Here is a 490,670-nt window from a genome sequence, read left to right on the forward strand (position 1 = left end):
TCTGGAACAGCAGTGAGTCTCCAGTTATCAGTGCACACCCCTCACAAATATCAGCCATATTTTAGCTGGCTGCAGTGGGAACAGACTGCCTGGGAGCTGGACTCTGCTTGCTCTACTGTCCCTTTCTACCAATGTGAATCTGCAGCAGCTATGTCCAGCTTTTTTTCTGCCTGAGAGCTTACAGACTTAAGGAGACTTCCTGGTTTGGCTCTCTTCCAGACCTTGAAATTTTCTGTGCATATCCCAACCCTTCCGGGACAATTTAGGGCTCTGGTTGTCTATGAGTGACACAGAGAGGAATCTGCAAGGTAACATTCAGGGTAGAGGATTAAACATCATTACATACTTGGTTTTCAGGGATGAAAGAGCAGGGAATGACTTGAAAAACAGACAGATACATCTGTATTAGGTGATCCCTCAGGTAGAGGCAGGACATGTAGAGCTTCTGTCTGATCATGTCAGCTCCCCTTCATCTGTAGGAGAGCAGGTGACAAGAGTTGCAGTTCCTTTCTCTTGCAGGGTGGCAAACCCAATGCGTGAAGCTGCAGAAGTGACAACAACTGTGACTTGACCAGCACTGAATGAAGGTGGAGGAGCCCCTGCTCCTTTCAGGGATATAGGCATATGCTAAATATCATCTATGCATTAGACTCATAGGATTTGGGTGACTCCAAATGCAGTTCATAAATCCTCTCCTTTTGATGGCAGAGGGATGCAGTTGCTGTGCTGCATACACAGCACAACAGATAGAGAGGTGTCCTTTCTGTTTTGCTTTTTATTTTTTTAATTTTATTTTTAAAAGGAACCTCAGTGCTGTCTCCAGTGACTGCCACTATAGACTTTCAGTGAGTTTGCTTTTGTTCACTGTAGCCAGGGGAACAGTGAGGTGAGAGCTGCCCTCCTGTGCTCTTCTTGGACTGAAATAAGGTTTCCAGCTCTATTAGCTCAAATTGGAAGGAGGGAAGGAGGTTTTGGTGCTGAAATGGGGAAAACAGTAGCAAGGATAAGTGAAGAAGTTGGGGATAAAAGATAAACAGCTTGATTGTCTTCAGCTGCACATGCTTTGGTTTGCATACAGCTCCCTGGTTTTGCTCAAAAATCCCCTATCTTCTTGGTGGTGACTGCAGCTGTGCCCCAGACTTTGGAGCTGTGATGTGGTAAGAGGAATTTGTCTGCTTTCACATCTGCCAGGTACATCATAAAGTAGAATTGTGGGATGTGGGTAAAACTGTAATAAGGCAGGAAAGGAAGAGCAAATTATATGTGTGTCATGCAGATTTTCTTTCAGCACTGTTGGACTGAAGCAGCCCTGGGATCTGTCTTTCCAAGCTAATTTTTAATTCTGCATCCCCTCCATGTTATAGCCAGATGTCCTCTATGGGAGGGATTTATCTGAGCATTTGACTTTGCAGAATCCTAATACCATGGCTGTGAACTGGATATTTCTTGCTTGTGGTGTGGAGAGATGGTTATATGTGAATTACTGAAAGTAGCTCATAAGTAGCCTTTCAGTCCCTCTCCCATTTGAAGCTGAGATATTTCATTACTCTGGCCTGACCCATCACCTAAAGCCAAGTGCTGGTGGGGCTCTGGGAGAGGTGAGCTGGGAAAAGGAGAGCTGAGCCATACTGTAAATGCATTCTGTTCAGGCCCCTTCTGCACTCCTTAAGGGACGGAAACTGAAGATGCAGCTGTGGTTTCAGGAATTCCTGTCTCACTGCTGCTGGATTAGTGAGGGATTCTCAGTAACCAACAATCACTGCAAGACTCTCACCCTAACGAGGAAAAAAGGAGCAGCACTAAGATGGCTTTACTGTTGGATGCAGGTAAACAATTGGATGCAGTCATGTCTTTTAAGCCTCTTACAGGCCAACAGCAATGCACCTGCTTAGCCCACCAAAGTGTGTATTCCACATAGGTTGGATTCATCTAGTTGCTTTCAGCCTCGTACATTTCAATGTACGCAGTCCCTGTATCTGTCTTTTGTGCTGGTGAGCATGTGGTGTGTGTTAATTCCACCCAGGATGAGAAATGTACTGAAACTGAAGATCAGAAGAAACCAGAGAAGAAACAGAGTGCATGCAGATTGCTGGTTACTTAAGAATATGCTTGGGAGGGAAAGTGGAAAGGGAAATATGAAGTGTTTCTGATGCATATTAGAGAGATTAAAAAACTGCTTGTAAAAACTTGAGTGGCCTGGCCAATTGTAGGGGCATCAACCAATCCACCAAAGTCAGGTGCCAGCTGGCAGGCCTGGGGACAGTGTTTGTTCTTTGTACAGCATGCCTTGCAAACCCTGCTGCAGCAGATGGCTCTGGTTGGCCCTGGTGCTGACTGAGAGACTTAAGTACTGAATAAACTGAAGATGCTGAAGCCTCCTTTCTCTGTCTCCCAAGGGTAAGCTACTCTATTTTGGACTGAGATGCAATGACTAGAAAGAAACATATGGTGTTATCAAAACTGTCTAGGTTTTCTTTTTTTTTTAGTCTCTATGTGTGTGTGTAATACAAGCATGGCTTTTGCATGGGTTTTGGCAAGTGTCTCTATAGGGACCTCGCTTCTACTGAAACGGTGCATGCACTATCTCCTGCATCTCTGAAAAAAGTTAAATACACCTTTGAAATATGTGCAAGGAAGGTAGACTGAATGTGAAACCACAAGAGGAAAAGCTTTTAGCACAGGTATGATGGTAACAGGGAAATCTGCTTTCTGCATCATTTTTACAAAGCATGGATGACACATAACAGCACAGAGTTCCTGCCTTCTGCTCATATCATTTATTGTCTGTCTGCTTATTTGTTGGCTCTCTTTATTTGAGAAGATGGCATAGCCCCCGCCCCCTTTTTTTTGAGAGAATATATAGAATAACTTTTGAAATTTTTTACTATAATTAATTTTAAAGTTGTCTGATGAATCAGCGTTCAATGACATGAGCTTTTTGGATTGAGGGCTTGGTTTGGTTTGGTTTTTCTTACTGTAGACTTGTAATTTGAGGTAGGTTTGTGGGTTTCATCTTGCACTGACAGAAACCTTACCCTGAACAAGTCCAGGTGTGGCTGTGCTGCCTCAGCGCCTGCCCTGGCTCTGGGGCTGTTTAAGGAAAGACCGGACATGGTCAAGTAGATACGGTGATGTTCAGGCCGAGGTTGGACTCGACGCCCTCGGAGGTCTTTTCCAAGCTCATCAGTGAAATACACAGGCCCATTCTCTACAGCCCTCGCACAAGCAGCACACGGAGCCGCAGGGCAGCCCTTCCAATATCTGCTCAGCCATTCCGTGCAGAAATTGCGCCTAATGTCCAAGCTCGGGCCCCTTTCCACTTGTCCTGTCACTGGCTCCCCGGGAGAAGAGACGGACACTGCCTCGCTGGAGCCTCCTTTTAGGGAGTTGCAGAGAGTGATAAGGGTCTCCCCTAAGCCTCCTCCTCTCCAGGCTCAAAAACCGCAGCTCCCTCAGCTGCTGCTCCCAACACATGTGCCTCCAGAGGGTTCTTGTACACTGCCCTGCGTCCCGCCCTTCCCAAAGACCTTTTCATTACTTTATCGATCAAAACGAAATATCAATTACAATTCCATCCCGTAAGAACGGCGCTCCCGCTTGCCGCACTCGGTCCCAGGCTCGCGGGGCGAGGCCGCCCTGTGCCCGCCCTCGGTACCTGCCGGGCTCCGCCCGCCCCGCGGGGCTCCCGTAGCGCCCCCGCGGTTCCGGCAGGCGGGCGGGTGACGTGGCGGGCGGGGCGGAAGTGGCGTCGGCGGCGGGCGCGGGCCGGTGCCGCGGCGGGGCCTGCTGGGGACGCCGAGGGCCCGAGATGGCGGCGCCCGGGCTGCTCCTGCTGCTCCTGCCGCTCCTGCCGCTGCGCGCCCGCGCCGACGAGCACGAGCACACGGTGAGGCGGCCCCGGCTTCCCGGGAGCGGCGCTTGGGCCGGGCCTCCGTGGCGCTCCGCGGGGAGCGCGGCTCGGTGGGCGGGAGGGACGGGGAGCCACGGGCCGCGGCCTCGGGGGGAGCGGGCGGCCGCCGCCCCGCGGGGCTCCCGCCGCGCCCGCTGCGCTGCTCGGGCCGTTCCGGCCGCGCCGGGCGGAGTCGGGCCCCGCGATCCGGTTCGGCGCTCGGGGAACACCGGGGCGCTCGGGGCAGGGCCGGCGGGTTCTCTGATCCGGTTTGCACATCCTTGTGCGGCCGGGCGGGGTGTCCCACCTTTTCCTGGAGCAGATAAACGGCCCGGCAGGTACCGTGCTTTGTTTGGAGAGCGCTGTTTGCCCTCTTCTTGGGTGGATGTTTGCTCTGGCTTCAGAGCTTAGTCCGAACCGGAGTGGTTCTGACAGCTCCCCTCGGGAAGAGGCACGGATGGCGTGGGAATGGGCTGGGGAGTGAGAGCAGGACGGGGACACTGCCACGGACCCGCAAGGAAAATGGGTGCAGAAAATACTACTGATCTAAGAGCTCGCCCATTGGCATGAGGATAGTTTTTCTTAAGTGCTCGCAATATTATCCAAAAAGAATCTCTAGGAAAAATATACTACTGCTTCGTCAGTTTCTGATTTTACATCCGAGTGTTGTTTCCCGTGGCTTTCAGTGTGAGAAAGTGGAAGTTTGTGTGATAAGCTAAGATATGATTTTGGAACAAGACTTTCCTAGAAATCATCTCTTCTGCAAGTGGAGTGTATTAGAACGTGGCTGTGATTAAACACTGGCTCTCTCAGACTGTCAGGACTTTTTTTACTCTTGAGCAGCCTGGCTGGTAAACGCTTGCTGAGTTTCTTAACATAGTTTTCTCAAGGTGAGGTTGGTAAAGCTTACCAAGTGTTCTTAATGAAACAGATAAATGTATTGATAGCTTTTGTATAAGGGGTGGTTAATTAGTTGCCTCACTCCGTTTATTTTTGAGGACTTTAAAACTGATTAGGATTGTGTTTGTTTTTTGAAAGGGAAAGGACTTTATTAGTTCTTCAGATAATGACAGAAAAGTGAATCTAATATTCAGTACTTTCAAGAAACAGATATTCTTTGAACTAGTTTAGGTGCCAGTTTTCTTGCTGAACATATGCTTTACAGTGAGGCTTCTGCTGAGGTGAGATGGTTTTCAGCATTGCACTGTGTTTATTTTAAGGGCTGGTTGACTTGAGGGATTATTCATTATTAAATTAATATTGGTAGTCTTCTAGGGAAAAAAAAATAAAGCTGCCACTGAATTTATTTGGGTTTGAGCTCTCCCTTCAAAAGTGACTGTTTAAGATCTTCTGTGATGGTTTTAGATCTTCTGAATGATTACCTAAACAATTACCCATGGAGATCACAAATTCCTTTTGAAGGCTTGTCATTTTTTTCATCTAAACTACTCAACTCTGAGGGATTGTAAGTCTATTTTGGTTTACTATTCTTGTTCACATAGCGTCCAGTTTATTAACTGGATAGGTTATGCGATAGGTTAGGAATAGTTGGTGTAGAAAGACAGTTTCCTTTTTTTGGAAGGCTATCTCCTTGTTTGGGTATTTTGATATTTTAATCTTGTGTGGGAGATTGGAGTGGAAGCATTAATAGCATGAATGAAGCATGTCCAGGGTTTTGTAGTAGTGTACTGATGTTAAGATAAAGAACCTGAAGGAAATATTCCTTAAATACTTCATTTTAATGAATTTCACTTTTAAATATGATTGCAGCTGGGAGATTAATTTTCTTATAATCAAAGTACTTTACTACATTTTGAAGGCTCTGCTCATTTTTGGAGAAGTGGAAGGGAAATTTAGGATTTGATAATCCCAAACTAAATTTTCACTGCCTTTAAGACTTGAGACCTGTTGGTAGGAGTGCACATCCTTGTCCTTCCATTTCCTCGGTGTGCAGCTCCCTGGGGGAAGGTGTGCTGGTGCACCTGACACAGCTGAGCAGGGTGTTGTCAGTGCTCAGCATGTTGGACATACAGAAGTGCTGTCTTAAGCTTTTAATGCTGCTGTAACATGGAATTGTATGCAGTGTGTGCTGTAATATGTATTACATGTGTCCTTTAAGGTTGTGGACTTCTAAGCAAATACTATAAAAGGTAATTGTGAGATGACTCTGCATGAAGCTCTAGGTCTGTGCTAGTGTTTCTGGAGATGTTAGGTATGGATAGTGTCATTGAATCAACAGCTTATATCCTTTATCTTAAATTTCAGTTAGTCTTTAGAAATCACATCTGCCTTTCTTTGGAGGAAGAATAGTTTAAATACAATTATAAGATAAAGACATGGTTATTTAAAATGAATAGTAAGTGAAGAGAAATTTTTGCCACAGTATTTAAAATCTCCATTGTCTAACGACAGTACAGCAGCATAACTTCAGACCATGACAGAACAGTTAGTTTATTGGGAACTAACTGAAAACTTGTCTGGTGATTCTTTAACTCATTTTCATGCTTCAGAGCATGTAATGTACTTGCTCATTGCCTGTATTATAACAATTGCAACATTTCTTGACAATTGTCCTTTTATTTGTGGAAGCGATAGTATCAATGGGCTGCTGGTGGCCTTATCACAATGTATACTGATCCTGCAGAAACAGGGCTGGGGGCTTCTGCCTGGCCTTTGCTTTCACATCTTCTGTTGCTAGACTTGTTGAAATTGATGATGTAATAGACAAACCATAAAACATTCTGAAATATCCTGTGGTTTTTGTTGCAGGAGAATGGTCTAGAGAGTAGGTAGCATTTTAATTTTAATGTTGCTTCAGTTTAATTATCGGTGCTCTGTAAGAATGGAAGGAAATACATGAAAAACATTGAAAATAAACAAAACCCAACCTATATTGCATAGCAAAATTCCTAATTTAATATGGTTGAGAAAAGCATTTTTGCTTGATTTATACCCTGATCAAGTACGTTAAAACCCTGAGAATGTAAGGCTTACTTAAAATTAGTATGTAAAATTAGGAACTTTGTATAGTATCTGAAAATTGTCAGTTAGAGAAGTACTGTGGAAAACATTTCCGTTCATGTAAAATACTTATTTGCACGTGAAGTTGAGCGCAGATGAGTGGCCTGATTCCTCTTTGAAGTTGTGTTTCCATTTTGAAGAGGTGAAATAAATGTCATGGAAGCAGGACGTGGTGTGCCTGAGCAATCTTGTGCATCTAGGAAGTGTAACAGTAAAAGTACTGCATGTACACAAGTTCAGCCTGTGCCACTGGTACACTTCTAGACACATCTTGATGAGGCCTAAAATTCAGAGAGAAATAAAGAAGTGTTACTGGAAATAGCCTGCTTTGTCCAAAGGTGAGCATGAGGCTGAAACCCACAGTTTAATAGGGTGTGGATGTGAGCTGAAACATTGAGTATTATCACAGTGCTCAGTAGATGGGATATCTCTAAGATACTGGGGACTGCAAGCCTGGGATATTACTTGCCAGCTGAGTCTTGCTTGCTGCCTCCTGTATTTCTTGTCTTGCTTCTACATCTTTGCTTTGCCAGTAACAAATAACGTTGGTTCTTTTTTTCCCCCTGCAAGATGTGCATTGTAGAGCACATCATTCCAGACATCTATTCAAGGAAAGGAGTAAAATCACATGTTTTCTGAAAGAAACTGTCTTGATTTGAATTTATTTTGCTGAATCATCACATGAGGTTTGGCAGATGTAATCCTCATTTTGTCTCCCATCACTTTTTTGCAAAATGTTTTCCTGGTGTAAAGAAGAATATCAGCAACAGTCTCATATCTATTTCTGCAACCTTTTGTAACTGACTTCATCTAGCCTTAATTGTTTTGTAGAATAAATAGTCTATTTTTAGGGTTAGCATGCTAATTTCTACAGTTGAGCAAAGAGAACATAAAGTTGCTTTCCACACCGTGAGTGCCCTGTTGGGTAACAGGAAAGAAAAGATGCATGTGCTGTACTGAAGGCAATATTGCTATACTTGAATAGTTTCTAAATTGTATAGACGTATGGAAATTGTCTTTATATTAAGCCTCAAAGTAGTGCACACCCCCAGTTTTTCACTAGCTGTATTACACAGAAGAGATGCACTCCTGGCCATGTCAGGCTACACAGGGTTCCTGCCACTTCAGTGCCACTCTGCAGGGAGTAGAGTGGACCCATCAATACCAGCAGCCAGGACGAACTATGGGTGGGTTGGATGTGATTTTAGCTTGCACGGGCACATCCCTGCAGCCCAGTGCTCTGAACAGGCAGTGTGACTATATTGTGCTGCTTTGCAACAGATGTCCTCAGCTGTGGTGAGAGTTGTAGTTGATATGTAGTTGCATTTGAAGTGCAGGTTGGTTCTCCACCACCTGGTTGGCCATTACAGAAAGAAGTTTCTGAAGCTTTGTCTCCCTTAGCTTAAGAGCTTTATGGTAGGTAGCTTGTGTCTATGCTGAGACTTTTCAGGCTGCATCTATAAATATATCATGATATATATTCCATATAGCTACAGAAATTACTGAGCTGATATTAAGCATAGTGCAGAAAAATATATGAAGCTTACAGACATTTTTTCATAAATTACAGTAAGTGAAACATAAATAAAATGGTGTTCTGTAGCCTTCTCTCACATGTGAAAGTACTGAACTGTGGGAGTTGTGGCACTGTGACCAAGTTGTTAAATGCTTGTATCTGTGAATATAATTGGGATCTCTGAGCTATGTGCAGTATATTATCCCTTCATATGAACCAAAACCAGAAGAGATTGCTGAGATATACCAGAGTACAGATTGCATCTTATTTGTTGATCTTCTTTGCCTTGTCATTTACTATGTTCATCTTGGCTTACTTTATGTTCTCTCTTTCTCTCTCATAGTGTGACCTTTTTGCTGAAAGGTGTGTTACATGTAAGGCTTCTCAAAACTTAGCAGCCCTCATAAAGAGGTGACAGGACAGTATCCTACAAAATACTCTAGTGCTTTGTCTTGCCTAAATAAGTTTTCCTTTGTGTTGGCACTGTTATTTATTGTGGACTTTTTGATATTATGAAGACCCTAATGAAACAGAACAGAAAAGAAACCAGACAGAAAGCCCACCATCAAACTGCCACCCTTGAACTCTTTAATAGCACTGTGTTCTTGCCAACATCTTACCCTAGCACTAGGCTAAGAATGCAAGGATAAGATATGTCATGTCGGAGAAATGTATTTAAATGTGAAAGCTCGTCCTTATAAGTGACAATGAGCAAAACCCAACAAATGGAGAGAGAAGAAAATGTCCTTCCGTTTCTGCTAGGCACCACCCCCAAATCTAAGCTGAAGGTGCTTGTTTTACTTGCTACAATGCCCTTCATTTGAGGAAGTCACTGGGAGCACCTGATGGGTGGCAGATGGCTGTGCCTAAGGACTGTGTGAGTGAGGTGCACCCTGGGCTGGCTGAGGTGTTGTGTTTCTTTATGTAGCAATCCTGAAAAGATTTATCTAGTGCTGTTCTGGGGTGGTTGTGAGAAAGGAGGAAGTAATAAATGCAGACTGAGTTCTTTGCATCTGTTTGATGTGGCCCCTTTTCTCTCTCGAGTAGGTTGATGGCATCTTGGAGTCATTGTAGGAAAAACATGTAGGCCCTGAAGAGGGTCTAAAGCAACATGCAGATAAGAGACAAGCAAAAAACAGATTGGTTATTGCACATGTTGTAGTTACTTAGTTACATTGGTAGATCAGAAAACAAAGCAAGATTTTGCATGTTATGTTCTAAATCTGTTGGTTTCTGCCTCATCTTTCACGAGTTCCAAAAATGTGGAGGTCCCAGCTCAGTATGAAGCATGTCAGAAAGGAACAGCTGAGGAAAGCAGTGGTCAGTGCTTTCTTGATTCAGGCTGTCAATGATGAACTGACAGACCCAAGGATGTTGTCATATTCTGTTACTGAAGGTTAAGTAGAGACATAGGTCAGCTCACATGTAAGCTGTTTGGTATAAGTAGTGCTAAAGTGGGCTCTTGACAAGTAAAGACCATTTTGAGAAAGGGCTGGAAATATGTTCTGCAGCTGTTAGAGGAAGAAATAGAAGACATGATAGAAATAACAGGCTAGGAAGAGAGATGGACCAGCTTGTCCCGTGCTCTCTTGGCAGGAGCTAGAGGCGGATTCCAAGTGCAGACTCCACTGTCTGTTTCTGCAGCTGAGGGGATTGGAACTGGGATTTTCCTTTCTTTCTCTTATCTTTCCCAACTTTGGACAACTGTGCTGCACTGGTATAACCTTTCTGATTGCTGACAGAGAGGAGGAATGTCTACTTTCTCATGCTTTCTCTTGTTTTTATTTGATGTTTCTCTGACATTCTTTAGCTGTCAGAACTGCTCTGAAGTGTGTGCTCTGCGAAGGGGCAAGTTTGTGAAACCAGTAAGTGTTTGGTCTCTGCTGCAGCTCACAATGAAATTAGTAAGATATTTTAAGTTTCTTGTTGGAAATCACTCACACAGGAGGCTGGAATGACCTTTGTACATCTTTGTAAACAAAAAACGATGAGCCTTTAATTGAGATGGTGTGTTAGTTTAAAGGGATGAAATTATTTTCCGAAGCATGTTTATTTAAATCCTTGAGTTTAACTTTTAAACACTTCATCTGGATTTTTTTTTTAATTTCTGCATTGACCTCTTGGAATGACTGTGGTTGTTCAGAATAAATGGAGTTGAACAACCTTTGTTCATTTGTTAAAAAGGGAGATACAAAACTGTGTTCAGTATTTCAGCTGTGCACTATATAATAGTTACGTCTAATTAACATTTTGCTTTCTTTTCTTCTCCAAGGTGTTCTGTGTCTGTGTTATGGTCTTATAACAATACTTTATATATCTGTACCTAAAAAAATTCAAGACCTGTATAGTGACTTGCTTTTATGTGTATATAATATTAAATAGAGTTTTTTCCTGCCTTAGAAGTTACATTGTTGTCCCTGTCCCTCTTATTCTGTTGAAATTGTAGGTGAAGTAGTGTTGTGTGAGAGACTTCGTGTAGTAATCAGCAAATCTGATACCTCATCCAGATGCATACAGATATAATGCAAATTACTATTTCAGATAATTTAATTTTCCTGAATTTGTCCAGTATTTGAATACTGATAGATTAATGACCTATAAGTACCTTTTTTTGTTGTTCAGAAGTAATAAGGGCTTGGGAAAAAATATTGGCTCCTAGACAAGGAATATGTTTTCCTGGCTAACAGTAGCTGTGGAAAGTGAAGAGTAAATGTTCCCAGAGAGAATTTTATGGCAGCCACCAGACTTCTTGCTGTTCTGTTTTTTCACTGTGGGAATGCTGGAAATGCATCAAAATACAGTTCTTCTGTCTGACTTTGGCTCTTGGCTACTATAGGTACGCAACAGTTTAATTTTAGTGCTTCCTGTGAGGCATTGTGCTCTTCTGGGAATTTTGAATGCAGTTTATACCCTTTCTAAAAAGAAAGGGAGCTGCATTTTAGGAAAATACAAAATACCTGGCAGCGTGGGTAGATTGCCTGACTACTTTGCTAAGATCTTGTTTAACAAAACATTAATTTGGTGTTTCCTTTATTTCAGTTGAGATAAGCAGAGTTTTGCTTTTAACTGATCTGTGTTTTTACAAAATTAGTCAAAGCTTATTTATTTTCAAGACTTCTGCTCGCTGCATCTTCTACATCTTTCTTAAATCCCCCTTGTCTGATACTTCACTGATAGGCTGTAAGAAACTGTATGATCAACTTGGCTTTTTTTTCCCCTATGAAAGCAGGCTGATATTTTATCCTGGAGTCCCTGTCATGTGAAAGACAAAAATGTTCAGCTGTCTTTAAATGTGGCTGTTGCCTGTGATTGAGCAATCCTGCCCTGCTAGTTAATATGAATAAGAGCTTCTTGAACATTTTTATTCTGCTGAGCTTCTCATCTAACTCAATAACTTTGTTTTTCAGTACCAAGATAAAGAGGAAGTTGTTCTATGGATGAATACTGTAGGACCCTACCACAATCGCCAAGAAACGTACAAATACTTCTCTCTCCCTTTCTGTGTGGGATCAAAAAAAAGCATTGGCCATTACCATGAAACCCTAGGGGAAGCACTTCAAGGAGTTGAGTTGGAATTTAGTGGGCTTGACATCAAATTTAAAGGTAAGTAATTCAAAGTGCATTTAGTCACTTAAAAAAATGCACAAACTCTTCAAACTTGATCTTTTAATGAGAAGAACTGAGATTTTCTTGCTGCTAGCAGCTGAGTATATTTTGTATGGTTGATTGGTACTACCACTGGCTTTTGAGTTTACACTTCCATCTACGTGCCCTTGAAGGAAAATGCTTGCAGCAGATATTGCTTCTGAAGTAACTGATATCATTTTACAAAGTAAAACTAAGTTTTCTGCGTATGAATGTTTGGTAATTTACTGGTATTAATATCCTGGAATTACCGGTTCTGAAGATGTAATTTTTTCCTGTGATGATGAATACTTGTAGACTTACTGCAATTGCAAAGGAGTAGCAAGGGCTCAGTATCTCAGAGCTCCATCTCAACACAAAGTTGATGATTGTATCCTTCTGATTACTGTCTAGTTTAGAATAACTTTGACAAATACCTTTGTAGTGCTGTCTCTAACTCATGCCGGTCAGGCTGGAGCAGGATGAAGCTAGTTGTTGTTTTTTTTTCCTGTTGTTCCCTGTCTTCACCATCTTTCCATACTGTTCCAAAGAAGACATTTAACTTCTTTAGCAAATACATTTCTTGGTATTAAGGCCTGAGTCTTCTATTGCATAATTTCCCTCTGTGTGTCCTTTCAGATATCTGTAGCTAGTAGTTGCAGAACTTCAAATAGTAAGAGATTCTTTTTGCCTCTTGAATTTTAACATTTATTAATTTAATTCAATTTATCTTTCTGTGTATCTTTTTTTCCAGAACACTGCATTTCATCACTAGGGCTTAACTGGATGGAGAACTTAAGCATAATATCTCTGTCTGAGCATTTACAGTCAGATGGGATTTAGTTTCTGTAAGCTGTAAATTTTTATCCAAAACTGGACATCTGTAAAATAAAAGAGCTAATGATGTTTTTGCTAGCAGTAGGATAAGTTGAATAAAAGATTTTTACAAACTTTGTTAATATCTTAAATTCTTCATAATTTTTAAACTTGCATAGATTTTGGAGTTGAATCTTTTCTTTTAAGAAAGAAAGAGTACCTGTACAAACACTGGGAAACAGTCCTACTACTGGTTTGTTACACTTGTAGCATGCTGAAAATTTTACTCAATGTGGGAGAAATAATTTTCTTGTCAAACCTCATAGAATGTCCTCAGAAACACAAAATGGAAAGGACAGTGAAGGCAACTGGCAGCAATTCAACAATTGGTGAAGATTCATAAAGTTTATTCATTTTTTAGAGGCTTAAAAGTTGTCATAAACCCAGTACAATTTGTATCTAATTTATGTATTGTAAAATTTGGATTTCATAGACCAGTCTCTAACATTTAGCATTTGTATAATGAATTTCTTTCCAGTTAGATTGTTAAATTGTGATGGTAGCTCAGTTTTTTGGTGACATTTTAGTGGTAGACCTTGTTCTATGCAGAAAGGATGTTCACTTTTATTTTTTCCCCTTGTAACTTGATTGTATCAGTGAAATTGAAAAAAAATTTTTCTAATGGATGAATTTTATTTCAGTGTGATTGATATCGGCTTCAGCTCTGCATCAGTGTTCCAGAAGTTGCTGTAATTAAATTGAAACAGGGCTGTTAGTGTTTTTGTGGTGATTTGGTTTTTTGGTTGGTTTTTGTTTTCCTTTTTCTTTCTTTTTGTTAACAGATAGAGGCTTGGTTGGTACCAATAGATTCATGTGTTCTTAATTAAAGATGCAGCTTGAAGGAGTGTTGAGTATCTAAAATCTGCAGCTGAAATAATTAAGATAATAAGTAATCAACTTGCACAGATTTTCTTCATGAATATGTGAATGATATCTAAGTTCTGAGTTTACAGGCATCTGTGCTTTTCTTTATGTGCCTTTGGCATTATGGCAAGATTAACAGTTGCAGGCATTTCTTTCTCTTTAAAGTATTGTATGAGTTTACAAAATTAGATTTGAACTTCATACTCTTAGGTTTTTATTCTCTAAAGTTAGTAAAAGGGAAATAGAATTGTTCTAATAAATTAGCTTCTGCAATAAAAAATAATTCCCTTCTCAACATTGTTTGACTGGACAGCAGTAGCAGGTAAGCGTGAAGCTGCACGTTGTTCATCATATTCAAAGAATTGTTTAGGCTACAGCTGTTATTAGCTGAAGTACTAAACTGTGTAAGTAAAACTGGCACTTGAATCAGTAGGCATTGCCTGTATTTTTTTAACTAGAATAAAAATATGATTTTGCAGAAATGTGCCCTTCTGAGAGTGAAGGTTTCCACTTCCACTCCCATGGTGGTGATGGTGGAGCAAATCTACAGTGTATTCAAGTCTCCATGAAGTAGTGTTTATTGTATTAAGTGTGGCATATGAAAGGATACATGCAGTCAGACAAGACAGTTGGATTTTCCTTTTGTTACAATATGAAAAATGTTCTTACATCACAGGTCTCAAATCTGTATAAATACCTGTGTGAAGAAAGAAATTAATTAATAACAGACACTCATATTGTAATATAACTTCTGTGTTTTCGATTGGCTTAATTATCTTGTCAAGCTAAATCTAGGATAATAATGCTTTTTAATTAATATGTCAAGTTCTTTACTCAAGTGTTTGAGTGACATCCTCTGTTACACCTGAGACCTAATAAATTATTAAATGGATTGAATATTGGTATCATGGTAACTTAAATTTGAAAATTTATTTTTGATATTACCATACTGTGCTGTTAGAGAAGATGAATGTAAAGAGGAAAAGGATGATTTAACAAAATTGCATTTTGTACTTCTTCCGAAATGTAAAAGAATGGCTGCTAACAGTGTGACTTAGGAATTGTAGATAGGGAAGAATAACTTTCTGGGTGAAAGAGGTGGGTTTATTTTATTTCCAAACGCAGCTTCTTGTGCATCCTTTGCATTATTCCTATTTTTGTCTTCTCTCCTTTTTTTCTCTGTCTTTACTCTGATTGCTTTCTTTCTTCCTTAGGGTAGTTACTTCAAAACTGCTGAGAACTTTAAAAAGTTTTAGGTTTTTTTACAAACATTATTCCTAGTCAGTGAAGCCGATTATACTAAAACAAGGATAATGTTGTAAACAGTTTTAGGTATTTCTTAATAATTTCATACCTCTTGTTAAAGTTAGAGAGATCTCATTATCTGTTCAGGTGAATCTGTCATCAGCTTTTTTACCTTAATCTAGTGTGGGTGAAGCAGCAAAAAGATACTGTGGAACCTTTCCCTGTCCAGTATGTGGGAAGCCTCTGCATGCAGAAGTGTAGATTTCTGAGCACAAGAAATGTGCTCAGAAATCTACATGCATCTACACTTTCATGCATTTGCTTTAATGGTTCTTTTTAAAATGTCCTTTATTGTTCTCTACTTGAGGATACCCAAGAGGGCTTGGAGACTTCAGCTCTGTCCATTCCTCCATTTGATTTGCCTTCACTTTGAGCCAGCTCATTAATAAATCTTCAACTGTGCTTTAATTTTTTGCAGATGATGTGATGCAGACCACTTACTGTGAAGTTGACTTGGACAAGGGAAGAAGAGATGCATTTGTGTATGCTATCAAAAATCACTATTGGTACCAGATGTATATTGATGACTTGCCAATATGGGGTGAGTGATATTGTGCATTAATGATTGGATTACACCTACTCAAATCCTGTACTAGTGGGTTTCATGGAGTCATTTAATGACTAAGCTTTGTTACAAGAATTTCACAAGAAATTTACATGCAAGTCAAATTCACAAGAATATGAAGTAAAGTAGTAGAGGACATAATCTTAACCTGCACCATGGGAGAGTTAGGTTGAACATTAGGAAGCATTTCTTCACAGAAGGAGTGATTAGACTTTGGAATGGGCTGCCCAGGGAGATGTTGGAGTCACCATCCCTGGAGGTGTCTAAGGAAAGACTGGATGTGGCACTCAGTGCCATGGAGTAGTTGACAAGGTGATGTTGGGTCATAGGTTGGACTCAATGATCTCAGTGGTCTTTTCCAACCTAATCAGTTCTGTGTGAAATAAGTTGAAGGCTTATTGCGTTGAAAGAACAGTAGGATGGCTGTACTAGTGAAATACAAAAACAGTGAAAAGCTGTTTTGTTTCTAAAGCCCCAATTTAATAACAATAAGTTCTTAGGTTTAAATTTGTTCAGATGTTCAAGTAGGTGGTAATTAGGTAGGTTACATGTTATTGTGATCATGAATAACAAGCTTATTTGAGAGTTGCTTATTTTGCTACTTTTCTTTATTACTCATGCAAAAACTGTTTGGTTTAATTTTATGGTAATTTAGTGGCTGTTAACAGTGTTGCTTTGTTGTCTGTGTTTATATGGAGTTTTATTTTACTTACTCTTTTACAGTTCTCAGAATTTCTCTTGCTGAGTATTATTTACCTGGGTTTAGAAGTGCTTGTGTCTTGAATAATAAAAATGTGGGTATCTTTATTGCCATTGTCTCCTAAGGTCTCTGTGTTTTGTTGCTCCCTCGTAACCTGTGATCACTTACCTAGTAAGGGGTGCTCTGCAGATTGCACTTTGCACTGATAGCAATCAACCAAACTCTCCAAGGCCTAATCTCCCTGTTGCAGATATTTAAACTGAAAGGAAATGAAAAACAGCCATAAGCTCTTTGTTGCCTGTGTTCTGTGAAAGAGGTAAACTGCCCAAACTAAAACAAGTCCCACAGCACCTACAGAAACACAGTTCAAGTCATCCAAGAAAAGTTCTTTGATACCTGGTATGAGTAATGCTATCCATCATTAATTCATTTTGACAAAGGCTGCTTTTTTTTAGCTCTTTCTTATTTTAATTTGTTTTAGAAAATATCTGTTAGATGAACATGGCAGAAATATTAACACTTCATTTATGTATTATTTATCTGGTTGTCAGGAAGGTCTGGGTTTGTTTTAATGTGTCTGTTTTTAAGAGATACCATTATAATGCCTGAAGAGAAGTACTTAAGTATTGATTTGGTTCTTTTCAGCTGATTTGTTTATTGTGTGTAATGGCTCTGTAGCCAGGCTTGGAGAAGACCCGAATTACTCTGTGTGACCTTTACTGTACTGCTTGTGCAATTGCTGGTAGGCTTTTTAAAAGCATGCATGAGTGACAGTTGTTGCTACAATATTTTTTATGGCTTTGGCCTTTCAACAAAAGCCCAGTGAATTATTTTTCTAGACTAGTGGCAGGTATGTAGGGTTTGAATTGCCCAGGGATAATGGATGCTAAGCTGACTTCTTTGGAATCCTGGGCTAACAAGTCTTGGAGGCTTTCTTTTTTGGAATTTTTTTTTTCTGGTTGTGTTTCATCATCCAGAATGCCAAAAAACAAACATACCTACTAAATCTTCTACACATGACAAATGTTATGCTCTCAGCTAAAAGATTGGTTTCCTGTGATTGAGTATTTTTAATGTTTCCCAGTAGTATGCTTTTTATGCACAAGAAGTCAACTAGAAAACATGTAGAATATAGGTATCATCTTTCTAAGATATAAAGAAGCTGTTTTTGATAGTTTGGAACCAGGATCTCAAGCTGTGCTACATAATGGGGACTCCAGGATCCTAAGTGCAGGTAATATTATGTAAGGATATAATCTGACATCAGGTGTGAAGGCAAGTGGTGCTGACAGTTTCGGTCTGTGTCTGCTGCAGGTTAGGTGAAAGTAGCAGGACTGCAGGTTGGTCAATATTAGCCTGACTTTTATTCAAAAAATTAAAATGAGTTCTTGGTGGGGGGCTGAGAAAGGAGTGGATGCACCTGAACTAATTAGAAGAGTTTATCTGCAAGTCTGAATTAGTATTTTGGACCTTCGTTTTCCCAGTACAGTGGAGAAAACTGGGAATATAGCTTATCTGCAATAATTTTGGTTTTCCTGGGTCTCTGTTCAGCAACAGAAATGTTTTGGGCTCTGAGTGCTGCTTAAAACTTAAAGCACTGAGACTTGCTGGTAACTGAACAGTTTTTATTTTAAGTACTTCTGTTGTGAATATGGCATGAATGATGCTGTACAAACTGCAGAGGCTGTACACATGCCTCTGCCAGCTTGCTGGTGCCTTTGAGTGTGTTGTGTAGACTTGTCTAGTACCATGTAATGTGGTGGCAGGTAGAGACACTGAAGAAAGCAAATATCTTTTGCTTGATTGTTGTTTCAAAGCTGTAACTGTTTCTAAATAGTTACTAAATTTCAGTAATTATAATGAAGGAAACTGTTAGGACTGTTTAAGATACATGGATATGGGCGTATGATCAGAAGTAGTTATGATGGCATCTCTGAAATACTCTGAATACTGAAAAGGGTTTTTTTGGTTTCATGAGGATAGTGTCCAGAACTGGTTACCCTCAGCTTGCATTAAAAATAGCTTGTGCTGAATGACTTTTTTGTTACTGTGTGAAGGCTCTCATCTTGATCCCCTTTATTTGGATTACCTATCTTGAGAACCTCACTGCCCAGCATGTATTGAATGTACTGTATGACCCAATATCCTGGTTTTTTTCATTGTTGCTTTGCATCTTGTAGCTGGATTAAACCAAAATTTTGTTCCCTAAATGTAGATGGCTGGAATCCATTTTTAGTGCTACCAAAATAAAGTTCTCTGTGAAGAGTGTAAAAGAAAAGGATTCAGATGGTGCTAGTGTTTGCTGAGAATTCTAGGCAACTTCTCTTTAATTCTATTCTTAAAGCAGACCATTCACTTCCCTGGGCTCCACCAGATGCATTCCTGGCACTCCTCCTGTCTCCTGGCAAACTTTAGTTAAGTTCATCCTTTATGTTCTTTATGATTTTCCACCTTGCTAAGGCTTACTGCTACCAGACATATGCACAAACACTAATTCTCAAAATTCACCCTGAAAGTCCTCAAGCCCTGTAAGGACTACTCTATTTTCAGTAGAGACTAGGCATAAATTAACCTTTCTTAACTGCTGATAACTGAAGTTAATGACATCAAACTGCTGTTTGAAGGCTCTGTAAGGTTTACACTATTTTCTAATCTGAAAAAGGCAACAAGATCTTTCTAAGTGCATTCAGAAAAAATTATTCCATTTTATATTTTTTCCTGAATTGCTGTCCCACAGTGGAGAGAGAGACTAGGCTTAATTGTTTCAGGACATTCCCTAGCTATGTGAAGCACTGTGTTAGTTCATTCCTTCAGTGAGTGATTAATCAGAATGTTCTTTAAGTAGTTTAGAGGTCTATATTGTCTGGATACTGCCATGGGAACAGATGGCATGGCAGGTGCCAGGCTATATGGTGGAGGCACAAACTGGCACATGTTTTGTGTAGATGGCATATACAAGGCAATCCTGACAGATGAGCATGAGTGAAAAGCTTGACAGAAATACTACCTTGAAAATTAAAAAACACAGGTGATGCACAAAGGCTCTTCCTTCATATACCTGGTGCTTTGAGGTAGTCTGTTCCATATCCTTCACCCACTTGTTCTCCCATTCCCCTCAGCCTTGTGTATCTTGAGTGCTGCTTTTTGTGTGACTTTCCATTTTGTACATCTTGCATTTGATCTTTGATCTTGACATCAAAGGTGACACAGCCTGGGAACTTGTTGACTGTTAAACTTTTTATTTTCACTCGGCATAGCACAGTCTCTGGAATTCTTCTGTGGTAGATGAGACATTTTGCACTAACTTACTGAAAATTAAGAACCTAATCATAGAATGGTTTGGATGGTTTGAATTGGAAGAGAACATAAAGCTCATCATGGTACAGCCACAGCTTCTCTTGGGCAACCTGCAACCTGTACCATTCTCACAGTAAAAAATTTCTTCCTAATATAAAACCACGTTTTTGGCAAGCATTGGAAACCTGTGTGCAAACAAGAGCAAAAACCATTTGTTGGGAAGTAAACTAATGAGGATTACAGAGAAAAAGTAAAATTCTTAAGAGGAAGAAAAACGAGCAAATAGATAGTTGGAAGATGGGAAATTGTAGAGGTCTTGGCTAAGTTCTGCTAGGAAAAATGAATCTCTATTTAGCTAGTTATTTATTTGGTAACAATTGCAAATAAAAGTAGAGACACTGTTGTTGGGTCTTCTGCAGTGTTTGTAGCTGCAAGCTTTTTCTTTTAATGTCATTACAAAATGTTTCTTTCAGTGACCCATGGATTGAAAGTGGAGTCCAGATATTTTGAGTTGAGAAGAAAAGTGGTCTTCTGTGTCCTCTTTGTTTATGTTGCTTTTTTAGCTGGCAAAACTTTGTAATGCATGTTTTTAAAAAGTAAATGCAAAATATCTGAAAAGCATACCTGTAATACATGCTTGCACTTGTTTTCTATGCAGGGATTGTTGGAGAAGCAGATGAAAATGGAGAAGATTATTACCTTTGGACTTACAAAAAACTTGAAATTGGTTTCAATGGAAATAGAATTGTAGATGTCAATCTGACCAGTGAAGGAAAGGTGAAATTGGTACCAAACACAAAAATCCAGATGTCATATTCAGTAAGTAATTTGGTGATGCACGTGTAATAAGAAATTCTACATGGTGAAATAACTCAAAAATAGGTACTTGTATACTATAATATGTACCGATATGTTGGGCTGTGTTAGAGGAAGATGCATCTTCACTCCTTCAATTATTCTGTTTTGTTGCTGAAAAACCTTGATAGATTTATTAATAATGAATGTAAAATTATGATTTTTGAAGTACTCCAAACAACCTGGAGCTTCTGTAATGTGCAGAAAAGTGTTTTAGTGGGAAAGGAAGATACCCTGAAAGGATGGAGACTAGAAGTATAGAGGACCCATGAGTAGGTACACATTGTCTTCATGTTTGGACTTCTGACCATTGTAGAATCCAGTTCAAACCCATGATACCATTGTATCATGGGTTTGAACTGGATTCTCAGCTAGTATAAGAACACACTGTAAGCCTTTATACTTTGCACGCAGTTAATGTCAAAATTTACTTTGTTTTGCAATTCCAGTAGAAATTTCTTATTTATATAACATGATTTATAAGGTTTTAAATTTCTTTTTCTGAAGCTCTCTGATATGATATTGAGTTGCTATGATAAAAGGTAATGAATAAACAATGCTTGCTGGTTGAGACAGATGAATTTTTTCAGTTTTCCTCTTTATTTAGTTGATATTACTTAAATCAAGTGATGGTTCACTTGTCATGTTCAACACATTTGTATAGTGAAACCATTTTTTAATGCACTGCTTTGCTTCCATGCGTAGATGTGAGCATAGGATTTTATTTCAGAAAATATTCTTGCCACAGTTACATTTGTTTTGTGATGAATAAGTTGTATAGTTTAAAGTGCAGATAACTGGATTTTGTATGTTCATTTTAGAATTACATTTATACTAATTTCCCTATTTTTGCTGCAAAATTGATAGTAGAAATTTCAGAATTTGCTATTTCAAATTCTACCATCATTGTGAAGTCCATTTGCTCTAAATTTTAAGTTGGACAGCAACTTAAGAGCTGAGTAGCAGCCAGTAATAAAAATAACATAAGATAGTCCCTTAAAAGACTTTTTAGCATGCAAAGCTCAGGACTTCTCTATCAAATTCTGTTGGCATTACTGGGCAATTGCTGGGCTGGCCTGTGTGTGGTTTAATTCACAGATTGTCACTGGTGGATTTGTTCTAAACTGTGCTTCATTGTGGCAGATGCTCAAATGAGAAATGTATCTGCTTGAAACAATTTTGAAAGCTACTAATCTTGAACAAAGTTGTAATTTGAACTGAGGAACATTAATATCAAACCTCAAAGTGAGTAAGTGCTGACATCTTGGGGTTTTTAACATGTCTCAGGACTGTGGTGAGTGATTGGGGTGTTCAATCTACATTTATATGCTTCCTTCTATACTCAGTAAAGAGAACAGCTGGTGTTCATTCTATGCCTGACCTGTAGATGCCAGTCTTTAAGAACATCATTCCATTATTTTTTGCCAAACCCCATTCATATTGAAGAAGACACCTAAAGTGGATGATTTTTAATATGTGTTCTGAGTTTCTGCATGTGAGTATAGCTAAAAATACTGAAAGGACCTTTTCAAATATAAACATTTCTCTCTTCAGGTGAAATGGAAGAAGTCAGATGTGAAGTTTGAAGACCGATTTGACAAGTATCTTGACCCATCTTTCTTTCAGCACAGAGTATGTATTGTTCCATGACAGCCTTACAATACATCCCTTTACAATGGTTGCATTAGTTTAGATGTCATGCAATTTTTGGATTACATCCTTGAATTTTCATATTTTCCAGGTGCTCTGGGACAATAAAGCAGGGAGGTCCGGCTATTGTTTAAGTGGCAATGTTGCTGCTAAAATAGGATGGCTCCATTCTTTTGGAGCGCTTCAATAAATGTGCAGACAAGCCTCAAGCTTGCAGAAAATACAGTGTAGTTCAAAAAAATACATTCAGGTGACCAGAAGCAATGAAACTTCAGGGACAGGACTGTGCAACTGTGTAAACTGAATAAGTGCAGTTGGCCATTGGTACACTTCTTTCTGAATTAAATGCAGAGCAATAAGCATTAACTAAGCCAGTTATCAGTTGTGGCGCTGTCAGTTGTGTTTAAATCTGTGGTTGTAATCTCCTTAGGGGTAGTGTACTGAGCTGTGCTGCTTTCTGAATGGAGGGACTTTGCATTCTGTTTGGAGCTCAGTGAAAACCAGAAGTATATGCTTTTGAGGGCAAAAATAATGCTGCTGCACGTTTTCATCCTGTGCAGAGCAGTAATTCCTTTGGCTTCTCTACTTGAACCTCTTCTCTAGGAAGGCAGCAGTACATCATGTTGCCTTTTGCTTACCAAGGGAGCATGCACAGCCAATTGTTCAAACTTTGCTGCTGCTTAACTAAGTTGTGATAGCTTGCTCCTGAGCAAGGCTGGCTGATAAAAAGGTTTATGAGTGGTGTTTCACAGGCTAGTTTTAGTGTCACTCTCTGAAAATGTAGTGTTACTTAGCTGGTGCTGACAAGTGGTCCTTATAGGCAGCAATTTATCATTATTGGAACAATTTGAAACACATTTACAGCTCTGAATTTTATGTGTGTGTTTTCTTTTTGTAGATTCACTGGTTTTCAATTTTCAATTCTTTTATGATGGTGATCTTTCTGGTTGGCCTGGTGTCTATGATATTAATGAGAACTCTGCGAAAAGATTATGCAAGATACAGCAAGGAGGAAGAAATGGATGATATGGTAAGACCTGCATCCATGCTTTAAAAACTCCTTTTTTAAGGCTTATTGTTTTCCTGTTGTACATTCATTGTGTTAGCAGCTCTGAATGGCTTTCTTCAACTGGACAGAAATTGCCTTTTGTGTGTCTTGGAAGTGTTACTGGTTTTCTTTATAACATGCTTCTAGGTTGCGACCCAAAAATCTCTCTCTAGTCACTGTGTTAATGTTCATATCCAACCTTAGGATTAACTAGGTCCATTCTGACTTTGTAGTAGAAGCCTGATGTACTCCTAAGCACCTCAGAGGCTTTAGGGACAGGGAGGGATTCTGATAGATTTTATTGTGTCATACATTCAGGTAGTAATTTGTTGTCTTCATAAGCATCTGAAAAGTAAACTTTTCGATTTGATGCATTTAGAAGACAAGACACACTTCACTTGAAGTTGCTTTATTAAATCAGACCTTTTGTTTTTATGTAGCTTGTGTGTTTGTCTTTAATTGTCATGACTAGACTTAAAATTTGTTGTTGTTGTTGTTCCCAGGACAGAGATCTAGGTGATGAGTATGGGTGGAAGCAGGTCCATGGAGATGTGTTTAGACCATCCAGTCATCCTCTAATATTTTCATCGCTTATTGGGTCTGGCTGTCAAATTTTTGCTGTGTCTCTTATAGTTATTATTGTTGCAATGATAGAAGATTTATACACAGAGTAAGTATAATTGTGCCATGTCTTCCATATATAAATGTTTAAGTGAACAAAATAATTACAAAAATTATTGTTCTAACTGGCCTGAAAAAAAGTGTTTGAGAGTCTCTAGTAGTAATCTGTAGATCAGATGTAGTATTAAGAAGTGCTCTTTTAATTTGTAATGAAACTTTATCCTACTGTTATCACGTTAGTCAATTTCCTTTGATTTTCCCTTTTAGTGCTTGCTTTTTGAATGATTTATTTTGAAACTAGTTTGTTATTCTGCAGAATCACTAGTAGATAATATGGGAATTATATGGATTCAAAGGTACATATTTCACTCCTGGTTTCACCCAGAGTGACAAGATGTTAGTATATTTCTGGCCCCACCATGTCCTGTGAAGACTGAAATAAGAGTGTGCTCTGTTGTGAATAGTCCTGTTTTCTGCTGACAAGTCAGTATTAAGTCAGTCTTATCACAAGTCTGCTTGGGAATGAAAATGTAATCCTTTAAGTTCTTTTGAACACATTGTGCTCAGCTGGTGTTGATGTAAAATCCCCAGAAATATGTCCTGACCGGAAAGAATCAATCAAAAAAAAAGAAATAATACTCAAGTTTAAATTTAACACACCACTTGTAGTTCACCTGTTTTCTTCCTTTACCTCTTAATTTGATTGAGATTTTTGGGTTACTGGGTGGACTTCATCTGCTTCTGTAGTGATTGTGTTTTGGGTATTGGAGGGAATTATTGGCTTGTGTTTGGGTTTTTTGGGTTTTTTTACAAGTGATTTGTTTTAAGCACTGACTAAACTTTGATCTGCATCACTTGTAACTTGATTTTAGCAAGTTGTAATACTTCTGATGTGCCGCTAGAGGGAACTCTTGCTTTTCAATTTAGTGGCCTTTTACCGGTGTGTTTAAAAAGCCACTCTGTAGTACCAGAATCTTGGCATATTTTCATTTTCCATAGGGTGTTATTGCCCTCCTTGTGTCTCATGGTTATATTTCTGGACAAGCATACACACACGCTTTTAGTTGTGCAGCATATCAGCTCTACAGAGGACAAAATGAAACCATTTCAGAATGTATGTGCCCTGTAGGGAGGCTGTAGGTTAGTCATGTCACGTGTAAAATGTATCAGATTAGTATTTTTTGAAAAGATGTGTGCACTTAGTCTTTTATTGCAATAGGCCTTTCTGTCACTTTCAAAGTGAATTTAATTCTGGGTGTGTAGTGGAACAATTGACCAAATGTGGTGCAGACAATTGTTATGTTTAGGAAAATAGCACCAAGTCTGGTGTTTTTACTTGTAGTCTGGATTTACACAGTGGCAGTGCCATTTCAGACTGTGCCTGCTCTTGGGGGTTTTGCATGTGTCTCTAAATTGTCTTAAGTTACTAGAAGCTTTTAAAACACAAATACTGGTTAAACAGTCCTTCAGTGTGTGTGACCAGCAGGTATATTTGCTTTGGTCATGCTGTCATGGAAGCTTAAGTGCTAAAGATTGCTTCTTTGAGTGCAGCAGGCATCCAGGAATGGTTCCTCAAAAACCAAAATGGCAGTAACTAGAATCTCTCAGAGCACCTAATTTGAAGAAAGAACAGTAAGTCAGCTGAAAACCTACTGCTATTTGCTGTCGAAGAATAGCAGAGGGATGTGGGGAAACAATTTTATTAATGAATAACATTTATATCTTCCTATTCTTAGATATGATCTTTTAAAATGTATTTGGAAATGGCTTCTTTGATTTAAAATTATTAGCTTTGCTTGTAAGATTTCAGAAAAATTATGCCAAAATTAGTAGTCCAACATTTAATGGGGTGACATTTAAAAATTACTAAGCTCTTCTGATTGCACTACTTAATGCTGATTTGTGACTTCATTATAGTATTTATAGTTTCTAAATCTAATTTTCTGCCAGATGAGCACTTTCCATCTTAAAAGTTAATTTCTGGGGGATGGCAGAAACATTATTCACAATCTTAGTATATTTTTGTTAATACTGGCCTTTTGACATTTTATCTGCAGTTGAATCTTACACTTAATGGATGTCATGTAAATAATTATTTATGCCCAAAGTAGACACATCCAAATGTCAGGGTATATTTATCAGAGGTGAGAGTCTGTACTCCAGTTAAAATAAATGCATGTTAGGAAAGACTGTAGTATGTCCAAACTCTCTTTCCCACATTGAATTAGACTTGGCCAAAGCCTTATGTACAAACAGTTCTCATTCTTACACAGATTTTACAGTTCAAGCACTTCTAAATATTTGTATTACATAAAAATATTAAATAACTGCTTCTGCTAAAAATACAGGGTTTTTTTGCTTTAATCATGTTCGGTTTTGTATGTCATTATGTCATTTACCAAAAACATCCTTTCTTGTAGGAGAGGATCAATGCTTAGTACAGCTATATTTGTTTATGCTGCAACATCACCAGTGAATGGATATTTTGGAGGAAGCCTTTATGCTAGACAAGGAGGTAAATTGTTTTAATGTTTCAGCATTTTCATTGCATTGTTAAATGGAGAAGTTATTATTTTATGATTTGTACCAATGTAGAAGAGTCCTCATGGAGTTAGATGGAATCCATTAGATTCCTAATAAACACGAAATATTTTGGGTGTATTTAACTTTCATATTATCTACTCAGTCAGTACTGGTTATGCTTTCTGAAAGGCTAACTGAAGTCTTAGGTTAATTTAAAAGAGCTAAAGAGCTGTTAATAGTTGTGACTTCCAAATTGCTTGTTATACTCTTGTATATAATTTTTGGCTCATGACATCCACAGAGTATAATAGCCTTTCTCCTTTGTGTAACATGTTGTTAAACAGCTCATGTCATCTTCTCCAGATGACTCCTACGTGGTCCTCTTCTTTATGCACTGGAGGGGTTGTGTTTGGCTAACACAAAAAGGACAAGTATAGATTATTTACTAGACCATTAATTGCAGATGGGGAGAACTGTTTATATCATCTTTTAAAGAGAGCTGTTCTACTTTCCAGTATTGCTCTGCTTTATACTTAGCAAATCAAAATGAGCATCAGTAGAGAGCAGAAGCCAAGTAAAATTGACAGAAGATTTGAACAGGCTGTCTTCAAATGCTCTCCACTATGCCTCTGAGTTATGACCAGTTAGATTCTTGCAGTGCACTAGCTTCATCCATTCCCTATGCTGCAATAAAAGAATAATCAATATCTATTATCTTCTAGAGTGCTTAAAAAAAAATTCTGGTAAGTTCATTAAAGAAAATTTGTATCTTTTTAGCATGATATACCTGTTAATGTTCAATCTCAAGTCTACTTTGAGTTTGGAAGTTAGAAGTTTATTTTCATGTGGCTTGTTTATAAAGCTAGCAATTTGTACAAAACCAGATCTAGTTAGGAAAGGGGTGCTGTGCTGTAATGTATTGTGATCTGTAGTTGAGCCAGATAAGCTTTTTTTTTTTACAGGTAAACATGTAGCAAACCATGAAATGCTGATTATGTGGGCACATGGTGAAAATACTAATGGTTGTCTTGGAAAAATATGCTTTTAAAAATATTTTTTACTTACTGCATATTAATATCACGGTGTATAAATGTAGACAGTTTTTAAGAGCATAGAAAGTACAGGGAATACAGATAGGGGAAATTTTTAAGGAGTTGCCCAAAAGGATTTCTTTGATCTCCTCAGGGAGCTCTAAACTTAGTTATAACTGCTAACAGATGTTCTGTTCCCTTGATGCTTGGACTTTAGAAATCACTTTCTTTCTACCTTTTCTGTATATATATAAAATATCAAGAGTCCAGTTTTCCTGTATGTTAAATGCTGTGTCATTTTGCTTTTTAGCAGGGATAGCCCTTTCCTTAATGCATCCTGAAGGTGTGTCTGGGTTGGCTGGGTCCAGCTTGGACCAGGGCAACCCCGAGCAGGAGCTGCCTGGAAGCAGCTGCAGTGCTGAGCTCTCCTGGGAGCAGTGCTGAGCTCTCCTGTGCTCTCCAAGCATTGTCTAATGCTCTGCTATCTCTGTCTTCTCATCTGCACCTACGTGCACCCTCAGCTTTCACACCCCAGGTTCTTTGGCCAGCTTAGTCAGCATATGCTGTTCTTCAGCTGAAATGTTCTCATGCTGTATCCCTTTTCTTCTTTTCACCTGGCCCACTAAATTGATTAATGTGCTGCATCTTGTGAGTGACCAGAGTTAGCTGAACCTTAGTTTGCTCTTAGTTCTTGTATTGATGTAGTATGTTGTTACTTACTTCTTTCACCTTTTCTTGGGAGAAGTAGTCAAACATGTAAATTCTGGAGTGCTTGCTAATTTTTTTTTTTTTTTAATGTGCTGTATTTTACCAGTCCCATTGAAATGTCCCTTCTTACAGGAAGGCGATGGATAAAGCAGATGTTCATTGGAGCCTTCCTTATTCCAGCAATGGTGTGTGGAACCGCCTTCTTCATCAACTTCATTGCCATCTATTACCATGCTTCAAGAGCTATACCCTTTGCAACCATGGTGAGTTGTTTCAATGGCAAATTTAAATTCCACTGTACACACAGAAAAATGTTATTTTTTTAATAGAAATATATTTGTGAGTCATAGTTTAGAGCTAGCTAATTAGAAGTTTATCATGGAATGGGGCTTAAGGTGCTTCAAATAGAATTAATTTTAATCACAATAGCAACAGCTGCTGGATGCCAAAAACAGTCTTATCTCTGCTTAAAGTGACACTTAAAGTGACGTTGCTGATTCTAGTCACCTCCTCATTAACAGTACTTTCAAAGCATGCCTAAATACCAGCTTTTTACCAGTTGAATTCATTTCTGTAAAACCACTAAATGTAATATAAAGCTAAACATGATTATAAATTCTTCACTTATTTTTTCTCATTTTCTTCTTCAAGAAAATAGATTAAAATTCTATCTTTGAGTATGTTTGTGTTAGTTGGTCAATGTGTCCCAAAGCAATATTGTGTTATTTTCTCTTTCCTATGCTAGCAACTATATACAGTACTGTCATAAAAGTTTACAGCATTGATCTTTGACTGTTTTACTGCTAAGCAAGCAGTTATGGTATCCCATCTCTCACTTGTATTCTCATTTGAAGGCCAGGAATGCTGAGGGAAGGCAATTCCACGTGTACTGAAGTTTGTCCTGTGAATCTGTTCAACTGATTTGTATTTTAAGACTGTAGGCATGTGCATGGAAAAGCAAAATGATATATAAATCTTCAGGGTTCAATTCACCAGGATGTTAGGACTCTCTATACACAGTGATTTTAATGTTTGCAAGGTTTTATGAAAGCGTTTGAATCATTGTGACTGTGGCAGTAAAACTTGAGTGGAGTTAGCAGGCACGCAGGTTATGAATCGGAAACTTCATCAGCATGAGCAACGCTCTAATGGCTTCAAATCAACAAGCTGGTTTGTAGAAGGAAATGGAAATTGTTTGCAATTACCATGTTATGCTTCAGGTTGAAGTCCCCAGGAAGCCCTCTGGCTTTATGGATGAGATCCCTTTGTGTCTTTCCACCTCTGTTTTCAATGTTATGAGGCTTCCAGAATTGTCTAATGTAAATTTGCTGCTTTCTTGGGGAAATAAAACCTCTGCCACCTAAATGTATTAGAACACAGAAATAACTTCCTTTACCCTGACATGTCTTGAAACCATCCTCCTTGGCTTAAATTGCTGGCCAGTATTGCCCCTTCATCTTGACTGCCATAAATCTGGAAAAAGCAGAAACTGAGTTACTGAAAAAAATTCCATAGCAAAAAGTTTGCTAAGAGACTATTCTTAAATATGTCATTCTGTACTTAACCAGTTTTGCATTGCCACTTCCCAGTGAAGTATCTAAGTAGTCTCTGTGACTTAATTCTTCCCTCCAGAGGGATTTTCCTATGGAATTTAGGCAAGGGCAGCTAATAGAATCAAATCCAGGACATCCAAACTGACACTCAGTTCTGTATCTGTCACCTACCTGGTATCTGTTTTTCTACACTTTGTCTTGAAGTCCTCAAATTGATTGGGCTCTTCAGGACCTTCATGCATTGTTGTAGTCTGTTTTGAACTTCAAAACTTCATTCACCTTGTATAAGTCATTCCTGGTGTCTGGGATCTCCTTGAAGATGTGGTAGGGTCTGGGAAAATGGAAAGCTTGTTTCTGAAATCAGTCTTCACTCTTGGGACTCTCCCTTTAGCCCTTTTAGATATACTTGCAAGCTGTCTTACTTATGGAATGCCTAACCTTCTGCAGGGAAATAAGCCATGAGCATAAACAAAGGCTTAATCTCTTCCTTGGGGTAGCTTTCAGCTGTCCTTCCCTTCAGAATGATATCAAGAATGTGACAGGTTTTATTCAAATATGAGACCTTTTTAAAACTTAATGCATTGAAGCTTTCCGGAGCATATGAAGGAGATACAAAATCTGCTTTTTTCACTCATCCCTTCACCTTTATAGGAATGCAATGGATACTGTTCAGTTATTCATGCCTTTGGAGTCCAAATTTGATTTGTTGGTGTATTTTGTTTATTATGTCCTCTTACTAGTGAACATTGAGTTCTGAAGTTGTTATACATCTTGACTTACTGTCTGTTGATGTTTATCAGTCTTTCTGGTATATTTAACAATCATCTTTGTATTTGTGTGTGTGTGTGAATGATATGTAAAAAGTGGAGCTTGGGAGATTTAAGAAGACTTTAAAAATAATGGTATGTGAAGTGATTTCTCCATAATAAGTTTGAGGAGTATGTTACTAGTTCTGTGCAGAAATACTGACTAATGCAGAATTTCTACAGAGTACAGCATGATTGAATTTGAAGGGACCATTTTAATTCTGGCATTTCATAAGTTGTGACTGCTTACCTTGTTCTGTGAGTGATGCATAATTTAAAGATTTCCATTAAGGCTACTATGACTAATGTAATATTCTGACTGCAAAATCTATGCAGCTTCTATTAACTGTTTTAAGATTTATTATTTTTGTTTTGTTTGAACAGTAGGTTCCTTTGTGGCTAAGGTTTCCAGTGTGCATTTTTAATGATTTAATTAAATACGGTTAAGGACACTGTATTTCTCTTGGGATGGAGACCCTATTGTTTGCATCTTTTGTACCTTGTTTTGAAAAGAAAAAAGTGTTTCCTCCAACAGATAGCTTAATCCAAGCTGTAGGTTTCCCTGACAGCTTTGAGTTGATATGAGTATTGACTGCCACTAAAAAAAAGAGGACCTGGTAGTGCCAACCATTTTCACGCCTTAAGCCAGATAAAGAAATACACCTCACTAAAAAAAGGGAGAAGATCCTGTTACATGCATTCAGCAGAAAGTGACTGTGCAACCATTGGTCAAACTCCTTCATTTTGCTAAAAGTAGATGCTCCTTAATTCTTCTGCCTACATTTTCAACAGTTCAATTTATTACCCAAAGCTACAGTCTAGATTAACAATTTAGTTGTAATAAAGCTTGTAACACTTTATGTTGAAGCCTTCTGTTCTATTCTTTTTCTTGTAATGTTTGGACAATGTGCAGAAAACTGTTGTGTTACAGAAATTTAGTAACCTCTATATGGGAGGGAGTCTTATGACTGAGAGTGCATTTTGGTAGCTGACAGGGAAGATCAAGCTGCTGCTTTGACAGTTAATTTTTATTGCTTTTCTTCACTGTGCCTTAAGCAGACGTGGCACCATAGCCTGCCAGTAGCTGTTTAATATTAGATATGCTCATAAAAATTTTAATTATCACCCTTGAAAGAAGTTTAATCTACAGTTGTCAGGAAATATGAAACATGTGGCACTAGGAAATAAATTATATCCCTCTTCACAATGTTTCCTTTCAAATATGGAAAACTGAATTCTGCACATTCAGTTAAGGGGAGTAGAATATTCTTTCCCCATCAAAACAAAACAAAAAAGGAGTTAGAAGGAATGCAGGCTTGGTGAGGTTGACAGTCTCTTCTACAGCAACTAAAACCTGCAAACTAAATTGGCTGCTAGTGTGTAAGATATTTTGTACAACAAAATTGCAACAGTCAAAATTAAAGAAGTATTTTTTAATGTACTGGCTTGGTACAAAAACTCACATAATTTGTTTTGGGTAATATAGATTATAAAGAACCTCTTCTTGTTTGCTTGATGAAAAACCAGGTTTGAAGATCCGATGTATTTGCCTCTTTGCATAATTTGTGTTTTATGAAGTAGTCGTTAAAATGGTTCTCTGAATTTCTCATGGCTGATGTTACAGTAATAACTCTTAAAACACTCAGAAAGATATAACTTTCTTATCTCTGCCTGTCACACAACTACTGTTACTGGGATTGGATTTTTTAGTATGTTGTCAGTGACTTTGGCAGGAGGGTAGAACAGGTTTGTGTGTTGGTCTTGTCTTCATTTCTCCTTTCCATTTGTGATGGTGGAGGCCATTAAGTGCCTGAGCTGCTTTTCCCATTGTATTCTTACTCTTGGAAACCTTTTAGGCAGAAGTCTTGTAACTTCACCTTTAAGATGCTTGTTACCCCAATATCCTGTGTTTGCTTCAGTTAGGATTTAGACTCTGTAGGTTTGGATATTGCCCAGCCTGCAAACATTGTCCTTGCCATCTGTGGCTACGGGCACTACCTGTTTAGTTTGAGAGGAGGGGCACTGGTTTTACCTCAGCCCTGTAATGAAGAGGAACATGCCTGAAAACCACCAGGTATCTCCAGTCATCTCTCGCACCTAGGGAAGGCTTATTATTGCCAAGAGTGAAGAAAGTTGTTTTAACAGTCATCAGTCTGAGCAGGTAGACTACCTGTGAGTCAATGAGTGAAAAGCAAGAAAAAAGATGCTGCTGAGTTCAACATGATGTGTACAACCAGTACTGGTTTTGTTGGTCATCTTACTAAGACCAGTAGGTTGCTGTCTCTAGAATGGTCTTATCTCAGTAAAAAGAACATGCACAACTTCTTCATTCTGGACAGCTTATCAGAGCCAGGTGGGAGTAGGAGGCATTCCTGAGCCTCTGCTATCACTCATTTTTGTTTGCTCAGTTGTGTCTCCTTTGCGCTCCAGACTTAGCTCACATAATTTTTAGACCCCTGAAGTGGCTTCAGGATAAAAAGGAAAAAATGTACTTCACTTTCACATGTCCTCAGAACACAGGATAGCATTAAGACAGGTGGCATTTCACTGTTTAACAAAATGTTGACTTTATCTAGTGCTGCTGCTAGGTATCACTGAAGATGCTGGCTGTTCTGTTTGAAATCAGTTAATTTTTCAGCCAAATGGATAACAGAATGTAAGGCGTTACACCATTATCAGTAATACTTTGGCTAATCTGATAATGAAACCACAGATTTTTCTGAGAGATGCCAATTATAGGTGTACTAGGGATAGCTTGACTGTACGTATTGAAGACATTATTCAAGGGACCTTGATCTGTTTCAGCTTGTTTTATGCAGATGAACATTTTAGATTTCAAAGCTACTGCTGAGTCAGTTTCCTGGACACAACAGCCAAGCCCTGCTGGATCAGGTTGAGCCCTTTCCTTTCCCACCTGGTTTGAAGCCATTCAGCTGTGCTGAGGGTATCGCTACAGTGAAATGCTACTGACAGCCTTGTTTCATCCAGGAGTTTGCCAGCTAATCAGTAATTAGGCCTGGATGTTCCTTGCTTGGTTCCTTGTCCAAGGTTATAATCTTTCTGTGTGGATTCTGTTAAATAGACACATTTTGCAAGATGGACAAAAACAAGATGCTAAGTGTTGTTCCAGGTGAGCTTAGAGCCCAAGGCAGTTCCTGGGCAGTTTCTTTGTACAGTAAAGCAGTGGATTCTCTTTCTACCATTGTCCCTAGTCAGGTGAAATTTTTAAGATCAAGAAATTAAACTACAGTCATCTTAAAACCTGCACTATAAAAGACAGTTGTGGCTGCATGAGCAGTACAGATGCCCTTTCACACTGCCTGGATCTGAGCTTTCTGCCTCAGGCAGGTGTGAAAGCTACCTGCTAGAACAACACCAAAGAGCAGGAGGGACCACCTGACACATCCAGAGGGCCTTGCAGGAAGCAGAGCACACTCTCCTTGAAAATGGAAGTGGTTTCAATTTGTTCAGCTCAGAAATTTTTTGGATACTATCCAAACCTTAATTCTTGAAAATCTCTTCTACCCACTGCACCTCAAACAAGCTGGGACATTTTGGTGAGGATTTTAATAAATGTAGCACTCAAGATGATGTTCTTTGATGTTTCTGATACTTTTTGATATTTTTCTCTGAAAATTCTCATCTGCTCCTTCATTTAGACTGGGCAGTTTTCAAGGGCAGAACCTGTATCCATTGAGTGAGTTGTATGCTTCTCCTGAAATTTATTCTTAGGCAACCTCAGTATCCTACTTAAAACATTATGCTTGCTTACCTGTGTTTTTTGAGTAATGGAAGAAGACAAATGAGAGATACTAAATTGATTGTGTAAAAACTGCTTTATTGTTATTATATTATTTATACTTCAAGTATAAGTACAGCTTTGCGTCTTCTTATTTACCAGTGGCGCTTCGTATTTTAATGGCTTATGAAGTAATTCTGTAATAACCTCTTCTCAAAGATATACAGAGCAGTCTGGAAAGTGCTTCTGCTTGTTGAGCCACCAGTTTGGTGTACCCCTCCTGTGAAGCATGAAGGCTTGCTCCATCCAACCCCAGGCAATGTTTTCCCTTCACATCTGTCCTAAGCTAGCCAGTAATAGAAGAATAACCCACTGACTTTAGTCAAATGCTGCCTTAAATTTGTGTTTCACCTATTGCTGAGTTTGTGTTGAACTAATGTCATTCTTTCTTTTCAGCTGCTTGCTGTAGATTTCTTAGATACAACATACATGAGCAGCTTTTATTTATCCTCAGAGTAACTGCTTCTAAAGCAAGTCAATGTGTGCTCTTAGATCTGTTCTGCTCTCTGTTGTTTTGCGTTAATCTGGACTTTACATTCTGCTGGAGTGAAGGCAAATGTAGCTCCTTTGCTCAGGAGGCACCAGGGTGTACACAGAGCCTCAGGCAACAAGGCCATTAAAAGGCAATATTTTCATATGTTTGCATAGAAAAGGTCACAGGGTCAGTATTCAGTACTGTGGTGATTGCATTATGGGCAACTGTTCTGTCTTTAATTATCAATATCAAAAAGTTACCAAACTGTCTAATGCTATTTCTTTCTGTGCTACAGAGTTATGAAGACAGAATGTCTTGTTTCACACTTGAAATTTTCCTATTTTGGGAGATAAATTATATTGCCTTTAAGGAATAGAAAAAATGGAGCTAGATAAGTATAGTGGCATAAAAAGATTCATGGTAGATTTTTAGAGAGGCTGTTCCACTGGAAAGAGCTGGAGCATTGGTTTGACCTTTCCTGTATTGTACATAAACTTGATTTCTATATGTAAGTAGGTTTGTTACGTTTCTAAATTATGTATCTTTGTGTACCAGTGGCCACTGGTTTCTTTGTCAGTCAATGTTCTTAATTGCCTGGTTGGTGCATAGTGGAAAACATTGAACCCAAAATTGAATCAAAATTGGTAGCATTCTTACATGGTTTTGTGATTGTTATTGGGTTGGTTGGTTGGCTTGGTTTTGGTTTTTTTTGTATTGGATTAAAAGTTTTGCACCCAACACTTGTAATTTTGTGTGCAACTACCTAACTGCTAGATGTTAATTCCCAGAGAAATTCCCACTTGCACTCTCTGCAAAACTGTAAAAAACGCTAACAACACTTTCTGTTATGAAGTACCATGAAGATTTCTTTTTATTTCTTGTGCAATGTATTGAGTATAATAATTAGGTGGAAACAGTAAAGCAGTCTGTAATGGTTCTGTTTTCTCAACTGATGGATGAAAATAGGCTTGATAATGTTTATTAGAAAGTTTCTCAGGGAAAAAATGCTTCTATTTGGTAAAATATATGGTGACTAATGCTTCATAAGTAGGAGTATGATTCTACAGCAATAACTACTAAGGACTAATACTGGTTGATTATCTTCTAATGTTGTCTTAGACTAGTTTTTTTAATTGCAACTGCAAATTTTTGCTTGCAGGTGGCAGTGTGCTGTATTTGTTTCTTTGTCATCCTTCCACTGAACCTCGTTGGGACTATTCTTGGCCGAAATCTGTCAGGACAGCCTAATTTCCCGTGTCGTGTCAATGCAGTGCCTCGTCCTATACCAGAGAAGAAATGGTAAAGACGAGCATAATGTTAGCTGGAAATATTCACTTCAATACATTTAAAATGGCTTTTCTGGTCTTCAGCTTTAATGGAATAATTCCTTTTAATTTAAATTGAGTTATGCCTAGAAGAACCACTCAACTGACATTTTCCTAATATGATTTTTCTTTTGAATTAAAACACCGTGGTTAATAGTTGTAGCAGATTTTACACTCCTGGATCACTGATTCACATTTTTCCTGAAATGCTCTTTAGTCCCTCTGTAAAGGGGGTGGTGCCAACTCAGTTCTTGTATAGATATATTGACACTAAAACCTCTCCACTTCAGTTAATGCCTCTTACAGGTTTAGGATTGAGTGTGCCTTGGAGGCAGAACTGTTCTGATTAATGGTCTCCTAACACAAGCTGAGACATATTTGCAGGGTTATGGTGGGGAGAAGCTTGCAATGCTATTCCCAATTCTGTACTTTTGTTGATGGCACAGAGCCTAAAATATTACAGGTATATGGTTTGAACTGTGAAGAAGGCTTTATAATTTTTGACGTGAATGCAAAGTGGTGCCTAGTCTCAAAAATTATACTTAGGTTTTTGGAAAATTATGAATGCAATCACTTTTTCCTATTAATTTAATTCTGAGGTGAAAGCAGCAAGCTACGGAAATTAAAATATCCTCAGAGGATTTTTAATAGACTTTTCTTGCTTTCCCTGTTCAGAGGAATGGAACAGATGAAGTGAAAGGGGCACTGAAACATGTAAGCCTGTAATGTCCAAGAAGTGCAGCACACTGAGTCTCTTGTTAGTGGTTGGTTGTGCAGCTCAGATGTTAGAATTTAAGTTATATTGTGACCAGTATCTTGGAAATCTGATGGATTTTTCTGGATCAGCATGACAGTTAAAAATACTTCTCTTGATGATGATGAAGTAACATACCATCAGCTTAGACAAGTCTCCCTATAAATAATAAAAGAAGCAGCAAATGAAATCACCGGTTACTACCTGGATTCAGCATCATTGCAAGTGCTACAGAGAGGTCACCTTTTAGTGACAGGGTCTTTTACAGGTAGCTGGGTATTCATGTTTAACTATATGTTCATGACTCAGTATAGCATTAAAAATGAACACTGGTTCTTATCTATATAACTATTATCCTGTGAAATTTTGCCTGTGCTTTTTGCTGTATCTGTAGCCATCAACAGCACTGTGTTTTCACTGCTTTCCTGCAGGGCTAGTGGATGTCATGGAACTTTTTGTCCAGAAAGATTCTTTCTGTGGCCTTAAGGCTGGTTAGAGGGCTAATCTTATGCCTGTAGGTGATAGGCATGAGCTTCATGTTTTGTTTCACCTTTCCCCAAGAGTAACTTCTTGTTTTATCCATACATGTGACATTTTTGAGGGAATCTTTCAAATCTGCTGGTATGAGACAGAAGTGTTCTTGTTAGCATGCCTTTTAAACAATCTTCTGTGCTATATTAATAATCTGGTCTTAATAAATGATGAATTTCAGTTGTCCCTAAACTAATCCTAATATCTTTCAGGTTCATGGAACCAGCTGTTATTGTTTGCCTAGGTGGAATCCTCCCTTTTGGATCAATTTTTATTGAAATGTGAGTACCTCAGCTGTTTCCCAGTTTGGTTAAAAATTACAATTTAAGTTGAATTACAATATCATCTGCATATTTTGTTTACTCTCTTCAGGTATTTCATTTTTACTTCATTCTGGGCTTACAAGATCTACTATGTTTATGGCTTTATGATGCTGGTTCTGGTTATCCTGTGCATTGTGACAGTTTGTGTGACCATCGTTTGTACGTATTTCCTGCTAAACGCAGAGGATTACAGGTGGTAAGTGTTGCACTGTTTTCATAGTTAACCAGATTGGGAGACTTTTGTGGAAAAGCAGTGTTTCTTCAGTCTAGATGGGTCTTTTCCAAGTGCATTGTGCTTCTTGGGAAGCCTTTTGGCTGTTTGTATGATGGACATGTGTGTTTACTTTTAGGCAATGGACAAGCTTTCTTTCTGCGGCATCAACTGCGATTTATGTTTACATGTACTCCTTTTACTACTACTTTTTCAAGACAAAGTAAGTGATACTCTTCTTGCTTGAGTATCAGATTTCTGTACTGCCAAATCAGTTTTATTTATAAAAAACGGGGGAAACGGCTAGCATAACTTTCTATCTTTCTTTTTCAGGATGTATGGCTTGTTTCAAACATCATTTTACTTTGGTTATATGGCGGTATTTAGCACAGCTCTGGGAATAATGTGTGGTAAGTTCCAGATATTTTGAAGGTTTTCTAACAATTTTTTTCAGACCCATATTTCTGACCTTAGTTTGTGGTTTTGGTGGTAGAGTGTGTATGTCTGCAAGATCTGCTCAAAAAGTCTTTAAGAAGAATCTGAAGAGTTTTCTGCTTATACTTGGTTCCTGCTTTATATAGGAGATTCCTATGGATTGTCTCTTCTGATAGGAAGATAATTTATATACTGTGCAGGGAATTTCACCCTCTGTGCAAGCTTGAAAGACTCAGTATTTGGCAAGAAATCATGCAAAATAAATTCCAAATGAAGTTGAGACCATGCTAGCATTTTGCTTTGGATTTTTTACTGTCACCCAAGACAAGGAGCTAGGTGCACCCTTTGAGGCATCAATGATAGCACCATAGTGATGACAGGACCATGTGTGTCTTGTGGCATGTATATATGAGAGTGAGCAGAACAGAGGACTGAGAGCTTGAGGATAACATTTGAGAAATAAGTATTGCAATATTCACAGGTGAGGAGAGTGCAAGGTGCTCCTGTGTGCAGCTGGATTTCATTGCTTTTTAAGATACTATTTTGACAGATGCTTATGGCAGTGAGGTCATCTGTTAAAGCCAAAAACTTACTCACATGTTAACTTTATTTTTATCATTTCCTTTATGACCTCCAGCAAGTGCTTCTTGATTCTTTTGCACTTTTCTATAATGTTGGTTTTTTGGTAAGTGATCTTAATTAAATACTTCTTAGCAGTGAATGAATAGTCCTATAGCTGCTGGGGAGATTTCTTAGAGTTATATTTGAGACACTAGATGTCTTACAGGAACTTACTTCTGTAAAGTATATATTTCTTGATACCTGAAAAGGGTGATTAATATTACAATGCTTTATAAAAAGGGAAGGGAATTCATCATTTAACAGCTGAGTACCTGTTCCCCTTTTCTCTCATACAATGTAATTTTGCTTCATCAGGTTCTTGGCACATTACAAGACTTCCCTGCTGTTTTGGTAGTCTTGCAGCCATTTTTTTTCTTTAATAGGCTTATACTTTTCAGCTCTAATGTTTTCTTTCAAAAGTGCTCAGGCTACTATTGATTAAAATGTCTGTGATGCAGAAGCCAAGCTTGTCCACCAGTTTCTGTAATTAAAATGTGTTTTAAAATACAAAAACGGAAGATTGTCAAATGATTTCTTCTCATGGTAGGACACTTATTTGATGGAATATTAGCGTAAAATCCAAATTTTTCAAAACCAGAAAATACTTCAGCACACTAAACTTTATTTCCACAGCTCTATTGAAATTTCTTTTTGTCTTTTTAAATGTGTTGGAAGAGAAGCCGTGAGATTCCTTTTTACTGAGAAGTGCCATTTTCAGTATGTGGAGTGGAGAAAAAAAATCCCCTGTCAAAAAGCATTTGTGTAGGGAACTTGCAGCCATTGAGGTCTAACAAAAACATTTGTGTTAAAGAACTGTGCAGTGTGTGTGCTACTGCCTGTAGGTCTGTGAAAAGGGCGTGGAGCTGTTCTCTGGAGGCTCACATGGGTGGGCGTGTTGGGTATCACAGTTGGATGTGAGATGAACTAGTTAGGGCCCAAAGCAGCCACAGGGAAACTCTCTGTAGGAATGGATCATCCAGCTCTGGGTTTAATGCCCTTGACAATGCCTAGTGAACTCAATCCCACATGTAGTGGGATGCTTTGATCCACAAAGTTTGCTGCTCTCTGCAGAGCATCTGAGTTCTGGGACCGGACAGTGGGGAGCCTGTGAGAATTTCCAAACCTTTTGAGCTCCTCATGTTTCCCTCTTAGTGGCAGAAAAGGTTAAGACTCATTTCCCAACTTAGTTGGAAGGCTTAGGGGCTACATAACATAGAAAGAACCCTTGCAATACCACACTTCAGCATTTAAGTGTGCTTAAAGAGCTTTAAAAAAAATTTGGTGCTTAAAAAGTCACAACTGTAGTAATTGGTTTGAAGTAATAGATGGGAGTTAATCTCTTTTTGCTTTGTGGTTGTTCTTCCTCAGTATTTGGATTTTTCTCTTTATTTAAAAGCTTATTGTTCTGCTGAAATATGCTTGCAGTCTATTTCTGCTGAACCTCAATAGGCCATAACCAGGTTATAAATATCATCTGCTAAGGTGTTTAATAAACAAATAAAATATTTCCCTTTACTATGTATTTTTTTATTCAGATGAGCCAGCTGCCTTGCATTTGAATCAGGAGGATGTTCTTTAGTCCTCATTGCCCAGGGTTTCTGCCTCCCTGCCCCATGTTTTATTCAATGCTGTGAAGTAGCCCTGAGGCTTAACCCCTGCCTTGGGTATTGGCCATTAGTGGCCTTCCTGGCTAAGGCACCTCTCTGATTCAGAATAGGTTATGATTTGTTTATGGGGATGAGAGCTTGTGGTCTCATGTGACTGCTACTCTCTACTCCTCCCCCTCCCTTCCACCTCATGCATTCTCTAGATCCCAAGTGAAGCACAGTTAATGCTTTGTTCTCTCAAATCTCTGTGATACCTGGCATCACATCACTAGAGGAACTCTTAAAGAACAAGTTCTGGAGTGTATCAGTTTAGCACTGGAAATGGGCATTGGATCTGTTGGCTGTGTTTGCTTTTAACAGGAAAAGCCTGGTGAGTCTTAAAGCAGAAGTCCAGTGCCATTATTTTGTTAATTTACTTCATAAGACAGAAGATTAATTTCTTGACAAGCAGCAGAAAAATCTGCACATGCTTCTGTATGACTCCAAGCTCTCATCATCTCTTCACAGCCTGCACTTGGGTCTGTCCAAGTGCTGCACTGGTCTCTCCTTGAACAGTCATGCCTTCCTTCTGCTGCATCCCCAGCTTGCTTGCAGGCAGCAACCTGATCTTGTGTGTGCTGTGCTTGCTTTAATGGAACTCTGCTTTGCCCAAGTTAGTAATGCAAATCTCTTGTTGCTGGCCAGTGGAATGGTTGCCATGATATTTATACAACTTGGAATGCTGTCCTTTACAGAAGCTGAATCCACAAGCTCCTTACTGCTCCAAAAACGCTGGAATGATTTATTATTATTTATTTAGTTTTGCCTTGTGCAGATTTCTTGATTGGGTATAAATATTGGACTTTTGAGGGTCTAAAAATGAAAACTTTGTGACAGCTTAATGGCTGACTTCATAAATTATCCCATCAGTCTCCAGGATTTAAAGAACTCTTCAGAATCTGAATAATTCCATAGTCAGCAATGCCAGCTGCAGGTCTGTACAGATTTAATATGTAAAGGCAAAACAACCACTTTATATCTTTATATTTTTACTGGAAAGTTTGGCTTAAAAATTTTAGCATGGGTTAGACTTCTATATTTAACATGTCTTCTCCAGTTCTGATGCATCCTAATTCAGTGCAATGCTTTGTTCTGGGCTTTTCTTCATTTCTTCAAGGAAGGAAAAATATCTTCTCTCTTAAGAGTGTTCTTTACCAAGCATCCAAGCATTTAATGTTAGGAGTTCTCTGTAGTGATTTACAGACCCTGACTTCTCTATCCATTCTGTAAAATACAACTGTGTTGGCAGTCAGACAGCAGTTGTCTCTAATTCTTGCCTGATTTTCAGCTTCACTTCAAACATGACGATCAGCCAAATTGACTTACTCTCATTTTGCTTGGAAGAGATGAAGACATTCCCTGCTGATGTTGTAAGCCCACAGTATTTACTGAGCCTGGCAAACCTGAGCTTCTGGGTTTGACCAGGAGAGCTGATGAATCTCTTTCTGAGAAGAGGCCTTAGTCCAGTGCATTTCTTTAATTTTTCTGAATGTCCTTAATACTGCAGTATTTTGGGTTTAGCATAAACTGTTGCCCCTATCAAAAACTCAGTGACCTGTTCTTTTATTACTGCTGTGACAATGCATACTTTGTTCATGACTCTTACTAATTTGAAAACCACAGGTTGCAATTTCTTGAACTACTAACTGCTACTTGTTAATGTCTTTGTACAGACCTCCTTGGAGTGTAAGACTCCTGGGACGGGGATCTATTATTATTTGTGCTTTGTGGGAGGGGAGAAGCCATCTGCCAATAAAACACTCATCCAGAAGGCATGTAACTTATAATAAAAACCTGCCCTCCCATCCACCTTCCCTGCAGAGTGGGTGATTGTATGTTTTTTACCCTCTGCTCAGAAAAAATGGACTTGATTATTGGCAGCAGTAGGGGGGCTGCTATATTTATCAAGGCCAAGTGAGCTTGGCCTCTTGGTAAGATGGCTTAATGGATTTGGATTGCTAGACAGGGGAAGTTCCTTTCAGGGGGAACATGGATAATTAGAGTTTGAGAACAAGTATTACAGGTAAGAAGTTTCTGTGTGCAGAGTAAATGCTTTGTGTGACTTTCTCTGTTGAAGTGTGCGTGGTTTATGCTGCTGGCTGGTTCTGATGATCAGCTCTCTAACATATGGAATGTTTTTGATTTCTTTTGCAGGAGCTATTGGTTACATGGGAACAAGTGCCTTTGTTCGTAAAATCTACACTAATGTGAAAATTGACTAAGGAAATAAGAAAATTGAACTATGGATCAGCTCCTGTTTTCCTGGGGATGAATTTGCACAGCAAAAAGCGCGAGAAGAGATTTGGGTTTTAACACTGGGCACTATATGGGTCTCCATTTCATGGATGGCTTAAAGTAACATCTATTTCATTGATCCTAGGTTCTTACTGACTGCTTTCTCCAACTGTTCACAGCAAATGCTTGGATTATATGCAGTAGGCATTACTACAGTATGTGGCTAATCTTTCCCCCCCAAAAAACCAACATCAAAAAACAAAAAACCTAGCTCATTAAAGATGAATAGACTAGCTCTCTTCAGTGAAGAGGACAAACAGTTTGTTTAAAGCATTTGTTCCATTCAATATAAAGAGGGAAACTTGGCTGCTAAAACTACTTGATTAGTAGTCTTCCTGGTACTCAACATTTCTAAATTATGTAAAAATGCTGTTCCAGAAAGATTACTCTTCTGATTTTTACTGCCATTGCCAGGATAGGAGGTATGTTTTGTATTTTCAACTCCAGGTGCTTTTTGGTTTATTTGCAATATCAACTACCCTACACTCATTTGTTAAAAAATAATTTAAACATATATAAAACTCCCATATGCATGTAATATATCAGCTATTGCCTAGTTGGACCAACTTCCCTTTATTTATCTTTAAAGTAATATCCAGCTACATCTTAAATCCATCCAAAGAAAATACAGTCTGAAGACGGGATGTGTTCTCTGCAATGCAATTTACTGTACAGTTAGAAAGCAAAATGTTAAATGAAGAGGATTGTTTGTTTTTTAATAAACACTCTGAGGTCTAGATTAAAACAAAACCAACGTTTTAACTGAATGTCTAAAGTGATTCTCCTTTTTTCCAAGTTAGTCTTGCATATTTTTTTTTGGGTTTGGGTTGAATGAAGATTTTCCTTTAGACATCATACAAGGGGTAATAAGTGTATATAACATTAAATAATGTAACTTAGGTGTAGATCCCAAATGTATTTGGATGTACAGATTTACTACAGAGTACTTTTTCTGATGATTCGGTGTAAAAATGTGTGAATTCGGGTGGCTTTTTACATCTTGCCTGCCATTGCATGAAAAGTTGGGGTTTCTTCACAATGTGTGTATGTCATGCTTTTCTGTTCTATTTCTCAAGCTCTTACAGGAATTAAATTTGTAATTTAGAACATTTTAATTTTTGTTAATCCTATCTGAACACTTTTGTAACATCAAAAGCACAGTTGCTTTAGAGTGTTCAGAAAACTAAAATAAACTTTTCAGACAAAATGTTTTGATTGTGAAAATAGATGAGTTTGCAATTGAGAATGTTTGAAAAGGCAATACTGCTGAGCACCAGTTTCTGTATACAATATTAGCGTGGTTTTCATCTATCAATCCCCCTTCTTTGAATTCAGAATTTGCTTACAACTGTATTGTACAATACAACTCCAAAGTGAGTGACCAACCCAAAAAAGATTCTTCTTGGCTGTGGCAAAGTGTTTTGTGATCCAGCCAGTGTACTGGGAAAAGTGGGGGTAAGTGTGGACTGAAATAAATGGGCAAATAAAGGTTAAGTCTTTCTAAGATGACTGTTAATTATGCACTGTATTTAGTTAGAAATATCCTGAATGAGTTTGTGACAGATTTGAGAGCCACTGGGCTTGATTTTTTCATGGGGTTTTTTTCAGACATCTGCCATGTAGGAATGTTTTCATCAGTGTGGCTATCTGAAATAGAGCACCTGCCATGTAAAAGGAAACTTCTGAATTTAAAAAATGAGCCAAATATTTGTATTGATTAGCACTGTACTGTTTCTGTATAAAAAGTACAGATAATGCAGTAGCCACAATGAGAAACATCCGTATTTAGCTTGGTGAACTGTACAGGTAGGTAATAGAGGGAAGCAGTGCATCCTTGCTGCATATGGCTTCTGAAAAGTATTTTAGCTTTTAGCTCTGATTTCCCTGGCCAATTTTAACTAATCTGTCAGAAAATAATTAAGTTTTGCTTCAAATGAATCATTGCTGTCTGTAGGTGAACACTCTGCTGCACAACAGAATAATTTTTGTCTGTTTTGTTTTGAAGTACAGGCCAATTTTAAGATGAGCTTATAAACTGGGTCAACAGTTAGTTTATCATTGTTCCAAAACATGGAGACTTAAAGCAAAGAATGGATTTTGTACTAGTACTTGCTGTGGGAAGCCCTCTTTTCCTTCTAAATCTGAAGTGAGAAGCCATTTTCTCCATATAATAAATACATTAAGTAATCTGCCAAGATAAAAGTTTTTTTAAAGGGAATGTTATGATAATGGGTCTGGTTCTCTGTTTAGAGCCCTGCTATGTGATTAGTCTATCAGAAACTTCACCAAACCATTTGTGAATTTCATTTAATCGCTTTTTAATGCCACAGGATGGTGGGTTGCCTACTTGCTTTTTCTATCCTCTGGTATTTCTGGCTTTTGCATATCCAGACAGGATTGTATATCTTCTAAAGTGACATTGGAAAGATACTTACTGCACAGGCATTGCTTTTGTTTCTGCAAGCAGGTTCCTCTGGAGAAGTACTGTGTTTAAATAATTGACATTTTTATACAGCCACCCTAGCACGTAAATTGGGAGTTTGCTTTGTTTTCTCCCTTTTGGTTTCTGAAGGAGTGCAAAATGTGACCAGTTTTCAACAGCTTGTCTTTATGGTTGCTGTTTGGGGCAAGGCTGTTTGCTCCCCTTCCCCCTCCTTGCCCTCCTCCCCAAAAATGTGGGTATAGCTTGAACCATCTTGCTTAATAGAAATTGGAAGCTCTCTGCTTAGATTATGTAGTCCTTCCTCTTTTATGGAAGAAATAAAGATCTTACAGACAATACTCCTCTTACCATGGTTGTTTCTTAAGAGTTTCTGGTCCTTGAATTCAGGCTTTTTGATAACTCTTGAGTTGGCTGCTCAGCGCTTTTCTTCCCATTTCTTGGTACAGAGGCCAGGGATTTGGGTAAATAGTTGCATAAGCAATAGCCAGTCCTGACCAAATGTTTTAGGTAAATATAATTGTAAATATTTTCAGGTGAGGCAGAGTGCAACATAGAAAGTGCCTCTTGTAATTCATATATGAAAATATATGAGTGCTGGATTGGAGGGAATGGACACTGTAAATAATCATTACATTATGCTCTTTTTGATGTCTGAATGTTTTGAAGTCACAGTGTCTATTAATTCCCCTCCAAAATTACATTCCAAAGTGTATAAAGGGCACAAAAATTGTTTTTTGTAGGATAGTCCTAGGTGTATTTCTTTAACAAGTTTCAGTTTAAAAAACAAACCCAAAACACTAAAACAGTAGAAGCGATAGCACATTCTTATCACTATCATTACTGCAGAGCTAACACAAATGAGAAAGTTAAGTTTTGCTCTAACTTCAACATCACCAGTATCCAGCCAAATTTGCCCAAGGGAGTGTATATATACATGGTTTCACTGAAGACAGCAAAATTCTGTAACTGAGTGCTTCAGGAATTTCTCCACTGCAATGTGTCCGGAAGGCATCAGCTCAGGAAAAGACAAGTCTCCTCTCTAGTCTGTGGACAAGTAAACTGAAGAGTTGGAGCTGGAGTTTAGGGCTCCTGTTTTCTTGAATAAATTCTTGACTCTGCAGCTTATGGTTCATTTCAAGTCTGTTGGAACTGTAAATTGACGAAGAATTCCAGTTTTGGATCCCTTGGATCTTTTCCTGGTTAATGCACTATGGCAGAGCAGCCCTGCAATGGCTGTTAGCACTGCTGCCATCTACAGTCAGTGTCTCATACCAGGGGTAGCCCTGAAGTCACAAAAGCCCCTGCTGTTGGACTGTTGGAATAAAGCCACACTTGAAAGTGTTGGAGCAGTGTGTTTATGGCTTGAATTCTTCAGGAGCATCATAGCTCATTTAAAAAACAAAGTTTTGGTGCCATTTGTTTTCCAAAGCCTTTCAAGGGAACATTTTCATTCTGCTAAATGGCATCAGTGAGAAAATTCTCAAAACTTGCAGAGGAGACATCTGCATGTGCATTCTGCAAGTAGTGTGCTTTTATCCAGGAGTGCGTTTTCAGTTCAGGAAAGGGGTTCTTTCTTACTTTCAGTACTTTCATTCAGTGGTTCTGAAATTTTTCTTCCAATTTTGGGAGTTTGGGTTGTGGGGGGAAACTGTAAAGATAATGGGAGGACCCATGAATCTGGAAGGCTTTGTGTAGTTCTTGGAGAGAATCACTTTAAGGGGCAGGAATTAATTTAGGAAAAGGATAAGAAAATGGCTTTTTTATCTGGTGGACTAACCTATTTTAAAAGCAGACCTTGAAACAGATATGCTGTTAACAATGTCATTGCCCCGCAGCCCTGTACCAGTTACAGTGTTCTTATTTTCATCAGTGTATTTGCCGACAGTGCAATGCTTTTGCAAAAAAACAAGGACTCATTTGCTGTGAACAAGGGGGTGATGTTGCCTGGTTCCAGCATTTTTGCCTTATTGATGTATTGATTTTCTCACCAGCTCTTAATAATACAATACAGAACAACTTGTCAAATTTCTCTGGAGGTCCTACCATGCTGAGGCTTGTTTGGTTGTGAAAACCAAACCCATTTGAGCTTTCTTTACATTCTACACAGATCTCCTTCAGGACCATGGGCTTGGAGAATTCCAAAGCATTCCTTCACAAGCTTGTGCTTATCCTTCAGCTGGCATTGCATGACTACAGCATTCCAGAAAATACATGTATTTGTAGATTGGGAGTTTATGTATAATTAACAAAATACCTAATTTTACCGAACTGTTATTTTAGGATTCTCCTAATACTGTGAGGTGTGCTTACCCATATGATGCAATGGTTACCTAGATAGATTCCAGTTCACCAAAGCTTAGACCTAAGTCCTATAAACTGGAAATGCTGGATCTGGATGAGAAAGGCCAGTCTCCAGCAGTTCTGTGTAGCAAGCTGCCCAACCTAGAAAAATGTGCTACAGTTAGACACCACACAGTGATTTTTTTTTTCCTGAACCCTGTGTGTCACAAGCTTTTATTTGGTTTCTGAAATGTTTTGAGAGCTGTAGTAACTTTTTCTGAGCAGCTTCGAAACAGAGCTGAGAACATCATATGAGGCTGAACTCAAGGAAGCTTTTGTGGCTGCTTGTTCTCATTTTTGAAAGGTTTGTATCAGGAAGTTCAGATTTAGAGCACTAAGCAAGGTACAGTGGTTTTCTGTGCTGCTAGATATGTAATTCTTTAGATTTCGATTTATGCTGTTTTTTCATTCTGAATAATTTGTCTTATCAGTTTATTGGGCTGAGAAAAGTGGGTTATGTAATTAACTTAGTGTGAGGCTTCTCTTGCTCTCCTACACAGGAGTAACTACAAGACTGGGATGGAAATATTCACCTTATTTTGTTAATGCCTGACCAGACATTAGCAGGTGAATAGTGAACATTACCTACTGTTTGCTTTAAAAAGATGTGACAGTTTTAGAGTCAGGCACCCATTTACCTGCAAGAATTGGGGACCTGTATAATAAAATGTTGAAGAAATACTGTTAGGTTAAGTTCTGCATTTGGATTCTGCAGAATCATTTTGAGTAATTTTAATTGGCAAGCTAAAAGGTGATTTTTGTTAAGAATTTTTTTTCTGTTCATCTCACTACCAGAAAGTGATTAAACACCCATCTTTGTCTGAAGCTGAAATTACCATAATTTTTAATTATGTGTATAGCAAAATAAATTATAAAAAAGGAAATTACTGTTCCTGGTTTTAGTGATCCAAAGAGTGACTTGTAAGATGAACCTATTTTAAGGTGTTGCTTACCTAAGAAGATGAATACCTGCATGTTCTCTGTCTGTGGTTTGGATGAAGATGTTACTATAGTTATTCTCTGTACAGAAATCCTGTGCAGAAGCTGTAACTGGGAAAATTCTCTAAGGCAATTTTTGATAGAGCAACATCTTTTCTGAGAGATTCATTAAATTCTACCCACTTGTCAAACAGCCTTAACTCAGGTAGCATATGGACCAGCCTCTGTAAAGGATGCCTGCCTGTGAGCAGGGAAATGCAACTATCCCATCTTCATCTTGTAACAGAGGATTGGAGATATGTTTATACTTTCCCAGATTTATTCATCTGCATAAAGAGGAGGGGAAAAAAAAAAAAAAAGAACTTTTCCTATGGCAAAAAGTACTTTGGAAAAACCAATGGATTCAGCTCTTCAAATTTTTAACAGCAGATGCTTTTCCAAAGATGTTCCCATGCCCTTCTTCTTAACCTTGCAGCAGAGATCATCAAAACCACCAGCTTTGCTCAATGCTTCCCAAGCTTAACTGACTCCTGTGTGAACCCTGAAAATGGATTTTAAGTGAAGTAATGAAACATCAGTTTGACATGCCTCAGTTTGGGAGACAGTGGCCAAGCCAAAATTCATGCTTCCAGATAAGACAGATTTCTTTCCCTGCCTCCCACGGCTTGTCCCTATACAATTCAAAATTACCCCATAAGTATCTTGGTTTTTCTCACATAGTTCAAGGATTGCAGTAATGATGGGAAAAATGTTTGGTGCTTTTTTATGTGGGGTGACTTCAAATCCTTCCTGCTGCTACTTTGGTGAACAAAAAGGAATTTTCCAACCATGGCTCACTTCTAGTTTCTCTAAGTGTCACTGCCTGTTATGACAAGGCTGTTGTTAATTATACATTGAGTTGTTAATGCACAGGTGAATGTGCCTGTGACTACAGTGATCTCTCTACAGTGGATTTCAGAACCCCTGGGACATTTAAGCATGTATGTGTCAGCATCTTGAAAGATTCCTTTTAGGCAGCAAATAATTTAACCTTATGCAGGTATTTCCTGGGTGGTAATGCAATAAACTTGATAAAAAATTTACCCACCCCCAATCTACTGCACAAGAAACTAAAATGGGTGATGGAAGGAAGAGAGAGCAGGAGTTGACCCTTACTTAATCACCTGGATTTGTCTGTGACTGCTCAGGGAAGAAGGGACATCCCAAGAGTGGTCAACTCTAGGAGTGATAAGGAGTGTGAGAGCAATAGACTGCTAGATATAAACAGTCAGAGGAAAAGGGAGATGGAGAAGTGAGGTTTTGTCAGAGTAGGAAGCCTGCAATGGTTCTAGGAGTCAATGAGCTTCTGCTAGAAGGGGTGAAGCAAAGAGAGGGTGATGGTTCTGCAGAGGGCCCCATGGTGCAGCTCACTGGGCTACACCTGCAGCAGGAGTTCTTTCCTACCATGAAAAGAAGCAATGAAAGAATTTAAAGGAGAAGTGAGGGGCACTAGAAATGCAGAGGGAAGAAGAAAAGAGCTCTGGGTTCAGAGTCCTGCTCCATCTCTCCAGGACTCTATCTACCCTTGTAGTGGTGATGCAAACACCTTGGTGTGTTTGGTTTTTTGTAGACTTGGCAGCAGCTGTGGAATCAGCAGTGGGACAGGCTCCAAGGGAGTGGTGCCTCAGACACTTTGTTAGAAGAATTGGTGGACCCCATGTGCTGGCAAGAGGGAAGAAGCAGGTCTTGTGGAAGACCTAGCAAACTTTGTGTGTGTTTTGGCCTCAGGACATATTGTGTGCAGGGATATTCCATTAGCACTAAGTAGCTCACACATAGCTTTGCTCATGGGTGCTATTCAGAAAGAGCTGTGTGCATTCTTGCTCAGCGAAGCTTGAAAGGACAGTGGATTTTGTCTGTGTGTGTTGGGCAGGAGAGGGTTCTGCAAAGGAAAATACTGCCTTTGACAGCAATGGATATGGATTGTTTTCTTTCCAGATAATTAACTATTGGTGTCACAAGTTGCTCTGCTGTTGTGAGACTTCACTGACTTTTTAACAGCTCAGGTGAGAAAGATCCTTTCAGAGGGCCGTGTTCCTTAGTTGCACTGATGTGGCCCTGCCAATGAAGATGACATAAGCTGATCTCCTAAACACCTGGTAGCAGTCATTGCTCTGGGTACACTGCCTTGGCTGCCAGTTGCAAAGTGCCAGGATTGTTACTGAGAATTATTTCTGGAAGGTTTGTGCAGTTCTCATGTTAGAGACTTCCAGAGTTCCCTGTAGTAGGGCAACATTACTTTTTGTGTGTGGATAATAGTGATAGACTCCTCTGAACTCCCTCACAGACTCACTCTAATTGCACAATTAAGGATCCATATTTTAATTTGCTCTCTTCCTCCTTCAAAGCTATAGGATGTCCTCTTCTCCATCCATCCACATCTATAATGGAGGTCCTGTGTGCAGAAGGGGTCAGGCTCCCCATTGTAAACTGTCATGCTGGAAGAGCTTAACAAGCAGTTTCCATGTGGTCAAATGACTGTTCTTAGTGGGTGACAGCCCAGCTTTCCACAGGGATGACAAGGATCCATGATCCTGATAAGTGAAGCTGTTGACCACCCTTACAAGGTTCAAGCTTTTGTTTTCTGGCTTCCCATACCCTCAGAAAGTTATATTGCCAGGCTTTGTGCAGAAAGAAAAGAGCAGCTAGTGCTCATCCCACTGGGGGTTCTGAAACACTGAGAGGTGAACAGCTTTTCTTTTAAAGATGAGCTTTTCTTTAAAGATTTTCTCTTAAAAATAACCTTTAGACTGCTCTTCCACCTGACAAAATCAGAGAAAATAGCAACCTAATACAGAAAAAGTAAAAGTAGATAGTGTGTAAATGGGCAGTATAAAACTCAGGAAATTGATAAAGTTACTTTACTAAGTTTAGTCTTGATGGCTGTTTGTCTACACTCTTCAAAAACCTACAGTGATGGAAACTCCCTGGTTCTTTGTGGAGGGCTAGAGTGTAAGGAAATAGTGCAGAAGGTAGTCTCACACCTGAGGAGTTGCAGCTGTTCTAATCACCAAAGGTTAGGAACAGGCCTGCCCTTAGTAGGCCACAGCTGTGTCCAATAAGAAGACGAATGCTACAAAAGAGTGGGGTAGCTGGGTGAGGAGAGAGCTGGAGTTTGTTGGCTGTGCTGTGAGGAAGAAGGAGTTGGTGCTATGAGGAGCTACCCATGAGAAATCACCGAGAAGGTATGGGAGCTTTGCAATATGATGACAACAGTTCTTCATGGCAATCTGCTCTAGAACTTCCCTGTTTCACTGCTAGAAAGCTTGCCTGAAACCTAGATCATCCTTGGTTCACTGAACACCAACTGTAAGAAACTGCAGTATGTTTGAGTAGCAGAGCTGTTCACCACTCATGTCAGAGTTTGATGCAGCTTTTTTGGCTTCTGTGAAGGTTTGAAGACAATTTTAAATATTAAATGAGTGGCAGGGACAAGAGTCAGGAACAGTTTGCAGTAGACTGCATTGCTGCTGAGGAGGTGCCAAAATAATGTTGTGCCCTTTTGTGCTGAGTTATCATTCATTGCTGTCGGCTGCAAGAGAGAAGGGACAAATTTATGGATGGCAAATGATTATCTGTCTGAGTGAAGGGAGGGCTTGGAGCCCGTGCTGTATTGTGAAATGCTGCTTGACAATCTTGCTGTGGGAGCTGGGAAGTACACAGCTGAAGGAGCAGTTTTGGCACCAGCAGACTGTGTATACACATTCACCCCACTGAGCTTGTACCTTGTCAGCTGTCCCCTGCTCACTGGGATGCTAGCTGAGCCCTCTCTGCGAAATGCTGTGTTTGCTGAGCAGCATGAGCACAGGTGGCCACCTGGAAATATTGCTCCAGCCTCAACCTAGCATCTTGCAAGACCAGAGGCTGTGCTAGGCAGTGTTGAATTCACGTGGAACCATCTGGCTGGCCTTTGTGAGATTATCTGTAAGATGATTCAGCACCCAGTGAGATGGCTGAGCTTTGGGTCTCTCCCCTTTCCCTGTCACTATACAAACAGCAGAGTCACCATGCCTGTGTGATCTACCTCCATCACAAGGCAGCAGCCCTAAAAGTATGATGCTTTCCAGTGTGTTACCCCATGCCCTGCTGTTAGAGCTGTCCAAGATATTGTACAGGCTCACACAGCCACCAGATCAGATACTAAGGTGTAGATTTTGAAGCAATTGAACATCTTGCATGTGATCCATCTTCCTGATTTCCCAGGCTTTGTTGTATATGGATCATGCCAAAGCCCAAATTAACAGTGTAACAGCCTAATTGCCTCTGAAAACAGCTGTGAAAAGCAGGTGAGAGGGATAAATGCACATCTTGATGTTTAGTCCCATCTTTCTTAATTTCTCCCATTCTTTAGTTTGGAGTGATTTTTTTTTTTTTTTTCCCCCACCGTTCTCCATCCACGGTGTAACAACTCCACTTACACGGGGGTTTTAAGGCTGCCATGTGAAACGTTGATTCTCCCGGCGGCGGACGAGCTAATTCTCTTTGGCTGCCCCTGAAGTACCGACTGAGGGAAAGTAATACTAGATAACGCTAGTAGTATCTAAGGGCACTATTAGTAATTTCCAGTGTTTGAAGCGCGTTATCGCCGCCGTCGGGCTCCGGCTCCCGAGCGCGGCGGGAGGCAGCGGCTGCCGGGCGGGGCGGGGCCGAGGCGCGGGCGCAGCGCTGATTGGCTGGCGGCGCCGTGAGTGGCAGCGGCGGCGCCCCCCGCGGCCGCGGGCCCGCTGTGGCCGCGCAGTGCCCGCACCCCGGGCAGCCGCGCCGCCCGCTCCGCCCGGCCGCCGCCATGGGCCGCGGGGCCGCCCCGCTCCGCCGCCTGCTGCTCTCCCTCCTGCTGCTGCCTGCCGCGGGCACGGGCGCACCCGGAGCCTCCTTAACGCTGGGGGAACCGGAGACGGCGGAGGAGCTGATGGAGTACCGCGACCCTTGCAAAGCCGGTAGGGAAGCGGGCTGGCTGCAACTCTGGGAGAAGTTTGGAAGCGCGGCGGCGGCGGACAGGTGTCCCTGCGAGGCGCTCCGCGGTACCCCGGCTCCGCCCGGCCGATCCGTGCCCGGGCTCACGCGGCGGCGGCGGCGGGAGCCCCCCGGGCCGGCCGGGAGCGTCTCCGGCACCCCGCCGCCTTCCCGGACCCCGCGGGCTGCCCCGCTGTCCGGGGGCTGTAGTCCCGGTGGGAGGCTATGCCGGGCTCTTTTTTGTAAATCGCCTCACAGTCCCGCACCGCTGCCCCACCTGTGCCGCTCCCTCCCGCGCGAGATTCCCTCTGCAAAGCCGGGGAAACCCGGCCGTGCTTCGCATTTTGGGGTTGGGGTTCTCCCCCCGCGCCCTCAACCCTTTTGGCTTTTTCTGTGCATTTCCATTGCCTTTTGGCAGCTGTTGGAATTTGCCCCGAGCTCTGTCCGGCCCGAAGTTGCGGTGCGAGCCCCGGAGCGGCGGCGCTTGGCGGGGCTCCCCGGGGCGGTGCGGAGCCGGCGCGCCCCGCCTCGCACCCAGCCGGGCACCCAGGTACTCCGCAGCTGCCTGGGTGCCGCTCTGCACATCCTCTCCAGGCAGCCTCCAGCTGCTCCCTCCGTCCCCTTCTTGGAGTTGTTCGTTCCCTTGACAGACTGCACTCTGCTGGTTCTGAGCTCGTTGCTTTTTATGAGTTCCAAAAGAGCTGCTGTCGTCCCTAATGTTGCATTGCCTTAATTTAAAGAGAATATGGACTTAGATTTTCTCTTTGGAAAACTAGGAGGTATTCTTGATGCGAGTGTAATTCGTTTTGGTTCTAGCTATTAGAGAATGTTGTAGTCTTGTGAATTGCTTCTTTGCTGAGAAATTGACAACTGTTACCTTGTTAGTTGTGTTACATTTACAGATCATTTTGTGTGAAGTCCTGTTTTCTTAATACTGTAGGAGTTGAAAAAGAAAGGTGGTTCTTCGTGGGTGGTGTTCTTGCTCTCTTGAGTCGGGGCTTTGCCCCTGAATGTGCTCCTGGCTGTTACTCAGTGTCCCTCGGTGATAGCTTCTCCTGTTATCAGCTCTCTCCTGCCTGCTGTTGCACTACTTGCAGCCGTATCTGCTCACATAGACGAACTCTGTCAATGTAATGTCTTTCAGAGCTTCTCTGCCTGGTACAGCAAGTTTAACTGGCTTTGTACGTAGGCTGAGTGTGGTGGGTTTCCTTCCAAAATTCAGCTCAGTCCTCTTCAGAGAGTATTTTTTGCACAAAACATTCCCTTGATCAGCAAGTCATCTGTCATTTGATATATAGTTTGGTGTGTGTGTGTGGAGGTTAATTCTTTGTAATGAATATGGGATCCAGCCCAAATATGCTTTACTGTATTTGTGTCTGCTTCTGAATGGTAATGAATTGATCTCTCTTGCTAGTGAAACTAGTTGTTAGTGACACAGCTATGGTTTAGACTTGGAGAGCTACAGGTACAGTGCTTCAGCCTTCCCATCTGAAAATGTATTATCCTTGCTTTCTCCTCAAAATTATACCATCATCTCTGCTGCCTCACCTGCCCTTGTGACTGCTGGGTGCTGATGTCAGATCAGGTACATGGAGGATGAGGAATGCTCCTTTAAGGACCACATAGAGAACATTTACTTTGACTTCTCTGCATCTAACAGGGAACCTGTGGCAGAAAAGGGAGAAAAAAATATTTCCGCAGCCTTCCCTTTGCCTGCCTTCACTGCAGGACCTTTTAGTTGTTCCTCCTGCAGTCCCCTGATTTTCCAAGTTCTCCCCCTCTCACTTCTGCATGCACACAGAAAAAACCCTGGATTGCCAAGGACAGCCTCCCTTCGTTTACATCAGCACCTCTTCTTGTGGTGGTCAGAAAAACTTTGTGTGTGTTATTCCTGTTAATTCAATTCAGGCAGGATCAATCACAGAAATTATCTTTATTTTCTGACTTCTCAGTGTTTGCCTTTTATGCTTTTCCAATGTCTTCTTTGCAGTAGCAAGGGAGGAGTGAACGAGGCCTGTGGCGGTCACACAGGTGATTGCTTTTCCTCCCAGGAGCGGGCTGGTGGTGCTGGCTGTGCTGGCACACAGCTGCCTGTGCTGGGGGCTGCCAGGCCCAGCACTGCCCTGGCTTCCTGACCTGAGGCTGCAGCTTGAGTTTGCCTTCCTCAGCAGTGTGTGCGTGTGTGGAGGGCAGTACAGTGCCTTCTGCTGTGCTGCAGCCTCCTGCTCTGGTGAGCACCATTTCTGGCTTTCTCAAGTTTCACTCTTGTGTTCTGTAGAAGAAAGAGACTCTGGTTCTTTCAGTGTGTCCTGGCTGGCTGTATTTCCAGGCTCTCTGATCCAGTTTCTCTTCATGTTGCTGTGTCCACCTAAAGTGCAGAGCACTTAGAGAACAGGACACTCCTTACATGCTGTGTACCTCTCTGTGTGCTGGATAGTTCCAGTTTTTAAAGTTAGCCCCAAGACAAACCAAACAAGGTTTGTACCACAAGGGTCTGTGTTAAACCCTGCCTTGCATTCACAGCCTTCTTCCTATTCTGTCCTAGACCATCAGCACCTGGTGGAGCTGGGCAGGTGCTCTCTGCTGCAGACACCCTCTCAAAGGGTTAGCTGAGATTGGTAAGTGTTCTATTTCTATTAATGAAACAGGGTGAAGGCACCATTAGTAGGGTTTTCTGTCTAACAGGGCCTGTCTGGGCTAATGCCTGTATGGGAAGTGTATCCCACTCTGTTCCTGATGAACTACAGCAGTGACAAATCTCCTGAACTTCCTCAGGCCTGAGCTCCTCCACTGGTGGGACAGTGTTGGGATCTGTCAAGAAGCATGACTGGAGAGGGCAATGCTGTAGACCTGCTGTGAAATGCTCAGGTGTCTGGTATGTTTTGCAAGGGGAAACAGAGACTATGAGCACTCTGAGACTTGTGGTGATGCTTCCATCACTGCTGCAGGCACAGGCTCCTGTGCACGCTCCTGTGGCTGCAGATTGTGCAGGCTCTTAGCCTGTGGTCAAGACAAGCTGTTGCTCCTCTTGCATGATTTACAAAGCTGCTAGAACTACAGTGCTTTACTTATTTCTTTTTATTTATCTTCTTTTTTTTTTCTAATTTCCTGTGGGCTAATGGCTGTGGCCCAGAAGCTGTTATGGATTTAAATCTGGCAGGTTACAATGTAAAGCTTGGCAGCTCCTCACCCCTGCAGCTCATGCCTTGAGATTGAGTGCAGGCTGTCGATGGTTGTTCTGCTGGACTGGGAGTGGAAACATGCTCCTGGCACACGCTCCTCTCTGTTGCATTAGTGGAGGATGTAATAATCTCCTGCAGCAAGGCAGGAGGGACAGCACAGGGCAGTAACCTCCTAGAGCACTGCAACCACTGAGCTACTGGTGCCACACATGGGCTCAGATGGTGTGTTATAACTCCACTGCTGCTCTTAACTCCACCCATCCAGGATTTTCTTTTCCCAATGGGGCTGCTTTCCTGCCTTTTTGTAAGGCAGAAGGAACCAAGGAGCTGCCTGAGTGGCTGATCCAGGGGCAGCTGAGGCAGCACTGCACTGTCAGGTTGAGCTGCCAGGGAAGGTGGCAGTGTTGGCTCTGTGGGGTGGATTTTGCTGAGTGTTGTAGCAGCTCACTGGAGCCTTTCAAAGGGAATAGTACAAAGGTTCCTGCCCAGAACTGCTCTGTAATAGATGGGACAGTGTCATAAGCCTCACATGTGCTTTAGATGGATCTGCTGCTCAGAGGATGCAGTTAAGGACCCCAGGCCAGTGTGCAGGTGTGAGTGAGGCTGCATGACAGGCAGGCAGCAGGAGGAACTGTGGATGCCTTCTAAACAAAACAAGGATGTCCTTCTGAGACTCCTCAGACAAACTGGAACCAAAGGAATTAAATAGCCTGTAATTTGTTCTGGTGGTTATTTGGGTGCAAGCTTGTACAAACTTTAATTTGAGGTCAAGAGCAGAATCTCTGAGGTTCAAAGTGACCTCTGGGGATAATCCAACTTAAGTCAACAAGGGGAGGTGGGTGTAAATAGGAGGGAGAGCTGGGCACTGAATAATTTGCCCTCTGGATGTTTATAGGCTTGATGATCCCTTTCTTCCAGCTCAAACCTCCTGTGAGGCTCTTTTCCACTTGCCAGGTGGGGAGAAAAAGCTGCAGTTTGGTCTCACCATCTTGGTTCCTGGGTACTTCAGCTCTTAACATGGCACTTCCTGCCTTTGGTGAGCTGGAGGTGCAATAGTTCATCTTCCAGGGCCAGTGTTGGAGTCCTGTTTCTCTGTGCCCTGGGCAGTTCATCCTGGTGTGAGATGTCCTGACTCCAGGCTGGCCAAGCCAGGGCTCCCAGGCCAAAGGCAGTGTTCCTCTGTGCAGGTGTCTGCATTAGGGATTGGCAGAGCTGCCTGCCCAGCCATGTGCTCCTGAGCTCCTGCTGCCTCCTGTGTCTCAGGAGTCCTTCAGGAGAGTTTGTGTGGCTGAGGAGAGCTGGACCAAAGAGCAGCTGCCTTATAGGTACAGATGAGCCTTGCATCCAAGCTCAGCTTCTTTCCATGAGGCTTTGATCTCTCCATGGCTTTTGCTCTGGGCCGTTGCTTGCAGTGCTCTGAGCAGAGCCTGGCCTGGAGAGGCTGCAAAACAGAGCAGGGCTCTGGCAGGGACATAGCACCTAGAAAGTGAATTAGTTCCCATGGATTTTGTGGAGTTCTCATGATATGAGCTCAAAATGGGAAGACCTGGGGCAAGAGGTGTGAAGTGGCATCAACTGAGCAGCAATTCCTTCTTTATCACTAGAAAAGTTATTAGAGAAGCAGTTTGGCAATGATAGATCATTTTTCCTGCATGCCAAGGCTCCTTCAAGTGTGGATGCTGCTTGTCCATCATGGGATACTGCTATGCATTTTTGTTCCTGCTCCGCTTGCTGATTTGATCCACTAACTTCTAAATGCCCCATGTATTTAGAGTTCTCACACCTAGTGCTGTCCTGAGAGCTGTAAATTGTGCTTCATTGTTGTTCTGTTCCTCACAGCTCTTCCTCTGTAAAGGCACAGTGCCTTTTGTTCTGGAGACTGCACATTTCATTCAGGCTGTGGTGCAAACATCTGAAGTCAGGTGCAGACATTTCTGTGGGCAGCTGAGGAATTTGCTCTTAGGAACTGAAAGCCTCGAGGGGGTAATCAAATGAGAAAGGGGAGACAGCATCTGTAAAGCCTGGGTCATTAGAATGTTGCTTGTGTTTTGAGTGGGATGCAGATGCTGTTTTCCTGGTTGGAAGTGTGGACCCACCGTGTTAGCAGGGCAACCAGAAAGCTCTTTGCAGGCTGTGCTAGGGATCCAGCCCACTCCTTGACAAGAGTTTTCCTGCAATCTTGCAAGTGGTCCTGTTTAGTTTGGCAATGGTGGGAGTACTGGCAGAGTGTGTGCCAACCTGCCCTTTGCTTGGGAATCACAGAATCCTGTGAAGAAATCGCATTTCCATCTTACAGATTTTCTGTACAGCTTTGAAGCCTCTGGGCTTGCATGGAAAGTGGCAGTGCAGCTGTGGTGAAGGTACCAGAGCTCTGGAGTGGGGTCTGAGTTGTAGAAGACAGTGGGAGCCATGTCCTTCCCAGGGGCAGTCACTGGGGTGGTGGCAGTGCTGGGGGCTGAGTCCTGCTCTCCTGACTTTAGAAGGTATATAGCCTTTCAGAAAAGGGAAATTTCTTTTTTTGCTACCAGTGCTTATAGGAGAGCTTTGAGAGAAGGGTCTGGGACATGACCCCATCTGTGGAATCGTCAGTGCTGAGCTGATGGAAACTTTTATAGAGGAAGGAGAGAGCTCTCACTGGCAATCATTCCCTTTGCATTTTTTCCCTGGTACATTGCAGGAAGGGTTAAATACTCAAGGAGGAAATTGACTCTTTTTGGGTGGTCTGGGAAAGAATGAGACCAGACTGTTCAGTCTTTAATTTACCTGCTTTGGGGAGATGACAGCACTTACAGAACGGAAAACAGGTGGGTGAAAACTACTGGGGTCACTCCTCAGTGATGCAGCTGTTTGCCATTGGGGAGGTGCTTTGCAGCAAGGTAGAGCTGCAGCAGAAGTTTCCTCCTCAAAGGGAAGGTTTAAGGTGACTTTGATTATAATCCTAGCTGAGCACAAGCTAATGGCTCTGGCTTAAAGAAATAATAACCAGCAACCCTTTTATTGCACCTGAGATTCCTCAGTGGAGAAGTCAGTGGCCTGGGGAACTGGAGAGCAAAACCTTGTGATCACTGCAACTTGAGATCTGGGTCTGAAGTCCTTCCTGTGTTTACCTGTCTTCTTGGGATCTGACTAAATCATGCCTGATCTTTGGCACTTCTTGGGGTGTGTTGGATCTGCTTGGCCTGTAAGAGATGTAATCCTCTGTTCTACACCTACACCTTGGGATTTAGCAATGGGCAGGACAAAAATGGGCATATTTAGGATGGAGGACTTTTTTTCCCCCTTAAAAAAGTCTCGTAGGGTGGGGAAGAGGTGCTTGCAGTTGTCATGGATACTTCTCCAGAGCTTTTATTGAGCTTCCAAGTTTGGGTGTAGTTCACAGGTGTCTGCCCTAAACCATAGCCTGCACAGGTGGGATCACAGAATGCTGCTTGTTCTTCAGCTGTTCTGTAGCATAAGATTAGTAAAGTCACAGAGTCCCAGAAAAAGCCATTTAGAAACTGTGCTTTAAGTCTTCCAGGATTTAAAAGTGCACGAAGCTGAGGATTTTGGTTGGATGCACTTTGCATTTGTGTAATTACATTATACCTTTGCAGTTGTGCTTGGAGATTTTATTCTCCTCCTGCTCTAACCTGTGTAGTGTGCCTTGCCATTGGTTAACACAAGAAGTTGCTGCATTTATTGGTAACCCACCTCGTTCTTGTTGCTAACACTGTGCCTGTGGGTGTCTCCCAGGTGAGTGGCCTCTGGCCCAGCCTGGGGAAGAGCTGTGAGGCTGTGGGTACCCACTGCAGCCTGCTTAGGCTCACACCTTAGTCCTTGGGAAACTGGCAGTGCTGTGTCTGATACATTCCAACCTGCTTCCCCTGACACTTTCATTTCCTTCTTTTCTCCCCGGCCTTCGCTGCAGAGACCTTTGTGCTCTCTGCCTGCTTCCCTCTGTGTTTTCTACAGATTCATTTCAGATGTTCCTCTGTCTCCCTCTTGCTGAAGCCTTCTCCAAACCCTGCCTGGAGAATTGCTCAGATCCTTCTCTGCTTCCTGCCCCAGGTGTTCTGCAATGCCCTCTCCCCCAGGCTTCTCCCAGGGGTCAGCAGGTTCCTCTGTGCTTGCTGTGCCAGAGCAGCCCTGCTGTGAGTGCTGCTGCTGTGCCCTGCCCAGCCAGCTCTGTGCAGCAGCCTGTGGGCTGTAAGAACTGGGCTGCTCTGCCCAGCTCCTCTTCCCTTGAGGAGCAGGAGGGGAATGCAGGGCTGCCTTCTGTGACTCAGAGTGCAGAGCTGTCTGTGCTGGGAGGGTGATGATGGCACTGGGGGGACACTGACCTGCCAGGGCAGTCTGTGGGCTGACTTGGAGATGGGCAGGCTTGGCAGAGAGGAGGCACCTCTGACACTGAATGACTCTGTTGTCTTGGATCACAAGTATTGCAGGTATTAAGCTGTAACAAAACCACTTTCAACTAGTGCTGAAATGTGATTTCAGTACTCAGAAGAGATAGATGACAAAGCAGAAACTGGCTGTTGTTTTGATTCAGCTACTAGGACTTCTGGGTTTGTTTGGTTTTGTTTTTTTTTTTTTTTTTTTTTCTCCTTTGTTGCAGCTGAGCTTCCAGAAGTGCTGATCTCCAGTCATTCTTTGATGTTCCCATTCTAGCACTTCTGAACGGGAAGGTTCCCTGTCAATAGAAACTGCTAAAATGTGCAAGGAAGCCCTTTATTAAAGAACTCTCAGTGACTGATTGCCCCTTCTTGGCCAGTTTGGGTCAGCCTAGCTTGCAATGGAGAGAAATCTCTAATTGCATGTTGAGAAGGAAGCCCCCAGGAAATCTCAGCAACTGGTAAATCCTGGTTTCTCAAGCCTCTGGTTTGAGTGGTACAAATAGAGACCCACAGCTGCTGCTGGTCCATGAATCAGCCCAACTTTAGACCTGAGTGGAAATTCATGTCCTCTCGAGTCATTTTGTGTTCATGTAAATGTCAGCACTCAAGTAAAAAGCATCTGTTTAATTTTTCCATCCACAAACCTCAATGCTATTGACAGAGCAAATCATACCACAATATTACAAGATGGAGATTTAAGCCTGCTAAGTGCTTTATCTTATCTTCCTGAGAGTTGCTGTTGGGAGTACAGTAGGGTCCCTCTGCCTCCTTATTAGGAGAGATGATTGATACAGTACTGGGTGCTGAGAATTGCCTTTCTCCCCTTTTCGTGTCACTGTGGGTGTTGCCGGTCTCACACTCCTCCATCAGTGTGACTGAACTCAGCATTGCTGCAAACAGCAGTGCCTAATCAGCAGCACTTCCATTTGCTCAGAACTTTGGCAAAATTGGCTGGTTTGTTTGGCATTTTACATGCTGAGTTTAGATGGGATCTGCTGGAGGCTGTTAATTTCAAAGAGCAGACTTTGAAAGAGACAGCTGTAATTACAAACTGTGTCCTTCTCCCACTAACAGTGGCTGTAGCTGACAGAAGGGCTTGTCCCGGCTCCAGGGACAGACATCTGCTGTGAGGGATTGTCCACACTGCTGTGTGTTGGCAGCATGGGTGTGATGAAGGTATTGGTTCAGTAAGGCATTGGTTTTGCTTTGAAATTCCACAGATATAAAAATCCTTAAACTCATCAGACTTGCAGAGTCAAAACTCACAGAAATGCCAGTGTTAGGTCTGCTTTAGAGCTTGTGGTGTGGCTCCTTGGGCATGAAGGCAGATGATGTGACATGGAACTCTGACTTGAACAGGCATCCTGTGCAACAAATCTAACCTGAGACTGCATTAATATAAATAATAAAGGGGGTTTCTGGCTGCATTATCCATGTCTCTCTTGCAGAAATTGGGTAGTGTGTAGTAAACAAGGAGCAGATTATACAGCTGCCTGGCAGAGGTGTTTGAGCTGTACCAGAGTCAAGATGGCCAAACTGAGAAACTTCCATTGGAAAGTAATTCTTGCAGGCAGTGGGGGAACCCAACATAGTAACCTACAAGTTCAGTGGCATTGAAAAAAGATGGAACTCTGCACCTGCGTTTTCCTCACTGAGTACCTTGGACCTAAGTAGATCCATTCCTTGGGTCACTTGTTGCCAGTAGCTCAGACTAGATGTGGGCAGGGGAGTGATAAAGCAGCAAGGCTCTGTGCTTTATTTGTGGGGCTGCCAGTAGGGCTTCAGATGTGTTTGATATTCCAGAAGTCTAATTCAGCCTTCTGTTATCACCAGATCTTGTACTCTGCCATTGCCCAGATTCTTCTTTGTTTTTTGGGTTTTTTTTTCCCCCTGTGCATTTCCAGCAAAGGTAAGGAACAGAACTTTATATAAAGTGACTTTTGAGAAGTTTTGGCCACAGGACCAAGAGCTGTCTATGTGATTTGCACAGTGTGATTTCTGGAGTCTGCTTTTCATGGTTCTATTGCAGTTACTCGCATCAGAGACCCATAGACCATTTTGTTTTGACTGTGCTGCTACTGCTGACCCAAGCAGGCAGAAATGCTCTGGCTCTTGGGGCTGACCCCTTGGGGGGCAGGGATGGCCTGTCAGGCTGGTTTTGCCCTGGAAGAGGAGTCTGGTTTTTGCTGTGCTGTTGATGGTGGAAGGGTGACACTCTGAGCTGCAGCTGGTGCCTGTGCCAAGCTGCTGATGTGCTGTGCAGTGGACTGCTGTCTGGATTTAATCTCTAACCTTTGATTGTTCTTGAAAGCATGTTCTAGGGGTTTCATTCCCACCCACACTGCTCCTGTGACCCCTTCCATTTCCTGGGTGTCTAAGTACAGAACAGAAAAGATTCATTAACCTGGTGAGTAACCTCTTTTTATGAGGGAAGTGATTTTCTGTCACGCTCTGTTAGATCCCATTGATTTCTGCTTTTCCCCTCGTTGGCCTCTTTTGCCATATATTCTCCTTTTTTTCATGCTTCAGTAGGAAGGTGATACGTGATATGCTGGTTTGGGTTGTTTTTTTTCTGTTTCCTGGGCAAAGAGCTGGGATCTCCTGAGGCCACTGCTCAAGTGCCCACATCTCTGCCTTTTCTTGGAAAGCTTTGTTGTCAAGGCAAGCTTCTGGTTGGTAATAGGATGTTGACATGAGGAGTAAAACTTCCTGGCTGCCCTCTTTTGTTTTGATGTTGAAAGGAGCATCTTTTTCTCTCTTTGCCCATCGTACAATCCCTCATCTCTTGGCAGAGGTGTAACTCATGTGCCATGGGGTTTGCAAGCGTGCATGAAATGGAGACCTCAAACTATCACGTGTGCCTGCTCTTTGTGTCCTCCTGGGCAGTGGCAGTGCCTGGGTCCTGGTGCTTTGTGGTGAAATGGAAGGAGCTGCCAGGTTTGGGCCTGTCCCAGAGGTTTGTTGTTACAGAGTTTGGTAGTGGGAATTGTGCAGGGAAGAGGTTTCTCCTTGGATCTGACTGGGAGAGCTTGAGGGTGTCCCCTGTTTCAGAAGGGTGTCATTCAGTGCAAAATTCCACACAGGGCATGGGCAAAGTGTTTGCTTCCCAGCCAGTTCCCCTCCTCCTGTGCACATTTGTGTATTTCTCCCTCTGAGCAGCCATCTCTGTGCTATTGCAGGTAAAGATAAAATATTCCAAGTATTACAATGCTAAATACATGCAGTCTCAGCAAGAAACTTTGGTTGTGAGAAGGCTGTTGTTGTTGTTTTCTGATGTACTTGATTTTTAGACAGAGCCTTTCTGTGATTCAAGGCAGATATTTCAGTAGTTGGAGAAATAGTTTTCTTTCCAAAAGTATACTTTCATCTTTTGTGTTAATTTCTCAACTTCCATGCTTCTTGCTAAATTCCTCTTCCTTATGTATAAATGTTCTGTGCTGGTCCTTTGTTTAACTATTGCAATTGAAACATCAAAGGCTTAAAATGGAAGGGAGTTTGCACTATTACAGGACAGGTCACTCTGAAGCCATGGCTGGTCCTAGGGCTGCTCACGTTCAGCTGATCTCAGTGATCAGCTTTGCCCAAATAGAGAACAGAGCTCTGGGTGGCAAGGATTGTCATCTAGATTGTCCTAAGGAAAGGTGCACGAAGAAAAGGTCCTATTTATTTATGTGTCTTAGGCTGTGCTCTCCCTGAAAGAGGCAATTAAGCCCGAGGGGTCAGTAAGGGGTGAGTTCTGTTTGCAGACTGATCCAGGGTGGTGCAGAGTGGAGAGCTGTGCTCTCAGCAGAACAGGGCCTGACTCTGGTGCCAGGCTGTTGGAAGCCTTGCTTTCATGGTTCACTACATTATGTGTGGGGAAAGAAGAAAAAGGTAACTGCAAGTTTTTACTGGGAAAGGGGGTGAATGCTTCAGTTGAATACACTAGAAATCTGCTGAAGACCTTACTGGATCATAGTCTTTGCTGTTAGTTGTAAGCAGCTGAGAGGGAAAAAAACAACAACAAAATAAAATGTCTTAAAATGCCTTTGATCAAACATTTAAAGTTCTTTTCCTCTTATTGCTTTCAAGGCTTTGAACTTTGAGTCTGTGATGGTTGGTTTTTTGTTGGTTTTATTTAAGTTTCTACATGTCCTTCACTAACCCCAAAGGGGCTCTGTAGTCTGTCCACATCAATGCAGGCTGGAGTAGAGAGGTTGGAGGTCTCATAGCACAACAGGGAAGGTTAGTAATGCTGCAGAGGGTGGCACCATCAGAGGAACAACTGGATGTGGGCCTGGCTAGGGAGGCTTGGGACTCTTTAAAAAACACACTTTGGAATGGTGTGTTCTGTCTGGTGAATGCAGGACTGGGGCTTGGTGTCCTCTTCCTTCAGGACTGTTCTCAGAAAGCAGAAGTGTCCTTTCAGTTGAAGGCTCAAAGGGTTGTGTTCAGGGGTGTGCAGATTTTCCTTCCTCTGTGTGAGGAGTGGGCCTTGCTCTGCTCTGGCTGCTGCTGTGTGATGCCAGCACCTTCTGCCTCTTCAAGGGCTGGTCTGAGGATGGCATTGTCTTCCTAGCAGGGAGACTCTGGAATGAGCCATGGACTGGAAGTGAGGGACAGGCTTGTGCCTCTTCTCTCCTGCTTTTGCTGGCGTGGAGGCAGGGAGGGTGACAGATCCACAGGAAGTTCTGTGCATCCTGGGGCTCTCGTTACTCATTGTCAAAAACTGCAGCAAACTCTGTTACATTGTCACAAGCCAAGGTCCTGGCCTTGTCTCCATCACCCTGCCTTGCCCTGAATTTTGCTAACATGCATGAATACAGAGTCCTGAAATTCAGGTTCATGGTTTCAAAGTTCATGGTCTTGAGAATAAACAAAAAACTATTGTGGTGGCTGAGAGCTGCATACCCCATTAACCCAGAATCATGAATATTTATCGTGATGGATTACAAAAGAACATAGAGACTATATTGTATTTCCTATAACTTTATTTCCATGGCATCTTTTATTGGTGGGTCACTTTAATGTAAGCTTTGCTTATTTAGTTGCACACTTTAAGCCGATTAACTTTTTACTAATAAAATGTGTGTTGCCTCCCTTTGTCCCAGCTACCGTTTGTTTGTACCTACACTCCTGTGACAAAGAGTCCCAGAGAAATGCTTTAAGCCCTGAATAAATCCCACTGCTGGAGGCTTGGGCCCAGCTGAATGTGTCTGAGCTGATTTCAGCCTTGCATTTTCCCTTTCTCTCTCTTGCTGCCTGAAAGTTGGACCCTCAAAGCAAGGTCTTTGCCTCAAACACCTTTCCAGTTGTGAAACCATTTGTGTTGCTCTGGGGCCAGCAGAAATTATTCAGCCTGTTAGTGCTCTCTGAGGTGGGCTAGAATAAAATTGTAAGTGGTGGGAACTGGGGCTTTCCAACCATGAAGAGTGGTCTGTGGCTCTGCATCTTCAGTAGCTTCCCACCTGGTGACCATGGTATTCTTTCCTGCTTACAAAATTTGCCCTGTCATTCAGTGTCCAACATACTGCATGTTTTACTGTGACTTCTCTCTAAGAGAAGTGTCATCCCAGAGAGTTGATTACACCCTGCCATTTTGTTAAAGATGCTCTATGAAAATTGTCCTTTTTCACCAAGACCATTCAGACCAGAATTTTAAAGTTAGTTGGGAGCCAAAAGGCATGGAAAGGCACTTGGAAAATACTTTCTCAAGGCCTTTATTAATAGTTCTTTTATATTTGGAGCTTTGCTAAAGCTAAAATGATCCCTTAGAAATGTACTGCTAATACTTCAGAATGACTGATCTGCCTCAAAACAAACTCTGTAACCTGTTTCAGTGGGGCAGCAGTAAATGCCAAAGGAGATGGAGAAAAGCAGGGTAAGACAGAGTGGCACATCCAGAAGTCTCCCTGGCTGCTGCAGACTCCACAATCCCCTGTCCAGGGATGGCTCATTGCCTTTAATGTCATTGGGTAGCTTTGTCTTCCACCTGCTTTCTTTGTAAGCTTTTAGCATCCATAGCCTGCTGGAATAAGAAGTGCCAGAGCTTAACTGCAGCATCCCTGTGCTCTTTTCTTCCTCACCTGTGAAGGAATCAGAGCATCTGGTGTCTCAGAGGTGTAGTTAGTGTTGCCTACCTGTTTCCATTCTTTTTTCCTTTTACACCAAGGCTTCCCACGTTGGCTCTTGTCTTGGGGAGATTCAGAGGAACTCAGCTGGTTTTAATAGCAGAAAATGCTCACCCTTTGCTGTTGAAGGAAAATTCTTTTCTTTAAGAAGTCTAAGATCGCACTGGCTGTGGAGAAGGAGGGAGAGCATTGAAGGCAGTGGCAGGCAGCTGTGCTCCACACCTTGTGGGAACTGCTTACTGCCTCTCTGCAGTGCCCTGCAGCAGATCATACAAACTTATAACTGGCTTTCAGCTGCTTTGGGATTCTACTTAGGAACCAGGGGTGACCCAGGAAGAGCAGTTTTAAAGAGCAGTGGATAGGGACACTTCATAGCTTGTGGAAGTCCACAGCCTGTCCTCATTCTGTTGGCACCTGGAGAGCATGAAGTGGCAGTGCCAGTCCTTTGGGCAGTTCATGCTCAGTACTCCCTGCTGATGGCAGAAGCAAGTGCATTTAGTGTAGTGCGTTGGTTTCCCTCTTCAGGGGAATATTTTGGGGTTTATTTATTGCTTAAGATCTGTGAAGTTCCTTGGGTTTTCTGCCCCAAACTTGGCTGGTTGTCCTCTGTGTAGGACTGATGGAGCAGATGAGGTTTCACATGAGTCATGACAGATTTTCATCATCAGGTGTGTGGGGGTAACAGGGTGTATTAGCAACAAGCTCAAAGAAATACACTGATGTGTTCCCCCTTTCCCTTGCCCTCCCTCCCATTGTAGCACACTTGTAATCTTTTCTGTGCAGTCAGACCTGGCAGGGAAACAAAGCCAGGCATGTGAAGCCATCACCAGCCATGGAAATAATGGTTCCCCATCCAATGACCCCCAGTTCCTGTGTGACAGTTATGCCATGTCCTGCAGCAGGGACACTTTTGGGATTAAAGAACACTGTGAGCTTCTCCTGCCTAACCAGCACGTTAGTTGCTTTGTTTGAGGAATATGCTACGTTGGAAACTGAACTATGTTTTCTGAGCTCCCTCGAATATTACTTTTCTCAACATTCTCAGAATGTTGGACTCTGGTAATACCCTTTCTTACCAGTGGATTTGCCTGCTTTCAGCTCTTCGGTGTCTGATGGTGAGGGAGCTCTGTCCTCTCTTGCACCTAGATATGTGAAGGTTTGCTCCCCACAGTACTGCAGGTCTGTGCAAAATCTGGAGGGGAATAAGAAAAGCACAGCTTGAAAACCTCCATGTTGGGCCATGCTGCTTTATGGTGGTTTTTGATCTTGTGCAAGGTGTGTGCCATGCAGGGAGCACTGGCATTTGACGGGTGTTGGTGTGGCTGCAGAGGGATGATTGACAGGAGGGGGAGCAGATCTGCTGCTGCTAGGTTGCTAGAATAGCTGAATAGATGGAAATGTTTTTTGATGGGGGCAGCCCTTCTGGAAAGTGCCTGCATTTTGCTTTCCACTAATCCAGAGCTGGCTCTGAGAGGGTGAACCAGAGGCAAATCTCTGTTCTTGTCCTTTGTGCTTATGGTGGCAGAGAAAGGAGTTTGCTGCTGCTTCCTCAGGCTCTCCTGCTGAGCTAATCCTCTGTCCTTGGTATCTTCTGGAGGATCAGGAGGGATTGAAAACCAGCAGCCACTGAAGCAAACACCTGAGCACCACCTCTTCTTTCTAACCCAGGACAAGTGTCCTGCAGTAAATGAGCCACTTTCTATTTTGGTGCCTTCCTTTTTTTTCCAGCAGGGCTGATGACCCTGCCTGCTGCTGATGCTCAGGGTTAAAGCTGTGGGACAGGAATTAGATTCTCCTTTGCTGGTTTTGGGGTTGGAATTTTCCCTGACTAGTCTGCCTGTGGCTGGGAAGTGTTTTTAGAGCCTGAGCCAAAAAGGGCTTAGTTGTCTCAAAGCAAGGCTAGCACAGAGGCTGTACTGGCACTGCTAAATTCTGGCAACTGCCTCACAGCAGCTCTGGTCCCTCTCGCCTTTGCTCCCTGCTTTTGTCAAACTGCAGCCTCCCACTTCAAAGACAGGCACACTCCTGACACAAGACTTTGCTATCCAGAGGGCACAGACAGCTTGTCAGGGGAATAACTTGTCTGTGTAATGATATTTTATTAAAATTGAGAAAGGTCAAAATTGAAGTTTGCTTTTACACCTCCAGCCCCACCCTGCTTATGTGTTTGATAGTTGCTAATCTTGTGATTGCATGGCACTGCTTCAGGAATAGATCCAGTGGTGGGGCAGAGGGCACTGGTTTGGACAGACATCCTTTCTCTTCTCTTGCAGTCATGGCAGTACACACAGAGCAAGGATGAAAAAAAGATCCTTGCTAGCCTTGTGCTTTACTGGGTGTTTGGCACAGGAGCAGATGGATCACTTGCAAAAGTGCCAAGTACTTGCTGTCACAAAGTGGGGAGCAGAGCTTTGGCAAAGACTGGGCTAATGCACAGGGTGCAGCTGAGGTGTTCCAGAGGGGGATGGCCAGCAGAAATACTTATGATTTAAATGTTTACATAGTTGAATATTTACAATGTAAGCTTATGAATGTTTGTGAAGGCCTGGGATGAGTATCTCTGGCTGATGCTTTGTATTCAGGACAAAACTGGAAAGAGAGGGCTGGGCACTGCCTGAGGGTCCAACAAGTGTTCTCTGGTCCAGCCATGCTCACTGATGCTGCAGTCATGGCCACTCTTTATTCCAATTTAAAGCTGGGCTGCTGTTGATGAAGATGGTCTTCCCTCTCATCCTCCTTCTCCCAGTATCAGTGAGCTGTAGGAGCTGAGTACCAAGAGGGACTGATCGGGTTTTTACTCAGAACCAAAAGGTTTTTTACTTTCCAGTCCTCTGAATGCTCGTGGTAGCACAGGCAAGTCCATAGGAACCAGTGATTGGAAATGAAGATGGGATGTAAAGAGACAAACCCAGCTGCCTCTGGGAGAGTAAATGAACAATTCTGCAAGCTGCATACCATCTACAGTTGTTGGTATTTCTGTTGTGCCTGTCTCATCCTGCTTGCTTGTCTGGAGAGTCATGGCTGTAGTTAACCTTCCCTGAGAGACCCTACAGTTTCCATGAGGTTGCAGGAAATTTCATGTATTGACAATCACATATGACTGGAAAGCACTGAGGATGAGTTAACAGTTAATGACAGTGTAAAAGGTAGAGGATATTTGCATATGCATGAAGTATAAGCCTTGTTGAATATCATCTTCTGCTGGATGCCTCAGGGATCAGAGCTCAGCTCTGGCCTTCTCTGGGAGGTGAAGGATTAATGATGCCTCCTTCAAATTGCTGAACATTATATTTCTATGCTGGCTCTTCACATCTGCTGTGGTGTGATACAGTGATGCCATGAAAGGCCTTTAAATGGCAAACAGGTTCCACCTGAGATCCTCCTGATTCCAGAGCCTTTGATTCTGGTCTGGACCTGCAATCTACAAGCAATTATATTTTGTGTGAGTTCCACCATCTTGCCTTTGGAGATGATGGTGTGTTGATTTTAATTCTATTCCCAATCTCCAGTGTACTGATTTCTGTTCATGAGAAGCCCTGTATTTTTTGCAGTGATATCCCCAAAAGTGAAGAGGACTCCGATGAGGAGTTTGGATGTGTTCTGAGCACTTTCTGACACCAGCCTTCCATTCTTGTAGGCTCACGTGTGCTCCAGGCTTCCTGCAAAGTTTAGGGCATGAAATAACTCCTGTAATTTGGACCCATGGGAAGAGGCTGAACTGGAGAGGACCCTGCACTAATGGTGGAGGAAGCAGGGGTGGCTGCTGTTAGTATACTGAATTGCACAGCATTTTCATTCATTCCAGCTGTTTAATGGGATTACATGAGGAGTGGCTTCTGCCTGCAGACATTTAGTGCCTATGGAAATCTGCAGCTGTCTGAGTCGGTTATGTGCAAATCCCACACCTCCCCTGGATAGGCAGGAATTTCTGAGTGACGGAAACCATGTGAATCAATTGCATCAGTAATTTTTCATGTGCTTCACCCAATATCAGATTTGAGGGATATTTTCTGTTAACTGTGTCTGTGGTCCCCAACAACTTCCCCAAAGAGGGAGGAGATGCTGCAAGGTGGCCACTAGATGTAGGAGTAGGATAGCTTTGGTGAGTGTGGATCCCCTTCCCTTGAGCACTGTGAGACAGCCCCCAGTGCAAGGCAGTGTGGAGCTGGATCATCTCGTATTCCACTTGGTCTGACTGCCCTTTTTGCCGGTGAAGTGCCAAGGAGTGGACGCCCTCCACCCTCAAGAAAGGGAGGGGAGCTCCAGCACATTGGTGCTGGTCTGCAGTGGATGGTCTGTCTAATAGTGGAGCACTGAGGTGGAGATCTGGGACATCTCTATCCTGGATTCTGTAACCATAAAATAATTGCTTCTTCAGGACAGGCTGAGAAGTGTGTCTTTGGATGGCTCTTTGAGGCCTGCTCCAGGCCTGCTCCAGCAGCTCTGTCTGAAGAGACAATGTGGGTTTTACTGTGCAAGGCTACTTCCAGCAGGCACAGGCTCTGCACTGCACTTCCCTGGGTGCAAGTACAACGTGCCATTGTTGACAAAGAAAATAGTGGCATCCATTTACTTTCCCTTTCTGAGTGGATCTACCTCTTGGAGAGCAGTAACCCTGGGTGAAGGCCTTACTGACAGTCCTCCCATCTACACATCTGCAAACCATTAGTTTGATGTGGTCTAGCTGTAACATGGCAATTGACCTCTTGGCAGGCAGCAATAGAGAGGAAAGCCACTGTGTGTACTTTAGAAGTGAAGTGCTAGCTTCTGGTGTCACAGCAACATGTAGAAACATGAAATTATAGCTTACATGCAGCCACAGAGCTTCATTTATGCTTTGAACAGTTCCAACAGTTATAGCCTGGTGCACAATGGAAATGTCTGGATAAGGACTGAGCAAAAATCATGGCTGTTCAATGGGTAAGTAACTTTTTCTGGAAGAAGGAGCAGGATACCCTGATAGAGGTTATTGTAACACTGGAACAGATTGCCCAGAGAGGTGGCAGCTGCCCCATCCATGAAGAGCACTCAAGGTCAGGTGGGATGGGGCTCTGAGCAACCAGATCTAGTTCAGAGTGTCCCTGTGCATTGCAGGTAGTTAGAACTGGGTTCTTTCCAACCCAAACCCTTCTATGATTGTGATTTCCACATGTTGAGGTGTTCATCACAGGTCTTTTCCAAAGCCTATCCACCCTGATCTGTGAAGTGTGTTGCTGCAGTGGCATGATCCCAGGAGGAGGCAGTGTTTGGACTGGTCAGCAACATCTGACTGTGCAAGAGGCTGGGGATGCCCAGGCAGACCTGGGAACAAAGGAGCTGTTGCTCCAAGATGAAACTTTTCTCTGTGGATGCCAGACAATCTTCTCATTTATTTGCAAGTGGCATTTGGTCACAGCTCTTTGGCAACATATGGAAAGTGTTTAAATTAGCCATATGAGCCATGCGTGAAACAGATGCATGTTCTTGAGCGGGCTTTCATCGCTGATGTCTGAGCGAGTGAAGGGTGCAGCTGGCTTGCTTGGGAAGTGAGAACATGTCCTCACCCAGATGTACTTAAGTGCTTGAATTAAAACAGAACTAGCATGTTAAAGAATGTATCAATAAAGACCAACTTCCTATGGGTATCTACTGGATAAATAATGTGAATGGAGGTAACCACACTTAACCTTTCACTGCTTTTGTGGCTGCTCATAGCTGGAGCAGGATCAGATGTGTCAGAAGACAAGGTGCATGACTTCCTTGCTAGCATCTTTAACTTGTATCCTGGTCTTTTAAAACTCCAAAGTGTGATCAGAGCACAGCTCTACACCTTTCTGAGCAATCTTGTAAATAGAGTGTAATGTGGTCTCGCTGAAGAAAACAGAAAACTGGCTGCTGTGACTCTTGGGTGTGAATCTTGAGAGCAATTTTGTATGGTGAGAAGTGGCACCCAAAGCTGATGCTTCTGTAAGGGGAGCTCCAGCAGCCTCTGAAGCTGTGTGGAGCTCTGTACAGAGGGAGGGCTGTGTTGCTGCAGTCCTAGATGCTCACTGCAGCATGCATGGCTGTGACCGTAAAAATGCCCTTGCATATTGAGAACTTTGACTTCATGCATGCCAGCTGTGATGGGATAGACCAAGGTGGGAGTCACTGAGAAATCAGTGATTGCTGCTGTAGATGCTTGGGTGACTGAGTTTAGCTGATGTGGAACAGTGACACTGAAATACAAGAACAGAGCATTTATGGCAGGGATGCTCAGAACAGGGGGAGGGGGCAGTGAACATTCTGGGACATCAGAACCATCTGAAGGAAAGCCATGGCAGGATGCAGACCTCTCCTGTGAGGGCTGTGTGCTGCACAGGCGTGTCTGCACAGTGCAGTATTTATAGAGGGGTGTGCTGCTGCCAGATTTGTCGTGCTTGCCATGCAAAGCAGACTGGAAGAGTGCCTGCCAGAGCAGGCTGGCTCCATCCTCTGCTCTGTGTCCACAGGTGCAATTCCAGAGAGGCATTTGAGCAGGCTGGTGAGCCTTATTAGACACAGAAGGGGATGCAGGAGATCCTGTTTACTCTGTATAAATGATGAGGCAATCACCTTTTTTTTAGGCTTCTGGTAGGGGTTTAAAACGGGCAGGGAATGACCAGAGGGCATGGGACGCTTTAGGGGTTCTAGAACCAAGTGTCTCTCTGAACCAAGAGTAGTTTGAGCAGCCCATGCTGTGGGCTGTGTTACACTGAGCTTACAGCACAGTACCCATCTGGGGTACCACTGTCTCCTGCAGGATTGTCCCATCCTGGGGGAGCCATGTCTTTAATCTATGGCAATAGAGGCAGGTTTCAGTGACCAAGGTGGGTTACTTGGTAAATGTCTGTTTCTGGGCAAGTGGGTGGTACAGGGAGTTTGCTGAGGTGCACAGTGTGATGTGAGTGCCCCTTCTCAGACACTGGAGGGCTGAGCCCTTTCCTGGGCTTGTGGACACCAGCAGCCACCTGATGAGCAGGAGCAGCCCTTGTGTGGAGGGGATTCCCATGTCTGTAGCACCAAAAGTTTCAAATGTAAAACCAATGCATCTTCAAAATGAGCAGGTGAACCAAGCAGCTGTTTGTGAGGACAAACAGTGATACTTTGACTGATGGATGAACCTGGGTGGAGCACCTGTGATGTCTTTTGACCTCTCATTTGTTTTTATTTATGTGGTTCTTTGTTTTTGCCAGGGGTGGGACTCTCTGGGAAGCATCCTTGTCCCAGGTGTTACTCTAGAAATGTTTTGTGTATTACAGGGGGTGCAACGCTTCATTTTGCAAGGTTATTTCTATCCTCTAAATATTTGTGGTGAGGCTAGTCCAGGATGGTGACAGCAAGGAAGAGCTGTGTTCCCTGCCAGGGTGAGTGATTTCCACTCCTGTTGAGAGTGCCACTGTAATTTTTTCACATGGAGTGTCTCCTTCCAGGGAGTATTTGCAAAGTTTGATTTTTATAGAGAAGAGTGAAGAAAGGGTCTTTGCTTGTTTGTTTAGGGTTTTTTTTTTGTCTTTTTTATTGGAGGGGAAATACATTTTTTTCCCCCTAATTAACACAACATAAAAGCAATGTTTAAGATTTCATCATAGCTCAGCATGTGCCTGGGACAGTGCTGATGCTTACTTGGGACAGTTCTCTCTAAAACTGGAATTGCCTAGTGCTTTGCTGGGCTGTGCTCACCCCTTTCCTCTGGTATCACCTCTTGCTTTTTGCTAGTGCTGTGACTTTGCAGCTTGTGAGGGCCCCAGTCCTGTGGTTTCTGAGACCTTTGTTCCCTGGAGTGAGCTGTGGTCCTTTCTGGTTTGCAGAGTAGAAATGTGGCATTTGCCTGGTTTCTGAGATCTCATGCCAGGATGACTTTTTCTTGTCTTTTTTGCTGGGGCACCTGTGCCTGGCTTAAGGCACGAACTCCTCTGTAATGTGGGCTGCCTTTGATTACTTCCCATGCCCCCACCGTGCTGTCAGTGCTGCAGCCACTCTGGCTTCTAATCTCATTCTGATCTCTTCATTGTGGTGTTTTTGGCAACCCAAATTCCCCACCCAGGCCTGAGAATTTAACATCAGCACATTTGCATGACTGATCGGATTTGTCTCGCTTCTGTGACGACATTGTTTCTATGGAAAATTAATGGATTCTCACGTTGTATTTTTAATGGCTGAAACCACCTCCCTGCCCACCCTCCCATCTCTGAGCTTTCAGAAGGAAAGTCTGTAAACAGCTCAAATTAGCTATCCTCCATAAATAGCTCCCATTTCTTTCCTGCCTGCTGTCCGTTTCTTTTTTCTCTTCCAACGGTGCTGCAGCACTCCTCTCCTGGTGTTGGTGGAAAAAGAACAATGAGTAAAATGTGCCTATGTTTGCTTTCCTTGTCTGGCCCTTGAATAGATGTGATCTATCATGAACTGCCTCCTTTCATCCAGGACCATGTGGTTTTAAACTGTCAGCCTGCCTTAAAGTTTGCTCCAATCAGGCCTGCTTTGCCACCTTCCTTTTTTGGGGATGCAGCTCAGTTCATGGCTCCTCTTCTGTTCATTTTTGCCATGAGCCAATTTCTTCCATGGCTGGACAGACAACAGGGAATTTTCTGCCTGTTTGGGGTCACCTATTCCCCTGTTGCAGTGCTTGGGGTGAGAACAGTGAGGTTTTGACACCTGTGTGTGTCTGGCCACCTGAAGGAAAAACATCCCTCCCCAAATGATGCAATTTGAAATGAAATGTGCTTGGGGTGGGGGTGAGGGGGACAGTGCTTAACCACTGAACCATTCTAAATGAAATTAGAAGAGTTTTAGTCTCAAATTTTTATTCTGTCATCTCTAAAGTTATGTTTCTTGTCTGAATTTTGAAGAATAAATCCAGGGCAAGTCCCATGATATGGAATTATCTGAGGAAAAGGTCTGACCTGGATGTCTCCTCCCAGCAGACTGGAACTGGTGGCCATAAGGCTCAGAAAATCTTGTGGGACAGCTGCTAAGGGACATGGAATATTTTAGGTCAAGATCTCCAAGGTCATGGTACCAAAACCAGTAGTGATGGAAAAGAGCCTGAATTCCTGAGACAGAAACTGCTGGCAGCCACTCTCCATGCCTGTCCTTGAGGTGTGCTGGGGTAAGAAGGTGATCCCTAACTGCTCTCATCCTTAAGTGGTTGACTGGTGACAGCCAGGGCCTGGGTCCCTACAAGGCAAAGGAGAAGTCCCATAGAAGGGTTTGTTCCATTGCTGCACAGCTGGGCTGCACGTGGTTTGCCTTGCACCGGGGTGTGCTTGCTGCTACAGATCCTGATTGCAGCCCCACGAGCCCGAGGTGGGATTATTAGGGACCAAGTCAAGTTACTGGGGACCTCAGCTGAGCTTTTTTCCTCCCTTCTGGTTTTAGGTCCAGGTACCTGCAGTACCAAAGCAGCCTGGTAGCTCAGCTAGGAGGTTGTGTTTGCCAGCAGAACAGGCTTTCCATTAGTGCTGGGGTAATTGAGATGCACAGCTACAAATGGCAGGCAGGAAACCACAGGGACCTGATGTGTTAGTTACTTAGGACAAAAGCATTGTCAGATTTTTAGGCAAAAATGATGAAGATAATGAAATTAGGTGGTTGCTTTGAATTTTTGTGGCGTGGGGGAAAAGGGAGCAAGAGAGAATCTTCTCTGTGCTGGCAGAGGCTGTGCTGAAGTAATGGGCTGTGCCGAGTGTTACTTTTCTGGATGCTATTGTTGCTTGGGGCTTTGGATTATATTAGCATGGAAAAAAATGCCTCCAAGGGAAGGGGCACAAATCACAGCTTGGCCAATAGGGAGGGAAAGAGGACTATAAAACAGAAAATCAATTTAATACTCAGTGGGTGTTTGCAGCGTGCTCACCCTTCCTTCAAATTGCCAAAGGAAAGATTAATTAAAGTTATATTGAGCAGCAAAAATGATGAAGGGGGTGAGATGGGGCTTGTGTCGTTCAACTTTCTCCATAATTAATTGACAAAAGCATTCTTGGATTTCATTACCCAGAACCTTGCCATTTCCTGCTCTTAAAGGGCAGCTGAAGCATTGCTGGATTTCCAAGGCAGCATTGCTGCCTTGCAGGTTGAGCTAAGAAGGGTCACTCCATAGGCACCTGCAGAAAGGGCTTCTTCTGTCAAGTAGTGCCCCTGTGTTATTTATGGGTCTTATCATTTAGGATCAGACCACAAAATCCTTTAATCTGGTTTTGGTTTTGTTTCCTGGTTCCCCTTTCTGTATGCCCTGTGGGGTGCAGGCCTTGGCAGGGGTGGAGACAGCTGGTTCTTGGGTCTCTTGTCTCTGTCTGCTGCCTTCATTTAACCAACATAACTTTGAGCAGGGTGTGACAAAAGCTGTTGGAGAATCATGGCTGTGGTGGAATGGACAGAATCCAGGAAGGATACCTGTGTCCATCAGGGAGCAGGAGGGGGCCAGACTTGCCTGGTCATTAAAACCAAGTGAGTTGCTGAGCTTGGTTTCACTTGAAAGGGAGTGAGGTCTCCAAGTGAATTTACCTGATTAGGGGTGGCTTTGAGGCTGTTTGTCTGTCTGTGTTGGGGCAGAGCTCAAACTGCATGTGTTCATGAGTCCATGACAGCTTCTCCCTAAAGGCTGTTTCCTGCCTACACAAAAAATGTGGCCAAGAGGCACTCTGCAGAGTGTGTACAGCTCTCAGGGAGAAAAATTCAGAGATGCACAGCCAGATCCCTATCTCATGTCAGCATTGCCATGGAACTTGCACCATCACCTGGAGCAGAAAACAGTGTTATGAAACTCCCACAGCTTAATTCACTTCCTATGGAAGCATGAGGGGCTAAGCCAGGTGCCTGGGTTTGCCCCCCCATTAGAGGGGAGCAGATCCTAAAGCTGTGAGGTGCTCTGAGTGCTGGCACAGCCGCCCATCCTGGGCAGGCTCTCTTCTGAAGATGCAGGTGTTTAACCATTTCAGGGCCCATAGAGGGAGCTGCTTTGCTGCTTGTGGCATGGATTTCCAGCTGCTTGTGGCATGGATTTCCAGCTGCCTGGCATGGCTTTCCAGCTCTGTGTGCTCACACATGCCCTCCTGCACTGCTCATTTTACAGGGAATGGGTTCTTAGATTACTGGATTGGTGTGACAAGATCATGCTGAAGTGGAAAAGATGAAGACCTTGAGTGAGGAAGTCACCAGCAGCAGGAGAGATGTGAATTTTAAAATGAAAACGCCTTTCTCCTAACCTGATTCTGGCAAGCTCTATTCCTTGGTTCTTGGTTAAAATAACATGGTATTCAGTCCAGGAACAGCAAAGCTGGGCATTGTGTAGGCTCACATGTATGTTTGCAGTTTTGAACAAACTCAAGCCCAAAGTATTTTATTATTCCTGCACTGTCACCCTCCAGGAAAGGAAATCCATTGAATATGAATCAAGATTTCTGGCAGATCACTTCCCAAGAGAGGGTGCTTTGGGAGCACTACACATGATAATTTAGCAGTTTAGGTTTCTGCAGAAATGTGAATAGGGGTTTGGACTCTGATTCCCAGGAAATTTTGATGTTTTTGAAATACTTGTTGCCATTTAGAAGCAGACCAGGTTCATAGGCATTCCTACACAAACTGAGAGCAATTTCTGAAACAAAATGTGCTCCCTGGACAGGGGAACTTCCCAGTGAAGACAGAATCGCCCAGTCCCTATTGCCAGGAAGCCCCACTGATGCCAGACACCAGCTCTGACTCCAGACAGCCTTGCTGAGAGGAGCTGTTACCACCAGAGCCTCCATGGCAGCTCATCCCCAAAGCTGGCCAGTGGGAGACTTCTGCTCCTTCTTACTGGGGAGAAACAAATTGATCTGGATGAAAACACAATGGCTGAATGTGGCAGTATCAATGCTCTTTGCTAACTAGCTGCTTGTTTCCCGTCTTCCTTTGTTTTGAGTGTTTGATGCTCGTGATCTGGCTCTATTTCCAGATTGCTGGTCTGGGATTTTTTCTCTCTCCTCTTTCACTGGTTTCTGCCTTTGAGGCTTTGCTTTTCCCTCTGACCCAGCTGTTACTTTACCCTGAGGAATGCATTGAGTTTTTTCTCTAAGGTATAAATCTTAGCATAGTTCAGAATATTGTTCTGCTGGTTCCTGTGCCAGCAGGAGGTTCAGCAACAGACCTGTCTGCCTGTGAGAAAAGAAATATGGAGGTGCTGGGAACCTGCTTTGATCTGTTGATTTATTTTCTTATTGTTAGACTGCACAGTGTAAGCCTAAACAAGAGCCTGGCCAGCCCTGAAAATGAAATCTCCCACCACCCAACCTGTTAGGTTGGGAAGCATTCTGCCAATACTCAAAAACAACTTGGCATAGTTTTGCCAGTGCCTGAGGAGCTCCTGTTTGCCAGGAGGTGGGATGTGTTACCATGCCCACATATGGCCAGCACCCCTTGCCAGATGCTCCTGTGGCTCAGGTGGGAGGGACATTGGTTTTCTCTTCTATTTGGATGTGGTATGGTTAGCTCTAGAGCAGAAGGGGCTAATTGGTGCCCCAGGACCTTCCCATAAGGTGCATGATGGACAGCAGAGATGTGGGTGGGGACAGAGATGGTGCCGTAGAAATGCAGGTGTGACTGATCTCCTGGTGGGTTCAGAGCACATCCTGGCTTTGCACTGAGGCCCAAACAGAGGGTGTGGCTGGCTCATCACTGGGGTGGCACAGCTGGGTCTGTGCCAGGCAGGCTCTGTCAGCTGCCTGCCTGTGATGCTCACAGAATTGGAGATGTCAAGGTTAATTGTGCAGGCACTTCTTCCTTGTATATTTTGTACTGGCACAAGTCATGAGGTACCTGTGCTTGGGAACCCAGCTATTATCTACACACAGGGGCTGGGAATGCTCATGAAAACTGAGTTTGAGTTGTGAGTATTGATGAAACAAATCTGAGGCACCTACTTGGTGCTCTTTGTTTAACCTGCCCATTCCTGCATTACCCTGTGGGACACCTGCTCAAAAAGAGCAGCAAAACTGTGTTAGAACTGTGCTAGAAGGACTGAAAGGAAATCTGTCAGTGTGAGCTGTGCCAGTTAGCTGCAAATGCAGAGAAGATCCTTGAGCTGGTGACACAGCTTGGTGTGACCCCACAGCAAGAGGGCCCCTTTGACTAAGACATGGTCTTCAATCAAAGTTCAGATCCCGTTCAGCACTTAAAACCTGGCATTTTTTAATAAAAGCTTCAGATGGTGAGTCTGTATTTGAGGTGGAGGGGGATGGAGGGTGATTTCCTGGCAGGCAGGATATCCATGTTTCCAAAGTCTCTCTTTCTGTCACTCTGTCACAGCTGGTTCTGGCCAGTGCTAGAGGGAAGATTGCAGTGCTCTGCTGATCCCTGTCACCAGGATAAACCTGTACTGGTGCTGGAATGGGGGCTTCCTGGCAAGAGTTTGTGACAGGCAAATGGATGAAAGGTCTGCTCCAACTTGGTGGCTGAAGATCAGTTCAAACACAGACACTGGGTAATGTTTTTCAAGTATGGAGTCATATTTTTCTTCTGGCAGCTCAAGTGGCTTGTGTTCTTGTAGAAGCTTGTAGCTAACTGTGGTGAGGGTGAAGGATACCCATCCCCAGGAATTTGTCTTGAAGTGTTATAGATAAGCCTGGTTTTATCAAATTGCAACAGTACATTTTGGGTTGAGATGTATTTTTAGGAACAATATTATTTTGGTTTCTGTCTGAATACCATAAGCTTCTTTTGGTGATTTATTCTTTTCCTTATGTGTCTTTGAAGGAGAGAAAAAAACATAGAAAATACGAGGTTATTATTAAAAAACCTGGATGAAACACATGGTTCATGGAAAATGAAAGTTTTAAACTGTTGTGAACATTTGTGAATTGAGTTCTCATGAGAGACAGCAAAATTATTTTTCTCCCCTGAAATAAGATTGTGCTACTCAGAACCAGGGAAAGGAGAAAATGCAAGTGGGAATAGGAGAAGGGTGGTGTTAAGGGGGGAAATGCAAGTTGGAGGTGAGTCACAGGGGAGAGTGGTGAACTTTTTAGAAAGAAGACACCTTGTGCTGTCACATTGCTGGGGACTCCCCAAAATGTTACTGTGGAAAATGAGGACTGTGAAGACATTGATGGTTTCAGGCTCTGGCTGTGGGGGAGGCAGCTGGAAAAACTGTTGAGCCTGTCCTCTGCCAGGGGAAGTGTTCTCCTTCCCAGTGCCACCTGCCGTGCCTCCCTGGTGCCATGGCACCCTGTGCTCAGCATGCATTCAGATGTCAGCATGTGGACTGTTTTCCTGTGGGAGAAATGTGCTGAGAATGCAGACAGCTTGCCAGGCTGCTTTTGTCATTTTGGTGCTGAATTTGTTTGTTTAGTACAGTCATCCTTCCCTTTTGCCCAGGAAAGAACAGCTCTCTGGTTGCACGTGCTGGGGGTGGTGAGGTTCAGCATTCAGGTGGTTGGTGCAGGTTCCCAGTCCAGTAGAGGAGCAAAGTCTCTCCTGTTGGCTCCATCAAGCTCAATAAGAGCTGCTCGGTTCTTACTGTCCAGAGGGATTTGTGCATTTTCTCAAAGAAAAGCTGGCATGCTCTTGCACTGTGTGTTAAGAGTTTGCACCTGGGTGTACACTGCAGAGCTCTGCCAAGAGAAACTCTGCTTTCCAAGCTTGTTAGCCTGTTGTTTGGAGATTTATATTTTTTGCTTGTTTCTTTCTTTTTTTTTTTTTTAATTGGAAATCCTCCCACATTAAATTAAAATGGAGAACTCAGTAAAAGAATCCAGAAGGGATGGTTTCAGATGCTTCATTTGCCAGCATTCTCTGAACTTGTGACCCTTTAAAATAAAGTGCTTGGGCTTTCCTGTGGGACAGCTCCCTCTGGGTGCAGGCAGGCTTTCAGGCTTGCAGCCTTTGGGAAGGGGCCTTTAATGGCACAGGACAAGTTGCAGTGTAGTGTTCTCAGCTGGGACTTCCAGCAAGGAAAATTGTTCAGCTGGTTGGGGACTGGGATAAATCATGGCTCCCCTGGAGCACACTGGGACTGCAGAGAGCTGGAAATAAATGCTGGGGGAATTCTGCTTTTGTAGTGGGCTATCTTTCAGGATGATCTATTACTATGTAAGAGAAAGAGATCCCTTTGCTAGAACTGGGAGTAAACTGCTGCCTTCCATTGGGAAGGAAAACATAACAATTCTGTAGGTGTAAATCCATGCTGCAGGCTTGCCCTGAGAGCTGTGTTCTGGCATGGGCTGCCTTAGCCTGAGAAACAGACTGTGTGGTACTAGGGAAAGAGCCACTGAGAGCCCAGGGTGGTGGCCATGAGTTGGGACAGTGGGTGTGACAAGAGGGTGGGGAATGCTGGTGGCAGATGGCCAGTACAGCAGTGACTTCCCAAATGTGGCTGGGGAGGTGATGGGATCCCATTTGCATCTCTGCATCTTCACTGCCACATTGTTCTGGGCAAGTAATTTCTGTGGATGGATAAAATGTCTTCTCTTCAAATTGCAGTTACAGGAACCTATGTCACTGCTTTCTTCCACTTTCATCCCAGTCAGCTTGGGATGTTTGGCTCTACTGGTAGACTTGTTACCTGGGGGGGATCTGCCAGTGTTTTGTGTTCTCTGTTCTGAGTCATGGTTTGGATTGCCCAGAAGTTGGGGAGAGCCTGAGTTCTGTGTTTGAAGCAAATGAAGGGGTCTACCCTAGTTATTGATGATGTTAGTCTATTCTATATTTGTCTGCATTAACTATGTTCTCTTCTGGACCTGGGTTTTGGTAGCAATTTTAAGGAGACCCATTCAAAAAGCTGGAACCAGCCTCTCTTGAGGCTGCCACAGCCAGGTAGACAGGGGAGACAGCTTTGTCCCAGGGAAAGGGAGAAGCAGTGGAGTCCCCCTCTGCTCATGCTAGGGCTCTGCTGCTTGTAGCAGGCAGCAGCAAGCAAAGATTTCTTTCCATGCCCACATCCCAGACCAGTGACATTGGCAAACACTATTGTACTGACTGAGGTGCAGAATAGAGGAATGAGGTCCTGCATCAGAACCAGTACCATGTTGTGTCAGAGAAAACTCTGAGTTAACCCTTCTTAATTCAATTGCCATTTCTGATATTCAGGCAAAGGTCCATGTTCCATTTGGTCTTGGCAGTAAAAGTCAGATGATTGGTAAAGCACATTAGTTTTTCAGGTCTAACATGCTTTGATCAGTTATGTTCCTAGTGTAGCAACGGGATGGTTTTTCCCCTCAAGTAATGTAAATGTTGACTTAACAAGAGAAGTAAAAAGAAATTTCATCAAATCTGGCCATTGTTGCAGACAGTGCCTTGGTATTGTTCCTCGTCTGTCTGAGTTCTCTTCAACTGTATCATTGATTAATTTGCTCTGTTTTTTTCTAAGTTTTCATCAGCCTGTACAGGCTTCTTGTATGAGTTTTAAGAGCTCTGTTTGTAATGTTTATATCTGAAAGATCTGCTAGGCTTGGTCAACAGCCTCATTGTCTGTGTTTATTTTGTTCAAATTCTCAAAATGGTACCTATTGGTACTGTGCAGCATCAACTCAGCCAGGATACTCCAGGGATATAATTTTTTCTACTCAAATGATTTCTAGTCTGTTTCTCTGAGCTGTGAATGTCAAGTGATCCGTTTGTTTACCTTATTTTCCTGCCTTCTGACTGAAATGCAAAGACTTTTACAAAACTGAAAACTCTGCAAACTTAAATCTAGGGAACTTATCCACAAGGGGACAAATAACTGGTGTTTCTCTAGCTAAGTGGAAATGGTAGGCTGGCTCTCAGGTTGGACTGGGACCAGTGCAGTGTGTCTGGCTGTGTGAGATCCTGAATCCTGTAGCCTTTAGATATCCACTGCTAAGCTTGAGTGCTTCACTGCTGTTCTCCAGTCTTACACACATTGTTCACCTGGGGATGGTGCAGTGTCTCAGTGAGGATCTGAGCTGTGACTTGCCTGGCTCCTTCACAGAAAATAGGACAATGCTGGTGGTTGCCTCCTGCAGGCTTTAATGAGGAGTGAACACCACCTCGTTGAGAGTCACACCTGTGTGAGTGAGTGGCACAAGGGATCCCAGGTAATAATCTCATTTTGGTGGATCTGTGCTGGGACTTAATGTAAGTGCTGTCACTTGGCCTCCACTGATGTCCATCCACTGTTGGTACTTCTAGAACTGCAGCAACCTTTGACCTTTTTCTGGTCCATGAAGTCATTGCCTTTTATGTGTGGTACAAGCCAGCTGGGAACTGTACCTTCCTTCCAAAATAAAAACTGAACTAATTGCACTTTGTTTCTCTCCAGCTGCCTTTTGGGGAGATATCGCTTTAGATGAAGATGATCTGAAGTTGTTTCAAATAGACAGAACTGCTGACTTAACAAAGCACTCAGATGGCAACGCAAGACACACTTCAGGTAAGGGCAGCCCTGGGGTGGGGATGCCTTCTTTCACCTGCTTTTGTCCTTAGGGAAAGGAGCACTTCCATTTCCCTCCTGCTGCTGTTCCCACAGCCAGGGTGGTGTGTGCAGAGCTCAGCTGTGACACTGAGGGTGGGATCCAGCTCTGAACTTTGTTAAATAAAAATCAAGTCACAGTTTGATGTAGCCAAATCCTATCTTGTCTGAGGGATATTTTCAGATTTATAGCACTGGTCTCTTTCTATGAAGAAATACCTTTTTGCTAATTTGGAAGGAGATGTATTTGAAGTTGGGCCACTCAGTTTGTCAGGAGTTCTGACTCTTACTGTGCTCCTTTTTCTTTTGCTGTATGATCTTAATGGAATAACTCATTTTTTCAGCTGTCTGCCTAGTAAAACTCATTGCAGTTGTGCATCCAGACTGCCCTAGAAGTGATATTCTAATCAAAATACGTTAGCAATGGTGTTGATTTTATGTAAAGTGTGTGCTCAGTTTGTCCCCCTGTGCAACTCTAATGTGTGCTCGGTCTTATGCCAGACCAAAGGTGTTTCTTGACTCAGGACTCTGACTGGACTCCAGCTCTAACAGTCTCTGAAACACTGCATCTGACTCAGAGGGCTCCCCCACAGAGTTTTTCTCTCTAGTTCACTTTATGCTGCAAGAGAGAAGTTGCTGGAAGTCTGAGCTCTGAGAGGTACCAGAGGGACTGGACACAAAGAAGGTCAGAACAAATTTCCTCTTTTCTTTGCTGTTCTGCCTCTAGGTTAGCAAGTAGAGTGAGAGGCTGAATAGAGGTGAAAATCACTGAAACTGTATGTTCACCTGATCGCTGTGCAATTCAGCTCATCCATCATTTGAAAGCACTGGTAGCTGGTTCTCTTTCCTTGTAACTGCCTAGCTGTGGCTTCAGAGCATCTAAGTACCATGTAGGTGTGGTTCTGGGGATGAGTGGTCCACCTTCCTATTGGGATGAGTGTGAAAGATGGCACATCCAACACAGGCATATTTATTTGTCAATGTAACTGAAATTTTGGGTAGAGAAGGGCTGTCCAGTTCTTCAGATTATGGGTAGCTCCCTGGAAATGCCATTGTCCTGCATTGCTGTGTCACTTAGCCCATCATGTTTTTGGCTGTCACACATTCTTAGGTGGTAGGTTATTAGGAGCAGAAGATATATCAGAAAATGAGGACTAGGTGGGACAGGCAGCATTAATCTCTTTCACATCTTTGTTGATTCCTGAAGTTAGATGAGGACGTTACTGGAAAAGCAAAGTCAGATGTGTTTGAATGTATCCGTTTTCTCTGGTAACTTTTTTTAGTTGTCATGTCTAGCACATTTCTTTCACTTGGCACTGGTGCCAGACCTGTGCCATCTGGAAAATGAACTGGGTTTTATAACTTGCATCTGTATCATTTAATGCTGGCACAGGTCTCTTACAGCCATGGCTTGTGTGGCGTGTTTGGACCAGTCTCTGCACTTTTTACTGATGCATCACACAATGCTTTGCCTTGAGTGAACAGAGATGTCATCTCACTCACTTTCCCTTGTCCTCATCTCTAGCAGGTTTCATTTGTACCCCTGGGAGTGCAGCTGACAAATGGGCGGCCCCTGGCACTGTGATGCTTTCTGCAGAGCACACACAGAGGGATCTCTGTGGTCACCTGCCCTGTGAGGGGCTCTTGGTGTGGGCAGGAAGGGTTGATTTTTCTCTTGTGAGGCTTGTTTGACACTCTTGTGAATTGTGAGAGGGTGGCCTACTTCAGCATGGTGGGGGATTGGGCTCCATTCTTCCCTGGGAGAAAATCCTACTCCCTGCTTTATTTCCAGTGGAAGAATGCAACCTCTGTACAGAAACAGCCTAAGACCCTTTATGAATGGAAGCCCTTGAATGATAACATTTCAGAGTTGCCTAAAGCTGTTAATCGGATTAGTGGTATAGTGGAGGAAGTCCTTGGTACCTATATACAGACACCCAGGCTCTTCCTGCAGGGAGCTGCCCTTCTGACCATGCTGTTAGTCATCCAGGCATTCTTCTGGCCCAGTGTTGTTCCCTTGTTCCCAGAAAATGCTATTCAGCTGGAAGGAGAATGGAAAATTGTGCAGTTCGTCACTGCTGGGCTGTTTGTAGGTGTGCATCCTGATAGCTGGTGTGGAGCATCTGCAGTTGTCAGGCTCTGCAGGAGGATTGAGGTTCCCATGTATTTAGGAGTGATTGGGACATGAGGTCCTCTGGATCCAGCATTGCACTGTTTGAGGGAAAGCTTTGCCTTGGCTGGTAAAGACAGAGACTGTCAGATGTTTCAAGTTTTCCCCTTCTTCACCCTCTCCCAGTCATTGTCTAGAAAATAGCTAGGTACTTCTCTGGGTCCTTGAGAGAGAGGGGCAGGGAATCAGAGAACTCTTTGGATTTTGCCATGAATCTCTGTCCTGAGCTTAATTTCACAGTGTGAGTGTGCTTCAGGCGTGTTTTCTCCAATTATTTCCTGCTTGCAGAAATGCCATGGTAATTTTTCAGAAACGAAATATTTGTGATCCTGCTTGAGAGGGGAATGCTGTGAAGTTCAGTGTTTCCAAGCATTTTCTCAGTAAATATTGGAGTTAGTGTTTTATTCCTAGTATCTGAAAGCAATGGACCAATTAGCATTGTCTCCTTGGTAAAGTCACAGAGCAGGACCGTGGTTCCTTCCATCTGAGGAATGCTGATTCAGAGCTCTCTGGTAATCCCCTCAAAAACTGCTCATGTGGATTTTAGAGGTGGCTGTCTCCTTGGTGCCTTACTTCAGTGCTCCAGCAGTGATGTTCATCTTTGGCTTTGTCTGGATTTCTCTGTGCAGTGTACCCAGATTCTTTTGTGTGAGTGGTCACATTGGGAATTGACGTTACACAGAGAATTGCATCATTTGTGTTATGTACTTAAAGTCTTCTGGAGTGCAGTGTATGACCTGATAGTCCTTATTCATGTGAGCAGTCTCATTTGCTCCAAAGGAGCTTCCTTCCTAAAAATTTATCAGGAAGAGTACAGCTCAAGCACCTGAAAACTGCAGTAGGTTTTCAATAGCATCTTGTGTGCAAACATCTGAATTTGATTACATTGTACAAATGGAGTTTCCTTCAGGTCCTGTTGAGGGAAAAGCAGGCATGCTGGTGGTCTGTGGCTGAGTGGAACCCATTTAATCCAAGCAGTTGTTAAAGTCTGCATGTTGATTTGCAGTGACTTGGGTACAGCTCTGAGCTGTGTGAGGCTATTTGCATGCAGTGCAGATTAACTGTGAGTGGATGCCAGGAGATGTGCTCTACCAGGAGCTACCAACTAGTCCATTTCTTTCTAGACCCTTCCATGACATCCCTGAAGGTTTTTCCCAAAGTGCTGTCCTCCAACCCATTTTTAATTGTGATCATTACATGACTTCTGGGCTCATTTCCACAGGTCTCTCACCTCAGCTCTGTTTCACCTGAAACCTAGTTTTATTCTAATCAGTCACCTGGCAAAAGAGCTGTTTAAAGTTGAACATTTGACCTTTCTTTGAGTTAAGATTTTTCTAATTTTCCAGATTTTTTTCCCCTCATTGGCTGTTTTCCTTTGAACCTAAGTCATAAACTGAGACTTGCTTGTGATTTTTTTGTTTGTTGCTTTATATTATAAGAAATTTTGCAGACCAAACTATGTTGTCCACATCACCTGCTCATCCTGCTATCACCATGTGTAATACCATATAAAATCTGCCTAACAAGGAATTTCTCCTCTTCCTTAAAAATGTTTTGCTGCTAGAAGGCGACACAAACAATGAGGCATATTGTTAAAATGCAGATCTTACTGCCTCCCTATCTCTGTTTCTGTGGGATCAAGTTTAGGTGTTATGTTTACTATGAAAATCAGGTGTTCTCATGCAGTGGTGTTGAAATGGATGCCCTTAGGATTTGGACCTGTAGAGAGACAGTAATGGTTCAGAACATAATGAAATTAATCTGTTACCTGGAGATCTGCCAGTGAGTGCTATCTCAGCAAGCCCATGCATCACCGACTCCTAATCACTTTGATGAAAGATTTTTCAAAAAGTCTGCAGTTCTGAAAAGTTTCTCTTTTTTTTTTTTAACTCTAGTGAAAATACTTGCTTTTACAATATAATTTAGTTTAGAAGAAATTTGACTGAAAGCTTTGAGGATTCATCTGCTGCAGTGGGAAAAAAAGAGAATCCAGAGGCAGGCTGGGAAATGGCACAGTGTCACCTCTCTTTTGGGCCCAAATGAGTCCAGTGGTGCAAGGTGATTACCTGCTGAAGCATTAGGCACAGAGGAAGGAGACCTTATTTTTTGCCATGCCTCTTAGGGGTATGTGCCTGTTTAATACTAGCTGGCTTGATTTAAGTTTTTATGGGCATTTTGGGGATTATGAGGACTTTTCTGATACATTTTCCTTTTACCTATTTTTTTTTTTTCATAGAGACAGTTTCTAGTCCTGAAAGGCACCCCTGTGAGTAAGAAGGGCAAGTTTGTCTCTTCAGGGTTTGGCAGCAGCAGATCAGAGGCTGAGGGTATCTGGCTGCCCTCACTGATGCCACGCTGTGCTGGGCTTGATGCTAAGAAGCTGACTCCACATCCCACTGTGGCCAAGAATGCTTTTCAAGAACAGTCCAAGCAAATTTTCTTTACCTCTCATCATGAGGTTTTGAGGCTCATGGCTTGAAGGGCCTGATGAGCCTTTCACACTGCCACAAATGACTGGCAGAAGAAATTCAAAGAGCATCTTTTCTAGCTAGAGTAATGCTTCAGATAACAGTGCAACTGGAAGAGGGATATATTTGAGCCCAGGCTCTCTGCTGAAATTAGGAGAGACAGAGGCTGCTGTCAGTGACTGGAGGCTCTGACAGCAAATTCATGCCAGTAATTCTCTGACAAATGAGGCAGACAGGAGTTCTGCATTAGACCTTGTCTTAAGAGCAGGGACCTGGTTCCCTGGCAGCAGCTCTGAGTTCTTGAGTGTGCTGTGAAAATACACTCAGCTGCTCTGCTGCCTCACCACATCTGCACATGGGCCCATCTGCAACAGGATGCTTTGCTTGTTCTTGTTTTAAGATGCTCATCTTTCTCTGGTTGCATTCTTGAGGAAAGGCAATCCCGTGTAAGCTGGATTTACTTGCTGGACAGGTTGCTGGGGTGCAGCTCTGCTGCTGAGAGTTGTGCTGCTCCAGGGTGGAGAGCAGGACTTCTCCAGTGGAATGCTTAAGGTACTGGTGGCAGCACCAGCAGGGTTCTGCTGTTTCACTTTGTGAAAGCTTCCTCAGTGGAGGGGCTGTGGCCAGTAGTAGTGCTACACATTACACCAGAGTCCTCTTGCATGCTACTCATGTGTTTCTAGTGAAATTTAACTTAGTGCAAAATATACTTCTAGAAGACTGCAAAATCCAGGGATTTAGACCGTGACTAACTGAGATTCCAGGGACGATCTGATGAATGGATCTGAAAGCAAGACTGTTAAATTCAGCTGATTTGACAGATGCTTGCCACCTCAGCTGGTTTTCCCATTGTAACTCATATTTGGTCCTCTACTGTAATGTCACTCAGTTCAGGGTAGAAGGAGTGGACTTCAGCATTGCTAGATTTCACAGAACCACAGAATCATAGCATTTAGGACTTCTTGGAGCCCAACTTTTAATTCATTTAGGCTTGGAGCAAGTCTCTGGGTTGTGCTAACTTAACCTGAGCTGTATTGGTCATAAGTGGCCAGGAGCAATGCAAGTAACTGTGTACATGCTGTAACATAACCCACATCTGTGAACTCTCTGCAGGGGTCTGCTCTTTCCCTGGGAAATCTTTAGTGAAGGTTGCTTCCTCCTGTGTGAGTAGAGGAGCATCTTTGTTCCAGCAGACCTGTCTGAGGGCTCTGTCCAGCTGTCTGCATGCCTCCTTTCAGTTTTCCACAACACGTGACATGCACTCTGGGGATGTCTCTTTGCAGTCCAGGCACATTTTTAACAGGAAGAGGAGCCTCAGGAGTGGAAAGGTAGGTGCCTAGAGCTGGCCTGATGCTGAGGTTTGGTTAGCTGTGCCAGATTATTTTCCTATGACTAGTCCAAATGTTTACCTCTGTGAGTCGATTCACTCAGGGGTTTTACCAGAGCAGACAACCATGAAATGCATTTCCCACAGTTCTGTGGTTTGCTAAGGCAAAGCAGGAGCTCCCCTTTGGAGGAGCTGAGTAAGTTCTCTAGGGCTGAGAGTGTTCTTGTTCCCTCTGCTTTTCAGAGTTATTCCCTGTCCCAAACCTGCCCTTCCATGCAATAAGCCAGTGATCTTCTCTTTGAAGAAAAGCAGATACTGTGCTTTTTTTTCTCCCAGCCTAGAGTCTTACATTCCTATTGCAACCTTCTCAGACTTGCCTGATTTTCTCTAGCATAGAGATAACTAAGCATAAATCCCATACCCTTAGCTGGTGGACCTTCTAATTCCCTCTGTAGTTAAGACTCTTCTGCTAGAAAATGCCTTTCTTGGGTTTGATATTTTCACACCAAGTGCTTTTCTTTGTGGGTTTCTGAGTGCCAGCTTGAAGTCTTTTCTGGAAATTATTGAGAGGGATTTTTCTCATCTTAGGGATGCACTTTTTCTAGTCACAGGACTAGAATCTGCCAGTCTGGTGCTTGATGGTAGGAGAGGAGGGAAGATCATCAAGTCAAGATGCCAAAGCATGGAGTGTGTATATGTGCAAAGGGGACAGATCTCCATTGTAAGGCTGGAGAAGAAGCCCTGCATCAGGACAGCATGGCTGTCAGGAGTGGGGATGTCAGGATGTTGGCCACATCTGCCTGTTCTCAGGGGCTGTCCAGTGCCTTCCTGTGCAGTGGGTGCTGCTTGAGATCTGCCTGAGTAGCAAGCAACAAGAGGTGCTAGGGTCTTTACTCCACCTGTCCCACCAACAGGCTCTGATTTTCTTTCAGCTAGGGTCTTTCCAGTATGGCACGTTGTTTGAAACCAGGTAGGACTAATGGGCATGTAGTATTCCTTTACACACTTGGCTGTGGTGTTCCAGACTTGTGACAGAGAAATGAAATCTATCTATTTTTTCCCCTTTGCTTGTGATAAAGGTTCTGCAGGGCAGGGTAAAGACAGTCCCAAGCAATAGGTGCTGAGTACACCTGAATGGGCAGAGCAGAACCTGAAAACACAAACCCTGTTACTTGCTCCACATTTCCTGTGCACTAAGATGATCTTATTCCTCCTATCTAAGTTCCCAGTGGCAGCTGGTCACATGCTCCACAGAGTTTGTTTTGTAAATGTACTGTTCCCTGAAATCAGGTTTTCTGGATGGTGGCCTTCCACCTGTCAAAATAAGTGGTTTGATTTCTGCTGTTCAGTCAATGTTCAGCCTTACACAGTTTTATTTTAGTGGTTTTATGAGTGCTGCAATATTGCACAAATGAATCCATCCAAGCAATAAAGCTTTCTCCATTGTAACAAAAATCCCCAGCTATTTCAAACACTGCCACTTACTCATTCTTAGCGGAAACTTCAGTTGTGCTTATCTTGTGAGTCACAATTCATATGCTTCTTTCAGAAATCATCCAGGAAGGCGAGTAACTCAGTATCACTCTTGTCAAATGCTTCGCTTCAGAAATTAAATAGCATGGATTTTGTTAATGAGCAATTAATGTTATTTAAGCACCCAAAAATATCTGCAGAAGCTATCCATTGATGCCATGGCTGAAGCTGCTTCCAAACAGTGTTTCTGTAGTTTCTTCCTGTTCAGTGTGGTGCCACCATCAGCTCTGGGCATGGCTGCTGCCGTGCTCCTGCACAGATGATGCCAAATCCCTGCTGCTCCATGCTTAACTATGCCAGGTTTTGGCTCCCAGCCCCACTACTTTCCTCATCTCAAAGGTCTCTTGGGCACATCTAAAGCACCTGGAAGTTGGTACTGGTTGGCACAATTAACCCTTTCAGGAGCTGGGATAATCACAGTGTAGGAACATTTATAACATCTGATTTCTGTTTGCAACTGTCGTGCTCATGATCGCTCTTAATTAAATTTTCATTTGCTCTCGTCTACAGCTGGTGTATCACATTTGGAGGCTGTTGCTTTTACTGATGCCAGAAGAGTCTGAATGGTCTTTTGTATTTAAGTGGATGTTATTAAATAGTTTTATATTAATTAACTGTGATGAAGGGAGCACATGGGCAAATGTACTTGAGGAGATCAGTTTATCCATATGGAAATTACATTGAAAGTTAAATCCATTACCCTAATTGTAAAATTCAACAGTGCTTAGCCAATAACTGTGGCATTGACTAAATCATGCATTTGTGCTTCAGAGCTGGGCAAATGCCTAATTTCCTTGAATATTTGCTCAAATGAAAAATTGTATTTGCCTCAATTGCATAAGCTGCCTCATCGTTTCTGAGAGTGTTTTAGGCAAATGAGTTTGGAGGCAGAAACAGTCTCTGAAAGAGTAGGGTCTAATAAGCTCTGAGAGCAGTCATTGCAGGATGGCCACTCTGAAAGACTGGCTGGGCTGTCTTGACCCTCAGGCTCTCTACTTTCAAGCAGGAATCTGTGTCCACAAAATAAAAGTTGCTCACACTGGTCAGAAAAATGTCTGGAAGGTCCAGGGAACAATCAATTGCCAAAATGGCTTGTTGGACAATAGCAAGCAACAAATAAATTAGAAGTTGTAAACTGCTTGTGGTTGATTCTGAGCAGAAAGGGGTTACATTTGTGGAATAAATGTGTTCACTTTGAGCCACTTGTTCAGGCTTAATTTGGAGACAAGGCTGATGCTTGTAGCTGCAGTGGACAAAACCCCTTTGCTGCAGCTCCCCTTTTCAAATGGTGAGGACAAAGTATTTATTCAGCTGTCAAGTGGGGAAAGAAAGCAAATTAGTTTTAGGCTGGAACACTGGACTGTGTTTGCTGTTGTATTTCTGAGGCCAGATGGTGACTTGGACAGCCCCAGGGAATGGGTAACAAGTTTCTTCAGGGCAAAGATCAGAAGCAAAAGGAAATATTCAGATTATGTTGCAGTTCCACTTCCTAGAGAGGAAAAGAGAGTGTGAGATGCATCAGGCTGTGTTAGGGAGGGGATTAGCCACTCCTTTTCTTCAGTTGTTGCTGAATCCTGGAGTCAGTTTGTGGTGGGGGGGGTTTGAGACCTCACTCCCCCTGCAAAGCACAACTGTCCCTGGCAGGGACAGGGCAGCTCCCCCAGCACCCATGGGGCAGGGAGGAAAGGGCCTCTGCCCTCAGCTCCCCCACAGCTCTTCCAATGGCAGCAAGGGATTTGGGCACCTCTTCCACCGGGGAGGCAGGGAACACCTTGTGGAAGGAGATAGTCTGAGGTTACCTAACAGTGGCTACATTTGGCTTGTGCTCCCAAAGTGTTTTAAGTCCCACTTGTCTGGCTGCACTGCTGGCTCCTGCCTCAGTTTCCCTGGCTTGGCAGTTGGTTTCAGGTGCTCTTTAAATGGGCTGTGGTGGAGCTGGTAGGTAACCAAGCAGATGAAGTGTCTCAGCTATATCTGCTTAGGCTGCTCAGCTGCCTGTTAAACATGGTTCAGGCTCCCAGGGCATAAGAAGGTACCAAAACTCTCCAAGAAGCTCCAGGACTGTGAGTGTCTGAATGTCTAGGCAGGAAGAAAGGTCTCTCTAGTGGCACAAAACATTCTTCATGGAAAGAGTTTTAATTCCATTCAAACATAATTTAGCTTCCCATGTAAGTGTTTTCTTTTTGAGTTAATTTTTATCCAGCATAAACAAAGGTGGGGGGACAACAAGAGAATTAGGGAGCTGAAGGGGAGGAGTGGCCTGGCTGGGTTTCTGAGAGCAGCAGGCTCTCCCTGGAGCCCCAGCTGGAGCAGAGCAGGGAGCTGCTGCAGGGCAGCACAGGGAATTCTGCATGGCCTTGTCCAGAGTGGCCTGGGCTGCACTGAGGCTGGACAGCAATGGGTGAACCCAAGCCAGCTCTTACAGTTTCCTTATTGCCTGCAAGTTCACTTTCCTTCTTCCTTTTCCTTTCTGTTTCCTTCCAAAAGAGAGACAGGGAGGGAAGGTGGGTTTTGTGAATTGAGAGAAATGTAATAGTGAAGCAGACACCTGTTAGGAGTAGATCTTGATCCGTCAGATTGACAAGAAATCAAGTGCAAGGGGATGGGGACAGTTGGTACTATGCATTACTCAGTTATATGCTGGGAGGGGAGAAGTCTTACCCCATGTGTGAGGACCTGGCTAAATAACAGAGACACTCACATGGCCAGGATACTCATGTGCCCACTTTAGTATTTCATTTTTACTTGCCTCAGTAAAAGGGCTCTTTGTCACTGGAAGAAACCAGTGAAATGACACAGGTTGTAGGTAACTTCTTTCTTTCTTTTATCTCTCATTCATCTGTCTTTTTACCCTTGGGAACAGAAGTGATTGTTACAGCCCATTAGAAAACACCTCTTTCAGTCTTCAGTCCTTCCTTTTATGCAGAGAATGTTGGTCCTCTTAAGCATTAACTCTCAGTGGAGAGGTTGGGTCAGATTGTCCCCTTTCTTGCAATGCCTTCTTTAAAAACCAGATGCATCACAGTATAAAAGCAATGTTGCCACTTCCAGAAGAGCAGGCAGTATCCAGGGAAAATACAGAATGTTTGGGAATGGTGCTGCCTGCACTTCTGCTCTGCCTGCCATCCCACTCCAAATACAACTGGCCAGCAGAAGATTTTGGTCCATGAAGTGCTTTGCAGCTGATGTCTGTGGCAGCCCTGGGTTTGCTTAGCTGCACTCACCTTCCTCCTCTCATGAACTTCCCTGTGAGGCCACTGTCCTCCTTCCCTGCACCAGCATTCACAGCTGATGTGGAGATGACACATCTGCCTGTCAAGCCTCTGGACCTTGGGACTTTCCTGAGTTATTGCAGCTAGTCAGCTTACTCTGAATAGGAAAAACAGATTCCTGCAGGGAATTTGGGGCTCAGAATTCTTCCTTTCTTTAATTTATTTTTCTTTAAGTAAATTGAGGGAGCTTCAGCTATTCCACTGACAGGAAATGCTGAAGGATATATCTCAAATCGTTTGCTCAGATCTCCAGGGTATGGGGATTTATGAAAGGTTTTTGCTATAGACTCTCCACCAGCTCTGGGAAACATCTGTTCTGCATTCTGAATGCATTTTCCCAGCAGAAATTGTTTTAATAAAATCATCACTTTTTCTGTGCTTAGAAAACCCAGTGAAATAAAGTTTCTTCCTATGCTAAACAGTTCTTGACCACTGGTTAATGAAGTTAAAAATTGCATGTTTGCATTGTTTGATTTATCCCGTTTTTCCAGGAGCTTCTCTGATGGTCATAATATGACAGAACTGACCAGAACTAAAGCTCTAAAGAGTGACTAGTGTTTCATGTTGGTTTTGTTGGTGCTTCATTGCAGTCTCTGTTTGAAATCCAGTCTCTAAGCCATGCCATATGAATAGCCTGTATATTGAGTGAGACTATGAAAGCAGGGTGTTCTAATGCATAAGGTAGGGGAGGTGAAGTTGTTAATAATTTTTCAAAAATATTTTTTTAATCACTGTGTTGTGTCCCAGCTCTGAAATGGCCTTTTCTCCACAGTAATATATATTAGAAAAAGTCTTGCTGTGATTTGATTCACCTGAGAGCAAATAATTATGTGCACAGCCAAGTTACTCTGTGCTAAATCAGAAAAATTGGAAAATCTGTTAAAGTCCTCAGTGCTCACTGTGGACTCCTTTGTCCTCAGCAGAGGTGATGAGCATATGGGTGGTAGCTATCTTCAAAGTTCAGCTGTGGAACCCTTTCCCTGTGTGGACAGCAACCAGGAAAGGGAAAGGAAAACTCTGTGAACATGAAAAGATTCTTCATTGGTCTGGAGAGGAAAAAGTATCCTGGCTTGGGCCTGTTCTGAAACAGGTTTTGATTTTAATGGGAACTTTTACAATTTGGAAAAAAGGGTGGTGTTGCAAGCTTCATCCCATCCAATTTCCTGTGTAAGAATATTCTGTGTTCTCACACTGCAATTTTTGTTTTAGATAAACATTATAGATAGGCATCATTTGAAAATGAAGTTGGACTCAGGATAGACGGATGTTTCTCCTTTGCTTTCAGTTGGGTAACTCATCTTGCCTCAGAGTAGCATTTTCCAATGCAAGCTGAAAGACAGATGGTGCTAAAATGTTTTGGAAGTCAGCGGCCCCTCAAGCAGCTTTGAGATCTTAAATGGACCCAATAGGAGGGTGGTAGGTATTTCTGGGCCAATTACATGCATTCTGATTCACCAGCAGGCTTCTTCACTGCTTTGCCTGGCTTTCCTCTTCCTTTTTCAGACAAGAACCCCTTCATGGTCCATAAACAGGTGGAAGAAGCACAGAAGCTTTAGTTGGCCAGAGATCTGATTGTCCCCTCTTTGGTGATTCAGACTACCTGGGCTTAAGCAAAAAAGCCAAACCAGAACATGCACAGCAATAAATACCTTCAATCCTAAATTGCATCTTGTAGAAGGCACATTTTCAGGTCTGATGTATTGCTACTTCTCCAAGTCCCACCCTCTCTTACTGGAAGTGAGGGTTCTGAATGGAGTCTGCTTCCTGCTCCTCCTTCAGCCTACACATCTCTTGCCTGTGCTAGTGGTGCAAGGGAACTACAAACAGTATAGCTTTGGTGGCCTGCTTTGTGCACTCTCTCTCAATATCTCGTCCTTTATTTTGGTTTCAGCTGAACAACTTGGACTTCATTTAACAAAATTGGATTTTCATTTTCCTCTCCTGGGAGAGTGAGAGAAACTGCTTTCTTCACAGCAGTGCCCCAGCCTGCTCCTTTCTGCTTCGCTGGACCCTTACTTACCACCTTAGGCTGCTTCCAGCTCCTGAAAACAATTTATACACCTGTTCTTCAGCCATGCTTGCAGACATGGTGGATTTATCTCAGATGTGTGGTTCTTTCGAGCTACTGGACATTTCCTTCAGTTAGCCAAGGTCCCTTGGAAGTGCTGGCCTGTGAGAAACAGAAAAACAAATTGTTGTACAAATGCACTGTAGGTAGAAAGTGAAATGTTCCCCAGCCTGGGTAGAGAATCTCTTCTGTGTGTCTGCCAGGTCATGCACAGAAGCTAAGTTACCTGGTCAGGGACTCCAGAAGTGTTCTGCTGGGGTTGCAGCTGTTAAGTGGGACAAATTATTAGGAAGAATTGAATTACAAAAATGTGGAGGTTAAGAGGGTTTAGGAGATCTAGTACAGCTCTGTGCATGGAGACATGACCCAACAAATTCTGTGTTTTCAACTGACTGTGGGAGAAGCATACAAAACTCATGCTGAAGAAGGATGGGTGCTGGTCTAGCACAGCAGTGGGTGGAAAGTAGTGAGGATGAAAGTGATCTTGGGGGGCTTGTAACTGCTGGAAATCCATTAAAGTCAATGTCATGTCTTTGTGGGATACCAATCCTGCTTTTATTGGCTTTCCACAGAGCACCATGTCAAACAGGAAATCTCCCTTCTTCTCCTCAGTGCTTCCAATGATAATAGGCTTCAGTACATACCCTGGGCATTTCATGCTCTGGAGCAGTAACACTGCAATATGTTCTGCTTCTGGATGTGACAGACTAGTCTGACAGAGAGGTACCACTTCAGGAATGTGTTGAGGGGACAGCAGAACCTACACATTATCTGCTATGTGCAGCTGCTTCCAGATACAAGGTGCATTTCTTGGCTTCCTTATTTATTGTTAATGGCCAATCTCTTCTTCTGGGATCCCTCTCTTGGAAAGAATCAGAAAAGGACTAAATGTCTGTCCGGTGACTTTAATTTTTGGGATATCTTTAGGCATCATGATGATAAGAAATGTCTAAAAACTCAAGTGAATCAGAAAAGGGTTCTAAAATGTTCACGTTTGTTTCCAAACACCCTTGTGTTTGGAGGCAGCACCACAAGGCTGTGGGTGCTCCCTGTCTGTATGAGTGAGATTAGAGTTTGAAAATATCTGGTATATGTGCACCCCCATATCTGGCCTTTGTGTAGTGCTCTCCCTTTTCATGGGCTACCATAAGACAAAATATGCAAAGATGTTGTAGATTTCATTAGTCACACTAGTTTATTCAAAGCCCCTTTTTGCATAAGAAACCAAGGCCTGTGCTGATCTCTGGGAAAGAATGTGCTCAGCGCTCGGAAAAGCCGTGTGCTCCAACGGCACCGGCGTGGCAGAGGTCAGCGGCTCGGGCAGAGCAGAGGGGCCGGCTCCAGGGGTTGGTGCCATCATTTGCAATTCAATCCCATGCAGCTCCCTCTTAGGAGAACAATTCACTAAATACAGAGTTGTTCTTTTTCCCTAATTCACCATATAATTCACCTCCTAAGTTCAATTAAGAAGCAATCTGTTTGTGACTGGAAGCAAGCTGCATTTATTTAGAAATACAAAATTATCCTTTGCCTCAGCAAAGACTGCATGCCTTAATAATTCTGGTGATGAATGGCTAGTTGGGGTTTCCTTTAAATGGAATGAGATATTGTGTGAAGAATAGCATACTTTGCAGGGGTGGGGGTGGGAGAAGTCCTGGGGATGTAAAACTGAGGAGAGGAACTTTTGTTGAGCTTGAGCTTAAGGAAGTGAGGAGGACTGGGCATGAAAGAAAACAAAGGGAAATCTTGGGATGGGACATTGAAGCTGGAAAAGAGTGATAGAGTTCAGAGCAATCCATCTTGTTGAATCAGGCTTGTTCCTGTTCACACATCTAATGGCTTTTGTCCAGCCAAGCTCTGTTAAACTATGGCACTTCCTTTGGGAGACAAACCCCTGATTTACTGTGTCTCTTGGACCAGGAAGCTCTAACCTATAGCCAGCTGGAAGTCTGGGTATTTTATTTTCTTCTGAATTGTTTTGTAACTATCTTTCATCATAATCTTCCTGATACTCATACTTCCTGATAATCTTCCTACTCAGTTACAGTAGTGTAATGTTGGAGATTTGTTACCATCCTCTCAGTCCTTCTCCAAGTTGCCAAAGATGTCCTTGCCCTGTTGGACAGGCTGGAGAAGGATTTGCTAGAAGCCAGCTCCAGAGCAAAGGAGAGTTTTCCAGCTGGCAAAGCAAGACTGCTTCAGTGACTGGAAGGTGTCCAGCTGTCCTGGAAGTGAGACATCCCTCTTGGAAGTGTGGACACTGCATCCAGCAGTGCTGTATGATGAGCAGTGTATTCTTTTCTGCGTGTGGTGGTTCACCATGCTTTTCATGCTTTATCTTGCCACCAAGACTACAGAAACTTGCTCTTGCAATACCTCTGCAGAGATCAGCTCATTCAGCTCCTGCTCTCATTAAATCTCCATGAAATAAGCCTTCCCTAGAAGAGACTTTCTGCTTATTCAGCATGTGGAGAAACTTAGGCATGGTATGGTAATGAGTTTCAAAGTGTCACTGTAGGCTAGGAACAGATCTAGGAAAAGTGTCTAACTTTATCAAGGGTTTAGTCCCTTCTCCCTGAACAGGGAAAGCAGACAGTTCTGTGGCCAGCAGACCCCCAGCTGGCATTACTGATAGCTGCTGTCCTTTCCACATCAGAGCTCTGCCAGCCAGCTCACCAGAGATGAGTCTCTGCTCTTTTTTCCTTTGCAGGAGGCCTGGGAGAAGAGGTGTCAAGTGAAAATGCCACTTCAACCGATCACAGTGACAAAGCAGTTAAAAAGGGTAATGTGGTACCCCACCCCGACCTTTGGGTATCTTTTATTTACTTTTTTTACCCTCTGTAAAAACATATTTTGTACTGATTTGTACATGCGTGTGCCTCCATGCCTGGGAGATCATCCCTGCCCAGGCATTCTTTGCTGTTGGTGAACTCTCTGAAGGGGTGGGTTTGCCTTGTGTAATGTGGTGGGTTGACCCCAGAAGCCAAGCACCCAGTCACTATTCCCCTCCTCCAGCAGGAGAGGTGAGAAAGCAGGAAAATCAAGAGTGAGAAAACCCATTGGTTGAGATAAAGACAGTTTAATAAGTGAATGAAAGGGAAAAAAATAACCAAAGCGATACAGAGGCAACAGCTCACCCTTACCCACAAGCAGCCCCTGCTAGAAGAATGTGTCAGGCCACTCCAGGGAGGAGAATTTAACAAATTTCAGTTGTGAAAGGCAGAAAAGTACCTACTAAGGAGCAGTCAAGAGCTGTTGTGGACTGGTGAGGAGAACTTGCCCAAGCGTGTGTGCTGCTGGCAAGGAATGGAAGTGTTGTGGCACAGAAGTGTGGACCCAGAGTCCCCTGTGTGCAGCTGCTGCTGCAGCAGGCACAGGAGAGCCCAGGGCAGACACCTCCTCACTTGGGTTTGCTATCAGGAGCTGACCATGTGCAAATCCACCGAGATTTTGGGCAGGCACAGGAGCAGTTTGTGAATAGAAGACAAGACTACTTCTATCCTGAGAGCCTCTCACTTCTTCTAGCTGTGGCCCTTTTAATGCCAATGTTTGTGCTGGTGCCTGGTACCAGCAGTACCAGGTGTAGGCAGGAGGGTGGTTCTTCCTTTTTTGGGAGAACCCCTAACCTCAGAGCATCTGCCTTCCAGGATCCAGCAGCTGGCTTGGAGATGGGCAGCTTCTGAAATGGCAGGAAGGTGCTTAGGAGTAAGAGGAACAAAAGGCAAATTCCAGTTTTTGTCCTGCAGCTCAGAGCAAGGTCTTCAGCAGGAAGGGCTTGACCTGGTGAAGCAGGAGGGAGGGTTTAAAGTTCATTCTTTTCATTCCCTTATACTGCCTGGATTTCCTTCCCATTGTATTGATCCCCTCAGCCTTGACAGTAGTGGTTTGCTTACTGGTGCTTCAGCTGGAGGGATGAATAGGGGAAGAGGCTCTCAGCAGCCCCCCTGGTCACTAGAGGAAGGTCTTAGCAGGACCTGTGCTTTTTAATAACCCAGCAGCCCATGTCTCTGACTTGGAAAGCAAAGCTGTAGCCAGTCTTGCTGATTTACATACAAATTGCCATCCCCTTGGGCTTCACAGCAGTCTGCTGTGAGCCACTGTCGGTGGTGCTGCTCCTCAGAGTGACAAAGATGTTCACCTTGGAGTGACCCTTGAGGCCAGCACTTGCTGAGGGCATAGCAACCCCTGTACTCTGTTATTCCTTTGCCCTAGTCCAGCTGATGAGTTGGCTGAGCAGCACAGGGAGCTTTTCTAAGCAGTGGTGTCTGCACAGAGAGGTTTGTAAAGCTCAGCTGGACTGTGGCTGCTTTGAGGGTTTGAGTTGCCCATGGCACCTCAGTTAGGGGGTGAACAACCAGGAAGCTTGGAGTGAAGGTGCCAGCACATTAAAAGTGCAACTCGTGTAGGCATAAACCAGTACCTGAGCAGATACTGAGCAGCAGCACAAATGCAGGGCAAGTGACAGGGTCTGCCTAGAAGCCAGTATGAATCCTCTTGCAGGTTTCAAAGCTGGTGCTGAACACAACACAGACAGGGCTCCTGTACCCTTTGTAACAAGAAATGTGTTCTGCTTTCCTTTTTGTATTTTTGCTCCTTTTCATTAAAATGAAGAGATTCAGCATGGATGGAGATCTTCACTTCTGTTTTTCCCATCCTGCGCATCCTCCTCCAACAGAGACTGTCCCATCTTTATAGATTTCCAAACCACCCAAGACCTCGTATGTGAAACCAAACTAATACTTTTCAGTACAGATTTCAGAGTTAGGAGTCTGTCACCTTCTTCCAAGGCCAACTCAAACGAGTAGTTGTTGCTGTGAAGCTGTTCATAATAGAATAAACCATTCTCTGCAGATGAGTGGATAGATAGGGCAGATTGAGAATGTACAGTGACATCTAAGCTTGATTTCCACCTTCTGTTCCCCTTGAGTACTGTGTCCCCATCTGTGATGTTGCTGTTGCAGAGAAGGAGTGGCTAGAGACAGGGAAGGATGTACTTTGACATCCTAATGGGAGAGCAGCTTTGGCATGGTGCATATGGAGGCTCCAAAACAAGAAGGGACAGTTTTCTATAGATTAGAAGTCTCAAAGTCCCAAAAAAATCACTGGATCACTGGCAAATCAGGTTATGACTTCTGGTTTGGTTTAACACCTTGCTTTTTCTTTTTATCTTTTTCTGAAGCTCCAGGGTATTGCCTGGGGGCTGCAGGTGGAACTAAAGAGGATTTAAACAGTGTTGCCACTCTGTCTTGCAGACGGCAGGCAGAACACAACGCTTGCAGGGAGCCCGAGGAGGAAGGAGCACACAGATGAGCCTGGGATGGATGCACACCCCTCTGCCAGAGTGCGCAGGGCAACCACGGCCAGGGCCGAGAGGATCTGGCCAGGGGGAGTCATCCCCTACGTGATCGGAGGAAATTTCACTGGTCAGTGGTGAAAACACTGCTTTCTCTTTGCCATGGGGTTTGTGTCTCAAACTGTGCAGGAAATCTCTGGAGTAGAGTTATCCCAGAGACTCAGGTGTCCTTGGGAATCTGTCTGCTGAGGTAGGGAGGGAATGATTGCACGAGGAGTTGTGCACTGTGGAAGCCTGAAGCTGATGTGTGCACTGAGATGGTTCTTCTCTTGGAGTCCAAGAAATACTTGAGTGACTGAGTCACTTTTCTTTAGAGGCCAGCACCTGTGAGCTATGCTTGCCCCCTGTTTTTCCAGAAGAGAATTCTCTCTGCTGTTGGAAGAGCAGGAGCAGAAGTACTCTGGGGTCCTCACAATAACTTTGCCTTAGTTTTGAGGAGCATCTGTAGCACTCATGAGATTCCTGGGTCTTGAAAGATGGGCATGATCATTAATTCATGTCGTGAGAGCAAATTTGGCACATCACTTAGTAGCTGGTGTTCAGATCAGACTAGCTGGCAGCTCTGCCAGAATGGCCTGTACCTAGAAAGGTGACATGTTTTATATTCGCAAATATTGATGTACTTAATCTGTAAAGTTTTCTACCTATTTAATTAGAGCAGTAAATTCATCAGATACAAGGAGAGAAAAGATGATACAGAAAGGTAATGATATAGCTGGAAGTGGACCCTAGAGTCCAAGAGGTGTCTACAGTATAAGGTTGGCTGTTTGAAAGGTTGACTGTTCCCATATCCAGATGAAATCTGATGAAATCCATTAGAGATTTTCCTGAAAGCCAGGCCTTCACTGTTTGCTACTCTTGGTTTCCTTTCCAGGAACCCAAAGAGCTATCTTTAAGCAAGCAATGAGGCACTGGGAGAAGCACACTTGTGTGACCTTTGTGGAGAGAACTGATGAAGAGAGCTTCATTGTGTTCACATACAGAACATGTGGGTAAGTGATGCACGCATTCCCTGCAGCGCTCTATTGCACACAGCGCTTTCAGTCACACCTGGCTTTGTAAGTCTAGCCCAGAACACGCCAATGGCTAGCTTGGAGAATCTGTCACAGAGATGCAGCTGGTCACTTTCAGTGAGGATTGCTAGGATAGTTTAGTATTTGCTCAGAAGGTGCTAATCCTTTCTGGATTCTTTTTTCCTGAGATAACACTTAAGTGTACATGTGCTTGTTTATAGATACACACTTTTTTCTTTATGTTTTCTTTGTACTTACATATAAGTACATATAGTGTATGCAACTGCTGGCCTGTCCTGAACCCTGCCAGATGCCATGCTCTCTTCCTGTGTTTTAGAGTTCCTCAAGTCACTGATGTGCTGCATTTTGTGGGTTTTCTTTTCCAGGTGTTGTTCCTACGTGGGTCGCCGAGGGGGGGGCCCTCAGGCAATCTCCATTGGAAAGAACTGTGACAAGTTTGGTATTGTGGCTCATGAGCTGGGTCATGTGGTGGGTTTCTGGCACGAGCACACACGGCCTGACAGGGACCAGCATGTCACTATCATCAGAGAGAACATACAGCAAGGTAAAATCATGCTTCACGTTATTCACCTCACTTTTGGCTGGGTAGAAATCTTTCTTGCTACACTTGTGGAAAATGCTGGTGGTCTGAGGGTTGGGATAGAGAACAAGAAATATTGCTGTAGGGTAAGGGTCAAAACAGCTATATGAATAGAAATTTTGGATGTCCAGCTGGAATTGTTGAAACAGAAGAGCATATCCATTTCATTCTAGGCTTCCCCAGGTAAAAGTCTTTTTTTTAATTCTCTAAGAGTGGTTTGTTTCTTTTCCTTTTTGTTTGTCATCACAGGTCAGGAGTACAACTTTTTAAAGATGGAAGCTGGGGAAGTGAACTCACTTGGAGAGACTTATGACTTTGACAGCATCATGCACTATGCTAGGAACACGTTCTCCAGGTGATAATTCAAGGTTACGTGTCCTTAGGACCATTTTTGGTAGTTGTGGTTGACTCTGTGGGATATATAGAGCCTAGAAGGAGACCTCTGATCTATTGCTGCATTGCAAGGCTCAAAAAATATTTGAAGAAGGAAGCTTGGTGTAGTATGGTGGACTCCTGTTTTCCCCTTTCCACTGTATTTACTCAGTAATAATCCTGGTAATCTCAGAGTTTCCAAAGCCTTGCTGACACTCTTTGCAGCCTTCCCAGGCAGCACATGTGTATCTGTGTGCATATCTGCCCATGTGCACGTTGGGTAATACTAGAACAAGCTTTGAATCTTTGGAGTCACAATACAGCCATCAGAGTCTCTAGTGGTTGTGCTGAGGGAAAGTTGAACTCTAGATCATGATCTTTAATTGCTTGGGTGGCTTTTTTACCCATTTATGCATGAGCTTTCACTCATGGCCTCTGCAGCTGTGTGATTCTGTGTGGCTGGGTTTTTTCATGGAGGAGTTATCAGTCCTTTCCCAACTAATGCCAGTTTCTGCACAGGCTGTTTGTCCTTGACTCCCATCTCATGCCTCCAGATGGAGCCCATTTTCTGATCAGACTGCTCCACTGCATAGAGAGGTGATATAAACACAGTTATGTCCTGTGTTTGGAATGAGAGTTACTGGATGACCAGATTCATTTTGCTGCGTTGTTAGAAGTTTTCTTCCATAAATTCTACTATTGCTCCTTCCCAAGAGCTTTCTGTCACTACATACTGCAAGTTAAGGGGTTGGAAGGTACAGTGGAAGTATTCACACTCTTGGAAAATTTTTGTTGCAAAAATTAAAGATGTCTTTGTGAGTTTTACATTTTCTTACTCCCTTGTTGTAGTGAAGGGCCAAGTCTGTTGTTTTGTGCTTTTCTTTTGACAACTTCACACCAACCAGTGGAAAATTGCTGAAATGCTGCTTGTTGTGGCAGGAGGAGATTGTGCCTGGGCAGGGATGTTTTGCAGACTTTGCTGATTTCTTTGCATTAGACATCCAAAGTAAACAATTTTTCTTCCCTTGAAGCATCTGCTGGACCCTCCCAGCATTTGCTAAACTCTTAATGGTTTGAATTGTCTTGCACAAAAGCAGGATTAAGTTATTACTGCCATTTATATTGTGGATGCCTTTGAGTCTGTGTCTCTTGAAAACTGGGGTCCTTCAGAGCACTGCTGGCCCAAAATGGGTAAAAATGGCAAGAGTCCTGCTAGATTTAAATTGGTGCTTGATAGGACTTTTAAGCCTGTTTTCTTTAAGCTCTTTGTCTCTGTGACCCACCCTTACCCCAGTTGCAGTCTTTGTGCAGTAATTGAACTGAGCACTAAGTGCCCTGGTAGGCTGATTGTGCTCTCAGCACAAATAAGCAGGGCTGGAATTGGCTTTTACTTTGCCAAGACCTGTCTTGACATCTGCTCCCCTAAGGGAGCAATGCATTGACCAGCCAGAGAGAGACTGGTGGGTGTATGCCTCTGACCTTCCCACCTCACTGAGGTTTGCTGGCCAATTGCAACCCAAACTGACACAAGCACAGAGTCCATGAAGATTTTAAGTTCCAGGAGGTTTCATTAAGATCAGTGGCTAGGAAAGGGAGAGAGTTCCTGCTTGGGCCTGCAAGGAAAGAGCTGCATTGAGTGTGTTAATGCAGTAGCAGACACAAAAAGTCGACGTAAGAATGTGTGAGCACCTGACCGTGGAGATGGGATGTGTGAATGAGCAGGGGAAGGACACAGTCATGTCTGTGACTTACTCTCTTATAGCAATTCTTACTTGGCACTTAGTATAACCTTGTTTTTAGCTTTTAACAGTCAATATTGATGATAGTAAATCATATGGTGCTTGCCATGGTCAAATGCTGCTATAAATCCTGGGCCCTTTTTATTCTAAACTTTTTACCTGGGACAGAAAGGTATAGCCTTTCTGAGATTTGATGAGTCCTAGCAGTTTCCAGTGATACTTTTGAGGATTGGTGTAGAGTCATTTGCATTTCATAGAAAAATATGCCTCTCATTTTTGTCTGTGGCTAGTAGAAATAGGAGTATGGTACAAGAGGCTGTAATGACATCAGGAACAAGTTTTTACCATTGGAACTTCTGTTCTCATCTAGGTCAGAAATTTGCCTGTAGTGCAGAGTGTGGCTGCAGGCTTTTATTTCCTGGTGCATTCCTTACAACATGGCAGCAATCTAAACTGAATGTTGCTGTATCATGAAACAATTTGTTTTATAGCTGTCAAGACCTATAAATGACAACTTAGCAAGAAGAAAGTTTAAATCTTTACAAAGCCCTAAGCAGGTAGCTGGTTACCTTCATTCAGTAAGTGGCTTGCTAGTAGACATGACGGCAGAGTCTGGAGTTACAAAACATGACCTCTGCAAAGCTCATGTTCAAATGAGGGTGTAAGTAGCCCTGCCTCCATGCCCAGGAGGCACATCATGTGTTTGCAATGCACTGTCCTAATCCTGCACAAGACATACATGGATCCTCCACAGGTTTTACTGCATGAAGAGTCATGCTGTCTCTCTTCTGCACATGGAGATATAAGGTGGCTGCCTGCAGCTGCGTCCTTAACCTGCCTTGAATATCTGCTTCCTTGAGTGTTGCTCAGGCACCTGTATTTGTTACCCTATCTCCTGGGACATGAATGTTTAGCATCTGTTGAGATCAGTTGATAATTTCATAGCATTGGCCTGGGACTTTGCATGTTCAGGGTGCTGTGCAGATGCTACTGACTTGTGTGAGTCTCTTGTCAGACTCTGTTGTTCTTAGCTGGTAGGAATGGTGGGGTGTTTGCTTGGCTTACACTGCGCTGGGCAGCTAATGCATGTTCTGCCTGTTCCTGGACAGCAAGAGAATGGGGCATCCAGGATTCATGGGTTCTTCTCCTACCTCTGGGAGGGGAGTTCAGATATTTTACTCAAGCATGGTTCTGGTGTTAGACTTCCTGAGCTGCTCTGTTTAATGATGTCTGTTTGTTGTTTATTAACTTTTGAGTTAAAGTATTTGCACTTTTAGAGGCACTCACCAAATGTGTAACTTTACATTCCAAATGTTTCTAAGCAGATGAGGTTTGGGTGGACAGCATGAGACTTCTGGGACTTGTGTAGCTTGGGCCAGACAGATTCTCCTGTTCTTGGTTCCTTTGATGGCAAATTGAGAGAAACTGTACTTACTGCTCTGTAGTTGAGAGTCATGTTCAGCAATTCACATGAAAGGAGAAAAAATTCAATTGGAAGAAGAAGCAAAACCAAAAATCTTACTGCCTCAGCATAGAGTACAGCCTTCTAGAAGAAAATGTGTTTGGCAGGTAGCAAGGGTAATTTGAAGTTGTGTGGGTTGTTTGTTTTGTGTGAGTAGTGTCTGAGGTATATACTATGTGCAGAAAGCTGAGGGCGGTGAGTGCACAGTTGTGAGGGCTGGAATGGGAAAAAGAATCAAAACTTTGCATGTGCAAGTAGTGGTTTTTCTATTAAACTCTGTCATTCTTCCCTGGTTGAGCTTGGAGTTCTGCAGAAAGCATTTCAGAGGCCGCAGAACTATGTCCCTGCCAAATGCTGAGTTCTTCTGTGAACTCCTGAGGAGGCTTGAAAATTTACTGTGAGCAAACTGACCTGTTTCTATGCTTGTGGTGTTTCTGGAATTGGAGGATTTATTTTCAATACATAAACTTAAATAAATTCAGCCCAAGGCATGCAGTTGGCATTTAGCATAACAAACTGAATTTATAAATTGAAATTTGAGGGACTCACCTCAGATCTTCTAAGTATTGGTTTTGGTGCTGATCAGGAATTTTTCTACTGCTGAAAAAATGCCAATATCTCCCATGCAACAGTTGATTCCAGTTTTCAAAACAGATTAAATTCCTTTCCCTCTATTTCTTTCTTCAGTTTGAATATTTACAAAACAATTTCCCGCTTCCCTCCCCACCTCTGGACTAGGCAGCACTAAAATTATTGCTTCTGCCCTGATTTCCCATTGGGCTCTCTGGACAGTTGTATCCTGTCCTTCAGAAAGAGCAGTCTGCCTCACTGAGCTGATGCTGAAGGTAAAGCTCAATGTTAGCCTTGGCATCCCCAAGCCTGTTTGGTATTCAGGGGTGCAGCGAAAGGTTCCTGTGGACTGGACAGCCTGGCTGCAAGAGCTTGGATTTTGCCAACCTGGAGCTGAGGTTTCTGATTCCCTCCCTCCTTCCCTACAGTCCTAATGCTCCCTTGGGGTCTCTTTCTGTGTGCAAGCTCTTGCTTGGCTACATGGACTGCATTTTGATAGAAGTGGGGCCTGAGCTTAAATCCTTCACTGGACTGAGATCAGAAGTGCAGTAAAGAGCTCCTGAGTGTGAAGCACATGGAAGAAATAGTAGCAAGTGAAAAGAGGTAGAGACAAGTGGAGTTACTAGCTTGGAAACTCATACAAAACAAAGGTAGAGCACATGATCTTTTCCACTTGTCTGTGGTAGCCACAGACACTGCCAGCCCAATCCCATCTACTACTGGGAAAACTCCCCTTCCTCTGCTTTGGCTTAAACGCCAGATCTGTGCTCCAGCTGAGCCAGATGTGCCATGAACTGTCTGCAGGAATATTTCATTGCTTTTTCTGATTTATGGCAAGGAATGTGCTACCTCAAACAGAGGCAGCAGCAATTTTGAGATATCCAAGAGGAATTTGGCTTGGCAGACTTGCTTGTACATTTGGAAGCTGTCTGCTATAGTGAGAAGGCTGTCTTGAGATAGTTAGCAGTTATTAGAAGCTGAACCACTACTGCTTGTTAGCATGGGATATATGGTCAGGGGGATGGGTGTGGGAGGCCTGCCAGCTCTACTTTCTGTTCATTGTGTCACTTCCCTACTTGACTGCTCTGTGTGTCTCTGCTCTTCCCTTCAGAGGAGTTTTCCTCGACACCATCCTTCCCCGTCGAGATGACAACGGGGTGCGGCCGACCATTGGTCAGCGTGTGCGCCTGAGCCAGGGGGACATCGCCCAGGCAAGGAAGCTGTACAAGTGCCCAGGTAAATGTGGCCTGGGGAGGTGGAGCCAGCTCACCATAAACACATGGCTTATGTGGAGAGCATTGGAGCTCAAGAGCAGCACCCTTTGAGGAAAGAGACTCACAAACACAGACTATCAAATGCTTTAGGCTGGAGCTGTGGGGGAGAAGTGAACATGCCTAAGATGTGTCTCCTGTTAGTACTTTTCCAGGATTCTTGTTGGGTTTAGCGCTTCAGATTGCTCCAGTGTAGGCTCTATTTGTAGAAAATTGAACTGATGCACAAGGCTATGGACAGAGTGGGGACTAGGAGTTAGCAAAATGGTGGAAAAATGTCTGGTAGACTGAGGCCCTGTAAAGTGGTGGATCGTTGGTGTGCAAATCCACTGTTTTTCTGTATCCAACTACAGGTCAGAAAGTATGAGTCCATAAGGGTCTAGAATGAATTCTGAGGGCTTTAGGGTCTATATGTTTGAAGATTACTGCTTTTATCTTATAATGGGTGGTGTAACTTGTAGGTCTGTTAGTTCTAATTAATTTTTTTTTCTTTTTACCTCATAATTACATTTTTCTTTTTACACTCATCATTATCTCTAAATTGATTTTGGTTGAATAAAATGTTGTTCTTGCAGAATTATCTCATGGATTAGTTTAGGGGTTCATTTTTTTTGCACTATGTTTTTTGCTGGAGTCAGACTTAATCCAGCCAGGCTTTTCATTCCCATAGCTGGAAGAATCAATTACAGATTTAGATTTCTCAAGGCAAGCTGAAAAGCCACTTTGGCCTGAGGTAATAACTAAAAGCTACAAACTCTTCTGTGAGTCTCAAGTTTTCCATTTGTGAAGTAGAACTTTTCCTACTTTTTTTTTTTTTCACAAAGCTTTACCAGAGGTTATTGCAGTTCAGAACATATTAGGCAGGAAAATAATTAGAGATTTAAGCCTACTAAACTTGTTTTTTTCAAGTACCTGTTGTTCTGCTTTTTTTCTTTCCTTAAGATTTATACACAAGTTGCATCTTAGGAGAAGAGGTGCAATATATTTAATGACAGTGACATCTTCTTCTGCTATTTGAATCTGTAGCTTGGAAAGTTTTCTTCTTCTGCAAAATACAAAGCAAAGGGGTTCAAAACCAAAGGACTTCATCTGTGTGGTCAAGCAGGGTCTGAATGAGACTTTAGGATGAAGACACTTTGTTCGGCAGGCAAGCTGAGGATTTTAGGGTAAAATGCTGCAACATAATTCAGAAGTTGAGTGGCAGATGGCTTCCCTTTTACAAAGAGAGTCTCCATCTGAGAATACCTAATAATATCTCCCAAAAAAAGTGCTAGTATGGTGGAGGATGAGTTACAGGCATGCACTGGAATCAGCCAGAACAACTGCTGTGTCTCTTGTGAGAAACAGGGCTCTCCAGCTCATTAGACTGGACCTCATGTGCTTGCTACAGTTAGGGCTTGCTTAGCTTGTCCATTCTAAAACCCTGCTGGTCTAAATTGCTCTTAATTCCTCAAAGCTTATACCTGCTGAGTTAAAGTTAGTGCCAAGCCAGGTGAAATGAAATGAAATTCGCTGAAGGAATTTCTGGAAGGCAAGTTGCAGTCTGCTATAGAGTAGTTAATGCTAGATTTGCTATGGCTGCACAGTTGAGGATTTGATGACTACAGTGACTATAAAAGCTTTAAAACAGCTCATCCTTCTGTCTTATGCTGTGCTAAAGGAAAAAGGCTTGTGTAGCTGTGCTAATTGTGCAGGAATGGTTAAACAGTAAATTGAGAATGGTCCTGCATTATATAATTTTCTCCAGTTCTCTGGGCATTTTCAAAAGGATACAGTGTACCAATAACCAGCTGATGAGCTGTAAGTGCCTGTCACCCAACTGCTTCATTTACAAATGAGTTCTGAAGCATTCACCTTACTTCTTTGCTTTTCACCTCTGTTCCTTTCTACCTGCTCAGTTTCTCGGATCCCAGAAGTACCGAAAAGTTGCTTTCTTGGACTTCTTGTCTTCTTTGCTACTAAGTGGAGAACAGTCATATTGCTTTTTAGGGTGCTCTGCAAGAGATTGTGCTCTCCCCACAAAGATGCATTGCTCACTGCTGTGCTTCCCCTGCTCTGCACTGCTCTGCACTTTGCTCCATGCTGCAAGGCCAGCCTGGCACAGGGTCTGGGGAGTCAGAGAGTTAGATAGGTCTGCTTTCATATTTCAGCAAAGTAGTCTTTGCAAGTAGACACAATAGTACCTGTTCATAATTACAGGGTCTTGCCAGTCATTGTGTAATTGCATTCTGGGAGAATTAAGTCTGGCCTGTTGGAAACCTTCACTATTTCTCATCTGAGGGTAATAATCTCCTATCAGCATGCTCATGTTGTGCATGTTTCCTCTGATTTTGAGCTGCCTTTATAATTTCATGTTTGTTTAAATAGATTTTTGAGCAGAAAAAAAGAACATTTATTTATCCTGGTGAGTTGTGGATTGGAATCCCATATTTATTAAAAAAAAAATTAAAAAGCTCCTTTCTGTGTCCCCACATTTCTTCATCTAGTCTGATCTGCCATGCTGTGGATCAAACTTCCTTAGGGAAATTAGGAAATTGCAGATTAGGTGACTCCTTCTCCCCTGCTTGAACATATTACACTTTTTTCAGTGGAACCTGTCTCTTTTCACCTCCAACTGCACACCTGCCCATCTAAATGTAATCATGGCTGCAAAATTACCCTGTGATAGCATCAAGCAGAGGACCAACCCCTGGCATTTCTATGAGAAAGGGAAGGCCTTGTGGCTCTTTCAAAGCACTGCTGCTCAGTCAAGGATTTTTGGGGGCTGCCTTGCCATCTCTGAGGAAACAGAGTTCCAGGTCCAGTGGAGCTTTATAATATGGGTTGGTTGTGAAACAGGAAAAACAACTGGGAAGCAGGCAAGCCAAGGTCCCTGCTCCTTGCAATTGGCATTTGGATGTGTCTGGTGGGCACTGTCAAGGGAATGGGAGCCTTGATATTTGTGGTCCTCCCACCCAGCCAGTCAGGTGCTCTGCAGGTGTGGATGGTCCTTGTTCCAGCTCAGCCATCCTGTCTCAGAGAGCAGAACTACAGTAGTCACAGCTTTTCCAGATGTTGGAAGCTGCAGTTCCCTAAAGGATCATATGCATGTGCATATTCTTTGCTTCCCAAAAGTCACTCTGGGATCTACATTTCATCAACTGCAGCAGGCCACAAAACAGGAAGTTGAAGAGCAATGGACTGCTGTGCTCATATTTTGTCCTGTGCAGTGTGGTGATCAGGAAGGTGCTGGGCAGCTGAAACATGAGGGTGATGGGACTTGCCCTGCTTTTGTGTAGGATGTTTTAAGCCCAAAAAAGAAAATTTACAATGGTAACTAAGGAGAACTTCATTGAGCAGCTTGTAATGAAGTGAAAACAGATTTGCTGGCAGCAGTACGGGGTTGTGAAGTGGGATGGGGTTAATACTTTGCATTTGATTAGTGAATGAGATATTCCTCAACTGAAACCTGAAAGTGCTGGCATGTGGAAGGATGATGAAGGAAGAAGGGTTCTGCTTTAGTAGCTGTTTCATATGTCCTGGCAGTGATCATCTTCTATCCCAGAAATTCTGACAAGTTTCACATCAGCCCTTTGGCAAGGCTTCAGGTGGTCAGTGACCTCTGGCCAGTACCATGAATAAGCCCTGTTGGAGTGCCAGCCACCAGCCTGCACACAGCAGCCATGAGCAGTCAGTTTGGTAGACCACGATGTCTTTCAGAGTCACTCCTTTTTGATAGGTTTTTTTTCCCCTCTCCTGCAGCTTGTGGAGAGACCTTGCAAGATTCAACAGGTAATTTCTCAGCCCCTGGCTTTCCAAATGGCTACCCCTCCTATTCCCACTGTGTCTGGAGGATCTCGGTGACCCCAGGGGAGAAGGTAGGTGCCACAGCCGCACAAGGTATACTCTGCACTTCCCTCTTGTGAGGTTTTGCCTGTGATGACAGTGTTAGAACCTGCCAGAAGATCTCTGCATGCCTGGCGTGCAGGAATGGAGCCTAGAAAGGCTCCTGAGCACCACTCAGGAGAGAGCTGAAGTCAGGAATATGTGATTTTGAGGAGAGAAGTGGTGATGCTGGAGCAGAGCCCCTCACATATCTGGGCTGTGTGTTGATCTCTGATCCTCCCTCTCAGTTTGAGACTAAACCCTGCATGGACATTTCCTGCCACCTGTTAGATTTGGCAAGCACACATTCCAAAGCCAGTCAGATGAGTTAGATAAAATGTGCTGCAATCTGGGGTCCTGAAGGGAGCTGAGGAGCTGTGAGTGACATCCGTGGCCTGCCCCTGTCATGCAGGCATAATGTCCCTGTCAGGGCACTCCCACTTCCCGCCTGGAAATGCCAAGCCCCGCTGCACATCAATCACCCACCCTGCCCACCTTCCTCCCAGCTCCTTTTGTTTTATTGATCTTCCTGTAGAAATGAAATCTTTCCTTAATCCAGCAACACCAGCCCTTCAGGCCTGTCACGCCATGCCAGGCTGCAGGAATGAGCAGCCCCCTCCTTGGCAGAGTGACTTTGCTGAGGATGACCCTCCAGACACGCTTAAGGCTCACGCTCGGACCGAGAAGCGCAGAGCTCGTTTGTTTTGCAGCAGCTGCCGGGCTCCGGGACCTGTTTCTGTCACCTGCAAGCCCAGTCCCATGCCATGCTGAGCTCCTGCCACCAGCTGCATGGAGAGCATCGCTGGGGCAGGAGGGCCAAGAGCTGTCCAGGTTTGACAACCATAGCACTGAGAGTTTCCTGGTGTCAATCTACTATAAACTCTCCTTTTGCTTCTCAGCCTCTTCAGAGCTGTGTCAGGAAGGACCCAGCATCTAATTAATGCTGAACCACTAGTGTTGAAAAAGGAAATAAAGAATTGATTTCAGATTAAATGCTTCAATTTACCTGTTTAATTCAATGCAGTGGTTGGTGCAAATTGTTGCACTGAGGTGTTAGCTCAGAACAGATACTGGGTTTATAGCATTCATCTGCATAGAAACAGATTAATCTCCTTTTGCTGTCTAAAGGCAGAATAATGCAAAACTGTGGAAAAAAAGTGAGTGACATCATTACGACTGCACTCTGCACACCCAACCAGTACTTTGGGGGAGAAATCCATTTTAACATAAAGACATTTCTGTGACTATGTTCAGATTCTGGATGTAAATTAATTACATGGGTCAAATCTTGCCAGAAAAAAAAATACAAGTACATGCCAATGGTGACCTCCCAGACCTAGACCAGTGATCCATCTTAGAGAGGAAGGAAATGAAAATAACATTTTAATGCCAAGTTCTGTTTGTTAAAGCCACTGAATGCAATTGCATTACAGTGATGATGTGAGTTTGATGGTCAGAATGTGGAACCTAATTAGCAAAATTCAACATTTCTTACTCATATCATTTATATTCAGGTATAGACCCTAAATACGTGTGGTTTGTGACAACATCTTTCTCTATGATTTTCACCTTACTCAAAACCAAAGTGTTTAATTTTAAAAATCTGAACTGGGCCTTTTTTAAAGTAACATTTTAGTAACTGAGAAGTATTGAATTTGAATTGCAGAATTGATAGTAAAGGGCTCTCTGCTGTCATATACTATCATGATTTCATTAAAACACCTTGAGAAGCCTTTCATTTTTGAGAAAAGGTGGTGTACAAATCCTGCAAACGGCCCAGCTGTCTTTGCCTTGCATACTCACTTAGGCAGCGCTGTAGTGAAAATAAAACATAAAACAATCTGTAGAGTCTTCTCTTTAAAGGAACTCCCTCCCCAAAGAGAAATGTGCACTCTCTCATTTCAGATTATGTTAAATTTCACATCAATGGACTTATTTAAAAGTCGCCTTTGCTGGTATGATTATGTGGAGGTGCGTGATGGCTACTGGAGGAAGGCTCCATTACTGGGTGAGTAGCTATCTCATTTTAATTGCATTTTGTGTATTCTACTTGATGCTTTGGAGAGTAGATGGGGAAAACTAACAGAAACAAACTTTCCTTTACTTGGAAGGATCCTAGGTCCTGCTTGTGCACTGGCCATCCCTTAGTGTCTCCATCCAGAGATGTCGGTGTGCTTTATTCACTCCCAGTGATCCATGCTTCAAGCCCTGTGGTCACAAAGGCTTTATTCCTTCCTTTTCCAGCTTGAGAAATGAGGCAGGGAGGGAAGTGAGCCAGGGCCCTGGCTGAGACTAAAAATGTAGTCTCTGGAGTTTTGTGATTGCTCTTTCCTAAGTCCAGGGAAGAACTGTCAGGAAGTGAGAATGAAGCAGCTGCACAGTTCCTGACCTGAGCTCCTGCCATTATTTCTCATGAATCTGTGTTTACAAATACACAGTATTTCTACTTTGAGCCTCTGTAGTCCTAGCAGGGAACTTGCTAGACTGTGCCATGTCAAATTGTGCAAGGACTCTGCTCTCCTTCTGCTCCTGGAGATCTCTATGAAGTGCAGCTGCTGTGTCCTCCCTGTTTCTCTGCCTCCTGCTATCATAACTGCAAGTCTTCTGTCACCTTGAATGGTTCAAGAGTCCCACCTGCTTTGCCTCTGCCTCTGATCCTGACCTCATCCCCTAAGCTTGGTGTCCCAAACATGTAAAATGTGACACTGCAACAGCCTCTTCTGCCTGAAAGGAAAGAAGCAATCGGGTTGGGCATCATCCCCAGCTCTGTTAGAGGTGCTGCACCCCATGCTGCAGCAGAGGACTTGGGCTAGTGAGCATCGGGTCAGAGGGTTTAGGGAGTTTTGGGTGCTCTCCTTGGCCCCACTGGACATCCTAGTCCTAGTACCAGGTGAGGTGCTGAGGCTGAAGCCATGCTGCTTTCCAGGTTTCAGTGGGCCTCCCTTTCAGGGCAGTTGGCAGCTGGTTTTACTCTTTACTGCCTATTTTGGGGTTGGCAGCATATACTGCTGTTCTCTGCTGCATGTGTGTCAGGTAACATTGCTCCAGCAGCTGCAATTTAGCTCCTTGTTATTTTTTTTTCCTGCTGAGTTATTTAAAGGTACTTCAGAAGCCAAGCACCTCCCCGTCCCCTAGTGCAGGTGGACTTGGGAGTGTTTCCATCTGGAAGGAGATGCTGCATGAGTGGCCGTGGTTCCTGCATGGGGCTGAGCCCATGAAATTAGGTCAGAGAGGCAGACAGACGGCAATTCAGCAGGGGGTGAGGAGGGGGATTACTGTGAATTGTGAAAGCATGGGCTTCTTGTGGAGAGAAAAAATACATGTGTGCTGCATATTTTCCCAGGGAAGTGTGTGAAAACCCGGCCTTTAAGTGGTGTATAACTTTTTATGAATGGGCCCTTTATCACACTCTTAGGAACTTGCTCATTCTCGTTCCTCATCTGTGTTTCCTCTTCTTGACGCCCTTGTTAAACTCCAAGCCTAAAGCCAGGAGGAAGTTGCTCAGTGACCCTAGAGGAAGAAGCTTTGCAGTGCTGATGCTGTTTTTAGCGTCCCCTTTGGGAGTGGAGATGGGGGATGCTGTTGATATGCTGCAGGGCTGTCACACTGCTCCAACAGCACTGGGCAGGTTAGGGGCACAATAGTAGCTGAGTGAAGCTGGGTCCAAGATAATATTTGGATGGGTGACTCTGCAAGAAAAAAAAGCTGGTTGTGAAACTGCCATTCCCAGACAGTTAATGGGAAATACGATGTTGTCTTGAAGGTAAGGCATTAACCAGGTTTATACCCACAGGAAGTTGTTCAAAGATGCCTTTGCCTGGTGTTGGAAGGCCGGGATCCCTATCACTGCTGTCCTGACTGAATTCAACCTCAAGAAGTGCTCTTTGCCTCTGTCAGATTCCAACTGGCATTCAGCTGGACAGGGTGCCAAGACCATGTTGAATTCAGTGTATAGCCCTGCTGGTGTGAGCTGAAGTGAAAAACCATGTTTGCTCTGTGCAAGCTCCTGACCCAAGTGCACGTCCCTGCCTATCAGTGCATACTTGGTGCTTGCTCTGTTTCTGTCAGGAGCTTCTGGCTTCAAAATAGGAGCACCAAATTGGGGTTATTGAGGTTGTCCAAGCTGCAGATGCCATCTGCAGCTGTTCTGTTTCAGGATTCATTCCTACTGGCAAAATTTGGGAATTTACCAGTGCTGGTACATGCCAGAGAGCTCAAAGCTAGTGCAGTCATGGAGCAAAATGGCTCCTGGTCTCTTTCTCTTGAAAGAAATTAAACGACTGCTGAAGCTTAACTGGGATTTGTTGAACAGAGAATGAGGGAAGTGATTTTTTTCTCATTAGCATGGCCATGTCCTGCCCTTGGTTTGACTTGGAGTACTTGCTCCTGGGTGCAAAGTGCTGAAAGAGTTTTCAAGACACTTAGCAGGTGGAAAGGACATTCCCTAATGCCACATCTCTAGAAGGACAGGGGGATACTTCCCCACCATGGTAGTGCATTTGCTGAATTACGTGATTAAGACAAGAGCCCTTTTGAATTTACCAGGGCAATAGAGGCTTCATCTGTAACTGGATTCTACTCCCAGCTGAAGAGAACTTTACTTCACTTAATAATGAAAAAGAATATGAATTAATGAAGGGGGCGACACAGAAACTTTTTCAAAAGCGCAACTGATGGGAGTGAAAGGTGTTTACACAAGCACACTCCTTTATCAAAGACTCTTTGCTTTCCAGAGTCACAGGTGCCCGTTATGCTGTGCTGTCCCTCAGGAGATTGTAGAGATCTTTATTGTTGCTTTCTTGCCTTCTAGGTAGATTTTGTGGTGACAAGATTCCTGAACCAGTGATCTCCACGGACAGCAGGCTGTGGATCGAGTTCCGGAGCAGCAGTAACATCCTGGGCAAAGGCTTCTTTGCGCTCTATGAAGGTACAACCCTTAGCCAGAAGTCTGCATCACAGGGAGCAGATGGAACAGGATGGAGGGCTTTATGGGATCAGCAGAAGTTCTGCTGCACTGTGTGGTTAGATACAGCTATGCCTTTGTTTTTATGGGAATTGCCAGATTTTGTGGCTTGTTTCAGTAGACAAGGCATGAATTTTCCAACTATATTATCACATTTTGAGGTGCACAACAAGATGGGAACACAGAGCAATAGCTTCCATACTTAGGCTAGGTTCTGTTTGATCTAACCAGCCCCTGCAAGCAGCAGTGTATGGAGCAAGAGTTTATTTCAGTATTTGAACAGGCAAAGTTCTGTTTGGGATCATACATTTTATATCACTTAATATAGATTGTCTTGGGGTGGTTTTATTTGTTTGGTTGTGTTTTTGTTTTTTTCTCAAATTCAAAGGTTAGTCTTTTGTTTCTCCTTTGTATGTTTTACTTCCAGAAAATTGGAAATTAGAATGTCAGATCTTCTACAGGTCAGGTATTTTAGAAACTTGCATAGCACTGAGATGATGAAACCACTTCAGTGGAGGAACAATACTACCACAGTCATTAAAAACCAGTAACTTCCCTTTTCCATATATGCTTGGGTTTTTTTGCAGTAAAGATTGTAAAATGTATTAAAAGCCCTCATTGTTTTCTGGGCAGCAGGCATTTTTTTTAGAAATACCAGTGTTGTCAACAGTGTTGAGGTTGACTGTATTGATACCGACATTGCATCATCTTCTTTCTTCAGCCACAGGAGCAAGCATAATGCTGGAAGCCCAGTGCCCAAGTGTCCCATAAACTCATGAATAATGATGCTAACAGAGGGAAGTGAAGCAAACATGGGACTGTTGGGGAAGTGCAAATAAAGCATATGAGGATTTCACAGCAGTTTGGGGCTAACAAATCTGTTTCACAGGAGAAATATCTGGTTTCTGCAGGAATTGTTGCCCCAGAGACAGAACTAGCTTGCCTGATGTTGGGTTTTTTTAAACATCTCTCCTGAAAAGCAGCTGTTGCCTGGAGCATGTGGTTTGTAACACCCCTTTTATGGTAGTTTGTTGGAATTGGAAGTGATCAAATTAATGTGTATGGCATCATCCTTCATATTGCTAAATGGTATTGGAAGAAAAAAAAAATTACATTGGCTGCATTCCAAAGTCACTTTGCAAAGTGACTTTGTTTTCCCTTGACAATTTCCTGTATTTCCTGTTGATTAATAAGTGATCCCTGAAGATTCAGTAAATATGAGCTTGCATCTCTTGATTTTTGAATAGAGCAACTGAAGGTAGAATGTGCAGCTAGTGGTCAAACTAACTCCAAGTTCATATTTTCCTGCCTCTTCAGGAGTGGCTTTTTATATAACCCTTTCCTGCAGGAAATTTCCCATTGTAAGGCTGCCAAATGCATGGCTTTGCCTGAGAGTAAGCACAGAGTATGACTGGTGTAAACCAGCTTGTACTACAGACACAGTGATGGCTCATTGCACAGTTTCATTCTTACCTCTGGATGATGAAGGGAATGCTTAAGCACTGGATATCTCAGCCTCCTCTTGTCAGAACAGCAGGTAGAGAGATTGTCTACATGTCTTTCCATAATTTATTTGCTGAAATAGGAGATTTTCCGAAAGTCTTCTTTAATCCCTATTTCCCTCTTAGGCAAGTTCTGATAATATCTGGTTTCTTTTGCCCTTTGGAAAGTGGCTTGCCTCAGGTGTTTTGTGACTTCTGTGCTTAGGCAATAAAGGTAGCTTTTATTTCCAGGAGGGATTGCATATAATTGTTTAATTTTCTATCAATTTTTGTCCAAAACCTTTCTCTGATGCCGTAAGTTCCTCTTTTTCTTTTGACCTCCTTCCTCAAATTTAGCACTGCTTCTCTGTCTTCTGCTTTAGTGACAGTGTATATGAATGCTCATGCAAACTTTTCTGGAAACTGTGGGTGAGGACTGATTTTTGGGCTTGGATTCCTTCAAGTCTTGGCCCTAAAGTTTTCAGAGGATGGGAGGAAAGATGCAGAAGCATGCAGCCACATGACAGTAGAATTACTTGATCCTAAATGGCAGTTTATGTAGTGAAAGTGTCCAATTAGTTCAGTCATTCTGTTCCCTTTCTTTCATGAGATTTAAGATGGGAAAATGCTGGTGGTTTTGTCCTACAGCACTGCTGACAGCCCTGAATGTGCCATCCTTACCATCTTCTCGGGCTCTATCCGTGGATGTTCTTTCCATTTTGTAGTAAGGTTCTTCCAAGTATAGTTGACACTCAGCTGTATGTCAGTGTGAACTTCTGCAGTGGATAGAGAAAATATTATTTGTTGGCTGTCAGTTTCATGGCTCTTAGAAAAAAAAGTCCTCTGCTCTTGAAGGCCTCTTTTTGATGGGTGGGGGAGAGTTTTTTAAAGGGTCCCTCAGAGATTCTCATGCACCACTGGTAGCACTGAATATATGAACTCAAATTGCACTCTAAATTGTGCTCTGAAGCTGGATTTTTGGGTGCAAGTTTTTGGTGGTGCTTTAGCACTGATTCTGTAAAACAGAGGTTAGCTGCACTAATGAAACAGTGCTTTTAACTCTGTTACATTAGCAGCTTACAATGCAAGACCAAGACAGTGTTACCCTGTACTGGAAGCAATCTGCAGGACACTTCATGGAGACCCCTATCTGAATTGCAAAGCAGTGCCTTGTGGGGAGAAGCCAAGGGGGAGGATGGTTGATATCTGGCAGGTGTCATTGCAGAAGCATCTCTCTTGTACTTTCTGCTGGTGCTTTTTGTTTCCTTGACTTTAGGCACAGCCAAAACATTAATGTGTTTTGTAGATGTGTGTCGTGCATCGTGGGTAACGCAAGTTTTAGCCTGTGATCTTACTTTCATTTCTTATATAGTCTTGCAGACAATTTTGCTGAGCTGCTGTTGTCTTCAAGATATTCACTAGTTTTGTATTAAACTAGATTTCTATTAAATTTTCTATTTTGGTATTTAAACTTACTCTTATATTTGGCAGCAAAACTTAATTTTTCATGCACAGCAGTCAGCCTGATGGTCTGGTGGTGAACAGCTCAAGTTGTGCTTGTTAATATTGCCATCGTGTGGCTGGATTAGATTTGCAACTTCTCCCCTCTCCCACACCTTCAACCCCAACTTTTCTTGGTTCTTAGTGCTGGTAGCAGGTTTCAAGGAAATATGAAGGTGAGCAGGAGTATGAATAACAGAAATGTATAAAAAATCTCTGCCCCAGTGAACTCATCTTCTGAGGACACTAGGACAGCAAGATAGGAGACACTGCTATAAAACAAAATGTTAAAAACGTCCATGACTTGTGTGTTGCCTTTGTATAGCAAGCAATACTGAAACAGATTTGATGAGAAAGGTGTGTATGGAGTGGGCTTTACCTGGAGACAAACTTGCAATCTCATGGGTTTGCTGTTTCTTTTTTATGAAGCTATTTGTGGTGGAGAAATACACAAAGATGCTGGCCAGATCCAATCTCCCAATTACCCAGATGACTACAGACCTTCCAAAGAGTGTATCTGGAAGATCACAGTTTCTGAGGGTTTTCACATAGGAATCACATTCCAAGCCTTTGAGGTGAGAAATATCATTGCATATTATATTGCAGATATTATTTTGCCTCTACAAACCCTTTAAAATGAAGAAGAAAGTAATAATAACAATAATAATAGTAATAATTAAAAAATTGTTTGACTACTTCAGAGGACCATTTACCTTACCAGACATTTTCTCAGAGATTTTGATTTTTGAAGTTTAAAATATGCTGAGTTTTCAAAAACTGTTACTCTAGACAGAAGGAATTAGAAGGAACTCAAAAGTGTTGATGATGTTAGATAGGGACTCATGAGTCCTTAAATTTTCACTCTGGTCAAATGGAAGTAAATGGTCACAATCAAAAAAAACTCTTATTGGTGTCACTGGGAATTGTCAGATTGCAGGATGTGACTCCCCAAAAGAACATCGTGTTCCCAGATGGCAGACAGACTTTGAAGAGATCACAAAAAGTTTTCTTCTGCTGGTTATAGGATGTCTTACACTCTTATCTACATGTCAGTGATCAGTCTCTGATTGCTGATGTTAAGTCACACACAGGAGTGGGCAGGACCTTGGTTGGTGCATAAATCTCGTCCATCCCACAGCCTCCTGTGGCTTGTGTATGCTCACCATGCGTGTCCTGTAAAGGGCTGACACTACTGCCTCACCGTGGCTGCTCCTTGAGCCTTTTTGTTTGCAGTTGTTCTGCTCTGTTTCTTACAGCTTCTCTTGCAGAAGCAGTTTGTAGATGGTCAGGGGCTGGGTTTCACTGCAGGGTAGCCACGAAGCAGTGGCAGAACTGAGATGTGCCTAGGCTCGAATGCAATTTGAGCTGCAGAAGAGCTCAGTGGCAGCCACAGCAAGCACTTAGCTGTAGCCAGTTGTTTGGGGAGCTGGTCTGTGGCCAAAGTCAAACTGTGTCACTAGCCTGGCTGAAGAACTCTCACTGTGAGGTACAGACAGACACTTTTCCCACTGCAGATTGAGTGGCATGATGCCTGCTCCTACGACTACCTGGAGATCCGAGACGGCCTCACTGAGCAGAGCCCCCTCCTCGGCCACTTCTGTGGCTACGAGAAGCCAGAAGACATCAAATCCAGCTCAAACAAAGTATGGATGAAGTTTGCATCTGATGCAACCATCAATAAAGCAGGCTTTGCAGCAAATTTCTTTAAAGGTATGTGATCTAATACATCTCACAGTCAAAGCTGGGGACAATTCATCCCTTAAGCTACTGCCATCCACAAATCAATTCTATCTATCAATTCACACTTTATCATTCCATCCACTTGTACTTAGAATTTTTTTGAACAATTTGTTTGCAAATATCGAATTTATGTACAAATTGCTTTGAGACTGTAGAGGGGGTTGATGCCTCTACTGGCAGAAACACCTCCTCCCTGATTAGGACAGAAATAAACTCTGCTGGGCTGGTGTCAGCATAAATGTTGCACAGCTGGATGGAATGAAACCTCTATTTAGCCATAGCAGAGGACACTTACATTTTCAAAGTACTAATACTGCACAAGGAGTGTTAAAAACAGCTCTCTGCTTAAGTTCCATTCCAAAAGAAACCTCTGGAGAGAGGATAAATCTAAATGCAAGTAGAGTCCTAGTAAAAGAATACTGAGACCTTTAGGAGATTAGGAGACGAATGTATTCCTAAACTAAGATTCTCTTCAGGAAGATGTAGAACTAAGATTTTAGGTTTTTTTTTTAAGAGCTAGACCCTAGAAATGGTCCTTTACCAGCATCCTGGTGACTTGATAGAGGCAAGAGCAAATATCTAACTGCTTGGGAAAATACCTGTGGAGCTGCTGGGGGTCAGTCATTCATGTTTATCTTAGGTTCAGCGGCACTTGTACAGAAATAATAGTTGCAATGCCAATATTTGGATTGCATAAGTCCTTTATTTATTCCTACCTTAACTTTTGTCTTGTATGAAGAGTATCATGGTCCATTTAGGTTTCTCAAATTTTCAGGAGAATATATTCTGTGAATTAAACTTTATTTCATGAACTTCAGACTTAAAACAAACAAACATGTCAGGGCTCAATCCCCTTGGCTCAGACTAGTCTAACCTATGAATTCACTTATTCACCATTCAAGGCATAAAATGTCATCATTTATAACCCATAATTCTTAAACCATGCACTTAAGTGAAAAAAAAAAAGTAAATAAAGTTTAATTCACAGATTATATTCACCTGTAAATTTGAGAGGTCTTAATGGACTGTGACAAAGGGTGATTGCAAGATCACTGGCAAATACTGTCACATTTGATCTCAGTTCCTGGACAGGTCTCACAGTACCTAAATTTCCTTGTTTAAGTTTCTCAGGTTCCATAAAGGCTCAGAGAATACTTCTTCCTAAAGATATTTTGGCCCTTTCAGGAGTGAACAGTGCAGGCTGAGTGTGGCAGAGATGTCTTTCAAGATTAGCACTACATGGAGACACAGCAAGTCATTCTCTAAAATCTGAGTTTCACCTACAAGTTTGTAGGAGAAGAAAGTTATACACCTGAACCTGAAGTGCTTTCTCTGTGATGCAGATAGGCAAAAATGAATTTGTTTCTTTTTTTTTTTTAATGTAAAAATGTGTGAACTTGTATACTAGTGCAATTGGAGACACAGGTATTTTCTGTGGAGTTTTTGCTGTCAGACTAGATCTTTCAGTGTCTGCTTGAATTTCTCATATTTGAATCAGAAACCATGTAGCTTGTGGTTACAGCATTTTTGGTTAGAGCATTTTTAAGTCCATGTCAGTAAATTCAGCTGAGGAGCAAAGTGGTTTTGCCTGAACCAAGCCTCACAGTAGTCACAGCTGCACAATTTCTAGCCAGCTTGCATGGTGGGTAGAGCTGATGTCTGTGTGCAAAAGCTGTGTAGACACATGTGCAGGCTACATGTGGAGTTTCAAGCTGGAATCTGAAGTCTGCAGTCTCTACCTCTATATCCAGGGGGATTGTGAGACAGACACTCCATGAGCAAAAGGAGTGAATCAGATGGCTCTGCAGGCACTCTTCAGACTGCTTCTCATAGCTGATTGGTAAGCTTTGCCTTAATGAATAAGGAAAGGAATAGAGTTTCAATTAAATGTCTTACAACACTGAAAGAAAATAACTTAGCCTAAAAGATCAGAGTTAAGGATGGAATTGAATGCTATGCTTTGTGAGACCATGCAATGGTAACGTTCAAGTTTTCAGAGAAAATAAATCTGCAATCAGCTTAAAGGGTAAGCCATTGGTCACACCCAAGATGCATTGCCAGGAAGATATGGAGAGCAATTACCTCATGCCCCCACCCAGTCAGGTAATCCTGGATACCTCCAGGGTTATTCTTGTTAGTTGTCTTCATTTTGGCAACAAATTGTTTGTATCATTGAAGCCTATTTTTATATGGTTGAAGTGTTAGTTCATCTACCTGGAGCAGGGGAGAAGAATGAGAAGAAGCAGCAGGGTCATGTACTGCCTGTGGCTTCCCATCCCCTCCTGCCTTTGCACACCCGTGGCTTTGCTGAAGGGGCTGAGTGTAACTTGTAGGGGGGTACAAGGCAGGAGGAGAGGGGCTTGGAGTGAAGTTGAGCCAAGAAAGGGAAGCAGAAAGATGTTTTCTCTAAATAATTTGTTTGCTCAAACCAGAACTTGCTCTTATTCTTCCTGTTTTCTTCCTCATTCCATGGGAGTGGCAGGCCAGGGAATGAACCAACAGCAAGGTGGGAGTTCAGCTGCTAGCTGAGGCTAACCCACCACAGCCACGTTAATAAAACCACCTGTTAAGGGATGCATGTGGAATCAGGGGTCAGGGTGAGAAGCCAGGGCTTTGTATTAAAATGTCTGTTCAGGTTGTTGAGATGTGATTGAAGAACCTGACTTCAGACTCTAGGACAGCTCACGTGCCTGTGAAAGGGCAAATCCTGGCATGTCCTGCCATCTCCTTTGCAACACCCTGTTCCATGGGGTATCACCTCCCTCAGCTCAATTACTGTGTGTGCCATAGTGGGTTGGTTCCTGGTAGCTCAAGTTACTCAAGAGGGTGAGGAATTTAAAACAAACAACACAAAGCCAAAAATGGCATATGAGAACAAAAGGCAATGAAGTCTTTACAGGATACAATGTTTTCCTGCTTGTGTCTAGAAAAAGCACTGTTGGCAAGTGGCAGTCATGGCAATCCTTTATGGTTCTGCGTTAGGAGTATTTCAGCCCTTGTGAGCTTTGCTGCAGTGCCTGCTTCACAGCCTTGGCTCAGCAGTCTGGGCTCTGTTCCTTCTGTCCAGAAGGGTTGCATGAGGAATATCAGGGTGTTTGGGTGGTCAGGAAAGTGCTACTTGCTCTGGTTTTCTCCTGACAGAGATGGATGAATGTTCCCTGCCGGACAATGGTGGGTGTGAGCAGCACTGTGAGAACACACTGGGCAGTTACAAATGCACCTGTGAGCCTGGCTATGAGTTGACAGCTGATAAAAAGAGCTGTGAAGGTAAGTAACCCACAGACTGAGCCATCTGACTCTAGGAGAGGTACTACAGCTATAAATGGAATTGAGCAGTCTTGGTGTGATTTTCCTTACCCCTCCATCCTCTTTATTTCACTTTATTTTCCCCCAACAGATATTTTTGTTTTTGTTAACATCTTCCATTGAAAAACAAGTTTTGGTTCAAAAATCCCTGAAAATGCTCTGGTTTATACTGCTAGTCATCCCTAAAGCCAGTTGTCCTTCATGGCCAGAGATTGCTGTTCAGACCAGATCTCCCACAGTGCAACATAAAGGAAGCAGGCATTACAACCTAACCATTGAGTGGCCCAAAAGTATTTAAATCTAACACTGAATTTATTTGTTTTTCGTAAAGGAATTTACTTCATATAATAAAATATCAGTGGTTTGTCTGCATGCAAAACAGGCTTTTCCACACTGAAGAGAATTTTCCTCCTTTCCTCTTCTATGAAGAAAAAACCCCCATGTCTATAATAGAAGGTGTTTGTGTCAGCTTTCTAGAGAGTTAATCTCATGCAGCAAGTGTTGCTTCTACCAACAATACAGCTGCTGGTGTGCTGAGAATCCATCCATTGTTCTTGTCTCAAAACTCTGTCTGTAGGGACATTTGGGGAGCTCCACATGCTATCAGTGGTGCTCTCAACATCACCTGGTTTGCCCTGACTTCTGCTTTTGTCAAACTCTTTGGGTAAGCGTGCTATTGACTTAGTGAGGGCACTCAGGTGTGCAAAAGGCTTCTGAAAGCTTTTTTTTTTCTCCATAATCCCTCGCAATTTTAGCAAGCCGGTTGCTAAGTTGCTAGAACTTGGCAGGATTTTTTTCTGAACTTCACTCTTAACCTCCTATTTTAAACTTCATTTGTGGGCAAAACAGAAAGGATAGTCTTTGAAATTGTAGCAATATACATCAGAGTAAATTGCTTTTTTTTCTCCAAAACCACTTTCTTGTTATTCTATTTATGTTGAAGCTGCTCCCTTGGGTTAGGGTTAGTCCTCTTAATGCAAAATGATGCTGGGAACAAGACACAGAAAGCTTTTATCCCTGTGGGTTTTGAAGATGTGGCTATATCTCATTATTCTCAAGAAACAGCAAGAAAAAAAATGCTTTGTTGCAAATACAATTTTACAGCAAATTGAGGTTTACTCCTTTGAGGTAATAGCCCTCTCCTCCCACAAGAGAATGAAGCTGAGATGTCTTAAGTTTTTAAGGATATGGGAGAATACAGTTAAGTCTTGACTTTGCCTTCAACTTTCCCTAGAGAAGATGCAGTCCAAATATAATAAACCACTGAAGAGTTGACAGGAATGTCTTCCCTATGATTCCATTATCTTGTAATTATCCCATTACTGATAAACTTAAAATAGTACGGTTTGTAGCACTGAGTGTAGGTGAATTTACCAAGCTGGGTTTTACAACTGTGTTGTGCATGTCAAGTCAACTGATTCACAGTAAACCCAAGGAGAGAGATTAAAAAGGAAATTAAGTCTTACATGGTGGCTCTCAGGGCCATAGCCTCACTGGGAGGTGATTTACTGCAGGTGAAGTTTCTGTCTTCTTCACACTTCCCAGCATTTTAAGCCTGTTCTGGAGGCTGGGATTTGAAATGTGCCACCCACCAGGATCTGGTTCATTTGCTAGTTAACTGTGGCCCAATCTGTGTGTCTGAACACAACCAAGTAAAACTTGTGTTCATTTATTGCCTCTCCAGCTGCCTGTGGGGGCTTCATCACCAAGCTCAATGGGACCATTACTAGCCCTGGATGGCCCAAGGAATATCCTACTAACAAAAACTGCGTCTGGCAGGTGGTAGCTCCAGCCCAGTACCGGATCTCTCTGCAGTTCGAAGTGTTTGAGCTGGAAGGCAATGATGTACGTAACCAGTCCCTGCATCTCAGAGGTGGGACTACTGGCTGAATCAGAACTGGATAAATCCTTGGAGTACAAGGGAGGAGGAGGAGGCTCTGTCTTACTGGTGGAGCTCCTGCTTGTTTTCCCACCCTCAATGTAATTACACCAATGACAGTGATTGTTTTCCTTGAAGTCTGGATTTACTTTCTCTATGGAGTGGAAGAATTAAAGCTGTTCTTTTATAAGTGGGTGCAGTGGTTTAACCCAATCTGGCAACTAAGCACCACACAACTGCTCACTCACTTCCCCCCAGTGGAATGGAGGAGGGAATCAGAAAGGTAAAAGTGAGAGAAACTCATGAGTTGATTTTAATAGATAAAGCAAAAGCCACTCATGCAAGCAAAGAAAACTGAGGAATTAGTTCACTACTTCCCATGGGCAGGCAGGTGTTCAGCCATCTCCAGGAGAGCTGGTCTCCATCACGCATAGTAGTTACTTGGGAAGACAGACAATGTCACTCCAAATGTCTCCCCTTCCTGCTTCTTCCCTCTACTCACCCCCACTTTATATACCGGGTATGATGTCCTGTGGTATGGAATATCCATTTGTTCAGTGAGGATTAGCTGTCCTGGCCATGTCCCCTCCCAGCTCCCTGAGCAGCCCCAACCTCCTCACTGGTGGAGCAGTACAAGAAGCAAAAAAAGGTCTTGGCTCCGTGCAACTCCTGCTCAGCAGTAACAAAATGTCTTGATATTATCAAACCTTTTCTCAGCACAAATCCAAAACACAGCCCAGTGCCAGTCACCGTGAAGAAAATTTAATCTAGCCCAGCCAAAACGAGCACAATGGGCTTCTTTTCTCTACTAGTTTTGCATAATTGTAGGTATTTTTCATCCCTAATAGGTGTCCTGCCTCCCACCTCCCCAGTGCTGCTTTTGCAGGAAAATAGTTGGAAATGAACAATGAAGTAGAGTTCTTCAATGCTAAAGGAAGTAACAGTAAAAGAGTCTGTTCTCTGCCATGCATGGTAAAGTTTGAGCAAAGCATTCAGGTCTGAATTTCCCTACTGTAAATGGGAGCAGTGGCACTTCCATAATTCAAGAGGCTGCTGAAATTCATTCAACACTGTCAGGTTCTTGGGTAAGGTGGAAGTAATTACTTTTGCTAAATTCAATGAACCTTTCCTCTTTTGAAAAGACACCCATCATTTAAGATCAGGGCAGCAAGCAAAGTGGTGAGAAAACTGACAGAGGAGATTTTGGGCAAGTTAGGAGTGTACTTGAGTACGAGGCTGTTTCTGTTCCTTCTCTGTCCCCTTCCTCTGAAATGTTCTATTCCAAGGCCACAGCGGTGAGAAATCTCTTCCTCTCTTGGCAGGTCTGTAAATATGACTATGTTGAGGTTCGTAGTGAGCTGGCTTCTGATTCCAAGCTACATGGCAAATTCTGTGGTTCAGAGAAGCCTGAAGTAATCACATCATATGGCAACAACATGAGACTGGAATTCAAATCTGACAACACGGTCTCCAAGAAAGGCTTTAAAGTTCACTACTTCTCTGGTATGTGACTGTATTCTTTCATTTGCTTACCTGTCTCCTCTGACTGAACCTCATGGTTTTGGTGAGCTTTCTTCAACATCCTGTCAGAGCCTGACCTGGTTCATTAAATCTAAAAGTGTGATTGCTCTGTTATGTGTTACCTTCATCTTGGGTTCTCAGTGCAGTGCATGGTCCAGTTCCATAGTGTGGTGTCAGCAAGATGCATGAGTTCCATCAATGCCTCCAGTCCTTCTACAGTAGGAAGCAATGTGGAACCTAACCCTGGAAGTTATTTCTGTCCCTAGAAGATTAGAGGAAAGCTTTTTCCTCTGAAACTAGAAGATGTTGAAAATTTCCAGTAGTGTTCTATATAGTAGTTGTTCCCATCAGAGCAGCGTTTACCTAGTGGAAGCTTTTCATCCTATTCTCAGTCCTTTGTCAGTGATTTACCTTGTTGGCAGGCAGTTCTGGAGGTTATCTGTATGTCATTTGGAAGCAGAAATTGAATTTAGTTGTCTCTTCAGCAGAGGCCTAGGAGTATTAATGCTTTTGAGGAGAATGATCAGAAAAAACAGCCTTGAATTAGGACAGGTGCAGAGTAAAATCAGGACTAAGGGTTTGACTTAATAAATTGTACAGGAGGAAGGATGAAGTGGGTATGATTCATCTAGAGATACATTTGGGAGTGAGGAGACAGATTAATTTAATGAGATCTAGGGAGGGCATTATCCCAAGAAAAAGTAGAGATAAACTTCTCATACATTAAAGTGGACTGGAAACCATGAGCAGATTCTATGCTCAGAAAGTGAGACTGAGGAAAGCATAGTCCTGAACACACAGGAGTCAAGATCCACTGGGGCATATTTCAGCTTCAGGGAGCAGCTCATACCTTAGATCTTCTTCATCAGCTGGGTGTTTGTGCTCAGACAGAGCTATTTAGAAATGGAGGCTCACTAGAGCACATAAGAACTTGAAAATAGGAAGTTGATTTTTACCTCAGCTAGTGAATTTGTGTGATTATTTTCCTGGGCTCTATTATTAAAGAATGAGATGCTGCTCTAGGTTTCTTTTAGACGAGAGTCTTTAACCAATAACTTACATTATAAACTAGAACACATTTGTGATACATCTTATGGAATGTGAGGCATTTGAAGAGAATAGGAGAATAGGATCTGGACTGAAAAGCTGACTGGACTAATCCAGCAGTAGAGTTGGAGGTTTGCATTGCTATCTGCAAGCCTGGGTATGGGGCTCTCAGCTGGTGACTGTGGTAGCGTGTGTCACTGTTAACTCAGTATTTGTTGGTTTGATCCTGCCCAGACAAGGATGAATGCTCCAAAGACAATGGTGGTTGCCAGCATGAATGTATCAACACCTTTGGGAGCTATATGTGCCAGTGCAGAAATGGCTTTGTGCTGCATGAAAACGGCCATGACTGTAAAGAAGGTAAAGTCCCCACTCCTGCCCTCAGGAATGCCAAGGTACTCCAAACACTGTTTGGTTTGCCTATGCTGAAAGGAAGTTTGTACAGCTTACCAGGCAAGGGCAGTGAAAAAGCCCCAGCTAGCTGCAAAACCGGCTAGAAATAGGACCATTCCCATTCCCCAGTCTTGCTCTCTGTATGCCCATAGGGGGTGGACAGGGTGGGGATGAGAAATTTGACTTGCAAAAGGAGCAGTTGTGGGACATCATCTTTAGACTGGTCACAGCTGCTTCATTTAATTATTGTGTTTGAGTCAGAAGAGAAAGGATGGGCTGATCTAACACTTGCTGGTGCCAAAACTACCTTTCTTCCTGCACCCCTATTCCTGCTGTGTGCTCCCATGGCTTTCCTGTATATGGTTTCTGGTCCTTGTCTGACCTCTCCATGAGCTGATAAAGCTCTCCAAACTGGCAAAACAATGCAAGGCTGAGATAGCACCAGAGTCAACACGGTGGAGGGGTTGACATCATGGCCCTAGGAACAGGGCAGATGAGGTGAAGGAGCAGGAAAATAGATTAGGGTGTGAAGACATAGGTCAGGTTAATGAGGCCCAGGAGAGTGAGATGGTCCCTTTCACCATCGCCAGGTTAGCTCAAAATAAGTACAGGGCAACCCCATCAGAACTATGGAGTAACACTAAAAGGTCTTGTTTGGTGCCTGAAGCCTTCCATATCTCTGCCCTGCTGAGGGTCTCAGTGGGCAGACAGGACCAAGTGGGACACTGTAGGGTTGCCATGTGAGACTTGCCCCAATGCGATTTCTCTCTCCCAAGCTGGTTGTGAGCACAAGCTGAGTGGTGCAGAGGGAATGATGAGCAGTCCCAACTGGCCTGACAAGTATCCCAGCCGGAAAGAGTGCACCTGGGACATCTCTGCAACACCTGGCCACCGAGTGAAAGTAGTGAGTAGCCAGAGAGCGGGCGTGTGAGGCAAGAAGCAGGCTGGGTTGTGAGCAGCTGAAGTGACTTCCCACCACCACCGTGTGAGTGGGAGGCTGATGCCCTCAGTTTTGGGGCTCTTGGAGGAGAGTGTTCTGGGAGGCTGCCCTGGCTTGCAAAAGGGTAGATCTCAGAGGGACGCAAGGCAGAGGAGAGGCGGCTCGGAGGAGACTCCAGCAGATGACAGCTGTAGAGTATTTCCCTCTGTGAACAGATGGTGTAAATGCCCTCCCTCCCCTACCCCTCCTTGTGAGCCACTCTCTTGGGGCCATTTCTACATAAGGTGGTGGCTGAGCCAGCCCCCAGCCCCTCTGAGGGAGAGGTGTCAGGCCTATTTTACAACATGGCCCGATGCAAATGGCAGGACATGTCCAAAGCTGTGCAGATGCAAATAATCCCTGTGCTGAGTGGAAGTGATATTACAGAACTGCCCTTCTGGTGTGCTGGGCAGAATTTCAGAAAAATAAGTGTTATAAGGTTTAGAGTTGATAACTGTTGTCATGCACCCATGTGAGGCAGCAAGGCTGAGGCAACACAGCACACTGATATGGAGTTCTGATCTTTGCCACCTTGAGATCGCTCTTCTCTCAAAGCAAATTATTCTGTTTTAGTGTGTGGGGAGAGTGGGACAGATGTATCATTTGATCTGTTTCTCACTTGCCATTTCACTGTATGCTAAATAGTCAAATTTAGAACTGTCTTAATTCTCCATATTCTTGCTCTAGACCTTCAATGAGTTCGAGATTGAGCAGCACCAAGAATGTGCCTATGACCACTTAGAAATGTACGATGGGCCCAACAGCAAGTCACCTATCCTCGGCCGCTTCTGTGGCAGCAAGAAACCAGACCCTGTAGTGGCTTCTACCAACAAGATGTTCCTCAGGTTTTACTCTGATGCTTCTGTGCAAAGGAGAGGTTTCCAGGCAAAGCACAGCACAGGTAAGCTGGTTACCTGCCAATATCCCAGGGCCAAAAGATGTCGTAAAGTCTCACTACATTTTTTACTAGGTAAAAACAGACACACCTTGCTCCTAAATAAGCTTAGCCTAAGTTTTAAGTGGTGTACATTCAGTTCCCAGACCACTGCCAGTGTCATACCATAAATACCAGCGCCCATAACAGCTCCAAATTCTCTTGGTATTGGACATTCCTGTTCAGGCTCTTTTGTTAAATTTGAGGTATTTGGTTGAGTAATAATCCCTTTTGTTCCATATCAACCATTGGACAAGGAGGTGATGCAATTTAGCCCATGTATTGGCCCACCCTCAGAACAGGCCCACATTAGATTGACTGTAGTAGTAGCAGAGCTGTGCTGTGGACAGACACAGCTTGATCCTCCTATCTGTGCAGGCCAGAGGTGGGTGTGTTGTGCCAACATTAATTTCTTTGAAATCCCTGCCACTGTAAATAGATGAAACATGCTCGAAGTGGCTGTGCACGTGACACTGGTGAAGTGTCTTCCTCATTGGCTGCAGGAAAGCTCTGCTGAAGCACACACATTCTACACAAACACAGGGCTACTTTAGTGCATTGTGTGGACAGAAAAGGATTGTTTTGGTCACCAGTTTTATGATGTGCTTCCGCTTCCTGCTGACAAAATACTTGGGGTCAGAATTTCATCTATAGGACAAATGCAAAGAGCAAAGTGATTTTTTTCTAATACAATAAAATTTCCCAGAGTATGTGTCAAGAGCCCTATCCTACAGTTTAAACTGATCACCTCTTTCCATGTGTGTTCTGTACCAAAAAAACCAAGTTCCTCTAAGCTCTGTGGGTCTTTGGATTCATGGGTGACTGTAGAATTCACTGCTTTATTGTCGTTTGTTGCAGTGTTTAATTACCTTTCCTATTGCACTTCAAGCTGGAGGTCTTCTCTGCTCATGACTGACCCAAAAGTGGGATGAGTCTTTGTTGTGACTAAGAACTTTGAGAGACTGTTTTGTGTCCTTTTCTCCCTTCAGAGTGTGGTGGGCTCTTAAAGGCTGAAGTACAAGCTAAGGATCTGTATTCCCATGCTCAGTATGGGGACAACAACTACCCAGGTCAAGCCAACTGTGAATGGGTGATTGTAGCTGAAGATGGTTATGGGGTGGAGCTAATATTCCAGATATTCGAGATAGAGGAGGAGGCTGACTGTGGGTACGACTACATGGAGATTTACGATGGTTACGACAGCACTGCACCCCGCCTGGGACGCTTCTGTGGCTCGGGGGTAAGCCATGAGAGCAGGGATTTCAGAGGGGGCACCAAGGGGGCCAAGGAAGTACCCTCATACTGTTTTTGGAGAGGGGCAGCTGTCACAAACTGGTACTGAGAATGCTTTGTGGCTGGGTTTTGCTTCTTTCCCTTCCTCAGGAGATCACAGCACTTTCTGTTGCACAGTGTTGGCTGGAAAATTCTTCCTGACTGTTCTTTGTGGGCCAGGGCCACGTACAGCAGCATGAGACTGCCATGCTGCTGTGACCCAGCCCTGCCATCAGTCTTGTGTAAATATGGGAAATGGCTTCCAAAGGCCAGTTTCATCCTGTGTTGTTTTCTGGCTCAAGCCAAGTTGTGTTGTGGCCATGCTATGGCAAGGGTGGAGGGACTTAGAGCTGTGTGATGCTTGCTGCCTTTAGGGTGGCATGCTGTCTCCTAAACTGTCACCTGCATCCCCATTACCAGGAGTGATTCTAACATGAGTAATGGTGTATGGTTTTTGAAATCAAAGGGTCTGTGTTTGATTTCTCTAGGCCTTCAGCAATGAAATGGACATGTCTCTTATTGATTTTAAAGAGAGACAATCAGGGACCCAGGTGTGTGGAAGAAGTTCTCACAAACTGGGGAAATGGTCTGGAAACCAAGGCAAACAAAGGCAGAGCAGCTTGGTGTGAAGAAGCTCAGGGCAGCTGGGTAGTAATCTACCTACCTGCATACTGATGAATGGAAAATGGCTGAGAAAAGGAAGCACAAGGAGATTGCAGCAGGTCACAATAGTGTGGGACATAACCAGAATTGTCATGTAAGATAAGTACCTGAGTTATTCGAACCCCAGGAGAGCCTCAGCTGCAAAACAGGTTCCAGTTTTCTCCTGAAAAGACAATGACAAATTAGAGTAAACCTGAACACTGGAATGAGAATATTCAGGGAGGTCTGTGAAAAAAGCAGCTGGAAGGACTGGAGTTGTAGAGTGGACTGACATCAGTCTTCAAACATAAAGAGCAAAGGAATGTGCTTAGGGAGGCAGATCAGGGCAGGAGGTACTGAGCATTCAAGTCTTCATGTTTACTGGCCAGTCTGTCTTCACTGTGGGCTTAAACTCTAGTATCATAATGCAGACAGTTATTTAGTCTCCATATTTGACCACTGTGTACTGTCTTCTTTCCTTTTCTGCAGCCTCTGGAAGAAATCTACTCTGCAGGGGATTCCATTATGATTCGATTCCATACAGATGACACCATCAACAAGAAAGGATTTCATGCCCAATACATAAGTACCAAATTTCAGGATGCATTGCACATGAAAAAATAGTTTGACTGCTCCTCACAGATATTCCCCATCTGAAGATTGAGACATTTAACTGTGATCTTTGTCTTTTTTTTTAAAGCTTCTGTACACTTGGCCAAAAGCAGTGTACATTATTTTCTGTAACTAAAACTAAATCCAGTCTCAAAGGTTTGCCTCTGCAATTATTAGCATGACCCTTTCTTGTTAACCTACCCAGGACCAAAAAATTGTCTTTTAATCATATCTGCCAGGGCATAAACATTGTATTTTGCACAACTTGCCATGGGGCTGAATGAAGACTGAACTTGAATTGAGAATAGCCTTTGTCTCTTGCATATCTTGTTTCTAGGTGACATTTCCCAAGCATCCACATGAGCTGTCTGAATGTATTTTCTGGAGCAAGTGTTTTGGACAGACATCCAGTAGGATTTTTTCAAAGGACTTTGTGAGCCACCCCTACCTGCCCCAACTACTCTGTGCAAAAGAGACCAACCAGATGGCTGTGCCTGCATCACTCTTTCTGTCCTCTCTATTATTGTCTTGCTTATTGTTGAGTGGAGAGCAAGGGGACAGGGGGAGTCTCTTCTAGCTACTTGGATTCCAGGGAATGAGGAGGACCCAGTATTTGTAGTAATTGTCATGGTATATGTTGAATGGAAATACTTCAATGCAGTGCCCAAGGCAGGGGTGGTGGCTGACAGGGAAATGTTGTGGTGAGATGCAAGGCAAAGCCGTGTGATGGTGGCAAAGCTTAGTGTTGACAGCCTGCCCCAGTTACATCACCATGCATGGCAGCTCAGAGGGCTGTGGCAGCAGTCCAGGCCCTGTCTTAAATAAGGAATCTCTCCTTCTCACTCCACCCATGCCTGCTTTCTCAGCCTTCTTTACACTGCTTCCTTTCCATACTACCACTTCCCTGTGAGCCCTTCCTTTTCACAGTGGAGCTGCTCTCCCCAGGGCTCCCTACCACAACCTAGGAGTGCTCTGCAACTTCAGCTGGCCAGAACATCTTGCTGAAGAAAACACTGGGGCAGGGGAAGTCAGGGTGTCCCTGAGGCAGAGGGACACAGACCATGGTACAGGTCAGCTTTGGTGATCTCTGGGAACCTGTCAAACTTGCAAGCTGAAGGCATGGGGCTAGAAAGGGAAGAGTTCTTCTGGTTTCTGCTTCCTCCCCATTTGTCACTGGTGCACGGCCCAGTCTCTTAACTTCACGGCAAGGGTGCAAGTGAGATAGTGACTTTGACTAAGAGCACTTAGAGCTATAAGGTTCAGACATGTTCTTGTTTGCCTGTGAGAGCTTCCCAGCCACAGGTTTGAAGAATTAACAGGTAGCTTGGTGCTTCTTTCAGGAAAAAAAAAAGAAAAAAAAAGTATGTTTTGGGGGAACCACTGTAACTGAGCAGTTGACATGGGAGGAAAAAAAAATACTTCATTCTGAATGTTTCATTAAGACAGTCATGGGCAATTATGAGCTAAAAGCTGAGGTATGTTAGCTTTAATAAAGTATTTATAATCCAAGGATTGCTATGTTTACATAACCATTGTGCTGTCAGGCTTTGGAGTGGCACCCCCTCTCTTGTGTATGACTGTGGAGAAGTGTGGGGCCAGTGCCACTGTCTGGCACAAACAACATTCCTGGAGATAAGGGCATTTTCAGATGGATAATAAATAGACCCAGCCCTCTCCAGAAATCCTTGAATAGAATATGGGCCAAGTATTGTGAATACTAGGAGAAGCAAATGCATGAAAATATTTTCTTGCTTAGATCAAGAAGAGTAAAGTAATTTATGCCTACACACAGAGGATTATTTGTATATAAAATGTGCATGTAGAAGACCAGTAGTCAAAGCCTTAATAAGTGTAATGTGAACAATACTGTACCATTGACTATAGCTTTATTGCAGGCTGTATAAAATCATGTTATCTCTGTTTTGGTTTTGGGTTTTTTGTTTGCTTTATTTTAGCTCTGCTTTGTTTATTTTTTCAAATTTTGTGGCCTTTTTACAGGCAAGACCTCAAGCTGGTTGACCATGCAGGTCTGGAGAAGTAAGCTCTGCTAGATGGGGTGTGCGTTTGTCCTTCTCTTCTTTGCTTCAGTTCAAACAAAATTATAGTAACTCAGGTCTGGAAATAAAAGTGTGACATCAATCCCTGTGAAACAGAAGCAAAGTTTCAGGTGACAAGCAGCAGTTCAAGTTTCCTGACCTTTTAGTGGCAGCAATGATTCTAGAGGAAAGTGACTGTAGCAGGTTCCCATGTACTTTAACATCTTTCTTTCCATGTTCTGGTAATTTCTCATACAACCCAGACTGGTTTGATGCAGATGCTTGCAATGTGGTTTGACAGATCTATGACACTTGTTAGTGTTCATCCAGGTGTCTTTTGTGACAGTGTGTTCACAAATATTGTACTGTGCATTCCAACCAACGATCTATGTAGAATATTTCTGCTGTACTGACTGGACTTTACAGTCAATAATTCTAAATGGGTGAAATTTTCTTAAGAAAAACAATGTGAAACCCTCTGATGTGTGAATATGTATTCTGGTCTTTGTGTGGTTTTACATTTCACTAACTAAAATAATTTTTAGAGGGGAAAAGAAGAGGGTGTGGGGACAATCACAAATGTACCTGTGTCCAGAACAAATCTCTGCATTCATTAAAGACTGTGGATTCAGTTGTACATTGTGCTGTATGCATGCATTTTCCACTTCCTCAAGGTGAGGAACTCTCTTACTGCATTCCTTGTCCTGCCAGCTGCTGTTTGGGTCTGCAGGTAATACCAGCAAGGAACTTTGCTGTGGTCCTTTAGGTTTGTATTGGCTATTGCAATCAAGGGAGAATTTAGAAAGTGGGGCAGAGAAACAAGTTGGCCAGCCAAAGGGCTACATTGTCCCATGTGTTGCTCACACTTTAGGGGGCCAAGATGCAGGTCTGCAGTGTTAAATATCAGGGATTGGGAAATTCATCTGAAAGCATTTTTTTAAAAGGATCAGCTCGTTTGCTACACTACAACCCATGGCTTTCAGCAGCAGGTGCCAAAGACCCAGAGACTTGAAATTCCTGTGTGAAGGACAAGAGGATGAGGCAGATGTTCCTTACTGCAAAGTTTTAGTCCACAATCCGTGGCAGCAAAATGCTGCTAAGGCAGCACCTAAAATGCTTTTCTTCCTCTTCCTGTATAGTGCTTGATGTCTACCCTGCTTGCTAAGGACCATGTCTGAGTTCTTTCCCCAACACACGCCTAATCAGTTAATGTTCCACTACCCAGAACAGTGCTGTGGTGTGTCACAGCTACCCAAACCTTCATGGTATCTGAATTTCCTCTCAGCTGTTCCCAAAGGCAAAGCAGGAGATGAAGTAAGGAATAAGGATCCCCATGTAGCCTCCTGCAGCTGAGTACCATGGCACAGTATGACCCAGTGTCACAACTTACTTCAGACAAATAGATGCCTCAGACCAGACAGGCTCATTGGTCCCAGTATCAAGCCAAGAGAAATCTTCCACTTTGTCCAGGCATTTCCAGCAAATGCTCTGGCAGAGGAGGTAGTAGCCTTAGAAAGCAAAAGCAGGATTCCCCTCTGTACCTTGTAAGTGCAGTCTTAGAGCCAGAAGCTGCCTTATTTGCCATGCTGCTGGTAGAGAAGATAGGGAGGCTCCAGTGCCCTGAAGCCCAGCTTCCCAGGTGTGTGCCAGAGCCTGGATGTTCTGGGACCCAGCCAGTTTGTCTGAGTCAGCCCAAGAGAAATGCCATAATCTTTTCCACTTTGCAGGTCCTGCATGTGTTAGCAGGAAAAGAAGCTTATCCTAAAAGGAGCACTAACCCGGACATTGGGCAGTCTGCTGTTACTGCACACAGGGATTTTCCATGGAGAAGCATGAAATGGTGAGTGGGAGTTGGGTATTTGGGTGGGAGTAGCAGGGGGAGGTCAGAAAGCAGGAGAGGTGAGGCAGTGGACCACCTTTCTATTGGTTGGAAAGCTCCATGGGGGTGTTTAACCCTCCCGTTCTCTGCCCCAACCAGAGCAATCAAATTCACTCCTTCATTAGCTCTGCCTTTCCTTACCATGAAAGAGATGGTTTCAAATACCTGCTTGGATTTTAGCATTTGCCCTCAGCCTTTCTGTCCTGGAGGTATTGTTGGCTCTTGGGTCTTGCAGTTGGAGCAAAGAGGAGGTTGGTGCCCTAGATTATGAAGCAGACCTCTGCAAGGTCATTCTTGTGGGCAGGTGTCAAGAGGATGCTGTCATTGTTCCAAATGACACAGCATTATTGCATCCAGCTTAGGATATGTTGAATATTATCCCAAATATTATCCTCTGTGTGGTTGATTATCCCCTGAGCATGTTCTGTGTTCTGGAGCTCTTTAGGAAGAGAGCATTTTCTCACTGCCCTGTGCTTCTCATGCAGTTAGTTGTTGGTGAATTGTTGAAAGATGATGTTTGTCATGGTTTTGTTCATTGCCTCAGATGAATCAGCATGCCAGTGGGCAGGAAGGACATGAATATGAATCATCCCCTCCAAGACCTCCAGATGTAAACCGTTTTTAACTTGTTCTGACCAAAGCACACATGCTGCTGGGTTGCAGGACTGACTCTAAGGGCAGCCTTAGAGTAATGGAAACCTCAAGGTAATCTCCTCTCCGTTGTGCCTGGGTCTCATACCTGACTGCTGTTTGTGCTTGCACACCTGTCCATTAGATGAAATCCCAGATGAGCAGTCAGCAATGGTTTGCCATTGTTTTAGAGTACACAAGCAATAGAGCTGCAGTCCTCATGGGAAAAAATTGAGGGACAAGGAGGGATGGACCTGAGCTGTGGGCAAATGTGATATCTCTATCCAAGTAATTCTAAACATTTCCAAAAGGAGGTGGGAATGTGGCCAGAGAGCTTCTGCCACAGTGGGAATTCTTGCACACTGTTTTCTTTGCAGTACTCACATGGTCTCGAGTGCCTTGTGAGAACCAATCACAGAAATTATATTTTGCCACTATGACTTTTTTATGACCATGATGTAGGGGACAAGAAGTATCTATGTACATGAAGATCAAGACAAACACAACAAACTGAACATCCAGACACAACTAAAGGCCAAAGGAACAAGAAGCCCAGGAGAAAGTAATCTGTGGTGGAATATTTTTATGAAAACCATCTGGCCTCTTACTGAAAGAATGGCACCAAATTGTAGCTGGAGGCAGAAATAAGAGACACTACCCTTTTCCTAAATGAATTCATTTTAATAAAGAGCATCTAAATCCCTGCAGTGATACTGATGGTAGAAAAGAGGTGCCAGAGAGTTGGTTGCAGTCTCCAATGCTCAGGTAAGTGATCTCCTTGCAACAGGCTGCAAAAAGCATGAATACATTTTTTTCATTAGGCAGACAGGCTGCAGGACACCCTTCCCCTCCAGCACCATGAGCCTTCCCGCCTGGTGGTGTGCTGTGACTGCTCTGGAGCTCCTTGCAGGCGGCAGCATTGAGCACAGTGGGTGACAAAGGCAGGATCCTTGCCCAGGAGGGACAGCCCTTCCCACAGGCTGCTGGCCACAGGCTCTGCAGACCTACTCTGCAGTGCAGCAGCTGATGTGGGCACTGCCCCAACCCAAATTAAATAACAGTTCAAATTGTCATAAACAGATTTTTGTTTATTGGATCATTAATGTACACACATGCAGCACTATCCATGTGCAAAGCCAGGTCTTGGAGGGACACGTGCTGTGGGAGCAGCCAGGGGAGCTGTGCTGGTGAGAAAACCAACTATGGCTGTTTGATGCAGCCACTGCACTCAATGATCCTGTGACAGAGCATCCATGCAAGAGGCTGCAATGTCACCCAGGGCCTCCTGCAGTGTGGTGGAGTTCTGGGAGGCTTCAGAGGTCTCTGCTTTGTGCCTTGTGTTTGGACTGCCTTTCTGAAGGCCTGGGAAAGATGGGCCAGTGCTCCTGCTGTTGATTTTAGTAAAGAACATGTAAAGGAACAGCCAGTTTCAGGACACTGAAGAGTGGTTCAGTGCTTTTCAGCGGGGGACAGCACAGAGCTGGTAGGCAGGAGGTACATTGCCTGTCCCACTCAGAGTCGGGGTTATGTTGAGCTCCTGGGGGTTGACAACAGACTTCAAAGTAAAGTTCTGCAAGATGGTGGCTATGAGTAAGAATATCTCCATTCGTGCCAGGCCCTCTCCTGGGCATATTCGTTTTCCTGAAAGTGAAAGCAGCAAATAGAACTCAAATGGGAGTTTCTGAGTAGACCAGAGTTTGTGCTAAGCAGCTGCGTTGCACAGCTTTGTTTACTATGCACAGCCATAGCAGTGAGACAACTGTCAAAGTTACCAAGGACGTTTTCAAGAGAAGAATTTGTTTACAAACGACCCCTGACAGTTTGGATGGATGTGTGAAGGAAGAACAGCAGGGAAAGGCAGGGTGATCACCAGAGGAGGAGGCTGACAGAGAGAGGAAAAGAGCAACCCTGTGCCTTACCTGCTGAGAAGGGCATGAAGAATTCGCTCTTTTTAAAGCTACCATTCTTATTCAAGAAATGTTCAGGATTAAACTCATGAGGGTTTGGAAACTCTTTACTGTCATGGAGGACAGAAGTGAGGACGGGGAAAATTGTGGTGCCCTGGAGTAACAGAAGAAGAGCAGAACATGAAAGGTTGGCAAATGAGGTCACTCAATCTGCCTGCCAAGTTGAGACTGTGCTTCCCTGTATAACCCTAATGTGCCTTTGATTTCCCTTTTGGACCCTTGTTTAGAGGAGGCAGATTTAGGGAGACCCTACTGAATGTTATAGCAGTTGTTGGCTGCTCTTCCTGAATTCTCCCTGTCATCTCCAGAACATTCATTCTGACCTTGCTCTGGTCATCAGGGGACACCCCACCTAATTCTTCACTTTCTTGGTGTTTCACAATAACGACTTTGTGGATGCACCATGTCCCTTCTTTTCTGCAAGTCCAAAATATCAAAAGCACACAAGGTTGTGGAAAAGAAGTTCCTGTAGAATTCCCCTGTCCTCACAAATTTCTCCTGCCACAATCCTCTACTTTCCCACTTCCTGGCCAGCCATTGACAGGGGCTGGAGTATTCAGCAGCGATGACACAAGAGTTCTCTGCTGGTGGCTGAGCAGTTCTCTGGGTCCTGCCTGATGATTTTACACAGAGAGCTGGAAATCACTCCACCAGCAGCCCATGTACTGCTGTTTCCCAGCTGCCCACATTCACCCAGAAGAACAACAAGCACTGCTGCAGTGGGTCAGGCCAAGCCATGGGCTGCTCTTGCCCACCAGCCTGCCTCTGGCAGTGCCCAGCAGAGACTGCCTCAGGAAGTGTGCTAGAGCAGAGGCAACAGGTTTGGCTTGTTCCATTCAATGCAAACAACACCTACAGCATTTTGTGGCTCAGAGTCTTTCTGTGCTCAATAACCAGCAACTGACTTTGCTCCCAAGCATGCGCACAGGCTATCCTGGATGGTGGTGAGCTGCTTCTCAACTTTGCTGTCTTTTGTGTGCAGAATCACTGCTCTAGTTTGTGAACCTACTGTGCTTCTGCAAATATGTAACGTTGCAGAGCAAGGGAACAAAAGTGTTGGTCAGAGCTACTGTTTTAGTGTTGGCCCATGAGCATCAAGAAGAGAGTGCAAGTCAGCTCCAGCTGCCTGAGGATAAAACCTTCAGAAAGGACTGGGTGAAAACAAAATCATGCCACAACATTAACTTGTGGCTTGTAACTGACAGCCTAAGAACTGCTGAACTGGAGGGAGCTCACCTTAGGAATGACATAGTCTCTGAAGCTGGTGTCTTTGGTCACAGTGTGAGGGAGAGCCAGGGGGATAAGAGAGATGAAGCGCTGGATTTCATGGACCACAGCATCTGTGTAGGGCATCTGGGTCCGGTCAGCCACACAGGGTTTTCTTGATCGTCCTACTACCTGGTCAATCTCTTCTTGAATTTTCTCTGTCATGAGAGGCACAAATCATCAAATGGGTAAATAAAATGAAACCCATCCAAATAGGTTGCTGTAGACTATCAACAAATCTCAGATGGCAGGAGCATTAAGTTGATTTTGATGTTGACTGGAACACAGCTAACACTGCTGCCCATGCAAAGAAACTTCTATTGATTTGGCTAAATAAAGATGTGGACACAGTCAGATCCCAGAGAGAGAAAGAGAGAGAGAGAGATAAAGGGAAAATCTGGGAGGAGGACGTGGTGTTAGTCATGTGCCCAGCCCAGAGGAACAGCTAGAGAGGAAGAGGTCACAAACTGGTACCTTGTATCTTTGGATATTTGAGAAGAAGCAGAAGCCCATATCGTACAGTGGTGCTTGTTGTCTCAGTTCCAGCAATGAACAAGTCGAAAGCACTTGTTATCAGGTTCTTCATGTGGAAACTGGAATTGGGACGACCTTTCTCCTAAGGAAAAGGCTTTGTTTTTTTCCTCTGGCTGAGCTGAGAGAAGTGGCCCTTTCTCATGTCTTCCCAGACCTTCCTTTTCTTCTAGAGCTGTGGCCTTTCTCTGCTAAGGGGCCGCAGCCATCTGGGGTGTTGCAATGCAGCCTTGAGCAGTAAACTCAATACCAACCTCCTTTTAAGCTGTGCACTGAATGGCATTCTACTGCTTGTTTGCTGTGTCTAATGCTCTCCAGTGAAAGAACTGCAAGACCAGACTGAAAAGTCCTTGTGTTTTGGTGAAAGCAGAGGAAGCTCTCCCTCTCCAAACAATAGTGGTGGCTGGTGAGCACACAGACCCAGAGCTGTAAGCTCTAACACAGGCAGTATCTGGGGTATTGTTGCTGTTTTCCCATTGCACAGCTGACTGGGAAGGGGTCATCCCCATGTCTGTGTTACTTATGAGAGGGAAGGACTCAGCATAGGTGTGTTTGGGGACAAGCTGGGGCCTTCTGTCTCCTTACCTCCTGCATTTTGCTGAGGAAACAGTCGATGAAATCCTGAGGGGAATTGGGATCTAGGGAGGCTTGGTGCAACTTCACCTCCTCTGCTACAAAGGCTTTTAGAGCATCAAATTCTCCGAATATATTGTTGTGTGGGCCAGGCAGGTAGTCCATGATATTTGAGAACATCTGGTAGAGCTGGAAGGAAAGAAACAGGAAAGTCCCTAGTATGACATTTGCCCCATCCTTTAATATTAACCAAATGCCCAGAAAAGCCCCAACCCTGAGCCAAGGGTTGTGTAACTGAGCCTTGGCAGAAGGACTATGAGGCTGAGCAGTCTGGCAGGACTTGCTTAGAAGTAGTAGTAGTAGTAAGCTTAAGTGGAGAAGAAAGTTGTCCAGGGCTATTGGGAACTATTGCACTTAGCTGGCAAAGCCAGTTCCAGCTTTGGTGAGGGAGTTTCTTACTCTTGAATGAAATGCCTTCAGTGCATCAGAGCATTGATGGGGTCCTACTTAGAAGACTGAAATGGAACTTCATTGGGAAAGAGGCCTCCTGCTCCTCTGGGAGAATGTTGCCACTGTGAAATGCCTACTGAACGTACCTGTCCCCAGCGGGAGTTCATCATCTCAAAGATATTGTTCATGTTGTCCATCAGAGCCAGGAACTTCTTGTCTTTATAATCATATCGTTTCCCAAAGACAATGGAGCATATGACATTGGAGACAGCACAGCTCAGCATGAAGGTTGGGTCAAAAGCTGTTCCTGTGATTTCAGAAACGTTACAGACTATTAAAAAAACCCCATGAAATTGTTGTTTTTCTACTTATGGCTACTATGGGTAATCTGAACTCTGGTTGTTAGTGGAAATATCAGATCAGTCTCTGAGTGACACAGAAGCATCCTCCAAACAGAACAGGACATGATCACAAAATTATTATGCCTTTGTAATGAAAGGTAGCTGGTGCATGGACCAAATCCTTAGGAACTTCATTCCATGCTAAAGAAGTGAGCTCCATTAATACAGCCTATTTTTTTCAAACATAAAATATATTAAAAATGGATTGTACCCTTTGTTTTGTTGATCTCTTCCAGCAAGTAGTCAGATTCCTCCTGTATCCTCTCTTCAATGCTCCTCTTCCCCATTCCAAAGTTTCGCAGAGTGGTGAGAGAAAACCGCCGGACTTGTAACCATAGCTCATTGTTGCTAAAAACAATCCCTACAGAGGAAGAAGGAAGAGGAAAGACCTGTCTTGGGCATGCTGGCTGTGAGATGAACAGTAGCTCATGGTGACAATGAATCCTGTCCCTGGAGAGAACTGACATGGCAGCGTCACAGCATACTGTGGTTTGGAGGTTCTGTAGTCCAACTGTCTGCTTTTGGCCTTCTCCACTACATGCCAAACATCCTTGTGAATAATTCATCACTCATCCATACACAATTTCCCTTGCTGCAGCAGCTGCTGGCTGCCCCTTGTCATTTTCCTGCCCATCTTTGAGAGCAATCTGGCTCCCCTTCTCTGCCACCTCCCACCCTTTGAGTGGCAGTAGCCTTCTCTGGCTTCCCCTCTCCAGGTGGGTTGCACCCAGCCCTTGCAGTTTTCCCTCCTGCAAGGTACACTCCAGCTCTAATCTGCTGATCACATCCTCAACCCTTCTCTTCTCTTTCAGAAGGAGCTCAGTCAGCAAACATACCTAATCCATTGTTAGCCCTGTCTCCAATTGGCATGTGTCCCCTGGCAGCAAACTCGTCTGCGCGATCGACCAAGGCTTCTTTCACCACATCATATCCGTGCAGCACCACCACTGGGTCAGAGCCCAGGTGCACTGTGAACACGGGTCCATACTCTTCACTGAGCTGTAAAAGTGCAAGAGAGAACATGGCCATAGAGCAAATAGTGAGGAAGAGTGGGAAAGTCTCCTTGCTGCTGCCTCCCACAGCAGGCAGTTAGCCTCACACATTGGTAACATCAAGATTTGGGTCTCTCATGATAAATGTGGCTGTGCAGATGGATCCCACTTATCAGGCACTAAACAACATGGCAACAGCAATGAGGGGAGCAGCTGCAATCCCCATGACTTTTCTGCTCCTCTGGAATTGCAAGTCATTGAGCCATAGCCACAGGCTGACCCTACACACAGGTCCTACAGATTTCTCACCCAAAGCAGAAAGACAGAAGAAGTGGCCTTACCTTCTGGAGGGTTTTGGCCAAGTTACTTGGTTTCACCTGCAGCAGGTTGCCTAGAATGGGAAGGGGAGCTGGTCCCGGAGGCATCTTCCCCTTCCCAGACCTTCCTTTCCATGCTGCAAAGGAGAGCAGGCAAGCAATGCAAACCAGGAGGACAACAGTGGCTCCTCCCAGGAGCTCCATTTTCGTCTGTGGCTCAGGAGGGAGTGACTCTGGCTGTCAGAATCTGAGTTTATATCCCAAAGGTCTGTGTTAGTTCAAGAGCAGGTTTTGGGTCACATGGCTGAGTCAGTCAATGTTTACTAGTCAATCATTTGTTAGATTGCCCTGTGTTATGAAACTAAGATTTTATTGGTATTAATTATTCATTGAAGTCACACCTTATCTCAAACAACTGCAGAAGCCAACAGAGATTGGGAAATCTGTAATGTGCTCACAAAACTTGTTTTCTTTTATCTATACTTAATTGTTAAAGAAATCATGGTCGGGACACATTGTCATTCTGAGGCACTCACAGACATTCACTGTCACAAGAGCATCTTCCAAGTATTTCAGTGACATTTGGGTTTTCTGTTCTTCCGTATTGATTGTGCAAGCCCTCAGTGGTGTGAGCCATCCTTCATTGTTCCTGAAATCTTCCTGATGTCATTAGTAAACTTAATACTGCATGTTATTTGCTAAAGGACAAGCCACTGTGTTTTCCTCAGCAATTGCACAGCAGTGGCCCAGTCTCTCTCCCTAGGGGTGTCTGGCCTCACAAGAGAGGAGAGTATAAAATATCTATCCAGCAAAGCTAGAAAGGTCTCCAGACATGACAACAGACAAGAAAGGACTTGCTGGGTGAGACAAAATGAAGATGTAAGAAAAGGGTACGAGACCTTGAGACTCTGGCCTCTTCAAGGGCTCCTAGAGGAGAAAAAAAGAAAAGCACAGAGAAGAGAGAAACCCAGAACTTGAGAGAGTCTCTGGGAAATGGCTTCCCAAGCTGGGACAGAGGTGCATTTGTCCAAGGCTGGGTATAGGCCATTGCAACCTGTCAACTTGTCCTTGCACTTACCAAAGCAGCTCACCCAACCTACAGCTGGAAGCTGGCATGCACAGGTTCTTGTTTTCTTGATGTCTGACTCCACTATGAGGAACTAGTGCCCTGGAAGTTCCCTAGGTGGGAGACAGCAGAGCATGTTGGCTGTGTTGCAAGGGCATAAAAAAGAGCTGGAGGCTTCCTGCCCAAGATTGCCCAGGGCCTGCGTACCAGTGGGGTCCCAAGAGCAGTGGCAAGGGCTGGTAGAAAACCCTCAGGGCTGTGCTCATCTTGTTCAGTCTGACCTTCACCCTCTGTCTCTCCTGAACTGTGACACATTTGCAGGCAAAACTGATCAGAAGGTGTTGCAAGGATAGGGGATGTGGGACTTGGGGGGAATTAGCAAGAGGCCTGGCTGAATTGAGTGCTTTGTTGGGGCATGCTGTGTTTGCTGCACAGCAGTGTGTTAAGGTGAGTTTCCCTTCCACTTAGAGGAGCTAGTGAAGATCTCCATCCCTTGCAAAAGTTTTTGTACCTTCCCTACAGAAGGGAGTTCTAAGTCATCCTTGTTCTCTTGAATGGGTGCAATAATTTTCTAGTTGTTAATTTTAAATCATATTTTACTTCTTCGAGAGCCATACTCAATGCTTTGGTGGAAAAACCAAATTGCCAACAACTTTTGGCTAGTTGCTGGTCTGCTGGGCAGAATTCCTGCATCAGCTCAGATGCTGCCAAGGTAGCTGATGGAAGTTCATATAGGTTCATGGACTTTCATCTAATGAATGTAAAGTTCATGAGAGTTTGCATTTTGACATGAGGTAGCTGCCAGCTAGCAGTGTTCATGACCTTACCACCTTGTCTACAAAGTTCCCTTTTGCCCATGGCACTCATTGATCAGACTAATGGTCCACAGAGAGGTTTTCTTCACCTACTTTCATCCTCTGCATGTCCTTCCTGTCTGTAGTGGTCTTGGCTGCTGTCTAAACTGGTGCTTACAACTGGGTCACTGGAATGAATGAGAATGATCAAATGGGTGAGGAGAAGATTTCTGAGGAAGAGAGACCTGCTTGTTTCATTTCAGCTAGGCTGCTTTCCACTTTCCATTTTCCATAACAACTTCTTTCAAACAAAGCATTTAATTTCCCTGAATTTCAGGCTTATCTGAAGAGCCTCCCATCCCTACAGGATCAAACACAGCTATTTGGTGTCTGTGTAGGAACTAGGAAAGGACAGTTACCAGAAACTGTTCTCAGCACAGGTACTCCTTGGCAAATCTACAGCACTTCTGGGGTTCTTTCATGTAGAATTATTCTTCAAGTCCATGTAAACATTTTTTTTTTATTATCAGAAGTATTGATGGGTTAAAGTATAATAAAAGTACTTCCTTATAGCTCCAAAGTACTTTACTGATTTTTACCCAGTTATCAGCCGGTAATGCAGCCAAAAGAAGCATTTGGCTGTCATTCAGTGATGATGTGATTGGGGCATACACAGTGCTCAGCTTCTAAAGAGATGAAGCCTCCCTCCCTGCCAAAGTCCAAATGCTTTCCCTGGTGTCTCTCCTCTGTTGCTGCCTGGTGCCCTGGCAGGCACTGTGGGGAGCACACTTGGTTCATGAGGGCTGCTCAAGCCTCAGCTACACAGGCAGTCTGCCAAGATCCATTGGCTCTCTCTCCTGTTGTGCACAGCTGCTGACAAGGTCTTACATTTTGTGGAGCAGCCATCCTGGTTGGTGCAAGAAATTAGCAGAGGTAGGCACAGTGACCCTCTTGACCAGCTGGGATCATGGCATCTTGCACAGCTGTGCAGCAAAGATGGGCTGTGGGCTGAGGTGGAAGGGCAAAAGAAATGCCTCCCTCAGACTCAGCTGCTGCCCACCCACCATGCCTGTGATGAGGGCTGGCTGGGGCCAGGGTACTGATGCTGTACAGTGCTGTGCAGACATCCAGGAGCTGGAGGATCTGCTAAATGGCAGAAGTGTAAAGACATTCACAGTTCCATGGCATGAATGCAGAAACATGCATGGAAAGATGGACTATGAGGCATTTGCTGCCTGATGTGTGGCTGGGGAGGACACCCTCCAAGACACCTTGCACTTACAGGCAGGCAATGGTTGCTGGCAAGCAGAGTTTTCTCTGGGATCACAGAAGCTCCCCTTGCCTGTGTTTCAAGCCCAGCGCAGGGGCCCACCTGCCACTTTTTAGGGGTAGGGATCCCAGAGAGCATCCTGCCACTTAGCAGCCAGGTCTGAACCAGTCCTGCAACTATCCCCACACAAACACACTGCAAACAGGGCTGTAAGTCCACAGCCAAGAGTGTTTATGGGGAATCACCACTGTTTAGGTGTGCAAGGCCTTCTGAGCTAGATGATTTCTCACAGATTTTATGTGGAGGGCTCTTTCTGTGCTTTTGTGTCAGCACCCTGTGTCTGGCATTTGAACCCATATAATCTTTAAAAGAATAATAGAGCATTGTCATTGTTTCTTGCACTCACGCCATGTATTGAGCAATTAGAGCAGCAATAGGGCGCATGGGGAGAAGCAACCAGATTTCCTACGTGTCCCAGCTGTGGGAAGAACTCAGGGTAGGAAAGAAGTTTTGAAGACACTCCTGGGGCTCTACAGTATGAATACAGACCCGTCTCTTAACATTAGTTCAACTCTTGCCCTTTGATTTTCTTCAAAGAGCGCCAGCAGACTCCGCTGAGTTCAGGTGAGGGCAATGGAAGGTGTTAAACTGCTGGGCTGGGTCCACCTGGGCACTTCAGGGATTTCTGGTCCCAGCTGGCTTCACAATTTAAAAGGACTAGGCTAAGAGCCTAGCAAGAGAGCAGGATGGGTGTTGTAGGGTGGTCTTGGGCTGCATCAGGAGCTATGCTCTTCTGGGTGTTTCTTGGCCCCCTGGTTTTGGTTCTGGGGGCTCCTATCAGTGTTTTTTCTGATCCTACCCTGCTGACTTGTGGCCAGAAATGCTTACACCTCACCTTACCACCAGGCTGGGAAGGGAATGTTTCATTTGTGCTGACTACATGGGGTGAGGCAATATCAAGAGGCATTTTTAGCCATATCTTTGCTGTGCAGAAATGTCCACGAAAAAAGGTTTGGACATAGGGGCCACCAAATTGCTAAGGACTTGTGCCTTTCTGCAGGGTCAGCAGGTGAATATGTACATGGTGTCTCCCAGCCATATTCTGGCTACATGAGTTCAGCAAGTTCAGTGAATTAACTGGAGACTACGTACAATGATTTCCTTAATTACCATGAGTCCATCTAGAAAGCTTTATCTTGACAGATCCAATGTAGGTCCAGTTTCCTATACATGGCCTCAGGGGGAGTCTCTGCTCCATGGAAATGCGGGTCCCTCCTGAGCAGGCTTCCATGCCAGATCCAGGCCATGTGTCTGACCCTCACCTAACTCTCACTTCCCTTGATTTGTATGCAGAATCACCAGTACTCCTTCAACCAGTGTCCTTCATGTCTTTATCCCCCTGCTCTTGTGCTTTATCTGCAAAGACTTGCTGTTTTTTCCAGCCCTGGATGCTCCAAGCAGCAGTGTCTGTCTGGCCGTTCCCAGCCAGGCTGGCTGCCGTGTGCCCTGCCCATCAGCCAGGGACACTGTGAAGCACGAGGCTGCTGCTATGACCCCAGAGACAGGGTGAAACCTTGCTACTTTGGTAACACAGGTAAGCCTGAGCACCTGTTCTCCCTCCCTCCTGAGCCGCTTCAAAACAGGATTTCTCATTTTACTGGCAGGGCAAGCCAGCACTTGATGTGTACCACTCCTGCAGGTGGCTCAGGGCTATGTTTTTGGCTGCCAAGAATATCACGTCCCAGTCAAGTGTCCAGCATTTTCCACTCTATTGCAACACACCTGGTTTTATGCCCAGCATCGGTGTTGTTGTTGGAACTGGCTGCACTTGTCTTGCCATACTTAGCACTTGTTTTGTGGGTTAAAGGCAGGACATCTTGCAGGACTTGCTGGTCTTGTCTTGGTTGTGATGTTAGAGCATCCTTCCCATCTCTCTTATCTCCAAGCTCAAGACTGATTCTTTTTCTCCAGTGACAGCTCATTGCACACCAGATGGCCAGTTTTCCATTGCTGTTTCTCGAGCTGTCACCCTGCCACCTGTTGCCCTGGACTCAGTGCAACTGGCCAGTGGACACAGTACTGGCTGTGTCCCTGTCCTAACAAACAAGGCCAGTTTCCACTCTCTGCCTGTGGCACTACTTTTCAGGTAAGAGCTGCAGCTGTTGCTAGGCTGGAAGAGCTGGAACAGCCTGCCATGGCTTTGGCTGCTCAATGGACATCCTACAGACTTCCACAGGCCAAATGCTGTTCTCCAGCCTCATACTGATCCAGCCTGACTTTACCACAGTGATGGTGCCTATCTGTCATTCCAGATGAATGCAGACCAGGCCATATATGAGAATGAGTTGGTGGCAAGCAGGGATGTGAACACTGGGAGCCTTGGCTCTGCCACTAGGGATAGCATTTTCAGGTATTACCCTGGGGCTGATATTGCTGGGTGTCCCTGTGTTCAATGTCACTAGAGAAATTCCTGCTCGTCACAACCTCTGATTTCACACGAGGGCCCTGGAGTAGGTTAAAGACCAGTGTATCTCTAATTAGTAGGAATGAAGCTGGAATTGATCAGTGACAATCTGCAGATTCTCAAATCTAAACACTAAAGAGAATTTCAAGTATTTGTTAAAAGGAAGTGACAGAAGGGGATATAAGTAATTAAAGCAGATGATAGGTTGCTATATTGGAGAAAGGGGATAGCAGAGTGGCTTTTCTTATTTGCCTGATTTGGAGCTTTCCTTTCCCACCAGGTTACATGTCTGATGTACTTATTCCATCAGTGGGAGCTCCATTCCCTTGAGTGTTCAGGTCTTCACATTGCCACCACTCCCTGCTGTGTCCCAGCCAGGTCCTCTGTCTTTGGAGCTGCATGTTGCCTCAGGTAGGAGAGGTTTGCAGGACCTGCTCAAGGCTCTCAGAGCAGGGCTCTGGTCTCTGATGTGTAACAGTGGAGTATTGATGGGTTAACCCAGCATTGCTTCCCTGCCATGGTGGGAACTTACTGATATGGCTCTAAAGGATGCCTATTCCTGCTTCTTGCTGCTCTTAAATGGCTCTTGGGTTTCTTCTGTCTCAGATGGAAGCTATACTTCCTACTATATTGACAGTGACTATCCTGTTGTGAAGACTCTGAGAGATCCTGTTTATGCAGAGGTCAAGATCCTTCAGAGGACAGACCCAGACCTGATTTTAGTTCTGCACCACTGCTGGGCCACACCAAGCACCAACCCCCAGCAACAGCAGCAGTGGCTAATTTTGGTGGATGGGTAAGTGACTTGTAAAAACTTTGGGTCGATGGAATAACTTGCTCTTTTTCACTGCTTACCTTTCCTCCTCAGGTGCCCCTAATGCAGGCGACAACTATCAGACACAGCTGATGCCTCCAAGTTTCACCTCAGGACTACTATTGCCCTCTCATTACCAGCGTTTCACTGTCTACACATTCACCTTTGTGGACTCCACTTCCCATGAGAAACTGGGCTGGTAAGATCCTGTCCTGCCTGCCTAGTTTCTTACTGAAGTAAAATGTGTGAACAATAAGAACCACTTCATGACTATGAGTCTCTTGGCCTCCGTGGGGGAATAGGGCAAAGACTAGGAAGATCCCCTGCTGAAATAGAAGGGGAGAAGTTAATGCCAAAAACCTCATTCCCTGAAGTGAATGTGATAGAGTTAAGAGACATCACTTTTGGAGTGTGACAGAAAATGTGACTACTAGAAGGATAGTAGTGTACCTAAGCAAGTGCTAGTTTGTCTGGTGAATTAGCTTAGGGTGTGTGCTCTAGCTACACTAATCAATATTCTCTAAACTGCATTTCTTGCTCAAAATGACTTGGAAATAAACTTTGAGTACATTTTGAAGCATCTGGGCTCTGAATCTCATTGAGCCCCTCCAGTTAAGTCACATGAAATTCACCCTGCCATGTACTGTTTGCTCAGCTCTCCTGGGATCGACTAATACCCAAAATTGGTCTCAGCTGTACTTAACAAGGTTCCCAGTGAAGTGGTGCCCGGGCAGCAGTATTGCAGGTGTCAGGGAGAAGTGCTGTAATGCCGGATTGGCCCGAGCTTGAAAGTGTATGGTGTAAAGGTTTCAAAGCTGCCTTGGAGCGGACAGCAGAGGGCTCCAAGGCTACAGGCCGGGTGTTAAACAAGCCGAACAGACCTTTCTGCTTTCCCCCTTAAGGACCCGGCCCATGGTATGGAGCTACCTCTCCTCTTAGCAGCCCATATGGTGCTGTGGCTTTGAATTTGTCCCTAAAACAGTGTTGAAAGCAGATGTTCTTGCTGACTGCTGAATGGCACTTGCAGAACACCAAGACCTTCTCTTCATTCTGCTGTCTCTCAACCCCAAGTGAGTAGGCATGGGACAGGCTAGAACCTGGGAGGCAGCAGAGCTGACTCAAAGTGGCCAAAGGACTATTCCATGCTGCATGATTTTATGCTCAGCAGTGTAAACTTTGGGGGATTTCATCTTCCAGTATAGCTGATGCCCCAACTGCCTGGGCACTGACCTGCCTGTAGGAGCAGGGTAGGTGACTTGCTTTTACATCACTTGTGCTTTAGGTCTTTTCTTCCCTCTACTCCTCTCCTTCACTTCTTTAACTGTCTTTTCTCTCCAGCTACAGGTTTTCTTGCTTTTGCTCTTCCTATTCTTTTTCTGCCCTGCTGGGGCAGAGTAGGGGGAGTAAGCAGCTGTGTGGGCGCTTAGCTGCTGGCTGGGGTCAGTGCAGCACACTAGGATATCACCAGGCCCCAGACAGTGCCTGAGGGATTTCAGGCTGTGTTCCATTTCTCTCTAGGTGTACCTGCACTGCAGTGCTTCCATGTGCCACCAGTCTGTAAAGGAGTCCCGCATCCCCTCTTGTCCTTCCAGAGTCAGTAAGTGTCCTGGCCTTCTGCTCCCTAGCCAAGGGGCAGCAAGGGCCTAGTCTCCCAGCTGGGGAGGAGGAGTCATGTAGCCCATGGAGTAATTCCCTTAAGGCATGGACAGCTTGAGAAAAGCATTTCCTGCTCCTTTCCACTGACTAAGGGCTCTTCTTATGCCAAAAAGACAGAGGTCTTCATGGGCTCTTAGCTCTATGTGGGCTCACATGGAAACTGTGCCTTCAGCACTTTCCGTGTGTTGGGAAGCTGACTTGAACAAAATTTGCTGACCTTCAGGTCTCTACCTCTTCTTACCTACAACCTTCATGTTGCTCTGTAGGGGGTAAAAGGAGTGCTGAGCCTCCTTTTCAGGAAGGTCCTTCCCATGTCTCCAGCAAAGGCCCTGTGATTTTCCTCCAGCATGAGCTAAGACAGGACGCAGCCAAGGATGGCCTTGGTAAGTGTGGCAGCAGAGCAGGAGAAGGGGCCTGGTCTAAGGCTTTTCTGCAGAAAGGCTGAGCCCCTCAGGCATCCCTGTGCCTCCCTGGGAGCATTCATTGGGGTGTCTCTCCCCACAGGAGCGGCTGTGCATGCTGCTCTGGGATTTGCTGCTGTGGCAACTGGGACATCTCTGTGTGTGGTGCTTGTGGTTTCTGTGCTGTGGCAAAGGAAGGTGTCAGCCATGCATGAAATCAATGGATTACAATAAAGTGACTGTCAAACCAGTTTGGTGGGACCTCTTCCCCTGGAGACCCTAGCTGTAAGAATTTATTTGCAAGGCAAAAACTACTCCAGTGGCTGTGCAAGCTTTCCAAATGCTCTGAATTCATCTCACTCTGGAATTCTTCTGCGTTTGCTGTTACTTGTCTGCCATAGACAAACTGGAGACCTTGTCAAGGCCTGGGCTGCAGACTGAGGCAGGATTGCTGCTGGGTGATGTTGGCATTTCTGTTAATGAATATAGTGGCTTTTAAAAGTAGTGACCTAGGCTCCATTCCAACACTGAGCAGAAGTACACCAAAGCTCACCCAATGCAGATCCTGCAGCTGCTTCTCTGGAGATGCAGAACAGTTATTTTGACTCTGCTGAGGAGCTGGGACTTGCCAACTTGTCCCTAAGTCACTAGGTAAGGTAGGGCTGTGCTCATGTGGCAGGACTGGAAAGCAAGAATGCCAAAGCACTACACAAATGGGTCTTGCTAATGATGCTGTGCATGAATTTGCCTTTCTTGCCCTAGAAACAGAAAAGGGTAGGTGGCATTTTTCTGGTGAATGAGAACATGGAAACTTCATATCAACTGGAAAAAAAATAAAAGGGCCTAGGTGGTCTGAAATTCAGGGAGAAAAAAAATCTACTTAGAGCTATTCTTAAGCTTTGATGTGACAACAGGCAGTTAGGAGTCTTCAATGGTCTTGGATCAAGGCTAATTTGACATCGCTGTTAGCATACTAGTGCTTTTCTTAATTTTTAACTTGATTCTTTTAGATGAGAAAAAAACCTTGCCTTTTTGAGCATCAGGGGTGGTTCAGTGTGGTGTTGTCAGTCTCAGCAGCTGGGCAGCATCCCTCTTGGCTTTCTGAAGTCCTGGCTGAAAACAGTACAGCAGAGCTCTCCAGGCAGTAGAGGGGAAACGGGGCTCCACCTCCTCCTTCCTGCCCAGCCTGGGGCAGCTCTGGTGCTTGCACTTACACTGATATCTGCTTATAGCTGATGGGGTAGTCCTTGAGGGGAAGGAAAAATACTTTTCCCTTTTTTCCTCTAAGGCTTAATTAGAAATTCTTCCTGTTAAAGGCAGGAGAGAAGCCTTAATTGTATTGCTTTGGGGCCTTTAAAAGGGAGGATTAGCACTTATACGTGGAAGAAAAGAACTGATCAGTAACTTGCTTGAGGCAGTAGATGTTGTTCTTTTTAATTAGGTTCTGTTGATCGTGTGTGATTGGAGCGTGTTAATGAGTGGTGGGATTCCTTTCCTATTCCAAGAAACTTCAGGAGTAATTTTATGTTTTTATTTTTCTAGTAGGAATGCTTTTCCCTGCTACTGTCAGGATAACCAGTGATCTTTGTCTTGTGTGCTTTCAAAATCTAACCAGATGAAAAGACTGTTCCGAGTTGTACGGTGGGAAGGAGAAGGAGATCGCCGCAGGAAAAAACCGTCATCTGAAGACAGGTCAAACAGCCTCTTACTTTGGAGCAGGCTTCTGGCAACTAAATGACCTCGGTACAGGTGGAGCTCTGTCTGGAAAAGCTGAGTGTCAGCTCATAATGTGCCTCATGACAAGTCTTTAGTAGCAGTCTGTAATGTTATTTAACTGGGCAGTTAGAGGAGTAATATAAACCACACCTTCTCAGTGCACCAGGCAGGGTGCTCTGGCACTGGTCTTAACTGTGTGCGTGTAAGCCAAGACCTAAACACCTCCTGTTTGCTACTGGAACTTTCCTTTGCCCCAGTAAGGGAAACAGAAATAATTGCTAAGAGAGCTCAGATGACTGTGGGGATGCTGAAGGGGCTGTGAGAGTCAAACCTCTGCTGCTGTCTGTTGGGTTACTGAACCATCCCAAAGTGGCAGGGAGCTCTGGGTGTGTGTCCTGTGGGAATTGCAGAGAGTCCCCTGCAGGCACTGTGCCTTTTGGTGCAGAGCTGTGTGTAGGAGGCTGGTATGATTCTTAGTGTAGGGTATGTGCAGTGCTAAGTGGAGGTGGGTGAGCAAAGGAATAAACTTAATTTCCTTATCCACTCTGGGGAGTCTTCTGTGTTTAAGGCTTGCTACTTGGTCCTCAGCTGGCAAGAAGGCTCTGAGCAGCAGTGAGATGGGAGTTGCTCTTCTGAAGCACTGGTATAGGGTGAAAGACAACCCAGAGATTTCCTCCTCTGTTGCACTGGCCCTGTGTTCACTGCCTGTTCTCCAATGCCACTGGGGTGTTAGTGGCTCTCATGGCTGCTGTTATTTACTTCTGCAAAAGTGTATTATTTCCCTTCTACCTCCACAGATGCACTTCTGTCTAACTTGTTTTCTAGGCCTCTTTTTAGTTGAGTTTCACTGACTTTTCACCATTACTTTCTTTTGAATATCTGTGTGTAAATTCTCGTGCCACACCTTCTTTAGCTTCACTATGTATCACCTGGTTATATAGTTCAGTTAAAGCTGTTGGGGTGTGCTGTACACAGTGCCTTAGACACCTGCCAGGGGAAAGGAAGCTGCTCTGTCCAGGAGGCTGCTGCTGGCTGGGAATCAAGGCTGAGGAAAAGCAGCCAGGAGGCCAGCTAGGATCTGTCATTTGAGGCTGTTGTGCAGTGCTGCTACCAAATCCAGATTTTCAGTGCTGAGCAGCAGCACACTTTGTCCCAGTGCCTTCACTGATTCTTCTTGGAAGTGCTGTGTGTGCTGCCTGTGCTGCCTGTCTGTGGAAGCAAAGTCCAGCAACATCACCTAATACAAGGCTGCTCAAAATTAACGTATGTGTTTTGTGATACCTGAACTTTCAAAAGCCTCTCCTCACCCTCTAGATCTTTGAGAACAGCACCTGCTTCCAAAGAGCAAACTTGCTTCTTTGCCAAAGCTAAAGACAGCCTTTAAAAGCTTGGAGGTAACAATTCCTTTCTTGACTAGCTATGCTCACCTGATACCCTAAAGGTGTGGCAGTTGCTATACTACAAGCCAGGTGTTCATTAATAAAATATCTGAAAACAATTACCATAATAGTGATACTTTTATTAAACTTCTTATGCTTGGATTACAATGGATCCTGGGGTGGAGAGCTATACAGTATGTTACACATTATAAATACATTTATTTCTGAAAAATACAAGAACATATTTAACATAATGCTATAATAAAGAAGAGTGCTAGTTTATCTTAGTTAAAAAAAAAACACCCAACAAACTTATACCATGAATAGAGAGGGTTGTAGAAAATACCAGCTCACGATGCTATGTCTTAAAAGACTTTAAATTCAGTTTGCACTGATTCACATTCTGTACAGTCACTGTAAAAAAGCTGGAGAGCTAATGGAGGTTGTAAGTTAATGAAGGATTTTTGTCCCCTGTATTTATGGAGATATATACAGAATATTCACAGAATAATCAAGTCATAAATCCTTCTAGCTTTGGATGAAGCTAGCAAGATATACAGTGAATAACCAAGTCCTGCAGCAGCAGCTACAGCTGAAACATTAAACACAGCACCTACTTTAGGGTGCCAACCTTGAGTCAGCACAGCCTTTTTTTTCTTTTTAATGGGTATTTGGGTTTGGGCTGTGGGGTTTGGTCATTGTGTTTGTGGGGTTTTATTGAGATGCTAAGTAACAACAGTGGCAATCCTTCTGGCTACTTGAACCCTGCCCTCACTCATCCCTGCAAACTATACTGGCCCTGGAATGGCATGGCTGAGATGCTCTGAATCCCAGAAAAGATCCTGTTCTGGTTTGGAGGACTTCAATGGTTCCAGCTGATGTGGATGAGCAAGGGAGAAGCATCTGTTATGGAAAGACTAAGCCTGCTGAAGCTGATCATTCCTGCCAACTTGTCAAATCTTGGTTCTCAGGCAAGTTTGGGTTGGGGAGGGATTTTTAATCAGCAATTGCTTGTTTTGTAATTATATTATAATTTATGGGGTAGAACAATCCTTTATCAAGAGGCAATGTTAGTTTACTTAAATCTTTACCCCATGTGTATTAATTACTTTGCTAGTACTAATAAGAGCTAAGTGTGCAGAGACCTCTGCAACCATGGGACATTCAGAAGCGTGCACTGCCTGTTCCTTGAGTCAGGAAGCAGTGGACATGTAGGCAGCCACCACACACAGTCATGGTGTTTCAGTTGTTAGTGTATCCCAAAAGAGCACCAGTTTATAAAGGATGTATTTGAATTTCTTTCCCTTGTAGCCTTGCTCTCCTCAACTTTTGCCAGTAGAGAGAGAGAGAGAGCAGGCAGAGCCAGCTGACTGACTCCACCTACAGCCTCAGGCCCCCACCTGCACAAACAGAGCACTTCAATGGGACTTAAACGTAGGAATTCAAGCCTGGTGTCCTGTCCCCAATCAAAAAAAGAGAAAGAGATTGATTACACAATGGCTGGGGCAGAGGCTGCCCTGGATGCTCATCCAGTCTCTTGAAAGGCTAATTCCTGCAGTGCTGCTTACTCTGGTCTTTACAATGAGTGTGTACTATGCCAGCTTCTGTGCCAGGCAGCACCAGAGTCCAGGGACCCCTGCAGAAGGAGCAGGCCCACAGGACAGGAAGCTAGTAGTGGATTCAGGAATGACCTCAGCTTTACATTCATTGTTTTCCTGTTGGATTCCAGTGAAATGGCACAGCTGGCTATAGGCTGCTCTGAAGGGAGGAACTGTGCTGGGGACAGAGACTGCAACTCAAGTTCCCAGAGGGAGGAGGCTGTCCTTTCAACAGCCACTTCTGCTCTGGGCAATGAGTCTCTGGCACTCCTCCAGATGATGGTATGTCCCATAAAGCTAATGTTTATTTCAGCTGGAGAAGTCCCAGAAAGTAATGATAGTTTTAAAGCTTTGGTGTTTCAGGTAATTCTGTTCCCAACCCAGAGAAGAGGAAGAATTTCCAAATCTTAAAAGTCCCTGTTGCTTGTGTTGCCAAGATGCTAACAGCAATTTTCATCTGTGGCTTGACTTTTTAAAGTACACTTCAGATTTAGGAGCGAAGCCATATGTAGTTGAGCATGTATCTGCCCACAGACCCTTCTCAACATCCCCCTTCCCTCTTTCCCTTCCAACACTCAATTCAGAGTTGCTCTGTTGACAATTGTAGGATGTAGATTGCACAGAGTAACCCCGGGATTCTTGATTTTGTGTCCTTTGGTGTTCTCGCCTTGACTTTCTGAAACAGAAACGTGCAGTGAATGTCAGATTAGAGAGAGTTTCTCTGTATTTAGCCTGTGGGCTGAGTTGGTAAGGTAGAAGATGAAGCTGAGGCTGGTTTTCTTTTAGTCTTTATTAGGGACAGATCGTCTCTTTCCCAAGACATCTTGTTGGCTTATTATTTGGAAGTCATTTGACTGACTGCAGATAAATGAATATAGTGCCTTTTATGTTTTGTAAAAAGGCTGTGTGATGTAGCCTGTATGACTATAGTTGCCTTTAAATTGTGGGTTAAAAAATATACAAACCAAAAGCTGGGGGACTATTAAAATGAAGATATATGAACTAGTTCTCAGTAGACATCAATCTGCATCATTTGAACTTCAAAAATTGGACCTATGTCTGTCCTTGCAAGCTGGAGTGTGTCTGGATGAAGGGACAGGACTGCCTCCTTTTTGTGCCGAGAAGAGGGGAAAAGCCCCAACCCACAAAGAAACACATGCTGCTTTACTTACTTCACCTTGCTCCATTTGACTCAGGTCATCAGAAAGGCCATAAGTTTTCATTCTTTGTATTTTGTCCCAGAAGAATCATGGAGTTCCTCTCAGTTTTCCTCCGGTCTGAAGATATAATATCTGGCCTTAACAAATGGAAAAATACAAGTCAAGTTGACAGTGGCCAGAATGCATGGCTGTGTTCTTAACATTAATATGCTGTGCATATGTATCTAAGCTGTACCCAATGCAGCTTCCCCCTCTCCAGTGTGAAATTCCATAACAGATGCTGTCTAAATATTTGTGGCAGCATCCAAAAAAAGAGCCACAAGATGCAGCACTTGGCAAGGAGCCACATTGTAATGGATGGACACAAACATTATTTTGTTCAGAGCAACCAGTATTTTCTGCCTAGCTGGAAGACAGGGGATAGACTTGTGGCTGAACATCATACAGAAGTTAAAATTTCTGGCCTAAAATAGTAAGGAAATGAAGTGTTTTGAAGAGCAATACTAAGCTAGCTACTGTGGACTGTCTCCAGCTTAATTTTTTGTATGTTATTTATTACATATGATTGAAATGAGTAGAATACATCCTGTTTGGTTGAAATGACTTAGTTAGCTCAGGCCTCCAGGACTTATGACAGACAAACCTTTTGAAACACTTTCTAGACACATCTTTAAAATAGGTTCTGTTTAAGAAAAAAAAAACAAAACTGTCATTTGTTTTTTGGGTTTTTTAAAGCAATATTTGAAAGTTATTTACAGAAAATAAATAGCTAATAGATATTTACTTCAAATCTTCAATTTGAAAAATTTTCAACTCAAAGTCCTGACTAACGTGGTACAGACTCATTATTTTGTGAACTACTGTATTGGGGTTTTTCCTAAATGCTGTAAATGTTTATGTTTTGTTCTGCTCCTAGCTCTTTTACAATAGACCAGTCAATCTTCTGCTTTGATGTTCTTTAATTCTTTGGTATACCTTAGTAATAATCTTCCATGTGAAGAGCGTCATTCAGATCTGAGTCTGAGGTTCTTGTGCCCTTTTCAACCTTTACCACACAATATTGAAGATGGGGTTTTGTAATGTTAGAACTGCACTGTCCTTGCTAGCTTACTTCACACTAACCACAAAGTAGGCATCATACAGCAGTAAGCTTTTGGTGGCTTCAAACTGAAACTATCATCTTTACCATGAAAAATACTGTATTTGAGGTTAGCTCATGCCCATGCATCTGCATTAAAGCTCCCATAGATACCCAGGTGGGTATATCTGCACTGGAATGTCAGGAGCGGATTGCCTACATTAGATCCTGCCCTGGAAAGTGGAGGACCATGTGCTGCTTAAGTTCACAACACCATAATGAAGTCAGTCATCAGTCTGTTCTGGTCCTTTGAACAGAATATATCTTGCTTTGCAGGAGCAAATGTATTAGCAAGAAAAAGAAAATGAAATGAAAACCTGAGCCTGTTTAAAACAATGTATGGCAAACCACTGAGTCTTGTGCCAGTATGTTTACCTTGGCAGGCCTCCCCCTCTCTCCCATTTAAAGAACCAAGTTCTCTCTGCTATGAGAATTATTTTGTGGATGTTAAAAAAAAGAAAAAAAGAGAGACAGAAAAGAAAAACAAAACAACCACCCTGCAGCAGATCATTCATCATACACAGAGTAGGAGCATGAAAGGGGATTTGTTTTGACCTAGTTACAACAACAAAAACAAAGAGACTTTCTCTAATTGCCCAAATGACTCAAGTGGGACTGGGTGTCAAAAGCAACAAATCTCTGGCTCCTTCAGAGCTGTATGTTAATACAGGGCACCAGGCTCCAGCCTGTTCCAGTGCAAGACCTGGAGCCCAAAAAAGCCCAGGTAAGCAAAAGCCAGCCAACTCCTTATGTCTGCATGTACAAACAGGACCAGGAGCCAGGACAAATCTGTTTCATAATTTGTAACCGTGGCTTTAAATGCTGAGAGTATCAGGGCTTCAAGGTTTGCTTTGTCAAGATTTGCAGATGAGTGAGACTTTATTGCTTTACCATTCTGGTACTGCTGCAGGAAGGGTCCCTCTTACTGTTCAGCAGCATTTGCTGGTCTGTCATTGATCCACTAAGCCTAACTTTTTACTTCATAGGAGCCTGAGGGCAACTGCATATCCAAACTGCCACATGAACAAGGTGCCCAGCTTTTCCACACACCAGTGAAAAGGACAGGGTTTGTACACTGCTATTGCTAGGTTTGGGGTAAAAAGAGCAAGACCAAATACAGATGGGGTGGGGAATAAGAGCTAGAATGAAGGAGAAAAGGGAATGGAGGGAGATAAGGGGCACGAGTAGAGGCAAGGGTTTTATGTAGATATACGGGAGGAGAACATAGAAGAAAAGGCCATTCATCAGCTACTGAAAACAACCTGCAAAAAGCAGTGTATAAGAGCTCTGAAAATGCCTGGATACAGCCAGGCAAAAAACCTGTTCATTTGGCATCTCATTGTACAGCATTTCCATGATAGCAGTAGTTGTCCATTCTAGGAGACTAATTTCTAGGGAGCTAGAATTTCTGTCAGGAGCTGTTGGGCTGACCCTTCATTGGAAATACATTAATTTAGGCAGCTGAGGACCTAGCCTTCAATTCTTATGCAGGGACTGCTGGCGCTGTCCTCTGTGCTGTGGAGATGGGGCAAGCAGAAAGTTACAGAGACAGAACTTTTCTGAAACTGAAATGAAAGTGCTGGTTCTATTCAGGCTTAGCAGGAAGGTTCACAGGAGTTGGTATTTTTTCCCCAGCTGGTTCACCATCTATTTTAGATGGAACTGTTTGATCTCTCTCTGCTTTGTGTTTCTTTCAGTTTCCCAAACAATAGGAGGAAGCTCTCCTGTTACATGTGCTTGGGCCCCAACCAACCTTTTCCCAGCTGGAAAAATCACTCCATGTATTACAGAGGATTTTTTTCCAGCTGTAATTATAAGATTCCCAGTTCCCTTATGCATTTTGTAAGGTTTGTACAGGCTGTCTTGAGGGGAACAATAGGACATTCCTGAGTGCTTAAACAACTGCTGTTTCCCCACCATCACCCCCTCTAAATCTGGAGTAGGACTTAAGCACATTTGAGCTGTTCCGCTGGAGGTTACTGAGACCTCAGCTGAAAAAACATACAGGGAGGTGCACAGCTCCATGTAATGCTCCTGCTTTGGTGACTAAGATACCCAGGCTCTTCCTGTTACCTGATTACATGCACAAACACTCCAAATTCACCAGACTAGCTGGGAGGACTTGGCAAGTGCACAGGGAATATCTGTGCAAGCAGAACTGTCAGATGGATGTGCACAACACAGTATAGTTCAGAGGCCAGGCTACAACCAACCTGCTAGACAAAGTTGCCCAAGGGAGGAGCATGGATCCCTTAATCGAAATAAGACCTCATACTTGACCCAAATATTCATCTGCAGCAACAAACGGTCCCACCCATAAGCACACACTCAGCAAACTTCATCTCTTCTTCCTCTGACAAAACCATCCAGCTGATCCTGACTGTCCCATCCCAACACACATCAGGTACAATATGGTCTGTCCCACTGGAGGAAAGGTGGGAAAGTGGACAAAAGAGAACATTAGTGCTGACTGCAATGCTTAGGAGGGAGAAGAAAGACAAATAACTAGGCTATAGACAGCTCTGGCTAATTGTCATCATCCCCTTGCCCTGCTGGGGAGAAGCGCCTTATTTTAGTGACCCTAATGTTTCCATGATTTTTACATGGATAACATCCAGTTGGGATCCTGGAGCATCTGGGCACTAAGGAAGCAAACACTACTGCTAGCCAGGACCAGCATATGCAATGGAAATAAGGTAAGGAGTGGTCTTCTCCAGACAGCAACAACCAGAGCTAAAGCTTCTACCACCTCCTCCCAACACTAAGTGAAAATCTCCCACAGCATCCTCTCACCTATACAACTGTGGGCAGGATCTCTTCAGAGCAGCAGAAGACAGCCCCAGCTTGTTCTGGTTTGTCAACCTTGTCTTCCTCATAAGATCTCTCATTCTCCTCCAAGCATGGCTCTCACCCTGGGAGCAAAAAGAAACCACAACTTAAAAGACCAGAGGCAAGTTGCTGGCAGACTTCAAACACATGATTCACTGGGGTATTCTAGGGTGGTGGGAAAAAGGAAATTTCTTTATTTCAGACAGATAGGGGTCAGGGCCCACAAAAGAATTTTTAACACTGCAATGATGCCCAGTGGCCAGCCTGTATCTGTATACGACAAGGAGACAGGATTGATGAACTCTGAGTAATACCATCTTTTTCATATTTTGCTTGGTAACATTTCTCTGCCTAGGACTCTGCCGTTCTTTCTGATTTAGGATTTCAGAGAGTGAGGTGCCCTCACTGATGAATGCTGAGTAGCTGCTTAAGAGCACGTTTTACCCTATTGTTATGCTATGCTAAAGGAGAAGATTGGTTTGGTTTCCTACCTACTCGCATGCAGGGGGCCTTTACAACAAAACCCAAAAAAGCAGTTTGACTCTCTTATCCTTTCTATTAGGCCAGGTGCATTGGTATCAGCCTTTTTTAAGGTGGTAGCTTTTGTGGAACAAGAATTAGGAGATCAAGCCTTTGTTTCCCTGTCACTCAGCAAGCCACAGCTATTGGCCTTACATTTGAAATGCTAATAGAGATTATCAGGAGGTCAGGGAGTCTCAGGTGGCCATCTCTAATGTTTGGTCTCTCCAGCCTGGGCTTATCTGGACCCGTGAACTAAATGGAGCTCTGAATCCAAAAATTTAATTTCTTTTTTCCAATATTGTTTTAAATTTCCTAAAGTGATGACTGGAAAACCTGGGGAACAGAACAAAAATTAGCATGTCTCAGAACTAGCATAACGGAGAGAAATTATTCCCATTTCAGTGAATTTCCCAAATCACTGTCATGCTCCTGACATTGTTTTGCCCTGTCCCGAGGTTCCTCCTTACTGTGTACTGGTGCTGCTGCGCCACCAGCAGAGCCATCACTACAGGAGTTGTGGCCACCTTGAGAGCACAACCTGGCAGCTGCCCAGCCACACTTACCAGCCCCAGCAATGCCTATTGCAATAGTTCTTCTTGGGAATCTGCAAAGTTTTCAGTTCAAAACTTCAGATGAGGCCATGGCTCAGCTGAGAAATGCAACACCTGATTCAGTGCTATTGAGTTAATTGCCTGTAAGCAAGACTGTTTACTCAAGGAAATAGCAAACCTCTGTGTTTACTGCTAGGATTAATGTGTGCTGTGGAAGGGTTTTGAGGCCTCAGCAGTTAGTCCCTCGTTGTGCTGGTGATGTCTTGGACAAGCAAGCACTGCTGATACTGCAGAAAGCCTGAGCAGCTGATGTTCCTGTCATCCATGAGAGTAAACTTTGGGGGTGAGTAAACCTCTTTTGTTCATACAATGGTGTGCACTACACGGGCATACTCACTGATAATGTAGACACAAGTTAAATATATTCTGCAAAGGCAGTACATACCGAGATGTTCTTGCTGACGTCCAGAGCCTAAAAACAAAAGGGAAATACGCTGATAAATAACAGGACAGCAAGACCAACTCACAGCATTTGCAACAGACTGTTCTCAGCTCTGCAATGGAATGTACTCATAGCCTTGGTCGAGTCCTTCATTCCTTTTTAGACTCAGTCCCCCATGTGTGATAATCCCTTCTTTCTCCTTCCACCTCTCGCCTCTCTTTTGTATTTAAACTGCCAGTTTATGTGTACAGTACCTAGTAGCCTGGGCATGAGTGTAACAGACAGAATTCCCATACAGTACAGAATTCCCCGTACAGAATTCCTACAATACCTGCACTGTAGGAATAAACGGGGCCTTTCATGTTCAGGGTACAAAATCCAATACTAAGTGACAATACTAAGTGTGATGTAACAAGAGAGGATGAGGATTCAGGTTAAAGAGCATGGATCTCGATTCTATGGTCCTGTGAAGTCATCAGAAGTTCCCACATGCTTAAAATACTCCGAAAGCTGGCTGGACACAAGGCAGAGCATGGAGCACCTTTCAGGCCTCAGCCTTAATTTGGGTTCTGAAGTTCACTGAAGTGTTTGTGACCCATTTGCAACTTAAGGGTGGAAATTTCATGAGGTCTTTCCCGTGAGAGACCTAGTCCTTCTTCTTCCTGTTTGCAGGGCTGGGAATACTCTGATTAGAGTCTCTGCTCTGGCATTTCAGCACTTCTGAACCCCACCGGAACATGAAAGTGCTGAGGGAGGCACAAACAATGGGAAAGAAAGGGAGAGGAAAGCATTCATCCTCACTCCCTTGGACTTCAGTGACACAGATTTGCTGAAACACATTCCCTGGAACATGCTTTGAGGACTGGAGCTAATTACATTGATATGCTGCCAGTCTGGTAATAAGTGTGACCAGCTAAGGATTGATCCACTAAAATTTTTATAAATGTTAATGAAAACTTGGTTTAATCTCACTAGCATCAGTAGTGGAGATACCTATGACTGAGTCCACACAGTAAGTTATTTGGAGTTGGTGAGGTTGCATGAGCACCCCATGCTGCTGTCTGCAGTGCTCCTTTCCCCTGCACCAGTGATCCATTTGTGCCTTTCTTGGCATATAGACATAGTCCTTCTTCATTTAAGGTTGGGAGTAGAGAGACACAGATCCCCCTAACCCTCGCTGGCCCAGTTCCACTCGGTAGCAGACACGGTTGGCTTGCTGTCCTGGCACCTCACTGTGATCTGCCTTCTCTCTGCTTCTCCCACAGGTCCCACTCAGAGTTAGGTTCCAAGCTTATCACTCACCTTTCTTACTGCAGGGTCCTTTGACAGAAAAGCCTGTCCCTCTGCCGTACTCCCAACTTCTCTGAACTCATTCTCCTTGTTGTTCTTATTGTTTGCTGACTTCCTGAGCCCCATCATCGGCTGGCTCTTTCCTGATTCCAGATATCTCTCACTTCCTGCAATGAAATGCAAAGACTTATTTCTTAGCAGTGTCCTGCTAGGATGGCCTCTGGGCAGTGCTGGCAGCGAGTTATGACTTCAGATGGGATGAGAACCCTAAGGACTTAAAGATGGGATAAGACCCCGTGTGATCCCAAAGGCTCTGACTCAATCCTGCAATGAAGTTGTTCTATGTTTCACCAGGTATTAGAAAAAAGCTGAAATCCAAGGTTTGAAATAAACTGATCAAGCTCATTTAGTGACAGACTAACAGACTTTTCATCTGGCTTTATAATCAGTAGGCTGAGCCCAGTGTTTCTCAGCCATCTGGAAAAGCTGGTCTCTGGATCCAAGCTTTGCAGCTGGGGCTTATTTCCACTTGGTCTATAGCATAAGTCACCCTCCAGGAATGTATTCCATGCCTACTTGAGAGAGTAGAAGACTAACAACAGGCATAAGGTTTTCCATCTTAGATCAAATCCTACCTTGCCTGGGTGGAGGGGGGCTCCACTAATGGTCCCATTCAGGCATGCTAATTTTCCAAAAGATCTATTTTATAATTCACTTGTCCTAATCTTTACAGCCAGAGCTGCAAAGCAAAAACCCCAAATTCACACACATGAAGCAGCCAGTGTTAAAATCCTAGGTACAGAGAGAGCATTTTAAATTGCTTCTCTTGGATTTCAGCTAGGATTTAGTTCTACTAAAACCTTGCTCGGTTCCCAACTGTCTTTCCTTGGAAAAGAAAGCAGCTGATCAGCTTGTTTGACCAAGTGGTGGCAAACGGGAGGGCATGTTAGAGGTATTTGAACTCACCATTGCAGCTGCTCAGCTTCTCGGTGTTCGCTCCTATTTCTGGGATGATGGAAAGATCAGAAGGGTTTCCAGTCTGAACCAAAAGGCTGTGAGGTCTGCTCCTCCCAGCAAAATTTGTTTTCATGTCTTGATATGACTTAAGGAAGATACTGGCAGCTCCACAGGAGCAATGCTGCAGAATGTATTCCTGTACCAGACAAAAAGAATGTATGCAGGCTCTCAGACTGCAACAACCCAAGGTAAATGGGTGGTGTGACACTACAGAGGAATTGTAAACATTCCAGCCCAGGGATGTCCATCCTTGTCCTAGGACCCACCAGAACCCAGACAAATTATTTCATTCTCTAAAATGCTGAACAGCCTGTAGTTAGTAATACAGAGCTTTCATGGCTTCATTAGCATTTAACTTAAATTGCCTGATGCTCAGCATCTTTTCAGTTTGTTTCCCAGAAGGAATTGAATATGAGTTTCTAAACAGAGAGCTGCTCAGCTGAGGCATGAGTGTAAATAAACAGATCAGTTATAACAATGACTCATATTTTAAGATGTTATTTGTTTTGGAGCATGCACAGACAACAATATCTTGTATTTTTATTGATGGGATGCCACAGTTTTCTTGTGTGTTATCAGCCAAATGGACTGTATGTGGTATTTCAGTCAGTGTACTTCTGCTGTTGCTGGTGGGGTGAGGAAGGGGAGATTTTCTACCTTGCACAACCCTGTTGCAGAAGAGTTTAGTAGGGTAGGAAGGAAGGAGAACTTTATCGAGCTGAAGCAGAAAGGGAACCAAACTATTTACTGGTGTTGGAACCAGGACAGGCCAACACCAGTTTAGCACCTCTAGAGACCCCCAAGAAACTGACAGTTTCAATGTCACTTCTCATCTGCATATGTTGTTACAGCAGTGTGGTACTTTGCATTATCAATACCTTTGGGAGATGCTTAGCAAATCTGATGAAAGATGCTGGTTTTGGCCCATGGTATTATAGATTTCCCTGTAAAGAAAGGATGTGAAGCAGCAGTGTTCCCTTTGTGTCCCAGGGTCAAAGCCATCATTTCCATGGTGATGTCTGTGCACCTCTCAAGAACAGCATTGCGAGCATTGGTTATCTACAATCCTCGTGACCAGCTCTTAATACCATGCTAACCCCATGTTTGGGGGTTATGCCTTCCCTAGCCATGTCTGGGACATGGAAACCTTTCCATGCTCATAGTCTACATGGAGAGTGAACGTGGTTTGTAAAGGAGTCTTTGGACCCCTCCAAATTATGGAAGGCAATCTTCATGTTTCATGGCTAGCATTCCTCTTCAGTTCAGAGGGGCTATGACTGAAGAACAAAATGATGGAGAGCTGCTCAAATATAGGAGATCCAGGCACCACAGGATACCTGAGAGTGTCCAGTTTTTTAAACCATGCTGCAAGCACTGAATGTTACATCTGAGAATCCAATTTCCCACTGAACAGTATGAGACAAATGCATTTAAGAAGACACTGCTGGGAGACCTTCAGAAGTACCAAAAAGATCAAAGTTTCAAATATTTAAATGAAAGCACAGTGCCTTTCATTTCAGTGGGAGCTGGGGAGGGGGCATGTGCACCAGATGATTTTGCAGCTTGGAAGAGTTACTTTGAGCAATGACTCACAGTTGTAAAGCTTCAGGAAATGTGTTAACAATTCCCAGGCTCTATGTAGGAGGCTGCATTCCTCTGAGTGTGAGAGATGGGTACATGGAAATGACAAGCTACTCTGCTCTGCAACCTGACTCAGAACTTGGCTTTGGCTCTGAGGAGGAGTCAGTCACCTACTGCAGATCCAGTCCCAGCAGGTGGGAGAGCAGCACCAGGGAAACAATGACACTATCAGGAAAATAAAAGACTCACCACAGCACAGCTGGGAAGAAATAGCTGAGTGTGATAAACCCTTTCTGTTCCTTTGGCGAGTGTTAAAAAAAAAAAAAAAAGCAGGGGACAAAAAAAGATGGAAATCTGATATGATGACTGAAGAAGAGGTGGGGTAGAGCTTAATAAAATATGCAGGGACTAAAAAATGCTGATGGAAATGTTGGAAGACCCTGAAATTATTTGCAAATTTCAGTCAGATTTTGCAGCTAGCTCTGGCTGATAAAAATGACAAATGGGAACACTGAAATGGTTTCATGTCAGAGATTTTTCATCTGGCAGCTCAGGAGCACAGGAAGTGAGAAAAAGCATGGAGCTGGGTCATTGTGTTGCTGCTTCTCTTTCCCCTTGTGTCTGTTTTGTGAAAAATTCTGGGATTTTGACAGTTTGAAAACAGAAGGAAATGTAAGATCTTATAAATCAAAACACAATTGCTAAGGAGCTCTGTGTATTTAATTTTGATAGCATTGAGGAAAGGAGATGTGTTCTTGGAAAGTTTACAGCTTAGAGAAGAAAAAGTTACTGGCTTAGAACAGGCCATTGTATGAGGTGAGAAGTGTGCTTTTTAACTCAAAAGAGGCAAGCACATTTGGGAAACAAAATTGAATAAGACCAGAAGCCCAGCCTCAGGAAAGTAAACCCACTGTGGTGTGTGAGGCCTCCCTAAAGACCAGAGTACCCAGTCCAGGTGGGTGCTGGATGTGGTAAATTGGCATCTTCCCACACACAGAACTTTCTGTTTGGGCCTTGAGTTTATTATTTAAGATGTATTACTGAATGGAAGATACTATGGTATCTGCTTTGGATACTATACTATGTGCTTACCTCTTTTATCTGACTCATCTTCTGCTCTTTCTGCAAGCTGCACACTTGTTTTTGGAGACGCAGGTTGTGCTCCTGAAGCTGCCCAATCTTCTCAATCAGTTGGCAGATGTGTTCTAGGTATCCCAGACCAGATCCCAGGGCTTTGCTGTTACTTTGGTTCACCTGCAATGACAATAGATCTTGGACCATGGAGTAACAAGAGAGCAATTCTTACTAGGAGCTGAGAGGCATGCACACTCCTTACAGTCATGTCCTGTGATAAAGTCAGGCTTCCTCTTGCAAGGCGCTTTGGTCTTACCACAGATTTGAGCTACAGCATTACTTGCTGAAGCTCTTTTCTGGATTACTCAGCAATTTCCACTGTCAGAGGGACTCTTCTGACTGATCACAGGCTGATGCAGAGGAAAACCTTATGACAGCCTGTTTCTAGTTCCACCTCCCAGGCTAATTTTTGGGTTTTACTGGCATCAGAAGCCTTACAAACAAATATGGTTCAACTGTATGTAATGGATGGCTGGGGCTAGTGTGGCTCATTAGTCCACAATCCTCAGTGCAAGTCACACTTTTGTGTACTGAAGCTGGGCTTAGCTCCTACCCAAAGGCATGTATCTGCAGGTTGCATTGATTTGCTGAGTTGTGACCAACTTGGGGGTACACTTTGTCTGCTGTACTCTGGCCCTCATCACTGGTGTGTCTGTGAGAGAAACGTACTTGAATCAAGCTGCCAAAGTGAAAGAACATCTTTCCACTAGTCTTTAGTGGATCCCAGCTTACATCCCTGCTGCTACTCTCAGTCTTGAAGAGATGCCTGAAGAAAGTTTGCAGGAGCAACTTTACTGTCTGGCTGTGGAAGGATAATCTCTACCGCCGATTTCTCTTCAACCAGGACCTGACAGAGTCTCACTGCTGCTCAGCCAAGGGCAGTGCTGGAGACAGAGAGTAATCCTATGGCAGAAGAAAAGCTATGATGCTTCCCAGCCTCCTGCTCTGCACCTCACCATTTCTGGTGCCAAGACCTCCCCAAGCACAGTGAGTGTCCTCCCCTGTGCCGGGCTCAGGCTGTGTCGAACGTGCTGCTAACAGACACACACAGGGACTCACTTCCACCTTGGCGCTGCCTGCTGATGTGCATGTGATATCAGTGAGTAAAATAAGCCTTGATCTTTACAAAAGCAGTGCTCTAAGTTTATCTTACTTCAAAAAATAAGTTCCCTCTACAAAAGCAGGAAGCTTACTCTGTCTCCTTTCCCACAACAATCTACATTTTTGGGGAAATGCCAGCCCTGGGACTCTTCCTGTCTTTTCATTATGTCAGAAAGCTCATGGTGTGTTCAAAAATAATCAACATTAGGATTTACTTCTTTTTAAACAAATGATGATACAACGTTATTTATAAACAGGTATTATTAAATCCAGATGCTTTTGTGTCTGAAGTTGGGACAGAGGTTGTTGACTCCAAGTCAAGCAGTCATTAAATGCTCTCAAGCAGAGCCTGCAAGAAATGGTGGCAAGACAAAAGTTACTCAGCTGTAAAACTGAGTATTTACTGTGGCTGTGCAATGGGAAGGGGCACAGCCCCAGGACCCAAAGGGAGAACAAAGCCTGTGTGGCATCTGGTGGGAAAAGCTTGAATCAAAAGCACTATAACCAACATATCTAAAAGCAGCTAGGGATTTGGGGGTGCCCAGCTTTAGAAGAATAGTTTTCAGAAAGTACATGGGTATCAACTTCTGAAAATTTAATTTTGAGCTGTCTCAAAATGAACAGTCATTTTTATATACTGTTCCAATAGACAGTCAGTAGTTCCTTATTATCCCAAAATATAGGCTTTCTGCTACACTGTACCCTCCTTTTGCACATCTAGCAACTCCTCTTCCTTCCAGTATGCTAATGCATGACTGCTGGCATGTCTGTACTGCCCTAAGGAGACACTGAGACAAATCCAACCCATTATAGCTGTGGAAACACAAGGGGAGGCTTCAAGGGACACACAAGGTCTTGGATGGAGTAAAACACTTGGCTCTAACTTAGCTTGGAAAAAAAGAATGAAGCATTCAATGAAAGATGGTGACCTCTTTCACTTAGAGACCCTCTTTTTGCTCTGTATTTGTCCTGTGCTTAATGTTGTACAGTCCTGCTTCATGTCTGTGGCTGCTGGGTTTGTAGGCCAAAATGGGCAGGGGGAGAAGAGGGTCCTGCTTTTCCATGCTCTGTGTTTAGAGCTGAAGGCTCTGGAAAGCAAAGGTGTGTTTGAGACAAGCATGGAAAAAACGTGGCTTTTAGCAAAAGTTAGAGAAAATTTCTAACTCCTGAAAGTAAATACAGGTGCCCAGAAAATGAGAGGGAAAAGGTATAGAGTGGGTGCTCCAGGTCTTGGGGCAAAGTGGATCTACCCCTGTAGAGGACCTAAATCAAACTGAAGGTTGGACTCAATATGCTGAAGATCCCTGTTTCACAGCCAGACTTCAGAGGCTGCTTAAGGCACTTTGGGCTACTTAATGACAAATTAATCTGCATTTTATTGAAGTGATCTCAGAAAGCACAAATCAGGCAGAGCCTCCAGTGCTTGCATATTTCTGCAGGGCCAGCCTCCTCTGTGATCAGAATGCAATGGTGAAAACTTTTAGGGGTGTGCTTCACCCTGCCACAGGGCTGGTTAGCATTAGGACTGCTCAGATATGGCAAGTGTTCCATACAGAATATTTGTGTAATTTAGCTGGTTGCCCCCAAAACAATTGCACAGAGAGAGTCTCTCTAGGAACCCTTCAAAGACTTTGTTTTTTCATAGACTGGAAATACCTAAAGACCCCTAGCTATCTTTTGGTGATGCCAAGTGCACACAGACTCTGGTCTGTCATATTCTGGTCTAAATATTTTCTTCTCAGCATCTGAGACAGTTTTATGCAAGTAGTGAAGAGTCAGCAACCACAAGAAAACTGCAAACATTTTCCAGGATGTCTCTTTCATTCTCTGTCCACCCAGCTGAAGCTTCATGACTGAAATTTGTCCTACTTTCCACATGGTAATTGTCAAATAGTGCTGGAACAAAAGCTGTGTGCCCATTTTTGAGATGATGAAGCCTATGAAGAAGGAAAAATATCTTGCCTACTTTTCTGTAAGATGAAGATCATAAAGACAATTTATGAATCCCATGGTTAAAGCTTCCCTAGGAAAGTAAGAATGTAATGTACAAATACATGCCAGATTTTGCTTTTAGGCATGAGACTGAGCCACACCCTCATCTGGAAGAAAGAGAGTTAAAGGCTCCCAGTTATGCTATGCTGAGTTACTCATATTATGGTTTTTTTACCCTGAGGAGTTAAGATGTACTACATTGACTGCACACCTGTGTAACCAAAGAAGGATCTCTGCCCTTGTCAGTGCTCACTTGACTAAGTTTTGGGCACAGGTTTTCATTATGTGTGTCCCTGGCAATAAATCATGACAGTTGTGCAGACCCACAGATTTCTTAGGAAGCTTAAAAATACAGGATCAGCATCTGCTCTGGGAACTTTGGCTTATCTAGAGCCCTCTAGTCAATATTTTGACTGGCATAAATCACATCTTTTCCTCTGTGGTTGCACAGCTCACAGAGGTGAGAGCCTGTCCTCTTGTCTCTGGGGAATATTGTGCTCACTGCAGCATCTGATCACTACAAAGAGTTGAAGTTCAGTGGGAACTGCAAGAGTAAGAGTTGCTTTCAAGTACTGATGTATAATCAAAATCTGCATGTCTGATCATCTGGTCAGCACTTTGTCCAGCCTCATTTCAGCCACTATCTGTTACTTGGATGCATGTGATGTGCTTTTCTACAATTGAGCTCAATGGAGAACTGTCCTGGGCTGGACCTGGCAGCAGGAGCTGAAGATGACAGGCAGTTTGCAGGGGAAGCTTTTCTTTGTTCAGAGAAATGCTCACTGATGTATCTTGCATTGCCTTAGGTTTCTGTGCTTCACACAATGCTCTTCACTTTTCTTGTGCATGGTTTTGGGTTATACTAGGCTGCATCCTGCCATGCAACCCTCACGGTGCACTCTGGCCATGTGAGCCTGGCTGGTACAGGCAGCACGGTGGTCACTGCACCACCCGACAGGGAACAACAGAATTTCAACCCTCCCATCCTGGGCCCAGAGCAACCAATTACTGACACAGCCACAGGCCGAGCTGAGTGGGAAGCATTTGTCACTGGCAGCTGACAGCACCGAAAGGCTTGTGAATAACAGGAAAGAGAGGGATCGTGTTGTGTATTTCTGATGTCTCCACCCTGCTGTCCAGGAGGGGCTGTGCTTGCTGATAGCTTCTGGTTTCCTCTGAGCAGCATGCACAGGCTAGGGGGCTGACCATCACAGGTAGCCCAGTCCTTCCCCTGAACTGTACCACTCTGTAGAGAAACATTTTGACTGCTTTGGCCCAGGATAAATAGCACTGCATGAATAATGATTTTTTTTCACTTAATGCTGATGGTGCTCCCATCCTTTTTCTTCTAGGAGGCTGGGTTGGGCTGGGCTGACTTTAAATGTAAACTTTATGGAGCGTGAGGAAGTGTTTGTAAAGGAAAAGCATCAAAAGCTATGTATCTTCAAGCTTAAAAGGAAATGCTTTTATTTAGGCTTCAAAGTTCTTTCTCTTGTTGTTTGACATCTTCCATTTTCTTTCATCTTTCAAAATGTAGGCAAATTTCAAAATAATGACAGTTCAAAACAAAAGATCAGAAAGCTTTGTCTAAAAATGCTGCGCTGAAATGATTTGATGTATATTTTCAGCCAAAGCGATTCACCAACTGAATCCAAGTGGTCAAAACATTTGGTCATTTCCAGTCTCTCTTTTTCAGCATTTTCCTTCCTGTTCTCTTGGAAGTGGCCTCAGCAGTGAGGGATGGTCAGGAGGACATCAAGGGACAACTTCATCCAGAGACCGAATCCTTGTTTGGCTGTGGTGAGCCAGTGAGCACAGTTGGCACTGCCACAGCCATCTGAGCTGGGGAAACTCAACTGCTCTTCTGTTAATTGAAAGTTCCCAAAACCATCAATAGAACTGAGGAAGATGGTGTCACCTGTAACTAAATAATGCTCTCACTGAGCATTAATTATAAGCCAGTGTAAGCACTTTTGCCTTTCTATCAACATTAATTTAATGCAGGAATTGATTTGATGGTTTGCCATGTTCTTGCCAAGCAAGGTGGGAATACACTGTGCTGGCCTGCTTTCTTTCAGCAAACAGTGATTCATTTCCAGGGATATCTTAGTCCCTCAGAAGACAACAGACCATAGCAGAGATTGGTTTCTAAGTACCATTTTGTGTCTTGGACAGACAAATATGAAAACCACAGAGAAAGCCTGGAGCAGATCCTCAGATGGGATGAACTGAGATGCATCTGTCAGCTGTATGGTCAGATGACCATCTGGATCTCACTCCTGAACAGGTCTCTGTTGTATGACAGTGAGGACAGGTCAGCCTGGTGTAAGCTTAGTGAGGGCAGAAGACTCTGCATCTGCCAGAGGCTGTCCTTTGCTCTGAGGCACACAGTGCAGCAGCTGCTGCAGGGCTGTGCAGCAGTCCATGGGCATTTCTTGTCCCGGTCAACTTCGGTGCTACCTGGCATCCCAGCATTTTGAGGAGTGCAGCTCTTGAGATACGTCAGCCTGGGGGTGTGCTGTAAAGAGGGGCAAACTTCCCCAGCATCTAGGTCACAGCTGTATTTACACAGCTCAAAAAAACAAAGAAAAGTGCTCTAGGGCACAGGGCTTTAGCACTCAGCCAGTGAGGATATTAAAAAGGAGCGGAGATAAGCCACCAAGAGCTTAATTTCCTCTTCAGCTTCTTTCTAATTTATTCTCTTGTTTATTTAAATGCTTTGCTTTGGTAAACTGAGGCTCCATTTCACTAAGGGTTTAAAGGAATTTCACAGGCATACAGAGCTGTCGACAAGACCAAATCTGGGTGCAAACTCTCCAGAGTGCAACATAGAATTTAGGTAACTTTTTATGAAGTCTCCTTATGGTCAGATTCTGCTGTTCTCATCTTTTCTTGAACTCTCTGCCAAATGGCCAGATCTGTTTGGGAGCTGTGTAAAATAGACATCTGTCTTCTGCCATGTTTGAGATAGCTCTGGGGAGGAAAACACTGCTCAGATGGGTTGTGTGTTGCTTGTACTTCTTTGATAAGCAATGTTAACAGAGATGAGACATCTCTGACCTTCCTCACTGCTCAAGAGGTTTTAGCATGCTGGAAAGGAAGTCCAGTGCCCGATTGTTCAGGGCAGCGAGGTCACGGTTAAATTATTTGCACAGCACACATCACTTGTTACTTGGCTTACTCTCACCCATCTCCAATTCCAATTCATCACTACTACCACAATGAACACCCCCCCAAAAAAATCCCTGCTAGGCACCATTTGATGCTTTTGTGTTTGTGACCCTCTTCACCCAGTCTGTCTTTCTCCCTTTTCCTTCCCTTTGCTCATGGGGCTCTTTGGTCTTTCTCTCTGTCAAGAATCAGCTCCCCACTGAGATCTTTGCTTTCCTGGTTCCTGGAACCCACTGCAGTGATCTGTCCTCACTTCAGCAGCATGAGGCTTCAGGCAAAGAGCTGGGGGGAGCACTTACCAGCACCTGCAATGGGAGAAGGTGCACAGAAGGGCTTTTTATTCTCTTGTCAGTGGCACAAGGTACCAGCAAGGGGAAAGAGAGGGAATAAGGAGTGAGACAACCTGCTGAAATTTGGTCTTTGCAGTTTGGTCCATCACAGCTATGCTGGCAAGTTAAAATGGCATCTCCAACTCCAGCCCGACAAAAATCTGATTTTGTGAATTAACTCCCTGCTCGTGCATTATTTGAGACAGTTGACTCAACAGGGCACAACAGGCCTGGGCAGAAATTAATTAACTCTTGGACAAGTTCTTTACAAATTTCAGTGCCCCAAAAGCAAGCCAGCTATTCCCAGAGACAAGAATAACCTGGTCTTGAAAATAAACCTATGTTCTGACCCCCCACTCCATTATCAGAGGATGATGACTTAACTTCATAATCTTCATTTTGAGACCAGAATCAAGTCCATCCTCTTATCTAGAGCTTTTATAAACACCAGATTTCAATGAGTCATTTTTCATCCTTACCCAGACCTGATATTCACAAATTAATTCAGAATTTTACTGGTAAGAAAAGAAACCTTTAAAATCAAATACCATTTTTTACTGCTTACAAGTTTCAGGGGACATATTTTAAACTCACTCAGATGTGTCTAATTTGTGACAAACAGGACTTGAACACTGACTGGGGTGTTTGGACAGGCCTAGATTTAAAATTAAGTTCACATGTTTCTCACCTCACTCAGTCTACAGCATTCATCCATGTATTCATCCAGGCTGTCACTTGTGGGGTACTTCTTCAGCTGATGTTCATGGATCTGAAGGTCTTGCATGCTGCCAAAATTCTCTGGAAAATTGTCAGCAATTGTCTCAATTGTCTTTGGCTCTTCTATGGGACCTGGGGTGGAAAGAGTGCTTTCCCTGGAAAGGTCCATCTCTGCAGTCGGTTCCTTTTCTGGAGACTGCTTGTCATCCTGGTGAAAATGATCATCAGGACTTTCTTCCTGAGGGTCATTGAAGTCTTCAAGGGAAGCTGTAGAATCCTGCACAGCATCTGCCTCCTGACTATAGTAATCATCTTGCTTTTTGCTCTCTGGATCTTGTAGGCTAACTTTTCTGGCATGTTCTTTACATGTTCTCATTAACTGATGGTCAATTTCTGGAGAAGAAGAGGTGCTAAGCACACCCGAGTCACAAAATGAGTCTCTGCTGTGAAGCACAAAGCTCTTCTCTGAGCCCGTGGGCGTTGATGGAGAATTAGCACCACTTGGCAACTCAACCCCCGAGTCCTCAGATTCAAATTTGGAAAATCTGTGGAGCCTGCACTTGGACTCGAAGGCGCTGAGGTCAGGCAGGGTGGCTACATAGTCAGTGCTTGCTGGGCCATCTGCACAGTCTGCATCTGCTGGCGTGGCTGCTGCATCTGGACTTTCCAAGCAGTCTGGTGGGACACTGGCACCGGGAAGATGGGACTCCTCTGTGCAGGCTGTGTCAGCTGGAGCCTCTGGGATTAACCCTGGGTTTTGAATTCCTTCATTGCTCAGTATCTTCATGTGTGTTAACACGACTTTGTCCTCTGCAGGTGGGCTCTTCTTACCTGCTGAAAACAAGTAGAAGGTCACAGGAGGCTACAAAACTCAAGTGTCTAATGCATCCCCTGAGGGATGTGGAATGTAAAACTGCCTATACCAAGGTGGTAGAGGGGGACAGCCCTAATTTGTTTTTCTTGAGCTATATGATGCTTTCTTGTAGGCTTTACTGCAACAAAAGGCTTGTGTTTCATAGCCTCAGAGTCCTCCAGGGGGGCTCATAAAAGCACAATTCTGATTTGATAGGTAAAAAACAACATATGTAGGCAGGTAACATTTTAGTAATTATCTGCATATAGATGGAGAGATGTACATGTTCTTTCAGCCTGATAGACATTAATTTAAAGCTCAAATATTTTTTCCAATTAATTGTATTCTGAACCAGCAGAAAAAAAAGAGCAAAATGAAATCACTCTTCCCAGAGGCTTAAGTGAATTTTAGGTTGCAACAAGCGATTTGAAAACTCTTTAGTATTCTCTGCAGTATTCTCTGCTCACATACACGTGACAAAAATCAAGTTCTGATAAAAAAAGCAAGTGTAAAAAGCACTATAGATCTTTTTCACTTCCTATATGATTTTAGCTATGAAGTAATGTCTTTAAAGTGAGCTCCTACCTTATTTGTAAAGACAAAAGAGATGGGGGCAGCCTTGCTCAAGAGCTTTTGCACACGAACAAAGAAGACTTGTTTTCAAGTCACAATTATTTTACACAGTAATGTGATAGAACAGTCTCTGGACGAAAGGCTGATCTTCAAGGGTCAGAGATCTGCTCCCAGGTTTTTCTTACTGTTTTTCTGAATATAATATTTCATAGTGTAAACATTTGGGTCACGATGGCATGAGAGCCAGTGTGAAAGTTCTGCATCTACCTTTTAGCAAACTGCAAATCTCAGCTCCAAGTACGTATGTTTGTGAATTTGGAACCAAGAATTGATGCAGAACAAAACTTCAGTTTCCCTGGTATCTTTTCCCTTAGTGCCCAACCCTGAGTGCCTCAGAGGGCTACAATGCATACACTTTTCTGGATGTCTTACTTTCTACTTCATTCCCCTCTCCTCTTTCTTTTTGCCTGAATCAGACCAGCATCAGCTTCACAAACTCACTGCCAATAATGTAAATGTCCCTAGGTGGGCAGGAAAGCCCAGGATCCACCCCACCAGGAGTGGATCAGGGAGAGCTGTGCTGTGCAGTTCTCCTTTGTGGTAACCCAGAAGCTCCCTGTTTCAGAAATAACCCATCTTTACCTCCTCCAGCTTGCTTTCTGCAAAGTACTTAGATAAGGGAGACTTGTACTCATGAAGGCCAAGCTAACTCTTACATGGATCATTTTCTACTTTATTTGAATTCCCTTCATTTGATCTTGAGAATTTCCTGGCATACCACTGAAACATACCCTTTGCTGTTCATAGACACCCACTGATTTAATATTTTACACTGGATTTTTATGAAGGGCAGTCAGTGATAAATAATCTGATGGGCTTCTTGTGGTACGTAGTGCTAATCCCCCTTATATAAGATTTGTTTATCATATAGAGAATTGCACTGCCTCCCTTAGCAGGATTCACAAGCATCTTCCTAGTGCCAAGAGCCATGTTTGGGACAGTCAGTGCTAGACCTCAACAATACAACACCAGGATGTTGCTGTGATGAGAGACAAGAAAAAGACATTACCCAGGAAAGCTCATCAGGAGCTGCCTGTGCTGGGCTCTGTTGTTATTCTTCCACTTTTGGGATATGTATGAAGGACCCTGACCTGAGGACAAGGACTAGGGTGACTGGTTTGCAGCTTCACATATAGCAAAACATCAGCTCTAAGAGGGAGCTGGGTGCCAGGGCTTGGAAGGAGGAGTGGAACTGAGTCACTTTGATTTGGAGTCAAGAGGATCTACCTGCTCAGCTGCAAACACCTCTTGGCAGCCAGACACAAAATGTTGTATCTGCATGAAAAATACAAGGCTTACAGGCTCTTCTGATGGCATCACTACCCAGCTGGCCAACAAAACCACTGAGAGTCAGGAGGAGAGCAGTTGCATTCCTGCAATTACTTTTAGGAACAAACCATACAGCTTTCACTCTTACCAGGAATTACTATATGCAATGGTAGTTCTCTCCCACAGACTGATTGTTCTCACTTATTAATCATGCCATGCTTTCCTTTGACTGGAGATTCTCTCACTTTCAATCTGCCCCTGTTTTTTCTTGCTTAACTGGTTTCACCCTGGCCTACACAAATATTGCTTTGTCTAAAATCAGGAAGCAGCATATTAAAATGAGGTCTTGCTACTTACAGAAGGAGATGTCAGATGCTTTACTGCATATCTTTTAGGACTACAAAAGCTGCAATGTGAAGGTTTGGCTGGAGTAGAAAGAATAGAAAATAAGATGAAATCTTTGACCCTCTGTGGGATGGCCGCCTTGATGCCAACAACAGTTCTTTGCTCTCCCCTTACTGTGGTCACTAGCAACATGTTTTACAAAAATTGTTTATCTGTTCTAGGCTGCAAACCATTGCTCTCAGCACTGTCAGGTCCTGTGAACCATAGAGCATTTCTGATTTATTCTTCCAACGCCCTATGATGAGGCAAAATGTTATCATCCCCCTACCACAAGACCAGAATACTGGCAAAGGACAACAGGATTTTGCAACACACTTTGGCACCTCATCCTCATTCATTCAATAGTATTTTTCCTTGGTCAGTGAGGTCATCTGTGCTACAGCAGAAAGATCTCCAGTGATTAAGGCAGTGACCTGAAACTCAAGTTATTCTTGCTGCACCTCACTGACAGAAGAGTATCTCTTCTTCCTCTCTATTAACTGGATTATAGAATCTAAACCATGGGGCTTCCAAGAAGCAGATTGTTCCTGCTACAGATCTCAAAAGAGGCATACAAAAACACTTAGCTCTTTCAAGCATATTGCTAACAAACACCAGAATGGTGCAATTAAAGTTCATCTGCTTAATTGAGGGGAGAAAAAAAAAAAAAAAAAAAAAGCGACCCAGACCCTCAGCTGCTATAAATTAACTCATTTTCAGGGCCCTTAACAGAACTGTGTCAGCTAATTTTGGCTGAAGGCTTGGTCTGTAAGTGCTTTGTTCAACAGTTCCAGGGGCCCTGAGTAAAGCAAGGAAGGGAGACAACTCCTGCCTGGCACTGGAGGGAGTGTGCTGCAGGGGTACGGCTGCGAACAACCCTGCACAGGGGCTTCTGAAAGGAGGTGTGAAGAGCTCCAGAGAGCTGAGCGGTGGCATTAACAATGGTAAGATGTATTTACTGGTGCTGGAGGCCAGCCAGGTTTAACGCTGCTGTTCCTGGGAATTCAGCCAAGATTTTTGTTGTTGTTGTTTGTTTCTTGTCCCCTGGACCGGTTTTCCATACCCCTCTGGTGTGGGGGTAAGATAGCAAATGCTGTAGTTTTTAGGAAGCTGGCTGCTACGCTGGTGTGGCAGCCAGGGAAGGAGTGGAGTTTTGTGTGCATGCTTCAGAATCAGTACAGGTTCCTGAAGCATATTCAACATGTATGCCCAGGCCAAACATTGTCTCAGGGTAGCTTGTGCTACTTGCCTAGTAGCCCTTTCAAAGAGTTATATGGCTCTGTACTCACCCTAGAGGTATACAGGATTCCCTGCGTTGAAATATATATCTGTAACTGGTGGTAAGTGATCATGTGTAGCCTTGGAAAGCTGAGTTTCCTGTGCCTGTAAAGCTGGAGAATCAGACTGCTTCCCAAGTCACAAGGAGGTGGTGACAGTGAACTAGCTAATATCTGAGAGTAATTGATAGGGAGTGAAAGGAGCAGATATGTCCCAGCTAAGTCTCTAGAACTTTGCTCTGCATCATGTTTAAATTGCTTTCTAGGATATTTCTATATTGCAGTTAGCATAGCCTAACAGAGAAACTTAAATCTCTCAAAGGTAAATACCCTCCCAGTCATCTCCTGTCCCAGGGTTTCACTTTCTTGGGGCTTTTAAGTCCAAGTTATCTTTCTTGTTGCACAATAACTAGCAGCTGCCAGGACTCAGCCTGGTGTATTAGTACAGAGATCACTGACCAGGAGAGGGAGGGCAGATACCTAGATATAAAATTGCTTGAAAGTAATTTTTTTATCCCAAGATGCACAAGATGAACTCAAACAACTGCCCAGAAAAAACTCCTTCACATTTCCAACCCTGCTCAAGCCCAATTCTTGCAAAAGCTTCCACCTTTCTAGTAAACCAAGCCAAAGTCTGTATCCTAATCCCTGTACTCCAAAGTACTGATGCCCATGTCTGGTTTTTTCTTTTTTGTATCTATGCCTGTGACTCAAAGTCGTGTTTCACTGGCAATTCCTTCAGTGCAAGACCTGTTAAGCTCTGCTATGTCCCTGAGAGAGTCCATGGTCTCTGATACACTGACTTAAGTATCATAGTGTGTGGTTTTCTGATGTATGCAACTAATGGAAGCACTACTGGACAGGAAGAGGCCAGGCTGGCAGTGGAATGAGTGCTGCTACTGGCAGTAGAGAGCCATACCATACCAGCACTGCCCTTTGCTGCTCTCTTCCTTTCCAGTCTCTGCCCACCTGTTGTCTCAAAATGTTCATCCTGATTTTTAGGCTACTTGGCATGGGGAGAATCTCTGTTGAACACAGCACAACTGGAGCCAAAGCTCTGCTTGTCTCCATCCACCACTGTCTAATAAAGGATAGCAGAGCCATGGCAGCCTTCTGCTTGTCTCTAGAACTGCTGCAAGGTCTATGTGCACAGCAAACCCATCTGCAGGCTTGTACAGGATGACCAGCCCAGAGATACTCAGAGAATCTCTTCCACTTCCTGCTACTGTGTGCCACACATGCCACAAGACATGCAACATCCTACACACTGCAGTTTACAAGGCCAGCACTTTCCAACTTTACTGTGCCACCAAAAATAGAGGGTATCACCAATGACTTAGGTTGTTGGCGTAGCTGGGACTTTGCACAGCTGCCCTGCAAAGGAAGACCAAAGTCAAACCACAGCACTCCTACTATTCTGCTTGGCCCTGAGTACAGGAGTAAGGTGCACATGCAAAGAGCCAGAAAAGGTTTTTCAGCATCCTTTGGAGGATACAGCCTGCTTAGTAACTCCTCTCTGGCTCCAGCTGCACCAAGGATGAAACCCTGCCATGCAGGACTGGTTCTGTGATGGGGCTGTGGCTTCCAAGTAACAGACTAAGAGATGATTTTTGCCTTTTGAAGAATTATTAGATAGCAGTGACTAGTGCACTGGAGTCAGACTCATGACCTAGAAATGAAAGGCTGCCTGTCCTATTCAGTCCTTACATTCCTTCATTTTCCTTCCTTCCCGTAAAAAAGACTCCCTTAGTTTTGTCACTGTGCCACATTCTCTAGCACTGCTGGCAGGACGGCTCAGGTGGTATTTCCCTTTCATTTCGAAGAGGTGGCTTTTTTTCTCACCAGTGATGAGGTCTCAATTTCCCAGCATTTAAGAGAGAAGGGGTCACTTCCTTTCTGAAACAATAGGCATTTTTTGCTGATGACTTTTCCCCCACGTGTGCTGAAGGGTGGAGCCGGGTGCTGGGGCCGTGCTGGCCCCTCCAGAGCAGCCCCCACGCAGGGCCAGCGGGAGCCGTGTCACCCCCCCGGCTGGGGAAGAGCTTCCCTAGCACAGCCCTGTGAGCTCAGGCAGGCGGTACACGGACAGGACCTCGGTGCTCACTAGAACTGAATTACTCTTGCACTTCCAAAAACCCCAAACCCAACAAAGTCCCCACGCCAAAAAATCAGTAACCACTACCAACTGACCCTCTGTGAGCAGTCCATCTCCACACAGCTTTGCCAGGGATTTCCACGGGGTGGGGATCACTCGACTATCTGGTGCTTTACCGGACTGTTGATCCCAGTCCTGCCAATGGCAGAGGTGCTACTTGTCACCAAAGTCTGCAAACTATCTGCCTTCCCCAATGCTCTTCAGGCAGCGTGCTAAGTCTGCTGCCGAATCTTGGGCTGCTCAAGCTGAGCAAGGCTTCTCCTAAATAATCAGGATAATCACAAGCTGAAAAATTCATACAGAAAGCTTATCACAGGGTCTGTCGTCTTCAGTGCACCAGTTACAACTTCTACCTACAACAACAGAAACTTGTGAAGGCATGAAAAGCACTGTCAGAGGAAAGGTCGGGGTTTTTGTTGTTTTATTTTGTTTGGTTTGCTTGTTGTTTTGTTTTTTCTTTACTGGAGTTGTGACTGAAAAATTCACATTTGCAAGGAACATGCTGCCATGTCGTAACAATATTTGCACAATAGATCTGATTCTCTAAACTTCAATTTATCCAGCTGGAGAAGTGAATTGCACTTGATTTCATGAATATACATATACATTTTGTTTTGCTCAAAATGTTGCATGCAAAGGAATAGTTATGATAAAGCTGGATTTCAGATAGTCCTTGAACAAAAAGCACAAAGTACTTAGATCCCTTGGTTCCAAGGTGGTCTCTAGTCTCAATGCTAGTTAAGCATGTGAAGTTCCTTAGGATCGTAGTTTGGTTAATATAACGTGACCAGAAACGTTATAGGTCCCCACAGGTGCAGCTGGTAATGATAAATCCATATAAAGTAGATGCCGAGAGAAAGATAACAGGGTTCAAGGACTCTGACTGAGACTCTCTGAGGAGACATTCATTGCTTTGGTATCTATGTTTTAGAAAACAGGAGCTAATTATAGCTCTTTTCAAGCATTTGAGGAGGAATGAGAGGGAGATTGATTGATTGTTTACTGATTGATATAGTTGGGTGAACTAAAGAGGAAATGGATTTCCAAGTAGAGAGGCCACTTGACACTTTTACAGCTTGCTCCTATTCATTCCAAGTGACCTGTGAAGTTTTTGAAACCTAGCGACAGGTCTGATAGATTAGTGACCTCTGGCAGAAAGTCCCGGGGCACAGCAGGCCCCCTCAGACCACCTGGTTTATCGGTTACTTGTGTAGGCTGGCACTCACCAGTTTTTAGACCAACACCTGACCCTGTGCACTGCACCGGCTAAAGCGCTGCTCCCACTCGTTTCTGCATTCACGCTGCAACTTATTTCTTTGTATCTAGGATCCGGAGGGAAAACCTGGCCGGGGGTAATTTTGGTGCACAAGGATTAGTGCCTAAATCCTCCCTGCTTTGCAATGTAACCAGTCCTGAGGGCTGGGGGAGGGAAGAGGTTCAGCCCCTACAATCACCTATGGGTCTTATTTGAGAGATTTTTGTCAGGGAGATGACAGCTGCCACTAAAGACCTGCAAATCCTTCTCCTTGGAAATTCCCATGTGTTCCTCCAAGAGAAGGGTTCAAAACCTTAAATAAAGGAAATAGTGCTTTGATGAGCAGCCCTGTATAACAGAAAAGGATTATTTAGCACACAACTCAGAGATATGTCTGAGCAGAAAATTAAAACAATAGAAACAAATATATCACACATTGGCAAAAAATGTCTAATTTAGATCATTTCCTTGTACATCTGATCTGCAGGCTGCCTCATATCACAGAGGATTATTCAGCCAGAAATTAACTAGGAGCCAGGAGGCCCTTTGCAAGGATGGAACGTGCCCCCTAGGGATGACAGGTATGTAGTAATTCAGGTTTTATTGCCTATAATAGGCTTGGATAAACAACTGTTCAATAGCCCCAAAGACCAAGGCCATTTAGACATCAGTGCTTCAACTGAAGCCAAAGGAACTCGGGAATGGTATTAGAAAGGTCGCTGTTAAGCCATTCTTCATGACAGTCATTGCTGTCCCTTGGTAAAACCCTGGAGAGCTGCTTCTGCTCAAACAAGGTAGCACTGGACAGGCATAACCATGCTCTGGCATGTCTGAAATCTTTTATAGTTGCAGTGAGAGACGAGCCAAGAATGCTATTTCTGAATAGAGATAGTGTCTAAATCAGGACATGCATAATATTTGGTCTCTTTTTCCTAGCTGAAGTGATTAGAGAGTGATGTTGCTGTATCTTATTTGGATAAATTCTAGCAGAACCTCTTTTTGATCCCTCAGTGCTCTGTAGTATAACTCTCTTCTCCCACCAAAGCTTTCACCTACCCTCTTAACAATACTGCTGGGTCTGGGTGGTGAGGGACACTTCCATGTGGAAGAGCAAGCTTCCTTTCACCTCCTAACCCTGCCATCAGGTTTGCATTATATATCTTGGAGGAAACAAGTTCATGGTCATATTACATCCAGGGCAAAAAGGAGCAGTTCCCACCATACTGTAAAACACTCCTCAAACACCCTCCACATCTTAGGGGGATGCTGGCATGTTCTCACAGCAGCTTTGCTCTAGAGCCCTTTGTGTCCTTGGGTAGCAGTTTCCAGACTGAACCCAGGCAGAGCAAGGTGCTTCAGCAGCCTTGCTGGCAGCAGCACTGAACAGTTACCTGCTGGGGCACCTCACAGAGGCTCCAGCTCACACGGAGCTCTAAGTAGCTGCCCCAGACCAGGACAGCTGAGTACAGAGAGTACCCGAGTGTCTCCAAGAATGTGTCATTTCTGATGACTCCATGGGAACAATTGCTGCAGCACCCCAAAAGAAGCAGGAGTTTGGCATGAGGATGGAAGGTCGGGACCCCAGGAGGTATCACCGCCCCAAACACATGCGTTTGCAACATTTTTACCATCCTGCTGTTGCACTGCACACTACACTTACGCTCTCACAAACTCTGTCTGTGGCCACCTCTATGCCAAGCAATCCAGCCCAGTGCAGCCATGCCAATGAGATAGAACCTGCCGATCTCGTTTACAGCTGCCACAAGCCAAGCTGAGGGATAAACAGGGATCCTAAGAGAATTGTGCTACATGGGGCTTGTCATCTCAACGCCTGCAGCTCTGGCTAAGGTATAAAATATAGTGGCCCCATTACGCCTGGAAAAGGCATACTGAGACCTAATAATTTGTTGGCACAACAGGCTTAAAAAGTTATAGGTGATAAGCTGCAGGACTATAGCTGCCTTTCTTGCCAGAGTCTCCTCATCTGTACAGGCGGGAGCAAGTAAAACACTTGGAGCCCTCGGCAATCCCTGTGGGGTGGGGATACACTGCCTGGGAAGGAGCCGATGTCCGCGGCCCGCGCCGTGACGGGCGGAGGGCAGCCCCGAGCCGCCTCACGGGGCGCCGGAGCCGCGCGGAGCCGGGAGCAGCCGCTCCGCCGGGTGCCGGTCCCTGGGCAGCACGGACCGCTCGGAGCCACAGTGCTCCCGCCTGCCCTCCTCTCTCCCAGGCTTTGCCACGCTTAGCAAAGCGAAATAAGCCCGTTTTAAGAGGAAACGAAACCGGTTCCTTAGGGGCGATCTTTGTCCCCAGCAGGAGCTGGCGTGCCGGAGGCTGGAGCGGGGGGGGACGCGCCTGGGGCAGCCTTACCTGCGAGGGGACAGAGGCAGCCGGAGAGCAGCGAGCGCAACATGGGGGGGCCGGCAGCGGCGCGGGGCCCGGGAGCAGGGCGGGCCGGGATGGGCTCGTCCTAAGTATCGTCCGCGCGGCCGCTGAGGGGAAGGAAGGGGGTGGCGGGGTGCGGGTTTGGGGAGGTGTTGGCAGCCGCTGGCTGACCGGGGGGGCGGCCGACTCACCTCTCCTCCAGGGCGCTCCCAGGGTGAAGCTCCGATGCCAGCTGAACATCCCGGCGGCAGCAGCCGCCCTCAGCGGCGGGCGGGGCACGGGGGCGGGGGTGCCATCGCTGCCGACCCTGCCCGAGTGGGTGAGCGGGCCCGGGCTAGGGCATGGCGGGGCAGCGCGGAGCGGGCAGCGCGGCCGGCGCGGAGGCTGCGGAGCGGCGGGCGGGCGCCCGGCCAGCAGTGACTTATAAAGGGAGCAGCCCAGAGGAATGTATCTCCTGTGGCTGATAAGCCGAGATGACTGGAGGGGTTTGAACTACCTTTGCAACCCCCGGAGAAGAGAGGGAGAGAGAGAGGGAAAAAAAGGATAGCAGAGAAGAAATAGAAAAATATTTCAGTACTTGCATAATATCAATAAACAACTCCCCTCTCTAGTGGCAGGGAAGGCTGGAATGTTTAGAGTGGGGAGGAGAGAGAGTAAAAGAGTAGAGTGGGTTTGTTGGGTTTTTTTTTTTCCTCTCTTTTCAGGTTTTTTCTTGTTCTCTATTTAAATTGCGTGTTATGTGTTCATCATGGAAAATTGCCTTGGTTATCACTGGTGCTGCAGGCTATGGGTAAGAGGGGTGAGAAGGAAGTGTCAGGACTCTGCTGGGTGCAAGCTCCCATGGGCAGATTTGCACTGTCACCATACTGGAGTGAACTCCAAACATGCATGCCAGGCATGAAGTGTTCTGGGATGCCCTGGGCATGGTTGAGCCCACTGGAGTGTTGTCTTGGGAAACGTGTGGGAAATTACTCCTAGGCTACGTTTAAGGAGTAAAAGTTCCCTACAACAAGCAGCCCCCAAACCTATATAGGGTCTCTGCTTGCTAAGACAGCACCAGTCCCTGTATTGCTCCCCCTCCCAGATTTCTGCTGACATGAGCACTCTCAGGATTGAAAATGTGCTGCTCCACCGGTTAAACCGGCCTAATTGCATGGACTTCAGCTGTCCATAGGATCAGTGGCCCCAAGGATATCACAGATTGGTGCTACAAATGCCATGAGAAAGTGAGTGAGAGGGGAGCTGTCAGGGGAGCTCAGTCCAGTTGCCCCATTGCTTTGCAGGTACCAGCCTGCAGTCCTGTGCCTCTGCAGCACACACTTCAGGTCAAGTATCAACTAAAGTGAATTCACTTTTTGCTGTAGCAGTCACTGGAGTTTGCTGACTGAAGCCAGCCACAATTCAAAGGCAGAGTGTCTAATTTGCCCTTTTCCCACCACATTGCTCTTGTATTTAATTATTAATTGCTCCCAAATTTGTGTCATCAACCAAAAGGCATCTTTTCTCCTCAGGCTGGGAGGATTTTACTGCTCTCCCCTTGCTTCCCACTGCAGTGAGATAGAGTTTTTGGGGGCTGCATCTGATTCTCTTCAAACACTCCAGGCACCCATGGTGCACCCAGCACCTATTCCTCCTTTTCTGGGAAACCAAAGAATGTGGTTTGTTGTGTGGACAGAGCCAAGTTTTCCATGCTCTTTGGGCTGGTGAGAAGGAAAGCTGTAGGTTCCCTTGGGAGAGGAGGTCCCTGTTTCCAGCACAGTGCTGTGGTTAGTGCTGTGTGCTTGCTGTCTGACATGCTGCCATGCTCGGCCCATGCAACCAGCTCTGGCTCCCCTCTCAGCTCCAGCTGCAGAGAGCAGATTTAAATTATTAGAGCAGCAGAAAGCAGATACAGATGCCTTAGCATGAATGCAATAGCACAGCCAAAGGAATTCTGGGGACAAAGAATTAGCCTCTCACCTTCAGCTCTGCTGCCCATACACCATTGCACTCTCCTTTCTTTCTGCCATTGAGCTCCATTGTTTTGTACACTGCTGAGCACACTCCTATATTACCTGGAGACTTTTTTTTTTTAATAACTAGTTTGGAGAAGGAAAAAAGCTACAATGCTGATGTTTATAAATAGCTTCAGCCCTAAGTGTTCTGAAAAGTATCTCATTTGTAGTAAGCAAAGTGTATGATGCAGTCAGAAATTGAAGTTCCTAAGGCATCTCAAGCTGGCTCTTTCTAAGCTTGGTTTACCCCCTTGTGTTCAACGAATGCTTGAGGCCAACAGAAATGACTGTGTTACCAAATATAATAAATAAAACAACCCTGTGACAGTAAGCTTTTGAACAAGAATAAAATATCTCCTGGAATATGTACAAGACAAGTACTCTAGCTGTGGGCTAGGGCAAACATGGAATGAAAATGACTGGCAATGAGCACAGGACTTCAATGCTCTAGGTACTCTCACAAGAGGGTGTGTTTGTGTGGATGAAACTGAAAATTAAATTGGAAATGCCCTGTGTTGACACAATATATGACAATGTTCAGAGTCTAGAGGGTTCCACAAAGCTGTTGTTAGTTGTTGCATGTGATTATTTTTGTCTACACTTTGAAAGTTTTAGTAGCATAATTGTGTTTTATGTTTTTTTCAACTCAGGTTTATTTGCTATATTAGCATCAAGATGTTTTACTTGAATAGCTTAGCACTGAATCAGAAAAAAGCATTACCATGCCTAGGACTTTTATGCCAGTGTAAATGCATGTACCCAAAGGGAGGATTCTACCATTTTGTGCTTGTATTATGAACAGCAGTGAAGCCTTCCGAAGGGTGGACACCACCAATTCCAGCCCTCATCAAAAACAGCCCACAGGCAAGAAACAAAACTGATGCTTGGTTTTGGTGTCCAAGCTTGAGAAAAGTGCAGAAAAGGGAAACTGATTATTAATGTGCTTTTGTCTAAACCTTGTGAACACCCTTGACATGGGAAAGATCATGTTCCCTGTGTGTATTGAACCAGTTGCTGCTGCAGTACAATAAGAAAGGAAAGATGCCTCTATCTTGCAGCTTCGTCTCATCTGGCAGTGAAAGTATTGTCAAATCTCACCATTTAATTGGGAGTCTTGAGAAAGATCGACTCCTTTTCCTTAAAGTCCAGTTTGTTAGTGAGGGGAGCATGGGGTGCTGGGGCTGAGCTGTAGATTGCTGTCCTGGAACAGAGCTCAAGGATGGGAAGGAACCAGCCAGGAAAGGAAATAGACTTGGGACAGCCTGGCCTGGGGACTGGGGCCACTGTGGCTTTTGGCACACACTACATCTGCCCTTTCCCTGCAGCTGCCATTCCTTGCGCTGGATCCCCTTCCCATTTAACCATGTGCTGAGAGCATGGCATGTGTTCTCCAAATATTAACTGGGCAGGAAATTCCCTCTTGAGCTGCAGAGGATGTAACAGGAAGAGGAAAAACCTCTTAGTCAGCATCAGCTTAGATTTTGATGGATGCATCAATTTCCTCAGTCATGAGAAAACTCTCCACCCAAAGAAGTCCACAAGTGTGGAAAGGTGTTGTGTCTCTGGATCCCCTTGGTGTACAGATGCATCCTGTGTTTCTTGTCATTTCTGTAAACTCAGAGCTTGTGGAAAGCATCTTCAGAGCAGAGGGTCCTTCTCTACTGTTGAGAAGTCAGGCACAAGCTCACAGGGAGCTGCTTGCCCTAAGAAGGGTGGGTGAGGGGTTTGGGCAAGGTCTGTTTGTACTACAATTCCTGAGTTAGGTACCTGGAAAGCAAGAGAGATATATTTAGTGGTGACTCCTAAAACTATTGTGCTGTTTGGACCATTGTGTTGTTGCCTCATGTCCCAATTACTACTGTGCAATCCCAGATCTTTCATAAAAATGTCTGCTACGGTGTCCACTGAGATGCTCTGCAGTTGCAAAGGAGGATGCCTGTCAAATGTGAGCCTTATTTCAAAACTTCTCCCCAGAAGACAAAATCTGTCCTGCAGTAGCAGGACAGATCCCTGAGCAGGTGCAGCCCTGCACAGGTGAGCTGTCCTGGCTGGGAGAGGTGTTCCTCTGCTGTTTGGCGTTAGGCATGTCCCACATGCAAATAATTTCATCTCCTTCTGCCACAGCTTGTCTGGGAGAACAGGATTTTTGTAAGTAGTTTCAGAGCCCATCTTGTTTAAGTTGTGCATCCCCCAAAGCACAGGATCTCTCATGCATGTTAAAGGTCTCTCCACCTGGTGTGAAGTATTCATGGTGTCAAAAACCACATTCCAGTATCATTGTCACTGTGGTTTTCACACTGAAGCACACAATGAAATAACTGTCAACCTTTCATCATACATACATATTAGACCTTGTTTTCCATCCCATTCCCTGATTCCTTAGTTAAAGGCTGGATCTGGACAGATTGCTTGATTACCTCCTGATTTGTTTTGTACACATGCAGCATGGCACAAAAGGACTCTGCAATGCAATCACCTTCTTGACTTAAATATGTTTTCTTTCACTCTGGTACAAGCAAGGTTTTGGGAGGTAGCATGCAGAGAGACATTGGATATCTGTGTGACAGTGTGGGAAAAGGGGTGGATTTAATGACGTATTATGGGGGTACTCCCCAGCAGCTGAGAAAGCACAGGGAGGATATGTTCTGTGCAGCATCCATCAGGGTTGGCTTGGACCTGTGCCCGATAGCTGACTGTACGGGGTTTTTTTCTCTTTTAGGTTTTAGCTACCTTTGCCCAATCTGCCATGCCAGCAGTGCAGTATTAATGTCATTTAAGTGAGGCAGCACCTTCTGCATGAGGGTCTCAGTGCCAGCCAGGGGTGTTGTGGGGCTGTTGCCCTGCTGAGCCCCGTGCCAGGCAGGGTGTGGGCAGGCATGGCTCGGGGAAGCCCGTGCTGCCTCAGCCAGCAGTCTCTCACAGGAGGGACAGGTCAAGGGGGAAAAAAAGAGGTGTGGGTTCAAAGAGCAATTGCATGATAATTGCATTCCTGTAAACGGAAGTTTCCAAAAGACTCCAGCTTCCTGTGAAATGGTTCTCTTGCTAACTTGGCAGTGGTCTGCATGTGTACAGCTTGTCCAGGTGAACATTTGGGGTCACATAAGAGGAAGCTGTTTCACTGCAATGCACTTATGGCGCAAAAAATAGCTTCTTGGGGTAGTGAGCAGCTCTTGACTCTGTTAGAGGTAATGTGTTAACTCTTGCAAATCGTGTCTTGCTCCAGACATTTGGCCTAGTCTAAATATATTTCAGTTTTTGCTCTTTCTTCACTTAATTAACATTTATTAACACTTAATACTCAAAATGTGCAAACCCTGCCTATACAAGAAAAAACCCTCTGCATCTTCTCTGCCTTTCTTAAGGATGCTGCTGCCCCAGGCAATTCCCCAAACACATGAGCAGGAGAAAAATTGCCACCTAGCTCAGCACCAGTTCTGCTTGTTGGTGTGACCAGCAGAGAAAGCCTTTAAGAGCAGAGAAAGTTCAAATGCCTGGTGTGTTTGGATCCTGGAGTAGGTATGTGGTCCCCACTCCACCCTGCTGTAAAAGGATCCTGGTGAGCCACATGGGAAGCAGCTGCTCTGAACTCTGCCCTGGGAAGTCAGGGTCAGTGGCTTGCCAGGCACATTACTTCCTCTGGTGCACAGTGGAAGCACCTTTGTGCTCACTGAGTTGGGCTGAAGGGCTGACTTAAAGGATGTTAAAACAAGTGCTTAAACTCAATCACTGCTTTCTAGGCCTCCTGAGCCAGGACAGTTCCCCTCACTTTCCTGTCACTACCTGCCCTCATGGTCCACACTTTTCTCAGCCAAGGGACAAGCTGGCATACCTCATCAACACCTCCTGAAGGTAGGCTGAGCTGGCATTGTACTGGGCTGTGCTGGCTGCTTTCTGGGTTATGGCACAACCCAAACCCTCTGTTTTCCTTCTGTGATGCTTCAGGCTGGATGGTGGCAATGCAGGCACAGAGGGGGTCTCTCCACCCGTGGTTTTAGGTCAGGTGTCTAAGACTGTATGCACCAGGTCTCAGCCAAGAGAGGACAGTGCCTGGTTTGGGATGGGATGGGCAGCAGAGCCGTGGTGAGCTCTTGGGGCCATGCACTGGTGAGGCAGTCAAGTGTGAGTGGAGAAAGACAGAGGAGTGATGCTGGAGAGCTGGTAAGTAGCACGAAAAGTAGTAGAGGTGCTTGAGGACTGGTGGCAACAAGGAAGGAAGGAACAAAGCAAGCAAGCTGAGCTGGGTATGAGGCAGAGGTGCCTTACTCTTCTGCTGGGACCTTGGTGTCCTGGGGGTGCCAAGGGGTTGCTTCTGTGGTCCTGACAAAGGATAAGTCATGATCAGGGTCACTCTGGAAGGGCAGGATACTTTCATGTTCTGCTTTGTCATGAGGAGACTTGTAAAAGTAGATGGTAATCCAAGGAACCATGACAAAAAAGATAGAAGATATGAGGGAGGGATTGAGGAGATTTCCATAATTAAATTTTGTGAAAAGGTGATGAGGAGGAACTCAAAAGAGTGCTGCTGTTGACCTGGGCCTCCCTTTTCACTCTCTGAGGTGTTAGCAGGCCTGCAAAGCACCAGCCAGGCCTGGCTTGACCTGCTTTTCTATCCCCATTATGAATCTGCCCAATGCAGAAAAATGGGTACCCTCCACCCTCGCTTGATCTGTTGCTGGGAAGAAGCCAGGCTGGGCAGGGTCTGCCAGGCATGTGCCAACACTGCATCCTGAACCAGAGATGGGGTGTGAGAGTATCCAGAGAATCCCTCAGCCTCTTTGCTTCTTTGCTTTTAATGCCTGGAGAATCCCAGTGGCTGTGAAAGTGCTGCTTAAACCTTCCAATTAACAGGGCTGAGGGTTTGGCAATTGCTGCTTCATTTACCTTGTTGCAAACGCTGCATCCCTGTAAATGTTGCAGTTGCTTTAGTTTGGAAATGCTCACTCTCATTTTAGGACAATCTGTTTGAGTGGAGTAGAACAGAAGAGTTAGATGTGACTTGCTAACACATCACCAGAGTTTAAGAAGTACAAATAGCCCTTAATGAGATCCTGGACAATTTGCATTGCTTTTCTCCTGAATATATGGGCACTCACCAGTAGAACTAAATATTTTTCCTGTATAACAATTTAATTATAACTGATTAAAGTAAACATGTCCTGAATGCTTGAATATGATAGTAATACTGCATTATAAATGTAATTTTGATTAAATAATGACTTCTTTGCTTGAACAGGATAACTATCCACCTGACACACAGGGGGGAAACTTTAGTTAATAATAAAACCCCCACAAATTTCAATAGAGCTATATTTCACCTTAATTGCAACCATAATTGCACGTTCACAGTTTGATTACAAAGTTTACTGTTTCTTGCTTGGAGGGGGTATACATTGTTGTACACCTTCAAAAAGAAATGGGAACAGAGGATTGTTGACATGCAGTATGTGAGCCTGGATTTCCCCCATTCAGTGAAATGATGGAGTTCACATGTTCCAGGATTCAACAGAAGCACTAAGAGTTGCCACATGGGATAATACTGAAAAAAGGATAACTGTAAGCTTGGCCTTGAGCAGGGGTTGTCAGTTCCTGTGGATCTGGCTGTTCCAGTACTGGGGAGGAGTAACTGAGAAAAGCAGGCTGATGTTAGCAAATTTTAATACACTAGGAGACCTGACCTCCACTGGTAAGATATACAGGGGCCTCCCAGGCTGAAAAATGTTGAAAACAACTGTCCTTGATGAGCAGATAGGTTCAGTAGTCAAGGACCTGTCTGGATGACCTCAGGACATACTTTACAAATAGCATGTGTTTCTGAAAACCTGTTATTTAAAAAATCTCTTGCTGAAGCCAAATCAATGCTCTTTCATTTGTGTACAACTCTGATATCCAGTTCTGGGGTGTGTATTTCCTGTGGACATCCCAGAGGATATCTGTGTCTCTGCTGTTTGTGAACTGAGGTTGCTAATGTGACTGTGGATCTTACATCACAGTCTGTGTACGACTGTGTGCAGCACCAGGTGACTGCTGCTGTATCCCCCCACATTTGGCACCTCTTCATGTGACAGGATGGGCACAGGAGCTCAGATATGGCACCAGCACTGAGGTGTTCTCCCTCCTCAGCACATTGATTCAGTTGTCTTTGCTTTTCATCTCCCTAGCTGAGAAAAGGGGAAAAAAAACCCTTTTTCCCTTTTGCAAAGCTGCCTGAACAGTAAAGATGCGAGTCTGTATTAAACTGTTCTTATGAGCAGTAAGTGACCATGGCTTCCCAGCAAGTTTGGCATGAAGAGCTCTTTCTTCCCTTCCAAACCAACCCCACAGCAGGGCTGTTCTATGTCTAGATGGGAAATGCCACTGATATATTCATATTCCCTCTGTGCAGATCTCATCTAAGGCCACTGTAAAAAATTAAATACTACCAAGAACTTTCAGGGGTTGGAACCTTTGTGATTTTTATCTTAGCAGTGCTATTTGTGCTCTTATCTATAAAATTCTACTTCTGTTTGTATGCTTGTTTAGTGTGGGATGACTGGAGACAGTCTGCTGTTTTACTGCAGACTTCCCTGCACTTACTAATTTAGGACTGCTGCTCAGACTGAAATTTCCAGGTTGGCTCATGATGAATCCACAGTCTATATACAGCACTTGGGAGATATTTCCGTATCCTGAAATAACAGGAGGTTTGTGACAGATCTTTTCATGACTTTGCGGTGTTCCACGACTCGGGGGATGGAGGACAGATGTCACCAAACTGTTGTACAGCAGAACAGCCACTGCACAACTAATCTTTTTGAAAGTCAATACAATTGAACTGACACGCAAGTTTCCATGCCAAGTAAAAATAATGGACATATGTATTTTTTGTGGTTTTGTATAAAGAGAGCTTTTCTGGTACCTTCCCCAGAGTTCTTGGTAGTGCTCTTAAAAAAAAAAACAAAAATAAACAAAACCAAACAAAACACAACCCCACCAAAAAGCCACCAAAAAGCCCTGACCTCCAGATGACCCAAGTTTGATACTTGGGGAATTAAAGTCTGGTAGCACAATTTGCTTGCTCCCAAGATAATTTCAATGTAAAGCAACAGGCAAAGACACAACAAAGTATTGTCCCAAGTTTGCAAACTGAATCAGTCAAGTTACAGTCGATCAAAATCAGCAGGGACCAGCTTTACCCTTGCTCTGATAACCTGCATTGTGCAGGCTGAGGGGGCATCAGGAAACCAGGGAAGGGTTCCTAAGAGCTGCAAAAGGCTGCAGAGCAGATTTCAGGTAAGCTTGGCTGCCAGGGAGACACCAAGCTAGAGTCTGACTTTTCAGCAAAGGCTCCACATCTAACTGTTTCAGGGATATTTAAAGTAATATTTTCAAAGCACACCATGACAAAGAGCCCTCGTGGAAGAGCTGGCTTCTCATTTTACTGCCCAAAAATGCAGGCTAAGCTATTCTGAAGACCTAGTTCTGTTTGTTGCTGCTGAACTGTTTTAAAAGCCAAACCCTTTTTTCATATAAACACCAAACTGCCTGAAGTCCAGTCAGGTTTGCAAGATAAGATAAGAGTGCTCAGTGAGGGAAAAATGGAGGAGATTTTATGGAAACTGAATTATTGTAAATAGATAGCATCAAGAAGAAAGGGGGTATGTGTGGTGCTGTCGAGAGCAGAGGTGGATAGGGAGTGAATACATATTTTTTAGAGCTGTGGCAGAAGACAATGAGTGGGAGGTGAGGGTTCCCCCACCCCTCTCACCGCAGTGGCCAGGAACCCCATGGCACAGGTCTGAGCAAGGGGATCTGGAAGCCAGTGGATGGCAGCAGCACAGGCTCAGCGTTTCACAGGCAAGCTCAGAGGGCGGTGAGAGGAATGGAGGGAATGTGATAAGGCTGGGGGAGGATTCAGTAAGGGAATGAGCAGGGAAAAGGAGGGGGTGTGGGAAGCCAGGAGTGCCCCTTTCCAGTGTCTTGCTGTTTCCCCATGCTGAAGGCAGGTTTGAGATCTTCAGCTGACACAACAGGGAGCTGCTGTACTGAGGGATGTCCCTGTTACTCTTATGGATGAAGCAGATACCCTGACTAGTGTCCTTTCACCCATCCCAGATGGCAGGAATGGGGGACAGTGTGCTGCCAGCAGTCACTCATCCTGGCCACCAGGAACCTCAGAAATAGCAAGACTTTGTTGTCATTATCCTTGTATTTGTAGGTGACTTGTCCCAAGCAAAGAGAAAAGACAGTGGAAATCCCTAAGCTGCTGTGGATATTCCTGTGAAGACAGAACAGATCTGCAGGATCATACTGCAGAGGGTTTTTTTAATGGAGACTTCTTGGTTTTTGAAAAGATGGAACAGTGTAATTCCACAGCACAGAAAGAAGCTCAGAGGATCACAAGTGGTTATGCTGGGAAGCTGCTGAGCTGTGCTGGGTGGCCAGGGTGTTCCTGAGTGCTGAGGGCAGAGCAGCCACAGCAGTGCACCCTCACTCCACATCAGATTTGGTGTAACGTTCCTGGCTCCAGCACTAACCCAAGTGTCTGCACATTCTTATCAACAAGACTTGCAGGTAGCATTACATGTTTTTCCACTTGGAACAGAAATATTCCTTAACTCTGAACATCCCTGGCCTTTCTCTTCCTATACTAGTCTCAGTGAGTGGACAATAGATTGATATATTTATATTTAACCTTTCTGGCTATATAAATTCCTGCCTGCAATGACTCACAACCATCAGAATTCAGAAAAAGGCAGTTAGAGAAAATCCATCATGGCACATATGCACATGAGTTTGTAACTCACTTGCTATCCTAACACATGAGAGCTAATGACCTGGAAATTTTGATATATGAACTTAACCCAAGCCCTATACCTGAACAACTGAACATTTTCAGAGATTTAATACATATTTGGATTGTGTAGCTCATTAATAGTTGAGAAAGCTCTAGGAGAAAGAGAGGTAATCTTTAAAGCCATGGGTGGAGAAAGAGACAGACAAAATCAGACAAGGTAGACAGTTCTAGTTAGTAGCTGACTGTGTTTTTTTAGGATATTCTTTCTCAGAGATATAAACTTTTATGGTTAATTGATCAGTGTTAACTGCTGATTTGTTGCAAGCCATTATATTTGTAGCTGAAAACTCTAGAAGGATGGTGCTGACCTCCCTAGAGTAGATCAGACTTCTCTGCTGGCACAGAAAATATTGTGTGGAAAGAATTGTGGTTAGCAAAAGATTTGGCAATGTCAGTAGTACCCAGAGGGAGGAGGAGGTGGAGCTCTCCATGAGTAATATGAGGTTTGGTACCAGCAGGTTTAAGTATCTCTGATAAAATTTGTGATTTCATCCTGGTATTTTGGTGAAGACCTGGGCACTCTGCTTTTTTCTCACGAAAAGAAAAGAATACTCTTCCTTCCTCTGTACCAAGATGCTGGCCTCCTGCAAGGGAGAGCTTTACCTCCCTGTTCTCTGTGCATCCCACAAGCCAGCCAGCAGACCAGCCTCCTGATTCTTGCAGTGGTGCTTCCCAGACATCTCTTCCTGTGTTGAGTAGGCACATTTTGGGCAACATCTACCTTTTCAAAACTACCCTTTTCCTCAGAACAGATGCTGATTCCCACCACTTACAAACTAGCCACAAAACCACACTAACAGGGGTTTAAGTCAATGTCAGGTGGGTCCTGAAATGTCTCACCTGTCTGAGAAGCAGGCAGCTGAATTCTGTTTGTGCTGCAGCAAAGGGCCACAGAGATGGATCTCAGTGACACATTTTGATTCAGTCAGACAATGTGCTGCTGAAAAATATATGTGATTGGTGTGCTGTCAGTTTTGAGGTGGAGGAGAAAATGGCAAGGAGCCTGAATAAATTAGTATTATACCACACTTGGCAGACACTAACTCCTCCACAAAGTATCTGTTGCTAGAGGATATGAAAATATACCTGTTGATTTGGATGGGTAAGGTGCAGAGATAGTGCCAAGAGGCAGGAGCTACGCCAAGACAGTGCAGAAACCAGCATCATCAGTTCTTGGGTGAAAAATCATTTAAAAGCAAGTAGTAATGTCCATGACTTACAGGGCCCTTTTCACCTGGGCACTGAAGTCAGCTGGTATTGAAGAGAAAATGATTGGCCTGTTCTAGGCAGGAAAATGCAACTGTGATGCTCAGTGTCTGAGAGCTCTGGGGAAAAAATATCCCAGCATATGGAAGTGACAATATTTTTCTACTGCTGTTTCATCAGTAGATCTCAATGTGTTTTGAAGCAATTTTGAAGAAGTCTCCAAGGTTATTTCCACTTTTCTGTGGGGAATACAAAGTTCAAGTACTTGGGGCAAAGGGAAGGGAGGGTAGTCAGGCATTGTAGTAAACCTGCATAAACTGTTGCCTTCTTTAGGAACAGGATAATTAAAGCAAACATAGAGAGAGCCTATGCCTGGCATGAGATCTCAATAAACTACAACCAAAGTACCTGCAATTTATTGCCTTGATTATGAGACACTCCTTTGAGTGTAAGAGTGAGTCTTGTACAAGAATGGGTATTTTTTTTTCCTGTTTACCTCTTTCTACCATGTGAAAACTGGGGTTTCCAATTAAAAAAAAAAAAAACCCAAACAAAAAAAAAAAAAAAAAAAACCAAACAAAAAAACCCCCACAAATACAAAAAACCAAAAACAACCCAAGGTACCAGTATAGCTGGCAATGGCAATAATTCCCTGGGCTCTCAGGTTAGTCTTCATCTTTTTGGAACCTTTACCCCAGTCAATCATATGGGTGTCATCAGTGTTCATATTCACATTCTCATGAGTTTCAGGGGAATTGAGTGTCACTTCAGCTTTTTTCCCCACAAATCTTTGGTTTTCTCACCACTACCCTAACAAACACTGAAATTAGATCATTAAACCTAAATTGATGTGTTCAATATTACTGCAATACAAGTAAAGACAATTTCAACACAGCATTAAAAATGTCACCTTCACTGCAGCATTGTACAGGATCTTGACATGACTTCTTATTTTGTTTGCTCATGGAAGGGAACTGTCCTTTTCTTTTTTAAAGTATTTTTTCATTGGATGGAAATAATTACAAGTGGAACAAAACAAAATGTTTTGATTAAATACAGGGCTGGTCTTGTTTTTTCCAGTAAATGTTTCATGCTTTCAATTCTTTTTCCCCTCTCCCAGGGATAATATAATGGATAGTTAGAGATCACCTTCCATCTCAGAGATCCTAGATTCCACAGGGATCCCTTCCTTTGCCACTGGAATTTTGGTACCCATGAAGCAAACCACCAGTAAGTAATTTATTCCCATGGGGTACAGTGAAGGTGAGTTATCTGCTGCAGAGCAGGGGAGTTTTCAGGAGACAAGACTCCAGTTCATCATTTGTGCCAAAACCAAGGGTTAACACTGAAATGTCAGATCTGGCTAGCCCATGGCAGAGGAATGAAAACCAGCAGCTGTCTGAATTCCAGGGATGGTGCTGGGAATAGCTGCGATGAAACAAAGTTCCACCAACTTTGATCTTGGATCTCCTGCACAGGATTAAAGGAATAACTGAGTTTGGGCCTGAGGCACAGACATTTGGAGAAGCAGCAGGGGGAATTCGCTAAGTTTTCATGGGAGTTTACTAAGCATATGAGGGTAAAGCAAAGATAATTCTCTTTTATCATTGTGATCCATTTCTTTAAACTGTGAGTGCGCTTCGAAGCCCCAGTGAGATCACAGGAAGGACATCAGCAGACTTGCAGTGCTCTCTGCATGGTGCTGTGTTGTTTGGTTTAAAGAGGTGATGTTTTGTCCTGGATCAACCTTGTAAATAAGAGTGGAGCAAGGCAAGATTTGTTAGAGCAAATCCAAGTATTTTCCTCATTTGTCACTTTTCCTGAAGTTTGATGAGATCGTTTCATATACCTGCCATTTCCCTGGGATATGAGCAGCTGCCAGAAACCCCTCTGGCTGCTGCCAGTCTGGCTTAGGACATCTTTGCAGGAGTGGCTCCAAGATAAGAGAGTGCAGTCCATCCACATACAGCATTCGATCTCTACTATTGTCAGAGCAGGGAATCATATTTCCCTCACCCCTGCCCGCTGGGTAAAAAAGGCAAATGTTTCATGAAGGTACCACAATAAGTCTGCTAGAGTTGTCTTCACAGCCTCTTTCTCCTCCCCATACTGGAATGTGCCTAAGCTCCTTCTGGTCTGTTTATTCCTTTTTTCTAGCAGCCCTTGGGGAAGGTACCTAATACCTTTTCATAAACATTATTTATGGACTCAGAATGCCAGAAACATGTCTCTACAAATAGTCTGCACAACATGTCCTGAACCCTCCTACTGGCACCTACTTATGTCAGTCCCCAATGCTGATATTTCTTTGTCTTTTTGCTGTAAGCCAGATTTACTGATGTGGGGTTGTTTCCACATGAGCACTACTATAGTGATGATAAGCTGCACTCATACAACTTGCCCAGCAGTGTCCCAGTTATTCAAGGTTATTCCTGCTTAGGTCCTAGGGTGAATGTTTAGTGTTTCTGGAAGAAATAGAGGTCAGGTGCTAGCTCTGCATGCCTGTGTTACATTGCACAGCACCCTAGGATGCACCACAGAGGGTGAGCTCCCTTGATCTACAGTGCACTCCTCTTACCCAGCACCAGTGATGTCTGTATTATTTAGATGTATGTGGGTGTTCTCCCCATGTACCCAGCATTAAGGTTAAAGAACAGGTCTGACCCAGAGAACCAGCTGTATGTACACTTTTCATCAAAACCACTTAAAACCTTTCCTTTGGAGGAAAATCACTGGCTTTGTTAGTATTTCTGCCCATTCAGGGTCAAAACTACAGCATAAAATCTTCTGAAAGAAGCTTAATGGGTTTTGCCTCTTCTCTTACCTAAAAGAAAGAGGAAAAGGCTGCTCTTTCACACTTTAATAGTGTTTCCCATTCCCTGTGAATCTGGAATTCTTTATAAATGACGTAGATCTTGGTCTCAATATAACAGTATTAAAGGAAATACCTCACTTCCAGTCAAGAGTTTAAGTTTAAAATGGAAAACAGTGTGTTTAACTGAGACCATAGGGCAGGAACTGATCTGAGCAAGAATTTTGTCTGGGTACAAACATTAACGACTCTATTATTCAGTGAATACTACGTGACTCTTAATGACTGTAGTTGCATAAAAACTTCAGTTTTACATTTAAATCCAAGTGCAGTATCCCACCAGCATAGGTCTTGTAGTTTATCCTGTGTTGTTTCCATATCTGGTTTGTACTGTAATAATTTCTGTGACTTGGGGGTTAAAAAAGCACAGCATCACTAGGTCACCACTTTCAAAGGTTTGTCTTCTGCTCATCCCTTATGTTGAGTCATTCATTCTTGGACTGTACATCCTGAGTGGATCACAGCAGAAGCTCTCATCAACAGCAGACTCTAGAGGTGCAAAAAATTTCTGGTGAAATCCTGAAAATTTGACAGAAATTTGGCGAGGAAAGAATATACTCTGATGGGGCAAAATCAGCAGCGGGTTCACTGAGGCTGGGATTCCATTCACTTACCCTTAACAGGCTATCTCAGTCCCTCTCCAAGGCTTCACCTACAGCTACTCCTGAAACACTGAATTTCTTGGTTTTCCTTTAAGGTAGGTTCTGTTTTCTAGACCAGTGTTTTCTGAATGCTGGCAGAAAGGATGTGACTTGCTGACTTCAGACAAGATGCCAAAGCATGCAGAGGAGACTCCACTGTAAGCAATCTCTTAGAATTCATTTTAAAAGGAAAAAGGGATATGAGGAGGAAAAACAAAATACTTAAAGATGCTGACTTGCTATCTACAGTATCCTCCCTTGCTGGTGATTAATCATCTCCTCCTTTGAGCCCAATGGACCAGATACACACATTCCTCATTTGCTCTGTTGATGGAAAAATTTGATTTTTGGCATGCCTTTTGTAGGATCCAAAATACCTTTGTGCTGTGGTGAGTGTGAGGGAAGGGAGTTTCACTTCTCAGCAGATATGCTAAAAGCATGTATTAAGGGCAGGGCTCTCCACCCCACCAAGGTCGCAGGGAGCCATTTGTGGCTGCCTGATCCCACATCTCTGACACATGCTAGACTTACCAGGCTGGAGACTCTGTGTTTGTGTATGCTGTTGCCTGTTGCTGAAGATCAACATACTCTTGCATAGTGGAAGTTGCTTATGAGTCAACAAAAACTAAGCATGGAGGAATCAGAAGGTATTTTAAGTGAGATAGTTACTTTACTGTCTGTGTGCTGTGAACTAAGTGAATTTTAGGTCCTATATTTCAAAACACAAATAAATCACATTAGTTAGTACAATTGCAGGCTAAATTGAATTCAACCTAGTTGTACTAACTAAATCACATTTGTTAGTACAGTTGCAGCCAACCTTGTACCAAGTAGACTCCCCTGGAGACAGTCCTTGGGAAAGAAAAATTCTTAATGGCACTGACAGACCCTTCACCACCATGGCTGTGGTTCTAGAAAGCTTTGAGAAGGTAATGTGAATGTGAATCTGGACCTCCTGTTTGCTAGGGTTAAACCATGGGTTTGCTAATTGTGCAGCATTTGCTGATATTTGTTACTATGATGAAAATTAAAAAACATTAGCTGGTGATAAATACTGTAGCTAGCCCAGTTCTGAAGGAGTTACCAAAGGCAAGACTGATTGTCTCATGCAAACCAGCTGTCATCGGATCCAGCTGTATCCCTGCCATCAAAACCCACAAAAGGAGCTGATTTATTATCCACGGACAGTTTTGTGAACATTGTGGTGCTCTGATCGCTCTCATGTCATCAGCACTGTGTTTGCCTGTGCATATATTATATCTCCCCACTCTGTGCTCTCAACCTGTACTAAGATTTCAACATGCATGTTTGGTATACATTGAGCTCACAGATGTTTGTGCTCTTCCTTTGCCTGCCAGCAAAAATTTCGCAAGAGGTAGTTTTTTTTTTTTAGTGTGACTTAGAGGTCCTTGTCTCATGTGACACTCAAAAATGTAATCATTCCTGGTTAGAGCTGACTCTGTGGGGAGAAGCAGGGAGTTGGCATGTTCAAACCGAGGTGAGGACTCCCTGAGCTCACACCTCTGTGGGTTACTGTGCAGCACATGCAAGGCTGCATCCTGTGAGCAGCTTTTCCAGATCCCTCAATTGGTGAATTCCCAACATCCAGTGGGGATCCTAACATCCCACCAACTGCAACACGCTGCAGTTGGTGGGATGTTAGGATCTCCAGGCTTCACTGGCAAATTGGCAACAGTGATGGGCAAGTAGCAAACTAAAGCACAGAAGAATTTCTGGCCTCTTCCTCTCTGCCTGAGCTGTAACATTTTAATTTCTTGCAGCCACAAGCAAAGAGGTGGTTTATGTACCAGGCAGAAGCTTTGTGCAACATAGTTAGGGCTTGGTTCTACCTTACCTTCCTGGAATGCCTTTAAATGAAGTTGTAAGCTCTGATTCTAGTATTCAAGGGAGAGGAGAATGAAATTTTGAAGCAGAAGGTATTAGGGCTCATTGTGCATGAGTTTGGTACCTGCGTGGATGCACAGCCACAAACCATTGCAAAGAGTCAAACAATTATGGGAAGAGACGCTAGAAGGGGATTTTGTTACCCAAATGTAAGCCAGGGAACACATTGCTGACAGAAATTATGCTTGAAAGATTTGGACTAGGTGATGAGCTGGATAAAACTGTCATTTCTCAGCAATGTTGTATTGTCAGTTACAAGCAGAAATGCTGAAACATGCAGACCTGGTCATGGTGAGAAAACACAAGCAATCTTTCACGTAATATATGAATAAAAGTTGTGATTTCAAACACCAGTTTAAGAGCTCGCTGAAACTGTTAGACTTATATGGTAATAATTTTGTCACTTTTGGAGGATCTTTTAAGGAAGGATCCTGCCCCTAAAGAGAACTGATCACCTGCTGAAGCGTAACATCCCACTATCAATCCTTTTCCCTGACAACCCTAATCCTGCTCCTCTGGTCTGGGCTGCATGCTGCAGCAGGAGCTAGAAACCTGAGAGCTGTATCCTGGAAATCTTTGGGATGTTGATGAACTGAACAGTGGGTGGTATTATTTAGATGTCCTTGTAAACAAACAAATATGGCTGATCAAAGCTGGACGGCCGCAGAGGTTTCTGCCTCCCTCTGCAGACTCCACCCTTTGCCTGGCAGTTGTGGGGATATCAGGTTTCTCAAAAGGCCAGGTTGGAAATGAGTGTCTCAGGAGTTGCTTCACATGTGATTCAGCTCCTGCTGACAGGGACATAGCAAATCTGGAGGAAGGCTGCCCCACCATGGTGTGATATTCATGTCATTTGGTGGGATGCTTAAGTCCAGCTGTCAGCAAATGCCCATCCTGCAGCTCTGCCTGCCAGCTCAGAGAACTGGATTGCCTACTAACACACAGGTGCTGGCACACAAACACACTCCACTGATCAGCACATCTCACCGTGAGTATTTCAGGTGCACAAGCTGCAAAATCAAACTTGCAGACAGCATCAGTTTCTTGGAGACTGTGCAGCCATCTAGTGTTATTGCATATACAGCAGGCTGGTTACCTGCCGATACCCCAGACACTTCCCTACTTTTTTCCTACACATCTCCCAGCTTGAGGCATAACTTTTAGTTACAGGAGTTTTAGTTAAACTTGCCAATCCACTGGACTTGATCCCTGAAATTTCTGACCACCTGAAGATTGTGCTTGTGGATGGAGAATGGAATCCTGCTATAGTATTTCTTTTACTCATAATAACGTTTGTTACTATGAAGAAGAGTAATCAGTCTCCTTGGCTTCTACTACTGTGTTTTAGCAATCTTTAATTCTTAAGGAAACAAAAAATAACAATGGAAAAAAGAAAAAAAAATTAAAATTGAACATCAGTGAGCAAATGCCAGGGATCTACTGCTATCTGCTGGAGTGTTTTTGAGACTTTCTCATTTTATCTGGAGTAGGAAAGCTTTGTACATGTATCGTGAGGGAATAAGACAAAGACAAAATAGCCTGAATTTGTATGTCTCACTTTTCTCATCTAAAGAAAACCATCTTGTTTCAAAGTCCCAGCTTCCTCTTTGGGCATCCAGCAGACAAGGCAATTAGTACAAGGAACTACTTTTATAGTTTGTAGTAAATTAATTAGGTAATCTGTGCAGGCAAGGAGCATGATGAAATGACACACATTCTTGTACTGCATACCAGAGTGACAAGTAAAATTCAAAGGTGACAACCCAGGGTTACTGTGACTTAGCAGCAGCCACTCGGCCAACCTGAGAACAGAAACGTCTTTGTTTACAATCTGCATTTTTCTAACTCTTATCTGCTCTCTCACATTGTAATTTTCCCCCAGCTCCCTCTGTGCCGCTAGGTTCATCTTTTTCTGCACCTTGCATTAGACTATAGAAGTGTCCAGGTGTGTTTATGAGGGACTTCCATTTTCTGAAAGAAAAGCTGATGGACCAGTGACTTTCTGCACTGCAATAATAGGCACTGATTAATGAGGTAAATAAATGGCTTCTAGATAGAAGCTACATGTTGCAACTTCTTTGCTTGGGCAAAGCAGTGAATGAAGATATTATGCCATAGACACATATAAATTTTTGGATCCTGCTACACTTGTGGAAGGTGCTCTCAGCTCTGCCTATTTAATATATTTTGCTGGAGAAATACCCCTATTCCAAATTCCTAACAATCTACCCCATGAACAATTTACTTAAGGACTGCCTTATTCCTCTTGTTATCTCAGGCTTTTAATATCAAATACTAATATTTCAGTCTTGAGAGCAGCTCGAGCAGAGCAGTGACAAGCAGCACATACTCATTCCACAGTAGTGGAATCTGGTGGATCTGGAGGAGGATGTTTGTTGACATCACCTCACTCACGTGTGCTAAGCCAGGCTAATTGCCCTTGTCTGCAAGACTGGACAAGAATCTCTTGCACACTCCCCTTCTACGTGTCTGTCTATCTGTGGGATGTAAAAAAAAGACAATGGTATGTGTCCAACAGGTTTCAACCACAACTGATTGATGTGGTAGCATTTATCTGAAGGGTTTTTTTAAAAGGCATGTTTTACAAAGCTTTCACTCCATCATATTTTGTGGGTGTTGGATATAAGAATGTCACCAGAGAGCTGGTTATTTATCTTTCAATCAATTTTTTCCTGATGACTTTTAAGAATAGACAGGGAAAATCATATTCTAGAGCCAAATTACAATTAGTTGAACACGGAAACACACTGCACACAGAGGCAAATAAGAGCTCACAGAGCCTCTCTCCTGCTGCAGGGCATAGTGGGGGGTCCATGGGACATGGATGTGGATGCATCCACGGAAGCTGTGATGGGAGGGGGGATGAGAGTCCCTGCACAGCAGCACAGCCTCCCCCTGAAAAACTGAATGGCAATCATGCTGAGCCACCCACAGGGAGCCACAATACCACTAGCCACAGGCAAATCCCTTCCCATCGCAAATTGCTTGCAGACAAGGTGTTGGGCAGAGCAGGAAATGGCTGAAACAAAGCTATCTCCTTTAAGTGATAATCTGAGGTAAGGTGCAGTACGTGTGTCTCACAATTCTAAAAATGGTTTGAATGATGTTACAAAATAACGTGTTACTCCATAACACAGGAGTGAGTTGGAACATTTGTATTCTATTAAGTATTTTACTGAGAGGTTTATTCTCTTTGGATAAGAACAATTTCTGGGAAGGAAAGATTTAATGGTGGGTTTTTTTGTTTAAGTAGTAAAGGTGTTGTCATTCATTTCTCAGATAAAATCTTTGCAATTTTCCAAAGTGCTCCTTAAGTTCTAGTGGCATCTTCATCCCTGCTTCCTGCCTGCAACAGAAGTGTTGAGAACCACGGCATCCACCATCATATTCCAGCTTGGATGCCTTTCAGTGGTCATTTAGTTGATTTTTCTACTTTAATGTTATAGTTTTGAAAGCACTTTAGGTTTTACAGAATGACAGGTGCCATGACAATAAGGGTTTTTTTTGTTTATTCACTATAGAATATTTGCAAGTGAAACAGAGGCTTGAAAAAGGTGCATTTGATTGCCACCATGCCTATAAAATAACTTTATTTGGGATTAATAACATTACTCCCTGCTAACATTCCCTAAAATGGATGCAGAACCATCTCCAGTTAACCTCTGAACTATGGCTTGGAGAACAGAATCACTTTTCCATAAACCACATTATCCAGAATCAGCCTGTCAGGCTTTGGGAATGAGAAGAATGTCATCCACCTCAGTTATTCCTGGACTTGTTTGCCTTTCTTTGCTTCTTTTTTCCTCCCCCTTTCCAGGTCTCCCGGCGCAGGTCGCCGTGTGCGCGCAGCAAGTTTAAAATAGCGATTAGTTTGACAAATAGGCGTAGACAATTACCAGCACAGCATCTGAAGCGATAAGCCCTGTTATTTTGACAGCTTGTGTGTTATTTACGTGGAGCGAAAACGTCTGTGCTCCGAACACTGGAAATATTTATTGTAACACAGAGTCTGGCTTGGGTTTCCCGCCGGCTGGGGTACGTGCGCTCCCGCCCGGGATCCCGGCGCTCCGCCGCCCTCTCGTGGCACAGCCAGCAGCGTCCAGGGGAGCCCGCGGGCCGGGCCGGGCCGGGCAGCCCGCGCCATGTCCCGCTGTCCAGCTGCCGCTGCAGCCACGGGCACCGGCGGAGGGGAGCGGGACAGAACCACAGAATCCCTCCGGCTGGGGAAGTACCCTGGGATCATCGGGTCCGCCCCGGCAGCTAGACCACGGCACCAAGTGCCACATCCAGTCTTCCCACAAACACCTGCAGGCAGGGTTACTCCCCCGGCTCCCTTGGCAGCCCACTCCAAGGGGAACGGCCCGCCCGGGCATCTCCATGCCCGCCCCCGGAGCCTGCCAAGGGTCGAGACGGCCTCACGCGGCCCTTGCGGGCGGAGCGGGCGGCCTCGCGAGAACGGCGCCGCCTCTCGCGCGGTTCGGGCAGCGCGCGGTTTTTGTTCTCGCGAGGCGGGCGGTGAGGCGGCGCGCGCGGGAGCGGGGCCGCGGCGGGGCAATGCCCGCCCGCAACTCGGGCAGCGGCAGCGGTGAGGGGCGGCCGGGGGCACGGCCGGGGGTGACCGTGAGTGACCGTGCGCTCGTTGCAGAACCGCTGGGAGCCGAGATGGGGGAGCAGGCAGAGGCGGTGGTGATCACGCCGGCCATGCTGAAGGAAGAGGAGCAGCTGGAGGCGGCGGGGCTGGAGCAGGAGCGGCAGATGCTGGAGAAGGTGAGGGGCGTCAGGGGTCCCCACGGGCTGCGGGGTTTGCCGGGAGGCCGGGGCCGTGCAGCTCCTTCGGTTTCAAAACAAACAAACGTGAGGGGCTAATAAAGGCCCTGCTGTGGTGTAAAGCGCCTTTTGATCATCCACCGGGGACCTTTATTTTTCTTTTTGTTTTTAAAGGCTAGTGGGAAACTCTTGCTCTTAGGGAGAACCCTTCTGCATTTCATATGCATTGAAATTTGAGGTGGGAAGATTACGTCTTTGCTTCTGTCGTTCTGAGTCTAAAAGTGTGAGGTATAATGCCTATAAAGTGAGCTGATTTTTAAAACAGGATAGTAAGTTCGCATTCTTTTGAATTTCTGTCTGGAACATTAAAGACAAAACTTTTCTGGTTTTGTTTCTCAAAGTGTACATAACACTTCTTTCCCTCTTTGGTTAATACAAGCTCGCCAGCCAAACGGCTTGAGTTCCAGAATAAGCCTGGTTATGTGTTTCTTTCAGTAGCAGGTATAGTTTATGCAGAACTGATGAAGTAGTCTGGCTAAGAAAGCCCAGCTAACAAGGACCAGGTTTATGCCAGTCCCTGGCTTGGTCCGCGCTCCTGCTCTTCCCTGCAGACAGCTGGGCGGGAGCTGCCTGTGACCTGGCATCGCTGCCAGCAGAACCGTACGCCTGAGCAAACCGGGAGGCCATGCTTGGTTTGTGTACCTTGGTTTGCCTGTGTGACAGGAAATAAAGACTGCTTCGGGGAAATGGTGCCTCCCACCGCAAGTTATGTCATCATTACTATGCTTCATTTCCCTCTTGCTGAGAATGTTTTCAAGAGTTGATGTTAAGCACTAGCTGAAACTAACCAGTCTGTTTTGGAGTGAGAACATGAGAGCATGGTGCTTCTACACCTGTGCTGATCCCTTATGTGCTATTCTGATGATAATTTGTTTTGTGTTTCAGACGTAAGGAGATAGAAGCTTGAAGGAACTGTTTTCTTGAATGCTTTTTGGGGAATTGTATTCTAAGGAATCACAGAATGGTTTGGGTTGTAAGGAACCTTAGAGATTTTGAGATTTTCAAGAAACTATATAATAGAGAAATTAGGTGATGGGGTTTTTTCCCTATCTTACATTGACACATTATTCTAAGGGCCTGAAAATGCCAGTCTTTAAGGCCTAGAACTAATTTCGATTACTCTTTTTTCCTTACTCTAAGATAGGTTAAGTTTTATAAAGGTATGTTTTGATGATGCATTATTTTGTGATACTGTTGTTAGAAAAGAGTATCGATTCTCCCAGAAGTCTCATAATATTCTTTGTTGCAAAGTGTAAGTGATGATGTAGCATGTTGGAACTTCAGGTATTCCTTGCTTAGACTAGAAACTAAAAATTTGAAGGTAATACTTCTTGAAGGTAAAGAGGAAACCCTTGTAGAGCAGATTTTCTCATTGCACAGGAACTATTGAGAAATGACTTAAAATTTTAATTTCTTTCACAAGGACCACTTCTGTAACGATGCTGTAATGTGGGTTTTTGTATTCTCCATTTCTTGAGAATGCACAGGACTTAGCTCTAGCAAGAATATGCCTCCATTGTCCTGTATGCTTTATCACGTTTTCCCTGTGCAGTCAGAAGACAATCAGACCAAGGGATTTACTCCTGCAGTTACCACAGGCTTACTGGGGGCAGCTTCTGTGTTTCCTATGCTTGTTACTTCGGCAAACCCCCTGGCAGGTGATCTGTAAGGCAGTTCAACAAAGGAGTTGTCAGTTCTTTTTGAGGGATAATGGTGAAATACCACTGTGCAAATATGTGTGAATGTAGCGTGGTGCCAAGAGTGGCAAGGTTTTAACCTTTTCAGTCAGAAAGGGGAAGAAAACCCACTGTCATAAGGCTTCAGGGTTTGAGTCAAAAGGCACAGTGAGATGTCATTAAAGTGCTGTTCATCTTTGAGTTTTCTTTTTTCTGCTTGAAATTTTTGAAGTTGGTCGAGGAAGCACTCCTTCAGTTTGACCAAATAAGAATGCTTTGTTCACTCCAATAAAAAGTGAGCAATAGCAGTTTGCTGAAAAAGTAGGTTAGTTTAAATTATATTCTCTCTTGGCATTGCCATTAAGAGTTGATCTTTCTGAGCTCAGATACCTGTCATCTGAAGGTAAAAACCTGGGCTGGGAGAGCAGAAGCAAGGAAAATCATGAGAATGCAATCTCCTCCCCTAGAGAAATTGTGGGAATAGATCTTCCTCTCTTAAAAGAACATTGTGATTGCTACCTGGTTGGAATTACTTGGAGAAAATCAAGTTTTGATTTCTGGGGGGACAGACATTCTCCACCTTTTCAGTGTCTCCCAGTTTGTCCCATGGTTCAGGAAATATCCCATTTCCTTGCCTATTAGTGTATTTCGATTCAGAAGAATCCCTTGTTTTTCTGTGTCTTAGCGTGCCCTTCCCCCTGTGTTTCTTTTGAAGGCAGTGACATAGATAAGCATCTTGTAAAGCCCTGCATCTTGTGCTCTGAATTTCTCTTGGAGATGCTAATTTAAAACTTTTCACTCTATAACTACTGTAACAGTTGGGGGGGATCTGTCTCTTCTTCCAGGTAACAAGCAATACACAAGAGGAAGCATCCTCAAGTTGAGCCAAGGGGATTTTAGATGGAACATTCGTGCAAAATTTTCTTCACTGAAGGGGTGATGAAGCACAGAGACACTGCCTGGGGGAGCGGTGGAAGCAGCACTCAAAAAGTGCAGAGATGTCACACTTCCAAGGCATCCTTAGTGTAGTGGTTTAGTGGTAACTTGGCAGTGCTGGTTAATGCTTGGACTCCATGATCTTGGGTCTTTTCCAAACTAAATGACTCAATGACTTGTTTGGTATCTCGGTTTTGCAAGCAATGTTAGATGAATGCAGAAGGGTGAATGTTTTTTACTTTTTGGGGGTGTCTTGATGCGAGTTTTAAAGAGTAATTTGCAAACTTCTAAATGCACAGCCCTGACTAATTCAGCAGCAGTTACTTTGCAAAGCAGGTGTGGATTTTGTAAGTGAGTAGAAGTTACTGTTTTCATATTGGCAATTGACTCGAGCCCTGTAAAAGCATGTGATAGTTTTGTAGCTGTCTATATCTTGTTCTTAATGAGAAACTAACTTGGTGTAAATGTACATGAAGGGATATAATAATACTAGGGAAGCTGTGCTGAAATTTGCCAGGTAGGGTTTATTTCCTCAAAAATTTTGCAGACTACAAATAAACTGGATTTAATTTTTGTGTTGGAGTTGAGGCATCTCTGAGTCTTTGAATGCCATGTGCTGCTATACCAGGGGTATGCATGGTGCATGTGCAAGTGAATGCAACCCTGAGTTACTTCGACCTTACAGCGCTTCACAGCTATGTGAGAGTCCATACAGTCACAAATCATGGAGTATGATGGCTGAAATGGGTCTGTGTGTGAGACACTTCAGAGTTAATGCTTTTAACACAAGCAATGGTTCTTCAGTATAATCACCAGTGTATCTGCAAATGGTTGACATGTCTTTTTGTTGGCCAGGCTCGCACTTCTTGGGACAGGGAATCAAGTGAAATGCGCTATAAGAGGCTTCAACATTTGCTTGAAAAAAGCAACATCTATTCCAAATTCTTGCTAACCAAAATGGAACAACAGCAGCTAGAGGTAGGTGTGTTCTTGTTTGCAGTGGGGATTCTTAAGGTGCTGTCTCTTTGGGGGTTTTTTCCATCCAACTGTTTGAAGTAAAAATGTTTTTAAGCTTGCATTAGTAACATTAAAATCTACTGGAACGTAGTGCATAGGAATGACATTATGCTTTTTATCTAGTGTTCAGAATTTGTTCTCTAAATTAAAAGATGAATCAGAATGGAAGAACATGAATTTAAAGTCACAGTGTAAAGGTGGTACTGATGCCTTTACAGTTCTTTTGGCCTGAGTGCAAAGAAAGCAGAGTAAGTATTTCAAATAAAAACTGAAGTTTAAGGGAGCTAGAAAACATGGAGGGAGAATAGAAGGTGCAAAGAACTGACAAGCAGGAAGGTGAGTAGCCTGTTTGTGTTATTAACTGAAAGCTGAGGATGAGATGTACCTTCAAGATGCTAACTTAGGCCTCCCTCAAACAAATTGGTGAATTACAGTGACCTGAGGCCATGCTGTTCCCAAAACAAGAGTTTCCATAAAACAGTGTTGTCTCCTTTTTTTTTTTTAATCCATGGGCTGCTGAATTCATACCTAGCTTGTTCTTGACTTTTTTAACTGTAGGTTTATGGACAAGCTTGCAAGATTTTATGTTTGAGAGAGAGGGAAAAGCAGGAAAAGATTAAGAACAACATTTTCTGTGAAGGGACACTGATAGACTGTAGGAACCTCCTCTTCAAAATACTTCTCTAGTTGAACTGTCAGCTCAAATTCATGGTTATTTTATTGCTAGAATGTGTATTTCAGTACTAAATCTTGCTCCATCTGATAAATACCAAAGTCTTCTACTCTTTCTTCAGGATCCTTTTGCTTTTACTTCAGCAAGCAAAAATAGTAGATGGAACGAAAATCTTAAGTTCTTCAAGACATGAAAGCACTTTGTTAAAGGCATTCTAGGCTATTTACATTGCTGTCCGTTTTGCAGTGATTATGTAGTATGTGTAAGTTGGATAAATGGAAAACTTACTGCAGTAGATTTAATCTTCAGGAGTTTGCAATTAGTTATATTTTTGTTAAAATCTTTCTAAATTGCTGTATTTAAGTGTTTAAAGTATTTACTGACAAGCAGTTTAGAGCAGTGGCACTTTCTTGTCCAAATTTTGCTTTATTGTTTTAAGTTACACCAGAACAAACTTAGTGGGGATGCAAAAACAAAATCTACAGTGTACATGGAACTCGGAATTAGCAATGCAATCTATTGCTTCTGTGGATAGTACTCTTGTGGGTGTTATGGAAGGGTAAGAATTGCATGTGTGATTTTTATTTTGTTTAGGAACAGAGGAGGAAAGAGAAGTTGGAAAAAAAGAGAGAGATGATGTTAAAATCTGCCAAGGTAAGATTAAGTAGCTTTATGCAACTTTATAAATAAAAGTCTGAGAAATTACAATGCTTGTTTTGACCAAGGTAAGTAAAATAAGTTTGATTGTCCAGTATTTGACTCGCAGGATCTATCTAATATACCATATTTATTTTAACTGTAGTAAGACTGTTTGAAAGTGCTTAAAAGTTGACATGTAATTTTTAGGGAATGTTTTTGACTAGTTATTATTAGAGAAAATGGTTTCATTTTGTCTTTAAGGAGTTTTTTGTTTTAGCAATGATTGCTTTGTTCAGCCAAAATAGTGAATAACTAGCAAGAAAAAATAAGCAGAAATTTTTTTCTTTTGCTGTGTTTTTGAAAATGTTTAGTTGTAGAAATGTTTCAAGAAGCTTTCAGAGGTAATTACACCTGATTACACCTTTTTCTCTGTGTCATGATAGTTAGAAATGCATAAGATGATGAACTTCTTTCTATGGTTATTTTCTAGGGTCAAAACCCAGTTGATGGCAAAGAGGAGAAATCAGGTAATGTATTAGGCTCTGCCTTTTTTCAGTGCTGGTGGGTTTGATTTCTTTAATGTTTGATGCATTGTATAAATTCAATTATTATCTTACAGGTGCAAAAAAGAAGAGAGGAAGAGAAGATGGGACATACAACATATCAGAAATTATGTCCAAAGAGGTATGCCCTAACTATAAATAGGTTGTCTGGATTTTTGTAGCACTTTTAATGGGTGAGTCAATTTCTGTGACATCTGTATTTTAGAGCACTCCATTCTCGCACATTGCTACCAGATATTATCAGCCATCAGTAGTCTGTCTGTGTGCAAAGATGTACGTTACAAGCAGTGATGTCACAGCTGTAGAGGTTGGATACTCTTGTTTTTTCAAGTCTTTAGGAAGGCAAGCTGTGAAGAGTCTACGTTTCCAATTGAATTTTCAGCTACCCTTTGTAATTGAAATGTGTTACCTGGTGTGTGGTCTTGTTTTAGAGTCACTTGTATGATTAATGATTTTGTATGTAAAATCATTAATCATAAGCTTTTAAAAGTATATCCAGATTGAAAGATGAATGAAGAGATTGCATGAAATACAAATTACCGTAGCCTTTAAGGTTGAAAAGCATATAAGCATGTGTTTTTTTCCCCGTTTGTTTTCAGGAAATATTATCAGTGGCAAAAAAAAGTAAAGTGGAAAATCAGGTATGTTGACACATATTATTGAAGTTTAAGAGTGCTAAGCCCAAAGGGAGGGAGGGCTTTTTATATTTTGTAGTGTATCCCTAAACTTTACTTGTAAATAAATATCTTTGATAGTTATTGAAGTCCTGAATTAAAGTTTAGAAAGGTGGTATAAATGAATGCACTTAAATACTTATTTCAGAAATCCAAGGTGAAAACTTTTAATTTGTTTTTTAAAAGACTGAGTTTGAAGGTATTTATACTTCATAGATTGCTAGTAGCTTCAGAAATAAAGGAAATAGGAATTTATTAGAAAATATTTGTGTGTTGGTGTTTAAGACTTTAAACCAGTAATTTTTAAGCAGTCAAGTGTGGAGATAACAGGGGAGGTCTCTTTTGCTTCTGTAGTTCCAGAGCTGCATGCACAGTGTGAATTGCTTCCTAACATTAGAACAGCTTACAGAAAGGAAGGCCCTTCTGCTTACAGAAGGGAAATTGCTGCATTGAATGCCAGCCTCTGTGAGGAAGGTTTTAAGTCTGTTTACTGTTATGGGTAGAAAATTATAAGCCAAATAGCTTCAGTAGCTGTCACTGCTCTTAAATTCTAAAGAAGAAAAAAGTCTACTCTTGAGTTGACAGTTGACTCAAAAGAAGTCTTTCTGTCAGAGACTGAGTTACTTCACTGCATGTAAAGGCTGGTGTTAACTGGGAAGAAGTATGTCTTAGCAGGCTTTGATGTGCATTGCACTTGCCCCATGTTCCTTGACCTTCCTTCTACAGGATGAAAGCTCTGCTGACAACCTGCATCCAGAAGACCTGCAGAAAAATGGAGACTCAAACAGTGTCATTAAGGACAGGTTGTGTCAAGCTGTACGACACAGTGCCAAGCAATTTCTTGATCCAGTGCGAAAATTTAATGGACAACCAGTGCCTTTTCAGCAGCCAAAGATTTTTACTGGTGGTGTAATGAGGTGGTACCAAGTGGAAGGCATGGAGTGGCTAAGGGTATGGATGCAATTGAATTTGATCAGAATTGCTGCTGATTAAAAACTGGTGTGGAGGGGAAGACATATTAGAAGTCTATGGTCATAGTTGGTACAGGGAAGGTGAAGAGGAGAGAGTTATGGTCTTTCATGGTACAAGAATCTGGTGTTATGAAAAAGTTGTCAACCAGCAAATAAAATGTTTCAGTGTGGGAAGGACATTGGTTTTTCTAAGCCTTTCTTTATAGATTTTCTGGCTGGTGTTCCCCATCATCCCTTTTTCCATCTCTTTTCTTGTTCAACTCAACCTCTCCTTTAAAAGATTTTGTGAAAGCGGGACAATACATCCTACTGAGGAACAGCCTAATTTGTTTCTCTCAAGGGCTTCAATACCTAGCCCAAAGGTATTCAAAGACCTGATACCTTTGCAGGTTTGACACAGATGAATTTTCATTCTCTGTATCCTGGAGTCTTAACTGTTACTGGTAAGTGCCTAGTGAAGACAGGCCTCTTCTGAAGGGAAAACCAGTTTCCTTAGTTGGGCTCTCAGTTATAATAACCTTTTTATGTATCTTTATTGAATAGTAGAGAATGGCCAAAGAGCAATTCTGTGTCTTTCTGTTTTTTTGTGAGAGGTTGCTCTGCTCTTTGTCAGAGTAGGCAGTGTCTGCACAAAGAACTTTGGCTGGAGCAGGTGGCTGTGTTGGCCAGGAAGTGCACCTTTTTCTTGTGGTGAGGTAGCTACAGGAGCTCCATGCCTACAGAAGCTGCTTGAATAGATATCATTGAAATCTCAGCACAGTCATTTGGTCTTTTGGAAAGCAGAGCTAAGTGAAGTTTCGAAGCTGGGATGAGTAGAGGCTTGGTTAATGCAAGCTGTACTTGCAGTAAAAGTGCCTTCTGGTGCAACACTAAATTATGTACTTTCCTTCAATACTGTTCTGGTTTTTGTGCCCTAGTCAGGCACTTAGCTGGCTAGACGTGCATACAACTACATGAGAATATCCAGCATTTACAAGATGCTGGTATTTATTTTTACTATAGAATCATCTTCATCTGTAATATAAAATGGGCCTAGTGTAGAGCGTTTTCACATTCCTAAAGATCTTTGTTTTTCCAAATGTGTGTTGATTATTTTGCATTTACTTTTTTTTTTTTTCATATGCAGATGCTTTGGGAAAATGGTATTAATGGCATTTTAGCTGATGAAATGGGGCTGGGGAAGACAATCCAGTGTATTGCAACAATAGCACTGATGGTGGAGCGAGGGGTCCCTGGTCCATTCTTAGTATGTGGTCCTTTGTCTACTCTTCCAAATTGGATGTCTGAATTCAAGAGATTTACTCCAGAGGTAAAAGAAATTAAGACTTTTCTTCTTCTTCCTTATTGTTTAATTTCTATTCTAATTCTTTGCCTTGAAGCTTTCTGTATATAGAACGTCATTTTAATTGTAGTTGTTTATGTGGTTACTACAAACTGTGCTGTGACCCGTTATGTATTTACAGCCATCTTATAAGAGATCTCACTATTTCTACTGTCCTCCCATGGGCATCATAGTCCTGACTTGTAAATTCTTTTTTTACAGATTCCACTGATGCTCTATCATGGAGCTCAGCAGGAGCGTCGCAAACTGGTTCGTAAAATCCGCAGCAGACAAGGATCACTGCAAATCTACCCTGTGGTCATTACTTCCTTTGAAATAGCAATGCGAGACAGAAGCGCCCTGCAGGTACCCAAGTTCTCTTAGCCCCAGGACTGTGTGTGCCTCAGTACTGATAGCAGTGCTTTTGAACACAGAGAAAACCCCATATGCTGCCTGTACAATAAGTTTCATACTGTAGCATGTATATTGGCATTCACTTCTATTTCCTTGGTAGTAGTAGCTCTGCAATTTAATGCTTAAGTTCTTCAAACAGAACATTATTCTAAAAGCAGATAGTTACAGAATACCTGCTCCTTTTGTTACCTTCCTTTAGGTGATGATTAAGGATGTTTAGAGCAAGAACTATACTTAGTGTATAAATATTGTGGTTAACATCACAGTGGTTGTTTCAGCAAGATGAGTTTCTTGTAGAAGTTTTGTTTTAACCACCTAAGCTTTCTAAAAGGCAGTCACATGAAGCAGATGTGTGGCATTATCTGTTTGGCTTCAGCTCTATTAGTCTGGCAACGTGAAAAACAGTAAATAGAACCTTTGTAACAGGCAGTATCAAACAGTCTTATTAGTGCTTCTTAATTAATCTTACACCTGTTTTGATGGAATAGACCTAAAATTTACTGAAATACTTTTTATTTTCATAGAACTGCTACTGGAAGTATCTCATAGTAGATGAAGGTCACAGGATTAAAAATATGAACTGCCGCCTTATCAGAGAATTGAAACGATTTAATGCAGACAATAAACTCCTGTTGACTGGCACTCCCCTGCAAAACAACTTGGCAGAGCTTTGGTCATTGCTTAACTTCCTGTTGCCAGATGTGTTTGATGATTTGAAAAGGTAAGTTGCAGTCTGATGGTGGAAACTATTTCTGTTTGTTCTGTTTGAGTGTTATTATGACTCTTTAATTATTAAACTTATCAGCATGTGAAGAGTTGCTTTATGGTATAGTTGTATTCCAGTATGATTATTTGGTGGCAAAGGCTTTGAAATGTGTGTTGCCTCACACTTAGTTGTTTCAGAAAGGAAGGAATTAATTGTTGTCTCCCTAGATAGTGGAAGCTCAGCTGTGAGCTAAGACATAAACATTTGCGGTGAGAGATGTTTGTTTTATCACAAATGCCTGGTGCTGCTTTTTGGAGATTCTCAAAGGTGTTTGGATGAAGCTGTCTGAGGCTGGCAGACAGGACCCACAGATCCTTCTCTGCAGCAGTAGGGGGTCAGGTGGAAGAGCACTGCCAAAAGAGTGTTTTGACTAATTTTTGGAACAAGCTATAACCTAGATGGAATATAACAGGTGATAATGAATATTCCAACTAGTACAAGTATTTTTACACATCACATAAAACCTCAGGCTTCTGAATTGACAGGTATATTTCAGAAATTCCTCCGATACACCTTCTATTCATGATGGATGTGAGTGCTTTATTTTTTTTTTTATCACAGGATACTTCGTAGCTGTTATTCTTCATTATTTTAGTAAGGTATTTTTTCCCTTGCTTTGTTTTTATAGCTTTGAATCCTGGTTTGATATTACCAGCATTACAGAAACTGCTGAAGATATTATTGCTAAAGAAAGGGAGCAAAACATCTTGCATATGCTGCATCAGGTTTTCATTTATCCTTCATTTTGTATTTTTTATTATATAGTTGTAACATTATCCATTCATGTCCTGAAGTGCGTCAGAATCTTGTTTGTGATGCTGAATTTTGGTCTGAGATTTTTATTGTGGCACTTCTGGACTTCCTGAGACTTGTAGGGTTCTTTTCAATCTTTGCAGTACTTACAAATGCTAAAAGAACAATGTATCTCTTTCATAGCCACTCATTTTTGTTCTTGGAACTGTATTGAGTTTAGTCAAACTTAATTGCAGTTACAGACTTCAATTCACCAAGAGACTTAATCAGTGTATTTATTTTGTTGAAAGATAACTTTGAGGAAACTGAATGTAGCTTTTAGGTGTTGAGCAGAATACCTTTTGACAAACTAGTTATGTAATATGGCTGTCTTCAAATTTACACTTAAAGCTCTTCTTTAAGAGAGTGTATGGAAGTAAATGCTTACAAACCTATCATTTTTCCATTATAAGCTGTTGGTGAGGGATCTAACCTGAATCTTCTATGTATAATTGTTGATGACAATTTATTTAATTTGGTTAAAGGTTTTGGGCATTTTCAGAAAAACTTGATTTAAGAAATATAACAAACAAAATGAGCAGTTTTGTATTAAGATTACTTTCAGTTACTGGAATTTGTAAGAAAGGTCTGTAAGGTAGTTACTACTGCAACCCTGCTAAGCACTTCAGAAGTTTTTACATGTTAAAGGGTGTGTTTCAACACGTGTTAGTACCAGCATGTGCATGAAAATGTTGAGTAGGCATACATATTAAAAACCTCAATATATGTGCAAATTAAATCTCTTGCTTTAAATTGACAAAGTAGTGTTACATCAGTAGGCCTGCTTCTGTGTGGTTGTCTTGTTTTCTTTGTTTTAAACTAGCTGTGTTGACAGCTTTGAGTAATTGTAGCATCTGCTCACTATTTCAGATTCTGACACCATTCTTACTGAGGAGGCTGAAATCGGATGTTGCTCTTGAGGTCCCTCCTAAACGAGAAGTTGTGGTGTATGCACCGCTGGCAAAGAAGCAGGAAACTTTCTATACTGCCATTGTCAATCGCACCATTAGGAAACTGTTTGGAAATAATCAGGTAGCTGCTGATAAGGATGTTAGCAATGTGCTTGTTTGTAATAGTTCATATGCAAAACCATATTGCTACTGCTTCATACCGTTGTAACTAAACCTGCTTTTATTCTTAAAGTTTTGGTCTGATCTATTTGTTATCCATTTCAATAGTGGCAGTTACTGTGATAGGCCTGTGGCACAGAACTAAAACAATAGAAGTGTAAATATAGTCTTGATTACCTGTAGCTTGGGAGGGAAAGAGCACTGTTTTCATAGAGTTGACAGTTTCAGCTTTGAATCGGTAAGGTATGAATGTAGCTTTCTAAAATCAAACAGAAACTTTCAAAAGCTACAGTTGTAGACCTTTACAATTTGGCTGCATATTCTACATAGCCAAGATTTAAGCTGCTGAGTCTAAATAAGTGTTGCATGGTGCACATCACTGAGGCCTCTTTTCAGTTTTGAGAATTGGATCAGCACAGGCTGATTCTGAAGCTGGCTGCTGTTGATGCAATGTTCTCATTTCCCACAGGAAGAAGTAGTTGAGTTGAGCTCTACAGGCCGACCAAAACGCCGTAGTCGGAAAGTGGTTGATTATTGTGAAGAACATAATGGTTCACCTGATGACTTGGAAAAATTAATCAGCAAAATGCAAGAGGAAGTAGAAAAAGAGAGGTGCCTGTCTTGAATGATTTTTTTTTCTTGTTGTTTATCTCCCTCTTTGTTTGTTTCCAGTGTTTTGCTTACTGAAATTGATCAGGAAGAATGGCATTTAGTGATTCACAATCCTTGTAGCTTTATTGTTCGTTTCTTTGATTTTACCTGGTATTCACTGAGCATGATAGCAGTGATTATTGTACCATCACTCACTGGCTCATTAGAGTTACAGTTAACTTCAGGACAATATTGTGGTTTAACCTGAGGCAGCAGCCAAGCACCACACAGCTGCTCACTCACAACTCTATCAGTGGGGTTGGGGAAAGAATCAGAAGGGTAAAAGCTGGAAAACGAGTGATTTGAGATAGAGATAGTTTAGTAGGGAAGGCAAAAGCTGCACATGCAAGCAAAACAAGGAATTAATTCACTGTTTCCTATGGCCAGGCAGGTGTTCAGCCATCCACAGGAGAACAGGGCCCCATCATGCATAGCAGTTGCTTGGAACAGTGTCACTCCAGATGTCTTCGCCTTTTCCTTCTGTTGGTGGCTCTAAATTGGTTGAAAGTCCCTTGGGCATAAGGAGGATCTTCAGGCTGAAAAGTGTTTATTTTGCTAGATTTTTATTCTAGTCTAGTTCTAGTCTAGTAGCCTCTTGAGAACAGACAATTAAATCTATGTTTGTCTTAGATTTGTGGTATGCACGGATCCCTTATATTGGAGACAGTACTTAGATGTAGAAGAGCTAAATAGCTGTATTCATTGTGATTTCTGCAATGAGGCCAAAATGGGATAGGCAGACAGCTGATTCTGGAACGTCTTGGGTATTGCTCCCCAGGGAATCTGACCCTGTGGTCTGGTGAGGACTTTGTTCTGTTCCTTTTTCTGCTGGGTGACTTGGACAAGTCAAATTCTGCTTCTAATTACTACTGACTGCTCTTTTATATTTTAAATCAATAATAGCAAACAGTTATGCCTTTGTTGCCAAGTGTGGTGCTCTAAAAAGTTTTGTCTGGTAATAGCTTTACAGACTAGAAGGGATTTTGAGCATGTCACAGCATGTGACTCCATTGCTTGATTTTGTTGTAGGGTTTTTTTTTCTCTCAAATATTTGTAGCATAATAAGGGGACACTTTCAGTACTAATAAGATGTTGTGTCTTTTCAAGGCCAGTGGTAGAAGTGAGCATTCCCATGGATTCTGAGGTGAACCTTAAACTGCAAAATATTATGATGTTACTGAGGAAGTGTTGTAATCACCCTTATCTTATTGAGTATCCTTTGGATCCTGCGACACAGCAATTCAAGGTACACATTTTAAAAGCATTGGAGAAAATTCGTTCCAGGTATTAAAAAGCAATAGACTGGGAGGTGATGGCAGTAAAGAATGACCTTTTCAATGTATTTGGCATATGCCTGCTATTGAATTCCAGCAGTATGCTGAATCAGTATTTGAAACTTCCTGTAGCAGCAGTAGCAGGGACCTGTTCAGCTGCTGTGCCCATTCAACCTTTGCACAGTGCTGCCATGGTGTTCTTCATTGTGACAGTGCTCTTCTGCTGGTGGAGAGTTATTCAAAGAGTTGCTGGCTTCCATTTACTCCAGGTGCTTTAGGGGCTGCCTCAAGGTCTCCTCACCAGGGTTATTTTTCAAAACAAATGCTAACCTTGGTGAGCTGTTCATGAAGTAAATTGTACACGCTGCAGGAGGTGCAGTGATAGCATTTAAGTGTGAGTTGTTGAAGGACTGTACCAAATATAACAGTCATCTGCTCAGAGAATACAGCATCCTTCCTCAAAAGGGAAAAATCCAAGTTATATCAAAAAGACCAGGTGGTAGTTTAATCTACACAAATCAGATGGAAATACAGTAAAGTATGAAATAATTTGAATTGAAAGAATTTTAAAGAACTGGAAGTTGCTTGTACATTCTTAATGTTGATGTAGGTATGTGTGTAGTCATGTTTCCTATTTGGTGAGTCATAACAGAGTATGCTGTACTCCAGAGTATGCTGTTGAAGTGTATTAATGTAAAGTCAGTGCATAAAAAGCAGATTCCCCAGTCAGGGAGGTGAGGGAAAATTAGTGTGTTGAGAATGGCGACTGACAGCTGACACTATCCACAGGAGTTAGTACTTGCTCAGGAGGATATATTCCTAATTGCCACAGTGGCTGATGTATGTTTCAGACCTTAGAAGTTTCTATTTCCCTGCCCTTAGCCCATGGCAAGAGTTAGATCTAGCAAGCTTTCTTGAAGAGGGGTTTAAGGCAGCAGTGTGAATGAAAACTTGCAGTGAACTTTTCGCCGCTTGGCTGGTGTGTAGTAACTTGTTCAGCAGTGCCTCTCTGTGTCCAGCAGGGGGAAGCCTTGTGTCTTAATTACAAGCTGGGAAAGAAACAGCAGCATTATTCCATGAGGGAAAATTAACAACATGAGGGTTTCTTCTTCCAGAAATGGGGTGAAAACTAATTAGTTTTAAAAAATAATTATTTGGGCATATGAAATGGTGGAGTTCAATTTAGTTTCATTATGATGTAAGTGATTCAATGTTGTTTGCTTAAATTAACATTATTTCCAGTAGTGTAGCTTTTAGTTAAGAAAATGGTGCACACTTGTTTCAGTGAGATTTCAGAGAGCTTTTGTTGATGCTTCTGAGTTGGGGAAGCCATTGGTCTCCTTTCCTCCTAATATATGATCCTTTCTTCCCTATTCTAAGGTTGATGAAGATCTAGTAAAGAATTCAGGCAAGTTTCTACTCTTGGATCGAATGCTCCCAGAACTTAAAAAGAGAGGACATAAGGTAAAGCTGAAGATTATTGGAGGGATGAGATACAGTCATCTTCTTAGGAACAAAAAATGTTATTAAGGAATCTTTCTGGTTTTGTAGGTCTTGTTGTTCTCACAAATGACTATGATGCTTGACATTTTGATGGATTACTGTTACCTGAGAAACTTCAAATTCAGTCGATTGGATGGCTCTATGTCCTACTCAGAGAGAGAAGAAAATGTAAGTACATGGGCATGCCCTGTGAGCACATTAGCAAATTGTGCTTTTGCTGTGACACTGGAATATGATTTTGCACAGCACTTCGCCTTCAATAGGCAAAACACCTCCATGCTGAAAACTGTATTCTGCCTTAGTATCTGTGCCTCAGAAATACTGAAGCAGTAAAGTGTGCTGCTAAGCATTACCTTAAGGTATGCCTAAAATGCAATGCTTCTTAAAACCTCTGACAGCTTGTGTTGTATTTTCTGTGATCATCTTTTTAAACAGGTCTCATTAACCATTAGCTATGTTATATTTGGTCCATCTACTTTTTTTAATATATGAAATCTCTTCCAGATGCATCAATTTAATACTGACCCTGAAGTCTTCCTGTTCTTAGTGAGCACAAGAGCTGGAGGCCTGGGCATTAACTTAACTGCAGCAGACACAGTTATCATATATGACAGTGACTGGGTATGTTGACAGATTGTTAACCTAGTGATAGGTGTCAAAAATGCTTTCTTTTGCTGCTTTTGATAATCATTTACTAACCCATTATGGTATAAACCATTTCTATAACTTTAATGAGATGTTATGTGAATGCAATAGTAGCATGTTAGCACATGCACACGTTTTGTTTGTGAAATAATACAGCCTCATTTGAAAAGTCTTGGGTTACTGAATACAACATTAGAGCTGGTTTCTGAGTTTGCCCCTGAGTTACCAAAAGCAGGAGGTTTTTTTGTGTTGTCAATACATTTCCTTCTTTTTATTACTTAAATTTGAGTGTAGGTGGACCTTTTATGGGTTCCCTGTTCACAACAGCTGCCATGTTAGTACCAGCTCCATGAATTTCCTCTGTGATTTGCCACATGTGTTTTAGCTAGCTAGGATTCTGCTGCTCCTGTAAATCTGGAGGCTGGGAAGAAGAGAGATTGGGAAGGAAATGACTGAGGACCTCTGCATCTTCACTTTATTTTAGTAGACAGTGCTGCTATTTTCAGCTTCAGATATAGCTGAAAACTTTAAAAATACCTTTGCTTATCCTCTAACAAAGAAACCCAACACAAATCTCAACTAAAATTATCATCTACGTCTGTCACATTAACCATTTCCATCTGTAGAAACCTGCAGCACATAGTGCAGAAGTTGTAGGTTACAGTAGAGCAGTCCAAGCTGGTTGGGTTTCTCTGCCCGTGCAGCTATAGCAGCAGAGCTTGTCATGGATAAGCTTAAGAGTCAAGAGTGGTAGAGTTGTATGATACTGTGTCTCTTGTGCTTCTGCACTGACTCTAAGCTCCCCATCAAAAATGCTGCATGTGCTATATGTCTTTCAAAAAAAGGATAATAGTATAACTAAATTGTTACTGATTTATTTCTTTTATCTGCTCAGAACCCCCAGTCAGACTTGCAGGCCCAAGACAGGTGTCACAGAATTGGCCAGACAAAGCCAGTAGTTGTTTATCGTCTTGTGACAGCAAATACTATTGACCAGAAGATTGTGGAGAGAGCTGCTGCCAAGAGGAAGCTGGAGAAGCTGATTATCCATAAAAGTTAGTATCTTTCTCTTAGGACTTCATGTCAATGTGTTCCTTCTTTAAATCTCAATCTGTAACAAATTTCAGTGTCCTGTTTGCCTCTGTCCAGTATGTATAACCACTGAAGTCCAGTCCTGTTTGAACAACTGGCCAGTGCTAAATAGAACAATAGTCCTTGGGTTTATGTACAGAGCAATGGTGATTCTTGTGGTGTTCCTGATTATATGGATTGTCATACTCAAAAAGTCTTCAGAATGTGATTGCTTTGAAGTGTCCTTTTTGGGGATGAGTTTTTCTTGTACAGATCATATAGGAATCCTGCCTTGCTTGTGTAGCTTATTCTATTTGTGACATTTGGACTGTAGCTCCTTTCATATAGCGATTTCCAAACATTAAGCTCACTTGAAGAATTGCAATTCTTATTACTTGGCTGCTGAACAATAACTAATTTCATATCAAACTTCAGAGGAGGCTAAAAACTTCTCATCATTCTTGTATTATCATATTGAGGGGGAACAAAGCCTTTTCATGAGAACATAAAGGGACAAAAAGGCCACACCTCTTTCTACTGCACAGTCCAGCCTAAGCTGTGGTTTGCCTCTGGTTCTGGATGATGTTATGTTTAATAATTACTTTATCCTAGCATTAGCCTTTTTCTCTGTAATCTTTTTGCACTGCAGTCTTGGTGTGACTGCCAGGGCTGCCTCTTCATAGGCATGTTGTTGATCAGTATACTTGCTTGGTTTGGTTTTTTTAATGATTTGATAATGGTCCAAACTGAAGTTAAAACCCAAGCAGCAAAATGAGCACAGAATGGGCTCTAATAGATGACTGCTGTGTAGTAAAGCAGCACTGGAGACTGGGACTACTTGTACTGGAAGGAAGATAAGTGTCAATGCCTTCAGTTTTGCAATCAGTTCAATATTTATCTTGGCATCTATTGGTGTATCACATGTACATCTTGCAGGTAGGGGTGTCACTTCAGGAACCTTTGGATTCATTGTGTAAATGTAAAGCAGATGTTATGGATCCTGTTATTGTGAATATTTTAACAGTGTTGGAACTTAGGAGAAGCAGATGAAGAAGGAAAATCACAAAACTAACTATGTAGGGTATATACAGTACAAATACTGGAGCTTAAGAACTGGATTTTGTTACAAAACATCAATTTTTTTTTTTTTTTTTAAATTTTTTTTTTTTTTGCTTTCCATCTTGTGCTTCTGTTGCATTGAAGAAAGTTGCTTGGGAAACTGTTCTTTTCTTGCTATCATGGCAACATGAGACCTGCATGGCACTGATTTAATACCATGTGGTTTGTGAAACTCTGAAAGCTAAAAGGGAGAGACAGCATCACTCATAATGCATGAAAGGACCTGGACCCTGTCTGTCAGTGCTGTGGATGTTAATGGGGGAGAGAATCCTATAGCTCAGACTGCTCTGGAACTTGAATCTGATTTGCACTTCACAGATAAACTCAGAGTTCTTGAAGGGAGATGGGAAAAGACGTAGGGAGGATTTCTGAAGCCAAGATACAGAAAGGAACATCAGTGTGATGAAAGGAATCAGTGAAGACACATTAATAAAATGGATACAGATGCTGATAAAAACTGAGGAAACTTGGCACAGAACAGCAAGTCTTGCCAGTCTCCTTGAAATGTGTAAGACTGAGCTTGATGTCATGCTCAGCTTTGGTTAGGTAATAATCTTGTAAAGTTTTTTACAGTTGGACTGACATCCAGATTTGCTGTAAATAGGTGCTAGCATAGTCTCAAGCAAGCAGCCTGTGTCAAGGGTATTATTTTGTCTGTTTCATTAAACTGAGGCTGTTCTCTCTGCAAACCACATCTTTCACATATTTCCCATCTTGTGGTTAATACAACTTACTTTGTTTTAACCAGCTTACAATACAAGGGGAACAAACTTCAGCATCCACCATATAAGTTTATTTAGTCTTTTTACTGTAAGTAGAACTAATGGCTTTTTTGCTCTTTGTGTTCATGTGGGCATGTTGAATTGGTGTTTCAGTCACTCCTTCTGCATACTACATATATGTCTACATTCATACACATTATAAAAGGTGAAAGGCTGCATGCAAACCTTCATGTACTTCTGAGTCTGTTACTGTAAGGTGTGTTTACATGAGGACTAAAACAATGAAACCTAGCATTAGTTTTGATATTCAACAGTAATTTGTTCTAATCTCTGTGTGCTTTCTTAAAATTTATTCTTTCTACAGATCAGTTTAAAGGTGGCAAATCTGGTCTCGCACAGTCAAAAAGCTGCCTAGACCCTCAGGAATTGTTAGAATTACTGAAATCCAGAGACTATGAGAGGTATGCAGATTTCATATTTTCTTGGCCCATGAGTTTGTAACTTCCAAGCAGCTGTCAAGAGCTCTCTTGTCTTATGAAGTGGTATGTGGATATTCATAGAGGAAAGAATGTCCTAGGGATTCTGCTATGCGACAACACTGAGAGATTATTTTTTCTTTAACAGGGAGGTTAAAGGATCTAAAGAAAAAGTAATCAGTGATAAAGATCTAGAGTTACTTTTGGATAGAAGTGATCTTATTGGTAAGTCTGACTTTTCATGTTTTCTTTATTCTGTTCAGCAGTAAATTCATATTTTGTAAGAGTTCTTTGTATGTAGAAAGCTGCCATAGCTTCTTTTCCAGCTGTGTTGTCCCTTTGTTGACATTTTCAATATGGTTTGCTGGAGAAGAAATAACAGAACTTAGGAAAAAGTATTCCAGAAAGCCACATTCAGGCATGCTGTGCCCTGAGCATACTGTGAATGACAAGCATAGATTGGGAGGTGTTCTGCAAAGCAGCTTTCAAGGAGAGCTGTAATTGATCAAAATAGAAATTATTCTCAGAGAAGATTTATTCCAGCTAGCTTAAAAAATGTACTTTGATGCTGTTATAATTCAAAATACATTTATCTAACATTGTCTAACATTTTTTGGGGAAAGAAGTCAAGTCTAACATTTGGAAGAAAGAAATCCAGCTTTTGAGAGCTCCCATGAATTATCAGTGGATCGGCTGTTTAGCAAAACACCCCAAACCAAACCACAACTCTTTTTTGAGGTTGTCTGCAAATCCTAGTGCTTGATCAGGCCAAGATATCATTGAAAAAAAACTCTTAACTTTCCTGAGTGGAAAAATTGTTGTCCAGTCATAGATCTGGAATGCTTTAGTATGATTAGTAGATTTAGTATGCCTTGTTTCCCTCAACATCTTTAGCAGAACAAGAACTCCAAGCATAGATACAGGAAAAAAACCCCAGTTATTACAGAATTTAGAACTAAAAATTTTAGCCTTAAATAAGTATATGCTGTGTGTAGTTTGTGTAAAATTAATTTAGGAACTTAGGAAACTTTTGCTATATTTTAGATAATGTAGGAAAAAAATAAGACACTGTTCTGTAAAACAGCTTATTTCAGTTAACTGGCTGAAAATATAGAAAATTATTCTTGATGAACGGGTAATAAGATCTATATCTTTACAAGTTCAGATTGTGAAACAATCTGATTTCTCTTTCCAAGTTGAAGAAGGTGCTGTTTATCTTGGTTTTTTTTAGCGTGCAACTTACTTATCATTGTTGCTTTTTTTTCTTCTTTGTTATGCAAATCAAAGTTAATATAATAAAGTTGCCAAAAAAATTAATACAAAGATATTAGTCTGGCATCATATATTGAATTTTTTCTATAGCTAACTGCAGTTTGTGCTTTAGAAAGCAAAATTCCAGCTCCCACCCTGATAAGCCATAATTATTAAATTTATATAAACATAATACTTTCTCATTAGCTTACTATTCACTGGAAGGACAACAAAGTGATGGCAATTTCCAGGAAGACAAGTTTGCAGGTCCTTGGAGTTTTGCAAAGAATATTACTTATCAGAGCTGTAATTTCATGTTTCTCCTGGTAATTTGACTAAATAGTTTTTCTGGGTATTTTTTCCAGGAAAATGAAACTAGTTCAGGCAGCTTTTAGAACTGCTTTTCTCCATTCACATTTAGCCAGAGATGTTGGATTTTTTTCCTAGAAGCATACAGCTGAAAAATTATTTTTGAATACAAACTCCTAGTAGCCAACTGTTGATGAAAAGGAGCAAAATGGTGTTATCAGCTTGTTCTCCAATTCTGCAAAATGTTTTTTTCAACTTGTTTTCCAAATCTGTTTTCTACTACACCTTTTATTGTTGACCTTTGATTTGTTTTAATCTTAGATCAAATGAAGGCCTCTGAAAAAATGAAAAAGGAAAAAATGGGTGTCTTCAAAGTCCTAGAAGAGTCATCAGAGTCCAATGCAGAATGTGTCTTTTAATATGCAAATGTGGCCTCTAAGTTTTCAGATCTTCCAGAGATGTCACTTATGCTTGCTGGTCCTTGATGCTGACCTTCCTTAAGGCCTTGTTCAAATCCCTTGTGTTCTTCCAGTGAATTTTAACATGTTCTAGACTATAATGCAGGTGTTAGTGGTAGCTTTAGTAGGCTTTCATAAAGAAAATGAGCATGTTTCACATTTGCAGCTAGTTCTTGTACTCAGTGGTATAAACTGGCAAATTTGTTAAAAAAATCTTCCTGTGGAAGTCCTAAACCCCTGTTTTTTGGTTGTTTTTTTAAAATATGGTGTCAATTATAGTTTTATTTGGAAGGGAGAGAACATGTACCTTTGTTAAAGCCATTTGTGTAGCTTCTGTTTTTAACTTCTGAGAATTATTTTGATTAAATAAATATCTCTTTTGTTCTAAAAGTCCGTGGAACTTGACTTCTTAAACAAGCAAAGCTGATCTAATAATTAACACTTTCCTACTTATTTAGCACATTAGCCAATGTCATACATTTAAAGAAAATCAAACTAACCCCACAAAACAGCAGAAAAACACCCACACACAAAACAAAAACCAAAAAGCAACGAGCCTAAAAATCTTTCTGGTGCAGACATTACTTCTGTATTGACTGCTGGTCAGCCTGTGCAGCTGAGTTGCCCTTTTGAAGCAGGTGTAGGGAGCTGCAAAGCTGCTGAAGAGTCTGGAGCAGAAGTTTTGGAGTGACTGAGGGGGCTGAGTGTGTTTAGCCTGGAGAAGGGGGAACTTACCATTCTACAGCTACCTGAAAGGAGGCTGTAACGACGTGTTGGTCCCTTTTCCCAAGTAACAAGCAATAGGACAAGAGGAAATAGCCTCAGGTTGCACTAGGAAAGGTTGAAATTGTATATTAGGAAGTTTGTTCACCAGAAAAGTCAAGCACTGGAACAGGCTGCCCAGGAAAGTGATGGAGTTGCCATCCCTGGAAATATTTAAGATGTGGATGTGTCACTTAGGGACATGATTTAGGTGGATCTGCAGTGCCATGCTAAGGGTTGGACTCAGTCTCAAAAGTCCCAATGCAATGATGACAGCTAACTCCCTTAGGTTAAATGCACAAGTAATCTCCTTCACCTCTTGACTGCCCTTCTCTTCCCAGAAAGTACTCCTTGCTTTCACACACCCACAGGGACATTCTGCACTTTACCCTGCCAGAACACTTGGTTACCTTCGTTACCTTTCTCAACACTCTCTAGCACATCAGTGTCCTTCTTGTAGCAAGGGGCCCAGAACTGGCCACAGCACTGGATGAATCAGGCAGCTTTTAAACTTTCATCTCTGGTTTGTGAAAATGTCTGTTAGGTGCCATTTAAAAGCTGCAGTCGTGGAATTGCAGCTGGAGCTGTCACAGTTGCAGTTGTGCTCATTAACATAGCACAGGTAACACAGAAAAAAAAACCCTCTACCAACTCAGACTTCAAAAACCAGTTTTCATTCACTTCATGATCAGAATTACTCTATTGGCCTGATAGAGAAGGGAATCTTATAGTAACAAGAGATATTTATACTTACCTCTAAAGGAAGAAATAAACCTGTTAATGAGTAAGCTGACTTTGATCTTTGCCTGGTGAAAGCCCTGTTTTGTTGGTAATTGCTAAAGACAAAAGTTTCTAATTTTTCTGTTCAGTTACTAATTACCTTGAGTATTACAAAGTCCAGCATGTGCCTCTCCTGGGGATGGCTGAACACCTGCCTGCCCATGGGAAGGAGTGAATTCACTCCTTGTTTTGCTTAGCTTGTGTGTGTGTGGCTTTTGTTTTCCCTATTCAACTATCTGTATCTCAACCTAATTTTGTTAAAGACAACAATAATTGACAGCTGCTCCTGCACAGCCTACTTAACTTTTGAAGACTGATCTACCCTCCTTAACCTGCAATACAGTGCAAAATTAAAGTAATCAGTGTTAAAAATAATTGACTGTGCTGTGCGCTGTGCTGCCCACCTTTGTGAGACACCCTCTGGCAGGATGCTCACCCACTCAAACTACCCATGCTTCACGTAGGAACCTTTTACATGATAACTTCTAAAGCAGGCAGCTCAGTGTGGTTGTAAGGCTATTTAACCTATTTTGTTATTGTTGACAGACTGAAGATGCCAACTGTTTAACTCCTGAGAAATCTGGAAAGTCAGACTACAGCGAACACTGCAGTTGTCAAATATTTTGCCCTACATCATAAAAGATAAATACACTCCTTTTCTCAGCCAGCCACAGCAGAGCATGATCAAAGACCTCAAGTACCAAATGTGAACTTCCTCACCTAACCCATTCCCACATAATAAATTGGATCAACCCTGGTGTCCACATTAGAAACCTGTTGCCATTATAGTGCAAGAGCTCTTTTATCATTATATTGCAAGGGTTTCATATTGCTAGATTTTCATACCTCCTTAATGTTTCTTTTAGGCAGCTCCTCTAGGCACTAACTCTTCCTTGTCCTCACAGTAGCCAACTGACTCCAGAGCCCACCAATCCACTCTTTTATAACACTCTTCTTATTGGCTACAGGTGTGGCCTGTTAACATCAGGCCTGCTCCTAATCTTTAGTAATTGGTTCAGCTGCAACTCTTTAGGGGATAAGATTACATTCTATACCACCTTCATTTACCCATACTGTATTCCCTTACAGAAACCTACACTTCCAGATTACTCCACAAATTTTTGGTAGTCCCCGAGTCCTGTGCCAGCCCCTGCAGTCAGTGTTGCCAGTTGTGCTGCCAGCCTGGCTGCAGGAGCTCGGCTGGTGACAGAGCCCATGGCCCTGCACAAAGCAGGGCTTGTCACCCGTTTGCAGGGTGGCAGTGGGTGGGAGGGCAGGGAAATGCCAGGCAGGGCCAGGCTCTGATGCCCTTGCCCCCAAAATCATGAGGTTTTCTGGAATGGGCGCCGTTTTACTGACAGACATTTATGTACAAAATAATGTAGTGACTTTGTAGGCACCGGAGGGCTCAGCCCAGGCTCTGGGGCTGGACACAGGGCTGCAGATGGCCTCAGCAGCCAGCATTTCCCTGGGGAGCCCTGAGCCCCCAGCCTGCTGAGAAAGCAGGTGGTGTGGAGCAGCCACAGTCCCACTGCTGGGCAGGAGACTTGGTCTACAATACAGCCAGAGCAGTTTGTGCCTGCAGGGTCACTCCTTCACCCCTGCAGGTCTGTGCTTCCCACCACTGCACCGCCTTATTGTGCAGTCCCACCTGCCAACACTGCAGCACACAGAGCCTTTCCCTATGGAAGTGTCCTGTGGAGAGGTGAGAATTAACACCCCTAAGCAGTAGTGAGGGGAGACATCATCCCAGCAGGAAAAAAATCCCTCCACTCTCACCTTGAAAAAGAGCTGCTTGTGTTACTCTCTGGAGTTTGTGCAGGTGTGTGCTGATGTGTGCCAGCGGCCCAAAGCCAGGCTTTTTCCCAGGGATGATCTAAACAAAGTTTGCTGCTTGAGCTACAGCAGCCTCGCTTGCCTCTGCCCATAGATGGAGCCTGAGAGGATGAACTAAATTTAGCTGGGTTGGTCAATTAGTCCCCTGCCCAACCTGCCCAAAAGCTGCCCTGTTTATCTGAACAGCAGGAGGCTTATAGGCTTGGAGTCAGGTCAGCTTTACCTCAGATGAGGATTGGGTTTGGGGTTGTGGTTTGACCTTGGCTGCTTTGGTTTATTAGCTTTTTGTTGTTTGGATTTTTGGTTGTTTTTTTTTTTTTTTTACAACACAGCTGTGCTGTGGTGTGATTCATTGTGAAGGAGAGGAAGCACAGGGTGCAGCAGTACAGCATTGCTGAACACAGACAGGACTTTACAGGGCAAGGGCATGACCCTGTCTGTAGCTGTTGCAGATGCACCCACTAATTCCAGGGACCTGTGCTGGCCACAAAAGGTCTGTGTGCAGCCATAAACCCACCCTGCTGATTTCAACCACTGGCAATCCATTTTAAAGGAAACATGACACATCTTAGAAACCATTTATTTTTACATGATTAAGAGTAGCCATCATCTCACTTAGAAGTGTGAGAGAAATAACCACTGCAGGCCTCCTCTGTGCTCTACATGGGTTCTGCTCCTCAGGCACCATCAGCCCTTTGTCCAGGGCACGAGGGGCACGTGCCCCCCTCCCCACATCAGCCCCCAAAGGCACCTCCAGGAGCTGTGCACAGCAGCCGCACGAGGAGCAGGGTGATGCCTTGGGCAGCCATTTGTGGTTCCCCCCAGGGGGAGCCAGAACAGGGACTGTGGCCACTCAAACCTTCCCCTCTTCACTCTCAGGTTCCCTGGTTTCCAGCAAGCATCATGGGATCATTTTTCTCCTAGAGCTCAGTTTGTGACTGTGGGGAACAAAGGGCCATCTGTGGTGACGCAGTAGCAGGAAACACTGCTGTGCTCAGTCCCATCATCATGAAGCAGTGCTGGACACAGAGGAAGCAGCTCTCGGCTGCCTTGCACTGGGCACAGGCACCAGGCTGCTCTGCAGCTTGGCTGTGCCCTCCTGCCCCTTGCTGGGTGCCAGCAGGCAGCTGCTCACAGCTCAGCTGGCAGCAAGACCAGCCTGACTCGACTTTGTAAATCCCTCCCACTATTCTCCAGGAGAAACACAGCAATGCACTGGGCACCTCTTCTGCTGCACTGCATTCTGGGAGCCACAATCCAGTGCACAAGGAAAACAGCAGAAAGCAGACACTTCTACCTTGTGGATTCACCCCATTTATTGCAGGCAAACAGATGGCAAATAACTAGAACACAGAAAAGTTGTAATCTGACTTTGGCCTCTGATTTTCCTGTGTGATTGGCAGCACAATGAAGGAAAAAAAAATTGTTTATTAAAAAAAAAGTGAAAGAGAGGATGAAAAGAATGTTGAACAATTAGTGACATCTCATGTGAACAGATGGAGGATTAATAATGACAAGGAAATTCAAAGCCATGCCTAACATTCCTTATTGCAAACAAGATTCTGCAGGGGGTAGGGATAATGCTCTTCAAGGAAAATCAGCAGAGGATAAATCATCCCCACTGGCTTTGTGAGCAGCACGTTTACTTTGGGAAGACGGTGACCACCTCGTAGCCCTCCGGGGGAATCACCCGTTCCCGCGCGTGCTTCTCGCAGTAGATCTGCTCTCCCACAAAGAAGTGTCCTTTCTGCTTGAGGTTGGTGCCGCAGTCGCTGCACACGTAGCACTCGGGGTGACGCTGCTTGTCCCGGATCTTCACAAACATCCCTCTGGGGAGGAACCAGCACCGCTCAGTGCCCACTGTCTCCCTCCTCCCCAGCCACCTCCCACCCAGCCCAGATTTCTTCTGCTCCTGACAAGTCAAAGTATAGGCCCTACCTCTGGTCAGGCAAATGTTAACAGCACTTTTAGAAGCCCAACATGTGCTGGCATGGAAACTCTCCTCTAGGAAGTGTTTCCCAGCACTGACCTGTGTAAGTTACACGGGGACAGTCCTATAACCTGTGGTGGGAAGAATTACTGTGATGGCATTAGCTGGTGGCTGCATTCAGCACAACAGCATTCAAATGCCCAGGATCAAATGGCAGGCAGTAACTTGACAATCTAGGGAAGCAAAATCCAGGTACAAGCCAACTGGATGGCAGAACAAATGCAGAAATGCAGGGATGAATACTGCACAGCCAGCACTGCCCTTTTGCTAGTGCCTGATGTGTGGGAGAAGCACAGACACTAGATCCTTGTTTTAATCTCAGACATGGCTGCTTGGGAGCTGCAGTGAACAGATCCAGTCAAATGTGGGCCAGCTCTTACTGAAGACTTCACAGCTCAGCCCAACAGATGACTAGGAAAACTACAAAAACTACACAGCAGTTTGTTAACTACCATCAGCCCCAACACAACAATTTTCCAGTATTATTTTGTTCCAGCAGCCATCTCTATTTTCTGTAATTCATTAGTTTTGAGTGCTATTCAAGGCCTTGTGCTTTCTCTCCAGACCTACCCAGCTGGTTGAATAATTACAGGGTTTGTCTCTGATTCATATTTTACAGGCAATGCATTTCCTCTCTAATGAATCTACTGGTCCAGATGCTTCAGGCATGCCAGGACCATGCAGTCACAGTGTAGCGGGTCTCAGCAACAATCTGATAGCCTGTGGCAGGCAGAATCTGAAAAATCAGAATTCTTCCATGACAATGCAGGTTTGGCTACCAGTACTTGACTGCTGTGTAGTCAGCTGTTAAGTTAAGGGTGTTGCAGAGGAAGAATTTGAAGAATTTGAGGTCGAAAAACAGAGCAACTCTAAGACATAGTTTTTCAATGCCGGGTCCCCCATGTGGTTGCACTTATGATACAGCAGCTCTGTATCAAACCCAAACTCCAGGTCTGCTGGAGATGGATTTTACCCACATAAAGACAAAAAACAATATGCCTGCATAGACACAGTGGAGGTGTGAGGTCCTACAGGAGAGTAGGGAGCAGAATGCAGCTCTGCAGTCCCCACTGCCTCTGACCACCAAGGCAAGTCTCCATGCCACGCCTGGGAGCACTGAGACAGGAAATTCATTAAATACACAGGCCCTGAATGAAAAGGTCATTTTGTTTCTAAATGCTGTAAACAGATTTCAGGTCAGCCAAACACTGCAGAAACAACTGCCTCAAGGTTTGAGTCACAGGGACTTGCTCTGGTTTCCACTGATACGGATCTGTAGCTGGAAACCCAACTCCTGCCTCACTGCAGGGACCTGCGAAGTTAGTGTTATAAAAGCTGGTGAGAATAAACGTGCCTTGAGTCTCCTGGATGCACTGATGTGGGTAAGTGAGGGTGCACTACCTCAGCCCCTGGCACAGGCATGGGCTGCTCACCTCAACCCCAGGGACAGGCTTACTTACACAATGCCAGATCCACATTTGTCGCACATGGGCAGCTTCTGGGCATTCCCAATCGATGAGGCCACCTTTGTGGTAGGGGCTTTGACGCTCCTAAATCCAGATGGTTTGGTAGGGTCTCCTGGGGGTGGAAGGAGAGTGCTTCAGAGCATGTGACATGCGTGGCTTGAGGCTGTTCCTCTCAAGCAGGTGATCTGCTGGGGGCATGACATTCTTTAACCCCAGCTCTGAGGCAGGGATTCATGCATGGAAAGTGGGCAGGGATTTAGGGATGTGTGGGGAGGAAGAAGAGGAGGGACACAGCTGAACCTCACCCTGGAAATGTGAGGGCTTGAGATGGTGGGCAGTCAGAAGAGATTATCTTCTCATCTTGAAAGCCCATCAGACTTCAGCTGATGTGTCTCACATGCACACATGTGCAAAGCAAAGCCTTGGCAGCACTGGAATCTGCCTGATGTGTCCTGATCACACAAAGTCAAGCTAATTCCCAGATTTGAGCTCAGTGGGTGTTCTGTTGGAAGGACTGTCAAAGCCCTTTTCCAGTCTGCTGTCTGTTTTACAGTGGAGTTGGTTCCCCCAAGACTCCTGGAAGATTTGATTAACGAACTCCTTATTGCAGAGCCCTGGGACACTGGGGATAACCTTGCACTCCCCTGCTGTTGCATAGCATGCTCCAGGTATCTCCCTCTTGCAACTTCTCTGGAGCACAGAGGCCCTTCTCTCCTGCTGGGCCTTTGCAGGAGACATTGTGCTGACCTGGATGCCTAAATAAGCAGTGGATCCTAGATGTGGGATACGAGGCAAGCCTTTAAATATTGCAGGGAAAAAGGAGCCTTTTATAAAGTGACACCAATGATGGGACTAATCTCATCTACATGACTTTTCTAAGGGGTTTGACACCAGTTAACAAGGGAAGGAGGCTGCTGAGACTCCCATGGTATTTCACCAGAAACACCTTGGACTGTGAGGGACACTGATGAAACCCTTCAGACCAGTGTCAGACCAAGAGCACACTTCCAATGGGCATTCCCAGTGCAATGGGCGGAAAAACCCTCCAAAGACAGAGCCTGGTGACCAGTCATGTCAGGGACTCACCACAGCCCAGGGCAGCACCGCTGACAGAAGAGGAAAATGGGGGGAACTGCCTGCCTCAGCTGTGGGGCAGGTGATGCTGGGCTAGTTTGCCTTTAGGGCAGCCTTCAGCTCAGAGGTTTGCACCCAGCTCTGTGCAGATGCTGGTCCAGAGGTACAAGTTCCTTAACCCTCCAAACATGGCAAGAGCCACCTGCCCTCCAAGAGCTGCTGCAAGTGAATGTCACTGGGAAGCAAGCAGCAGCATTTTCAGACTCTTCCATATCACTTCTGTTCACTCCCTTTGCCTCAACGAGTACTTTGCTCTTATCAGCAACATCGACAACACGTTTTTAAATCTCTCCTAATCAAACACCCACAGGAACCGTGCCATGTTCCACCCTGGAATACTCTCCATTTTTGAGCACAGGGTCAGGCCTTAAAAGACCACCCATGGTGCTTTTAAACAGCCACATTTGACCGCTGTGCCCGGCCCAGGCTCTCAGCTGGTGTAAGTCAGTGCAGCCCACACAGTCAGTGATGCCCCAGGGCCTTGTCCCAGCCGGGCATGGCTCACAGCTGTCATTCACAGGCCACTGCCTGGAGCCCCACTGGGAGAAGGTGCCACCCAATGTGCCATTTATCACAGGGAATGCCATCCAGTATGCCATTTATCACAGGGAATGCCATCCAGTATGCCATTTATCACACCAAGGATCTGACTTGCAGCAGGGTGTGCTTGTTTGCTGCTGGCCGAGCAGCACAGGCAGGCTGGGCCATGGAGCATTGTCAGCTCACTGTGGAATAATGCCAGAGCCTATCCCGGCCCCCTGATCGGGCAGGCAAACCTTGTGCCAGAGAATCCCAACAATGCTGCAAATCTTCAAAGAAAGATAAAACAGAGAGGCTTTTGCTTCTTATCTTCTTCAGCACTGCTAAGCACAGGGGAGGACCTTGGCTTCGGGAGAAGTCCGGGCTACTCCTTCCGTGCAGGAGCTGAACCCTGAGGGCAAGCTGCAAACACTCAATATTTAAAAGATTCTTTCAGGTAGGTATTTTAAAAGCATATTAGAGTCTCCATGATCCTAGTTTCTTTCTTCCTATTATTTCTTTATTTCCTTCATGTTGCTGTTTCCCTACAGATCCCTCAGACCTACCAGCACTTGGCTGATCTGTTTCTCTTTGTGGTGAATATCTCAGCACCAGGCTTTTTTTGGATTAAACTGAACATACCACTGCCAAGCTAATAACACAAAAGACTGGCCTAAGGACAAAAAAAAGGTCATTCTTGAAATTCTTTTCCCATTCATTCATTTTATTCTATGTTTTTTAAGGGGAGAAGAGAGCATGATTTAGCCCCCAAATAAATTAATTGGTTTTTTTTATCTTAAACTCTATAGCTCTGAATTGTACAAGTCCAGACCTAAGATCAAGAATGCCAAGAAGAGTGAATTTTCAGAGGTTAAAAGCAATTAACTGCTCATTGTAACCCAGCTTCTATATTTTTATATTCAGCTGCAGAAGGGGATACTTTTTCTTGTGTAGGGGGATGGAGTTCAGAAGCAATAGGACTCACTGAAGAGCACTATCGTGTGATACCATCCAAAGTCTTGGCTCTAAGATGGTCTTTAATCAGTGAATACTATCTTAAAGGGGGCAAAACTTTAGAAACTATAGGAGATTTTGTAACTTTAAAAATTCCTTCTTGATAACTAAATGTTGCAAGGCTTTATTTCTGCAGCGCTCACTCAATGATTAAGCAATGATCTGGGCCCACAAACACTGAAGCTAATAAATGAGAGAATATGAAGTGATCAAATTAGTGACTAGGTCTGTAGGTTTCTGTAGAAGCCACCTACATGTGCTACCTTAAACAATCAACAGCTAAATGGAAAATAAAGTTTTAAATGCTACTCAACCCAAAGAACAGCAGAGGGGAAGAGCTCAGATCAGGTACTCACCTTTCTCCTCTGACTCCAAGATCTCTTGCAACACAAGAAACGAAGCAGACTGTCTGGGTGGCTCATTTGACTCTTGATTCTCCTGCAGCATCTTGTAAACCTCAGATTGTTTGTCTATGGCAATGCTGCCTGGGGTCTGGTTATGCTGATCTAAACTGAGGAAGGAACACAGAATCCTCTTGTTAAATGGATGAAAACTAAAGGCAATCCCTCTAGCAGAACTTTCAGGATGCATCACATGACTGAGGAATGAACGTGCAAAGCACACGCATGACGGGAGGCCACAAACACAGAGGTGCTGGATGTGCTCCAGGCGGGACCCGCACGCTGGGCTGGGCTGTGCCCACACTGCTGTCAGCAGCTGCTCACTGACTGCCCCCAGCCAGGGCTCTCCCTGCTTCACAGTTACCACACGGTCCAGCAGCTAAAACCTGCCCAGGAAATCACAGCTCTGTTAACAGGAAAGTAAAGAATTCATGTGCTGGGATGGGAATCCCACCGAGTAGCTGTGCATCCATGCATGTTCCCTGCATGCATAAACCACCTTACACTGCTACCTTACACCACTGTGAATCTCAAACTAAGAAAATTTATTCCATTAAAAAGAATTCTTTGCAAGTACCCTATGAATTGCTTGTAAATGTCACCTTCACCAAGTAACAGCTGTAGGGTCTAACTAGAAGATTCTCTGATTGGAAGTAATTTAGTCTGGTTTTCAAGTGAGTGTTACTATTTCCATTTTCTAGGTGGAGCCCATTTACAGTATTTTACTAAGGTTATAATGAGCAGGTCGAGGGCAGAGATTTCTCTCAGCTAAGGCTAAGCCCTCAGTGCAGCTGCCCTGAGGTGCTGCTGCCAACCCTCATGTCATGAGGGACTTACATCCTCTACTTAGAGCCCAAGGTGCTTCAGGAGCAGCTTTTCACAGCACAGAGTCATGGTGGTCATTGTGCCACTCGACGGGTCTTTGGGGAATAAAAAGGAGTCTGGAGGCAGTACCTCAGATATACTCCACGTGCTGTGGGTAGAGGATAGGTTAAACTGCAGGAGGTTATTTAGAATATCCCTTGGGAAAAGCTTTCCAATATGTCTATTAACACTGAAATACCAGAGGAGATTGTTGTGGATAGGCAAGGAACCTCCAAACTAAAGGATTTGAAAATAGTCTGGACAAATATACAGTGGGAATTATTTAAATCAGTGGTTTAAATTGCCAAGTGCTGGACTAAGGGACGGACTAAAGGACACAGGAAGGTCCTGCCTGCCTTGTGTTCTGTAGCTGCAGTAAAACATACACAATAAAATGAAATAGCTGACAAATCTCCTCTGATACCTCAATTCTGTAATGTAGTCTTATAAATATAAATGGTCTACTCGGTTTCACCATTCTTGCACTCTGTGATTGCATGAAAAGTACATAAACATCCTGAAGTTCAGACTAAATTGCAGAGGGAAATCTTTTTCTCAAGGAGGCAACCGCATACTTTCAATGCCAATGACCGATTGAGTCATCTGGGAGTTACTCTACATAATAAACTCTCCAAGAATCAGAAGTAAAATCATCACATGAGTTATAAAATGCTATTTCCATAAAAAGGATTTCATAAAATGTTTCCATCTTTAGCAATTTTCACTGAAGTAGGAAGCACATTAGACATGCAAACAGCTGAACCTTTGAAACCTGAATCTCAGTTACTGAAGCTTCTTACCCAAATAAAAGAATTATGTGCCTTCTATTAGACAGAAGATGTCCCATGCTCCATATTACATTCATCTCATGTAAACTCATATATTCCCATTGCTCTATCCACCCATAAAAACATTATGCAAGAAGCCTTTCATTGCAGCTTGCATACTAAGAATGTTTCAATACCATGCATCCAAAAAGCAGAGGCTAAATAATCTTAGAAAGCATTAGAGTCAAACAAAGCCATCATATTTCAACCATGCATTGTGGCAGTGCACAACATACATATCAGCTCTCCCAGGTATGCACCCTATACATCCACTTGCACATACAAGATGTCCAAAAGGATATAAAAATCATCAAACCCAGATTTGTACCAGCAGAGTAAAATACCTCAAACTGTCAGGGCAGGAGGCTATGCTGCTTAAATTAAACAACATCTCCGAAAAGCATGTGTATCTTTTGAAAGGGCAAGGCCACAGGCACAGAAATTGTACCTGCAAGATATTGGGTCTCTGTATTACAGCTGATTTTTGGCACCTTCTGTTACACAGGTACTTTATCTGCAGCAATCACCAGCAAATGGTGTCCTTTTCTGTGTACACAAGTTCCCTCATGCAGAAACTTTGTAGGGAACAACCCCAGCCACATTTATTGGGTCTTAGACTTACACAACCATTACTGGATCTCATTGCTGTTACCATGGGAAACTTGCAACACTGACTAATACTTGATCACTGAGCCTTAAATATTGGCAAGAAGATAGTAATAAAAACCATAAAGACACAGCCTTGCACAGAATCTTCAAAAAGCACAGTTTATTTTTTGCTAAGGGTATTTTACTATTTTATGCCAGCCTATTTTGCAACGCTTACAAGAGTCTCAAGGCTACATGAAGGCTCAGTGCTTGGAGCAGTCCCTTTTGCCATTAAACAGTTGCTGATGACTGGGGCTCCTTTGTGACCACTATCAGCTCTCCAGGCCAGCACAGAGAGCTGGCAGTGGGACCACTCCTGGTGTGCACAGTACTGACTACAAGCCAGAGCACTGACCTACAGCAAGTAACTGCACTGAGTAACAAGGCAGGAGTAAATCCTCAGCCTCCCACAATCTCTTGGCTCCTGGCACATGGCAAAGCTTGGCTGTGTGTGTCCAGGGGTGAGGACATCAGCTTTTCTGCTTTGAAGTACACAGTTCCCAGAAGGGAATCGTGAGCAGTCCAGGAGCCATGAGATCTGGCTGTGTCCTTTTCTGCCCCATGGAAGCCCTGGGACTGACCACTGTCCTGGGCCACATGTCACACAGCTGCAAGCTGCTTGGTCAATAGCAGAAGGTTCACAATTCATCCTTGACTGGACTCCTGCAAGACAGATAAAAGTGCTTTCTGATTCACCTGTCCTGACACTAAAGTCCTTGCTGTAAAACCCAGAGGCTGTCACTTAGAGGCACTGGCCACAGGGTTCCCAAGTACCACAAGGATGACAGCAAACAGCACCCAGGCCCTGTGATGCTGAGGCTCACCACAGGTCCTACAGACCTCAGAGCATGCTGAGCATCCTCCACTCCTTTGGGCAGAGGTAGCCTGTGCTGCAGCAACCTCTGCAGACAAACTGGCAGGGGTGGAAACACAGACTGTCCCTCCATGTGCCTGGTGCCTGCCAGGCTGCTCCAAACTCTGACTTGTCAGCCAAAGATGGAGAGCATGAGTACCTGCTCCAGCCTGAAATGAAACATGCTCAGCACACATCCATGGCCAATGAAAGAAAAGAACAAAGACCAGCAGCATCTGTCAGTCACAAACAACAAAAGTTATTTCAAGTGCAGGAAAAATACCAGCTTTCAGGATAAAGCACTCTCCTACCCTCAGCAAACCCATCTGCTGCAGGTGGCTCCTCCAGAAAAGCCAGCAGGTGCTGTCAAGTCCCGCTGTGTGGGTGTGCAGGGGGCAGTGGACATACTGACAAGCTAAAAACATGTTTTGGTGTTTCCCATGGTGTTGGGCACAGACACAAGGCAGAGAAAGCTCCTGTGAAGAGTCATGCACTGACATTGGAATGGTGAAATGCAAATGCTGTTTTCTTGTGACCGGACAATGCCATGAGCCACAGACGGGGACGAGGGACTCGTGGACACTGAAATGCAGATGAGCAGGTGTGCTGAGCTGGCTGCAGAGGCCAGGGCAGGTTACCTGGGGAAATCAGGGCTAACAGAAGAGATCTGCCCCTGCAGAGTGTCCATGATGTTGCTCTGTGAATAGAGCTGCAGGGGAGAATTGAACTGCACGTGCAGCACTTTGAGTCCCGGCACCTCCACTTCCACAGGGCTGTTGGGGCAGACCTGGGCCGCGTGCTTCAGCTGCTCAGGCCCCACTCGGACCTGGCTGGGGCTGGAGGAGGAGCTGTGCCTGCGCCGCAGCTCGGAGCTCTGCAGAGGGTCGTACACGGAGGCCACGGGAGCCTGCATCGCACCCACCGGCGATGGGCGGCTGCCAGCCCACGCGTCCACACGGGCAGGGGGAGGTGGGCTGTTCAAGATTTGGTTGGGGTTTACATTGCCAAATTGAGGGCAAAATGCAGAGGAGGAAGAAAGGAAACAAGAAAGAAATTAATGAAGGGCAAAGCAAAATACTTCAAGCCATCAAGCAGCCGCAGAATATTGTCTTAAGGACACACCACTGAACACACAACTTTACAGGCTTCTGGCTAATGCTGTGCCTCTGGTCTCATACTCCAGATGTGTCCACACGAAAACTAAAAAGTAAGCCCTCCATGGATAAGCAAATGCATGGGTTGTAAAAGCAATGAAGAACTGGCAGCAGGGGTTTCATTTTACAGTAACTCCCTGCACACACTCTTGTGGTCCCACTGTCCAGACAAGGAATGCCACCTTCACTGCTGCTCTCCTCAAAGCTAGCCTTGGCATCCTACTGAGGAGTAATCTCACCTCCTATCCCAAACCAGATATGCTTAGCAGTAGGGCTTCTCCATCCCCACCTGCTTTGTGACATCAAATCCAATGGACATATTTGCTTTTATTTCTCTATGTACTACAACCCTGCATTTATACCACACACCCTCTAAGGATGAAGCATGGACTAGGTCTCCAGTCACATCACCATGTGCAGTAGCAGGATCAAGTGCTGGGTTCAGATAGCCTGTGTATCTGCAGGATGCAGGGTGGAGATGCAGATAAATGTCAGGTAAACCCAGAGCAAGGTCAGGTATATACCAAATAACTCAGTGAAACAGATGGGCAGGAATTTAAAGGCAGCTGGAAGACTGTGTGTGAAGGGAGAACCTAGACATCCTGTGCTTGTGCACTGGGGAGACTATTCTGGGTTTTTAACATCAGGCTGAGGTCCCTGGCTCTCATTGAAAACCAGCAGTAATTCATTTGCTTTTGATGACTCTGTAAACAAAAGCATGTTAGCATCAAAGCCTCATCCACAGTTTTCCCAGCATTCCTTTGCAACTTGCTGTGTTTCAGCAAGGACAGGATGAAAGAGATGCCCTGTATCCAAGATGGAGCAGGGCTGGCAATGGATGCTCCTGCTAGGAGGAGCAGAATGAGCCACAGCTCTAGAAGGAACCCACCTCTTTGCTGACCCCTGCAAGAGAAAGGGATCAGCTACAATGCTCCAGCCAAATCTACCTGGCTTCCAGGGAGCGCTCGCACATGGAGGGGACACTAGAGCAGACTAGGGATTGTATTTCACTGCCAGATGGTCCCATCAGGTTAAAGCAATGTCAGATTTCCCTTGTCCTTGCTCTGCTTTTGCCCAGCCCCTGAATGAGGCTGCTGAGTCTACCAGAAGCAAATGAACAATCTGTCAGCTCGTCTGCCAGCTGCAGCACTGTAACTGCCTGGAAGGGACCATGCTGCAGACTGGGCTGCCAATGCAAGGAGCTGGTTTCACTCGCAGGAAAGTTGTCAGGCTTGTGTTTAAACACAATCAGGACTTTGTACCCTGCAACAGCAGAGGCTGAAGTTACTTTTGCCTCCCCAATCTCAAGTCAGAAATTTAATCATGTATTACCAAAACCACTGTTCTTCCAGCTTTTATTATAAAAATAGCCAAAGCCTTCTAGGCAGTTTGATATTGCTATGCAGAGGCTTAGGGCAGTTAAGCAACCTGACCGCCACAGCCAGAAAACTTTCAGGTAGCTTCTGGTTTATTACCTCCAATGAAAAAAGGGGAACTTTGAAAATCTAGGATAAAATAATGTCCTTGGTGAGGCTCAGTTGCAAACACAAAAATGAACAGGCCCTTTTAAGGTTGGGACCCTTTTCAATCTCATACATAAAATCCCTCACACTGAATGAATGCTTCAGCTACTCTTTAAAACTCCTGTGAAAAGCAAAGTTTGATAATAAACCACAGAAATATCCAGACCAAGGCAGAGTCTGGCTATGAATCCCAGGCCAGCTGGGAACAGGGAGGGGTGTGCTTCCTGCACTAGCTGATGCCATTCCTGCCCAGCATGGCAGTGAAGCAGGCACAAAACACTAACTTTAGGAAGTGCTTGTAACAAGCTATCAGGCACCTGTTCAGACCAGCGGGCTGGTATGTCATGCTGAACGCACGTGGAAACTGCGACGGTCTCTGCTGGACAAAGAAACACAACAGCATTAATTTCATGTCTGCACCCATGAAACATTCCCCACTCCTCTGAGCCCTGTCCCTGGAACAACATCCAGACTTGTGCCTCTTGTACTCCCGTTGTCCTGAAAGAGAGCTTGCCTTGGTTTAACAGACTGGTACCTTTGCAGTGAACTTGTGTCTCCTGAAGCCTTTCCCTGGAGGCCCAGGGAGGGAGGGGGATGAGGGAGGTACTTACGGCTTGGTAGGCTCCAGGGCCCCAGGTGATGTTTTTGTCTCCACTGCACTGTTGAAGGTCTGGATGTTCTCTGAGGAGTAGAGGCCTGCTGGGCTGTTGTACTGAGCAGTGATCACCCTGGGGGCAGAAGCTGTGGCAGCAGTGAAGGGCACTGCACTCCGATTGTGTGCACTTCCTATGTGCTTTATTTCCTGCATGCAAAGGAGCAGAGGCAACAGTCAGAGGTGCTCAGGCATGCAGGTGGATGTGACAGGGCAGCCCCACAGCACTGCAGTGGTGGCCTCCATGTGTGGTCTCAGCTGAGGAGCAGGTGACCACAACCACCAAAGCAAGTGAGCATCCTCCAGATGGCACGAGGGCCCATCCTGGTCGGCTTCAGGATGACCTTCAGGACATTTCAGCATTGACATACTGGCAACAAAAGAGCTCAGAAACACTGCCAGAGCTATTAGCTCAAGGTGCCACACACCTGGGAGCTCCTGCAAGCCTACAGTAAGCTACAGGACTAACTTCCTCATGCAAGACTACAGATTTTAAGCATTCCTTGCAATTCCTAAGAGCAGGTTTGATTTCTATGGAAAAGAGAAGATGAGGGACAGAAAGAAGAGAACTTCTCAATGACATCTGAAAATTCAGCTTCCTTTAGATAAGGCAACCCAAAAAAGAAGGGATTTGTCATTACTACAAGTGCTCTGGAGCATCTCTGCTCCTTCAGCTAAGACCAGGGTACACAGCTGTCACTGATGAACAACTTTGGAATTTCTGGACAAGAAAATCCACAACAAAGGTGTGAAGTGCCATTGTCAATACAAAAGATTGCCCACAGGCAGTGACAGCTAACTTTCAGCAACTTCTTCAGTGTCAGAGTGTCAGAAGTACAAAATATCACCCAGATGTTCTGTGTTTGCTGCAAACTGGAGGCTTCCAGCAGTGGTAGTGTATACTTAGAAACATAGGCTACAATCTAATAAGAAAAAGGGCAAATTCAAGTTAAATAAGACTTGAGCTAGGACTCTTCTTAATCACAGGCAGTGCTAACAAAAATGAGGACATTTCTAAGCCCTATCACCAGTTCAGCAGGCTGGGAATTAGCAGCCTTCTGGCAGAGATAACAACATCCAGGGCTTTTTTCTCCCCAGAGAAGATGCTTGACAAAAACAAGAAGAAAGTATAATTTGGCCTCACTAGAGCAGGCATAAGAAAGGGCAAAGAGCCACAGAGGTGGCTGAGGTATTGAAGGCTAAGAGAAGGCACCAAAACACAATTTTTGAAATGTTTCAGGCAGCCATAGAGATTGGGCATGGCTTCAATACATGGCTAACAGCCAATGGCACAGGATGAAAGGGGGCACTTCTCAGCCTGCTGGGTCCCAGCTCTAACCCAACTAGTTCCCACTCCCACTCCAAACAGGCCCTGACTTCTACAGCAATGACGTGAGCTTTGACTGCGCTGTGAACATCTCACAGCGCCTGTTTGATAGAGATACAGTTACAAGATAAACACTCATTAGACAAAAAGCATGACTTAAATCCCCTTACAGATTTTTCTTTAAATCACTTTTTTGTCTCCAGACTTCCTTAGGCAGCTGGCTAGTCTTCCCAGACTGACAGATGGGAGTCATCCCACTTCATGGCATTTGAATGCTATTTATGGCATCAAGCAGAGCACAGAATCCCTCAGAGAAGAGCGGCTTGGATCCAAAAGCCCTCATGAGTTACAAGCCATTTGAAATCAGCAGGGTAGCTCAAGATGTTCAGGTGTGGAGTGACAAGGGCTGCTCTCCCACAGCTTTCTGGCCAATACGTATGGATGTTAGCCATTAAACTTTCCCACACACCAAAGGGAAAATGACCCTGGAGTAATTAGCTAATCTCCCTTTGTTGTAATCTCAATCAAACCACATAACAGGACTTGTGAAAATAGTCCTTCCCATGGCAAAAATGTGGATTTGAGCAAAAAAAAAAATTACTTTAACCCGTATATCAAACCATGGGGAACAGTTATATCAGCACTAAATACACATGGTAGCCCACCATTCAGAGGCCATGAGTGGGAGAGGGTTACAGATGTGCACATAAATACTTGGTTTCATGGAAGACTGAGGCAGAAGATTTAGGCTAAGGGGGGTTATATTCTTAGGTCAAATAGACTCCACATTGAAATCATGTCACAAGATGTGTGGAGGAAACATTTAAGCATTAATCAAGAATTAAGGAAAGTAATTTACAGTTTGGTTGGGTTTTTTTTTAAACTCTGGTTTCCTAAGAAAGTAAAGTGTCTCAATTACATACCCAACATGCACATGGGCACATTGAATCTTTGAATGTGTCAGCCAAGGCAAATTGAGTTTGACAGTGATGGAGGCCTCAAGGATCCTTATCCTCCTGCAAGTGTTGAGACAGAAAGAACAGAGCAGCTACATGGAGAAGAGAGAGTGACATCACATTAGTGCCTTGACTCCAAGAACTGCAACACACACTGGCACAGAATCCACATCGGAGCTTTTGTCCTGCTTTTGGACACCAGGTAGGTTTTCTGCTGTGTAGTAACACCAAGACCATAAGTTAAACTTTCAAAAGTGTTGGGGCATCTCCAGGAGCTCTCAGATGTATAGAGGTCACTGACTATAAGAGAGTTTAACAGTTAAACAGAGAAATTGGTGCAGAACCTGGTGTCTGAAGATTGGAAAAATCCCATGTGGAGAACATCACAGAAAGTGAATAACTCAAGAGTATACAAACAAGTATTACAAGAGCAGTAGCATTATAAAGTGCACTTGGATAATCCAAATTCTCCAGCAGTTCCTGTTACACCATGCTGTTCTTTTTGCTCAAGCTGTGGAAGGAATTTGCAAAGAACAAGTGCCTTCATGATCCCAAGATCAAAAGATAATGTGTTCTCACTGTCAAATGTATTTATCTAGGGATTTTCCAGAACTGCCAACCTAGGGCCTGTGCTGTGCAGCAGTTTTGTTAAAGCCCCAGCTCCTGGAATCATATTTATGTGACAGTCTCTCACTAACTACTGGAAAAAAGTCAGATAAGTGACACTCCCAAAAACCCGTCACCAGCAGGCAAGTGGAAAACATTAGAGCAAAAACCCAGCTACTCTGTGCATATGTGTGGGGACAGCACCCAGTTTGTGCATTTGAGATGCCTAGGGTTTGCAGCATCTCTAAGGCTGTGGCAATCCCAGGACCAACACAAGGAAAAGGGGGCAAGTAGCATTAAACAGCATTCCTGGCTGGAGCACAGACTGCAAGAGCAATAAGCAATGGTCTGTTGCAGAGGAAGAACTGGCAGTCACCTAAAAGGACATGATCTTATCCAGTCAGGACATGACCTGCTCTTTCTTTGAAAGTAGTACAGAGGAGTGTGATTAATGTTAGATCCCTTCAGAGACATCTTCTGTTGGCACCTGCAGGCAGAACTGGAAGCACTTGCCTCACTCCCGGCCAGCTGTGGCACTACCTCAGTGCCCTTACACCACCCTGTCAGCAGCAAGCAGGGATACCAGCAGTGGTCATTTTGGTCTGAAGCTGGGGTATGGAAGCTCCCAAGCTACCAGGTAGGATATTCAAGAGCATTATTTTACCACTATAAACTGATACCATGGTAGTGAAATTGCTTTGTCTGCACAGACATCAGCCTTGCTCCTCTCCTTCCTTTGCAGGGGTTATGTTTCCAGAGGGCCCAGCAGAGTGACTAGACCAAGTTAAGCTAGATTAGCAACTGCATAGACTTCTCTACCAGCTGCTTCTGAACTCTCACTTCACTTTGAAATTGAAGCAATTCCTTCAACAGCCTCCTCCCTATCTAAAGCTAGCCCCCATAAGAACAAGCTCAAAATGGCTTTGGAGCACAACCCCATGTGCTCCTGCTGCAAATGTCCCCATCTCACAGAAAAAAAACTATTTTTTAATCCCAAGGACAAACAACATTTGTAGCTTCAGGTCAGACATGCACATGTTCTGCCAGATGAGTTTTCTGGGTGCTGGCTGTTAGTGGCAGCAGCCCTCTCTGGGGCAGATGGGACACAGCTGTGCACTGCAGGCACTGCAACACAGCCATTCCAGCTGGGTCCTAAGGGGGTCCCACTGCCACCACCACAGCCCGCAGGCAGGGAGCTGCCAGCAAAGGTGCCAGGCTGTGAGGATGGGGAAAACATCCCTGTGCCAGGGCAGGAAGCAGATCAGCATTTCCTACTGCACCAGCTGCAGGCTGCGTCATGGGGAATTATCAGGGAAAACAATGGCCCCTTCCTCCCTCTCATATGAGGCCATCCTCAGTGACACTGACGTGCAGGCTGTAAAATCCCCACAGCTACATCAGCTGTCACTGCTGTGCCTGCAGCCAGCCAGCAGCTTGCAGCATGAGAGTCTGCTTCCTCCTCACCAACACTTCCACCACTGGACCCGTGTACACCATTGGGAATGGGGGCAGGCAGCCTCAGGGAAATTCCCAGCTGTCAGTGAAGCAGACAGACAGCCAGCCCAGGATGAGCCACCTCTATCAGCTGAGCTGGGACCCATCCAGTGGCACAAAGCCACCTGGACACCTTCATGGCCTCGTGCCCTCGAGCAGGTCGGGAGCAGACTGGGCTGAGGGTGGGCTCTTGGGTCCCTTCCACCCTGCAGTGACGTGGCCAAGGCCATCCTGTGCAGGGCCTGTATGGACGTCACCACCAGAAACAGGAAAAATCTGCAGGCTTTTTGTACTCACTGAATAAACTAAACCAAGATGAGCGGGGTCAAGCAGCCTCTCCCCGTTAAGTGGGGTTTTCCTCTCCCCACAGCATGGTTGAAGGCATTCAGCTGGGCTAGACCCTCACAGGTGCTGGGCTGGGCCCTCACAGGTGCTGGGCTGGGCCCTCACAGGTGCTGGGCTAGGCCCTCACAGGTGCTGGGCTAGGCCCTCACAGGTGCTGGGCTGGGCCCTCACAGGTGCTGGGCTAGGCCCTCACAGGTGCTGGGCTAGGCCCTCATAGGTGCTGGGCTAGGCCCTCACAGGTGCTGGGCTAGGCCCTCACAGGTGCTGGGCTGGGCCCTCACAGGTGCTGGGCTGGGCCCTCACAGGTGCTGGCTAATGCCTGCTGCCACCCACCTACAGCACCCTGCCTCCCCTGCCTGCCCTCTCCCCTTCCCAGGCCACCTCTCTGTAGTCTGGAGGAAAGAGAGGTCAAACATGGAGCAAAGGCCTGCTTGAAGCCAAAAACTACTTTCAGGTGTGCAGTAGTAATTTGAAGACTGGCCAGCTCCTGGAGTCAGGGGATTCCCTCTCACCTCACGTCACAAACTAAAGAAAAAAATTAAAAACAAAAATAAAAATCAGCACCCAGACACTGCAGTTGCAGGGAAAAGCAAAAGCCTTCACAGGCACCTGGAGCAGCCAAGTGAACCAGCAAAACTTGCTGCCTCACAGGGCCTCAGAAACGTGGGGTGTTTTTGCATCCCAAGTCAGAGCCCAGAAGCTCAGGGCAGGCAATGCTGGATTGCACACCTCGAGAGCCACGCCAAAAGGAAACAAGATGAAACATTTCTCAGCACAAATGTTTACTCAGCTCTAAGAAAACGGGCCCCTGACCAAACCTCAGAGTGTGAGAGCACTCTGGCCCCGTGGGCAGCGAAGGAGAGCAGAGACCAGCAGGCAAAACCCCAGCTTCATCCTCACCCTTGCAAAGCCACCCAGGGAGCAAAGGCCATGGTTGTGACCAGCGGGCGTGTCTGGGGGCAGGCTGCTTGTGCCAAACACACAGCAACAGCTCAGGAGAGGACATCTTCATGGCAAACTCTACCCCATGCTGTGTTTCATCAGCTGTGATCACAAGTATTAAGAAGTGCCTTTACTTTCACCTCTCCCTCTATTATTGTTTGGGGTTTTTCAGCTATGGAAGGATTTTTTGCAATGCTTTGAAATCTGATTAAAAATTAGGAAGGGTTTGGGGTTTTGTTATTGTAGGGGGGTAAAACAATAAGACTAGCTTCCCACATCCTCTCCCTCCACGTCCCTGACACATTCCACACCCATGCAGTAATGCCTTTTAACCAAAACCAGCAGGTCGCAATATGCCAGCACAGTTCCCAGTCCCAGTATTGTTACTTTATATACCTCTTGCCTCATGCATTGCCCACACATGCACAGCCTTATCAAAGGCCAGGCCAGCCACACACCCAGTTTCTATAGCCCCCGCCTGCTTCGTATCCAAGGAAATAAAATACACAAGATGGAAACAATGACATCACTCTGTAAGAATAAGGATGAACACAGGACAGACACTTTTAAGAAGCTTTGGGAAGACAGAAGTGGCTGTCTATTTCCATCATCCTAAAAATACCCTGATTCACCCTCAGAACTCCTCCAGCTGCTAGGTTATTTCTGAAGGTTATTTCTATTAAATAAAAGTCCTTATGTTTGAAAACCCTTACTTTTTGTGATTAAGAAGAACTGAACTATCCATCTCAAACCAAGAGTTTTTACTGGCATTCTCAAGGTCTGATGTTAATACTTGTGCCTTATTGCAAAGGGGATATATAGTCTGCAGGGAGCGGGACAAGTTTTTGAAGGCAGTCTGGATATTGACTGTCCTTAAAGCTGGACTCTCTCAGATCTTTCTCCATATTAGCTCACTCAGCAAAAACAGAGACCTGGACCCCACTGGCATCTGTGTCTTACAAAAAACCCAAAACAAAATAAAAATACCCAAACAAACAAAAAACCAAAACAGACCCCAGGTCTGACAAGACTTAGCACAGTTAGAGGATATAGAATTTTATTGTTTATTTTACCAAGAGGCAATTCAGCCCCTTGGGTACAGCTGGGCCCCATGGGCCCTGTGTGGCCCACGATCACCAGAGGGCATTGGCTGACTTGAAGTTCTGCTGGTCTCTGGTCAGTATCATAAGCATTAAAATTACCTTAGCCATCATGTAACTTGTTCTCTCTTGCTGTGACCACTTTTCTCAAGAGACATTAAGCAGAAGGGAGAGACAGACATGTTATTTTAGTCTTTCCCACTGTTGTGAGGAAAAGACCTTGATGGGAAAATGCCACTGAGCTATCAGCCTAAGGATCTGGGTTAGAAGTGCAAGTGAACTAACTGAGTAAATATGCTAAGAAGACTGTCATTTCCTTCCTCCAGTGTTGCCATGGGCACCAAAACAAAGCTAGGTCAGCTGCTGAGCCATCAACACCGACAAGCTGCTGCCCCTTTTGATGAAATGCAATTTTGTCATCACTCTTGCCTCCGTTTAAATTAATTTGGAGGGATAAGGATAATGGCAATGAAATAATAATAAGACTGTAGCTCTTTCATGGGCAAAGATCAGCTTAGACAATGAAGTCAGTCTTTGGACTCAGGACTTCAGGGAATGCATGGGAAGTTGCAGAATGGCTTTTTATTTTCCAAAGGCAAATAAAAGTATCTTGAATGTACATTCCAAGTAAGGGAAAACATTTCCACAGGCATGATGCAGCATGTCACCAAATATTAGCCTCCAAAAGGATTACAGCAGTAAACAAATAGTCCATTTCAAATGGGGTAAAAAATGTGTAAGCAGGGATCTTAAAACACACAGCTAGTCATAGACAAGCTCTTAAGCACTGGATCCTGAGACAAACTGAAAATTAGGTTATTTTGCAAGATTTTTTGCAAAATTTAGCAGCTACATCAGTAAAATATGAAGACAAAAAGAAGGTGGACAAGCATGAAAAATTTTAAGATACCAAAGGTAGGAGAGACAATATCTAACAAACTAATTCTAAGACAGATGGTAATATATCTGAATAAATCAATCTCTACAGCAAGGGTTTTAAAGGCTTTTTTTTTTTTTGAGCCTGAAGTAAGGCTACTCACAGGTATGATTTTTTGTCTGTGTTCAAAGGGCTATGTGCAAAGCCAATGAGAACCATTGTCAGAGGACCCTGGACCAGGATTTAAACAAACCACTCAGCACTCAGCACATCCTATTTTCTTTGGTAAGTGAATTAATAAGTGCTCTGCACTAGACTGTTGCCAAGAAAAGCAAAGATACTGTTTTCACTGGCCAGCAAGTTAAAAAAAACCTGAACAGCTCAGTTTTGCCTTCGAAGATTCAGCTCTACTCACAGCTTCAACCAGTTGTGCTGGAAAAATGAAATCAGCATCTTTGTGGTAAAATTCATAGCAGTGTGCCATGTTGGCATACATACACATAGCATTTTCTGCACTCTGCTACTGCTGATTTGCAGCAGGCCTGGCGAAAACCTCTGATGATGCTGCAAAGACACAGCCCCAGAGCGACTTGGCCAACACTTGCCACATGCTCTGGCAGGAATCAGCATGCTCTTCTGAATTCATGCTCCAAGCAGAAACACCTCACTACAAAACTTACTTGCTGTAGTCAGCTACTGAAAAAGCAAATGGGAAAAAACTCCCAAACAATCCACCAAACAACAAACCCCACAACCTTACAACTTGATGATATTCCTGACACTTTGGCATAGCAGATTAGGTTGTTCAGGCACTGTTATGCCTTAAGAGCAAACAGGAGCTTGTGGTTTGGAGACATGATGCATCTCCCCTCACACTGCTGAGTTCCTGTCAGTATGCAGCAAGTGAAGCCCCATAAAGTTAAGCCCAGTGCTCTGAACAGCAGCAAACCCCACTCACATACACAACTGCAAATTATTTAATCTGCTTTAATTTAAAGGAAGGGAATAAGAAAATACAAGACTTCTGTGAGTTTAAATGTTCCTTTCACACCAGGAAATAACTCTTCTAGCATCAGCCATCAAAGGGGTCAAGGCTAATTTTCAAGCAACCATTGATTCTTAGTACAAGATTAAGACAATTGTTACTGCTCAGAGATAAGCTCTGTAACACGAATTTCTCCACTCAGCTGTGCATCAAATTCTCCTGCTCAAGTCAGTTACAGGTTATTACCAATAAATTCAGTTGTACTATATTTATAAACTAGCAGTATCAGGATATCTATCCAGTGGCCAGTGCCAGAACCAGATCAAAGACTTAGGAGGGAATGTCTTCCACCACCAGCATTACTGCTAAATCCTGACCATCTATCCAGATTGGACTGTGGTGGAGCAGTGAGTCACAGGGGAGTTCAGCAGCAGGTTTCTTGCTGCAGTTAACTAAAATTAGTGAGCTACTTTAAAATCCCACCTAGGGCATGTGTTGTGCTGTACGTTGTGCATTTAGCTGAATTCTTGCTAATGGCTGCATTGGGAAATTGGTCTCTAGGATTGAGTCTCCTGCTGAATTAAATGTCAGCTCTCTGCATCACTGTAGCAAAGCCTCAGTGCAGACTCTGCCCCACTCCTTTGGCAAGAGATAGCCTCCAAGTCCCAAGGTTGAAGCAGAGCCTTTCCAAAACCTGGGCAGCAGAAGGCACAGACCAGACCTCAGCTCAACAGCGTCACAGACAGGTGTCACTACATGGCTCCAGCTCAAACTAAGTCAAAATGGCTCAGTTTCACACTGTGCCTTGGCAGAGTTATGAAATACCTGGAGAATGCCGCACCAATTTCTTGGGCCAAGCAACACAGAGAAGCCTGATGTGAAAGAGAACATGGACAGATCCCAGGCCAAGGTCTGGGCAGGGTGTTGCTGCACATGTGCTGCTTTAGTCTCAGGTCCTTTCCAACCAAAACAGCCATGTTAGTGCTTAATTAATTGCAGAGTCAAACTAGTTTTATAATCTACTTATTTTGCTAGAAAGACTCACATGGGATGTGTGCTCGGGCCAGAATCCACTGGGGCCATGTCACTGCCCCAGTGAAAATCCAGAGGAATGCCACTGACTTTAGTGTAGTTATTTTGGATTTTTTGCAGTGCAGTCCTCTAAATCTAGCCCAGGCAGTGCCCTTGCACAGGTTGCTGTTATTACTACATTTACTTGACAGAGGCAGCAGGCCAATGAAGCAAAGCTGTCAACAGGTTACAAAACAAACTTCCTAAACAGAGGCTGCATGATCTGCCACACAGATAAAAATGTAAGATGCTGGTGTATTTCTCTTCCACCTTCTCCACAGCTAGAATGCTAAGAGCTTACTGAGTAAGAGAAAAAAATCCAAACCAAACCAAGAGAAAACACTGAGTCAATAATATTCCTCACCTCTCAAGTCTTTTCTATCTATGACAACCAACTGGCTTAGTACAGTAGCAATGATTTACTGAGCCACACCTCTACAGTGCCTTCTGTGCCTTGTGGTAGGTGGGAGCACGCAGATGGCAGGAGACACCTCTGACCCAAGCAGGTTACCTCAGGCATGGCACCCAATTAGCTCTCCACAGCAACTGGCTTCTCACCATGAGGGAGGGAGTCCAACTCTCAAGGGCCACACGATCTCTGATAGTATGGGGCATGATGCTACCCCCAACATGATTTACAGAGGGACATATGCTCAGCTCCTAGGAGGATCAGGCCCAGAACTTCTCTTGCAGGAGTGAGAGGGAACAAGAGCAGTTATTCCAGGACTTACCTGTGGCTCAGAGGCCAGATTCATCTTATAAGGATGTGTCTTTCCCTCCTCGCTTACAAGTGGTGACCAGACTTTTGCCTCCGTTCTGCAACACACAAATTTTGAATCATTAATCTGTTTTCATCAGTGAAAACCGTAATAGTTATTAAAAGACTCAAAGTTCATCAATTTCTCAAACATTTCCACAGTCTCATATATAGCACAACCCACATCAGGAGGAATCCAGACAGCCTCATTTAAGTAGACAATGTAGGTGGCTTAGATAAGTGAGGTCCTTGGAGCAAGACAAGATCTCAGTAGTGACTGTCCTGGCTTACTCTCTGTGACTCCACAGGCAACACATCAGGCATGGGCTTCCACCCAGGCTGTCAAGCTCGGGGCTACCCAAAAGCAGAAGCTGGAGATATCCCACAGATGCCTTAATTAAGTGGGACAAATCAGATTGCTATGTGCTTCAGCTTTTATGGGTAGCCAGGAAGAGGAATGATTCTTGTCTGTATTTACTATATAAAGAACATTTTGTTCTTGAGGTTGGACTGCCTTGGAGATAAGCTAGAAATATTTTCTCATTTGGGTCTCCCGAATTTTCTTCTTATTTATAGTGTTATCCATGTTGAACAAACAGAAGCCTTGTGGAATGATGGAAAAAAAAATAAAACTCCTCGCCTGCAATGGGACTAAGAACTGAGAGGACCTCATGTGACAGAGAAAGTCTACATAACCTTTACTGGTCTGTGGTTTGACCCAATTACTCACAGTAGTCTGAAACACAAGTCAAGATCTACAACTAAAACCAACTGCTTTTACCATCATCATTGTGGAATTCTGCTATGTCCCAAAGAACGACAAACAAGTGGTGAGGAAGAAGTAGAGTGCTTGGATTTGCTCGAAATATGTTGTGGGAAGCATTTCTCAGAAGTAAAGACAGTAGTTACCATCTCAGATAGAATAAACAGTGCCACTTTTCCCAAACATTGGAATAGTAGGGAATGAGTGACTGCAGTATGGTTGAATGAAAACTGCTGTTCAATGCTAAACATTGCATCATGCAGCAACCAGATGACTGATAAACTCTCAGGATGAGGTCTGAAAACCATGCTCTGTCCTGTTGACAGGAGCCCTTTCTGGAATCTGGAACTGGAAGTAGATGTACTTCCTAGGTATTTGTGGGTCAAGGACGAGCTATAATTTAAGTACTTAGTTAGCAAAACAGGAATGCTTCCATTGCAAATTAACTGGATAAATGTAAAGAGATTTTTCAGTTAAAGAAGGGAGGAAGAGACTAGAAAAAGAAAAGGCTGACAAGGATGGAGAAACACAGTGTAGAGCTACCCACAATATATTCAGTCTGGTGTGCACCATTCCTCTAAAATCCCTCCAAAGTTGCAACATTTTTTAAACAGCCCAAACTTAGCTGAGATGCACATATACATCCCAGACATTTGCTGCATAAATAGCATTTCAATATTTGCACCTAGAGGGCAGCTCAGTGGGAGGAGATGTGAGGCAGCATTCTCAGCCAGGAAAGAAGAATAGTTTTATGGATCTGCTATTCCCTTTATTGCACAGTGGACTTTACACAGAAGAAACCTGAATGAAGGCTGCTGTGCTGTACCTCCTTTCACAGGAAAAGTACAAACACACAGGTCACACCTGATATCCTTTATAGGTATTCAGGAACAGCAAACCTTTGACTCTTGGTTATTGCATCCTGCAAGCCCAGCTGATACCTGACAACCCAAGCCACTCAAATGCTGCTGTCTGGCAAGCTGGGGCACACACAGACAAGTATGACTAACAGCTGCATGGTATCAGATCCACACCAATCTGATCATCATCTTGTCACAACAGCTGCTGTTACTGGATGTCCAACATGTCTCAGGTGAATACAAAACAACAATTCTCTCCTTGCTTCTGGACACCTGTGCTTTAAGGTGCCTGAGGAACCAGCAATTTCACCCAGATTATGGCTATCAAGCCTCACAAAGTCCCACCCATTTCCAGGATGGCTGTATTTTCCACACCTGATGACTGTTTGCATATAGGGAAGCAGCCTGATGACCAATACAAAGCCTTATTCCTTGGAAGTGTTTAGAGATCATGTGTGACCAAGTTTCATCTCCTCTGGAAAAACAGGGGACACAGCAAAATGTATGGAAATGAGACACCCAGCCAGCCAGACTATAAGCAAAAGGACATTGGCTGGAGATGAAGGAGCAGCTCAGAGAGCCTTAAACACTTCTGCTGATTTCTAGCATGAGGCATCCCTGTGCCAGTTCTCGCAGCAGTGATCCAAGAACTTTTGAGGTAGCATTTTCTTTCATAGCAGTTTATTATAAGCTTTCAGAAGTATGAGAAGGCTTTATTCACACTGAAAAATTTAAGCCTGGAGCAGGCCAGTGTATGAATATGGAACAGAAACTTCCCCCCAGGCACTTGTTTTCATCCCGCTGGCCCTCAATGCATTTTGAGGTGCTGATGACACAGCACACTGGTCTCCAGAAGAGAGGAGGCAATTATGGCCAACTACTGCAGCCCATGGGCAGTTTGACCAAATTTTTCTTCTTTATTTATAAGCAAGGCAAATAGCTCAAGTTTGTTCCCCAGACTGCTGCCATACTGCTCTGTCACTGGATGTAAATGGAAGCAGCAAGGTCAGTCCAAGCTTTACTTTCAATCCGGTCTAGAAGTTATCCAAACAGAAATGTTAAATAGGCTATGCATCTATCCCCCTGAGGCAGGGAAGATAAAGCTGCCCTTTATATTCACAACAGCTGCAGAAGAGCCCCATAGCCACTCTCAGCAGCCCATTTATGGCCCCAGTGAAGCAGAAAAAGGACACAGCTTTGCTCTTCCTGGCTTTACCCAGCAGATCTTTCAAGGCACGTGCCCCATCCCACCTGTGGAGCCCACAGTCTGTGGTAGAACCACACTGGGTCTTAGGTAGAACCACACTGGTCCCAGCTCTTGGGAAGGGTTTCCTGGCTCTGCTTCTTCTGTCAATGCCTGTAATTCCACTGAAGCGTAGCAGGAGGAAGAAAAACACCACCTAAAAGTTCACCTTATGTCCCACTACTGGCCCAGGGTTTACTTTCTGCAGTGTTGGGAAGTGTGGGCACCAGGCAGACAGCAGGGCAGATTAGACTCACTGTGTTTGTATCTTATCCATATGGTTCCATATCTTAGCTGTATGAAGGAGGTGTCAGAGTAGACAGCTAAACCCAGCCTTGGTAACAGTACCTTCAGTTCACACCAGGCTGCTGCTGGTAGTGGCTTTCTGGAGATCTTTCTGTCCAACAGCCTGCTGGGGAATCCCACCCTGTCTGGTGAAAGCCAGGGGCTTTGGCATCCTTATCAGATCTCAGAAACTCCTGATAAACTGATGAATATTTATTTTATGATATGGTTTCTAATGCATATTCTTTCAAATGAGACTCCATCAGAGAGCAACACTCAAAACAATGAAGGAAACAAAAACATGACACAAACAAGCCTGAGAATGTGGGTCAGGAAAACTAACTGCAGGCACATCTATATACAAACTCTGTAATTTTTGCAGTTCACATTTCCCTGTTGCTTCCTTACTACAGGAGAGAGAGTAACTTAGACAGGGCCAGGGAATGAGCCATGTATCTTCTGTTTCATCCAGGCAGAAACCAAAACCCAAGATTAGAAAGAAATTTCTCTGATGCTACTTTGGGTGCATAGGTACTGGTAGGAAAAAGAAGGAAGGAAACCACATGCAAGTCAAGGCAGGAAAATGGAGAGGTATTTATGAAACAACAATTTTCAAGCAGCTTGTCTTGAACATGATGTAATATAAACATTACAAGAGCCTGGGTTTTGCTATCAGTGCTTTGCATGCAAAGTTGGGCCATAGCTTCAAGTCAGAGCTGGAAAATGAGGGTCTAATTCTTTGTGCCAGGAACTGTGTAATTTCCATAAAGAAGAAGGGCACATCTACATTCATTCACATCTCATTTCAAACACTGGGATGGACACAACTAAGATACCAAGTAGCAAATAAACTCCAAAAGACTGAAAAGTTTCTTGTGCAGCACAAAGTTCTTTGGCTGAAAAATGAGGAAAGACCTAAAAAATTTATCTTTCACAATCCTCTCACCAGAGTTTTCGACAGGCATTTTAATAAAGTTTAGAAACTAACTACAAGAGCTGTCAGGCTACCAGGAAGGTACCTTTTAATCAGCCTTTTAGCTGCAACAGCTGTCAAATACAGGCCCTTGGCTTTAAACATAAGTAGTCACATATAACAAACATCCATTAATGGACATATTCAGTTTGGCAAGCAAAACTGTACTCAAGCTGCATACAGCCTCCTGCCAATTCAAACAGCAATGACAGTCACAACTTCCTGGAGACAGGAGGCCCCAAATGCATGTCTCCATGCCCTCTTGCATTTCAGGAGTCTCTTTATACAACTACTAAAACCAAAAAGGCAACTCCAGTTAAACTTCCGTGGCTTCTTCTGTGTATCTGGAGCAGGTTCATGACAGCTACAAAGGCTAAGACACTGACTGCTCAGACTTACACTCTTCTAACTAGCTAGCTGCAGAGTTAACTCTTACTGCCTCACTAGAGAGGCTGTAAAATCACAACAAATACCAATCTTGATATGCCAAAATTACTTTGAACGTATCTGTTGTTGGTAAAAGCTGCTGGCATGCACCCACAAGGGCTGGAAGCACCACACTGGCCATGGAGAGGTTGGGAGTGGCCACAGAGGGCCAGGCAACCTGCATGGCCTTATATAGCTGCACACTGAGCAGCTGGCTTTTCCCAGGGCCAAAGGAATTATTAGTAAGATGACAGAACTGGAAAACTCTTCTTGGCAGGGAAGCAGAAAAGCAAACCTAAATGAGTCAACAAATTCCACCAACTTCCTAGAACAGAAATCCAAGCCTATTGTGGCTTTGTGCAACTATTCCCCACAGCTCAAACCTGGGAACACATGCAGCGAGCAAGAGTGCAAGCATACCTACCCCACAAAATGAAAGGACACGACACACGCGCTCTCTTCTTCTTCATGAACATCTACTCATGATCCTTTCTGACAATCCATTTAACAGCTCCTGGGAGCAGACCTGACTTCCCTGATCTTAGCACTTTTCAAAGAACAAATACATAGCTTCACTCCTTGGCAGCACTTCCAACAAATTAAAAGACTATTTTGCAAACAAAAAAGGTGCATTGATGTATTATAAGCTGGCAGCAGAGTAGCAGAAAAGCAGCTTGAAATTTGAGGAAAATGACAGTAGGAGCAGAACAGGATACTACATATTTGCAACCTTTTTTAAAAATATTCTCCTCTACCACTCTCAAACTGCCTCCAGACATAAAGGGAAGGACAGACTCACTACAGGAACACCTTTTTTGTTGAAAAACCCCCTTATATAAATAAACACTTTACCTCTGAGTTCCTCAGAGCTGCACAGTTCCACCACCCATCTGGTGACTATAGCCAGAGGCAAAGAGCCATTTGTTATAGAAATAATTTTCACCTGTGCTGCAATGAACATTTGTCTGCTTTTGTACATCTGCAGCCACAACAGAGCTGTGTGTCAAATTCATTATGAGCACTTCCACTGACATGGGTGATGCCTGGATCATTTGACTATCCTGTGAATTTTGTGGTAGGAGTATCTGTTTCTCCTGCATCTTCTTTGCTTTGAATGCTCTTTTTCAGGGAAAGCATCTTACTCAAAATACACTAAATTTCCAAAGTTGATAGCTGTCTCCAATTTGTTGGACACATCTTGCTGCTTACCCCCATTAATGGAGAGCAATGTCGGGAGAGGCTTAGCTCAACCTTAACACATCAGTGCATTGGTGTTCACACCCTAATTTGAAAAAATGAAATCACCAGGGAAAAGAAGCATAGCTCTTCTAAAATATTCAAACTTCATGTTTCCTATGGAGAGGCTCAAAAATCTCCCTGTGAATTCCTCAGTTCAGCAACCAGGTAGGCTTGAGTTGACTGAAGCACTCTCTTGAGCTTGATTTTACACTGCTGAAGACAATAATGGAACCTTTACTTTGGTTTCTTGGTAATTACATTTCTTTTCAAACAAAAAGCAAAATGAATGAACAAACAGGTTCAAAAAAGAGCAGGAGCTGCTAGACACAGTGAGTTCAGTAGGAATTTGTTATATTTGGCAACACTGCCTAATATCCACTTTTGAGGCAGAAGACAGACCTTTCCAGAAGACAACTCTGTTCCTAAGTTGAACAGCAAAGCACCAGGCAGTGCCACTTAGGAAAGAGTACTCAAAGAAAGCAATTTGTGGCTGGGTTTTAAATCCTAGGAAATTATGAGATTTGCCCCTTTGGGTGAAAAAGCAGACCAGGTATGTTTTCTTCAGCTAGCTAGAAAGTTGATACATTTTTAATGGTGACTTGTGTTAGACAAGATTTCCTGCCCACAATCTGATCTGAAATATTTTTGGACTGTTACCATTGCTAAGAAAAATAGCGAAACAGGAAACATTGGAATGCTGTTGATATACACAATCAAGCATACAGTGCAAACAGCATTTCCTTTACCAGAAGCATTTAAGTCCTTTCAATTCTCTATATTTACACTTCTCTTAAATAATCATTAGTAAGCCAAACACGAAGACATCTTAACTGCTTGGCTATCGTTAAAAGAGAAGAGAGTTGCCTATTTGAAGAACACACATGTATAAAGATTGTTTTGGTTCACAGAAGAGCAGATGAAAAAGACAAGCATGAAACACTCTCCTAGCTTCCAGCTACTTGAAGCTTAAAGGCTTTCTGCAGCAGAGATACCTCCATTGTATATATCATCCTTTAAAGATTTGGCTTGCACTAATTCACCCACTATGGTCTTCAAACCACATACACTCATCGCATGTACAGCACAGTCACAAATGAAGTCTCCACTGTCACAACAGTGCTGATCCTTTGGTGAAACTGAAACACCTGCTGTGAGCTCAGACCCGTGTCTGAAACCCACCTGGCACAACCTTGTTGCCACACTGAATGCAGGTCAGAGAATATTTAGCATGGGTAATCATTTAGATAAGTAATCATTCAAAATTCATTAGCTAGTAATTTAAAAATCACTAAGGTCTTACGCTTTCACAAGACATCTCTCCAATGGTGAGTAGAAAAGGAGGACAGGGAAGACTTCTCACTCCAGAAAACCTAGCACAGCTGGGCCCATCCTCACACCAGCTGGGTATTGCTCCAACCCACAGAGGTGCTGCTCTGTCAGAGCAAGGATCTGTGCCAGCACAGCTCCTTGGTACAACTGATTCAGCTAATGAGCTAAAACTGCACAGAGTGGAGACCAGACCCAAGGGTTGCTGGTGTTGCAGTGCAAATTATATACATTCCTTTTCATACTCAGCCAACTATTTACAGAGCTACTTTGACAGAGAAAAAACTTTCTGCTCTGACCTGACTGTATTGTGAGCCTTCCTCACCAACTGTATGGTCAAGCCTTTGTGACAGAGCCGTGCCCACCAAAGCTCAGGAAGCCCAAGCCACAGCACTTGGCCAGGTGGCACTCATTTTCCCCAAGAGCCTTCCAACCTCTCCATCCCCATGGCAATGCCCTTCCCTTCTTTACAGAGGAGGGATCACCACCACACCACAGTCTGCTTTCCTCACCCACTTCCCCTACCTTAAGCTGAGCAGGAAGATGAAGTATGGCTCCAGGTCTATGATTTCTCTGTCACCTCTCTAGGCATCCTCTAAAGGCCTTTCATTTTAAGGCCTTAGATTGTAAAGTAAAGTGCTCCTGCCTCAAAAATAAAGACTACATAGCACTTCTGACCACTGAGTGCAGCTGCATTTAGACCAACACAATTATGGGGGCCTAGAAGGAGACACTGGACATCAGGGATAAAATATTCTCAACAGAGTACAACCAGGAAAGACAACACGATGTACACAGATTTTCCATAGAGCAATGGGTAGTAATATCAAACTCTGAAGTGTAAGAAGTCAGATCACTGCTTTCACATTCTTGCAGTTTTGACACTCTTCCTGGCCTTCTGTCAGCAGAATTCAGTAATCAGTACAGCAGCAGAAGCATCCAACACACACTCATGCTACCTCATTGAAAGAGGGTCTTGAAACAGTCGAGTTGTGTAAACTGAAAGCCCCTGTGCAATTTTACACAGCTGCAGATCCAGCTAGAAATCTCTCCCATGGCAGCTTCCAAGCCCAAGGCCAATGAAATGTGCATAGGGTAGCTATAAACTTAACGACTTTGTAATTAACATTAGCAAACACATTTTACAGACTCAATGATCTGTAAGAGTGAACTTGCCTGCAGGCTGAAAGAGCCCTTGCCTCCCTTCCTCTTTCCCAGCCAGAACCACATGGCACTGGTTTGCCAAGTCAAGCAGCTGGATTTTGGAGAGGAAAAGGAACACTCATTTGCAGGAAGATTACACGCTGCTAAGTTCAAGGCCAGTATAAAAACACTGGGGTTAACAGGCTGCTGCAGTGTTCACTACCCATTCACACTGCCTGCACTGTGCTCTATTCTTCCCTCTGTGAATTCCCTTAATCAACCATCAGGCATTTTTTTTGGTCAAGACCCATCGCATCCTCCTGAACTGGGAAATGCCTGCTGAACTCCTGGCATTGTCCAAGCCACGGTAAAGATTTGTGTTTATCACAGAAAAGCCCTGAACAACTGGACCACTGTGTCATTGAAGGCATGCTTTTGCACTCCTTTTGAAAGCACTTCCCCTGCATCTGCCCTGAAACTGATGGATGATCCCTCTTAGGGAAGGCAGGCACAGGAAAGACTTGCTCCAGAGCAAGTAGAAATGCCATACTGCATCTACCACCTGGCTTTGAAAAGCTCCAGTACCTGCAGCTGCAATTCACACAAAAAGGAAGGAAAAATCCCTAGCACCCTCAAAAAAAGCAGGCTCCAGTTCTTTTAAGTAGCAGCAGTTCAATGCAAAGCAGAGCCTTGCCTTCCCACTCCATCTCCACTCCGTACAAAGATGGCCTAAGAACAAAGCCTGGCTGGGGAAGGGAATGAAGCTGTCCATTGCTCTGCAGTCCAAGATGGTGGGAAGGCTGAAGGCAGCCTGTGCTCTACACTAGTGGCAGAACTTGTGGCTCAGCTGTCACCTGCCTTTAGTTTTTCAGGACTTGGAGAGTTTGATTCCTAAGAGGAACTTTGTTGCACCCTGGGTCATCACTGTTTAAGGCTGACAGTGCTGTTTGATCAAGAGGCTTCAAAATGTACAACATTTCTGAGTCTGTACTTGGCAGAAACCAGGCAATTAATTGCCTGGAACAACATATAAGCATATATTTTAACTGCTAAAGGAGTGCAATAGGAGGGAAGGCCATCTCTGGTTGCACCTCCTCTGCTATGAGTGAAGTTTTCATGAGACTATCTTTGGTTTCTTGCTGCCAGGAGCCACAGAGTAAGTTGACAGACCCTGCCATAAATTATCAGCCAATTCCTCACTTGGAAAGTTGTTTTCATAAGGTCAAAGTGCAACAAATGCAAACAGCATTAGGATTAAAGGATGAAATGCAGTTCCCTTTTGCTAGCCAGCACCTGCCAGACAAAGCAGTAAGAGGTCAAGTTAAACCAGTGGGAGGCCTACTGCCACACCAAAACACAGCTACTGCCCACCCTGCAATCCTCCCTCTCTCCAGCCCCAGCCTGCCCAGCCACGTACCTGCTGACTGTCAGGGTCAGTTCATCTGTGCAGCCCTTGATTTTGTTTTGTGCCTCAAGGTGTGTCATGTTATCTGTGTTCACTCCATCAATGGCTATGATCTGGTCTCCTATACACAAGTTGGCTATTGCAGCTTTGCTGCCTGGAGTCACCTAAGAGAAAGCAAAAAGAGTGAATGGACTTTCCAGGGAGGAGATTTCCATAGCAACATTTGAAAAGGAGTTGGAGAGGTTGTGGTTTTTCTCACTGGTACCTGGAAGCAAAGAAGGTAGAATTAATGAAAGTAAATTCTAAGAAGAAATTTATCTAGATCTTTTAGATAAAGGATTTTGTTTCGGCACCCACAGATAGAAATCTGGAGAGAGAACAACAGGTAAATAACAGAAATCATATTTTCACTCAAGACAATTCTCATGCTAGAGAGCAAGATCATAAAGAAAGCAATGATGCTCTTTCCTGGACAGAGAAGTGCTCTCTGAAACAGAAGGTTGAGGACAGACAGAAGTCCAAGTCTCTAAGACCAGAGGCGACAGGAAAGAGTATCAGAGTCATTGCAATACCAATGCCAATCATAAACACCTTTGCCTGCATTACAATTTCATTTGTTTTCTTCATTGAAGGAAAGGTTTGGCCTCAAGATTTTGGATTGCTTCTTTAGTTGTAATAATATGTTTTTTCCCAGAAACAGGTGCAACACACATTTACTGACTTCAGCAAGATCAATCCCAAAGCAGTGTGTGATCTATGCAGATTGGAAGGGGGAAAGGCATCAGAAACTTCATCCTTATTATGGGGATACGATCCCAATATTACCGGGTGGAACATGCCTGGGCTCATCAGGCCCTTGCTGCTCGACCAGAGGCGGCAACTGAGGTGCCTTTCACCTCAGAGACACCCCTGGCTGGCTGGATGCTGCAGCTGGCACTTGGAACAAGTCCAGGCAAGCAGGAACTCAGTTTTAGCTTGGTGGAAAGGCTTTAGGCGACGGTGAAGAGGAAAAGGAGACGGATTCTGCCGGAGGGTTTAATCCAGAGCTTTATTCCAGGGTCACGGATCTCTGAATCTTGTAACAGCTCCAACAGAATCCCGACCGCACGGTCCCAGGGTCCTGTTAAGCCCCGGGGACGGGGAGGGAAGGGGCAGGTGTGCCACCAACCAGGTAGGAGGGGGGAAGGCTCAGGAGAGAAGTGGCACCTGGGTAGCCCAATGAGCCCAGGGCTGAGAAGCACCTTTTGAACTGTTGTCAATCAGACGACGCCCTTGCTGGATTGCCAAGAGTGATGGACAGCTCTCAGCAGGAGGAAAGGGGAGGGGAAGGGAGAAGGTATTGGCACACCTGGGAAAGGACTGGGATAGCTAAAACAGGATATTGCATCACGCTGCAACACTTAAATCACAAGCTGACAACAGTGTCTGAAGAAGTAGAAGCACCAACCCCCCTGCCTGACCACAGCTCACCTTGATACCTGTTGCCATATTGATCTCCCCTTCCTCTCCATGTGGTCCCATACAGAAGGCACTATGCAGCAATGCCATCAGTATGATACTCCTCATGAAAAAGGTCCCAGCTAAAACCTGGCATTTTCAAACAAATCAACTAAATGGCTTCTTCATTTTACCCTACTTCTTTTAAAGAGGTGTCCTCTTAACAACTGAAACCTCTTTGGGCCAAAATTATTGCTTGAGCAGAAGGTGAATAACATCATGTTTGTGGCTTTGCAAACACTACCTAAGATTTTGTGCAGTTTTAATGAGTTTGTGAAAGGTGTGTAATGATTTCTATGGGCTTTCATCCATTATTTAACAGGAAGAGGAAATGAGAAGGGTGGACTGCTCCCAGACATGAGTACAGATTAAAACATGCCTTGCAGCTGAGACATACCTCATTTGTGAGTCCATTACAACTGGTATTCATTCTATACATTCATGCTAGGTTTCAGCATGCTGGAAAGCAGCTGAGCAAACCCAGCAGAGCTTTCAGACATAAATACCATTCACAAGATTTAGAAATCTCTCCTAACTAGGGTTTGGTTGGCAAATCATTGCCCTCAGGGAAGCATTCCCCTTCTAGAGGTGTCACACATTAGCAGCAATCACTGTTTTCCCTGGGTCAAATCTGAAGCTGTTCAGCATATCTCCTCACAACTGTAGTGGGCTGTTTTCCCCAACCAGAAGAAAAATCACAAGCTGTTTTTCTTTTTTCACCTCTCTACTAGGAAAGTGTTTAATGGAAAAAGAAAGGACATAAAAGTGGCTCACAGATGTCCAAGCTGACCAAGGTGCTCAACATTAATCTAAAGAGCTTCAGATGGGTCAACCAATAGTGAATGACTACCTGCACACCACTTTGAATGCTGCAAGCAGTCTCTGAACTGACAGAGGAAGTGCTGATGAACATACCAGACAAAGTACCAAATGGATACAGAAAATCTGATTTACTTGTGAAGATCACCACCTGCCAAGCTGCAGCCCTCAGCTGACCGGTGACCTTTAGAGGCCATTGAGTGCAATCTGCAGCCACTCCACTGGATTCACCGCCTTGAGAGTGCCTCCTGTAAACCTCGTGACAGGGTGCTGTGGTTCAACCCCAGCCGGCAGCCAAGCCCCACTCAGCTGCTCACTCACTCCCCCACCTGCAGGACTAGGGAGAGAACTGGGAGAGTAGAAGTGAAAACTTCTAGGCTAAGATAAAAACAATTTAATAGGGAAAGCAAAAGCCACACACACGCGCGAAGCAAAGCAAGGAATGAATTCACTCCTTCCCACGGGCAGGCAGGTGTTCAGCCATCCCCAGGAGAACAGGGCTCCATCATGCATAATGGTTACTTGGGAAGACAAACAACATCACTCCAAACATCTCCTGCTCTTTATATCCTGGTCATGATGTCATGTGGTCTGGAATATCCCTTTGGGCAGTTGGAGTCAGTGGTCCTGGCTGCGTCTCCTCTCAGCCTTCCCTGCATCCCCGGACTCCTCACTGCTGCATGGCAGTGCAAAAAGCAGAAAAGGCTTTGGCTCTGTGAGAGCCCTGCTCAGCAATAACAAAAACATCTCTGTATTATCAACCCTGGGCTCAGCACAAAACCAAACCACAGCCCCTTACCAGCCACTGTGAACAATTCTACCCCAGCCAAAACCTGCACACAGGGACAGTATGAAGCTCTGAAGAAATCGTGAGCACTGACAGCTGCCTACAGTCCCACCAGATCTGGGAGCTGTCATTATAAAATCCATAAGACATGTCCCTAAGGATATCATTGAAGAAAAAGGAGCCTGCAGGAAACACAGTGTGGGTCCTCTCCTGATCTCTGGACCTTAACTGAGTGACTTGGTTTCTTGGGGCCTTTATTTCCTCTGCTACCAAAGGAGGGAGAGAGGCACATTACTCACCCCTGTAAGGAACACCAAGCTCAGTACACTGCTACCATGATTCACTGTCAATCAGATAAGCTGCCAAAGGGTCAAGAACAACAGTGGATTAATGCCAGCACTGGAACACTGCTGGAGACTGAGCCATACAGCTTGCTGTATTTCAAGACTGATAGTTATACAATATGTGATAGGCTGGTAGAAGCAGTCATGTATCACCAGGAACAGCTGCCAGGGACACTGAAATACTGAAGCCTCCTGAGGAACCCCCAAGAGCCATCAGGAAGAGCAGTTGGCATTCACAGTGACATCTCAGTGCATTGCCAGTGCTTGTGGTGTCAGGTCCCTGCTGTGTCCACTTCAGAGGAATTGGAAATGCAAGTGCTCTTCTCCATCAGGTAAGTGCCACTGGTAGCACAGGGGCTATTCCATGCACTCAGGTACTCACATAATCCTCTCCCCTAAGGACAAGCTACAAGGCTGCACAAAAATATAAAAGAGATGTATATCTGCCAAAAGTAAACATGTTTTAAAATCCAGCTTCTTCAGGTCTGGAAATAACTTACCCTGAAATGCAACCTTCCACAAACTACTGCCTGCAACATCCAGCTCATACTGTCTGCCAGGACTGTTCACAGCAAACATGTCTGCACAAGGGCAGGGTATGGAGGGAATCCATCCCCCATCCTTTTAGGATGATTTATAGCTACTAATAACGTTCCCTTCCCCCCTCACAGTAAGGTCTGGGCTTATCTCAGTGCTGCCAAGCAAAAGGCGTTTCTGTTATTAAGAGAGGAGCACAGAGCTGCTACTGTGATGTTTTCCTGCTTTTATTTTTGTCACATCCCTGCCCGGTCCATGGGAAGCAGCAGGGGCAGGCATGTGGCTGGGGGGAAAGCAGGCAGAGGTGCTCAGAGCACTGGCAGCTATCAGCCAGCTTACACAAAAGGACTCCAAAAATGAACAAAAGCTTCAGGCAAGCAGGGATCCAGTAAATTTTGTATCTGAAACTGCTCTGCTCCTGCTCTCAGATGATCTAAAGCTTTGTCCTAGCCTCTCTTACCCTTCCCTCTTGAATGAGCATGGAGCAGAGACCAGCAGGAGCCAAGGGACCAGCAGGCAGTGCTGTACAAGTGCACATCTTGTACAGGTGGGTGAGGCAGGTTTGAGCAGATAGAGCTGCACTTCTGCATGGGTAGGCAAGAAGGGCTGAAAGATACTGCAAGGAACAAACCTTGTACAAGTCACAGCTTGTGCAAAGCCACAGTTTCTTGTGTCCTTCAAAAGAGCTCCCTGACTTGGTCTGGGCTTCCTCCACTGGGCTTGAGCAGATGGAACATGGGCAGACTCACCAGGCCCCGGGAACCTCCCAGTTCCAGAGACACCATGGTTGGGTGAATAAAGCTCTGCACACCTTATAACATCATGCCCAAAGGCTTCCTCTGGAAAGGAGCCATGCCCTGCCTTGAGGTGACTGTTGCCAAGCAACTGGGTAACACTGCCATTAGGTCATTTTGCTATTGAACAGACAATGCTGAGACAGGCAGAGCAGCACTGACTCACACCGTGTCCAAAACAGGTCCCAGAGTGATGCTCTGTTTGGGTGGTGTTCTGTGTAAGAAATCTGGGCTACTATAGAAATATTCTAGCTACTTACAACCAGACACATCAAACCATGTCCTTGATACCAGCTCAGACACATGTGCCAGCATATGGAAGAAACAAATAATCCCCATAATCTACAGGTTTGATTGTGTACTCTTTATTCATGCAAAACTCAATGTAGTAGATAACAGTTTAGACCAGTTATAGGCTTGGACCCCTTTTTTTTAAAACAGGTCCCACAGATTCAGGATTGGTTAGGATAGAAGAAAAAACTACACTACCTTCTTATCCTACAAAGTGAAGCTTTGTGCACATGTAGCCCCTTGCACACACACTTAGGGCTCCATCTTGCCAGCACCACCAGGACTTGGCACAGCTCAGATGACCATCTCCCAGGCAGCTTGCTTGCTACTACCTGCTTGCACTGGTGGCCAAGCAGCAAAGAAAGTGCTATGAAATATCAACTCTTCAGAAAGTCTTTGGGCAAGTACATTTACAATAGAAAACACTTTGATTTAGCAGCAGGAGAAACATCTGGCTGCTTATTCAGCTCCCAGGACCTCGTTATAAAACTTCTGTCTGTCCCAGAGCTTGACAAACACCACAACATTTTATATTTGATGTAATTCCCTCCACACATGCTATCTAACAAGCTTTAGAGCCCCTGGACAGGGGTATATGATGCCTTTTTTCCTCCTGCAGGCAAGGATCCAAGAGGCAGCAAGTGGGTATGCTGAGGGAAGCTGCTGCCCACAGCATATGAGAGGGAGGAAGGGTGGGAAGCATTTTTATGAAAAGCAGCATAACTCAGCTCCCTGTGAGTCAAGATAGATGGGTGGGTCTAAATTCATTCACTTTATTCTGGCCTTCTCCCCTCATCCATTCTGGCACCTACATGCTCACTCTGTCAGCTCTTCACAGTTTCTCACAGACCCTGCAGCCTCGGGCATCACTCCTCACTCCACACCTAAACACATTGCAAAAAGTGATGAAGAGATAAGAAATGAGAAAATTAACATCAGCCAAGAAAAAAGATCTGGAGAAATTGCACCTCTGTGTGTTTGAGAGGAAAACCCAGCTGGGTCGTTGCTGCAAAGGACAGACATGAAGCAACATACTTCCAAGGCCACCAGTGACAGCCAGACATCTCTGACATTCACTTTAATCCTCCCCACCCACACACACTGCTCTTTTACCATGAGTAATGTCCTCAGCACTGGAGTATTATGCTAAGCAGTCAAAGTTTCTCCCAGCAAAAGCATGCAGCTGGGTCAGCAGAGATCAGAGGCTATGAGAAAACTCAGACAAGCACATTCCCCACCCCTTCTCTTTAGGGGAGCAGGAGTGAGATGCCTTACAACTGGCTCCAGGAGAGCTCCCTTCAATGCTGCTCCTGTTCTCTGCACCATCTCAGTCTGGCCAGGCTGCAGCCCAAGCCTCACTGGTTGCTCTGTGCTGGCCCAGACCACATCATCACCAGGAGACAAGAAGGAGAAGGGGATGATACATCTGGCTGGTGAAACCTCTGAGCACCAGCCCACCCCAGCAGGGTCTGGGCTTCCAGCACAAGCTCCTCTGGCAGCCCAGCCCTCACCCTCCTGCCTGCCTTCATGCCCTACCCTGACAGCCAGAGGAGCTTTGTCAACACAGAAAGGGGAAGGCATCAGGTACTGCACAGAGAGGGCTGACCTTGGTATAAAAAGACAAGGGTGAGAGGATTTGCTTAGACAGATGCTCAAATGGTGGTCAAGGAGTTACTCAGCCTCCACAGCTTCTTTTGCAACATGTCCCACATTAAGACAAATAAACAAGAGATTTTTTACAAGGCCTCAAAAGCAGCTGAGTCTTTCCTGATGGTTTATTTCATCCTCTAAATAAATCAACACATCCAGTAATCAGCAACCATCTGAGATACTGTAGTCCAGAACAACATCAATTATTTATGCACTTTAGGGCTCCTACAATTTCCCTGTTTATACTGAAAAAAAAATCTCCTGTTATTTTCATGCTGTACCCTTCAAATCCAATTCATTTTACATAACATATACATTTCTTGATGGACAAAGTGATTTTTAAGGGTGAAAGGTACCAAGAAGCCTGCAGGCATATGAAACTTGACATCTGGGAACAAAAAGAGCTTTCTTCCTCCCAAGAAGTCCAGCATTTACTTTTGTCACCTATAGCTCTAGGGCTTAAAGCTCTCACATAATGTTGAGGCTGGTACATTCACTCCAAATGTAGAGTTCTCTCTTTAGGTCCTTTGGGAAACTTGCCCAGAACAAGGTGGGTCAGACATCATCAGAAAAGATTATACTGGTTGCACAGAAGAGGTACAGAGAAAAGGGAACTCCAAAGTTTGGGTGACATCAAGCTGCTGCATAACCAATGACAAATTGATCTGAATGTGTGAACTGAGGAAAAGAGAACCCTGGCTCCTAGCAAAGACAAGAGCAGTGCTCCTGCATGTAGCTCTGGTAGAAGGCATTTGATTAGGATCCCAAAAATTGTAAAAGTTTTTTCAAGGTAAAAGTGCTCCCCTAGATCAGGAAACCAGACTGAAAAAGATCAAACCTGTCCTTGCCCCAAAGCACTTCGTATTCACCCCAAGAAAATTTGCTGCTTTGCCCTTACTACAATTAAGGAGGATCTCTTTTCATCCAAACCCTGGTAGTCAGGGAAATCAGAAAAGTCTTTTTGTCTTCTCAGCAGCCATTTGTACCTTTAAGCAAAGGATTTTTCCAGGAAACTGCCAGGATTGGTGTTGATTTCAAAGCCTGTAGGGGCACAACCTCTGCCCTTCACAGCCGGTGCGCTCTGACAGAGCAGACAGGACTCCCACCAAGCAATGCACAGGGATCCTGCTGTCCTCAGAACACCAGCCCAGCCACTTCTGCAGGGCCAGGAGCTCTTGGCAGGTGACACCAATGACCAGTGTTCCACAGGCCCTTATCAGCTGTTCTGGAGCAGCCCTGCCTGGTGTGGCACAGCAGGGCTGGTGCTGCCTCAGCCCCTGCCCCACCCGCAGCCAGGTAAACATCTGAGCAGGAAACATAAAGCCACCTTCATCTTCCTATAAAGCCCAGCAGCTTTCCCCAGCTGCCTCCCTCTGCCCAGACAGCCCCAGAACAAATCCCCAGCACAGTGCTGAGATTTGCAGTCACGGGCACAAGAGCTGGACCCCGTGGCAGAGGAACTGCAGGCATAGGTGTGCACAGTGGGGACCAGCCAAGGCTTTCCGGGTGAGGAGGAAAGCCAGCCCAACCCTAAATCCTATCACATCCACCACACCCCATGTTTCCTTTGGCAGAGGAAAGGCCAAAAGGTTCCACTCTGGGAGCAGAGGGCTGCCCAGAAAGCCCCAGCTCTCCTCATGTCTCAGAAAAATAACCTGCAGCCAGAGTCTCTTTCCACCTGGGGAAGAGGCTGGAGCCCAGCCCCCAGGGCACTCACTGTGCCACTCAGCCAAGCCCTGGCATGCATCAGGGCGAGGACAGTCTCCATCCATCCCATCAAGGGATGCCCATTAGCAGGGTGTACCCTACCAGCAGGGCTCTCCCTCACCACTGGCTCTGGGATGCCTTTGCTCAGCTGCTTCCTACAAGGGTTACTGGCTGACAGGGTAAGGGTGTCAGCTGGTACCAAAGCTAAACCTGGTACCTTTTCACACCACAGGATTCAGTCCCATGATTTCAGATGGAAAATGAATTGATTGATTGATTGATTTCAGACCATCAAGTCCAGTTTTACCACTAAATCAAGCTTTAAGTTTATAAAGCTGGTTCAGAGGGCCATGCTTGAAAAGAAAACTAACACACTCAAATACCCAATTATGATCCAATTCTGTATTTTATATAAATTCTGAGTTTTTAAAATATCACAAATAGATAAAATATTAGACTAAGCAGGGATGAATTCATTTTACAATGGTCAAAATCAGCAACAAGCATCATGTTGGGATTTCATCTTTTTAATGTATTTACATAACTGGGCTGTCTTGAAACCAATTTTTCATTGGAAAACTGGTTTTATAACAAAATGTCCAGTCTTACAGACTCCAAGAGGCACCCACACTTAATGGAGCTTGGAGATTTTTGACATGACAAAATGGCAAACATCTGCTTTGCCCATATTTTGGGTCAGATGCTCAAGATCGCTACCACAAACCAAAAAAATCATCTCAATAACCAAGTTTATCAGACAGCTCCATGTATTCAGCTGGAAACAAAAACCTCAATGTTTATCAAAATCAAATGCAACCAAACAAGCAACAGCTCATGTTACCTGGGGAATGGAGGGGGATGGGGTCTGTCAACTGCACTGCTTCTCAGACCGCTCTATTTCATCAGCGGCTGCTTATACAATGTGTTGCTTCCTCCCTCCATCAGCTCCTAGCCTCAATGGGATTTAACTGAGAACTACCCTGTGCACAGGTCAGCTCTACAGAAACTATTATCCTGTATGTATTGTCCATTCCTGTCTCAGAAAGAACTTTTCTCAAATTCTACCCCACTAACTCACTGCAGAGCATCACGCAAACAGCAGTAAAGACAAGGGCCTTTCCTACTCCTCTAAGGCAATCCAGCAGGCTTTGGCCCAGAGTTCATTACACTGATCAACACAAGTTTGGGGTTTTTTCTGAACAAAGACTGCAATAAACTGTCCACCAGAACCCTATAGTTTTAAAAAGAAATGCAAGCCAGAAACATCTGTGAAGCGTCCGTCCTAAAGAGACAGGAAACTCCACAAGAAAGTCTCATGAGCAGCACTTGTGAAATCTACATACTGAGTTCTCTCCAGGAAGACCAGTCCAATACAACCAAGAAACCAGAAGTGTTCTCACAAACAGATGCTTGTGATGTGTTTGAGCCTGAAGCAGTTTTGAACACATATTTCAAGTGGGAAGTGAGGTAGGGCAGTGACAAAAGACAAGGTAAGAGCAGTTGTGGAAATGCCACAATCTTTCATCTGCTGCTCCTCTAAGGCACAACAAGACATTGGTACCATGCAGCCACTGTCAGCCAGAAGCCCTTGGCCAGGCTGCTCGGTGGCTCCCATGCTCATGGCACCAGTGGTCCTCATCCTTCTTGGACCCAGGACTGCAACACCAAGTTTCAATGACTTCCCCCAGCGAGCAACCCAAACAGTGCTGCCTCCCACCAACACAACTACATTCCAGTGCAGCTGCTCCCCAGCTGACTGGGAGCTTGAGAAGCCAAAAGCCACCAGGAAGAAGCTGAGGCACAATGGTGATGAGGGCCATAAATACCAAGATAAACTCTAAAGCTTAACAGCACAAGCATGATGGTGCCAGAAGCCAAACATGAGCTCTTGGCAGGCAATGCAGGCTGAATTTAGGCACCTGATTCAAAGAGAGCTGCAAGACACTCAGCTGAGGTCTATGGCTGGATGGACATCTCTCCTGGCATCCCACCATGCCAGCACATGGAACAGCATGGTGATCCCATCAGTGCATCACTGGGACAGGCTCCACTGGCTACATGGGGCAGCACTGACCCCATAGACAGCACACACAAACAGCAGCACTCTCAGTGTCAGGATGCTGCTGCTCCCCATGCCCAGGGCAGCAGCCCAGCCCTGTGCACCCCTGCTAACAGCGCTGCTCACGAGCACATCTGTGCACACACCCACTTGCAGCACAAAGCAAATGTAAGTGCTGAGGAGGGAGAGCTGCAACCTCCCAGCCTCCCAGGGTAATGCTCTTATCACAGGTCACAGCCTCCTCACCCTCTCAGGTAGCCTCTCTATCTCATAACACAATAGGACCAAGGCCCTCACAACCCCTGGTAGATGTCTGTCCTACGGCCACAGCTCACCCCATCCTGTGAGGGAAGAAGGGCTCTGTGCCAGAAACGTCCCTGGTGAAAACACAGGTACCAAATAAAATAAGCAAGAATATGTAAAGTCAACACACACGGAGGAACAGACTTTTTAAAACAGGTCAAAACTGGATCAGATATTTTTTTACATGGTAAGGGGAAGACTTGCCAAGAATTTCACTCCTGAGCCCAGGAGAGAAATCCAGGAGCCTTACAAGCAAACCACAGGAAAGATTAATGACTTGAAGTCTGGGAGGGGAAATTAAAAGTGTCAGAGGGGTCACAAGAGAAAGCCCTGATAAGAGCTACTAATTGTCAGCATTTACGTCACCACGATCAGAGAGGCTATTTTATTACATTTTAGTCTCTAGGGTCAGAATTTCTCATGAGGTGGTTGTTTTTGCTGCTTTGCTGATCTATGTCCCTTGATAGGTGCCTATAAGCATTGATAAAAGCGACCAAGAAGAGCTAAGAGCAGGTAGGGCTTTAGACACCCTTCTGCCTGAGATTCTTGCTGAAAGGAAATGGCAATAATTACCATAACAATGAAGTAAATATCACTTCCCTTACAGTAAAGGTGCTTTCACGTCCCAAAAATGCTTTAGAAAAATGAAGCATTATTACTGTAATTGAAAGAGATTACATAGAAAACTAGTAACTCACCCCCCACCCCCCGTGGGCTTAAGAGCACTTGTGAGCCCTGCCTTTCCCGCAGCTGGCAGCTTCCCCGAGGCACCTGGGCTCCTTCAGGCAGTGGGACCCCATGGCAGGAGGCATTTATAAAAATTCACAAGTCTGACCATCCTGGTCTTCTTTAAGGGCAGTAAATTCACGTAAATTCAAGTTCTGGCACGTTCCACTTCCCGCAGCCTTTCCTCACCTGGGGCATGCGGGCACTCCAGAATTGTGCAATGGTGGCAGATGCCAGAGCCCCAGGCTAAGAGCAGCTCGCTGGATGCCTCTGCTTTGCCGAGGGATTGCTGGAACGAGGAGCAATCCCTTCGTTCCTATTCCCATCGGGAAGACCTGCAGCCAGCCCCACAAGAGTCTCTGTGCAGTGCTCCCCGCGCAAAGCCGAGCAGAGTTTGGGGTTCGGGGCCGCACACGCGAGCCCGCGGCTCTGGGAGCCTGCAGGGGACGGGGGGCAGAGCCCAGCTCCCGGCCGGGCCGGGCGCCTGTGGGGACAGGTGGGGACAGGACAGAGAGGCAGCGAGCACAGCCAAACGCTGGGCAGAGGAGGGAAAAGCCATGTACAACCCTAAAATTGTTCCGCTGCAAAATTTTTGCCATTTCCTAACTAATTTCTCTTCAAGGGGGGAGCAAGAAGGACTTCGAACAGAGACGGGCAGAGGCACTAAATACACCTTAACATGGCTACTGTAAACAAAGGCTCTTAACTATACATGGCAAGCAAAGCCTGCGAGCACTCAGCCCAGCTCGGTGAGACGGGCTCCCACAGGCTGGGCTGCCAAACCCGAACCGGGGGCTCAGGGGATTCCTACTGCCTGCAGGGTCCCTATGGACAGGCTGAGCAGGGAGGTTCGGTGGGAAGCAAAGATGCCGGTCTGCTACAGGTGAAGGGACTGAGCGTGCCACCATCGATTTCTCCGTAAACAAAAAAAAACCCAAACAAACTAAAAAACAGTGGGGAGAAAAAGACAAGCCCACCTCCCGCCCCGGCTTTGCCGCTGTGCCACCTGCCAGCCCGAGCCGACCCCGGCCGCCCCCAGCACCGCCCGCCGCAGCCCACCCTACCCGGGAGATGGCGAGGGGCTGCTCGAAGTCGCGGCCGCCCACCAGGCGGAAGCCCCAGGGCCCGGGGCCCGAGAGCACGATGCGGTGCGTCCCCATGTGCGCGCTGCACCTCGCGGCTGGCTCCGACAGCCCCGCCGCCCGCACCGGCCCGGCCCGGCCCGGCCCGGCCCGCCTCCGGCCCGCCCCCGGCCCGCCCCGGGGCAGCAGCGCCCGCTCCCCGCCGCTTCCCCGGCAGGAGCCGCTCCCCGGCTCGGGGACACGCCCGCCCCGGGCAGGGCGGCTGCCGGGGTCGGGAATCCCGGCCCCCCTCACCCGCTCCCTGCTGGCAGGCAGGACAAGCCTCCGGCAGGCAGCCGCACGCAGGAGTGAGTGCCCCGGTGCGGCACCTCCCAGGCAAATACTCTCCAGCCTGGAGCAATGTTAACTCTGAAACCTAATGGGGGCGATGGAATTAAGCTGCCCTGCCTGCAGTTTCCCCGCCAGGATGGATTGAGTGAGGTGGAGCCTGGGAAGGGTGTTACATCTCTGCTAATTTATCCCAGGTTCACTGATTTAAACAGCGTTTTCTTTATCTCCAGCCCCTTAAGCACGGTGCCACCAATGAAAGGAATTCTTCTATACAGGTTTTTCAGCCAACCTTCTTATCTGTGATTTAGGAAAAATAGTTGTTTCAGTTGCATATTAAGCCCTCAGTAATCTGATGGTGGACAAGTGGGAAAGGTTGGTCACAGCAACGGCACTGGCATTTACAACTGGAGTGCAAGCACTGCTGCTCATTTAATGAATGCAGCTCACCCATAAGCACAACATCAGCGAGCTGTAGCTGAAGCCGGGATTCAGCCACAGCTGGGGAGCATGGAGCAGGCAGCAAGTAGGAATGATGCAGATAATCCAGGTACTGGTCCTACAAGACATGGCCACAAATGATCCCATCACAAGGCACACCCTCATTTCTACAATCCCCTTTTATGGTTGTGCCCTTTTTCCTGCATTAGCTTGTCTTTTCACAGGTTCTTTCCTTCCAGGGTCCATGTGTCCAGACTATTGATTTCATCCCTAGCAGAGAGAAGTAGTTCTTCCACTACATCATTGGTGTGGCACTCGTGACAGCGAAGAAAGTGACTGCTTTGCCACAGCAGTGTGCAGGATCTCCAGAGGGCTGTTGCACGCTGCTGGGTCACCTTCCCCTCTCTGCTTGCCCAGCTTCTGAAGTCACTAGCACCTCTAGCATCCTTACCTTAGATTAGGTTAGAGTGAGTAAATACCAACGTTCAGCAGTCACAGATGGGTTTCTCCCCTCCCTGTCCAGGCCGTAAAGCAAAGGTGAGCAGTGCTTGTCAGCAAAACCATGGTCAGACTGCCCTTTGGCTTTTATATAGAGACCTGTGAAACAAAAAAGGGCTTGTGTCTGTGTGCTTTCTAAACACATGTACAGTAGCCAGACTTTTTCTGTCGTGGTAGTTTGGTTTTAGGATCATCTTGTTTACAGTTTGACTTCCTAAAAGCATTGTGAGTGCAGCCATGATGTTTATCTGTCTGCCTGGCCATCCAGTCGCATCATCACAGAGTTTGAATCTGTTGTGCAATTTTGGCTTAGTCTGAGATGGAGGTCTCCAAAAAGTTAAAACTCCTTGTGAAATACCAGTCTTTAAGGTGAGCACAGTCCTGCACATGCCTTCCCTCACTCTACTCCTTCAGGGACTGTTCCCTTACACAAGGCACACCCAGAAAGTCCCAGCTAGGTGTATTGCTGCAGGGAGACAGGACACAATCACCACAGACTTACAAACCCCATGAGTTAATGCTGTAGCCATACCTGCCCTGTCAGGGTGCAGCTACCAGACAGCAGAGTCTTAAAGCTTTTAACACAAGTCAGGGTTAAAAATGCACATGTAAGCCCAACACCAACTGACATACCTTCCCCACAGGCTGGCATTTTGAGTTTCTTGCCTGACTTAACTTGGGTGGTCTTTTCATCTGAGGTCACAAAGACCCTTTGTAAAGCAGTGGACAGAGGTGTACTCCTAACCTGCCGGGTCTGTGTGCACGCCACAGCAACTGTACCCTGACACCATGTTATGGTGAGATCTGTGTGTAAACCAGCTTCTCCTCTGCCTTTACACCTTGGTTTCTTTAAGAAAAAGTCACAGCCAGCCTACAGCTCAGGAAGGACTGATGAGCTCAAGCCCAATCACAAGCAGGATCCTCAGGTACAGGACACTGGTGAAGTCCATGGCAGACACCCACACATCAGTATGGATACAAAGCTACAGCGGGGTACTAATACAAAAGTCCATTGCTACAGGAACAACCAGAGTAGATTTTATTTAATAATTTGTACAAGGAACACAATAGTAATTCAATAATTCCATTTATTAATTGCCAAATAGTAATCCACTGCAATAAGAAACAAAAAATCAACACAAAAAGAAGTTGCAGTTTGTGTGGATATGTGTGGTGTGTGTGTGTGTGTGTTTGTGTTTAACTTAAACTGGCAAGAGCAGGAATAGAAAATTAACTTTTAAATGAGTATGTTATATACAATCAATATCAACATGTTACTTTGCTGGATAGATTTATTTGGTGTTATCCAATCTTACCAACAGGCCTAAACATTGTTGCAAATAACTAGAGGGCAAACCCAAAGCAGAACAACTAACCCATAAATAAGATGCAGGATTCAAGATACCTCCTGCAGAAAATAAACAGTGGTGCTTTGTATCATATCTGAAACCTTTCATAATGAATATTTTGTGCTAAAACTCTTTATGTGAACATACACGGAATTCCATCACTTAAATTAAAGTGGAAAAATCCCAACCTTTCACAACTGCCTTTTTTCCCCTCCCTTCACTCAATGTGTTTAAATTATTTTTCTATACAAGGTAAGTACATTGTCTGTACAAAGTTAAATATACATATTTACAGTCAAACTTCTGAGACACAGAGTCTTCTCTTCCGCTGACTGAGACGGAAGACAAGCCTTCTTGATTTCAAACCCAGGAGCATGGCTAGTTTATCAAAACATTGCAAGTCGTGCTAACAGTTAGTTGTAGTTTACTCTTAATAAATCTGTATAAAAGCATCAGCATAAAAATAGGCATTTTATATTATTAAATACGGCTTATGACAAAATAGCAATCTACCCTTTGCTATTTGTACGGCAATTGTAGGAAGCAGAGTCTGATAGAACTGGTTTTGTTTATGCTTTTTCTTAATAACAAAAAGTCTATCAAAAGAGTATTCATAGTGGATTTACAGGCAAACCTAGAGCCAAGCCATGGTTTTGGTTTTTTTTTTCCCTCAAGGAAATACAAATCTATGTAACTGGTAATAAATGTTGGGAACAGCTTTCCAAATTGATTAGACTTTTTTTGTATGACTAAGAGGCAGCCAAAATGCATGTATTTATTTGACCTACCATCAACACTGTAACCAAAATGAAAAAAAAAAAGGCACCCTCAGTGATACATTGTTCAGATTTATCAGAGCCTCTACGATTTAATGCTGGGAAAGAAGTCCCAGCATTTCATCCCAAAGCATACACTGGAAAAGGTGTGTGATCCTTTAGGGCCAGCGATAGGGCAAGAGGAGCAGAGAAAGTGAACAGCCGTAGGACTCATAAACAGGATTTGCCCTCACGGATGTTCTGTTTATTGGTTCTATTCTTTGTGCAGATAAATGTCAAATCTAGGCTGATTTCTTTTTAAAAAACAGGTCTCAGTTAATTTTGCACACAATACATTCACACACACACCCCCTGCACAAAAGAAAAAACCCTGCAGAGATCAGTAATATGTTATTGAAGGGTTTGGGATTTTTGCACATTTGCATTATGCTTTGGCTGACCTCTCTGGATTAAATCACCAATCCCCAGCTCCTTTTCCACACAGAGCTCTGCAATTCAATTGTATCAGCTGTCCTCTGCTTCTGCTGGGTCTTAAGATGCATGACATGAAGGAAAGGTTTTCTATGGAAATGGAAGGCAGAGAAAAGTGAGTCTTCAGCAAGGCAGAAACTGGGCAGCAAGCCTGTTTCTGGAACTCCTGTTCCTGAACTCCTGTGCCAACCAATGTGAGCAGCTGCAGGGCTGAGTACTGCCCCAAAGTACTACCCTATCTCAACACACAAACAAAACCTATACCATGTGCTTCCCTGAAGCCTTCTCAGAGGTAAGTACTCCGTACAAATTAAGATTATCATCAAAACTCTTACTGGGGAAGGGAGAGGAATACACAAAGGCAGCACTGTAAACTAGAAACTGTCTCTTCAGCAAACAAATCATACCCTGACTCCATGGAAGCAGGGCTACACATTCAACTCAATAGTGTACCACATAACCACATCCTCCTAACACTTCTCATGTCTTGTCTAGTACATTCATAAATTGTCTGTTTCTTCACTGTTTAAAATCACCATCTGGAAAGGAATCCCACCATCCTTTTCATGGTGGGATCACTGTTACTTTACAGGTAGAGAAGCTTCACGTAGTTGCCTGGGAAGGTGCCAAATTGCCTTGTTCTCCTGGATGTACCTGTTGCAAAATAAAACACAAGGAAGACATAGTAAGATGGAGACATGCAAGGAAGGCTCCAGGGTTTAAAAAGGTACAGGTGGCAACCTCTTCTGCCTGCAGGCATTGATTCCTAATACTAAATGGGAGCCCTAGTCAAAGAGTCTTTTGGTACAAACCAGATCACAACTAGTTTTGCTACTAATCGTCTTTGGTCATCCCCTTTAACAATTAATAAGGTGCTGATGAAAGCTCCTGGGCCTATAGGTTAGAAGTCAAACTCCTCTCAGTGTAAATGAGCTAATCCCCTTAAGAAGAGATGGCAAGCCTAGATTTGAAACGTTGAGATAGAGAACGCTGTCCAGACTTGCACTCCTTGAAGGTAAAGGATTTTGCGAAACATGCACTTGAGGCTGGATTTTCAGGGACTGCAACTCCTATCCATGTGTTGTCTTCACCCTCTACTTGCCACTTTCTGTGACTAGTCATGCCTCCCCTCAGCTTTCGAAATGCTACAGAAACCCAGTTTTTCTTGGTTCCCTCTGTTGCTCTGTCATCTGTCTAAACAAGAAGGATCAGGATGAAGAGAGGAATGGAGATACTAAGAAGATAAAAAAGGAAGTACTAGAGACCTAGCAAGGAAAACAAAGCTCCACCACCTTGCAGCTTAATTTTAATATTCTTGGTGGGAAAAGATGGGAAATTGTGGGAAAACTGAAGTCAATTTTTTTTACCATTTTGACCCCAAAAATGAAAGCAACTTCAGACACTCTGCAAAACTGCTCACCCCAAAAAGCTCTGCTCACAGGCAAGCGTCACACTCACCCACAAACCAGCCGTCATCACATTTCTCCATGACATCAACAATGTCACCGTCCCTCAGTTCCAGCTCATCATCATTCTGAGGAGTGTAGCTGTAGAGGGCTTGGTAGCTAACTCTGAAAACCAGAGACAGTAGATGTTAGTCATTGGATTTCTTTGACATCCCTTCAGGAGGAGATGTTCCTCTTCCCCTAATTCCTATTACATATTGCTGAATGCAGTCTGGACCTGTGTTTGCCTTTTGAGAGGTGGAAGCCACCTGCATTGAACTTGCTGTTGTCAAAAGGTCATGGTAGTAAAAAGTGTCATACCTACACTGTGTGGGATATGTGGAGAGCTTCTGATCCCTTTCTGCCATGTAGTTGTCTGCACAGACAAACAACCAGATTCTTCCTAACATGTATCACCTAGACAGTGTTCAGTTGCAGACACCCAACTGAGTCCAAGCCAAAACCTGGATACTCTCATTCTTGGACTAAAGGAGACAGGTGTTTCCTTGCCCAGGCACATAGGCAGAGAGAGCCATAATTGACCAAAGGGCAGAACAAAGGACTTTAGAAAAAGATATTGCCTACTCCACTGCACTCTATCTACATGGATAAATCATGGCTGAGGAGGTATGGTGGAATAAAAAACCCAGGCTGAATCCTGCCCTGAGATGTCATTTGTACCACAGGCACTCTGTATTCACTAGAAAGGATCCTTATGGAGTGGAAACAATCTTTGTGCAAATTTGGGGAGGCAAGGGTCCCCTGCCTATGGAGCATGAAAATAGAGCTGATGTGAGATGCTCCCGCTCTGCAAAAGGCAAAGGCTCCTTTCACAAGCCAATTGCTGTGACCATCAGTCCCCAGCACACAGTGCATGTTGCTACTCTCAAAACCATCAGTTAAGGCCCCACCAAGCTTAGTGGCAGCTCCACTGAACAGCTTTGAAAATCTCACCCCTGGTCTCTCAGCTACAAATGCACCTGTGGAACTGGTCAGCAATGCACCGAGTGGCACCGGTGCTGGGACTCTCACTCTACTGTGAGAAGCCAAGAACAGAGTGGAACACATTGATCAGGTATAGCCAGGGGATATGAACTTGTTGCCAGCTTCAAGATACAAAGACACTGAGACAGCCTCTGTAACGGAGACCCCATCCAGGATCATTGTTGAGGTGCTATACAGGTCATTGTTTCAGGTGCTATACAGACAGAAAGGGCGCAGTCTGAAACTCATTATGATGACATGTGGCTACTTTTGTTCTTTAAAGCAAAGCTGACATTTTCACATGATTCTAATTTACCACTGAGAGCTCTCATACCTCCCTATCTTCACCACCAGTCAGAAATATGGGCTGTGGAAAGATGGGAACCAAAAGAACTTACATGTCTCGTGGTGTTTGACTTCGCTCAGGGCTGGCTCCTTGCTGCTGTGCTTGAGGTTGCTGAGAAATGATGAGAGATGATTTATGGTCATTAGAGGTCACCTTGTGGCGAGAGTCAAGAGGCTGAGAAATAGTACTGCAGTAATGAACAGACTTTTCTGCAATGTTTATGATTTCATTGCAAACAGCTTCCTGTGTGGTAGGCAGCATTGACATCCAAGAACACCCAAAGGACAGTCAACAGGGGAAAGGGAGGGGAAAATATAGATAAGAAGAGATGGGACATTCCAGTTGCAGTATATAAGTCCAGTAAAAAAACCAAAAACAAAAGAAGAGTTGTAGATCCAGGTAAATATCCAGGTAGTGGAGTGCAGAAGGGATCCAGATGTAAGCATGGAAAAACAGGCAAGACACAGAAGAATTTGGCATTTAGTTTGAAGATTTGTAACAAATACATTTACACATATTTTTAAAAGAAGCAGCATAAGAGGTTGCAATTAGTTATGCAGTGGCACCATTCCAAATGCTATGAAGTCAGTTCAAGAATGCAAGGTGAGGTTGGGCTGCTCCATTCATGCATTTGGCTTCATTTAACTTATACCCAGGGTGTGGCAGCACAATTAGCCCAACTTCTCATTGGCTGTGACAGTTTTTTCTAATTGTTAAATTCCCTTCCTTCTGTTGCAAACAAGCAATATATGCAAAGAGATAAATATGTATCTACTTTGCAACTAAAAATAGTGCTGGCATTTTATCTCTTACTGAGGTGTTACTGTCTGGGTGAAGAGTGTCTAGGACTACACATCTGAGTTAAACAGGGGCCTTACCACATAGCTCTTTTCAGACTCTGTGAGATCTGGTCCAGCTCTCAATGAATGGTGGGAAGGCTGTGTGATCACCAAGCAAATGATAAGGAAGACATTTTAGCAGATGTTACATTGGTCAGAATTAAAAAAAATGTAAATGGAGTGCAGACAACAAAAGGAAATGAACAACTCCTCCCCTCCCCAGCCCAATACCATACTTTTTGGACAGCAAGATCCTTAATTTACACAAGAGACATTGAGGCTACAGTAACGCAACAGCAGCACACAATGCTGCAAGGGAAAGCAAAACAGAAGGTAGGCAGGGAATCAGAGTGGAAGGTGATGGACACTGCTATAGCCAGAAATGGTACAATCATACTGCATTCCTGTAGGGCAAAAAGAACACAGACAGGAACACATACTTGGGAGCATCAAAATTTAAAGGCCAAAAGGAACACATACTTGGGAGCATCAAAATTGAAAGGCCAAAAGCATGCTGGAAGGCATCTGTTGCTGTTTTCAGAAAAGTCCTCAATGACACAGAAGAGAACAGCAACTAGCTTTTTTTTAGAAAGCCAACAGCTCAGGTCCTCAGAAGGCACAATGCCATGTAGCCCCAACAAAATCACTCTATCCTATTCCAAGCAAGGCTCTGAAATGCTTTATTAATTCCCACAACAAGGCAGAGTGTCAGGTCAGGCCTTGATTGAAAAACCCAGCTCCAAACACCACCACCAGTGAAGCTCTGGACTCTGCCCTGCCTCACCCCACAGTCACAACTCTACACAGGGACTGTGTGTCCAAGGACACATAAAGGGAAATCAGTGTTTGAGGCTGCAGGTTTTATGGGGAAGATCACTGAAAAAGCCATACAGATATCCACAGCCTGGTATTGCACATTTTTGCATATTCAAACACCCAGAGAAAGCAAGGTGCATGCTGTGAGCAAATGTAATGTCTGAGCTGGTGTACTGCCTGCAGGGCTGCTTGGCAAAGTGGGCTGAGATACAGAGCATGGTCATGCTCTGTGATCATTCATCACAATTTTCAAACTTAATTTCACTGGCCTCAATTTTAAGCTTTCTGTCCTCCTCTTTATTCACCTCAGCAGTGCCCTCCAGTAAAAAGCTTTCTTTTTCATGGCATTCTGAGAAAGAGCAGAAGCAGACAGCAGAGAGGTCTGTGACACCTTCAGCCCAAGCGTGCTCGAAAACTTTGGAGAAGTGCAGGGTGATGAGCTCATTCCTCTCAAAGCTCCACTGAACCACATCTTGGACCTCTGGAGCTGTGCCCATCATTGTATTAAAGCAAACCATCTCCTTTCTCAAGGACTGTGACCCATTGTAGGCCAACCCAGCCCCACAGCAACTCCTTTGTAGTCAGCTCTACTCTCTGGTGCTGGAATCTGGGATCGCTGCCCTATGAAACAATGCTCTGTTACTATGTATATTTCTAGAGAAAGAAATTTAAATGTAAGTTCAATCTACTAATTGCAGTGGAATTTGCATTCAAAGCATTTACTGTGGAGCCTGAAATCCTCACAGGATTTCTGGAAGTCCCTCCTGCCTATCATCAGCCCTGAAAGGCAAATGAAAAAAGAACAAATTTAAAGTTAATATTGTGCAGACTAACTGGATATAGTGCATCAAATCTGATGAGGTCAGAGCTAACTCAGGTGGTTAAGTAGCTGGAAAAAACAATTTTCAGCCTGAGGCAGCTGTAAGAATGTTTTTAGCTGTTTTTTTGTTTTTTTTTTTAATTCAAGAAAGTGCTTCTCTGTTCCATACCGATAAATTGACTGCTGAAATTGCTCCATGAGCTAAGACCACATGGTCCATTTCCCACTCATTACTTGTGACCTTCGTGCACAGCTTTTCCTCCTAAAAGCATTAGTATCTATGAATTAAATTAGTTTTTGAAAGCTAAAAAATTGACACTGCCTCTGAATGTTCCACAGTGCAGGTTTGTATTACCAGGAGGTGCAGCATCAGAACCCAGGTCACATTTCCTTTCCTGGCAGGATCTTCATGGGGACTTCCATGAGGCAGCTGGGCTGGGGCAAAGGCCAAGCAGGAACTTCCAGTTCCTGACAAGACACATGACTAAGTGATCTCCTCTGGCCTCTGCTCTGAGATCCATGCAGCTCCTACCAAAGCACTAACTCCCAGGGCTGCAGCAGAGTCCTGCAGTGAGGTGGTGAAACACCCCACAGTCAGCAACTATAGGTCCAAATGCTCTTCAAATAGAGGTTTAGACAGTCCATATACTACCTACAGTGGTGGCTCCCTTGTGCCAGAGGTGGCTGAGGAACCAGGAAGTGTTTGGCACAGCTCAAAAGTATAAAAGACTTCCCCCCAGAACACTGAGCCAGCCCTGTAACTGCTGAGGGCAAGCTGAAGGCCCTAAAAGTGACCAAGTATTCACAACCTGTGAGGACATCTCAACTTCTACCTGCTCAGCCACGCTATCTGCTTTGTTAAGACTAAGTGAATAAACTTAAGCACGTGCTGAAGTCTCTATGTCTCCATTTCTACAGACTGTGCACACAAATATGCTGTACAGTTAGTCGTAAAGCACAGCTGGCCAGTGTTTCCACCTCATATGGAGTTTGGGGATGGATGTAAGGAGTGCCACAAGTTTGTAAAATCACCAGAAAAAGGTTCTACATTAAGAGCCTAGAAAAGCCCTAAGGCAGCTTTTAAATGTTAGGCACAAAGATGCTGGGACTGCTCAGCAGTGCTCTCCCTGCTCCTAGTGAAATTCAGTGTCATCAGTGCAACTACCCATTGCAGCTCTTGCTTCTGTGTCTTCCATCCATTTCAGGTGGGAGTTAAAGAACTACATAAGGAAAGACCAAACCAAACAGAACAGACTAATAGACATACAAGACAGACAGACAAACTGGTGTTCCCTCAGAGGAGGGAACACATCAGCACCGATGCTCCCACGTGAATGAAGAACCAAGAACAGGGAGGCCTCCCCAGCGCAGGTGAAACAGAAGGAAAAGCCCTGCACACACCAAGCCCAGCTCTGGTGAAAGCAAATGGAAAGCTGGCTGAAGAGCTCTCACAAAGGACACTGAAAAGGCTGCAGAGTGGAGCAGCCTGACCTGAATGCTGCCATAATCAGTGGAAAGACCCCCCCTGGACCCTGGATCAGAAGTTGAAGGCTGTGTCTACAGCAGAAAAAGGCATTTCCATTGGAAAACAGGTGCAAAATGCCTGCTGCAGGCTGGGCAGCTCTGCCTTGGACAGCAAGCACTCAGCAGAAACGTTGCTGTGCTTAATCTGTGGAGTAACAGAAAGCCACTGCAGGAGGTATAAGTTTACCTTGAACACGGTGCAAAGCAAGGAACATGCTGGGGGTAGCTGGTCTGTGCTGGAGAACATGGGGGCTGAACATCCACCTCACATGCTCCCCTCTCTACCAGCCAAAAGCAGGTGAATTACCACCCTGCTGGAGTGGCTCTGTACAAGTGCCAAGGAGCAGATGGGTCCCACCAACATCCCTCACGTTGCTGATACAGAGACCCTAGTCCAGCCAGTCCTGCCTTCCCCACCCCACAGCCACAGTCCGGCCCCAGGGCCAAAGCCACCACACTGCTCACACACTTGCTGCCACCACTGTTGACTGTGACACTGTGCTAATAGGATCTCTGAGTAGAACAGGAATTAGAATGGAAAATTCCTGCAGGTTCCCTGAAATAAATTAATTTGATAGATTATGTTACTCCTTAATAACATATTTTGCTAGAATATTGAGACAAGTTATCTGTAAATTATACTTGAAATATCTTCACATGCTGTGAGGTAATTATTTTTTATTTTCAGTTTGGACTGGGAAAACAAACAAAAGGGAACTTCAGAACAGTGTAAAGAGCCAATGCAATTTATATTTTTATTTAATGTAACAGGTAAGAACAGAGTCCTTACACCAGACCTATACCAAAGGTCTTAAACCTGCAAAAAACCCTGGGTCAGAATTTCATAACTGGAGAGGTTATCCATAATGAGAAAGAAAACTAAAATTCAAAATCATAAAGTATGTCAAACACCAGGGACAGACACTAATGGAAGGAAAACCCAAATGTAATGTCTCATTTCCATGTCTGCTAAGTGATTTTCTCATTTGATAAAAATCAGTTGAGAGGTACAGATTTTTGAAAAGCCTCCAGGGTATTACCTGAAGTTCTGCTGAAACCATCAGCCTCTGTATGGATCACACAGATAATGAGAAGCCATTTGCACATATAAATATCACTCCTGCTCCCTAAAGAACTGTGGACCTGGAGCTGAAAATGAGGCCAAGACTACTGCTAATGTCACACATAGTTTTAACTTGACACTGACAATGCTCTGATTGTCAAGGCATATAAAATATAAATATTGACTTGACTTTGACTACAAAGAAAGGCCATGGGGTTTTATTGCAACCAGGTGGAACACCCAAAATAGAACTGTGTGCTAATCATCACTGGAGAGAAACATCTTTGTCTAAATGTGGCTCTTTGCTCCTGTTCTTTTGGATCACATATATCCAGTGCAAGTACCAGCATGACCCAGCATATCAGAGCTCAGGAAAAAGGCCAACACAGGAAACTTCTATGGATTTTTAATGTGAAGCAGAATATGTATTCTATTGGACTCAGATGTTGAAAGTGAAAGGGAAGCAGGAGGTGGTTGTTCAGTAAAAAGTTGTGCAAGCTTCAAGTGGAAGAAAATGAGTAAAGGTAATAGGAAAATTTCAGGGTTTAAGCTATTTCTCTCTCTTAATCTAATCAAGAAAGTAAGTAACATTGGCAACTATTTCCCACATTCATCCTGTATGACCAACTTGCCTGGTTCACTGATCAAGCTAAAGACTGCTTCCCCAATACCCATCGGTACAAACTCAGTCCAGTGTTCCAGTTTTTGTTAATGGTGAACTTTCTGTTTCAAATATTGCCATCTTGTGGAAGCTGCCTTGAAGGACTGATGAGGCACCAGCAGATGTAAGCATTGCTCATTCCCACACTCTGGGCACCTCAGACACAGTGCTGGGGCTGAGCCATGCTGCACCGACCCTACTGCAGCCCTCTTCAAAAACATTTGTAGCTCTCAGCAACAGAGCTGAGAACCTCTGAATCCTACCTGAGAAGACCAGAGCAGGCCCCTGGCGTTGTGGATACCAAGATGTGTATGCCTTATCCCCAGCTCTGAGATGCTCAAACCTTGAATCCTGATCTCAGATGGTTAAACAATACCTGAACCAAATTTTCTTGTGCTACACCATTCCTACTAAGAAGGCCACCAACACTGCCTTATAATGCAATCAAGCTGTAGGAACTCAAAGTCAGAACTAAGTAAGCCCTGAGTTAATCTTTTGGAGGAACCAATAAACAGATCCTCAGCTGGTACAAACAAGCAGAAACCTAGGTTTGATCTATGTAGATTTGCAGCAGCTGAAGATTTTGCCCATACTTGCCCATCTGCACAGCCTGGAAGTAATTTTTCTTTTTCTTAATAAAAATTCTAACTTAAGGGAAAATTATCTCACCTGTGTAATCAATGAGTTGCTAAATAAGCATATGACAAAACAATGGCATGGCATGGAAACGACTGTAAGTAATGGAAGAGTAATCAGCAAAGATGATTACCTGTGGCTTATTGACTCTGCGTGTAAGTCTGGGAGGTGGCTGTGTTGTGACAGTAGAGGAAGAGAGGGTAGAGGAAGAGAGAGGAGCAGATGAAGAGAATACTTTTGAGTCTGCAGTCTTTCGAAGAAAAGAAAAATTGGTCAGCTTGGCACATACTCTCTTATCACAACCACTGCTAGTGATAAGAGCATCTACTATCCAGTAAATTTGAAGCACACACAGCAACAGTAATTCCATGCAAGGACAAGTGCAGTTTCCAGTTGGTTTGTCTGAGTTGACCACCTCACTCTGTTTTAAACATGCAGGTTAAGTCTAAAAAATGCTACTAAAATATATCTGGATGGTAAACAGTACAGTATTAACACAGCTCTCAGTAGACTTCTGGTTATGATTCAAGCAGAAATCAAATTATTTGTCATAAGTTTGCCCAGTGTGAAACATGTCATCTTGGAAACCCTGGTTTCTCATTATGTAATGCTGGCTAGATGGGGTAGTCATGGAGGCTATTGCAGTGCATCCAAGACAGTATTTAGAATTCTATGATTTCAAATTCTCCAAACTTACACTCCTTGGGGTACTGTAATGTAATTGGGCTGGCTGTGACCCACAATGTGCCCCAAGGCAACAGAGAGCTACAAAGTAAAGTATATATCCCATACAAAGACTGAGGGCTGAAGATATGTTGTAGAAGCTACTGGAGAGTTCTCACCGTGTTTCCTCTAATTGTAACAAACGGCTGCATATAACTAAAAACTCTTGGGGGAGACCATCAGTAGGTCTAATTCTCTTTTGTGGTTAGAAACCTTTCATATCATTTTAGAAATGCAAAGGTAATAACTTCTCAATACATACATAACAATCAAAACTCCCTTAGTCATGCATATCCCAGACTAAGGTTCACTTAGGCTCCAGGATCAACAGGGGACACCTTTTGTGATTCTAGGAACCAGGCTTATGTTTAAAATGCTTTTTGGTCCTTAGGAAAAACCAACAAATTCTATAACCAAAAATGATCCAGAGCACACTGTAAAATCTCTGATTAGCAAGAAAACATCTGTGTTCTGCACAGTGGGCCTGTGTGTTGCTTTCATCTGATGCGTCTGGTAATAGCCACTGTCTGGGACAATCCCCTCATTCCATTCCAATCCCCTCATTCCTCATTAGATGTGACTGATTGTGTCAGTGCCGTGTTATCTATTCTAGAATAATTTTTTCTACATTGCTCTTGATCTCTCTTCCAAAATGTTTTGATCTGCTATAAGTGAATGCCACTGGTGACCCCTGAAAAAATGTCTTAAGATCATCAAAATGACATGTGGCAGCCACTGGCTCTGCTTTGCCAGCAGAGCAGCACAAACGTCAACCCACCAGTTAAACAAAAATCAGCGATTCAGAGCAGCACACACACATGCAGAGGTACCTTCTTTTCCCCGCTTTGAAACTTTCCTGTATCATCTTTCCTCACGTCTCTTTTGTCTGTTTTACCTCCCTGAACAATAGCCATTAGCTCCTGACACAACTGGTTGTCCTCAGAGGAACCCACAGGTCTCCTTTCTGGGCTCGCACGCATGTCTAGCTGGGACGGTTTCAGGCAGCGCTCAACAGAGATCTTGGGGACAGCATGAGCACTCTGCTCAGCGTGGCTGCTGCCCTCTCCTGTCTTTGGGAGCCAGGCTGGGCTGGCAGTGGTGTCACGCTGCTCTGCGAGGATGCTTTCGGGGCTCTCCACTGCCCAGCGAGAGGAGTTAGAGTAAGTCACACTGGGAGAAGGGGAGTCAACAAACTTCTCTTCATTTTGTGGAGTGGCCTGATAGAAACTGCGGGCAGAGGATTGAGGTCTGGATGAGGAAGAGGGCAATGGGGACCTAATGGACCTGGGAGTCGAGGAGCCAGAGAGATGAGAATGGTGGAGGCTGACTGTGGGGGAAGGGCTGGCTGCAGCAGAAGGCGAGAGATAGTCAGTGTGAGAGAGGGAGGCTTCAGGCGGAGGAGGCAATGGAGGAGTTATGGCAGGAGTGGTGCTGGGAGACACTCCCACGGTCAGAGCAATCCACTCGGATGTGACCGCCTGCACCTCTGGAGACAAAGCGCGGCGCGCAAAAGGCAAAGGCGGAGGAGTTGGAGTATGGAGCAGCTCAGAGCTGGGAGACTTGAAGGAGACAAAAGCAGGAGAGAAAAAGAAAGAAATGAACAAAAAAAAATAATAAAGAAAATACAAAACCAAGCAAAAGTAAGAGGAGAGAGAGCAAGTGTGGAGAGAAGCCGATCTGTGACCACAGGTATAAGTTTTCTTCTGCTGTGTTGGAGACAATGCTGTCCGCAGCTACTCCAACCACAGAGTCCAGTCTGTACCTGTGCTGCTAATACCCTTCTCCAGCCTTTGCCAGTATCCCAGACACAAAACACCTTGTGACCTCTGACTTCATACCATAAGCTCTAAGTCCTTCAGGGAGCAGCTGAAGCCACCATCATGATGGCAGAATGCAGCATTGGACTGGCCTGGCAGCAATAGCTGGGGTCCCAGCAACTCACACTGTGGATCCAGCCAGAGTTCACTGCTGCAATGAACTTTGACTTTATCCAACTCCAGCATGAGCAATGCCTGCTCCTCAGGAAGCATGCATTGCAGAAGGTGTGTAGGAGCAAGGGATCAAAAAAGCCAGCTGGGGCTATTAGCTCTTCAGGTGATTAAAATAGGTCCTGTATTTAAAGGACAGAACATACTACCATGTCCTATCTGTAGCTTTTACCACCAAGAGCATTGGTGAGAACAGCTACATTAACACTTGTCAGACTGTTTCTCAGTCCTCAGCCAAGTCAGGCAAAAAATAGGGAGAGACTTTATAGGGGAGGAGTCAAAAGAATAGGAAAGAAAACTAAAAAAAGGTGGATATGATGCCTTCCATCCAAGGAAGAAGCTTGCAGGGAGCTTGTGGAAGATAGGGAACAGCTATGGAGAGGCTGCCAAGCTCACAGAAAAGCTCAGCTGATGTCCACTTTGACTGAGAATCCCAAACAAGCGACAAGTTTTTCCTCTTTACACAGTAGCTAGGACTGAAAACACTCCTTTTTAGTGTGTTAGGAAAGATCCAGACAGTCAACAGGCATGAGTCATGGCATCTTTTTTCCTATCCTTTCTGTACCATATATTCTTTCCTCACAATCCCAGTTCTCCCCTTATGTTTCTTGCAATCTTGACCTTGTTTTGGTCCCATGGGTGAGAGGGAAATGCACCAGAACCTCATGGCCATGACCCAGACATGTATGCTGACCTTCCTCTGGCATGAGTATTTGCAGGATGGGAGCAAAACAAAGGGATTTAGAGACTCACTATCTCCCTGATAAGTTTGCCATGGCAAACATTCTGGGATGCCCATATAATTACCTGCTGCCATTTTGATTTTTTCTTTGAACTGCAGCATGGTTTGTAGTGAATCTAATATTCATGGAACATCCCAGACTGACCTGCTCTCAAAACCAGAGTTCATGTAGCAGCAGTTTCAAATAATACAGGCTGTTCTCCTGACCCTGTCTCCAAAAACCTTGGTCATGAGTTAGATCATACAGGGGCAGGTATACGGCTTAATTCAAGCTGATTGGGATCAATATTATGACTCTTACAGACTATAGCTCTTCTTAAAACTTACAGACTATGACACTTCTAACAGTCATAATATAAAATTCCCCTCATCACAGTAAAGGTGTGTGAAGTGTAAACACATACTCAGGAGAAGCTGGATCACTCTGGATCACTAATTCATTCCATCTCTGGCAGTGAAATTTAATCACGTGGCTGTGAACTGCAGCCCTTTCAACCTGGCCTGGATTCAAGCTCCATATCAGAGATACAAAGCTGAGTCTCCAAATCCCCAAATGATCTGTTCATTAACCTTTCTGGTAAATGAAACATCACCTCTTCCTGCAGTTGAAGCCTACTGCAGGGAGCACGTAGCCTTATGGCACAAAATTCTAGTCTTAAATACAACTTTCTTTCAGCTATTGCTTCTTGCACAAGAATGCCACTATCCCACCGTTCTGCAAGGTGTTGCACCATCTAGTGCTAGTACCTGTGGTGAAGCTGTCATGCTGCGGCTGGGGGAGAGGGACACGGGTGGGTCGGGATAGTCAATGGCGTTCTTGACCACTGGCCGTTTGAGCACCTCCACGTACGTGACGGGGAAGATGCCTTGGCGACTGGTGCCAGAGATTCTTCCTTCATACCAGTTCTCATCCACTCGTCGAATCAACGTGATCCTTTCACCCTGTGGGAAGGAACAGCAATGGAGTTCTGATTTTAACATGTTTAATCATTCCAAAGCAGATTACATTTTAAATCTTGGTGCAGCTGACCTAAAATAATTGGTGGTCTCAACCTATTTCCAATTATCCTAATCCTAAACTCTGGGTGGGAATGATATTTTTCAGTACAGAGAAAGAAAAAATTGTAGATCTTCTGGTACTGACTTGGTCTGTCTAGAGATTCAGTTATGCTCACATTTTCAAGACCCTACTTGCTAAAGCCAGTTAAAATGGAAAGCAGCCATTTCAGGCTGACCATGAGACTCTCAGGCATATGAGGTGTACAGAAAGTATGCACAGGTCTGCAGTTTAAACTAGGTCACTCTATGGTCTCTCCATGTTTTGCTGACAAAGTAACTTCCAGATCCTTAACATACACTGCAAGCCTCACCTTCATATATAATTAAAAGAGAAGACAGAGAAGATCTAATCTGAGCATCAAAACAGAAAGCTGGTCGAGATGGAGAATTTCTGCTACTTAATCTAAATATGGATGACTTTCTTCTGAACAGGCATTACACAGCTCCCTTCCCACACCTTCACTCTGCAGTCAGTCTAGCCAGTCACCTCAATACCACAGAACCAGGCTTGCTCAGTGATTTGGCCTGTAGCATGGGGATGGTGAACCCAGTTTCCTTCTTTTCTAAATCACTGTAACTGTGTGACTGTAGTCACTGTGTAACTGCGTGGGCCTCCACTGAATCTAACCAACCTGGAAAGACCTGTCACCAAGTATCTAATTTGCCTTGCAGAGCCAGGTTTCCAGCACTCTTGTTCAAAGTATCTTCTCAGTTGGACCTAATGAAACAATTGACACTTCTTGATTTAGCCAACCTGCAACAAAAACTGCAATGTGCTACATAATGACTGTGGATTAAAAACATGGGTGATGAGGAGGAATCCTTCGTGAATACAGAGTCCATTTTATTAGAGCTTTCATTTGGAAATTGCAAGTTACTAGTGCTAAAAAACATCATTCATGTCTGGATTCAATTAATCAACACAACAGAAGCCCTACCTTTCTGAATGACATTTCCACTTGGGTATCCCCATTGAAGTTGAACTTAGCAATAGCATCTCCATATTCCAATACTTGCAATGGTAACGGCTTTTTGGGTTGAGCCTTCTCAGCTGGTGGAAGGAACTAGAATGAACAAACAGAATCAGCTAAGTCTCATACATGAAGCCCATAAACTGGTCTCAGGCAGAAAGGGAGCAGACAAAGAGAACACCTGCAAGGAAAGCAGCTACCTCTATGTATGATCGTGGGAAGATGCCAACTCTGCCATGGTGTTCACCTTCGAGCCAGTTCTGGTCAATCTGCTTGTAAATGTAAACAATATCTCCTTTTTGCAGAGGAAGTTCCCTGTTAACAACACAAGCACTCCATCAGAACTTCACTGGAGGAGAACAGATGTGTTCTTTTTCTGTCCAGCAATTCCTAGGTACCAAGGTGTCCATCAGCATGTTGATACACATCATGCTCCACCCAAAACACAAGCTAATTGTTGAGGATTTTGTTCATATTGTGATGTGCAAGACTTCTCTTGTTCTTTGGGCATTCTGTTAAAAAAGTTGGCCTGTGAGGGCCCTAATAACCACATGGTCTCCAGAAGCAATGGGGTAAAGCTCAAGTCAAATATGACACTGGCTACTTTCCATGCTGGATATGATGAGCAACCCTCAATTCAAGTTTTGAAATAGTCATGTCACAAACACCTTCCAAAGAGACATATGATTTTAATCTGAGCTAGTTTGCTGATTAGATTAACATACTCACATGGTGAAGTTCATCCTGCAATGATTACACTGATGGTCAGCCTATGGTTGAGCAGTCACTGACCTCAACTGGGCTAAAAATTGGAATTTCAACTCACAGGCTTCAGTGCTAAAATTATGAATGTCTGCAGCTTGAGGAACTGTGGCCAGCTTGTACTAAGCTCATAAACTTACAACTTGGGTCCCCAGAGGAAAAGAAGCAACACAGCCTTTTCCAAGACGATTTTTACGAGCTCTGCTTTACTTTTGTCTGGCACTCTGGTATCTTCTACTCAAGGGACACAACAGCTACACCTAATCTTCCTCAGTTTTATTACAGGTGCTAGGGAGATGCTATTTAAATTATTACAAATCATCACCTATAGAACATATAAAAAGTATTCTCAGGACATTAGCTCATTCATGCAGGTCCTTCACTGAATTCTGCTCTTCTTTCTTCCCTCTCTAGCAATATTAAAATGAGAGCTTCTCCAGGCTCATGCTGACACAGAGGCTTTTCCAGGCCTTCTCTTCACAGCAGTCTTCTCTAAAAAGAACAAGTAGTGCCATAGGATTCACCCAAAGGACCACAACAGGGCTTGGAGGCACAACAATGACATCTGAAACATCTGCTGATGTATCCATAGATGCCAGGAGAGCAGTAACCACTCTGCACACTTCTTTGTCCTGAATCAGGAAAATGCTGAGCCAGGGGCCCACATGCTTAGAGCTGGGCATCTGTTTAACTTCTGCCCAAGGGCTATCCTGTGCACAGTGAAAAGGATGTTCTTCTCCTGTGGCTCCACCCACCTGCAGGGCAGAGCACTCATTTGTTGCAGTAAAGAATGCAGGTTTGTCCTAAAAATCATGGGGGATAGAGATGCAGTGAGAAAGAAGACATTTTTCTAAAGGTCCTTTAGATGCTATGGTCTGCAAGGTTCATATTACTTTTTCCTGCCTTACTATGAACAACTTTGCTTTGGGAACTGGAAAGACACCCTAAAACATGAATCCAATTACATGACATGTCAAAAATGCTGCATCCTAGGGGAAAAAGCAGAGGAAGAACCCTCCAGGTAGGAGCAACAAGCTGTACTCACTTTAGTGTCTGTGCTTTAAAGTCAAACTTGGCTCTAGCAGGTCTCATCTGGAGATCAAAAAAAAAAAAAAAAAAAAAAAAAAAAAAAAAATCAATATATTAAAATAATAATTAGGTTTTCAACCCTCTTCTGAGGAAAATCACCCAAACTCTTCTACAGCTAAGATTAGCATGGGGAGGAAATTGGATGCAGGTATTCTGCTACAAGCTTGCGTGCAACTGGTATTACAGTCCAAATATGCTGGATGGGCATCTCCCATCAGGACACAAAGCGCCAACTTCTGGCATAGCAATAATTAGGAGCTCTACAGGAAATGGAAGTAACAGCAGTCAACTTTTAATGTGACTAACCCTGATGAATGAAAGCTGATCCAGTAACTACAATTACTGGGGCTCCAGGACCAAATTTCTCTTGGCATTTGAATGGAAAAGCAAAATTTACTAGCTGGGAAAAACAGTAGGATATTATTAGATATGGCTCTTATTGATTATTATCTGGCCCTGCCGAATACTGCAATGTGACCCATGTACTCTGTATCAATTGGTAGGAAAGAGACAAAGGTGAAAGGGAAATATGAGTAAATTAGGCACACATTTAAAAAAAGTCTTCAGTGGCTAAAGAACCAAAATGTATGTTGACAGCAGGCCTGGGCTCTAAAAGGTTTACTTGGCTAATTTTCTAAAGGCCACAGAATATTCAGACAATTTTACAGTAAGTTTGGTAACAGAGCATAAAATACAAAGCAGTCACATTGATGAGGCTCCAGAGCATTTGAAACTAAAGGCAGACAGGTGTACTCCATCCATACGGTGAGCACCTCACCCACCACCACAGTGCAGCACCTCCAGGGAAACAGAGCTGCTGTTAAGAGCCCAGCAGTAATCCATGTGAGGCAGGAAAGGCATTTGGCCATGACACCTGGACACAACATCCAGACCTCCAGGAAAGTGCCTTGGGCTCTTGGAAAAAATATGCACCTCCTCCTTTGTCTCTTTCAGCAAGTCCAACCAAGTTGAATGCAGTGAAACATGCTGAGACTTTTTTTCTGAATATTTCTAAGGGACGTTAAGCATATTTCAAGAGGAGAAACAATGTATTTCTAAAAAAACCCACAACTATGTGACAGCCACATGGCCAGATCAACAGGACATGAAGTTTCTAAGCATAAGGCACAGACAAGAAGACAATGTAGCAATATGATGCAAAAGATGTAGAATGCCTTTGATTGACTAAGTAGCTGATATTTAAAGGCATGCATCACAGGTGTGCACCAGCAATTCTCAGCAGGCATGCTTTAATATATGCAGCTTGGTATAGAGATATCAATTAATTTACCAGGCATAAAAGTCAAAGCAGATCTAAATGAAGCCAGAATGAGAAAGGGGAAGGTGGAAAAAAAACAACAAACGACATTGTCTGAAGAGCTAATGTCGGCCTAAAGCACAACATTGTGAGAGGCAATTATTGCTTTGGGTCAAGCAGCAGACTGAGGTAACTAAAACAGACCTCTGACCCAGATTTCCTCTTTGCAGTATCGTCTACATTTAGGAGGTCCCCAAATCGTTCATTAGTGATAAACTGATGGTGCGTTGGAATAACCCCTGTGTGCCTTCTAGCGGCAATATCAGCTTCTTCTTGCTCACGTTTAAGCCGTCTCTGGTCCTCTAAAAGTTTCTGCCATAAAATTGCATAAAATGGGCTGTAAATCATCTAGTTAAAGGCATTCAAAAGCTGCCATAAATTTGACTTAATATTCCTGAGTTCCCTGCAAATAGCTGGGGCTTTGCAGTTCAGTATCAAATATTGTTTCTACTAACTAAACAATACCCTTTCATTTTACAAACACAGAAGGTACATCATCATTATGGCATAACTGAAATCTAATTCATACAGAGGATCTGATCCAAAGCTAATGGAAGTCAATGAGGAGTTTTTCTAAGTTTTGGGCAGGTCTTAGGAGCTTCTAAGAAGATTGCTAATAATGCAGAGACCTGATCCAAACCCCCTTCCACCAAAAAGAAGTCTCTCTCGTTGACTTCCAAGAGACCTGAATCAGCCCCATTGAGTTCTGAGGCACCAAATTCTCCTAAGCCTTGCAAAGAGCTTGGGAGAGTGCCTAAACACATTCAGGTTCTCCCATACTTCTTTTGGGCTCACGTAACACACTTTGTATAATGAAGTAAATAAACACCTAAAAAGTATTTTGGATTTCTGAAGTCTCTGGCGCATTAAATGGAAACATGCATTCTTGTGCATCTGTGAAGAAGGATTCTTCCATCTTCTGGGGCTGACTGCAGGCTGAAGAGTTCAGTTGTGTGCTAACTCATTTGAAACCAGGTCTTACTGAATCCAGGTTTTTTACCTTACGGGAGTTTTCATGCTGGATTTTGGAAGTGGGGGAATTACTAACTTTCACAGGAGAAGACAGCAAAAAATTTTTCACACAGGAATTAAGAACAGGTTTTACCATATTTCAAAGCATGTATAAACATTATCTGAACTCAGAAAGTTAACACTAAAAGCAAAACTTACCCCCCGCCCCCCCACCAGCAAGGGAAATTAGTTCCACCTTCCAGGAAAGCAAGCACTTTATAACTTCTTTAACTCAGCTTGAATACACTCAGTGCTGAAATATCTGTGTGGCTTTCCTATTATTTCAGCTTGTCCCACTGTTACCCAGCCATTTCAAAAAGGACTGCTACATTCTGTTGACAACAACTTCAGACACTGGCGGAAAACTTACCAATATCTGATAACTTAAAATATCTTGCACTCACTGTTCAAAACTTGAGGACCACCACAGGAATAATAGTGTTTTCACCAGTTTGATTAATACTGACTCAAGTGGCTTGCATGAAGAACAATTACAGATTACCAATCTTTTTCTGCAAGTACTAGGGTGTTGTACCACTTCTCACATACATTTCCAACATTTTTATATTACTTAAAGCCTCTGTAGGTAACTTTGTGCAATTGATAAGAACTATCAGGTTTATTTGAAACAAACTGAACTGGACTATACACATTATACAGCAAATCAGTGGCAGAGAGTATTGAAAGTAAAACACACTAGTTACTGCTTGTTACTCTAACTTCCAGGACACAGAGCCATAGACATACAAGCTATCCTTATGTAAGGCTGAATGCTGCATTTCTTGTATGTGGAGCTGCCACTACTGTTATAAAGCTATAAAGGAGGGCATTACCTCTTTATCGTCATACCGCCTGCGGAGGATTTCTTCTGGAGTTTCCATGTAATCAACTGGTGCAAAATGCCTTGGTGATTCTGAATCTACTTCAAAACAACATAAGGAAGTTAAAATACACATGGATTTATCTAGCATAACCAGAAAGGAAAAAAAGAAATATTTTTAAACAATTTGTTTCCATTATGACAGTAAGGATTCTCAATTGCCATTGACCAAATTGCCAATCAGATGTTGATTATTTATCCATTTTCATTTTTTTCCCTTTTGGGCTCTACATGTGAACAAAGATCCAAAAACAGGGAGAAAATAATGATACAGGAAAGAGTAAAGACATAGAAGGACTTTGTGAAGAAAAGATTCACTGTCATCTAAGTAGGATTTGGCACTTTACTGTTGATAAAAGTTTAATACACACACACACACACACACACAACTAGACCTTGAGAAACTACTCCTTAAAGCAAATCATCTGGGTTTGGTTTATAATTACCATGTGTGTAAATGATACAGGTCTAGAAATTATCTCATGTTGAGATTCTTGCATCCCCAGAGAGACAAACTGAACCTGATGTGATTAGAAATGCAATGGAAATTGTTTCTCAGAAGTGCAGCTGTTAACAAGCCCTGAACAAAACTGCTCAGCAAGACACTCAAAAGGACATTAGACACACCAGGGGGAGAAAACCAGAGAGTCAGGGAATGTAAATGTGGGACATAAAAATGCAAGGGTTGTGGAAGAAAAGAGGAGGAGAATGGAAGAAAGAAGACAGATAAAGGTACACCGGTAAAGAACACAAAAACCACCTCCTAGGTACGTCCCAAGTTCACTTTGCGGGTTGTTGTTTGTGTCGAGGCTGTGGTAGAGGGCATATGAAACAGGGTTCCCATTGTTTAAGGAGTCAGGAATGTCAGCCCGGCCCATGAAGCTATCCCGGCTAGATCCCATGGTGGGGAAGTAGCCAAGCCTCTCCACAATGTCAAAGGAGGACAGGCGCCTGGGAGCAAGAGGCCCGCTTCTGGAGCAAGGTTGGTGCTGGGAGTGATGGCTCTTGTTTCCTACACTCCCCTGCAGCTGTATGGGGTCGTCTGGGTTCTCAAGGCTGGGCACTGCCAGGCTTGCCAGGCAGTCTGGGGGCGGAGTTCTGCAGGATTTGTGTTGGAAGGGCTTTTTCAATCGGAATGGGAGCGGGCTCATTAGGTAGACATTTCTGGGGAGCATGTGCCTGTCCCCATAGACATCCCCTTTGGAATCAGGGTGCCTGGAGGTCTGCTGCTGTTCATGCCTTCGGATGGTTGTGAACCTGGTGTAGGAAGCTGGGCATGAGCCTTTGCATCTGTTGATTTTATGCTTCTGAGGCCCATTCAGGTTGCTGGAGCTGCTGCCACTGTCATTGGAGGCATTTGAGAGAAGATCTATCTCATCAGTGCAAGCTGAAAGTGTGTCCATAGGGATGACATCACTGACATCTGAAGCCGTGTCTTCCACATTGCTGCAGGAGCGGGAGGATTTATCTGCAAAGCTGGCAACATCCTTCTCTTCTTGGTGTGCTTTTGACAAATCCAGAAGAATCTCTGCAGAGTATGCAGCACTCAGACAAGTTTTAGACTGAAGAGAAGTGGTGGGTTTGTTTTGCCCAATGGAAAAGTCAAGTGAGGGCATTGATCGGGATCTCTGGATCAGCTGCTCAAAGGCACTGATACGGGAGGAAACGGTGTCTTTGGGGATCTGCTCTGAATCCTCTCGGCTAAGGCTGTGCTCCATCCTGTCCTTTGCTTCATTCTCAAACTGAGATGCAATATCCTTCACGCTGCAGGAGGAAACTGTGTCCAAATGGATCCTGGACCGGTTGATCTGGTGCATGTCTTTATAGAGTGTTGTAAACTCCACCCCACTCTTTCTGGAGGCAGCGAACAGGTAGCCTTTCCTAGAGTTGGTGCCATACTCCTGCAGGCTCATGGTACTGCCAGATTTAATGGCATACTCTTGCTTCGACTTCATCAAGATGTTTTCTATGCTTTCCCCTATGTCTACCATGAAAGCCTTTTTATTATCAAACAAGGCAGTGGAGCTACGAAGGTTTTCACAGCTTTGAGCTTTCTCATGAGACAGCAAGATACCCGTCTTGTCCTGCACAAGAACAGCTGGAGCTGCTAGTTTGGGTTTGAATTTAGAAGGGAGGATTTCAGTAATGCAGGCTTTGGCAGCTGATAAAGGCTTCTTATGCTTACATGCGTGACCTAACATACCGGTATGACTAGCATTAAAGGTTCGGCTATTAACTGAAGAGGGTGCAGTCATATGAGCATTCCCACCTTTACGATCCACTGGTAAGCATGCAGAATAAAATAAATACAACCTGTTAGCTTAAGTGCTAGAAAGCTATTGAGAAAGGAGAAAGAACATGCTTGGATTTCATAGAATGCACCTTAAAGAAACAAAATTCCAAAACATAAAGAAAAGCAGGAAGAAACTGCAAAACAAGCCACGCTTAGAGGAGTAGGTGAAGTGCTGTTAATGTTTCTAAAATGAGAGGCTTGGCCAGAAGCAAATCTGGAGCACTTTTAAGGTACCCTCCTAAAAAGTGCTAAGCATCATGAGCTTCCAGGGAAGCTGTGACACCATGGAAAAGGGCAGCTGAACTCTGGGCAGGATCAGGGTGTCAGCAAGAATGCAGAGACACTAACATTGCAAAAATGGCTTAATACCAAGCCTGTAATCACACCTACTATGGTCTTACCACAGTGCTTGCCAAACAGTTTATTCCTGGGAGAAAGAAAACAACCAGAGGCTGACTGTGCTAGCACAAGCACACCACATCAGCTGACCTCGCCCAAGAGATGCCTGCTTAGAGATTCTCCATACTAGGAATAAGCTGAGTGTCCTTCAGACAATTTGGTTGGCCATGGTTGCTTAAAAATTGAAGGGGTCAGATGAGGACATTGTTTTTTTCTTTTTTGGGGTTTTTTTTTAATAGGATTCAGTCTGGTTTCAGCTTAGACTGCAGTTTTTAGGTCTGTTTCCGATTTGAGTTCAAATTCAAATGTCAAAATAACCATTCAGGTTCAATTGCAGTTTGGGGAACTGTTTGAACAGATTTTTTTTGTTCAGATCCAGTTTGACTCCCTGCCCAAAAGGCCTGACAAAATGCTGAAAAACAGCTGGAAGATGGATACAGAGAGACCTTTTTGGTATGATGTACTATTTTTAGGGAGAGCAGTTCAGAAACCCAGCACATTCCTTCTCCAGTCCTCTCCCCATCTCAAGCCATTTTTAGGTTGAAGTTGGCTCAGAGATACATTCCCTTGTACAATTCCCTGATGGGAGTCATGCTCTTCCTTGTCTCTTTTAGAGAGTCTGCAACAGGGGGAGAGAAGAGGAGGAGATTGGTCTTCTGGCTCACATTCCTGGAGCCTGCAGGGCTGGTTCAGACAGCAATTGCTGGTTCAGTGTCAGTGCATTCTCTGCACAGCCCTGGCAGGCAGGAGGCTGTGCAGCACAGGGCACCAGCTACACCAGGGTAGCTAGGCCAGCAGACTGGTGTGGCCTGCTGAGATACTGCTGTGGGAAGAACAGAAAAGCCAGGGAAGGGCTCTAGAATGGCAAGGCAGTGGGAGCAGATGGATAGCAAGGCCAGCCTAAGCAGCCTTGAGGAAGAACATGAGGGTGTGGGCTGTGGCTGAGGTGCTGAACGGAGGGAGCTGATCTCTCTTGAGAAGAGGCACCTGGATCAGTTAAAGGCATCATTAAAAATATTGGCCATTGTGGTTCTGAGAGAAAAAAGGAGGGAACACTGGGGATGGCAAAGAGGAAGGATAGCATAAATCTCAATTGGCTTGAATAGGACTCTAAACCTTGCAACAGTTTGCCCATATCACCTGGCTTCTGACACTTTGCAGAATGGAGAAGAGGTTAGTGTTCTAACCACCCACCTTTTGTGGAAGCAGAACTTGAAGGTCGCTTGAGACCACTCAGCCCCTGGAATGGGATATCTCCACCTTCCAGCACACTCTTGTAAATCTGCCTTTCATTCTCCAAGGCAGCAGGGTCCCCCACAGCTAGCTCTGACTCCCTCTTCACTGCATGGTAGTTGGGTGAATAAGTGGAGCTGGAACACACAATAAAAAAGAAAGGGACACCAGGAGGTCACACTGTTTGCTGAGAGCTTGATGTAAATTAAGAGATAACCACACTTGTGAACACAGAATAGACTGTGCATGAAGAACTGGTGATGAAGAGGTTATGAATACATTGCAATAGTGTTCTGCATTTGGCACTACCAAAGCATCCTCCACTTGAGGGAACTCTCCAGTCTTAGTCCCCCAGAAAACAGGCAGCAGGAAAGCACTCCTCTGTTTTACAGATAAGACAACAGTCACAGAGCTGATGCATGATTTCTTTGCGGACACAAGAAAATTCACTGGCTAGCTGGAAGTACACAAAACCTTCCAGCTTCCAGTTCTCTCTCCTTAAACACTAGCCATGCCTGTCCCATGCTTACAAAGCTGTTCAGGGGGTCATCTCACCCAGTTCAGCCTCCCAGTCAACACTACAGCTCAAGATTCCCTGACCAGTTTCTGAAGCCTGTCAGTGAGGGACTGTGCAGAGAAGCAATAGTAAAGGGATATAGATTTAATACTGTTTTAATTGCCAGAGGAATTTCCAGATGCACACAATCCTGTTCAGCTTTGCCAGAGGCTTCCACTACAGGGAATAAAAATCCTGGACTTTAGGTCAACCATGCATATATATAAACAGAATGATGTTAAAATTAGTACAATTTTAATTTCTTTAGGTTTTTTTTTAAATTTCTTTAGGTCTTAGGTTTTTAAAGACTGGAAATTTATTGCAAATCCCTTTTTGTATTCATGAACCTAAGCACAAGTATGCCCACACATCTGATTTCTAGATTTCCCTGTTTTCTCTCCAAAAGAATAACTGACAATTCCATAGTATAAATTGCCTTTCCAGGTGCAAAAAACTTACTAAGCAATCAGGCAGACTGTTTTCCTAAAAGCTAAGCTAAACTGATACCAGTTCTTGTGCTCAACCAGGCTCTTCAGAATAAGATGGAGTCTCACACAAAGCTATTCTGAGGCCAAAGCATGACTGCTGGAAAATTTGAAAAAATAAAAATATATAGTTTTTCCAATTAATAGAAATATTTGACATCCTCATGTCCAAGAGTGATTCAAATTTATGAGAACTTGGAAATGTTTGTGGTTATATCTGTTTGTTGTGGATAAATTTGTACATGTATCTGTTTAGTTTGGATAGATGCTGTACTTCTGGGGTAAAGAGAAAGCTTTAAACATGTCAGAGGACTGGCTATGGAGGTAGAATTACACAATGTCTGGATCACAAAGATGACTTTAGTTTCCGGACAAGGAAAACCAGGTCATATGCAGTCTCATAAATTATTTTCTGGAGTAAAAGCTCATGAAAAGCACCATGAAAGAGAAAGGGAATATTGTCAGTTTTTCAACCTAGATAATGCCCAAACAGACCCATGGCTACAAAGCTATTGTTTTTCAGGGATATCTCTTTGATAAAGAGTGCATCTCTTTGGCAGGTACCTGAGGAAACCCAGCCAGTTGCTGCAAAGAATAATGATTACCCTGAGGTTAGTTGTTAGCCTAGTGGTTAAAAAACAAAGGGCTAAAACAATCCTCCTTTGGGACTAAACCTGGGGGAGATAGAGGAGGCATTTGGTGAATCTCTTTGCTAGCTGCTCCCTTATTCAGGCCAGCAAGCAGTACTGTATTGGAGCCCAAGCAGCCTGCAAGGGCAGGGAAAAAGGTGCAGCTCCACTGGGCCTCACTCCTGTGCCCCATTCCTAGCATACTCAGCTTGCTTCCCCTCCACTGGCATTCCTGAATGCTTTGTGTGTCACAGATAGTGCTGCCATGAACAGAAACCCTACCAATTGCTTGCAAACATGATATTTTTGCTAATCTCTGAGATTTCCATTTATTTTATTGCTCTCTTCCTACCAAAATGATAGAGTTGCAGTGGTTGCATGGGTTTGCCAGCAGAATGAGCACAGACAGAAGGAAATTGTGTTGAAAGAAGTGCAGGAGACCTCTAAGGCCTCCAGAGGGGCAGTGAACACACATGATATTAATGGACGTCTGGAGGAGAAACTGCCTTTTTTAACAAACCATGCTCATAGAGGGGATCACTGTGCCTATGGACATGGAGCATTCAGTACAATTACAAGGAGCAGTAGGCTCACAGTAGGGACTGGCTCTGTGGCTCAAATAACTCAGTATAACTCAAGTAACTCAACACAGCTCAGCATTTTGCTCTGGATTTTGCGTGTGTGTGCTCCTCTTCTAAAACAAACCAACTCCATGTACAACTCATTTACACAGAATATAGTGTTCATTACATATTCTGCTGAAAAAGTAGTGCCCAATAGATCTTTGAGAAATATTGTTACTCCTACCACTGTTCCCTTCCTGTAGGCTGGAAAATTACTGCCTTTCATCAACTGCATCCATCTGCTCTGGTGCATGTAACACGGAATATCTAGCAGCAGGCAATCTATCACACATGTGTAACAAACAATTTTTGTGTATTCCACACAATAATGTTCCTTGCATGAAGATACAGTCAATTTGCAAAATTCATCAGATGAAGTTAAAGGTCTGTTGATTTTTTTAAAGCCACTGCCTAGCACAATCAGCAAATCTTACATAGACAATGCAATCAGTCATATAATCACTTCAAAACACATTCTGGATCAGAAAGCAGACAGTGTACCAGGACTTACCTAAAGCACACATATAATTCTTATGGTACATGCATTTGTCTATATCCATCCCACAAAAAGCCAAAGCATTTCCAACATCCAACACCCTATCCTACATGACCTCAGATTTTAAAAGAGACATCAACAAGCAATTGAAAAACTTACTAGGAAGAATGGTCTGTGGAAGTTTCCAGAGGAACAACACCTGCTGTATTCTGCAAAAGTCCAAACAAAGGAGTCATTGATATGCACTTATATGTGAGGAGAAAGAAAAAGGCTTGCTTAAGTAATTTTTCATCTATTACTTCAATATTAGCCTATAGGAGACATTGAGGTTTAAATCTAAATGCAATTTAAGCTGTCAATGTCTTTGCAGAAAAGCAACAATTTTCGTGAGTTCCTTCAGGGCAGTGACAGGTTTTTAGCACAGCCGATGCCTTTTTGCAGTGCCTATTCTTTTGTCTGCAAATGAGTCATTGTGAATAAAGCCAAAAGCAAGAAGAGATAACCAGCTGGGCCATGACCAGGAAACACATGCTCATAATTATTTCCCCAAGCTTTCCCCCAACCGGTCACTGCCCGCCTTTGCTTTAAAGGTGTATTACATTTCTGCAGCACAATACATTCCTCAGCATTCAAAAAATATCAAAGCTCTAAAAAGAAAAGCAACATTTCAGTTCAGTTTCCTTACTTAAGAGAAGCAATGCCAGCTGCACAGGTTCAATAGCAAAAGCCAGTTCTTAGCCGCTTGCTTTAAATCCATCTAACGCTTCTTAGACACGTTATTTAAAAATTGAAGGCAATTTTAGAAGCAATTCTCTATTTGGTGTCCCCTCATCTATGTGAGGATTTCTATCTAGGAAGAAAAAGCAAATCTTGGGTTTGAAAAAGCAGCTTTTCCAAGTCCTGGTGAAATGCCGCAGCTTCAAAAAAAATCAGCAACAGAAAAAAAAAGAAAAAAATGGCGTGTTACCAATTAATCTATCATTTCATGGTTCGAGTGCTGCAGACCCTCGAAGCAGCAGCAGCAGCTGACCTGCCCTAGAAGGCCATGGAAGGTGCAGCATAAGGAAAATTGTGTAAAATCTCTCAGGAATATCCAAAATCTTGGGTAGGCGTGAGCTCCAAGCAGAGAGCGGGGCTTGTAAGAAGGGAGAGTAGATGGCAACACGCTTGAAAGGCACGAGATGATGACGTGACACGCCAACCAAGAATTTTAAGCTGATTGCTGCTGCTGCCTATTCATGTGAAAAATAGAGAGGGTTTTTTTTGCAGACACTGAACTCTAAACCTGAAATGGGGATTGGAATGGGGGTGGGGGCAGCTGAATGCAGACGTGGTGGTGGGGAGAGAGACGAAATCACTATATCTGAAATGGATTTCAAGCTGGATTCTCAGCATCACATTCTATTATTTCTGACAGCAACACAGCAAGCCATGCAGTCAGAACGCTCAGAACCATTATTTATCCCAACCTCATTTAATAATCATCCAGCAGTGAATAGATTAGAGCAGAGAGTTTGGAAACGGGGATTGGCAGCATGAAAAGAATAGGAAATACCTTCTGTGGCTTTTTATGTGGTGCTTTATAAAGCTTCTCCATTTTTTCTAAATCTGCCTCTAACTCAGTCTGGTAGAGGTAGAGGTCTTTTTCTAGATCACTCTGGTTAAAGAAGGAGAAGAAGAATGGGAGAACAATGCTTAGGGTTAGGGGAAACCAAAGGAATGTTAATTTTGAAAAAAAAAAGAGAGCCTTTTTAATTGAAAAAGAGGAAGGTGGTATGGACAATACACAGAAAATCACTAGCAACTAATCATGTTTCAATCATTATAGAGGAAATCGTTTTAGGCAATTAACATTAAAATCAAGAGATGCACAGGCCTGCTAGAATCTATTTCTACAAACCATAATGTTATAAAACCCACCTGTAAAGAAAAAAAAAGATACTGTAATAATATGCAATATGCTGTTAGTACAATTATCATTGCAAGTCAAGATAGCAAAACAACCACTCTAAATTATGGCTGATTATGATATCAGAATTGTTTATTAAATCAATTTTCTAGCTACTTAATTGTTAGGCTAATGAGTTCAAGCCCAATTAAAAAAGAAAATCACTCACAAGCACACAAAACCCAAGCAATGCTACAAGAAAAAAAAAGAAAAGAAAACCACATACACACATATATACACGCTAGATGCTGTAGTGCAACATACGTGAGACACAATTACCTTTCTATCCTCTCTAGTAAGGATAGAGCAATCTCCAGGAGTATAATCCCAAATCTTTTTTGGAGGCTGATGGAAAGCAGAGGAAGGAAATGAGGAAATGAAGATAAGGAAAGACATCACAGAGAATATGGAAATTGGATTAGAACAGAGGGGAAATACAATAGGGAATTTGCATCAACACTGAAAAGAAATTATAAAATAACAACAAACCACAACAGAGAAAGAGAAGAGAAAGAGGGATAAATCTGCTATAGCATAAATATCAAGAAATCATGGGGGGCAGAAGGGGACATACATGCAGTGTGGAAGGGGCTGTTTTCAGTAATGTTTTCAGAATTCTTTTTTGCAAGGTGCTCTATGGGATTTTGGACTCTCTAGAGGGTGCCACAGCTGTTGTTTAAAGCATTCTTAACAAAAAAAAAAAAAAAAACCAACCAAAACGAAATGGGGGGGAGAACCACAGAGTCATAAAAAGCATTTGTTTTGCTCATTCTTCTTTTCAAAAGGAAAGGGTAAACCAAGGGCCTTTGATAAAGAAAAGGGAAAATCTTTCTCACTTCCATCAGCGTATGAATACATACCATGTGAACAAATGGCTGATTTTCCCATGGTGGCATTGTGGGGCAATGAGAATGCAGAATTGTTATTTTTTATTTATGGATTGGGGGTTGTTTGTGGGGATTTTTGGTGGACAGAGTGGGACACAAGAAAGTTTGGGAACTAGCTATTTCAAATTTATCCTACAGCTGAAAGGGCTGATTTCAAAATGGATTTTTTCTTGTTTGGATAACGTATTAGTATCAGGCAGGATTATTCAGAGTAAAACACTGGACTGGACTCCCATTACTGGAGTGAGCAAGGCTACAAAAACCATGTTCTTTAGGCTGTGGCAACGAAGCTCAGAAAAGGCTTGCCAGCTAAAAAAGTCTGAGATGGCATCCTGAACTCGAGTGCCTGACACTGATGCACTAGTTCTGGAGTTCCACATTCAGGAACTGGCATAGCTCCTGGGGACCATGGCTGCATGGCTTCGGAACTGAAGCAAGTTCAAGGCAGGCCTTATAAGAGAGCAGCACTTGACAAAAGTGCCCTGAGCAAGGTGGGGAACTTGTCACCAGAACAGATGGTCTGCTGAACATGAGACAGATTGCCCTGAGATACCCTCTTCTGGAATAAGGCCAAGGCTGCATGACTAAAAGCACAAATCCACACTTCTAAAGAATGGGTATACCCCCAGACGTAGCAAGGACCAAGGGCATAAATGCTTTTCTTTCTTTGACACATTTTCCATTAACTCACACTAACTCAAAGGACCACAGAGATGACAAACTTTCACTCACTGCAAAAGCAGATGGCTATTAATTACATGGCAACAAAGATAAACAGGTTTCTTCTCACTGTGGAAACCTTAAACCATGACAAGTTGTGAGGAGTTAAATCCTTACATTGACAACACTTGGAAGTCTCATCAAGGTGAAATTTATCTGACTTTTACTGCCTAAACATTAGGAGGGCTCATCTCAAACACTGCTGAAATTTCTTTAGCTTAGGATGGAAGGTCCATAGCTATAAAACATAGTTTTCTATGAAAGGCTGGACTACTTAACCACTGCACATCCTTGCTTTCCAGCAAAAATTATACTATTTTTATGATGTGATCAGACTGAGCACACAACTCGAGGTAGCTACATTGTGTGCAGAGGAACTTTGCCACTTCTGCCAGAACAAAGACTCAATTGAAAGGAAACCTGCTCTCTGGTGTCCATGTGCAGTTGCCTTTGAAGACAGTTCTGAACCTTAAAAAATACTTCTGTTTTGTTGTACACGCATGGAATCTCAGCAGCACTCAAAATTTGTGTGCATGGGCATTTGTCTACTGACCTCAAGGGGAAAGGAGAAATGAGAAACCATCAGTATGTCTGAATACGTGTGAGAGGCTGATTGTGACCCTCTGGTGCAGTAAGAGTAGCTTATTAAATAGTATTTAATAACTAAATTAATAGTGTTTAATCAGTAAGAACCAGGCCATAAAATGCTTTAAAGTCACATTTTTTCCCAGTAGCCATGACCACTGATGTGTTCCCTCCATCAAAACGTTCTTTGTTTGATTGAATAATTAAGCTTTAGTTCATCTTTTCCAGAGGGGGAATCAAGGCTTTTTTTTTTTTTTTGTCTCCACATGTAGCAACACAGCTCTATTTGAGAAGAAAGAACACTGTTCTCAGACTCCTTTGGTTTCAGGGAAGGGCAAGGGCTGTTCAACACAGGTTAGTGCCCTAGTGCCCCCCATTTTATGCAATGGGCAGCTACATGCATAACGAAATAAGCAGGAAACAAGGTCATGATCTGTTTATGGAGAGCTGGAAATTACTGACCTACAGTTTACAAGCCAGGGACAGGAATAAATAACTCTCCTTGACTTAAAGTTATCTATCAGCCATCCTAGATCTTGTTAGGCAGAAGGAGAATAAGTGCTTTGAATAAGGCCTTTTAAGAATGAGATCAGGGTATTATTTCTCACATTAACTACAAAAATGCAGTTTGAACTAGGGTGTGTGAAAAAATATTACCTTGTTGATACATAGTGCTGGAAGGTAGGGAATGTTTGCAAATGGCTTCAAAACACTAAAAGTGGCCACAGAACAGCTGCTTTATGTTAGTACCAGGATGACATTATGTACAATCACATCTTTAAATGAGTAAGGCAGCTGTTTCAGATTTAGGGCCTAGGAAAGAGATGTGACAATCATAAAAAAAAAAAAATTAAAAAAAAGGCAGGTTGACTTCATTGGTCATTGCAACTATCAAACTTACCGGTTTCCCAAACTCCAATTCCGAAAAGAATTTATACCAAGGTTCATTCTTTAAATCTATCTCTTCTGGGCTTATATCCCGAGTCTAAAGGAATTGGTGATAAGGGAATGGAAGAAAGAGAAGGATAACATTATGCAAAGAATACACGGAAAGGGACTGTTAGAGATGCAGATCCCATGGCTTCCATTTTAAAATGTAGATATTCAGCCTTATAATTTGGTATTTCTATTGCATGTTTCTCATAAAGGCTATGAACTGCTTTGAAAACATCAGTTAAGCCAAATAGCATCATTGGGACCAACATGAATATGAATGAATTGCATTTTACAGGTCAGGAGACCCACAAAGAGAGATTATGCAGCTTGCCCAGAGTCACAGGGAGACTCAATGGAAGAACAGAGAGTCAAGCAGTCTGTCAGTCCTACTGTCAGACACTTTTATCAAGTCAAAAGCTACATATACTTTATTATTATTATTATTATTATTATTATTATTATTATTATTATTATTATTTTAAAGCTTCTTTTGGTTAAAAAAAGAGAGACTCCGTAAGATCTGAATCAAATACTGCATCTTTAACAGCACATGAACATGTGAGAAACCCTGTTCTATACACTGCAAACAGAGTGGAAGGTGGTTTTCTAACTCATACGAGACACATGTCAGAGAGAGCGCACCCTAAGACCTCTGAAAGGATGGATAGAATGACAATATTACATGTTTCTTCACAAATAAATGTTAGAATATCAGACAAAACTACAATGAAGGAAAATCAGACAGGACAGAAAACAGTACAGCTGAAAAGGAAATTCCCTTTCATTCATACCATCTGTCTTAATGAAACAAAATAATTGAAATAGTTGTAGCTGTTTGAAAACACTGCTGGTGAGGTAAGACAATAAAAGTCCATTGCTAAAGCTTCTGAGGTACCACTCTCCAAAAGTGTGGGATAAAAGATATCTATCTAATTCTTGCATTTCAGTATACCTAGTCAAAGAGAGAGTGGATCTCCGTGCATTAAAAATATACACACATTATGTCTGCTGTGCAGGTATGATCCCAAGTGCTCCATCACAAGGAAGATGGAGCCCCATAGATGCACAATGTCCTCATGGAAATAATTTTGTGATGGGTTACTGAGGCAGTTGACAAAAATGCTGGACTTGTATGTCCCAGATTCTGCCATAGCCATTAGCACCACAAAAAAATCTCCAGGAAAAGAGCTCAGGATTGATGCTGAATGAGAGGAAATGCAAGATAAATAGTTACATCATGTTTAATGCCTGATGGCCTGGAGAATGATTTGGCTATTTCTTAAAGGCACAAAGGAATCAATACTTCTCTTTTTTATTTACTACACTCCAGCTAAAAGCACTCATCTTATATAACTGTGTTTACATTAAAACAAAGCCCAGTGATATCAACAGCAGGCTATTCATTGCTCTGAAATGGTTTTGGATTGGGATTCTGATAGTCACAGTTGTGGGTGTGATTACCAGGTGATATTCACAAAGCTCCTGCACCTGTCTGAAAGATGCAGTCACTAACGACTATGGTACTGTTATATTTAATGAGACTGATGGAGACTGTGAAGCTACTATTTCCAAAGCCTTCTTTCTTCTCTGGTCTATGGCTTCAAATTAAAGCCCATAAAATAACATTGGAAGTAACACAGCTATCACTTTCATCTTGGTTTTGATGAGCTCTGTACATAAAATGTTTTTCAGTTATGCTGATGAAGATTCTGCTTGTAGAACCATCAGAGGCTTTTAGACTCTGATTCCACAGCTCAGTTCAGTACCTGATGAAGTCTGAACACGTAAACAGTGCCACTGGTGATGACAGACCTTTTGCAAATGCTTAAGTACACAGATGAAGCGGGCCTTTTGCCACAAGTTTTAATCTTGTCTGTTTACCGTGAGACAAAATTGATGTTTAAGTCAGCGGAAATCTGGCTCCAGGATGGACTGCAGGAATGGAGGTGTCATACCATGTTCAAACCACTCCTCACTGGCACTTCTCTAATGGGCTGAGCCAACACCCAGTGGTATCAAGAGGGAGTCATCCACCGCCCATTGCAATAGGCACTGGGATCATGCTCCTATCAGGAGCAACTTTGTTGAAGTCAATGAAGGGACACAGGTGTGAAAAGAGGTTGGTTCCAGCATCTTCAAAAAGTGATGGACCTTGATTACACTTGGAAGGAAAAAAGAAAACCCACCAAAATACTAAGGAGAAGCATCAGGTCCCACATCAGTCTTGATTGTTACATTTCTATTGATTTAAATTGCTATTCACTCTTGTGTAAAATCCTAGGCAGGTTTTTCAGGAGTATTCCTTTATCTATTCCATGCACGGATCAATGTCTGAGCTGTTAAGGTACAACTTACATATTGGAAACTCACATGCAATTAGCAGTTCTAATTGAATCCTTCAAATTAATGCCTTTATAGAACAATTATATCTTTATGCACTATCTTTGTACACTACTAACAACATTCAGTATTTTCGAGCAGTTACAGTGTCACACTTGCACCATGGAAGGACACCTTTAGTGATCTGTGCTGATTTATACTGGACTGGCTGACGAGGTTAGCATCATCTCTCTGCCTGTTCCTTGTCAAGTATTCTCAACCAAGGTTGAAGAAAGAGACTTTTTTATGTCCCTAGCTGTCACAATTCACAGCACTGCTTACTAATTCAGACTGAAATTGGAAACAGCTCACTTAATATGCCAGGTTACATTCCACCATCACTGGAGAGCTCACACTGAGTCCTGCCACCTCTGTCACAGAAGTGGTGAGATCCAGCTGAGGAAAAAAGCAACCCAGGGAAAATGGCCATATCCTAATGTACCTCAGAGGCATCCACTGAGGCACACCAAAGGCGCTCTGAAAACTAGTTCAGTGTTTAAAGCATCAGAGGAACATAGAAACTCAACCTGCCTTCTCTGTTGCATAATGCCTTCAACCCTCCTGCATCAGCTAATGCTGTGCCCTAGAAAAAGTACAGCTGGCAAAACAGCTGCTGAACAGGTCACAGTGTCAAACATGGATTAAAAACTAGGGTTAGTGATCCATACTTAACATGGAAAACAACAGGTCCAGAAGGAAAGAACCTCTCAATCCCCCCTGGATCTTGCTTTAGAGAGAACAAAAATGTTAGGAAGTTATGCAGAACAGTTTTCAAAAAACATCACATGAGCACTGCAATGTCAGCGTAAGGAATCCCATCCAAATAGAACCACACAAGCATTTAGAGAGTATTTCGTAATCACAGGATAAAGCCACAAACTAGGATAAATCAAACATTACCATCTTTTCATTGTTCAGAACAGAGGACTTCCCTGGCTGATAGTCATAAATGCTCCTGGGTTCTGCACGGTATTTTCTGGTGTCCACTTTCTTGTCTGGAGGCTCCCAGTCAGTCCTGAGGAAAGAAAGATCAATTACCCCAAAATACTGTGGTTTCTGTGGAGATAAACTGGTTCTTTACCCTATTAATTATGGTTTTATCAGGGTACTTTTAACCTAGGAAAGGAGACTGTTACAAGAGGAGCAGTTCAGATAGGGCTCCAGACAGGTATTTGTTTATCTATCACAGGCAGAGTTGAAAATAGCTCAGCTGCTGAAACAACTGGTGTGAAGGGGGGTTATTCTAAGAACTTTCAGTAAACTTCCAGACTTCTAAATCTTTCCCCATTGGAAACACCTTAATGAGAGGCTTCAACTAAGATCACAAATATAAACATGTCCAAACTTTAGCAGAACTCAGATTAAATTACTTTTCCTAAACTTCTGCCTTTTAGCCACATCACTGATTACCTGATTACCACTGCTCTGGATTCTGAGGCACTCTGGATTCCAAGAGGAGGTTTTTTTCTAGACACATGAATGAATTATCTCAGGTTCTATTTTAATATGGCTAAGAACAGTCCATTGACTGCCCAAACCACTATATTTTGTGCAGTGCCTATACCAACACAGTTGAAACAACAACAGTCACAAAGCATTCAGGGTCCATATGCTACAAGGTCCTGCTGGTCTCAAAATTGATATAATCAGACACCTAATGCAGAATAACAAATGATCTCCAAAAAGCTGAGAAATCAGCCCTTTTAGGATGATAAACTAGTTCTGATTTTGCTCTTGGCATGTTGTCTTTGATTGGCAATGTGTATGTGGATTCATCTCACCCAGAATTCACCAAACAAAACTGAGGCATCTGTGCAAAACTGCTGCTCCAGGTTTCCTCTCCCTTCTGATCTACTAGGATAGAAACAAACCTCTGAGCTGCCTAAACTCTCTCCACTGGCTGAGAAGAGACAAAGACAATCCATTTAATTTTTTTTCCTTTCTAAAGTAAGGCAAGATGACAGCCAAAATGATTGGCATACAAACAGTGCACAAATTTCAACAAGGATGATCTTTCCTGTCCAGACTAACTTGATTAATTAAAGACTCCAACCACAAAGAAAATTCTGGTGAGGCACTGGTTTGCTACTAGATAATAGGAAGCATTAATTATGGTAATCCTTTCACTTGCAAGAATTTTCTCAGAGGGCAAATATACTATATCTTCAATTCCTGCATAAGGAAGACACTTTCTATCAGTAAACTTTGTCTCCTAATCCAGTGACCTGAGATACTCACTAAAGCAGACATGTCAAATTACAGCTTTGCTCATATGAGGCAGCAAATGAAACACTAAGAGCATGTAGAAGGTGGTAAAGGAGGGAGGAACAGTTCAAGAGCTGGGAAAGTTCAGCAGGACATAAAATATTCTTTGTTCATTCTGCTTTCCCTTCATTTGTACATGCATTCCTTACTGTTACAAAAATGTTTGAAACACATGGTAACAAACAAAGCAAAAAACCAGGAGGGAAGTAATCCTGAAGATCAGAAATTACACTGCTGACTAGAACCTACTTCAGGTAAGTTCATATGGCTAAGATTCCTCAGAGATGGAAAATTTAACTAAGTTTTTACCAAGACTCAACATAAATCCAAATTTTGCTTCTCCACAATTATCACTACTTGCTTGTATTCTGAGGTACCTTTACAGACTCATACTGAGCCAAGAGTTTCCACTGTGCCTATGTGGTAGGCACTGTATAAGCATGACACCCAACTCTTGACCCAGACAGGAGACTATGCAACAGGCTGTGTGATGCCTGATGGAAAAGACAGACAGAATGCGGGACTGGGCTGTGATAAGGAAGGAGTCCACTGCCACCTAGTAAAAGACTCAGAGTTAAAACTACATATCCAACTTCCAAAGAAGTTTAACTGGAGCCGTGGATCTAAGGCTTCCACTTTTAACCCCTTCCCATTGACAGCTTTCAGATATTCTTCCAGAGCTGATCTATATAAGGCTTAGTTCAGATCACCTTTCTGGGCTTGACTTCAGTGATGAAGCACGGTTTGGCAGTGGCAAAGTGGCAGACCTCTTCACAACCTTCTCGGAATCTATATTGTCCATCTCACTCTTGGAGCGGGGAACTTGGGTTCTGCCTGTAGGAGAAATCACATAGAGGAATATTGGTGAACTGGATAGGAGGCCAATAAGTACATGCTTTACATGCCCTTTCTTTTTGACAGATTAAACAAGAAATGTGAATTACTTACTGTCCTCAGAATAGGAATAACGCGGAGAGAATGAATCAGAATCTTCATCTGAAAAACAAAAGCATTTTGCAAATGAGTCGAAAAAGCCCCAGAGAAAAAGCACCAGAGACCCTTTAATTTCTTCTACTAATGCATTCACCACAATTTGAGTGATATGCCCAATACTTACCACAGGGAGAGGATCCTAAAGAATAAAATTCCAATGAGGTTAAAATTGCATTTGAAAATAATTCCTAGATTCAATATAAATATTAATATACTATTTACACTAATACCTTTCTCCAGGCTCTCAAAGTACTTCAGAAAATAATCCCTTTTTATCATAAAACTCCTTTACAGCAAGGGTTATAGATACACTTTATCAAAAGCTGAGAGATAAATAGAGGATCCAAAGGCCATAGTATATGATTAAAACAACTCATTAGGTACTAAACACAATAATACAGCTGAGGAGCCCTGCTGACAATCACATATGACTCTTGTATTTAGAGTATTCTGTATATTCAGAATATTCTTTGATTCTGTGACTGCACCATTTGCATTGCCTTCCTTTGGATGCTATTAGAGAGCATCCAAAGGAAGGCAATGAAGATGGTGAAGCCACATGAGGAGCAGCTGAGGTCACTTGGTCTGTTCAGCCTGGACAAGAGGAAAGTGAGGACAGGCCTCACTGCAGTTACAGCTTCCTCTGAGGGGAAGAGAATGGGCAGACATTGATCTCTGCTCTGGGGTGACAGTGACAGGACCCAAGAGAATGGCCTGAAGTTGTCAGGGGAGGTTTAGGCTGGACACTAGGAAAAGGTTCTTCACCCAGAGGGTGGTCAGGTACTGGAACAGGGTCCCCGGGGAAGTGGTGACAGCACCAGCCTGACAGAGTTCAGAAAGTATTTGGACAATGCTCTCAGGCACATGGTGTGACTCTAAGGGGTGTCCTGTGCAGGGTCAGGAGTTGGGCTTTGATGATCCTTGCGGGTCCCTTCCAACTCAGAATATTCTGTGATTCTGTGACTGCGAAGAGAATTGTGAGCCAAAGTATTACTAATATCTCTGCAAAGAAACCACTCAATGTGACAAAGGAAAACACATAAAAACTAAGAAGATGAAGCTAGAATCAACTAGATTAAAAAAAAACCCACAAACTTTAAAAAAAAAAGTTATGTGAAATTAGTTATGACAATCAACAGCTTGAAACAACTTCTAAATTTTCTCTCATGGAGGACATCGATCAGATACTACAGCCAATCTCATCTGCTGGAAAAACACAATTTGGCTAACACAGCTGACCTGAAGTTGCACTCAAGCCTTCATTAAGCCTTTCAGGAAGGCTCAGGGTAGTCTAAACCTCTAACCTATCTGCTTTAGTTCTCTTGGTGAATGAATTAGAAGGTTAAAGTTCCAAAAAGATGGTTATTGAGTCTTTGTATGCCCATCATAACCTTCAGGTTAAGAAGGCCAATTCCCATTTTTAAACCTTACTGACAAAAACCAAATATCCATATTACACTGAACTGTTGACAAAAATGACTTATTCTTAAATAAAAGTTTGATTTACTCAGACAGAAAAATATTTGGTAAATCACAAAACTCAGTAGTCCCTACAAGTACAGATAAACAAATGTCTAAAACAACTTTCATAGCTATTCACCTCTAATAACCTTCTTTAGTGCTGTTAATAAATAAAAGATAATTATACTTACTTACTTGAAGAGAAATATCAACATTCATTATAGCTTGTCATTCAAACAAGAAAAACCATACAATAAAAATTCACTTCAGATAATGGCTATTTTCCTATTTCTTATATTCTAATATCTACAATAATGAAGAGAATAGCTATGTTTTGTCTCTGAGTATCTTATGAAGAAGAGTGTCTACATTTATCTCCTTTTTATACAAGAAATACAGAAACAGAAATCTGGAGTGGTTTGATAACACTAAAGAGTAAATCAGAATTGAGCATTAAAACAACATCATCTGTTTCTAAAAGCTTTATTGTAATCCATCCTCAAAGCAGTCACACACAAGTTTGTGACTTCAAAATCGGATTCCTTTAAAGAAGAGAGGCTGTTTCCCTCTAGGTGGTAGAGAATCTGCAGGGTTGGACTTAATTTCATGGATCGGACATATTCTGTATGGTTTCAGAAATGCTGAATATATTTTTGAAGGGAGCCCAGATCTTGATGTTTCTAGGAGGTCTTATTCATCAATCCATTCTGACATTAATTGTATGAAAGTGAGGCTCCAATTCACCTCTGTATAAACACTGCCACTGATTATGGATCTTTAAAGTGTTTTCTAAGCATGAAACATGTCCTGCAACCCCTGCAACTCTTCTACATGATCAAATTATTTTGTATTTCTTATCAAGAAAAGAATCCAAGCAAATATTAGAGAAATGTTTCCCAATATATTGAGAATAGAAATTAGTGTTTAGTCCAATAAAATTTCAACTATACAAACCAGCAAATTAATTTCATATGCACATCTCTAAGTGCATAGGAGACATTTATGGGAGAACAGACTCTTTATTATATTGTCATAATGGAGTTTGAAAACTTTGTTAGCCTAAAAGAGTAAAATGAATTTTCAAACCTCATTATGAACAAGGAAATATTCTCTGTAAAATGCTTTTATACATTAATTACTGAAACAGTGTCTCTCATACCCATACCCACATACCATTCTGCCAAGAGAAAATCACTTACCCTGCATTACAATTTGCAAGACAGGGCTCTTCACCTAATGTATTTCACTAAGAAATTATTAAGTATCTTAGATACCTGTATGACACTTCATCCACATTCATTTTAACAGTGAAATACACCTTACATTTCCTTGCCTTCTTTGAGTATCTCAGCTCATACTGCATGCTTTCTTCTTACACATTACCCACCAGACGTTTAATACAAATACTGAATAAAATGGTTAATTAATAGTCTCACCAGGGTTGGCTTGAGGCACAGGCTAAGTAGGCAAGTTCCTAGATTGCAGGACCTAAAGCATCACCAAAGCTCCAAGCTAACGAGGCTATCACCAACAACTTCCCAATCAGGAAATGTCTGAACATCCAATGTCTGCAGCAGATTCCAGTGTTTCTCATATATAAATATTTCGCACAGTCACACAATTATCACTGCAACAGGTGCTGTTTCACCATCCCTGTAATATGACTGCAAAGTATTCTGATTTGAATATGAAGTTTAAAGGAATCTGCTGAGCACATGAAGAGATAAGGTAAAGACAGTGTTATTTCAAGTTGCAAGATGTGCTGATGAATCCAAACTCTGTCCTTGCCTAGATATGCCAAGTGCACCTAAGACCAGCCCTGAACCTATGCTATCAAGTTATTTTTATTTTAAAAGACTACACTTAAGGGACTGATCCAAAACCCACTGAAGCAAGTAGCCTTTTTACTAATATGCTTCAGTGACATTCTGGGTCTGGCCCTAATACTATGTTAATGTTAAAAACCAAAAGCAAATAATTAATGAAATTTATTGATTTGGAAGGGGTGGGGGGAGAAATCTAAGTTAAACCCATCTTTACACATAAAGTCAGCAACCTAGACATGTTAAATAATCACTGCACACGCAACTGATAAGTGCAGAAAACCAAGCAAACCCCAAGTTTGCAGCATTAGTCAAATACTAGTTACAAAGCCAGAGGAGCACTGCAAAGCCAAAAAGGAATCATACAGTCAAGGCAATGCTTAGAGTGCAGCAAATCATTATGAGGCAGCATAAAGCTCAGCAACTAGAAAAAACTCCAGGAAGAAAATAAATTGATAAGGCAGCATTTGTGCAGAAAAAATAGATATGGACCTTAATTATTACCTTCAGAGATAGGACTAGGAGTAGACGCAGGAAACTGGTATGTAGGAGAATAAGGATTGTCTTCTGTAGCAGAGAAAAGCAGTGGATTTTGAGACTATCCACAGTGAAGTGGAGGTTCTGCTTCATTCCCCAACTTCTATCACCATATGATTTTATTCCCTACTTTAATAACACTAGGGTAAATGGTATCATATTTTAAAAGAGATTAATGGATTAGCAAAGATTTAGTTATTTTATGCATCACACAAGAAGCTATACTGGGAATAAGTGAATTTCCAGGCAGTGTAACAGAAAACTAGAACCTGAATCGAGTTATTATTAGGGCACTATAGTACAGTTAACTCAAAGCAAAAGACAACAGACACTCTGACTAAACTTCTGGTACCTTCAGTTTTTTGCTGGATTTCAGGAAGTTCAGGAAATGTGTAGGTAGGGCAATAAGGGTTTTCTTCAGGATTGTCTAAGAAGAGGAACATGATTTGCAAAAAAGAACAGAGAGGATAGATTTTAAGGGGAAGAAGGGCGAGCCAGGAATACATTCAAGCTGACTACAGTCCCTCTCATGCTGATGGTCTAGCATGACACAACCTAGAATGCCTCTTTGTTCATTGCTGCCTTGCATGTCTGGGCCTTGGGAGAGATCCTGGAAGCCAAGGGAACTGAACTCATTCTCTTCCATCTGAGCATGGGCTTTAGCTGAACTAAAGAACCTCTGTTAGGAGCAGCAGGATTAGGAAATAGTTCAACTCCTCCTCATCCCATCCACTGAAGCACAGCATTTATCTATGCATAAAGCTCATTAGGACAGCACCTGCAACAGCAAATACAGCTCCAGTTTTGCATGCTCTGCATTTGGTTCCAGAAGCACAGATCTGAGCTGTGCCTGCCTGTGTGTCAGGCTGTTCAGACGGGTCAGCTTGCAAGTGCTACTGCAGCCATTTCTCACACAGAAAAATGTGAATGTATCAGCAGTCAGGCATAGAAGTGCCCCAAGGTGGGAATCCCCTGAGAGTTCACCACTCAAGTTTGTAAGTGCTCACCACAATTCTAGGTTTTCAAAGGAGAAAGATTAGGGTATTGAAAAAGCAGAATTCAGATTCTAAACTCACCAACAATTAATGGAAACCCTTCCACTGGCTTCAGTGAACTTCAAATCCTGCTTTGTTGCGCAGGTACTAAAGCTTAACAGCGTAAAAAGTTTCCTCTTATGCACAAAGAAGTTTCAGAGATAACCTACTGTATTTTAAAAGTGTGTAGATTGGGTTAACTAGTAAAACTGGAGTTCAGGGATCTATTTTCCCTAAGTATGGAATTATTATCAGCTTTTCTGATCTCAAATAGTATAGTTGATTTCATGAGGGCACTGCAGTTCACCTTTCAGAACAAGTCAGACCTTTCTTTGGACTTCAGAGTTCTCCTACCTTTGACTTCAAAGATTTCAAATACATTGGTTGAGTTCTGTGGTGCAGAGCACACACTAACTAACATTAAATGCTTTTATTTAACATCCAGTAAAATTCTTCATATGGATGAAACAAAATGTCATCAATGTGATGTTTTAAAGTAAATAAAAAACATCTGTGCTACAGTACCTCTATTTAGCTTGTGGATCTGTTTGAACATCGTCTTGTACCAGTCCTTCGATCTGTCTGTATTCTGTTGGAAAAATAAATATACATTGAAATAATCAACAGTGACTCTACCAGCCTTTCAAAGTTATCACAAATCTTCCAGCAATGAAAAAAAATTACACTCTATGTGAAAACTGCATCATATGAATATCCTGAAATATTAATTATTACACTCAGATATATCATCTCATGTGACACTTCATTCAAATAAGTAATAATGTAAGAGCTTTGCAGAGGCAGGTTGTATGAAATGTTTTGTATATTAATCTGGTTTGACATCCAAACTTAAAAACAACTTCCCTGTTTTTAAGTATTCAGTGGACAGTTAGAAACATTGAGCGTTTAAGTAATTCCAGAAACTACTTGTAAGAGTAGGTTAATAATTCTTTTCATAATTTCCCCTGAATACTGAATGAATGTAATCACATATAAAGGAGGTATCTGCCTCTAAGATGGCTACAATGAGACAAAACTCTTCTTCAGCTGCTAGATGGGAAGGAAACAGAGGAGCAGAAAACATTATTATCATATATTATAAGAAACACTAATTTTTAATTTTCTTTTCCCTGAAGGAGCTGAAACAGGTCATAGATAGCAAATGGAATAATTAATCATAAATTATATTGGAATTAGAATTCTATCTTCCCTTAAATCTCTGTAGCTTTAGTGAGTTCCCTAAGTCCTAAGGTAAGCAGAATGTAGCCCAGGCTTTGTGTACCAGCCACATGCTCAGTGTTTTACCCTCAGTGGAATTCCAATGTCATCAACAGATGTATCAGCCATGTAGGGAGGGCTCCTGACAGTGCTTCTCTTCTCCTCCACTGCCCTCTTCTCACTTGGCGCAGCCTCCTGAGCCGGCTTGTCCCGCAGAAGTGCTGAATCAACTCTGTCAGAAACTAATCTGTCTGGCACTGAATCTGGAAATGACAATGGGGGATTTTTATCTCATCCCAGCATTTCACAACATCACCATATTGGGTTCTTTTAAGGCAAAAATTCTAGCAAGTAGTTGATGAGACAGACTGTCATTGCTGGTTGTGATTAGCAGCTACACTGAAGGAAATCTCCCAAGAAAATGCCCAATGCCAGCAAAAGCAGGCGAGCATCTCTCAGGCAGTTACCATCACACATCTCATGACAGTCTCAGCTGTCATATAAGACAGTAATTTTGGTTTCAACAATTGTTTCTTTTGACTAATTAACAACTCTACAATGTCCGTCTTCATCAAAAAGCACCTGTAATACAGTCTCCTGTACATCTTTTTCTGCCAATTTCAACCTAAATGTGGTAGTGGTGCACCACTTTTTAACAGATTGCATTCACCTCTCTGACAGCCCTGTTTGTTGCAGACAGTATATGATGTTTCCAATTAATTTCCATGCCCTAATCAGAGTGTGTAAACAACAAATGTTGTTTAAGCATACATATGACATGATTGCACAGGAGTCTGCATAAAGATGGAGGGAAATAACTAATTTCTTCAGATTGCCTTGCTTCCAAATTGGAATTCCTTGACACTGCCCAACTGACACCCAGAGGTAGCAGCAGGCATCACCAAGGGACTTCAGATTGTTCTGAAGCTCTGCAGAGCTGCAGCATAGAAGGATTTTTTTTCTATGTGGATTTCCTGCAGAGGAAACACCTGCAATTTCAGTCTGCCTCATCAAGACTTTTGCAAATCCTATAATTTTTACATCACTGCATGCACTGAAGAGAGAAAGATATGTTTATTCACATGCACATCACCATCCTGCCCAAAGCCATTAAATGTGTAGAAATCTGATAGGGGCAGACAGTGGAGGAAAGGCTCGTGCATAGCAATGCATTGATCTGTTGGTACCATGAGCAAACACAACTCTGCCCTGCAAAACCCAGAACTAAAGAATTCGTGTTTAAAACCTTGGTAAATTTTATGACTTAGGACAAACAGATGAGTAATTTAGGTGTTTGGTATATTTCTTTGCAGCTCCTGGGCAGTGTGTTTGCTGAAGGCACCCCACAAGCTATCAAAGCAGCAGCTTTGCTCCAGCAGAGGCAGCAGCTGAGGGGTAGCAGACCTTTCACATCATACCTGCCAGGCTACTAAGCCTTTTTTGCTGTTCTGTGGTAAAGGAAGAAACAAAACAAAAAGAAATACAGGACAAATGTGTGAGACATAAACAGCAAGTGCTCTGGTGCTGCATTTCTGACAGGCAAGAAATACACTGTAGAATGATAGCAGGTGCTGGAGAAAATCTGTTTTCAAATACCCTGCCAAAGTGACAGCCCATGGTCCCTTCTCCACACAGCAGTCTCGTGGGATAACATAAATCTCATGATGCAGTGACCAATACATTTGCAAAGAGCGTTTATATTTAAATTTTCTTTTTTTTTATAAAATAAGAATAAACATCAGAATATTTAAAGAAAAAAACATTGGACAGCAGATGATTTGAAAACCAGCAAAAATTCACAGAGTCAAGCAACTTGATAACTAACTCTGTTACCATTATCATAAAGTACATTTTGAAATAATACTGCTGTAGCATTTCAAAGGGATATAGGAAAGGATAAAGTCATTGTTGGTGCTTCCTGGGTCTCATCACATATTAGTGAGCCACAGATTCAATGACTTGTGCACAGCCAGAGCTTGAAAGCTTTGGTTCTTGAAACAGTCCCCTTGGTTAGAGGCTTTTCATTAACCAGTTCCTAGAATGGAGTATCTGTGGTATCTCTCAGCAGGTTTCACCACCCTAAAGTTAGTGCTTCCTAAAAGGATTTCCAAATGACTTACCCAAATCACAGGGGAATAAAGAATGCTTAGCACTCTGTTCTCTGCTGTTTTTTTATTCACTAGCAATTAACTATTTTCTTTAAAGCATGAAAGCCATTTGAAGAGAATAAAATATTTTACTGACATAAAAAGCACAAACAGTTTTGAAAGCTCATATTGTTAGAGCACAGATTAAAAAACTTCAATACATTAAACACATCTGTTATATATTTATGATAAACCATGCCATGCAATGCCTGAACAGGAAATAACTGTGCTTTGGGGTGGCATAGAACACTTGCCAAGCAAGTTTGCCATAGTAACAAACCTCCAAGTGAGTGCTGTTTTCTAGAGGAATCCACCTTCACCACATATTTGTACTAAGAGTATCATCTCAGCAAGGAAGACTGGTATTTCTCCTCGGTGTAGCTCCCTCACCAATACCTCTGAACTTGGATCTTTAGCCCCCAGCCCTCTATTCTGGTGACCACTGATGGCAAGCTGCTCCTACACATCATGTTCACCCAATTGCTGCCCACATAGGAAAAAAAACCCTACATGCACTGGGTAAAAGCAAAGGTCAGCACTCTGAGCCTTTGAAAAGGTAAGCCACAGGAATAGTGGCTAGATTCCTGGAGTTTCCCAAGTCCAGTAGAAATCAAAGCAAACTGGACTGTATCTCTGTGGCCTGTTACAAGCTACGGTCTTTAGTGCTGCACAACGAAATGGGAAGCTGTAGTAATGCCAGCCATCAGGAGAACTAAAACAGAGGAGCAAAGTTTCCCTCCAAATACAGAGGTAAAGAGATAGAACTATCTATTCAGCTTGTGTGAGAAAGGTGTTGATTCCTGGGAGTTCTCAAACAAGGCTGTTTTGCTCATTTGCAAATCCAGAGCTCAAGGATTACTGCAATATGAGTTTGAGTTGATCCAGTTACAGGCAGAGGAAAAAATTGCCAAGATCAAACTTGTGGGCAAGTAGATTATTTACTATTGAGTAAATTCTGCTACAAATTCACAGGTCAAATCTCTCCCACAGTAATAGAAAATACAGCTGCCTTTACACTGCAGTAGCTGAGAAGTAGCATGTCACCTTTTCAAGCTACCACAAGCTACCTTGTTTCTACAATGAGATATACAGGAGCATATAACCCTTTCCACCATGACAAGACACCTGACAGCTGTTACCTTGCAATAGCTTATTCATATGTCCACAGCCCAGTTAGAAACCTCTCCCCAGCCTCAAAGATCTTCTGATCCACAGGTTTTAATTAGAAAAAACATATCACTCTCACTTGCCTGTTTTATGTTCCAGTCACTAAGACTATTTTGAGGCAACTTTGTTAGTTCTTAGTAATCTGGACCCAATTATCAACAGCACACACATTCTCCAGCTCCTTGTAGCATAACAGTTTGCTCATTTTGAGCCAAAATTATCTATATGCAAGTCTCCTTACCTCGATTGTGCTGCAACAGGACAATAGTGGGATTGACGATTGTGGTAGAAGGATAGGCAGAGGCAGACTTGCTGATGGAAGTGATGGAGGTTGGATAGTCAGTGCCAGGCTGGGGCACTTCATTTAGCACAGGACCTGGGTCCTGGAAAGAAGAGCAACACATGATTAGCAGCATGCCAGTGGTGCTACACTGGGAAAATCCATGAAAAACCCCAACATTTTAGGCTGAACAAGAAGCATAATCACAGCAAATTTTAGTAAAAAAGGCATAAGCATAAGTATTACCCTGCTCCTTGAACACATCCTGCTCATTGTTAATGAAATTAGTTTGCTAAGGCAGTACTACAGTTATTTGGTGTTGGGTTTCACAACTCCAACCCCAAAAGAGGGCACTAAGTTTATCTAGCAGACACTTTGGAGCAAACACAAGGTGTCAGAAATGAGCAAATCTAGTTTGGGGAGGGGGGAAGATGCAGACATCTTTCCCCTGATACACCCACACACAAACATTTGTTCCAAGAGTATTCCTTTCATAGGAAGTCAGACATGCAAAACTCATGCAATTCTGGAATGAAACAGTATTGCTGCAGCCGGTTTGGTAAGAAAAGTCTAAGGAATTAAGTTAGCACTGTCACTCAGGAGACAATGTGATACCTACCTGATTAAAGTAATGACATAAAAAGGCCCCAAAACTGACAGAGGGTAACAAGTAGGACTCTAGTAAGGAAGATGGATTTGCTGCTGGAGAACAGATAGCAAGTTGCTCTTGCTCTCCTAAAGCATCCAGCTCCATTATTTGCTTATTTCAAACCCACCTATGATATCACCACTGCTCAGGCCGCTCTGTAGAAATACAGGCTGTGTCTGCAGGGAGACTTTGAAACCTAGCTCACCTTTGAAAAGCCTCAGTCCATGGATATTGGACTTCTGGTGGTGGTAAGGTGGCTAAGATAAAGAAGGGATGATGACTAAAGACTGTGTGTGCATCAGCTTACACTGAGATTTTTCAAAGCCTCTTAAGGAATTTGGACACATAATTACCCTTAATGGGGACTGAGCATCCAAACAAAGAGAATATGGGACAACAAACCAAATTCCTGCATTCCTGCTGCTCCACTGTTGGACTCAAATGCTGCAAGCCACTGATCTGTAAAATCAACTGAGCATTCAAGGGTATTTTCATCATTATTGAAAAAATCCCTGAATATGCCCAGAATATTGCTCCAGAAATATTCCTGCTTCCAGCTTTTCTGGCTAAATGCAACTGCAAGTCAGTGCTCTTCATTCACACCAGCATCAGATGAAAGGACTTGCAGCACCAGGCAGGGGACTGAAGAGGGGCCAAAGTGAGGCCTGGCACCAGAGCTCAAAGATAAATCATAGTGACAACTGGCCAAAATCAGAGCAAGCACCTACAGCCTCTCCAGCCTGGAGGGAAAATGGGGAAGAACAATCTTATTCTGTTGGATAAAGGTGATCTTGCTTCAAGCAGCAGCTGGTCAGGCCATAGACACTTCATGGGGACAGAAAATAACCAATGGTCTTCAGGAACAGATGTCCCCTAGAGAGAGACCAGCTCCACTTTGCTGACTGCAATAATATTCCAAACAATGCAATTAGCAATAAGGAGGAAGAGTCAGGGAAAAGTGTGAGAAGTGGCTTTGAGCTTCACTTTGATAACTAAACTACAAATAAGAATCCCTCAAAGAAGAGGGATGCTGGATCAGGACAGGCTCAGCAGCCCCAGTGAAGTCACCAAAGAGGGTGAACAAAGACCAAAGACCATTTAAATCATTGTGGAAAACAGCTCGGTGACTACATGCCTGAAGTGAGCATGTCCAAAAATGTTTAAGCTCTCATCTCAAGAAAGTCAGGTACAGCAAAATTTCCACTGCTCCTCTAAGATTTGGATGCCTCCTGATTGTTTTTTTTCTGGAATCTGCAGATAGACTCCATTAAAAAAAAAACAACCACAAAACACTCAAAAAAACTCCTACAAAACACAAACAAACAAAGAACACCAAACAAACAAAAACCAAAACACCAAATCCAAACTTTCATTCATTGCTCTCTGCAATAAAAACCCTACCAATTTTAATAAAAATAGAAAGGCCAATGCTGAGAACTTTTGAAAATATCATCCTTGGTTGTTTTTTACTTTTCCCCAGCCCACATGCCTGTTTGCTAGATCCCTATAGAGTCAAAGGGCAGAGCAAGCATCATCATGAGAGAATGCATTTTCTTCTGAACTTCTACCTTGTCCCCACAAGCAAGCATAAGAAAAAGGTGGCCGTAAGACTTTCAGCACAAGGAGCTACTTTTTGCCTCCTCTGAAATTTTAACTGAGAGACGCTTTTCCTCCTTGTCCTCGAGGACTTTTTAAAAAGGTGATGAGCTTAACGAGAAACAAAATCTAACTCAAGAAGAACACAATAAAGTCCAAGTTCAAACTCTTGTGGACCTAATTATTAAAATTTTCAAAGACAAGCAATTGCAAAATGAAGAAATACTCTCTGCCTAATCTATTGCATAGCACCTCCATGCTTGGAGGACTCTTAGTACAGTAACTGATCTTATAACCTGTAGGTCATTGGATACTGGCAGCAATCTTACACTGATTTTATCAGGGATTTGTGTGGAAACCATATGGTCTTGTGGCTCCAAGTGGAACAGAAAGCCAGCCCTAACCTTTAACTGGCCTGCTGTTGCTGCTTTAAATGTTATTCAAACACAATTAAGGATGCTATAAAAAGAGCCTGAAAAGATCAGTTAGTTGCAGCTATTCAGTTTATGCAGAATTCATTACTCTGAGCAAATCCTGTGAAGATTCTTAAGGTGTACATCACCCAGCAGAACGGGCACAAAGGGAGACAGTCAAATGTTGCAAGAAGTCAAAACAAAGTTCAAAACTGCACAAGGCAGGCAAACTGCATGCACTAGCACAGGACGCAAACACGGTTTCAGTTGTCATGCTGCTGGCAGGGAGTGAGTCATCACTCCTCCCTCAAGTTTAGTATTGCAAGGAGAAAGTAATTTTAATCCAGGAATACAAATTTAGGAAAAGGGCGAGGAGGGTACTTGGCAAGCTTACTGTATGTGAGATGACTCCAGTGATTTCAGGCTTCAAGCCCCTGTGCAAAGCCCCCGTGACTGGAGGGACAAGTGAAGGTGGTGACGAGAAGAATGGCAGTTTCGGGTAAACAGAGGGTAATGTGCCAGATGTGGAGGGTGCTTGGTTATGGTGGGAGCCCCTCTGGAGATGTGGGGGAATGAAATCGTCTAGAGTTGGAAAAGTCAAGGGTGAGCCAGGAGGAACAATCTCAGGGAATACGGAGCCTTGCCCGAAAGGAACCAGAGGCGGTGGTGGAGTGCTGGAGCTGCCTTCTTGTTGTCTGTCTGGATTAACCTGAAGGAGGGGGACTACTATAACTCCAGGCTGAGCTGAGGTGGTGGCAGTGGCATCCTGTTGGAAACAAGGCGTTGTTATGCACTGGGGGAGATTGTTACTTTAGTCTAATGCAGCCATATTGTGTCATGCAAGGAATGTACTCAAAATGATACAAAGATCGTCTTCCCCTAAGGAGACATACTTCTTCAGGCTTGCAGCCCTGGCCTCTATGAACACAATGTTTTTTTGCAAAAATATTTATTTCCCCTCATCACCCCTCTTCTCCAGTTCTTTGTAGTGAGGCTAAAATCAAACAAAGAACAGCTCAGCATTCACCATCACTTGAGAAGCTCTAACCATTATACATTACAGAGCTTGTTTCTTTTACATGTCCCTACAATAGAAAGATCCTCGCCAGTCCAACCCAACTCCCTGCAAACACCACACACAGACACACAGACACACAGATCAACATTGAGGGGGACACATATGGGGTGTTAAATATTATCAAGTAAAAGACCACAAGACTCAGGGCAGCACAACAAGTGCTGAGAAATTAAGGTAGGAGGGGAATAAAGCATTAAGGGAACATTGTAACGAATTAAAGAACTGTTCGCTCAGCTGAAAGAAAACAAGGTTATGGAGAAAACATGTACCATGCTGCGTCCCATTGCCTTGTATGGTGGCTGTCGCTGCTGAGTAAGGTAAGGCTCTTTTCTCATCCTGTCCTCTGTGGCAGCTGTGCTCTGGGGCTCTAGCACTCTGTCCCTCACAGCTTGCGGAGGTGACGGCTGAGTCCGGGAGGGCTGGCCTGCACCATAACTAACTGCGTCTTTGCTGAGGACAATGTAAAAGTACGGCCTGGGAGGAATAGGAGGAGGAGGAGCAGCAGGAAGAGACTTTTCAGTGTCTGTTACAGAGGGAACAATGTTGGTGGCTGGTGCCTGAGTGAGCTCAGCGCCCAAACTGGTGCTGGCTGCTGGGTCATGTGTGCTGCCAGTGGAATTTTGAGATGCGCCTGAGCAAGTGCTGTTAGATAAACAAGCTACATATAGTTTGCTGACCTTTTTATCTGCCTTCGTCTCATGACTGGAATTCATTCCAGCCTTACTACTGGGATCTGCCCTGACAGGGTTGAGTTGTATGGATGATGCACCTGATGAGGAGTGACTTTCCAAGAGTGGCTGCCCAGCATGCACCTCATCTTTGGGGCCTGAAGAGGGAGAACGCCCTGCTGGTAAGCCTTGCTTCCCACTGGGGACAGCCCCGTAGGGGGTAGGTGATGACAAATAACAGCGTGCACTGGTGTTTGGTGATGCACGCTGTGAGTAAGGCTTGGGTGCATTCAGGTACACACAGTCCATGATGGGCACTGGCAACAGGTTGGTCGCTTTAGTGTCAGTGCGAGGACGCCATGCAAAGCTTTCCTCTTTGGGAAGAGGAGGACGGGGAGGAGCCTGATCAGGCAGAGTCAAGAAGGTAGGAAGGAGAGAGGAAGCAGCATCAAATGAAAGGAAAAAGGAAGGAAAAAAATTAAATTCTCAGAACGAATTTGATCATTAGACTTGGGTTAAGCAGGTTTTAATACAGCAAGAATAAAAAGCAAATACAGTATCTGAAGGCCACTCACTCACATCCATCGTCCCACACATTCTTTCTCAGCACAGCTCACTGCAGCACACAAACTCAACCCAGCCCTCAAGTCCCTGCCTACGTGTTTCTCTCTCTGCTCTCAATAATTCTCACTACTGTGTTGTTTCAAGAGGCCTGCACAGCTACACTCACTGTGCCCCGGGAAAGCCTCAGTCAAGATTTAACATCATGGCTAACTAAATTCAGTTTCATGCTTGCATAACTAAACACTTCCCAGCACTGGGGACATTTGAACTGCAAAGCCAAATTCAGAGTTCTAGGCCATCTCTGCATGTTAAGTGCACTGCTGAAAAGTGAATATTGCCAATGCTAATGAAAGCAGACATCAAGTGAGTGCTGTAGCCTACTGTAGCTGGCTAAATAAAAAGTGAGCACTTCCTCATTCTAAAGGCCAGCTCTTCAATTCTCTTTAGGATTTTTCCATCCTGAAAAAACTTTCAGGAAGACCAGAAAAATTACAGTTTTTTGAGGAACTGAGATCATCAGAATTTGCCTCCAGAATCAAGATCACCAAGAGAGAAATCCTGCTTCTAGTAAATAATAAGAAAAGCTTTACTGGTTTTGGTACTTGCCAACATATAGCTTGCTAACTCCAAATCATCTGCCTACTGCATCTCCAATTACAGTGAATTTTTTCTGAAAGCCAAACTGTTTTGAGATAAAATAACAATACAGAGGTTTCATTTTATTTATTACTTTTTTGCTAGTAGCTGAAAACAAAGATCTATGGAAAGAAGAGAATACCCACCTGGTGAACAACAGCTCCCTGGATTTTTGCAAATTAACCCTTTGGAGACTGTAAAAGTAGGTTTTACAAACACCCCGTTGTCATACCTTTATGGGCAAAGGCTGCCTAAACCACTGCTAAAAATGTCAAAACCAGAGAATGAAGATGCCTTAACAGCTTGCAACATTTAAATCTGGAAAGAGACATCCTTAAAAGTCATCCATATATGACAAGTTGTGGCAAGTACCTATTCTTGTTATATGGATATAGATGTAGAAAAGTGTCATAAAATTACAGGTGCTGTTCCAAAATCTGCTGTCCTCATGTTGCCCCTCTGCCCCTCCCACCCTTTTTCTGAAGCATAAGGGAGTGAAGAAGTGGGTTGTTTAGTGCTGTTCTAAAGGGCTTCTGCCTCTGAATAGGTTCACTCCTTTTGGAACTTCTTCCATTTCAGCTCAGTTTGTACAGTAGCTCTTGAGACTCCTGCGACAAGTATTATGTGCACCAGTGCTCCCTCTGTTCATCAACAAGACCAGGGAAGGGCTACAGGACAGCTCTAAGTATTGAGCAGAAATGGGTCTCTCTTTAGGGTGCTGCTCCTTCCCACACCTTCATTGGAGCTGTTCCTTCTCCCACTTTCACTTACACTACCTGGTCTGTAGCATTGCTAAAGGGACCTTGATGATGGGGAGCAGTCACACTGATAGGGGACTGGGCTTTAAAGGGACTCTGTTTCACACAAGAATCCAGTTTCTAACGAAGGGGTTCCTTACCAGCTTCCAGACTGCTTCTGAGCACCCCCCCAAAAAAAAAAATAAAAAGGACAGCATTGCACTTCTCTTAGCAGACTGACTTCAACAATTTACCTTCACATACAAATAACCTTTCCCTTGTCGGCTTCTGTCAGTTATAGTGTAAAAACTGAAAGGCATTTCCCCAATATTTTATTTTTAATGTAGGGTGCAACTCTGATTTCAGCCTGCAGCAATTTCTAGGAAAAAAACCAGCATAAAATACAAAATAATTACAGATGGTTACTTCACCTTTTTTCTTGCAAATAGCATTGTCCTCCTCCTTCATCCACTGAGGAAACACTGTGGTGTGCCTGAATACATGAGCTCCACAACACTTTGCTGACATCGGTGCTGCCCCCATTTTAAAGGCAGAAAAAGCTGAGGCACAGCAACTTACCCATCTGCAGTCAAGTTTGGAGTTCAGCCCAGGACTCCTGATCATGAATTCAGTGCTTGAACCCAGATGATCACCTCAGGGTCACAGAAGAAAGGCTTACCTGTGGCTTGCTCTCTGAAGAGAGGTTTGGACGCACACTCCTATAACCCTTGGCAGCCAGAGAAGATGGCTGGGCATCCCCATTGGCATCAGTGTTAGACGACGACCTCCAATCATCTGCGAGGGGAAAGAAAACTCAGATCACAGATTCCCTCCAGTTGCAGGATAAGTGAAAGGAGGGGACTCTTTTCTTCCTTCCCTTCCCCCCCCTTTCTTTTTTCCCCCCAGGCAACAAGAAATAATTCCAATAAGCAACGGAAGTAACAACAGAAGCAGCCAATGTTTATACCTGTTTCTGAGTTTTCTGGCTCCAGACCTAAGTGTTTCACAGAAAGGAGGGACAGAGGAGGTGGGGGTGGAGGATAGGCATAGAGGAAAAGAAAAGGGGAAAAAATAAACCATTACATTTCCAGAAAACATGTACCAATTGAAGTCAAGAGTCAAGCTACTTCATTTCACACATAAAATGCTTTCTGACAGGGCTGTGTAATTACCATAGAGACCAGCCCTAAACATGATGTCCTCCTTGTTTCTGACCTTTGTAAACACAAGGCAATTCATTCAGAGCAATGAAGAAACAATTGTTCATTGACATTCTTACTTCAGAGGCAAAAAGGCTGCCCAGCTAGCTACTTTCTAAAGTTGCAGCTTGACATCCAGACACCACAAATTACTGGAAATGTAGGGACCCTGTATTCAGATTATGAAGACATAGCTATCCTTAACAATATCACTATATGTGATTGAGATAAAGGATTACCAACAAATAGATCAAGTTTTGCAGACTAAGTGCATGAAGGGTGTAATAAGATACATCATCACTTTACAAGCCTGTCCCTGCAGCTACATGCAGTGGTCTCATCAAATATTTACCTGCTTCTCACTGGGGTCCTCCCCACCCTATACCCATTTTGTTGTTTAAGTTATATGCACAAAGCTCTTCCACCTCCAAAGTACATTTCATAAAGCAATTGAGAGAGTCAGCAAAAGAAGTATTAATGAACTGATTTCCATAGTAATGGACCCATTGCCATTCAAGCTGTTGGAAATTTATGAAGCCATCAACAGAAAGGAGAGAGGCAACAGCAGGGGGTAGGAGTGAAGAAAGAGAGAAAGGCAAGCATAAAAAGAGGGTAGGTCATGGGTGGAGCAGAACAGGAGAAGACAGAGCAGAAAGTGGCACATTAGGGCTGGAATTAATGGAATTGCCCTTTCTCCAACAATACAGTCAGAAACAATGTATGCTTTGTTTACAGGAGCACGTTTTACCCCCTCCTCTTTAACGGCATCTTGCCTTTGGGAGTTCATCCTCTTTGCCAGACCCACGACACTGGCCAGGTTTGCTATGCTGTGCCTGTCTCCCACAATTAAGTAATTACACATCTGCTATTGAAAGGCAGCAGAGCTCTGTGGCAACACTGTCCAGCGGGGGGACGCTTTGCCTGCTTCCCTGACAACCCAGCTGAATGCTGCAGGGGCAGCAGCACTGCTCAGCTTCCTTCTGTTCCACCTCATGCCTGGGGTAAAAAGAGATGACACAGGCTGCCCTGGGAGCAGTGAGGGTGGGAGGGGAAGAAAGAAAAGAACTGAGAGTTTTTGGTGCTCCTGACAAACTTTAGTCAATGACTGGGCAGTCATGAAACCAGCACTAGGAGTCAGTCTCTCCACTGGTCTGGTCCTTGCAAGAGGTTTCCAACTATGCTATGGAATTCTGGGCTTTAAAGCATAATTATAAAGTAAGCCCAAGATCCTGGACTGACCTGTCTTGAGGTTACTGTGAGTAACAGATGTCAGTTAACCTTCCACCACTTACTTTCAGGTTGCTCAGCATCCTGAGGAGATGGTGAAGTGACATTCCGATTCCCTTCATAGGATGGGGTTGCCCGGAGAGTTACAGCTCCTTTTCCACTGCAGACTTTTGTGGGATCCATTTCTACAGAAAATGCACATGCACAGAAGAAACACATAGAAAGGGATGATGCAAAGCTATCAGGAGCCATCAGAGTGCTAGAGTAATTTTAGCATGGCTGCCTCCAGGTGAATCAATCTAGTAATGTTTGTGCAGATGAAGATTAGCTCTGTATTTAAAGCATTGAGAAATCAAAGCAGTTTTATAGTCATGTAATTGATGAATGCAGCAGTTAAGTTCTGAGTTGGTGCAACAGAGCTAAGAGGGAGGGGGGGAAAAAAGGAGTGTTTGAACCAAAGGTCACAGGGCCATTTTCTATATTTGTTCTACTTTGTACAGAGATACTGTGCTAGCAAGGACAGTCTTCCATTACACCTGTAGCTCTTCTATAGGGATGTCCCAGTGACATAATGCACAGACTTTGTGTGCCAAAGCTTAAAAATGCCTTTTGTGGAGGACTGAAATAGGAAAAAAAAAAACAAAACACAAACTTTTGACCACTGGAAGATAAAATCTTCTAACAATGCTGAATACAAGCTAAAGGCAAGGCACTGCAAGTCACCTTCCTGCCATCTCCCCACTTCATTGCAGTGTTTCACCTTCTGACACAGGAACCCAAATCCTGGGAAGTAGGAGATTTAACACATGCCTATTCAGATCAACTTGTGATCATGATCAGATACCAGATCTTGCCTTGCTGAGGCACAATTCAGCACAGCTTCTGTGCAGGCTTACCTTTGTGTATTTCAGTCCATGATCTGGGTTTTCTCCTCCTGTCCTCCTATTAAGTAATAACAAACCAGTCCTTCAAAGCTACTTCTCTTTCTCCTCCTACTTAACATCTTTCTGGAGAGTTGCTTCCTTTAAGATACCTCTGGAAATCATAAGCCTGAAAAGTGTCTTGTTTCTCTAGGCTATTTCCATAGACGAACACATCACCTCCTCTTCTCATCCACTATTAGTGACCCTGCAGCTGCCATCAGACTTCACTTACCTACACAGAGGCACCAGCCCTACCATGACTGCACAGGGAGTGTGAAGAGGTACTGAGTGCATGCTGCATTACACAAGTGACGACACAATAATTTCTATTTTTATGGGTTGAGGATCCTTCTATCACTGCATGGGGAAGGATGCAGCTCTTCCCCAGGAACTGCTATTTTAACAAAAATGATGCCTTCAGACTGGAGAGAGGGGGCAAAGGCTGTTGTTGATTGTCCAGACAACAGCCCACATTTGTGCAGATCAGTATACCCTGGCTGATTTCAGCAAGGCAATATCCCACCAAACCCACACCAGTACAGTGCCTAGGGACCATGGTAAAACCTTGGCTAAGGCTGCAAACCATGCAAACCACAGCCAGTGAAGCCACAATATGGGGAAACATCAGTATGCCAGATGAACAATGGCAGTAAGAGGAGAAACTCAATGAATGCCAGACTCCTGGCTCCCACTGAGAGCCCTCTGTTCTGGAAACTCTACTGTTGAAGCCCTTACATAGGCTTCCAGTGCTTTAGGGATTTCACAAAAAGCACAGTTTTAGATCCATACTTAGGACTATAAAAAGGATGGAGTAAGTAAGAAATCAGAGGATGCTTTCCTATAGTTCAGCCTTTAGCTAACTGAGGCAGAATTGAGGCAGCCTCTGTGAGGGGAAAGACTATCCACCCAGACACATCAAAAGGTGTTTCATCCTTAAATATACCACAGCTGATCACAGCTTAAGGTCACCCACATTCCTGGTGAAATAGAAGTTGACTTCTCTGACTGATTTTTGCATGATCCAGGTAGGGTCAGGATTCCTTTTGCGCCCAAGAGTGCAGTTCTGGCTATCACAACACAGAGCCCAAGGACTCTATGGACTCACTTTCAAACCAAGGACAAAGGTTTAATCTCCAAGACTCCAATTTTAAGAGTGCTGTAACTGTAAAGCATGGACATGATGTTGGGAGTCACTGGGCCTGATATAAACATCCACAAAAGGTGCAGGGTAGCTGTCCTCCTACAACCCTATGCCTACATTTGCTTCACAGGCACTGGAGAGAAATGGAAGCAGAGCTCAACACATATGACATGCCAAAACAGTATCTTCATCACACTGGAGGAGAATCAAATTTGGGAATCAATGCTTTTTTTTTTAATTTTCCACCCAACAGATTAAACCTGTATACTGAACCGAAAGAATAAGAGTCGGGAAAAAAAAGCTCTGAATTAAAAAAAAAATTAAATGCTTTGAAAATATTTGAAAATAAAATCTTGCCAGACTATCTCACCTTGGGAGATGAAAACAAATGTCTGGAATGATGTATTCCCTCAAAAATGACAGAAAACAAGAATCTGAATTGCTCAATATAGAAATCCAGCAGCTAGTAATAAACAGGACATTAGCACTGTACTAGTCCAACAAAGCACATGTGTGACAGATTAGGAGAGACAAGCAGTATCAGCTACACTAGTCTGACTGTCCAGCTAAGTACAAGCATAATCTTGTACTTCTAGTGGGGAAGCATGCTCTTGGGGAGAGGGTGACAGCCTAACATCCTTACTCATTCACATGTGGATTAAATTCAGTGCATGTACAGAAAAACAAAACCATACCACCAATGTTGAACTATGTTTGAACCATTTGTTTTCATAAAAACCAAAGATATGCAGGAAATATTCTTTGGTTCTTCAGGAGTTTGGTTCAAAATGAGTCTAGAATAATAATAACAATATTTTTCATAATCGAGCATTAGTAGAAGAGCTTACAATGATCCCAGATTCAAGCAGACACAATGAGGTCTGCAGAAGAGCAGCATAATTGAGAACAGTGTATTGTGCCATAAGAGCTAACTGCATTACCTACCAATGAAATCTGCAGCTCTGGGAGGAATGAGAGGAGCATGAAGCTGAGAATTAGCCAAAGCATGTGGGTGAAGCAGAGAGACAATGATAAAGGGAGAGAGACAATGATGGCTAACTAAGGCATGGCAGGGGAGGAAAGAAGATACCTGTAGGCAGCACTAGGTGAGGAGAACTTTTCACTTTCTTCACAGGGATTATTTTAACGGCAGAAATAGAACGTGTACATAAAGGGACGTCAACAGCTGCAAACACAAAAGTGTAAATGGCACATCCAAAAAGGAAAGAACAGAGCTTGGGAAGCATGCCACAAAATTTTCTAATGCACTTGGAGACACAATAGCAGGAAATTTCAAATACAAAAGCAGTCTAGAGAGCAATGATGCAACTGTTAAAAATATCCCTTCATGCGCCCTAATTCAGGATGTGTCTGTTTTATGCAGCCTACAGAACTGCTTACTGAATGGACTAACTAACTAATGCTGACTGCCACTATGCTGCAGGCAAAAGAATCTGGAAGCATTAGTTTTTAGAAGCCATCAAAAAATTTTAGTGTAATCATTTAACTGAGGTACACTACATGCAAAAATAAAAATGTTAAGTAAAACATTAATATGGTTCAGCAAAAACAAAATAAAGTGAAAAAAACCCAAACCAAGTACTGAAAGGCTGAGAGAAGAACATCAACCTAGCCACATTACATTAATTCTGAATTTCATGGCTTATTTTTTACAAGTTCAACAACAGAAGGAAGTAGACTAATCTTGAAAAAGGTCCCATGCTAAAGCGTAGCATCCATATAGCTATTTCAGAAAAAAAAATCCATCCATATAAACAGTAAATTGAAGATTTCTACTTGATTTCATTAGCTAGCATACTAATTGTACTATCTGTGGTAACATTGGGGAAAACCACACATAGCACTATGCAAAATTCTAGCAATTGTTACAAAACTTTTCAAACCAATGGGTACAAAGAGGGGTCATTGTGAAAAAGGCAGTACTATTCATAGGTGAAGCTCAACAGGAGTTGCCAAGATAAACATCTTGTATATCAGAATCTACCAGCATAATTTGAGTAGTATTCTTGATTCTGCAGAGCCAGGATTTTCTTCTATAAAACCTGTTTCCTGCATGTATTTTCTGGAAAATGATAAATGTCTTGTCATATTCCATGCCATCTCAAGACTGTAAAATCAGGAGTAAGAGGAGCCACATTTCTAATACTTTACAGACTAACACTGAGCACTGGGCCAGCTTTGAGGGAGGCACTGACATCAGGGTGGTGTGTACGCCCCCTCTTGTGGCAGATCTTTCTGATACCCGGCAAAACTGCAGAGCACAGATTTCACAACCTAGAAAAGGGGTCTCAAGCATCAAAAGCCTGAGCAAAGAGCCTAACTGAATTTTTTCAAAACTCATAAAATCATTAGTATTTAATTTGATAGGTTTGTTTAATTTTTTTTTTATAAAAGAGGAAGCCAAATCAATCCCTGTTTTCCATACTTCTTCCTGACCAGACACCCTGTGAATACAACAGAAACCAAATCAAACAGCCTGTGGCTTAGGAAAAATCCTGATTCTGTTCTGCTTTGAAACTGACTGAATTCATCCATCCACAATGCAGTCAAAATACTAACCACTATAAAAAGGCATCAAAGGAAAAGAAAGGAAGTTAAACCAACAGAAAATCAGTCCATACCCACATACTTTCACTCTGCCAAAACAGACACAGTCACTCCACAAAACTGAATGCTACAAAGCACACTGCAAACCCACTGATGTTAACATGAAGACTGGTTTGTTTAGATTTTTTTCATCACTTAAATGGTTAGTTCCTGCTGTTTAATCCCAGACTCAGACCTTCACCTCTCCCTGAAGTTAACACAGTTCACACCCAGGCACCACACACCCATGCTGTCTCAACTCACTAAGATACCGATTCACAGGTGCTCACAAGTAGTGTACAGCTTTCCTCACACAGCACTAAAAATATACAAAGAGGCAAGTCCAGCCTGCCACTTTAAAGAGACAAAGAACTCTTGTTGAGCTAAGAAATGCTGCTGTTACTAGCATGGTGCAGTACAAGACTTTTCTTGTGTCTGTCGCCAAGTGAACTGAATTTGGAAGCCCCCGCTGCAGTGAATTTCCGGGAAAATCAAGTACATCAGCAGCTGACATGCAGGAGGAGCTCTGGAGGTGTCTCTGGAGATCTTAACCCACCTTTTTCTTGTCCATTGCTGCTCAGCCCATTGACAACAGTTTTTGTAACATCAATTTCTTCATGTTCTGTAAGACAAATGCAGTGGTTTTCAGTCAAGATTTTTGCAAGTCTACAAGGTCTTCAGCTGACATGAATAAAACTGGCTCTTGCAAATTCTGGGAAACACAGGAGACAGTGCTAGAAAGAGGCTCCAAAGCTCATCTAAAGCCCTGTTTCTGAACATGAATGAAACAAATCTACCTCTGTCACTCCTGACAAATGTTTGCCTAACGTGTTCTTACAAACTTCCAGCACCACCCTAATGCAACCTGTTCCAGTGCTTACCAGCCTGTAAGCTTATCAGTGCTTACACTGAATTCCCAGGTCATGTTTTTCTGGACTCTTTTCAAATAGTTCACATTTTTTTCAAAATGTTGTGCCAAAACCAGGACATGATACCCTAGTCGAGACTTGCTAAGATGCTAAAATTAAGTGGGAATATCATTCTACAGATCTTACAGACCTCTCTTCAGGTCTGGCATCTGCTTTATTTTTCATCCTGTTTTAGTCTGTTACCCAGACAAGCCCAGAAGTTTTCCTCTTCCCAATCAGCTCCCATTTCCCAGTCCCTTGTTTTTCTTTGAACAGCTGATTTTTTTCCTATTCATATGTCAAACTATGTTTTCATCTCTACTAAAATATATCAAATTCAGCTGATTTTTTCAGGTTATCAGTAATTTTGAATTCTTATATTCCACACTGAAAAAAGCTACAGGACCTACTCCAGTTCACGATGTTTCTAGCTACTTTTTGGGCCAAAATTCAAGTAACAAATGTGAATAATTGCATCAGAAACAAACAGAAATATTACCAATAGAAAAGAACACCAATGAGTGCAAGTAGAAAACAACACAGACTCACCAGAGCTCATTGTGGCAGAGGGACTTGCCTTTTCCACTTCTGGATTTTGTTTATGTCTGTTTAGAGTGAAAGGCAGAATGATTACCTTATGTTTCATGTCTGTCCAGACAGCACTGGACACAATGCCAAACATTCACCACAGAGTCAAGGTAACAGTCATAGTTTCTTTTGAAAAATTACTTTCAAATGCCAAGTGGATTCATGTCAAGCACCATATATTTTTTTTTTCTGATAATTATCATAAATTAAAGATTATTTCTAACCAATACAAGCACTGCTTCCAGACTTTAAGACTTATCTTCATATGAAATTGAAAGATAGTAATTTAAGTCTAAGAGTCTATAAAGGGCAAAGTTCAAGTCTGACTGGTTTCTAATATATAGAATGTGCATCACCTTTTGAGAGAATTTTACAAAATCAAAGTGACACTAAAAGCTTTAAACTAAAACCCTCAAATTAAAGCTCTTCCATATTTCAAGGCAATCTGCTGCTCATATGAAAGCTAGTATCTCCTTTGAAAGATATAACAATACAGAAGAGATGCACTTGTTAAAATGCATATTATAACTTCTGCACCAATCATTTCCAGCTGTGCAGTACTACTGATATTTTCAGGATCAGACTCCAGTAAGTGAAAGGTGACAGCTGGAAGGTTTAATTCTCCTGTTACCAAAGGCAGTGAAATTGCCAACCCAAGAGAAAAAGTACCAGATGGGGATCAGAAGAAAAAGTTAATTTTCATGGTGATGCCAATCTGTGGAGGACAATTGTGAGGCCTATCTGTCCTCACTCCTCTGGGGACCTGATACCTGCAGCAAACAGGTTTCAATGTCACTGATTGGTGGTTAGAATAGCCAAAGAGCACTTTAAAAAAAAAAAAAAGTGTGTTTGACAAGATTGCTCAACTCTCTAAAGATCCTAGGTTGAATTAAAAGTCCTTTAATTTTGTGTTCCAATCTCCATCTCTCCCCCTCCCAAATAAAGTGAGATCAAGTGCAGCTCCACACAGTTTATGGCTTTCATGACACCAATAGAAATATGCATCTGAAATCACAAAATCATGCAAAACCAAGAAGCCCAAAGTGAGGAGCATAGGGAAAATTGCTTGGGGAACAAGAAACTAAACAACAGAGTTGGAAATACTTTTCCTTTTTTTCCTTTTACATGGATTGGAGGCAGCAGTGGAACATTGTAAGAGCTGAAAATTCCCTTCAGGGAATTGAATTTGTTCTCCTGCCTCAAGCACCTCCTTTCCTAACCAGCATTTGTTTCATGCCAGCCAGAATATAATGAGCATGTTCAACAGACACTCAAAAGGAAAGAAAACCCAACAAGCAAGTATAGTAACAGATGAGTCTATGAAATGAGACAATATCTGAGCTTCCCAGCAAGCCACCCTAGGAATAGCTGCCAACACTTAATTGTTTAAATATTTCCTTCACTAAAATACCCATATAAGATCTACATTGTGGGTTCATGAATCCTCAGCAGGATTCAGCCTAGCTCCAAGCTGATCCCAGTAAAATACAATGTAAAATGGGGAGTACAGTATAAAATCAGTCAACAAAAAACTGAGTCCAACTAGAAAGGCTGCCCATACAGGATCTGCTTTTTATTTCTACCATTTCATACTAGATGTGAGTCCCTGAAATAGTAATGGTTGACACAGCCTGAAAATGTGAACAAACATACTTAGTAATAATGATCCTTCTGATCTCTGTTTGCATTCCAGAAAGATGCCTTAGTTCAAGCAAATCAAAAAGAAGCAGTCTAAAATTATGTTATCCAGCTTAAGGAGATTTGTAGCAACTCTGTGCTTTTCTACCCATAGAAAAATGATACATATTAACTCACTGGGATAACTACCAGTCATTCCATGGGCCAGGAGAGAAGCACAAGAAGGGGCAACACTGCAGTAAATCTCATCTCAGCTTTAGGATCAACCTCTCTCTGAAGCTGAGGAGGTTGCTGATACCCAGGTGTTTTAACTCATCACTGGCCCTCCCCATGGGCTTCATGCAAGTCAACACAGAATTTCTTCCACTCCAAGCATCCCCAAGAGGTTGCAATGCCTTCCTCTGGTATGCAAGATTAAAAAGGAGTGGGGGAAAATAATTCAATATATTATCTTTTCAGGAGAGGAAAGAGAATTTACTGGCTATAATGTCCAGGCAAAGGCAGGGTCCACTGCTATTGCAATGCCAGAGCAACACTTCCCCTCCCACAATAGGGAGCAATTAAACTCATGACCACATGCTTCACCCTTTTAAAAAGTCTCATTTGTTTGGAAACAGTGACATCACAACTGCCATAAAACTCTGATTTCCATCATGTCTTTTTGATTCAAGTCTTGACATTGCTTACAGTGCAAAGCACTGACCTTCACTAAGAAAAGCATTTAGGAAAAAATTCACACCAAAAAGAAGCATAACTATTTAGCATTAATAGATTAAATTACCTTTTACAAACAAGTGATTTGAGGAAAAAACCAAAGCAATAATTAAAGAAGATTGCTAAAATTAAATGGAAGATGGGTACAAACTCATTAGATCTAGATTGGATCTGGAAAAATTACTTTTCCACATATCCCCACACTTACTAGCAATTATGGAATTCAATTAAAATAACAAGCATCCAGTGTTCACTTACTGTGAAACTAATCAGCTTCCTTCAAGCATTCAAATACGTGCTTAGTTCGAGTTCCCATACACAGAATGGATTCAGCATGCTCAGGGTGAGAGTAACCAATCCCAAGTCCCTGCACTGGTCTAACTCCAGAAACTCCATTTAAAAGCTGATTCTAATCAGCTGAGAATCTGCACACAGATCTGCTGCATACAAGTAGAAATAACTCCTGTTTAGATTGACAAAATTACAGTGCATGTTTGGAGTTGAGAACGTGCTGTGGCACCTTATTGCATCAGGGCTACAGAGTTATTCTACCTGTCTGCCACATACTTGATCCAAACCACAAACTGAAGTCCTATTAGGCCTATCTCAGTCCTAGGGCTGCTCTTGGGATCAGATGGACAGTCCAGCCAGGTAACACATCGGGCTCCACGGCACTGGTGCATCCAAGTATTGGCCTGTACCAGCTGGGAAGGCACATGCTGTAAGCCAGGGTGCTAGGGATGTTTGGATGGTACATCCTTAGGTAGACTAGTCCCTGTTAGGCTGGGCAGACAGGCTGTCCCTGGAAACAGGTGGGTCTGGAATCATTTGCTGCTCCCTTCAAGAACTTTCATGGCCAAGCTGTTCCTGCAGACACACAGCAGTACTTCAGAAGGGAGCATTTCAAAGGGAGCCAAGAATGAGGTCCTTCATGTCAGTGTTAAAAACTGAGAACTCCCTATTGCCAGATCAGGCAAAGAAAAAAAAAATACTAGAAAAAGTACTCTAAAGCAAAACCCCTACATGTCTCCTTTCAGCTCCCTGCTCCAACCAGCTAGCCAGTGTGTCCTTGCCAGAGTGGAATTAGTGCCCTTCCTGAAACAACAGACAGAGCAACAAAGGCTTCAGAGCTGCACACATGCAAAACACAATGAAAGGTAATGAATTCCTCAGGGCATAAACCAGCAGCTGTAACCCTGAACATGCCAATGTCCATACATAACATACAGCAACTCCTTGTCAGGTCAGTCCTACCTCTAGACGGATGTTTAACTTTTCCTTCCTCCCTTTCACCCCCAACACATTTCTCCAAGGCTGCAGTTCTTTCCCTACTTGGTGTGGAAAAGAGAGCAGCATGTTCAGAAGCCTATTTAGGAGGAATGCAGATAAGTGGCAACCACTTCTGTACAGCCTGTCTGGATTATCTCACATGCTCTAAAGGTTTGAATACTCCCCCTACAAAGGCAGGGGTAACAAACAGCTCATTAATAGTTCTGAGCAAGGACATATGCTCTTAGGTCACTGGTATCTCAGCTAAGAGTCGTGGGCAGTCGTTATTTTTGGTGGTCTAATATGAGTGTAGGGAAAAGTAACTTCCTTTCCTCCCTTGTTATTACTGACAGCTCTGGTGACTCACATAGCATTTTAAACCAATTGCTATGCATGAGATGAACATTCAAAACTTACTGTGTTTGTCCCTTATATTCCTGAGATGTAGACCCTTTATTTTTCTCAGTTTCAAGTTTTTCACATTTTCAAAGTTTTCTCTCGAAATACAAGAAGAGCTTTAAGTGTTTTGTGGATGCATTTAAATGAAAAATCAAAATCTTATGTATATTAGTATAAAGTATGAGTTGAGTCTATCAGAAAAATTGCAAGCTTTCAGACTAAAAGGATGATTAGCAATCACAAAACTTACTTTTCACCTGGTCAGGTCTTACACATCACTGGCAGCATTCACTTGTTTCACCCTGGCTCAGACCCTTTCTCACAATGCCATCAGTGTCCCTGACCCAAATGCTCCTCTTCAATGAGCCACGTCAGCAATATAGAGTCCCAAATCTGGAAAGTGGGCAAAGAGCTGCACTGCAGTCAGTGCCTCCCACCAGCATGTTCCTCTGCTTAAAGGAACTTTCTGGAAAAACACATCTCCTGTGCACTTCTCACCTTGCATCATATAAAATGTGACAAGAAAGAAAAAACTTAGAATAGAGCAGGCAGCTCAGGTTAACCCAGGCAATCGGCTCTCTTTTCAACTATCATTATTCTCTTATTCTGGAATACTGAAATATGTTGTCTGTCATTTTTATTTTAAGGGTTAAAGAACATCCTGTCATTCCTTCAGAAGACATTATGCTCCTAAGAATAAAAGTCATGAAAAACCTGTGAGTAAGCAAGCAGTGCACATTGAATAATCACACCAATTCTGTACAAGACAACAGCTTCCACACACTCTTCAGCAAGTGTTAAGACAGCACAGACAGAGCACTGAAAGCTTACTAAATGAAACAAATGGCATCATTACACACCAGCTTGGATAAGGCATTCTTATAAATAATTGAACTTACAGCTGTTACAATAAACAAACACAGCACATTTCAAATGCAGTACTGCTTCCTTTTTTTCCTTTAAATATAGTGCGTGTCTGTTGCCTTCCAAATGAGCAAATTAAATTATCTGGGCATAGGTGCCAGTTTTTGTGCAATTTATAAGGAACGTGCCTCTCTAAATAACAAAAATTAAATAGAAAATGTAAACTAGGAGCTACAGCTTTAAGAATTCCGAGATGCTTTTGAACTAAGTCATCTTACAGTCATCAGCTTCAGAGTAAACAAAGTTTACTGCAACCTGAGTTGACTCAGTTCAAGGTCACCACTTGTGGAGCAGGGGGCAGAAAAGAATCTTCTGGGTCATCCAGCCTACTCCTATGCTATTGCAGGCAACTGTGTCATACAACCCTGTGCAAGAACACTTCACATTCCAGTTTAAAACTGCTAAAATTTCCCGCCTCCACTGCTCTTCCTGGAAGCCTTCTCCAGAACTCATTCCCCTTATGGCATGAATGCTGTTTCTCATTTGCGACCTAAATCATATTCATGAGTAGCTACAGATAAATTGCTTTGCACCAGCACAATTTTTCTGTTTGAGCAGGTCCTCCTCCTTGCACTCACCCCTATCCATGCATTTTTAGAAAGCAATTGCACCTCTGAGTCTTCCAATGCAATTGCATTCCCAAAGAAATTGGCTAGCATGCTGCTACCCATCTCATTAAAATCTGGCAAATAGTGAAAGAATTTAAAAGGTCGGCAGGCCAAAGTCTAAACTCCACTGAATGTCACAAAGGCAGCGAGCAAAGCCTACAGCTGACATGCAGTTGAACAGCAAGGCTGAAAAGGTAAATTATCTCTTTTTGTCCATTCTACCTCTGACCTCTATACTAAAATGAATTCCATGATTAGTGCTAGTTCAGATAGTGACTTGATGTCTATAGGAACCTCCCTGCAAAGAAACAGACTGGAATAATTTCATACTAGGCACTAAACCTTCATTAAAAAACACTGACTTATACCTGGAAGATTGTGTGGATGAAAGGTGGCTCTTGCTTGAGCCATACACCTCCTGCTCTGCTGCAGACTCAGGGTTGAGAAACAGCCATCCAGAAGGTTGTTTGGATCACAGCAGACTTGACATGCACTTTAGCACCATTCCCTCTGGATAAGAAACTGCTTACATCCCTGCCTTACAGTCAAAACATTTCTTCTCCTGACAATAGACTCTCCTGACAACAGACTCCAAATACATTGTGACTGGGCTTTGACTTCCTCCTGAGTCCGTCATGACTGCCCTCTGTCTTTAGTATTTGGTGGCTGAGACATGGTGACAGTAGCCCTGGCCCATGTATCGTGGGTGTCAGCTGAAGAAACAAATGCCTTTCTGCCACACCCATACGCCCAAGCAACTCACATGAATATTTTGAAACTTCAGAAAGAAAACCAACATTTTCCAGGATATTTTAAATAAAGTCTCATCTCCATCTTAGCAAAAGACACAAAGCACAGCACTTGACAGCAGCAGCAGTTGAGATTTCTGTTCAGATTTATATGCAATATGTACAATCACATCTCATAGAAGGAAACACTTTACAAACAAGCTGATGTACATCCTATAAAAGGGAGCTCACTGGGCACAGATCTCAGGCTGCCAGCTCCAGGGAAGGCTGTAAACATTTAACAGCACAGCACAACCTGGGACTGTTCAGGACACTTAACTGAGATTCCTGCAGGAACTGGGGCAAGGAGCACACAACTGCTGAAACTGGAATTTATTTACAGGTAGGGGGGAACTCGTTCCATGACACCCAATTTACCTTTGTTGCAAAAGGAAAATCTTTCAATCTGCAATGACCGCACCTAGCCAAGAGGATGCTGGCTTTGTACTTCAGCTGGAAGAAATGGAGGATTCATTGAGTTCAAGCTGTTGTGAGACTACTTGTAAGAGCTGTGCAGCTGGGGTGCTCTGGGTACTGCACCTAACTCTCTGCAGACCTCTGACATGGGGCCACTTGTGCCTCGGCAGAACAATTGCTGTAAATAAACAGACACAAATTCCAGAAGCCCTAATTATGTATAACAATGAACCCATTCAGCTGACTGCAGGATTGAGGGACACAAACACTGCACTACATTTACTACAGTGAATGGCATTCTATAAATACAAATCAATTAGATCATCTAAACAACATCCAGCAGCTTCTCTTGCATGACTTTGTATAACAAAGACTACAAAGGCTGTCTTCACCTTTATCACACACTCTCAAACAGTAAAGTAGTAAATAAGAGGAAGTTGCATTAAGTAGAAATACTAATCAGAGAATGACTAGTGTCTCAAAGTTCAAATCCAGTTTACAAACGTTTCATAAATATTAAAGAGAAGACTCTGATGCACCTTTGAGATATAAAACAGATGCTCTAGATACTTTAATGCTACAGATCACCTTGTACCATTCCAGACACATCCTGAGATTTCCAGTTGTGTAAGGCAGAGGAATTGTGCAGGCCTGAATGAGTGCTCACTGTGGCAGCCACACCAAATGTTAATTACAACCTCTTCTAGCATTAGCTGTTCTAAAGCTCTGTACAAACACTCACTAAGCTACAGCTAATACTTTTCAATACATAGAGGTGATAGTTTTATTTTATACCAAGATGGAAGATTTGGGCCTCTATCCTATGCAACAGCCATAACTAGCTGATCTGGCATAGTGTAACAGGGCCTTATAAGTATCAGTCTTACACGTTGCTTTTTATAGTTTCAAAATAAGAAAAATCTGTTTGAGAGTTGGTCTCCTTTACAAACAACTGCAACAACCTCCAGAGAACCACAAAGAGCTAAGTCTAACCAAAGCACACAGGGAGCCAGGCATACAATACTGCCAACACATCTCTGACAAGCCTAGTTGGAAGCAAGCTGAAATCAGACAAGGTCATTTTCTTTAACCTCTTCCAACCTGGAAGCACTGCTATGCTAGCAAAATTGCTAGGGGACTATATTCATCTGCCTGGATATCAGACACAAAATGGTCTCAGCAAAGCTCAGAAGGCTGGCCACTGCCTTGCTAGTCCTGATGGACTGTGCTGCCTCCAGAGTCACCTACATGCCAGAAGGAAGGACACAGTGTCTGCTTCTCTACTCACTACTGAAAACACTTGCAGAAAACCAAACGGATGGGTGAAGCAACAGTCTGACATTCCAAGTGTCTCCAGAAATAGCAGAAAGTTACATTCCAGAAACCAGTCCTCATCTTTACTTCTCTCTGACTCTGCCTGCCTCAGGTGACAAATTCATATATTGCTGAGAATTCCACATCCATTCTCTTCACTTTCCTCTTAAGTAGCCGCCTCAGAATCTTCATTCAGGAGCTCCTTTCAATTTCTCTTTCCCATAAAAATAATTAGGAGAAAGATCCAGTCACTAGGGCAAGGAGGCAAGGACATGCCCATTTCCCTTAATGAGAACACAGACCCATGTAATGACTACCTTGATTTGCCTCTTTTGCCTGATCAGCAACCAGAAATACCTATCCAAATGAAAGCAGCATTCTGAAAATCAGTGTGTACTGCCCACCAGACCTACCCACTCAGTGTATATTAGCATACACCAGAGTCATATAAAGTCCTGGGAGTTCAGCTCACAGCAGGTCTAGCAGAGGTAGATGTGAGTAACTGTGACTAAAAACCACACTGGTGTCCTTACCTCAATTCAGGTTTTTCAGTCAATGGAGCCATTTTCTTAGTCTCTTGATTTCACTCCATGAGAGGCACGAAAGAGTTAAGAAAACCTTTCACTGTGTTGCCCAGTCACTTGGCTGCTGAAGTGTAAGAAATTTGTGGAGACATCTCTCTTTCTCTCTGGCACCCTTAAATACTTTGCTCCTCCTACTGCTGTGCTTTAATTAGCCAGCTGGTTCTTAGTCACCCCATCCTGTCACTAGGCTTGCTCACCAACAGCCACCCCCACCCAGCCTGCCTGTCACTCCCCTGCCACTGTCATCACCAAGGACACTGTCTCTTCCCGCAGCTCTGGAGCTGGGGAAGGGAAGGAGAAAAAGGTTGGAGGTGATGCTCCAGGGTAGCATTGGGATGCATTTGAAAAGTGAAGTGACAGAGAGACCTTGAAGGGATGTTAAATTACAGGGAAAGTACTTGAAAAGCACTTTTCTGGTTTTTTTTAAATCAGGCAGCATCCACTTGTCTAGGAAGGAAAATTTTCATTAGCACTGGACATGGCAGATCCTATTTCAATGTCTAGGAGCTGAAGGGGCAGCTAAAGTTTCTGCTCTTGGCAGGGGAGATTTGTAGCATAAATACCTGACATGACACAAGGGGAAACTAACTGCTTGTATGGCTACTACATATTATATGCCCACTCCTTGAGCATTGTAACAGGCATCAAAGAAGTTTCTGAGCCATCAGCAGTACTAGGGTGTCCCCAGAGTGGAGTGCCCCCACCACAGTGTGGCTTGGCAACCTAAAACTTGCCATGGAGTGGAGATGATGGTAGCTTTTAAGAGAGCAAGAGTATCTCACATCCCCAGGCCTGGGCAGCCCTTTAGTCAGAAGGCGAATTGCAGCACAGAATCACCCTTCCTTCCACAGCCAATGTCTACAACACATACAAATGGGACAAAGACTTCATCAACTCAGACCCTGGAGGCTGCCTCATGCAAGACCAAGTGGTAATTTAATAGAGAAAATAATTTGGAGGCCCCTAAGCCTCTTGGTACTATCCTTTGTCACCAGCACTGGCTTTCATGACTGACACTCCAATGTGTCTCTATTTGGAGCCTGTCCCTGGATTTTGATTCCTCAAATACACACGTACAGACATTGATCTGCTGCCAAACTTACAGACTGATAAAATGTACTGAAAATGATTGCAAGACGAGCATCTCAGCATTCAAATGAGACCTAGAAAGCAACACAGATGGCAAGAGTTGCTGATTGCAGAAGGGCATAGAGCAAAACGGATTCTGTAGGTCAAAGCTTACACTACTGATTCTTTCAGTAAAATGTTAGCAAAGGACACAGAACAAAGGTCTCTAAATACCTACACATATAAACCCACACCAATCCTCTGTCAAACGCTGACTCAGCAACACAAGCTCTTCTTTTTCCCTCCCCAGTAAATCCTTTACCATCCCAGTACTTACCTCCCACCAAATGAAGCATTTCATTGTAAACCAAAATAGGCATAACTCCAACTTGGTATATTGGCTAAGGGGCCAGACAGGGCTGCTCTATTTTACTTCTTTGAAGACCAATCCCAAACCTCAGTTTGAACATGGCAGTGATAGTTCTAATCAGAGTAAACAAAGGGCTCTGGAGCCCACATTTACTACCACATCCCAAAGACTAATGTTGGGGAGCTTGTACCTGGGTTTTTGATTTCATCTACCACAGCAGATACCAGACACTATTAGCAAAACTCAGGCCTGGATCTGGGTTTAGGTTCTAGTCCCTTTACATTTGAGGTGTGTTTGGTTTGGGTGGAGGAAGAGGGTCATTTCAGACATATCAACAGTCAGAGTAAAGGGTGATGGAAAATAATTTGTATGTTTTGAGTAGTCAGATTCTACTCTCCTATTTACAAAAAAAATGCAAACCAATCAACCAAACAAAAAACCCCAAGCCCATGTGGCTCTCAAAAACAAACCAGAAAAGCCAACAAAAACCCCCACATTCTCCAAAGTAAGCTGTGCAGTCATCACCAACTCCAATTATTTGAAACATACTTATTTACACAACATGAAACACAGTTTACACAGTATGCAACAGGAGATACCCATCAGAACCCAAAGACAACATCCTTGATCTCCTTCATGTCTCTTGTGAAGCCTGGACCACATGAGAGCAGGTCAGTTGGAAGCTGTATTTGCTGTGTAGCAGGCGATTATAAACAAGCCCCTGATAATTTGTCTTCAGGTAACAAAAATGACAGTGATTAAAAAAAAACATACTGTAAAAATAACAGGTAGTGAATGAAAGCATGGCACCTAGGGAGAGGCAAAGTAAGGAAGGATCCAGAAGTTGGTTCAGGGCCAAAGTTAGGATGGTCAGATCAAGATGGGATTTGAAACATTGCTGGTCTTTGCAGAAACCAGCTTAGAGGACCTTCAAACAGCTTGGGAGGAGTTTCTGTTACAGACCACCACTTGAATGGAAAACAGAATTTTCACTGAATTCCACCTGGGTGAAGAGCACCAAGCTTTGTCTGGCTGCAGGGCCACAATGCTTGGCTGTTTCTAAAGTCAACCTTGAGTGCAGGATAAAAAACTTTATGAAGTGTTGATGTTCTACCATCAACCCACCGTACTAATGTACTGTGCACTGCAATTTTCCTGGTATCTGCTGCTGCACAAGCTCTGCTGTGTATTTCCCCATAATACCATGTCTTTGTGAAAGATAACTTCACCGTGGTGGTGGAAGGAAATAGCAAAAAGGAACAGATTCATTTTTTTCAACAAAGGAAGTCTTTGGCATAACAGAAGTAGATGTTGGTTCCAGGATATTCTGGACACCTGCTCTAGTGGCCACTGGACAAACCTGTTTTCACTGGAGGGAGTAATTTTACCAGTTATAAGCTACCCTGAAAAGTTCTGTTGCACAATCCAAGCAGGTTTTTTTTTAGCTTGGTAAATATCATACAGCTATACTAGTTCTTTTATGCCACCCCAGTATGCAGTGGGACTAGGCTTTCCAGCTACCAGGAGAAGGCAGAGGTGCTGTGATGTGCAGTTTAGAAAAGGAGGTACTTTTGATAGATCTGGGAAATGCTAAACAGAAGTTATTGAAGTTACTTCATTCTGCAGATGGAGGAGGAAGGCAAGCAAGCTTACATCATGCTAGTGCTTTTAGTTCAGTTCCAGGGTTTGAATTGCAAAACAAAATTCAGCCAAAATAACACGTTGCTGCCAGAGTTCCACCCAGTACTGTCAATGAGCACAAACTCATTCACCCAACATCCTTGCCCTCCTTAGTTACAAAACAGCCACCCAGGTTGTGGTTAGGATAGTATGACAGCACCCTCCCTGCTACAAAAGATGAGCCCCACCTTGCCTCAAAGCTCCCAACAAATGGACCCCCTTGACCTGAGCCTGAATTCTGCAGCTCAGTCCTGCCCAGCTGAAATGCAAGGGAAGCAGCGCCACTGCAGAATGAAATACTGTCATCAGCAGCCCCTACAATCTGCCAGGCTGCTCCTTCCAACTGCACAAGGACTCAGGAAGCACTTCCAGCTGAGTCTGCATGGCATGAGGGGTTCAGACTGTTATCAGAGACTGAGAAAAATTCCTTAGAAAGATTTATACAGGTCTTTTAAGAACCCTAGACAGGAACTTAATCTATCAGTAGGAGCAAGTCTTCAGGACAGAAGTTAAGGGACAACAAGAGGTCCTTGTAACAACAAGGTATGTACTAATCCAGTGAAGCACATAACCTGCTAAGCATAGAGAGAGACCAGCAGATAATACAAAACAAAGTGCTAAAAATTTTTCTCAAATGGCTGAGAAAAACAAATGCAAAATTTGTCTTCCTTGCTGAAGATTGAAGAACTGTCCTAGTGTCCCTTTTGGCTGTTGAAAATTAGGGCCATACTGGAGATCAGTGATGCCCCATTTAAAAGAGAATGAAATACCACCTGGTAGGATCCCAGTTTACCTGCACTCAGGATCTGAAGCATCTTAAGGGAAACCTCAGTGAGAGGCATGGCACCTGCTGCTGTTGTCGTCTGACTGCCAAACTCCACAGGAGGTGGACAGAATCTCTTACACCAGCACAAGCTTGGAGTGATGAACTGTTTAGCAGGCACCTGAGTAGAACATTTTTTCCAGCTCCTACTGATCTGCTGACCTATTTTAACTCCCATGCATAAAAGAAAGTATAACCTTGCTCCTCTTCCTAGAATATCTGCTGACCCTGGTCCAAGCAATTTTGTGGAATTCAGGACGTGCTAACTGCAACACTATAAGGGAAAAACTTGGGGCTCAGCTATGTTCACTCTAAGGAAAGTCCTAGGAAATAAATGGCAGTTACAGAATGAGACTGACAAAGCCTGCATCCTCACCTACACATAAGCATCTCCAGCCCTTTGTACCCTCTGCTGCCACATACACACAGACAAAATGGAAGCAAAACTTGCACGCTGGGATTTGCAGCATATGTGCCAAACTGGGGTGTGGGATACAAGGGACTCAATGATCACTGGATTGCTTGTGGCAGGAGAACCCAGGCTTGTGTTCCTCTACTACAAAAGGACAAAGGCACTTCCTAAGTTTGCTTTAGGCCAGAGCTGTGCTTACTGATCCAACCAGCACCTCAGTCAATGAAAGGCACTGCTGACTGTGAAGGCAACAAGAATACACCCCAATCAATATTAAAAGCTTCTGTAAAGGCACCAGCTGTTCACCACTGCTCTTAACCTTTGTGCTGTAGAGCTTAAATGAACCTCAAGGTAGTGTCAGGTCAAAAATCACCTCCTATATGACACAGAAAGAAGCTGAATTTTGCAAAATTCTCTCATTTTTCTTTAGACCCCAAATACTCAGACACTAGCAAAATCTCTGTGCCAGCACCTGAGTTAACTGGCTCTTCCAACGACAGTGATTTGTTAAGTTGCTGAGAGTAAAAAAGGAGACACAGCAGTGTGGTAAAGAGGAGAACTTGTAGAAGCAGAAAAGAAAATTTAAACTGTGCTCTCTCTCCATCTCAGTATTTTCTTGCAATGCTTTTTCCTGCACCCTAAGTGCTAAAGACAAATGAATATCAAATCAGGCTACCCACAGCTGATTTTCTGTTCTCCAGGAACAGAACTACAGAGCCAAAAGTAGCAACATGTCTTCCAGCAGACAAGCCTGGGCATTCACGGAAATTAAGTCCCAGCAGTTCTGTCAAACGTATTTGCTCTGTGTGTCATTAATAAGCAAAAATCCTGCCCAAAAAGCCAGGCTGAGGAGAAATGTAGATTCTAACTCGGCCAGCTGGCCAGTTACATTCATAACTATGAAAGCTAATGAGAGAGTAATCATATTTCACAGTTCACAGCCGAAAGTCATTTCCTTCAGGAATTAATGATGGTTTAAATCATTTTTTGATTCCTCTCCCATAAACTGTGGCTGTCACAGAGTTTTGAAGGCCATACTTTAAATCTGTCTTCAAAGAACAACACTTTGGTAAACGTGCATTGAGAGGAAAAGTGCTTAAACCTCTCCAAGGGGAAGAAGAGAAAAGCTGATCTTCCCTCATCCCTGCTCCCAACAACACAAACATTTCTTGTAACAGCAAAGAAACAGCAACTGGATGACTAAATAATGGTAATGACTGCTGCTCAGTGCACTGCTGGGCTTTGATTAGATTCTTCTTGGCCTCTAACCAGATTTAAGGAAAAAAAAACGAAACACAAAACCCCAAAGAAAACACATTGGCCATTTAGAAGAGGCAGGACTGATCCTAATAGGATCAGTACAGTGCTCAGTTAAGATGCTCCAGGGTCATTGTCTCTGTCCAGAAAGACCAGATCCTTCACTTCAGTGACTTGGAATGAAGTAAACAAAGACATTGCCCATCAGGCCATGAGCTGCTCCCACGGCCCTTTGCATCAAAAGTTCCATAGCCCAAAAAACACAGCTAAACAGGCCTTGGGGAACATCCACCTCTGGAAGCCCAGGGATGTTTAAATTTTCACATCCTAAACTAACTGCCCTGTGCCAAAGAGGCAGGAGCTATGAATGTATGAGCAGATTGGGAAGACATTAAGGAAAACGTTTGAAACACACAGTCCCTTCCAGAATCTCTGCCTCATCAACGCTCCATCTGTTCCCAAAAAATTCAATGGAAAAAATGAAAACTCCATTTTCCTGATTTCTTTAAATTCACTCTCACTGTTGCTGCCCTGGTTTCTGGCACAGTGCTGCATCATTTAAACCTCTATTACAGTCTCTGATGGGCAGAGCCAGTGCAGAGGTGGTATGATCAACCAGCTGAAACCAAAAGTACATTCTGGGCAACACCTTCCTCTAGAAGACATTCTGCTCTGACCCAAGGGAAAGTTGTGAAAGAAGACTTGTTACACCTTACAGCAGCTTGTCTGAATAACCTTAAGCATTCACCCAAAGCAACAAACTCCAGAACTGAATAAGGCAGCAGTTATTGACCAGCAGGCTCTGGGAAATCTGGCCATCAGTATATCTTTAACTTTTTACCAGCTCTCCAACAGTTCTGTGTGTACACTAAGGGCACTTTTTCTCAGTTAGTGAGCCTTGGACCGACTGTATCATTTTCCACCCTTTGACAACAAAAGATTCAGTCAATATATATCCACTGTGCTTCTACAGATTAACTTTCTTTCCTGGTGCACTGGCTAGATATTTTCCTTCCCTTTCCATGCCTTTGGTCCATCTTGACAGGCCTGGAACTGTTTTGCACTGCAGATCAATGCATACTGCATTGATGTAGCACGCATCTTTCTCTCATATAAAAAAGGTAATGTAAAAAGGGCCATTTAGGGCTCCACCTAAGCTGGAATAGGGGCTAAAGAGTAAGTTGTTCTCCTTCAAACTCCCATATGGGTATTCAGGCCCTGGTACTCAATACTATGAACTCCTTGAAGAACAGATGTGCTATGCCTTGATGCCACATGACAGCCAGTAGGACTAAGCAGGCACCACAAATAGGGGAAGAAAGAGATGCAGATGTCGTCACTTGGCTGATGACACAGGTCAGCCATAGCACAAGCATGAGGCACAGTGACTGCCAGGCATGTCTCTGAGAATCAAGGCTTCTTGGAGATGCTCTTTTTCCAGATCAATGCCTGACTGCGTATTTCTGCCTGGAAGAGAACCAAACATCACATTCTCTTTCCTCTAAAGCAGTAAAACTGAGGGGGGGAGCTTCCATCCCTTTTAGTACAGGCTCACATTCGGGCCAGGTGTAAAACAGCCCATTGTGCCAGTTCAACAGTGGGATCAATGTGATTTTGCTCATAAGGCAGTAGTAGGAGAATGACATAAAATTTGGCTTCATACATCCCAAAAGTTTCTCCAGCTTCCTCTCCAACAGCTTGAACTTTAATTCCTTAGAGAAAAGTAATTCATAAAAGACAGCACCATCAGCTAACAACAGCCTCTGCATGTTCAGCATGTAAGAGGCTGATGCAGCCTCACTGGAAGGGTTGTGTATCCCCAGAGGAAATAGACACAAGCAACCCTTGAGAATCATAGCGTCAGTATGGCCATGACCCTGGCATAGAGACAAACACCAGGTAAAGAAAGAAGTAGCCAAAATGAATTGTATGTGTAATTTCTGTAAAGCCAGAAATTCAGTCTTTGGTAATTGTGTTTTGACCTTTGCCCTCCTGATCACAAGCAGGTTCCCTAGAACAGTCATCCTAAAGGGAAATTCCAAAATCCTACCACCTCCATCTGTTTCTGACCTGGAATAAAGCACAGAATATTTACTAGCACTAGCATCAAAATCAACAGAAAATGATGTCACAAATGCAGATAATAAACAAGGGAGATGTAACAAATGCAGATGGCACAAACACAAATAGGAACACATGTGATGGTGGCAAAGGTGAATTTAATTCTTTCTGGGACTACGTTTTATCTAATACATCCATGAATCATCACAAAAGTAGCATTTGGAGATTGTACTTCAAGAACTGGAGCTTTTGACTGGCTCACATACCAAAAAAGGCCTCTGTAATACAGTGGCACTCTGGCCACCATACAGCTTTCTGCTGCACAACCCAGGTAGGTTGCTGCTAGGATGAAAACTCCTTCACTACAAGTGATAGAGGCAGCTGTGATTTTTGTGCCTGAAGTCAGGATGAAGTCTCCCAGTAATGCACTCCTTCCCCTCCCTTTCAGGCTACTCACACCAGCCAGCTGGATGAACTTTCAGGCCCAGTTTAGGACAGGATCTTCTGACGACGACTTGTATTCTGCCTTCTCCTCACATGCAACTGCTACATAACAGCTCATACCTACAAAAGCCAAAGAGAAAGAAAATTCTTATTAGTGCCATTAATCCTGCTATCTAACACATTCACAGAGAGGGCTGTACCAAAGCAATAATTCATTCATAGAAATAATGCTACTTTTAGATGAAACAATTACCTCTGCTCACCATGCAGGAAGCATAGCAGAGTTAGTATAAACATCAGTCTGCCCAGATCCACATCCCAGCATGCTCTGTATGAGAACCAATATTTATGGTTGTCTCCAGGGAAGGCTGAAACCACATCCGTTTTCCTGCCTTTCTGTTAGAGATTCCCCCTCGAGCAGCAAGGAAAGCTGAATAGCACAAATATTCATGCCTCCTTACAACCTACAGTCTGCTTACCAATGTAAATCACTGTTGATTTCACTTCATTTAGTATACTAGTTTGCAAAATGCAAAAAGAAGAAGTAAACACACATCTCTGCTGCTATCCCTGATGTGTGAATAGGCTTGTCTGATACAAAGCCTGGGCTGGGAACTAGGGATAACAGCAACTATGAAATGTAACTCACCACTGCCAGGAATAAAGAAGGAAGGGTAGATAGTAAATGTATATTAAGAAACACACACATTAGGTTGTATTCAGACAAATTTCTTAGTTAGGATACACAGCTAGACAGACACAGAGGCAGAATTCACACAGAAAAATTTAATTATTTTTTCCATGCATTGATGCTTACTAAATGAAATTATTTAACTCCAGTCCAACGTTAAGTCTAAATGGTAAGATCTGACATAGATTTGATAGATGGCTGTGCACCTTTATTGTTTCACTCAATAACATTAACAGCAGTCTGCTGTAGTGAGATGCCTCTGCAGTTAGACTTGTAAGTATTGACACCCCTCATCTTTAATCATGTCATTTATCAGGCTGAACTAGTCAGCCAATCACTCTGAGCTCTTGCTGTACCAAGTGAACAGAGAGGATCTTCCAGAGAGTGGTGCAACTTTTTTCTACACTACCTTCCTCATACTTCTCTGTACTCAAGAACTTCAAGAAGAGGTTGAGGAGACCAACTAGCAAAGTTTGATGCCTGTGCTGGATGACTGAACAAATCCTCATATGTGTCTCTGAGGGGAATGAAGTCACATTGCTTTCAACTAGCAATGCAAGACCAGGACCTCCAAGGGCCTTGTACAAGCAGCCTCACCAGTCAGATATTCTCAGTGCACACGGGGCAGAAACACGACACAGAGAAAGCAGAAGGTGATGCTCAGAGAGAAAAGCACACATAAGGAGTATCAAGGATCTGGCACAGGAGCCATCTCAGACCATGCTTACAGAGCTCCAATAATATGATTTTTTTACAAGCCCCAAGACTTCTTTCAAAACCCACGAAGATCCCAAGCAATGAGCCTAGATGAACCAGGATAGTTTTTTAACAAAACTAGAATAGTCCTAGGAAAACACAAGCTGAAACAAATTAGAGTTTTCTGTTGAGAATGGTTTAATAGCTTCTCCATCTTCAACAGGTCAAGATCAGTAAAAGGACACATTTGAAAGGCTTACTGCTAGTACTGGAAAGATATTTTCTATAAAGATGTCCAGAGTATGCATCAAGAGAGAGTCAATATTCCAGTGGCAAGGTCAAGCCTGGTTTTCCTGCAACACAAGAAGCTGCCCTGCTGGCATTAACTGCAGTTTGTTTGCTTTCCCAACTTGCCTTGTCCTTGTGAGTTGGCAAAAGGATGAAGCTGGCCAGAGTCCCAGCTACCAAAAGCTGCCCAAAGCAGAGAACTGCTATCACAAGGACTAAGAGCAAGACTGAAAGGGGGAGGAGAGAGTAAATGGCACAAAACCCAAAGGACAGAAACTTCTCTGGTGCTGAGAATTGTTACAAGCAAGGCTGTAACCTGGCACATAGCCAGGGAGCTCAGCAAGACAAGAGAATACAAAGGTTATGACTCGTCTGTGCCCCAGTCTAGAAGTAACACCAAAATGCTCAAACTTTGCTTGGAAATATGTACCCCTTTAGCTCCTGGAGGACCATAAGAAGCTATTTTTGCTGAAAAATCTATGCAGGACTCACAGGAAGATTCAGTTTAGACAAACTTTATACCCTCTGCTGTGAGAGTACTTCACTTTCTGTCAATGGCAGCAAAATTAGGGAGCTGAGAGTGTCAGAGAGAAAGGACACCATACCAAGAAGTTTTCAACATGTTTTAATTTTACTTCTGTTAGTAGTCAGCTGTGTGCTGGCTTTATCTATTTCTAAGAGGTTGATTTCCACCACAGAAGCAAAGTGTGATGAAATAGTTTCTAATAATACAAAAGGTACTTGGATACTGCCTGCATAAGGAGCCAGCAACCAGCACCAATGATAACTGAGCTGCTCAGTGAGCTACAAAAAGCAAATTCCACACAGAAACTTTGAATGAATGCAGCAGGTGAGAAAATCAAGCAAATGGAGAGAAAACAAAAAAAAAACCACAAAACCAAACCAAACCAAAATCTCACCCCATGGCTAATAAAGAGGTTTCCCTGCAGAGTGTAGACCTTTCTTCCTTCTTCTTTTTTTTCCCCTTTAATTTTTATAACTAAGGCTTTCCCTGACTCTAGACACACTTTGAGTTTAAAGACAAATAAATCACTGTGGCTTAGTACTTCTGCCTCAGTCTGTCCTGGTACCCAAACCTGGTATAAGAGGCTTTTCAGAATGACCTGGGAAGGGAATAGCAAGAACACCATGGGGATGAGACTAAAATACCAAAGTAATAAGGTCTACAATTTTACAGATGTTTCTGGAGGCTGTTTCATTCCATGCTAAGGACTGATACGCTGGCTGACAATATTACGGTAGTGCAGAATCAAGCTCTCTTGCTTCTTCTCCCTTTTTCAGATCAACAGCCAGGCACATCTTAAATGAGTTGGACACAGGCCACACTCAAACCACATCCCTATGGAGGAAGGAATGCTGCCAAAAGAAAACAGGAGATGTGAGAAACAGGAGAAAATTTCTTGTTGCAGACAGTGGCCAGGCATGATCCAGAAGGACAAATCTAAGAATACACTTATGAGCCCTGATGAGGACACCTAGTCCCAACAAACCCACTGTAGACACAAACATCAGCTCAGCATGCTGCTATTCTTGCAGTAATTTTCCACACTTCACAGCCTGAGCTCACACACAACCAAGCAGACAGCACAGCTTCCAGTACCCCTTAGGCAGCAATGGAAAACGCTCTCCAAGTGATCTCACACCTGTACACAACAGGAGGGCAGCACACACACACACACATGGCCTCCAGTTCAAGAACTGGAGGTGCCAAGCAAAAGAAACATAGGAGTCTCACATTGTTTTCAAGGTAAAAAGAAAAAGGGCCTGACCCTGCTTGACTTCATCATGTTGTTTGTACAGCACAGTGCTTTGGGCACTGAGCTGCAAAATCAAAGCAAGTACAATGGCAATGAAAATATAATCAAACACATCAGTGTGGGACCAGCTTTGCAATGGAAAAGTTAGGAGCTGGAAACTAAGATCAACAAACAATCCTGAGATCTAAAGGCCATTTAGAAAACAACAAATTCAAGCAGCTCTGTAAGACTAGTAGGATAAAAACATTATATTTCCCATTGTCCACATAAGAACAGGCAGTCCCTTTTCAAGGAATGTAAATGGGCAAGACACATGAGGGGGGAAAAAGATGCACAGATGAGGAGTGATTTGACCTGATCACACCAGAATCAGTGCCAGGAACAAACTGTGACTCCAGCTTTCCTAGCACAATGCTCTTCCCATGGTCTATACTGCCTCCAAGGCTGAAAACTGACACCCACCTTTTGAAAGTGTTTCACTGAAAACTGTTTGTCACCATCCCGCCTGCTGGAGCTTACAACTGCCTGCAGAGCTCATAGCAGAGGTGTTCAAGTGAGCACTTCATAATCCACAGAAGGCTGAATCTACCAAGGTAAATTGAACAACCAGTGACAATAAATCAAGCTGATCTATTTTCACGATACTCACATGGACCCTTCAGCTGGGAAAGCTACAAGTGAGGCCAACCATCAGTATTGATAAAGCAACAAGAAGCAGCGTGGAAGGGAAGACAAGGGTCCCTGTTTTTAACCTGAGCAACTGTTTGCTAAGTTGATGCTTGTCCTTGGTCTCAGATATAGTTATGCCCTTCCACCCTGGAAGTCCTAAAACTTGTCATTCAGCTTAGGAGAGATATCAAGATCTTTTGAAAATTTCTTACCTATCTAACAATTATATCATTTATCTTACTGCTTACGCAGGTGCAGTGATCTGAGAAAACACAAAGCCTAACATTTTCAAAGTCTATCTTTAACATTTTCCAGGGTTCCACTATCACTGTCAGCCCCAGAGAGGTGAGATGTGACTCTGCCCAGGGTAACACCATCCACATATTGAGGTTACTCTCAACTGACCCCAACCTAAGGGAGATTAGAGTCAACCCCTCCCCCTCCCGCCTCTTTCACCACCTCTATATTTAACTGCAGATTAACTCATTTCCTCTATCCACATGTAAGATTAAAGTGCACCAAGTGCTGTCAGCTCAAGCAGAGCCTCAATGCATCCTCATGCAAATCACCACTCAGTGCATGTTTTAAAGTATGTCAAGGAGGAGAATGAGTCACACCTTCATACTCACAGAACCACACACTTGCTTCTCAAGAAATAAAATTGGCTGGCAGCCCAGGTGCCCAGAATAGTAAGAGATATCTCCAATTCTAATCTTTCCCTGTCTGTTACATAAATCTCAGCAACATAAGAAGTGCCACTATTTACCAATGCATTTGAATGAAATGTGGGTCAGTGACCAAAGCAAAGGGTCAAACACAGTGACCTGGCCTTCAGGCACTGCATTGATTACACTTCTCTAGGAGGAAACAATAGCTTCTCATTCCAGGAAGAGGGGAAAATAATGCAACAAAATCTCACCGAGATCTCATGCTCGCTAGGTTTGCTTCAAAGAGGCTGAGAACTACAAAACTGACTAGAAAAAATGAAACACCAGCAGGGAAGAGAGAGAGAAATAGAAAGCACCAAAAGACTTCTCAGCCTGCAATGCCACTCATGAAGGGCTTTGCACAAGGATGAAAATGCTTCCCTCAGACTGGAGCTCTCCACTCACTGTGAGGCAGACTCCCAGGAAGGAGAGAGGTGCTCTACACTCTGAGGGGGCAGCAGCCACAGCCCCAGGGCTGCAGGGATCCCACCCTTGTCTGCTCACAGCACTGCTGTGCTCCCACCCTCGAGGGCCACAGCCAGCACCTGCCACTCCCATGGAAAGCAGGTGCCTTTTGCATTTGTACCCCCCCTCTGCATCTCAAGTCACTACACCAGAAGACAGCATTTTATTTCTATCTGACCTCTCTGGAAATCACTTGGAAACCTGCTTTATAAGATCTTTATCACAGCTTGAAGAAAACATTAGGAAGTTGTAAATAAAGCTGGGACTTTAAATCCAGCCACATGAGTTAACACCATAGGGAATATAATTTTTCACAGCTAGCAACTATGGTATTTTACTTCAATGAACACAGAAAGGGTTAAGCATGCAAAATTGAGAACAGGAGTAAGTTTCTTACCTTAAATTTTATATCAGTAATCCTTTAAAGTAAAAGCACTTGTTTTCCTCATCTCCCTAATCTCTCTTGGTCTAACACTTCAAGCAATGAGGTTCCCCTTAAATTCCAGTGGCTAAAAAAAGAGGCCTCCCTATTTTTGCCAAGAATAATAGAAAATCATAGTGGACGGCAAGCAGGGAAACATGCAGAAGAGCTACTGGCATTTGCTTCAGCTGAACAGCTGGAATAAGTTGTCAATTCCCCTTACTGTATCCTCCAACTGCACTGCCTGGCAAAGGGGGCTACTAAAAAAGAAAAAAAGGAAAGAAAATGCTTATGACAAGCTTATAACACAATTCAAAAGCAATCACTGCATCTCCATTATTCAAGAAACTCTGAAACGACAAACAGATGGAAATGAGAAAAGAAACAGGAGAATGACAAAGAGGATTCAGCCATAGATTGCAGGAGCAATGGGGCATGGCAGGCAGATGCACCATTGCCAGAGCAGAATCTGTCTGATCCAACACAGGGAATGTATTGCCTGTGAATGAAATCAAAACATGCTGTGCAAAGAGAGACACAACTGCTAATACTTGGTGCTGCCACACATATACCAAAAGAGAGACAAACATATACCAAAATATAGAGAACAAAGGGTAAAGTGGCTGAAACCTCCCATGAAAAGAAAGATCTACCTTGCAGGGATCAAAAACTACCAAGGTGGTGGTGATTCTCTTTCAGCTCAGGCATTCCCAGAGGGCTATATCGATTGCCATGATTTTCCACTTATTTAAGAATGTATTTTAGGGTGAACATGCATTAGTTTTGTTTTCTGGCAGTATGAGGTCACTACATAAAATTTATGGCAAACTTAGGACACATCTAAAAATCAATAGCAGGCTTCCAGTGAGCTGAGAAGCTGAAACATTGAACAGATGGAAGGGAGAAAAAGAACAATGCACTGTATGGGGTCACTATCAGTTCACAGAAAAGACACACAGTCCATGAGCTGTGTAATAGATGTGAAAGGCCTCTCTGCTCTCTGTACATTTGGCTCCATGTTGCAATGAAACTGCAAGCAGGTCTCATGGAAGTCAGTCAGATTTCTTGCTTCTATCCCTGTCCGCCAATGTGCTTACACACCACCATCCCCTGTGTTTGCACACATGCTTATTTTATTTTTCTGCTGAGAATTTAAAAATGGAGTTCTTTTTGTTGCTCTTGTAATTCAGAAATTGGACCCTGAAAACATGGTCTATTCTTGGCAAAACAAAGGGCAAAAGACTCTTGATCATGTCTACAGGAAAAGAATACTTCCTGTTCTAAAAAACAAATTAATGCTTTGTGTTTCTTTTAGCCTCATATTGTTTTGATGTCTTTATAAATAACAGAAGAAATGAAAATTGACTGTAACTACTATGAGACAAATTCTCATCAGATTCCCTTCCAATTCTGTATTTTGTACCTGAACAGTGCAAGTGGCCAAGCAGCTGGCAAAGTTACATCAGGTATAATTGTGGCAATGCTAACTGTCAGGCATCCTTAAAAGGGGTGAAAACAACTAACAGAGAAACATCTTCTGCTCAGACAGCCTTTCTGCAAGTCTAACCCCCAATCAGTCATCAGCTCTCAGAGGGTCAGTGTTTGGCCCAGAGCATGGCAAGTCACAGCTACTTCACACTGCAGGGTGCTGCTACAGGATGCTGAAGGGAGAACACAGGAGACAATCTCAAGGCTGCTATTTCTGCTGGATAATGCACAACCCTGCCTAGGGTGGCAGGATCTTACAAACATCATTTAAGACAATTCCTCCTTGTCTTAAGCATAGGAAAGGAATAATAGAAGGAGCAGCCTGAACCAGGTACGTGGAAGCTGTGGAAGTCCAGAGACCACACCATTACCTGGGCTGGGATTCATAATGAACCAGGCAAAAGCCACAGAAAGAATCAGGCAGACTCTTGAAGCAGCAGCCCAGAAAACCTGACTCGTTAACCAATGTATAATTAAATAATACCAAGGAACCTTGTAAGATTAGACAACTGAATTAAATCAGTGCTTAAGAGAAAAGGTGACAAATTTACACTGAGGTTACAAAGAAGGATTAAAGGAATATTTAGCTGAAAAAGATGGAAGCATAGAAGAAAAGCTGATTAATTTCAGGCTGCAAGTGAATTAATGAATGAATAATTGTGAAGCAAAAGTGGGAAGCACTGATTTATCCTGCTCTATGCTAGAAGAAGGCACTAGGTGTAACACATATTATTTTATAAAAATAAATTTTTAAAGTTGGCATGAAAATCAGCCTGAAGAATTTATTACCACAGGGCAAGAAGGGAACACTGTAGGGAAATATCTTTACTGGCTTTCAAAAATGATTAGACAATTATATTAACACAAATAATAGCTACAGCTGGCAGAGCTACATGAAGAGTTTCAAGAATAATCAGCCTAAAGGCACCTCTCCTCCATTTGCAGCCCTGTACTTGTGCCTTCAGGCAAGGTCTGCTCTTTCTGAGTCACTGCTGGAATTAAACAGGCTGTAAAATTCCTATTTGGCCCTTACATGGTTTTGTGTGTGATGGATGCTCCAACCATAGATTTGGATTCTCAGTAGTTTTGGGATGCGCCCAGGCCAGTGAGCAAGGCTGAAGCTTTGTCTGGTAGGACTGCTAATTCTACTCCTTTAGTGAGCTGGAAAGCTCATGAGCCCAGCAGCAAGCTGCTTACTTTAGCTCAAGCATCGTCCCACTAAAGTCTGCCCTAGCTGTGACTCAGTCTGCTCTTGTGAATGAAGATGAGCACCAAAAAGATCCATCTTTGGTCTTCATACTCAGACCTCCCCGAAGTCCAGGAGATTTGACAGATTCATTTCTCATATAATGGTCATAAAAACCACCCTGTCTTCAACAAAGCCCCCATGCTAAAAAAACAGCCCAGATTTTTAAAATCCACTCTTCCAAAAACTTAAATAATTCCAAAATGTCACTGCAAAAATACTGAATTCTTCACACATAGCTCTAGTTATGTAACAACATTCAGTCTTTAACCAAAAATCACCTGGGGAATTCTTGAAGCTTGAACCTATTCAGAATTGCCCTCAACAGAGTTGCTCTAAACCCTATACAATCCCCCAGTTAGTTAAGGATGGACACAGCAAAAAGTGCCACCTCCTGGTCTGATAACACTGTAGGGCACTGCACATCTAGTGTGGTGTTGTCAGCTCCTACAATGTGTGATGTTTTCATACAGCCACACCTGATGGAAATGAGAGATTGCATGAGATTCAGCTTCCCTGCAAGATAAATAAAAAAACAAGCCCCAAAATAAAAAACTCATGGAGAAGAAAAAAAGCTTGGAGAACCAGGAAAGATCAGAACAAGAAGGCAAAGAAAAGTAATTCTAATATATATTCTTGAATAACAAGCAGAGATAGTTTAATTTGGGATGAGGGGAGCCCACATTCTGATTGAAGAACATCTGAAGTGGCAATACCACAAACATAGAATACAGAACTTCACAGGGTCCCCCAGGCATTCACTCTTAGGAAATACAGATCCTGCTTTAGACACAGTTCCATAATACCAAGGACAAAGAAGGGGAAAGTCAAAAAGAAGCTGAAATGCTAAAAAGCTAAATACTTGGTGAGGTTTCTCAGGAGTCACTGCCATCCTCTGACCATCACATGAGTGCTCTGGGTGCTGTGACAAGGTGATGTACTCAGTTGAGGATCCCCCAGCAGAGCTCAGTCACTTCTGCCTGTGCACACTGAGAGCCAGAGCAGCAAACACATCAGACTTCTGCTACATACTGCCAGGTGTTGGCAGAGCTGGAAAAAGCCCAACCTGAACAAAATCAGAGGTTTTCTTCAGCTTCTTAGCCCTCAGCCTCTGCTGTCCAGTGTCATTTCAACAGCTCAACAGGAGGAAGAGCTGAATCCTCACAGGGGACACTTGCTTTCCCATCTGTCTTTCATGAACATACTTGATCAGAAATTCTGTCCTCCCCTGATGCAGGAGGATGTGCCTTGGTCAGCCAGAGAAACATGAGAATGGGATGTTGAGCTCAGCAAAAAGAGGCATAAGTGTCAAAGCAGTAGTTCTCCTTGGTCCAGCTCCTTTCACAGTTTACTCTGCATCAGGCATGAAACAGAATTCGATCCTGCCTTGCAGGAGGGTTTCCTTCCCTGGCAAGTCAGGGGATACTAACCCACAGCAGGTCAAATGTGGACTGAATGCACAAGGTGCAGCCATGCCAACTCTTGTGCCTTGACTGTGATTCCCACAATAGCTGGGTTTTCCTGCAAAATCCACATCTCATGCAGTAACCAGGAATCTTAGGTTTCAACTACACAAAAACCCAAGGTTCTGGGAATGCCTACTCTGCACAAGGTGGGGTTACACAAAGACTTGTGAGCAAGCTCTGCGCTAGCTGTTAACTGGCTATGGCAGCATCATGCTCCTGGGCACAAAGAAGGCTGCTGCCAGTCCCAGTTGAGATCAGCTATGTGTTTCATGTGGGTATTTCCAGTGCAAATCTACACCTGGCCAAGGCATTTTTCACCTCTTACATTCATACAGGCTGACTTCCCTTAAAGACACTTTTTATTGCCTCTGAAGGCCCAGGCTGGGCATCATCCTTCAGAGCCAACAGCCACCTTCATTTTCTGCAAAAGTGAGCACTGTGCTTCAACTGCAGAAGAACTGCAATGGCTCCGTCCTCTTGCAGAGTAGGTACAGCCATAAAGGGCTAATAATTTATTTTTCTTTTTAATTAGTGTACCATATAAATATTTAAGGACCTCAGGCCTCTTTGTGACTACAGAAAATAAGTCTGAAAAACATTATCAAAAAACTCAGAAGAAATAAAAAAACAAAATTGCAGAGATAGATCCCAGTACTATTTAAAAATCCACATACCTAGTAACGGATTACAACCTTGCTATTGCATTGAAAGTCCTTCTATTCATTGGGATTCTATCAAAATGCAGAGAAACAAACACTTCATAGCTAAACATCTCACAAAATGTGAGATATAATGGTAACACAGTTAAGAAAGGAGCACATCTGCTCAGGTTGTACAGAACATCCCTTAAAATTTCTCTGTCTACATGAATATCAATGCCTCCTCGTCCTGTACTTGTATGTTGGCCCCTTTACAATTTAGATGGTCAAAGGGTACAACAACAGCATTACCTACTTTTTAGGTATCTAGGTACCTACTCCAAGAGTTACTTGCCAAAATAGATGCTATCCTTGAATCTGAATAAGTGGGCTTTTCTTGTCTTTCCCGTGAGATAATATTAAAGTTCGTATCTGTGAACAAGCCAAGCTTTGATTAGTCTCCTCTTGTTTACAGCTTTGCATAAAATGCAAGGTCATCAAGTCAAGTTGTTTTTCAAATGCTGTAATCATACTAAACTTTCAGAGTTAATTCTATAAACTAGATTCTCTGGGCTTTCAGAGGTTCCCTAATATGGTCATTAAATATCTAAGAGATGAGGACACCTCACTAAACCCCAAATGAACTATAAACTCTTTAGACTTCTCATGGAAAAAAAAAAAAGTTAGAGACAAAAGATATGGCAAATTACAAACTGGCACCAAGACACAACTAAGGCACATGCCTGATGAGAGCAGCAAAGATGTCCAGGATAGCACAGACAGGGCTGTCAAATATGGTTACAGAATTTTGAAATGAAAAAGGGATACTATTTGGAAGACTAAGGTAAGATTACCCAATACCCTGGTGCTTTTACAAATGGTCCTGAGGTGACATTACTCCATTTTTCCCACATGTAAAAATCAGAAAAGTATTAAAACCTGAGAGAAGTACATCAGTAACTCTTTTGGCATTAGACATCCAGACCAAATTCAACTTCTTTCTTATTTAGTGCTGTATAAGATTCCAGCTACTCATCCTGATGTCTCTGCAAATATTTATACATTTAATACAAGTCAAAACTTCAGCCTCAGATAGTGTTGCCATTTATAAGACCACATCTTGATTAGATGAATTTTCTATTAACTCTGATGGATTTTACAGAGCCTCTTCTCCTTCAGACCCAGGAACTGAAGTTTAACATGGACTTCATGGAACTTCACCAGACAGACCAAATCAGTGCTGTGGAGAATCAAGTGTCCTTTCACCCATCTGTCATCTATCACACCTGCTCTTTTTAACGCTGGCTGAGAATTTAGCAGACCCTGCCCATGTAAGCAGCTTACCTGCCCTAGTGAAGGGGCTGCTTAGCAGAGCTTGGCCATGCATTCCAAAGCAGAGAATGCTTTGGCTCAAGCAGACCATTTCCTCTTGATGGTAAGGGCTGAAAAGACCTTTGGAACCTGACTACATAGTAAAAGCGACCCATGTTTCAGAAGACCAGCAACTCATCTGCTTTGTATTTGGCTATAATATATGAAATATTTTTTTCTATCCACCCATTCAGATAAGACAGGGCTTGGCTTGATTAGAGCACAGCTCAGCTAGCTATTGTGATGCTGGGCCAAAACGTTTTCAACAAGTTGTTCAAACATTATTAGTTTTGTCCTGAAAGGAGCAAGGTACTCACTTGTCTTGGGGGTTATACACTGAACAGATGTTCAAACACTAACAAAGACCTGCAGCATCCAATTCCTAAGCCAGGATCTTGGGAACTTCCATTGCACCGTACTGCTGTTCTCAGCTAGCATAAGCCAGCACTTTCACCACATTTCCCTGTAACTGGAGTAAACAGAACTGCTCCCATCATGACAGGAGTGGAATGAATCAGGAAGATATCCCAGTTCCAAAGATCAGTATCAAGAGGCACAAAGTATTACAGGCTCAGTTGTTTGCTTCTTGACAGCTAAAATCTTTGAGGCCTGTACGCAGTGGAGGTGACTGTGATGAACTGTTATGCTGTCATTTGTAATGTGTGCTCATGGCAAGAAACTTTTGAAACAAGTTCAAACTTTACAAGAACTATTTCATTCTAAACTCCTCATAGCTCACATATGTTATAGAGTTCCAGCTGTATTACATGCCAAAAGAAGCTGAATAAATTTTCACAATAATTCAAAACTTTATCTTAATTTCCCACCTTTTACTGAACCAGATACTTCTTGTGTATTTTGAAGTGGGGTTCAAACAGAATAGTCTTAGGAGTCTCTCTAACATTTAGAAGTTGCTTAGACCATCCATGTACATGCATGTCATGGAGGCACCTGCATGAACAGTCTCTGTTGAGCCTTAGCTTCACCCCAAAGTCACCTCCACACTGGAGGTATTTCTTAACCAGGCCCATAGATTTCCATAGCCCCATGAGCAAGCAATTACCACAACTCTTTGTCTTGTTGATGATGTAGTGACAATAAACCTTTTGTGTGCATGAGATGAACATGGCCATGCTCTATGGCAAAGCATCCATTGATTTCAAGGCATTTTTATGTAAGCAAATTCTTGAGCCCCGTTTCAAAAGCAATAAAGCAGCATCTCTTTGTTTAACAGGGATAAGATCAAGGTCCTTGAAAAAGGAAGGAGCTGATGAAATGAAAGTTGATCTGCTGAGGAACTGGTATGAAATATGATCCATTACTAACTTTACCAAGGTTGTGTCAGTGCAGTTATAGCCATGCTCTGGGATCCTGCTGTTTCTTTTTAGAGATTGCAGAAGGTGGAGTGATCTGTGTCCAGAAGCTGCAGTTTTTCCATAACTTACATTCACAGCATGCACACACATTTCTGTCACAGGGTGTGTGATGTTCTTCTCATGGACATGACATTGTACTAATTAATCCTCTTTTGCTTCACTATCAGGAAACCATCACGTAGCAAGAAGGAAAGAGGAATGCTGCATGTACTTTGTGAAGAGGAGAGTGACTTAACAGATTTTAATGCAGTTTAGATTACACATCTCAGGGTGAGTTATCTCAGTTGTACAGTCAGTCTTCTATGGAAGGAGATCTTCCATAGAAGACTGACTGATTCACTGAGGTCTCTGGTACTTGCATTTCCTGGAAGGAGACAAAATTCTACAATGCAAACAATTTCTTCTCTAGTAACTTCTGTGAACCAAATTTGGATGTATTCTGGCCTGGTTTACTCTCATCATCAACATAACTCACAGGAAAGCATTCAGGAAGTCTAACCCTAGACAAGCAAAGGAAAAATTCTAACTTAGAGCTTTCAGAAGTCAAAAGTCCATACACAGATGATTCAATAGATTTGATACTGGTAACTAAAATAGTATCTGCAGTTAATTAGCAGCTCGAAGTTCCAACAGCACCCCGTGCTCCACAAAACACTGCAGGAGCTCTACTGAAACAGAATCCCAGGCTCACTTTCATCATCTACCAAATCTTATCATCCCACTGTGTGTGTCACACGGAGAACTGTCCTAAGGGCTTGATCCAGAGGTAGGTCTGTCACCGCCACAGGCTGGCAATAGGCACCTCCTTGGGAGTTCACAGCTTTTCCACTCTCCATTTGCCATTCAGAACTCTGTGCTTTCCTAGCCCCAGGGTTCCTCCTTAGCTCAGACTGAGTAGGATGTATTTCACGTCTTTGCTGAAGTAAATCACACAAATGCTTTGCATATTTGGCAAGCAATATCCTTCCCTAACATTTTCTATAGCTAGATGCCAAGTCATGCTGTTTTACTAACTCAGCTGCTGAAAATTAGAACAGCACTTTCCATAAAGCCCACACTGCTCCAAGACCTTAGTTTGAGGGGTTGGACATTGGCTCTTTTATTCTGAGAGGGTAACTTAAAGTTAATTGCCTCACCGTGAGGCCCTTTTGGTGGCATCAGCAGCCTTGAAGCAGTATTTTGTCACACACTCCAAGTGTAAACCACTCCTCACTCTTGGCTCCTGCACACAGAAAAATAGCCATGTTGCAGCATCTTGCAGCAAGTTGCCTTCCACCAGCATTCTTTGGGCTGCAGAAGGCAAAAGTCAGTACAATGCTGTGGTTTACCACTGACCATACATTATTACATCTTGTAACACACATGGTAATTCCCCAGAGTTGCAGAGAGGCAGTGCTTGATTAGGAATTGCTCCTGACAGGTGAAAACACTGTTGGCAATTAGTGGGGATTGCCATGCAAATTGCCAGCGGCAGGCAGCCTATTACCAGATATAGACCTGTGAGGAGAAGCACTGTGAAAACAGACTGAGTGCACTGTTACCTCCAGGGCTGGCTGCCAGTTCCAAATGTCAGGACTGTGCTACTGCAGGTCTCAGAATCCTGTCCACTGTAGGAGCCACTTGACATCTTAATAGGCTTGCCAAAACAAGAAGCATTAGCTATTCAAACCCCTGTTTCTCTCTTGCACCAACAAGTCTCTTGTTTTTTAAACACTGCTAACAGCACTTACTGACAATGCGGAAGGGTGCTCAGCACTCAGGAAAGCAGCCTTGCTTCTGTCAATGCCGGCATGATAAGTAAGGTGGAGAGGAAACAGAATGAAAATATTTAAGCCTTATTTAGTCTCAGCAAAACCTCTGGTAGTTCGGCCTGATCTACTGCCAACCCTCTACATCTGGACTTGGTTTCTGATGAAAGCATCTACAGAAACAAATAAAGTGATATATTCCAGTCCTAACTAATGAGCAAAGCTTAGAAATAGTCTGTCATGACAAATGGAAACTATTCTGTTACAAATAGTAAGAACTTCCACAGAGATGGGGTGGGAAAACTGCTCTAAGTGCTGAAGTCCTAGAACTCTCTTCTTAAAGGTAATTACAAGGGGAAGGGCAATGCTGCATTTCTGTCAGAACAAAATGATACATTTCTCTAACATATGTCATCTCAACAACTTCATAGTTGTCCTTTAAGGGACATAACTCCTTCTTGCTGAGACTAAGCAACAGTCCTCACTCTGTCAATGGAGAAATTCGAAGCACCAGCAGGATGCTTTGTCTCAATTCCCAAAGGAAACCACAAATAGCCCAATGAACTGTGTCTACAGTGCACTCAATTGTCAGCAGACTACTGGAATGACAAAGAGCATCCTTAATAATACAGCAAACCCTCTCCAGGTTCTGCTTCTCTAAATAAGCAAAGTGATTTGGGGTTCCATGTCTACAATAAAGATAAATATGAGTTAATTAATATGCTTATACAGCAAAGTGTTGACTCCCTTCAACAGAGACACTCCACAAGCATGCCTACAGGAGTATGTAAACAACATAATGAAGAAATTAGATGACTCTGAAAAGAATCACTCTCTACACAATAACCGCTCTAGGACAACAGGATCTTGAAGCCAGTCTGGGAGCAAGCAGAAGTCACCTCTATATCACAGCTTTATTGGACTGTGTGAAACAAGGTACCTGCTCAGTGTCTTGTGAAGAGGAACTCATCATACACGCATGGAAGCACCTTCCATCCAAACAGTCCCGACCAGGAAACAGCTCAGGTCACATCAGTGAAGCAATTCAGCAGATGACAGAGTGAAATCCACCATTACTAATAGACAAGGACACAGTATCTTACTACAACTCCTTCTTCCTCCCCCCTCAATAAGTTACTAAAAACAGAACACAAGCCCTCCTGATGGAATGATAAATTTGGTCTCCTGACATTCTCTGTGTCAAGGAAAACACAGTATGACTTGGATACCAGCAGGTACAGGTTACAAAAAGCTGAAAAACGAGAACTTGTCCCTGCAGCTATTTAGCTCTGTGTCCATGACCTCTTTCACTGAACAGAATTAAGTAGTACTGTAATTTTTAGGATGTAAACAGCTACAATTCTGGAGTTCTGAAGAAGGACACCCCTTATGCAAAGCCATTGGACCTTACTAAATAGATTTAACTTTACCTCAGCTTGTTCTGGATACTTATATATTTTGAAAATTCATAATGATAAGATTTCAACAATTATGTGATATGTTCAGAGCAGAACTCCTAATTAACAACTGTACACACGCTAAAAGGCTAAATCCCACTCAGGTCTAAGTAACCACTGAAGATATGCACTCAAAGCATTTGTAACACAAAAAATCTAATATTTTTAAATTCTCAGAAACTTTAGATCTTGCATAAATCTGTAGTTTTCATTATCTCTTCATGACCCAGAACTTTCTATTTCCCAATGTGACCAGCTATTCATTGCTTTCCCACAGTAAGAATCCTCAAAAAAACTCATGTTGCCAAAGTGTGGCTTGCAAATCAGCACATACACACACAGGACATTCATAAATCCTCATTCAAGATGCTATTAATTCTAAACATGGACATTTCACATGAACAAACATGAGAGACAAATAGTAATGGTAGGATCCTCTTCACCTAACTGGAATTAGTAAAATGTCAGGCATGCAGACAGTTGCCTCTGTAGTCAATGGTGAGCGACAAGGGCTTTGAAGGGACAAGTAATCCTGTTCTACAAAGAACACATAAGCTGGAACAAATCACCACATGGCAGTGCTTTTATTTCTCTACTCATTATGGAAAGGGCCTAGAAACCTAGGGGTTTTTAACAGAGATGTGAATTTCCTCTAGGAATCACAGCAATAAAATCTCTGTCACAGCCTCAGGTGGCAGTAGCCAAGATCATGACATGTGGATCACAGCACACAGGCAGCACCACACATTTGCAGGGCTGTTCTCATTCCCTGCAACATGGAGACACTTAATCCTTTACAGAAGGAAAGGGAACAACTGGCACTGAACAGCCCCACAGGTTTCTTCTCCCATCAGAACAGTATATGCAGAGCTGGGTAGCATCAGCTTGTAACAGACTTAAATGTGTGGGTTTTAAAGTTGTGGCTTGTGTTGGCAGTAAGATCGTTTGAAGCCAACCATATTTGGGGTCACAGCTAAAGGAGTCGATTCCAGACTGGAAATATGGTTGTACTTAAAATATAGACCAATATGGGCTATGCTGGAATATCAAGATCCTGCAGCATTAGGATTACTAACCAAATGGCAAGCAGCACAGTTCCTTGGTGAAAGTGGAAGGTGGTAAAACAGCAGTTTCATAACAGGGTCAACCTTTCACCTTCACAAAGTTCCCATGGGACTGTGTGGCTGTGCATTCAAACTAACTAAAGTCCTGGCACCCCTCTCTGCTCTGACAGAGACGAGGTCAGGGCCCATCTCATAAAAGCTGTGTTAGGGTCTATATTCCTCAGAGAAAAAACCTGCATCCTGGCTTCAGCCATAGTCCTAAGGATGGTCATTAATTACTGATGGTCTCTGGATACAACATCCTCAGAGTACTGGGAGATCTGGACAGCTGTACAAATTGTAATAGTGTAGCCAATGAAGTGTAATGCATTTAAACATAAGCTGTGTAACATGTGCTGCGCTGGACACCAGAGAAGGTAAGTAGCCCTCTCAGTTAGTAACACAGTTACCAGGAAAGTGCAGATTTACTCATTTCCAACCTGCTTTACTGCTCCTGTGCTAACAAACCCAAGGCAGTCTTCACTAACTGTAAAATCAGGCTGCATTTCAGGAACAGTCAATATCAGCTGTATTTAATAGGCTGTTCTGGTGGATCCTGTTCTGATGTTGACAGATAAAAAATACAACACCAAAAGAAAGAAATATAGATTATGTCCATGAAAGTTGTACATTATCGATCATGTAAATCCAGAGAACATTACAGAATGGAAATGGAATGAGGCGTTTCCTGAAGTAACATTTTAGACCATGACCTTTTTTGCACCATACTCATCTATTTAAAGAGATGGCAAAAGCCCTCTGTCACAAGGCAACCCCACACTTGCACAGAATAACCATGCTGCATTTTTTATTTACTATCTGATTTTGCAATTTTGTACACAAACAGCCTTTTCCAAGCAAGTCCACTGACTGCAAGGCAGTTGCTCATGTAGGCAGAGATTTCTCTTTCAGGCAAGGGTTTTTAGGCATCTGTTAGTACATGTTTGTATGTTCCAATTAAATTGAATGCTTACTATTGTAGTCTCTGAACTTATATAACTATTTCAGCTCATGTAACAATAACACTTAAAATATATTTTTATTTTTATTCCTGCTAACAGTTGTAGTATAAATTGAGTGATGTGATCCTAAGCTACAGAGTGGTATTAATTTGAGCTCTAGAATACCAAAAGGAGAAGAAAAGGCAGTTCATCTGGGTAACAAAATGCTTCATTATCAGTCTGCAAAATACACGTGACATTTAGAAGACAGTGATCCTCATATCCTTTTGAACTTTTACAAGGATCTGTTACAAAATACCATTAACAACTGATAGATTCTTGTAGCGTTGGGACAGAAACAAATTGGCTCCCACCAAGAGTCTCGTGACCTGCAACATGGTTAACACGGAGCCAGCACCTCCTGCAATGGTACAGTCCTGCACAGCAGCAGTCCTCAGCATATGTGAGGCTCTTAAATTAATGAACAACACATCATCTTACTAAACTGAATTGCCTGAATTTAGGATATTTCTCATTGAGATAAAATACAATACAAAGTTTTTACTGATGAGAAGGTTAGTTCAAGTTAATGATAGAAGTGGACACTTAGGCAGCCCTGGACATCTTCAAACAGCTGGACAAACATTTCATTAGCTTTGTTGCATTTGTAGGTAAATGAAGTAGGTACATGATACTAGGCTTATTTTTATAGTAGGAAAGCTGAAGCTGAAATTATTTAAAAGTGAATCTGTTTAATCTTTCTTCCACTGAAGTCACTGGAAAAATTGTCAGTCACATATTTGCATTTCCATGGGATCCCTTTATATTCCTGTGGTAGGGCAAAAAGCCTAGTTTTAAGTATCTTGACCCTGCCAGGCAGTGTAATGGAGTCTTAGTGGAAATAAGAATTAGGCCTCCATCAGCTTGAATAGGAATAGATTTACATACAAATTTACATTTACAACTGCTGTGTGCTTTTGAAAATTCCATCCAAAACAAGTAGATTATTTGACCAATAAGACCAACAGGCTTGTGACAGACAGTAGAACAACTCAGTTCATCTGACATTAGTGAGCACTAGACCAAATCAAATCCCTCAATGTGTTTCTAGCTTGGAAGAGGGCTCAGTTACACAGAAGTCTTTAAATTATTTTAAAGGACATTTTTAAAATAGAAATGGTATACAACATTTGATCCAATGCTGATGACCTATTACCAAGCTGCTCAGTAAGTGCTGTCCATGACAAGCTACTTTAGGGGGAGAACAAGATAGATATGCAAAGGTTTCCCACCATTAAAAGACCAATAATATTAACCAAGTTATTTCAATAATGTGTGTACAAGATGAACAAAGGCAGAAAGGCTGAAGGAATCTTGTAGAAATAGGATTCCAGAAAGGATCCTGGCTAAGAAGGTGGGCCTGAATGGAGGGAGCATTGAGGCTATCTACCTTTGCTGGATATCAACCCACTGCATGTACTCTATATGGATACTTAATTTCTCTAGCTTCCAGCATGATTATGACTGAGAAATGCCCCGCATGAATATATATGTATGACTTGGGGTTGAAACTCTGTCTCAACAAAACCACCCAAGTTTGTTTAGAATTCTATCAGCTCGGTAGGTTGTTCCCTCCCTCCTCCCCCTTCCCCCCCCTCCCCCTGCCATCAGTGGTTACACTTTAACCATGTATGGAAGAGTTTCCAGAGGCCTGAGCCATTAAAACCTACAGAGAATACAAGAACTTGGCAAATATGAAATAAAAGCATTTTAAATGGCTGTGAGACAGCATGCTTCCCCTTGCTACTGAAAATGTGATAGATGTGCTCCCATTTCTGTGTAGGAGGTCATAATCTGAGGTTTTTGGACAAGTCTATAAACTTAACTACACACAGTGTGCCCCCAAAGCTGTTTGAATACAGACCAGCACATCAAAACCTGCAGGAAATCTTTTGGTATTATTTAAAACAACAAAACAAACAAACAGCTACACAAACACAAAAAACCCTACACCCCAACACTTAAAGCAGTAGTGCTGTGTGCTATCTGCAGACAAGCTTTCTGCCAAGCTTGTATATGCCAAAAACTATGGTTATTCTTGGACAATTTCTTATTTACAACCCATTAGTGTGCACGGAACAGTGAAGTTCTGCCATTTTTAAGAGTCACAGGTCACAAGAAGACCACTAACACATCTCCTCTCACAGCACATGATTTATGGGGAAAACGTTACAGCTATCTTCCTCTTCCCTATAAGAAACAGACATTAAAGAAAGAAACAAAAATCCAATACAACATTAACAAAATATGCAGGACACAGGAGACATTGTATAGAAGCTTACACAATGATAAGACATTACCTAGAGGCATGTGGAATTTACCATGGGCAACATTCTGCCCCTGATAATACTGTAAGGTGCAAAGAGAATTAATGAATAAGTTTCCCCTCTTCCTCCATATTTTAGAAGACTACCAAACCTGCCTTTAGAAAAACAGATTTTCTGATGATGCTCCCTTTCAAACCTTTTAGGATGTTCCGATTCAGAGAGTTGCTAAGTAATCGCAGTTCAGTGGAATATCTCCTCCCTAAAGATAATTCAGAGGGACTCACACAGAGCTCATTAAGGAATTCAGGAAATCTAAACTTTATTCCCAACCTTCTGCAATCACTGCACTAGAAAGCAGCATCTCATTTTCTCAATTAGAAAAAAGAACTAAAACTGCTGGTCTCCTTGTCAAATGTTTAAGAACTTAATCAATACCCTATAAAAGCTCTGAACTTCCATCACTGTATTGAGTACTCAGTCTCTCCATCTGAAACCAATCAGATTTTGACATTTATTTTTCATACTCTCCTGGAATATTCCAGACAACATTTATATCAATTCCACCACAGAATCATGATTCAAGAGCAGAGACTTACTGCTGTATCAACCCAGAATGATCAATTTCAAAAGCTGTTAGTCCAAGTCTCAGTTCTATTGCTGTAAATCCAAGTCATGGCCCTCATCATGGAATCTGATCAATGTCCCTACCTGCAGCCATACAGATCCCAAACAGAAAGTGTGCCTTTTTCTGTCCAGTCACAAAATAATTTAGGAAGTGTAACACAGAAAAATATAGGTCCTAAGTGATTTCCCACTGCCATTTGACTTCTGAAAGCATCATTAATGATTCCTTTACTTCTAAGAACCCCCCTTCTCTCCTACCAAGCCATTGTGACTTTGTGACATGAATAATTTGGGAAGAATAAGAATACTGTATATATTGAAAGAAAAATGCACCTATACCTTTTTAGTACTTCATGAATGACAGCCTTTCTATGCATTCTATTCTTCAACAAATTAATTAATTTCATGAAATGTTTAAAGTATCACGTCTACATCACGTGGAAAATCATAGTCCAGTAATACCGTCTAGAAATCTTTTTCTATTTTGTCACATAGAACATATTAGGGCACTGAGTGAGGATGAAAACTCTGAAGAAGTGTGTGAGAGCAAGCTGCAAAAAAGATTAGCAAAGATTTGAGTGCCAAAAGCTTCTCATAACCTGGCAAAATTATGAGATATAGACAAAAAAAACCCCAGATTTCAGACTCTATTCTCTGTAAAAATTAAGAGGGTCCTAGAAGTCTTGGTTGCTCAGAATATATAACTGTGGGAATTCAAAAACTAATCAAGTCAGGGCTGGTTGGGATTTCTTATAAAACAGGACAGCCTAAGTAAGTTATGTGCTCTTGGTCCTGGGGAACCTACCACATACAGAGCCAACAGATTTTAATGAAATCTAAAAATAATTTTAGAAGTTATATTAACACATAATCATGTGCTAAACATTACTGTAGTATGCATGGTAAGGGACATCAATATTTAAATCTGTGCTTCCCTCCCTTTAGGTATTACCAGAAATTACAATCAAAAAGAAGAGACAAATCTCTCGTTTCTCTGTATTGATTGAAGAGAAGAAAAAAAGACATGCTCTGTGTGACAGATATGACTCTTCTCTATTAAAGCTTTCAGCAGTTCTTTAATTCAGTATATGCTTTTATATGGATAAATAAAGATAAAGCAGTTACCTGAAAGGTTTTTGTAGTACAATATTTTTTATCACAGCATTACCTAAAGGTCCAGTCAAATCCTATCCCTAATGTGCTAGGTGTTATAAAACTAGACACCTTACCAGACTATACAGACAAACGAAGTATCATTACTGCCTGTCATTCATAGGCAGGGAAATTTAATGAACACAGATGAAATAAAATGCTACAGATCACACAGAGTTTATTATATTAAACTTGCTCCTCTTAGTGAGCCTCAGTTCACTGCCAAAGCTCATTTTCAGCTGCCACAGGGGAGGCTGGACAAGGCTGCTGTGCCCAGTTATGCCTCCATGCAGTTATTCCTCTCACTCGTTGGCCACAGACCATACGTGTGCAAGACAGTAAATCATCATATGATGGCCATATAGAGAGGGTATTTTACATAAGGGGAGACCATTCAGTCACCTCAAAGGAGTCCCAATGGAAGTCTCTCCTGCAGAGCAGGCAGTAAGCTCTCTACAAGATGCTTTAAAAGCTATTAGCCACTCTGGGTTCTGGCTCTTCCTCTAAATGATTGCCTCTGTTGAACTGCATGCCTTAGGAAGTTGCAGAATAACAAACTTTGTCACTTAAATGTCAAGAAAATATTCTGAAAAAACTTTAAAGAAAACTGAGTCATGGTGTTAAGGGCTGCTCAGCCTCCTGAGCTCAGACCATTAGCAGCCATCTCAAGTCACAGATGGGAGAACTGGGAAAGCACTTACGGGTGCTGCAGAGTGGGATTCCACCTGGGAGCAGCAGCAGGGAGTCTTTTATGTGCAACAGTTTATAATGTAGCTCCAGCCTTTCAGAGTGACCATAAATTAGTAAGCAGGAGGATGAATACCTAAAGGAAGCATTAAAGTTTAAGTCAATCATGAGAAAGAGACAGGGTTACTATCTTCAGCTATCACCCAAATCTATCTAAAACCAAGGTGGTTTTAAATGATCCTGGATCTACTATAACCTCCCTCTGCTTAATTTAATCTTGGTTTTCCCAACTAGAACAGAGGGGCTGTTCGTACCCTGGAGCTATGCCAAAATGAAATTAATTTCTTTGGCTAATTTCTTAAACCAGAGCATGTGGAAGAACTCCAGTATCCAAAAGCAGTTGCTGGGCTCTCTCCACAACATAGGCTACTTGTGGCCATGCTGCCATGCCAATCTCAGGTGAGGACAGATGCAGGTGATTATTGCAAGGACAGATGCAGGTGATTCCTGGAGTAGAATAAAACTGGAAAACGAGAATGAAGAACCTGCCCTGATATCAACCACTATGCTTGTCTCAAAATCCAAGCATCTGGATGAAATGAAAGAACTCCCGTATTTATGCCAGAATAACTAAGAAAGACCTAACCCTAGGTCTCATTCAAAATGTTTGAAATGTGCTACTAATTATTGAGTCAAATCATCAAGTTTGAGTCTGGCCCTAAATTGTTCCAGCTGCAACTGAGAAATCTAGAATCAACTAGCCAATTAGTTAGTTAGAATCAACTAACCCAAACTTAAGTTTCAAAGGCTTAAGGTCATCCTTGACTTTCTGTTAAATTAAGACAATAATTTAAGCCACAAATTAATTAAATCATTAACAGGCTTAAAAATGAGCCCATCTTACTTCCAGTTTAAGTTTAAAAAAATCTCAACTTGAATTTGCAGTTTATGCATGGCATCTCTGACTTTTTTTTCAGGATATTCATTTGGGGAAATTTAACAGGCAAGAGATGCCTATCTGAGAATGGGATTGATCAGGAATGCAGTTACAACAGAAAGAATTTCAGCAGACCATAAAAGAGAAAGAGGAAAAAAAAAAGAAAAGCCTACTACAAGAACAGTCGAGCAAAACGCAACCGTAGTGAGTTTGGGCTGTTTTCCAGTACTCCAGGGGGAATTCTGCTATTTGCTGAGTTCAGTGAACATAATCTAGCACAGAAGGAAAAAAAAAGTGCCGCTGCTTTCACCATTTTCTCAGTTCAGCTTCATATGAGAAATCATATAAAAGACAGAAAAATTATTGTATTATTATGACAGCACACAGAGGCTTGCAAAGCAGATGTTCTCAGCAGACATAAGAGAGACTGATTGGACTCTGAATAAAACTACACAACCAGAATGAAAAAAATTAACTCATTCAGCTGGCAGAGATGAATCAAGAAGTAGGGGACTCAAAAAGTAGTTTGGAAATAACATCTCTAGTGATAAGTCAGTCTCATTTTGTTAAACAGCAAAAGGGAAGCAATACTTTCCACTACACTTCATAGACAGCACTATTTGAGTTATTTTCCTCCAAGAATCTCAGTATGCAAGTTTAAGGAAATTAAAAATTGTTCAGAACATACACAAACAGTTAACAGGAAATATAAAAATTAAGTAATTGAAACAAAATCTACCCCCAAAACCAGCATATACTCCACAAGTTATTTATAGCAGAAAATTTATACGAGATTGGAAAGGTCCTAAACCTTCTGCAGTTTTAAATACTTACTTCTTGCTGCCAAAATCACATCAGTGGAATATCCAGGAAAATTTTTAAAATATTGCATTAAGGAGCTTGACTAGCTGAGAACATGATGCAGCCTTTCCTTTGGACTGTCCAGCCATAGGCATTTACTCATTCAACAGAAGCACAGAGAGTGATCCTGTAGTGCAGCCTTTTACATAGGGATACCAAAAAGGGGGGAGGGAGGGGAAAGCCCTTCCCCAAAGACTTAGTTCAGCCCACTCACTAAAATAGAGTGGAAACAGCCCCTGTAGAAAGGAAGAGGTTGTGTAAGCAATTTTTTGTTAACTTTCATAGGTGTAAACTCATTTCATTCTGGAGTCTCAGTAAGAAAAATAATTTTTCTTTTGAACGTCACTCTTCATCTGGCATTGCTCTTTAAGAAAGTGACTCTAGCTCCACTTAATAATAAAAATAACAGTGTATGGTGAGCTCTTAGTTTTCAAAATCATTACATCTCACTAGGGGAAAACAGATCCCTAACATATCTCCCTCTCCACCATGCAAGCTCCAGTACAAGTACACATGTGCTTTATAACGCTTGAGTCTTCACACAATGTAATATTAATCTCAAATCACTTCCCACAAGAAGTCCCAGGCAAACAACAAATATGAGCTCACTGATAGCAACATTTAGAATCGATAGTGTGTCTCCTAAAGATTAGCACCTCAAAGTTAAAACCAGATAAAGAACGGAGGAAGGAGGTAAGAACAATGAAAGCTGCTCAAGTGCTTGACCAGGAGACACTGGATAAACAAGGATTCTTCAGTCTGGGAAAGAGTTGGCAGAGGGGAGATGAGAGAGTGTTCTATTCAATCGTGAAATGCACCAAAAATGCTAATCTGGGAATGGCAGCCCATTCCTTCTGGTAACAAGAACCAAGGGACACTAAACCAAATATTTAGGCAGAAGTTTTAATACAAACAAAAGGAAGTTATTTTTCACATCATTCATGGAATGATTGCAGAGCTTGTTGCTCATGATCTTGTAGAAGTCCACTCTGTGAGCAAACTCAAAAAAATGCAATTAAAAAAAATGAAAGAACAGTTCTAATCCTAGAATTTTTGGCTTGGGAAGCTATCAACCACAAGTTACTGGAAGGTGTGGATATCTCAGGTATGGTAACAATTTGAACTTTCCCTCTACATGAATCCTTCCCCTAAACCAGTGACACTGACCACTGCCAGAGCAGCAGTCTACGTTGGAAGGATCTTTGAACCACAACTGTGCCCATTCTCATACTTCTATTTATCTAGTTTTCACAACACTCCTTAATGAGAAATTGTCTGTATTATTAGGTCCATTTCACAGATGGGGAATTAACTATCTACATCAAGGCCCTGAGTAGAACAACTTTTTGGAAATTTTTACTGGTAACCACAATTCAGAAGGTATGTACTATCCATAAAAGTCGTCCTGAAGGGACTTTCTACTTCTAAAGGGCAGCACCCTTTCAAACTGTTGGACTTGTGACTGTTCCCTGTTCACTCCAGTACACCCACTCTACTATCGACTTTCATGGCCAAAGTTATTTACTAACAGGAGCTTTTCCACAACGATTTCAGCAGCTATTACTCCTATTTTCTGCTCTCTCTTTGCCTACAAAAACTAAAGCATGCTGATAGTGAAATCTTACTGCAGCAAACCTATTTGCTGCAAATAATACATATGTGCTTTTTATATATTATCAAATAGCATTTTTTGGTATAAGGCAAGCTGATTGTTCTTAGAGCAGCAACTAGCAAATAGATTGTGCAATCAAAGTTGTTGTTTTGTTGTTTGCTTTTTTTTAAAAATAAGAGATATATTTTAAAAATACTCTCAGAGTGGCCATTATGCGGTAAAAGGGTAACTGTCCCCTGGCCTTGCTGGTACAACAGCTTGTCTGAATTAATACTGAGAAACAAGATACTTTTATGCAAAATGAGTAAATTGACTTGAGATTTTTTTCATATCAGGTCTGAGAAAATCAGACAAAAACCCTGTTTCACTTCTGTGCTCCTAATTTTAAACAGAGGCTTCAGAGCTTTTTGTCTGTCTCAGTGTGTTTAATGTTTCCTGGAGGCCTGCAAAGGCATGCAAAATATTTTAGTTCAGGGCCTCTATATGGTTGTAATAGGAAATAGATGTCTCCCTTAAAGAGAGGGGTTCGTATAGAAACAGATTATCTGAACGACAGCAGAGTCTTAAGTGTTTATTTCAAAGGGAAGGAAAGGACAGATAAATATTTACTGCTTTCTGTCCACATTGTAAAATACAGACACTGCCCATTTTCAGTTACTTCTTGTTTAGTAATCCAGGTTATTGTTTATCCTGCTCTCTTGGTCAGGATTTGTCTTGATGTTCAAAAAAGTTCTGATGCCATCATTGACAGATATATGCTTTAAGCTGCAGAAGAGTTTCACAAAGAGAAAGCTGCTTTCTAAAATGTGGGCTGGTCAAGATCTTTATGTTTGTACAAGATGTGTGGTCACCAGAAATGAATCACAGACTTTTTGGTCTACCTGGGAAAATGCACATTTCCTGTGTAAGGCTCACTGAAATAGCCTTTTGGAAGAATGCTGAAATAGCCTTTTGGAAAAAATCTGAGCGTTCCAATGCTAACAGGCTGAAAAATGGTGGAGACACAAATGTAAAGAAGGGTTCACTTCTTACTCCTATCCCCTCTCTCACTTGACCCAACCTGAAGGGTAAGTGCCACCCCTCCCCAGCAGGGTAGAGCATGATAGAACAAGAACAGATGTTCTCTTTCCTCCTGCACAGACCTTAATCAATAATCTTCAGGTCCTGATCTTTGATCCATTTGTGGCAGGAAGCTTTGAGTCTGAGTCTCCTATTCCTGTCAGATCCACCCTTTCTCCTTTTCACTCTCTCATGTACCTACTGATAGAGAACCAACAGAATTAAAAGTAACTTTGGGACAATAACAATTTCCTAGATGCAGTCTTATCTTCCCTATTTCACAACTTGACTAAAACGCATGAGATCTCTCTTCCTCACCCCTTCTTTCTCTCTTTTAATTAAAAGTGGCATGGTAAATCAAGAGGAATCCAGAGGGGCTTAGAGTAAATCTTCCTTTAGCTGCAACTGCACTCTTATATAAGAAGATATTAAGGAAATGAGTGATGGAGTTAAGTGCAGTAGGTGCAACTCAGTGGAATTTGGTTATCAAAACAACAGCCAAGGGGCAATCATACATTCTGTTCAGCAGATGAATGAGAGATCAATACCAATGGGACATATTCTGGGATGCTTCTGTATGCACAGGCATTCCTCTTCACAAAGCAACTTTATTAAAATCCCCTAAAATAAGCAGACTTCTGATAATTCAATAGCTGGATAGGAAGTCCCGAAGGTGTTACAGAGGAAAATGGTCATTCAATAAATACCATTTTCCTCTGAACAAAGTACTTTAGCACAAAGACTTCAAACACAAGTGTTTTTACAGATCTGGAAAGTTGCTGTCATGTTTGAAGGTGCAAATGGATAACCTTCAGCAGGCCCAGTTGATGAGAGTCACACCTGTGTTATGAGCTCAAACAGCATAATAAATTTTTGCAGCAACTGTAATCCAACAAGATTTTCTGTGCAGCTCCTCAGAGTTTTCACCTTGTCTCATTTTAAAAATACATAATTTTTTAAAGTAATAAATCAAGTTTGGGATACCAGTGAATTTCTCCCAAATCTGTTTTCTCTTTACCTTCTTTTCCATTGGGTGGAGCAAAGAGATGAAAAGGAAAGGAGAAGAAAGCTATTTAGATCAAGGAAGAGGAAACAGAAGAAAGAAGAACATTTTTTTCAGGGAAAGGAAGGGATCTCAAAGCTGAGAAGTGAAAACTTTCTGTCTCATTCTGGAAACATAATGCAATTAATCCTGACATTAAAACAGAAGATCTTCTTTTGCCACATTTTGTTATACAATTCACATCACCTTCTGGAAACATACATAATTATTCAAATTCAATACTGAGAGGGAGAGGGGAGTTGCACTATAAATGGACTAGATGGCCAAATGCACCAAAACAACAACCTTAGATTTTTGGTTCTGGAATGGCATGCACTGTATTACTAGTGATGCTATTATCTCTGGAAAATTCACAGTGATTTTATTAATACTTTAATTATTAACTTAAGATACATAAGATTATTAAGTTTGGCTTTAGACCAATGTTTCTATGACATAATCAAGGTGTCTATGGGATCTTTCCCAAATTCTGCCACACTGTACTTTTTCAATCCATTTCTACAGTCTGTCTTGAAAAACAGCTTTGTGTTTGCACAAAAATATCACCAAAAACTGTTGGTGAACAACATCTATCCTGACTGGTCTCTCATCACAAATCCCTAAAAAGTGGTAAAGGGCTCCTGCCCTTTAACTAGCATCTGCAGGCTAATCAATGGGCCTGAGAAACCAGACACAGCCCTAGATTCTAAATGCAATACTTTTGGATAAGCTCTCAATTCTCATTTTCAGGCTAACATGTACTAACATGTTCCTCAGCAATGTTACCATCTAAAGAAATGAGCATTTCTTCAACAGAGAGCAGCAAGTTGTCTATGCCCTGCACTTTACATGACCATGGAAGATAAAGTTCATTTTGACTGAGGTCACCACAAACTGCAAGGCTTAATCTGAAGTTCCATGGGATATTTTAATACTTTCCCTGAGCAGAGAAGGTCCACATTTTTCAGAATCCATTAAAAAAATGCACACTCTTTATGGAACCAAACTGAGATTGACCTAACTTGGACAACTGGCTGGCTGAGGCACTGTGATCGAGCATCTTAGATGCTGAGCAGAACCTCAACAGTCTCAATCTGTTCAGTGGATTATGAAGCCTCTCCCTTCCTGCTCCCTTCCCCACCCACCCTGAAAGCACTCTGCTTTGGGAGCGGCTGTTCTCACCAGGGAAGCGAAACTTTCTTTTAATGTGGTTCATGGAAAGTTTAGCTGGTTTTCTTTCTCCAACCCACCTAGGCTGGAAAAAGACATTAGTCCCAACCAAAAACCAGTATAATAACTGGCCATCTGTGGACAGTTCTTTTCAACTTGCAAGGAAGCAATCCCACAATTGCAATTTCTTGTGTCTCATTATGATAATGGTGGCGTAGCACAACCACGGAAAGAGCTGAACTGGAATTGAGTATAATTATTGTACAAGCACTTTCAGATGCCTTCATCCAAAAAAAGGAAAACAGGGATTAGATCAATTCTAGGAGTCCTCTAAGTATAGGAAGAACTATACCAATAAATTCAAGGGTAATAGAGGCAATGGGCTGCATAGGATGAATTTTGTCTTTAATGATACACCATGGGATATAGAAACTGAGCTGTGCAGTATAAACAGTACAACCACGAGGCATAATGAATGGATTTATTTCTGATCCAAAGTCTGCTATCAGTAACATGTATTATGTTACTGCTTTCAATGAGCTTTGGATCAGTCTCCCATGAGCACCATGTAAAGGATATGAAGTCAGACAACGAGAGAAACAAGGACAGCATAATTTCAGCAATGTATGTGGGGGTAAAATTTACTTTCCAGAAAAATAGGACCTGGGAGATGCTGCATATTATCAGATCACTGATTTACATAAAGCAAAAGCTTTAATCAGTACCAGAAGCCTCAGGGTCACATACAAAAAACCAATCAGTAATTCCAGGAAAGCTGCAGCTGGGTATCCCTCCTGTTTGACAAAGGCACATAGTAGCTTCCCCATGTCTGTGGGGCTCCATTTTTTTCTTTGCTGGGTAAGTTTTCAGCTAGATTCATTCTCAGTTCACCTGATCATGTCACATCAACACTAGAGCCAGCAAAAAGTAAAGGTGAAGTTGGGACAGGGCCATATTCTTTCATAGCAGCCAGGACTTAAATGAGTTTACACCAGTCCTGAAACCACAGATCCACAGAAGAACATAAAAGATCTTTTATAGTTCAGTGCAACAAAGTAAAAGCCAAGAGAACAATGGTTCAAGAAACCAGGTATTTGGGAATAAGTAAGCCTGTACTTCCAGAGCAATGCACTTGGCCCTTCTAAAGAGCAAGAAACAAAGATCTGAATTGACTCCCAAGGAAGAGAGGAAGGTCTCAAAGCCCTAATCTAGCCCTAATCTATTCCTCTTTGGCTGGCTTAACGTTCTCCAGGCAGATAATTTTCCTCCTGATTACAGGGTGATATATCCCCCTCCATGAAGGACACAATTTCTGATACAAGGTTCTGTATGTTTACCACCTACCCTGCTTTCAGCACAAATCCAAGGAAAGCACCCTGCTCCTTTCCCTGGGATGAGTCTAACTCAAAGGCAGTGCACTACCCACAGACACTCCAAATTTACACTTTCATTCTAGACCAGAGTGATCTCTTGGTCACAAAATTGCAGTCTGGGTCCCCCCTCTGCCTAATTCTTTGATTTATCTGAAGCCTTATCCTAGCTCTGTCTCCTTTTCTCTCCTGTTTATTACTGCAGCCCTGGTGGTCCCTGCACATTGCACAGCTGCTCCTCCTTCCCTCCTAACTCTAAAATGCCTCCTTGGACCAGATGTTTTCCACGTGTTCCACTCTCTACTTTCTTCCCCACCCCCACCTATTCCAAGGCAAGTAACAATCTATCTCCTTGATCCTTCAGATCCAATCCTAAAGTATCCCTTAATCAACTTGTCCAGCTTGGTTCTGTGGCAGGCAAAAAACAGGTCTCTGCTTTTTCCTCCATGATAATACATGGGCAGAAGACAAAAATAAGCCTTAACCTTGGCACTGCCTTTAGTTTCCATTTTACCTTCAGATGATCAGCTTTGGCTTTGGTATTTTTTTGGCTTTCTTGCTGGATTAAATTTTATTTCTTGGAAATATTTTGTTAAGCACAATTAATATCTGTATCACTTGCCACTTTTCCTTCTAATCATCCTTATGTTTATTAGCTGCCACTGAAGGTTTATTTACAGGTACAATTGTTAAGTTCATAGGTACTTCACAGGTCCCATCCCCCTTCTCTGTGACATTTTCCACTCTCCATCTGTCTTTCCTTGGCACCAGTGCCTGCAGTGGCAGTAGACATTTATACAAATTACCACCACTCTGTTTCATCTCTCAAAAATCGGTTTCAGTATCAGCCCAATTCAAGCCAGTTTCACAAGCTTTTATTAACTATAGATCAGACCTAAATTCATTGAACTCCACCTGGACCAGTACTGTAACACCCATTTTAAGGTACTAAAACTTCCAGCCACTTCAGGTTTTGCAGGAAAGGGATGGCGTTTCCCTCCTCTCCTGTGCAATGTAATGTTTCTCTGAGCAGGCCTACCCACTTTAGCCCAAGTCCTGAACAAGGTCATCAGTGTACCAAAGGAGCAGTAAACAAACACATTCCATAGGCTGGTGGGCCACAAGGAGTGGGTGAGCATCTGAGAACACAGTGCCAAAGCTGCTGAGAGAGATGTCAGCAGCAGATCCCAAGCACCTCCAAACCTGAAACCAGAAACTAAAGTCACACAGATTTTGTCTAAACCACAGGCAGTCCACAAAATACTTGTCAATAGGGGCTTCATTCTTTCCAGTCTTGGCTCTGGTCTCAGTCAGGAGCAGAGAGCAGCTGGTGGCTGTGCAGTTTCTGTCCCTCACAAATGGCCTTGAGCTGGCCAGAGGGGACAGGGCAGGCAGCATGAGCAGCCCCCTCCCTTCACTGGCAACCGTGTCAGAGAACAAAGGCCAGTGGCAGGACATCCCTTTTCTGACAGCATTACTCCAGAATTTGCTGTCTCTGGGAAAGTAGCTCTCCAGCATGTGATTTCCCACATACCACCAGGGCTCCAATAAAAGCTGTTGCATTCAGCCAAATGTTTAGTACTCCTCTGATATCTGTATATTAAAAATTACTGTGGGGGTGAGGGAGAGCAAAAAGAAGTGTAATAGTCTGAGAATATTAAGTGTAGCACTGGGTGAAGAAAAATTTTGCTTTCCAAATGCCACATGCAGATTAATTGCAGGAACAAAATGGGTGCGTAGGCACTGAAAAGCCTTAGGCAAAGTGCTGCATTTCATATTCTGCATTACCCAGAGTCCCTCTCCAGGACTTGAGCTGTGTCACTACACTTTTTGATATTTCATAAACAGGCAAAAATTTACACTAATGCTATATATTTTTAAAGATTGTATACTCAGAGTCTTTCACTATGCCCACTAAGATGGTCAAGATTGTATGCAATTTAATGATGAACCTGGCTGTGTGGAAATTGCTGGGGAGTCCTGCTGCTCCCAATACTGCCAACAGACAGCAAGGAGGAAAGTAGCAAGTGATGGCAATTCTTTCTCAGCACCAGCTATCTCACTGCTTCATGTACACTTCCACTTGGACAGTTTTGGTTTTAAAGAGCAGAGAGGAGGGGTTTTGAGGGTGGTGGTTTTTTGCTGCTTGTTGGGTTTTTGTGGTTTCTTGGGGTATTCTTTGTTTTGGTTTGGGTTTCTTTTGGGCTATCTAGTGCCCTAGACAGTTCTGCTCAATGGCTGCTCATGTTATAACATCACTATTTCTCTCTTCCTATAGAGTTCACTAAACTTAGAGATTTATTGAGATTCCATTTGGCTGGAAGCTCATTATTCACTGTTTCCTATAGTTCCCTATAGAACACATTTCAAGGAACAGATAAAAATATCTGTACCACTCTTTGGTTTTCAATTCCTTGATACTGCTGTTAAAAATGAAAAGGAAAAGCTGTGAAAAGTCTCAAGAATTTAGTATTAACTTAGGGAAAAGAAATTCAGTTCTAGAAGCACCAAACAATAAAATAAGCTTCCCAGGTGGAGCAAGAGAAGGAAAAAAAAAGTGTAGAGCTCCAAAGACCAAGAGGAAATAAAGAACACTTGCATTTTGATCAGGACAGACCAAAGAAACACATGCTTTTAAAGAGAAAGACTTCATTCTATTCTGTCCCATCCTCAATACCTGCAAGACACTTTCTATCAGATCCGCATACCGAACACATCACTTGAATGTTAAAAAGTGACAAGAGAAAATCCTCCTATCCATTCCTGGCCATTTCATATTCAAGCTTATCTCACAGTTAACAACTTCATTTCCATTCTTTACTACCTCCTAAACTCATTATCTTTCTTCATTTCCCATTTTCACTGTTTTTACACTTTCTGATTTGTTAGTTCCTAGACCTGCAAATCCCATTCTCCAGTCATCACCGTCTCAGAAATCACATTTCCTTCAAACATTTCTCACCCTTCCTCCTATAAGCAGCTTTCTCTATGTTATTATCTATGCAGGATTGAGATTGGAGACTCTACAGTGCAAAGAACAGGTCTTATTTATGTTTGTGAATCCTTGTCTAACTTTATGCTGCTGTGTAAATGTTTAATAGGTACTAATGCATTTGCTGGAACAAGCTGCGTTGCTAATACTCAGTGTACTGTTTGGATACAATCCTTGCTGACTGTCAGAAGCTTCTGGAATAAAACAAAATGCAGCTTTTTGGTGACACTGCAGTTTCAAAGCTAAAGGATCCAACAGCTGAAGTAGTCTAACAAACTAACAAGTAGTACCGGAAATGGCCTTATCTACTCTTTCCATGTCTGAAACAGGATAGAGCTGGAAAGCTAAGCACAGTGGATGTGAGGCTGCATTCAGCTACAGCCACTGTACCTTATCTCCTCTATGTTATCTATCTCCACACCTCCAAGGTCACATTTTAAACAAATATTTCATATCTTCGCTCTCTCCTTAATGTTGGCTGAAGAGAATAGAATGGTCTTGTCCTCTTTTCACACTGGTCTTGGCAAGATTTTCCTGTGGGCTTGACTGTATCATGTCCTGTGTAGAAATAATTGTGAAATAGAAAGCCCAGTGGCAGATCAGATGCATAGTTTTTACTTCAGGCACCAAATAGGAGCTGAGTGATTCATCAGCACAAGCACACCACACAAGCAGCAACTGCTCAAGCAAACAGGGAATGAATGATGTCTTGGTCTCAGAGCCAATGAACAGTGATGCTAACATGGAAAATGCAACAAGGACAGCAGGAGTGTCAGGCCTATGTGTCATCAAGTCTCATGCTAAAACTCAGAGAGACAAACCACATCACAAATTTCCACAATTTGTGTGAAAGGAAAACTTTGGGGTTTGTTGTTTCTATATCAGATTGCTCCTAATGGTAAGACTGGTGATTACAAGTCTTATCCCATAATCTTAACAATTTGTGCCCTGTTGCCATGAAATCCAAGGATATAAAGAGTCACTGCTGTGGTGTGTTTGTAGGGGCTCTGAAATGAGTCTGGGTGGGGCCCATCCAGGCATCCACTTCCAACACTGCATCCTAGGATCAGGTTCTCTTTCCTGTTAATTTTAACGGTGTTTCAAGAACAGTACTCTTGATGTCTTAGCCTTGAAAGAGAATTTGACCAAGAAATGAATTGAGAAGGTTTTCCCAAGTGGCAGTGTGCATGTGTACTAGGAAAGAAAAATAGCTAAATCTGGTAGAAGCAAGTCCAAGCAAAAGACAACTCTATTAGGAAAAAATCCTGTAGCAGCGAAATCTGTTGGACAGTTTCTTCTGTGGCATAAAACATATACCACCACTTCAGTCTTTAAAAGGAGATTGGACTAAGCTGTACATGCACTGCATGCCCTGTGCATTGCAGGACCACAGCTACATCAGCACGGCAGTAGAACTGACGAGCTAATAACTCTCTTTTCTCTCATGTTCAAGATTATGCATGACAAGATTTCAGTACTAGTCAACATCTATTTTTCTGTAACCAACACAATTTTCAGAGTTCAGATTTGGTGTAAATTACAACCTGCTTGGGAGGAAAGCTGTGCATGATTCATCAAGTGATGTTTATTACAGATCTAAAGGAAGGAGCATGGAGGAGAAAGGTTGATTGTTGTAAATGAGTTAGGGACAGAGACTTTCAAAAATATCAGAACAGAAACACTTTAGAAAATCTGACCCTGTATGACTGAAAGCTGAACTCTTTAGAGAAATTCCTACCCAGTTGCAAATGTTCAGCACTTGCAACAAAATCTGTCCCCAGCTCTCTACCTGCTGTAACTGGTGCCAGGAACATTTCTCTTAAAGATGTAATAATTTTCATGAATTTTCCAACTCATCAAATATCAGAGCTCACATGTGAGAGAATTTTCACAGGACAATGTAAATCTTTTGGTGAAGTCCTCATTGTTTGAGGAACATTATTTTCAAATAATATTAACTGCTGCATTGTGAGCTGGACAGGTGGTACAATGCCTTTGTGCTTAATGCAAACTAATTTGAAACAAAGAGAAGATGGAGATCTGTTTGTTGTTTGATACTGCCTCTAAAGAAGACAGTTTCAAGTACTCAAATAAATAATGAAAAGAATAGAAAACTGAGCAATTAATCTTACATGATCAATTCAGAGCTCACAGCTTGTAGGAACTCTGAACTTGTTGTTGAAAGTGTGCCCTTCACCTGTGAATTAGTTTTGTCAAGGAATCCAGACCTAATTCACAACTATGTCTTTCTGTAGAAACCATAAAACTGCTTTCATAAATGTTTTGCTTTGTATCTAGTTCCTTTAAAATGTAACCAGTTTGGACTCAGATATGATTTGACTCATTTGCATTCATTCTGGTATGAACCAAATTATGATGCCTTGCGTATTCACAGTAGAGTCCTGTCTTCAAAAGGTTTGTTTCAAGGATGAACTGGTAAGCCTTGGGGACTAAGAAGCCCTTTAAAATTGGGGTCAAGCTAGGCAGTTAGATTCAAAAATAATAAATAAATCCATTTGGAGACAAAGGCCTATTGTATACCAGTCTTCCAGGAAAACCCATGGGTGGCTGAGAATTATGTGGGAAAACTTAGTGGAAATTAATTCCGACTCATTCTCAGTTCTTTCTTCCACACTGAAAAGAGGGGTCTATGGAGGCAGAAAAACATTGGTGAGTTTCACAGGGTCAGGGAATATCTGGCATTGCAAATGCAGAGCTAGAAAATGTTCACATTTCCTGTACCACTGAAAGAGACAATCCGCACTTTCCCTGCCTATGGCTCATTGAGAACCCGGGCCACCACCAGCTCCAGCTACAAGAGGGTGGTGTATACTTAGAAGGTACAGAGAGGAATAAAAATTGCAGTCAAAGCTTATGTGGCACAATAGTTCAAAGGAACCACTTCCCACTCTCTGTTCAAAAGGAAGAGAAAAACCCAAAAATACAACTAAACCCAAAAAAGAGTCCCACTGTTCCTCATCATACATTGCTTTCTGTTACTAGGCAGGCGCTGTCAAGCTGACATGTACAGTTTATTAGAAATTAGGATTTTACTCAGGAATTCTGCATTTATAGATATATATTAATCATTAGGCTACATGGTTCTTTACATTTGTTCAAAAAAAGAAATATCATACTGTATTATGGGCTTTTAAAGTGACAATTATAGAAAAACACAACTCTTTACTCTTAACTTTGCAATCATATGTTAATAATTATCACCACAAAAGCTATTTCAATTCTTCCAAGTTATACAACCAACTAGACAGCAAAGACAGCTTTGAACTTTTGAACATGAGGTTTTTATTTACCATATTATCCTATTTTTAGGTCAAAACTTTACACATTCGCTGAAACCACTTTCTTTATGTCAGGCAATTCTCCTGGTAAAACTCCTTCAGGTACCAAGCTGCTGAGGAGGAACAGTACAGTCTTGATTCAGTGCCAAACTAGAAATCCAGACATTCTTACAGAGAGTGAGGAAGACTCACTCCCAGACTTGGCAAGGGAAGGAGACGGTGCCTCCTTCATGCCATGTTTTTTGCTCAGGAGGTGGAGTTATTATATAGGGAATCATTAATTAACAGACACTTTGAAACCAGAGTCCACCTACTATTAAATAGCTCTGTTCTTGCTCTTCAGCCTCTGAAACACCTATCATCTATTATCAGGCTGCCTAAACTTGAACACCACTTGCAACAGTGTACAAACAGGATGAACACTGTTGTATGCATTAACCTGAATTCCCAAACTTAGTTCAGATTCTATGTAACTCTCTGGAGAAGACTTTTGAATTGTGTTTGAAATACTGCATTCAAAAATCAAGGAAGCAGTCATCTCCTGCCACTAAATTTGAATGTCACTTTTCTGGAAATTTCCATAATGCTATTTAGATGAACACAGAGGAGAATAACAGTGCATAACATACATCTACATACCTTAGGCAGAGCTCAGAGAAAGAGAAGCTGGAGCTCTACAGGTATGTTCTGGACTCCCCCTAGAAAAGAAAAAAAACCCCAGTAAGTGTTATAGAATACAATAATCTAATGCAGCTGTTAGGGGAAAAAAAAAACCACAATAAAATGCTCTCTCAGTTTAAAATAAAAGAAACCACCACCCTGGAGTAAACAAGAAAATTGGACAATTATTTCTAGCCTATCAGTTCAACTAGCCTTGTTGGCCTAGCCTCTTAAAGCTAAGAGTCACCATTTGTCTGTGAATTGGCTTTTATAAGACAAGATCCTCCTTGTCTATATGAAAGCCAAGGCAGCACCATTTGTGTTTATCACTCTGTAAAGAGAAGCAGAGCCAAAATTCTGCAACACCTACTTTAGCTGCTGAAATCCAGAGAACTGAATGTGCTGCTGTTAGCATTTGGAGACAGGAATATGTTTTGATCTAATACATCCTACACAGATTCACTTGATGTCAAGAAGGTACCAGATTCCATAACAGGTTAAAATAGAGACAAATATGAAAACACTCTGCATGCAACTTATGCAGAGTAACTTCTACTCATATTTGATTTTTTTCAAATATAGGTTCTAAACGTTCTAAAAATACCATAGAAGTCTGCAAATAGCTAAATTCTCCTAGCTTGTCACAAAAAATGACAGCTTGATTGATATATATGAATGCTTTAATAATACTTTTACTATGTTGTGTTTAATTCAGAGTTATGTGAGAGGCAGGACTAGTACAGAAGTTCTCATATACAAAGAAATCTGCCTCAGAACTTTGGTCTTTACTACTTAGTCGGGTGCCTTCTTAAGCACTTGCCAAGGACACAGCCTGTGGATACCTATACGTACAGATACAGTGAGTGTGCCACTGCCCCAGTGGAAGGTGTCCCTGCCTATGGTGAGGGGCTCAAAACTAGGTGATCTTCAAGGTCCCCCACAACCAAACCATTCCAGGATTCTAAGATTTTCTAACCTACTGGTCCTTTTTCAGACTTATATATGTGTTAATATGTTCTTACGGGTACCCCAGTCAGTGAAGAATTTTTGCCTCCCTGTCACAATATTGCTACATGGAGTAAAATGCCCTTCAGCTTTCCTATCTCTTCCTCCCTCTCAGACAGCAACATGCCTCACAGCTTCCTGGCACCCAGAAGTAAGGACTGGTGCTAGGAACACCTCACCCTCTTCACTCTGTGTCCTCAGTTTCTGAGCCTTGTTTTCCTCAAGAGTCAATAGATAAACCTTACCACCCTGGATAGTACAACCCAGAGCCATGCCATAACACCACCAGGCACACCAAGCAGGTATGACCTGGTACCACTGACACCCTCAAGCCCCTTTCACCAGCACACATTTTGCCTGCATGCCTAGCCTGGCTCTCTGTCTTCCTGTGTCACTCAGTTCTTAATTTGTCACTTACTGTAAGTAACGAGGGAAGAGTAACCCTGTTCTGCCCGAATTGATGTGCTGGCCTCCCTGTAAAGGAACTCTAATAACAAAAAAAAAAGAGACACGCTACAATGGCAGAGCTGTATTTTCTATTTCTGTCCTATACTTACTCTAGTTCAGACCTATTCAACATCTATCTTATGCTCTAATGCCTGTGCTGTTATGGAAAATACAGTTTCACCCCCACCCCATATTAATTTATGAGGGGCAAATGCTGGCTACAGGTTTCCTATAATGTGATAAACAGATTGTTTATCTGCACAAAAGCTTTTAAACTCAAGTTATGTCCTACCCTTGGCCACACAAATAAATGGCTCTGGAAATAGAAACAAAACAGGACAAAAAAATTCAGACCTCTACAAAAAATAAAGTCTTGGATGGTTTTTGCTAGAATTTAGAGTCAAAGGCCCAGAACAGTAAGCAAGACACACATGCCAATTCCAGCAGGAATTGCTTAAGGAAAATCATGGATTTTCCATGCCAAAAAATTGCCACAAAATAGCCAAAAGCCTAAGTATAGTGGAGCAAATATTATTACGAATAGCAGCAATAGATAAGTAACTATGACATGAACCATTCTCATCTAATGTTAATTCAGAGCAGCAAAGGAATGTTCTTTCCATTGGTCTGCAATGAAGGAGAAATTCTCTGAAAGTCCAATTAAGTTCAATCAGTAACACATGCTTCCTACGGATATCCCTGCAGATCAGACACATATTGCAACTACATTCCAAACAGCTGGAAAGGCAGCAACAGCAAAATGAAATTCTGTTTTTAAACTGATTTACAGTTTGAAGAAACAGTATCCAGGATGCCACCCATTCCCTGCAAAAGGGTCTGGTGAGGGCAAAATATGCAGAAATTTCCTTTCTGGCAAGTGCAATAGTCTTTTTGGTTAGGTGGCAATCATACAGCTTCCAAACAGCTTGAGCAAGATGACAGTGCAGTATCCAAATTATTAACTTTTAAATTAAGGAGTATGCCAAGTGGGGCTCAAGCAGATTTTCTAAATTACTTAGAAATTGGAAATGTTTGGATATCTAGGTTGAAGCAGTAAAAATACATATCATAAATACCATCACTAAAGAGGATACAGTACTGGAAGTTGCTGGAGGTAGGAGGAGATATTCTGGGCAACCTTCCCTGCATCTCATGAAGAAATCTCATTCATAACTATCAAATCACCCTTTGCTGTACTTCCCAATTACTGTTCACTGTGAGCATTTCACTTCTCCCTTGTGCACTGTTCAACATCCTAGATGATACTTCTGTTAAGCACAGATGATACCTGTTAAGTATTCAAGCATAAACCAGGTAGAAGACCTGGCAAAGAGAATATATCTGACAAAGCTGGATAAGACATGATGAGAGCCCTGGAATAATCACTAGAATTTTATGGAGCTGAACTCCATAGCTCAAACGTCCTACCAAACACGATCCATTTTTAAAAGAAATAAACAAAACCAACCCCCCCTTCCACACATACACTATACCGAATCACACACTTATTAGAAAAAAAAAAGCATGTATATCCATCCTTCTACCCACAAGAGTCTAACACAGGGCTAATTCTTGCCTGCAAAAAGTAGTTTGGCACATCAAAGGATGACTGCTGTACCACTTGAAATAATGTGATGGCTGTCATTTTCCACACATTGCCTGTGAAGGACACACGTGCCTGGCTCTGCAGTGTACGTGACACATCAGAGTCAGCAGCCACGTCTGTAAAACCTGAGTGCTGGGGAGAAGGGAGGAAGGAGACAGAACTGAGCAGGGTCCCTGCCTCTGTCATTTTGGAGCACTTGTACCTTTTCATCACAAATCAGTCCCTGTGCAAGGTACTGAAGGTTTTCCTCACAGTATACAATGAGAATAAATAACTTTTCCCAACTTAATCACTAACTTTCAATGCTTTTTTAAACAAAAAGCTCGGAAGAGCATCAAGACACATAGCAAGCAGTGTTGCTGTTGAAAGGTCTTAAAACAAACGTGAATATGTCTTTGGAAAAAATTACTTATGTAAAGAAAAGAACAAGCAGAGATCCCTAAAGGAAGCTGAAGGGACACTTTTTCCTCCTCCTCTAGCCTTATGAGAACTGTAATCTTAACAACCATAGCTGTTCAAAAGTGGGTGTAGAACGATAGGGGAAAGAAAGGATAGCATTGTTTATAGTACAGCAGGAGCCAAATGAGGAGAATAACTTCTGTGCAAGAACGGAAGAGTGAAAGGAAATGGGTAGGTAAAGACAATTGTAGGATTTGTACAGTACAGAAGAGAATCCCTTCCATGTAGGATGCAATTTCTTCCATGGAAAAGATGTTTCATCCATGGAGCTAGCTGATCTAACTCCTCTGGAATAGTAACCTTTCAATGTTTATCTGTAGCTCTGTTACTAGACAGGTTGTGGTTGTTATAATTAGCACTTTATCAGCTAAAAAGTCAAAACATTCCTTGCATCAATGTATTTAGTCTTATGTCACCTTAATGAGATGGGTGTCAATTAAGACTGAGTGTCTGGTATGAATCATAAATACTTTAAAGGGTTCTCAAAGTATGAATAATCAACACTTTCTGAAAATAAACTTCCTGGAATAAGCTTCAGGGTCACTTCACATCAGCAAGCCTTTCTGATATCCTGGCCATTCCCCCTCTTCTGATATCCTGGCCATTCCCCCCAGCTAACAAGATGGAGGTGCATAAAGGCACCAGACAGCTTCTTTAAAGGAATCACATGTATAAACCTAAAAGGAGGCACTTCTTTTTTCACCAGTTGTCAAGTACTTCAGATCTCACTAGGAAAATTCCACGTGCAGAATGCTATACAACTGTTTGAAAAGCCATTGAAAGGCATCTAATAAATCCCACAGGATTCAAAACAATGCCTCCCAAAGCTCCATTGCACTCATCTAGCACCTGCACAAGCTTCTCTACGGGCAGATTAAGCAAAGCGGTCTGCTTGTTGACCTGCCTAAATATGACATTAAGTACTCAGTCCACAATTGTGAAAATACTTTCTTAACTGAATTGTGCTAGGACAAGAAATACGTGCAGAGCCCGTATTTTCTGACTAATAGTATTATTTTACCACAATTACTTCTATGTGGACTCCTTCTCTACAGCACCAGAGGAGTCCAACCAGCTGCTCTTTATACATGTTTTTCTGTGAACTGCTTCAAGGATGACCATGAAGAAAAGAAAGTCTGCTTTCAATAGATTTAAGTCAGACAGGGAGGGATCTGCCACTAACAAAAACTCCTAAAGGATCACACACAGAAAAGTGTTGGAAAACAATTATTTTAAATTATGGTATATTAATTATTGTCCTGGAAATAATTTCTTGAAGGTTCTTTACACAGTCTAAATAGTCACGCTACTATATGATGCGCTCAGATTAACAGCTAAATCATCTGAAAACACATGTTGCAGCAAGGCAAAAATACACCAAAACAAAGTGAAAAAAGATCCCCAGGATTTGGTGGAGCTGTGACAAACATTCAAAAGGAACACATTTCACCATTAAACTTCTTCATGTTATTTCCAACTGATTTTTGACACTAGAACTGACTTTTAATAGATGCGAAAGAGATAAATCTCTCATTACCAAAAATAAATTTGTCTGTTAAGGATGACAGAGAGAGGCAAAAGCATTGCGCTGCCTATTATGGTATTGAGCAACAGATTTCATTCCCTCTGCTATATGCCCATTTATTAAAAATGTGGCAAGCTTTACGAAAGAATTCCTGAGCTTCTTTGGTCCTCTTTTTAATTCCTCCATAATTCTTTGTATATATAAACATGTCAGGTCTGGAAAGAAGTGGGGCATGGACATAATTTACCACAGAGCTCTTTTTGCTATTCAAACACTGGTAAGAAAACAATAAAAGACAAAAGGGGAATAATGCAAAAAATTAAAGCAATGAAATAAATGCATCTGCAATTCACTGTCCAATAACAAGATGAAGCTCCTTAGAACAGCAGCAGAAAAGGCAGAAAAATCATGTTTTTCTGCCTTTTTGACCACAGAGAGAGACCTTCTCTCTCTGTGTCAGAACTAGATGCATCAGCTCCCAACGAGCTGAATCATGCTGCATCACTGCCTGTGCTTCATGAACATGCGAGACACTACTTTAATAGGAAATGGGAGCTGGCTTTAGCACTACCAGCATTTCCCGCACAGCCACAAGGCAGCCAGGCCTTTGTTCTCTTCCCAATGGGCTGCCTTTGAAAAATACCCTCCTAAGGCCAGGCAGAGGAGTAGAATTTATTCTCACAATTGATCTAACACAGACAGACCTCTCGTTCTGTCAAATACACACATGCACACATCTATGCTATCTATGCTCTCATAGATAGCCATACTCACAGATTTTTGCCTTTCTTCTTGTTCTCTTTTGATGAGTTAAAAGTCACTCCACAAAGCAAAACTGCACATCTGTGCAATCAGAACAGTTTCTGTTCAGACCACTGTTACACTTTAAGTAAAAGAGCCTGGAAAAAATTTATCTGGAATATTGTTGCTTACGAGGTTCAAAGCTAGACGTACATGTAAAACCAGCAGCATAAAAGCCATATCATACAGAAAATGGGATCCTGTGTTTTACTCAGGTATTCATCTGTCCTTTAAAGCAAGTCCAGTTGAAGCAATTCCTCATTGGCACTCAGGAGGGCTAGATAGCCTAATAGGTCTCTTCCATCTCTAAGCAATTCATGCCTTGCATGACTTATTTTTATTGACTTATCTTACTGGCTGTTTGTGGGCAGAAGCACGTGCCTCATGCAAATGCCAGACCACTCTTGCTTTGAGATGCTGTTGCGTAAATGGAAGTGAATCAGACTTATAACAAAAAGCATGATTTTATATCTGAAGGATTAAGTCCATATCATCAAGCATCATTTTTACATATACAGAAAGAAGCTTCAGCGATACCACCCTATAAGCATTACATTAACCAATCTAGCCCTTTCTGGGCTTTACTGCTCCCACTTTACCACAGCTGATACCTGAGCTCTCTACAAAGATTAGAGCTTCAGCACTTTGAGAGCACTTTGAGCAGGGATTCCCAGTGGAATGTGCCCTGAGGCAGAAGTCTTGACAACTGACACAACCAACAAGACAGAATAAATACATGTTCTAAACATGAAACCTTTAAAAGTGAAAGAATCCCCCTCTTCCTTAAAACTATTTCCTTTGTGCACATTTTTTATCTCAGCAGAGACTGGTGGTGACATTTCAACTCAGCAGGAGGAAATGCTGCATTTGTGGCCTTAGCTGATTAGGTCCTCAGCTAGTACAAACTATGGCAGCTATGTGTATTCATAACTCAAGAGGAACACCAATTCTGAGTACGCTTTCTGCCTTATGGAGCTACTGTATCATCAATCTCAAATCACAACATTTATTAAAATGACATTTCTGACCAAAAGAGCAAGAATAGAACTTCTACTTGCAAGACAAAGTACAGAGGGGAGGGAGAAAAAAATCAATCTCTTACCTTAAAAAAACTTACTATACATTTCAGCACTAATTCACTGCATGAGATTCTTCCCCTATCACCTGGAAGCAAGAAGCAGCCTGGGTGAGAGCACTTAAACAGAGAATTCCTAATTTCTAGTTTTTAACTATCTACAATTACCAAGCAAGCTGTAGTTTTAAAAGTTAAGCAGCACAACTTGACTACAGGAAAGGAAAGTCTGCTTTCACTGCTTGGAAACATTCCTGATTTTCTCAGTGGGAACATTCAGTAGTGGACGTTAATATTTAACTCTGTGTTTTTCCAGTATTACACCAATCTTTCTCCAGGGATGCAGAGAAGTCAGTGGCATAGCTGAACTGTTATCCTTTAAGAGCAAGAAAAGTGACCACCACAGAAAAGAAAAAAACAGCAGCAAAAATTCCAAGAAGAAATTTTCTGAAAAGATACTTTCCATATCACACATCACAGAACATCCCAATGAATCAGCAATTCACACAGACAGTAAGCAATGAAAAAGGAGTTAATAAAAATCATTAACTGTCATATTTAAAGCTGCTCAGAGAGCAACAGAACTGCTTCACTTGGTCACTGAGTCTTTCTGAAAGTGCAGTAAGTCAGTTTCAAGAAAATCTTCAAAACAATGCCTCCCAAAGCTCCATTGCACTCATCTAGCAAATTAGCGAGTGAACACCTGCTATGCCACTGCTGCTCCAAATGCTGGGGCAAACACAACAAGCTAAGGGGAAAATGCCCCAGATGTCCTACTGGAAGGAATTCCTACTGTCTAGTTCTCCCTAATCTTGTTATGAGACACTCCCTTTTGCCTGCCCACTTTTTCCCTGAATGCTTTCCAAGTCCATTTCCTTGTTTTTGGAGTTAGCTAGAAACAAGAATTCCAAATCAAATGCCAAAAGGAATCTGTCCATGCTCACAGTGAAACATAAGCAAGAAATAACTACATGTTCAGAGATGGTAGCACCTGAGGTCCTCTGGTGAGCACGTGCTCCATATCCCATCTTGTGCCAGAGCACAGGGGCATGGCATACTTGCAGACCTGTTCTTCAAACACACTGGACAGGAGAACACAGTTCTGACATTTCCTATGGAAACTGGTTGTGAGTGATGGAGGAGTGACCATCACCTTTAAAAGAAGAGACAAGCTGTTTTGGAGCTTCAAAGGCTTTGGACAGAAAATGCCTTTAATGGTAGAAAACACAACGAGCAAATAGAAATTGGCATGTATTTTCAGATACCCGCCTCACTGTAATGAGATGCACAGGGAAAGCTGATACTCCTACAGACAGTAAAAGCCTCATCATATCACTGCCTTCTACCCCCACCATTCTATTCACCATCTTCAAGTGGGAGGTATTCTGCAGCCTTTCACACTTGACCTCTTAATTAAAGCATGATAAAATTAACATCTCAGACGCAATAGATCTTTTACCCACCTACATCAGTAATTAAACTAATTCTCAAGGGAGCAAGAGCATTTGTTATGTGTAATGTAACTTTAGCTGGGGTATTCCAAAGAAGGAAAAAGAGCTGATGTAATAAATGCAGTCATTTATATTTTAATGGAGCTATTGTAAATGAAAGAAGAACACCTGTGACAGCTTGAGACAGCCCCAGCCAAATGAAATCTATTGTGTCATGCAGGGACAGCACACTGCATATGGCCTCCCCATCTCCAGCTGCAATATTGAATAACTCAGTGAAGCAGATAGGCCTTATGCCTTTTCTGACTCTCAGATGCACTATAATCTGCTTTCAAAACCAATGGAACTGTACCAGATATATATATGAATATATGTGTGTGTGGTGTGTGTGTGTGTATATATACATATATATGTACATATATATATTAACTTCATATTCACTCTACATGAAAAGATAAGCCAAAGTAGGTCTAAGGTCTTGCTTACTGGCAATACACACTTCTGCATTTGTAAAAATCCATGCAAACCTTCAGACAAGATACTACCACAATACAAAGAGTTGAACAATCTTATGCAAAGAGTTCATGTAATTAAAGATGGAAATGACACCACATCAGAGTGGCAGAATTAAATATTCTTTTCATCCTGATGTATAAAAGACCAAGCAATAAGAAAAAAGGTCCAAGAATGTAACAAAAAAAGTACATGGAACAAAGAAGATATAGAGGATGGATCATGGATACAGAGGACACTTGAAGAGCTACAATAGCACAGAACACAAACCCCATTCCTTTAGGAAACAAGACTGACTAGTGACATCTCAGATGAATGTTTTAGGGCTTTGGTTTGTGCTTGAGCCCAAAAGCATGACAAACATTATTTCAGCTGTCAAATCTGGTCCTTGTTCAAAGGGCGTATTTACTCTGCTGAGGCATAACTGTTGAGAAACATGGCCTGGCAAAGGTCTGTGCAGTGACTAGGTAACCTTGCTAAAGATTTGTCTTAATTTGCACACAGGCAATCCAGCCTCAGTGAGCTTCAGAGTGCTCTCTCCCAGGCATCTCACCAGCCAGGTTTTAAATGTATAGTGTTCATATTAAAAGCAGCCAGCATGCATGTGGCATGCTGTCTCTCCCCAAAACCCAGTCAAATCCACACCAGGCAAGATCAAAATTTCCTCAGTCCCTCCCTGCTGTATTACAAAGTTTAAACAAACTACAAACAACAGTCTAAATGTTCATCTTTCTCAACTAAGTTTAGTTGATCCCATGACTCATTCATTCACAGCTACTCAGTTAAGACTGATTGATTTCTTGTCAGAAAAAAAAACAAATCAAGCCAAAACAAAACATACCAATATATTATTTCAGAAAGAGACCAGAAACTTGGTAATCTCCCTGACACAAAGGCCATTGCTTCAGCTGCTTGGAAGTCTATACCTTTGCCTCTGCCTGGGGTTTATCAAATGAATGACCACCTCTACAATCCCAAAGGAAGCATGTCCAATTCTGCCACTGGTATTAAACATCTGTTCACTGCAATCTTGTCAAAGGCCAAGAAACAGGCTCAACAAACTTAGCCTGGCATATTTAAGAATTGCTCTATTGCTGCTCATCCAAATTTCAGTCACATGAACAAGTAATTCTGGTTGTTTTGCATTCTGCACCAAGTTACCGAAATATTGAGTCCAAGCAAAACACCATGAAGAAAAATCTATTTCAACTGTATTTTTCTTGGCTTACACTGCTCTCTATGATTAATCTTTAAAATATTGCTAAGGAAATGAGACAGCTAAGTGGTCATTGTCTTAAGTACACACTGAACATCCTATAGCCCAGTCAGTTTATTCCAGTTCTACTATGCAAAGCATCAAATACTGAACACACGACAGCTAAAATAATCAGAGGCATTCAGTCGTGAATAAACAAGGCCAAGGCAGAACATGAATATAAAAAGAGAGGATAAAAGCCTTTAATAAACAGATTCTTATCAGCCCATGGAAGGCAAAATTCATTGGGGAAATTCCCATCATATCCAGGGTATCATCTGGAAAACTAAGAGAACATTTTCAAAAGTAATTAAGATAACTTATTATGATATTAACAGCATTACTTGGAGTAAGTATAGGCTCAAAAGACTGAATTCTCAAGAAGTACAGATAGAGTACCTTCTTTAGTCAATGGCTTTACACCAGTTTATAGTGTAACACTGTAATAACAATACTAACACATAATTTTACTTCTCTTTCTGTTTTTACTTGCAAACACAAGAATTTCAACCTTTAAATACATCTCTTAGCTATAGATCCCACACAAGCTTCTAATCTTCATTATCGTGCATCCAGTACCTTCTCTCTAAATAGAATTGCTCTAAACTTACAGTAGTGTAATTACACAAAATCACAGAATCAGTTAGGTTGGAAAAGACCCTTGAGATCATCAACTCTAACCTACGACCTAATACTACCTTGCTAACTAGACCATAGCACTGAGTGCCACATACAATCTTCTTAAAATTTCCAGAGATGGTGACTCCACCACCTGGGCAGCTCATTCTAATGCCCAATCACTCTTTCTGTGAAGAAATTCTTCCTAATGTCTAGCCTAACCCTGCCCTGGCATAGCTTAAGGCTGCGTACTCTTGTCCTGTCACTGGTTGCCTGGGAGAAGAGACCAACCCCCACCTGCCTGGAGCCTCCTTTCAGGAAGTTATAGAGTGATGAGGTCTCCCCTGAGCACCCTCTTCTCCAGGCTGAACAACCCCAGCTCCCTCAGCCATTCCTTGCAGGATTTGTGTTCCAGACCCTTCACCAGCTTTGCTGCCCCTCTATGGACTCACTCCAGCATCAGAACGTCCTTCCCAAACTGAAGGGCCCAGAACTGGACACAGCCCTCAGGGTGGGGCCTCACCAGTGCCAAGTATGGGGGAAGATTCACTTCCTAGGCGTTCTGGCCTCACTATTTCTGATACAGGCCAGGGTGCCATTGGCCTTCTTGGCCATGGCACACTGCTGGCTCATGTCCAGGCAGACCTCCAGGTCCCTTTCTGCTTGGCCGCTGCCCAGCCACTGTCCCCAGCCCGTAACACTGCATGGGGTTGTTGTGGCAAAGTACAAGACCTGGCACTTGGTCTTGTTAAACCTTGTACCATTGAATTGGTCCATCTATGCAGCCTGTCCAGGTCCCTCTGCATAGTCCTCCTACCCTTCAGCAGATCAACACTCCCCCTGAAACTTGGTGTCATCTGCAAATTTGCTAATGGTAGGCTCAATCCCCTCATCCAGCTTAGTCCACAGCTCTTAGCTCACACCCTGAGGGACTGGCCACAACTGGGTGTGGCACCACTCACCACCACTCTCTGGGCCCAGCCATGCAGCCAGCTCTTGACCCAACAAAGGGTGCACCTCTCGAAGCTGTGGGCTGCCAGCTTTTCCAGGAGATGCTGTCAAAGGCCTTGCTGAAGAGCAGGTAGACAACATCCACAGCCTTCCCCTCATCCACCAGGCAGGTCACCTATCCACCAGGTGTATCAACTTAATTTTTTAAGACTTATTAAGAATTAGATGTAATATCATTAATATCTTAAGTGTTGTAATTTCTGTAATTCCTTAAATTGTTTCAGGTAAAACAATTTTCAATACAATTGAAAGCAGGGGTACAGGCCACATGATCTAGACTTTACATTTGCAGATTTGACTCTACTCCATGCAATGGAAATGCACCGATGCCAAGAACTGACACCTTCCTTGTCCACCTCAGTACAGAGTCAATTATTTGTCACTTAAACAAATCCTATGAACTATATGCCAGAATAATGTAGTCCTAATATTCACAACACTGGATATTCAACTGAGAAATTTTATATTCATATAGGCAAGAAATTTGTGAAGAAAAAACTACAGTAACACAGTAATGTAAAGAAATGTCAATTTTTTTCACTATAAGAGAATTTTTGAAAGTTTCAGATATGAAATGACATATGAAACTTGTTCCTAAATCTTTTGGCATAAAACAGTAGCCACTGATTAGGGGACAATTTAACAAATAAAAGAACTTCAGTGGTCTGAAGACAAGACAGATAAATGTTCATATTAAGCCAGAGGATGACCTGCTCCCTATTTATTTTTTACACACAGGAAACTGCTCCAACTTCATAGAAGTAGGGTACCATGGCATGAAAAGCAAAATTCATTTCTTCATTGTGTCTGGACTGACTAGTTTCCAGCAGATGCTTCTAAGGTCATGATTTCTGTTAGAAGCACCCCCAAAAAATGTTAAAAATGAAAGGGAGAGTAATGCTCCAAAACTACATTGGCAAAAATGTTGCTGTCTCCATCCAGAGACACTGGAGTGCATTAGCTTTGAGGTCATTAAATTTCTGCTCTGTTGGAGAAGGAACAGGGCAGGAGACAGTAAATCATTCACTTCAGAAACTCTCCCAGAAAATCTCTCAGGACCAAAAGGACTGAGGCTATCTATTATCACTGTATGGAATGCAACCCCCCTGAAAATATGGTCTGAAGGAAAAATATCCTGAGCTGGACTGCAGACAACATTTGAAAAGTAATCACTCTGTACAAGGCATCGCTTAAGACCTGTAAAGATCCTCTAGACAAGTCTGCTTAGGATTTCATACCATCCTCCACTGAAACAAACGACCACAACTTAGATCCTACCTGGCAGCAACTCTCTTAAGCTGGCTGCTCTGGCTCTATCAGCCTGTAGTCCACACAGCTCATTTCCAGAGAGCCCTGACTACCCACCTAGGTCACCAGCAACCAGCTCTTCTCCTCACCTCCCCATTCTCTTTTCTGTAAGGAAGCCAAAGGACAGGACTCTCAGAGGTGACAACTGCAAACTGTCATCTACTATCACAGAGACCATTCCAGCTCATGTTTGTTTCCCCATACATGAACACAGCTATCAGGAGAACAGCAGAGAAGGAACACACACCATGTTCAGGTTGCTGGAGAGGGCTGGGAGTCCTGCACCAAGGACACACAACAGAATGAAGATTATTTTGCTAGTCTTTGAGCACCACAGAATCGTAGACTTTTCATGGTGTTAGATTTGGAGGACAGGTGGACTGAACTTTATTCAGTTGTTTTACAAGAGTGCAAACTAAACCAGGTCAAGGGTACTATGATCAGTTCAACCCTGGTATGGGAAGGACAAATTACGTCCCCCGCAAAGGGAAAGGGTTTTCAGAAGGGGCTACAACTCCATCAGTACAACGTGCCTGTATATTACATTTCTGAAGGTCAAAGAAGAGGGAGTTGTAGGTACATGTCCCTTTCCCTGATCACTTTGCTAGCACAGCTACAGACAGCAGTGTAGCCACTGACAGCTCAAAAACATCTGGTACTCCAGGCTGAGAAGTACAATGACAGCTCAAGACATGAGTCCATTCAGAGTGCCTGGTACCTGACCTGCTGTCTGACCTGGACAGGGTCATGGGAGGGGGTATAGCAGGGAGTCAGAGGAACACACATAGTTTGCTTCTCTTCTGGCTACTTTTCTGAATATTCATCATCTTTTCTTAAATAAAAGAGGAAGGAAAATAAAGTAAGTTTCTTGCCACATATCGTCCTTGGAGGGACACACTGATGACATTGCACTTGAACATGATCCTATGCTAATATCATAATTAGATCCCAGCTAATCATCACATCCAGACAGCCAAAACTGTCAATCTTTCCTATCAGAGACAACAGTTTAGGAACACGAAAGTGCAATTTACAGTTTCCTTGTTATTTCCTTCCTTCCAATTTACAGTTTCCTTCAGTTTCTGAGGCTGCCAGAAACTGAAAGTTATGGTTGCAAAATAGCAGTATTTTTCATTCAAATCCCAGGGCATTAATTACATAAATATTATTATATACTGCATTTCACAGTCTCTTCCCATCAACCTGGCTAGGCCCTTTTAATAATGCATAAGCATCATTTTATTCCCATGAAATGGAGGAAACCATGTTCAGCACAACTACACATGTCACTGTGAGGTGTTCCTGCAAAAACATAACAGGCATCAACATAAGAGGCATCAACCTCTACTTTTGTGTAGAGGCAGAAATTGGCCCTGATTGCATGTTCAATGATATCAGAAAGGATAAAATATTTCATGAGAACAAGGGCAATGGTGCCCCAATCAGGACTTGTCATCACTTCCCATTAGAAGTTTGTGAGCACAAAGCCTGTTTTCGTTTTAGAGACGCAGGGAAAATAGCAGCAGACTCAGGGATGCATGTGAGAAATGAAACAAAAATTAAGGGAGAAAAGAAGCAAAAAAATCTCCCAGTTTGAAAAAGGAGAGCTGCCATTTAGTCACACTTCTGCAGTGAGAAAGAAAACACTGCTGGTCTCCTTTAGGAGCTAAGTGTACAGGCTCAAGAGAATGGAGAGAGTTTTTTCTTTTTCTTTTCCCAAGCTTTGTTTTTCATCCAGATTACAGTTCATTAAGATAGAAGAAGGAGCTAAAGAGCACAAAGAAGTACATTTTCTCCTCTATAGCCTAATAACTCCTGCCTGATTTCAATCTTCTGTAACTACTGGGTATCATTACATATTCCGTCAGGAAGTTAGGACAGCTCTGATTAGTCCGTGATAATGAAAGATACCTTTAACTGCTACATCCGTTCTATCACATCCTGGAGGCCATTAGAAGTTTTAACAAACTAAAGCATGGAGGGATTTGACCAGACCATCCATGCCTGCATTCCTATTAACCCTGGTGCCTACAGCCACCAGATGGGACTACCAAAAAATCCAGGCATGGTGACAGTGAGAGGACACTAGACACCAATTAAAATAGCAGTAGCTATCTATCATCACTGTGTAGCACTAGGGCACCTTAGGGAAGGGAAATGCTACTGTAGATTAGGCCAGCCACTACAATGGATGTTTCCTGGTTTTGCCATGCTATGTTAAAGCTAAATAAGAAACACAACAATAAAAAAGAGGTTAAGCTTACACTTTTTTAGTTCAGAAGCTAAGAAAATAAAAGCTTTTCCTACTGCGCCCACATGCTCCATTTTATGACTGAACCAAAGCATATAACAAGTTCCCTATTTTTATAGATGAAGGAACACAGGAACAGAGCTTCTAATTTAGTTATAGTTCATACCACCTCCTAAAGCCTTATCATCACACCCACATGGGCACCTGGAGCCAGCCTTCAAATGTAAAGAAGGTGATTCCACTTTACAACATGATCTATTCAATTACAGCTGAAGAGATCATCAAATAAACAAGTCCTGTGGCTCTGCATACACTGTAACATGTATGCTCAAGTATATTGCAAATTGAACCACCATAACAAGATGAGGAAAGACTTCCAAATCAAGTTGTTTCAGGGCATTTGGGGTTGAGTTTTTTCCTCCTTTTTTTTTTTTTTTCCCAAACCCACAATACATCCAGCTGACTGCTAAAGTAATACAACATACTACTTTAAGAACATCTCTGCAGTGGGTGGTGGATAGTTAACGAGTAGATAAACTTAGATCCAGGATGCAGATGTCAAATAAAGTGAGAATAAATTAATTTGAAGAAGTCTGAAAAACTGACATTCAGTAGCAGCCATTGCTACAGTTTGAGAAAACAAGAAACCACTCAGTAGTGTCATAAGGAAGAATTACACAGCACTGTTTTAGGCTGAGCGAAAATTGCTTTCCACCTCTCAAGTTTCACTTCATTATATGATCCTTCAATGAGGTAGATAAAAAAAAGATACTTTCATTTAACCACTGATAAAATGTTTCTACATTACGACACTTGTTTGAAATGTAAGCTTTTTGGGGCAAGAAATCAATTTACTTTTGTTTAGAGCCTGAAAAATAGATTCTGTGGTTCTCTGTCTTACCAGCACTACTGTAATACAAACAGTATAATAAAATAATTGTCTCCTTTCCTTCTAACTAACCACATCCATCAAATGCAGCTATATGGAAATAGGAGATACAACATCCTTTCATCCTCACTACCCTTTGCAGACACTCAGGCTGCAGTAAAAGACAGTTTATCATTTCACTTTTAGCAGTCATAGAGCAGTTAAGTTAAATGACCTGGGGAAAACAGGTCTTGAGGAAGTCTGTAAGCTACTGAGAAAATTGCATCTTTGACTTTGTCTCTACAGAGAAGATATCATGGACTTTAAGATAACAAATAAAGTTGAATACCACTTCCTGACTCTGGATCTTGTTCTTGGCACTACTTAAAGAATAATATCCACAGATCTTCACAACAATAGGACTTTTTTTATTGGTGGTGGTGTTCTTTTTAGAAGCTGTTTTTTCCATGATACACACATTTCCCACAGCTCACACCAAAGTATCTGATCAGGTTTTAGACTCTTATCTTACAGTCCCTGTCTCTTGTTAGTGAGTTCATCTCTGGGAATAGTGCTACAAAAAGTGCTGAAAAGAGAAAGACATTGCAAAGGATCTTGTGTGAAAAGCTATTTTGGTTTAAGTGTTTTAAATCTAAAAGGCTTTTCATTCTGATTCCCCAAAAATTCATTTTAATTCACGTTTATGAAAAGAAAAATGTTCAAGGAAGATTATTATAGATGAATTGCTACTATCAGTGAATCATATGGGCTCTGAATAGGAAAGTATAATGCCTGTCAAACAAATAAACATAATATTTAGAACACTCAAAGCATGCTATCAAATGGACAGATTGCAACACTGCACGTATCACCTAATCTAGCAGACACACACAGGAGTTATTCTGTTCTCAAGCTGCAATGTCATTTACCAAAATACTTTCTTTGTCTGAGCATCGAATATCTTATTTGTGAGGACTTTGGACTAATTCAAGATCCCTACCAACAAGCAACCTGATGCCTGATACACAGTGAACTGGACTAGTTACACCACAGCACAACCTTTTGTTCATACAAAACAGAAACCATCTTGAAGGAAACATTCATTTGAGGCTTAGGCATTAAAGATACACTTCCATATTTCTGATGGCTTGTTTACCCTCCATCCACCTGGGCTTGCATCAGATACTACACAATTTCTGCTCATATTTATTTCTAAGCCTTTAATACTTGGTTCATCTCCTGCTTCCACATGACTAGGCAGTAATAAAAGCTGGAATTATAGCCCCTAAAAACACTGTCTTAAAGACTTAAAGCCTAGGAATCAGTCGTCACAACCTTTTCCATTATATTTGCTTCTTCCCCATCTAGCATGCTTAATAATCTACTACCACTTTGCCTTATAAAAGTCACAATAAAAACCCAGTAAACATGGAGCCACATCTAACCATTTCAAAGGTTACTTAAACTAGTAAACTGCAAAATATCCAGAAGCAGGCTTACAATAAACATTCAGACTTTCAATTTTTAGTGTGAGAATGGGTCTGAAACTTTTATTGTACAATATATTTTCCTGCATAAGAAAAGTCTCTGCATAAATGGAAATTAAATATTCATTAACTAACTGTATTTGGTATGCAAGTAAGCAGAAAACAAAACTGCCTATTGTAGCAAAAAAAAAGAGGCAGACATATTCAAGAACGTGGAATGAAAAACTTCTTTTAAGGGGATATTAATGGACTTCCATTTAACAGCTTACTACAGAGCTTCAGCATTTTCAAGTGACTGCAGCATGCCATTACAACTATGAATACAGTAATATTTTCCCAGCTGTAGTTACAGCCTTTGCTAACCACTGCTCAAAACCAGGTGTTTTGTCCTCTCCATGTGGTACATTCTCAGAAGGGTGTTATTGACTTTTTCTACTCAGGATTTTCAGAGAGGTCCAAGGTATTTGGGAACCTAACTGTTATTAAGAATCTCATGCCTTTAAGCACCTGTGAAATTCCCAGTAAAACAAACAAGGGAATTTGTCTTGATATTTCAAACTCTTCAAAGCACTTTAACTTAGAAATATGAATCTCTGCTGCTTCAGACTAAAAGACTTTGTCCACCAGCTCTAAGAACACAACAAATACAAAAAGCTTTACCATGTGGTCCTGCCCTGTGGTATATAGAGCCACCCTTTATTACTGAGAGCTACTCTAACATTGTTGTAAGTTAATAAAGGTTTCTCTGACTTATCTACCTTTACCACTTTTAATGATAACTGTTCTTCAGCATCCAGGAAATTCCAGGTGTATTTCACAATGTAGTTGTAGTTGCTAATGTTTGGTCTAAGTCTTTATTCACATCAATGGAAGTGTGACATGGCTCCAGACTAAGCCCAGCTGGTGCCGCAAGTGGCACAGGCCACATTTGTATCCTGTCAGCCCCACATCCACTGCAGCCCAGCACTGAAACAACATGGGCTCACAAACTGGTGACTCACAGCACTTTGAAAAACAAACATCAATAACAAATTCAAAGCCTTTTGTCTCTCTTCAGTAATTTGAATTGAATTACTAATTTCAAAAGTCTGCAAAAACTGCTGTGCTTTGGCAAGGCCTTGAGGGATGCTTCCAGGCCAGCTCCAGTATCCAACAGGCAGCTGTACAAAGGTGTTTAGGCACCTGGAGATACATGAAGTCTCCTAATAAGATCTACAGTGTGAATTAGGATTCTAATTTACTTAGGCAATTCTGAAATCCCATTTAGAGTCTAATGGCTCTTAAGCAAATAAATACCTTGAAAATCTGACTCCAGGTCACTTAAAGTATAAAGATTATAACAATGGATGTCAGCAGTCAGTAGTCTCAACACAAAGGCTGCATGTCTTGTCAGAGGTGAAATTTGCCCTTTAATTCCAGAGACAAATCCCCTGAAAGAAGAATAAAGGACTTTCTAGAATATATATTGAAGAGACTGGGCAGCCTTATTAGTGTAACCATTTGCTACTTACAGATTCTGCACTTTCAAATGAGTATTGAATGGCATAAAAGACAACTATTTCTAATTATATCTAGTATTACTATATATAAACACCACTTTTATAACATTTCCTCCAAGTTAATAGATCACATCATATCAATTATTACAAGGGAGGGTTCTAAACAAATACCAAATAGTGCCTCAAACAGAAAAAGACTGAAAATTATTTCTTAAGCATTGAATAGTGCCAAAATATAAATATAGTCAAACATATATCATTCCCTTACCACCCTCTGGGGATCCTTCCCTTTGTTTAGCTGTCCTGGGAGCAAATACCCAGCTGCCGTTCCCAGAGTAGTACAGTTCTATCCCATATCCTTACATCTGATTTTTGCAGATCTGCCACAATATAGTCCAAAGGATAAGAGTTTACAGAAAGGTTTTTGATTCCACTGTAGAACCAGTGGATCTTCTTCACCCTCCTGTCACTGTGCTCTAACAAGAGAAATTAATGCTTTTCTGAAGGCTGAGATGTGAAAGCTAGAATCAGTGCCTGCAATGGTTTAAAAATGGCTTGGTTCTGTTAAAGGCAATGTTGATTAACACCAACTGGGGAAGCAATTTTTTTAACAGAGTCTCTTCTAGGCACAGAAGGGTTTCATTCTTCAGTAGCTAAACTGAGAATACAGTGATTTCAAAATGTGGTTTTAAAAAAAAGTATTTTAAAAACACAAAATCCAGCCTGCACCTAAAAATTCCTGGTTTTTCCCTGAAACAATGCAGAGCAGAATTGCAGAACAGTGTGGCTCCCTCATTAAATTGGCCAATGCACGTAAACACAAATGAAATCATGTCTCACTAAAAAATATTTTCTAGCTACTCGCTAAAATAGCTTTGAGAGACCAGGTCCATACATGGAATAAAATGGCTTTCTCTGCCTAAGAAAAGAAGTCTATGCCAAATTCTCCTCTGGAATGACATTTTAACTATTATAAACAGTTTAACAGCAAATGTAGAGCAGAGCAGTGTAGTTTTATACAAACACAGCAACAACACTGAGATTTATTCTGCTCTGAATTAAGCTCTTTATATTGTTTCTACTTAAAAAGGAAAAGTATCAAACACAACAATTCCTACAAATTTCTTTCACAACAAACATTTTCAGCTTCTATTTGCAATTTCACCAAACAAAAGCAGGCCCAAGCCATGTGGCAGAATTTTGGCTGTACTGAAAACACTGTAAGCTTTGCCCTTTCTACCAGTCAGGCAACTTAAATAGGGGCAGTCCTCCCACTACTTTTCCAATAAACTTTGCAACAATAGCCACATGAAACTCTTGGAATACGTGGCTTAAATATGAAGAGATGCTTTTCATAATATCTGCTCAAACCCTTCAACTCATATCAGAAATGCAGAATCTTTATACAGGGACAAAAATCCCTTCCAAGCACTCTGTAACATTCAGAGCATGGTGGGATGAGTCATTAACCCTCACAACTTTCTAGTACACTGTGTACAACCACTCTCATTTTATCTGGGAACACAGGGGAGAAGCAAGAGAAAAAGGCTCATCATCAGCACACAGCATTATGGCAAATTGTAAATAAGACATTCACTTTTTAGCTCCGGTTCACAAGTGGTTCTGAATGTTTGTAAATAAAGCCTAATGAGGATTTACACAGAAACTAAGGACAAAAATGACCAAGTGGGAAGTGTTACAAAGCCACCTGAAACACAGCCCCTGGTAGACCCTGTTCCCCAAACCTGACCCCTCTCCAGGACTCAGACACATCTCTCTCCTCATGGTGTCCTGGTGCAGCATCATCATAAATATTCATCAGAGCATGTTTCAGTCCATGACACGTGTGCGAGTGGATTTGGCGCGACAACCCCTCCTCCCCATTTCACCTGTGAATTCATGAAGGTCTAAAGTGGTGGGCAGATATCAACAGGAGCACAGAGTTAGCAAGGGGATGCCAGGCAGCCCAGGCAAGTGGGGGAGAAGCTACTCAATAACCTGAATCTCAGATGCACTAGAATAATTGCTAAAAGAATGAAAAGCCTGGCTGAAAAAGAAATCAGAACAATAGTGACAAAAGAAAAAAATAAGCAGATGGCTACATGTTAAACTAGGATAGAAGAGTGTTTAGAAAAAAAACAGAATGCCTACATTTAGCCAGGACAATAGCAAAACCAGCAAGAAAGAGTTGCTAAGTATTACTTCAGATAAAATTTCAGAATAGCAGCACTGCCAACAAAGAATTACAGAAGCAGGGAATTTTGACTCTAGGCCCATGGATGAGGAAATACAACTGTAATAGTTTAAAGGAGAAATTTCACACAGAACATTTGGATATAGAAATTACAATTGCAGGTCGTGATCAGCCTGGGTCTGACACATATTTTTATCATTATCATAGGACAACTTTAATGGATGATTTTTGTGTCTCATAACAGCCACACAGAGAACTACTTGCTTTTAGGACTTGTGCTATAGCTCATTAGAGATACAAGAGTTGCAACAATGAGCTCTGAATTAAGGTTTTTGTGGCACAAGTATTCTGGGCTTCAATTTGCAGAATTCGGCTATCTTAGAATCTTTATGCAATAAAAGCTGAGTTTACATGACCACTTTGAAACTAGGGCTATGGCTAAACATTCACAAATCGGGGCAGCTGCCTTTCTCAACTCAAGAATTTTGTTTTAATCAATGTTTTCCTTTGTTTTTCAGATAACCTCATACATTAGAAAATTTGAATCTTTATTATATTTCATTTTTTCCTGTTTGGTTCAGAACTTTTAGAAATCCCATTTTAATGCTTCCCTCTCAAAATTCCTTCTGTGGTTTTCCAGAGAAACTATAATCCTGCAATGGGACACCTCATTATTGTAATGAAAATAAATCTTCATTTTTCCTTTTCTAAGCAGGAAAGGAAAGGAGGAGGTTGAAAAGAAGAGAAGAGTTCATACTTAATCATCTGGAGTACTTCATAAACAACTTTAAGTGTCTGAAGAGTATCAATAACTAATTAACTAATTTAAATCTGAGCCTAAGCCATCCAATTTTTATCTCAAATTTAAAATACCATATATATATATATCTCTATATAAAATCTTAAAGGATGTCCAGATTCTGGGTTCAAACCTTATTCATGAAAGAAAAGGAAAACAAAAACGAATTCTGAGAGCACTCAGACACTATTTTGGAGGAGAGAAGGGATCAGCTATAGAGATATCAACCTATGAAAGTCACAGAATTTACATAGATGCTCTTGTCTATCATTAAACAACCTCGTATTGTCACCAACCTCTTTTACTGGTTGCCATCATCCTGCTTGGCAGAGGAAATAAAAAGACCAGTGTCTAATGTTCCAGACAGAAACCATGACAATATATTAAAAAATGCTGAATTTAAATTCTAGTACAGACTGATTAGATTGAAAGACAAGTTAGAGTGAAATGGTGTCAGGTTCAGTGAACCAAGCGTAAAGGCCTTTATGATTACATTGGCATTTCTGCCTCAGTTGCAGGCATCAGTGACTATATTAGATTAGGTCACCTGAGAATTTAAATAGAATCACACATTTCTAATTAAAAAAAGGGCCCATGTGAGTAATACAGTTCCATATCACCTTAACTACATATTGTAATTACAGTTATAGCAGCACTGCTACTGGGATGTAATTACTGCAACTGAGCGTCTCCATGCTCCATGCAGGCATTTTCATGGGAGCTTCATGCAGCAACACCTGAACTTGCATTAGAAACTCAGTGACAAGGATCAAAATGTGAACTGTCCAGGCATAAGGATGGGGCTTTTGCTGCTCTGAGTTGGCTCAGAAATAGCAAGAACAAAACTTAACTTCTATGTAGAATAGTCAGATTCCTTGAAGCAGGAGCTAAAAGTAAGCAAAGGCATTTTCCCTCAAACAAAATGGACAGTCACTGTACCCTATGGAAAATACACTTCAGTGATCACTCCAAATTCATGATGATGATGGCCCTTAAGGCCAAAAACTACCAACTGAATTAAACTCACCAAACGCTTCTTCTTGTGCTTCTTAAAAAGAGTGATCTGGAATTCTGGGCTATCTTGAAGTACCTACAAAGACAGCTTTCTAGTCAGTTACCAGCCTTAACAGCACCCAAAAATATGGTACCACCACAGGGTTTCCTTCACAGCATGCTGGTATGATGAATTTCACACAGAGAAGGCATTACAGTCATTTTATATTAACTTTGCAAGTTTGCTTTCCCCAGTTTAGTGTCAGGATTCACCAGAACCACAGAACTGAAAGATTGTACTGGAGTAATCAAATGCAGCTCTAGTGAGAGCAATTTGCTGAAATCCAGGTCAAACTTCTACTTCTAATCTTGCCTGAACTTAGGCCTGAATTGTGTAAACCAGTACAGGAAAAGTGTCACTCTCTCATCCATTTCCTAAAGATAGAAGCAACAATGTGAGGAAGAGCTGAGGCAGTAAAGATTGGCATGTGTCCTCTTCTCTTCTTGCATTCTCCTCAATGTCTTCTCATGGTTGTTCTCCTCCCTCTCATAAAGCAGCACTTGAGAGGCATGTTCCTCATGGTATTTATGTAGTATTTATAAACCACCAGCTAGTGCAAAGGAGCACCTTATGGCACTAAGACTGCGCAAGGTTCTTAACTATGGAAACAACACCTGAGTTATCTGTGGCTTCACCAATGGCACAATAGGTAGAAGAACATCATTCACAGTTGTTCAGCAAGGACAGCAGGCACATGCTCTTGCTCCAAAAGCACAAATTCCTTAACAAGCAGATAATGATTTTCAATACTCTTCAATAGCTACTCCAAATGCAGCAGAGGACTCATGACAATTCTCACAGTTTGAGCAGTTAGCATTTATCCTACAGAGCACTGAGTACATAGACATACAAATCAACCAAAAACCAGCCCATCACAATGCACTAGTAGAATACTTTATAATCCCCAAAAACATCTACGGGAAAATGCTTTCTGTTCTATAAATTAGTTTAAGAAAAAAGATCTCATTTTTATACTGCTCTAAGCTTCTCTGGGAATCAGTCAATTAAATTGGCTAGCTGTGTTAAGGTAATTGAGAAGCAGTTCCCAGAAGACATTACATACCTACAAACACAGTACAAACCAAATACATAGAGTTAAGCAAGACAGAAGCAGGACTCTAGCTTGTTTTCTCTCTGGAACTGAAGGACAGAGTGTGACTTTATGAGTTACCTTATTTCCTAGAAAAGGAGGACAATCCTGGTCTGTATTACCAGAGAGATTGTGCCTAGCAGCATTCTCAGCTCTTCCCTCCACTTCAGCCCTATGCATCTGCATCACCCCCAGCAATACACTCATATAAACACTAATCCTTTATCAAAGTTTTACACAGCAAGGCACAGTGGCTTGACTAGGGCCTGATAAAAACCAAAATCCTCTGGCAGAAAGAAATGGAATCATTCCCTAAAGCCAGAGTAATTACTAATCATCAATAATAGCAAAAAAAGGTGTTTTCCAAACTTCTTCATGTTCTGTGGAACAGAAATTATGAAGATATCTGTACAACTGGTGAGGGGAAAAAAAGTTGCAACTCAGAGATTTTTTTTACCTCCAGCAAGCAGCGGCTGCCTGGCTGTTTCTTCATACAAAAGTACGTTAAACACATTTTGTATTTCATACAAAAGTATGTGTTCAACAAATTAGTCAATATTTACTACCATAAATTCTATCTTGCTTATCAGTCTAAATATATATAACACAGACTTCCAAGGTAAAATACATAAAAGATGACCTTTTCGGTTCTGTGTCCTCTTTTTTTTTTTCTTTTTTAAATCCCTAAAGCCTGAAAACTTTAAAATAAGAGGGAGAGGTGTTCAGATTTTTAATTTTTTTACCACTTGCTCCTTTCATTTAAAATATCACTTCTCTTATTCTGTAGTCTCCTTAGATGTCTTAGACATAAAGCTCCTTCAGCCATCTATCGGAACAAGCTGTTACTTTCTGTTATATTCTGGCAAACAGCAACTTTTCTCCCAAATATTTATTCAGGTGTTCAAAAACTTGGAGACTTTATTTGTTTGTTTTAAACTTTTAAGCAATCAAAATAAAAATATTTCTTCCCTGGACGGTTAGCCAACTTCCATTCTTATAATAACCCAGAGATATTTCTACCAGATCATCAATACTGCATATACTCTGGAAGAAATTATTTTTTTAAAAAAGGAAAATCAAAGGAAACTGACATGCTTTTCTCTAGAAGAAAACCAGAGGTACAAAACAGAGGGACGCTTTGGGCTTTTTTTTATACAAAATGGAGGAAAAAAAGCATAATAAATCACAAGTGCAGTTTTTATCTTTTATAGATTACTTAATGAAAGCTTGCAGAAGTCCCCAGAAGAACATTAAATATTTCATACATTTAGTGCATCCTAAATTTCAGGGGGTTATAGAAATTAACAACCCTCTGGTAGTGGACAAACATCTAGCAGGTAGCCAGCTGCTCTGCAAGCCTATCATACACACAATTTTTAGATCCAAAATTATATTTTCTTATTAAATATTAAAGTGGCTGAAAGGGAAATTATTATAAGATTTGCATAACAAACAGAATTGCTTTGGACTAAAAAAAAAAAAAATCTAAAAAGGATTTTTAAGTCAAAGGCAGAAAAACAGCTGATCATAAGAATCCAGCTGAAAGGAGATCGCGTGCTAAATCCCTTCTTCCTTTAGCTACGAGTATTTTTCTGTTTCCTTGTGCTCCTTTGCTTTTGTGCTTCCAGCTTTCCTAATTTGGACATCCAAAACTTAACCAAGGACTAATCATGTAGATGCTTTCTATAGTAAATGGAGTAGGATAACTAATGGCTCAGAGTAACTAGAGAAGGCTACGATGAAATAAGAAAGGTGCCCAATTGATCATTCTGCTGTTCCTTGTCCATGCCCTCCTATTCTGGCTGGGTCAGCACAGAGCACAAGGGTCTCCTGGTCCACACCTGGGAGCTCAAGGCACAAGAGCCCAACTCCCAGCAGGGAGAATGGCCACCTTTACTTTTATAGTTGCAGTGAAATTTGTGCACAGTCCTTCTCTCAGCATAAGCCCACATCTGTGATCCATGCTAGGCCAGCTGTCACAACAAAAGCTAATTCTGCCACATCCATGTCCCTGATTGATCTGGAGTTGGCCTTTACAAAAAAGAGAAAAAGAGCTAGATGCAAACTGATGGACCCAAATACCCTCTAAGTCATTGGTTGGTCAATGTTAGCATTGTTAACAGTGCTAACAAAAAAGGAGTAAACTTATGTAAGTATTTTAAGAGGGCTTGAACATGTAATTCACAGCCAAGGACGTGAATACTGTGGTATACTGAGTGAATTCAGCATCATCCAGTCTGAAATTCAAGCAACAGAGGTTCTTCTATAGGAACCATCAGGGACCTTGGGAAGATCCATGACACTTGTTAACTTTACCTTCACATATAAAGTGAGTGTCTGAGGTATAGAATGGTTGGGGGAATAAACAGTTATTTTAATGCTGGAGTATACAGCGAATTGAATTGTGTGATTAGTGATTGAAGAGCTGCTCCTCTATTACATGGTCCATTTGGCTCAGAGTCTCCCTGTGCTATCACTGTTGTGTGAGCATAAACAAGTCTTCTACCCTTAATCATACCAGGACACTTTTTGGGTATGCTCTCTGTTGCATACAACTAAAAAAGAAATTTTTCTCACTTGCACTCAGATCTGGCATCAGGTTAGGCTCCAAATACTCGATCTATGCTTTGGGTTCAGATCTCAGCATCAGCACTGTATCCAGTTGGGTTACAACGCAGTTCCTCAAGTCAGTGTGCCTGATAGCACACAGTACACACACAGAACAACTTAATGGAAACAGAATACCTCAGTGGGAAATTATAACTTTTACAGGAACATATGGCCCACAACCACTCGGTGTCTAGAAAAGTGTTTATTTCAACATTTCATAGAGGGGAAAGCAAAATAGAAAGATACATACACTGTTTCTGAAAACCTTGTCACTAGCAGACTTACACAAAGCACTGACCAAACAAAACAAAATGTAGAAAATTCCAGCATTTAGCATCGAAGCTTAAGGGAAGATGATTAAATCAACTCCTGCAATGACTTTTTTTTCCCACAAAGATAGCGTCTACAGTTCTATTGTACTTTCCACTCACAGTGACTCAAAAGTCACTCCCATAAGCCACACGTGGTGAAAGTTCCTGTACTCACTACAGGGAGCACAGATGCTTCTGGGGAAGATTACGACAGATGCTTGGAACTGTGACTCTATGGCATATCCAAAATTAGTGGAGTTACCAGAGTTAATGGCTCTCTACACTTACAAAATGCTAAGTGTTAAGACAACCAGATCTCTTGCTCCCATTATCTCTTATGAGTTCACCAGCCACTTGCTGTGGATGGTAGCACAGTCAGCATGCACCTAGCAGGGACTGCCTTGCACTGAGCCATCAGCATTGCTTCCCACAGAATCCATGTTTTCACGTAAGTTCACGTGTTAGCTGTGGGCAGAACATCCCTCTCCTGTCCCAAAATCATCTTGGACATTAGCACAAATAAACCAGGGTTCCTACTGCACAGTAGAAGGCTACCCTGACTGGGCTGGATCCTTCAGCCACTTCGGAGACGAGAGAGTAGAAGCATAAAAGAACGTTGTGTAATTTACACGTCACCCTGCACTATATCAGTAACAGAGCTGGAAATAGAAACCTCCCCTTTCAGACACTGCATCAAGAGGCGTGACAGGTGCTTCAGAGAGCCCTGTTCCAAAGCATGTGTCAACTAGAGCGTGGGCATATAGCACTGCAGGGAGGAAAGGACTGCTGCTGAGACAGGCTCAGTGAAGTTTGCTGTTAAACACTTTCCCCTACATCTATCCTCTACTCAGTCACCAGCTTGCAGAAGGTGAATTATCACCTGTACCTATGCACGTATATGATGACAAGAGGAGGTAACATGACTCACTTCTAATAGAGCCTTAATAATGAAAAGCAGTGATTCCAATGCTCCTTATTGAAGTAAAATGGTCTTCATTTCAGTAGTAGCCTTTCCAACTACAAAATAAATTGCATTCTCAGATTTGGCCTTAGTTTATTAAGCCATTAGAAACAGAATTGATTAATTAAATCTGAATTAAAACAAGGACAGACCATGGCTTGGCAAGATGCCACGTAAAGCAGACTTTTCACAGGATTAAGCTCTGTCTGAGGAGCTAACTGTCAACCAAAGGCTAGTTCAGGATGAAGGAGTCACCCAAGACAAGGAGATCTGTGACACCCAGCAGCTCGAGTAGTGAGGATTTCTTGTCACTCAATGCCACTAGGCAAACAGAGGCTTCGGGGTGTCCTTGTACTCAGGACTGACAAATTACTTCTGTTGCCAGGTGACTGAATTTTTATCATAGCTGATTTGCCAGAAAAGCAGCATGATATTTCTGAAGGTCATGAGTTTATATACAATTATTATGTTTGATTTTTTTTAATTCAACAGTAGATTTCATTTCCGTAAGCTTCACCAAATTGACTTATATGACTGTATAACCTGGATGGGATCCAATTGCTGAGCACTGAGTTAGTATCCACTAACAGTGATTTTGCTTTAGCTTATGTATCAGGGAATGTACTCCTTCATCCTGAACACATGGGTCTTAAAGCCTGTAATCAGCCTGAAATGCCTGTAGACTTTTCCAATCTTAACCAGAAAGGTGGGAGACCTCATGGTCTTTGTGCTGCTACTGTACTGCAAAATACTAATAGAAGCATAAAACTTCTGATAGGCATGAAATAATTTATCATAAAATTTTTGTTTTCCTGTAAAAGAAATGAAACTATCTATGAAATGTCTATCATATATCTTAGCCAAAGGCTTGTAAATTTCCATTATAGAACAAGGAGATATGATGAATAAGTCACAGGATTTCACAGGGCTGAACTAGAAGCCTTTATGAATACCAGACTTTGCAAATTAGATTATATTATTTTTAAAAGCAAAAAACAAACAACGAACAACACAACACAGTACTTCACCTAAAGAGGCAATGTTTGAGGAAAAGGAGGAGAAATGTCACATTCAATAAAAAGAAAACTTACACAGTTCCAGTGTCAACAAGAAATTAAAATGGTCATTTAAATACATTAAGAGTGGGAAATTTTCTGTGTTGGAAGGGAAAGCTAGAGATGCCCACATTGTCTTTTCTTACTGGACTGTGAACTGGTGGTATCTGTGGCACTCTCCAGAGCTACTCTATCAACTCTTTTTGAGGAATATATACAAGCTCTAGAGATACAGGGAACACTGAACCACTCATGACTGGAACTTCCCCTTGTGCTGACCTCTGGAAATTGCAAACATCTTCTCTTCATAGCAGGGAATTTCTGCAGTGGTGGATAGAATCACAGGCCCAACAATGTGGTGTTCAAGAGGTGTTTTTGTCATCTCCTGTGAAACATGTCACCTAGGGTATGGCAGTAATGGCCTACACCATCCACTGAGCCTCAAATGTTGCTCAAAAGCAACAACAATGCCATTGCAGTATTTCCACAGTCTCTCTCACTCTCTATTAATTCCAGACCAATGTACTGAAATTTAAAAATCAAAAGGGAGAAATTATTTAACATGCTATCCTGACAACTCAGCCCAAAATCCTTGTGGATGAATCTAGCTGATTGAAGGCAATGAGAGATTGTTTCCATCAAGTCCAATAAGTTTGGATCAGATATTAAATCCCTTGCACTGGTAAAAGCTAAATAACAGCTAACAGTTACAGCTTGATGAAGCATGAGTCACAAAATACCACAGCTCACCCAGTGTCTGAGCTCTAGTGAGGCAGTATCAGCAGCAGAACATTTGTTCAGATCAACACAATGAGCGCATGCCTAACGTGATGGCTTTCACTGGGCACAAATAACGCGCATCTGAGCTGTTCACAGCTTGTTTGTTCTAGTAAAAAACAATGCAAGACAGCAGGGCAGAACAAAAGTGAAGGCTGTGAGATGGCAAAGGGTTGCTGTTGTTGTTGTTGATCTCTCTTTAACAGGCCTCACAACCTAGCAGGTGATTCTCCAGATGCTATCTCCCAATCTTACAAATGCACACATTAGGACTCTATAAAACCCTCTCCCGAGGGGAAAGCTGAAGAAGCTGAGGTGAGATGTTGAGGTGCTTCTACTCTTGCCAGAAAACTGATTGCAAAACAAGAAACCTGGATTGTTTTTCATCAAAATTCCACCCAAAGAGAAACAGGCACACAAAATATGTACATTGAGGAAAAAGACTTATTGGCAGGAGTGCCATGAGTTAAAGCCAGCTGTAGGGAGAAGGAACACCTCTGCCTCATTCATTTCCTGCATTGAACAGTGATTTTATATGGAATGTCTGGCTGCTAAGTCCATACCACTTTCCACCCTTCAGAGCTAAGTAACAGTACTCCCTTCTGTCTCTCCATGGCTGCTAACCCAATGATCTCCACCTAGTCTACTTGCTTGATAAATCCTTTCTCTTGGAGTTCTTACTGTTTGGTTTTAGCACCAATACAGATACCAACTAGGTATTTTTATAAAAGATCACAACAATCATGTAAAGATACATCATATCTCTCAGCTAATAAGAAATAAAACATGAGTAACATGGTTTAAGTCTAATAATCACTCATTCAACACCATAAACACAAAGACTGATGGCCAGTCATTTACCCTATTCATATTCATTTATTATACAATGGGGTGCAGTGACCCAGAAATTGTAATAGGAAATGGTCTCTGAGGGTTTTGTTTCCTTTTTATAAGTAGAAATTATTTTTAAGAAAACAAGCACAGCCTTGTGATTAAAACATAGGTATTTTTAGAATAGCGTTCTATAGACCATGTAGCAAACTAAAAGCAATAAATTATACATATTTTAAGAACCCTTTCATTAAAAGCTTACTGTTAATAAGTATACCCAGGCTTGAAGATCTGTTCTGTCATGAGTATGTCATAAACAGCAATCCAGTAAACAGCCAGTAAAACAGCAATCCCTCTGTGAAGCCATTGTGAAGTTTCTTTTCTTTCCAGTACTTTCAGGATTTGTTTATGGATAACATATCTCACAACTGAATAAGCAGTGTATTACTTATGAAAGTCCTCACAAAGGAAATCTCAGAAAACAATGTGAACTGCTAGAAAAGAGAGATTAGAATGTCTGTGAGGTTTTTTCTGCTAGGTTTTTCTGCTACCTCATACCTGTCTGAGGCAGGAAAGGACTCACTACCAAGTACACAAACTCCCCAGTAATGCCAGATCACAGACCAAAGCCAAACTACAAAGGAAAGGAAAAGGTGGTGCCCCCCAGGCCTCGTGTCATTCCTCAGGCAAGAGTCCATGTCAGCAGCACTATGCACCATTGTCTTTTCATCCTTCTCCCAGTCTTTCCTATCCCAGCCTTCCTACTGGCTTAGTCCAAAAGCTGTCTCTGGTGTATTTGCACAAGCCTATTCTTATGAGGACTTTGATCTTAGCTGGTGCCAGTGCTCTTTGAATCCAGGCAGTAAAACGGTCCAGAATGATAATACATTGTTTGTGTACACATATGTGCACTACCATATGTGTAATTAAGCACCACTTTTAGGAGAATCACAACACCATTTGTACAGATCTTGGAAACACCTAGATGTTAGAATAGCAAGTAAAGTATTTTCTTGCCTTTCACAAGTTTTAAATTCAAATCCAGTGTCTTCAGTGTCTGAGGAAATGTGATTTCCAGGTTTGGAGTCTCAGATTCTATGATTTTTTTGTACATTTGTATAGTTGGCTGTAAAGACTCAAAACTCACAGATGCGCTAAGAGATGGTGCCCAATAATACGGCAAGGTAGGACACAAACCACGTGCTCTTCATGACTGTGTGTCTATTCCAGACTTATAACAGTACTGTTGCTTGGTACATCCTATCTTCTAGAAAGTTAACTTTCTGCCACATGGATTTGCATTTATTGTACATTCACGTATCATCTTACATGAAGAAAGCACACGTCTGCTGGACATATAAGTTCTCAAAAAAGAAACAGTTATTTGGTTACTCACCCAACTGAAAGATTCAGAGACGTACAATAGAGAAAGAGAGAAGAAACTGAAGCAAAGATAGAGTGAGAAAATGAATACTTACAGAACCTTTGCACTTGTCAGTCTTTCATAGGAAGTTATATAAATTCTTAACACATATTATACTAAGGCTTCCTCTCATATCGTAATCTCTTTGAAGAAAAGTGTATAGAGATAGGATTAAAAAATTAAAGCATGTAAAATATTTAGTGGGCTGTTCCAAAAATTAATCAGCCTAAAAGCTTTCAGTCTAGTTGTACTGACAGCTCAAACAGACTTTTCAAGACAAGAAACAAAACCAAATATCTAGTCACCTATTAAAATGTGTAATAAGAGTACTATTTCTCACTCCTCAAATGTCACACTGCATCAAGAGAAACTACAATATCTAATGATTTTTTCTGGAAGCTGTAACTCTGGGGCATATATAGCTTTTACCTGCCCCCCAACATGTTTGTGTATGTGATATATTCTTTTCCGATTTTGCAGAGTTGTGCCCAACAGGTTTGTGGGAAGATATCTTCTTGAAACACATTATACTGGAACAGGGCAGTGAACAGAAATTCATTGCAATTTTTTTGCAACAAAAGACATGACTGGTAATTCGAAATTGATACATCACTGAATACCACGTGCCATCTTTCACACTACATGACGGAGGGAATTCCACACAAAGAGCTTCTCTAAGGCTTCTGGAGACAGAGATTGTATCCTCACAACTGCGTGGAGCACTGCATTCACCTCCTGGAAATAACCTCAGGATGAGCATTCAGTGACTCTGCTGGCATTGCCAGAGAAAAAGCTTAGAAACAGCCAGCACAGTGAGGAGACTCTCCACAGTACAGCCTCTAGTCAAGTATTCTATGCTTGCAGTGACAATTCCAGATGAGGCAAGATGAGGTGGGAATCATCTGAAAATAGCCCACAGTCTTAGAGTATCTGCTGCAAGGACTCACACCCTTTTTAGGCAGCTTCAACTCCCACTCAGTTCAGACTTTTTGCTAGGAGCAGGATGAAGTCAGACCCCAGGTGCATTACCCAATATGTAGGACCTGGGTCATCCTCCAAGGCACAACATAGACACCAACAGGTCACCCAATCTTCCTGGGGTCTCCTCCCCTGCCAAGCACTGGTCTGCCTCCTGTCATGACCATACAAAACTCAATTCAGAGTTAAGCAAAAAACTGCCAACCACACTTTAATATCCAACAAGTGTCTGTGGAGCTCAGTGCTGTATGACTGGCAACTCTCTCAGTACAGCTTATATTTTGTGACTGGCTTGTCCCCAAAACATAAGGGGCTTTCCATAAGGATTAGAGGTACTTCACAGGCAAATAAATTTCAGCCAAGTTTTCAGAAAAGCAACCATTTATAAAACCAACACTTCATTCCATAAAATTCTACAAAATTGACGAACAGAAGAAAGTTACAAGTACCACCACTGCAAAGACATGTCTTACTTGAACAGTTTTTCCCAGTACTTAAAGAGCTCAGTCAGAGCACATCACAATAGAATAAACAGAGCAGGAAACAGACCTAGTTCAATCTTGTACTCTTTCTTGCTTAAGTAACACCAATGACAAAAGGATAAATATCTATTAATTTACCTAGACTGTTTTTTTTAAATTATATCCTTACCTACCATAAATGCTGTACAAATTTCAGATGGATTGATATGAATATTTTTAAGATAACACCTGCTATAACTCCAGATTATGTCAAACAAGATTCTGTGCTGATGCAGGACTCATTGCTTTTTCTTAGCTCCTCTAAACTGTGGTCTTGATCAAAGTGAGTGCTACTACTACCTCACATGTAGCTGGGCAAAAGCTCAAGTGCACAGGCCCTAAATCTGGCCTTTCTCTCTTATGGCTGCACATGCCTAACTCGCCTTGCCTAACTTGGAAAAACCATGCCTGTGATTATAAAAAGGCATTTGACTCCAAGGACCATTAGACTTGGCCTTCTGACACCACTGGTATGTCTCTTGTAATGGCAACACTGCAGACAATGGAAAGTGGTAGCAAATTCACTAAGCTCATCATAATAACTCATCAACCACTACTTCTGACTCTTAAATTATAGAATCGATACCAACATAGAAAAAAAGGAAAATGAACTCATATTCTGGTATCAGTCTCTTTTTCCAAACTGTCACCTTCATTCTAATTATGTTCATTCTGCTCTAAGAAAAATATAACTTCTGTTACTTATGTGAATGAGGGTTGCAGTGTTTATTCAAAACCAGAATAGCCTTCTGGTCTTGAGGCAGACTTCATTCATATTGTGATTATGTGCAAATAATTGATTCTTTGAAAGACCATTATAGCTATAAATCAATTCTGTAGACAAACTGCATTTTCCTGCATGCTGCCATTTCCTGTCTACCCATTTTGATGGAGGCATTGAAAAGCCTCAGCTGTTACAGCACCAAATACTCTTCTCTTACTTCTCAGTGTAAGAGGAAGTAGAATTATTTCAGAAGTTTTCCTAGCAAAGAATAATTTTAGCAACAGTTTGCTTTCTAAGATAAGGTCACTCACTTCAAAGTTTTTATTGTTTATGAAGAGGGAAAACATCAATAAACTGTTACAAGATTGGCTATGGATATAAAAGATAAATTTTTTTAGAAATTGCTTTACCTCTCCACATCTCATTTCCTTCAACTGGAAAGTGATAGCAGAGTTGCCTGCTATGCTCACATTTGTAGATAAGAAACAGACTTAGTGCTACACTGTAATTCTGTGGCTAGAGAGACTTCATACAGGATATGGAAGCAACTTGCCCAAAAATCAATCTAGATCATCTCCTCTTACTCTGAATAGGTAAGAAATCCAAATACCTAGGCTTACATTGTACGCATTAGATAGATGTCAAGATATAAAGAAAGTGAGAAAGAATAAAATACCAACTGACATATGGGCATTTACACACCCAAATTCCAATACAAAGTGTCTGATCTGAGAAGCACATTACAAACCAGTTTTTCTACCTCATTATTCTCATCTAATAGTATTTGTTTTCCTAAACACATTCCAACGAACAGCATCCATGATGCAAGAATCCAAAATTACTTAATCATGCTTCATTATATCTTAGTGAAGCCATGAAAAAGGATATACAGAAGTGCTATTTCTCCCAGTATTTAAATAGTATTTCTGTCTGTGATAGCACGTAGTGTCTGTTTTAGCAACCCTAATGAGAGTGAGGCATGACTGTATCTAGTTGGCAGAGTTATCACAAAGTGTCTGACCACCACTGCCCAAGCAGTTTGGCATGGATCAATTTTCATGCAAAAAGAATTCAGAAGTGCTGGGAACCCAAGCACGTATGGCATCAGTATGACACCTTCTTTGAAAGACACCTACAGTAGCACACTTGCCTTTACTGTCATGCTTGGGTAAGCATTCTCTTGGCTGAGTGTGAAGACGTGACAGTATCACTTCCCATGGCCTGTCCTATAACTGATCTAAATACTGAGCCCAAAACCTGCTTATACTGTAATAAGCAGAACGGTCACAATACAGTCTGCAAAGGAAGCTGAAATCATACTAAAGCCTTAGGTCAGGTTCATAAAGCCTTATTTAGATATACAGACTAAGTATCAGTCACCCAAGGAAAAGGAAAAAGTGAAGGAAAGCATCTGGGTATCCAACATTGTTGAAAACCCAGGCTTTTATATTCCTACTTAAGAGATCCTAAGCAGCAAGTAAAAGCCCTAGCATAGTCTTTTACACAATAAAAGTAAAGACTAAAACAACCTACCCATGACTGAGAACTTCAAAGGTCTGAAGTAAAAACAATTTTCAAAGAACACTGAACTTTATCCATGCTGCCAGCGCATTTCCCAATGCTGAATAAATCCAAATCAAATATCTCACACACACACACAAAAAAAAAAAAAAAAGCAAGCTTCTCAGCTGAAAACTTGTCTGTTCTTAAAGGCACAGCAGTTTCATTAATCCTATAGGTAATCTCTGCTCTAATATAAATTACACTAATCAATGAAAGTGCTGACCCTGTCTTAACTTGCACCTGCACCACAAACAACACACACTGTACAACCTAATTCCTTAATGCTCATTCACATATATAGCACCACAGCAGATAATGGGATTATGGAAGAGATTGAAGACTTCAGAATCAGACCAACAGAACCTCTGTGGCTACTTGCAAAGGACTCAGCAGAGAGAGAAAACATTCACAATTGTTCATCCATCTTAGGAGATATACATTATAGTTTTTGCTTAAAGCAAACAGAACCAGCAAAGGACACTGTTGTGGTCTCCCCATCTGCACTGTGCTGTCATAAGACCAAAGGGGCATTTAGCAAAGTCAAAATACAAAAAACTTAAAAATAACACCAAAGAAACATGGAGGAACAGAGAATGAACCACTGTAGCTCTCTACTGCAGAACACCATTGTGACAAAGCAGTCTGTAGTAGGCTCATCAATTAATTAGCACATTGTATACAGTAACACAACAGTATGTGCAAATTCTGTGAACATCTGCTGCCATGTCTCAATAGTGACCCGAGTGTGCACGCACACACACTGCACCCACAAACACAGCACACTCTTCAAAATACAATGTGTAACTTTCACAAAGGTTTAACATTCCTGGTTTTCCCCCAGATTCAACCTTTGCAAAAGCAGTAAACTTGTAATTCAACATTTGCAGAATGCTTCAAAGTTTCTCCAAGTTCTCCTTTCCCCCTACTCCAAATATTTTCCCTCCCCTACAAACAGAAAACACAAGAAGAGACCTGTTTATCACATGACCGTCCTTTGGAGGAACCCTTACATTTGTACCCTTTGAATCACTTATGTATCAAAGAAAAAGGAAGCTGCTAATAATACTCACATGGAGCACATAATTCTTAGCTTCCTGACTTTTAGATTAGCCTCCTGGGCATGTGAAATTTACTGAGCACTGTTTCTTTCTTCTTCTAAGCACCTTAGGTGCGAGCTTGTGTGTATGTGCGTTTCTCTGTCTGTATACAAAATATCTGATGTATTCCAAAAAAGGAACACGTCCTGTGTTTTAACTCTATAAATATCACTACTTTATATATATCATTATTATGAATCTATATTGGCTTTACAGAACAGGATTATCTTTAAAAATAACTATTTGTATTTAAAGATAATAAGTACGCCTACGGAAGAAAAGGGGAGTGCAAAAGAAAAGGAAATGGGATTCATTGGGGACATTCAAATGTGATACATACATGCTTTTGGTATGTCTACCCATGCAGCAGAACCAATGTGGTCCAGCCTTTAGAAGCCAAGAGGTACCTATCAGTCACTAACCTTGTGCAAGTTAAACCAGCCCTTGCCTTGTCTCATGTCTTAGAGAGAGAAGCATTTGGGACAGATGTCTTTTTATGCCAAGGTATCAAGACATACAAGAGAGAACCATCTTCAAGTGGCATAATCAATAAAATGAAATACTAATATACCAAATATTTATGCAAAGCAGCAGCAATAATAGCAATACCACGCAGAATATAAAAGCAACAACTACAAGTAAGGAAACACTGCTCTTTGGGCAGAAGAGTGAAGAAAAGATTCTACTTAGAACAAATCCCACTATCAACCATCTGGATTCCACTCAGGTGCCCTTGATCTGGGAGCTCCTTTATTGAACCTATACATAAAGGAGTAACAACCACAGCACTGACACGAGTGTAGGCCACTTACTGGTTAAAAATCAAACAAGGGTAACAGCAGGAGCCCAGGCAGTTTTGCTGAAATGAGATCTGCACAGCAGGGCAGGCATGGCTTTTCTTCATTACCCTAATAGCCTAATAAATAAATAAGGAATTGTTGTGTCCATGGCAATCAAGCTGGTGATTTTTTTCTCCTTCTCTTCCAAGACACCTCACGATTGAGGTAGCCATACCCCAGCTGCAGAATCTGATCTGTAAATAAAAAACTGAGAGCTAAATGAAGCCCTTTCTCTGACAGGATTTGACCAAAAACCTCTGCATATTCTCAGACATTTAAACCACCTACCATTCATGAGGCACTGGTGATACCTGAAGCTGTTGCCAATTATTTTTCACTCCTGAATTCCTTATGAACTGCTTGCAAAAGGTATTTACACCTCTGCAGAGAAGCACACAAAATACAAATCTTCAGAAACAATAGAGTGAGACCAACCAATAGCCTCTTTTCCACTCAAAGACACAACGGTTTCATACCCTGCCATTCCCAGCTTCTGGTTTTATCCAAACTACAGCAAGTGTTGGCTTCCTAAAGTACAGTATTCTCAGCATGTCGCACGCAGGGCAGCATCCATGCGCCGCTGACTTGGTAATTGCATTATCTGCAGCCGCTGATGAATGAACAACCGTAATGCATACATCCTGGCTTTAGCCCTCTCGGGACGAGTAGACACACACTGCCCGCACCAGATTCACTCAGTTTGCTGAGTCCGAAGGTATACAAAAAAATGCCCGTGCGCGTTCCCTCTCATTTTAAAAGCAATGTTGTAATCTGCTCTCCCTTCCCCCTAACAGAAATACAGCACCTCTATTTACAAGCACGAGAAGCTCATTCCCAAACCTACTTCTCTGCATCTGCAGTCTATTCTACCTGCAAATAATAAGGCTTGAGTAAAGGCTCGGAAAAAATATGTGGTGTAACATCGACACCGTCTCTAGATACTAGGAAGAGAGGCGCTAATATCCCATAGCATGATGGCCCTTTAAAGAACGACTAGTCCTTATGGGTATAAATAATCTGAAGAATAAAATGGAGCCAAGGCGATTTCCACTGCAGACGGAGGGCAATGACCAGCTGCCATAGCTACGAAAGCCCCGGCCGACCCGCAAAGTTCCCCGCGCAGAGGAGCTTACCTCGGAGCGGCACGGCAGCCTCCGTGCCCGCCCGGACGGGACGCCGCAGCCGCGCCGAGCCGAGCCGCGGCTCCCCGGCAGGCGGCGGCCGCGATGGGCACCGCCCCCCGCCCGCCCGGCGGCAGCGGCGCGGGAACCACCCGCTCGGCGCCGGCACGGAGCGAGCCCCTGCCGGGAACCAGGAGCAAAGAGGGCCTGCGCTTCCCAGCCGGGAAAGCGAGCCCAGGCCGGAGCGGAGGAAGGCGGGAGCAGCCCGGGCACGGGGCCGCGGAGGGCCCTGCCCGACCTGTTGCGCGTATCGGGCGCTGCTGGCCCCTGGGGAGTGGAACTGGCCGAGGACTGAGCGCGGGGGAAGCCGTGTCCCGGTGCGGGTGGGCACACGGCTGAGCAAGGAGCGCTCAGTGCAGCCATCGGTGTCTCGATTGTGTGTAACACAAGTCACTGAAGAATGGGGAGGAAGAGACGAAGGAAGGGGGAAGAGGTCTCTGGTAAATCACTAAATGCTCCATCTGGGGAAAAAAGATCAAATAGAGGAAAGGGGAAATCCCTGTCTCATTCACACTGCTTTTCACCGGATTAATATTACTATTAGTATTACTATTTTGGTTTCATTAATGCTTAGGGCACAACTCCCAGATCAGCTTGGGTACTCCACAAAAGTGGAGGAAAGGCAGTCCAGACTCAAGAGCATATAACAAAACACGTGAAGGTATCAATCCACAGATGGCCTGACTGTGCTGCCTCTGTGTAAGGAAGAAACACCATGGACACGCAGGGAATTTCATCCTTCTCAGGCTAACATGGCACATCATGTGGACCTTTTTTAACATTCAGATGTTATTATTGTGTTTTTCTTTCTTTTTCACCTTCAAAGTTCCTGCTGATTTTAATATACTGACAGCCATAAGAATGTGGTTTTGTCTTTTCTTGAATACTATGCATTAATCAAAACATCACCAAATAATTCAGACCAATTGCCAAAATAAACTAATTAGATCTCAATCTGTAAATTTGTTTGAGAAAATATCAAACACGTTTTGTTTTCAATGGCCAGACGATACAAAGGAAGTTAAACCCTAAACTTTGCTCCCTTCTAAAAGCACACTAACCTCTCAAGGGCAGCTGGAGTAATCTCCTTCATTTTAGAGAGATGAATAAATACAAAAGGCAGGCTAGCTGCCTTCCAGACGGGGACAGGAAGTTTGCCGTGATGATCCTGAGCAGCCCTCTGCTTCTTGAAATCCCCAGGAGAGAGGAACGTGACCATCATCTCAGAGCAGAATGGACAGCCGGGAAATCTCAAATCTGAAATCCAGACAGTGATCCAGCTAGTGAAAATAGATGTCTGTTTCTCTTTCATCCGATGGAGAGAAGGGTGATAAAATTTGTGGCATCCTGCCAAAGCCATTGAACCCATTTAGGCACAAAACCTCATGTTAGCCAGGCTTAATAGCATCAAGAAGAAAAAAACCCGACATTTTATTCATTGGTATTCCCGCCCCCAAAACATCCCATCATAAGAAAAGCCATCTGTGAGAATAATTGAAAACAAGGCCTGGGATTAACCTAATAGCTGAAATGCTCTTTTTTAATTTAGAAGTTTACTGAAATGCCAAATGTGTGCAAGTCTATATGTACATCTCCATGCAACAGAGGGAGAAGCCAGGAGCAATATAGGGAGAGAGATAGTTAAACATTGTAACCTTGTTCTCTCCAGATCTTTTCAGGGTCTACAAGCCTCTCTCTGCTCCCGAGCAGTGCTTCTAAAAGCCAGTTCAAATACCTTTTATTAGACTGGAGACTCACTGGTTCATCTCTGAACCCAGGAATGTCAAGCCACCAATCTAGAAGAGCTATTCTATTCCAGGTTTTTATGTGAGGGAGGCAGAAAGCTGCTTTGCAGGATAGGCTGATTCTTCAGAGAGATCTACCAGAAGCATAAAGTAAACCTGGTTTTGCCTCTCTAATGCATTAGTGCTTCTCAATACAAGAAGTTCAGGACTGTATTTTTTATCTGCACTGTTGAAATACCACTCTCACTATCCTTAGATTATACAGTTGCTTATGGACACTGTGAAACAGTAAAAATGCATACACAAGATCACAAGGAATGCAGCAATGTAGGTCTTTTCTGCTGGCAACAGAGGAGTCGGGTCTGTCAAAACCTCAGCACTGGCATGGCCACCACACTAGTCCCACCCAGACCAGCAGGCAAAAGCAAGTCAAACCATGGAGAAACAATGATTTTAAGTGAAAGCACACTTACACACATCCAGTTTTCAAAAGCTTTTGGACATTTCTGAAAATTCACCTAAATAAGAGCAGATATTTTTCAAAATATGCTCAAACCCCAAGTCTGCCCCATGTAGCTGAGGCAGATAAAAACCCTTAAAACCTTACTTTGGCTATCTGTGAGAAACAAGCATTTCCTCTGAAACACAAGAGGGCTTTGTACCTCACTGCTGTCAGCAGGTGACTTTACAGCTACCCATCTGCTATGCATTTTGTAAATACCAAACATTTGTCCCCTGAACTGCCCCATCTTCCTGCTCCTCTCAAAAGCAGGAAGTCTGCCTTCCTGCTTGTGTCCAGGCTGTATTAAAAAAAGCATGTAATGGACTGTTATCTTACTAGCAGCCAAACTAATAACAGCAGTCAGTCTAAGATGACATGTGAACACAAGAGCCTAAAGTGTGTGGTAGGGCCAATGGCTTCACAAGGAAGTGAAGTCAGCCCTTCTTGCAAAGAGCTATGTTACCAGACAGAGCAAATGTTCCATCACAAAGTTCATGCTCTGAATCCAATGCAGAGGCATCTCAGGTTGAATGAATGAATGTCCCCCACTGCTACTGCATCCTAGGCAAACTGCCCCAGAGCAAGGACTGAACCCTATTTTTCTCTTGAACAGTGTCTCTCAGGGACAAGTACCAGGAGGAAACTAGCAGTGCTGATACTTCAAGTAGAGGCCCATAAGAGCAACTGACAGCCTTCACAGCATTGTCAATTGACAGGCATCTCTCCCTCTAAGGGCCTTGTCCTGTGTGCACATACAAAGACTGCATCACACTTAAAACTCTGACGTGACACAGGTGCATTGGAATTTTAATGCTAATCTAAGTACCCTCACTGAAACAAGATAAATGTAATGGCTAAAAACTGGTAAGAGAAAACAGAGATAAATGGATTATGGGGCAACACAGACAAAAAGCACTCAAACATATATCTGAATCCTTCTTAGTACTAAGACTTTGGCTACACTGCACATTTGCTCTCCACCCCCATCCCTTCCCATGGACATTTTGAGCTGTGAGGTTGAAAGAGAAGTGACCCTTCATTAGACAGGGAGTATTTGAGTCCACATGCCATTCCAGGAGCTGTGATATCTCTTGTGAAATTTTTCTGTACTTCACAAACTTTTTAGATTCTTAGTGACAAATGCTCATAGGTAATAAGTACACAGGCACAAATACTCCTCACTTACTGAAGTTTGTGGGACTTCTGTGATCATCTTTGCTGATTTGAGAATTTATCTCATTGACCACGAAATTCCTAAATTGTGCCTCTAGATTATGTTAAAGGAGGCACATATTTTATGCCAGAATGGCAATCTCCTACCTGAGGTGACACAGGAACTCGATGGGACAGCTTCTTAACAGCCTGCTGGCAATGATGTGAAAAGAAGAAAAATCCCTACTTGACTCAAGCCAAGATAAACTTTCCACAGGACTAAAGTAACAACACCTTTTTATTTGTAAAATGGAGAAGTCTTTAAAATAAAATCCGTGACATCACTGATCCCAAATCCTGCCATTTCCATAGCCATAGCCTGAACAAAAGTGCACTTTGCAGTTGAACTACCCTAGTTCGTAAGACAGCAGCTTAAACAAGAAAAATCAAGTGTGTCTCAGGTCAGTGTCCCAGTGTCTCCAACTCAACACAGGTATACTGACTCCAGGCCCCTTCTCTGGGCTTCCCACCATTCTTCATCACAGCATTTAAACCAGACACAAAGTCATGCTGATTCTGTGAAGGCATCCAGACAGACCAACTGCAACATTTTCCAAAGGCAAAATCATAGAGTGTAGTGAAAGGGAAATTGTATTGACCTTTTGCATTGCTAACAAGGGATTTGCAAGCACACAGGCCATGTTTGTTCAACCAGAGTTGAAAAGAAAACCAGAATCATATGAAACATCCCTCTAATCCATGAACCCAGTGAACAGGATGGCCCTAGCTATTGTGTCAGGACATACAGCTTGGAGTCCTTAATCCTTCAAATTATTGGCATGGTGCACTTGTTCTGTGACAGCTCTTTCAGATCTTTTCCCATCTCTATTGTTTTGTTTTCTGCTTGAGTAAATAGTAGGGCAAAAGTGAGACACATTTATTTCTGCTGTCATCTGCCAAAATGAGCGGACTGGAACTTTACCTCCCCGCTTTTTCTGTCAACATTGTATCTTGGCTACTGCAGGTGAGCTACCATCAAGGAGAGAGTCCTCTCCCATTTAGTCTCGTATGAAAAGTGCAGAGTGAAAATGATGGCACAAAGTACAAAGCTGTCAAGGATGAGGGTTAAAAATAGAGATTAAAAATGAAAAACCAGAATCCAGCTTATTTACATCACAGACTACCATTCATATCCATGCAGGGCAAACACAAAGTGAACAAATTGCCTCCGATTTACAGAAGGAGAAAACTGAGGCAGAGAATGGCAATCTGACCATAATCACCCCTCATATTAGAGACCTCATCTCTTATTTTCTTAGTCCTAATTTCATCATCTACCCACTAGGCAGCATTGCCTTTTTTTGCATCAGAATTACTACAAATTATTAAACCAGGATTATGGTCATTTACACCAACTTGGCACAGACAAACAAGGAAAGCAAAGAAACTACAGTGTGGAAAGGTTCAGCAATGAGGTGATCTTGAACAGCTCAGGGATTTTGTGTCCAGGTTTTCAACCTTGGTTGTGGTAAATGCTGCCAACTCCCACCTGGTATGAGAGGGGTCACGACAGCATTGGCTTCTGGAAATCTTTTACAAAAAAAAGATTTGAACTCAGTGACCAGTCTTCATTTGTCCCCAAAAGACAAACTAGACAGTCCCCCTACCTTCATCCTTTATAATTTAAATGGAATCATTGTAAGAAACCATGATTATTGTTGGTGTTGAAAGTAGAAAGGGAAGAAGAGCAGCATTCTGTTTGTGCCTGCACTGGAGCCGCACTGGAAGACAGGACAAAGGTAACCTTGGCATCTGCTGTTATGTTCCAAATCCCAGGAGGAATGAGGACTCTGAATGCTGCTTTAACACTTCTCTTGCTGGGAACAATGTAACAGAACAAGCAAATTCTGCAAACAAAGACAGGTTTTTTCTGAGCAGAGATAAAGTTTGACTTTTCTTTCTCTGCCTTCCACCACAGCCTATTTCTTCTCTCTGTCTGGTAGACAGGGTAGTATAGAGGAGGATGTTTAGATGAAATCATTCAGAGACCTGTCTCTGTTTCCAGCTTTGCCACTACTGCATGCAGCCTCATACAAAGAACTTGTCCACTCTCTTGCATTGCCTGTATTTCCAGCCCTTTCAATTCAAGCAGCAGCTGCCACACATACCAGTGCCCACATACATGCTCTCTGTCCCTAACACAGAAAGCCAAGGAAGTTTTGATTTGTCTAGGTCTACTACAGACCATATGTGCAAGAAATCCATGCTTCCTCAAAGGGAATGCCTTGCTGTGCAGTCGTGACAGGGTGTGTGGGCATATGTTTCTGCTTGCCCTAATTAATCATTAAATGGTTTCAATAACCAATTCTTTGGCAGGCTATGCAGGTCAATTCACATCTGTTACTACATACGTGCACATTGACACATAAAACATACAGCCATCTTTGCTAGTTAAACACAGCTCCTCATTTCAGCTGGGAACATTGTGTTCCTTGGTAAGGTATAGGTAATGCTTAGAATAAGATTCTCCATAAAAATAGAAATAATTTATGAACCTGGAATACTTCCAATAAATAGCATTAATATAAAATAAAAATAATAAAAAGCATTATAATGCTACTTCAACTTTTTGTTGTGATTAATAGTACTGACATCAGACTAGAAAGTTTATGAGTAAATAACAACAACAACATTAAAAGGGTATGGACAGAGTCCAAGCACATTTCAGGTTTTGTTTTGAACAATTTTCAACATATGTTTACTTTCACTGATAAATTCTAATCTCTAATCTTAGGGACATCCTATCCTAAAAAAGGATCAGATCTGATATAGGAAACAAGAAGCTTCAGCAGTAGAGAAACTTCCCTTCTATCTCTACAGGTAGAAAAATACTGTTAGCTAGGTGGAAAGGGAAACATAACCCATGAGATGCATAAAGTGTGCCAGGTCTCAAAAGTAAATAGTGAGGAAAATGCTTAGCAATCACTAGGAATGCACAATGTCCATGACTGTAACCATATACTCCTCAGAATGGATGCCTATTCTGTAATCCCACTTTTCAAGATTTGCTATTATTTCTACCTTAAAAGAGCAGAAATAGCCTCTCTCTCAGGACATTTTCTTCCCTTCCATTCATGAAAGAATTGAGTGGCCTCTTCTGCCCATTCTTGCCCCACCCACCATAGAAAAGGAGAATGAAGAAATTTTTAAAAAATTAAAAACCTTCAGGAGAAGGTGCACTGTGTTGTTTGGAACAGGTATTAAAAGTGAAATTGCTGAAACAGTGTAGGATTAGAAACAGATTTCACAGTTTACATAGACAAATGGAAGAGCAAAAGCACAGGTAATTATAGGGTTTTTTCCTTAATGTAGAACTACTTAGAGCTGAATGGTTTGGATGAAATAACAATACATCTTCCTTAGCCTAATTTTTAATTTATAAACCAAATTGAACTGAGCAGGTCTAGAAAAGTTCTGACATTTCTTCTTTGCATTACTTTCTGCCTGTTTTTATCCAAAAGATAAAGAGACAATCTGGAGATGTGCTAAATCTAAAATTATTTGGAAATAGGGAACAAGAAGCTTAGGGGACATAGGAACATAATGCAAAAGAACCTAAGCTTGTAATACTTTGGACCAAGGCCCATCAGGAAGTCTCTGACCTGTGGATTCTTACTCAGCACCACTGGCAGTTTATTTCTCAGTATGTTCACTTGTAAGACTGAAGCCTTGAAAGCAGTTTGGGAGAGGAGCAAAGCACTTATTCTCTGCTGGGATTTAATTTGCCTTCTGTCTTTATTTCTGTCAGCTGCAAGGGAATCTTTATCTAACCACAGCAAGCCTAAAACTTTTGCAATATGAAGGATCTGAGCACAGCAACATTAAACAGAAACAAACATAAACAAAACTAGAAATAAATTAAAGATTGATTTAAAAAAAAAGTAGATTCCTTCATCTCTCCTGCATCAAGAAGATTTAAGTTTGTAGAAAATGTTAGATCTAAGTTCTGACCTCTCTTGCATAAGAAATCATATTAAATAGTGGTAAACTTAATACTCAGATTTTGAAATAATAACAGTCATCATCATCATCATAATCTTCATTTCCATTAAAGGCTCAGAAGGCATTTTGAAACTCTTACTAAACTAATATTCCCAGTTTGGCCATTGCACAGGCAGATTTTTTTTTCCCAATCTCTTTTTGTCAAAGAATTAAGTAATATGATATATAATCCCTTTCTTAGCCTTAAAATTTAATCTAAAATAATCTAGAAGGCTTCACCCAATAGCCCAACTGAAAACATCCCAGGTGACCTGTTTAAAGCTGCAGAGTTCTTCTCCATTCACAAACTCCCAAAGCCTCCATTTCCCCCCAGTGCAGTCTCTTATCCTACTGGGTGGGCATTTTACACAAAACCAGAGACAGAGTAAAGAAGTAGCTCCCAAGTATTTGTCCTTTGACCAATCCACTTGCAACTGAGAAAATATTAGCTCCTGCTGAGTCCCAGCTGAGTCCATGGCTGAGTCCCAGCCATGGTTAACCTGCTTTCAGTACCCAGTTGTGTTCTAGACCTCAGTATCCTTCCTGACGAATTCAAGTGCCTTGTTGACTCATACCCTGTCTCTTTCAAATACCCAAACTACCAATGTAATCCACACTCTGAAAATCATTATTTTCTAGTCTTCTGAGCAGCCACCGTCCCACTGTGGTAAATTCAGTGCTGTGCACAAACTTTAGCCATGGACTTGCTTCCCAGCACCAGTCTACCAAGTAGCTTAAGCAAGGTACCAGTACTAAAGTCCTAGGACAGAGCATAAACCCTACTGTGCATGCCTTTGACAGGATGTTTAATTTTAATAAAGGGCCAAAAAAGAAAACTGAGGAGAGTATTGTTTTAAAAGTTATCACAACTAGTCAACCAAAACCCTTGAGTCATCACATTTGTGTTTTGCTACATAGTCTACATCTGCCTCAGTCTGAGGCTTAAAACCGATGAGGGAGAAGTAAGCTGTATATACAGAATCCCTAAGGTTCTGAAATGTTAGGTAATAACAAGTCATTTGTAGCATTTGTTTGAAATAAACATACAAATTACAGAGAATTACTGAAAGACATACCTTGAGTCACACAGCTTTTGCTGTCACTTCTCTACTGAATAAACCACTCCACTCCGGAAATGCTAGTGCTTTCTGTTGAAAACACAAAATATCAACAAGTTGTGTCTCTATGACATATTCCATATATATGTGGCATACAGAAATACTGCTGTTTAATTTGGGTCCATTAATGTCCAAGCAAGGAGTTAAGTTTCCTCTGTAGTTTTCAACATAGCTTCAGATAGAAAGCAAAGCTCAATTATTCTTGAGACTTTGAAAATTAAATGACTTTCACAGTCTAACACCAAGCTGTGAATCTGGGACAGAAGTCCTGAGGTCCTGTATACCACACGTTCCCATCACAGGACACTGGCCGCAAGATGTAATTATTTCTTTTAACACAAATTAAGAATTGTGTTGAATTACCCTGAAAACTCCCTTCATTATCTCCAAGCCACTAAACCAGTCACAGTTTTATTTTGCCATTGCAGCACTTCTATTAGGTGTGAAACTAGTGCTTTCCTCTGGGCTTGCACAGCGTTTTAGGAAACCTATCTGTACACAAGCCTCTGTCTGAGAATGCTTATCAATAGAAACCATATCTATAATAAATCAATAAACATTTAAAATGGGTAACATGGTGCAGCTGAAGTAGGGAGATAAGAGCTTCCACCTAAGGATTATGAATGTGCAACCTCATTGCGTTAAATAGTAACACAGGTTGTGACCTCTGGGGTATTTACAGTACTCTCTTTGTGCTTATACTAGTTAGAGACCATTTCTAAGAAATAAGCACCTTCCTTATTTAGCTGGTGTCTTGGTTGACTGACCCTGATGGGGTGGACAAAGGAAAAGAGACTGAGTATCATTTACGACATGCACTTCATAGTGATGAGAGGATAACAGTGGAAACTACAGGGCAAAGCCTAGGTACTGATTTAGATACTGGACTGCAATGATTAATCTCCTGTGCCAACTCAGTCTGACTGCCATTATTACCCAGAAGCTTGGGGACAGATTTTCCTCCCCTGCATATTAACTAAGGCAATATATGCAAATGCAACAAGCCTTAAAACTATCAGTCATACATCTTGACCTTAGTACATAAATTTGGATATTGCACTGAGACCTTTCCAGCTTTATTGGCTGTAGCAACCATTTTAAAGACATTGCCACGTGCCATTTTATCACAATGCATACAAGAAGTGTACTCAATGTTTTTCTTCCAACAAGAACTTCACTGTAATTGATTTAAGGACACATTCACTAGCAATTCTGATAGAAAAAAATCACAGTCCAAGGTATGTACATCTGTAATCCTGTCAGATACATTCTTGTTTGAAAACCCATATAAGTATGTACGTACATCCGTACATTATTGTTCCCATGCCACACAATTCATTCTGTGAAAATCACCATACTTTGTAGCATCATCATCTGGTGATGTTTGAAGATGCAAATTTAAAGAAATTCCTCTGCCTTCCAGTGGGCATTGAATTTGCCCAAATGTTAGCAGCCATTTATCTATTACTTCATTGCAACTTGAGTCTGTGAAAGGTGCTTGATGGTTATGGAAAATTAACTGCATTTAGTATAGCAAGACTATTAATAGCTTCCTAATACTTCAAAATAATAGATACACGTCCCTTCATGAGTTGGGTACATCAGAAGAGTCATCCCATGCCTCTGTACCCCATGCAATCACATGTATCCCTCTGCATTCCATGCAAATACAGTCTGGGGCAGAACAGCAGTGCAATAAGGACTACTGCAGCAGAGTCAGAAAGAGAAATTCTATATGGTTTGCAGAAAATGTCAGATGTTAATCTGAATACCCTTTTCATAGAAACAAATTACTAGACTAGATGGTAATGGTTTAGAAGAAGAACAATTGTCAAAGACAGAAATTGTGCTACATTGTGTTTTATGAGATAAATCTTCAAAAGTTCATAGAGGAAATTGCAACGCAAAAGCATCACCTTGGTAAAAGAAATGGTGATCTGATGGCTACTGTTGAAATCAACCTTCAGCCTCAAGGTAGGACTCCTACCATTGTTGCCAACATTTTTGATGGAGCAATAATATTTATTAACATGTTGAAATCTGATGCTAGCAACAACACACTTAATGATTATGTTCTGAAAAGTTTTGTCATACCTTTGAGCCAAAGAAGCAGGCCTGTAGGCTAAGCTGTTTGTGCTGGCAGAAGTCTCAAGTCTCAGATGAGAGGCAGGCAAGGAAAGGGAACCAGAAGGTTTTCCAAACCTCTAGCACCAAGCCAGGAACAGCTCTGGGGAAACACAGAACAGGAGTTACATGCTGAACAAGGCCCTCGTGGGTTTATGCATGTGGTACTGGCATCTGAGTTTCCTTCATCTGCAGAACTTGAATAGATTGTGAAGACACAGAGAAATCACTCTAAAAGTAAGTATATGACAACACTGGATTGCATTCCCCTGGGTCCCTAATGGAACATGAAAAGCATATGGTGAAATAGGGAAGATTGTATTGAGTTTTTATTAATTTTAAGCCCACTTCTTTATTTTTCTCCTATCGTTTCTAAATGCTTATAAAGTTGTACATATACCTAAAACACAACAATATGTAGTAAGTAGACATACACCAATTTGAGTTACTATTATTAGGAAAGAAAAAGAACAGTCATCATCATTTAGCCAAAAGTGCATTGGTGATGTGCTACACAACTCTAGAATTTTTACAGAAACTTATTCGACTGCAATTCATTGCTTTACCTTTCAGGAACCCTTAGACAGGAATATAAGCGTATAAAAATAAAAAGTAACTGGGATGTGTTAACAAGATAAATAGTACTGAGATGTCAGGACTCAGATTTTAGGCAAACCACCATCTGCACCGTGCACAGGTCTAGCAGAAATTTTAGATTTTAGTGTCTTTACTGACATCCTAAAACTGTTGTGATCTTCAGGTTTCACCATGAACTTGAGAACTTTTCATAAGTTCTGGGTTATTTTTCTTTACTGTGCTTAGGCAGAGCAATTACAGTAGAGCCTATAAAGACCCAGTGTCACTTCAAATCTTGCTAAGCCCTTAGTCTCACTGACACTCATCAACAGTAGGCCCTACTCCCTAATTATTATAAATTAATGCTGTGTGAAAAAATATTTACTTTACAGCTACATCAGCACACTTCTCTGTGTCTTGTTGTTGTTGCTCCATCTTTGCTGCAGCAGTCAGACACATACCTTAAAGAACCATGGAAATAAGCAACTTGGATGCTGGAACCAGCTGAACAGCTTAAAGCAACTACACGTCCTGGAATGTTCAAATAGATTTCTATCACCTAAATGAAGCATATTTTATTTAATGAACAATACACCAAATCTCTTTGTCTTGTGAACTGAAATTAAACTCATGAGCTTAACCTCAAACTGGATGCATATTAAAATAAATTCCTAGGGATGTATTATCAACAGAAACCTGACCTTTAAAATAATCACCATGTAATCAGTTTCTGTGCAGAAACAGAAGTCAGGGTTTCCCCCTCTCTCTCTTTCTGGCTGTAAAAAGCTGGTCCATATTAATTTAACGTGTGCCTTTGACTTCCCCATCTTTGGAGCTTGTGGCTGTGTGTGGTCTGTTCTCTCTGTAGAGTATGACCAGCAATTCATGTGTGTCTTCTACATTTGTTCAACAGCCATGAGTGGCCCAGAGTATCTCTGCAAAGTAAGGCACATATGGCAATGATTAATGGGGGCTGAGAAGTAAATAAATAAGTTGTGGGGGAGACTTGGAAAGGGCCACAGAATAGAAGAGAACAAAGCATCCCTTGAGTTTGATAATGAATTCATAACTAACTGTAAGAGCAAATGAAGAGATTGTGCCAACACCTAGAAGCAAGAGAAAACAAATTAGGTGGACATGTTATGAACCAAGATTTATAACACAATAAAAATGAAGAATATAATATCTGGAAAGATCATAATAAAAACACCAGCTTCCTGGCAGTTCTGAAACAGGCAGCAGGGCAACTGGACTATTAGAGATAGCATCAAGCAGTGGATAGAAATCAAGGGGAGAGAAAGAAAAATGGTATCCCTTATATTAACCTATAGAGTTCTGGGTTGTTACTTTGCAGATTGCACCTTTCATCAGTAAATACCTACAAATTGTATGTGAGATATATGCATGAGACCATAGAGCTGCACACAGAAATATCTATTGGGATATGAATGTCATAGCTGACAAGATACATAGGATTCAGGATAACTTTTGTGTTGATACTTGAGTATTGTCTCTTTCTCCAGGGTCAGGCTAGAAGGATCTGAACTTGCTCAAGATACCAGCAGCCTTATAATGAAAATATGGGACAAAAGAATACAATAGCCTGGGCCAAACACTGGGGTCAGGAGTCTTCAAGTTGCCTTGACCATGGTATTTTTCTTCCTGCCATGCTCCTTTTTCATTTCTTCGCAGATGTCATTTTTATCGGTGAAATGAAAGGGGGAAATGATGAGATTTCATAACTGTTGGGTTTACTTGCCATGCTGCAAATAGTGCAGTACAGCCCAGACTTATGGCACTACCATCCCACACAGCCACCTCAAGTCTAGAAAAAAAATCATGGGAACTGCAAAGCAGCAATCAATCCTAAGGACTCTACTCTAGGGGCCACTGAGGGTTGCTGGCCTGTCTCTGGGCTTCCTCAAAACAGAAGTGATTATTCTCAAAATACCTCTTCTTCAATGGAGATCAGATTATGATCAATGTTTGACCAGACCAAGTGTGAAACACTGGGTAATTTCCTGCTGATTCCACAATTTTCTATCATGGGGGCACAAGGCACCATTCAGACACTCATGCAATGCACTGAAGAGTCTCAAGAGAGATGGAATCATAAACCTCTCTGAAGCAGGCTGCCTTCTTAAGGAGCAAAACTTAACAAACCTGAAACAAGCAAGCAAGCTTTCACATAACTTAGGTTTTCACTTTTTTTTTTCTGCTAACCAATCTCTATACACCAATGTCTATGAGTAATATATATTACAGGTAAAGTTCTCAATACATCATAGCCTACACCACTTCACCATCTCTGCTACTGGCTGTCATAAGAAGGATGAGGCCAGTTCCAGGATTTGAGGCATTCAACTTAAGTGTATTTCATCCACCATGTGCAGCTTTCCTAATGGTTAGCTGAGAAGGAGACTGTCAATCATCTGACCATGTGCAATGATCAATTCAGATAGGGAAGAATATAAAAGGAAATAGTCAAAGTAAGAGCTGTTTTCTAGGGCTTTTTTCTATTAACATTTTCAATTAGCTGTATGTTTTTACATCTTTGGCTCCTCTAGTTAAGTCTGAGCATGATACCACAGAAATAATGTCTTAATGCATAGGATAATGATTAGAAGAGCAATACATACTACATACTTGTGTAAATATATTCTCAGGTCACTGCTAGGCTGATAAAACATTCATATGCTGCTCCTTGGTTCTGTGACATGAGCAGAGCTCCTTTACTGAATTATGATACTGCATTAATTCACTCCAGGTCCAGCTGTTAGGCAGCACAGCTATCGTTCCATTTGGATGTCATGAGCTTTGCACATGTAATAAATCACTGTGACAGCAGAGGGATTTATGTGAACAATTCCTCATACATTTATACAAATTCATACACCTATCAAAGGCTGTCTTGTTTTGCAGCTCATTTCAAATACCACCTGCAAAAGCCTGCAAGGTTTCAGGATCTGACATGTTCATTGAGTCAATTTATGAAATGAGAAATTCAGTAGGACCAAAGACTCACAGGACCTTTTGGAGAAATGTTGAATATGGACACTCGTTACTTCCTTATTACTCGTTGTTACTCTATAGAGCCCCAAAACATTCTGTAGGCTCATGTATTCAAATCAAAGTTATAGTAATCTATGCATACTTAACTGTCCTCACATTTTAGGGCATTCACCATGTCCCAGATGCACTGGCATCGCAGTTTCAAGCAAGCAGTAAACCAAATATATATTTAGCAAAGCTGATACACAGAAGAAAGAAATACCTTCTGGCCCAGAGTTATGCTGAACAAAAGGGACAAGTCAGGATTCTCAGAAAAGCTCAGGGCACTGGACACACAACTCCCATTAAAAATGGGTTAAGTGACTTCATGGTTTTTTTTTAAATACTAGCTGCAGTTATTCAAAGAACACACCAGTTAATATATTTGGATGCCATTACTCTGGTTAATAAAAATAGGAGCCTAAATCAGACTCCTGAAGCCATAGTGAGGCATTGAAGTGTCCTGGTTTGTAAAAGTGCTGAATACCAGCCCCTCCCACTGACTCAATGAATGTGCTCAGCACCTTTCTAGCAAATCAGGCTCAATTTAGAGCATGAAGCTGACATGAAGCTATTAATCAGCCAAGTCTCAAAGCAAAAACAATTCATCAGGGGAAGCAAGGCATAGAGAAAAATTAAGACTACAGAGAAGAGTGAAGAGATTGCTCTACAAAGTCAGCTTTAGATTGCTACAAGAGATTTTTCTTCAGAAGTTTGACATTATTAATTAACATAAAACAGTTCCACAAACAGAAACTCTTTGCTTGAGTCTGCTTCAACAACAGCAACACCAGTTTCATATAATGCATCCCCAGAGATTTGTACTAAATCAAGTTGACAAGAAAATCAAGACAGAAACCATGCAGAAGAGCTTTGAAAAATAAATCAAAAAGGCGATGCTGATTCTGCAGCATAGCTCTGTGCACAGATAAGTCAGCTTTCTCCAAAGTCATCTCAGATTGTTGCTAGGGCATGTGAAAATGTACAGAGGCAGGATAGGAGCAATGTAGACATTACACATCATCATGGATATGGAGAAGAAATTACCTTCACTTACATGAATTCTATTGTAACTACTTCAGCATTATTACTGTTTCAGCACAACCAGGATTGGGCCCCTGTTGTTGAATATATCATGTTCCTCTAAAATGTTTGAACTACCACTAAATTAATTTCATGATCACTTGATACAGGTTTCCCCAAACAATGTCTCTTCTGATTGATTGCACAGATTTTGCAGTTTTCTTTGCACAGATATGTTTTCCACTTAGGGATTTTCCTATCTTGTCTTGATATGGTTTTATAAAAGCGTAAACTATTGGTCTCTTTCCAGAGACACATGGCAGCCAAAAAGCTTTCTTAATGTGTCCCTTGAGAAGTCTCTAGGGCAGAGGAGTCCCACATGCAATAGATCTACTAGAAAATTCTCTGTCATACCATGCCCTGGTCTCTGTTACTAGTGCTGGGAGTTTAACCATGTATGAAAGAAGATCTATTCCACAAATGTCAAAGCTCTGGTGCATCCTGATGGGTGTGAAAGACACGAAAATTCAGAAAGATTCAATGTTACTCTGAGTTAGATGGCATGTTAAGGCCTGAAGTTTATGAGATATTTAAGTCACCAAAACCCTTCAGGTCATTGGCAGGATCAGTGATTCTGGCCTACATATTTTGGTAGACACATCCTCCTCCACCATTAATTTAATACAATCTTGTTTTGACAAATATGCGCTTCAAACATTTTATTATTTCCTGACATATTTTTCACAAAGCTCTACATATGTTTTGCACCTAATATTCATTATTTTAGGCAGCTTTCACCCCAGAGTGCTTGCACCCCATATTCCCAAGACAAGAAATTGAGTGACTAAGGGAAAAACGTATGAAAGAAGGTGGCATGAATAACAATGAAGATGGGTGTGCTCACATAAATCAGAAGTCACCATGGTCACAGATGGCCTCCAGCGTCAAGTCTGCCAGGTGACAGTGATTTGTAGGCAGTGCAGCAAAGACAGGCCTTGAAGGGGGTTTTTGGAAGACACTCAGGGGGTAGTTGAAGTTTGGCAAAAAATTTTACAGGAGAAGGCATCTAAATGGAAAAATGCAGACAATAAGGAGATAAATGTTAGTGGAATAAAGCAAAGGCACATAAAATCAGGTATTGCATTAAATAGTGAAGGAAGTCTTAGCAATGAAACAGAAACTGCTCCTTTGGCTTTGTTACAAGTACCAAAGCTGGTATTTTTTTAAATGAAACATGATTTTCTGTTTGGTTTTATTTGTTCAGCTTATATTAGCAGGCTTGTTGGGTCTTCTTCCACTTGGAAAAAATAGTGACAACTCATGTTCTGAAAATATTAAGAACTTTCACTGGAACGTTGGTGAAAGGCTAAGTCTATTAGTATATTGTTAAGAAACAAGGTACACACAAAATCAATCTGACATAGCAAACACAACTTTGCATCCCTGCTCACCTATATCACGTTTGGTAGCTTTTTCTGAATCATAACTATTTGTAATTTTACTAGTAAAATCTTTGAGGGCAAATTTTGTAAGCAAAGGTAATAGTAATAGCTCTTCCTAAATTACCTGATGCAGGTGAGAAAAACCAGACAAGCTTCTGTACTATCAGTTTCCTAAGCCTTTGACAGAAACACTTCATCATTCCCTGTAGATTTACCTTCTCTGACCCTCTGACACAAACATCTGAATATGCCACTGAACTTGTTAGTAACATAACTACAGAGAATAGCACAGTCTTGAGTAAGACATGGACATGTTCAGACAAAGAACAAAGTGAGGAGTCCAAATAAGCATCGTTCTAGAACAAATTTGCAAACTTGGATTAGGTCCTGACAGAGTCCATGGCTTTCATTGGCATCTGGGAGTGATTGAAGGAGGGAGCACTTGCAAAGACCATTCAATTATTAAAGATCTTGAAAACCATTATTAAATTTCTCTGTATATCAGAAGAGAAAGAGGAGGGCAAAAAAACCCCGCAAACCCAAAACTATTCACCAATTTCCTTAAATTTCTAGGAAAACAGAGAGAAATTTCACACCTTCCTTATAGTGACGTGTAGTGAGGGCAAGCAGCCAGACATAAAGCATTACAGATTTAGGAGCCATGCACTGGCCCATTGACTTGTTTCAGTGTTAGTTATGCTAATAAACAGAACCAGCTCTTTCTTTGCAAGAGAAAGATTCTGGGCATGTATCTGACTTTGGAATGTGGCTGTTTAGAGACTGAATGGAGTGCTACTGTTCAAAGAAAAAAATTCAAACAAGCTCATTGTACTTGAAATGTACACAACTGTACCAGGTTACTGAAGAAAACCCCAACAACAAACTGAAACAAAGTGCCTAACCATTAGTGACCTGGTTAGAAGGACTCTCTCTAACAGGTATCTGGTGTTGTTACTTAATGACCAAGCCTAACTTCAGGACTTTTCATGTAGGGATGAGCTACAGATCATTGCATTGGTCCGTTGCAAGTGGGAGGAAGCAGGAGTTCCCCAGGAGGGTGCCAAGCCACAGGCTACTCTCCATATCCAGGGGACAGAGCAGGAATGTAGGGAACACACAAGATCCTTCTTCCACTTGGTGTGTCCAGACCGATGCTGAGCACTTCACAAATGCTGTGCAAGGTTCATAGACAAGCTGGAACAAGACCAAAACTTCTCATGCAATCCACCTCCCTCAGCTATTTTGAGTTTGTGTCAAACAGAAGTTTGGACATGGCTAATGCGTTTTCCAATTGTAGACCATAAAATCCAGAGATCATTTGAGAGCAGAGTTATTTTATTGGGATCAAAAAGCAGCTAATGTCATGGTTCATAACGTCCACAAAATCCTGACCCAAATCTCACCAAAGGCTTACAAAATTCAAATGTCACTTTCTTGGCCTATCTCTGACGGAGAGAAGGAAATTAAAGCCATCTAAACCATATGAAAAGTCTTGGCAAACCAGTTCTGTTACTTCATGAAAAGGTCTGGACACAGTTGCAGAATGTGTGTTTATCCAAAGCTACTAAGCCATGAAAAGGTGGGGCAGTCACTAGCAGAAGTACATTTAGTGGGAGGTGTTATGCAGTATGGTGATAGTATCATTTAGTATATTATGTTATATTATTACTATTAATATTATTGTATTATTATTTAACATTTCTAGCAACATATCAGACTAGTCTAATAATTCATATTTCTGCTCTCTAATCTGTTAAAGCTCATCAGTAAATCAGAAAATTATGATTAATTCTGAAAGTACTGCTGCTCTACTTCCTCAAAAGCACATTTTTAAACCAAATTCTCTGCACATCATCATATTTATACAGTAGAGATAATTTCCATTAGAAACATAAATAAGATGGAATTCTCCACTAACAAAATAGCTGTATGTTAAGACCTCCGATCATGAAACTCAAGACATGGTTTGAGCTGCAGGCCAGCATATGCATGTGGAATTAAAACTGTAACCAAATGTGATTATAGCTTTATTTTGCAAAAAGCATAATAGCCTCTCTTTCTCAAAAACTGTATACGAGGATAATTCAATGTCTGTGTTTTCCAAAAATGGGTGTTGGTGACTAAGGTCTTTTACAACACTCATAGCTTTCCATAAAGTATTAAAATGAGAGATGTTTATATAAAGCTGACACCCTGAATGTACTAATCAAGTATCTTTGTGACATAAATGTCAAATAAATTAAATCTGGTGAGGTAGAAACGTGTCCTGTAGCATTTTTTACATGACATTAGGAATGCAGTAGCATGGTAGTTCAGAACAGAGCTGTACTATGTAAGGAAAAGCAGCAAGGATAAGGAGGAGAGCAGCAACAAGAGTTAAAATTGTTTTAAGTGATTGCTGACTGCAGGTGCCCAATTTGAATTTTCTTGTGTCTGTACTTTTTCCCTCACAAGTGCTGAATGTCTGCAGTATGCAGCATTTTTGAAAACAGTTTTTAAGTTATGTGGAGCTCAATTTAAATATATCAGGGATAAGGATTCATTCAAATGTTTGCTTTCTTTTCTTCCAACTCTAACAATAGTGGAGCCATTTTCAGCAATTTCTTTCATTTTTCTGACAAAGAAAAAATTACTTAGTTGGAGCTCAATGATATTCTGGTTTCCCTGATGATGTAACTAAATAGCTTTAAAACAAAGCAAGGATAGGTTCAGCACAGCTAACATGGAATGGGAAAATGAAGCTGATCTGTCACTGCCTTCTGGGTGACAACAGGAAAGACCTTCTCTGATTCAGCTCCTGCCTCTGCATAGTGCTGGTTGAAATTTATTCCACCTTCATAAAAATTGGGTGGACATGTTTTTTCTTCTCTCCACCCCTCCATGGCTAAAGCTTCTCACACAGTATTCTGTTGACAGATTCTTCTGTTTCAAGGCAGCTGCTAAAGCATGCCTTAGGAATTAATTTCTCTTAGCATCAAAAGCCCTGGCTGGTGGTGTCAGAGGGCAGTATTTCCTTGCCACAGCCTTCGGGTCACTTTACATAAAGCTGTAGCATAAGGAAAATACTGAAGTTTCCCCAGAGGTGGCATTTGATCACAAAGCAGAGTGTATGTCTCAGAGAACCATCTTTGGATTTATGGTAAATGCAGAGAAAAACCTAGAAAAAACAGTGCTAACATATTTTCACCTAGTCATGTTTGAAATTAATGTTAAAGTTATATATCAAAGGCAAAGTCATCCAGTAGCACATTACCACACCCCCTTATCTTCCAGATGCATAACTTGTTTTCACTCAGATAATTACTACACAAAGACTGTAAGTCTGTCAAATGTAATAGGAGTGGGACAGGGGGTTGTTATACAATGTTTTTATATCCCAAATAACACCTAAAGACTGGACTGTATAGGTGAAAGAGTAATTGTTTTTAGCTGTTCTATCTTGCACATGACTTCTCACAATAAGCACAACCTTCCTTTACATGTAATTGCAACAAAGGACAAATCTATTTGCTTTCTGCTGATTCACACTTAGCACTGCATCCAACAAAAATCTTACTGTCCAACTGCTGGCTTGTAACAAATGCAAGTTTGCACAAAGTTTATGTGAATTTCCCAACCTGAATGAGAGCAGCAGGACTTGAATGAACTTTCACAATCTGTGTCAGAACCAGCACAGGAAGGAAACTATCTCCCAAGTCAGTGCATCTCTGGTGTGATGTTGATGCTGCAGCACCAGTTCTGGAGGGGAGGCTGCACAGTGGAGGCTCAAGCGCATCTAAGTGGATGGTACTGGTCTGGAATAATCTGGGTTTTCCTCTTAGTGAATGCTTCTTGCAGCTACTCAGAGGTCTACTACATGTCACAGCTTCTAGTGCTCTGGCCAACAGAGATACCAGAGATCTCCCCTCCAACAGAAATGTTACAGTCCAGTGTCTTCCAGACAACACCAACCAAATCCTAGGGACTCTAAATCTCTATCCCATTGAGAGCTGTACTATTTATAGATCCTCTAGGAATCAGTCCACATAGAAGCAACCTCAGCAGTAATTAAAGTCATAGTAGAGATGCCATGAATTTTTCCACTACCATTTATATAATTTTGCTAATAAATACATCCAATCTCAGCTTAAAATCATCTGAAGATTTCAAAGCAGTAAATCACTGCAGCATGAGACTGCTGGCATTGATGAAGAGGTGTCAGCCAAATCTCTTTTATGGGAATTCCAGAGACCAAATCTCTTCCTATTGCAGAGTGTCCCAGGAGACTGCAGAGAATGGCTTTTCACAGCAAAGATGACCCTGGATCTGCTCAACAATGGTAAGAGTTCAAACCATATGCAATTTGTCCTGTGTTGCCTTTAGCAACACTGATATGAAAATAATGATAGATACCCTGGTGATAATAACTCCTGGCATCCTAGCTGGGCTGTTTTAAAAGAGAAACAAGCCTTTCTCTTACGCTAGCACAGACACAGCTCAAAATAAAGGCTGCAAAAGCAATACCTACCTGCCTTTGAAATAGATGTGCTGGGAGCTTGCCTGTACTGCTGCTGTGTGTTCCTGCAGCAACATTAGCCAAACGTTGCCTCACTCTGCTTCAGCTGCCTGGCTCTGGAAACGGGGCAGCGTTTGTGCAGCAATGCCATCTGCTCCCTTCCAGTCATGAAGGATGTTGAGGATAAGCTAGCAGGAGTGGTGATTCACTGCATTCCTCCCACCACCAACAGTGACCTGTTGTCACTGACTTGCATCTTGGTTACAGCCAAGTCTTTCTGCTCCATGCTCATTTCTCTTCCATAGTTCAGAGGAAGCAGAATGGGATGAAAACTACTGCCCTAATGACCTTCAAGATGGACCTCGCCTGGCACAGCATCTCTCAAATGAAGCCACCAGAAACATTCTGCAAGGCCAGTACAGTTTCAAGTAAATGCTAATGTTGTCAGGATTCCATACACTGTGCACTTTCTATAGCCACATGTGCTGTCACTAGCATGGATTGATCTACATTACTAGTGTTTTATAAGTTTACAGAGATCAAATACCAGAAAATGTGCGAGCATCATATTACAGTTTACTACCACAATAATTTTGTGGCTTGCACTGAGTCATTTTACTACTGGCTTTCCAAGCAAAGTCTACAGAAACATGAAAGAATTTTCTATGCTTAAGTAAATGCTGTTTAAGGAACAAGACAACTTCCAGCAGGAAAAGGAAATTCGTGCAGTATTGGATGGGAGAGATGCCACAGTATTTCATTAAAAGGAACAGAAAATTGATGATTGTTTCTATCTATGTGGTGTGTATTCAAACACTCACTAAATTGTTCAAAACACACACTAAAATCACAACATATTTAAGTTGCTCTGACCAGTCTTCTATAACCCCTGGACTTGTTAAAGCATTTTCCAATATGCATAAATATCCTATCTTGATTACATTTCTAATTTGCACCCAAAGAGCAAGGATGAGGAGGTACTGCTAGAGGCTCCTCACTTCTAACAAGTCAAATTGACCTCTTGAAGAAAAAGCAACTGCTCCTACGTTTAATTTCTGTCACTAGTCTTTCTAATTCTTTGTGAGACAGACACAGTCAATATTATTTGTTTTTAATAAAGAAGAGATCACTGAGATTGATGGAAGGAGAGACTAAGGTGAAACACCTAAGTGGAGCATTGTGGATAGCTACTCGTGCCACTGTTAGAAATAAGACAGTCACACAGGATCTAGAGAAGGCAAAAGCAATACTTTAGGTTATGGAATTATGATTGTTTACATTTAGATGACCTTCAGGAAGAGGTTACAGATTCACACAATACTCAGGAGGGTAAATCCTCACTGGAGGATAGTAGAGCATTATTGACACAGATGGTACTATTTACAAGACACAGAAGTCTCACAGCTAGGGGTTAACTTGAGAGAAGTACAAGTCACATATACAGTGCCTAACAGAACACACAAGAATATGTGCTGAGATCCATGAGAGGGGAACATCAGAAAAGGTATCCTAACATCACTTCTCAGAAAGCATCTGTTCTATATCTGCCCTTATCTGTGAAACACTGAATTCTGTAGCCTTTAAAGCTGCCCTATGTGTGACACTCTGCACGAGGCAGGCTCAAAACCTAGTGAATCCAGTCAGCAAGGTATCTCTCCTCTGAGAGGGAATCCTTTTGTAGCATAAAGCAATTGAAGCTGTTCCTTCCTCAGCTCCTGCTATAGGAAATGCAGCTGGAAGAGTGTGCAAGGCCTGGACAGCAACAACTCCTCTGGGTCCCAGCTTCTGAAATAACAAGTCAGCCACTCTTTAGAAAAAGGTATGAACAGACAAATTTTGCAGGGACAAGTTTAGCACAGTTTGCCACAAAAATCTGAGAAATTAGCGTGTTCACTGCACCCATAACCTTGTTTCCAACTCTATTTCCATCCACATTCAGAACTTAATTACATTTGAAAAAACAAGCCTTGTATGATTCAAGTCTTCCAGGAAGCTGGTGTTTCCAATTAATCTGAACCTTGCTAATCTGCTCACTGTTCCAGGGGTTGGCACAGAACTCTTTGCTCAACTACCACTTGAGATGCATATGCCGAGATCTTCTGCAGCAGGGAAGCAGAACATGATTTAAATTCACAGTTTTCTTCTAAAATATGAGAATTCATTTCAAGCCCTGTAGATAAGCATTTGTAGCACCCTGTATGAAGAGGAGCTGTGTTCTCTTAGGCTAGATGACATACTAAACAAAAAGGCTTCCCTATTACTATTAATTAGTAAAAGTGATAGGAGATTTTGGTAATGCTTCTAAAGATGCATTTAAGCAATAGGGAACACACTACAGTCTTCTGTACTCTTTGTCTCATGCCCATCACTTAAATATGAACACTCAACACCTCCCCTTAATCAAGTCTGGTTGTGAGGCTTTGCTCAGTTTGAGTTTTCTTAGTAGTCTTGACTTGGATACAACTGTCTTGGAAGTACTGGAGTAGTCAGACAACAGTTCAAGAAGAGCCTCATGTCTCATTAAAGTCAACAGACCTAAGCACAGGTGCTGCTGCAGCTTTGCTTATCAGCATTCTATCAAGCAACTATACAAGTAATGCATTTAGGCACATCAGAGCTCTTGCTGCATCAGTCTAGTCATGCTTCTGGAACACTCAACTGAAGTCTAGCAAAATTATCCTCAGACAGCTAAATTAGATTATTTGGAACTCCAAGAGCCTGCAAATTAGGATTGCTGGTTTCCATCCATCTATCTTAGACAAGTCTCTTAAGTAATAATTTTCCCTCTACTTTATTCTCATACATTGGCTGCAATGCAGGAAAGGCCCAGAGCAGGACTCTTTAAGAGCACAAGCAAAACAGGACAAGATACATAAGACAAGAAAATTCAGAAATTTGACTTTTTAAACAATATTTTCAGCTAGGAAAACATTATCCTTTATTGTATTAGCCATTCTGGACTTAATCAGCCTTTCCATGGTGGCTATGGAAGTTGTGTTCCAGGAGATTTAAGATAACACATGGGGAAAATAGAACAAATTCACTTGTAAAGGAACTCCACTTGTGTGTGAGATTATTCTAGGTGTGAATTAGCCTAAGTAGTTTATTTCCAAGCAATTTTCAAACCCTTGTGCCAACTAACACTTTGCCAAAAGCAGAAAACTCACGCCCAAATCTTCCCTTAGAGTTCAGCACAGTGCTGCATCTTGAAAACCCATTCTGGGAGAAGGGCTGGACTTGGAGGTGATGAACAGGATAGGGGAGTTCAATGCTATGTGGCCGCTCCTCAGAGTTCCTTCCAAAAATAAACTACTACACCCTTTAAAACAAAATGTTGACCCTGCAAGACATTAAAGCCCTCAGCTCAAGCACTCTTTGTACACAGCAGGAGGAGATGTTATCAGAAGTGGCCCAGCCAACAGAAACAACTGCTAAAGCAAAATCCTTTTGTGACTGGTCCATTGTTTCTGAACGCCCAGCAAGAAGCAAAGGGTGTCCCTCACTGGAATGGAACAAACCTGTGTTACAGCAAGAAGCTTTGCAAATATCATTAGCTACTATTCAAAACAGCAAGACAGTAGAAAAACAACGTGAGGGCTTACATATGGTTTATCACTTCTTTGCACTCCCCATGCACAATTGTCCTAAACAATAAAAGGGCAGGAGGTTGCTGTCTAATGAATGGAAATGATATTGCAAGACAGTACCTCCTGAAGCCAGGCTCAGAGTTAAGTGCAAGCTGCTGCAAAATGCACAGCAGTAACCTGCAGTTAGACTGAAGTTCAGGCTTCACTGCTGGACAAGGCAGCAAGGACATGCAGGGACATTTATCATGCCTTGCACACATACTCTGAATTTGGAGTAGCACTGCCTCTCTCTGCATCTGAGCACAGACACACTCTGGCCTATGCAGGTGCACTAATACGTTGTCAAAGGCCATCTGTGCCATTTGGACATTACTTTTTCCTCACTGGGAAGTGTCAGATTTGGTGACTGGTCTTTGGCACATCATCCACGGAACAATCCTCATTCAAAGCACATGAAAAAGTCTCACAGAGGACAAACAAGAAACATATTATGTTGTTATAGCTGATACAGCCAGAGCAACATATAAAACAGGAGAAGTAGCTGGTAGGAGAATGTAAGAAGATACGAGATAGAGCAGTCCCACCCGAAGATGTGCTGCCAATATTTTAAAATAACAGCTCCCAGAAGCATTTCCCTGTCATGTGATAGATCCCACACAGGAGGAGTGGCTGTGCTGCAAAGAGAAGTGCTGGGTGGGTCGAGGAATCTGTTTGCTCTTCTCTTGTTTTTCCCATTTAAACAATGTTTTTATAAACACAACCAAGGAGGGAGGTGGCTCCACTTGGCAGACTGGCTCCTCCTGTAAATTTGCTGAAAGTGATTATTCTGTGTCCTGAAAGCTGTACTGAGCATACTCAATAGCTGTGCATAGAGCTCAGCAGGTACAACCCAAAACATTGCTGAAGGTTTTATGCAGGAAATTAGATTGATCCTTCCTCCAATATTCCTCTTTCATCCTTCTAAAAGTAACTGCTCTTTCAGTATAAGATGCATTTTAAAAGTAACTTTTTTACTTCTGCTTGAACTTGCTTGTATGAACCTCACACAGTGTTGCATGACTAATAACCAGAAAATGTAATTTGGCATGAAAAATCACTTTCCTCTTTGACAAGGGCTGGTTCCTGAAATTCCAGTGACCATCCTCCCAACACAGTTGTCCCAAACCCTACAGACTGACATAGATATACTGAGTTTTATAAATATGCTTTAGATTCTTTCCCTATAATTTCCCCTTTTTTCAGGGATTCACTTGTTTTCTGACCACTTTTCAGATTCTCAGAAAGAAGAGATGTAAAAAGTACTGCAGTGCAGCAAAGCACACTCCTGTTCTCACTAGGAGATGCAGTGTAGGAGGAACTTGCTCTTAAATCACCAGTTTCAGTCCTCTTCCCCCACACATATAGATGATGCTTAATTATAACTGACATGTATTTCTGCTGCAGGGATTGCTTTATGTATTTCAGTCACCTAATGCTAAAAAAGCCCAATCTTATTTTAGTCCCAGACTAGGTTCTCAAAAATTAGAGCTAGCCAGCTCATTTTATGCTCAGAGGGAGACCTTATACACATCTGTCTTTTAATAATCGATAGCCAGGTGTTGAATTGTTCTCTGGGGAATAGTCCTAGGAAGGCTGAGAGATTTAGGCATTACAAAGCTGCTTACTTCAAGGCCACTCATGATTTATGCACTATATGATTAGCCAGAATCAGCCCTCTAGGGTTAGGCTTGCAGATACTAGTTTGCAATAGACAGAAATAGTAAGTGACCTAATCAAGTATTTTGCTATTTAATACATAGCCTAATTAAGATATTATAATATTCAGGAAGTAACATAAGGTCCATGCCCTGTAAGAGATTTCTTGTAATATGAGAAAATCACATTTGTGTAGGTTTAGAGTAATTATTGAAAGGAAACTGGCATTAGAAAATAAATAAATAAGAACCAGAAACATGCAGGAATGTTGGCAAAGAAACACAGAGGCCCATCAACAAATCAAAGCAGCACTGTGATCTGGGCTGAAAATAGTTCCACAAGCAAATTTAGCATCTTCAGTACATTAATAAATCCATGTGCACGGCATGTAGAGAATGGCACACACAGCTAAAGATGCTGAAAGTAAGGGTAAGGGAAACAGTCTGTGTTACCATCAGGTATTTAAAAGAGCCAGGTTCTTCACTCAAGGGTGAAACAAAGGTAATCTTCCTTCAGAGAAGACAATACAAAAGTGGCTTTGTGCTCTGTTCAGGACAGAATTCATGGTGGTCAAAACATAGTGACAACAGGCTGAACTTGTCAAAAAGGTCTGAATGAGGGTAAGAGTCAGAAGCCACTGCTTGAGAAGGCTAGAAGTCAGTTCAACATCTTTATCAGAGGGTTCAGCCTGCTCCCACTAGAGCCAGAAAAAGGAAACCTACTACTATAACATGCTGCATCCTCTCTGTAATGCATGTCTAAATGCAAGTACAGTACAGGCACTGAGTTTGCCTTGCCTAGACAGCTTCCCCCCATGCAAGGGCTTACATCAGGCCACGACATTCCTCATTTTAGGACTCTGATCCCTCTGATCTGTGTTTTGGTTACAAACCAGTATTGACAGCGGGCAGCCAAGACTCCCAGAGAGCACTTAAGTCACACAAAAACACTGAAGAGTGCCCCAAAGGTATATGATGTTCCTCTGCCTCAAACTGCAGCACATCTATACCTGCAGGTGGTCACAGGCCAGATAGTTAGGGACAAACCACACAGCTGAATGGAAAGACTAATACACAGTTTTCCATGGCTAATATCAACTTAGGTAAATAAAAAATTACCAGAGCCAAGTCACAACATTGCTTTGGTATACCATAATCCAATATTTAATCTTTCAAGGATTCATCTTCCTCCACTCCCTTAATGCTGATAGTACCACTGTTTTCCAGGGGTCAGTGTTGCATGACTGGAACACAAGAACATGCACTTCCTATAAGGGGGAGGAAGATAATCATAAACTCATGGAAAACTTTAGAGTGAAAGCCAGACTTGATATAAGGATGTCAAACTACATGAAGCTCACTGTATTCTAGGCACATTTTCCAACTATTCACTTATCCACAGCATTAACAGTTCACCTATCATTTCTAGCTTAAATTTGCCAACTTCCATTTACCACAACTATCTCTCTGTGCTTTAATCTGAGCCACCTAGGTTGCTTTTTCTTTGTGAGATATTTCACTATGCTAACTTTAGCTAAAACCATGAACCCCAAGCATATTTCATTATGCAAATTGCATCAGATTTCAGAGCCTTACTGAGAAAGTCATGTTCAGTTCATTGTATTTGTAATAGCAATTGCTAGGAAACCCAACAGATAGCTGAAAAGCAACTGTGGGTTTTTTGTTATCAGGGGTAAATTCAGCTGCATGAACAAGATAGAAACCAAGTTCTGGCTTATTTCAGAGACTGCACCTTCATAATTCCCCCTGAAGGATATTGAATGGCGACAAACAGGACAAATTCAGTTGTGATAAAAGAATTAGATTAGAAAATATTACTGACTCCATAACTCCATGCACAGTGTAGTGTTATGGCTGTGGGGTGGTTTTTTTAATACAGTGACCTTGTCTACTCATCATTTACCCTTCAAACTTTCTACTTAAGCTTTTGAATTATCAGTTATATCTTCATCATACCAGTGAGACACTACCATTTAGTTCTCATTTTTCTTTAAATTAAAGTAATCAGCATGGTCAGCTTTGAAGCCTTACCCAAAGTGCAGTTTAACACAGTTACACATGACTTGCCAGGTCTTAATTCAGTGAAGGCGAAATAATTAAGTCAGTTTTCTTCCTGAGAGGTAGATTTTGAGTACATGGTGATTATCATGGCTTACTAGACAAAAGGAACCTGATCTTAAGTTGTTTTATATTTAGGATTTTACTCTTGAACTGTTTTTCAATGTTTCAAATGCTCAGAAACACATGTAACAGGCAATGGACTGACTGGCTGTTTGAAACATTACAAAAGGCAAGAAAAGTTTTCATTGATTGCACTGTGTGATTTCTACAAGACAGCAGTGAAACATTCTGTAGGGTTGACTTAATACCTTTTGTAAATACAAGGAAAAATCAAAAATGGCCATCATTTTTACCTTTCTTACAGATCCTGTTGTAGTGACTAGTGGTGCTGAGCCAGTCTGAGGGGCATATTGTAGATACTCAAGCCAATCTTAGTGTTATCAGCATCTCAGCATTACCTCACATTAGATATTAAGGTAGGTGTAAGCACAGTAATGGAGTCACGTATTTTTAAAATATGCATTTTAAGTGTTCCCTGAATCTGGGAGGCCTTAAGCAAGTATTCCCTATAGAGAATATTCTGATAGTTATTTCGTGCATTGATGTAACTAGGACACATATGTATCATCCTACACACTAGGCCATACTTATCCAAGATCATGCAAAGAAGGATGACATGGCAAAATCATAATCAGAGCTGATCAATACACTTTGAAGATGCTGGAGCAATGCAACAACGTGACTGTAAAAGTGTTCTGTGACTGCCAGTTTTTGTGTTTTATGTAGCACTTTTTAGTCTCCCATCTCAATTCTTCTGTTGAACTTACACCTACTTTTGCAAGAACGACATTTTTTTCACAAGGTGTCTCTTGTGAAAAATTTTTTTTCCTCTGCAGTTGAGCTCATGACTCTGTTTTTAGGCTTCCTATTCATAGCTGCAAAAAGTTGCTAACAAATGACATTCAGGGAATCTCAATGAAGCAGGTAAGAAAGATTTTTCTTAGAAGTTCTATATCGCTTTTGGGCACAGATATTTTATGACCAACAAACATCTCTGCTCCTTAGTATTCAACTTTAGGGAGAGGAAGGTCAATTCTTCAATTTGAGAAGCAACATCCTAAGACAAAGTAGCAGCAAACCTATAATGTTACTGTTACAAGGTGATTTATATTACAAGCATAGACAGAACCAAAAGAGTTTATAATAAATTGTATTAAGCATAGAGGATGTAGTGTTTACAGTAGATCCACACCCCTTTATATCTGAAACACATCTCAACCTGATATTGCTCATCTGCAGTTTAGCTACAGCATTTGAAACATTGTAGTACTGAAGTCTCAGAATTAGACCCTATATTCATTATTTTATAAATGATCCTGTTAAATTCAGAGAACCCTTCCTGAAAGCAAAGCCAACCATGTAGAGTAAAAATCTATCTGCAAAAGTTGTTTTAATACAGATTTTCAACTGTGTTCTTCTACAAAATGATATTTTAAAAAAAATTTGCAAAACAATTACATAATTGCTCATTAAAACAGAAATCTCCAACAGATGTTTCCTTTTTTTTTTTTGGTAGAGAAATATTTGACCAGACTTTCAGAATTATGCTCCATAGTCATTGTTTGAACTCCTAAAACATGAGTAAATTAACAGGCTTATGCCAGGTATCTCAAGGCTGTTTTTCACAAATCACCCACCATCCATGTTCATTCTCCTATACTCTATGGTATCAATTTGTGCCTCACTACATGACTCAAATCACAGTCACCACACAAAATCATGCACAAGTACTGTGCAAGCACTTCTTGCCAAGATTTTAGTCTTCTCTTTCTAGGAATGTTCACGTAAGCAAAAGTTTGCATGGACAAATACTAACAGAAAATGGTAGGATTCAAGGGTTGTGAGGTGGGTTGGTTGGCTGGTGGGGAGGATTTGCAGTTGTTTGTCAGCCTTTATTCTTGTGGAAGAGAAGGTTGGAGCATTTCCCTGTTTCTCCCATACATATGTTTGTGTCCTACACCAATATAGGTATTATCAGATGCCCAAGTGCAAGCTCTAAGTCAGACAGGCTGTGTCAAAGCCTAAACTGGCAATCAGTGCAGCTCTTTTGTTCACCTGAGGGATAACTAACACCAGCTGAGGATCTGGCCCTTAACATGCTGTCAAAAGAGGAGGGCTGTAGAAATCCACACAATCAGGTTTTGTGTACATTTCCTGCCATTCTTTAGCTCTAGTTTTCCATTGGCCTGTTTCATAATTTTATGAAATGTCACTCCAATTATATTTGGTTTTGCAGTTATATAATTCTCCACACCCTCCCCCAGCCCTGATTACACTACTGCTGATGATTCAACTATTAATAGACTTTATAAACTCTAGAAACAATTCTCTAGTTTTCAGGTACTAAGGAATTACATTCACTTCAATTTCATGGTAACAGCTGGCTGTCAATTGAACAGCTTGAAACAAACAAACAAACCCCACCTGCAGACAAATAAAGGTATTTGAATTCTCTGCTGTCACAACAATAGTAACTAGTGCAGACTTACTAACTCCAGAAGCAGAAGTGCTCACTGTTATTGCTACTCAGATTATCAGATCCATGAAAATAGCAAAATGCAATGTCCCACCCTGCAAACTGCACATCTTCTGCAAGGCTCCATGAAGAATCAAAGACTCAACAGCATCAACTATTTATATAACACAGCCCATTTTTTTCTTCTGGATTCATGTTCTAGATGAACCTACAGCCTCAAAAAAGACTGATATCTCTGTCTACGATATCTGTTAACTACAGCTTCAATGATTTTTAAAACTGATGTTATTTTACTCTTTTGTACAGACTATGCTATAACTGCATTCATTTGAGGAGTCTTTAGGATTTAAGCCCCTTTCTATGCACAAATAAATTTTCAAATTCTCTGACCTAGCAAACTAGCATAATTAATCCATGAACTTCAGAGAAATAGGAAATACGGCACACTGGATCAAGATTAAAATTCCACATGATATTCAGAAGGGCCGCAAAGCTAAATTCCAGATTGAAGAGAAGTGGCAACTAATGCCAAATTCATCACTAGATCAAACAGATGTGATTTCCAAAGTTATGCCAAGTTGCAGCCACTTCTTATGAGAACATAACCTTTTCCATTCCCATTACTCCTACCTCCCCCTGCCCCCAATCCCTTCTTTATTTTGGAATAAAGCCCAAGACTGAGTGCACCAGTTATGTTTTTATAATACTCCACTCTCAGTTTCCACTAAGAGGTAAGAAAAGCCAAAATGCACATTGCAGGGCCCTTATAAATAGTTAACATCTAAACAACACTCCTACAAGAACTGCAGACTGAAAACAGCAGCAAGATGCTAGATGTTACAGAATGTAAAAGTATTGAAAATGGAGTAATCAGAGTTTGCCTAAAGAATCAGGGTGCATGAGACAGTACTGTTTCAAATATGATTCTGCATTGATTAAAAGCAATGAGTATGTGTGCCACATTTTGCTCAAGCAGAAAGCACTGAGAACTTGCAAATAAATGCTAAATAGCAGGCTAAAAGTTACAGAGGGATTCAGTTAGCAATTACTACACAGAGACTTCAATAATTCATGGAAGCCTCAGCCAGATATCGAGCTATCCAAAGACTTAAAGTGTAAGCAAACCAATAGGTCAACAATGTAGGCTTTTCTGTTAATGTTATAGGGGCTTTAAAAGCTATCTGCTTAGACAGGCCTGGCTGTCTTGCCATGTTCTAAAGATTTTTGTGGTCTCTTGTCATGCCAAGTCTCAGCTTTCTCTAGAACAGAAGTGCTGAATAGAACATTGAACAAGTTTAGGGCTGTCCATTGCTTGATTTTTAGCACACTTAAAAGCCTGGATTCAAACTCTTGCCTTTTATCCCTTCACTTTCACATGAATGAGGACTTGACATTCCCTCTTGCAGTAAGTCATTTCAAAGGTCTCCATTTCAAGTGATTTTAGCACAAGTATTGGACTAACAGCTCTCAAGACAAAAGAGCCAGCAAGAGAGAGCATATAACAGAGGAGAACAGTATAGCAGCCTTTCATTCACCTAACCATGGTCCAGCTGGTGGTTATAAATGTAGACTTGATATAAATGCTGACTGTAACTTCACCAATACGTTTCTCTGTAGACTGTAATGGTAGTCTCTCTCAAAAGCTATAGATGTCTGCTTTGCAGATGCACTGAGCTGAACAAACCCAAGGGTCAGAGCAATGAGAAGACACCAAGATTTAAAACACTGTTCTAGAAATGGAAGGTTCACCTTTCCATTACCCCTTGAATCAGCTACATGTTATTGCATAGAAGGTAATTCTAGATCCAATCTAGGAGCTGGGTTGTGGAAGCTGGTGAATTCAGCTATACAAAGCTTTTAAAGAGTGAACAGTTTATATATAAATATAACTGCTAGGTACCTGTACATTCTTGAAATTGGTCTGTTGTCATCTTATTGCAGGGGTTCCATACTGTTGTCTCTTATCACAAAACTTCCATACCTTCTTGGTGCTTCTCGTGGGCAACTCCTCAGAGCACTGACCCTTTCTTCTTCATAAAGCAGCCAACTGACTCCAGTTCCCCTCTCAACCAGCCCCCCTACCCTTTTATAGCACTCTTCTTCTCATTGGTTACACCTGTGGCCTGTTAAAGTCAGGCCTGTTCCTAATATTTGATAATTGGCCCAGCTGCAACTCCTTAGGGGTAAGATTACTTTCTACACTATCTTTATTTTCTTATATTCCAACCCACTACAGTCTGTGACTGCCAAACTCACCTGGATGCAAATACTAAATTCATAATTTCAGCCTATCATTCTCTACACAATACCTGCAACATCAGGAGCTGGAGTGATCACCTGTATGTAGTGATCCCTAGCAGCAAGAACAACCAGAGCAACCATAGAGTTAACCATAAAGAGCCCATTTCCAGTGTTCATGAGAGTAAGGAAGCCAAAAAAAGAAACCACACACATAGCTATTGTAACAGCTGATATTACATATAAAGGCTTAGAGGTACCAAAATATCATGGGCTGTGTTCTTTAGCAAGTTACAGTTCCAGTTTCAGAAGTTTCTATGGCAACTGAATTGCTAATCCACATGGTTTTTATTCCCATTCATGCCACAGATCACATTTGGCAAATGCCATGAGCTCTCAATTTATGGCTAATTGATTCTGCACTTGGGGATATAAAGTCCCATTTGCTGGGTTGCAGGGATTACATTGGTTTTGTACTTTCATACACTGCTTCTTTTAATCACAAATATGAAAACCCAGATATTTTAAACACAAATTTACTAATGCATTGAAGTACAATTTAAAAGAAGCAGACAGGCTCAATATTTGATACTGAGAGCCTAGAATGTCCCTTGTGTTACTCTCCCCACACATTTCTTGTTGCATGGGCATTAGTGGGCAGGACTTGCCTACACCTGAGAACACCTGCTGAGGCTCCAGCTCCCAGCCAGCAATGCCATGGGTTATAGAAGTGTGGGGCAGAAAACAGAACAGCCAAGGATGCACAGAGCTCACCATGGCCTGGCTCCATACCAAGGTCAGTCACTAGAAGCTGTTCTAGTAAAAATAAAAGGTGCTATATCTCTCTTAAGGGATATTTTATGGCAAGTGCACACCCTTTAAGGAATGTGGTTATTTCTCTCCATTCAAGTGTCTTTATCTGCTTCCAGCTATAAATTATTTTGAACTATAAAACTCACCAGTTTTAACATTCAAAAATGTTATAATCAATTTCATAACACTGCTTAAATTAAAATGAGCTAATTTGAAGCTCAGACTTGAAAAAGAAAAACCAGTATTTAACAGTTTTGAATATTTAGCAGTCTTAAAAATAGGACTTGTTTCATTTTTCCAATAATTAGTATTTGTACCATAATTATAATTTGTCTATAATTTCAGTAATCCTTAAGAGCTTAGCTGCAAATAGAGTGTGCTTATTCAGTGTACAAGAATGTTTCCAACAAGAGGCAAACATTCAAAATCTCTTCATACACAGAGTTTAAAAGATCCCCATGGATGTGGGGATGGATGAAGATAACACACATATATTACCAAAAATTCAAAGCCTGCAAAACAAAGTGTAATGTGACATCACAGGCTAGTGCCTTCAAAGAGGCCCAAACATTCAGAAAGTATTTGAGGTATTAGTGTTTGGTAATTACTTTGTTCTGATATTTACACTAGTCCTGTCTCTCTGGATGTTCTCAGCTCCATTTTGGACGAAGCAATTTCATTTTCCAGTTTTATCACTTAAGCCTGAACCTTTTCCTCAGGCCACTTATTATCAGCATCACACCAACAAGTCTCCCAGAAGTAAAGTTTTCCTCTGTGATAGCCTTTGAACCCAGCCAAGGATTTCCACAAGACTTCTACCTAGAAACTCTGTCCCAGTCATATGAGTTACTGCAAAACCATGCCTCCAACAAGCTCTGTTATCCTGGACACAGTATCAGCTGAGAGACCACATGTATCAGTGCCTGCCGGCTGTTTACATACTCAAAGAGCCTTTTTAGACATTTGTACACAGTACATAATTTTTTTTTCTCTGGGTCACAAGTACAAGATATGGTATTGCCCTGGGCTGTAATTTCAATGTAAAAGTCTCCATTATATACGTGATTTATTACCCATACAATTTCTACTATTTCAGGTGTAATCTTCAGACAACATAAGAGGAATACTTGAACCTAGCATAGTTCTGTTAAGATCAAACATAAGCCTTTTCAGGTGGTCAATAACTGCATTTCTTAGCTTGCAAAGTGCAAGCTACTGAACATCTAATTAATTAATTTAGCATGTGAATAAGAAATATCCATTAAAATACAGGACTTTTCATGCAGGTAAGCTAAAAACTGATCCATTGTGAAGTCTATTCAAAACAGTAGTTCAGTTTCTGGGACAGTTCTATTTTCATGGAATGGAAACTACACTAAAAAATCCAAATTTCAGTACTTCTGTTCCTTTCTAATCTGCCATAACTCTTTTAATTCAATGTCTCTCCAATTTCAGTTATAACCTTCCAAAAGCAACATTTCTGTGCTCAGATTTTTTCACACCATATCAGTCCTTTAAATACTAAAACCTGAGTCATACAGCAGAAATGGAAAAAATGTTCTGAAGAACTGAAAAGGGAAAAAAAAAGGAAAAAGATTCCATAGATTGCTTTTCAACAGAGCTATAGAATTTGCAAATCAATTTTGTTGTGTCAGCCACTAATCTGTTTTTGTATTGTGATATTATTCTACAGTTGCCAGCACACACAGCAATACAATGCTTTAGCACCTCATCAACTGCATTAGAAAAATAATGGCATTTATAATTTAAAATGGAAAGTAGATGACTAAGTCTTGGTATAATTTTGGATGTTTCAAAGCAAATATTTTCAGTTGATACTCACCCTCCTTTCCCCTTCAATTTTCTTCTCAACGTGCAATTACCCACTGAAGACAAGCATTTGATCCTTGAATGAAAAAGAAAACTGGCAATTCAGTGCTCTCTAGACTCTCTCCTCAATCTGTGAGAAATACTTGAAGCCCTAGTAATAGTGAAAATCACAAAATAGAAGGTCTATATAGCTGCCTATTATAGGGCAACTAAGCAACTTTGTGCTTTCCAGCAGTTGAAATACATGCTGCATGACAAGTTTGGAAGCATAATTTCTTAGAATTGGAGATTTTAAAAATCAATAACTAGATGTAGTAAGTGTTCTTGGTATTCCCAGATACTTTCCCTTTTCTAAAAAGGGAAACGTGGAGGATTAAAAAAATCCACAGGTGGTATGACTTTTTGTGAAATAATTCAATTTCTAAGAGAATTTCTAAGAGACTTCTGAAAAGTGCTAAATAGAAAAAATCCAAACTTGTAGGACACTGGTAGCTCAAAAGTAGAATCATCATTCTACCAGAGTTTCCTTCAAATTGTAGTACCTGAATATGATATTATGTACAATCAATCTTATGCAAGGTGTAACATAAAGTACCCCCCCATGAAGAACACAGCAACCTTCCAAAGCTCAGACTGTGCTAAGCAAGCACAGATATCTGTAAAGCAACACCATTCGGCATTCAACGCTTGGTCTCTGTTTCTACATTTCTTTTTCATTCCTTTCCCCTGCTCTCTTGGGATAAGGTCAATGAAGGTAACCATAAAGGTAAAAGAAATTAAAAGAAAAAGCAAGAATAAACTACCACTTAAGTTACTTCAGCAGTACATCCTGGCAACTCAAGATCGTTCTTAAGATCATGCCATTATCAACTACCCCAGATCACCACCTTCCTCACACTGGGCCTGCAGAAGGACATTGCAGATATGTACTGATGCCAGATGGTTTCCAGCTCCTTTTGGGCAGCACATGAAGGTCACAAACTGTCTTCCAAACAGACCTTAGAAAAATCTAGTGAACACTTAGTCAATGTGCTACTCTGGGTTTGCTGTGATGCTTCCTGAAGTCTTCTGTAAGGTCTTTCTTCATTTCCATAAAGACAGCTCCATCCAACAACACAGACATTACTTCCTCCAAATAAAAGACCACTTCATACTGGGCTGGTAACTGGGCATCTCTTATTCTCTGCATTGACACTGCTTTAAAAATGCATGGAGGGGAAGCACTTCCAAATCTCTAGCTACTGTCCTTTGACTTCAGTTATATGAACTGTTCTGTAGTCCCAGGAAGCAGTCTGAGCAGCCTGGCCTGAGCCAGCACTCCTGGTATACTAGCCAAAACCACAATACTTACAGATTATTCTCTTAACTGCCTGGAGGAACATATCATCTTCTGGCAGAATGTAAAGAATTAACAGTTTTGGAAACTCAGCATAGTAAAGAAGGAATCAAGAACTAGCAAGCTAACAACATAAACTAGCAGGTTTCCAGGAAGTAGCAGAGAACATTCTGGTCTTGTGCCCTGTAACACACAACACTGCCAAAACAAACCACTTAGTGACATAAAGCAGAAAATAAACACTGAAAACCATCTTCTCTCTGCTTCTATGTTATTTCATGAAAATAGGCTGTACACAGGTGTTCCATGTCATAGGAAGCATCAAACTACTGCCTCTCTGGGCACACTGCTACCTTTTCTACAAATGCAGCATGCAAAAACTTATCGGATCACAGGTTCAAAGGTCAGAAAACACTTCTAGGATGATCTAGTCCAAACATTAACCCAGTACCAATGTGTTCAACCTTAAACCATATCCCCATGTGCCACATGCCTTATTGAACACCTCTGGATGATTCCACTACTTCTTGAGGCAGCATGTTCCAATGCTTGACTAACTTGTAAGTGAAGAAATTTTTCTTAATATTCAATCTAAACCTTCCCTGGTGCAACTTGAGGCCATTTTCTCTTGTCCTGTCACTTGCTACCTTGAAGAAGAGACTAACTTCACTACAGCTTCCTTTCAGACAGTTGTAGAGAGCAATGTCTCCTCTGAGACCCCTTTTCTCCAGGCTAAACAACTCCCTCAGCTGCTCCTCATAAGACTTGTGCTCCAGACCCTTCACCAGCTCAGTATAATGTTCTTCAGAAACAGAGAGATTGCCACCATGTGGATCTCTGGCCCCACTGGAAGACAGTCCAAAGTTAACTCCTGGTCCTACTGTAAACCAGGGTACCAAAATGCCATTCTGTAGTTCTCAAACATGCAAGATGTTTGCTATAGCCACTGCATTGCATGTTTTAGCCCTAATTGGGATGGGGAAAGATTTGAGACAGAGATAAGTAGTGTAATCTGTTATATTTAGTGTTTCTAGAATTATACGTAGAGAGTTTTAGGCAAATAATGATCAAATTAAAATGTGAATGTCTGTGGGGAAAAATGTGATGGCTATTGGGGAGAAAAGAAAAAGACTATTTATTAAATTAGCAATAAACTTCAGAACTTATAAAGTTCAAATATATCAAATAGCATTCTGTCCAGATCATTTTAATTCACTACAAGAGTATAACACACTCTGTGTGGGCAGAATAAGGAGTTGCATCTAAAGACAATTTAAGGATGGATGCTTTAAATCCTTTAAATCCTAACCCTTGCTAGGAATGGATTCTCAGAGAGCCCTCGAGTCAGAACATACCGGTTTGTGCCTATTTTGGAAAATATTCTGCACTGCCAAAAGAGAAAGGTCAACCTCAAATACCACAAACTGCATGACAATGTTACACAGCATGATCTCTCACTTGCCCATCACAAACCATCTTCTCTGTCTTTCAGGTGACCTGTATTTACTGAACAAATATTTAAATATTTAAATACTTTTGACAAATTTTGGACTTGTGACTTAAACTGATCTTTACTGGTACTCACCCTACGGGAAGACTAAATGAGGAATGAAGGGAAGGGCTAGATGTTCCCTTGTGTGCTCTGCAGTGTACTTATTTAGTAGCTTTCCATTCTGTGGCTGTTGCTTTGATTTTCTGAAGAATTTTGTGCTCAGCGGTGCATACCTAACTGTGCAGTGCCTGGCAGTGTGCCCAACCAGCTTGGCAGTGTCTGCTGGTATTTATACTAGACATATTCTAGATCTCACAACAACTGGCTGTGACCTTCTTCTGACAGGTATCATGACAGAGAACTTACCCAATTCCCTCTCCTGGCAGTTGCTTTAGCACACAGACAATTGCATGGAAACCCATCTCTGGAGATACACAGGAGTCTACTGCAGAATCACACATAGCATAATATTCTATAAGCATTTATTGTTATTTTCCAAAAATATAGCTAAATTATTCTTAGAAGAACTCCTACCAATATATTCTGAACCAGCAGACACAGGGAATCTAGATGACAAATTTGCCCTTTTGATCACATGTTAAACTCATGAAAGGGGATCCAAAAATTAAAGTCATGTCCAACTTTGAAAGGTAATTTGATCCAAAAGACACAAATCAAAGCTTCCCAAGGGTTATATTGTATAAATACTGTGTTATTTCAGCTGGAGGTGGTTTTGAGCTACTTTAATTTAATCAATTATCTTTTAGATAAATATATAATCCTAGACATATACAGTGTCAAAACAGAACTGTATATTCCATGTAATAGTTATCTTTTCAAAGACTGTTAACTCTGCCAGTGAAAATTGTATTTCCAGAATATTGCATTTGAGCTAGGCCAGACAGGCTCTTCATTTTTCCTATTTTTCTTTTTTTAACTTGTTAATGCAAGTATACAGTAAAGAGAACATCCTTCTTCCTACCCTTCAAAATCAGATTGGCTGCAAAAAAGAAAAACAAGCAAAAAAACACCTGAAACATCATGATGTCAAGAAAAATAAAAAAAACACAAAATAGCTTTTTTTTAATACCAAGACTTCATTTAGTATACAGTACCCATGAGTGCAGACTCTGACCATTCTGCTCAGCTTGGATAATGAGCCAGTGGCCAAAGACTTAGGAACATTTTCTTGGTAATAGCATTGGGTGCTTAAGGGACAAAGGGTCATCTGAATGTTGTGAATGGAAAAGTCACCATCCTAAAGAGCATATAATTTTATATATGATGGGAAGAAGAAAGCATTTGTCAAATTTTATAGGCAGAAAATGAAAACACACGGATACAATATGATCACAAGATTGGTGGTTTGACCTGCATATTTAAACCAACACAATTGTTCATATTATTTTGCTGGACTTTTCATTCCTCCAGTCTGACAGTACCCAGTTACAGAATAAACTGCAGACAAATTCAGCAGTTCAGATATCAGCTTTAACTTGTAATGAGCATCAGAAGTAGCTTCTGTGACCACAATTTGAAGGAACAGAAAGACAATTCAACATAATTTCAAGCTTCTAAATGCTTTTCTTGCAAACATAAGATTAGGACTGAAGGAAATGAGCTGGTTTACAAGTCTGCAGAATTTTCTGAGGAGCAGCAGGAATTCTAATAGGGAATTTACCAAACAGATACACTAAGACCAACTTCATGTTTCTAAGCAATGTCAGGAATTCTCATATACCTCCATCTTGTAGCTTTGTTTACTTTTTTCACAGATTTATCTTCTTGCTGTTTAAAAATTTCCAGCAGCAGTGAAAACTGGATCTTGCTGTTCATCCAGAATCCAACATAAGCAATCTTGCTTACGAGTTCCTTCCATTTCTTTTCTTAGTCTCTTCCTTTTTTCTCAGCACCTGGGACTCCACTGAAACCAAGAAGAAAGCTTTCTCACCAGATATATTCAGACCTTTCACAACTAAATCCCCAGAATTTTGATGTCTTTATACTAGTACCACTACAGCTACCTCAGTTATCCATTACACTGGACATACTCCAATTCCCAGCTTGCTCCTAGGCCCCAGCTCTCCAGGAAACCATTTTGTCCCTTCTCCATAATAAGAAAAGAAATGGCCTTCTAAGAATCAAAATTACAATATATCTCTTCAAATCAATGGCTTTGTACATATGAAGCCAACAGACTCCATCATCCTACTTTGCTATTGTACAGTTGTGTCCTCTGCTGTAAAAGCCCTCAAGTATTGATTTTTCTTAGTATCAATTACCATCTCAACAAAACTGAGACTGACTGTTGGTCTCAAACATGTGACAATGCTTTGAAGATCTGTTTAAATATTTCTAACAGTGCTTGCTATGGGCAAAAGCAAGCCCCATGAAATGTGGATAAACAGCATTGCCTCACACACATAAAACACAACTTAAAAGGTTTTTTCTAAGCTGTACATTGAACCTTGCAGTGCCTCTGGCTCATGACTTCATCTGCTCTGCCCTGTCACTTTCTTCTGCAAGAAGTCCCTTCTTGTGCGGCCTCAACAATGCCACACACTATAGTGTTCCACATTGCTTTGTGGAGAAATTAGAAGCCACTCCCATTGCCCTCTCTGACACATAGAGAAGGCAGCCAAAGTTCCTGAAAGTGGAGGCAAAAAGGTCAGTGTCCTGAGGGAGCTGATAGTATCAAGATTGCCTATGTGAATGCCTGCATGCTTGAGTTGTGTAACAGCCAGGGAGTGTGCTCCTAGAAGTGGTTCCCTTCCTCTGAGGAAAGGAGAACCACCCAGAGATGTTTGGATTGAGGGTGGATCTATCAGTTCTTCAGATGTTCATGGGCCAGTCCTCAAGCTGCATCCCTCAGTTTGAAAAGGTCACAGATGACATACAGGGGAATGAGTTATTTACTATTAGTTTTGGTACTTTGGATAACGGCAGTTTTTATTCCTTTGGGAAGACACTTTCATGGTGCAGAGTTAACTTCCCATCCCTTACAATAGTTGAGAAGGAATGGCAAGTATGGATTACTGGCTGGCCTGTAAACCAGAACCAGCCAAACGTGGCAGTTCATATTCACTTGCTCGCTTTGCATACAGTTCCCAGATATCAGGAAACCCAAGAAAGAAAGTCACTTGACCAAATAAATTTCTCAAAATCACTGTAATACAAAGTCATCAACTTTCAACTCATTCAGTCATATGGACAGGCATCTACAGATCTGATATGTAACTCTCATTATTTTCCTGCTACAAATAACAGGGACTTAAAAGTCCCACCATGCAAGATTATTTACTTACAACATAAAGGAACATTAACTCCTTTCTGTCCTCCCTGTAGGACAGAAATGACACTGTTCATCAGCAGAACTGAAAACAGAAAATGTCAGTAAAATACAACAATCTTTCAAAATGCAACACAAACAATGCTATTTAAAAACAAAAAGTGCCAAAACTTTAAAGACTTGAAAAATTCCTCCTAAGTAAGAAACGGCTTTTTTATTCCATGTAATGCCACCAGCTGACTAATCCTGATGATTCATATAGGCAGGTGGAATTAAAATAGCTTTTCAGGGAAACACTCTTCCATTTTTACATAAAGAACACTTGTACACTTTTGACTAAATTAGTGCTCAAGGAACACGTGTTGAGCAGCCTGATACCAATGCTTTAGAAAATTCAGATGAATGAACCCAGGCTTTCAAAAATACTTATATTGGAACACAGTACTTCAGAAGTAAGGTTTAGGAGACTGAATCACAACCAGTGTGATTCACAACCTTGTCATACAACAGGCAAGTCTTAGATCAACCAAAAGCAAAACTTGAAAATTGACTGGACCAAGGACACCTGGAAGTTCACTACCCTAAAACATGTTGCCCTATTCACAACACAGTATCTAACCTTATGCAAGTATCTCCAACTCTACAGATATAAACTGCATGAAGATAGTCAGAAGAAATGCTTAGATGCTGTACATCATTATCGTCTCTTTAATGGAAAACAAAGTGGTTTAATTTGTGTCACACTAGATATTTTAAACACACTCTACCTTGCTATGAGCTGCAACTCTTATTATTTGTTTATGCATCAGTGTTCTCACCCTCCTCACTCCTGACCCACACACCAAAAACTGAGAGTAGAACAGGATCACAGATTCCCAGTGCAAGTGTGCATCCCAAGTAAGGTGTATTGCTATATTTAATTCTTCTCTAGTTGCCAGTGCATTTCTCTGTGCTAAATTTCAACCCAGTCTCAGGACTGAGAGACCCAAGTACCTCTTCACATAAAAACATGTCTTGTTACAGTTCTATATACACACAATTCTTCTGCTTTGCCAGTTGCTAGAAGACTAAAAGCAGATAGGACCTCACTAGTAGATCTGGTCAAAAAATTAAAAAGAAATCGAGTCAGACTAGACTAGAAATTAGAGTAGATAGGGCTTGAGCTGACTAATCCAGTAATTTAGTGCACTAACCAGGACTACAGGCAGTAAAGGCCCTTACTCTTCTTTTCCAAGGTAACCTAGAACCTAGAGAACTCAAGGCAAAGCACAGACCTTCTGGGCTTCCAGTACTCCTCCTCACATAGTAGGAGTTCTAGGCTGGGAATCTCAAAGCTTCCCAGTTCTAATCAGCTGTTCTTGCTTGCTCAACCCTTCATTGTGTAATAAGCAACAGACAATTTCATGTAACAATTCCCATGTCCAAGGGGTTACATAAAAATTTCGAATTTGCAGATAACTGCGAACACAGGGTTTATTCTGAATTGGGGTAGGCTTGAGCTAAGATTTCCTATGAGTCAGAAATACTCCAAAAATTACTAATGCTCAAGAATAAACACAGCTTGTAATTTGATTTGTTAGAGCATCAGTAAGTGTTTGGGGCACTGTGAAAGGCTTCTTAAGGGTGGCAGTTAAACACCCTACAAGTACAGAAAAGAGGTTGACATCAGCAATTTAGATTTTGTTGAAAAAGTGTTTCACAATGCCAGAGATGGAGAGAAAAACTGTGATAAATTATTCAGCCATTATTTAAAAGATGGTGTCCTGGATTTACAGATCATCAATTCTGAGAACGGAATAAAGAACACAATCTGAGGTCAAACCAGACTGGAAAAGAAATTGCTTCATTAGAGAGTAACATGCCTGCTGTTCCTTGAACCACCAAAGTTTTCCTGGCATTTTCTAGACAATAATCAGGATGTCTTGCTTGTTTTGAATTTGTCTGTTTATAGACAGACAACTGGTGTCAGATTATGCTTAGTCCCTCTGTGAGGACAGAGTTCCTTACAGTTACATTAAAGTAAGAATATCTAGCTTCAGCTAGATGAAATCTCAACAGCTTATGTCCTAGACCCCTCACTGTCAAATGCAGAGTCTTAACTAAACTTGTAGGAGTTTAAAATCAGGTATTGGAGGCTTACTCTCATTTATACAGCTCTAAGTACAACTATACAGCTACAGAACAACTATAGAGCCCATCAGCTGCTCCATCCCACAGCATGTTGCTATGGTTTCATTAACTTGAAGCTGAAGCCAATACCCCAGTTCTTTAGAGCAACCCACTGAGGCTTCTTTAAATATAGGATGAAGAAAGCCCTCCTTTTCTTCCAGACCTCACAAGGTCTGGAGCAGCAAGCAAATTAAAGCTCAAATATCTTCCAAAACCACCTCTAGCCAAGCCATACAAACCAAGCAGTTGGCAATGCAGGGATCTTGTTCAAGATGCTGCCAAACTGAATCCTAGGAAATACTGGGAAAGAGATTTTTGTGGCAGTGCTCTTTCCCAGGATGCATTCTTGGTGGCACAGCTGATGCATATTTAGTACAATGTCAAACTTCTAGGGAGAATCAGATGCTCTCAATCAAGCTGAGATTTTCAATGGCTTCCCCTGGATCCTAACCTCAGAAGAGCTTTGTCTGCTCTCACCATGCTCATACCACCTCATTAGAGTAATATCAGGATAATAATTTTCCAGGATTAGGACAAGTCCAAGTCAGTGTTTTTGGAACTCCCAGAGAAGATATTGAAAAAATGGTGAACAAACACCTTTCAAAGGACATCTCCTGTTCATTAGGAGCACTCTGTGGCCACTCATATTAACTTAGTTTAATATATATCACATCACATTATGCTTTGAGAAAGCATAAGCTGAGCATTTTTAAGTGCAAATGACTCGTCTTTTCTAGCAATCTTTCTTCACCACTATTCTCCACTGGGATCTTGGATTTCAGATGGCAACAGTTATGGAATGAGATTACCTGGTCCTTGGATTCAACCATGCTGCAGTTTATGCAAAGGAGATCAATCATATTGTGTAATTTCCATGGGCACAGGCTTCATGGGAGCAGTAAAGGCAGAGCCCCTTTGGAACTTTGCTGAGGGAAGAAACCCAGTGTCAAATCCAGTCCAAGTAAATAAAGTCACATATACAAACATGTACTTCTTTGAATTTAGGGATGTATGAACAAGGCTGGTATCTTTGCCACTTGCTCTTCTCTCTGCCTCAAGCTCTAGAAAATTTTAATTTCACAAGACATCCTGGTATCAATTACCCTGGATAGAAGGCCTACACAGGCAGGCATCACAGTTAATGAGATAAGAACTTGTCCCAACCTGTACTGCAGCACAACCAGCATTTATTTAGCTTTTCTCCTGAAGCCTGACACTTGGTATTTCTTACCCTGAACAAAGCTATCCAGACTGATTGACTGACACCCTTTCCAGAAAAGCAGCAAATAGCTGCTTATATCCTGGTGATTTCTGTGATTACAGTCTGATTAAGAACCCATCATCTCAGTTCTAGTTATGGATCAGGCATCTCTGTGGCCCAGGAAGGCTGTTTAGTTTCTTTGTCCTCACCTTCTCTATCAGGATCTGGAGAATGACCAAGTGTTTAAGCTGCAGTTTCACAGAAACTGTTATAGAACAGCATCATCAGGCTGTACTTTTAACACATCCTGAACCAATCGAAACCGCTGGCCAGCAAAGTCCTGCTCTGTCCTTACCTCAGAGTGCCACACTCCTTCTTGGCACTAACAGAAGTGACACCAAGAAAGTTATTAATTTTCTCACCAGATCTCAGAGCAAAGATGGCACCCACTACATGAGGACAGATAAAGGTCAGAACTAGCAAATGGAAAGGCAAGAAGAAATGTATGGCCAATTAGATCAACTTCAGTCATCACAGGAGCACAGATTTTGTAATTCTTGAATCTTACAAGTCTCTGAAACATTTTTTCAAGTGCAAGTATTAGATGCAGTATGGAAAGTGTGAATGGAAGGCCAGAGCAAAGTCTCTGAATGAGTTTCACTATTAAAGCTAAATGGAGTTTATTGGGAAAGGACTCCTCTGCTATTATGAACAGAAGAAGCTCTGTTGTTGCCTACAGCAGCCCTCACAGCCAGAAATGGAAGGCCCAGAAGCTGAAGTGAGGTGGCAGACAGACAAGAGGGGTCCTCTAGTTGGCAGAGCACTAGAACAGGAGTGCAACTTGTCCACACAGCAAGTCAGAAGCAGAACTAGGTAGCTGCCCTTTTCTTTTCCTATGTAATCTTTAACAATTTTAGCCATTCAGGCTAGTGTTTTCTAGGCTAAGCATCTGTTAGAGCTTATTTTGGCTTTGCTTCAGGTCACAGTCTTGCTCTAGGGAAGGTATTTTGCCAAATGAAATAGAAACCTTCTGGCTCTGGTGCTTGTGAGCAGATATTTAAAATACTGGACAACTTCTTTTGATAGGTTGCAAAAGAGCCAAATCCAACTTGATACATTATTACAATCCCTGGAAACTCTGGTTGGTATTGATTAAAGGGCAGCGGAAATCAAAGATTTCATTTTAATGGAGCAGTCTTTGAGCCTTTGCAGAAGTTCTATCCCAAAACCCAGAACTTGTGGTGACACAAACTGGACATTGCTTAAAACAATTAAGCATCATGTTCTCCTTGCATAGCATGTGTCCTATAATTTGACCTCAGCTGACAAAACAAATGTGCTTAGCAACAGCTAAGATACATTAAAATCAGTACTGCTATGAACCCACAGTCAGACTTATGTCTTAGGAAAGGCTTGCTATTACACAGGAAACACAATTCTAGTTCCCATGCTGAACACAGATGATAATGACTGAACACTACATAATGTAAGCCTTGTTAGATAGTGGACTGTGCTCCGAGTCACTACAGAGATAGTTGTATCTGCTTGAGTACCTCAGTTGCAGCAAAATATTGAAATACTCTTCCCATGATATTGACATGCAACACAACAGGATAGAGAACTGCCATGAGCAAGCAGACTGAATAAAAGTACATAAAAGTTTTCAAGGAAAGTGAATAAAAAGAGAACAAAGAAGCGTTCCAGGCTAAAAACGGTTTCTGCAAAACTCCAGCTGACATGGAGTCTCGTCACCTTCGGAGAGTTCTGTTATAGGATTCACAGTCATGCAATGCTAAGAAGCGCTTCAAGGTGAAGTTTTGCTAACTTGCTGTAGCCAAACATCAGCAGCTCTACAGTTCTTAACCAACCAGTCATACATTTCTGTGAGCCTTTATATACCCATAAAAAAGTACAAGGCTCCCACAGAAATGAGAAATATGTTCCACACGTTACCTTTTTCCCCACAGCCCTCCGATTTACTGTAGATGGTGGCATGACTGATCATCTGACTACCATCTGTCCAACATCTGCTTCCTAGTGAAACCACTCTGCAAATACAGCTAGCTGGCTCTAGACTACCAGAATTCATAATGAATACCCTGTTGTACATTGAAGCTATCACTAATGCTGCTCCCTTAAAAAGATTCAGCATACTGACAGAGCCTGAGCTTTCTGGTGGGGGTGTGTGACAGTGATGCTATATTGCCATTAGCTTTTAACACTCAAATATCCTAACAATCCCCTAAACTCTGAAAGTAGACTACAGTAGCTTGTCTTGAAAGTCAAAAAAGAAAAGCCCAGAAAAAAAACAAACCCAAAACAACAAAAACCAAAAAGCAACAAAAACCTCCCCACAAAAACAGAATCTAAAGCCAAACCCAGGAACCCAGGAATTATTGCAAGATTTTCAACAATATTACAAGCTTGGCATCACACTTCTGATGGCAAGACAGTAGCATGGCACCTTACACAAGAGAAAGATTTTAGGCTCAGGACAGCTACAAACAGAGCTGAAGGTGCTTCAGTCATTTTAATACCCAGAGCTTGCTACAAATTACATTTAGGATTCCCCTTCTGTCCCCTAAAGGCATAGGTAAGCTGAGCCAAACCACTGACTATTCCTGATTTCTATCTGAACTGTAAACCTTTTGGAGCTATATATCCTTTTGTGCCTGTATAGCTCTACCTGAACAGAAATAATATATCAGTCTGCCAGAAATCCAGATCCCAGACTCAAGAAAGCTACTGAAGCTTTAAGGTGCCATGACCCAAATTCTGCTTGCAAAGTGAGTTTCTTGCAAACTCCCTCTAGACTCATAAATATAGTTCTGTTTCCAATAACATGATTCTATTTAATGCCTTCTGCATTTAAACCCATAATCCTTTAATAACTTTGGGAGTATTTGATTAAAAAAAAAAACAAAAACAAACCCACACAACCCAACCAGAAAGCAGTTGGGCATCCCTGAAGTTGATAGTTTATTTGAGTAAGACATAGGACAATAAAAGGCCAGACTGACCACAGTAATAACTCCCAATGCTAACTTGAAGAAATTAAAAGCAGGCCAGGAAGCTTAATTCTAAATGTGTTTTCAATTGATCTTTGTTCCTGACTGTGTTTAATGGTTAGCTGTTCAAGAAACCCTCTGGGATTCTGCTAGTTGATTTCAAACTGGGAAACAACAAGCAGTACCACAGAGAGATGCTTTTCTTTTCAAGAGAGTGAATTTAAACACTGCTGAAAGGCCACATACTACTAGTCTCAGAAAAGCAAAAAAAGATTTCTAGGCAGAGCTAGATAAGAGAAGGTGACAGGGCATGGTGAGGGATAGCTCCCATAAATGTACCATTGGCAGAAGGCAGCCTTGCTGGTAGCTACAGAAACAAATGAGTGGGATGATACTCCAGTGGTGAATCAGCTTGGTTTTCATTCCAATGCAAAAAAAAGATATGCAAAGG

The 490,670-nt window shown here is 42.5% G+C and overlaps 8 protein-coding genes, 1 long non-coding RNA gene and 1 pseudogene across 65 annotated transcripts; 4 read left to right on the plus strand and 6 right to left on the minus strand.

Moving 5' to 3' along the window:
• The first annotated feature begins 3,718 nt into the window (after positions 1-3,718).
• Positions 3,719-45,648, plus strand: TM9SF3 (transmembrane 9 superfamily member 3). Of its 2 annotated transcripts, none has more exons than XM_054636953.2 (15): positions 3,719-3,886; positions 11,834-12,029; positions 15,514-15,636; positions 20,316-20,476; positions 22,067-22,144; positions 23,061-23,192; positions 23,714-23,880; positions 26,252-26,346; positions 28,226-28,356; positions 35,886-36,025; positions 37,549-37,617; positions 37,709-37,855; positions 38,010-38,093; positions 38,204-38,280; positions 42,727-45,648. In XM_054636953.2, exons 1-15 carry the CDS (start codon positions 3,809-3,811, stop codon positions 42,792-42,794), a joined length of 1,746 nt encoding a protein of 581 aa, XP_054492928.1. In that variant the 5' UTR covers positions 3,719-3,808; the 3' UTR covers positions 42,795-45,648. The 2 variants fall into 2 exon arrangements, with proteins under 2 accessions (XP_054492928.1, XP_077039263.1); XM_077183148.1 differs by lacking the exon at positions 3,719-3,886 and adding an exon at positions 10,163-10,291.
• Positions 45,649-53,353: 7,705 nt separating this feature from the next.
• Positions 53,354-138,669, plus strand: TLL2 (tolloid like 2). Its single transcript, XM_054637526.2, has 21 exons — positions 53,354-53,565; positions 84,495-84,605; positions 100,193-100,264; positions 102,735-102,905; positions 103,710-103,827; positions 104,235-104,413; positions 104,699-104,804; positions 109,704-109,828; positions 113,605-113,720; positions 115,633-115,735; positions 118,538-118,654; positions 122,101-122,246; positions 123,186-123,381; positions 126,553-126,678; positions 128,402-128,562; positions 129,919-130,099; positions 131,399-131,524; positions 132,334-132,461; positions 133,224-133,437; positions 134,460-134,710; positions 135,874-138,669. The coding sequence occupies exons 1-21, from the start codon at positions 53,415-53,417 to the stop codon at positions 136,006-136,008; spliced, it is 3,033 nt and encodes a 1,010-aa protein (XP_054493501.2). The 5' UTR covers positions 53,354-53,414; the 3' UTR covers positions 136,009-138,669.
• Positions 138,670-141,788: 3,119 nt separating this feature from the next.
• Positions 141,789-146,787, minus strand: LOC129122901 (cytochrome P450 2C8-like). The gene is made up of 8 exons (XM_054636978.2): positions 146,566-146,787; positions 145,941-146,090; positions 145,475-145,635; positions 144,891-145,067; positions 144,249-144,390; positions 143,745-143,932; positions 142,461-142,602; positions 141,789-142,182 (listed from the first exon to the last, which is right to left on the minus strand). Exons 1-8 carry the CDS (start codon positions 146,756-146,758, stop codon positions 142,001-142,003), a joined length of 1,335 nt encoding a protein of 444 aa, XP_054492953.2. The 5' UTR covers positions 146,759-146,787; the 3' UTR covers positions 141,789-142,000.
• Positions 146,788-150,610: 3,823 nt separating this feature from the next.
• LOC129123188 (zona pellucida sperm-binding protein 4-like) lies at positions 150,611-155,755 on the plus strand (annotated as a pseudogene).
• Positions 155,756-158,717: 2,962 nt separating this feature from the next.
• Positions 158,718-189,852, minus strand: LOC129123187 (uncharacterized). Of its 5 annotated transcripts, none has more exons than XM_077183150.1 (9): positions 189,573-189,852; positions 179,142-180,004; positions 171,819-171,980; positions 169,095-169,281; positions 168,141-168,295; positions 166,842-166,868; positions 165,288-165,406; positions 161,374-161,493; positions 158,718-160,872 (listed from the first exon to the last, which is right to left on the minus strand). In XM_077183150.1, exons 1-8 carry the CDS (start codon positions 189,619-189,621, stop codon positions 161,397-161,399), a joined length of 1,659 nt encoding a protein of 552 aa, XP_077039265.1. In that variant the 5' UTR covers positions 189,622-189,852; the 3' UTR covers positions 158,718-160,872; positions 161,374-161,396. The 5 variants fall into 5 exon arrangements, with proteins under 5 accessions (XP_077039265.1, XP_054493419.2, XP_077039268.1 ...); XM_054637444.2 differs by having other exon boundaries at positions 161,369-161,493; positions 179,142-180,001; positions 189,573-189,844; XM_077183153.1 differs by having other exon boundaries at positions 161,369-161,493; positions 189,573-189,824.
• A 12,773-nt stretch (positions 189,853-202,625) lies between these two features.
• On the plus strand, positions 202,626-233,061 carry HELLS (helicase, lymphoid specific). Of its 4 annotated transcripts, none has more exons than XM_077183156.1 (22): positions 202,626-202,644; positions 211,499-211,620; positions 215,148-215,270; positions 216,577-216,636; positions 217,112-217,148; positions 217,241-217,305; positions 217,784-217,825; positions 218,585-218,809; positions 219,956-220,138; positions 220,373-220,516; positions 221,089-221,285; positions 221,959-222,055; positions 222,993-223,154; positions 223,662-223,804; positions 224,951-225,089; positions 226,498-226,581; positions 226,669-226,788; positions 227,125-227,241; positions 228,161-228,320; positions 230,542-230,638; positions 230,802-230,878; positions 232,535-233,061. In XM_077183156.1, exons 1-22 carry the CDS (start codon positions 202,629-202,631, stop codon positions 232,630-232,632), a joined length of 2,508 nt encoding a protein of 835 aa, XP_077039271.1. In that variant the 5' UTR covers positions 202,626-202,628; the 3' UTR covers positions 232,633-233,061. The 4 variants fall into 4 exon arrangements, 3 of the variants coding, with proteins under 3 accessions (XP_077039271.1, XP_054493081.2, XP_077039270.1); XM_077183155.1 differs by lacking the exon at positions 202,626-202,644 and adding an exon at positions 211,416-211,438; XR_013183469.1 differs by lacking the exon at positions 202,626-202,644 and adding an exon at positions 230,204-230,265 and having other exon boundaries at positions 232,535-232,594.
• A 4,279-nt stretch (positions 233,062-237,340) lies between these two features.
• Positions 237,341-282,264, minus strand: PDLIM1 (PDZ and LIM domain 1). Of its 6 annotated transcripts, none has more exons than XM_077183159.1 (8): positions 282,108-282,264; positions 269,230-269,381; positions 259,529-259,613; positions 249,054-249,244; positions 246,404-246,739; positions 242,529-242,683; positions 239,500-239,617; positions 237,341-237,878 (listed from the first exon to the last, which is right to left on the minus strand). In XM_077183159.1, exons 2-8 carry the CDS (start codon positions 269,295-269,297, stop codon positions 237,692-237,694), a joined length of 1,140 nt encoding a protein of 379 aa, XP_077039274.1. In that variant the 5' UTR covers positions 269,298-269,381; positions 282,108-282,264; the 3' UTR covers positions 237,341-237,691. The 6 variants fall into 6 exon arrangements, with proteins under 6 accessions (XP_077039274.1, XP_077039272.1, XP_077039275.1 ...); XM_077183157.1 differs by lacking the exon at positions 282,108-282,264 and adding an exon at positions 281,796-281,973; XM_077183160.1 differs by lacking the exon at positions 282,108-282,264 and adding an exon at positions 280,704-280,813.
• A 1,831-nt stretch (positions 282,265-284,095) lies between these two features.
• SORBS1 (sorbin and SH3 domain containing 1) lies at positions 284,096-441,744 on the minus strand. Of its 44 annotated transcripts, none has more exons than XM_077183170.1 (38): positions 441,628-441,744; positions 402,471-402,529; positions 380,139-380,274; positions 364,164-364,270; positions 347,342-347,397; positions 346,441-346,506; positions 344,368-344,463; positions 341,279-341,398; positions 339,755-339,781; positions 339,467-339,582; positions 335,499-335,870; positions 332,408-332,549; positions 330,271-330,300; positions 328,940-329,115; positions 328,160-328,223; positions 326,953-327,027; positions 326,568-326,630; positions 322,735-322,782; positions 322,497-322,620; positions 320,422-320,536; positions 317,108-317,191; positions 314,294-314,359; positions 313,622-313,723; positions 312,226-312,275; positions 309,239-309,414; positions 306,113-307,633; positions 305,306-305,391; positions 303,606-303,773; positions 302,100-302,146; positions 300,493-300,607; positions 300,260-300,385; positions 299,010-299,204; positions 296,363-297,091; positions 294,943-295,059; positions 289,329-289,388; positions 288,503-288,693; positions 287,134-287,246; positions 284,096-286,329 (listed from the first exon to the last, which is right to left on the minus strand). In XM_077183170.1, the coding sequence occupies exons 5-38, from the start codon at positions 347,349-347,351 to the stop codon at positions 286,262-286,264; spliced, it is 5,658 nt and encodes a 1,885-aa protein (XP_077039285.1). In that variant the 5' UTR covers positions 347,352-347,397; positions 364,164-364,270; positions 380,139-380,274; positions 402,471-402,529; positions 441,628-441,744; the 3' UTR covers positions 284,096-286,261. The 44 variants fall into 44 exon arrangements, with proteins under 44 accessions (XP_077039285.1, XP_077039284.1, XP_077039283.1 ...); XM_077183169.1 differs by lacking the exon at positions 380,139-380,274 and adding an exon at positions 387,504-387,625; XM_077183168.1 differs by lacking the exon at positions 380,139-380,274 and adding an exon at positions 440,783-440,875 and having other exon boundaries at positions 441,628-441,742.
• Positions 335,879-337,435, minus strand: LOC143694807 (uncharacterized). Its single transcript, XM_077183554.1, has 2 exons — positions 337,426-337,435; positions 335,879-337,335 (listed from the first exon to the last, which is right to left on the minus strand). Exons 1-2 carry the CDS (start codon positions 337,433-337,435, stop codon positions 336,413-336,415), a joined length of 933 nt encoding a protein of 310 aa, XP_077039669.1. The 3' UTR covers positions 335,879-336,412.
• Positions 441,745-450,190: 8,446 nt separating the features above from the next.
• LOC143694773 (uncharacterized) lies at positions 450,191-463,096 on the minus strand. Its single transcript, XR_013183471.1, has 4 exons — positions 462,957-463,096; positions 457,912-458,073; positions 452,328-452,460; positions 450,191-450,263 (listed from the first exon to the last, which is right to left on the minus strand). It is a non-coding gene; the product is annotated as an uncharacterized LOC143694773 (long non-coding RNA).
• Positions 463,097-490,670: the final 27,574 nt, after the last annotated feature.

Source organism: Agelaius phoeniceus, chromosome 9 (genome assembly GCF_051311805.1).
Source record: "Agelaius phoeniceus isolate bAgePho1 chromosome 9, bAgePho1.hap1, whole genome shotgun sequence".
Classification (NCBI taxonomy): Eukaryota; Metazoa; Chordata; class Aves; order Passeriformes; family Icteridae; genus Agelaius; species Agelaius phoeniceus.

Excerpts from the sequence above, each read along its gene's own strand:
- TM9SF3 (XM_077183148.1), top strand. The coding sequence starts at position 10,178 with ATGTCTACTTTCTCATGCTTTCTCTTGTTTTTATTTGATGTTTCTCTG. Across the intron at positions 26,347-28,225 it reads CCTTTATGCTAGACAAGGAG|GAAGGCGATGGATAAAGCAG; the intron begins GTAAATTGTTTT and ends CCCTTCTTACAG. Across the intron at positions 37,856-38,009 it reads AACGCAGAGGATTACAGGTG|GCAATGGACAAGCTTTCTTT; the intron begins GTAAGTGTTGCA and ends GTTTACTTTTAG.
- TLL2 (XM_054637526.2), top strand. The coding sequence starts at position 53,415 with ATGGGCCGCGGGGCCGCCCCGCTCCGCCGCCTGCTGCTCTCCCTCCTG. Across the intron at positions 104,805-109,703 it reads GCTAGGAACACGTTCTCCAG|AGGAGTTTTCCTCGACACCA; the intron begins GTGATAATTCAA and ends TCTTCCCTTCAG. Across the intron at positions 134,711-135,873 it reads GACGCTTCTGTGGCTCGGGG|CCTCTGGAAGAAATCTACTC; the intron begins GTAAGCCATGAG and ends CCTTTTCTGCAG.
- LOC129122901 (XM_054636978.2), bottom strand. The coding sequence starts at position 146,758 with ATGGCCATGTTCTCTCTTGCACTTTTACAGCTCAGTGAAGAGTATGGA. Across the intron at positions 146,091-146,565 it reads CAGGGCTAACAATGGATTAG|GGATTGTTTTTAGCAACAAT; the intron begins GTATGTTTGCTG and ends CTTCCTCTGTAG. Across the intron at positions 142,603-143,744 it reads GAGACTATGTCATTCCTAAG|GGCACCACAATTTTCCCCGT; the intron begins GTGAGCTCCCTC and ends CTGTTACTCCAG.
- LOC129123187 (XM_077183150.1), bottom strand. The coding sequence starts at position 189,621 with ATGTTCAGCTGGCATCGGAGCTTCACCCTGGGAGCGCCCTGGAGGAGA. Across the intron at positions 171,981-179,141 it reads AATGCTGTAGACTGAGTGAG|GTGAACCAAAGTAACAGCAA; the intron begins GTGAGAAACATG and ends TTGTCATTGCAG. Across the intron at positions 165,407-166,841 it reads ACGTCAGCAAGAACATCTCG|GGTGAGAGCCATGCTTGGAG; the intron begins GTATGTACTGCC and ends TTTTGCTCCCAG.
- HELLS (XM_054637106.2), top strand. The coding sequence starts at position 211,408 with ATGCCCGCCCGCAACTCGGGCAGCGGCAGCGGTGAGGGGCGGCCGGGG. Across the intron at positions 225,090-226,497 it reads CTGCGACACAGCAATTCAAG|GTTGATGAAGATCTAGTAAA; the intron begins GTACACATTTTA and ends CCCTATTCTAAG. Across the intron at positions 226,789-227,124 it reads ACTCAGAGAGAGAAGAAAAT|ATGCATCAATTTAATACTGA; the intron begins GTAAGTACATGG and ends AATCTCTTCCAG.
- PDLIM1 (XM_077183157.1), bottom strand. The coding sequence starts at position 281,891 with ATGGGGACGCACCGCATCGTGCTCTCGGGCCCCGGGCCCTGGGGCTTC. Across the intron at positions 269,382-281,795 it reads AGCCCCTCGCCATCTCCCGG|GTGACTCCAGGCAGCAAAGC; the intron begins GTAGGGTGGGCT and ends GCTTTCTCTTAG. Across the intron at positions 239,618-242,528 it reads CTTGGAGTCAGAGGAGAAAG|GAGACCCTACCAAACCATCT; the intron begins GTGAGTACCTGA and ends TTCCACCCCCAG.
- SORBS1 (XM_077183162.1), bottom strand. The coding sequence starts at position 356,016 with ATGGCTCCATTGACTGAAAAACCTGAATTGAG. Across the intron at positions 329,116-330,270 it reads AAGGCTTAGTAGCCTGGCAG|ATTCAGTGCCAGACAGATTA; the intron begins GTATGATGTGAA and ends TGTCATTTCCAG. Across the intron at positions 289,389-294,942 it reads GCAGAGTCAATAAGCCACAG|CCTTCCCACCATTCATTGAG; the intron begins GTAATCATCTTT and ends GTGATCACACAG.